Consider the following 576,716-nt stretch of genomic DNA (forward strand, 5'->3'; position numbering starts at 1 on the left):
CTCGCCCTCAGCCACAGTTGCCATGTGTCGAGGACGAGCCCAGCTTGTCCTCTTCCTGGCCTACTCCCCCCCCCCCCCCCCCCCCCCCCCAAGTGGGCCTCCCATGCACACCCCAATCAGGGATAGAAGGGGAATTGCTTCCTCCTCCACCCCTGTTTCCCCCCAACCCCCCCCCCCCTCCCCTCCTTAGGCAAGGGTCGCTCCCCTGGGGGGCAAATTGTGTTTAGGCCATATGGCAGATCGGCCTATTTTTATTTGGCCAATAAACCACTAGACACTAGGGATTTTTATTTTTTTGTGTAATTTTCACGCAAGGGGTGCAACCCTTAGGCAAGGGTCGTTCCCCTGGGGGGCAAATTTCTGCTCCCCTTGGGTGCAGATCTGCCTATTTCTATTAGGTTAAGTGCAGAAACCACTTAGACACCAGGGATTGGTGTGTGTATATGTGTGTGCTTTGTTTGGTGGGGTAAGAGGGGAGCCCCTTGGGCAAGGGTCTCTCCCCATGGGGGCACATTACTGTTGGCCATATCTGCCCCCCTTGGGGGCAGATCGGCCTATTTTTGGAAGGCCCATCTGCTCCCAAGGGGGGGCAGAAAGCCCACCAGAGACCAGGGAAGATTTTTTTTTTCTTCAAAATTAGAGGGTGGGGGTATGGCCATACTCCCACCCCAAACCATACTCACACCCCAAATAAATGGGGCCAAGGTTTTTCTGCCCACCAGTGGGCAGATTGGGCAATTACCCTGATCCACACCCTGGAGGGGCAGAAAGTCTAGTAGATGCCGCCGCATTCTAAAACATCTTATCTCACGGCAAGCAAGAGGACATTTGATTACTTTGGGTTTTGGTTTTACATTTGGGCCATGAGAGCTTGGTTAACTCTCAAAATCGTCCCACTTAGAATGGTGAGGGCTGCACTTTTTTGACTTTGGGACGCAGCCATGTAGAAAAAACTACAAGACCTAGACACATCTGAAAACTAAACATCTGGGTGATTCCAGGGTGGTGTGCTTCAAATGCATCCTGCACCATTTTCAAACCCACAATGCCCTGCAAACCTCCAACTTTGCTGGAAATCACACATTTTTTCGACATTTTTGAGATGGAACCTTCCGGAATCTGCAGGAATCCACTAAATCCCTACCACCCAGCATTGTCTCATCTTTACCAATAAAAATTCTGCCCCACTTATCAGCCTAAAAATGTTTTTTTTTCAAACTGCCCTTTTGGACCCGCTTTGGTTCCCCCTCGATTTCAACATGTTTTTGGCTCTTCCCTGTCATAGGCACTTGGCCCACCTACACAAGTGAGGTATCATTTTTACCTGGAGACTGAGGGGAACGTTGGGTGGTAGGAAATTTGTCCCGGTGCAGTGATCTCACTCAGAAATGCGGGGAAAAAATGATTTTTTTCTTTTTAAATCTAAATGTGAGGTTTGCTGAGGATTCTGGGTAAGAAAACATTGGGAGATCCACGTGAGTCACACCTCCCTGGACTCATTCGGGTGTCTAGTTTTCAGAAATGTTTGGGTTTGGTAGGTTTCCTTATATAGCTGCTGAGCCCAGGACCAAAAATGCAGGTCGTCCCCCATCCCCACCCCATGGCAAAAAACAGGTAGTTTAGTATTTGATAATTTTGATGTGTCCACATAGTGTTTTGGAGCATTTCCTTTTGCGGGACCTAGGCCTATTCACACAAGTGAGGTACCATTTTTATCGGGAGACTTGGGGGAACGCTGGGTGGAAGGAAATTTGTGGCTCCTCTCAGATTCCAGAACTTTCTGTCACCGAAATGTGAGGAAAACTTTTTTTTTTGCCACTTTTTGAGGTTTGCAAAGGATTCTGGGTAACAGAACCTGGTCAGAGCCCCACAAGTCACCCCATCTTGGATTCCCCTAGGTGTCTAGTTTTAAAAAATGTGTAGTTTTGGTAGGTTTCCCTCGGTGCCGGCTGTGCTAGAGGCCAAAATCCACAGCTAGGCACTTTGCAATAAACAGGTTGGCTTTCTTTGGGAAAATGTGATGTGATTTTTATCGGGAGACTTGGGGGGAACAAAGAATAGCAGAACAAGTGCTATTGCCCCTTGCGTTTCTCTCCATTTTTTCCTTCCAAATGTAAGACAGTGTGTAAAAAAGACGTCTATTTGAGAAATGCCCTGTAATTCACATGCTAGTATGGTCACCCATTCAGAGATGTGCAAATAACCACTGCTTCTCAACACCTTATCTTGTGCCCATTTTGGAAATACAAAGGTTTTCTTGATACCTATTTTTCACTCTTTATATTTCACCAAATGGATTGCTGTATCCCCGGTATAGAATGAAAACCCACTGCAAGGTGCAGCTCATTTATTGGCTCTGGGTACCTATGGTTCTTGATGAACCTACAAGCCCTATGTATCCCCGCAACCAGAAGAGTCCAGCAGACGGAACAGTATATTGCTTTAAAACAATCTGACATCAACAGTAAAAAGTTACAGAGTAAAACGTGAAGAAAAATGGCTGGTTTTTTTACCCCAATTTGAATATCTTTTTATTTCAGCTGTAATTTTCTGTAAGAAACCCTTGTAGGATCTACACAAATTACCCATTACTGAATTCAGAATTTTGTCTACTTTTCAGAAATGTTTAGCTTTCCGGGATCCTGCATTGGTTTCACACCCATTTCTGTCTCTAACTGGAAGGAGGCTGAAAGCACAAAAAATAGTAAAAATGGGGTATGTCCCACTAAAATGCCAAAACTATGTAGTCAAGAGTGCAAAAGAAAATGTATATCTAGTGCTACTTGAATTATGCAGCAGTGGAGGACCAAATATTTCGATGGTGATTAAATTATGTGGCAGTGCAGTGAAACCTATTCAATCCTTTATGTAAAGGAAATTCAATAAAGGTTTATTAAGAAAAAAAGTCCAAGCATTCACCAAATCATATCGAAACTGTTATTCACCAACACATTATTTTGTTTTGCTGAAAGCTCAGGATTGCAATTATTATACCAATTTGTAAAGCGTGTGGCTAGCCAACAGGGTTTCCTAGTGCTAGATAAAACAAAAGGCAGTGAATAATTTAGAAAAGCCAAGTGAGATTCCGGAACATACCAAGAGATTTGCAGGATCTATTGAGACGGGCAAAGAGTTCCAGTGTTTGGGACCTGGATATTAAAAGGACCAACCACCTTGTCAAGCCATACAAAACCTATTAACCATTGCAACATTAAGATTACTAGAATGAAGAGGCCAACTAAGACAGTTAGATGCCACGAGTGACCTGGAATAAAGTGGAGCAGAATTTGCCAAAGCTTTAACCGCATAATATAGTGCTTTAAATTGGACTCGCTTGCTAATCTGGAGCCAATGAAGGCCTCAAAGAAGATTAGATGCTGAAGAGTGTTTAGGAAGATGAAAAACAGCCAGGCAGCCACATTGTGAACTACTAGTGGGAGTTTAAGTGTGCCCTTCAATGACCCCAGGTAGAGAATATTACCATAATCTACGCTAGAAATGATTAGTGCCTGTACTAAGGACCTTTGGGCAGAAGCAGGAAGTAGCCAGAGAATTTTTCTTAGCCACCTCAGGACGCCAAAACAGGTAGAGGCTACCTTCGTAATTTGATGATCCAACAACTGGGGAGTATTCAGCTATGCATCCAGACCCAAAAGCAGAAACAAATAATGTGAAGAAGGTGACCATGATTGAGAGCTTCCAGAGAGGGCATATGATGTCAGAGGTGGCTGGATAGGGCACCAAATGGTGGATCCGGCGATGACCAGCAAAAAAACAAAAAGAGGACTACTACTACTACAGAGAAGAATTCCGGACCCAACCACTAGATGGCAGAATAATGCACAGCATGTGAATCCAGACAATCTCTCAAGTTGCAAAACTACTCCTACAGATAAGAAACAAATTTGTTCCTAACTACCCAAGCAGGGGTATGAGCAGAACCCATTACATAGAACTGACGTCACTGCGCGAGGGCGGCGTTTATGTACTACTCCCGACGTCATCACTGCGACCACGACGCCTGCTGTCCCTACCAGATATTTTGTTACCGAAGGTAAGTAACTTGTACATCAGGCCAGCAGTGAGAGTCCCAAAGATAAGGCGATTACCAACCAGTAAAATTTCAGACTTATTCCCATTTAATTTAAGAGAATTACTGTTCATCCAGGTCGCCACCTTAGTGAAGCAAGATTTAAGAGTAGCAAAGCTACTAGTTTCATTAGAGAAAAGATATACAATAATCTAGGTGGTATCCACCTAGGAAAACAATGCGAGGCCACAGCCTTCCAGCACATCAGCCAGAGGCCGCACATAGATATTAAAAAGGGTTGGACTCAAAGCCATACCCTGCGGCACCCAAGAGGATAGAAGATATGAGGTAGAATTCTGAGCTTTGAAGAAGACCTGAAAGGAGCAGTCTTTTTAAAAAGACTGCAGCCAAGCCAGGGCCAGGTCTTGAATGCCCAGATCCTCCATCCTCTGTAGAAGCAATTGATAGGAAATGGTATTGAAAGCTGCGCTAAGATCTAATAGATAAAAGCCCCCTTACTTCCTATCGAGCTGGAGCCTAAGCTGTTCGATGCAAGGTGGATTCAGTGCTATAACTGGCCCTGAATCTTGATTGTTAGGGGTGAAGAAAATAATTGGTTTCCACAAAGGCTGCCAACTGCTGGTTGACATGTGAGTCCTTCATCTTTTCACTGTTCTTGACAAGGAATTTGTCACTCTGTCTGGCACCTTGATTTACCGCCCCAGCCCCCTTCCAGCGGGCAGTTGGTTTTGCCGGTTGTTGGAAGTTAGCTCCCTTTTTCTTCTCAAATGCTCAAACATCAATATTTTCGGTGATTTTAATATTCGATCCGAATTGCTGTCAAACCTCTTTTTTGGTGACGGATCTTAAGGCACTGGGTGTGCATCTCCTAAATAACCTATTGTAGGAAGTTGGCTCTGTATATACTATCTCAAAGTAAGAGATAGAGTGCACAGAGTCCAAGGGTTCCCCTTGGAGGTTGATAGTGGCCAAAAGAGATAATTCTAATGCTCTATTTTGTGGTAGTGTGGTCGAGCAGTAGGCTTATCAGAGGGTAGTGTTAAGCATTTGTTGTACACACAGGCAATAAATGAGGAACACACACTCAGACACAATTCCAGGCCAATAGGTTTTTATATAGAAAAATATATTTTCTTAGTTTATTTTAAGAACCACAGGTTCCAGATTTACAAGTAATACTTCAAATGAAAGGTATTTCACGCAGGTATTCTAGGAACTTTGGATAATCACAATAGCATGTACAATTTTGACAAAAATGGCAATAAGCTATTTTAAAAGTGGACAAAGTGCAAAAATCAACAGTTCTTGGGGGAGGTAAGTAATTGTTAAGTTCACAGGTAAGTAAAACACTTACAGGGTTCAAAGCTGGGTCCAAGGTAGCCCACCGTTAGGGGTTCAAGGCAACCCCAAAGTTACCACACCAGCAGCTCAGGGCCGGTCAGGTGCAGAGGTCAAAGAGGTGCCCAAAACACATAGGCTTCAATGAAAACAGGGGTGCCCCGGTTCCAGTCTGCCAGCAGGTAAGTACCCGCGTCCTCGGAGGGCAGACCAGGGGGGTTTTGAAGGGCACTGGGGGGGGGACACAAGCAGGCACAAAAAGTACACCCTCAGTGGCAGAGGGGCGGCCGGGTGCAGAGTGCAAACAGGCGTCGGGTTTTGTATTGAAAGCAATGGGGAGACCCGGGGGTCTCTTCAACGATGCAGGCAGGCACAGGGGGGCTCCTGAGGGTAGCCACCACCTGGGCTAGGTAGAGGGTCGCCTGGGGGTCGCTCCTGCAGTGGAGTTTGGTTCCTTCAGGTCCTGGGGGCTGCGGGTGCAGTGCTGGTTCCAGGCGTCGGGTTCCTTGTTACAGGCAGTCGCGGTCAGGGGGAGCCTCTGGATTCCTCTGCAGGCGTCGCTGTGGGGGCTCAGGAGGGTCAACTCTGGTTACTCACGGGCTTGCAGTCACCAGGGAATCCTCCCTTAGGTGTTTGTTTTCCGCAGGTCGAGCCGGGGGCATTGGGTGCAGAGTGGAAAGTCTCACGCTTCCGGCGGGAAACGTGGGGTCTTTAAAGTTGCTTCTTTGTTGCAGAAAGTTGCAGTTTGTTGAACAGGGCCGCTGTTCTCGGGAGCTTCTTGGTCCTTTGAATGCAGGGCAGTCCTCTGAGCCTTCAGAGGTCGCTAGTCCCTGTTGGATGTGTCGCTGTTGCAGTTTTCGTCAAAGTAGGGAGACAGGCCGGTGGGGCTGGGGCCAAATCAGTGTCATCTCCGTCTTCACTGCAGGGCTTCAGGTCAGCAGTCCTTCTTCTTCTTTAGGTTGCAGGAATCTATCTTCCTCGGTTCTGGGGGCCCCTAAATACTGAATTTAGGGGGGTGTTTAGGTCTGGGAGGGCAGTAGCCAGTGGCTACTGTCCTTGAGGGTGGCTACACCCTCTTTGTGCCTCCTCCCTGTTGGGTGGGGGGGCACATCCCTAATCCTATTGGGGGAATCCTCCTTCTACAAGATGGAAGATTTCTAAAAGTAAGAGTCACCTCAGCTCAGGATACCTTAGGGGCTGTCCTGACTGGGGGGGTGATTCCTCCTTGTTTTTCTCATTATCTCCTCCAGCCTTGCCGCCAAAAGTGGGGGCAGTGGCCGGAGGGGCGGGCATCTCCACTAGCCGAGATGCCCTGTGGCGCTGTAACAAAGGGGGTGAGCCCACCGCCAGGTGTTACAGTTCCTGCAGGGGGAGGTGAGAAGCACCTCCACCCAATACAGGCTTTGTTCCTGGCCACAGAGTGACAAAGACACTCTCCCCATGTGGCCAGCAACATGTCTGGTGTGTGGCAGGCTGGCAAAAACTAGTCAGCCCACACTGGAAGTCGGGTATGTTTTCAGGGGGCATCTAAGATGCCCTCTGGGTGTATTTTACAATAAAGTGCACACTGGCATCAGTGTGCATTTATTGTGCAGAGAAGTGTGATACCAAACTTCCCAGTTTTCAGTGTAGCCATTATGGTGCTGTGGAGTTGATGCATGACAGACTCCCAGACCATATACTCTTATGGCTACCCTGCACTTACAATGTCTAAGGGTTTGCTTAGACACTGTAGGGGCATAGTGCTTATGCACATATGCCCTCACCTGTAGTATAGTGCACCCTGCCTTAGGGCTGTAAGGCCTGCTAGAGGGGTGACTTACCTATGCCACACGCAGTGTGAGGTTGGCATGGCACTCTGAGGGGAGTGCCATGTCGACTTAGTTATTTTCTCCCCACCATCACACACAAGCTGGCAAGCAGTGTGTATGTGCTGAGTGAGGGGTCCCTAGGGTGGCATAAGACATGCTGCAGCCCTTAGAGACCTTCCCTGGCACCAGGGCCCTTGGTACCAGGGGCACCAGTTACAAGGGACTTACCTGAGTGCCAGGGTTGTGCCAATTGTGGAGACAAAGGTACAGTTTAGGGAAAGAACACTGGTGCTGGGGCCTGGTTAGCAGGGTCCCAGCACACTTTCAAATCATAACTTAGCATCAGCAAAGGCAAAATGTCAGGGGGTAACCATGCCAAGGAAGCATTTCCTTACACCTATCCACTCATGTAGCAGGAAATCTACTCAACCCTCTTCTCTAATTTGAAGATGGAGTCAGTAGAAAGCTCAATTTCTTTAGTGTAGTCCGATCATCTTGCGATACAATTTTCCTCTCCAACTACTACCATTTCAAATGACCAACCTCGCGATTCATTTACTTGGCATAGAGAGTGGTCTACATTTAGACCCCTATTCTTAGTTCACTTTTACAAGCAATGCTAGCAGAACTGAGCTGATTGGTGGACACTGATTCCAGTGTCATTATTAACTGTGCTCCGTCATCCCTTGACTCTGTATTGCATTTAAGTGAGAGCGCAAACTCCAGATCACTACCTTGCAAAACAAACCCTCCAACTGCCCCTCCACTTCAACTCGGGTCGGAAATAGCTGGTGCAGTGGTGACTTTAGGTGTTGGGTTTTGGAGGTTCCTGAGACTTCAGAGTCCTTCTTTGGAGTTTGTTGGAGAACAATTCCACTATTCACTGGAGGTCTTGAGTCTTTTTCAAAGGCAGGCAGTCCTCCTGGGTTTCTGGAGTCACAGCTGCAGGACGAGTCACCTTTGGTGCAGATTTTGATGAGGGATGCAGACAGGCTGGCGGGGTTGGTACCAGGACAGCTGCTTCTTTTCTTCTCTTCTACTATTGCGGCTCTTCGGTGTGTTTGGTCTTCTGATGTCATCAGGATCTGCTTCCCTGGTTCCAGGGGCTCCCCTAAATACTGAATGTAGGGATGTGTAGGGTAGTAACCAATGGGCTATGCCCCCTATAAGATTACTTCCTGTGGGAAGTGGGCATAACTGTGTCCCGTAATTCCTAGGTATGCCATCTCAAAGGTGACTACCTCTGAAAACTCTTGTTCACCTCGCAGTAGCCCACCTTAGGGGTGGTACTAGCCTGGAGGTGGCACGCCTACCTGACTAGCTAATTTTCCTGTCTGTCCAGGTGGCAAATGGGCTCTGGGCAGGGTAGGGAGGGTGGCTTCCTCTCCTGTGAGGGAAGCTAGATTTGCATTTTAAAGGCAGCAACCCTTTGAGGCTTGCCACCTTATGGAGGCTAACAAGCAGGTCATCCTGTGGGAAGGTGTGTTACACCGTCTTCTCAGACAGGCTTTTCTTCTGGGCCTCCTGAGAGCAGAAAGCTCTCAATTTAGGTGGCCAGAACAGTGTCTCCGGTGGTAGACTGGCAGAAACTGGTCAGCAAACACACCAGAGGCTGGTAGGCTTTCAGGAGGCACCTCTAAGGTGCCCTTTGCGTGCATGTATTGGTAAATCCAATACTGGCATCAATGTGGGCTCACCAATGTGAGAGACGTTTGATACCAAACATCCCTATCTTCAGTGAAGCCATCATGTAGCAGGGGAACTCGTATTGACCAGTGTCCAGCACTTACTGTGTCTTGGAATCGACAGATATAGTAGGGGAATATCTGCTCATGCAGATATGCCCTCGCATGTAGTATAATGGACCATGCCTTAGGGCTGTAAGGCCTGCTCAAGGTGTGACTTGCATATCGTGCATGCAGTGTTAAAGGGCATGGCACACAGTCATATTTTCACTTTTGTCTGCACCAAGACATGCAGCCTGTCATGTGCTTGGTGTGGGGTCCCTTAGGGTGGCATAGTTCATGCTGCAGCTCTTTAGGGTCCCTCTTTAGCACCTCCGGTACCAGGGGTGCCATTTACTAGGGACGTACAGAGGGTGCTAAAGGATTTGCCAATTGGGAACACAATTGTAAAGTTTTGGGAAAGAGATCTGTCACTGAGGACCTGGTTAGCAGGAACCCAGTGAACTTTCAGTCGAAATCACATCAGATACCAGGCAAAAAGCATGTCAAAAAGAGGCACTTTCCTACAATGACCCCTTAGCTGGGTTTTATAAAGATCTGCAAGTGTTTAAAGAAGGCCTGGCCTGAAACCTACCGCAAGGAGGAACAGATGAAGTATAAGTTGGCTTTGACAGCGTACCATAAAGATTGTTGCTCAACTCGGGCCTCCTGTTATTCCCTAAAAATCACTTCATCTCAGAACATCCCCAAAATGCTATTTCATATTGCTAAATCCCTAATGGATCCTGCTGCTGTTTCTCCTACACCCATACTTGCGCAGACTCCGAGTGATGATCTGGCAAGTAGCGGATACCCAGGCCTCCCTCTCTCCACTGCTTGAGAGAAGTGCTGCTATCTCCTCCATTTCTTCTGCTAGCTTCTTGAGGACTTTTACCACTATTGAACTCCCCTGTGCGTCTCCTTCTGAACTCCATTAAGTTTGGTTCTTCATTGGATCCTCTTCCTCGTCCCTTTTCTTGTAAACTGTGTACCCAGCTTTTTTCCATGTTATTGATCTTCTCAATTCCTTTCTATTGGAAGGCCTGGTCCCCAAAGCCTTGAACATGCTATATGATCTCCTTTACTGAAGAAGCTCAATCCTGATGCTCTTCATTGGTCTAACTATAGGCTTGTCTTGCTTCTGCCACTATTTGCAAAATTCTGGAAAACCAATTATCTTAACACAGATCATTATAACTCAATGGCTAAGATAGGGTTGTGTTAAAATAACAGTATTTCATTCAGCAGAAAACAAAGTTATGTGGGCACATTTCCTGCAACAAAATATGTGCCTCTATTTCTGCCTGTCCAGTTATGTTTTACATCTGGTTTCTAGTTCTGGTTTTACTCTTTCAGTACTATTGACCTCTCCAATTATAAAAGGTCTGCAGGAGTATTTTTTCATTGCCCACATACAATTTAAGTGTCTCTAGGGGAGCCGGTTTGATTCAAGAAAGCAGACCTTAAAGTGAAAAGACGGAAATGTTCTGTTCTTAGAGGGCCTTCTTAAAATAATTGCCTTTCTAGAAGAGTGTCTTTAATGTAATATGAATTTTCACCGGTGATGATGTAAAACATGTTCATGATAAAGGGGGACTCCCTCCTTCATTCCCTACAGGAAACCTCCCCCACTTTTCATGGCATGTTTCATCATTGGTGACCCAGCCACACCCTGCTTCAGATTGTCAGGGTGGGCCCAGCCTGGTCAGGGAGCTCTTCAGGTTAATTATTGGACAGGAACAGGAACCCCTGTGAGCTTAGAATCCCCTACACTGGTTAGCTTTATTGTGGGTCCCAATGATGAGTCAAAAGCAAGTGTGAGGTCCAGGGCTCGTTTTACATATAGGGCGCACTGTCCTTGTTCATGACACTGCGCACTAGACTTAGGTCCTGCGCACGCCATGTCACTGGCACCATCTACACTCGGCTGATGAGCCCTAACTAGGGTGATACCGGTCCTGGGCTGCTTGTGTTCCAGTTCAGGGAAGACCTGGCCTGGTAGTTCGGGCTGGACTGTTCCCGTTGGAGCAGGGTCAAGACTGATCTGCACATGGCTGAGTAGAAACTCCTGTGGCATAGCGTGCATAACAACAACGGACAAGGATGCTGCCTGAGTAATTACTAGTGGATTAGATTAATTCAAGCATTCCATCCATCAGTTGTTTTCAGTACTTCACGGCCCACTTTTAAGCAGGTACGCCAGGTGCAACCAGGGAGAGTGTGCCCTATTACAAGTAATGTGCTGCCCCTAGGGCTCTAGTGAACTCGCACTGCCCTTGGGACGGTGCAGTCAGTGAAATGTGGCTGCTTCAAAGCCCTCAGACTTTTCTGTGTAGGCGGCACCCGCCTGCACTTTCAAGAGGGATTAGACATCCCCTTGTGGGTGGATGCAGGGAGTTAGTGCACCCACCTGTTGGGGGATGTCTATGGTCTCCATTGGACCCCCCCCCCCTTTCACCTCTCAAGGGGGCTGCCCTCAGGGGACACACCGACAGTGGGCCACCTTTTTGTGGCAGGCTGTCTCTGTGCCTTCTAAGGGCGTGTTTGCCTCTACACCTGGATCAGTAATATAGCACAGCCATAGAGGCAAAGTGATTCTCTGGTTTCCATGCGACCACGCCCCCATGCAAATGAGAGAAGGCCCCCTCAGGATTGCACTAGCACTAGATGTATGCCAGCACTATCAGTATTACAGAAGGGGGGCACACAAGCATTTGTGGTCCGTGCTGTACTACCATAGGGCCTGCGGGTGTGGGGCACAAAGAGGGCACCCATGCTCGTGCCCCTGCTGCACTGTGTAATACAGCCCCAGGAGTAAAAGCAGTCTACATTTTCAGCCAACATAAATGCCATAAAAGGTCACTGGCTTTCTTCGAGACTGGGATGCAGTCTATAAATCTGCTCTGTCTCCACAGTGGTCAGTCATACAAAGAAATTCATCCAGATTCATTCAAAGCATGCCAGTCATGCAGTGGTCATACTTAACATTGCCTCCTCTTTTTCGTAGCAGCCTTACCTTGGGTGGGAGGGGGACAAGTAGACTCAGAATTATTCATTTGCATCAGTCCAGAGAAATTATTTCCAGCTTTCACTTGGTGACTTGTGAGCACTGCAGACAACACACTTGTTGATAAAACAGATGTGCACGACTTACACGAACTTTTTTAGGTATTGAAGTTTCACAATATTAGGATTCTAGTGGGAACCCTAAACAACACTGCTAACTGGCCCCTTTAAAAAGGTGGTTCACATGATTCAAATTACAATGCACTTCTGCCCAAAGTCAAGTCTAAATAGAGAAAGGTAACTTTTAACTTTGAAGGTGTCCATCTTCACAGAGCACAGACGGGATCACGTGCATGATGATGACATGATCTGAGCGGACGCTATGTATGATTGTATGTGGGTATTTGTATAGCGTGAACGTAGCGAAGGGATCGGAGCACAGGGTCAGGGGCCAAAATTAGAATCCACACATTGACATAGCTAAATGGCTACTGTAGACCGGAAACGGAAGTGGCTCCAGGTTGGGACAGGGATGCAGCAGCCATCGTGGGCGTAGAGCTCTGTAGAGCTTTGTGTCCGCCCACAGATCGAGTGCTTGTATGACGTAGCACGTCAGCTGAAAAGGCTATCCCGTGAATGATGTCACAGTACACCTCAAAGCCCAGGCGGACGTCATCAAGCAATCTAGAACACCTGCTGGTGATTGCTAAAGATGCAGGGCTGGGCAAATATCACTTTGTGTTTTTCCTCTACACCGGATACCCCCTTTAGAGTTCTAAAGAATACACATTTAGGGTATTTTTCCTATACGTATGCACACATCTGAAATTGCCTTCTTAGGAAGGACTGAAAGTCTTTCAGTTGATTCCATGTCACCCTTGAGAGCAGTTTGTTCATGTGATGGCACTTGTCTTCTCCTTAAAGGTGAGTCGTGCTTTAAAGGTGAACTCGTGTGCATGCCAGCCTACTGCCAATACGGCCTCTGTTTCTGCCCCTCCTGCCTTACTGCAAACGGATGGTTCGGGCAGAATAGTAACCGTGCTGCGAGAGCACTCATTCTCCTGCAAAAAACCTCAGTCTCCTCTGTCAATACTAATTTCACTCACTTTGCTGACAATACTCACTCAGTAGTATGAGGGTGATCCCCGTGGCTGCATATACTTTTAAAGATGCAATATTCAGGGCCTAAATAGTACAACACTAAAATTATAAAATGGAACTTCACTAACATGGCGTATTTATAAAACTCTTATTTATTTCCTGGGGCATGTTGGCACTGAGTAACATTGTTTTTGTTACCCAACACAGTGGGTCTCATTTTATCAAACTCGGAAGTATGAAAGGCTGAGTGGATCCATTGGTATTAGAATGTGGTGCTGTGAAGTCAAACAGCAACTCCTGGAGTGGATGAATTAGTCCACCAAACCAGCAAGGATATCTGGTAATGCTCTGTGATTTCAAAAGCGGCTATAAATAATTGATATATTATCGACAGTTGAAAACTGCTGAGATATCTGAAAAGTGTTCATAAGGGACAGCTGCCATTTTGTGAATGATAGCTGTGGGCATCGGGAGAGCTCCACACAGCCCATATTACATACAGTGTGCTGGTGGTACGAGCATGTCTCCACATTTCTCCCTTCTCCACCCCCTTCCCCCCCTCTCCATTCTCCAGGTCACTTTGGTTTTACGAAAGGGGGTCATAGATGCTTGCAGGGCCCCTTGTATAATGCAGATATTTCTGTCACACTTATAAGGCTGGTGCCATCTTAAGGGGACGTTTCCTTATTTGCATGGGGTGTGGCTCCATGCAAATGAGGCAAACGCTTTCCCTCTGTGCCCAAGCAGTATAATGGATAATTGGTCTGAGAAGCCAAGATGATCTCAGGAGGCACAAAGACTTCCCCTTTCAGGGCGTACTCTAAAAGGCAGGAGAGGAATTTCATGGATCTCCACCTGCAGGCAGGTGCAGTCACTCACTGATCTCTGTAATTCACCGCCCCTCTATAAGTGAGGACTGGGTGCTGTCTGCACTGTGAGGATAGAGTGGCACCTGTTCCACAGTTCAGTCTGCACTGCCTTCTAGGCAGGTGTGAGTTTATGACTGCCCATGGTGGCATGCATTATATGTAATGATGCACTGTCCCTGTTTCCTCCCTATGCACCGTTAAATAGGTGCGCTGGGAGCAAACATGGACAATGCACCCTTAGTACAATACAGCTCCAGGCGTCACCTTCCATCATGCAAGTTGTTTCTCCCATTGTAGCCATTGTCCCTTGAAGGGCAGGGGCTGCAGTGTCTGTTTTCTTTTTCTTTTCCAATGTGAATGGAGGTCTGCCGTCCCTTGCAGGCCCTTAGCCCTGCATTGGAATGCATGTGCAGAGGTACTCAAGCCTCATCCATATTATTGTGGCAGACATTGCAAATCCTTGCAAAGGACAGTTTTGTGCCGAGACAGATTAGTACATCCTCTGGTTGCATCTCAGAATCTGCACAAAAATAACACCTGCGATGTGACCCTGTGTAAATCTGCCCCTTAGTCACGGGTCATATATCAAAACCCTATTGAAAACTAGGGAACATTCTCTTCATAGGAGTCCTTATCAATTAAGAAGCAAAATGGGCTCTACACCCTGCTCGAAGCTGCACTGAAGGTACACTTTGCAAAGTTAGAAACGTCCTTTACTTGCTCTCCAAATCAATCTATTGAACAACCTCAGACACTTTTCAAAGGTTTGAGTCCCTCTGTGTTGTCTACACATCACTTCTAGGTGGACCGACAAATACATCTCTGGGAACTGAGAAGCGCGCAACTTCCTTTTACGTAATTTCCTTGACCACTCCCCTGCCATCACTGGCCTCTCAACTTAGAATCAGATTGGCTTAGAAAACTAGTCTCACTCCTCGTACTCATGCTTCACACTGACTTTCCTGGATTTAGATCCTGCCTCAGAGGTGTTGCTTCATTCCCCAACACCTCAGTCTCCGAGGGCCCCATAGGCTGACCTCTCACCCCGCCAGTAGGGTACAAGGAACACACTATGGTATTCCCTATTCTTTGTATACAATTGTTCCTATGGAAAGCCGATATGTACAGTATATAAACTTCTAATAAGTGGGGTCAAACTTATCAAATGTATTATTTACTTCCGCCAACAATGGCCCTCTCTTGAGTAACTGCTCATTTACACAAATGTTTTCAGTGAATGCCAGTTCTAACCAGACAAGTAATGTAATGCATCTTCAAAATGTGCCCTTACCTCATCAGCATCCAACAGAAAACCTTAGACACAGAAACACACCAGACACCTATCCAAGACAAGAGGCGTGCCATATAGTTGGGTATCGCGGTGCCCACATTAACACTTACCTTCTTGACAAACCACATACAAATGTACAACAGAACAAATTAGTCAGAACTCCTACCAGACACAGTCCAGATACGCCAACAGGTGGGTGTCCTGTTTCAACCAACACCCACAACCTACAACTTCTCCATCACGTACCTCAGACCAGGCAATGCGCATGCCCAGCAAAGCGGACAGCCGCCCTGCAGCCATCCAACCATGCAGCCCACTGACAGATCAGTGACTTAATTCACACTTACTGAAATCAGTAAAAGGACCACAACATACCACTGATGAAGTAATCGAACAAACTAAATCACACTCCAGTCTGTGATGAAATCCCCAAATCAATTGTTAAAAAGAGCCTGGACTTGGATAGTGTGGGTGCAAAACCATACCCCATAATTTCCACCTTGTGCGTTTATCTTCCACATCAAGGCAACTCCCCAACATCCATTAGCAGAGTAAATAGTTTTAAATTAATGGGGCTCACTCAACAATTGGGTTCTAAATCAATGAAAAGTTAAAGAGTTTTATTACAAAATTCAATGCCATGATGGCTGTCAGGAGCAGAGTTACACAGGGTATGTAATGATCAGAAAATATTCGAAATCCCAAATGAGCAGAGGCAACATCACAAGAAATCAAGCAACATCCCTAGAAGAAAAGGAAAGTCTTTACCCTCACCCCCAAAATGAAGGGGTTCTTATACACAATTATCGCATAACAAATTAGGAACATTGCTAAATCACAGAGGTGTGGCCCTTGATAACATTTATTTTTTGCAGATCAGAATACACAATAGAATTCACACTATTACCTTGAAACATAACGTTCCTAGATTTCAGAAAATATCATTCAGCATCTTCTATGCTAACGTCATCCGGTGATATTCTACCTAATATGAAACATGAACAATAAAAACTCCCAGCAAATTAATAAACTAGTGATCAAAGCAGACAGGGCCTTGACAAAAGTTACTGGTCTTGGAGAACAGGGAATGGTTAAGTGAAATGAATGTAATTCATAACAAAGGAAATAAACTACTACACGTCAACTTGACTGCTCTGCAGAGCCTGTGAGGAGAGAATGATTGCAGGGGTTACGGGGGGAGCAGGAGTTAGTGACCAAAATGGCATCCATCTTGTTCAAGATGGTGCTTTTTCATAGTAAATGTGGCATAGCTAAAATCCATTATTAGACATATTTCTACATATCGTATGAAACTAGTTTCAATTGTAATTATTTTAATTCAGCCCATGAATGAACATTCAGGGGGTAAAAAGACATATTATTCATCATTATTAGTGCACAAAATAGAAACCCAGAAAAACAATCTAACAGTAGCACTATGAGGCCGTACTAGTGGCAGAATGAACACTACAAAAAATGAACATAACTTTTATGCAACACTGGTGAAATAACTAGCTGTCAGATCAAAACCCTTCTGAGATAAGGCCCATTGTGATGAACAGTGCAACTGTTATTGCAAGATATGTTGCAATATATCATGAGGAAAAGAGTAAAGTTGTTTTATGTATGGAGCAATAGATTGTGCAGGTTTCAAGTCACTGATATGAAACCATGCACACTACACAAAGCAATTGGCGGGTGTTTTCTTTGAACTATGCCAGCAAATGGATTCCCAGGAGCTGGCTAGGAGGTTTTTTGGCAAGGTACTTGTGTGCAATCACAGGATCTCTATATGCCGTTTGCATTGTGTGAGAGTAATAGTTAGACCTGTGAACCTTGACATGGTGTTCCCCCTAATTTTTTGCTGTCAGACCTCCTGTTTTGCTGACTTCGTTTTTGCCGGCCTTAGCGCTCTGTATATTTTACCAGTGCTAAAGTGCTTGTGCTTGCTCCTTACAACATGTTAAATTGGCTTATACACAATTGGCATATTTATGTAAGTTCCTAGTAAGGTGGCACTACCTGTGCCCAGGACATATAAATGAAATGCTACTAGTGGGCCTGCAGTACTGATTGTGCCACCCACTTAAGTGGCACTTTAAACATGTCTCAGGCCTACCGTTCCAACTTGTGTGTGTGCAGTTTTAAATTGCCACTCTGACCTTTGCCAGACCCAAACCTTCCTTCTTAATATATATGTCACCCTTAGGGTAGGCCCAGAATGACTCAGTGAGCAGGGTGCGATGTATTTAAAAAGTAGAAACTGTATTTTTAAGTTGTACATGTTCTGGTAGCCGAAAACTCTTTCGTTTTTCACTACTGCAAAGCATACTGCTCCCATAGGATAACATTGGAGTTACCTTACTACATTTGATAAGTGTAATTTCTAAATGGGAACAGGTTATTAGTTCATGTTTGGTGTCTCTGTAAATGTAATTGAAAATACTAATTTATGGTCAACTCAGATTTTCCATTACAGTTTTGAAAATGCCACTATTATAAAGTTAATGAACACACTTAGGGGCTACCCAGTATTCCCCTATGAACTGGGTACAGGCATTGTATAACTTAAAAATGCTCCTAGAAGGATTGTTTAGATATAGTTTGTGTACATATGATCCTACAGAAGATCCAGGAAGGGATTATAACCCTCCTCTTGACACAGTCCTGCATAATAATTGCCTTGTTTTCAGCCCCAGTTCAAGCAATATCACGATCATTCAATTCAGGTTGATAATGATCATATTATAACCCCTTCCTGGATCTTCGGTTGGGATTCAGTCTTGTGATCTAGGGGGTGTTAAATACAGTGCTGTTGTTTATGAGATGAACATTTGTTGTATTGATTGTACATGTTTTGAACTTCCTGTTGATTAATATATTGGATTTGAACAGGACGGAGTTGTCTTATTCATTAATTGAAGACTGGATCATATATACACAAACTATATCTAAATAATTCCTCTGCTGGGCTTTGTGTATTCCTCCTAGACTGCCCCGCACAATGGGGAGCTTAGGTCTTACTAGATGCGCCATCACCGGCAGGATGGGAGGGAGGAGCTGGACCCAACCCAACTTACACTTGAGTAGGCTGCGTGCTGTCTTCATACACAGGGTTGCATACCCCCTGTGGTCAGTCTGGAGCCAGGAAAGCAGGGCATTGGTGCACTTCAAAGGCATACCGCTGGAAACTTCTCCCCAGTTCAAGGGCACTACTGGGTATACATACTGGACCTCAGGCACCAACTCTTCAGTACACTTCTGGACCTGTGGATACTCTGCCAGGAAGAACTGCTGTGCTGCTGAAAAGACCTATGCCCTTGGGCTGAGTTTGTGCTATAGAAAACTACAAAAATAATTTTAAAAAAATAATCTGGCGAAATGGAATATACTATGCATAAAAATTGAAAGAGTTAAAAAAAAAAAACAGTGCAATATTTACCCCCCGAGCCAGAAAAGGAAACTTTGCTACTCCAAAACACCAAGGTCCTACACTGATCAGATGTAAATGAAACACAGGGATCCAGATTTACAAATGTGTCACTCTACGCAGCGCAACAGGCAAGTTGTTGCCTGAGAGGGAAAGAGAAGGAAAGCACCTTTCTCTATAGCGAGATGGCGCTGTCCTGCTCTATCCCTAGCACTGGAGCACAATCAGGCTGCCTAGAGCAGTGCACACCATGGTGCAAAGGTGTCTGTGTGAATCTACCATAGGCATTGTACTCACCGGGTGCTCTTCTAGTACAAAATACCATGCTCAGACTAACTTAGAAACTTTTCCCACTTCGAATGTGTGCTTTACAGTACAGCACACATGCAAAGGATGAAACGTTAGGAGAGATAAAAGCATTTCTCCCTCTTATCGCCTGCTTCAAAGTGGTGTAATTTACCGGTGCAAAACCCAGTCTATTGGTAGTAGGCAGCGCATTGCACCAGAAACCATGATGGTTCCACAGGAATGCCCATGCACCACACATGGGATGCCCCCTTGAACAGAAACGCAAACAAATGCGTTGCTCTTCTTTGCGTTACTTTGGGAAAATATATTTTGCGCACGTTTGAGTAATGTGTGTGGCACAAACCCAGCACAAAATGTTTGTAAATCTGGTCCATGATGTTTCCCTCTCATGGGAACCCTGTTACCCCCAGGCCTGACTGCTGTGCAGCTCCTCACCTGGGGATCTGTGCACAGCATCCTTAGACCCTCCCATCAATCCCTTCTCTGGAGCCATCGAGCCACATTAAACATGATGCTTGCAGGCACGGCGGCCACACAGGTGCAAATTCAGCGTTTGTACAATGTGAACCGGATGTTCCCTTATTTGCATTGTGACGTTCCCCGGGCAGATGACTTTCACCACATTACATGGACATAGGTGAAGGTCATGATTAACGTTTGCGCCTCCCGAGGATGCCCTTCGGGATGTGGTGTGCAGACTGTGACTATCCCTACTCTGGTAGAGTCCTGCTGGGCCCCCTCGGGGGTCAGGAAGACACCCTGCAGTGACACACGTAGAATACGGAGTTCGCTCACGTTTTTAGAACTGCGCATGTTCCTGGTTTGAATTAGGTGCCATTATTGTTGCGTTCTTCGCTTTAAATAACTAATTTCGGTGTTTTTAAAGTTTTAAATCGTCACCATAACATTTGTTTAACCGAAGTTTATAAGGGAAGTTATATATATATATATATATATATATATATATATATATATATATATATATATATGTTCGATGGCATGTGTAGCTGCAGATACACATGCTATGCACAGGTCCTGCCATCTTGTGTTGGGCTCGGAGTGTTACAAGTTGTTTTTCTTCGAAGAAGTCTTTTCGAGTCACGGGACTGAGTGACTCCTCCTTTTCGGCTCCATTGCGCATGGGAATCGACTCCATCTTAGATTGTTTTCTTTCCGCCATCGGGTTCGGATGTGTTTCTTTTCACTCCGGTTGTTCGAATCGGAAAAGTACTACAAACTCTCTAAATTCGTCGGTATTGTTTTCGATCGAGTACCATCTATCATCGAAACCTCGGTACGGCGGACACAGATCTCTACTTGCCCTTCAGGGCGCCCGCGCCCAACTTGGGCTTGGTTGGCCCGACCAAAAGTCTTGTCGAAGCCTCATGGACCGGACCCCATTTAGATTCTGTCCTCGGTGCCACGGCAAGTATCCTTACACAGACCAACATCTAGTCTGCAACCTGTGTCTATCTCCAGACCACCGAGAAGATACTTGCGAGGCCTGCAGATCCTTCTGCTCGAAAAAGACTGCGAGTTCCGAAGAGCGCGAAGGTTAGAGATGGCGTCCAGAAGCACCGAACGCCTCGACGCAGAAGAAGAGGAGATGATCCACACCGCAGTCTCCATTCGGGGGTCCGACTCCGAGCACGAGTCCGACAACGACCAACCAATAACAGCGGGCCAGCACGTGAGTACGCTTGCCCCGACCAATACAAGGCCTCGGGGACGCCACTGCCAGAAAGCCATGGCTCCACCCGTAAGAAAACTATCGGTGACCAAGCAACATCTTCGGCACTGAGAAAGGCCACGCCACCGAAGCCTTAGGACTCAAGCCGAGGCACAGGCTCCGAAATCTTCAAGCACCAACCCATCGAGTCGAAGCCCCAAAAATCCCTCTCGGAGCCGAGGCCAACAACTACTCCAGGCCTTTCGATCCCGAAGAAACTGGCTTCGGAGCCGAAAAAACATACATATACAGAGGAGCATGGAATTTCCAAGCAATTGAAAGAAAGCCATAGATTTGCAGAAGAACTTATGCAAATGAAGGAATTTGACAAAAAACAGGCCAGAATCCAAATTCATAAAAACACTGGCAAAATCCTCACTCCACCTCCTCTAAAAACAAAGAGGAAACTGGCCTTTCAAGGACATTTGGACACCGACCAGCCACGGGCTAAAGTGCCAAAACCAAGACAAAAATCCCTGCCTCCTCAGTTCTCACCTCACCAGTCTCCTCCTCATTCTCCTCACCTAACTGTCTCCCCACCTATTACCCCCACTGCACAGTCTCCAGTACACTCTGCACAGTCACACCAGGATGAGACTGACCCATGGGACCTTTATGATGATCCCATTTCTGACAATAGTCCAGAGTGCTATCCATCAAAGCCATCACCCCTAGAGGATAGCACCTCATACTCTAGCTAGGGCAGCGTCGTACCATAACGTAGCCATGCACACAGAACCTCTTGAGGGTGATTTTTTTATTTAACACGTTATCCTCAACTCACGCCACCTACCAGAGTCTACCCATGCTTCCTGGCATGTTAAAACATTCCAGGAACCAGTTAAAGCAAGAGCGATCACTCCAAGGGTAGAAAATAAATATAAGCCGCCTCCTTCAGACCCAGCTTTTATCACCCAACAGCTACCCCCAGGTTCCGTAGTGGTCAGCGCAGCAAGGAAGAGGGCTAACTCCCATGTCGTCTGGGGACGCAACCCTACCAGATAAAGAAAGTAAAAAATTTGATGCTGCTGGTAAAAGGGTGGCATCACAGGCTGCTAATCAATGGCGCATAGCCAATTCCTAAGCGCTAATGGCCAGATACGACAGGGCCCACTGGGACGAGATGAAAGACATTACCCATTATCTCCCCAAGGATCAACAGAAGAGAGCCCAGCAGGTAGTAGAGGAGGGACAGGCAATTACCAAAAATCAGATCAGGTCAGCGTTAGACTCCGCAGACACAGCCGCAAGAACTAATAATACGGCTGTCACCATTAGGCGACACGCATGGCTTAGGTCGTCAGGCTTTAAACCTGAAATCCAGCAGGCTGTTCTTAACATGCCTTTTAACGAACACCAAATATTTGGCACACAGGTTGATAAAGCCATTGAGAAAATTAAAAGGGACGCAGACACTGCCAAAGCTATGGGGGCGCTTTACTCAACTCAATACAGAGGCTCATTTCGAAAGCCTCAATATAGGGGAGGCTTTAGACCCCAACCATCTGAGCCATCTACCTCCTAATCCAAACCCTCTTACCAGACACAGTACCAGAGAGGGGTGTTTCGGGGAACCTACAGAGGACAATTCCCCAAATCTAGAGGAAAATACTAATCCTCAAAGCAACCCACGCATACCAAACAGTGACTTCATCCACATCTTCCCTCACCACACTTCCCCTGTGGGAGGAAGACTACAAAAGTTCCACACCCACTGGTTACCCATCACAACAGACAATTGGGTCTTATCCATTATCCAACATGGTTACTGCATAGAGTTCACCCAAACTCCTCCAGCTAATCCCCCAAAACCACACAAACTCTAATATCAACACATTTCAATGTTGCAAACAGAGGTACAGGCACTATTACTCAAACAAGCCATAGAGCTTGTGCCACATCATCAAAAAGGAACAGGCGTTTACTCCCTGTATTTCCTCATTCCCAAAAATGACCAAACATTGAGACCAATCCTAGATCTCAGAACTCTCAATCTCTACATCCACTCAGAACACTTTCACATGGTAACACTACAGAAAGTAGTCCCACTGTGACAACAGCAAGATTTTATGGCAACACTGGATCTAAAAGATGAGTATTTTCACATACCCATCCATCCAGCGCACAGAAATATCTCAGGTTTGTAATACAAGGAAAACACTACCAGTGCAAAGTGTTACCCTTCGGGATAACAACAGCTCCCAGAGTATTTACAAAATGCCTTGCCATAGTGGCAGCCTACCTAAGAAGGCAACACATCCATGTCTTCCCATATCTCGACGACTGGCTAATAAAATCCAACAGCCAGACACAGTGTCAAAACCATACACATTATGTAATACAAACCCTACACACTCAAGGGTTCTCAATAAACTACCAAAAATCCCACTTACAACCAGCGCAGGTTCAACAGTATTTAGGAGCCACAGTAAATACCCAAACAGCACTTGCAAGCCCAAGCCCACAAAGGGCACAATCGTTCCACAATATATTACCACAACTCCAGCCAAACCAACAGTACACAGTCAAATTTGTCATGAAACTGTTGGGCATGATGGCATCCTGCATCGCCATTGTCCCAAATGCAAGACTAAACATGCAGCTCTTACAACAGTGCCTTGCAAAACAATGGACGCAGGCACAGGATCAACTTCAAGATCTAGTGTTGACAGACCGCCAAACACACATCTCGCTTCAGTGGTGGAATTCCACAAATTTAAACAAAGGGCGGCCATTTCAAGACCCTGAGCCTCAAGCCACACTTATGCACATGCATCAAAGATGATTGGATGGGGAGCACACCTCAACAATCAACATTCAGGGACAATGGGACAACAAACACAAACAACTTCGCATAAACCACTTAGAATTGCTAGCCGTATTCCTAGCACTCAAAGCCTTTCAGCCTCTTCTCGTTCACAAACACATTCTGATCAAGACAAACAGGACAACAATGTACTACCTAAACAAACAAGGAGGGACCCACTCATCGCAACTGTCCCTTCTAGCACAAAAGATTTGGCAGTGGGCAATACACAACAACATTCACCCTGTAGCACAATACATTCCAGGGATACACAACTAATTAGCAGATGTTCTCAGCTGAGATCATCAACAAACACACGAGTGGGAAATTCATCCCCAATACTTCAAACATACTTTCATCACTGGGGAACACCAGACATAGATCTGTTCGCCACCAGCCACAATGCAAAACGCCAAAACTTCACATCCAGGTACCCACACCCTCTATCCAAGGGCAATGCTCTATGGATCAACTGGTCAGGGATATTTGTTTACGCTTTTCCCCCTCTCCCGCTCATTCCATTTCTGCGTCAAAACAAACTCAAACTCATACTTATAGTGCCAACGTGGGCATGTCAACCATGGTACACAACATTGTTAGACCTGCCACTAGTACCACACATCAAACTATCAAACAAGCCGTATCTGTTGACACAAACAAACAACTGATCAGGCACCCCAATCCAGCAATACTCAATCTAGCAATCTGGCTCCTGAAGTCTTAGAGTTTGGATATCTACATCTTCCACCAGAATGTATGGAAGTAATTAAACAAGCAAGAAAACCCACTACCAGGCAGTGTGCTATGCAAACAAATGGAAAAGGTTTGTCTTTTACTGCCAATCCAAACACATAACACTTCTTTCCGCATCCATACAAGACATTGTAAGTTATTTACTTCATCTACAAAAGCAAATGTAGCTTTTTCATCCATCAAAATACATCTCACAGCTATTTCAGCCTATTTACAAAATATACAAAACAAGTCTCTATTTAGAGTGCCTGTCATCAAAGCCTTCATGGAAGGTCTAAAACGTATCATACCTCCAAGAACACCACCAGTACCTTCATGGAATCTCAATATTGTACTCACATGGCTCGTGGGTCCACAGTTTGAACCCATGCATTCGTGTCAACTTCAATTTCTAACGTGGAAAGTAGAATTCCTCGTTGCAATCACTTCATTACGAAGAGTTAGTGAAATACGAGCATTCACTATTGAACAACCCTTTATACAAGTACACAAACATAAGGTTGTACTTCGCACAAACCCAACATTTCTACCTAAAGTCATCTCACCATTTCATTTAAATCAAACAGTGGAACTTCCAGTCTTCTTCCTACAGCCAGACTCAGTAGCAGAAAGAGCGCTCCATACATTAGACATTAAAATAGCTTTATTGTATTACATTGACAGAACAAAATCATTTAGAAAGACTAAACAGCTGTTTGTTGCATTCCAAAAACCCCATACTGTTAATCCTATCTCAAAACAAGGCATAGCCAGATGGATAGTAAAGTGCATCCAAACCTGTTACCTTACGGCTAAAAGACAGCTATTAGTAACACCAAAAGCACATTCCACCAGTAAGAAAGGAGCAACAATGGCATTTTTTAGGAAATATACCAATGACAGAAATCTGGAAAGCAGCCACTTGGTCAACACCCCAAACATTTATCAAGCATTACTGTGTAGATGTGTTAGCAACACAACAAGCCACAGTAGGACAGGCTGTACTAAGAACACTATTTCAAACAACTTCAACTCCTACAGGCTGACCACCGCTTATGAGAGGAGAACTGCTTTGTAGCCTATGCATAGCATGTGTATCTGCAGCTACACATGCCATCGAACGGAAAATGTCACTTACCCAGTGTACATCTGTTCGTGGCATGTTCCGCTGCAGATTCACATGCACCCTCCCTCCTCCCCGGGAGCCTGTAGCCGTTTAAGTTACATTTTAATTTGTACATATGCATATATATTTCTAATCCATTGCATGGTCATCTCTTTCTTTACATTCTATCACTCCTACCTTACCCTCTGCGGGAAAACAATCTAAGATGGAGTCTATGCCCATGCGCAATGGAGCCGAAAAGGAGGAGTCACTCGGTCCCCTGACTCGAAAAGACTTCTTCGAAGAAAAACAACTTGTAACACTCCGAGCCCAACTAGATGGCAGGACCTGTGCATAGCATGTGAATCTGCAGCGGAACATGCCACGAACAGATGTACACTGGGTAAGTGACATTTTCTCTCTCTCTCTATATATATATATATATATATATATATATATATATATATATATATATTTTTTTTTTTATTTTTTTATCATCTATTGTTGTCTTCTGAATACTAGCCCATAATAGTTATTTAACCAAATTCTCCCGGAGGCCGAATGAAGTACAAAACTTGTGGCTACACACGTTTTGTAACTGGGCAAATATATATTATATATCTACAAAAGCTTGTTGCGCACATAAATGCTGGTTTTGCATGATGCTCAGGGATTCTGGTGCAAAGGTAGAAAGGCTGGGGCCTTCCGACCTGCGTGTCCCAGTGAGTGAAGTCCTGACAAGGTGGCTGAAAGACAGTGGATGAAAACTGTTAAAAGTTTAACAATGTTCTCGGCGACTTGGGAAAACATCACAGGTCTCCTCTCCGGAGCCTGGCCTCAGGGCCGGGGAACTCCAACTCTGATGGTCTTGGAAAAACAGGATTCCAAGACCCGGGCATATGAGGGAGGAGAAGAGGTGGAGAAATAACTGATACTTCCTTTATATCAAATGCCCTGACCCCGAGTATGCTAACATGTAACTATTATTACTTTATATTGGTTACCAGGTATTGGCCTTGGTCATTTCAATGGTACGCCTTTTGTAGACCTCAGAAAGTTGAAAGGCTGAGTCGACTTGCCAGGCCTGGAACATGTGACCTGTATGTTGGGCCTCCCATTTTCATCCCTGGGTCATTTCCTAACTGTTAAAGAATTGGAAGATGAAATACCGGAGGAAATGCTTCTGCAGAGAACTCCCCCTGTGTCATTCTATTCTATTAATTTATACCTTGTCAGTGCATTTAGAGTTGGGGACCAGCTATATGCCAGTCAGTCTTAACTCTGCCCCTAGAAGAGAACTGCAGGGAGTTTGCTTTCTGAAGCCTTGTCTTGTGGTCCTGTGAGAGTCGGTGGTTACTGGGCAGTATGGTGTCTTCTGCTGTTGCTTATCACTGGGGTACTGGGGCCCTCGGTGATGCTGGGCTCAGCTGGCCAGGGCCTGGCACTCAGAGTATGGCAAAGAAAATAACACTCAGCCTCACGGCCCAGTGAGCGCTTTCACGTAAACAAATAAAAAGACCTTCATTTACATATAAATAGAAATGCTGCACATCAGATCCACAAAGACAACTATACGGTGCTAGCATCTTCTGGGACCAGGTTGTGGTCCAAACGTTTTTACAGTCCCAAAGGACTAGTTGTTAGATTTTCTATACGATCGGTCATATGGCCAATAGTGTCCAAAGGAGGCTTGTTCTGGCTGATCAAGTACTCCTCGGGATTCGTTGCATCTCTTGTTTCACGTGAGACTGATAGAAATGGGGTCTCTAGTTGGCAGAGGTATGCACCCTGTCCAAGCAGGGACCACAATCCTAGTCCAGGTAAGTCAGATACACACCCTAAGTTAACCTGTGCTCCCACTCTCCCCCATCCCCCCTGCCAGCTGCTCACAGAGCAGGCAGGCTTAACTTAGGAGGCAGTGTGTAAAGTATTTGTGGAACATACACGCATTAGCACAAAGAAAAACACAGCAAAAAGACTCCATACCAGTTTAGATAAATAGAGAATATTTATCTGACTAAAAAAAGAAATACCAAAACAACAAAAATCCTTTAAGTAGAAGTCAAGATATGAAAGTGTGAAATAGTGCTTAGAAGTCACTGACAAACCGAAGGGTACTTTAGTTCGCGAGGAACTAGAGCCAATCCAAAATTCAGGCTGACCTCAATGGAGGCTAGGCTGCTACAGGACTCAGACAAGTCTTGCTACCAAAGTATGCTGGATGGAGCTTTGGTCATGTTGAGAATCCACTGTGTCGCTGTCGAGCCCTGCAAACGGGGTCCATCATTGTTGACCTCCGTGGAAATGAATGGAAAAGCATTGCCATCTAGCCACGGCAAGCATCATCGTCAAGCCGTGTTGATTGGAAATCTGATTTCAGTCAGCCTTGAGCTGTGCTGGTCGTCAAATCAATATCATTGAGCAGCTGCTGCGTCGTCGTCAAACGGGAGATGTGACAGCTCCAATCGGCACAAAATACCCACTGCATCGACGTCGAGAGGGCAAAAAGCTTCAGAAACCCACTTCAGAGGCCCAAGACTAGAGAGGGGCACCTCAGGCAAAGGTAGGACTCACAGATGGCAGAGTCCAGCGGTCTTTGATGTCCCTGAGACTGCAGAAGAACAGGGAGCAAGCCCTTGGACACACTCTGGATCAGCAAGATGGGTTTAGTCCTTGTCCTTAACAGGGCAGAGATCAACAGTGCAGCTCAGCAATGCAGAAAAGCAGTTCCTTAGAACAGTCAGTCCATGCAGAGTGGCATTCCTTTCAGCACAACAGTCTTTACTGCAGCAGAGGTCTTCCCAAACCCAGTAGTGCTCTGATTTCAGGGGGTCAGAGCCCCAGTACTTATACCAAAAAGTGCCTTTGAAGTGGGGGTGACTTCAAAGCAGCTCCTTGTAGTGCACAGGTCCCCCTTTAACTCCAGCCCTGGCTGCAGACTATCAGTTGTGGGTAATCAGCCCCTTTGTGTGGGGCTCGGGCCACTACCCTTTGAAGTGTAAGTGTGAGCCCTTCCCATCCTCCCTGCCCAGGAAGCCCCTCAGTATGCAGATGAATGCAGATGCAGTTGAGTGTCCTATGTTGTGGCTGTCTAGAGGGAATGCACAAAAGTAGCTGCCACCCAGCCCAGTCAAGGCTATATAGATGGTTTATAGATGTGGAATTTAGAATAGTACATCTATGCTTCCCTCTGTGCACTTACCTTTCAATATTTTGTCCTACAATATTTTGGCTATGTTATAATGGCACAGTATTTTTGTAGTCTATATTCCAGAGTACAATCTGTAAAATGTTTACCTGGATCATAATGTTGCCGTTGCCGGTGAGATTTACCGGTGGCTGGTAACCGAGGTCATTAGCTTCAGCAGTTCCTTTGGGACCTCAGCTTAGAATTAGATTTGTAACTGACTTTAAAAGCCCCCATCACTGAAACGTAGGTTTGCCACTTGGCTGATTTTACACCTGCATGACCTGTATTTTAATGCCTTGTTGGTACAAAAATAAAACTTGCCCAAAGTCTGTCTTTTTCCCCCCTATCAGCAACATACTATAAACAGTAAATGTTAGAGTAAAACACTTTAAAATGTGTTCTACAGCGGCCTTTGTGACCCCAGACTGATAATTAAACTAAACAAAGGCAGAAATAAGAAAAACAAAAACATGGCAGCCTGTAATTTTAGCAAAGAGAGGGCAGACAGGGCATACATGCACACATACACACTCACCCATGCATTCACACGTTCTCACGCACACAGATCAATTCACAACACTCACTCCCAAATATTCATACAAATACGCCCGCACCCATCAAACATTAAAGTATAAGCATTGGCAAAGCCAATAGGTCTCGCCAATTTGAGAGCTTCAGCTGTTGTCAATGTGAATGTCTCTTAGCTAAGGATATTTCACTGGCTCCTGTTTTGAAACTGTGTGTTACAAACATGTCTCAGAATACCCCTCGGGTGTTAGTTCTGCACAAAGTAAATGAAAATAGCAATAAAATGTACTAATGGGAAAGAGAAACAGTTAATGTCCATGTTATTGGGCAAGAACACAAATCTCACAAAAAGTGTGATACATTTTTAAAGTCTGTCCTATGTTAACATGATGTTTCATGCACAATGTACTTGCCAATTCTGATAAATTATTTGCTTTTACACAAGATAGTTCATTTTGATGCGTTCACTTAAAACATGCACCAAACACGCACCCTTTGGAAAAAAAAAAAAAAAAGAGCCATAGTTTGGTGCAGTGGCCTTCTGAAAAAGGCCCTGGCACTTACTTTTTTTTTTATTTTATTTTTTAAAGAAATTAACTCAAACCTAGTTACCCAGTCCCAAAGTCGGCAGCTCTACCTGTAACCCTACCGGTCCCCCTTAACTGAATGCATGATGCCTGAGGATGCGGAAGAACAAAGGTGAGCTGTTTAATGAGAGGGAGCTGCTAGCAGGCCAAGCAACTGCTTTAAACCCCTTTTATTGCTGCTCGCAGCATGGAAAGTGGCTGAGGTTGCTGGGTCTTGCTCAAGAAAACAAAACAGCGCTTTTTCACCGAAGTCTGTTATATAATGTCAAGATGCCAACTCTCACTCATTCTTTGCTTTTGCACAAGATCCTAAATGTTGATGCGTTCATTTAAAACATGCACCAAACACACAACCTTTGGAAAGTTAAAAAAGCATTGGCGAAGCCAAAAGGTTTCGCCTATGCAAATTCTAATGACTTTGTCAATTTATTTTTTTACATATTGTGGAGCAGTTAAGCTGTTGTGCAACATGACTTAAAGTAAAACAAACAATGCTGCCTATGTCGCTTTGCCAGTGTCTTTTAGCCATGTCATACAGCAGTGTGGTTGAATGTTAGTGGCCTGGCGTAGAGCCGAGTGGCATAGATGAGAGTAGAGTGGATTGGTGTAGGGCGGAGTGCCGTAGAGTAGAGGGGAGTACAATAGAGTGACAGAGAGCAGAATGGAGCAGAGTAGGGTGGCTCAGAGTATGGTTAACTGATGTGGAGTGGAGTGCCGTGGATTAGAGGGGTGTGACCTAGAGGGGAGTGACGTACAGTGGCATAGAGTGCAATAGAGCAGAACAGCATTGAGTCGAGTAGAGCAGCCTACTGGGGCTAAGCAATCGAAAGATTGTAAATGAGTGACAACAAAAAAACAATAGTATGCTGTGGGCGGTTGTAAACCCACTAGTTAGTAAACAACATGTCTCACAGCACATGCGCTGTGTAGGTGAGACCTAAAAGTAGAGTGGCGTTCGTTCATACACGGTTTGTTCAACTCAACACCCCAGTCAAATTGGACTGGCTTGGGGGAAACCCCATTAGTGAAACAATCAACCAGACCACGTGTGCATAGTGCATGTAATAGTAAGGACATTGGAATTATATGATTGTTCAGCCGTAGGGTTTTTTTCTCCTAATTACAAATTTGCTGCCTTTGCCACATTATCCATCATATGCCGCATAATCTGCAGATTTTAACAAAAAAAAAATTTGTTTCTAGCTCAAATGGTTCAAAAGTTACTAAAAACAGTGCAACTCATGTTGCCACGCATTGGGAGGCCCTTTGCAAAGGATGACTGGTCATCTTTCTGTTGCTTATTGCTATATCTGGATGTTACACTGGTACAACTGGGGTGCAACCAATGCCCAGCCAGGGTTATCAAGTTTAAAAATGACAAAATAATGAAGTAATACTGTCACAAAATGTAAAGCATTAAGCCACATAATGTGCCTTTTCTTGCCGCATAATTTATTCAGCCCTGATGCATAATTTGGCCCTTTCCTACCATATAATTCCAGTGGCCCTGCATATAGTCCATGATATTCCTTTACATTTTGGGACTTCTATCTCTTGTTATGTAAACAGAAAAATAAAACTACGAGTCTCGGAATGCAAAGAAAATGACTGAATACGATACTAATTAAAGACACGGGGCTCCTGACAGCTTTTTTGGTGAACCGGAAAAGCCACGGATGTGGAATAAAATACCCCAGCATGTGCATTAAAAAGAATACATGATATTCGTGTTGGGAGAATCCTGGCAACCCTAGCATTGGATTCACAGGCACTGTTAATATTATTGTGAAAAAGAGATAGCATTTCCCTAAAGAGAAACAAAAGCATTGGTACTCCTACGGATACTGACCTGAGGCAGCATCATCTTTCATCTTTCATCTTTTTAGCCCTTCATCCCACCCGTCTCACTCCCTTACTCTCTGCCAGTGTTAGTCAGAGTTAACACAGAAAGGAGAGGGGCACCTGCTTTAGGCAAGATGCAGCCTGTCCAGTCTGTCCAAAAACACACTTGCTAATTCCTGTCCTAACACCAAAACTTGCTTGGGTTAGTGCCTACATGCCACTGAATTGCAGTTTTAAGGCACATTGTTCACAAACACGCTTGGAAGCTTACATCAGGGGCGGCTACTTTGCAATGGCGAAAGAGCGTCGCCCCACTGGCTGTGCCAGAAGCAGAAAAATGAAACAACTGTTTTCTATCATTTTATTGTTCTGCTTCTGGCACAGTAGTGCAGGGGGGAGCGGGGCTGGGCTGTAGGAGATGGGAGGGAGGAAGAGAGGAGAGAGCACTAAGGCCCGGATTTTTACTTTTGGTGCAAAACTGCAGTAACGCAGTTTTGCACCAAAACGTTTAGCACTGGCTTGCACCATTTCTGAGCACCAGCCGGGCACCAAATTTATGGAATGGTGCAAGATGGTGCAAAGGGTAGGCTAGTGTAAAAAAAGAAAATAAAAAATGACGTTAGTCTGGTGGGGCTGGTGATATGGGACAAGGGGGTTTTGCACCAAAAAATGATGTTAGGCAGGTTAGAGTAAAAAAAAAAAAAGACTAACCTACCTAGAGTCATTTTGTGACACAAAACCATCCATCCCACATGACTACTGTCTTATACAAGACAGGAGTCATGCACACCACCCTAATGGCCAGCACAGGGGACCAGGGTCCCCTGGGCATGGCCATTGCACCCTGTACCATGTATGGGGGCCTATTTCAGAGCCCCCTATGGCACTTACAAAAAATAAAATACTTACATGTACTTACCTGGGATGGGATCCCCCATCCTCCGCTGTCCCTCTGGTGTGGGTGTCCCTGGGGCCTGGGGAGGGCGACTGTGGGCCTATTCCCTGGTGTTCCACCATGGAAATAGGCCCACAAGTACTCTAACGCCTGCCCTGACCCAGGTGTTTAAAAAATGGGGCAAAGCAAGCTTTGCATCATTTTTTGACCCCTCCTCCCCCCGTGCACAATTTTTGCACGGGAGTATAAATATGGCATTAAGGCCATAGTGTCATTTTTTGCACGGGAACGCCTACCTTGCATCTCATTAAGGCTAGGTAGGTTTCCACATCCAAAAAATGACTTTAACTCCATAAATTTGGCACTAGACGGGTCTAGCGGCAAAGTATAAATATGAAGTTAGTTTTGCACCGAATTAGAGTAAAAAAAAAAAAATGACACTAATTTGGTGCAAACAGAGTATAAATATGCCCCTAAGTGCACATGTGTGTTTGGCCAGCCGTCTGAGGCCGGCCAAACACACATGCACACTTAGGTTTCTCCTCCCTGGCTGCATACACAGCCGGCCTGGAGAAACTGCACAGATCCAGGCTTGTGTCTGAGCGGCAATGACTGCTGCTCAGACCAGTCCCGACGCTGCTTACATGCTATGTATAGCATGTAAGCAGCGTCAGGATGCTGGGGAGCCTGTGATGGTGCCCCAGCAGGGAATGCCGGGACACCAGAAGAGGACGGAGGCGGCAGGTGGTGGCAGTGACGACAGAAAGAGGTAAGCTCATTTTTTTAATATTTTTTCTTCGCCCCCCGTCCCCCTCCACTTTGCCCCGCCCCTTATTTGTGGCCACCGCCGCCGGCTTACATGTGACTGGCAATGCGCAGACAAAGGCATTCCATGCCAAGCAGTGCGTAACAGAATATGCACAGTAAAGGAGCATTGCCCACCAGAACTGGCACATGAAGTCAGTGGATAAAACAATGCTGAACACGGGATGGCAACCCAACACCTGGAAAGACTAAAAGCAGAATTGCGCCACCAGATATTTAAGTGCACAGGACGCGAAGGGGAGGGAAGGTTGCGTTAAGGCCAGAGCGGACAACTTGGGATCTGGGCACCGGCTTTACCCTCCTGCGATTCTCGCCAATCTCCCGGTGCCTAAGAAAATACAAATAAAAACTCCAAGTGCTCCAATACCTTCGGGTCGAGTTGGTGCCGTAAATAGAAACCCCAAAAAGGACAGAAACGTGGAATGTGTGATGCCTCAGAACAAGTTGACATGTACGAGTAAAAGACGTGTATAGAGGGTGGGATGGAGTTACACCACAGCGCACAGTCCGTGGACAGCAAAGCCCTCTTGAACACTCCCAGGGGTATCTCACTGCTCGACTTCAATCCACATTAGGTGGAGTTTCCCTACTTGAATAGGGGATTAGGTGGGAGGGGAAATAAGGATGTTGCGCTTCGGGAAAAGATGCTGATTTGAAACTGTGGACCCAGGTTGAAGTGTCGGCGTCGCCTCACCGTCCTCTAATTTTGGGGCAATCCCTTAATCTTCTCTGCCTTTATAAATAAATCATGGCTTAAAGTTTTAAAAAGCGCCATGATGCAGCCGCACTGTCCATGTCATAGCACTTTTTTTTTTTTTTTTTTTTTTACTTTACTCAGGGGTGTTGGAGAGCTTACTGAGCCTATATGCAGGCTTGGCAATGCAACATCAACAGTGGCGTAGAATAGAATTAGCAATGCAGGAGAATACCAAGAGTGCTAAATATTCTGTTGGTAAAAACACCACCTGGAGGGACGGTTCAATCAGCAAAGGTATGCAGGTGGGCTTGGAGGGATACACTTTAAAACAATAATGGAGTGCTAAATAGGAAACTAAACTAATAAGAGGAAGTGGGGGGGAGTAAGCAAGCAGTGATGGGGCAGGCAGTGTCAGTGAACAGGACAAGCAAAGGGGTGGTGCAGTGGACCACGGGAGCGGACGTCAGCAGGGAGCAATCGACAGCAAGGACAGCTGTGGAAGAAGGGCTGCGGTTAGCACCAGCAGCGAGACGGGAGAGAGAGCAAGTCAGAGTATGAACAGTGGAGAAGGGGAACACGTGCACTCTTGTGGAGCGTAGCCAAGAAACTGAAAAAGAAGTACCTCCAAAAGCAAGCGGCTGGTGGAAGGACACTGGTCGGAGACAGGATGGCGTACTTCGTCCAAACTCCACGGAATGAACAGCCAGAAGAGAAAGGAAGAGAAGGTCGAACCAAGAGGCTCAACCAATGAGAAGCAACAAACTGAGAGTGCCCTGGAAGCCAACCAATGGTAAGTAAATGGGAGGGCTCTAAGCACTTTATAGTTGATTTTTTTTATTTACAAAATATTTTACCACAGCACAAACGCTGTACAGGAGAAACCGAAAAGAACCGTAGTTTGGCCTAACACCAGATGTATGTGTCATAGGTCGTATTTCCCGCAAGGTGGTGGTCACAATCCAAAACACCACAGCTCTGTGGTAAACAAAAGCTCTTGTTTCCTAGCAGCAGTAATAGTCGAGTGCAGAAATACTCAGCATTTTTGCTGCAGACCTGTTTACATGTTCTGAGCCTGTTCTGCAGATGGAGATGACCAGGTTCCACTACGTCGCAGGATCAGAATACTATGACTACAACCAAGGCTCTATGGATTCAGATGCTGCCAGAAAGCAAACAAATCACCGAGTGGCGTGGGTGTGAATCACAAAGGCAAGAGACAGCAACAAGGGGACGCGGGAGATGGAGAAACAATGAGGGGACAAGCAACAGCAGGGGGTGAGAAGTAGTGGGGTAGAGCAAACTACAAAGGATGGGAACATGGGGGAGAAGCACACTGGCAATGAGTGTGGCAGAGAAGGGGGCATACTCAGGGGACGCATTAGGAAAACACGCACTATTTTACAGTGCTTAAACAAAAATAAACAAGCAACACCAGGACACTAACAAAAAAATCCTCTCACTTTTATGTCAGAGAAAGAAAAGTAAACAGGCACCCTTGGAAAACAGCATCTGACATTTGATCTCGGTCCTTGAATGCACAGTAAATATGAGAAGATAAGAACAAGATTTAGAGGCTTATTTACAGAAACGGAGAGAGTGAGAACACGCGCAAGTGTGTGAAATGGTCTTAAACAAAGAAAAAAGTAGTTCCGAAAATGGGAGCAGTGGATGGATAAGAGTAATTGGTCCATGCTTTTGGGGAAGGCCAAATACAGAAAGAGGCATGATTCATGCATGCCATGCACAAATGAGGAGAAAGAATATGAGAGCGATGATGGTGCCAGCAAATGGGAAGCCTAGGGCAGGCTGAAGCCCACATATTGAATACAACAGTCTATTTCAGACCGTGCATACACTGTCTAGCTGAGACCTAAAAATCACACTTACCTGCTGCCTCGGAGGTCCCAGGAGGGTTGGGACTCCTGTCTCCCCTCATTGACTGACCTTATGTCAGCCAATGAGGAAAGGCAGCAGGCCCTACCTCATCACAGAGTGAGATGGGGTCAGTGAGAGTTTCTGACCCCACCCCACTCTGTGATGACGTGTCACTCATTAACATTCGGCCTTGGGCACTTAAAAGATTCTGATGCCAGCCCATCAGGAAGGAGAATGAAGAATAGATGATGGCAGGGGCTAGCCGATTCAAAATTGGCTGGGGGATTTGAGGTTACTCATAAAAGTCCTTTTTTCGAAACTGATGAGAATTCAGATCAAATGTGGAAGACTGAAATTAGGGCCTCTTAGCGATTTTCTTGTAGGAGAAGTTTATACATAAAAGTTATATCTTTATAAATTGGGAGACAAATTTACTAAACTTTGACGCAATGCAAAGCAGCAAGGGAAGTTGCTGTGCTATGTTGGGTCAAAGGGAGAGAGCAAATGTGCCATATCTAGTATGCGTAGTTCTGGCTCCCTAGCACCAATGCAGGCACCCATGCACCATAATGCATTAGTGTTTGTTTTGTGGTCAGTACAGTTTGTGTGCAGGAAAAGCTAAATTCCTGCACAAAAAACTATTCATGGAGGCACAAGAGGACAGGGGCCCGAGGGTCTGGAGACAACTTAACGCAGCTCGGCTGCAACTTACGGGGATCGACTTGGACAGGGCGAAATGTATGGCCCTGCGCTTGCAACACTTTATTATGTGGGCGGCAACAGATGCGGCCGCCTCCTGGCCAATAGACTTAGGGCTCAGCACCAGAAGGTGGAGGTGTCCTCAATCAGACTCCCGGGGGGACCAGCGGTCACGAGCGATGCACAGATCACCTCGGCCTTCCGTGACTTTTACCTGGACCTGTACTCGGCACAACGGACTGACCCTGGGCCCTCGCTCCACTATCTGGAACAGGCCCGCACAGCCAAACTGACACCGGAAAAGGCTGCCCCTCTTGAGACTCCCATCCGCCTGGAAGAGGTTATTTTGGCCATAGCCCGTCTTGAGGCTTCGAAGTCCCCTGGACCGGATGGAGTTTCCGGAGCCTTTTACAAGGTGTTTTGTTCTAGCTTGGCTCCCATCTTGACCAGACTTTTTAACATCAGGGTTCCAGAGGATCTGCTGTCATCTATGCTGGACGCGGCCATAGTGTTCATCCCGAAACCCGGGAAGGACCCAGAAGAGTCTGGCTCCTACAGGCCTAGCTCACTACTAAATGTCTATTTTAAGCTCCCGATGGGTATCCTTGCAACCTGTTTGAACCCACTGATGCCTGGCCTGGTGGAGCCGGACCAGGCGGGCTTTATTCTGGGACGACAGTGTGGAGACAACACAAAGCGTCTTTTGCACACGGTGGACAAGGTGCAACGCTCGGGGCGGCACGCAATGCTGCTTAGCATAGACGCCGAAAAAGCGTTCAACCATGTTCAGTGGTCCCACCTTCACGCAACGCTCGGACACTTCGGCCTAGGGCCCCAATTCCAGGCCTGGATAGAAAGGGCATACAGCAAGCCGAGGGCCTCGGTTAGGATCAACGGGGTGTCATCCGCTCCTTTCCTGCTGGGACGCGGGACCCGACAGGGGTGCCCGCTGTCCCCCCAGCTCTTTGCTCTATACATGGAACCTTTTGCGCAGAGAGTGCAGGACAGACGGGAGGTAACCGGGGTCAGATTCAGAGGGGAGGTGTACACGATCGTGCTTCACGCGGATGATGTTGTGTTGACACTTGATGACCGAGTGAGGTCCCTCCCGGTCTTTCTAGAGGAGGTGGAGGCTTTTGGTGCGGTATCGGGCTTCCGGGTGAATCTCGAAGTCCAGGGCGTTTGACCTGGCACTACCGGGGGAGATGCGATATGAACTGACACAGCACTACCCCTTTCAATGGGAGGAGAGCTCCGTCCCTTACCTGGGTCTCCGGGGGGCCCGAACGGAGACTGCCTTCATCAACTACCCGCTTCTCCTGCAGGGGGTCAGGGCCGACCTCGCAGAGTTGCGACGTCACCCCATTTCGTGGACTGGTAGAATAGCGGCCATTAAAAGGTCGCTCCTTCCCAGGGCCCTCTTCCTTTTTCAGACATTGCCGGTGGAACCCCCATGCGGTTCCCTTCAGACACTGCAGAGAGAAATTAACCTCTTTATATGGGGGGGTAAGAGGCCTAGGCAACACAGGCCCTGGTGAGAGGAGGCCTGGGAGTTCCAGACGTGCAACAGTATTATAGGGCCACACAACTCCGGTACCTAGTGGAGTGGTCCAGATCAGAATTGGACAAGCGCTGGTTATTCATGAATCGGGCGGTGGCGGCCGCTCCCATGTGGGGATCACGTTCCTCCCCCGCCGTCATAGACCAGGGGTTTATATTTGTCCCCAGTCACCAGAGCAACAATGAAGGTGTGGGACCAGGCAAATCGCTTGGGTGAATTGACCTCCTTCCCGTGCCCCTTGACTCCCATAGTAGGGAACCCAGACTTTTCCCCAGGCTTGGACAGCCGCGCCTACCGGGACTGGATAATCTCCAGGCTTATATCCTATTGGGTCTTCCGAATCCCCTGACATTCCCGTTCAAGTCCATACGGGGTCGACAGATAGACCTGGCGTTGGGGGGCGGCCCTCCAAAACATTCTGACACACTGGGTGACATCTCGGATTCCTACACAGTTGGGGTGGTTACAGAGACTTTGGCTGATCCTGGGGATGGAGAGGATCTCCTTATCCCTTTCATTGCAGGGGACTCCTTCAGAGAGCTATGGCATCCATTTCTGACATTGCTTTCTGGTGAATTTCGTGAACTGACATGTCCCAAGTTCTTGCGACTCCTTAGACTACACGAATAGGGGCCCACTTGACACGTGCGCAGGGGGACAGGGAACCTTGCGACTCCAACTCCTATCTGATGGCTACGACTTCAGGCTAGCACTCTCGGAGGGTTGGGTTGGGGGAGGTTAGTTTACGCACTGAGTGGTTTGTGCGTAACCAAAATGCCACTGAATTAAATCTTGGTTGGTGCAATGGTGAATTGTGGCTTGTGTGTTGTTAGTGCTAGGAGAGCCCAGCCTATGACAGGAAGCACTGAGAAACTATAAGTCATTAGGTTAAACTTTCATTACAGGCAGAATAGGATAGACTGCTACCAAATGTGCAAAAAGGTTTCAGATAAAATGGTGCTTTCACAGTATAGGTTTAAGCAATACCCAAACTGTAGGTAATAATTTATTTTTAAAAGTAGGTTTTTAACTGTAGGTAATAATTTATTTTTAAAAGCACTGACTGCAAAGCTCAGTTGGTAACCCCCTTGCATTAGGAGTCGAAAACAATAAATCTTTGTCATCACAATTTAACCGTACCTGCTCCGAACCAAAGCCCCTATTATATTTGCAGATTAACCAGTTGTGCTCAATTGCATTTCTTCAGGTGAGGAGGCACTCTGGGGAAGAAGGCTTGTTTATTGTTCCGCTGCCTGTCCCTCTCTCGGTCTCACAGCACAGCAGAGTCCCTGAATGAAACTTAAACTGAAGCATTTTCACGATCGAAGTTTACCATCCCGGGGCGGGTATCTTTTCATAAAAAGTCAAGGAACGGATTTTCATAAAGTAAAAAAGTAGGGGCAAGTTGTGCCCCTCCGATTTCGCCCACTTCAACCACCTACTCTAAGCTACTCTCAGGGGAGGGACCCGGGGTCTCTCCGTTTCCTGTCCCCCATGATCCTTTGACATCATACTGATGACACATGGCAAAGTACAATACTCGGTGTCCAGGATAAAGGGAGCGTCCGCTGAATCACTGATTGTCCGTGATCCGGCCCTGGCTTCAGATACCTGCTGGTCATACAGGCAGCGTCTGTGAAACTGTTTATTGATAAGCTGCCTTCCTGCCCCTCCCTTGGTCTCACACAGCACAGGAAACTGAAGGTGAAGCATTTGCAATCATGCACGAATGGAGTTTACCGTCCCGGCCAGTTGCCTTTTAATAAGAAGTGCTGTAGGGGGAGGTGGGAACTGGAAACTCCGATCAGCAATCCTGCTCGCTTCGACCACTGTGACTGCAAGGCACAGAGCACAGCCATAAGCAAGGCAGGAATCAATGATGAACTTAGTTATGGACTGAGGGCTTACGCCGATGAAGCACGGGTCGGGGATTGGGCAAAAATGCTTTACTTTATTTTGATTTAATTAGCACCACCACTTACCTTACTCCAATCAGTCATGGTCCCGGGGCAGCAGGTTGTTGGATTTGGCCCTTGGCCTGGTGCCCCAGCACCCAATAAAGGGGAAGGGAAGTTGGCTAGCAGTGACTAGCAGTGCCAGTAGACGGGGTCACGCTGATAACCCAGGTCAAGTACGATTACTTTAGAAGCCATCCCAGAGACATTGGATGATCATCCAACTACATTATAAGTCATTTTCTCATCATCAGACGTCATCAAGCTCTTAAAGTCATCAGCAGTGATTAGAAACTTGAGCCGGATGATTTGCGGATGACTTGAAAATTCCTATCTGATTACTTTACTGAGTGGAATTGTTCCTGATGACATGGGGATGATTTAGAAATTACTTCGTGGATACTCCACAAAAAGAGATTGTTCCTGATGATCAGAGGATGATTATCTGATTACCACAGTAGCAGCACCATTTTAAATAAAATTAAACTATTCTTAATGATAAGATCAACTGCAGATTACTTCTAGCACATGACCACTACTTAAGTTATTATTGTTGTTAGAAATGTTGAACCTTTTGGATGATTTCAAAATGAGTAACTTCGTTCTACATAAAGAACAGCATTTAGATATTACACAAGTTTTGGTATTACAAGCAGATAAGCATACAATGTGCTCCCGAGAACTGTGTGTAAATTAGATCAATGGTCAGGGTTTTCACTTTTTTTTATTTTAAATATTTTTATTACTAACGAGTAAATGCAAATACACAGTGTTAATTTGTTCAATACATAATATTAATAATGATGTGTGTGGTGCATTATATGCAGAGCCCCAGGAATTACAAAGCAATGGATTTGCACTGGAAGCATGCTAGAGCAGCTGCAGAAGGCTTCCAGTGAAGTGAATTTATGGAACGGACCAATCAGCATTCACAATGTCTACAACACTCTTAACAAAGCTTATGTGGTTAGAAAAGCTGGTTCCAAGGTGCTCTTGGGAATGTGTGCACTGTGAGGCGAACTTTGCTCTCCCCCGTGGAGTACGCTTGCTGTAAGGTTGTTTCAAATGTACCAGGAATTGAGTTATTGACCGGATGTGGCTAAAGGCAGAGCTACGGAAATATTTTTCAAAGTGCTATGCAATTGTTGTTAAAGGCCTTATATTTCTATTTTAAAAATGTGCATATGTGGAAAATGCTACTAAGTCCTATGTGCTGTGTAGATTCAAAACCTATCAGGCAAGGTGGCAATTATCTCACTGTGCACTTTTCTTCTGCTTTTTTCACATGGATTTTTCTGTTGAGAATGAATTTAAATACATAATTACATGTCCCAGAATGCAAAGTGTGTTAGGAAAGAAACCCTGTTGGAGGTGCTTCCCAGCAACCACCTAATTTGCTGCCCCAATCAGACTGAATCTTTCACCACTGTCCTTTATTTGCCCTGGATGACCTTTGTTTTCGCTTTTTCTACCTTATTTTGACAACACATATGAGAGCTGGTCAACAGGCATGCCTCACACGCACTTCCGGTTCCGCCGGAAGTCCTCTGCAAGTTCTTTGTCTGGTGTGAAAGCTGCGTGAGTTAGTTGCTGGGAGAGCTGTTGTGGGCTTTTAACATCTGGGTATGGTATTTTTTGTGCTTTTCATTTTCTGCAAGCAGACGAACTTTGAGTGCGTGGTTGGGAAAATATTTTAAAAGATGAGTGCGCAGAGATCAGATGAGATCGAGTCTCATCCCTGCCAGGTGGACCAGTCCGGTAATAATTGCTTTCAGGTTCGGGTGATTTATTGCCGTCTAAAGGAGACTTTTTTTTAAGTACTCCATTCGATTGCAGAAAATGAAATGTGACTCTTAATGGCACAAACTGTATTTTTGTAAAACTTGTATGTAGTTGAATGTTACTTATAGGTCTAATTTCTCGTGGAGTAATTGGTAGTAACTGGTGTATTAACTAACTGCAACCTTTGAGGGGTAAAATCCCTTGCGCATTTTACTTTATCTTCACTTATATTCTTTTAAGTGATTTAGTGGCTTGAAGCTGGGGGTGGGTGATGCTCTCGGGGCTCCTGTAGAAGTGCGATGTCCCAGACAGAGAAGTTAAACATTTATTTTCTGACTGGACAAGGAAATCGAGCGTTCGTAAAAGGAAACCTAAAGTTACGGTTTAGTCTGTGGGTTTTATAGAGAGGGCCTGGTTCTGGTGATTATTTGTACACTTTACCTGCACAGGAAGGGATAAAGAGCAAACAAGCTCCGAGCAGACGCTGCCAGCCACACCAATGTGATCTTTTACACAACGCTACTGATTTTACTCTGAGATGTATGCGACTACCCTTTGCAACACAAAAAACTGCAGTGTATTTTTAGTCTCTACAAAAGGTAAGTGGTAGATATGAAAATCTCGCTCGGGTGAATGCAGGACTGTAAAGAAATGGCTCCCTGTTGCAGTTACCCCCCACTTTGTGCCTGATACTGATGCTGACTTGACTGAGAAGTGTGCTGGGACCCTGCTAACCAGGCCCCAGCACCAGTGTTCTTTCACCTAAAATGTACCATTGATTCCACAATTGGCACACCCTGGCATCCAGATAAGTCCCTTGTAACTGGTACCTCTGGTACCAAGGGCCCTGATGCCAGGGAAGGTCTCTAACGACTGCAGCATGTATTATGCCACCCTAGGGACCCCTCACTCAGCACAGACACACTGCTTGCCAGCTTGTGTGTGCTGGTGGGGAGAAAATGACTAAGTCGACATGGCACTCCCCTCAGGGTGCCATGCCAACCTCACACTGCCTATGGCATAGGTAAGTCACCCCTCTAGCAGGCCTTACAGCCCTAAGGCAGGGTGCTCTATACCATAGGTGAGGGCATAGGTGCATGAGCACTATGCCCCTACAGTGCCTAAACAAAATCTTAGACATTGTAAGTGCAGGGTGGCCATAAGAGTATATGGTCTGGGAGTCTGTCAAAAACGAACTCCACAGCTCCATAATGGCTACACTGAATACTGGGAAGTTTGGTATCAAACTTCTCAGAATAATAAACCCACACTGATACCAGTGTTGGATTTATTAAAAAATGCACACAGAGGGCATCTTAGAGATGCCCCCTGTATTTTACCCAATTGTTCAGTGCAGGACTGACTGGTCTGTGCCAGCCTCCTGCTGAGAGACGAGTTTCTGACCCCATGTGTTGAGGGCCTTTGTGCTCTCTGAGGACAGAAACAAAAGCCTGCTCTGGGTGGAGGTGCTTCACACCTCCCCCCCTGCAGGAACTGTAACACCTAGCAGTGAGCCTCAAAGGCTCAGGCTTTGTGTTACAATGCCCCAGGGCACTCCAGCTAGTGGAGATCCCCGCCCCCTGGACACAGCCCCCACTTTTGGCGGCAAGTCCAGGGGAGATAATGAGAAAAACAAGGAGGAGTCACCCACCAGTCAGGACAGCCCCTAAGGTGTCCTGAGTTGAGGTGACCCCTGCCTTTAGAAATCCTCCATCTTGATTTTGGAGAATTCCCCCAATAGGAATAGGGATGTGCCCCCCTCCCCTCAGGGAGGAGGCACAAAGAGGGTGTAGCCACGCTCAAGGACAGTAGCCATTGGCTTCTGCCCTCCCAGACCTAAACACACCCCTAAATTCAGTATTTAGGGGCTCCCCAGAACCTAGGAAATCAGATTCCTGCAACCTGAAGATGAAGAAGGACTGCTGACCTGAAGCCCTGCAGAGAAGACGGAGACACCAACTGCTTTGGCCCCAGCCCTACCGGCCTGTCTCCCCACTTCGAGAAAAACTGCAACAGCGACGTGTCCCCCAGGGTCCAGCGACCTCTGAAGCCTCAGAGGACTACCCTGCATGTAAAAGGACCAAGAACTCCTGAGCACAGCGTCCCTGTTCCAAAGAAACTGCGACTTTGCAACAAAGAAGCAACTTTTAAAGGACCACACGTTTTCCGCCGGAAGCGTGAGACTTTCCACTCTGCACCCGACACCCCCGGCTCGACCTGCGGAGAACCAACACTACAGGGAGGACTCCCCGGCGACTGCGGCCCTGTGAGTAGCCAGAGTTGACCCCCCTCAGCCCCCACAGCAACGCCTGCAGAGGGAATCCAGAGGCTCCCCCTGAACGCGACTGCCTGCTTCAAAGAACCCGACGCCTGGTAAAGACACTGCACCCGCAACCCCCAGGACCTGAAGGATCCGACCTCCAGTGCAGAAGCGACCCCCGGTGGCCCTCTCCCTTGCCCAGGTGGTGGCTACCCCGAGGAGCCCCCCCCCCTTGCCTGCCTGCATCGCTGAAGAGACCCCTGGGTCTCACATTGAAACCTATTGCGCACCCGACTCCTGTTTGCACACTGCACCCGTCCGCCCCCATGCCGCTGAGGGTGTACTTTCTGTGCTGACTTGTTTTCCCCCCCCCAGTGCCCTACAAAACCCCCTCGGTCTGCCCTCCGAAGTCGCAGCTACTTACCTGCTGGCAGACTAGAACCGGGGCACCCCTATTTCCATTGAGGCCTATGCGTTTTGGGCACCACTTTGACCTCTGCACCTGACCGGCCCTGAGCTGCTAGTGTGGTAACTTTGGGGTTGCCCTGAACCCACAACGGTGGGCTACTTTGGACCCAACTTTGAACCCTGTAGGTGTTTTACTTACCTGCAAAACTAACCAAAACTTACCTCCCCCAGGAACTGTTGAAAATTGCAGTGTCTAGTTTTAAAATAGCTTATTGCATTTTTTGTTAAAACTGTACATGATATTGTGTTGATTCAAAGTTCCTAAGATACCTGAGTGAATACCTTTCATTTGAAGTATTACTTGTAAATCTTGAACCTGTAAAATAAAGTAAGAAAATATATTTTTCTTTATAAAAACCTATTGGCCTGGAATTGTCTTTGAGTGTGTGTGTTCCTCATTTATTGCCTGTGTGTGTACAACAAATGCTTAACACTACCCTCTGATAAGCCTCCTACCACAAAATAGAGCATTAGAATTATCTCTTTTTGCCACTATCTTGCCTCTAAGGGGAACCCTTGGACTCTGTGCATGCTAGTTCTTACTTTGAAATAGTACATACAGATCCAACTTCCTACAAGGATTTTATGTTTACAAAAGTGGCCAAGTCTTGCTGCTGGTACCTGGACACAACCTGTAAGGCACATGGTCAAGATCTAGCTAGTCCATTCACTGTGTTTGCTTCCTAATTATCTGCAGCACTACAAGTCCACTATTTAGGCAGAATGTGCTAAAAACAAAAATGGCTGTTAGTTAAATTGCAAATCTGGCCAGACCTAAAAACATATGTGTATTGTAGACTTTGTGCACAATGTTTATATGTCCATTCTAGTACACAATGTAACTAAAAATGCACACTTGTAAAGATTGTGGATTCATCTAAAATAGATAAGTGTAAAATGTGTGTGATCCAGGGCATCTCATACAGTATTGAGAGCATGATGGTGTCCACGAGGTTGCATGTTTACAAAAACGTTTTTACACATTTGTTCACAGGTCTTTGTTACACAGATTGTGCGTCTTGGTGCATGCTTGTGAAGACCCAATGTTTCCGGTGTCTTGCAAGTGTTTTGTGTGTGTGTGTGTGTGTGTGTAGGTCCATCATAGTGCAATCAGATTTGCTCCTCTCCATTCCACCTCAGTCCAGTCCATTTCACACAAGTCAAATCCAATCCAATCCATCCCACTTCACTCCAGTCCACCCCGTGCCAGTCAGTCCAGTCTACCCCACTCCAAGTCAATACAGTCCACCCCACCCCAATCCACAGCTGGCCCAATGCTATCACTTCAATTCAACCCATCCAGTGTAATTGGCCCATTCCAATCCACCTCAGCCTATTTCAATCCAATCCACCCACTCCAATTCACCCCAGTGTACTTCAATCCAGTCCACTCCACCACCTCAATCCACCCACAACACTCTCTACCTCTGAACCACTTAACTCTACTCTCCTCTATGCCACTTTACTCCCCCCTCACTCCTCTGAAATTCCACACCTCTAACCTTAAACCATGCTGAACAGTAGCCACTTTTGTGTTCAACATGGCGCAAACACATTGTGAAAGCCCAAAGCTCTTATATAGGCGATACTTATTTCCTTTGCCAAAACTTCTACCTTCTTGTCCTTATCTTTCATGGTTTACACCTGTCTGATTTCTTCATTCATCTCCACTCTTCCCTACTTTTCTAGTTGAGAAAGTGTCTTCACATTATAATACAGCATGATAGGATAGTCCAATGATGGTTCGCGCATTGTGAGAATGTAATTTTTTCTTTTTACATATTGGGCAGTATTGCTGTCACCCCGAAAACTGTGTGTTATGGACAAAGTTCAGAGTCGCTCACTCACGATGGTGCCACTCCTTTGCAGCCGTCGTAGGCAGGCCGAAGGGATAAAAGCTGTTGGGAAAGCATAATGATTGTGACAATAGAATGAACTGTTTATGGCAGAAGAGGACAGGTATGAACGTCTTGGAGGAGGATGGGATTGGAGGGTTTTGGTACTGAGTGAATGGTGTCAGACCATAGCCTAAACAGGTGACGGCATGTGTTCATATGGCATTTCTAGCCAAAAGGTAGCGTAGCGCTATACACGGTCAAAGATTATCATAAAGTCAATAATTACGCGGGCTGTGGCATGTGAAGGTGGGAGTTTGGTGACACAGGATAATGGGTTCAAGAAGGGATGGCTAACAGGAGGAGACAAGAAAGTTTTAAAAAGAGAGGTGTGTTTTGCTGCCAAGATAGGATCACAGGATGGTGAGGGGCTGGTGCCATGACAGGAGGGAAAAGAAATTGGCTACCAAGAGGGGTCAGACTGAGGTAGGAGTGGAGCGAGTCAGTTGAACTGGGCAGAATTATTGGCAACAGAGGATGGTAACTGATAATGCAGTGGGTAAATGGAATTGAAAAATGACCAGGGATTTAGTTGATGTAGGGATGAAAGGGGTATGTGACAGGATGGCCTATGGAATCAGTAAAATCATGACAACTTTTGGTGGGTCTCATTATTATTTGTAGAAATAATGTTGAGTTTCTGTCTGCAATCAAAATATTTCATTCCAAAATTCTAATATCGTGCCTGAAGAGACCATGGGCTGTTGGACGTGGGAGAGCACAGGTAATATGGTTGCTAGAAGACATGTCCTGTTCCTTTTCGGAGTAAGTGCCACTCGGCTGGGCCTTGCTTTTAATGTTTTCGGTGCCTGAATTTCAGAACTGGCAAGGCCTGTGCTGTTCTCAAGAAAAGCTTTAGTTTGGAACGGTAAAATCTGTAAGCAATAGAGAAAATGAAAAGCAGTAGCCTACTGCTTAAATTAGTAGATGTCACATGTACTATTTGCTGCTCGCTGAATCCTGGTTGCAAATTTAAGCCAGTATTTTTGCGACCAGTAAATAATTTTTGGAACTGATCGATGCACAAATAAGTCGGTTTAAAAATGTAGATTCAGAGTGGGACGCAATCTGATCTGTTACTTCAATATTCATGATTGGAGACCATCACTGGGATGTTGGCCTACTGCAGTCAGGAGGCTACCATGTCTGTGACTGCCTTTTTTTAAGCAAGCATTGGCAAAGACAATAGGTCTTGCCTTTGCAAGAACTATTGGTTTTGTCAATGTGTTTGAGCCATGTTCTAGGTTTTGCAAGTATGCACGTAGGTAGTTCATGTGGTGATTTGTTGCAGAGGTGTGTGGTGTCCACCCCCCACCTATTGTTCTAAAGACTACTTTAAATTGGCTATGCAACCACTTTACGGTCCAGTGATGGAAAAACTGTTTTTCTTTTCCAAAAAAAGTATTGAATCAGCAGTGTATCAACCCTGCAACATCCTTGGTGTATACCCCTTGCTCTATACACCTCCATCACTCATACCTACATAAAGCAATGCATTGTCCTTTCGTAGCAAGCCCCTATCCTCTTACCACACTCATCTATCTCCCTGGTTCTTTTCCAGCCTACTCCCTGCATCTTTTGCCCATAATTTACAACCACCACCTACACTCCACAGCCAATTTTATTTCTCACTCCTAATGTGTCAACTTTCACATCACAAAATTATCAGCGCCCATTGCAGGAAGAGTGTGAAACGGTATATCATCATTCACAGCCTCTCACTCACTACCCAATTTATCCACACACATTCCCAGTAGTTACAACACCCCTCACAGACTGAAGAGCAACCACTCACATCATACACTCAAAATGCTATAAGTAACCATGCAGTGCTTACCATGTCATGTGATGTACCACAGCCTTTTAACCTACTCAATCCACAGTTCATTTAGTACATGCTCACAATTTTACACGACACCCCTGTTCACCCACATTCACTTGAAATATTACTTGCCTAAAGTCACCCACTTACATCATCCCTCACTCACCATCACTGAAACTATTAGACTTCACTTGTGCACACGTCTAACTCTATATTAGTTCACCCTTGACACTGCTCACTGTCACCATTTAATTGGTTATACCTCCTACATAGACTCATAATCTACCTGTTACAACAGCCATACCATTTCTTGCTATTCATCACTCAATACAGTTTAGAACTCACTGGCCAGCTTTTCACACAGAACCACTAGTAACACAACTCTGCTTCATGTAGCACAACTATGCAACATTGTGTTCCCACACTACCGTCAGCGCCCACCTCTTGCAAAATTAATTTCTTACAAAATTCATTTATCAGTCTTCTACAACAACCCTCCATTATAACTGACCATGCAACCACCTGTTCAAAGCATCCACCCCCTAAAGTAATTTAGCCACGTGCAGCAAAGCTCAGTCATCCACATGCTAACAGCACAATCCACTCACTTATAACACTACTTATATAACTGTCTCACAACACTAATCGCTCATCTCACCAAAATATCCTCACAAAGCACCATTCAATCACTTTGAATACTACGCAGCAACATCAGTAAAACTGATAACCCACGCACAGCACTGATTTACACCATTGACTCCCCATCATCTATTTACACAAGTTTGAGACACTAAACACATACAAGATGCAAAAGCACCTCCCTCCATCACCCTTTCACTGACCCCTCACAACACACATTATGTTGCACCTAACACCATTTATCCTTTCAGAACACCACTGACACATGCTTCCGGCACCACTTCCTACACCAGTCACTCACTCCATTCACTTCCCTTTAGGCAGTTGCAACAGCACTTTCAGCACCAATCAGTTAGACTATCACTCAAACACAGAGTAACGACTCCAACAACTATCTCATCTCCGCCACTAACCTTAACCACTCACCACACTATGATGTTCATATCCCTTGACAAAACCACTCTCAGTACACACTTCTCCAGTAGCCAGTCACCTTTGTCACTTACCTGCTCACTAGCTACCCCCTCATGAGAAGAACCACTTGCCTTCAGCTACATGCATCATTCATTCTCGGCTAGTCACAAACAAGCCACGATCACATGCTTCGCTCACAGCAACAGTAAGCTACATCCACTCAAGCAATGTCTAACTTTCTCACACCATTCACCCATCTCAGCTATCATTCACCAATGTAATCATTCACATGAGCCACTCGGTCACATCTTACCCATAGCTCCGCGTAAACATATTTGCCTCAGGTAGCATTACCAAGCCACTCACAACCTTTTTTTTTCACATCACAACTTGCAGTCTCATGCATGCACAACTTCTCACTCAACAACACTCCTGCACTAATGGTGCTAAGCCCTACACTTACAGTGACTGTTGAACATATTTAGTTAACAAAATTACTTGATTAGAGTGACAAAGATCAAAATGAAATAATGGAGGTGAGACAGGTATTAAAAGGAGTGAAATATTATTAGTTGTTCTCCAATTTGTGTAATAGCTTACCACACCCATGCAATTAAGTTGATCACAAAACACTCATAAAGTAGTAATCGTGAAATTGCCCCGTAGTAACCTAAACATATCTTGAAGTCCTCACAGGTAAGGCTGGGTAAATTTACTGTGGTAAGCTGAATTGAATTCCAAGCAAAGTTGCCTTTTCCTGCTTCTTCTTCTGTTTTCTGTGCACACATAACATAGTGAACAGCTAAAAATATCCCATGGTGATCCATGTAATGCTGAGGGAATACCTGCCCATTCTGCCAATCACAATCTGTAACTGGTGAGAAAGGCCAGTGCTAGGGTGAATGTCTTCCTACAAGTCAATCAGAAGCGACAAACCACATCCTTTTCTTACATTAATTCAGAATTTCTGCTTTCAGACAATCAAGATAGTGGTTAGACCCTTCTAATGGGATGCAAGGTTCCCATTTAGAGTTACAATGGGCAGTGCGTGCTTCCATTGAGCAGTTTATGTGGTTTTCTCGTGTTCGGACTATGAATCCACTCTTTTTTATTTTATTTGGGGACAGCCCATGAAGCAGTTACTTGTATTTTTTTGTAGCTGTGATCCGCTTTGCAGACAAAATTAATGAAAATATGGAATTTTTAACTTCCACAGTATGTCAGACAAGGTTTACCCATTAATATTCAAGATCATCTTCGAGCAGTGGGTCTTAACCTGTGGTTGGGAGAGGGAGCTTACTTAGGGGGAGTGCGACTACTTAAAAAAAATAATAATAATATTAACAGACTAATAAAATGTATTAAAATAAAGAAGCAAAATGTACAACTGTAAATCCTCCGATTTATTTGTGGGAGCATTGCAAGTGCATCAAATAGAATATAGTATCATATCGACGATGAGTGACCTAAATTAATTTGGAAAAGCACCAACATTCCTGTTAAAATGTTGATTTTTTTGGGGTATATTTTTGAACGAATAAATCGTTTTATCATTTGTGTGTTTGTTTGATAAACGCCTGTTTCTGTATTTGCTATGCATTGTTTTGCTGTTCAAATAGTAAATGCTTAGCTGCGGACCCTGGCTTCCAGTGATGACTCATTGGGGCCCCCCATATTCCAGCAATAATGCAGTGGGTTCCCCGAGTTCCAGTAATGATTAAAAGGGGGTCCACAGAAGTCAAAAGGTTGACATCCACTGTTGTAGAGTAATATATCCCCATCTTGAAATTATCATGTAGTAATACAGCCAAATTCTATCTTGGGGTAATACATCTCCATCATTACGGCATCATATGGCCTCATTCTAAAGTTATCCTGGTGCCATCCTTGAGTAATGCAGCCTCATTTTTATGTCATCACAACATCATTCTGTAATAATACAGCCCCATCCTGGAATACTCCTAGGATCTGCCTGGACTAAATCAACCTAATCCTGAAATCATCCTGCAGTAGTAAACGATCATCACATGTTTTCCACTTAAGTAATCAGGAACCCATCCTTGAGTAATCCAGCCTAATCCAGAAATCACCCTGCGGTCATCCTGCAGTAGTTAATGATCATCGCATGTTTTTCACTCAAGTAATCAGAAATCCATCTTGGAGTAGTTTCTGTGATGACTCTAGAGTCATCTGATTTTAAATATTTCGCCCTATAGGCATACTTCAGGATGGCTTGGGAAGACTTCCCCAGATAATTACAGGAATGGCCCAGCTGAAGTCCTCAGATGACTTCAGAATGACTCCAGGATGATCTTCCTTTTTGACTTGGGAAGCTTTGACGTCTCGACCGGAGTCCAGACCTGGGGCTCCAATCTCTCAGTCTGGCCAGGCCACCACAACACAAGTCCGCGACTCCTTGTCCGCCACGCTGCCGCTGTTGTGCCAAGAGGGCCCAGGCCATGGGTGCAGCATCTCAGCTTTAAACTGTGCCACGGGGCAGACCACTAATTTTTGGCAGGGTCGTCAATTGGTAGTCCTTTGGTGCGCTACTAGATTGACGGCCCTCAGCACCAAAACCATGGCCACACAGGGATGGACGCACCACCACCAACTTAGAGTGCGTGCGTGCGTGCATGGTGCACCGGTTTGTGCAACATGACGTCACGTTTGCAGTTCACACGTGTGCAGAGCTGCTGCTGGCTGCACGTGTTTCTATAATTTATCATTTGTATCCATTACCTCCAGACTACATTCCACACAATAGCCCACACTGTCCAAGTAATGCTGCACGCACGCTTAACAGCCACGTTATTGCATGCTCATTTGCTGTAAGTCAGCAGGGGTGGCCCTTCCCTGTCCACCGCCAGCCGCACAGGCAGGCCCTCTCGCATAAACAATGTTATTACTTGTTACTGTATCATCTCAGCCAACCAATCACTACGTGTTATCATACATATATTATCTTCCCACATAAGGGCATGGATGGTGGTGGGTGAGGTAGGAGGCCGGAGACCCTGTGTGGTGATGTGTTGGGCACTTGGCCCGCATGGGCGACAACGTTTGTGCGGCTGTAGTTCACATCTGATACTTTTTGCTGGCGGCGCCACCCCAGCTTATAATTTCTGCACAACAGGCTAATAAACGGCCAAAAATTAGGCACCCGCAACTGGTTTTTTTCCCTGCACAAATGGGAAAAATATCACCCATTTGTGCGGGAAATAGCCCAATCTGGCAACACTGGTGGCAAAATGGAGGCAAATGCTGTTGTTAGCCTTTTTAACACTCGCGGTTTTAATGTTTCATTCATGGTACATCATCGAGCAAGATGGCCGCCCAGTGCGAGAGAGTTGCTGATAAGCACAGAGAAAGGGAAACAGTGGGCTTGCAGTGGAATTTCCAGAACTCATCTTCCGCGTGGTTTGTTGATGAGGGTGGCTGCTTGTGCTACGTCTGTGGCAGTACTGAATTCTGCTTGTTTTGCGCCTCAATCCAATGGGAACACATGTGTACCGCTGCCCAGCAGGCTTAATTTGTAAATCAGTAAACAAATGAGTGCGAGGGGCCAACATATTTTTGTTCTTAGGAGCCCAGCACTGCAGAAAGTCAGGGTTTTGGGATGCCAGGGCTGACTCCCTTGGTTCCACCGCATGTCTTCAGTCCACCACTCTACACTTTGGGCCATATGTATGAACACATTTTCCCATAGACACAGAATGGGTAAAAATCTTTGCTACATTTGGCCCTTTGTCTCTCTCATTCTCTCTCTTGTAGGTTCAGTCTCGTCCCTGCTTTCTCCATTTGTCACTGTTTTCCTTTCTCCTCCTTCTTCCTTCTTTCTCTTTTTTTCTGCCTTTCTCGCTCGCTCTGGGTGAAAGCCTGATGATGAAAAATAAGTCTGGATCCACAGAAAGAGTGTCTGTCCCCATCACCTGCAAGCACAAGCACAAATTAAGCACAAAGCAAGTTGACATCTGCATGTAAGAGAACCATGTAGCCAGTTCTCCAGGGCTACTGGCTGCCAAGGTAAGGATGCATGCAAATGTGCCCAGATCTGACCAGGCCAACAGTTTTGCACAGGCCTACAATCTCTTGATTGTTTTCCTGTCTGGACCCCAAAATTATTATTATTGTTAAAGCAGGCTAGATTTCTTTAGGCCAGGCCTAAAATTACAAATGCATAAACATGTGGAAACAAACTTCTATAATATGAAAGGCATGAGGATAAATTTGGCGCTTCTATGGGGAACGTCTATAGGGATGATTTGCATGAAGCATTGATCCAAGTAAGTGACACACAGCCATTAGGGTATGTGGAGTTTTTATAATTCGAAGACCGGTGTAATTTTGCATTAGATGCTAGGCAAAATCGGTTTATGATGATGCCAAAAGACAAGTGTGCCTTGTTATTATGCCAGTACCTTTTTCTGTGGTTTTATAATGCTTTGCAAATGCTGACAGGACTCCACTTCATGTCCTAGGAGAAGTGGAAAGCACTTCACCCTAAGTTTTTGTATATAGAAGAATAACAGTTCCCTCACTTTAGAATTCTTAAACGTACCTACAGTCTAAGTTGTTAGAAATGGGGTCTCTAGTTGGCAGTCTGTTTACACCCTGTCCAAGTAGGGACCCTCACTCTAGTTAGGGTAAGGGAGTCACATTCCTAAAATAACCCCTGCTGACTCCCTCAGTAGCTTAGCATGAGCAGTCAGGCTTATCTCAGAGGCAATGTGTTAAGTATTTGTACCCACACACATAGCCAGTGTTTATCTAAGCAAAACAAGACCATAACGACAAAACTCCAACATATACAAGCAAAGATATTAATTTTTAAAGATTAAATCCCAAATAAAGCGCTTAGAAACACACAAACACAATAGCTCCAACTGGGGCTATCACAACGTCTTTGACGGAGTTGTTCCCAACAGTCCGACGCCACTCACAAGGGAGTTCGATGCCAGTCACTGAGGCGCACGGACCTCAGGTACAGTACCTTTGAAAACGATGGAAAGAAAGACGTTGCACGAAGTCGGGGACGTTTTACATCGCTGGAGCGGGTGTGGCGTTGGTTCCTTACTGCTACTGGGGAGGTGAGGCGTCAGTTCTTACGGTTGCAGGGGAGGTGATACAGCATCAGTGGTGAGGCGTTGGTTCCTTACGATCCAGCAAGGTAGATAAATCCAGTGGGTCAAGACGCAATGGGGCGACCTCTCAGGGTCGAAGTCACACCACGCGGCCACAGGCGCCATGGCAGAGTCGGGTGTCATGGACGTCAGTGACATGGCACTCAGAAATCATGATGTCACAGGACTTCAGAAGCACAGCGGCAGCTTCGGGCCAGCGGCATTGGGCCTCTGGCATCTGTCATGGTCATTGCACTTCAGCGGGGATCACGGCTTCGGGTCCAGGCAGCAGCACCGGTTCTGGAGTTGTCTGGAGTTGATGGGCCTGATTCTTCTTGGTTTTAGGCCAGCTTTCTCTCCCAGGGGCCCAGGAACTGGAGTGGGTACCACCCGGTGAGTCAGGATCCTAAGCAAGGGAACCCAGAGGCTGGTAGGTGAAGTCTTTGCTGTCCCTGAGACTTCTTAGCAGGAGGCAGGCTCTGTCCATCATCCTTTTGTGTTGCTAAAAATGCCCTAAGTGGGAAGGGTATGCCAGACGTGGGTCCCTTGCTCACTGTGCCACTGGATTCAAGCTAGTCTGGTTGATGAAGGGTGATACCCTGAAACCAGTCCCAGGATGCTTGTTTCTGGTCTGGGGAGGACCTGGCCTGGCAGTTCAGACTAGACTGTTTCCATGGAGAACAGGGTCAAGACTGATTTGCATATGGCTGGGTCCAAACTGGGGTGGCATGGTGAGCAAAAGAATGATGGATTAAACCCAGATCTGTGACTGGGGGTGAGTGTTTGAAATGTTTCAACACTCCGTCCATCATCCTTTTGTGTCACTTTCTAAAAGTGGCATTTTAACTTGCAATTTAAAAAAACAACTTACCCAAAAGATGTATTTCTAAATTGTGAGTTCAGAGACCCCAAACTCCATATCTCCATCTTTTCCCAATGGTAAATTACACTTAAAGGATATTTTAAGGCGAACCCTATGTTATCCAATGGGAGAGATAGGACTTGCAATAGTGTAAAACAAATTTACTCTATTTCACTATCAGAACATGTAAAACACATCAGTACATGTCCTACAATTTTAAATGCACTGCACCCATCCCATGGGGCTTCCTTGGGCCTACTTTAGGGGTGACTTACATGTGGTAAAGGGGAAGGTTTTGGCCTGGCAAGTGGGTGTACTCGACATGGCAGTTTTAAACTGCGCACACAGACACTGAAGTGGCAGATCTGAGACATGTTTACAGGGCTACTCGTGGGTGGCACAATCAGTGCTGCAAGCCCACTAGTAGCATTTGATTTACAGGTCCTGGGCACACATGGTGCACTATACTAGGGACTTACTAGTAAATCAAATATGCCAGTTATGGATAACCATTCATAATCAGAATTTACACTGGAAGCACTTGCACTTTAGCACTGATCAGCAGCAGTAAAGTGCCCAGAGTATGAAAACCAGCAAAAACTAAATCCAGCACACAGCCAAAAATACAGGAGGCAGAGGCAAAAAGACAGGGGAAACTACACCAAGGATGCCAAGTCTAACATAAATGTTTACAATTCATGCAAGAAAGATTACACAACAAAAGGTACTTAGAGATTGTGTAGAGTACAACAAATAAAGGCGCTTTCTGTGTCATGTCGTAGTATTTGCACTGTGTTCTCAAAACGTGGACAGAATGAACCTGAGCATACATGGTGTGAAGTAGGACATACAGATGAAGGCCAGCTTCAAAACGGTGTGTGACCGAAACAGCACTAAGTTTAGCACTATGGGGGTCATTCTGACCCTGGCGGTAAAATCTGCCAGGGCCAACGACCGCGGGAGCACCGCCAACAGGCTGGCGGTGCTCCCATGGGCATTCTGACCGCGGCGGTACAGCCGCGGTCAGAAACGGAAAACCGGCGGTTTCCCGCTGCCCTGGGGAATCCTGGGGATTCCGACCCCCATACCGCCATCCTGTTCCTGGCGGTTTTGGCCGAAAGGAACAGGATGGCGGTAAGGGGTGTCGTGGGGCCCCTGGGGGCCCCTGCAGTGCCCATGCCAATGGCATGGGCACTGCAGGGGCCCCCGTAACAGGGCCCCACAAAGATTTTCAGTGTCTGCCATGCAGACACTGAAAATCGCGACGGGTGCAACTGCACCCGTCGCACCCCTTCCACTCCGCCGGCTCCATTCGGAGCCGGCATCCTCATGGAAGGGTGTTTCCCGCTGGGCTGGCGGGCGGCCTTCTGCCGGTCACCCGCCAGCCCAGCGGGAAACCCAGAATACCCGCGGCGGTCTTTTGACTGCGCAGCGGTATTCTGGCGGTTCCAGCCAGGCCGGCGGCTTCCGCCGCCGGCCGGGGTCAGAATGACCCCCTATGTCCTATAAGTGGAATTTTACAAAGACACAGGATCCTGCAATACCTACTTCGATCACAGCAATGTGACTCCAAAAGGATGCTGCTAAAAAAACTGATTTACATTACTGCCAGATTATAGTTACACTCTGCTGTTTCTAATTCACTTTGAAACCGTTTACACATGTCAACTTCTTATTTCTAACTAGAGCACTTGTCCCACCCCAGCATGGTGTCACTTACACATCCCTTCTTCAAGGGAAGGGACTCCATGTGTGCCTAACAGATAGATGTCCCTGTATATAACAATGGTGGCCCCCTACTTACATGTTGCTGTAGTATTAACATACTGTGAAACATTAGTCAATATAGATAAAGTTAAAAAGGCAGATTAAGATGAATGGGCATTATGGTTACAAAACAATACCTAAGCACTACTAAAATTCACCAGTGAAGGTAGCAATGCAACCAAAACCAGGACTGGGCAGAATGAACTGCTTAAAAGCAAAGCATACAAAATCTTCTCTTTTCAGTTCCTTCAAGGAGTAAAATTAGCACAAAACTCCACCTGTACCAACTCCTTGGGTGAGCAAGAAAGGTAAGCAGATTTATCTCCCAAACACAAAAAATCTTGGCCTAGGTTTACAAAGCCCTTGCGTTGCCATCGCATCACGCAAGGCAAAGCAAGGACTTCAGTGAGATTTACTAAGCCACGCAAAGGTACCTTGCGTGGCTTAGTAAATATACAGTAACGTAAGGCAGCCCAACTCACTGCCTTGCATTGCTGTACCCTGGGAAGGGGGGTCCAGGCATCCACCCATGGATTTTGGCACATTCCCCGATCTATAAGACTAATAAACCTTGGAATGCGTGACTTATTAGTAAACCTGCCCCCAACTGTTTTGGGCTGCCATACCACCCTGAAGTGAAATACGCAGTCTGAAGAGGTGTGGGCTGCCCAGAGGGACTCTAGCTGCTGACCTCCAGTCGGAATGCCCCAGACACCTCAACTCTTTCAACCAGTAAGAGTAGGGCCATGTTATGTTTCACCCAAACACAGAAGTTAATCTGCGAACTACCTGAGAATCACGTAGAGTGGTTATTTTGCGGCAGTCAGTGGACCTTTTCTCGCCCTGCGTAGGCAGTTGCAGGTCACGTGAAATTTGCGTTTTTCCCTATGATTCCCATGACTGTGGACACCAATATTATTTTGCCCAGCCCTAAATCCCACAATGCAACTCTTGTGGCCTCACTCTACTTGTGAGTATCTGCTGAGACCAGAGCCCACTGTAGCTGCGTTCTAAGTGCATGGTGTGGCCACTGGCCAGGGCTACACTCAACACACTTAACCCTAGGGTGTGTGCACTTTGCCCTAGCCTAGTGTACTATGAGTGAGGGATGTCTGCCCTTCAGAGTAGCCATGAACTTCAGTCCTCAGAGCCCCAGCTTCCAACCAGCTTCACTGATGTGATGGATCTCATTACTGATGTTGTATGTGGCATCATGTGTGCAGTCCTTAGCCTAGCATGGGGAGGTTGTAATGACTGGATTGCTTGCAATAATTGGTAAATTACAGTGCCTTTAGCACTTGCGCCATAGTTATAACTTCACTCAACTGATTTGTTTAGGTGAATTTCAGTCCTTTTTTATAGCTTGCATTATTTCCCTCCTGAATAATGACCGGTCGCTTCCATTTTAAGGAGTTTTTTCAGTGAAGGTTTTAGGTTTTGTAGTGGTGTACTTGCAAGGTCAGCCCCTAGGTCCCCCACAGCTTACTATGCAATGCTTTAGGCCATGCACGGGAAGCTCTGGATGCACGGTGTGACCTGCGGCCATGCCCTGCACCCACTCCCCTCATCTTGTGGTTGTATGCAGCCATATTGGATTCAAACCAAACCTGTGCCCTCCAGGGCCTATTGCACATGCCTGCCTGTCTCAAGCCATGCCCTGAACCCCTCTCCCGTGGCTGCAGAGTCTGCTGCGCACTACCTGTGTCTCTGCACACCGGCCGCGGATGCTCGGCCTTTCGGCAGCTACCTGGAGTCCATTCACTGACAAGTCACACAGCACAGCAACCAACATTGCTCCAGTGAATGAAAGGGAGAGAGCAGAACAGTGCCATATCTACTAAGATGTGGTGCCGTTGCTCTCGCTCACGGTGCTGGCGCACTTTATGCTGCCTTGCGCCAGGCACACACCCCTGTACTATTGTACAAGGGTGTGTGCTTCATGCCTAGCATAGATTTACCCTTCCAGTACAAAATAATATACCTAGACATTTATTAAAACATTCCCAACGGTGTATATGAGTACAGTACACTACACATGCAAAGTTGGAAAGATTTGGAGAAATATAAAGTTTTCTCAAACTTTAAACCTGCTTCAAGGAGGTGTAATATTTCCAAAATCCAACATACACAAGCAAAGATTTTTTTAAGATGAAATCCCCAATACCACACTATAAGACTGGGCTTTGTGTCAAGAACCAGAGGGTGGCTTCATGGGAGCGTCCATGTACCACCCATGGGACGCCCCCTCGACCCAAAGTGCTACTTTGCAATACTTTACGGCTGCTTTCCAACACAAATCATGATTTGCGGTCGATAGTAATTAGTTCATGAAGACATTGCATGGCCTTGCGTCACTTTCTATGACCTTGCGCCGGTGCAAATTATGGCTAAATCTGGCTTCATATGTCCAGTCTTTGCACCCTGTGTGCTTCCAGAGCCCACTGCACATGGTCTGTGGCATATCTTACTCATGCATATCTCTGGCCTGATGAAGACAAGAGACCCCAGTTCTGAGGCTGGATAGAACTGTAATAGGGGAGTGGAAGTAAGTAGTTTCCTTATAGTTACTGGCAAAAAATCCTGTGCTCGTGCCCCAGAATGGTGATGCCACCACAGTGCCCCACGCCAGGGTTGAGAGGGCGATAGTTGCTCTTACTCAGAAGGTGGCTCTTTAGGTGTTACGTGACATCAGAGCAGAGTGATGTAGACAACATGAATCAGAACAAGATGCATCCCTTCCAGTGCCCTTGCATGATTATCAAGATTACTGAAACAAACACCAGGCTGTTCAAGGGCAGGGGGCAATAGATGCTCATGTCCTTACAGTACACTTGTGCCCCCTCAGAGTCAGGCTCAGTTTGTCCTGGTGCATGTTAGTGCTGAAGGGATGTTCATTTGCAAGGTGCAACACTTCCTGTAAATGACATCCAGCTTAGCCAGCCATTGCTGTTCTGCATTTCCAGAAGTATGCCAGCAGCCACCTTCCTCTCTTGGCACAACAGTTTTGGACCGACCAAAAAGTGGTGATGGGTATTCTCATTCCCTTGGGGGGGCAGGGAGTAGAAGATGGGTTACAGAGGTATCCGCACACCCCACAAAGGGTTTGCAGCCATGAAGTCTCCTCTCTCATCCCTTTCGAATGGATTTGGGGATACCCATGCAGCACAAAGATTGCTCTCTTAACCTTTTCCGCCAGGTAGGCACCCCCTGGCGCATGCAGGGCGAGTGAAGTTTCAAGGACAGGTATACTTTTGCATTGGATAGCAGGCATGGCAGGTTTGGCATGGCGCCAGCACAAAATTATACCCCATTTTGGAAAGATTTGCAAATGCCCTGGTCATAACAGCTTTGTATTCCAGGTGGAGCACAGTCTTCTTTGCTATTCTTGCAGTATCCTTAAACTTGCAATGGTTTTGTGTAAAAAGCTGTTAAAGTGCATTCGGAGCCATCTGATTACACTGAATGAGAGAAAGATTGTAGAACAAAGACATATGTGAAGCTAGTGCTAAAAATAAACAAGTGCCTGAACTTTCTGTGCCTTGCAATTGAGTTTGTAAGGCGCTATCTCAAAGAAGGTGCTGAATAGACTTGAGCACACATGATGTGCGGCGCCCCATGCAGATGAAGGCCATCTTTTAATGGGTTGTGGCCGAAACAGCCCTAAGGTTATCGCTATGAAATTTTAAGTCAAATTTTCCCAAGCTCCAGGGTCTTGCAACACTTAGATTTCATTAATGTCATCTCAGGGCTTGGATTTAGTGACTCAGCAATGTGACTCACATAGGACTTTGCAAACATGATGGTGGGTTATCATTACACTCATTGGTGTTCCTGGTTCAGCTTTGGGACTTTAGTTGCATGGATTTAGAAACCTTAATTAGGTATTTTTACTTAATATGTTTTAATGTATTTTTGCTTATATTGATTTATTATTGATTACCACACAAGCATCTCTGGAATTCAACTGCATGTGAGGAGTTTACACGTCACCGCTGTGCTTCTGCGTGTTCTCAGTCTGGAAACCGACTGCCACAGTAAATACAAGCATGATTTTTTTTTTAAAGATTTTATTCGGTTTTATGACATTACTTTACCATTTAAGTATTCAAGTTTGTACACAGGCGATATATTGCCTATATTGTTAGATATGGATAATTTGTTTACTATTAAATGTAATGAGTTATTTTCAAAATCAAATTAACACATCTTACATGTTATCTCCTCTTCATTCTAGTAAAATATATATATATATATATATATAGTAAATATATATACAAATAACAAAAAGCACAGTCTGCATACCGAAATCTAGCTTTCTGCCAAATTTGATGTAATTCCGTCCAGTGGTTCGGGCTGTAGATATGTTGACAGGTCCTATCAGAATTTTTAAAAAATCAATGTTTTTAAGCCCCCCTTTTCTCGGCCCCCGCTTGACGGATCTCCCCAAAACTTCCCGTGTGCATCAAGACTCAGCAGGCCACTTTTTATTTTTTTTAAATGTCGTGAAGATTCGTCAGGGGGTGCCAAAGATATAGGCAAGTCAAAACGCTTTTTCTATGGAAACATGGTCCTAACTTTTACTACCTAGTGACGAAAGCCACTAGGTAATATATATATATATATACATATATATGTATATATGTATATATATATATATATATATATAGAGTGAGAGATAGTGTAAAACCTAATAAACAACTTTAAACTCATGCAGATTTCTATATAATGTCGTATTTCATCCTTCATGTAGGACTTAAAGCCTTTACGGTTATGATTATGGTTGTAGAAATTTGGATATGAGTAGCTAGAGAGCTCTGTGGGTCAGCGTGATATATTTTTTGTAGAGGAGGTTTATACTGGCTGGGAATGGGATGTGTTATGTGATGTGGTTTACAAACCTCACCCTGTAATACACTTGCCAACCTCTTTAGGCTCAGTCGCTATTGTAGGAAGGGCCCCTTTTTGGCATGGTTACCCTCCACTTTTTGCCTGGGATCTGATGAAATTTCGACTGAACGTACACTGACTTCCTGCTAACCAACCCCCTCAGTGCCAGATCTCTTCCCCCAAAACTGCACGGTTGTTTCCACAATTGACAAAACCTTTATCACCCTCTGTAAGTCCCTAGTAAATGATATCCCTGGTACCTAGAGCCTGGGGTACTAAAGAAGGTCCCCAAGGGCTGTGGTACCAATTATGCCACCCTAAAGGACCCTTTACCTAGAACATGACAGGCTACCATTGCAGGCTGCGTGTCTTTGTGCAGACAAAAGTGAAAACACAACATGGCACACAGCCGGTGTGCCATGTCCCCTAACACTGCATGCAATATATGTAAGTCACCCCCTAGCAGGCCTTACAGCCCTAAAGCAGGTGCATTATATTACATGTGAGGGCATATTTGCACAAGCAGATATGCCCCAGCTATGTCGATTTTCAGACATAGTAAGTGAGCAGGGAAACCATTTTTAATACATGTCCTGGGCATTGCTCAATACGAGTTCCCAAGCTACATGATAGCTTCACTGACACAGGGATGTTTGGTATCAAACATCTCATATTGGTGAACCCACACTGATGCCACAGTTGGATTCACCAGTACATGCATCCAGAGGGCACCTTAGAGGTGCCCCCTGAAAACCTACCAGCTACTAGTGTGTTAGTTGACTGGTCCTGATCAGTTCGGCCATGTTAGCCACGTTTCTGACCCCTTAAGGGGAGAACCAGCGCTCTCAGGGTCCAGAGACAAAAACCTGTACTGGGCGGGGGTGGTGACACCTCCCCCAGGCAGGATGGACATTCCAGGGCTGGAAGCTTCAAAGGCCTAGCCACCTTTGTAATGTGGCCCAGGTCTCTCCAAATGGTGGAGGTGACCAACCCCCCTGTCCTGACCCCACTTCTGGCGGCAAGACAGGTGCGAAAATTAGTTAGATTAGGAGGTGTGCCCACTCCATGCCAGTCCCACCCCTAAGGTGGACGAGCTGAAGTGGACACCACTTTCTAAATTCCTTCATCTTGGTTTGGAAGGAATTAGGCCACTAGGGTCAGGGTTATGCCCACTTCCCAACGGAAGTAGTCATAGAAAGTGTGTTGGCTGCCACCTGCCACTCCCTGTAGCACCCCTAAATTGAGTATTTAGGTGGCACCCTGAACCCCAAAACTCAAATTCTGATGACTTAAGGAGAAAAGGACAAAGAAGAGACACACCCGCAGAAGAGGAGAAGAAGCAGCTGACCTGGTACCGATCCTGCCAGCCTGTCTGCACTTCTCAATGGACTCTGCACCAGAAGATGCTAATCCTGCAGCTGAACCTCCAGAAACCTAGGAGGACTGCCTGCCTTAAAAAAAAAAACTAAAGTCTCCCATGAGCAGTGGACCTGCTCCCCAACCAACTCTCAGGAATGGACTTTGCAGCCTCCGGAACCCAAAGGCCCAACACCAGAAGTCACCCTCCATCACCAACCCGAGTGGGAGTGAACCTCTGGTGCCAGCAAGGTTTCCCAGATGTCCAGAGTCCAAGTCCATCATGGTTTCACCCCTCCTGGACTCCCTGAAGTCACCTGCAGCCTCTGCACGCAGGCTCCCTCTCCCGCAGCCTCTGAGGTGAGAGAAACCCGACTAAAAACCAACCACTGCGCCCGTCTCCGCCGGCCTGAGTTGAAGTGGACCTGCGGTGTCAATGACGTCCCCGTCTCTCTTGTGCTCGATTCCACTATTGTTTCACCCCTCCTGGACTCCACGACGACGCCTGTAGCCTCAGATCACAGGACCACTCAGCCGAAAGTGCTCCTGGATAAGGAATCCTGACACCAAAGGACACTCCTGCATCCCTCGCCCCTGAGCCGTTGTGAAGAGGACCAAAGGTGCACTTATGTTGTTGAGCACCCCATGTTTGTGACCTACCTGTTGGGCTACCAACGCCGTACTACACCTCTGTACCTGGCCACCTCAGTGCCACCCAGAGTGACCTGTTGGTGTAGTCCTGGCCCTTGCCCAGTACTCACCTTAAGTCTACAAGATTGATCCTGTGAGTCATCGTAAAGTGCTTGTTTGGTGAATGTGTTTTCCTTCCATACACTAACAGTGAAGAACTCTGAAACTGCGATTTTTGAAAGTGAAAAATATTTATGCTGAAAAACCTACTTACCTTCTAACAAAGTTCTTAGGTTAAAAATATTTATAAAAAGAAGTGTTATTTTTCTAAATTGGTCTCAGATTTAGCCTCCGAGCGTGTGTTTCATTTATTGCCTCTGTGAGTACAACAAATGCTCACCACTACCCTCCGATAACCCTAACTGCTCGCCCATGCTACCACAAAATAGAGCATTTGTCCTATCTGCTTTTGCCTTTGCAAACCAATTGGGGATCCAGTGGACTCTGCACGGTGTACTCCTTTTTAGTGTACCACATAGAGATCCAGCTTCATACAGTTATCATTCATTAAACCTTAGTTCAGCCTTGGGTAGCTGTGACTCTGAGCAGCAGGGCTTACTCAAAGGAACATGTGTAAAGCATTTACGCAGAAACAAAGAAATCTGACACCAATTTACAAAAATAGAGCAGATTTTTAATATATTTTGAACACCAAAATGAAAAAAATCCACCAGAGGGTTCCGGAGATACAGGTTTTACATAGTAAATATGCACTTTTTACTCAACCGCAAAAAAAAGCATTGGCAAATTAAACAAATTTGACACTTGGAAACTTTTTGAGCAAAAACTTTGACTAGTTATATTGCAGATGGTTAAAGTTACCTTGGGTGACCAAATCCATCAGGGAGACAGTTAGGGGGACTAGTAAGATCCTCAGCAACAGTTACCTTGGCAGGGGAAGCAGTCCCCAATCAGTTCTAAGCACTTTTAACCTTTGCTGTAGGTTCCTGTGGAAGTGGTCCTGATGCAAGCGATACAGGATGCTGAAGATGCTCAAGGATGCTGTGGATATGATGCAGTCAGCAGGGTCTTCCTGCCACTATTCGTTGGTCATCGGAGAGGATGAGGCGGTCCTGGCCACAAGGTCGACATCTCTTGAAGTACTCTCGGTCCTGGTAGAAGTCCATTTGCCACTGGGCTACCAGTTGCCCATTATCACAGCCAACTCCTTCCCTGTGTGATAACTCATCTTCAGGGTGACCAAGTTGCACTCCGATGATACCAGCAGACTCAGATGCAACTTTGAGTATCGGGTCCTTGTCTCAGGTGCTGCACAGTGGCGGTTGGTAGTGGTGTGAAGATTCTCGACTACTAGCTTGCCAAAGGCAGGCTTCTTCAGCTTTTGTTGCCCTGTACTGTAAACAGAGGGTAAGCCAACTGTCCCTTACAGTCTCTTGCTTCAGTTGGACTCCAAAGACGTCTTCTTCACGAGCAGGACAGTGCAGCCACAGTCCCTCCTCCTTAGCTGGCCACCAGGTTCAACTGGTGCAGTTCACACCAGTGGAGACTCACTTTGTCGGGTCTGTGGTGCAGCAGTGTAAACCTTCTTCGGTCCTTCTTCCAGTCCAGTCACAATCTGAGTCCTGGGTGCCATGAGTGCCCTTTCTATGCTCAGAAAGTGTCCTCAGGGTAGACACGGTCAGCAGCCAATGGGCTAGTAGGTTCCCTCCCTCTTGATGACCACTTTCTGGGAAATGTTTCACATGGTTATCCCAAGATGCACCATTCTGCCCACTCCAAATATCTCAGAACCCCTCTCGAGGCAACCAGAACTTACAAGCCCAACTCAGAGGTGTGGTTACCAAAGATATATGAGTGGGGCTTGTGTGGGCTACCATGCCATTGCAACTGATCTTCTCATTATTATCAATGCCAAATCTGAGAATCTTTTTGCTACTTTTCGTGTACGCCGGTGGGTGAATATGTCCCGCAGTCAAGTGTGGAGGTTTGTTCTGTCTTGGGTTTCGGCCTGTTGGGCGGCCTCTTCTCTCCAACATTGTGCGATTATGGGGCAATTCCATGCCATGTTGTGGAACTCTTCTTTATTTTGTGGGCATCTAAGATATTGTGCCTTTACTATAGTATATATCCTGCTGAGTTTCTTGGGAGTTAAAAACATTTGAGATAAATAATTAAACTCAATGTATTTAAAGCTGGCATTTCTCAAGACTCTGTATATTCAAGTGCTTTCTTCCACTCGCTAGTTCTCTAGTGTGTGCCCTACTTTGGACATTGAGGTCCAGATTTGCAAAACTTACACACAACCAACCCAACACAGCACCCAATAAATTATGCTTTCCATTGTGTGAGAAGGAGACACCAGGAGAGCGCCATATCTACAGAGATATGACTCTCTCCTCCCCTCACACCTTTGGGCTATAGTGCAAGAGTGTCTGTGTGAGTCGCACAGGTTTTGTACTGCAAGAGTTGTACCCTTCCAGTACAAAATACTATGCATAGACTAAACTTTAAAACTTTTCACATTTTGGATGCGTGCTGTACAGTGGGAAGGGTTAGGAAAAATAGAAGGATGTCTCCTTTTTAACGCCTGCTTCAAAGCAATGTTATTTTTGGCGCAAAACCTTGGTTATTAATGTTAATCGATGCAGTTTTGCATGACAAAGCATGAGTGTTTCATGGAAATATCCATGTACCACCCATGTAACACCCCCTTAACATACTGGAAAGTATATAACCCTCCCCCCCAAACGCAAACACATCACAAAATGTTTCTACATCTGGACCAGAGAGCATCTCTACAAGCATGATAAATGCTAATTTCGTCACTTCCCCAGGTATCTTTTCTCTCCATCAGGGTGGCAGTATACACACTCACCTGTGTACACCTCTGCAATCACAGCATGATGCACAACAACAACCAGCCTTGAGTGTACTTCTAAATGTCAGGTTTGCAAAAAAAGTTCTTGCACCAACTCCAATACATGTTGTACCTATCACTGCATTTTCCATTGTGTCTGTCTGTAATTATTTCTGACTTAAATGAGGGATGCTTTTCTTTCGTAAAGTGTGGCTGGTGGCAAATACCCCCTGCATAGCTTGGTAAAGCTGTCCATCTTTCCCTATATGTTTTCCTGGATAACCCTTTGTTTTTCCTCCAGTGAACTTGACATTCGCAGCAGTCAACGCAGGAAACTCCATCTTTTTATAAATCAGTTTGCTGGTGACGGGGGATCAGCCTAAGTATACCCATCATCTAAGTGAGAATGGCCATTGCTCCCTTAATCCAGGCTGTGCGGTGGGTGGTGGGAGCGTCAATGTTTTGACAGCAGGCCTTGTTATCTTTTAGATCTGTGGGAGAACCGTCTACTGACTTTCTGGGTTCAATACCTGCCCACCTCCCTTAACTGGGGCCTTAGCCCTTTTATCATGTGTGGGATATGTGTATAGATCACACATTACTTTGTGAGTGGTGGGGTCCATTTGAACCCCATGTATGTGGTCTGGGAAGGCTGAATATGTCCACCTTGGACATACAAGTCTGTGGTGCTCATTCCAGGCCCCTTTGCCCGAAACCTGTTGTACTTTGTTTGAGAACAGATGCACGGCTCTGCTTGACTCCATTTCACAAATGAACCAGAATGAAATGGTCTGACTGGGGACTCTTGGCTGCAGAGACTGAGAAACAGTAATATGCACTTCTTCAGGGTTGGTGGAGAGTTTGAACCTTTACATTAATCAGACTAGCTTGTTCACTTCTGCTACCCTCCTTGGCGACCAGAGCAGGATGGATCAGTACTATATCATATCTAGATTGTCTGGTCCTGATTGGACCTGCCCCAGTTGTGGAAGAAAACACAGAGACAGAAGTAAAACCACCGCTGAGCTGCTATTATTTCTCCAAACATGGCTCATGTCTGGGATCATGCAGAGAGGTCCACTTACCTGCCTGCCCGAGGAGTAAGACAGAGCCTACAGAGGTCGACGTGATGCCAGGTAGGTCTGCACCAGGCTCATCTAGTTCATTAATCCAGGAAGATCTAAATGGAGGATGTCTCAATAGACTGAGCTCCCCAGGAGTCGCTTGATCCCTCAGTCCAGTGGACCAGGAGAAGGAAGACATGGTCTTGGTCATGGAGCTGAATTCTTACCTGACGTTGCAAGACAAGAGGAGTCTGAACTTTCTTGTATCCAAAACCTGCTCGTGGATGCCTGTACACACCTGAACCGATTCCTGTACGAACAAGCAGTTAATGTTCCCTGAAACTCCTGGCATGGGTCCAGTTCCACCCATCAGCTTGGGAAAGTTGCTCTGAACCAGGAGCAATTTGAGCTATCCATGAACTAGCCCACACCGTTCCTAAGATATAGATTTTTTTTAAGTCACAGTCAAGCCCCATCCCCAAAAGGTCAGTACCCAGGACAAATAGTCGAACCAGTGACTGCAGCAGGAACTTGCACCACTGCAAAATGTTGATCACAACAGGTAAAATGTGAGATGGAGACCCATCCGACTTTCCAGAAACCTTGGGACCCGTTGGTGGGTAACCGGGCACTACTACATCTTCATTGGTTCCTGAGATGTTGGATTGCGTTCCTAACTGGACACCAGTGACCGAGCCCCTTGTCGCTATTGATTCATCACCAGATCTTTAGGAACACCATGGTCTTCTTGGGCTGGGGTCCTCGTTGCTTGTAGGATTTTGAGCCTAAGGAGTTTTGTGGGACACTTTAGTCACTTCAGATATCTGGAAACTCAGAAGTCTCTGCAAGTGCTGCATTTGATTGGACCATGTATCTGCGTCCACTGCATACCCAGAGATGACCCACACATGGACCCATAGGGTGTTGTTGACCATTGGGCCAAAGTTACAGAAAATGAGTGCGCAGGAGCTATGTTAACAATTGGGGTCATATCTCAGCCACAGAAGGTGGTAGCACTTTTGGCTTTTTTCGTCCTACCTCCACCTGATCTATTTTCTCGTCCGCTCAATAACATCATTCTCTTCTTCTGCAGTAAAGCACTGGCTGGGCATTGATGATATTCCATGTTATTTAATCTTTTCCACTGATTCCGAGTATGTAACCATCTCTACATCCAGGAGTAAGCCTTGAAAGCTCACCCTCGCGAATCAGAAAGAGCCAAAGTGCCAAAAAGAGCACTTTGGGAATCAGGGGGCCTAGTTACAAGCTGCGCCACGGGGCTTGTAAATAAGCACCTGCATGTTTTGACAATGGAGTTTTTTTAGGTGCTGGCAAAGGAAGTGATGAACTCACAAGAACACATACACAGCCACCCCATTTTTACCTCTTAAGAAATAAATAAAGGGGCTTAATCTGTAGGGGAAATTGAAGCCTTGTCTTGCAGTCTTCTGGCAGTCAGTTGTTGGCCAATACGCTGGTGGACTCCAAACTGGGGAGCTTATTTACAAGCCCTGTGGCACAGCTGCCCTGTGCCACAGGGAAAGGGCAGTAATGTGCCGCATCTGCAAGATATGGCGCATTTCTGTCCTCTCCCACAGTTGTGGCACACAATGGACTGCCTAGCGCCGATGCAGGCACCCTTGAACCATGGTGCAAGAAAGCCTGTGTCGCCGACAGGATTGTTTGTTGCACAAAAATAATCCATGGAGGCTTTTTCCTCTTTCTTTATGTGCTGCAAAATGCAACCCACATAGAAAGAGGGAAAAATGAGGAGGAATAAAGATATTTCTGCTTGTTGCAGCCCTCCTTGGGAGGCGTAAGATATTGGCACATTCCCAGGTTTCGTAATCTTGTAAATATGGAAATGCATCAAAACCCATGGGTGTTGCATGGGAAAAAAACCCTGACGCATTGGAAGGCAAAGTAGCAACTTGCACTGCGTTGCCTTACACCGTATCTACAAGCCCATGAAAAGCCACACAAAGTGGCTTTGCGTGGCCTTGTAGATATGAGCCTGCACAATACGCCACTGGTGCGTCACAAAAAGTGACGCACCAGCGGCGTAGGGGTCTTGTAAATAAGCCCTGCAATGCAAACATTCCTGCATATAAAACATGTGCTAATAAAACTGTATTTCATATGCCTGTCAAAGTGTTTTTCTTCACTGTTGCTCTTTTGGTTATTTGTTAGGCGATGTTCTTAATTTTTGTATTATTAGTATGTTTTTTCTGGTTGCAGTCCTTTTTTTCCTGCTTTTTAATGAGGGGAGACGGTTCATACTCACTGTTGTGTGGTCATTGCTGTGCTTCAGTCCCCGCACACAGCAATCAACATTTCCGATATGCATGGCCATAAGCTGAGGGAGCTGCTGGCACACTACAGCTACTAGTGCCCAAGGACAGACCTCTAGGCTCTATAAGTCCCTGGTATATGTTATAAAATGTACCCAGGAACCTGGAAGTTAAATGCCACTAGTGGACTTCAGCACCTTTTGTGGGAACCATTATAGTGGAAGTGCAAACATGTCTTCAGGCCTTCCATTGTAGCCTGACTATAACACACTGAGGCCCATACTTATACTTTCTTTGCGCCGCACTTGCGTCATTTGTTGACGCAAAAGCGGCGCAAACTTACAAAATACAATTATATTTTGTACATTTGCGCCACTTTTGCGTCAAAAAATGACGCAAATGCGGTGCTAAAAAAGTATAAATATAGGCCTGACTATATAAATACTGACTATAACACTGTCAAACATGTTCTTTACTCTGTCAAAAGAAACAAGTAAAAACCTTCCTTTTACATATTAATTAGTCACCCCTCTGTGGGACTTGTAGCCCACAAAGCAGGGTGAATGATATTTAAAAGTAGGATAAGTCGAAATTTTAAGTTAACACGTAATTACATGTATAACAACCAAAAGCTATTTTCACTGTAGGAAGGCTGGTTGGCCCTTAGCAATGGGAAGAAAAATTAAATACTAAGATAGCTTCTAAAGGGACCAGCTAGACAAATAATTAAGCCACTATTTTTAATAGTTATTAAAAATCCAATTCAAAGCTGACGTTGAAATTTCAATCAATATTAAGGAAAGTAACTTTTTCAAAGTTACCTTTCCCTGCCTGAAGTTCCTGCTTTCCAGCAGTATCCCAGTCAGTGATGTCTAATCACTGTGTCAAAAAGGTGTAAAATGTCTCCCAGGAGAAAAAAATAGGCTGACCTGAATGGACGGAGAAGATTCCTCAAAACTTCATAAATTATGCAGAGTAGGAACTGTGGGCATCCTTTTGGACTACAGTGTCCGATCCTGCTGGACAGGTCTGTTGAGCCACATGTAACACTTGGGGCACATTTGAAAGGGAGAGAACAGGATGCCAGCACAATTCTTGTGTATCCGCTGTTCGGTTGCTGGAGGACCCTGGTTTTGTTCTACCAGACTTCTGTCTCTGGTTTGTTGTGGGTACAGTGCCTGCCTCAAACTGGATTTTAGTGTTAGTATCGGACTACTATATTACAATAGCCCCACACACACAACAGCCCTCAGGCCCCACGTTTAGTGTGGCCTAATCTTTCGTCATCTTGACAATACCCTGAAACATGGCATGTTGTGCCTATCTGCCTTAAGACAAATAGGAACTACTGAATAAGTGGGTATTGAACGTTTATTCCATTGGTTTGGGCGTGCCCAGAAGTCACCCCCACCCACTAGCCTGTGCCAGGCATTAGTGCGGCATCTCCAGGCACCCACTTCAGAACTTTATATGGACTCGCAGAAGGTTGGATAAGGACTGGGCCTGCTGTCTTTGACGTGAGTGAAGCCCTCAAGGACTGGGCCTTCTCCCTCTTGTACCCAGGATAAAGAAATGGACACCAAGGGACAATTGAATGAACTCTTGTGTGGCAACTGGGAGACAACAAGCTGCTTGAGGCCTTTTACCCCCTTCCTGTAGTACACAGCTGACCAGTGGCAACTAAACCTGGACTCTCGAGATTAGAATTTAAAAGACTAGGTTAAAAGGTAAAATCTTTGACCAGGACAAGCCTGATTGGAGTATCCAACCTGCGCTCCATCAAGGTCAGCCTCAAATGGCACCTAGGGCCTGGTTTACAACGACCATTGACTATCATTGGTGCTTTGTGTTGCTAAAATTCATATTTCCAGTTCCTCTTATTGGATTTTTGCCATTTTGGTCTTTGAAATGAAGTCTTTGAGATGAGGATACATATTATACTGCTGAAACCGCTGTTAGGCTATGGTCTACTAGTACTGGGAACAATGCTGACTCTAGGAAGAATATGGGAAAGTCACTAGTAGTGATGGAAAAGAGTGGTCCAGGCAGAGGCAGAGATGTCTTAAGGCATGGGCAATTGTCCAAGGACCTCATCTTCCAAGGGCTTCCTTGGGAAGCAAACTTTCTTTCATTCTACTTCACATCCGTCTACTACTATATGTCAACCTTTAACATATTATTCAATATTGTTTGGCATCATGAGGCTTGAATGAGCAGGAAATGGGTGATAAACTGTAGAATTGTTCTGAACAGAGTCCCCTCAAGCACGTCTTGCTTGGGCCACCAAAAACCATAAGATAACATTGGCCGGAGGGAAGGAGTCGGTGATCTGGTCCCCTGAAGAGGCTCCCACCATCTTCTGCAAAAGGGGAAAGTTTAAATGTAGCAGACTGCTTCCATCAATATTTACTCAATTTAATAGCAATCTTACCGCCAAACCTTAAAGAACCTTTGTTTGGTATGGAAGCAGCATTTTATTAACACTGTTATACCCCTGCAGTGCAGTAATTTGTGCGAAACCTACACAAAAGGCGAACCTCTTTAATTTATTGGTTTTTTTTCTATCCCTTCGTAGGAAGCTGGCCTGGTGTGTGGTGGACACCTATGGTGCTGGCAACCTATACCAGGTCCAGGTATCCCCTAATAGTGAAGTGTAGGCAGTGTCTAAGAAGCCAGGGCTCTCTAGAGGGAGCTGTGGATGAGCAGCCATGACTTATCCAGGAGACATGCAAAGCTTATGCAATACCACTACAGTCACACAGCACTTAAACACATGGAAGAACCACACAGTGTTACAAAAATAAAGGTACTTCATTATGGTAACACAAATACTAAAATACTGTATAGGCAATACCCCAACTGGAGGTATTGGATTGGAGTGTCTGGTAATGGCAGGAGCCGCTACCAAACCCTTCTGTGGATACAGGACCAGGTCAACAGGGGACGAAGAAGGTCAGAAGTGCAGTGCAGCACAGGAGCTGAAGAGGAGTCCCAGGATTGATGCAAGTGATGTCCCACATCAGTCCGGGGTGACCCTCAGCAGCTGGGAGAGTCACAAGAAGAAGAGCCATCCCACTGGCAGCAGGCACAGGAGTCCAAGTGAGGCCCACTCAGCACACCTAGAGGAGTGTCTCATGTCGCTGGAGCAGCAGGCAGGAGACTGTGCGCTGCAGGAAGAAGTGCTGGAGGCCGGGCCTACACAGAGCCTGGAGAGCCCTTGGAGAAGGAACAAACAAGCCTTGGTAGCTGCAAGAGCCACGGTGCACAGGGGTACTGTCCTGCAAGGAGAGGCAAGGGCTTACTGTCCCCTAAGTTGGAAAACTGGTAGAGAGGACCAGGGGGACCACTCCAGACCACCACCTGTGATGCAGGATCCATGCAGCTCCAGAGGAGAGAAGATCCACGCAACCAGTCATCGTTACAGTTGGTGCCTGCAGATGTCGGGGAGTGACTACAAGGAAGGTTCCAACTTGCTTCTTGTGCTGGCTGAAGACTCGTCACCCTCAGAGGATGCACAGCTGGGGAAATGTTGCAGTTGCTGGAAGGAGCCAGAGAAACAATGTTGTAGAGTAGAGTCGTCGCTGGAGTTGCAGATTGTCAATTCCTGGAGGGTCCAGTTACAGTCACAGTGGCCAAAAGATGAAGTAAAGGATGCAGAGGAGTCCTGCTGGAATCTTGCATGTTGAATCTGAGGACCCACCCAAGAGGGAGACCCTAAATAGCCCAGAAGGGTGGATTGGTCACCTAGCAGGGTGACCACCTATCAGGATGGAGTTGTGACGTCACCTACCTGACCTGGTCACTCAGATGCTCCCAGAGGCCTCTGCCCACCTTGGATTCAAGATGGCTGAATCAAGTGGCCACCTGGAGAAGCTCTCAGCATCACTCCTAGGGTGGTGATGGACAGGGGAATGGTCACTCCCCTTTCTTTTGTCCAGTTTAGTGCCAGAGCAGGGGCCAGGTGTCCCTGGACTGGTGCAAACAGGTTTGTGCAAGGAGGGCACCAAATGTGCTCTTCAAATCATACCGGTGGCTTGGGGAGGCTACCCCTCCCAAGCCATGTAACACCTATTACCAAGGGAGAGGGTGTTACCTCCCTCTCCCACAGGAAATCCTATGTTCTTCCTGAACTGGTCAAGCAGCAGGAGGGCCGAAACCTGTCTGAGTGGTGGCGGGTAGGAGCAATGCTGAGGGTTCCCTAAGGAGCCCCCAGAGTGCATGGAATAATACAACCAATACTGACAACAGTATTGGAATATGACTCTGACATGTTTGATACCAAACATGCCTGGGTTCGGAGTTACCATTATGTAGCTGGCTACAGGGAGTGACCTGTGTCCAGAAGATGGGTAAAATGGCTTCCCCACGCTAACGAAGTCCAGTGCAATGGAGCTGGATTCCTAGGGGCACCTCTGCTCATGCAGGAGTGCCCTCACACACAGGTACCTGCACCCTGCCCTCTGGGCTAGGAAGGCCGATCATAGGGGTGACTTACAGTGACCTGGTGCAGTGACCTGTTAGTGAAAGGGTGCATGCACCTTTTCACTCGGGCTGCAATGGCAGGCCTGCAGACACAGTTTACATAGGCTCCCATGGGTGGCACAGTACATGCTGCAGCCCATGGGGAATCCTTGGTGCCCCAATGCCCTGGGTACCTAGGTACCATATACTAGGGACTTATAAGGTGGCACCAGAATGCCAATTGTGAGGTGTGCAAAGTCCTAAGCAACACAATTTAGAGGGAGAAAGCACAGTCATTGGGGTCCTGGTTAGCAGGATCCCAGTGAAAACGGTCAAAACACACTGACAGCAGGCAAAAAGTGGGGGTAACCATGCCAATAAGAGGGTACTTTCCTACACCGTTTTCATACTATCAAGCATCTTTTAGCACCTCCTCCTGTTAACAAACTGCGCTGCAGAACAGTATTGTACCATTCAAATTTTTCATGTACATGTTTCACTGGGAGGTACTTAAGGGTTCAACACTTTGTACCTTAACAAAATATGTAGGCCTAGGATGCTTCTAAACTCCAAGGGACAGATTTATCATTGTTTGCACCAGTGCAAATTCACAAAAGTGATGCAAACGGGTGCATAGGGTTGATAAACTATTTATCTTCCAGTGTAATACGTTATTTGACTGGGAAATATTCTGTAAAGTACAGAAAAAGTGATTTGTGCTACTTTGCATCCAGAAGGAGCTCCATGGGCGTTCCCATGCTATTGTTCACGATTTAGATGCAAAGCCCTATCTATTAACAGTAGAAGATAGGTTATTGCACTAAAAATAATTAAAGCGGGCCTTAAGTCGAAGAAAAGTTTAAATTTATGGTAACTTTAAAAAAATCACAAGGTATAACTCATATCCAAGGTGGGAAAAGTTATTAACTTTGTATAGGCATAGTATTTTGTGCAGGAAGGATGCCCTTTAAGTACAAAACCTCAGCTAAATGTCACACACACCTTTTCACTCGGTTTGTGCATGGCACTAGGCAGCCTAATTGAGTGCCAGTCCTGGGGAAGAGAGCAACAGTACCATATCTTAGTAGATATGGCTTTCTAGCCATGTGCTTTGAATTCCATTTAATTATTCAAGGTTTGTGTTTCCTACTGCAGACAAAAGCCAAAAGTGTGTTATTTGGGGACACCAACACTTTTAGAACAAAATTGTCACTTCTGCCATACATATCTGAATACAACAATCAACAGCTGAAAATTTGAGGTGCAGTTGCGCACCCTGGAAAGCAGTGTTGCCCTGTTCATACCCACTGCTTTGCCCTCTGAGACCTCAGCAGTCAACCAACAATCTAGGTTGCAACTACCAAGAGACAAGGATATCGGTAAGAGTAAGCTGCCCAGGGCTTAATTTGAGCCAGTGGTTTCCGACGCTCGGCTCTGGCACTTAATTCTCAACACTGGTACTTATGACAGCCCACTACAAGGTGGTGCTGTTTGCTGATTTTGAGATGAGCCCTAAAACAGTGAGTCTCGTGACTCAATATACATTAAAAGTGGATGCCAGCCTCCCATGCCATTTTTATAACTTTGGGTGGCCTGGAATAGCTGAATTGTCATGCTTGTAGGAGTATGATGGTTAGTATGTGTTAATGGGTGGTATGTGCAGAGGTGGCCTCCTGAGGAGGGCCCAGACACTTACGTTTTTACAAATTAAGCACTGGAGCTGTTGGAGGCTTCACCCCGTCACCCAATTATAGTAGCGGCAAGCGCGGGCCAAGTGTGTAAGATGCTAGTCATAGACAAGCCTGATACACCTAGAGTTACAGCAATCAGTGAAAGAAAGTGTTGCACAACAGAGTAAAATAAATAACCACTCCTACTAGTTCAGTGAGAACCCAACACAATGTAATCTCCAGGAACTGTACCCAAAGCAATAAGTGAACAAGCACAACCTCTAAACGTCTCCATGTTCATTACCACATATGTTTGTTTTTGCCTTATCAATGGTCAGTGCTATCAAGACTCTTGAAACTGTGGTTTCCCAGGATCATTTGCTGTGGGGCTTTCAATATCTGAGCTCCTTTTGGTGTGATGTCAGTGGAGAAATGACTTGCATGGCTGTAAGGATGATCAGCGGTCCAAGGGGTCTTCACAGAGAACACGCTCAAAGACCACTCATTGCTGTGGCACGCTTCAACCATGATGCCCCTCTTCAAACAGTTGTGTGAGCTGCCCCAAATTTCGTTTAAAGGGCCATCCAGTGGAGAGAGAAAAAACACAGTTCAGCAATAAATGAATAGCAATCACCACCAGTAGACATTCTAGAACGTGGCTCTGTTTGATGACGTCAACTGGGAATTTCAGATTTAGGCCCAGATTTACTAAATAGTCGCGCAGAGCAGCAGTAAAAAAATGGTGTACTGCGCTGTGTGGGAAGGAGAGAGAAGGCGAGCACCATATTTACAGAAATATGACGCTCTCCTCCCCTCTCCCTAGCACCGGCGCTGAGTTTAGCTGCTGTGCGCCGTGTGCCACACACACACTTTTGTTGTGTGGGTTTGTGTGTGTGTGTGTGTGAGAGAGAGTCTAGCATAGGTTTTGTACTGGAAGGATCTCCTTCCAGTACAAAAATACTATGCGTAGACACATTTTAAAACTTTTCCTAGGTTGTATGTGCGCTGCCCACCGCAGCACACATGCAAAGTTGGAAAAGAAAGGAGAAATGACAAAATTTCTCCTTTTCATGCCTGCTTTCCCATGGCATTAACTTTTGGTGCAAAAGCCTGTCTACCTTTGTAAATAGTTTTTTTGCATTAAAAGGCATGAGTGGTTGCATGGGAACACCCATGTACCACCCATGTAACGCCCTCATGGTGCTAAGTAATTCATGAAAAAGTGCTTTGCGCTGCTCTGCGTTGCTTTTAGGATACTTTCCAACTCAAAGCAAATTTTGCGCTGGAAAGTAAATAGGTAAAAAAAGATTTTGCATTGATTTGAGTCACTTTTGTGATGCAAACATGGCGCACAATCTTATTAAATATACCCCGTATTGTGACATTAATCAGAAGATGGTTCTTTTAAGGTTTTAGGACGAGACGAGGGCAGCCATACGTACTTTTCAGAGACCCACATCATGTTCATGCTTTACTAGGTAAAATCTGTACCTCTAACCCTTGGCATGCAGGGCAGGTAAGGGAGTGACACTTCGATGGGTGACCTTGCCTCAGTAATGACCAGGTTGAGACTGAGGCCCATATTTATCATTTTTTTCATGCAGCAAGTCACCTTGCTGCACTGCGTGAAAGGGAAAGGGTAGGAATGGGCCATATTTAACATTATATGGCACATTCCTGCCCATTCCCAGCACTGAAACACTTTTGGCCGCCTAGTGCCAATGCACACACCCTTGCGTCATGTTACAACAGTGCCTGTGTTATGGGCAGGATTGTTTTCATGCAGGAAGGGACGCCTTCCTGCACAAAAACAATTGTGCAAGGCATTTTCCTCTTTGTACATGTGCTGCAGAATGCAGCACACATAGAAAGAAATAAAAACAGGGAGGAATAAAGATAAAAGGACATCCCTTTCTAAAAACACCCACCCATGGATTTCCACTGTGTTGCGTTTGTCCAGATTTATCTTAAGGGTGGTGCAAAACCTTGATAAATCCATCCTTGATTCTCTTCAGATATAGCTCTTCGTCCAGGAATTTGAGAATTGTCTATTAATACCTGGAGCTAAAGCATGCCCTTAGTCCTGTCTGCTTGAACCCAAGGCAATCCATGCAGCTCCAATAACAAACTGTGGGATGTTGAATTCAAGGCAACTGTGACTGGTTAATGGATGCCCGCAGCGTGCTCCACTTCCTCGTATCAAGCTCTGCAGAAGCTTGTGTCACAAGGGCCATTGGGATGGAAATATTTTCAAGAGGTGACCATGAACTTTTCTTGTTACCGGGAGAAGCTGGTATTGATGGTCAGAGATTGCCATAGTAAACAACTTCATCTTGCTCTCTTCCTCAGCTTTTGAGGGAGTTTATTGCATCCTTTGCAACATCAGACAGGAGTTCTAAGAGCCATCTCTATCAGCTATATTTCCTGAAAGAGAACCACTAGCTAAAAACAGGACCCCCACTTGTTAAGGATGAGTCTGAGAGGACCCTTGTGCACGAGCGACCAGACACAGCCTACCTATACCCTATAGCTGCATATTTGGGGTTAAGGGAGCGCCAAAAAACAGGTCTACCACTCATCGGAGCCCCCCTGCTATTGTACCAAGTCCATGAGCTCCTAGCCATGGAGGATTAACTCGCCTTCTGCGTCCCCCAAGAACCACAATCTCCCCTACCACCTAAAGGAGCTTGCAGCCAAAGGTTCCAGGGTTTCTGAACATAACAATAATCCCCAAAGTCTGGTGCTCAAGACATCTTACCCAAAACCTAAATAGCCCGTCAGTGGGTGAACACCCGCATTCCGCATACTTAAATTTTTTCAAATTCTTTCATTTTTTAAATGTGTACCTGCTATCTTTTACCAATCTTTAATACAAATCTACCATCATTGAAAGGGCTGAAGGAATAAAAAGAGCTTGGGAGAAAAAATGCTTCACAACTTTAAGAAGACGCTGATTTTATCTTTGTTCACTTGTGGAAACCATAAATTCTTGATATGACCATGAGCTAGCAATCTGTGTGCTCAATGATTTTGTAGAACACAAGGATGTGTGATCATCCACCTCCAATAAAAAGGCCCAAAGGGTGAGAATACTTCACCACTACCAGAATTGTTTTAGCCTTCCACTGGAGAGGAAGACACCCTCAAATATCTCGCCAGGCACAATGAAGCGTGTCCTTCAAAAGAAAAGTTAAGTTGTTCCCAGACAAGTCATTGCGTGCACTACAGAGACCTAAACACTTGGAACATGGATCACCATCACTTGCTTCTGGTTTATCCCTGCGCTCATCTGCCATTAGGTATGGCTCGGTTCAAGATATCAACCTTGAAATACTCCTTTGTCCTCTGTGAATTCCGCATTGGGAGGATGATCCACTTGACCCTTCTGCACAACCAGTAGTGGTTGTTGTGGGCTGCTTAGGCACTGGGTACCTAACTAACATCCCTGACATCAGCCTCCAAATGTAACCATCAATTGGTGCTAGTCTTTCGTCGATTCATACCACATCCCACTTCTCCACACAGAGGCGGTTACCGTATAGTTAGCCACTGTTGACCACAGCTATCCTTTTTTTTAGGTAAGTAAATTATGAAAATGCGACCGCATCCAAGGTGATTGGCATCCTCCAGGCGTATCTCTTCCTAGAGGTATTGTCTTCCGTATGCGAAAGCTATGACTGCTGTTTACGATGCTGTACCTTCCCCCTGAGAATGAAATATTGTATCACCTTCTCACCTGATCAGGAAATGGTTCTCTGAAGAGCTCCCCCAGTTGTAATAATTGAGCTTTTTGCTTGAAAAGCTTTGAAAACAGTAGGCCTTCCATGGGAATAGACAGGTAGCCTGCTGCATTCGCGATCAAGGCTGCAAAACAACCATCCTCAGAGCTAAAAAAGACCTTCTAAATATAACCCTTTGCTTAATAAAGGAACCAACTGCATAATCATTCAACATAAATCCATCCCAAACACTGATTACAGGACCACCTTCTCCATGTCTTTGTACCAGTAGCAGGAATCCCGGAGAGCAAACCTTGATTTGGCCACCTTTAGCATCTAAGCTTTGGTGGAGGAAACCACTGACCCCACAGGAAATACGCACTATAAACCTTCTGTAATGCAGACAGACAGTGACCACTCAGAAACCATCACATTATGTCAGCCACTCATCACTGCCAACTACGGGGCTCCCCAATGAGTCTTTCATTGCTGGTGTAGTCAATGGTTATTTATAAATGAATGAGTACCAGTGTCCAAAGCTCTGCTCAGAAATCCCCAGCAGGTGCACTTGAATATTGCCAGGCAGAATACCAAAGCTTCGTAGTCTTAAATCCACCTAATTCCTCTTTAATCCAGTACCAGACAGTCCCTTACCCCTTTTCTCACTTTTGCAGGTTCCTGCTTTCTCCCTTTGTTGATTTTTTTTTGCCTTTCATTTCCATCTTCTTTCCCCTGTGTGTGTTTTCCTTCTCTTGCTATCGGTGAATGTCTAATGAGGAAAAGTTAGTGCCGGTCCCCAAAAAAGAGTCAAGTGGCCCCCACTGGCTAAAATTAAGCACTGGTGGTCAGATTTACAAGCAATGACCATGGCTGCGTTACGGCAGCGATGTGTCAAAAATACTTATAATGCGCCGAAACTCAGACATATTCCAATGTATAAAATGACTTCAGCTGGTCAGATTCCTATTGCAAAGCCGAGGATGCACCACTTTTCTGAAAACATGTAAATATGAATGCGTCAGAATTCGGCAGTATTTCACTGTCAGGACAACACATAAGTACATTTTCCACCTTTACCACACTGCTCCCTGCCCATGGGACTATGTAGGCCCTACCTTAAGGGTGCCTTACATGTATAAAAAGAGAAAGTTTAGGCTTGGCAAGTGGGTACACTTGCCAAGTCAAATTGGCAGTTTAACCGTGCACACGCAGACACTGCAGTGGCAGGTCTGAGCCATGTGGTGGCACAACCAGTGCTGCAGGCCTCTAGTAGCATTTGATTTACAGGCCCTGGGCACCTCCAGTGCACTGTACTAGGGACTTACCAGTAAATCAAATATGCCAATCATGAAAAGCCAATTACACATACATTTTACATTGGAGCCCTTGCACTTTAGCACTGGATAGCAGTGGTAAGGTTCCCAGAATATCAAAAACAGCCAAACAGAGTCCAGCATACATCAACAACCTGGGAAACAGAGGCAAAAAGTTAGGGGAGACCGCACCAAGGATGCCAGGTCTAACAGTCACCAATGGAGGACTCAGGTCCTGTCTGCTATCGACATTCCCCGCTTTCTGATTAAAATGGGATGTTTCTCAAATCTTATATTTACGATTTTAAAAAACACCGAGTTTATTCAAAGCGGCAAGCAGAAAATGCCTTTGTTCACCTCAGAGTCCAATGAGAGCTCGCTTGACTGCTGTGACAGAGATTACAAAGCTATATGACACCAATTCTCGCTACTAAAAACGGACATTTATTGGCTCTGATCTAAGATTATATTCTGTCCAAGGGTTAAAAAAAACTTGTAAACAACTGATAACCATTAATAAAAATAGAAAGTAGACAGGCACTGAAGATAAGATCCTGAACTGTGTTGAACAGTTGTGTGAGATTCTGAAAAATAACCCATCTATGAAGACAGCCACCTCGCTCGCGCCCACAATCCTCACCGCAAATTCAGCAAATTACCACTTATGTCTGCAGAACAAGTCTAAGATGTTATTCTTTACAGATATGTCTAAAGGTGCACATAGAGGGGCCTCTGGGAGCTACAATTCTAAACGAGAGCTTAACGTAGATAAAATGACCTTATGCAGAGGTTTGGCTCTCAGTGGTGCAGCATGTTCAATATGACTTTGTTCCAGTTGTGAGACAGGCACAGAGCCGCACTCCTATGGCCTTGCATCAGGTCACATACAGTGGCGGCTCCTCGATGGCGTGGGAACGTCGCGCTCCACCAGCAGCAACTGCTGCAAATCCTTTAAGGAAGGATAATAAACTTAGGGGCAGATTTATGGAAAATGGCACTGCGCCCCCCTACCGCCACCATGTGTTCGCCGTATTTAAAATACGGTGCACCATGGCACAGGGTAGGGGGCAATAGGGTCAATTTATATGACGCTATGGATGTCCTCTGCAGGAGTAGTGCCAACATATTGGCGCTACTCCTGCAGAGTACGTAGGTGCCCAAATAATGGAAGCCCCCTTTTAACGCCTGCTCTGAGCAGGCGCTAGAAGAGCTATAAAAAATAGCGCAAGGAAATCTCTCAGATTTCCTTGCACCACTTTTTTTGGCCCCCCTAATGGGGGAACGCCCCCTTTGCATAAATTATGCCTGTTGCAGGAATAATATAGTGCAAAGAGTTACAGAGTGGCACAATGCATGCATTGCACCACTCTGTAAATTCAGCGCTAGGATATTGGCCTTGTTGGGCCACATTAGCATAAAAAATGATGACGTTAATGTGGCGCAAGGTGGCACTACGGGACTATAAGTATGCCTCCTAGTTTATTAGCCTTTTTTTGTTAAAGGGGTGAGGCATGTGGGATGACGAGCACTGAGGGGAGTGCACAGTGCACTCCCCTCAGTGCACATGTATGTTTGGTCGGACAAACACACATGCGCAGTGTGCTCTCGGGCTGGAGAGATCAGGCACGGGCTCCCAGTCTGCCTGGAAGCGCCCTGGCTGGGCACTCCCTGCCAATCCTAACGCTGCTTTAAACAGCGTCAGGATTGGCCTTAGGGCAGGCTGGGAGTCTGTGCTTCTCTGGCCTGGTGCGGAGAGGACAGAGGATCGGTGGGGCAGTGCTGTGTGGCAGGTGCAGGTGCAGGTAAGTTTTTTACATTTTATTTTTTTATGTTATTAATGTAGCACGCCGCCCGCTCCCTGTAACTAGTGCGATTCGCGACTGGGCACATGTCCCTTGTTGTGCCAACTTCATCAGTCCGAGCGTGACACATCTCTGTTGCACAGACTCACAAAAATGAGTATCAACCAGTGGCATTTCAAGGGTGACAGGGCCCCAAAACAAGTAGGTTAAAAGGCCACTACACTTTGAGCACTAACATACAACCATTATCGAGATGCCGTGGGTCCTTACAAAAGGGGCCTGGGGCTGTTGCAGAGACTGTTACCCCCGGTTGGCAACTTTGCCCAAAAATAAATAATTAATTTGTTGACTAGCTGACGTGCCCACAGTTTTGCCAATGTTCCTAGGGGAATCACTTTTTCAAAGATTAATCTCTGGCTGCCCAAAAACTGGGTCAATAGAACTCTTGTGTTGCACTGAGGACTCCAATATAACGCTAGTGGATCTTAAAGAGGATGTTTCATTCAATATCCGTTACTTGGCAGCCAAACTCACAGTCAACCTCCCACACAGAACTCACATCACACCACACCTCAGACAACTACATTGGCTTCCAATACAGAAACGTGCTAAATTCAAACTCCTCACACACACATTCAAGGCACTACACAACCTACCTGAACAGTTGCATCTCCCAACCACCTCCACTCCACAGGACTCCTACTTGCCAACATCCCTCGTACACACAGAACCAGATAAGGAGGATGGCCATTCTCTTACATCACAGCTAAAGTGCAGATCGACCTCCCACTCTACATCAGAGCCTCCTTCTCTCAATCAACCAATCTACCATACGCATGGCTATGCACATACACCTACTCAGCACCAAGGTACCTTTGGGGTGTTGCGTAGGCTCTCATTATTCTAATGAGACTACTGGATTTCGAGTGGCAGAATTGCCTGCGGTGTGGAGGACTGAGTCTGACCCACTACAGGTAACACCTGTCGCTCCAATCCAGGTTCTGCTCTGGCTAACTAGCAGTGCCTCATCTCTACCTAAGGGCAGGGATGATTGGGCAGCCGAGCGCATGACATAACTGGTTTCTCAGGGAAGCCGTGGTCACTCAGATCTCATCCATTTCTCTCAATTACATTAGTCTCAAATACACAATGACAAACCGAGGCAGTATATATTTCAATAATGCTTTAATAAAGCGACTGCATCTTAGATAGCAAAGCATGGGCTGCAATAACCAGGACGATACAGCATGACAAGATTAAAATTGTGACAAGAAGAGTAAAACATAAAAATGACGCTACCATATTGTCACTAGAGTCAGCAGACTAATTCCTACCTAGGCTATGATAGAGCACAGCATGTTAAGCTCTAATTCTGCCCTTCAGGTTCCCCTGGGAAGACATCATCCCCATACCTGAGCAAAGGCCTGATGTCTGCAAAACAGCTGTAGCGAAACATTCTGCAATCAGCATACAGTCGTGGTTCTCTGGCTGGAATCTTCCTCTAATGTATAAGGGACAGGAAAGTGTTTTTATCATAAAACAGCTGGTGTTTTAAGTGGTGTTTTAAGAAAATGTCCCTACATAAGGATGGGCATTTCTATGAATGTCAGAGACTAAACTTATACCACGTTCACCGGCAACCTATCTTGCTGTAGCCTTGAAAGAAGCACAGAGTGAGCAAGAATGTCTTGTCTGAGAACAGAGTGCTGGCCTAGGCAAAAACAGTCAGATAGAGAGAAAATAAAACAAGACCATAAAAGTGGCTACTGTAACAATAATAAATCAAAGTCGGATAAAATACATCTAGGTTAAAGTGCACAGCGGCAGGCCTAGTGTGTCAAAATAAGGTGCATGGAGCTATAACTAAAATGGCTACACAACAGAGGATGCGCTGTAGGAGGCTGGCCTGGCTTATAGTGGGTACCTTGTGGTACTTATACCTTGTGCCAAGTCCAGTTATCCCTTATTAGTAGAATAGAGGTGTTCTAGCAGCTTAGACTGATAGAGGTAGTTATAGCAGAGCAGCTTAGGCTGAACTAGGAGACATGCAAAGCTCCTACCATACCACTTATATCATATAGCACTATATCATAAGAAAACACAATACTCAGAGTTACTAAAAATAAAGGTACTTTATTTTAGTGACAATATGCCAAAGGTATCTCAGAGGATACCCCCCTTTAAGGGGTAAGTAATATACACAAATTGTATGTACACAAACCAAAATCAGGTAAATAACAGTAAGAAAAGTAGTGCAAACAATGTAGAATCACAATAGGATGCAATAGGTAGAAATAGGCCTAGGGGCAACACAAATCATATACTCCAAAAGTGGAATGCGAACCACAAATGGACCCCAGGTCTAGTGTAGGTTGTAGAGGGTTGCTGGGACTATTAGAAAACACGAAGAGTGTCCAAGATACCCTACCCCAAGACCCTGAAAAGTAGGAGTATAGTTACCCTACTACCCCAAAAAGACAGTAAAGTCGATATAGGGGATTCTGCAAGAACAACCACTGCCAGCAAAACACTGAAGACGGATTCCTGGACCTGAGGACCTGTAAAGGAAGGGGACCAAGTCCAAGAGTCACGCAAGTGTCCAGGGGGGGCAGGAGCCCACAAACCCCAGATGAAGGGTCAAAAGGGCTGCCTTCGGGTGGAAGAAGCCAAAGATTCTGCAACAACAGAAGGTGCCAGGAACTTCTCCTGTGGTCAGAAGATGTCCCACGGGGTGGTGGAGGATGCAGAGTTGTTTCAACGCAGAAAGACTACAAACAATCCTTGCTAGTTGCAAGAGTTGCGGTTGAGGATTTTGGGTGCTGCTGGGGCCCAGGAAGGACCAGGAGGTCACCTCTTGGAGGAGGAGACAGAGGGGGCGCTCAGCAACACAGAGAGCCCCCACAAAAGCAGGCAGCGCCTGCAGACGTACCAGAACAGGCACTTAGAAGATCTGAGGACAGCGGTCAACTCAGAGTCACAAAGGAGGGTCCCACGACGTCGGAGTCCAACTCAGCGAGTTGGGCAATGCAGGACGGAGTGCTGGAGACCTAGGCTAGGCTGTGCACAAAGGAAGTCTTGGAAAAGTGCACAGAAGCCCGAGCAGCTGCAGATCATGCAGTACACAGGATTACTGTCTGGCATGGGGAGGCAAGGACTTACCTCCACCAAATTTGGCAGAAGGGCCACTGGACTGTGGTAGACACTTGGACCAAGCTCCTGTGTTCCAGAGACCACGCTCGTCAGGATGAGAGGGGACCCAGAGGACCGGTGATGCAGTCTGTTGGTGCCTGCGTTAGCAGGGGGAAGATTCCGTCGGCCCACTGGAGATTTCTTCTTGGCTTCCAATGCAGGGTGAAGGTAGACAGCCCTCAGAGCATGCACCACCAGGAAACAGTTGAGAAAGCCGGCAGGATGAGGCGCTACAATGTTGCTGGTAGTCATCTTGCTACTTTGTTGCAGTTTTGCAGGCGTCCTGGAGCAGTCAGCAGTCGATCCTTGACAGAAGTCAAAGAGGGAAGTGCAGAGGAACTCTGATGAGCTCTTGCATTTGTTATCTGAGGAATAGCCCAGAGGAGAGACCCTAAATAGCCCTCAGAGGAGGATTGGCTACTGAGAAAGGTAAGCACCTATCAGGAGGGGTCTCTGACATCATCTGCTGCCACTGGCCACTCAGAGCTGTCCATTGTGCCCCAACACCTCTGTATCCAAGATGGCAGTGGTCTGGGACACACTGGAGGAGCTCTGGGCACCTCCCCTGGGAGGTGCTGGTCAGGGGAGTGGTCACTCCCCTTTCCTTTGTCCAGTTTCGCGCCAGAGCAGGGCTGGGGGATCCCTGAACCGGTGTAGACTGGCTTATGCAGAGAGGGCACCATCTGTGCCCATCAGAGCATTTCCAGAGGCTGGTGGAGGCTACCCCTCCCCAGCCCTTCACACCTATTTCCAAAGGGAGAGGGTGTAACACCTTCTCTCAGAGGAAATTCTGCCCAGGCTGCCCAGGCCCCAGGGGCGCAGAAACCTGTCTGAGGGGTTAGCAGCAGCTGCAGTGGAGACCCCGAAAAGCAAGTTTGGCAGTACCCGGGTTCTGTGCTAGAGACCCGGGGATGCATGGAATATGTTACATGGCCATGTTTGGAGTTACCATGGTGACGAAACATATAGGTATTGACCTATATGTAGTGCATGCATGTAATGGTGTCTCCGCACTCACAAAGTCCGGGGAATTTTCCCTGAACAATGTGGGGGCACCTTGGCTAGTGCCAGGGTGCCCACACACTAAGTAACTTTGTACTTAACCTTCACCTGGTGTGGGTTAGACATATAGGTGATTTATAAGTTACTTATGTGCAGTGAAAAATGGCTGTGAAATAACGTGGACGTTATTCCACTCAGGCTGCAGTGGCAGGCCTGTGTAAGAATTGTCTGAGCTCCCTATGGGTGGCAAAAGAAATGCTGCAGCCCATAGGGATCTCCTGGAATCCCATTACCCTGGGTACCTAGGTACCACATACAAGGGAATTATAAGGGTGTTCCAGTGTGCCAATAAGAATTGGTAAAATTAGTCACTAGCCTGCAGTGACAATTTAGAAAGCAGAAAGAGCATAAAAACTGAGGTCCTGGTTAGCAGAGCCTCAGTGATACAGTTAGGCACCACACAGGGAACACATACAGGGCACATACTATGAGCACTGAAGTCCTGTCTATCAGGATCCCAGTGATACATAGACAAAAACAAACATACATACAGTAAAAATGGGGGTAACATGCCAGGCAAGATGGTACTTTCCTAAATGCGCTATACAAATTAACATAACATACCTTGTGTCATTTCTGCTTTCCACCATTTGTGGAGATGTGAACAACGCCACCCGGTATTGAGTAATGCATTCTTCTGATCACGTCCTATCCAAAAAGTCTCAAAGAGGAATTATCCTAATTGTGTATAAATGTGATGGGTGAAGAACCATCCATAGAGTAGTTAGCAGGCCATCTTCCTCTCACACATGCATCTCCAAAAGCATGCAGCCCTGCAGCAGATATACTTGCACTATATTGACTCCATCTTCTTCCATAACGCCCTAGACCATCCCACCACATAGGTGAAAGCCAACTGGCTTATGCCTGGGTGTGCGTTTAGAGTCTTTTCTCACCAAGTGAGTGATATGGTAAATGCATTTAGATTTATGATACGCTTTCTTGGTGGAACAATGTCTTCACTATATATCCTCCAAATAGGACCTTCTTTAAATTGGTGAAAATATTTATTACCTTCAGCAGTTCTTCTTTCCTCCAGACTTCAAACCCCCCTTGTTTTGCAATGAGTGTAACATTTGTATATTCCCACTTGAAGGTACACATGAGCAGAAATATTAAACTTGAGACCCTACGTCTGCACTCTCAACCTAAATTGCAAGCAGAGGTCTTGTGGCTGGGTACACATATACTACAGTAGGTCACCTCTCTTCAGGTAGCTAGAGTATGCCCAGGCTTTGTTTTCTAGGCTGCAGGTTGATCCAAATTGTGCCAATTCCTGGTATCCTTCTTAATGGCAACTCAAAGATCACCTTCAATTCTTGAACATTGTACTTATTTATTTGTTGCATATAACACATTTGACCAAAACATTATCTCAAATGTGTTCAGTTGTCCGCTTCTCTTATCGTAGTTTTCTTTGATTAATAATGCACACTAAGGGACATATTTATGAGTGAGGTGGCATAGGGCAGAGAAGCAAGTCACAAGGAAAGGCCAGGAATGTGACGTTTTTATCCAGTACGTGAATTCCTGTGCTTTCCCACTGCGCTGGCGCCCTTTTGAGCCTAGCGCCAATGCAGGCACCCCTCTCACCACGGTGCAAGGGTGCCTGCGTGGCATGCAGAATTGTTTTTGTGCAGGAAGGGTCACCTTCCTGCCCAACAGCAACCCTGAGAGGCCTTTTCCTCTTTTTATGTGTGCTGCAGAATTCAGCAGACATAGAAAGAGGAAGTAACGAGGGGATATATATTTCTCCTCATTACGTCTCTTCTGGGTAGGCATAAGATTTTGTTGCATTCCCAGGTTCACAAGTCCTTGTAAATCTTGGGATGCATCAAAATCCATGGCGTTGTGTGGGAACACCCACTGCAACGCCGATGGAAGCCCTACCCAGGGCAGAGTAAGTCATTGCATCGATTTGCGCTACCTTGACTCACTCCATATTTTTTAAGCTAGTCAAAGCCACACAAAGTGGCTCTGTGTGGCTTCAAGAATATGACCTAGTGGTCTGCACCACACATGTACTATTGTGGGAGGTGCAAGCACGGCGCAACCCACTCATAAATATGCCTCAAAACTTTCCGTCATCCTTATGCTCTTGATAAATTCTGCCCTTGCCTGTCTATATGACGTCCTTGTTGGGGTCACCAGTGATCCTTCTGCAAGGCAATGTGCTTTCATCTCCCCATCACCCATAGCTCCTCCTAAATTGTGATCTCTCCAGTACCTCCTGCAACAAAGACCTCAAGGTCACTTGCTTCTTTGTCAGCATTGTAGACGCCATCACTGCCGAATCTAGAAGCATATCTAGGAGCCCCGATACATAGCTCTTGCACCATACAGTGTGGTGCAAGCCCAAAATGAGATTTATGAAGCCGTGCGTGGCCACCTTGCATGGCCCTGAGTGGCTACATAAATCTCGAGTAAAGCAACACAGCGCAAATCGCTGCATTGCCTTACTCTGCCCCGGAGAGGTGTTTCACGGGTGTTGGGTGGGTGTTCCCACACACCATCCATGGATTTTTACACATTCACAGATTTATCAGAAGTGGCAGACCTAGGAATGGTGCAAAAATTTCTATGCTGCCCCAAATGAAGTGTAACAAGAAGAAATATCTTAATTTTGCATCCCTTTTTCCTCTTTCTATGTATGGTGCATTGTGCAGCACAGATAGAAAGAGGAAAAAGCCTCAGGGGATTTTTTATGCAGGATGATGCCCCTTCCTGCACAAAAACAATCCTACATGCAACCTAGGCACCTTGCACCATGGTGCAAGGGTGTCTGTGTTGGCGCTAGGCAGCCCATTGTGTGCCAGTGCTGGGGAAAGGACAGGAATGCACCATATTGGGATAAATATGGCGCATTTCTGCCCTTTCTCAATGATGCAGCACAACAAAGTGACTTGCTGTGATGCGCCACTTGGCCATAAATATGTCTCCTAGTTTTACCCCCTTAAATGTTCCATTTTCCATTCTGCTAAGGGAACTCCTGGAACAGCTGCTGCTTCACAGTCATCAATGCCGCACACTTCCCGTATCCACCTGCACCGCCTACAAAAAGAAAGTCATCAAGGTAATAAATCACCTGTTCTGACCCTGCTACTGACACTGTCACCACTCAAGGAAGGTACCAAAGTATTCCAAAGTGGTGCAGGACTTTGAACACCCCATGGGCCTGACGTTGTCCGCATAGTAGTCCCCCTCAGATTGTCTCCCTACCGGAAACAAATAATCTGCGTGCACCAGCAACAGGCAGAGAGGCAGCTGGATGTCCGTCTTTCGCAGTTCTGCCCCTAGCCACAAAACCGCACAAGCCACCTTCTTTTGCGTACAGTCATCATCCCCTGGAAACATCCACTCATCTCTGGGGGCAGCTGTCATCTTCTGCCATCCACCGCAGGGCAGAGCCATCCGCCTTAGGGCATAGCAGCTAACCTTCAGGCACAGCCAGACCTCTCTGCTGCACTCGCGCTACTGCCTCGTCAATTCTTGTATAGCTCACTGAGCAGGTCTGTTTTCATAATATAGTTATTCACTGATTGCCCCTCTGGCCATGACAGGTGTTGTATCATCATGTGTTCTAATAGCATTTTCTTTGGGACAGTTCCCAATGGGGAGATCATCAAGTTTGGCATTGGTAGCACTTGAAAGGCCCCGCCCACCTGCCCGCCTGCAGTAACGTGAGCAAGAGGCTTAAGGCAAGACATAAGCACATAAACTGTGGCGACCCTGTACTACTGCTAAACCGGCAGCGAAGCAATAAGCTTAACTCAGGTTTTGACCCCATCCATGGACCATAGTAGAAGGCAGGGGAGTGATGGTAACTGCCATCCGTGTGGTACCGTCATAATGCCACTGCTTAATTTGTGAAAAAAAAATAACTGCCAGGGCCCTCATCAGGCGGACACTGCAGCGTGCAATATCCACTGACCGTGCCAGTGACCAGCTCGGCTTCTAGCCATCACACAAGTGCAACAATTCATGCTATTCCAAGCCCCCAAAGCTACAAGAATGGCTTTGGTGGCAAGTATTAGCCACTGATAATGTATACTGAATTAATAAACAGTTGTTGTGGTCATACCTAAATTTGGCAGACAATGCCACCATGTGGCAGTCTGTTATAAGCACTGGTGCTGACAATTAAGTACCGGTGCCTGAGCACTGGAAACCACCAGCTCAAATTAAGCACTGTATCATGAACAACATCTCACTCTTCATGCAGAAAACATCTCAAGCAACCTCACACAGAACTCTGTCAGCCATCAGAGCAGCCCCTGATGTACAAACAAATATTGACCGGTCAACTTTACTCAGCATTTCCACCAGCTGCGTCTGTAACACTGACTCCACCACCCAACACTGCCAAGACTGGGGGGCATCCTTACTCGTTGCTGACTCACCCAGACCACAGCAAGGCTACAAGGACAATAAGACCAAAGGCTACCTACCGTGCCGTTAGCGAATCCCAAATTAGATTAAAATGGCAAAAAAAGAAAAAAAATAGAACACTTAAAAATGTCCAAAAATGACAGGGAAGGTGGGAAATTCACTGCAAATCGTTTGTTTTAAAAATGGTAAAAACGCAAGGGAAGACGGACTATTTGAAAATGGCAGGCTGTGATGGTACTTTATTTGCTGAACCAGTGACGAGCATTACGATCTGCTGTGTCATTAAAAGTTGTTATTTGTTCTTGAATCAGCTTTGTAATGGGGCAAACGGTACCAAAGGGGCTCTGTGTTCTTGCAACGCAGCTCGCTTTTCTGGCCCCTGACGCCGTCCCTTGTTAGCACACTGTCCAAGCCAACCGCTCCTGCCCCCGTTACAAAGCACACACAGCACTCCTAAAGTCTACCTAACTTCCTCTTCGCCTGCACCTCCCTTCTTCTGAATGTCTGCCTGATTGACTTTGCTTCTAATGTTTCTATTATTGTTGTTTCATGTTTGGGGCTCTGCTGCTTCTGTGGAGAGGTCTGTGCAATTGTAATATCTGCATAAACACAGAAAGGGATTATTTGCTGCTTCGGAGAAGATTTGCTCCTGGGAAGTGTGGCAGTCCCCAATGTACTGGGATATTTCATTCGTTGTGTTCCTGAGCTCACCCATCCCCCATTAAACCCTCCATGGAGGGCTCTCGGGTGCAGGGATGCTGTATTGATCCAACAGAGCCTGGAGTGTTTAATCTGCTCCTTATCACGTGGGGGTTTCAGCAACAGGCAGTCACTTCCTCCTGCAGAGGACTTTGGCCTCCCTGGGCGCGTTATCTCATCCTGTACCAGGATTTTATATATAGGCACAGGCATGAATAGAGGACTCACAGTTCGACTGCTGATACTGAAGGCTTCACAGCTGTCCTTCTCTGGGCACTGCCATCATCTTGTAGGCACAGTCGTCCACCTCTGGGCACAACCACCATCCTCTGGGCACAGCCACCATCCTCTGGGCACAAACATCCACCTCTAGCCACAGCATCCTCTGGGCACTGCCAGCATCCACTGGGCACAGCCAGCATCCACTGGGCACAGCCACCATCCCTCTGGGCACAGCCATCCACCTCTGGGCACAGAATTCATCCTTTGGGCAGAGCCATTTAACTCTGGGCGCAGCCTTCATCCTCTGGGTACAAACCTCATCCGCTGGGCACAGTCATCCGTCTCTGGGCACAGCCATCCGCCTCTGGGCACAGCCACCTTCTTTTGGGTACAGTCATCATCCTCTGGAAACATCAACCCGTCTCTGGGGACAGCTTTCATCTTCTGCCATCCACTGCAGGGCAGAGCCACCCGCCTTAGGCCATAGCACCTAACCTTCAGGCACAGTCAGACTTCTCTGTTGGGCACAACCATCATCCTCTGGGGCACTGCTGTCTACATCTGGGTAGTGCCATCCTTCTGCGGGCATCTGGGCAGTGCCATCTGTATGTGGGCATCTAGGCACTACCATCCACATCTGGGCCGAGCCATCCTCCTGTCGGTATCTGGGCAGCGCCACTCACCTGTGGGAATCTAGGCAGTGCCATCCGCCTGTGGGCATCTGGGCAGCACTATCTACATCAGGACAGAGCCATCCTCCTGTGGGCATCTGGGCAGCGCCATCTGCCTGTGTGAATCTGGGCATTGCCATCCACCTGTGGGGACATCCACCCCCTCTGCGCACAGGCCATCTCACTGCAAACATGGGGGCTGAAGCCAGCTTCCTCATCAGTCCCAGGTCAGTATTACCTGCACCTTGCTTGGTTTTGAATGTACATAATGTGGGGTTCTGCATGTTTTCTGCATAATGAACTTAACCTGCCAGCATGTTCAACTGTTTCAGTCTGCATTTCAGTCTGCATTTCAGTCTGCATTTTGGTGGGTGGGATGAGGCAAGTTGTTCCTTCCCTTTTACTCACTTGTGCTGCAGTCTTTACATTTCTCTCCTTGCCAAAGTGCCTGTCGTTGTTGATGTGGCGTTTTCTTTTGCTGGTGATTCTGATACTTTTATTCTTCTGCTTTGTCGTAGTCTCTTGGTCGGTTCTGTTTCCTCTGTCTTCTATAATGTCTGCTGTCTTGCCACAGAATTGTCTGACATTTTAGGCATCGTATTCTTCATTTTGCCTGCAATCCAGACTTTTTGCACCGTTCCCTACAATTGTTGTGCAGTTTGCAATCTTTGGCGTGGTATTATGTAGAGTGCTTGAGTTTGCTTGCTTTTTATTCTCTGGTTTTCTGAAGCCTCACATTTCTGGTATTGAGGGCCAGTGCTTTAAATGGGCCGGTACTCTCCGGTACTGAGTACCGGCACTTTTTTATTTTGAGAGGGAGAGTACCGGCACATCTCAAGAAAAACGTAATACTTTTCATTGGGGAGTACCGGCACTTCCCAGAAACAAGCAGGTACTCTGGTACAGAGTACCTGCACTTCTATTTTTCCATTTAAAGCACTGCTGAGGGCCTTATTTACAAGAATCTGATGCTTTGCCCCGATGCGTCAGATTTCTTGTGCTGCCCTACGATCCCCTAACAACGCCATGAATGTGCTGTATTTACAATACAGAGCTCCATGGCGCACGTTTTCACAGATGCGTCAGAATTTCTGACACATCTGTTGGCGTTAAACTCATGCATTGCTCAACTAAGGTTAAAAAAATTATGCTGTTCCAGCAATGTGAGGAGGCCCCCCATAGGGAAAAGCCCTGCATCAATTTTATGCCTGCTCTGAGCAGGCGGTAAAATTCTGACGCAGTGAAGTTGCAGAATGACGCAGTCAAATGCTGTAAATTTCACTGTATCAGTTCTGCATGGCTTTTCCTGTGGGAACATCCACCCTGCATACATTATACCTGGCGCAGGTATAATGTGACGCAAGGCTTTACAAACTGACGCATTGGGCCTAATAGGTCAGTTTGTAAATCGGGAGCAGTGTAGTGCATTGCCACTGCCACCGTTGTGTTAAAAAAAACAATGACCCAACGGTGGTGCAAAGGCCTTGTAAATGAGGCCCTGAATTTTATATTTTTGTCAAGTTTTTGTGATTTGGCTTGGTATAGTCAGGAGTCTGACATTTCTGTACCACATTATCTATTTTCCTCACATCAGTCTTTTCAATAATATTTTAGTTTTAGAGTCTGAAGTTCTGGCCACCACATCTCCTACCTTGCATGCGCCACTGATATTTTACAAACCATCCTCAATGTTCCCGGAGTTTGACGTTTTTGCTCGCATTGCATATTACTTTAGTCCATGTTCCTATGACCTTGTTCACAACTGTTGCTATGTCATAGCAGTCAGTTGCTGGATTTCAGTCCAGTAATTCAGGCATGTGGCTGTCTACCAGAGCCATACATCACTTAACACTAAGCCACTGAAGCCGCGTTTGTACCGTGGCATGATGTGGTCAGAGGAGGAGGGAGAGCCTTTCCTAAATACCTGCAGCCATGGCAAGACCTAAAAACAGGAAATGGGCAGAGAAAGGTAAAGAAAATGCAAATCAGAAACCCGGATGTGGTGAGACAATGCGTGAATCAGTGTTTGAAGAGGTGCCCAAGCCAGTGAATTCATGGGAAGAGGGGGGCAGACGTCCAGCTTGGCACTGAGAGCCGAAGGACTGCCAGTGACTGATTAAAAAACAAAAAACAAAGGAGTCATGATTTGTTTTGTAAATCAAGGAAAAGACGTACTTCTGCTAAACTGCGAATGAGTCCAAACTCCTTAACATGCAGAAAATAAATGCAATTGTGTTTCAACTTTCTTCAACAATTGCTGTAGCTTGTTTGCATCAAAGCAAACATTTCAACATGTGAAAGTTTTAGGCACGATGCCTGCCCTGCTTGCAACCATACACGTCATGACCCAGTGAATTATACACTTACATTCATAGTACGCCTTTCGGTTCACCTCTGGAGCAGTGTGTGATCTTGGCCAGATATTGTTTTCCCCGTGCAGTTTCAGTTACATATATATATATATATATATATATATATATATATATTATTATCAAATAAATAATACTTTGCATGTTCCGCGGCCAGCGCTGACTGGAGTTTCAGGTCGAGCAATGTGTAATTTTTTTTGTTATTATTTGCGTGTTTTTTTTAGGATATTTTATGTGGCGTGACCCTGTTCCCAAGACATTAGATTGCTCGACATGAGACAGGGTGATTAAATAATGTGCCCAGAATCGCAGGATGTTGATCCGGGACCCAGATTTGATCTTGATTTCCTCTTTCCAAAGTCAGCATCTCTAGCCACAAGACCACATTTCCTCCCCATCTCCTTCGGTGGTCACCTGCATGTAACTTGTGTTCCTCTCTAGGCCGTTACTAAACTACTCATCACTGAAATGCTCTCCCGGACTCAGGTTTTCTAACTCCTCCCTGTGAATAACAGCTTGGTCCACGTCTCTGAATGACGTCCCTCTACACCTGGGACTGCACGCATCCTTCCCCCAGTTCAAGAAACATTCCCGTTCTAGCACTTCCTGCTGTCCACACCACCTGCAGAAGGCTCCCACAGCAGCGCCCAGGAACGACCTGAAACGTGTTCACATTCTCACATCACTCAAGCTATGAACAGTGCTCTCGCTTCATTGTCATATTTTACAACATTTCAGAATCTAGATTGTAATCTGTCACACTGTAATTTATAATTCAGGATTAAGGTTAGAGATAAGGTTTAGAGTTTTGGCTAATATTTGAGGTAAAATTAAGTTATTGGTTAAGGTGTTGGTAAAGAGTTCAGGTTGGGACTATCAGTAAGGCTTTGCTGAGGTAGATGAGTTATGGTTGACTTCGGGTTGAGGTCCTACATAAAATGACAAAATGGCCTAAATATCCTGTCTGGGGGCCATGAGTTTTTCTACTAGAAATTCGTTTTTTTCTTTTGAAGTGCTTGTTTACGGTCCTAGGCAGGTGTACATCGGTTGCATTGAAAAGCCTGAGGGGCTATTTTATATTTCACAAGTACACTCACTACAGCAGACTGTTTACCACACTGAATTCTTGATGTCATACCCATGTGCTCTGTCAAAATCAGAGATTTTTTATGATTTTGTAGAACAGGGTCCTTTGCACATGACCTGCAGGGAACCATGCCTAGCCACCAGGCATGTTGTCTGGTTCCATTTGTATGCATTGCAGGAATTTGCTTAAACCTTAGCAGTCAATCTCCAGCAGGAGCCATGCTCGGTATGGATCAATCCCTTTGCAGTCAGCGGAGCTGCCTACCTGCAATTGCCATGTGGGCCAGCATCACCACATTCTTAGTTTTTAGCTGACAGCACTTTGAATTCTGGTACTTGTAGTTTGAAGCTAACAACCCTGAATATAAAGGAGGCTTTAAAGAATCACCTAGCGCGTAGACATAGATTGAAAATGTATATATTCTTTTAACCTTTGTGACTATGGCTCCCTCTTTTTGTTTATCAACTTACTGGTGCTCGGAAGCCATTTGAGGGGCGGGGGGTGTCACTTGCGCTTTATAAATAAATGAACTAATTAATGTTGGATAAAGACACAGGATTGCCAGACTAGTGCGCTGGTGTGATAGACATCTGAACTCTGTTGTGTTTTTCGTAAAAGTGGACGAGACAACATTTAAACAGAGAGGCCGAGTTAGAGGGAGCCAAGCATCGGCTCTGACTCTAAGAGCCCTTCCTCGAGCCGAGCCTTGAAATATTTGCCATGTAAATCTTGCAACAAACATTACGTTAGAGCATGATAAGGTATTTAAAAAAAACAGTATTTCTTAAAAATGCAGAAGCGTTTTACCTTAGTACATCAGATTATTTGAAAAGCATTTGTTAAAAGTGGGAGTTTTTAAACATGAACTGAGAAACATTCCTGCCCCGCCCTGATGACAACGATATTAGTGAACCAAGAGGCAAGTTAGTTGTACCTTAAACCCTAGGTCAGTTACCGTGTGTACCTTAAATGTAGCCTAGGTCAGTTACCGTGTGTACCTTAAATGTAGCCTAGGTCACTTACCTTGTGTACCTTAAATGTAGCTTAGGTCAGTTACCGTGTGTACCTTAAATGTAGCCTAGGTCAGTTACCTTGTGTACCTTAAATGTTGCCTAGGTTCTTGTTATAGATGGAACTTTATAGGCTATTCCATCAAAAGCAAGACATGTTACAGAGCACATCCTGAAAACGGTTATTTTAATGTGCCTTCATGTTTGATAATGAGCACAAAGGAAGTTTGGTGAAATAAAGTTTTTGCCCAGGATCACACAGTTTGGTCAAGCAGGGAGGCTGGGGTTAACCCTAGGCTAGATAAATATCTTCTTCTGACATGAAAGGTTAATTGTGAGAAAACTGGGCTGATTGCAGAAGCCCCCTCACTTTTTGCCCCATTTTTTAACCAATTCTTGTATTTTCTGACTCTCATTGTGCCTTGGGCACTGCTAACCAACCCCAGGGCCAGTGCTCTGTTTAAAATGATATATGCAAACAAGGCATACTTATAATTGGTTCTGACAACCTACCTATAAGTCCCTAGTATATAGTAGGGCATGTAGGTTTAGGGACCCCAGTGTAGTTAGGGCACCCATGGTTACACTGCTGTGGTCTCCGGTGTCATTGCAAAGCAGGCCTTCCTTGCTGGCTGCTTTTAAAAAAAAATAACCCCAAATTTGACTTTGAAATTAAGAAGTCTCAAACTACCTTATTTTTACATATAAGTCACCCCCAAGGTCTGCCCTATGTGACCCGAGGCTTGGGTGTAGTGTAAATATAAGCAGGTACTTTATAAAATATGTTTTATAAGCCCTGATATAGGAAAACAGCCACATTTGTTGTTCCCTATTGTAGTACATTAGTTCCATAGGCTAACATTGGGAGGCTTTTTTAAAAACAAATTAAAGTCTCATTCCCATTAGAAAAGAGCTAAATATGTTATGTTCAATATCAAATTAAACGTTAGAATAAATCCAACAACTTGCCAATGTTGGATTTATTATAACTAGTACAGAGAAATAGTTTTAGCACTCTTTCTGAAAGTTACCTAAATCAGCCCTGCAGTGCCCTTTCTTGATTGGTCAGTCTTTGGCAGCCTCAGCCAAGCTGCCTTAATGAGGTGTGAAGTGGCCTGGGCTCAAACACAGGAAGCATCTGGTGAAAGGAAAACTGATGCAGCAGATGGCAGAGCAGGACGGGAGGTTGTGGGGGGTAGAGTGGCCAAACTGGTTTTCAAAGGAGGGAACGCCATCTGGAGCAGACACTAGACCTCCCTCATTTTGTGCTCCCCCGCAAGATGGGTGTCCCAGTAATTAGATGAGGAGAGGGACTGGAAGGGTTGTGTTAGGGAAACTTATCCACACTAGTGGGTGGGCTCAGCCAACTGTAACCTCCAAGGAGAGATTTTCTCCATGTTGGATTTTTAAAGAATGTTGCTTTCTTGGACTGATTTTCGCCGCACTTCACTGGAACTGGTCACCCCAGAAGGTGGCTCCCTGCACCCTATTGGTCAGCCAGGAGCAAGGATAAATATGGCAGAGCCGCCCAGCAATTCGGATTCCTGCTGAAAGAAGATATTGCACAAGCTGCACACTTTGGGCTTCACCAAAAGAAGAACTGTGCCTTGCTTCTGCAACTCCAGGAGTGGACTTCCTGTAAGCTACAGGTATAAAGGGGCTGACCAGAGTCCCTTGCATCAAATCCTGCAAAAAGAGTCCAGCTTACCAGCGTCCAGTGGCCATTTGAGGATTCTGACCAGGTGCATTCTGGGACCTGTAGTCCCAACTGCCAAGGGGCAGCTCAGAGCTTCTGGAACCTTGGATCAAGTTTGTGGACACTTCAATGACCCAAAAAGGACTTTCTGGAAGAAGATCCAGGAATTTGGAGATGTTTGGAGCAACTTTGTAAAAAAAGCACCATAAGTGGACCGATTCTACGTCGTGAGTCAAGCCGGCTGCCTTCAACTGTGACCCGGCCTGAATTTCAGGATCGTCCCACTGAAAACTCCAGAGCTCCCAACTTCCAGGATTTGATCGGGGTCACACAGAAAGGCAGTCAGACGACGGTTCATCGAAATCGGCTTGCTGGAGAGAACTGCACGACGTTGAGGGAGAAAAGCTCCAGAAACATTTGTAAGTGCAAAGGTAAAACTTTGACTGAGGCCCCCCAATCAGTGTATCTGAGCAAGGCTATATCACGGTCAGGCTCAACTTTTGACTTTGCCCTGGTCTAGCGCGACCAGATGACCCCAGTTGGCACTTTGTGTTTTTAGGCACTAGAAAGTATTTTTACATTTTATCTTACATTCATATCTCCAGTTCCCTACTTTGGATTTTTTATTTTTTAGTGTCATTTTGAAGATAAAAATATTTCCAATCTTTATAAATTGGTGTTGGATCCTTGTTTTAATTATTCACCGTTTTGTTGAGATTAAATGCTTTACACACTTGTCTCCTAAGTTAAGCCTAACTGCTCATGGGCCAAGCTACCAAGGGTTGAGCAAAGATTACTTTATTGAGACCTTGACTAGAACTAGTGGGGGATTGTGGCCTATTGCTAAGGGTAGGTACCTTCAAGTGTAGGTAGCAACAACTTGGAGAATGAGATCAGAATGCAGGTGGCAGACAGTATTCACGTTTTATATTTGGCAGTTTTACATAGTGTGTACGTTGCCCAAGAACATAACAGCTCTTAACAACAGACACATAGGGCTTGATTTTGAACTCAGCGGATGGGTCACTCCGTCACAACTGTGACTGATATCCCGTCCGCCAAAATCTAAATCCCATAGGACATAATGAGATTTAGATGTCGGCAGACAGGATATCCGTCACTGGTGTAACCCATCTGACGAGTTCTAAATCAGGCCCCTGGTACTTTCACATTTATTTTTCGGCAAAGGTTTTTTGGCCAGGATTCATGGACTGTTGAGTGAGGTCGGGATTTGATCCCGATTATATCTGGTTGCCAAATTGTTAGGGCTTAGGCTGCTCTGCAGTTGGAATCTTACCTATGTCATCTGTTACAGCATAAAGCTCTGTTTATTTACTTTGTTCTGAAGTTTGAATAGTACTCTCCTGAGGCTGCCGATGGGGATTGGTGGTCTGTTGCTGTGAAAATGGAATACACCTGTACAAAAACCCACTCTGGAGTGCCTTCTGTAATCTGAAACTTAACACAAATGTAGCCCCTAGGCCACACTGCCTGCTGTAAAAGCTAGGCTCATTTTGAGCTCGTGGTTCCCAGAAGACATCGAGCTGAGCCAGGACCAGTGAAGTGATGACGCGTTGCAGACCAAGTAGGTGATACGCATTTATTTGAAAGAAGAGACGGAAGGAACAGGTCTGATTAGGGAAGAAGCTCAGGCTCAACTGACTTCAGGAGACTGCACGTACTAGAACGTGGAATCTCCCTAGGTCAACATCCACGAGCATTCCAGCAAGGAAGCACAACACACTACAACCAGGCATCTGGGTCGAGCTTTCATTGGCGCGCCTACCTGTAGTCTTTTTGCTCTGGCTGTCGCGTTCCTTCTCAGTGAACCCTGTCTATGAATAAAAGTCTCTTTCACCCTGGCTTGAGAAGTTACACAATGGGTAAACTGTCGAAAGTGGAACTAGTAAAATCTTTCTTTTAATCCTCTCTTCAGAGATCGTAAATTGCTGCACTTCTGTTCTGTTGCACTGCATTCTGGGACTCGTAGTTCTGGAGTTATAACAGGGAGTAACACCTCCATGTACCAGTTTATAAACGTAAACAAGACAGGATGAGTTATTGAGATCTGGCATGGCTTAAATGGAGATCTGTGGGGCTTCCCAAATAAATACATTGATTGATTAATTATTGTCACTGTGCCTCGGTTACCTTATCTGTCCAAAAAGTGAAAGGGGACGGGAACACACTGCCTCACATCACAGCACATTTCACCCCTTAGCAGGGCCGTGCGACCGCACCGGGTGCCGACCTCAGGGGGCGCTGTCTTCAGCAATACTTAGAAGCTTGCGATTTAAAAGCACCTCTTGAAAAGTTTCTTGTGTGTCCAGCCTTCAGGAAGCAATTAAAATATCAAGATACCTCTGGTGATTAATGTTCCTGCTAGGGAGAGAGATGGGAGTTTTGTTCAGTGGCAGCTTTGAATCGCCATAAAGTAGCGTAGAAGGTTAATATGCCTGCTACAAAGAACAGAACTATATTTGATGTGGATAGCTGAGTCTTTTAAAACAAATGAATATGTCCGGGGGGGCTATGGAGATGTGTGGGGCACATTTGCTGGGTGGTAGTGAGAGAATCCGAGGAGGTGGTCATGGGTTGAGGGGCGCCAACAAAAACCATTGTACAGGGCGCCACGAGTTCTAAAGCCGGCCCTGCCCATTAGAATTGTGGTAAATGTAGTACAATGTTTGCACTTACTTGAGTGTTAGCTGTAGTTTTTCACCAAAGTTGGTGCAGATAGTGCTGTTCATCTCTAGACACATGTTTCTGGATTTTATCCTTCATCAGTAGAGATCAAAAAAGTGGAGTGCTTAGAAACCAGCTAAGTACTGGTGTCATGCGCTATGTAATAACATGTGTCTGTCTGTCTCATGCAACTCTTAACATGTCTGTTTGTTCAACATTTTCAAATGAACCATTTATGTGACCCCTTTGACTGCTAAAAGGGCTCGTTTGTAATAGACATGTATTTGAATTGGTCATTTGTCACAGTTTTGAACCTGTTTGTTTGTTGTCTGTTGTTTGTTGTGTAGTGCATGTATTACTGTATTGTGTTTCTTCTTTGGGTCCTGTCTTCGCATGGGACACTATGCACATTATGAGTCTACTTTGAAAAATACAATATATTCCATGTTTTTACCCCTTTGCTGGCTACTTTTTGTTATTTTCCCTTTCTACATCCCTCACCAGTTTTATTGAGGAATTGAGTTGATTATTGCATCCATTATGCATTTATTATTCTCATAAGAACCAATCTTTCGCTGACACCTGTTTGTTCAACAGCATGAAGATGAAGAAGTCCAACTCCCAGAAAAAAGGTTTACAAACTCAGGCACCTGTGAGTATTGTCATCTCTTAATTTGCATGTGTTGGTTACTTGACCCCTGTTTGCTCTCCCTCTGGCCCACACTGCAGATCCATAGCAAAGATATTTTGAAGACCAAGGAAAATTAGATCCAGCTGCTCAAGCCCTCCCTTTCACCCAGCAAACAAACAATTATTGGGGCATTTGTTGCACCCTCTTGTGGTCGATTGTGGTAGTGCCAAAAGGCAACTGCCTACAATGGCCTTAAGCATAGGCTCTGCCACTCTGATCCTTTGCACTCCTAAAACAGTTCCTGGGATGGGTGGGTGATGTGTAACCATTACTCCACTTGTGTGAAGCGCCTAGAAAAAAATGATCCCTTCTTTTATACATTGCACTTAAAACCCCACTGCATGCCCAAGTGCTGTGACAATAGTTGTTTTGTCTGCCCAACTTTATGGTGCTCGTTCTTCGATACCATAAGAATAAAGGTCTAAGCTGGCACCACAGGGATTCAGACCTGTGATCTTCAGATTGCACACAAATTTGAGCAGTGGATGGGAAGAGCTATGGTTTTTCCCACACCAGCTCGCCCACAGCGAGGACACAAGAGGGTGTGCGGGGGAGAAGTGGGATGGAAACAAAGAAGAGGCGGGCAGCTGGGAGCAACAAGGAGCAGACTCACTGCAGATCGAAGGCGCAAAACATAATGGGTAGAATGGTTTGGTAGGAGGAGCCCACACAGGAGACAGAGAGGTGGGTGGGAGATTCCAAGATGGGAGAGAGAGGGGGATGGGTGGGAGGAGCCAAGATGGGAGAGAGAGGGGAATGGGTGGGAGGAGCCAAGACGGGAGAAAGAGTGGTGAGTGGAAGGAGCTAAGACAGGAAAGAGAGCTGCCAAGACGAGAGAAAGAGGGGGTTAGCCAAGATGGGAGCAAGTGCAGGGGGGCTCCTCCGCTAAGGTGGAGGAACTTCACTTCACTGTTTCAGGAGAAGGAAAAATAAAATGATAATAACGGAATGTTATTATCATTTTATTTTTATCTGGAGCCAGGTTAGGGCGGGGCTAGAAGAGGGCTGGAGGAGGAGTGGTATGTGCACCATAAGTGCGCATGTCTGTTTGTCCGGACGTGTTGGGCCGGCCAAACAGACATGCACACTTAGCATTTCTCTACCTGGCTGTATTGCACAGCTGGGAGGAGACAGTGCACAGTCCCACTCCCTGTGTGAACACCAAACCAGGCCGCTCACACCAAATACGACGCTGCTGTCATGCTGGTGACATCAATGGCGTGATTGGCAGAGGGAAGTGTGGGACCTTGTCTGCTTCCCAAATAAAGACGAAGCTGCTCAGGAAGAGGACGGAGGAGACTAACCCGTCTCCGGACGGTTATCCCCTCCGCCACCCCGTTCAGTGGCAGCTGCCACTGAGAGAGAGAGGGGTGGGTGGGAGGAGCCAAGACGGGAGAGATAGGCTTTGAACATGTGCTCCCTTCCAGTACTAAAAGCCCCATTTTACAGGCAAAAAAATGGAAAGAAAAAATAGCGCTCTGACTTCAGCAGTGGAAGAATACAAGTCCTCCAATGTAAACAGGGTGAGACTGGAATGCTTCTGGGAGGGCCAAATACCAGAACAAGGAGGAAAGACGTCAAATTAGGTGCATGGAGCTGAAATGACAACAAAGCCATTTATTCCGACCTAACGCATGCCCCAAGTATATGATAAATTAAAATATTAACAATAGGTCTGGTAGCAGACAACTAAAACTGTCTTTAGCTAGACCTGAAAAAAAACAGTACCATGGAGGTAGATATTACTCCGTCTTTTTTAGAAAAACCTGCACATCTAACATCAGTTATGGCGAAGTTTCTCTTAAACGGAAAAAGATCATTCGATTTACTTTGTAAAAGAGAGCAACTCCCTTTAAAGTCTGACCCAAAAGGCTGCATTGAAAGAACATGCACTGGTGGGTACACGACAGAGATATAGTTAGAGTATTAAGAATAACTGATTAGGTTTTATGCACCCAGGTAGTTGTTTATTTGACTATTTATCTGTGTAGGTCATCTGCATTAATAAACAAAAAACAGCACCACATACACTTAAAGATATAGGCCCATGTTTAGGGAAAATGACAGAGCCTGACGCTGCGCCAAAATTGACAGCACCGCGATCCGTCATTTTCAGAACTCAGGGATGCGCCGTATTTAATTGAATAAGGTGCACCCTGTGTTGTCCCCTGTGCGAGCGCTAAATTTAGCTGACTTGCGCCAACGCAGACATCCTTGCACCATTGTGCAAGGGTGTCTGCATTGAACGGTTTGATTGTTTATGTACGGGAAGGTGTTCCTTCCTGCACATAAACAATCACTAATGGTGATTTGGAGCTTCTGTGTGTGCTGCACAACTCAATCCAGACTGGGTGTCAGTGTGCTTTACTGGCATGCACTTAATGCCAGGGCTTGCGACTGTCCTCATTGGCTTTATTCCCAGCATTCACTTTTGCTTGGTTAATCCCGTGGCAAATGTTGTCTTCTCTACCTCTACTTTCTCCTTCCAGTGGACAAGACAGCTGCCCAATTTTCCATGACAAACTAAATTGCATTTTTTAATCACTAGGCAAATTAATACATGCAACACATATGCATTGCATATAATAATGCATTTATGTGAATTGCACACAGCGTATACTGATACAGACGGCCGGTCGAAGGGCTTGCAAGCTTTCCTTGGGTTTATTTATTCACAGATATTGCTGAACTGGATCCAAGCTTATCAGTTAACAGCTCAGTTGGCTGTGCGCTTACTGCATAGTTGTATGACAGAACCGCGCATGGCTGAACACCGTGGTCGGAACCATGACCGCGTCTTAACCACGCATACCTTTACTATGCATGTGTTCAGGCACATGCGTGGTTCAGGGCAAGCGTGGTAATGCTTGCGTGCTTATGGCCTACGCGGCTCCTGCTGTGTTGTAAAGGCCGTTCCCTTACTGCATGGATCTGAATGCAACTTCATTGTCACTGGCGAGAATCCCAAAGGTGTGCGACTGTAATCACACTTTGTGCACCAAGCAAGTATCAGCCACGTACGCATGCACCCTCCTGCCCCTGTACAGCCAACCTCACTGTGCATGTCTTTCCGCCATTTGCAGCAGCGATGGCTGAACCTGCACCCAACCCCGCTACGCATGTCCTTCAACTGTGTTCACTCAACACACATTCTTTTCTCCTTTCATTGTTAAAAAAACATTTTGAGTATAGCAGTACTCTTGTGGTACTGCCATATAAGCTTCCACCCCATGGTACTGCAGTACCCTGCAATCTTTCTCAGGGAAGCTTGTGGCTTGAGTACTTCTGGAGTACTGCAGCACATCACAGGAGGGCCTCGCTGGGTCTGGAGTACTGGGGTCCCATGACTAAAATTATTATTTTTGTTTTTTACATTTTGGGGCATATGGGATTAGGGGTCAGGGTGTTCCTATCCTACCCTCTTATATCTCGTTGTTTTAACTTTTTAGTACATGGAGACCGAGTCCCCAGTTCTGTAATGGCAGGCAGAACATTTTCTGAGTCTGTTGCGGCCAGCCAATCAGATTGCGAGGTACTGCAATACTGCATCAGCCAACGGGAGGAAAGAGCTCCCTGACCCTATTGGATTTGAGTAATGTTTTACGTTTTGGTACTGCAGGAGTTTTACAGTAGGTAATGGTCCAGATATCACTTTTCTAGGAGATCAGCCCCTTCATGACTACCTGAGCACCTGTTTATATACAAATTTATTGCAAACCACTGAACAAACTTACACCAAATAAAGAAAAGTATGCCTCATAAGTAAAGTTCTAACTTTCTGCTAAACGTGGTGTAACTCTGATTAACAGTTTTTTTCTGTATGAGATAGCAAAGTTCCCTAAGTCAATTAAAATGTGAAATCGATGTTCTGGGACTGACAGCATGACACTTTCTATGAAGGAGCCAAAATGAGAGAACATTTTTTGGGAAAGTTATTTGTCCCTAACAAGACATTGAGACTGTTTTCTCCTCCGTCTTGCCCTAGAGATGACCGAAGGAGTTGCAAGAGGAGGGTAAGAAGACAAAATTGCTTTCACATCTGTTCCTCAGTTGCAGATATTAAGATTTCGAGCCCCACTTAGTGGGAGCCCAGTAATCCCTGTCTGCAACAGGTGCCACCCCCCCACAGTTCCCGCAACCTATGCTTCTTGGTGGTGGCAAAGTCCAAAAAAGCCTGGGTAATAAGAGGATGCCTTAAATATGTGTTAGTGGCCCGAGGGACATGGGGGACTCAATGCTTCTCCTCAATAAACTAGTTAGATTAAACCTTTGCATCAAAATGGTCAGTTAAATGAAACCTTTCACTAGGATATGTACATGGATGTCTGTACCGTATTATCTGACAATTAAAAAAAAAAAGACCTTTAATATTTTACTGTGTGTTGTGATATCCTGATAAACATGTTTTAATTGAATGCTACTCAGTCCTTTAAATTGACAAGTACTATCAGGTACTCAGTATCTGCAGTTCTTTACCATAAGTATTACCGTAAGTTCGGTACCTGCACTTCTTAGCATTGGTGCAATACCTTTAATGCGAGAGTACCGGTACTTCTCAGGAGCAGACGGGTATTCTGGTGTTACTAGTCGCCACACTTTTATTTTTCTGTTTCAAGCACTGATGCTACTCAGACCTCAGAGTGACTTGTTAGCTGTGAGTATCAGTGGCACACGTTTAGGTGTGAAGTGCATGGACTGCTGCCCACGCTCATAGACTCTCCTGTTCTTACTTTTCAGCCTTCCAGTAACAGGCCACAGGATAAGCTGGTGGAGATTCTGCTGGTGTTTGCCAAGCAGCACTTCAGGTAAGAAGGCGGGTGAAAGTTGGGTGCCGCAGACAGGTTGGGAGTGTGAGCACCACTGGTGATGTCACAACACTGCAGGCAGCATGATTCCTTTATTACTGAGAGATGGCTACTTGTAGAGAGCACCAGTACTTGTGGGACTGATTATACCAGGACTACCCAGCACTTCATCCTGATTCATTAATTATAATGTAAATGTACTGTTCTGTCCTTGTGTGCACCTAACTCACTATGGGCCAGATGTATACACATTTCTATTTGCGAATCTCTAATTGCGACATTTTGCGAGTCGCAACAGAGACTCGCAAATGGAAATGCACAAATATGTGTCAGGCACATGTAGCGATTCCCAATGGGGTTGCAAATGACCCACCTCATTAATATTCATGAGGTAGGTCGCAATTTGCAACCCCATTTCGAATGGCCACAATCACAGGGATGGTGGTCTGCTGGGGGCAGCAGACCATCATGTCTGTGACTGCTTTGAAGTAAAGCAATCTTTTGTTTTTTAAATGCAGCTCATTTTCTTAAAGGAAAATAGGATACATGTAAAAAAGAAAAATGAAAAGTCAGTGGGACCACTGCCTGCTCTCAAAAAACGTTTTCGCTACCATTCTTAAGGGGGAAAGACTCCCTAGGAACCCCTTCCTATTTGCAAATGGGTTACCACCAGCTTAAAGTTGATGCTAACTGAGAATGTTTTGTGACCACATTCACAGTCCGAAAACATTAATACATGGCCCTGCGACTCGCTATTAGGAAGGGATGCCCTTGGCATGCCCCTTCCTAATAGCAACTTGCAGTCTCTATTTTGCGAGTCGGTAACAAGTTCGCAAATTAGTAAGCCAGAAGCCTCTAACTATTCGCAAACAGCCCAATGGAACGTTTGCGACCGGCACTACTGCTTCATACATCTCGCCCTAAGTGCTAAATTAACTACCACACACGTACTATTCTCTCCTTGTGTGCGCTTAACTCATTAAGGCCCATATATATAATTTTTTTGCGCCACATTTGCGTCATTTTTTGACGCAAATGCGGCGCAAACTTACAAAATACATCCTAATAGTCCTGTTTTTATGTGTGCTGCGTTCTGGAGCGCACATAGAAAGACATAGGGGGTTATTCCAACTTTGGAGGAGGTGGTAATCCGTCCCAAATGTGACGGATTTACCACCAGCCGTATTACGAGTTCCATAGGATATAATGGACTCGTAATACGGCTGGTGGTATATCCGTCACTTTACCGTCACTTTTGGGACGGATTACCACTTCCTCCAAAGTTGGAATAACCCCCATAGTAACAAGAAATAAACATATTTCTCCTTGTTACGTCTCACTTGGAAAGGTGCAGCATTTTTAGGCATTTCCAGATTCACTAGCATTAATAAATCTGGGTGCGTGCCCAAATCCTTGTGTTGATTCATGGGAATGCCCATTCTCCGCCCATGAATTGCCTTCCCAATGCAAGGTAATGCAAGGTGGCTTTGCACAGCTTAGTAAATACCCAAAATGATTTTGCTTCAGTGCAAAAAGCAAGCAACCCCAGAGCAAAATCTTCCCCTTAATACTTAAAATATAGCGCACTGTATGATGCACTTTAGAGTAGCACTTAAAATAAAACATATTTTTATTTTATAACATTTTTTCCGTTCTACAACTGTACACCCTGTGAACGGATTCTAGGGGTGCCCAGTGCAAATTGGACCCAAATTCTTAAAGAATTTGTGTTTAAACTCTTTTAAGGCACTTGTGAAAATGCTTATTACAATCAAGAATTGCAGATGTCTAAGTAGAGTGCACTCAAGTTTACCCTTCCTAGTATTGTCACCCAGTTCAGGTGAGGCTGGGGGGTCTCTCAGAAAAACACACTTGGGGACGGGAGATTAATAGGAGCTCTGGTAGACCTGGGGGTTTTCAGGATGCCTCAATTTTTATAAAAATATCTGTGGTGGTGAGTGCTGCCCTCCTGAATACTTCTCAATATTAATTCTGCTGAATGTATTTCCACCCCAAGAACTAACTATTCCTCTGCTTCTAGAAATCCCGAGAGAGTCTGCAGATCATCAGTGAAATTCACAAAGGTAAGATCATTTGGACTCAATGCCCAGGGTCTTGTGGAAATTAGATTTACCAAACAGCTGGATTGGATGGTAGGTCTTTTAACCAAAAAACTCCTCTGCATTTGTTAATTAAAAAACTTTAGATATCATCATTAGGGCTCTGATCTTCATGGTTTGGAACATTAGAGGTAATTAATTAATTAACTTAATTCAAGTATAGGACATAAAAATCATCAATACTTCCAATAATGGAGAAGAAATAACACACAGACTCATAATACTAGTAATTAGTTTTTAGTGAATTGTCATAATAGCTGTAATAGTTTAGTAATTGTTGTTGTTGTAAATGTTTTGTAATTTTAGTTGCTCACAATTACTTGTTAATACAGATGTTTATTACATAAATCTCAAAGCACTCTTTAACAAAATCTGACTCGTATCCAACTCAGTTTATTTAATCCACTAGGCTATGTCACCTTCCTAAACATTACAGGCCTGATTTTGAGTCAGGTGGTGATTGAATATCCTCAATTTTTTGGAGTCAATATTACTTCGGTGTTTGGACAGAATATTGTTTCCAAAATATTGTGTGGACCTTGTGTCAAGAATATCAAGGACAAAATTACTGTGGTGGTAAGTTTCTATGAGTATGCAAAGTTTCACTATACTTTTCCCCATATAAATGTACTGGACGATACATGTATCTTCCAGGTACGCAGATGTGGAGTTTAGAAGAGTAAATCTATACCTACCTATCCGCATTTACCTTCTCGATATTTTGGTCCAGGATACTCTTGACACAATATTCTGGCCATACGATAATTTTAGCATCACTATTCTATCAGACAACCTGTTAATTCTAAGTGGAATCCTCTGGCTGAGTTCCGTCTACCATAGGGTTGAATGATGACGGAAATGTAGCCGCAGAATCCCCCTAAAGATCTAGAATCCCCTCCAGCAGTTGGAAAATTGTCATTGCAAACAGCTCTCAATCAGGCCCTTGCTGTGCTCAGGATAGTGCAACATTTTCCACAGGTATTTGTCAATAGTACTGTCTCTCAGATACAAAATGGAAAGTTCAACACCAACCTCTCAACGGGGAATTCCATATTACATTACGCAACTAAATGTATGTATCACTTTAACAGGAGAACTAGTCATTGCATTGGTAAAATCTTAACAATACTCATGCAAGAAAATATTTAAAAAAAAGTGAAAATATAAACATTCCCAAAACATGTGATTTTTCATATAAAAACATTAATTAAAAAAATATATATTTGATTATTGTGTAACTACGTCATCACTTTAATAACATTTTTATAAACAACATGGAAGCTCACCCAGCTTGCTCGGCACAGCGATACTACAGCATTATAGCCCCCTGCCGAGGGCTATTAACAGTGGTTAAAGGCCTTCTTTACAAGTTGCAGGTCTGAGCTGCAAATAAGGGCTAGAACGAGGGAGATGACCTATAAAATGTGGTGTAGGATATAGCCCAGGGCTAACAGTCAATCAATCAATCAGTCATTTGTAGAGCGCGCTACTCACCCGCTAGGGTCGCAAGGCGCTGGGGGGGGGGGGGTCAGGTGCTACTGCAGCTATTAACAGTAATAGTAACAATAATAATAATAATAATATCATCACCATCACTAATAATCTTTATTAATATTGTTACTAGTGCTGTGCGTAGCGCTTCCCACACACATTTTTTTATTGATAAGAGCCTATGTATGAGAGTGCACAGTGCGGCACGGCAGCTCACCTTGCTACGCTGACTGCATGACAGGGAAAGGGCAGGAAAGTGCTCTGTTTCGGTCACTGTGGTGCATTCGTACCATTCCCCTTGCGCCCTTTTGACTGCCTGCCCCCGCACAGGCGCCCTTGCGTCATGGAGCAAGGGAGCCTGCGTTGCGTGCAGGATTGTTTTTTTGCAGAAATGGGCACCTTCCTCCACAAAAGCAATCCTGAGACTCTGTCTCTTCTTTCTATGTGTGAGCCAGAAGCAGCACGCAATGACAGAGGAAGCAACAAGGAAAAATAAGGATATTTCTCCTCACTATGCCTTCCCTGGGGAGGTGGAGCCTTTTGGCACATTCCCAAGTGTACCAGTTTTAGTGAATCTGGCAATACGTCAAAATCCACTGGAATTGCGTGGGATTACCCACACAGCGCCCATGGGACGCCATCCCAGGGCAGAGTATCCGCAAAGCACCTGGGGCTATAAATATGGCCCCTGATCTTACTCCTACCCACATTAATGGTACTGTTCCTGCTTTCCTCCTCTCTGGGCACTGATTGGATTGTCAAGCGTGAAGCCTGTCAATCAACAGGCAGATGCAGACAGTTCATGTTAGCCTTCTTGAACTAAACCCTCAGAAGGAGTTTTCCAAACGCTGCTTCTTCTACCAAGCATGTCCTAACTGTCTTGCAAAGGCACGTGGCCTTTTCCTCCGATTGGTCACTGAATGACTCAGATGCTTCCAAAATCTTCATAAGATACGGTGGAGGCAACATTATTCCATATACAATATATGGAACCCTGATAACTGAATAAAAAAGCCTACAAATTTCTTATTACATACTAACTGTAATAATACTACTCACCTGTAATAAGAAAACAACATCACTCCCGTACTGCAATACATGATTACGGCTGACATGTGACATGATAATTATTACTGCCAGAGCCAGCAGAAGTGGAACTGTTGAGTAGAGGGACCATTCAGTGATTGATGTCACAACACATCTCAAAATCCCACATGATGTCATCCAACAAAGGAATATTTTGGAATGTTTACTGTTGGTGATAGTTACTTAGGGATGCCAGGCTGGGAGACGAAAATACATAGGGGCATATTTAAGAGCCCCTAGCCGCTACTTGCACCACATTAGCATAATATTTTTTTACGCTAATGTGGCCCTACTGGCCGCAATCGCTGCGCCAAATTTACAAAGTGGAGCAGTGCATGCATTGCACCACTTTGTAACCTTCTGTGCTACATCATGCATGCGCCCGGCCCCCGTCAGGGGGCCCAAAAAAGTTGCAAAAAAATCATAGAGATTTCTTTGCATCATTTTTTTCTGCCCTTTTAAGGCCTGCTTAGAGCCATGGTGCGCCATATCTTAGATGTCCGAATCAGTATTTCAGGCCATTAAGAAATGCAAACTGGGCTTTTCTAACATACAAAGCCCTTTAAGGAATCGCAAATTTGTGGCAATTTGCAATTCCCAGAATAGGAAATGCAAATAGGGATTTCCTATTTGCATGTCCTATTCTAATGTACAATGCAGTTCCCAAATGTGATTTGGGCATTTTGGAGATGCAGTTACCACCTACGTGAAGTTGGTGGTAACTAGGTGCAATTTAAACAAGCATGTGCAATGCAATAGGCCTCACATTTTCTTGAATTAGAGCTATTAGCATTGCAAATTAAGAACTGGACTTTTCTTGCCACATAAATCAACCCTGCCTCATAATGTCGTCTTTTCCTGCTGTATATTTCCAGTGGCCCAGCATTTAACTAAAGCACTTCCATTTACCGTCTTCCTCTATGTTAAAACATATACAAATATCATATAAACATTTATCAGAAATAAACTTTTGGCATTAGAGTGTAATGCTCAAAACACCATAACAAAAATATTATTTGAGATGGATTTGAGGGTGAAAGGGAGGAGGGAGTTGGGAGTAAAGATGGCGAGGACAAGTGCGTAGTAAAAGTGTCATGGGCCTTGGAGTAAGAAAGGAAAATGGTTGACTGCAATTGTGGTAGGAAAATACAGCAGTAATTAGAGTTGAGGTCCGTAGGTCTCTGGGCCCTGCCCCTGTTGCTCCATTGAGAACTAGGCCTCAGGAGAGAAATCAGATGGGGCAGAAAAAGAGAAGTGAAAGGAATACAACAGACAAAAGGAAGAAAGATAAGGGGGCAAAGAAATGAAAGAAAAAAGGAAAGAAAGAACAAGAAAATGAACACTAAGAAACTAAGAGAAGAAATAGAGCAAACGTGTGAAGCAAAAGAAAAACAGGAAGGAAGCTAGCGAATGAAAGATAGAGAGGAAAAAATAATGAAAGAAGTGTGAAAAGAAAGAAAAAAATACAGATGGGAAAAGAGGGATTTATAGTAAAACAAGAATTGACAGATGAAGATAAGAAAAAGGAAGGAAGAAAGATCTAAAAAAAAAGTAAAAGGAAAGAGAAAATAAAAAAGACAAAGAAAAAATGAAGGGATGAGAAAAAATAGTGCAAGAATGAACGAGAGGAATGAAACAAGGAAATAAATAATCACGTTTTTGCGAGTTTGAAAGAGGAAAATAAAAAAGAAGGGAGAGGAGTTGAAATAAACAGTTGAACGAAAGAGGGAAACTGTTAATGAGTGGATTTTAAGAGCTGGAAAGAAAAAAAGTGGTGGAGAAAGAAAACATTGCGAGTAAGCAGAGTAAAGGAAAGAACGGAGTGAGATAGGTGAAACAGACCCTCCCAAATAAAGGTGACAGCTAAGAATAGATTTAATTGGCTCCCCCACGTTCTCAAACAGAAGTCAGAGTGTGGAACAGAGGGGGCACTGCAGAACAGCAGAAGGTGCATTAGCAGAGTTGTACCTGAACCCCAATACAGCAATACTGGGGTGCTTCGGATCAGGATTAGGGTTATAGACAGAGCTGTGTCCTGGCCGAGTACTGGAATAACAGAAGGGCAGCGGTGAGGAATGAGAAAGAGCGCTGTGTAACTCCTGGTGTTGGAATAATGTGGCGCTGCAGGTTAGGGTTGCGGTGCACTGACAGAGTTGTATGTGGGCTGCAGTACTGGAATAGTAACGACACAAGGTCAGAAGTGAGGTATGTTAATGGAGCTATGTGTGGAACCTAGTACTGGTGTGCCAGTGTTGCCGAGTGTTAGTCTGGAGATGCCCTCGTGAAGCTGCGAATGGGGCCCAGCATGGGAGTGGCTTTGCTCTGAACCACAGAAGCGATGAGGAGTGTGTGTGAGCCTTAGTACTGAGAAGAAACGTGCAGTGAATGTTAGAATTGATGGATTCTGGGGGAGCTGTGGTGGGTCCCATCGACAGTGGCATTGGATGTTAGACTTGAGGTGCACTGGCTGAGCTGTGTGTTTCTCTTTTGGGTCCAATTATTGGCTTGGCAGTGGGATCGGTATCTTTGTACATAGCATTTTGCATTTGTTAAATAGAGATTTCTATGAAGTTGCTATTTACGCAATGCAAAATTGCATTTTGGTACATCTGGCCCTTAGAAACAACAGACGTGATTTACGTAGCAATGTATAAAAAATAAGCTTCTTTGTATTCATGGAATTCCTCAATGGTTTGAAATATCCTTATAGCACATGGTAAGGGCACTTCATCCTTTTTCAAATATAAGCTCACACACCACTTAGGCTATTTCTAAGTTGCGTTATTAAAAGGTAGTTCATTGCCGACACTAAAATACTAGAAAACCATTGCGAACTGTAGTCATGACATCAGGAAATACAAAAGCGTTGTGAGCCGTCATATTTTTTATTTCTGAGTCACGTCTCTCTGTCTGTTTTAAAAACGTTGGCAGTGTTTCTAATGTCAGTCCATGTTTTCTCTGTTAACACAGAAGCTTTTATGGGAACCGCTGCTTCCTCATTCTGACCCGGAAGTGGATCGTATGGCTCTGGAGTGCTTCCAAGGTAGGCAGGGTATTTTCGTGAAGGGGGCGTGCTTTCTATTGCAAGAGATCACATTCATTGTGTGTTGTGTTGTGTTATGTTATGTTAGCTACCAAGTTTCCCAGATCCATGTGCTGTTTTTCCCTTTGAATTGTGGGACACATGGTCCTGTTTTATAATGGGATAAACAAAACTACAAGTCCCAGAATTCAAAGAAAACCCCTGGATTGGAGCAGCACACCACATTAGGAAGTGGGGAACTTGTCAGGGCTGTGTTATCTATATATGTAGACCGCTCTATCACCCATAAAGGTGTACCAGCGCTCAGTAGGTGAGAGAGCCTCGCCTTGTCGGCTGGGACAGGGTTAACCCAAGAGCCAGGTCTCCAGCTTTTTGTGGAACTCTAGAAACAGGGAGGAGGCTCTGATGTGAAGTGGTGGGTCGTTGCAAGCATTAGGAGCGATGTGAGAGAAGGTTTGCCCTCTAGCTCTGTTTCTGCATAAGCGCAGAATGTGTTTGAGGAGGCGTTCGGCATAGCGGAAGTGTCTGGTGGTTGATGGAAGGAGATGCGACTGTTCAGGTATGCAGGGCCTGTGTTGTGTAGTGCTGTACATGTGTGGGTGAGTAGTTTTAATTGGGTGCGTTTGGCTATCAGAGCCAATGGAGCTCTCTGAGGTAAGGTATGATGTGTGTCTTGAGAGGAAGGTTGTGGAGGATTCTGCTTCTGCGTTCTGGATGGTCGGTAGTCTTCTGGTGAGTTGCTTTGTGATTCCGGTATGGAGAACATTCCAGTATTCCAGCCTGTTGGTGACGAGGGAGTGGGTGATGGGTTTTCTGCTATTGCGCAGGAGCCAGTTGAAGATCTTCAGCATCCTCAGCGAGAAGAAGCAGGAAGTGGCCGCTTTGGAAGCCATGACCTTCCTCTAGTTCTTCTTCCAAAAAAGGATCTGCTAGAACTGAGTTGTTCTATTCAGGTGTAATCGTTGGCAGCTCTCTACATGTGCTCTTCTACACAGCTTCACATGTCCCATTGCCACTGAGATATTTAACATAAAACCACAAGGTCAGATGAGATCAAGCAAAGGGTTCCTGGTGTGAGAAGGTAGCCTCTTTCTAGCCTTGTTACCCCCACTTTTGGCCTGTTTGTGAGTGTATGTCAGGGTGTTTGTCACTGTTTTCACTGTCTCACTGGGATCCTGATAGCCAGGCCTCAGTGCTCATAGTGAAAACACTATGTTTTCAGTATGGTTGTTATGTGTCACTGGGATCCTGCTAGTCAGGACCCCAGTGCTCATAGGTTTGTGGCCTATATGTATGTGTCACTGGGACCCTGTCACACAGGGCCCCAGTGCTCATAGGTGTGCATGTATATGTTCCCTGTGTGGTGCCTAACTGTCTCACTGAGGCTCTGCTAACCAGAACCTCAGTGGTTATGCTCTCTCATTACTTTCAAATTGTCACTAACAGGCTAGTGACCATTTTTACCAATTTACATTTGCTTACTGGAACACCCTTATAATTCCCTAGTATATGGTACTGAGGTACCCAGGGTATTGGGGTTCCAGGAGATCCCTATGGGCTGCAGCATTTCTTTTGCCACCCATAGGGAGCTCTGACAATTCTTACACAGGCCTGCCACTGCAGCCTGAGTGAAATAACGTCCACGTTATTTCACAGCCATTTTACACTGCACTTAAGTAACTTATAAGTCACCTATATGTCTAACCTTTACCTGGTAAAGGTTAGGTGCAAAGTTACTTAGTGTGAGGGCACCCTGGCACTAGCCAAGGTGCCCCCACATTGTTCAGAGCCAATTCACTGAACTTTGTGAGTGCGGGGACACCATTACACGCGTGCACTACATATAGGTCACTACCTATATGTAGCTTCACCATGGTAACTCCGAATATGGCCATGTAACATGTCTATGATCATGGAATTGCCCCCTCTATGCCATCCTGGCATTGTTGGTACAATTCCATGATCCCAGTGGTCTGTAGCACAGACCCTGGTACTGCCAGACTGCCCTTCCTGGGGTTTCACTGCAGCTGCTGCTGCTGCCAACCCCTCAGACAGGCAGCTGCCCTCCTGGGGTCCAGCCAGGCCTGGCCCAGGATGGCAGAACAAAGAACTTCCTCTGTGAGAGGGTGTGACACCCTCTCCCTTTGGAAAATGGTGTGAAGGCAGGGGAGGAGTAGCCTCCCCCAGCCTCTGGAAATGCTTTGTTGGGCACAGATGTGCCCAATTCTGCATAAGCCAGTCTACACCGGTTCAGGGACCCCTTAGCCCCTGCTCTGGCGCGAAACTAGACAAAGGAAAGGGGAGTGACCACTCCCCTGACCTGCACCTCCCCTGGGAGGTGTCCAGAGCTCCTCCAGTGTGCTCCAGACCTCTGCCATCTTGGAAACAGAGGTGCTGCTGGCACACTGGACTGCTCTGAGTGGCCAGTGCCACCAGGTGACGTCAGAGACTCCTTGTGATAGGCTCCTTCAGGTGTTACTAGCCTTTCCTCTCTCCTAGGTAGCCAAACCCTCTTTTCTGGCTATTTAGGGTCTCTGTCTCTGGGGAAACTTTAGATAACGAATGCATGAGCTCAGCCGAGTTCCTCTGCATCTCTCTCTTCACCTTCTGATAAGGAATCGACCGCTGACCGCGCTGGAAGCCTGCAAACCTGCAACATAGTAGCAAAGACGACTACTGCAACTCTGTAACGCTGATCCTGCCGCCTTCTCGACTGTTTTCCTGCTTGTGCATGCTGTGGGGGTAGTCTGCCTCCTCTCTGCACCAGAAGCTCCGAAGAAATCTCCCGTGGGTCGACGGAATCTTCCCCCTGCAACAGCAGGCACCAAAAAGCTGCATTACCGGTCCCTTGGGTCTCCTCTCAGCACGACGAGCGAGGTCCCTCGAATCCAGCGACACCGTCCAAGTGACCCCCACGGTCCAGTGACTCTTCAGCCCAAGTTTGGTGGAGGTAAGTCCTTGCCTCACCTCGCTGGGCTGCATTGCTGGGAACCGCGACTTTGCAAGCTACTCCGGCCCCTGTGCACTTCCGGCGGAAATCCTTCGTGCACAGCCAAGCCTGGGTCCACGGCACTCTAACCTGCATTGCACGACTTTCTAAGTTGGTCTCCGGCGACGTGGGACTCCTTTGTGCAACTTCGGCGAGCACCATTTCACGCATCCTCGTAGTGCCTGTTTCTGGCACTTCTCCGGGTGCTACCTGCTTCAGTGAGGGCTCTTTGTCTTGCTCGACGTCCCCTCTCTCTGCAGGTCCAATTTGCGACCTCCTGGTCCCTCCTGGGCCCCAGCAGCGTCCAAAAACGCCAAACGCACGATTTGCGTGTAGCAAGGCTTGTTGGCGTCCTTCCGGCGGGAAAACACTTCTGCACGACTCTCCAAAGCGAGAGGGATCCGTCCACTAAAGGGGAAGTCTCTAGCCCTTTTCGTTCCTGCAGAAACCTCAGCTTCTTCTGTCCAGTCGAAGCTTCTTTGCACCCGCAGCTGGCATTTCCTGGGCATCTGCCCATCTCCGACTTGCTTGTGACTTTTGGACTTGGTCCCCTTGTTCCACAGGTACCCTAGATTGGAAATCCACAGTTGTTGCATAGCTGGTTTGTGTCTTTCCTGCATTATTCCTCTAACACTACTCTTTTGTCCTTAGGGGAACTTTAGTGCACTTTGCACTCACTTTTCAGGGTCTTGGGGAGGGTTATTTTCCTAACTCTCACTATTTTCTAATAGTCCCAGCGACCCTCTACAAGGTCACATAGGTTTGGGGTCCATTCGTGGTTCGCATTCCACTTCTGGAGTATATGGTTTGTGTTGCCCCTATCCCTATGTTTCCCCATTGCATCCTATTGTAACTATACATTGTTTGCACTGTTTTCTAAGACTATACTGCATATTTTTGCTATTGTGTATATATATCTTGTGTATATTTCCTATCCTCTCACTGAGGGTACACTCTAAGATACTTTGGCATATTGTCATAAAAATAAAGTACCTTTATTTTTAGTATAACTGTGTATTGTGTTTTCTTATGATATTGTGCATATGACACTAAGTGGTACTGTAGTAGCTTCACACGTCTCCTAGTTCAGCCTAAGCTGCTCTGCTAAGCTACCATTATCTACCAGCCTAAGCTGCTAGACACCCTATACACTAATAAGGGATAACTGGGCCTGGTGCAAGGTGCAAGTATCCCTTGGTACTCACTACAAGCCAGTCCAGCCTCCTACACCTGGGAAACAGAAAATTCTGCCCTGACCAGTTTCGCCCTAGTCGACTGGGTCCAAAGTGCGGCCCTGAGTGATTGCCAGTGGCTGAGATTGTGCGCAAAGGATGCCCAGACCTGGGTCCTGGGCTCACTCTGCCACTAAAACCAAGTTATACCTGGCTGACGAGCCCTACCTAGGGCAAAACCAGTCCTAAGTTGCTTGTTTTCTGGTTCAGGGAGGACCTGGCCTGGCGGTTAGGGCTGGACTATACCCATGAGTGACAGGGTTAGGACTGATTTGCACAGGGCTGGGTCCCAACTGAGGTGGCATGGTGGGCAAAACTGATGGATTGGGATGCTGCCCGAGCGATTCAAGTGGCTGAGATTAATGCAAGCACTCTGTCTATCACTTTATTGATTTTGCAGAAATAATATGTCAGCTCTCCTGAGCTAGTTGGGAGACTCTTGATTCAGTGAGCTAAAAATGAACTTAGTTCTGCTTCCAAATAAATGAGGGAATTAAAATTTGGCACGTGTGAGACCCCTACATTTTTTCTACGAATAATGGTGTTCCGATGTAGAACCCAATGGAAGGAGGACTGAAGATAGAAGGAATGCCAGTATCTTAGAAAGTGGGAGGGGGCCTAAAACATAGCAACCGTAGATCAGGAGGCTTAACATCAACACATTTTAGAAAAGATTGTGACATCCTTTTAACTAAGATCAAGTGTAGTATCTGTTCGATCCTTCATGTGCAAAAGGTACTCAAATAAGGCGGAGTTCTCCCAGCAGAGACTGCCTCTACCTTAGCAGTGAATGGAGGCTGCAGACTCCTCAGAGTGGGGTCTCAATCCCACACGACGGGTGCAGTGAAGTCTCTGCCTACACGAGAAACTGGCAGTGGTGTTTATGACACTGAGTGCCTGATTTAAAAGGCCTTAGCACCGCCATAGCGGCATTTTTTTTATGCTAATGCGGCACTAAAGTGGCTTTTTACACTCGGCATATTTACAAAATGGCACAATGCATGCATAGCGCCACTTTGTAAGCGTTTGTGCCACATGCCTTCGTCACCATTTTTTCAGCACTTTTAACGCCTGCCCAGAGCAGGCGTTAAGAGGGGCATACCATTGAATACAATTGGCTGCTATGTGCTCTGCAGGAGTTGCGCTAAAATGTTGGCGCTACTCCTGCAGAGTGCATCAATAGCGTCAGGAATTCTGACGCTATTGCCCCCTACCCTGCGCCATGGTGCGCTGTATTTTAAATACGGCACGCACATGGTGGCGGTAGGCGGGCGTTAAGGGGCGCGAGATAAGTGGCGCTGCACCGGGTGCAGCTCCAGTTTTCTTAAATCAGCCCCTGAGTATTTAAAATGAACAATTACTTATTGCTCGCCCAAGAACAGCAACACAGTTTAATGCTGCTACTCTATACTGAAGGTGTTATTCCATTTTTAGTTCGCTTGTTCCTTTCAGTCACATATACAGAAACCCTGTGGCAGAAATATAGAGAAGGAAATACTTTTAAAAATCATTACTTAAAACATGTCTTGGCAAGCTATGGGCGCTTTGTTTGTGGATGAGACGAATGTCTGCCCCTTGGCGCCGATGGCCAATTACAATCCGGAACATGCTTACGGTAGCACTAGTTGGGTCTAAAATCATTTACAGTGAGCAACACCAGTGCGAGTGGACTTAGGGAGCTTCTCCAAAGTCGTGCGACACAGGATAGGTTTAGGCTGGTAAGTTCCCTAACGTGATGAAGTCCCCTTTGTATGTGTGAAAGGGAACATGTCCACGATGCTCAAACTATGTAATGGGCCACTGAAGTTTTAGCTAAACAATTGTGAAGCTAATAACAATAGTCAATGTTACTTTTGCCACCCTTTTAGCTCTGCTGTGTTTCACGGGGGACAGCCCATGCCTTACCAACATGGAGGTGCCTCTCGTCCACTCGATTCTTCAGGTGAGTCCTTCTTCTATCTCTTTGCACTGATCTTCCCAAGAGGGCTGCGCCTGTTCATGGTGGAATCCTGAAAGCAGGTGATTCTGGATAACACTGAACGATCCTCCTGATGAGTGGTGCAATCCAGTCTCTGTGGGAGCCCAGGATGTGGTACAATGTTTATTTTTTCCTTCAAAATGTTTCCTGTGTTGGTAGCACCCTAAACTATGACTCTACCAATCACCTATCCTAGAGCAGTGGTTCCCAACCTTTTCATTTCTGTGGACCCCCACTTTAACATTAGTGGAACCCAGGGACCCCCACTGAATCATCATTGGAATCCGGGGACCCCCGCCTGAGCCATTAGTGGAAGCTGGGGACCTAATTTGTCAATATTTGTTAATATTTCTGAACTTTCTAAGCTCTCGCGGACCCTCTGAGAAGGCTTTGCGGACCCCCAGGGGTCCCCGGACCACAGGTTGGGAGCCACTGTCCTAGAGGAAGCTGAAATTTAGTCACAGTTGTCACCTTTCTGGAGAAAGATACCAACCATCTGTTCTTTCTTGAAGTCCTGCATGAGCCTGGCTTCAGTGCCAGAATGTGAATGGCTCTGTGTATACAGAAGCAATGCGCGTAAGCATGTTGGGGATAAGTGCTGTAGATAGGTTCCAGAGCACGGTTCACCAGGGATCTGCCATTTCCAGAAGAGGTGAAGTAAGCAGGGGTTTTAGAAAATAGAGATTGGGGAAACACTAGCAAAGTAAATAACAACAGTGCAGTGGTACACAATTTGACACTTTTCCAACCTCATTTTTTTAATTGTGTTTTGAAACAAGTTGTTTAGCACTAGATTTTGTGTACTTTTTCCTTAGAGACATTTTTACATATAATTGAGAAGGACCAATGGAACATCATGCCACCCACACAGGTTACCACACGTATTACCCAGGACTACAGCTGATGTTGACTAATTCTTCTGACAGGAACTCGTATCCTGGAAAGGGCAAATCCCTAGTGACACCTTGCCATGGATCCATTGTTTATGGATCAACCATGATCCATGGACTCATGGATGCTGCTGTCCAATTCTCAATTGTCACCGGCCCCTCAGGCCACTTGGCCAGCTCATGTTCCTCTTCTTTAGACCCTTCTTTCACCTGAAGATCCTTATGTAGAAGTTTTAGGACTTCTACATATTCTCCTTTCCATATTTTTTCCTTTGTGGACAGCCTTAAGTGGCTCCCAAAGGTTTAGACGTCCCCATATACTGGAGCTTTTTTTATCTTCAACTCCTTACTCTCTAATGTATCTGTTTGCCCTTTATCATCCTTTTTCCCATCTCCTTCTTGTCTATCTGTCATACACTATTTGTCATATCTATGACATAGGTGTATCTGTCCCAATCTGCTCCTCTTGTCCCAGTATATTGCTCATCCCTTCCCCCATTTTCAATTTACTGGTGTCACCCTTGGCCGCCTTGCATGTTGTCCATGTCCTCCGTTCCCACACCAATGTCTTGCACATAGGCACATTTGAACAAGCGAGCCTCCTCGCACTCAGGAGAACCTTTTGCCTCCACTGACACTGAAACCATTTGTGAATGCTGCCTTATCCGGCATGTAGGCTTGCCTTGTGCCAAGGTCGCTGCCCGATCCTGAGCTCACCACCTCGTCGGCGGTCTCTGCCGATTGACTTCCCTGTGCCGACCCTGACCTTGACCTGAATACTCTGCCTCCAATATATAACATACACATGAGTGAGACCACCCCCCACCCTCACCCTGCTGCCCACCAGTGCCTTTCGTGTTCAGATTCTAAATGACATTACAAAGTACTACACCATAATCAGGACACTTTGCTAGGATGATAGGTTTCCTACCAACAGTTAATGGTGAGAACATTTCTCAGGGCCCGGCAGTAGTCAATACTTACTGGCCAATATATGTGGTGGGCAAAGATGTTTACTATTGGTGGCTTTGGAATTCTAGTACTATTGCACCCAATTGGAGCTCAGACCCTCTACCGCTACCTAAAGCGGTTATTGCTCACTAGCTATGGGCCTTTTATAGAAATACCATTACCTGTGTACATGGAAATGAAAACGGTGTGGATCCAATGTTGGGGACACATAAATGTGATTTTGGTTCAACATGGTTGACTCTACTGATCACAAACCCACACATTTTGTCTCATCCTGTGTCTGAGATACATGGATCACATGACACCAGCACTTACAATTCTTACTTGGTCGCCCAACTTACCTTCTCCTTAAACTTCTATTATTGTCTCAGCCTCCCATTTAAAGCCAGATCTACAAAACATGTTTACTCTGCGACTCACGAGACACCAACATCATAAGGCTATGATTCCTAAACTCACCAGGGTTACAGATATGGAACTTTCTCTGAATTTTCCTTCCCTAGTTAGGAATACTCAGGGACTTATTTACAAGCCCCTTGTGTCACTGGTGCGTCACTTTTTATATGGGGAAAAAGTGATGCATCGGTGGCTCAAGGGGCTTGCAAAGAAGCCCCTCAATTTTTTTGCCAAGCATATGGGCTAAACTCCAACTAAATGACCTTTGTGTTTACTGCAAATGGAGAAATGGGGTGATGTGCGCGACCTTTGGTCCTCTCGAAAGCAGTTGTTGCCAGACCTGAGCAGGTACATCAGCTATAAATTTTACTAGACTCAATGTTTCACAAACAGAAGGTTGAATGAACGTGCTATTTCAAGTAGCAGCTTCTAAAGCATCATAAACCTGCTGTAGATAAGGTTATACAACTTGCCATCCTTCAGGTTTGGCACTTGCTGTAGGTTCTCTTGTTCCCACAGGTAGTTTGCATTGACGTATGAAGGTTCCATGGTGAACGGTGTGAACTGCATGAAGTGTGAGGTTTCCATTGAGCGTGTATTTGAAAATGGCTGCGGGAATCCCAGACGGCTCGGAAATCTATCACTGTGGGTCTATCACATATCTTCTGGATCCACTGACATTTGTCCATTTTCACACTTCTTGTGGCATTGTGAAGAGGTTTGGTATAGATCTGTGTGTTTTTTGTGCCCGGCTCTGATTAAAGTCCTAAACTAGCATAGAGAGCACATGTGCTCTTGTATGTTCATCTGTGGCACATGTATGATGAAGGTGCTCTTATATGTATGACCAGCTTCTAACACCACGGACAACCACTAGGCTCTTCTCGCATCACTGTCCAAAGTGGCTCAGGCAATGGACTATCACTCAAGTGGTTGAAAGCGTTGTCTAAATAGGAGTTTCTGAGCATCCACTGGACTCTGTAAAGTGCTCTGAGTGCGCCCACGTACAGAGACTGCATGAATCATCAGCTTTATGAACAATCTGTTCTATAAGATATTCCATCCTACCTGTAGCCTCCTGAGGACCAGGGATGCAGGTTTTCATCTCTATGAGGATGGCATAGGTTATCCCTGTATCTTCAGCTGAATCACTAAGAGTGCCTGGAAGATCTGATGGTCAAGGAGCACCGGGGTCCTCGATTGAGTATGGCTGGCGCCTCAAAGACCCAGGGCCTGATTTGGAGTTTGGCGGATGGGTTACTCCGTCACTAATGTGATGGATATCCCGTCCGCCGTCTTACGATCTCCACAGGCTATAATAGGATCATAATATGTCAGACGGGCTATCCATCGTGTTTGTGACAAATTATTCCCCTCCGCCAAGATCTGAGTCAAGCCCTCAGTTTCTCATCATTAGCCTAATGACTTGTGAGGAGATTTACCTCCTGAAGGCTTCACAAAGTCTATCGTGGGATTTTTCAGGGCTCATTAAGAGCCTAGAAATACTGCTGGGCCGCCATATCTATGGCGGTGCTGAGCCTCAAATGCATGTGCAGCAAAGAAATAGGCCACTGCTCGAAAAGGAAGACAGAGGCACTAAAATAATCATAATCATTTCAGCAATTAACAGGAAACTCTTCAGCCAGTGGGACACATAAAACTATTTTTGTGGTTGGAGGCTGGCTGTACAACCCTCGGTCAATGTATATTTGTTTTACAATAGCATTCCCTTCTCCAGTGCTTCCCTTGTGCACAAGGGACTGGCCTGATCTCATACTGCCCACCTTATTGTCAATATGTAATATTATAATCAGTGCACTGCATGTGTATGGGGTCATCCCTGTCTGGCTATGTGTGTCTTTAAGTGATGACGCTGGCTGTGTGGAATCTACTCACCTTTGGCAGGGAGTAACTCAAGTGGGTTGTCCCAACCACACCTTGCTAAGAGGTGTCTTTTTTCTAAGATATTTCAAACTGCCATGTGCAAACTGTTTTACACATTGCTGTTCTTCATAACCCAACATGTTCTTCATTCGTTGCCCTTGCATCAAATGAACATGGACAATCAACATGTTACAGATATTCTTAAACAAAGCTAAGGTTTATTGCAGAGGAGTTACCCTGGTGATGAAGATTGTAAAATGCAACACAATGACGTGTATAACACTTTTATAGTGTTCCTCTGGCATCAGACTGTTGTACATGTCAACACATACTACGCCAATGCAAATCTAAGCCATCTAGGTTTCAGGGAGAAGCTGTTTCCAGCAACACTAGGATACTGGCAGAATGAGATCACCATATTACAAGATCTTCCATAAAGAAAGCATTTTAGAATAACTAGTGTATAACTCAGTAAGGGCCTGATTTAGATATTGGCGGATGGGTTACTTCGTCACAACGGTGATGGATAACCCATCCACCGATAGCTAAGTCAAGCCCCAAGTTTTTTTTTTATCTAAGGGTGTTTCTCAGACTTAATGAGAGCATAGTATTCTCATTCTTCTGACACTATGATTACATCCGTAAACCTTTGTGAAACTGATAGAAATTAACTGAAACTTGATAGGTATGCCAAAACAGACCTTCCGCTGCATGTTACAATTTCAGTGATAGGGTAACATTTACAAAACGAACAATTTTTTAATGGAAAGTGTTTTAAAGCCAAGTTCAAACTTTAAAGCAGGTTTTCTGGAAGGACTTGCCTTGGGAATAAATGAAATGTGCAGAAGTGAAGGTGAAACAACCCTGTGAAAGTTTGAAGATTCTTAATTGATTTTATTTGCATTTTCCATACAGATGTGCAGAGAAAGCTGTAAACAGCGAGAACTGCAGCAGGAGGTGTACTGCCAGATACTGAAGCAAATGACTTACAACAGAAGCTCAAATAGGTAATGAGAAAAGAACAATAAAAAAAACTGTTCACATGATGGACATCTGTTTGAGGTGCCTTTATGGCTTTTCTACAAAATAGCTTTAATGCCTCAGTGTTGCCATTTCTATGCTCTGTACACAACAGGTTTTATGTAAACCAACTTAAAGATCTCAATTGTACCTCCTCCAAGGGTGGCAGGCTGAGTTGGCCTTGCTGGGATTCAGACTCATGAACTGTGAGTCTCAGCAGATGTCTGAAACTAGTGTCAGTAGTTTGGCTTATAGAAGAGCCAGAAATTGGAAATGTTGAGTTTTGTCTACTCTGTAAAGCATACGAGTACGTACTTACATAGCATCAGGACCTTAAAGTCTGTCAATATGAAACTCAGACTATCCACTCAAGCTTATTGTCCTAGTACGAGCTCCATCCTGGAGAGGTTGTCCTCTGCATTTGAAAACATTATGACCGGTCAGCACACTGCTAGGTTAAGGTGATACTTGCCAGACACCTCAAGATAACTCACATCATGATCCAAGATTGCAACTAAAGGTCTTGAATATTGTATTGTTACAAAGAAGAAGAGAAACACCAAAATGCAAAACCTCCTTTTATCTGAGGTGCAAAAAACTTTGGATCACACCTGAAAGAACTTTGTCACCTCATCAAGAACTGCAGACCGACAGCTGGTGCTAGAGGGATGAGCGGGGCATCGTGGGACCACCAGGGAGAAGAGCAGCAACGCATGGGGGTGTAAGACAGTTGTATCCACCCCTTGTTCTCCCACTAGAGTAACCAGTAATGTGATTGATTCACTGTCTTTGGAAAGGATTCATTCTCATTCCAGCCTCTTCTTCCCTCTGTCGCAGGGACAGCTCCTTCCGGTGCTGGCAGCTTCTCTACATCATGGCAGCCTACTGTCCTTGTTTCGACCCTCTGCTCAGCACAGTGCAGCAGTATCTGAAAACTGTGGTCAGATGTGGCAGCAACACCTTAGTTGGTAAGAAAGACACAGGGGGCAACCAAGACAATGCTAGAGGACCCCTGGAGAAGACACCACACATGCACGTTTTCCCACTAAGAGACAAGATTTCTACTTTTTAATGTAGTGAGTTGCAGCTAAAGAACAGAGGAACTCAGGGTGCATCCAAGACATCCAGGAAAGCAACCAATGCAACACCAGTGTCACATTAGTTTGTTTTAGTTTAATCTAGCAGTTAGAATTGGAAAGTGCTCTCCTTGGTTTGTCAGTTTGTCTGATCTTTGCCTGGGTGTCTGTTGTGTCTAACTCATCAGTGTGGCTGAACTTTGACTGGATCCATCATCTTTTTGGTTTATCGCTTTGGCTGACATTTGTTTGGTTGGGTTCTGCCCTTGCTTCATGAGTTTGGCTTATTTATAGCCAGTTGAGCGCTCTCCTTCATTCATCGGTTTGGCTGATCATTGCCCAGTTCACTAATCTCATGGGTTCATTGGTTCAGCTGATCGTAACCAGGTTAAGGCCTAGGCTTGGTTTGACCTTTGGCTAGTTGAGTTCTGTCATTGGTTCACCAGTTTAGTTGTCCTTTGCAAAGTTGAATGTGGACACTGGTTCATCAGGATGGGTATTGGGGGTATTTTCCTCGATTGCCCAGTTCATTATGTTTTTTTCCCAATGTAGTGCTGTGTTTGGTCTATCAGTTTGACAGATCTTTACCTTATTCAGTCAATGTCCTTAGCTATTCAGTTTAGCTGATGTTTGCATGGGTCCTGGTGGACCTGTGCAGCTGATGCCTTACTTATTCAGTGCATCTCTGCCTAGTTGATTTAACCATTTAGTTCATCAGTACAGCAAACATCTACCTAATTTGCTTATTATTTTTCAGTCTGCATCACAGATGTCTGAGTGGATGCTTTTTGTGGTCGCCAAGCTCAGCTGATATCTAGTCAGTTGATTTATTTCTGTACTCTGTAATTCTGGCAGATTTTTACCTGGTTTAGATTTTTCCTTGGTTGATCATTTTAACAGGGGGTTGTCCGGGTGAGTGTTGTCCTTGGTTGTTCAATTCAGAAGGGTTCTGCAGGAATGAGAGTGGGTATTGGATGTGCAGGTCAGCTGATCTCCAGCCAGTTTATACTTGTCCTTAGCCTATAATTGCTGGTGATCATTGCTTGGTTCCGTTCTATCCTTGGTTCATCAGGTGAATTTTGCCTGGGTGAGTGCTTTTCCTGATTCAGGAGGGTTTTTTGTGTTGTTGATTCATCTATCCAGCTCATCTGACTGCATAATTGCTGCAGATGTTAGCTCACTACATGCACTATCCTGTTTGCTGCAGCCAATAGTACATTCTGATATTTCTCTTGTTGACGTAGTGCTTGCAAGAGCCTGCTACCAGCAGATGAGACGAAGCTCCAGCATAGGAGGCCGCATCTATTATCCCTCACCGATGGAGATCAAGGCTTTACAGGTAAGATGTCAGACACAACGGCCAAGAGTTACTAACACTTTGCACCAGGTGACATCACAAAAGTGTTGAATTTGGATTTACTTTCCAGGGCACAGCTTGTTATTCGCTGGAACTAGCCCTGAAATAATGCAAACTAGAGAAAGGCACTACATTATTTCAAGGAGTGGCCATGAGTGGTTCTTGGATGTTTGACACAAAGCTCTATTTAAAAAAAGAGTAGACGGGGCTTTGTGCCGAAGATGTACACCTCTTTGAGGCTTGTGCAATGTTGGAGAAGTTTTCTTTTCTCCAATCTTTTCTAAAGTTGCATGGGTGCTGTATTGTACAGCACACATAAACATTTGGAAACATTTTAAAGGGTCCCCTTCCAATTTGATTTTTATGATAGACGTGACTCACACACTCTACCACAGTGGTGCAAGAGTGTATGCGTGGCCTAAAGCCGCGAAAAGAGTCCCATTGCAGATAAAAGAGTTAACACACCATGGGCCTGATTTATACTTTTTTAGCGCTGAATTTGCAACATTTTTTGAAGCAAAAGCGGCGCAAACTTACAAAATACAATTATATTTTGTACGTTTGCGCTGCTTTTGTGTCAAAAAATGATGCAAATACGGTGCAAAAAAATGTATAAATCAGGTCCAATATCTTAACAGCTCTGGCGCTGTTCTGCTCTCTCCCTCTCATGAAACACTGCACTGATCGAATAGTTAGTAAATTTGGCCCAATGTATGTAAAATAAAAATGCACGCTATCAAGGGTCTTCTTCCAATAACAATATTCTACCAACACAGCACATGCCTGCCTAATAGATATGCCGATCTCTGTGCTGTTGAAATTTAGATCATGAGCCCAAATCCAAGTGTTAAACACCTCAATCTTCTGAAAAAGAGGACAGGCACCTCATTAGTGTGTGCACAAGGCAAAGGTGCTTAGATCTGATACCTCCCACAGGTAGTCAACTAAGACCTACATTGGAGAACACTTCCAATCACACACCAGAAGACTTGCTCCGTTCGTACTCAGTAATGCACGTGGTGGCTGGTAGACCAGAGACAAAATGTATCATGATCATTGCAGCTGAATTGCAAGTGGTGGTTCTTCCGCTTGAGCCACCCACAGCATCAGTTGTCTTCTCCTATGGTAATTCCTTTCTTCTTCCTGCAGGTGGGAAAGGGTTTGCGGTGGATCTTCGTGAATCTCCCGGGAGCCCAGCGGCAGTCGCTGAAAGTCCACATGGGGACAGTAAGTGATCACTGCTGTAGCCTGCTTCGAGGCACTTTGCCCAACATAACAATGAGACCCATCTTAGACACAATATCAAAATGCAGTGGACTAGAGGGATGGTTGGGCAGCGTGGGGTGGTGGCAGAGTAGTGCAGAAGATTGTTATGGGGCTGATGAGGTGATTACTTACTGAATGTGGGCCCTCTGCTCGCAAACCCTATGTGCTTCACTTGTAAAGAGGGATTTAGAACTATATAGAAGGTAATGGGATTTATATTTCAGCAGACGGGATATCCGTCACTGTTGTGATAGAGTAGCCCATCCGCCAAGCTCTAAATCAGTCCCTTAGACATGAAAGAATGCATGAATGAATGAAGAAACAAACAAATAATTTCATAAAACTCACAGTTTGATTCTCTCAACACAATACTAAAAATCGAGGATCAGAAGGCCCTAAAACTTTCTTGAATATCCTAACTGAAGAATTAGATGGGGGACAGGGGAAATGGGGCACGAACACAAGATTTCTTCAACCATACTGATTTCTTTGTTATGTGCAAGGTCAGTAAAAGATTTTGTCCCAACTTGGATTTTGGGGTCACACCTACACCCAATTGTCATCTAGTCCGGTTGGTGGTCTGGTGGCGGTGGTCCATCAGACATTGTCCACCCTCTGCCTCGCTGGCGTCTGGTGGATACTGATTCCCCGCCAACCTCCTTGGTTGCATAGATGGTTCAGAACCAAGCAGGCACTGCAGAAACTCCTCTCCGTGGCTCGAACACAGCATACTGCTGTTCCACCCACCATGGGGTCCATGAAGGTCCTTCCCCAATTCTTGGAAAGGTCTCTTCGAGGCCAGGGCCCTGCACCTGTCCAAACCTTGAGAGTAGATTTGGACGCCCAGCACCACAGGGTTGGCCTGCTTAGCTTATACAGATCTATCTCACCCAATCCTGGTGGAACATTTTTTCATCTAAAATCTTATGCCACTCCCCTGTAGTGTCACAGCCAATCAGGCACCCACATGTAATGCATCTCACAGCAGACTCCACCCATACACTGCTTCTCTCACTCAAGTGTGTATGGAAGCCCATCCGTCTGTCTGTACACACTGACTGAATCAGCATCTCATCTCAAAAGCGTATTTATCAAAACTAAGGGGCATATTTTTGAAAAGTGGCGCTGCACATAGTGCAGCGCCACTTTTCTTGCACCCCCCAACGCCACCATGTGTGCGCCGTATTTAACGTAAGGCACACCATGGCGGTAGTTAGGGAACTAATGTCAAAATATTTACTGCTAGTTCGCCGCTTTGCAGGAATAGCGTAAAAAATGTTGACGCTAATCCTGCAAAGCACCTAGAGGCCCATTGTAACCAATGTGAGCCTTTTTTTAACACCTGCTCTGAGCAGGTGTTAAATGTGCAGAAACAAAATTACACACCCTTTGCATACATTATGCCTGGTGCAGGCATAATGTAGCGCAAAGGGTTACAAAGTATCGCACTACTTTGTAAATATGGTGCTGCGTTTCTGGCCATCTAGAGCCACATTAGCGTAAAAAAAATGACGCTAGTGTGTGGTTGGAATGGCACTAGCTCACAACCAGGCAGATCCTCATAAATGATGTCCTGGTTGCTGGTCGTTTCTTTTGGTCATGCCTTCTCATCTGGAATATCAGACAACAAAACAAAGTGGGCATGAACGATTTACCAAATACTGGCCGTGTGTGCAGTGAAGTTTGCGCCCACCCATCGGTACTTTGTAAATGTTTTCTTGCTTGTTATTGCGGCTCCCAGTTTGACAGTTCAGGCCAGTCGACTGAACAGAGAGTGGCAAATATCCATCCCATAAATGTACGTCCTAGATGCCCCACAACAGCACACAAATGTTTTCAGAATTGTGCTCCGAACAGTCTCATTGGGCAGACATCTTGTTCTTTCTGGTGACCTGTTTTGTTTTCATATTTATTACCTCGGGTTAGGAAAATCTAGGATTAATTAAATTAGGAGAACAAAAATACTGATCTTTAAAAAATGGGGAGTGTTCAGTTAAGAGGTAGGGTTTGCAGGTAAAAGTGTCATCAAGTTTAGATATAGCCGAAGGAAAGGGTTTACATGAAAAGAGAAAAGGATATGGGCCTGATTTAGATTTTGGTGGATGGGTTACTCTGTCACAATGGTGATGGATTACCCGTCTGCCAAAATCTAAATCAGGCCCTATGGTAAGAGGGGAGAGCCTAAGCGGGGAACTGGGGTCTCATCCTGTAAAGAATAATGAGCTGCACTCCCGAGAACATCTCCTGGCATCGTTACGGCAACGCCATCCATCTGTATTTATTCCCCCCTGAGATATTACCTATGAAGCCCACACTCCCACTAATATTCAGTCCTAAAAACCCAACATCTGAAAGAGAACCCCTCACAGCATAATTCCTCGAATCAACCCCTGCCAATAGTCCAATCCAAATCTGGTTTGACAATCTCACCATGATCAACTGTATGCCCTCCATCATTGACCCTCCATCATTGACTGTACCAAGTCACTGGCATTTATACTTTATACTTAGGGTGATTTTAAATCTGTGGTACAATATCTAGTCCTTTCAGGATCGATTACGGTGATGCACTGTTGGCAGGCACCCCGAACTTCACCTGCCCACCTGAAAAGCCTGTCCTCCATGTAGGAGCAAGGTCAGTCTCAGGATCATGGTGAGAAGTTGTAACAGTGGCTCTAGACACCCTCATTGACTCTCCATTGAAGCCAGGAGAATTTTAAAACTAGCCTTTATAGTGCACGGGGTGCACCATTCTAGAGCACCACAATGCCTGACCCTCAAGCTCCCCATATCTGGATGATTCCGTACCCCAAGAAGTTCCAACAACCCCCAACTTTTAAGAATTAAGGAACTCTCAAATGGTCCTTCGCCGGGAGAACACTCAAAGTGTGGTGCTCTATTCCCCCAGTTGGAACAATCAACTCCTCACATGAAGGGTTTCAAAAGCAGGTGAGGTGGCTTCTGGTCCAGCGTCTTTGGCATCTTTAGTTTCCTATAAACTCCAAAATTACTTTACCCTCTTCGGCCCACGTAATCATCTTATTATTCGTTGATACGCTCATCTTCAAAGGTTTGCGAATGCTGTTGCACATATGTACTCTATTTTGGTGCCATTACAATGTGCCATGGTTGTTATATTTATTACACATACACTTATATTTCTGCTGTTCCTGTTCACTTTTGTACCCACTGCAAATCTATATAAAACTACATATAAATAAGAAAAATACAAAAAATCACAAAATTGAGGGGTGCAGATATCTCAAAATTCCCGCCAAAAACAAATATTGTTGTCCACGTAATGAAAAAATAGTAGTTTGGGATTAATGAGTTCAGGGAAATCACACAGGAATGGTCTCAAAGTGGTCCATCAACATGAAAATCACACGGGTCTAGACTTTCTGATGCCAAAATTGTATTTATCTTTGAGTATGTACAGTGTAACACACGGAAGTACATGGCAGACCACTTTCAACGAATATGTGCACTTACCTCCGTCTTCTCCTTCCTGCTTACCTTTCTATAGACTGTTGGTGATGTAACCCAAAAGTTGTGCGAGAGGCTGGGAGTCACCCAGAAGGAGCACATGGAAGAGTATGGCATAACCTGGGGAGAAAGTTCAGGTCAGTATGCGCTCTCATGCTTGGACGTGGTCATTGATCCTTCTACAGGACCTTCCTTGAGTATGTTCTCCCTTGCCTGGATGTGGTAATTGATCCTTCTACAGGACCTTCCTTGAGTACGTTCTCCCTTGCCTGGATGTGGTTATTGATCCTTCTACAAGACCTTCCTTGAGTACGTTCTCCCTTGCCTGGATGTGGTCATTGATCCTTCTACAGGACCTTCCGTGAGCACGTTCTCCCTTGCCTGGATGTGGTCATTGATCCTTCTACAGGACCTTCCTTGAGTACGTTCTCCCGTGCATGGATGTGGTCATTGACCCCCCTACAAGACCCTTATTGAGTATGCGCTCCTGTGCATGGGTGCTGTTATCCTCTGAACTGCACTCCTGCACCATCCCTCCTTGAGTACCCACTACTCTAGACAGGGTCCAGTTACTGTCTCTCCTACGGAGCGCTTATCTGAATACACACTCCCCTGCATAGGGTGGCATTATCACCTCTCCGACAAAGCCCTTCCTAAAAAATACACTACCATGGACGTGGTGATCATCCCTCCTACAGAACAGGTCTTTGAGTGTGCACTCTCATGCATGGGTGCAAGTATCATCTCTCTTACAAAGCCCTTCCTACAGAATACACTACTGTGCATGGGTGCAGTCATCATTCCTACTACAGAGGCTTCTTTGAGTATGCACTGCATTACACAGGATTAATGATCACCCCTCCTACAGAACAGGTCTTTGAGTGCGCACTCTCATGCATGGGTGCAGGTATCATCACTCTTACAAAGCCCCTCCTACAGAATAAAGTACAGTGCATGGGTGCAGTCATCATTCCTACTACAGAGGCTTCTTTGAGTATGCACTGCATTACACAGGATTAATGATCACCCCTTCTATAGAACAGGTCTTTGAGTGTGCACTTTAATGCATGGGTGCAGGTATCATCTCTCTTACAAAGCCGTTCCTACAGAATACACTACTGTGCATGGGTGCAGTCATCATTCCTACTACAGAGGCTTCTTTGAGTATGCACTGCATTACACAGGATTAATGATCATCCCTCCTACAGAACAGGTCTTTGAGTGTGCACTTTAATGCATGGGTGCAGGTATCATCTCTCTTACAAAGCCCCTCCTACAGAATAAAGTACTGTGCATGGGTGCAGTTATCATTCCTACTACAGAGGCTTCTTTGAGTATGCACTGCATTACACAGGATTAATGATCACCCCTTCTATAGAACAGGTCTTTGAGTGTGCACCCTCATGCATGGGTGCAGGTATCATCTCTCTTACAAAGCCCTTCCTACAGAATACACTACTGTGCATGGGTGCAGTCATCATTCCTACTACAGAGGCTTCTTTGAGTATGCACTGCATTACACAGGATTAATGATCACCCCTTCTATACAACCCTTCTGTGAGTTTGCTCTGTCATGCATTGGTGCAATCATTGCGTTCCTGCAGGATCAATTATGAATAGTGCGTGTTAAACACTGCAGGCTTGCAACACAATTTCCAAGCCGCTGCCAATGCACAATGTAATTTGAAATATAGTTATGATTTAGGTGAAGTTATGTAGTATTCTTTATGTGTTTATCTAGGGGCATATTCACTTTTTGTGACTTAACGCCACCTTGTAAATACAGCCCCTTCACACGCAGCACTTGGCATGGAAGGGGTGTGCAATGGGTGTTGCTGTGGGCATTCCACAGCAACACCCATTGCATTTAGACGCTGCCTCCGATTTACGAGTGGGTGGGATTAGCATGGCGCAACAAGGGGAAATGCTTTCATTTCTCCTCGTTTTTTGCTCTTTCTATGTGTGCTGTATTTTGCATTGCACATAGAAAAGGCAAATTGCCATTTAAGATTCTTTTTGTGCAGGAAGGTTTCCCTTCCTGCCTAAAAATAATCTCCCTCTCAACTCAGCCATCTTTGCAGTATAATGCAAGGGTTGGTGCGCTGGTGCACATTGGCAAATTTAGCGCCAGCACAGGGGGAAACACAGGGGTGCACAGTATTCTAGTAAATATGGCGCATACGTTTTCTTTTAAAATTACAGTGCACAACGCTGCCAAATTTGGCGCAACGCAGCACACCACCTTTTTCTATTAAATCTGGCCCCTAGTGTTCCCAACTTCAGATATTTATAACTTTGTTGACTTATTCCAGATTAATTTAGTCCACCTTCGTTAGTATTCTACAATTGTAAATCAGATGTAGCTTTAGAGTTGTTATATCATACGTGTGATTGTATGTATGCATGTGTACGTATTGAGCACAAGCCTAACTGTGATGAACTGGAGTACTCAGAGAAGTCATTGGGTACTCAAGTAATTTTTTACACAGCGTCTGTGTGGATGTTACAGTAGATCTGGGTACTAGCAGGTGCGGTGTTCTTTGAGAGGTATGTCTTCAGTTCTTTCTGGATCCTGCAGCGAGATGGGATCTGATGGATCATGGTGTTCTGGATCTTAGAAACCCTGGGCATCTTGCACTTCGTGGTCTCCTGCCGGTAGGGTGGTGGCTTGGACTATTGCAGGTGGTGCAGCAGGTCTTGAATGTGACTTCTTGGAAAATGGTGGCCGAGGATGTCAAGTCTCAGTCCAATGCTGATCCCCTTGAGTTGTGGATAGTCGGTGTCTTGGATGCCGATGTTGCTTCTGTTGAGGTGCAAAAGAACGATAATTAGAAAGTCAAACACACAGGCATTGTTGAAAACTATGGGATATTAACAAATAGGACCTGGAAAAAGGAATCCAGTGATACCCTCAGTTTTTTAGTGTGATTAATAAAGCCCATGTCAAGGGCTTTCTAAGTGTAAAGATTCTGGCTGCACCGAAGAATCCACCTGTTAAGAATGTACATAAAGAAATAATGTGTTGATTTCCCACTGCGCCATGACATAAGATTGTTCCTACTCTAATATATAATTTTCTCCATATTACCTGCTGTCCCTGTAGCTAAGCCCACAATAGTACTACAAATATTAAAAACCATCTTCTTCTTTAGAGAGACTGCAAAGCCCCATGAGGTCCTCCCTCTACATCTTGGACCTTCTGCAGGACCTTGAGAAGCAGAAGACCACCACCGCGTCGTTGTGGTTTTACCGGACCAGCTGGGCAGAGGCGCTGGTGCTCGAGAACAAGCTCTCTGTTGACATGCAGTATCAGCAGGTGAGCAGCATGTGCGTTGGTGTGTCTGGACCCCTGCCTGATGTATCTTGTGTACTCATCTCATATATGCTATCCTAACCTTTGGAAGGTTTGTGTGAGTAATTGCACCTTCTGTGTGTAATGATGATACTGCAATAGTCCTTTAAGCTGCTATGATGCCCATTGTCTATGTCTTTAATATATTGATTTGTTCTGTACATGCATAAGTACACATGATGCCCATGTTTCTATGTCTGTGATATAATGACATATTCTGTGCATACATAAATGCAAGAGACCTGCCTTACCTTTAAGGAAAACAGTATCCAGCCATATCATCCCCATCTGTTTCAAAGAAAACACAAGTCATTTAAACCATTTCATTTAAAAACCTTCTCTAGGTAAACAATAGCAGAGAAATACATTTAATTGAAATGAAGATGCTAAGGTGTACTATGGGGTCAAGATTAGGTTCAATCAATCAATCGACATGATCAAGGTTAGGGTCTGATTACGGTGTTGCTAAGGGGTATGATTTGGGTCTGTCTTCTTCTAGAGGAGGGGCAACCTTTTCTGTAAAAAGAGCTACTTATGGTCATTGAAATTCAGCCAAAGTTACTAATATTATTAGTGCTGCATTAGTGACCTCATCAAACAAGATTACATTTATGGCCACCATATGCAAGAAACCAATCAATGGTGTAACGAAACTTGAGGGCCCCCCTGCACAGGGCCAGCCTCTCCGGACTCACTCAGGAGGTCTCATGCCAGTGTACTGTTTTGAGGGGGCCCTTGAAGATTGTCTCCCACTCCCCCGCACTGCTGGTGTTGTGGGGGTCCTTTGTTACACCACTGACTACAATCACTGATCATCTCACTCCATTAGGCAGGGTCGCCAGGAGTGAAGTAAATGCTTTGTCAGTGTGAAATTCCTCCACTTGGGTAAAACAGAATGGCGATAGCTGTATTGCTGATAGCAGCATGGCAATAGTGTTAGGTATACCATGCCACGTGATTTATGATGAAAATATCAGCTTTAAATATATTTTGGAAATTCAGGCATTTTTCTCCAAATATCAGCTTATGAGTTCTGAAAATGCACAGTCATTTTTCTGTCAATTACACACTCTCAGTTTTGATACAAATGTATTTCTCAACCAAAGCTAAAGCTTCTAATTTAGTAATGCAAGCTGCACAGAGGAGACAAACTTACAGGTAACTGGAGAGCTACCAGCAGCTCACGAGCTACTCGTTGGAGAAGCCTGTTCTAGAGTAATCATCAAGCATATTGATTGGGTCAGGATCGAAGGTACACTAGGATCAGGTTTAGTGTTAGAATCGGGATTGGTCTTGTAGCAATGGAAGGCAAGGTTGATGGATGGAGCTAGGAGTGAGATTATATTTTGTTTAAAATATTCCTAAAGTTGCTATTTGTAAAATCAATTTAGAACGATGTAAACAAAAAGTGTTGCAAAAAACCAGGGTGATATTTCATGGAAAGTAAACTGCTGTGTCCAGTAAAATTTCCAACTAAATCGTTTTCATTGAAAAGTCCCTAACAATAGAAGTTATTGAAAAAACTGATTTATGTATTGAAATGGTTTTCCATGGCAAAAAGTCCCTGAAATTGTATCTCTCCATTGACTTGTTGAAAGGCATTTTGCACAATCAAATCTTCAGAGCACTCTTGGTTAAAGGTTAAAATCTGTTCAGTTGAGTTTAACTCTCAGATCCTGCCCATTGCCCGAAGCCATCACCGCTGTAGGACGGCGCAACCCATGGCTGCTGAGGGGTGGGTTCCATGCAGCAAACACGACTTCAAAATCATCTTCCGCAAAAATATATATACTCAAGGTTAGAGGCAACGAAAATCTCAACCTTATGCAAATATCTAACCACTAAAATGTAGAACTGTAATTAATCAATAAATGTAGCCAAGCTCACATGCATCATGTTTTAACACTTTGTTAATTTACTATTCTAACTCCAATGCTTGCACACTTAGGGGTGAGTGCAAATACTAGGGGGGTAGCTGTTGGTGGAAACTATCCTTGGGAAATTAACATATGGTCAGGACTTTGGTAGTCTGTGCCTTGGAGCCTTGGTTTGTACATTTCTGCAACCAACAGGTGAGCAGAGTAGCAGAGTGGAGAAAAAATGGGATGAAGATAAGTGGATTCAGGGAGTCTGTTCAGGGGTCCACATACTGATGAGTTATGTGCATTGGGAAGGATGCCTCTAAATTTTATGGAGCTATAAGACAGTTTAATTGGCTGCACAGGGCACCTGGAACAAAGCGACCTGGGAACAAGCTGGCAATGCACAGTTCCATAAACATTGCTTGTCCTGTGGGTAAACAATAATCCAGGAACTATCAACAAAGACTCTTGTATTCATTAACCATGGTAAACCTGTGAGCAGATAAGCAATGACTAGATAGACATTCATGATGGGGAACAATGTACTCAGCCCTACTGCAGAGTGCACTCCTTCCCACATGATGTAGGCTTCTTGGGCGGCCAGGACTTGACAGCCTGGGAGCAGATCTGTGGCCTCATCCCTGGGATAGGTCACACTCAGCAGTCTGTAAAAACATTTTGGGTAAGGCAGATTTGATTTTATGATTGAAACTGATTGCAGTGACAACAATCCCTTTTGCCCATCTCTCAACAGACTTAACAACACTTGCTACACTAACATTCTTAATTTAAGACCACTCCTTACTTTCTAAAAACAGCAGTTGCGGCTTACAAGGATTCCTGGGTCCGGGGCAATGTGCGGGACGGTGGTCATGGGGGGAGAGGGGGAATTAATAACGAAATATATATATATATTTTTTTTAAGTTACCTCAGCTCCTGCGCCGCGCCACTCCTCTCCTTCGTCGCCGGATGCTGCAGGCACAGGCTCCCAGCATGCCCTGCGGCCAATCCTGACGCTGCTCAAAGGAGCATCAGGATTGGCTGGGAGGCTCTCTCCAGCCCGGCAACGAGAGCCCTGTGTGCATGTGTGTTTGGCTGGCATGAGACGGCCGGCCAAACACACATGCGCTTTGAAGGGAGTGCACAGTGCACTCCCCTCTGCTCGTCAACCCCAGTGCCCCGCCCCTTTAACAAGGAAGGGATAATAAACACAGTTTATTGTCCCTTCCTTGTTAAAGGATTTGCTCCGGTTGCTGCTGGCGCGGGGCGACGCTCCTCCGCCCTTATGGAGGCGCCGCCCCTGAAAATCTGTAAAGGTGAGTATACGCAGTAGCAGCCAATGCAAGTATGCACAGTAACAGCAGACTGAAGCGTGCACAGTAACAGCAGACAGAAGCATGCACAGTAACAGCAGACAGAAGTGTGCCCACTAACAGCAGACAGCAGCATGCCGAATAACAGCAGCATGCGCAGTAACAGCAGACAGCAGCACGACCACCAAGAGCAGACCAATGCATGTGCAGTAACAGCAGACAGAAGCAGGCACAGTCACAGCAGACAGCTGCATGCCCAGTAACAGCAGACAGCAGCATGCCTAGTAACAGTGGTGTGCCGAGTAACAGCAGACAGCTGCATGCCCAGTAACATCAGGCAGCAGCACGACCACCAAGAGCAGACCAATGCATGTGCAATACCAGCAGACAGAAGCATGCACAGTAACAGCAGACAGAAGCGTGCCCAGTAACAGCAGACAGAAGCGTGCCCAGTAATAGCAGATAGAAGCGTGCCCAGTAACAGCAGATAGAAGCATGCACAGTAACAGCAGCATGCACAGTAACAGCAGACAGAAGCGTGCCCAGTAACAGCAGACAGAAGTGTGCCCATTAACAGCAGACAGAAGTGTGCCCAGTAACAGCAGACAGAAGCGTGCACAGTAACAGAAGCGTGCCCTGTAACAGCAGACAGAAGCATGCACAGTAACAGCAGACAGAAGCGTGCCCAGTAACAGCAGAAAGAAGCATGCACAGTAACAGCAGACAGAAGCGTGCCCTGTAACAGCAGACAGAGGCGTGCCCAGTAACAGCAGACAGAAGCGTGCACAGTAACAGCAGACAGAAGCGTGCACAGTAACAGCAGACAGAAGCGTGCCCAGTAACAGCAGACAGAAGCGTGCCCAGTAACAGCAGACAGAAGCGTGCCCAGTAACAGCAGACAGAAGCGTGCAGAGTAACAGCAGCATGCACAGTAACAGCAGACAGAAGCATGCACAGTAACAGCAGACAGAAGCATGCACAGTAACAGCAGCATGCCCAGTAACAGCAGACAGAAGCATGCACAGTAACAGCAGACAGAAGCATGCACAGTAACAGCAGACAGAAGCGTGCCCTGTAACAGCAGACAGAAGTGTGCCCAGTGACAGCAGACAGAAGCGTGCCCAGTAACAGCAGCATGCCCAGTTACAGCAGACAGAAGTGTGCCCAGTAACAGCAGACAGAAGCGTGCCCAGTAACAGCAGACAGAAGCGTGCCCAGTAACAGCAGACAGAAGCATGCACAGTAACAGCAGACAGAAGCATGCACAGTAACAGCAGCATGCCCAGTAACAGCAGACAGAAGCGTGCACAGTAACAGCAGCATGCACAGTAACAGCAGACAGAAGCGTGCACAGTAACAGCAGACAGAAGCATGCACAGTAACAGCAGACAGAAGCATGGGCAGTAACAGCCGACAGAAGCATGGACAGTAACAGCAGACAGAAGTGTGCCCAGTAACAGCAGACAGAAGCGTGCACAGTAACAGCAGCATGCACAGTAACAGCAGACAGAAACATGCAAAGTAACAGCAGACAGAAGCGTGCCCAGTAACAGCAGACAGGAGCGTGCCCTGTAACAGCAGACAGAAGCATGCACAGTAACAGCAGACAGAAGCGTGCCCTGTAACAGCAGACAGAGGTGTGCCCAGTAACAGCAGACAGAAGCGTGCCCAGTAACAGCAGACAGAAGCGTCCCCATTAACAGCAGACAGAAGCGTGCACAGTAACAGCAGCATGCACAGTAACACCAGACAGAAGCATGCACAGTAACAGCAGACAGAAGCGTGCCCTGTAACAGCAGACAGAAGCGTGCACAGTAACAGCAGACAGAAGCATGCACAATAACAGCAGACAGAAGCGTGCACAGTAATAGCAGACAGAAGCATGCACAGTAACAGCAGACAGAAGCGTGCCCAGTAATAGCAGACAGAAGCTTTACTAGTGGTGTTTTGAATAAAAAGATGTTTCAATTGTACAAAGCATTTTATTATTATTATTTCTGATGGGGACAAGAATAAATAAAGACCTAAACAAGCACTCAAATCGCTGGAAATTAGGTACAATGTCAACACACTTTCTCAGAATACCAATAAAAATGGAGACAGGAAATAAATCACCTCAAGTACAAGCAAAAAAAATAGTGATCATTTATAGATAAAAAACGACTTTAAAAAGTGCACTTTGAACCTGCTTTGTCACTGATCTGAAAGAAATGAGTTCAGGCGGATGTGAACAATGTGCTGAGGCTTAGTGCAGTTCCTCAAAGTCAAGGGAGCCAATAGCCACAGTAGGCTGACCCACTGTCCCATAGCTTATGGTGTGGTGGGCATAAATAAAATGTGTATGACAATTTAAAAGACCAATAGATGAAGTCTGCTGACCCCAGCCTCTCTACGATGTAAATTACTTAAAATTAATTTGGAAATTATTTTGCCATTGCTGTCCCAAAGGCCAGACCTAAAGACAGCATTCCTGAGCACGTGCAGTAACAGTAAACAGGAGCATGCTGGGTAAAGCTGAAGTATTGCATCCTCTGTTCCTCCACGAGGTAGCAAGGCAGCCTTCTTCCAAACTGCGGCTGACCCCTTCTCTGGCAATCCCCGCCACATGGAGATAGATGCAGTGGTGTGGCTATCACTGGTGCAGCAGGTATGGTGGCACCGGGCCCTGGATGGGAGGCGGCCAATGGGTGACTTATTTCCCAAACGGGGCTGTAGTGCTCGTTTTCATCGGCCTCATAAGGGCACTGAGGGCCAGATTAATGGTGGCCTTACGGCATTCCAATGCCACATAAGCGTCATTTTTTTAACGCTGATATGGCTTTTGGAACAGCAAAAACGATGCACCATATTTTCAAAGTGCGCTGTATTTTAAATATGGCACTACCATGGTGCCATCAGGGGTGGGGCACTAAGGGACGCAGGAAAAGTGGCGCTACACTAAGGCCCGTATTCATACTCCGTTTGCGCCGAATTTGCGTCTTTTTTTTCGACGCAAAACTAACGCCATATTTATACTTTGGCGTTAGACGCATCTAGCACCAAAGTGCACGGAGTTAGTGTCATTTTTTGGCGTGAATGCCTTCCTTGCGTTAATGAGATGCAAGGTAGGCGTTCCCGTCTAAAAAAATGACTGCAACGCAAATGCGTCGTATTTTTACTCCCGGGCAAAAATGACGCCCGGGAGTGGGCGGGTCAAAAAACCCTGCATTTGCGCCTCTTTTTAACGCCTGGGTCAGGGCAGGCGTTAAGGGACCTGTGGGCTCAGAATGATCCCAGAGGTGCCCTCCCCTGCCCCCAGGGACCCCCCCCTGCCACCCTTGACCACCCCAGGAGGACCCCCAAGGATGGAGGAAGCCACCCCAAGGACATTAAGGTAAGTTGGGGTAAGTATTTTTTTATTATTTTTTGGGGGGGCATAGGGGGGCTTGATTTGTGCCCCCCTACATGCCACTATGCCCAATGACCATGCCCAGGGGACACAAGTCCCCTGGGCATGGCCATTGGGCAAGGGGGCATGACTCTTGTCTTTACTAAGACAGGAGTCATGTAAATGGCGTCTGGGCGTCGTTAAAAATGGCGCAAATCGGGTTGAGGCGATTTTTTTGCCTCAACCTGACTTGCCCCATTTTAAGACGCCCTAACGCCATTTTCCCCTACGCCGGCGCTGCCTGGTGTACGTGGTTTCACGCACACCAGGCAGCGCTGGTCTGCTTGCGCCGGCTAACGCCATTCAATAAATACGGCGCCCGCATGGCGCTTCAGAATGACGTTAGCCGGCGCTAATTTTTTTCACGCTAAACTGCGTTAGCGCAGTTTAGCGTCAAAAAGTATAAATACGGGCCTAAGTGCGGCGCCACTTTTCGTAATTCTGCATCTTAAAGGTCTTACTATGCCTCTGGATATAGGACACTGTGTAGTTCTTTGTTTCTCCAGAAGAGCCCCCCACCCCCTACACCCCCTGCTTCTCTAGAGATTCCTCTCCTTTCTGAGCCACTCTGGGTTTCAATTCTTGCTTCCCCTTTGTTAATGGAACTTCAATGCAACACCCCCTTTTTATGACAAATGCAGCCTCTGCAGCCTCTGCAGTCTTCGAGTGGAGGTTTTTGAGTCTGGCTGGGTGTATTTTAAGATTGTGACTGCACGAGGCAGGCATGCTTTTGGACAGGCATGGCGTGAGTGGCAGGCAGCAGAGACGTCCTGTCCCTTTCTTCGAGCAGGCTTTGTATGAGGCAGGTACGCTCTTGGACAGGCAGAGGGTGAAGGGCAGAGGAGGCCTGTCCCTTTCTGCGAGCAGGATCTGCGTGAGGCAGGCGGTGGGCTCTGAGAACAACCTGCAGTGGGCTCTGTGCACGACCTGCGGTCTGTGCACGACTTGCAGTGGACTCTATGCACAACCTGCAATGGGCTCTGTGCACAACCTGCGGTCTGTGCACGAAATGCAGTGGGCTCTGAGCACGACCTGCAGTGGGCTCTGAGCACGACCTGCAGTGGGCTCTGAGCACGACCTGCTGTGGGTTATGAGCACGACCTGCAGTGGGCTCAGTGCACAACCTGGGGTCTGTGCACGACTTGCAGTGGACTCTATGCACAACCTGCAGTGGGCTCTGTGCACAACCTGTGGTCTGTGAACAACATGCAGTGGACTCAATGCACAACCTGCGGTCTGTGCACGGCATGCAGTGGACTCTATACACAACCCTCAATGGGCTCTGTGCACGACCTGCGGTGGGCTCTGTGCACGACCTGCGGTGGGCTCTGAGCACGACCTGCGGTGGGCCCTGTTCACGACCTGCGGTGGGCCCTGTGCACGACCTGCAGTGGGCTCTGTGCACAACCTGCAGTGGGCTCTGTGCACAGCCTGCAATGGGCTCTGTGCACAACCTGCAGTGGCCTCTGTGCACAACATGCAGTGGGCTCTGTGCACAGCCTGCAGTGGGCTCTGTGCCCGACCTGCAGTTGCCTCTGTGCACGACCTGCAGTGGCCTCTGTGCACGACCTGCAGTGGGCTCTGTGCACAACCTGCAGTGGGCTCTGTGCACAACCTGCAGTGGCCTCTGTGCACGACCTGCAGTGGGCTCTGTGCACAGCCTGCAATGGGCTCTGTGCACAACCTGTAGTCTGTGAACAACATGCAGTGGGCTCTGTGCCCAGCCTGCAGTGGGCTCTGTGCCCAGCCTGCAGTGGGCTCTCTGCACAACCTACAGTGGGTTCTGTGCACAGCCTGCCCTGGCCCTTCGTGAATAGATCAAGCTCGCGGTGCACTAGATTCTTCCCCCCTCCAGCAGTGTGGCCCAGGTGAAGGAGACACCCACTATGCATAAACATGGAAATAAGTCATGTTTCTGAGCTGCCACTGCAGGAACCAAAAGAAGCCCAACGTGTGCAATGAATCACAGGCTGCTCGTGTCAGGAGGAGGAAAGTCACGTGACCCATTCTCCAGACACACTTCATGCATCCCTGGGGCTTGGAATCAGGCCCCCATAGGCGCTGGTGCGAAGGGTGCAGGGGTGCTGCAGCACCCCTAAAATCACCATGCTGGAATTCAGAAAGTGAGTGAGCAATAAAGATGCTTTTAAAGTGTGTTTTTATCTTGACACATTTGTGGTGCTTTCATGTCAGGCTATGGCTTCTGACAAAACCCTGCTTATTCTCTTAAGGTGGAGATTGGTGGTTCCTCCTGTATCTGACAGCCTTGCGGGGTACAGGGTCGGTGAAAGGACAGGCTGCAGGACATCAGTTTGTTCTAACACACCTGCAAAACACCTGCAAATGAACTGTGCACATATTTCATAGTATTCCAGCTGTTAGGAAGGCACAAATGAAGGATAGGTTTTTTGTGTAATACTGAAGTGTGGTGCAAAAATATGTTAATAGGATTAAAACAAATCAAGGGACTTTACTTGGTGATGTGCAGTCTATACATATTTGCTGAAACCCAGTTTTTGCATATTTTATATCAGTAAAACTGCACGTCACCCACATGTTGTAGCGATTCCCATTGCAAACGTGCTGCCTGGACAAGTAACAGATTGGAAACATCATTATCCAAAATGCCCCACACACCAGTCCTTTCCCACTCCCCTCCTGACTGAGCGTGGCTCATTTACTACAAGTGTCCTCTGCCCTCTGGCACCCACTTCTGTGCAGCGCTCTCACTGCCACAAAGGCCTCAGCATTGTCTGCAACAACACTTAGTGGGACAGGAGTGTTGTCCTGGGAGGAGGGGCATCATGTGACACCGAGGATGCACCTTTGTGTATTGCACTGTTTACTCAATCCATGATTACCAATCCACTTCCCCTTCGTGATAGTAAATCCAGTTTATTAGTTCATGCCTTGGGTATGTTTGCCCTAGCTAGAGGAAACTGCATAATCTGCAAAGCAATCCTTAGAGGTAATCATTTCCTTAAGGCCCCCCTTGCACTAGCCTGTTCCTTTCTATGGTGAACAAGCAGTGCTTTAAGTATATGGGCAGGTACTCTCAGGTACTGAGGACCTGCAATTCTTACTAGAGGTGTAATGCTTTCAATGAGAGTACCAGCACCTCTAGGTAGCAACCTGGGACTCGGGGAAAGTGAGTATCTGCACTTTTCCAAAAAATATAACAACATTTATTGAGTTAACATATCAAGCATCAGACACATCGACCGTTCATTGCACATGATCACTTTCAAGTTATAGCTACCACTTGTGCATATGTCATTTTTGATCGCGAACACCCAAATCAGTTCTAGATCGAGTCCTCCTTCTTGCACCACTACAGTTCTATTGGGTTTGTCCCAACCATTTCCCCCACACACAGCCGTGTTTCTTAGGGCAGCCCCCGGCTTCATCAACTGACTTCTCTTGTTGCGATCGCCAATCAATCCTTCGGCGCCACTGAGCTAAGGTGGGGTGGAGTATGGGATTTCCAGTGAGCAGCGATATCCCATTTAGCAATCAGTAGGGCTTTCCCTAAAAAGGTCTTTTCAGCTCTGGTGCCGTCCACATTTTCTTGGACCCCCCAGCAGGATCACCAAGGGGGACAAGGGGACTTTCCATCCTAAGATCTCAGTGAGTCCCGCTACTATGGCGGACCAGTATCTTTGAATCTTGGGGCACACCCAAACCATGTGATAGAAGTCGGCTGTGATAGAGTCACACCATGGGCAAGTAGGTTCCGAGAGAAGACCAGCTCATGCAGTCTTTGTGGTGACAGACAGACACTGTGTAAGTAAGAAGTTTGAACCAGCTCCAATCAGTAGGAGATAGTGAGAGTCTAAGGCCCATATTTATACTTTCTAAAAAGTATAAATATCGCCCTAAGTACGATCAGGGCATCTCTCCAGCCATCTTCCTTGAAGGGGCCCATCTATTCTTCCCAGTGGGTTCTAAGGTGGTCTAGGTACCTCAGGGTAATCGAGATAACTGTACAATAGATTTGGGATATTTTCTCTTTGCCCAGTGCTCCCATGAGAAGTTTTGCTTCTATGGGATTGAATTCAGTGAGGGGGTCAGTGTGGGGAACCTGTGCATGGAGGGCATGGCGTAATAGTAAATATTTATAGAATTGAGTTGGTGTGAGTGCGTATTCATGTTGCAGGTCTTGGAATGATTTCATGTGTGTTCCTGACTATACGTCCCCTGTTTTGCGACCGCATTCTGGTTGCAAAACATTCATACATACCAGTGCGATTCGGTATTATGAAGGGACGCCCTAAACAATCTCATTCCAAATACTGCAGAACAAGTAACAAGTTACTGAGGCACATTTTGCCTTTGGTACATGACAAAAAGCATTTTTCTGGTCCCAAACGCCCCGATGGGCCGGAAAAATGCTTCATACATCAGGCCCCAAGAGGCACATCAGTTGTCATGCGCACCCTGCATGTAGCCTAAACTCTTATTATACATGGAGCAACCGTAAAGTCTATTAAAAAAACACAAGTGTTTTTTGCAGGGCATATCCTGAAATCACAAATTTCAAGGTGCTGTTTTTCACGTGTTATAATGAAGAAAAGGGAGGCGTGGTGAAATACAATGTTTACCGAGGATAACACACTTTGGCCAAGCAGGGAAACTGGGCTTGGTCTCAGGTTTTCTGGTTTCATATTGTACAATGCAGCCCCTATGTGGATCCTTAATCATCACTCTTGTTTTTACATCAAAGACCAATGTTTGTCTTTAATTCTTGGTGCATGAGGTTAGTACATGGGTGGCAGGGACAAGCCACATGAAAGATCGGCTTGTTTTGGGCTTGAAGGGCTGGGAGTGCCTCGAGCTGGGCCAGGCATCTGGAGGGAGCCTTTAGTGGCCCGCCCACCTTGAGATCTGATGAACGTTAAAGCATTGTATGGTGGTCTTTGGCACAATATGGTGCCCTGAATACCATAAGATGGTGTTGTGTTAACTTTATCCACCTCTTCTGTCCCTCCTGCAGGTTTTGAGGCTTTATGAGACCGGACAGCTGCTGATGCGCAGAGAACATGAACCGATCTCCCAGGCAGAGCTGGCTTCGAGGCTGGCAGCCCTGAAGCACCGGGCAAGCGGGGCCTGCCATCCCCCAAACAGGTACATTGTGAGTAAGGGTCAGTGTGTTAGGACAGTGATAAGAGACCAGTTGTAAGTCACAGACAGTGACACCAGGGCTGCCCTGAGTAACAGTGACACTGGGACTGGGAATCAGCCCTCAGTCACAGACAGTGACATCAAGACAGGGAACAATACTTAATGACAAACCCTAGGAATCAGTCCTCAGTCACAAACAGTGTCACTGGGGCAGGAGATCAGACCTCAGTCATTGACAGTGACACCAGAACTGAAAATCAGCTCTCAGTCATAGACCCCGGGAATGGGGATCGGCCCTCAGTCACATACACTGACACCGGGACTGGGGATCAGCCCTCAGTCAGAGACACTCACACCAGGACTGAGGATCAGGCCTCAGTCACAGACACTGACACCAGGGATGAACCCTCAGTCACAGGCAGTGACCCCAGAACCAGGGATGAACCCTCAGTCCGAGGCAGTGACACACAGGACTGCTAACCCTCGCAGCGCCCTTTCACCCCTAGTCTCAGGGGTCATGAAGGCAGGAGCAGGAAGTGATCCTGGTTCAAGACTTGTTTACTTTCCGTAGATCCCTTTCTTGCCCTTCCCACAACCCCTCACTACAAAACAGGAAGCTGCTGCCACGAACTGTCAGTCAGCGATTCTGTGATGTCACTGGGGGGAGGGGTCAGAGATAAAAAATCACTTCCACTACCCCTGGTATTTTGGTGAGTAAACACTCATGCATGCAGAATGCTTACATGGAAAGGGCCGTAAACATTTAATCCATCCAGGATCAATTTTCTTCTGTGTTTTCCACCCACAGGTGTGAACTGAGGGACTCCATCCCCACAGACATGTGGTCAGCCTACGATGAAGACTATTGGACGAGGAAGGTTCTACTCTACTTCAACCAACTATTGGAAAAGGGATGCTCTGCCACTCAGGCTAAAAAGATGTTCCTGGGTAAGGAGGAGTCTCATTGTGCTGCAGATATTTCACAAGTAGCTGAGTACAGCATCCAGTCCTCAATCCTTACTCATCTCTCACTCCTCTTGTGTCACCGCCTTCTCACATCCCTCATCCACCCTTCCTCATCCTGCATCCCTCTTCCACTGGTTATCATTCATCACTTGTCATCCATCATCATTTACCCATTGTTTCACATGGGAAGTGTGGTGTTGTGTGAGTATGAGTGACAAAACCCTTTTGGCTCCTGAAGGACTCCATAGAGCTGTGACGTAAGTGTCAGAACGTGGTGTACGCAATGCAGGTTTAGAATGTTGAGTTTGCATTTACACTCAGACTGATAAAGACATGTGATACATAGCCCTGTGAGTGGCGGGTGCCCAGGCAAGGGAGGATGCTACAGGGAGGAGATGCGGCCGAGTGCCTCACGCTGAGTCCTTAGGAACCTGGAGACCCTGGGTTAAATCCCAGCATCGGCGCCTAACTCGACATCATGCGACTCTGGGAAAATCACTTAATCTTCCTGCTCTTTAATGTGTGTAAAATGTGTTTGTGTAATCCCCACTTGACGTATACGATCTTGTAGATCGTCTCCCATTAAGTAATGTAGAGTGCTCCGCTGCTTCTCAGCTAGGTTTGCCCTATATACATACATACTCATCCATGACAAAATAAGCTGCATCCGTTCTTCCTCATTCGTAATCCGCCATTCCTCATCCATCCCTCCTTCTCCCTCAATCAGCCATCCACAGTCTTCATTCAATATTCCTCATCCATCCCTCCTTCTCCCTCAATCATCCATCCACTGTCTTCATTCAATATTCCTCATCCATCATTCCTTATCCCACAGTCTTCATTCACGATTCCTCATCCATCAGTCCTTATCCCTCAACCACCTTTTCTCAGTCTTCATAATTCCTCATACTTCATCTGTTCTTACTTATCTCTTAATCTTCTTTCCACAGCCCCGTATATCATTATTAATCCAGCATTCCTTATCTATCCATTCATCATTTGCAGGGCCGCCAGAAAGGCAAGAAATTCTGCGGCGGGTTTAGGAAATTATGCGGCAAGGAAAGGCAAACTACACGGCATAATGCAGCACATTAAGTCATTATTTTGCCATTTTTAAACTTGATAACACTTTCTGGGCATTGGTTGCACCTCATTAGTACCATTTTAACCCCCAAAAATAAAAAAAGGTGACCAGTCCAGCTTTGCGAAGCGCCTTTCACTGCGCAGCAACATGTGTCGCTGCATTTTAGCAACTTTTGAACCATGTTGCAGATTATGCAGGAGATGATGGATTATGTGGCAAATGCAGCAAATCTGTAAAAATGCGAAAATCGACACAGCAGTACAATTTCATAATTTAAGTGGCCCTGAACATTTGTTATAGTTTCTTATCCCTCGTGTCCTCATCCTCAGCCCTCCTCATCATTTCAACTGATGAATGACGTAGGCGCATAGCTGGATGCCATCGTTTACCGCAGAGCTGAATTAGGATCACTGCAGGTCTTTTCTACTGCAGATGCCTTCTGGGAAGCCTCCTCATTTACATGGTCTGTGTACCATGTGCTTATCCCAGGACACTAAAATCTAGGGGGCAGATTTAAGAGCCCCTAGCGCCTCCTTGTGCCACATTAGCGTCATTGTTTTTGACGCTAATGTGACCCAATGAGGCCAAAATCTCCACACCATATTTACAAAGTGGCGCAATGCATGCATTGCGCCACTTTGTAACCCCTTGTGCCACATTATTCCTGCGCCAGGCATAATGTATGCAAAGGGGGCGTACCCCTTTTAGGGGGGTGCAAAAAATGGCAAAATGACATCTAGCAGATTTCCTTGCGTCATTTATCCCGGCACTTTTAACGCCTGCTCAGATGAGGCGTTAAAAGGGGGCACACCATTGTTCGCAATGGGCCCTATGTACTCTGCACGAGTTGCGCCAAAATGTTAGTGCTACTCCTGCAGAGTACATCAATAGCGTCATAAAAAGTTACGCTATTGCCCCCTACCCTGCGCCATGGTTTAAATACGGTGCACACATGGTGGCAGTAGGGGGCGGTAAAGGGCGCAAGGAAAGTGGTGCAGCGCTGTGTGCAACGCCATTTTTCTTAAATATGCCTCTAGAGGTAATTGAGTCAGGATGTTATGCTATGTTATGTTAACGTGTTTTATATAGCGCAAACTACCCAGAGGCCTCGTAGCGCTAATCAGACTAAATATTAAGCAAGCTGGAGGGATAGTGTGGCCTAAAATGGTTAAAATGCTGCCCTGCGATTAAAATAGGCATGTTTTGATGGCCTTCTGAAATTCCGTCTCATGTCTCATCAAACGGATATGAAGCGGCATTGAATTCCAAAGTCTTGCTCCCTGATACTTCAAAGATCTGCCTCCCCAAGTTGCTCTTTTTATTTTGGGGAGCACAACCAAGGCTTTAGAAGAAGATCTTAAAGCTCTTGTGGGTTCATAGAATGAAACTAATGTTTTTAGTAGGTGAGGACCCCCTTTATATAGAGCTCTATGCAGAATACACAGAGCCTTAAACTGGATTCTTTTCCTCACTGGAAGCCAATGCAAAGCAATCAAAGCTTTCTTAGCCGAAGTATACCTAGGCATATTAAACAGTAACCTAGCAGCCGCATTCTGGACTATTTGCAGTTTATTAACCACATATTCTGGGGAACCCAATAGGAGACTGTTCCCATAGTCCATCCTAGATAAGATGAGGGCCTGTACTGTAAGTCTTTTGGCCAGGGGAGGAAGCAAATCAATTACCTTGCGGAGTAACTTCAGTATTCCAAAACAGGTAGCTGAAAGTCTCCTGGCCTGATAGTCTAACCAGACTCCTAATGCCTTAATATGGTCTTTGGGTGACGGTAAATATTCTAGACGTGTTGCTGGCAAAACCTTTTTTGCCGTGTTAGATTGCCTTCCTAAAAACATTATTTCAGTCTTTTCTTCATTAAGCTGAAGCCTACTCTCTGTCATCCAAGAGGACACAGCTTGCAAACAGGCCGGTAACGCTGCATTATCAGCATCCTCACCAGAGGAAAAAGAGACTACTAACTGCGTATCGTCTGCGTAAGATACCATTGATACCTCAAAAGGTTCCACAACTTCTGCCAAGGGAGCCATATAGCTATTAAAAAGAGTCGGACTCAAAGATGAGCCCTGTGGTACTCCACATTTAAATTTAAACTGATCTGAGAAGAAAGAACGATCTACAACCTGAAAGGATCTATTTTGCAGAAAGGAGCTCAGACAGTTAAGGGCTTGGCCCTTAATACCACTATTTTCCATTCTTTGAATCAATAGTCCATGATTGACTGTATCAAATGCGGCACTTAAGTCCAACATTATTACAACAGTCACCAGTCCTAGATCCATCCGCTTTCTGGCTTCTTCCATAACCGCTATCATAGCTGATTCGGTGCTGTGGGCAGGTCTAAAGCCCATTTGCATAAAGTGCACAATGTTATGTTCTTCCAAAAATCCCAATATTTGTGTGTTAACATACTTGTCAATTAATTTTGCCATAATAGGCAAAAGAGAGATTGGCCTGTAATTCTTTAGTTCGGCACCATCTAGATTCGGCTTCTTTAGCAGGGGTTTCACTATTGCATGCTTCCATGATTCCGGTACAAATGTTCAAAATATTGGACAAAAAATATTGGCAAGGGTTCAGGTAAGTGTAAAGGGTAATGGCCAGAGATTGGCTGATGTGCAGCCTAAGGAAAATGTGCTAATGGTTAAAAGAAAAGAAAATGTGTTTGGTTAAAATGAAGTTGTGTGCAGGTAGGGGGGGGCACGCCCCATAAAAAGGAGGTAAAGAGGAAAAGTACTATGCACAAGGAAATGTGAGGGGTACTGCTAGATATTAGGGTTTTAAGTTAAATGGGCAAAGGGTAAAATGTTAGAACAAGGGAAGGAGATACGGGACTCTCCGCCAGGATGATAACAATTCAAAAAGAGATTATTCGGAAATGTGCATCTAAATTCCCAATTCAAAAGCCAGGGTCACAATATCCTGACATGAGTCGCTCCAAGATGACTCACCCGTAATAGGCAGAGAAGCCGGAGCCTGCCAGGCTTCTATGAAACACGACGATGCGCCGCCTTTAGGCGCTTTCCCGTTATTCATCATGTGGCTCCCGGCTAGTTTGGTCCTCAGCAGGTTCGGCACAAGTGTTGCTCTTCCTTCCGGAAGGGCCAGGATGGAGGCTGGAAATGAAAGCCTTCTTAAGATTATATTTGAGATAAACACATCTAGGAAGCTTTTCTCTCCCAGTGGCTGCATGTTCATAGGTGAGTAAGTGGCCAGTGCTCAGGGCTGCAAATAGAGGAGTCCACAAGGAGAGGGGGACATGAGAAGAGATGGGCACAGGCTGTGGTCTGAGCTCCCCTTCATGGTGTGGGACCTGCTGTAAATGATCTTGACTAGGGCTCCCGGTTTTGTGGTATTTTCTTTTTTAACAATTCCATCTGTATTTATCCATATTTATTTTTTTAGCCATTTTATCCGTATTTGCCCATATTTATCTTATGTTTTGCGAGTAAATGGAATGGTAAAATGGTATATATTCGCATTTGTTTAAATGATAAACCTGCACTCATACTTTGATGCCTGTTGTGTTTTAGCAAATTAAGCAGCCAATTATAACAAAACACTGCACAGACAGGTAAATATTAGCATTATATGCAGCAACCATTTGCAATGCAATGGGTCTCGCATTTTCTTGAGTTAGAGCTATTGGCATTGTAAATTCATAACCGGACTTTTCTTGCCACAACAATTGGTCAACCCTGCCTGATATTTCTGTCTTTTCCTGCCATATAATTCCTGTGGCCCAGCATTTAACTAAAGCACTTCCATGTACCTTCTTCCTCTATCTTAAAACATAACAATTATCATATAAACCTTTATCAGAAATAAACTTTTGGCATCAGAGTGTAATGCTCAAAACACCATAACAAAAATATAATTTGGGACGGATTGAAGGGTGAAAGCAAAGAGGGAGTTGGGAGTAAAGATGGAGAGGACAAGCGGCGTAGTAACGGTGCCATGGGCCCGGGAGTAAGAAAGGGAAATGGTTGACTGCAAGTTTGGTAGGAAAATAGAGCACTAATTAGAGGTGAGTGAGGTCCATAAGTCTCTGGGTCTTGGTGCCACTGCACCCGTTGCTCCGTTGATAACTAGGCTTCAGGAGAGAAAGCAAATGGGCAGAAAAAGAGAAGCAAAAGGACTACAAGAGATAAAAGGAAGAAAGAGAAGGGGTCGCAAAGAAATAAAAGAAAGAAGGGAAAGAAAGAATGAGAAAATGAAAACACAACTCAGAGAAGAAATAGAGCAAACGTGTGAGACAAAAGAAAAAAGGGAACAAAAGATAAACAGGAAAAAATTATGAAAGAAGTGTGAAAAGAAAGAAAAATGAACATTAGAGAAAAAAAGAGAGCTGGTGAGAGAAACAAGCAGCGAAAGAACCAGGGTGTGTGTGTGTACCGATACATTTCCCACAGACACAGAATGGGAAAACCACTTTGACACTTTGGCTCCCGACAATTAACTTGTGGTTCCCACATACAGATGGGAAAAAGAAGGATTTATAGTAAAATGTGAATTGACAGATAAAGATAAGAAAAACACCAGAGAAAATGAAGGAAGAAAGATGTTAAAAAAAAAAGTGAAAGGACGCATACCAAGTCAAAGGAAAGAGCAAATAAAAAAGACAAAGAAAGAATGAAGGGAAGAGAAAAAAATAGTGAAATCATGAACACCTGATGAAGAAAAAAGAGAGGAACAAAACAAGGAAAGAAATAACCACATTTTTGCGAGATTGAAAAAGGAGGCAGCAAGAGGAAGAAGGAAATTTAAAAAAAGGGAGAGGAGTAGATATAAACAGTTGAAAGAAAGAGCAAATGCAGATTTTAAGAGTTGAAAGAGAAAAGTGGGGGAGAAAGAAAACATTGCGAGTAAACAGAGTAAAGGAGAGAACGGAGTGAGATAGGTGAAACAGATCCTGCCAAATAAAGATGGCAGCTAAGCATAGATTTAATTGAACGTCCTCAAACAGAAGCCAGAATGTGGAACAGCAGGGGGCGCTGCAGAACAGCAGGAGGTGCACTAGCATAGTCGTATGTGATACAGCAATATTGGGGTGCTTCAGATCAGGATTTGGGTATAGACAGAGTTGTGTCCCGGCCCCGTGCTGGAATAATAGAAAGGCAGCGGGTGAGGAATGAGAAACGGAGCGCCGTGTAATTCCTGGTATTGGAATAATGGGGCGCTGCAGGTTAGGGTTGAGGTGCACTGACAGAGTTGTATGTCGGCTGCAGTACTGGAATAGTAACGGGCACACAAGGTCAGAAGGGAGGTATGTTAATGGAGCTATGTGTGGAACCTAGTATTGGTGTGCCAGTGTTGCCGAGTGTTGTCTGGAGGTGCCCTGGTGAAGCTGCGAGTGGGGCCCAGTATGGGAGTGGCATTGCCTCTGAACCACAGATGCGAGGAGCCCTGAAGGGCGTGTGTGTGAGCCTCAGTGCTGAGAAGAAACGTGCACTGAATGTTAGAATTGATGGATTCTGGCGGAGCTGTACCATCAACAGTGGCATTGGATGTTAGACTTGGGAGTGCACTGGCTGAGCTGTGTTTTGCTCTTTTAGGTCCAGTATTGGTTTGGCAGTGGGACTGAATATTAGAATTTAGCTGCTGTAATGGAACTGTCTGTGAGCAGGATCCCAGTTTAGGAAAGACAGTCAACTTGCTGGGGTAGAACTGAGGTGCACTGATGGAGCTGTGCACAAGGTACTAGTGCTGGAACAGCAGAGTGTACGGACTGTAAGAACTGAGGTGCTCTGGCAGACAGCTTGTGTGGAGTTCTGGCACGGACACGGCTGAGGGGCTTGGAGTGTGTGAACTGAGGTGCACTGATGGAGCTGCACGTGAGGTCCCAGTACTGGAGCAGCAGAGTGTACAGACTGTAAGAACTGAGATGCTCGGACAGACAGCGTGTGTGGGGGCTCTGGCACAGCTGAGGGCTTGGAGTGTGTGAACTGAGGTGCACTAATGGAGCTGAGAATGGGATCCCAGTATGGAGCAGAAGTGGGCACTGTCTCTAAGGATTGCGGAGCCCTAGTAGAGCTATGTGAGGGGTCCCGGCACTGGAACAGCAGTGGGCACTGAGTACTTGGAAGGAGGTGCTCTGGCTGAGCTGCATGTGGGTATCAGAGCTGAAAGAGCACAGACGCCTTACAAAGGTTTCCTAGGTGACATCAGGGGGCGAGGCCCCTGAATGGGGGAACGTTCCTGTATGCTTGTTGGGGCAAACGTGGAGGTAGCAGGTTAATTTACACGCCATTGAATTACTTAATTAGGAAAGGTCAGGCACATCTGACTAATAAAGCAGGAAATGTCAAGCAGTCACAGTTTATTCCAAAGTTCATGAAAACAATTTTGTGGTGTGCAGATACCACTGCTAATTTAGTTGCAGACCCTGATGTAATAAGCCATGGGCAGCTAGGCTATAAACAATTACAAGCCATCCTCCCTTGCTCTTCACACCATGGACTACAGGCAGACCAAATGTGACCAAGATAACAGCCTGATTTATAGCCTTGTTTACAGCTAAGCTCAGAGGAGGAATGTACTGCAAATGAAAAGGGAAGCTTCCCTGGAAAGGAGCAGGAAACAAAGTTTTAAAAAAAAAGTCCCCTGCAGATCAGATAAACAGAACAAACCATAATTATACAGTAGTTGGTCCCTGCCCCCACATAGAAGAAGGAGGGACAAAGAGGCATGATTGACTACTAGCAAGCAAGGATTTTTAAACGACGCTGAAACTAACAAATGAAATAGCTGGAAGCCCACATACTTAAAAGTATACAAGAGGTCGTACGCTTACGCTCAACCTAAAAATATGTTAACAAATGCCTGTATTTAAGTAGATGTCTTCCTCTTTTTAAATCCCCATGGTACCTATCTGCTTAACAGTTGGTCTGGAATTCCTGAAGGGCAAAAAGGAGAGTCACTCACAAGAAGCACAATTTTCTGTATTTTTCCACTTTTTAAAATAAATACAGACAGGAAATAGATTATCTGTCAGTATTTATCTGTCAAAATCAGTAAAAACTGAAAACTGGAAGCCTTAATATTAACCAACTCTTACAGAGGCAAAGACACTGGCAACTAAACCGAATACAGAATGTGATGTGCTACTGGTGAACATTGAACAACTAATATGCACAGTGGTGAAACACAAAGTCAGTGGTCAAACATACTTAACGTCAGAACACCTGGGTGCTCTGTCAGCTTTCATGTATATCTTCAATAAACCATCATTGGTTAGACCACCATTAGTGGTATGTTTCTGAGAGTATTGTTTTACCTTTTTTTCCTCCCATTACATTTGAATGATGTCTATGATTTGTTTGGTGTCATCTTCCTGTGAGCCAATGCATTGCCGTACAGTTTGACTTATTACACGGAAGGCAGTATTGTTGGAGAATTTCAGGTGCTTTAAGTTCATCCACCTTTTAAAAAGTGTTATTTAAAAAAAATTAAAAAAAAAGTTAGTCCTGCGTAGTTGCTTGGTCCTCCTTCTTAAGGTGGTTTTGGCCTTTTTATATGGCCAAGCTAGCCAGTCACTCTTTCAACCTCTTTTCGTCTCTCATCCTATGAGGAGCAGAGTCTGTATAGAATGAATCCCACAAGTGAAGTCTTGTGCTAAATCAGCCACACTCAACAGGACAGAGTGGACAATCGGATATTTGTGGGCTTTGCCAGAGCCAGAGCACCATTTTTGATCAATCATCTCACCTTTGCTTTTCAACGTCTACATGATATCTTTACCAGAACTGGTCAATGATTTCCATCTCACATGCTACAACTATGCAGATGACACACAAATACTACTTAAATTAGAATGCCCCAAAAACATTGAAAACTCAGAAATCTTCAGTTGCCTCAGAGCCGTTGATCAGTGGATGACCTGGAGCCATCTCAAACTAAATACCTCCAAAACAGAAATACTCATATGTGGTGACTGGAAAAATGATGACCCTCTGTGCGTCTGGCCTGACGATCTCGGACCACCTCCTTATTATCCAAGGAAGTTAAAAACCTAGGAATCACTATGGATTCCAAGTTCACTATGAATGCCCAAGTGGACAAATTAGCATGAACAAGCCTCATCACCTTGAAGACTTTACGACGTATCTTCCCCCACCTCGGATTTCCACACAAGGTGCAAGCTACTATCTCGCTTGTACTATCCAAACTGGATTATGCCAATGGCCTCTACCATGGATCATCTCGATCTATTATGAAAAAACTACAACGTATCCAGAATTCCGCAGCCAGACTACTATTACATGTAAAGCCGCAAGCCCACATCTTCCCTGCGTTGAGAGCACTACACTGGTTACCCGTTTCCAGAAGATGCACTTTCAAACTGCTTTGTATCACCCACAAAGCTATACATGGAACATGGCTGCTTTTTTTTTAATCAGAAACAAAATAACCAAATACATCCAACAAAGAAACCTCCGCTCAAGATTGGCACCCCGCCTTAGAACACCACCATACAAGAAAAAGACTATAGGTGGTACATCCTTCTCTGTTCAAGCATCCAAACAATGGAATTCATTAACCCCAACTATAAGAGCCACAGATTACTTTCTTGTCTTCAGAAAACTACTCAAGAGTTGGCTCTTTCCTTCATAACCACTATATTCAAACAACTATGGACTGCCTATGCCTATGTTGATGAATATTTGTTCAGATTATGTGTATATTTCTAGTTATGTATAGTTCTTTAGAAAATATGTATCGCTACTATGTCATAACAATAAAATACACACACACTCTTTAAACCTGTTTGACTATGTATATTTTACCCATGGTTCTAATTATGTATTGTATATGCATATGTGTGTGTATTCATGTGTGTTTGTATGTGTGTGTGTGTGTATATATATATATATATATATATATATATATACACATAAATGTAAGTGTATATGTTGTTTCTGTGCTTGGCATGTTCGTGGGTCATTGCATGGCTCCTGGGTGGGTTGTTATACTAGATATCTATGAATTCCTGCTCTCATCTTATCACACTTATCTACCCATCATCATATGTCATGTCTCTATCAAACTATCCTCCATTCTCACTCTGACTCATCCCAAATCCTTTCTACTACTTTCATCTCCTAAATAACTCTGCCTAAGCTCTTCCCTCCACTTCCACATCTAACTCACCAAACCTCACTCTACTACCGTGACCTCCCACACAACCCTACTAAATTCTCCCGCATTTATCTCACCCTGCTTCTATGCTCTCCCTAACCCTTCCACATACTCTTCCCTCCTCCATCCCCCTTTACTCATCCCAAGCCTTTGGGTTGAGTAAATTAAGGATATACTCCCAATTAACACTTCTGGATTTCTTTCCTCCTCCACCCCTCCATTACTCCAGTCAATCTAACTAACAAACTCTCATATCCGCGGCTCAAATTAACTCATAATAATACTAAAACTGTACTCATTATTTCCCTATACTAATCCATCACTAATTCTTGTTGGGTTCCAGAGTAGCGTGCTACTCAACAAAAAATGCTTCGACGCCTCGTCAGGGGTAGTAAGCGCTATATAAATACGATTACAATTACAATACAATACAATATTTGGTATGAAAGGCCCACAACGCCATGTCTAGCTTTGGACGTTGGTTTGGGTGGATTCACACGCTGAACCTTCAGTTATGAATAAGGTCTCTGCTGTGTGTTTAGCCCATTGCAAACCTGCTGATGTCCCCACCAGAGGCAAGTCAGAGAAAACCTTACAGCACTGGAACAGCAATGGACGTAGGAATATTCCCGAAGATTAGAATAGAGAAACATTTACCGAGCGCAAACATTCACATCAAAAAGCTTTAGGGCAAGGGCCAGATTCGCAAAGGTTTAGCGCCAGGTTAGCTAAACCGACACAAACCCCTTTTTGGGATTAACAAACCAATGCAAATTGGTATTTGCGTTGGATTTTATGGGAAAGTAACACAAAGCAGCAAGAAACGCTGCTTTGCGTCAACTGGCCGTTACATCAGTCGTGGCTCGCAGGGCGCAGAAGGGGTGGGGCAGTGTGCCCAGAGGGGGAGGGGAAATAAACATCAAATTAGTTTAAAAAAAAATAAAACCTCTTACCTGAACGCCCTGTGCCCTTCCGCTCCTCTGTCTCCTCTGCCTCCTCTGCTTCGTCGCTGCAGGCACAGGCTCCTAGCCTGCCCTGCGGCCAATCCTAACGCTGCTCAGAGCAGCGTCAGAATTGGCTGGGAGCGCCCAGCCAGGGCGCTTCCAGGCAGACTGGGAGCCTGTGTAGGCTCTCTCGCCGGGCTGGAGAGAGTCTACTGCGCATGTGTGTGTGTAGAGAGAGAGTGAGTGTGAGAGTGAGTGAGTGTGTGTGTGTTTATGTGTGTGGGTCACAGTCACAGTGTTGGTTCTGTGGACAGGGGAGGAGAGTGCCATATCTCAGTGAATATGGTGCTCTCCTGATCTGTCCCTGTTGCACAGCGCAGCATCTTTGGGTGCTGCGGTCCATGACATCTTCGAGAATCTGGGCCCAAGAGAAGCGGCAACACGGGAGAAAATACCTTGCCTACGAAAATAAATGTGTTTTATGACCTTCTGGACTATCATATGGAAATTGATTGCTTTAATTGCAATGAACAATTTATTCCACAAGAAAGGCCCCAAGCAGGATAGAGCTCTGCCTCCCATCCCTGCCCTTTTTAATCCGAGGTATAACAAATAGTAATTCAGAGTTAGAAGGGAGAAGTCTCCTGGGAGGATAGGGCTGAAAACAATCTGCTAAGGGGATTTTTCCAGCCCACAGACAATTTTAAATGTCCTAAACCAAGAGCTTTAGAAATAACTCTCTGCTTTACAGGAGCTGATGAAAGTTTGTTCTTGTTTGTGAAAGATGATCAATTTCTTTTAGCCCACTTGCCCGTCTAATTGCTATCTTCTGGATTCTCTGCTGAGCTATAATGAAGACTGCGCCAGACCTCAACAAAGTAGATGACAATAATCTACTTTATACATAGCAGTTGCAGAGACCACTTGTGAATCCATACGATTCTGCAAGACACTGGAAATCGTTTGCAACATCTTCATCCAAAAGGACCTCAAAAGATTGTACTTTATTAAGAGCTGGTCTTTGTAATGACTAGAATTTGGAACTATCTCCAAACCTTCGCACCACCACCTCTTTTCGCATTTTCAAAACGGATCTTAAAACTCTTCTCTTCCTAAGACACTTTTATCCATAATTCTCATCGCGTGGGTCCTCACCAGACACATGTCCTCACATCCTGTGGCGAGACTCTGACTGTTACATGACACTCACGAGAGAGCTAATACGACCCTCGGCTTCAACTCTGTAAATATGTATCTTTGCAACTCTAATTGCTCCAACTTTTTTTATTTGTAATCTTTATTGAATATATAATTTGTAAATATGTAACCCTCACCATGAGTAATTGTAGTAGATATACGAATTGTCACCTACTACCATCTTACTTTCAATTTCTTCCATAAGGTACTTCGCTGTATTGTAAAGTGCTCGGGCACCTCCGGGTATGGTACGCGCTATATAAAAACACATAGATAAATAAATATATAAAGCATAGGAGAAAGACCTAGGGAGGTAGGCCAGATGGTATCATTGCATCAAGTCACCTGTATGCCCACTCACAGAAGCTCAGACTTAATGGAATTGAGGTGCAGAAACTTCTCTGCCATCCATGACTGTACTGCCGACCAACACCCAGTCGCTTTTTCTGCAGAGCCAGGGGCTTTTTTTGCCCAATCTTAAAATCAGTTGGGTATAATCAGAATAAGAGACAACAGAGCACCCAAACAACCTGACGGAGAGGCAGAGAGGTCATAAAAAGAGGTCTATGGTGGAACAGTGGTAAGGCAAAGACAGTGAGGCTGAATGGCGTCAGTATGTATCGGAATGTATACAGCATGTTAAGGACAACTTATTTACATTTCCTTGACAGCCGGTTGCCATTTCCCCATCAGCCCTTCGCAGTGTTAAGTCTTTCAGGATGGTGAAAAACCAGTCGCCCAGTCTGGCAAGAGTAACCTGGATAGCCTTGTTGAACCAGTGGTTGAGCCAGAGGTGTTTCGTTCAGCACTAATGATGCTTTATGGGAGAAAGGTAAACCAGGTGGCTGAGCTGTCAAAGTTGCAAACAGCGAATCTGCTGTACTCAAGCATAATCTCCTGTATGTCGGCCTCTAAATTAGGCCACATCTCTGTCTTCCTGAAGTGAGTTTTGGGAGGGAAGTCCCTTTGTAAATGAGGACACAACACAGAAACCTTTCATTCAGCTTCAAATGATGCACAACATGAAATCACAAAGCTACAGTCAGTCGCACAACCTCTTCAGTATGTTGGTTGTTGTGTTTCGTTTCTTATCACGTATGTATTTCTTCTCCACCGCAGATATCGCCAGCTCCTTCCCGCTGTTTGGGACAACCTTGCTGCTGCTGGCCAATACTCAACCTCCAGAAGCCCGCATGCAGCCAAGAGAGACCAAGACCTGCACAACAGGCATGGATGGGCAGGTAAGGCTCATATACAGCTATTGTTTGGAGTCATTTTATTAGTGTTCCTGTACTGCCCTCCTTGAGGCCTGTTGGCATTCAGTTTTCGGCCTTAGTTAGAGAAGGTTCTTATAGATTGCCAAATATATACTAACACTCGTTCAGTATTTTTTTGTGACAAATGTGCTTGGTGGATATGGATTACTGGTGATAGGTGCCCTTGGCATTAAAATAGAATTTGGATACTGGGCAAGATAGTTGGCTAAACTGGATGCATAACAGATAAGATAATTGTTCTTTGTGTAACCCACAGAAAGCCATCTTGGTTGTTCTAATGTAGTGCTCATTTTCTCAACCGGCCGTAAGGTGTTTTCTAGACCAGACACGCTATGGTGGGCACTTGGAAGACTGAAATGTGAACAGTGTGCATATTTCCTCAGGATGAGGCATTTCTTTAAGTGTAACAAAATTGCAATCTTCATATCAGCTGTTAGATCATCTAAACTGAGATCTGAAGGTTCTTTTTGGGTTTCCAGACAGAAAAAGTTAAAATAGTGCTCAAGTCAACGTTTCAACAAGATTTACCAGATGTTGCATGCAAGGAAGGACACAGGAAATGTATGTTCCAAAAAGGTGAAATAAAAGAAGGTATCTTCCCTCAGGTAGCACAGTGGTAAGGTTGAGGTTCTTTGGGGAATTTCATGGTTGTATTTGTGGAAGGTGATTCATGTATTGACCTGTAGTGATCTTATGATCAGGTAGATGGCATCCAAGGGCGTCTTTGTGCTACTGTTTGAGTGTTTGGATAAAGGGAGATGTTGGTTGTTTCTTCTACTGCATGGTTGACCTTTAGGAGATGAAAGAGGGTAAATGGTGAAGGTGCTATTGGGGCATGCTGATCACTGGGCATTGAGTCATTTCCCAATCTAGGCTGATGCATGGCTTTTGGACCTGCAGTTGGAAATTGTCATTGTAAACCTCCATGCAGTTGAATTAGCAATAAATAGATGTATTTGATGAAAGTCTAAGCTTGGTGAAAGCTCTAATTCTGCCACACAAAGGCCCTCATGTTTGGGGATTTGGCATAGGGCAGCGCAACAAGCCACCTTGAAGCGCTGCCCTACATCAACGTGAAAGGGCAGGAATGCACCATATTTATCCACTGTGGTGCATTCCTGTCCTTCCCCTCCGCACTGGCACCATTTTGGCAGCCTAGTGCAAATGGAGGCACCTTCGCACAATGGTACAAGGGTGCCTGGGTTGTCAGCAGGATTATTTAGGTGCAAGGAGAGACACAAGGCTCTCATAAATATGCCACATAGTATCCCATCAAGACCACTGATGACAGCAGCTTAGCCCATCCTCTTATGAGCCCCAGGAACCACCTCTGGGGTAATTCCCAGCACAACATTCTACATGCATCATACTTTCACGACCGTGCCATCACAATGTCAGACACAGGGAAAGGACTAGAAGATACAAGATGAGCCTCTGACCTGCAGTGAGTGATGGAGGTTGAATGGATGGAAGATTGATGGTATGTATGTCATTGAGGAATAGTAGAAGAAATTAGCATACAATGGGTTTCAAGAAACCCCCTTTTATCCATGACTAGATGGAAGGCAGATATCTTGGGCCTGAAATTGATTTTGTTTGTTGGTGATGCACAGGTGGCAAAGAGTTGCCAGCATCTGTGCATGAAATTAGGTCAATATAGTCCTCTTGGCAAAGTGGTAATAGATGAGGAAGCCCTATGGCATCAGAAAGGGGAGCACCTACTCAGAGTATTTGAGACTTGATGGAATCTAGCAAAGGAAGAGGCCAAGCTGGCTATAGAGCTTACAGTCCATAATTGAACATGACTTTGTATCAACAAAAAGGGTCTAAAGTCAGGCGGTTCCAAATTAATGCAATGTTGCATAGCTTTGTTCATTTTGAGAGCTTTGCTGCAACAGCAACAAAAAAACGTTTTGAATTCACCAGCAAAGGTAATGTGTGCAAAAGTTGTTGGAGTGTTAAAAACATCTTCCTGAACTTGGTGAGGTCTAACTTTGCAGCTTTATGTAATGGCTTCATCTTGGAATTCTGTATTAACTACATTTACTAATGCTGTCTTTATCTTATAGTCTCCTACAATAGTTCTGTCTTGTCTTTTGGCAGGCGAATTGGGCTTGTTTACCAGAAGCAGTGCTGATCCATATTTACTCCCTACTCCACCTGCCGGATAAATACTGCATGTCCCTCAGCTGCAAAGCCTGGTCTCGGGTGTTCCGTTCTCCTGCAATGTGGCAGAATGTGCTAGTCAGGTGAGTGTCAGACTGCAGCTTTGCGACTGGGGACAGCTGCATTCAGAACCCCTGGTGGGAATTCTAGGGTCCAGGTTTACTAAAAAAAAAAGTAATGCAATGCACTGAGACAACTGGCTGTGCTGTGAGACAGGGAGAGCAGGAATGGGCCATATGTACCAACACATGACGCATTCCTGATCTCCATCTGTGCTAGCGCACTAAGCGCTCTCTAACACCAACGCAGGCACCCTTGCGCCATGGTACAAGGCGGCCTGCGTTACAGGAAAGATTGTTTTTGTGCAGGAGGGCACACCTTCCTGCACAGAAACAATCCTCAGAGACATTTTCCTCTTTATCTGTGTCACAGACAATAATCTACATTAATGTTTGCCATTAGCATGCATATAAATGGTAGAAACAGACAAATTGATAGAAACATCTGGAAACAAAAATAGCTGGGTTAAGATAGACGAAAGCAAGGAAAGACAGGTGGATTGACAGGGTTGAACATGGATGTTCACACATGGGATCTGGAGCAATGCAGAGCTGGACAGTCATAGTGACAGTCAGAGACACATCAGTAGTAGCCGAAACAAATGGCTGATTTACTACATATGTGTCCATCTGTCTTGTAGTGGCTAAATACAAAGGTGCCCAGGTACAAGTTGTCAAGAACACTACAGAGAGACAAGTTTCTGAAGGCCACCTTGGATTCACTTGTCAACCCATGAGAAGCCTTTAATAGCTTTTTTGTATGAAGTAAAGAAGATCCAAGCCTCCGTCAGTTGGTGAAGCGATGGAGAGGCATTGAGGTGCTATTAGACTCAATGTGAATGCTGCAAATGACTTAAGAAAAGCAAGAGATTTTAATAATTAATCTTATCAATGCAGGACGTACTATGAATTCTCTGCGAGATGCTCTTCCAGCACTGGCTGTAGAAATACAGTTCAGGGATGTGCTATAGGCATCACTCAGTTAGAGAATTTGTCCATTATACTAGAGTGTGGACGGATCCCCAAATTTGCCAGCTCAAGTAATAGAGCAAATTTAGATCCCTCAATGCTGAGCAATAATACAGCATTTGAAGATCACGCACGTCTTTCTAAAATTCTGGAGAAGGTGATGGTATCCAAATTGCAGCATTTCCTGGGTAGAGAAATATCCTACAACAGGCTGACGTCAGTACCTGGCAAAGAACGGAAACTGCACTGGTGCCAGCAAGTTATTTACTTGCAAATTTATATCAAGCTAACACAAGCATTTACAATGCATCGGGTCTCGCGTTTGCTCGTGTTAGAGCCGATCACGTTGTAAACTCCTAACCCGACTTTTCACCTATCGGGCAAAAGTGCATTTATGCACGTAACCCGAAAAAGTGAAATCAAGTAGGTAAAGCGCTCGACTTCTGCCAAGCGAGATCGGGCTCGTAAATTAGTTTTAAAAAAAGTCCACGAGCCCGATGGAAAACAGCGAGCCTCGCATGTTTTCTGTACTTGGTCGCTTCGCTCGAGGAGGGCTTGCCACCGGAAAAGGCATGACATATGCCTGCTTTCGACTAATGAAAGCAAGCCGATTTAATTAGGGAAGCCCACGAACCAATAAAAAGCACTGACGTGAAGTTGTCAGGGCTCGGAGCCCTTTTCTAAATACTAAAGAGTCTCCCTGCTGTACGCATGCGTGAGCGCATGCAACGCAGGCTCGACCCTAAAAAACCAAAAGGATACCTGAGCACTTTATATGAGGGCAGTTACTACTCCATACAAGCAGTTCACAAGAGAAGAGTTACATATGCTTAGTAACTAAAAGTAACTAAAAATGTTTACAAAAAAATCAATAAACAGTTACATCAGGAAAAAATCTCACACATGAGCAACTTTCATAGAACATTATAGTATGTGCAATGTAGATATATGGTAGCAAACATAAGACAAACGGACTGCCATAACTTTCAGTAGGGTCACCGAGATTATACGCAAATTAGATACAAAGTTGTAGAAGGTTAGCATTCTAGATGTTATCAGGGGATCAAGGCAAGACATGGTGTGATGGGTGTCATTCCAGGTGGATGAAGGGGCACAGTCCCTGTTTATCAACTATGACTTGTCCTTAGCCTTCACCTCTGTACCACTCCCTCCCATTGTATCGACTGCCATCAATTGCTCCAGTTGAAGGAACCACACCAGAGTGGTTTAGGTGCTCTTGGTCTAGAAAGGCACAACTAGGGCAATGTAGGCAACTTCCTTCACCAACTTTTAGAGTGAATTGTGGTGTTCTGCAGGGATATCACCCATTATCTCTCCCATTTAATGTTTATCTCAATGGACCTCCGACTGTCCCAGGACATGCACGTGTCAAGATGTTTTTAATGGTGATTTATGGGATAAATAAATAAATGGGGCCTAACACTAAAAGGGCAACATCTGAGGTGGCTCTCTGGAGGCCTTCGCATGTCTTATAGATGCCTTCAGTGAGACACCAACCCGCTCATCTCTTTGGTCACCTCAGATGTTTTCAGAAAATATCAAAAACCCAGGGATCTATTGAGATATGAGTCCATGATAAATTCTCAAATTAAGGCAGGGTCAAGAGTGACTTTTTTCAAACTCTATTAATGTCCGCACATAGAAATATCGTCAGCTCGATTATGCTACCTCCCTGTATCTCAGCCTCCCTCAGTGCCAGCACCCGCAGGGAGTTCACCATCAGTCACTCAATTAATCTTGGGACTGTATAAGGAGGGGTCTGTTTCACCTTTTCTGAGATGTCAGCGCTGGCCTACTGTCGAGAAGTGGATGGAAATCAAGACTGTCTAGTTTGACTTTTATTTCTATATATAGCATGGCATGCATATATTTGACTGGTATATTTGTAACTTAAATGCCATCACCTATGCCCTGATCAACTAGCTTACAACTCTTGGTAGACCCCATCACTAAATGCAAATCACAGGAGACCATTGGTTATCCTTTAAAGGTCCTAGACTGTGGTTAACTAGCTTTTAGCCCTGATTAATATTGGAGCAAGTATCCATTTCTCCCTGTGTTGGTGCTAATAGAGTGTTAAGTTTTGTAGAGGCTCAGTATAAAGACATAAAAGCAAAACAATAAAAAAAGGAAATTGAATACTGAGACTAAAAAATAAATAAAAAAAAGGTGATGCTTCGGAATATATCTTTAACATTGGAAACCAAACTCTTTTGGACAATCGCAGAAGCGGACATCTGTGGCTGCATGATCAGGGATCTATTCTTTGGTACATACTCTCAACTGCTCTTCTCTCAGAGGTGAATATCACCTGCCCTTTAGCTAGAAACTCAGCACTTAGCATTTCCATCTTTCGTGTGTGTTTGCTTTTCAGCAAGGTAACTCCCTGTGGGGAAACAGTTTGCCATATTATGAAATAAAGTCCCCTTTTTTTAGACACTTGAAGAAAGATATGCAGACAGGCTCACAGGGACAGAAAGGTCAGATACAGTGATGCATGGAAATATAAACAAAGCAAATATACTGCAAGTAAATACTAAATCTGATTTATTAATTTGCAACTAACCAAGCAAGCACTCAAGTTTAAAAGTTACAGGGATAGGAATGTACAACTAGAAGACTCTTTATAGGTTTGCATCCGGTTACCATTTTCAAAATTGCTAGCTTGAGTAGCTTCAGTAGTGTGAGGTTCTGTCTAACTCTTTGCATTGTACTCCTTGTTCTAGGGTTGAAGGTGGATCAATTCGGCCCTGGATCATGATGCTGTCACATTATGGTAATTTCATCGAGTCGGTGAGAATCCTGCTCAACGGAGAGAACAGTAAGAAGATTGTGTCCATCATTGAACACCTGGCTCATTTAAGGCGGTCTAAGCTTCAGAGTCTGGCTCTGGTTGGAGAAGACCCTGGTTCCTACTTTAATGCACTTCAGGAGAGCCTACAAATCTTGTTTGATGTTGGTCCTGCCACCTCTGTTGGGTTTACAGAGGTGGATTTCAGGCAACTGTCCGGGAGGCTGGAAGACAGAGCTTTAATTTCTTTGGCAATGAACAACCCAAGTTTGGAAAAACTGCAAATAGCCAACAAACAGCCATCCATCCAACTGCAGCCCAGGTCTCTCCGCAAGATCCTGGACTCATGCAGGAGGCTTTCCCACCTGTCAGTGTGGAGCTCCTCCCTGTCTGAGGATGCTGTTCAGGGCTTCCTGCAGGAGCATAGGGCACCCCTTCAACTCCTGGAAATTCACTACGGGGGATCAACCACAGGGTTCATCTCAAACCATCTCTGGAAGAAGCTGAAGGAAAAGTTCCCAAATCTGATGGTCCGACTCTGCTTCACCAAGGACATGGATGTCGATAGCATACTGGATATTCTGCAACCAGATACCTCAGTTGTTTCATTGGATATATGCTCAAGGTCTGGGCTGGACCTGGTCTTTAGTTATGTGGCCCAACACTACCATCGCACTATAAAAAGTTTGATTGTTCGTGGCTTGGAGACCCCTGAAATGGCCAGGGCTGTCCTGGTGCTTCAGAAAAGCTGTAGACAGCTGCAACAAATCACATACCACTCTACAACGTGAGTCATCTCTCAAATCAACTGCTGCTGTTGAAATTCCCTCGTTAAATGGGGGCACCACTGTCTCATAAAATATTAAACTTTGCACGGACATGGCAATTTTGCTCACTGGTGTGTATTTAGTTACCGGGGCATATGGTGATCATGACTTTGTGAAGCAAAAATTGTGAAGTTCAACATTTCATCGTCCCCATGACATTAATAACACATCCTGTAATCAGAGGTCTCTAGGCATTGGCCATTGTGTAAACCAGAAAAGGCAGGTCTGGAGGGATTATTTGAAGGTAAATCAAACAATATATGTCTGATATGTTTGGGAAAGAATTCTAGGAAAGGAGACTTTGCAGTGAGAAAGCACTGCCACTTCTGCTTTTAAGTTACATCAGCGGCAAGATCAGCAGCCGGTGGCCCGCACTTTTAAGTCTAATTTCTAGGAGCTTCTTTGATTCATGATGGTTGGGTTTAAGGCTGGTGCAAAGGGTCAGTATGAAAGCACTGTAGAATGATTTTGTACGCCACCCGAGTGAGCGTACACAGCTGCAAGTGCACCTCAACCCTACTGTGGACCATTGGTTTGCTCAAATAGTCATTGTTCCACAGAGGGAAATGTTTAAATTTGTGATATAACATGTAGTGTTGTTAGAGGGACTTGCAGTCTGAGACCACTTATTAATTTTACTAAACACAGAAGAAGCCAGTTAATTTGACTGAATCTCAGTGAACCCCCATTGGGGTCAGATATGTTCTACATTATGTTTTTTATTGTCTGATCTTGATGGCTAAGAGCATCCAGAAGTACAGATTTGCTTCTGTATTGCACATCTTTGCAATCAAGAAGCAAATCTCTTTTCAAATCACTCTCAAAGCTAAGAATTGTAGACCATAGTTTTATGTTTGTATTCTGCCTTTTGATATTTGTATACAGTGTATTTTTTTATCCAACAATCGAAGAGATTTGGAAATAGTGTCCTTTTACTCTTAAGAGCCAAAATGCACTGAAGAATCTTGGTGCACCGTAAACATTAGCCCGCCAGAAGTACTCACTCTGTTCAATTTGCTTCCCCCCATCAATCACTGTTTTGTGCAATTTAATAATTTCCCTCGTTCTGTTCGACAGCAGTTACTACAGAACAAGAACAACTTTTATGGTCCCAAATGTGGATACACAGGGAATCACATATCTGCCAGATGGCTTCAAACAGCAGATTAATATTTCGGAGGAGAATTAATTTTAAGATCACTAACCCAGGTAGAAATTCCAATATACCTATTAGAAAAGGTTGCTACTCCCTGTAGTTTGTAGTTGCTGAGCTTGCGTTAAATTCACCTCGATTCCAAAGGAATCTTGGTTCTGGTTCTCAGTGTCAACGCTTCCTGCTGGCGCTAGTTTGCAGTTGGAATTCTCCTCTGCTTTCTGTTGGGCGCACGTGGTCCAGTGTCCAAGTACCTTTTACAATCAACTGGATCCAGACAAAACCACTTGAAAATGCTGGACCTTTTTTAAACGGTGTATTTAACCACATGAAGAAAGAAAGAAAAAAAAACCTAAGTGATTGTCTTCCTGCCAGAGATACAGGCCCATATTTATACTTTTTGACGCTAAACTGCGCTAACGCAGTTTAGCGTCAAAAAATTTAGCGCCGGCTAACGCCATTCTGAAGCGCCATGCGGGCGCCGTATTTATGGAATGGCGTTAGCCGGCGCTAGCAGACCGGCGCTGCCTGGTGTGCGTGGAAAAAAACCACGTAGACCAGGCAGCGCCGGCGTTGGGGAAAATGGCGTTAGGGCGTCTTAAAATGGGGCAAGTCAGGTTGAGGCAAAAAAATCGCCTCAACCCGATTTGCGCCATTTTTAACGACGCCCAGACGCCATTTAAATGACTCCTGTCTTAGTAAAGACAGGAGTCATGCCCCCTTGCCCAATGGCCATGCCCAGGGGACTTCTGTCCCCTGGGCATGGTCATTGGGCATAGTGGCATGTAGGGGGGCACAAATAAGGCCCCCCTATGCCACCAAAAAAAAATTAAATTTTTTTTTTATACTTACCTGAACTTACCTGAATGTCCCTGGGATGGGTCCCTCCATCCTTGGGGGTCCTCCTGGGGTGGGCAAGGGTGGCAGGGGGGGTCCCTGGGGGCAGGGGAGGGCACCTGTGGGCTCATTTTGAGCCCACAGGCCCCTTAACGCCTGCCCTGACCCAGGCGTTAAAAAGTGGCGCAAATGCGGGGTTTTTTGCCCCGCCCACTCCCGGGCGTGATTTTTGCCCGGGAGTATAAATACGACGCATTTGCGTCGCAGTCATTTTTTAAGACGGGAACGCCTTCCTTGCATCTCATTAACGCAAGGAAGGCGTTCACGCAAAAAAATGACGCTATTTGCCCATACTTTGGCGCTAGACGCGTCTAACGCCAAAGTATAAATATGGCGTTAGTTTTGCGCCGAATTTGCGTCGAAAAAAACGACGCAAATTCGGCGCAAACGAAGTATAAATATGCCCCACAATGGGATATTAACAATCACAGAAACGAGTGATGCATTTCCTTTTTTAAGTGGTATTGGTGCATGCACAAAAAATATCAAATAGTGTCCACAGAACACAAACTCCAGCAGATCCCTGAATTGATCCTTATGAGAGGACCCTTGGTCTGACCTCCACAAAGAAGACCAGGAGAGGTGACCTATGAGCGAGGTCAACCTTTTGTGGGTTTGGGGAGTGGGGGATGGGGGCAGGATCATCTTTATTCCATGTTTCAAGAATTTATTTTTCTTTCATGAGAAACCTCCCTGGCAGAATCTTGAAGATAGTAATTGCACATTGCAAATACATTTTTGTAACTGTTTACGTATATGTTCATTAAATATTTGAATTGTAATATGACAAGTTGTCTCTGTGATGGTGATTTAATTATGCTACAGAGGATATTATTATCATCTAGTCTTAAAGTTTTATCGCTCATCCCCAGAAGAGATTGCTGATCAGAAGGTACAAGCATGTATATTTATCGATGCATTGGAAGTAACAATAAATATGTCTAAATAGCATGGTATTTAGGGCAAGAGTATTCACACATTATTACTACAGTCCTAAGGTCAAATTCTATGTTGTAAGCACAGTACTCTGTTGACGCGCAAAACTATCCTTAAAATTCCCCTCATGGCTGCACCGGTGACTGGGACCAGGACCTGTGCAAACTGTGGTACTCCCCAACTTGAGCCAGCATGGTTATTAAATCAAATGAGGTTCAGCAGTGGGTGATAAACATTCCAATAAGAATGACATCCAAGGGTTGTTGGTTCAATGTTTTATATAAAGAAGTAACAATCAAATTACCTAGAGTTTGCCATTAGTAACATTTAGTAGCAAAGTATACAAATCACAGGAACAAAGAACTCAAGACAGTTGTACTTGAAACCTGGCGCACACTCCCCTCTAAAGGTGGGGAATCCAGGGTCTCCTGTGCATAGACATCTACACGTCCCTTCGTAAGACTTCAGACAAGGACGTTCATACATTCTAATTGAGTACACGATTCCCATGATGTGCACCATTAGGGAACGAGCAAAAGGAAGCAGTTTACTGGAGGATACACTCAGGTTTCTCGCATGGCAGTAATGCATGGAGTTTGCAAGCATTCTCACAGTATATTCCAGCATCCACATTGAAACATTGAGTAACTGTAGCCTGGGTCACTTAAAATGTCCTTGGTTAGGTGCAGAGGGAGCAACGTCTCTGGGAGCATTCTCGGTTATTAGTGCGAGTCTCGCAATTCTTTATCAACAGTAAACACGTGATAGTTTGTGACATGGGCACAAGATTGGGGACAGTTGCAAACACTCCTAGGTTAGCATAAATTTGACTTATTGATTTGTGAGAGCTGTTTTCCCTGCATATTAAACACATTATAACTGGGAAGAAAAAAAAGATATTGCTGCCTCACAGAATGCACTTTACTATACTTTTGCAGGGGGAAATCTCTCTTATAGTTGCTAGGATTGTGAAGTGTCATTTTATCTAAATGCATGGATTTAACCCATTGCATCTGGTTACAGATACTTTTGTTTATAGCCACTGCACGTCAGAATAGCACAGCATGAACCATGCATGCAGATGCTTAGCTAAAAATATTCCTTGCCATTATTGTTGACAGGGGAAAGACATCTATGTGCTTGTATATGGTTTCATATACTGAGGAAGATAGTATGTTACTCGCAAGATCATCAGAGACAAATATATAATCAATAGTAGTTGAACTGCCTCTTAAAAGTGGGTCTGCAATTACTCCTGTCATTATGAGCATTAAAGAAATTCCTTTCTAGAAGCAAATTCAAAAGGACTTTACCCTGTTTATTGTGCCTGCCAACTGGATGAGCCTACTATATGCTGGGGACATGGTTGTGCTCCAGGATATGCAATGGAGGGTAATGAGCCAATGTTAGTGTTCAAGTCACCAGCCAGGCTGAAAGAACAGTCCAGCTTAGACTTGCCAACAACAGAGGAAAGTAAAGAATCTGCTAAATCAAATAGATGAAGGAAATTGCTAAAATGATTTGAGTTGAAGTTGTCGCTATAAAAATTCAAGATATTACACATCCTCTGCTTATGAACAACAAAGCTCGATTATCGCACCAGGTCAGGAGAAGCAGGGTAACCTGGTAATCCAATAAATTGCAACCAGATGGCCCTCTGAGTCTTCCAGAGAAGCTGGAGATGCAGGAACCATATAAGCAGCTTATCTATTTGCTTTACTAGAAAACCATGGACTGGCCCTCGATCAAGTGCTTCATCTTTTGTAACAAACAGTCCCCCAATGGAAGTTATGGAAAACATGTAATTTGAGGACCTAAATTGGTCATGTTACCAGGATTAGGCGGGCAGTCATTATTCTCTAAAGATTCTAATGTTACAGCATGATGGCACGTGGACACTGAACATCTTTGGTCAGGACACAGGACAATTAAGGGCTTAGAGTGGTGTCTAGTAAATAGGAAGGTACAGAGAAGGTTTACAGAACGATCGCAGAGAGACATCCTTAGTGTGACTACCTCACAGACTTCCATGCTTTAATAATATAACAAATTAGGACCAAGAAGGTGTAAATCATCACGCTTTCCCATTACTTTTCTTAACAGAAATGCGGCCTACCCGTGGAACACACCTCATCATAAGTATTTAATCAAAAAGGGGTGGTGTGCACCAAAATTGTTGATGTAGCCTTGCACGGTCGTCTTCTTTAAATCGTGAGAAGGTGCAGGTTCTCTTTTGCCAATGGAAGGAGAATGAATAACCATCATTACATAAGGAGTGTCTTTCGGTGTAAATGAAGGATGAGAGTCACGGTTGGGGTATTTGATACATGTAGGGTGTCATCAATGGATCTACACATTTAATAGAAATGTTTACATTTTGGGGGCTACAGATGGGGTTTTGGCACACTGACTTCAGGGTGCAGTGGAGGTGCAAGATTCATCGGGGAAGGGGGAAGTGAACAGTCAGGTGAATAAGTACTGCTAGCGCGCCTGGTCCTTAGTAAGTAAACTCACAAGGGGATGCGTATAGGTCGATGAACCTTTTGAATCGCATGGGGTATCCTAGTCATGGAGAGATTACTAATTTATTAATCAACATATTATGAATCAATGGCAATATTCACATAACCATGAACGAGTACCCTAATTGACAAAAATAACCATCACTCACTAGAAAAGGTTAATAGTTTTTATTCCCTATTGGTTACAATTCTAATCAAAATGTTTTTATTTGACTTTTATTAATCAAAACTTTATTAATCATTTAAAAAACATTATTCACCAAAAGAATCACAAGCAATCATAAGTCAGCAAATTTTCAATACTAATTTAGTCATTCAGCAATGCAAATTAGTCAGTCGAATTTGTCACCGTCGACGTCATCAGCATGTTGGTCTTGACACAAAAACAATTTAGAAAAAACATTAATTTGGAAAAATCTATCTAAGAGAGAGTTCTCTGTATAACAGCGCAGTTGGTACCTAAAAGAAAAGGCACAATTTAATCAGTCACATTTTTATAGCTAGCTATCCAGGATGGATCAGCAACGAGTCAGTCTTCGTCCCCAGGTCATCAGAAATCAGCAAAATATATCAGACTCTCAGAGAGCGAGTCTAATTTTCAGCACTTCGGACAGCGTCTCTTGACGACATCGACTTTTCCCTCTCTGCTCTGATTTTGATCCTCGTCCTAACTTTTTATTAGGGTCTCTCAGTCCACCCCACTAATTGCTAATTGGTCAATCTTATCAAGAATTAAGACTCTAACCTATAGTTTTTGTTTACCTCATCTACACGTCGATTTAGGCTTCAAGTTCCATTAATTTGATTGGATCCTCTGTTGATGAAAACATCATCCGGCTCTTCAGGTAACAAAATTGTTGCACACAAGTCTTTTAGTCAGAGCTTCCATTGTTCAAGTCCTGGGAAAGTACGTTTAGCCTACACTACACATAATTGTATCAAATTGTCTTCATCATCTCCTGTCCGCTGGTACATTGCGGAATGTTCTAGCAGAGTCATCTGAACTCTGTGCAGTTCAAGGTCCTTTGCTCCGGGTACCCGTCCTTGCAAGCCTTGTCGCGTCTTCACATTATAAGCAGGCAAGGCTCAGTGAAACCAGGCCTTTAGTTTGGCTAAGTTAAGAATGCGAATTAACATAAAACATAGGTTATACATCCAAGTATGACATATTAATGCATTTTACATGAATATTTCTCATTATTTAGCATCTTGTTAATACACATGGGCCCATATTTATACTTTTTGACGCTAAACTGCGCTAACGCAGTTTAGCGTCAAAAAGTTTTGCGCCGGCTAACGCCATTCTGAAGCGCCATGCGGGCGCCGTATTTATTGAATGGCGTTAGCCGGCGCAAGCAGACCGGCGCTGCCTGGTGTGCGCGAGAAAAACCACGTACACCAGGCAGCGCCGGCGTAGGGGGAAAATGGCGCATGGGCGTCTTAAAATGGGGCAAGTCAGGTTACGTCGAAAAAATCATCGTAACCCGACTTGCGCCATTTATTTTCGACGCCCATCCCCCATCAACATGACTCCTATCATTGTAAAGATAGGAGTCATGCCCCCTTGCCCAATGGCCATGCCCAGGGGACTTCTGTCCCCTGGGCATGGTCATTGGGCATAGTGGCATGTAGGGGGGCACAAATCAGGCCCCCCTATGCCACAAAAAAAAAAAAAAAAAATACTTACCTGAACTTACCTTAATGTCCATGGGATGGGTCCCTCCGTCCTTGGGTGTCCTCCTGGGGTGGGCAAGGGTGGCAGGGGAGGGCACTCTGGGCTCATTTTGAGCCCACTTGTCCCTTAACGCCATCCCTGACCCAGGCGTTAAAAAGCGGCGCAAAAGCGCCGTTTTTGGCCACGCCCACTCCCGGGCGTCATTTTTGCCCGGGAGTATAAATACCACGTAAAGGCCTGGGAGTCATTTTTTAAGACGGGAACGCCTCCCTTGCATATCATTAACGCAAGGAAGGGGTTCACGCTAAAAAATGACGCACACTCCGGGCACTTTGGCGCCCGAAGCGTCTAACGCCAGAGTATAAATATGGCGTTAGTTGGCGTTAGTTCTGCGTCGAATTTGCGTCGAAAAAAACGACGCAAATTCGGCGCAAACGGAGTATAAATACGGGCCATGGTGACCACTCCCCTTGGACATATTTTGCTTATACATGTTATTTTCAGATATTAGTTTCTTCATTGAACTTTCTTCATTAATAAACACACAATAGTCATTAGAAATTTCTCAAATTACCATATCTACTCCATCAGTCTCTCCTCTGATGACTAAATATGTCATCACACCTTTCCTTGTCAACATTTCATAAATTGGACTCATTTGTATTTTGTCTATTTCTTACATTTTCTCTATAAATTCTTCCCTTCTCTGATCATTTCTACTCCTTTTTAATTGTATTTTTTGCCACAATTTACATGTACCCCATAATCCTAGTATAGAAACAATCACAATTAGTATCCCTTGGACAATTTTCCATAATGCCCCATTCCAAATTTGAGTAAACCAATTCCCAACAGAGACAAATCCATTTCCAACCTTCTCCCAAACCCCTGGTTCCTTTAATTCCTTCAAATCTTTGCTCGCATTAGTTAAATTAGTAAATTAGTCTTATCTCCTTATCATTTTCAGGTATATAGGAACAGCAGTGCCGAGCATTAATCATTCTACAGACTCCGCCGTCTTTCGCTAAACTTATGTGTAAAGCAAGCCTATTTTGAAGCGTCATAGCTCTATCCGCAGCCAGTTCAGTAGTTAACAGAAGTATAGCTCCTGTAAAGTTCGTCAGCATATTATCCACAATAGTAGACAATTTTCGTATCTTGTTTGCATTTAAAATAACTCCTACAGAAGGAATTATTGCCCCAAAAATATCCCCTACAATTGCAGAGGCTGTTTCTCGTTTTTGTCGTATTTGATGTATTTCAGTCATTCTCGGTATCTTCTTTAAATCATCTATCTGGTAAATTTTAGGGAAAACTATTCCCAAATAACATGTCCAATACCATCCTCTAGGAAGACGGTAATAGGCACTAAGCCAACAAATATAATAAATTCCAGGAATTCAAGGGTCTGCACCATTCAACATAAAAGTCCACTTACTCTAAAACAAGACTACATGTCTACATTCACTCGTTCCCACAAACAAAGTGTCAGTGCGTGATTTTGGCCTATATATACAAAGCTTCCCTACATGTAATACATCTAAAGCTAATCTCCCTTGGGTCTTAATAGCAGTGCAAGCATAATCATTTTCATAAGTTCTTTTCTCCAGCCCTTTTTCCAGTTTCTCCTTTAATGCTTTTCTCCTATCGTCAGTATGCCCTATAAAGCTCTTTTCCATTGGTGTTAATAAGCAGGCTAAATTATTATGATGCGCATAAGCCGTTCCAAAGGTTAGGGTTGGCTCAAAGAATCCTCTAATTAATACTATATCATACTCCTTAGCTATCTTACTCAAATATCTAATAATAGGAACAAAGGAACACACCACATCGTGGTTAGAATAAAAATATTGAATATACTCTTGGTTATAGAATCGGATTAGTAGCAAACTACAAGTTATGCCATAAGTTAGAGGTAAACTATGATACGTAACCCCTTCTTCCACAGAGGAAGGAATTTGCGTACACACAAGACAATTCTTCGCATCCATCATCTCTACATACTCACTCAACAACCGATAGAAAACGTTAGAAGACAGCTCTCCTCTTGCATTAGTATAATCATGCAAATATTTTTCATCTAACTTAAACCTCTCTAAAGCTGTTAGTGTGGTAGTCTCATGAACCGGAATAATAGTAACTTCTTTCATCCCATGAATAGACATTCCTACAATCATTATTATAAACATTATTCCACACACAATTGCCATTCCAATACTTAAATATCTACAATACCTAACATTTCTAATGCTATTATTTAATTTGGCCATGATCTGTAAAGAATCAGAAAGCAGAGATAACTCTTAAGTAAGGTGCAACAGAAAAATCGAAAAAAATCGAAAAATCCAAAATATACTTCTTTCTCACAATTCAGATTCATACGCAAGAATCCTTTTTCTTCCTTTGTCCAATCGGTTAGCAGCTTGTCACATTCAGATTTTCAGATGTCATATCAGGTTATCAGTGTCTCTTCCGGTTAAATTTCGACAGTTTTCTCAATTGCTCTTATTAGATTAGCTCAACAACTCAGTCCATTGATTCCCTTCAGGTTGCATCAAAGTACTGATTCAGAACTTCTCTGTCAAAGCAAAAGGACATGAACTCGTTTTGCCATTCACTTGTCGCCGCATATGCCTACTCAGGACCTGCATATCTTCGACTTGCTACTCTCTTTCTTTTCAACTTTCGTTCTCCTGCTAACTTTCCTTCACTTAGTTCGTCTTTACTTGTAGTGTCTATTTCCTCCTCTATTGTCTCATTTATTCTTGCCTACTTGAGATTCAGGCCAGTTGTCTCCTTTTCTTGTTCCTTCTGTCAATAATCTTTTTAAGATCAGACTTTTCTCTTTTCCTTTATCTGTGGTGCTTTTTCTTGATGGACCTGCAACAGGTTCAAGAGGAGTCAGATCACTTTGGCTTTGATCAGCCTCAACTCTTTCCCCCTCAGGTTCTGGCACTCGGTCTCCTTGTGCCTTATCACTGTCTACTTCTGGGAGAACCTCCCCTGTACTTGGTTCTCCAGTCGCCTTTGTTGGATTAGGCTCTTGCTCTGTTTCTTGGGCTCCTGCACCTTCGTCTCTCACTGGTGTAATCGATCTATCTTCCACCAGCTCTGGATCCACGTCAGGTTCAGCCTGCTCCGGCTCTAGTTCAGGAAGAACCACTGCTCTCAACAACACTTCTTCATGGTCTTGGGGACTCACCACTCTCTTGGCATGGCTCGCGTGTATCCAGTTAGGCAAACCAGCACATTTCACAGCTGTTGTAGTTGTCAGCACCACTTGGTATGGACCTTTCCAACGCGGCTCTAGGCAAGTCTTTCGCACATGCTTTTTGATCACAACCCAATCTCCAGCTCTCAAGTTGTGACCTGGGTCATGGATGGGTGGCAGGGTAACAGCTTATACCTGCTGAGAAAAAGATCAAACCACATCAGCCAGGCCTTTGCAGTAGTCCAGCACCATATCATCTGTAATATTGACAAGGGCATTTGCTGGTATTGCTGGCAACCTCATTGCTCTACCCATGAGAATCTCGTGTGGGGACAGTCTGTTTTTCTGTCAGGTATATTTCCCACTGACATTAACACCAAAGGTAATGCATCCGGCCATTTCAGATTTCTTGCAGCACACATTTTGCACATTCTTGACTTCAAGTACCATTCATTTGCTCTACAAGTCCTGATGCTTCTGGACGGTAGCTGCAGTGAAGCTTCTGTTCAATGTCTAATGCTTCACATAAGAGTTTAATCACTTCGTTATTGAAGTGTGTTCCCCTATCTGATTCTACAGATATCGTAAATTCCGAACCTTGGTATTAATTCTCTGAGCAACAGCTTTGCTACTGTGAGACTGTCATTCCTACGTGTGGGGTATGCTTCAATACAATGACTAAACATGCACACAATCACCAACACGTACTTCAGTCCACCACATGCAGGCATCTCAATAAAATCCAACTGCATTCTGCTGAATGGTCCTCCTGCTCTTCCAATGTGGCTCAAATTCACCACTGTCCCTTTTCCCACATTTAATTGCTGACAGATCACACATCTGTGGCATACTGCTTCTGCTGCTTGCCTGAATTTTGGGTTAAACCAGTCAACTTTGAACAACCTGACCATGGCATCTCTTCCAATGTGTGCCTGACCATGGTAATACCGGGCCATCTGAGTCAATAAACTGTTTGGCAGAACCATCTGGCCCTCCTCAGAAACCCAAATTTAATCTGGTCTTAGTACACATTTTAATTTCGACCACAGCTTTTTCTCCTTCTTCTCTGCATTTTCTTGCAATGTTTTCAACTCTTCTAAAGTGTCAATTATTTTCAAAGCAAAACTTGCACAGTTTGTCTCTTCTTCTGGCATTAGTTCCCACTTATCCTTGAACGATATACAGTTCAATGCACAAAACCTTGCGATTTGATCTGCATACCCATTTCCCAAAGAAATGTAATCTTGTGTCTTTAGGTGTGCACTGCATTTTACTACATAAACTTCTTCAGGTAACTGTATTGCGTACAACAACTCTTTTATCCAGTCGCCATTTCTCACTGGTGTTCCAGTTGAGGTCATAAAACCTCTCTGCGACCACAATTGACCAAAATCATGAACGATTCCAAATCCATATTGACTATCAGTGTAGGCTGTGACTCGTAACCTGGTAGAAACATAGCAAGCTCTGGTAAGAGCTACCAGTTCTGCCAATTGTGCAGAATACACACCTGGAAGCCATGAAGCTTCTAAGGTGCCTGTAATGGTGCACACAGCATATCCTGCTCCCAGTCTGCCAGTTCCATCTCTTAGATATGAACCATCAACAAAGACATTTTGATCATTTTCCTCTAATCGGGTGCCTCTAATGTCAGGTCTTGGTTTTGTGCACAATTCAGTCACCTCAAGACAATCATGCTCAATATCTTCTTCTTTTTCAATTTCAACAGTATCACTTGGAAGTAATGTTGCTGGATTCAGCACTGTACATCTTTTCAATGTTACATTTGGAGCACCCAGGATGCTCGTCTCATACCTTGTCAGTCTGGCCCCTGTCAAATATTGTGTTTTCGTCCTTGTCAATAAAATCTCAAAAGAATGTGGTACCATTACCGTCACTGGGTATCCCATGACTACCCGTTCACATTGGGAAAGACTTTGACCAACTGCAGCTACTGCTCGCAGACAACCTGGTAAAGCTGCTGCAACCGGGTCCAAGGTAGCTGAAAAATAAGCTACTGGGTAATAAGCACCTCCATGGACCTGTGTCAAAACAGACAAAGAACAAGCATCCCGTTCATAGCAGAACCATGTGAAAGGCTTTGTATAAGGAGGCATTCCCAACGCTGGAGCTCTGCACAAACTCTCTCTCAATTCAGTAAATGCCTTCATCTGGTCCTCGTCTAGGGTAATAGGATCTGTAACTCCTTTGTGGGTCAACTGTTGTAAAGGTTTGGCTATCTCCGCAAAATTCAGAGTCCACTGTCTGCAGTACCCCACCATCCCCAGAAACATTTGAACATCTTTCTGGGAAGTCGGGGGACTTCTCTGCAGAATCATAGTGATCCTTTCTCTGGAGATTCTTCTCAACCCTTTCTCGATCTGCTGTCCCGGATATTTGACTGACGTGACAATACTGTAACTTCACAGGTGAAACTTTATGTCCAAATTCTCCCACATGGTTCAACAGGGCAATCGAGTCATGCTTACACTCGTCCCTTGTTTTGGATGCAATCAACAAATCAATGTACTGTACAAGAGTCGATTGGCAGGTAAATCCAATGACTCCAGATTATTTTTCAGGATCTGATTGAACAGGGATGGTGACTCCGTGTATCCTTGTGGAAGCCTGCACCAGCTGTAGACTCTAAGAATTTGAAACTGAAAAGAAACAGAGGCCCATATTTATACTTTTTGACGCTAAACTGCGCTAACGCAGTTTAGCGTCCAAAACTTTTGCGCCGTCTAACGCCATTCTGAAGCGCCATGCGGGCGCCGTATTTATGGAATGGCGTTAGACGGCGCAATCAGACCGGCGCTGCCTGGTTTGCGTGGGAAAAAACCACGTAGACCAGACAGCGCCGGCGTAGGGGGAAAATGGCGTATGGGCGTCTTAAAATGGGGCAAGTCAGGTTACGTCGAAAAAATCGTCGTAACCCGACTTGCGCCATTTTTTTTCGACGCCCATCCCCCATCAACATGACTCCTATCATTGTAAAGATAGGAGTCATGCCCCCTTGCCCAATGGCCATGCCCAGGGGACTTATGTCCCCTGGGCATGGTCATTGGGCATAGTGGCATGTAGGGGGGCACAAATCAGGCCCCCCTATGCCACAAAAAATAAAAAAAAAAATACTTACCTGAACTTACCTTAATGTCCATGGGATGGGTCCCTCCGTCCTTGGGTGTCCTCCTGGGGTGGCCAAGGGTGGCAGGGGGGGTCCCTGGGGGCAGGGGAGGGCACTCTGGGCTCATTTTGAGCCCACTTGTCCCTTAACGCCATGCCTGACCCAGGCGTTAAAAAGCGGCGCAAATGCGCCGTTTTTAGCCACGCCCACTCCCGGGCGTCTCTTTTGCCCGGGAGTATAAATACCACGTAAAGGCCTGGGAGTCATTTTTTAAGACGGGAACGCCTCCCTTGCATATCATTAACGCAAGGAAGGGGTTCACGCTAAAAAATGACGCACATTCCGGGAACTTTGGCGCTAGACGCCTCTAACGCCATAGTATAAATATGGCGTTAGTTGGCGTTAGTTTAGCGTCGAATTTGCGTCGAAAAAAACGACGCAAATTCGGCGCAAACGGAGTATAAATACGGCCCAGACTATCCTCATGAAGAGGCAGAGAAAAGAAAGCTGGTGACAGATCAACTACTGTGAACCACACTGCATCTCAAGGAATCTGAAACAGTATCACTGCTGGTTTGGGTACGATTGGACAGCATTTAACTTCCATGTTGTTCACTTTCCGCAAGTCCTGTACAACTCGTACTTTCCCACATGGCTTTTTCAAACCCATTATCAGTGAATTGCATGGGCTTCTCAACAATTCCTTTAAGACTCCTTGTTTTAGAAAATATCTGATTATCTGTGCCACTTTTATCAAAACATCCTGTGGCATGCTATACTGGGGAAGCTGCGGAAATTCTACATTCAGTTTCAAAGTGATTTTGATCGGTTCTACTCCCTCAATCAGGCCCACTTCTTTCCCCGACAAGTCCTAGACTTCCTCCCTCACAGTTCCCTGTAAATCGGCATGCAACTTTTTCAGAGTGAACATTGGGAAAAATTCAATCAATGGGTATTCTTCATAAGCATTATTGAGTACCATTGCAGACGCCTGTTCTTCTTCATCATCACTGTTTGTTTGGACTTCTATCCCTGCATCTGTACAATTTATGGAACATTTGGTTTTGCACAACAAGTCTCTAACCCAATAACGATACAGGACTTGAATCAATACCACAATTCTATGCATACCGAAGTAATTTCCAATTTCAACCTGCACTGGTTCCGTAATTGGATTTGTCAGCTGTCTATTTTCCACTCCCACACCTTGAACTGTCCTGCCTGAAAGAGGTAAGTTTGGTACTTCTATGATCCTCACTGTAGAGCGTGTAGCTCCTGTATCAACCAAGAATGATACCTTATGACCCATTACCTTTCCTTTCCTTTAACAAAATGCCCTCTCTGGTCTACTTCTAGGGATGCAGCAAGCATACAAGCTCCCTCCTCTTAATGGTCACTCAACCATTCTTCGTTTATTTCATCCTCACTGTGAAATGGAAACTAGTGTACTGTGTTACTACTATTGACTTGTCTTTGACCTGGGACCTGCTGAGTAAGCATTACCTGTTGCTGTTCCATCAGGGCTTGATGTAATTGCATTTGCAGCCTAGGGACCTGCTGCTGTACTGGTGGTAATGGAGCGAACTGTGCACGAGGCACCCGCATCTGCTGTATGGGCAAGAAATTCTGTACTCAATGCGGAGCATTAGGAACTATGCCCCTCATTTTCAGGACCTTCACAGTTTGAAATGTACTGATGTCACCTTGCTGAACCACTCCATCCTGCACCATCAATGGGCACTCCCGCTTCCAGTGTCCCACATTTCCACACAAATGACACGGTAACATCCTTTTCATACTTTGCACATCATTCTGAACAACCACAGTTCCCAAGTCCAGACCACGCATCATATCCATCCCACGCCCTCTACCCCTCACCTGAGGTTGGAACATGACAGCTCTCTGTTGTGGCGGCATCAGCAGCACTAAAGCTCTGTGCGCTCCTGTTTGAGCTGCCTTGAATTGCATCACTATCGCCTTCTCTTTCAATTTCTTTGGTTTCAACTCAATCTCATCACTACAATATTTAGCATATTGCAACACCTCATCAATTGGCTTTGCCTGCCAGCAAATTAAATGATTCTTAATCATCTGTCCCACTTCTGGTCTCAATCCTTCGACAAATCTGAATACAAAGTGCAACATGTCTTTCGGTTCAATTGCTTCCTTACCACTATACTTCTTGAAAGCTTTCAACAGTCTCTCATAGTAAGTGTGTATTGACTCTTGGACTGTTCTATCAATCCGTTGCCAATCAATGTTTTTGGGAGAGATTCTAGTCTTCAGGAACTCAATCACCTTATAATAATTCTTCATTACTTCAGGTGAAGGTACACCTATTACTTTGTCCCTCTCTGGTTCACTCGTGGGCCAATCTACTGCCCTCTTACACTCGACCCACAAGTCAGCTGTAACAACTATCTCCAATAATGTGATCAATCTTCCCACAAACATTTGGAAAGCTTCACAAATCTCTCAGTCTGTTGATACCACTCGACTGGCTTCTCCCTCAACTTGGGATAATCATTTGTGAAAGATAGTATGCCACTCCTGTGCCACTGGACATTAACAAATTGGCCCCCTGGTATTTCCCTCATTGGAAGCATTTTAACCGATTCCCCTTTGTTAACACCTTCCACCTCTTCTTGAGAATCTCGTTTCCGTTTCTCTTTTTTCTTCGTCCATCTACCTTCCCACTTTTCTAATGCTCTCAAACTCTGTGCACTCTGCAGCAGTTCTTTCAAGTGTGCTTTCATCCCAGCTGATCTCATGTGTTCAAAATATTTTGCCTCAAAATCTAGTCTGTAGCTTCGTCTCAGATGCTTCGTCATCTTAAGATCAAGGTAATGTTTCTCTGCTAATTCCACTAGCTTCTGATGTATTTTCCCCACCTCTTTTGTGATTCTTGGGCATAAATATCTCAGCTCTTCCTCTGTATAAGAATAATTGGTTCAGCCCCATTGTTCTTTCAACTAATTCATTTGCTTCTATATTCAACCCCACTCAATTTATCTGCGCAGCACACTCTGACATCACACTCTCACACAGCGGCTGACAAAGTCTTGCAGCTTGTCCTCCTTAACTGGATTCACACAACTAATGCAATTTATTGCAAGCACCTTAACCAAACAATAAATAAAACAAACCTGCTGGTTTACTACAGGAAGGGACACAATCGCTTCAGAGACCTTACAGATTTTCACTAATGGCCCTTTCGCTCATGTAGCTATTCCTCTTTCTCATTCTCTCACGTTCGCAAGCAAAATTAGACCCGCAATTTTTACTCTCAACTGATCAATGTGTCTGTCCTGGTGCACATAGGACTCGCCAAATCTCAGTCTAAATTTATTTTTCTCAATTATCACACACACCGACTTGTTGACCACGCCCGATCAACCTTCTAAACCAGACAGATTACAACATATAACCAAGTGTCTCCTACACTTATTAATATACTCCGGGGTGTTAGACCATGCAGGGTCCGTACATCACCAACAACCATGTGGATAATTTTTTAGCACAAAGTGCTACACACATATGAAGTTTGACGACTTCCCTACTCTCATACTATGGAGTACACACACTCCTACTAACCCCAACTAGAGCATGCAGACCCCCTACCTTACCTCACATACATCACAATTCACCTGCAATTTGCTTAAGCCTGTGCAAGCGCAATTCTACCACTTTCACACTACCTCAAAATACACCAACAACATACCCAACCTTACTAACAGGATCCAGGATCAGGGAAAGTCATTTCTGGGTTTAAGGGGACACCATCATTGCTACAATTGCCATTTCAGAAAAATAAAATTCAAACCTCAAAAAGTACAAGCAACTAAACCTTACTCAAATTAATACCATAACCTAAATCTCTACCACTTAACTAGTTCCCCAAGGAAGCTAACCATCAAACTGCTACCAAAAACTGCTTGCGCGCCTGGTCCTTAATAAGTAAACTTACAAGGGGATGCGTATAGGTCGATGAACCTTTTGAATCGCATGGGGTATCCTAGTCATGGAGAGATTATGAATTTATTAATCAACATATAATGAATCAATGTCAATATTCACATAACCACGAACGAGTACCCTAACTGACAAAAATAACCATCACTCACTAGAAAAGGTTAATAGTTTTTATTCCCTATTGGTTACAATTCTAATCAAAATCTTTGTATTTGCGATTTTATTAATCAAAACTTTATCATTTCAAAAACCTTATTCACCAAAAGAATCACAAGCAATCATAAGTCAGCAAATGTTTGATACTAATGGAGTAATTCAGCAAGGCAAATTAGTCAGTCGAATTTGTCACCGTCAACGTCATCCCCCTTGTCAGCCTACCTAAAACCAAGATTAGCATCAGCATGTGGGTCTTCATGCGAAAACAATTTAGACAAAACATTAATTTGGAAAAATCTATCTAAGAGAGAGTTCTCTGTATAACAGCGCAGTTGGTACCTAGAAGAAAAGACACAATTTAATCAGTCACATTTTTATAGCTACCTATCCTAGGATGGATCAGCAACGAGTCAGTCTTCATCCCCAGGTCATCAGAAATCAGCAAAATATATCAGGCTCACAGGGAGCAAGCCTAATTTTCAGCACTTTGGACAGCGTCTCTTGACGACATCGACTTTTCCCTCTCTGCTCTGATTTTGCTCCTCTTGTCATGACTTTTTATTAGGGTCTCTTAGTCCACCCCACTAATTGCTAATTGGTCAATCTTAATAAGAATTATGACTCTAACCTATAGTTTTTGTTTACCTCATCTACACGTCTATTTAGGCTTCAAGTTCCATTAATTTGATTGGTTCGTCTGTTGATGAGAACAGCATCCGGCTCATCAGGTAACAAAATTGTTGCACACAAGTCTTTTAGTCAGAGCTTCCGTTGTTCAAGTCCTGGGAAAGTACGTTTAACCTACACTACACTTAATTGTATCAAATTGTCTTCATCATCTCCTGTCTGCTGGTACATTGCAGAATGTTCTAGCAGAGTCATCTGATCTCTGCGCAGTTCAAGGTCCTTTGCTCTGGTTACCAGTCCTCACAAGCCTTGTCGCGTCTTCAGGTTATAAGCAGGCAAGGCCCAGTGAAACCAGGCCTTTAGTTTGGCTAAGTTAAGAATGCGAATTCACATAAAACATAGGTTTTACATCCAATATGACATATTAATGCATTTTACATGAATATTTCTCATTATTTAGCATCTTGTTTATACACATGGTGACTACTCCCCGTGGGCAAATTTTTCTTATACACGTTATTTTTCAGATATTAGTTTCTTCATTGAATTTTCTTAATTAATAAACACACATTAGTCATTAGACATTTCTCAAATTAGCATATCTGCTCCATCAGTACTGAGGGGAGCAAAAGTTGCAGACAGTGTTAGAGCTGCTTGTATTGGAGGGGGAGCTTTGATGGGGCAATAAATTACTCCCAGGAATCCTGGGCGACTAATTTTTTTTACATTTTCATTCTCAGAAACATTCGACTCAGTGGCCACGAGTCTGGCATAACATTGCAAGAAACTGGGATAAACCACTGCTAGTGATTTAATTATTATTATCCGGTACAGATTGCTAACATATTTGCTGGGGTTGTGTCCTCACCAGGGACAGAACCATCTAGAACAGTGGTTCCCAACCTGTGGTCCGGGGACCCCTGGGGGTCCACGAAGCTTCCTCAGGGGGTCCGCGACTGCTTCGAGAATTAAATAATATTAACAGAATAGGTCCCCAGCCTACAGTAATGACTCAGTGGGGGGTTCCTGTATTCCAATAATGATTCAGTGGGGGTCCTCGGGTTCCAGTAGTAGTAGTAAAGTGGGGGTCCACAGATGTCAAAAGGTTGGGAACCACTGATCTAGAACATGGATCTCTGCCTCATCAAATATAGTTAACACACACAGGTGACTCACTGAAGTGGCATTTGAAGAAGCAATAACATACCTAGGTCCTTGTGAAGCAGAAATACAGTTTTCAGTTTTTACAGTTTTATCATTAATGGCTATCATGCTTGGGCTAAAATGTTATCAATGGAATCTGAAGCAGAATGCTTCTCAGTCTAAGACCTAGCCCCATATTACCAGAGATCAAAAGTGTCACCTGTTTACAGTAGAACAGGGCCAAATGATATAAAAACCACATCATAGAAAAAAAGAAACCCAAGCCCAGCCCTATCTGGTGCAGATGGACCCAGTCTTGGACTCCCCCCTCCTCGGTCCCGCACAGCCTCATGGTAGCTGTAGTTTCTAGCACAAACCTTCTGTCAGCACACCCACTGCTTGCTAGGTATGTGTTTAATCACTGGACGTAAGGCTATTAAATGTAAAAGAGGCAATTCTACTTACCATAGCATCTGATCCTTTGCCATTGATGGTAGCATTTGTTAAACTCTGCTCATAGCTGAAGAGATTCTTGGTCTTAGTTAGAACTGGAAGAGACAACCTCATCAATGCACATGTATCCAGATCCTCAAGGTTTTCCTGAATTTAGGAGTTCTCCTTCGTGGTGCACAAGGGTTTAGGAAGAGCTCCACTGATGATCCATCAGGACCTCAGCGGCACTGACGCCAACAGATGGAAGAACAAGCAATAAAAACAAAAACATATCTCAAAAGTATGTTATCAGCCAAAAAAGAAGGATTCTGTGAATGCCCTCGGCTAAGAGAAAATATTGTTCATCAGCTCTAACAGGAATCAGTGCTGAGATGAGAAGCAGAAGAAATGTGCTTTCCCCAATCATGACTGAGCAACAGCCATTAGGAACATCAAGGATCAATCCTGCTGCAACTTTTTGAACCAACTGCATTTTGGCTATAGCAGTCTTGTAAATATCCAGGAAAAGCACATTGCAATAGTCTAACTGGATGAGATCAGTGCCAGAGCCACTTGCTTGCATGCCGGATTGGGAATGTAAGGAAACACCTTCCTAAGAATCCCGACCATCCAGAAACAGGTCGAGACCAGCCGATTGACCTAAAGGTCAAATGAGGTTTTTGTCTACCAGTACTCCAAGATTCTTTGCAGAATCTATTGGAGTGTGTAATGTACCTAGCATATCTGCCCACCACAAATTTGAACATATGGATAACTTACTGCCAAAGATCAAGACATCATTACTGCCTCCATTAAGTCTGAGTTAGTTTTTACCCATGCAGATGGCCACTGCCTGCATGCAGTTTTTGACATTGGTGGCAACTGCCTCTGTATCCTTGGTAATTGACACAATTATGTGTGTCTTCTGCATAAGACAGAGCCTGAAGCTCAAATGAGCTTACAAGTTTTGCCAGTGGGGAAACATACATGTTAAATAATGTAGGGCTCAGGGAGGAGGCCTTGGGAACCTCACATGCCAAGGTGTTGGACTCTAAGCAGAAATGATCCAGAAATACAGTCTGTGTCCTATCACTCATTAAGGATGTTAAGAGCTTCAGTGCTCAATCTGTGATCCTGGGTTCCTGTAGCCAAACCACGAGCAGGGTTGGAGAGATGATATCAATGGCTGTGGATAGATCCAAAAAGATCACTGCTGCAGCTTCCCTTGCATCAACCACGGATCAAATGTTAACTGCTGATACCAATGCGGTTCCAGGCCCATGGCTACTCCGGAACCCAAACTGAGGCATCCGGCAGTTCATGTTGTTCCAAATGAGCCATCAACTAGGAGCTCAGGTGCTTTTGAAGAAATTTGATAAGTATAAGCAGCAGGGAAAAAGGCCAATCGCTTTTTTAAATCCGAGTGGTCCAGATTAAATTTTTTGAGGAGAGGCTAAAAGCAGCATGAGAGCAGCACCAGGATTGGTCGGATTTGCGTTGCACTTGGCAAGAAGGAAGTCAATCACCTGCCTTCCTTTTCCTGCTCATCATCACCCCAAAACAGAGGGCCAGCTTTTATGGTGAATGTTGTGCTGTCGCGCCACGCCCCACTTTATTTTAACATTGCCAGCCGCCACAGCCCAGATTTATGGGAAAGTGCACAGCGTAGAGCGGCAGGTCACCCTGCTGCGCTGAATCACTGGGAAGGGGCAGGAATGTGAAGTATTTAAGGCATACAACACATTCCTGTCCTTTCCCCCTGTATTGGTGCACAAAGGGCTGTCTAGCGCCAATGTAGGTACCCTTGCATGGGTGCCTTTGTTGCATGCAGGATTGCTTTTGTGCAGGAAGAGGGGCCTTCTTGCACAAAAGCAATCCTGAGAGACAAATTAATCTGTGTGCTGCAGAAGGGTTATAGGTTCTGCAGAATGCAGCACACATAGAAAGCGGAAGTAACAAGTAGAAAGAAAGGGACTTCCGGAAGATGGCGGCCGGGACGGGAGCTTAGAGTTGGACCTCATGCCCGTGCCTTCCAAAAAATATCCTGTGGGTGCCCCCCCCCGGGCTGCTGAGGGGGGGCGCGGACGATGTGGGGTCCGGATCGGGCACCCGGCGACCCCCGGAGCCCTTGACTGGCTACCCTTGCTGCCCTGCGACCGATGGGCGGGCTGCGGCAAACAAACGGCGCGGTGTGCCCTGAGGCGGAGCAGCAGAGCTGAAAAGCCGCTCGCCGGGTGGCGGTGGACCCCCCCGGCACAATATCGGCAATACAGGAGGTGGGGACTCGGGGGTTCCCCCCCCCCACGCACAAGGTGAAAATAGCAGGTGCTGACCCGTGAGTGGGCCGCCCCTCCCCCCACAGAGGAAGTCAAACCAGCTGCGGCGAGGGCGGCGGCCCTCCGGCTGTCCGGGACCAAGCGGGGGCAGCAACAGAAAAGTAAGGAGGTGAGGGACCCACGGGGAGGCTGCAGGGGGACACCCCGGATCGTGGACCCCCTTTCCCCCCCCTGTTTGAGTGGGGGTGGGAGCGCCGGTGGAAGCCGTCTGCAGGGATCGAGGCACGCCCCGCCCCATTTCGTGAGCTCTGCGTTCGAAGGGAGACTGCGGGTTACTTGGAGTGGTGACTGCCTGCTGCTCCCCACCCCCCCCACTTGGATTGCGCAGATTACTGGGTTGGCAGCGTCGTAGGGGGAGGGTCGACCGGCAGTGCTCAAGGACCACGCCAGAGGCCTGCACCACACAGCAGCTGCACGACTACTCGGCCCCGCTCACGGCGAGCCGCCCGCCTGGCGTACACCATGGCTGCAAGAAACAAGTCCACGAAAAACCAGGACCGTCACGCACGTGGCCAGTCAACAAGTGACCAGCAGCTAGCTCCAACCCTACAAGCACTGGAAACCACTCTGCAAACCCACTCAACCCAGTTCGAAAAAGTACTGCAAGCAATTATTGTGAGAAGGTAGCCTCTTTCTAGCCTTGTTACCCCCACTTTTGGCCTGTTTGTGAGTGTATGTCAGGATGTTTGTCACTGTTTTCACTGTCTCACTGGGATCCTGATGGCTAGGCCCCAGTGCTCATGGTGAAAACACTATGTTTTCAGTATGTTTGTTATGTGTCACTGGGACCCTGCTGGTCAGGACCCCAGTGCTCATAAGGTTGTGGCCTATATGTATGTGTCACTGGGACCCTGTCACACAGGGCCCCAGTGCTCATAGGTGTGCATGTATGTGTTCCCTGTGTGGTGCCTAACTGTCTCACTGAGGCTCTGCTAACCAGAACCTCAGTGGTTATGCTCTCTCATTTATTTAAAATTGTCACTAACAGGCTAGTGACCAATTTTACCAATTTACATTGGCTTACTGGAACACCCTTATAATTCCCTAGTATATGGTACTGAGGTACCCAGGGTATTGGGGTTCCAGGAGATCCCTATGGGCTGCAGCATTTCTTTTGCCACCCATAGGGAGCTCTGACAATTCTTACACAGGCCTGCCACTGCAGCCTGAGTGAAATAACGTCCACGTTATTTCACAGCCATTTTACACTGCACTTAAGTAACTTATAAGTCACCTATATGTCTAACCTTTACCTGGTAAAGGTTAGGTGCAAAGTTACTTAGTGTGTGGGCACCCTGGCACTAGCCAAGGTGCCCCCACATTGTTCAGAGCCAATTCACTGAACTTTGTGAGTGCGGGGACACCATTACACGCGTGCACTACATATAGGTCACTACCTATATGTAGCTTCACCATGGTAACTCCGAATATGGCCATGTAACATGTCTATGATCATGGAATTGCCCCCTCTATGCCATCCTGGCATAGTTGGCACCATCCCATGATCCCAGTGGTCTGTAGCACAGACCCTGGTACTGCCAAACTGCCCTTCCTGGGGTTTCACTGCAGCTGCTGCTGCTGCCAACCCCTCAGACAGGCATCTGCCCTCCTGGGGTCCAGCCAGGCCTGGCCCAGGATGGCAGAACAAAGAACTTCCTCTGAGAGAGGGTGTGACACCCTCTCCCTTTGGAAAATGGTGTGAAGGCAGGGGAGGAGTAGCCTCCCCCAGCCTCTGGAAATGCTTTGTTGGGCACAGATGTGCCCAATTCTGCATAAGCCAGTCTACACCGGTTCAGGGACCCCTTAGCCCCTGCTCTGGCGCGAAACTGGACAAAGGAAAGGGGAGTGACCACTCCCCTGACCTGCACCTCCCCTGGGAGGTGTCCAGAGCTCCTCCAGTGTGCTCCAGACCTCTGCCATCTTGGAAACAGAGGTGCTGCTGGCACACTGGACTGCTCTGAGTGGCCAGTGCCACCAGGTGACGTCAGAGACTCCTGCTGATAGGCTCCTTCAGGTGTTAGTAGCCTATCCTCTCTCCTAGGTAGCCAAACCCTCTTTTCTGGCTATTTAGGGTCTCTGTCTCTGGGGAAACTTCAGATAACGAATGCATGAGCTCAGCCGAGTTCCTCTGCATCTCCCTCTTCACCTTCTGATAAGGAATCGACCGCTGACCGCGCTGGAAGCCTGCAAACCTGCAACATAGTAGCAAAGACGACTACTGCAACTCTGTAACGCTGATCCTGCCGCCTTCTCGACTGTTTTCCTGCTTGTGCATGCTGTGGGGGTAGCCTGCCTCCTCTCTGCACCAGAAGCTCCGAAGAAATCTCCCGTGGGTCGACGGAATCTTCCCCCTGCAACCGCAGGCACCAAAAAGCTGCATTACCGGTCCCTTGGGTCTCCTCTCAGCACGACGAGCGAGGTCCCTCGAATCCAGCGACGCTGTTCAAGTGACCCCCACAGTCCAGTGACTCTTCAGCCCAAGTTTGGTGGAGGTAAGTCCTTGCCTCACCTCGCTGGGCCGCATTGCTGGGAACCGCGACTTTGCAGCTACTCCGGCCCCTGTGCACTTCCGGCGGAAATCCTTTGTGCACAGCCAAGCCTGGGTCCACGGCACTCTAACCTGCATTGCACGACTTTCTAAGTTGGTCTCCGGCGACGTGGGACTCCTTTGTGCAACTTCGGCGAGCACCGTTTCACGCATCCTCGTAGTGCCTGTTTCTGGCACTTCTACGGGTGCTACCTGCTTTAGTGAGGGCTCTTTGTCTTGCTCGACGTCCCCTCTCTCTGCAGGTCCAATTTGCGACCTCCTGGTCCCTCCTGGGCCCCAGCAGCGTCCAAAAACGCCAAACGCACGATTTGCGTGTAGCAAGGCTTGTTGGCGTCCTTCCGGCGGGAAAACACTTCTGCACGACTCTCCAAGGCGAGAGGGATCCGTCCACCAAAGGGGAAGTCTCTAGCCCTTTTCGTTCCTGCAGAAACCTCAGCTTCTTCTGTCCAGTCGAAGCTTCTTTGCACCCGCAGCTGGCATTTCCTGGGCATCTGCCCATCTCCGACTTGCTTGTGACTTTTGGACTTGGTCCCCTTGTTCCACAGGTACCCTAGATTGGAAATCCACAGTTGTTGCATTGCTGGTTTGTGTCTTTCCTGCATTATTCCTCTAATACGACTCTTTTGTCCTTAGGGGAACTTTGGTGCACTTTGCACTCACTTTTCAGGGTCTTGGGGAGGGTTATTTTTCTAACTCTCACTATTTTCTAATAGTCCCAGCGACCCTCTACAAGGTCACATAGGTTTGGGGTCCATTCGTGGTTCACATTCCACTTTTGGAGTATATGGTTTGTGTTGCCCCTATCCCTATGTTTCCCCATTGCATCCTATTGTAACTATACATTGTTTGCACTGTTTTCTAAGACTATACTGAATATTTTTGCTATTGTGTATATATATCTTGTGTATATTTCCTATCCTCTCACTGAGGGTACACTCTAAGATACTTTGGCATATTGTCATAAAAATAAAGTACCTTTATTTTTAGTATAACTGTGTATTGTGTTTTCTTATGATATTGTGCATATGACACTAAGTGGTACTGTGGTAGCTTCACACGTCTCCTAGTTCAGCCTAAGCTGCTCTGCTAAGCTACCATTATCTATCAGCCTAAGCTGCTAGACACCCTATACACTAATAAGGGATAACTGGGCCTGGTGCAAGGTGCAAGTACCCCTTGGTACTCACTACAAGCCAGTCCAGCCTCCTACATTGGTTGTGCAGTGGTGGGATAAGTGCTTGAGACTACTTACCACTCTTGTCATTGTACTTTTCATAAGAGAAAAATATACAAAACAAGGTCAGTGTATATACACATAGCCAAAATGTTTTGCATTTCCTCTTTTCACTCTTTTCTAAGTGCTGAAAAGTACTCCTAAACTTTCAAAAAGTTCTTAAAAGTTTTTTTTTTCTGTCTTTCCAAAAAGTTCTGAAAACTTTTGTCTCTTTCTCTATCACTTTAACTCTCTCTAAAAAATGTCTGGCACAGGCCAAGGTGTTGATCTGTCCAAACTTGCATATGACAACCTTAGCTGGAAAAGAGCAAGGAGTCTCTGTATAGAGAGAGGTTTGAGTGTAGGGAAGAATCCTGCCTTGGAACTGTTAATTAACATGCTTAGAGAACAGGATAAGGCCATAGGTGCCCCATCTGTTGAAAAAGTACCTAATAGTTCCCAATCTGATTCAGGGACTCCCCCAGGAAAAGATTCAGGAAAGAAACTTCCTAGCCTGCCCATTACTAGACAATCTAGCATAGATGGTAATGATGATGAGCCACACCAAATAAATAGTGTTGTCTCACATCATAGCAAAAGCATTTATTCTCACCATACTGATAGTAATGTTTCTGTAAACCAAGCTATTAAGTTGGCTTCTGTAAGGGACAGGTCTCCTTCTGTTCATTCCCATCATAGCTCTGTTTCTAGAAATGTCCCTCCCACCAACCCTGATGACAGAATGTTAGAGAGGGAACTCAATAAGTTGAGGGTGGAACAAACCAGACTGAAGCTTAAAAAGCAACAGCTGGATTTGGATAGACAGTCTTTTGAATTAGAGAAGGAAAGACAGAAGTTGGGTTTAGTTACCCATGGTGGCAGCAGCAGTATTCCCCATAGTCATCCTGCAAAAGAGCATGATTCCAGGAATCTGCACAAGATAGTTCCCCCTTATAAGGAGGGGGATGACATTAACAAGTGGTTTGCTGCACTTGAGAGGGCCTGTGTTGTACAGGATGTCCCTCAAAGGCAGTGGGCTGCTATCCTATGGCTATCATTTAGTGGAAAAGGTAGGGATAGGCTCCTTACTGTAAAAGAAAATGATGCTAATAATTTCCAAGTTCTTAAGAATGCACTCCTGGATGGTTATGGCTTAACCACTGAACAGTACAGGATAAAGTTCAGAGAGACCAAAAAGGAGTCTTCACAAGACTGGGTTGATTTCATTGACCATTCAGTGAAGGCCTTGGAGGGGTGGTTACATGGCAGTAAAGTTACTGATTATGAAAGCCTGTATAACACAATCCTGAGAGAGCATATACTTAATAATTGTGTGTCTGATTTGTTGCACCAGTACCTGGTAGACTCTGATCTGACCTCTCCCCAAGAATTGGGAAAGAAGGCAGACAAATGGGTCAGAACAAGGGTGAACAGAAAAGTTCATACAGGGGGTGACAAAGATGGCAATAAGAAGAAAGATGGTGAAAAATCTCAAGATAAGCATGGGGATAAGGGTAAAACCAAAGATCTCACTTCAAATCTTAAACACTCTTCAGAGGGTGGGGATAAAACAAATTCTTCCTCTTCTTCCCAACCTGCACACATTAAAAAGCCTTGGTGCTTTGTGTGTAAAAACAGAGGCCATAGGCCAGGGGATAAGTCCTGTCCAGGTAAACCCCCTGAGCCTACCACCACTAATACATCAAGTTCTAGTGCCCCTAGCAGTAGTGGTACTAGTGGTGGGACTGCTGGCAACAGTCAAGCAAAGGGTGTAGTTGGGTTCACTTATGGGTCCATAGTGGAAACTGATGTAATCAGTCCCAAGACAGTTTCTGTCACACCTAGTGGCACTGGCCTTGCCACACTGGCTGCTTGTCCCCTTACAATGGATAAGTACAGGCAGACAGTTTCAATAAATGGTGTTGAAGCCTTGGCCTACAGGGACACAGGTGCCAGTTTCACTTTGGTGACTGAAAACCTAGTGCCTCCTGAACAACACATCATTGGACAACAGTATAAGATTATTGATGTCCATAACTCCACTAAGTTTCTTCCCTTAGCTATAATTCAGTTTAGTTGGGGTGGAGTTACTGGCCCTAAGCAGGTGGTGGTATCACCTAGCTTACCTGTAGACTGTCTCTTAGGTAATGACCTAGAGGCCTCAGGTTGGGCTGATGTAGAGTTTTATGCCCATGCAGCCATGCTGGGCATCCCTGAGGAATTGTTCCCTCTCATTTCAAGTGAAATGAAAAAGCAAAGGAGAGAAGGCCTGAAAACTCAGGATCCCTCTCCATCAACAGGTAAAAAGGGTATCACAGTATCCCCTAACCACCCTACCATTCAGGATACTATTCCTGTGGTGGGAGAAACCTCTCCTGGGGTGGCACCTGTTCCAAGGGAATCATCAGCTGGAAAAGCTGGACTCCCTGAGGTGGAAGTACCTCTCTGTGGGATAACTAACATTGGTGAGAAAAACAGCACCATTTTAGTTAACATGGAGCATCCCTCCAACCCTCCCAGAGAAACTTTAGTGCAGAAACCCTGCACTACCTCACAACACTTAGGACAGCATCCCTGCCCTAGTGTGGAGCTCATAGGACAGCATCCCTGCCCTGCTCCAACTCAAGAGAAACAGCATCCCTGTTCCCTCTTCCAGCCAAATGGACAAAGTTTTTGCCCAGCTATGGCTTTACTGAGACAGCATCCCTGTCTGGCATTTCCATCACTACAAATAGGTTCAGTGGACAATTCCCACTGCTCTAAACTAAAACTTACTGATAGAAACTCTGAAAATACATCTTCACATTGTTGCTTAGCTAAAAAACTTCAAACAGGGTGGTTTACATCCCCACAGGGAAGTAACCATATAGTGGATGATAAAGGGAGTAACCAGTCTATTGCAGAGCTACTCTCTACTTATCACCACTTAGACAATAAAGTCTCAACTGGCCAAGGTTAGCCTTATTGTCCTTCGTTTGGGGGGGGGGGGGGGGGGTTGTGTGAGAAGGTAGCCTCTTTCTAGCCTTGTTACCCCCACTTTTGGCCTGTTTGTGAGTGTATGTCAGGATGTTTGTCACTGTTTTCACTGTCTCACTGGGATCCTGATGGCTAGGCCCCAGTGCTCATGGTGAAAACACTATGTTTTCAGTATGTTTGTTATGTGTCACTGGGACCCTGCTGGTCAGGACCCCAGTGCTCATAAGGTTGTGGCCTATATGTATGTGTCACTGGGACCCTGTCACACAGGGCCCCAGTGCTCATAGGTGTGCATGTATGTGTTCCCTGTGTGGTGCCTAACTGTCTCACTGAGGCTCTGCTAACCAGAACCTCAGTGGTTATGCTCTCTTATTTATTTAAAATTGTCACTAACAGGCTAGTGACCAATTTTACCAATTTACATTGGCTTACTGGAACACCCTTATAATTCCCTAGTATATGGTACTGAGGTACCCAGGGTATTGGGGTTCCAGGAGATCCCTATGGGCTGCAGCATTTCTTTTGCCACCCATAGGGAGCTCTGACAATTCTTACACAGGCCTGCCACTGCAGCCTGAGTGAAATAACGTCCACGTTATTTCACAGCCATTTTACACTGCACTTAAGTAACTTATAAGTCACCTATATGTCTAACCTTTACCTGGTAAAGGTTAGGTGCAAAGTTACTTAGTGTGTGGGCACCCTGGCACTAGCCAAGGTGCCCCCACATTGTTCAGAGCCAATTCACTGAACTTTGTGAGTGCGGGGACACCATTACACGCGTGCACTACATATAGGTCACTACCTATATGTAGCTTCACCATGGTAACTCCGAATATGGCCATGTAACATGTCTATGATCATGGAATTGCCCCCTCTATGCCATCCTGGCATAGTTGGCACCATCCCATGATCCCAGTGGTCTGTAGCACAGACCCTGGTACTGCCAAACTGCCCTTCCTGGGGTTTCACTGCAGCTGCTGCTGCTGCTGCCAACCCCTCAGACAGGCATCTGCCCTCCTGGGGTCCAGCCAGGCCTGGCCCAGGATGGCAGAACAAAGAACTTCCTCTGAGAGAGGGTGTGACACCCTCTCCCTTTGGAAAATGGTGTGAAGGCAGGGGAGGAGTAGCCTCCCCCAGCCTCTGGAAATGCTTTGTTGGGCACAGATGTGCCCAATTCAGCATAAGCCAGTCTACACCGGTTCAGGGACCCCTTAGCCCCTGCTCTGGCGCGAAACTGGACAAAGGAAAGGGGAGTGACCACTCCCCTGACCTGCACCTCCCCTGGGAGGTGTCCAGAGCTCCTCCAGTGTGCTCCAGACCTCTGCCATCTTGGAAACAGAGGTGCTGCTGGCACACTGGACTGCTCTGAGTGGCCAGTGCCACCAGGTGACGTCAGAGACTCCTGCTGATAGACTCCTTCAGGTGTTAGTAGCCTATCCTCTCTCCTAGGTAGCCAAACCCTCTTTTCTGGCTATTTAGGGTCTCTGTCTCTGGGGAAACTTCAGATAACGAATGCATGAGCTCAGCCGAGTTCCTCTGCATCTCCCTCTTCACCTTCTGATAAGGAATCGACCGCTGACCGTGCTGGAAGCCTGCAAACCTGCAACATAGTAGCAAAGACGACTACTGCAACTCTGTAACGCTGATCCTGCCGCCTTCTCGACTGTTTTCCTGCTTGTGCATGCTGTGGGGGTAGCCTGCCTCCTCTCTGCACCAGAAGCTCCGAAGAAATCTCCTGTGGGTCGACGGAATCTTCCCCCTGCAACCGCAGGCACCAAAAAGCTGCATTACCGGTCCCTTGGGTCTCCTCTCAGCACGACGAGCGAGGTCCCTCGAATCCAGCGACGCTGTCCAAGTGACCCCCACAGTCCAGTGACTCTTCAGCCCAAGTTTGGTGGAGGTAAGTCCTTGCCTCACCTCGCTGGGCTGCATTGCTGGGAACCGCGACTTTGCAGCTACTCCGGCCCTTGTGCACTTCCGGCGGAAATCCTTTGTGCACAGCCAAGCCTGGGTCCACGGCACTCTAACCCGCATTGCACGACTTTCTAAGTTGGTCTCCGGCGACGTGGGACTCCTTTGTGCAACTTCGGCGAGCACCGTTTCACGCATCCTCGTAGTGCCTGTTTCTGGCACTTCTCCGGGTGCTACCTGCTTCAGTGAGGGCTCTTTGTCTTGCTCGACGTCCCCTCTCTCTGTAGGTCCAATTTGCGACCTCCTGGTCCCTCCTGGGCCCCAGCAGCGTCCAAAAACGCCAAACGCACGATTTGCGTGTAGCAAGGCTTGTTGGCGTCCTTCCGGCGGGAAAACACTTCTGCACGACTCTCCAAGGCGAGAGGGATCCGTCCACCAAAGGGGAAGTCTCTAGCCCTTTTCGTTCCTGCAGAAACCTCAGCTTCTTCTGTCCAGTCGAAGCTTCTTTGCACCCGCAGCTGGCATTTCCTGGGCATCTGCCCATCTCCGACTTGCTTGTGACTTTTGGACTTGGTCCCCTTGTTTCACAGGTACCCTAGATTGGAAATCCACAGTTGTTGCATTGCTGGTTTGTGTCTTTCCTGCATTATTCCTCTAATACGACTCTTTTGTCCTTAGGGGAACTTTGGTGCACTTTGCACTCACTTTTCAGGGTCTTGGGGAGGGTTATTTTTCTAACTCTCACTATTTTCTAATAGTCCCAGCGACCCTCTACAAGGTCACATAGGTTTGGGGTCCATTCGTGGTTCGCATTCCACTTTTGGAGTATATGGTTTGTGTTGCCCCTATCCCTATGTTTCCCCATTGCATCCTATTGTAACTATACATTGTTTGCACTGTTTTCTAAGACTATACTGCATATTTTTGCTATTGTGTATATATATCTTGTGTATATTTCCTATCCTCTCACTGAGGGTACACTCTAAGATACTTTGGCATATTGTCATAAAAATAAAGTACCTTTATTTTTAGTATAACTGTGTATTGTGTTTTCTTATGATATTGTGCATATGACACTAAGTGGTACTGTGGTAGCTTCACACGTCTCCTAGTTCAGCCTAAGCTGCTCTGCTAAGCTACCATTATCTATCAGCCTAAGCTGCTAGACACCCTATACACTAATAAGGGATAACTGGGCCTGGTGCAAGGTGCAAGTACCCCTTGGTACTCACTACAAGCCAGTCCAGCCTCCTACAATTATGGACACTAAAACCTCCCTGGAGAACAGGATTGATTCAGTATCGCAAGATCTAAATTTGCTACGAGTGGATCACCGCAACTTAGCGGAAAGGGTAAAGTCAGCGGAGGCGGAGATCAAGGAAATGAATCCTTCGGTCTTGGCTAATCAAAAACAAATACAGCGGCTGGACGCAGAGGTAAAAATACTCTGGCGCCGCGCCGAAGAGGCGGAAGGCAGATCACGGAGAAACAACATGCGCTTTATAGGATTCCCCGAAAAACTAGCAGAACCGAGCACAGAAATAATCCTGGAGCAATGGTTGATCAAGGAAGTGCTGAACGGGTCCCCGTTGAAATTCTTTTCAGTGGAAAGAGCGCACAGGATACCGGGGAGGCCCCCGGCCATCCACCGAGACCTCTCATAGCGAGATTCTTAAATTATAGGGATCGCAATTTAATTTTGCAGCTATTCCGCAGTAAGGGCCCATTCAGACACGAAGATTCAGAAATTAATGCTTACCCAGACTTCACACAGGAAGTACAAAAACAGCGCAATTCATTTGTAAGGGTCAAACAACGCCTCCGTGAACACAACATCAAATATGCACTGCTATTCCCTGCAAAGATAAGAGTTACATCGGATGATCAAGTCCATGTATTTACATCCCCTGAGGACGCCTGGACGTGGTTGCATGCCACGATCCCAATCCGGAACGGAGGACAGAGAGGAATGGTTGAACGCCCCAATGCGGAAGCGCCCCAAGAGAAGGCCAAAAGGCCAGCCCACAGAGGAGCAGGTGGCGGAGGAAAGGGCAAAAATATTGAGGACCACTCCACTGCACATGCAGAACACTTTTGTGGCTCTGAGGGAGATCTCAGCGGACAGCCCGGACTCCGACTCGATCAGCACGGCATCCGTTCTCACAGACTCGCCTGCGGGGCCGAAATTCACCCCCAGAGCGGCGGACAAACTGTAAACACGGACAGCCTCCCACTTTCCTTTCCCCTCTCCCTCCGCTTTCTCCTTTTTTTTTTTTTTTTTGCTTCGACCCCCTTCCCCTTCCCCGATCCTCCCTCTTTCCCCCCTTCCTCCCCCTCCCCTCCTCGGCTGCAGAGGGGGACAGTCCGGTTGAGGAGCCCGCGACAAAGCCAAGCTTGTCCACATGCTGGTGAATGCTGCCGCGGGCCTTGAGCGGCCTGGACTGCTTTACGGACGGTATTGTTTGGTTTTGGTGAGGGGGTGGGGGGGTGGGGGGCTGGGGCTGGGTGCCCAGCAGTATAGGCAGGCAACGGCTGCGGAAGGGTGTGGGCCACGCATACGGGCCACATCTGGTCACCAATATGGTTACCCCACGAGTGTTCGAATGGACACAGAGTTTGCTGTTTGTTAATGGGATTAGTAGTTTGTTATTAGTTAATAGGTTTGTATTGAGTGTAAGTAGTGGGTGTGTAGGGGGATTAACAGTTAAGTGGAATTCAAATGGTCAACACAGGAAACCGGAAATATTGCTAGCACTGACACACATGAGGACACAATTGATTGAGCAGGAGGGGACCCGGGGGAGGCAGCTGGCCTGGGGGGATGGGAAGCAATTACACATAATGTGAACTGGCGTTAAGAGCCAACCCCACCGCGCACCAATATGACATAATCACGTGGAACGTAAGAGGGTTGGGGGCTCCAAGCAAAAGGAATAGGGTATGTGATCGCCCTAAACGACAGGGCACACATATAGCTATTCTGCAGGAAACACATTGCTTGGAAGTTGACCTATGCGAGCTGCGCAGAAGATGGGGTGGTCAGCTTGTGGGCACTACGTACTCGGCATATGCAAGAGGAGTGCTGGTCTGGATAGCAGGGGGGGTTCCCTTTGTTATATCACACCAGACGATTGATAAAGGTGGTAGATATGTGGCACTGGAGGGGGACCTAGACGGTAGACACTTGTCAATAGTTTGAATTTACCCCCCCAACAGTGCTATAGCCGAACTTTTGGGTACGCTTATCCCAGCTTTATTGGTGAACCCCGAATCCCCAGCTATATGGGGAGGTGATTTTAACAGCATCCCAAACACAGAACTAGATAGGTCCACTAATCTCCCAAAAGCAAACCCAAACAGAACGGCCAGAAGCCCCCTGCTCGAATGGGCAGCGGATATGAGTATATTCGATTTATGGCGCACAAAATACCCACAACGGAGAGAATATTCATTCTACTCAATACCTCATAAGGTACACACAAGAATAGACACTATGTGGGGGACCCGGGTTATTTGTGCCCTGACAAACAAGGCTGAATATTTGGCTAAAACATTATCCTATCATTCCCCACTAAGAATAACGCTGAACTGGGGCAGGAGACGCTCGCAGATCCCCACTTGGCGGATGCAGGGGGAGGCCCTACAGGACCAAGCGTTCAGAGAGGGACTAAATGCAGCGGTGAAACAGTACTGGGAAATAAACAAGGAATCAACCAAATCCAGAGCATTGGAATGGGAGGCACATAAGGTCGAAGTAAGAGGGTATTGCATCTCAAACAGCTGGGGAGTTAGGCGCACGCTGCACATGGAAATAAATAAACTAGAGAAGGAAATGGGAGACTTGGAAAAAGCGGTGGCAAACAACACTCAACACTGAAAGAGGCACGTACAAAATATAACGAAGCAGATGATCGCCTCCGAAAACACAACCATAAATATCGCCTAATGCGACTACACGCCGAGGAAGACCGGTCTGGTAGGATGCTGGCGTGGCTTCTCCGCGAGAACCGGCAGCACACCCCGATTGGGTCCATAAAAGGACATGCAGGCAAGATGTGCACTACACAGGATGAGATCAATGGGGCCTTCAGGGAGTATTACACTAAGTTATACACCAAACGCACAACCTGCACCCTCCTGCAACTGAGGTCCTTTCTGGAGGACTCTCCAATGGCACAAATGTCGTTAGCAGACAGGCAGCAATTAGACTCCCCACTCACAATGGAGGAAATCGACAGAGCAGTGATGCAGATGCCCAGGAATAAAGCCCCAGGCGCGGACGGACTCCCAATAGAATATTACTCCACATGCTCGCCACACCTGATGAAAGTGTTTGAGGAGGCATGGGTCAATAAAATCTTACCTACTACACAGAGAGAGAGGCGATGGGTGGTGGTTCTCCCCAAGGAAGGGCGAGACCCCACCGATGTTAAATCCTATAGACCTCTATCACTCCTGAATTTAGACTGCAAGGTTCTGGGCAAGGTCCTCGCTAACAGACTTGCCCCACTAATGCACACTGTGATACATGAAGACCAAAACGGCTTCATCCCAAAACGCAACACCTTCTTAAATATCCAAAGGCTCCTAGGAGTACTGGGGGACACCCCCCCGGAGGCTTATGATGAGATGGTATGATCACTAGACATCGAGAAGGCATTCGACACTCTGGAGTGAGACTTCCTGTTTGCGACAATGCAGTGCATGGGGATAGGGCCTAACTTTATGCAGTGGGTGCAGACATTGTACACCAAACCACACGCTAGGGTAAAAACAGGCGGGGTCATATCAGACAGTTTCCCAATCACAAGGGGCACAAGACAGGGTTGTCCATTGTCCCCCCTGCTGTTTGCCATAGCAATGGAGCCGCTGGCCACTCGTATACGTGCTGTGCAGATGAGATGGGGGGTGGTTAGGAGGGATCAGTATCATGGCATATCGTTGTATGCAGATGATGCACTAATATACGCGCGAAAAGGGTCTGAGACAATTCCCTCAGTAATGTCGCTGCTAACTAAGTACGGGGACCTATCGGGGTTAGTGGTGAACTGGGACAAATCATGTATATTTCCGTTAACCAGATGGTCCCCGGCAAGACAAGAGAACGCCACAGCGGGCCGGCTGAAATGGTGCTTTGTCACATTCAAATATCTGGGGGTACATATATACCACAAAAAAAGAGGACCTTAGAGATGGGAATCTAGGGAGGGCGTTGACCTCCATGAAGGGGTCACTGGGATGCTGGACCAAACTCCCACTGTCGCCCCTGGGCAGGGTGGCGGTGGCAAACATGTTGCTGCTGCCTAGGTTATTATACTATTTCGCGGCATTACCCATCTGGGTCCCCAGGAGTTTTTTCAAAGGTCTGAACACAGTATTACTGCAACTAATATGGGGTGGCGGTAGGACAAGGGTTGCACTTGCCATCCTGCAGCGCCCGCTAGACGCGGGTGGTCTGGGAGCCCCCAACTTCGAACTGTATTACGCAGCTGCACAATTACAGTGGATACTGAATTGGCTCCACAGGGCAACTCAGGCGGAGTCCAAGTGGCTACTAGCGCGGCTGAACGGGGTACCGCTGATTACATGGTTAATGAGTAAGACACCAAAGGGGACCCCGGGCAGCCCTCTCATGGAGGTAGCGCAACTATGCTGGCAAAAGTACATACTAAAGGGCCATAAAACACTCCCATACTCGCCACTCCTAGCACTAGAATTGATCCCAGGCTGCGGCAATGCGGTGGGCCCACACACTCTTAAGACCTGGACCGAGGCCGGGATAACATCAGTCGGGAACTGCTTCGAAGATGGAAAGTTGATGACATTTGTAGCCATCCAAGCCCTAACAGCAGTGAACCCAGGACAATTTCTGTCCTATTATGCAATAACCCACCTGATTCAGAAGGCGTGGGCCAGGGGGGACGCTGAACCTGAGAGCTCTCCCACTCTGCACCACGTGTTGCATTACGATAATCAAACAAAAATAGTGACGAATCTGTACAAAATACTAAACAAATCCTCCGAGCTCAACCTAGAGAGGCCAAAGGACAGTTGGAATGCAGTCTTCACCGACACGATCCCGCAAGAGGAGTTGCTGAAAGCCCTCTATCACATAAGAGGGGTGTCTAGAAACTCCAGGTTTCGCTACACACAATTCAACTACACGCATCAAACATACCTATCCCCAGCTAGGATAAGCCGTATGTTCCCTGGCTCGACGCCGACTTGCCCGCAGTGTGGCACCTCAGGAGCGCAATTCTACCACATGGTATGGGAATGCACCCACATAAACAGGGAATGGAGTAGCCTGACAGAGGAGGTAGCGGAAATAACAGGCCTGACACTCATAGCAGACCCCAAATCATGTTTGCTGGGGCTGAGAGTAAGAGAAAAGAAACACCGGCATCTACATAGGTTTGCAGACCTAGCATACGTGTTATACAAAAGGCTGATCGCAATGAACTGGAAGGCAGCCAGGGCCCCCGACCTGAAGGCCTGGCGCTCTTACGAGCTATGCTGGACCAGGGCGGAGGCCTTGGTGCTGAGCAAACTCGCACGTGCGGGACAACACCACACGGGCGAGGAAACTTGGGAAACACTGATCACCCGTCTAGTGGCCAAAAGCGATGAAAGACCGCCATGATGCAGATGGAGATGACGGGAAAGCATAAGTGGCAGACTCCCTTACAGTGCCAGATCAAGCAACTGCATCTGGAGCAAACTGTGTGGAAGAGCCGGAGCCCGCCCCTCCTCTCCTTAGTGACCAGCACAAGTAAATGTAGGGGCCAGGGGAGGAATACACACGCACACCAACAACATGCAGATAATGCACACCTCTGAGCCACGCACATACCCCCCCCAAAACAAATGCGCACCCCCTCCTCTCAGCACAATTCACAAGCAATATCGGAGGGCAATGTCACCCGGTTACCCTGAGTTAGATCCACCGGTGCTAAAAAAATAATAAAAAAATAAAAATAAAAAAAAACGCTTATCCAAAGATATATGACAATTAACAGGATAGACTGTAGCAAAAATTGCCCCAAGTTTTGTTATGAGTAAGGTGGTGGGAGTTCAGTGTATTTATGTTGTTGCATGAGAATTGTCTGTTCCACTATTGTGTATCCTGTTGTGACTGCCTCTCTTCTGAAGACGGAGGAGAGGGGGCACTATAACGTAATTGTGAAATACTATTTGTGTAAACATTTAAAACCTAATTAACATATTAAAAAAAAAAAAAAGTAGTAAGAAAGATGTTTCTCCTCCTTATGGAAATGCATCAAAAACCTTGGGAGTTGCATGGGAACACCCACGCAACGCCCATGGAAAGCCTACCCGGCACAGAGTAATGCAATGCAGCGGTTTGCACTGCTTTGCATTACTCCATATTTTTGGAGGCTTCAAAAATATGACTTGGAGGTTTGCGTCACGCATATACCACGGTGTGTGGTGCAACCATGATGCAAACCTCTCGTAAATATGCCCGTTGGTTATATGCAATTATTGAAATGTAACAAAGACAGTAAGATCCATGTGTTGCACTCAGCTTCCTTAGCTGACACCACATGGCAGAGCAATTTTGATGTCTCAACAAAGAACCTTTACTTTTTCACCGGTCTTAAAAAAATAACAGATAATCAAAAGATTTTAAAACAAAGTTTATTTACACTATACAAACAAGGTGGACACAGTTTAAAATGCTGCAGGTTACGCAGACCTCAAAACCACAAATTCATATTAATCAAAGTGCAGTACAAGAAAGTAGAAATGATAAGAGAGACAGCTGTGATCCAAGTGGGCCAGGTGCACGTCAGATTTCAGGATATCTACATGGGCCAACTTTCCACGAAATGAATCAAAGACCAGAACTGTGTACTTATTTGGTGGTTACCCTGAGAATGAGGCATAGATCTGGCCAAAATAGACCCAAGTTGGACATCACTGTACAAGATGGAGAAAAACAGTACTATTTATCAGCATTAACCATCGCAGGGAAACAAGATATTGCATCAAACACTTATATTAGAAAAAGCGCTAAGCAGTGGACATTGTTAGTTGACATAAAAAGTACCCAAGACCAATGACAAACAAGGAAAGTTGACTGCATTTCTTGAACCTTTGTAATCACACTCATTACTTACACCAATATGGCAATATTGAACACAAACTTGATCACTTTATTCACAGTCCTTAACATAACTGTTTGATAACTATGCATTTAAAACCATCTACACTATTCAGAAAATTATAAACAGTCTTTTTTCAGCAATTGCCTTAAGTTGACGATCTTACAATAATCTTTTAGGTAGTCATGACACCAGTTCTCAACTTTGTGAAACTGCCTGCAACCTTTCAAAAATGTGACATCAAAGCAGGACAGAAATCTGGTTTAGTGTGAAAGCAATTATATTTAGTAAAAGATTACAGATCTTCAGTCCAAGTAAGAACAAAAGTCCAAGCTTACAAAAGGACTAAACATTAGATCAATGCAAAGTGATGTCCATTTGTAAATCTTTCAGAAATTAAAATCAGTAATGGTAATGAACAATGTTTTATGTTTATGAAAACATCTAGCAAATTGTCATTTAAGACGGCTGTGACTAAACCATCCCTGTACATCACAGTCTGATGATGATAAAGGGTGCTTTAGAGACTTCAAAATCAATTCAAATCAAATCTAGGCCAGTGTTTGACTTTATTTGGGGATAGTTCCTTATTGATTGATAGAAAAAAAGATTAAATGAATTTTTATTCTCCTACATATTTTTACTCTTCTGATGAATGAAAATTCAATCCCTTAATTGATGAGCCAGAATGAGCTAATCCGCATGAAACATGTATGAAGTAAAACCTTTTGAACATGCAGAACTTGTATTGATTACAGTTCAATTGAGTCTACAAAGAAAAGAAAGTTGGTGCTTCATGTGACAGCACAGTACAAGTGACCTGTAAAAAGATGGGACTATGCATAGCAGAACATTCAAAATAAAATACAATACTGGCTGTGCAAAATAGTTCCCATCAGAGTACAGACCTCAGTATCAGTCCAGACTCCAAAATTATGTACAATTAATGTCCCACTGACATACTAAACATGTCGATGTTTCGACCCCAGGTGATGATTAATTATAGGGTCTTCATTAGGACAACAAGATGATTGGTGCATCCTCAGTCAATACATGATAACTACTAACTTTTAATTATTCAGAATGAATTTCAGACAAACAAGGTACAAAGAAATTTTGCCATTTCTTTAAAAGATCCAAAGCAAAACTCAAAACAGCGCACACTGCAGATTTGATTTTAGCTACAGATCCTTTAAGGTGATTCTGTTCTCTTTGCACTTGATTTGTCTGCACTTCATCCTGAATAATTAGAAGCTACTAGTTACCATGTATAGAGAGTGTTTCATTAACTTTTTGTCCTGATGAAGACTTACTAATCTTTATCAAGGGTTAAAACATCAAAGTGTTTACTATACTGTCTGAACATTGATTACAAGTAATTTTGCCACCTGAATGGACACTGGTATATGCACTCAGGTCTGTACAAAATAATTCCCAAAATGTTGTCTTTTACCTTTATTGTTCTGCATGCACTTTCACGTCTTTTCACTAGGCACTGGCACGGCAGCGGCACATGGAGCACCTACTTGCTTGTCTTTGTATATACAGTTGAACTGCGTTCAACATTTGTTCTACTTGTGAAAAAAACCTTTCGAGTGAATCCAAGGGAACTGTCTAGTATTACATTACCCAGGTTTCCAAGAATACCGGGTCGCTCCTAGTTCTTTATTTCGTCACTAGAATGGAGAAACTCCTTCAATCTATACATCATGTGCATCCGTTACTGAGGGAACGGTGTGGTTTTCCTCCTTAGGTCATAAAAAGATCCCTTCAAAAGCAATGGGAAACCCCACAGTGGATGTAAAGATGTAAAAATAATATATATTGCACCACATATAAAAAGCACAATGATTTTCATTTCTCAGAGGAAGTTACCACAAAACAATGACTTATTAATAGAGCGTGCTCAAATTCATCCTAAAACGGGGAAACAAGTAGCAATTTAGAAAATGTAGATTAACTGAGGTACTCTTAAAATTTGCCATTTCGTCCTAACCATAGTATGAGGTTTCACATACTGACTTTCTTTTTAAAGATTCTTGTTCAGGAGGTTTCAGTTTTGTTCCATAACTTAACTTCATCATATGTTTTATTTTGCTTGCTTACTATGTGCAATCTGTACTATTCCTTTGCCTAAAAAAGATATTTAAAGAAGTCTCAGAAAGTATTTCAAGTGCTCTAAACGGGAACAGGGACCATCTGAAAATGACAAAACATGGTATAAAACAATGACTGAGGAATGTTACTTCTGAACACATTTTGCATCTCCAACCACAATCAGCAAAGAAATGACTGAGGAATTTAAAAAAAGAACATATTTCTTCACCTTATGAAAGACCTGGTGATGTGAAAATGAACAGGTTTGAAAGTAAAGAATGAGCACCTAGAGTCAGTTGTATGAATTCCACAAAACATTTATCAGTGGAACAACTAATTGTCCTCTCTTGCCACTAGACAAGTGCAGTGTATTTTAACTTTGCTCACAATCTCTTTTGAAACGTTTTGTTAGCAGTTTACATTTGATATTTTCAGCCTTGGTAACAGTGGCCACCAGATGAGCTTGTAATTGTTTGCACCTGCACAAGCTCAAATGTGCAAAATATAATGCCTAGAAACCCATAGATTTGCCTAATTTGAATGCTAGTCAAAATGTTGCATTCTTGTTAGAGAAGGGTACTTTTTGATTGAATTTTAGTGGACTTTTCCATGTTTGACTGCCTTTGTAAGTATGCAACAATACAAGTGTATGTACAACTAGTCATTCAAATCCAGTTTGTTACAGAAAGGCCTGCCTCTGCAAACTTAATTTTAGTGAAAGGATGGACTCAAGATTTGATCAGGACGGATTTATGTAAAAACATGAAAAAAGAGACCATATCATACAATATTTTACACAAGGCACACAGCACCAGTTACGTAAAATGAGCAATAACTGGTCATGATATATGTACACTGCACAGCTCAGTCAACATTGATAAACCACGCTTTGGATCATAAGAAAAATACATGCATGTGCCCACCACATATACATGCGCACACAGACACTTTAAAACACGCCACTACTTTGCTTCTGGTACCCACGTCTTTTGAATGGTGAGCGACACAATGGTACAAAGCAATATTAAATCCCTCATACCATCATACTTTAAATGTTCACTAATGCAGGAGAGTAGTATTAAGGTGGGTGCACATAGGTACCAGCATGCATAGGATTTACACTGTATGGGAAGAAAGACTCCAGACATTGGGATTGTGCATGGCCAACATAAGTTGCAAAAAGGGGAAGAGGAGAAAGGGTGATATCAATTAATTTACTGTGCCATTTCCCTTGGTTCCAAGCAAAATACAACACTAAGGATGTCTTTGTGCCTCTTTAAATCCAATCTCAACTGTGATCAGTAGAAGTTCTGATTAGGACCACTAACATTAGTGGCTACAGGAGCAAACTGTTGGTAGAAAAATGCTGGATTGATCACATCACCTGGGTGACTTCTCCAGACATCATAAACACTTTTGTTGGGTGGCATTGACTGCAGCATGTTGTCCAAGTTGGCTGGAAGCTGTGACTGATGGCTCTGCTGCTGAGGGGTGCATGGTGAAGAGGTCAAACTCCAGTAGGCAGGGCTCATGCAAGTCACCGGCCTGTAGCTGTAGTAAGGCAAGGTTGGAAATGGAATGGTAAGGTGCATGTTAGGAGGTGCCACAACATTAGGGGGTACACACTTGGTGTATGATGTGGGCAGCTCCCAGGGCTGATGTTGGGTTTTATGAAGAGGGTCAATTTGTGGTACAGTCCTGGCATCTTCAGAATCTGATCTGGATCCACTATCACAATCAGACTCATCGCTTGTCTCTTGCACTCTTGGGCGTTTGTTGGGTCTTGTGCACACCTTGGTTTGCATTTGCTGATTCAAGCAATCCTTTTCGTCATCCGATATCGAGCTGAGGGAGATGGCAGATATGCTGGAGGCAGAAGAGAATGTCCTTCGATTATTTGGTGTGCTAGCAGAAAAGCCAGGACTGGAGGGTGGTGGCAATGAAGCCGACGGTGGTCTGTAAGACATGGCTTGGAATTCATTGGCGTTCAATACAAGACTATTTGTGGGAAGACTATTCAATGGAAGACCATACTGAGTGGATATGTGAGGATATGGCACCATCGGAAAATCACGTCCATTGTTCATATACTGTCGAGACTCCATAGACTGGAATGGCTTCTCCAGCCCTGAAATCTTTGAATTAAAGCCCATCTCAGGCAAGTGATTAAGTAGAGACTCAATCATGAAGGGATTAGTGGATTTAGCTACGTTAGATTTCAGGTAGGAATCATTCTCCTGGAACCTTGACGTACCCAATGGAAACTGGTTTTCTTGGTTGTGGTGTGGGTTCTCTCCACCGGTATATTTCCAGCCATTGAAGATGTAAGGCGCTAGGTCGCGGGCAAACACCGCAGCATCCTTCCGGGAAGTAGCTGTGTTCTGCAGCTTTAGCAGCTCTAAGGGGATGCGGCTCACATCGACAGTCCAGAAGTTTCCTTTGGACTGGGGCTTCCCGGGATCCTTCAGCACCTAGAAACATACCAAGGCATTATAGGGGTTCCAAAGTTACAACATTGCATAGAACAGTGATAAGGCTGTGAATGCATTCTGGGGTGATATTTGGCCCCTTTTTCCCCTTTCTTCCACTAATATTCTGGAATTGTATTCTAGGAGTCATTGACAAGACTACAATATTTACACAGACACCCCTAATAATGTCCTGGCACTCTTCATAAAAGCTCCACTGCCTCACAGTGTAACATCTCACAATCATCCAGCACAGTCTATGCAAAGAGCCTGTGGGGACCATCTGAATGTCATGCCCAGTAGGACCCAGTTGAAGGATGGCAGGGTTTTCTGCTCTACGCTGCTGACCACTGTTTGAGGCTTGTCCAGTGAGTGGGATGGAATGGCAGAGGGTGGAATTAAGATGTCATGTGGCAAGGGGGCGCGCCTCAGAGACGGGAGGCTGGGCCATACATAGCTGTGATGAACAAGTGAGAAACGGAGGGGACAAATGTATATTCACAGGAATGGGCACTTAGTAAAGTGAAGACCTAGTGTAGAGTGTGTGTTACTGGTGAACGTGTTATGGTGAGTTACAATATGTTCATGTTCATTGAATCTGAATTACCTTATTCACATGTAGCATTCGCCAAAGTTCTTTCCTAGACAGTCACTTCCACAATCTGATTTGTAATCACCTGTACAGAGTATGATTTAGGGGGTCATGACGTATGAACTCTATCGTTATCAAATGTTTTGAAATCTGTCTACATTTTGTCATGACATTTTTAATTATTTGTGCTGTTTTGTATGCACATTTTATTCAAACTTAAGTATTATGTATAGCCCTCACAAGAGAAGGAGAATACCAAGGCAGAGCTCCACACAAACCGTGAAGGTCTACAAAGGATGTGTGGGTGGAGCTCCAGGAAGTCCATAACGTACTGCAGAGAATGAGAGGTTGGAGCTCCGCGCAGACCGAGAAGGGCTACAGAGAATGCGTGGACAGAGCTCCGCGCAGACCGAGAAGGGCTACAGAGAATGAGTGGACAGAGCTCTGCGCAGATCCAGAAGGGCTACAGAGAATGAGAGGACAGAGCTCCACACAGACTGAAAAGGGCTACAGAGAATGAGTGGACAGAGCTTCATGGAGACAGCGAAGGAGAGATACAGGGTTTCTTTGGGATACATCACTCAGAATCAAAAGACAAACAATGTAGGCTTTGGGAGATTATAGTATAATGTATTTCGTTTTTGGTTAGCCATCTGTGCTGTTTGACATTATTGTGATTCATTTGCTAAATAAAAAAAAATAGTGTATAATAAACATGAAAGAGCTATAACCGGTCAGGAGCCCCATATAGAAGTCCCTGCTGAGTCTCTATACTGTTTTCCCGTGTGTCACAGTCACAGGAGGAGGCAGTGAGGCACCACTTTCCCCCGATCATCAAGCCCAAGGGAAAGCCCCAAGACCGCTAGGGCACAGAAGATTCAATCTACCCGGTAGCCCAAAGGATCTATTCAAGACTCTGCAATGCTCACACGCTGATATTACCAATGTCAACAAGTTGTATTACTTGGACATTATCTGCATAGCAATGTTGGCTTAACTATAACTCTCGAGTCATCCTCTTCCACATCTTAGCAAAATATTCAGAAATCTAGAGGCCAAGGACTCAAACCCAAACACTGGGCAAGAGACACAAGAACCTTACCTCTGTACCAGAGGAATCTCACACCCTAGCAGAGTGCAAGGAGGGCAAGAACTGACTGATCACTAAAAGCAAACAGACAGCAATAATGGAGGTAGTAGCCCCGCTTCGCCTCAAAGGCACCAATACAAGTTAGCACACACTTTGTACAACCAACATTTAAATGAAGAAAGGAGGACACTGAGAATCATAGAGACATAACCCATTGGTGACCCACCTGAACCAACTGCGGGAGAGCAGAACCGACTACAAAAAAAAAAAAAAGCATCTGGAATGCCAGAGCAGCTATCTTCAGATACCAACTAGATAACGCAAAAACAAAACAGCCAAGGAAACTCTTCAGAACTGTCAAACAGGAACCAACAATCCCTCCATGAACACCAACACCTTGACTGAGTCTTGTGATGCATTCTCAACCTTTATGAAGAGAAAATAATGAAAGTCAAAGAAGCTATCACAATAGACATGGAAAGAACTGGGAGTGGATTCTGAATAAACACAGCTCCCAGGTGGACATGCCAACCTTTGAGAAGGCGGATACTCTCAAATATCCCAATAAAGAAACTGACATTTCAATGGCCCAATCCCCTCTGTGATCATTAAGGACATCAGTCAACTGGTTTTCCCCCTCTGGACGAAGAACGTTAATTTATCACTAACTCAAGGCTAATCCCAGACTTCTTGAAGATTGCACAAGTAACTCTGATCCTAAAAAAATAAATAAAGGAAGCCTGCCAGACCTAAACAATTTTCCTCCGTCTCAAACTTACCCTTCTTGTGAAACTATTGGGAAAACGTGTACACAATTAACTACGTCAGCACATCGAACAGTTTAACTTGCTCGTCAAGTTCCAATCTGGATTCAGACAGGGACGAAGCACAGAAACAGCTATTCTGCACATCATGGATGGCACTCATGAAATCCTAGACCATAATGACTCTTGCCCACTCATCCTCTTCAACCTTTTTTCGGAGTTCAACACAGTGAATCATAGCACTCTTCTAGTTCTACTGGAACACAGAATGGGGCTACCCAGAAACGCTATAAAATGGTTCACCTCTGCTCACTCAAATTGCTTGCAATGAGTGGGCACCACACTATATAGCAAATCCCCGTTCAAGTGTGCAGTCCCTCAAGGAGCCACCATCGAGACCCGCGATGACCCAGGGACCACCCGACACCATCTTACTGAATCACGGAAGCCTTGTGATCACATCTCCGGAGAACGATCACTGTCGACAGACCTTTTGTCCTTGGACTAGATTTGTTTTACAATGGGTGTAAGTTTTTCTATGTACAGTGCTCGGATACCCTTTGGTCAGGTTTGCTTTTTATAAAACTCTTTAAATAAAAAATTAAAAAAACAAATGTATTATCCACGGCTTTGCTATCACACAGATCTAGCTACTAAGCAATGAGGTAGTGTATATTTATTTATTTGAGAGTTTTCTATAGTGCTGGCAAGACCGAGAGGGTATTAGAGCGCTTTACAACAGAATAGATAATAAACATATGAAAAATACACAAAAAATATAAGAATCACATTACAGACCGATTATACCGAAGGGTTCTCATGAACAAAAGGATAGCGTTCTGGCAGTGGTGGGGTGGGGGTTAAGAGATTCTTTTTGTTGTGGAGGTTGGTCTAGGAGGTATTCTTTAAGTAACTTCTTGAAGACCTGATGGGAAGGATTAGATCTGATGTGGGTGGGTATGGAGTTCCATATTCTCAGCGCGTTGTTTGAGAAGGAGCATGACCGAGTTTTTTGCTTTTTGGATTTTGGCAGGAGGAGAAGGAAGAGGAGGAGGAGGAGGGAGTTTGTACTTCTTAGAGATCTAGTTTGACCAGCTTTCAAGAGTTTTTTTGCGAGGTATAATGGTTTCCAAGTGTGAAGGGCTTTGTGTGTTAGGCAAGCAGTGCGGAACGAGCAACGGGCCTCACTCGGGAGCCATTTCAGACTCTTCAGGGCCAGGGAGATGTGGTCATATTTTTTATTTCCCGTCACCGGTCTGGCAGCTGCATGAACAGTGGACCTCATAGGGGCAAGTTGGGATTTGGCCGTGCCGGTAAGGATGGAGATCCCATAGTCTACTCTTCAGAGTAGCAGTGCTTGAGTGGCCTGTTTGAGGTCATCCTGGGGAATGAAGGATTTGATTTTGTGCAGAAGTTTAGGGCTGAGGAAAGCGTGATTAGCGTTCTTCTTGATGTGGTACTGCATAGTCAAGTTGGAGTCCAGAGTGATTCCCAGAGATTTGACCGTGATAGATGGGGTGAGAGTACATTTGAGAGAGTCAATGGATTTTAGCCATTCTTGCAATTGAGGTAGCTGGTTTGATTTCGAGAGGAGGAGTATTTCTGTCTTATCTTGATTTAGTTTGAGATGGTTATGAGAAAGCCAACATTGGGCTTCTTTAAGGGTGTTGTTCAGATGGTGGATATCTTCTAAAGAGGATATTTCAATATAGAGTTGCGTGTCATCAGCATAGAGATGGAAGGGGATATTGGCTTGAGCAAGAATGATGGTAAGAGGGTCCATGTAGATGTTGAAGAGAATGGGAGAGGACAGATCCTTGGGGGACTGCTCTGGTAATAAATGAGGTGGTTGAGGTCGAGTTGATAAGTTTTACTTGTTGCGTTCAGTTTTGTAAGAAGGAGGAAAACCAGCTGAGGACAGTACCTTCAATGCAGAGTCTCTTCTGGAGGGAGTCGAGAAGGAGTTTGTGGTCGACAGTGTCAAAGGCCGCTGTTAGGTCAAGGAGAATCAGTAGACAGGGTCGGTCGGAGTCAAGGGAGTTGTGGAGGTCATCTACTATGTTGAGGATGGCTGATTCTGTACTACAGCCTTTACGGAAGCCTGATTGTAGAGGGTTGAGGAGGTTGTTGTTATCGATATGATGGGTTAGTTGTTGGAGAACACATTTCTCTAGAGTTTTGGCAAGGAAGGGAAGGTTGGAGACTGGTCTGCAGTTATGGAGGTTGTTGGGGTCGGCTCCTAGTTTCTTTAGAATTGGCGTGATTTGGCCTAGTTTAAGGCAGTCAGGAATCACACCGGTTTGAAGGGAGCCATTGATGATCTTAGTCCATGTCGAGGAGAGGGCCTGGTGGAGTTTTTTTTTTGCCAGGGAAGAAGGGAGAGGGTCGGCTAGGTGGGAGGATGTTTTGGAGGTGGACATAAGTTTGGAGATGTCCGATACCAGGAGGGGTTGGAAGGATCTCCAGCTGGCGGGCGTCGACAGCTGCATCCAGTTGGGGAGATTGTTTTCAGTTTTGAGAGGCGGGTTGTCGGAGAGGTATGGAACAGGAATAAAATTGTTAGTGGAGGGAGGGGGGGGGGCTCTTTGCTAGGGGGGTATCCAGTACAGGGAAAGCTCAATCTCTGTGATTTTATCGTTGAAGAAATTGGCAAAATTGACACAAGTGTCTGTGGTAGTAGGTAAGGGGTTGGGAGTAGATTTAGTAGTTTGTTGTTTGATGATGTTAAAGAGCTCCTTAAGGCCGTTTTTGGCTCGGTCTAGAGCACTGTATATGTGTTTTTTGTAGCTTCTCCGTGCTCTTCTGAGTTGCTCAAGGTGGGTGGGATCTCCAGAGTCTTTCGGCTGCTCTTAGTTGTCTTCTCTCTAAATTGAGATCCTTGTTGAACCAGGCTCTGGATGGTGCGCTTCTCAACCTTTTTAGTTTTAGTGGGGCTAACTGATCAAGTATGGTAGTTCTAGTCGAGTTGTAGTGGGTGGTTAACTCAGTCATGGAGAGGTTGGACGAAGGGGGAGGTAAAGGGAGGTGATTTTTTCTTCCAGAGTAGATAAAGGGATTTGGCTGATATTCCTTTTCCAACTAAGTGACTTTTGGGAATGGGTAGTGAGTTGGGGGGTGTAGTTGAGATGGAAAAGGATGATGTGATGATCTGACCAGTCGACAGCAAGGATATCATCGACCGTGAGTGAGTCTTTATGCGCTATTATCGCATCTAGTGTAGCACCTTTGATGTGGGTTTGGCCCTTGCAATGTTGGGAAAGGTTGTTGCTGTGAAGAAGGTCATTTAGGGTTTGGATGAGCGCATTGTTCTCGTCATTCCAGCGGAGGTTGAGGTCACCCAAGATGATGAAGTTGGGGCAGGAGAGGGAGCAATGTGTTATTAGGTCAGCTAGGTGGTCGGCAAAAGGTTGAGTGTTACCACGGGGTGGTAGAGAAGGTGGAAGGTCAACTCGGAATTGTCACTAGTCTTTATGGAGGCATTAAGGTGTTCACAGGAGTTGTAGTTGAATGAGTCTTTTAACTATTTCTATGGTATTTTTGTGGAGGATGGCAATGCATCCCCCCGGGCGGTCTTTTCTCTCTTTGTTGGAAATAGAGTAGCCAGGAGGGACGAGGATGTCCATGATCGGTTGCGAGAGTTCAGTCATCAAGGTTTCTGTGACGAAGGCAATGTCAATGTTATGATTGAGGATGTCATCAGTAAGATCCGTAGCGTGTTTGACTGCTGATCTGCAGTTTATGAGCATGCAGTTAGTGTGCGGATAGATCTTGGGGTCTGGCCTGGAAGGGATGGAGGGGATATTAACAAGGTGAGCAGGGGGTCTGGGTGAGGAAGGCTGTATGTGATGTCTCCTGAGGCCAGTGATGACCTGTATGTTGGGCGGGGGATCAGGATAGGTAGGAGCGGGTTGTAAGAATGAGCGAGTTTAATAGCTTCATTGTGAGATAAAGGAGAGATTGTTCTTCTTGGTCTCGAGGTGTTTAGCTGGAAGGGTCTGGAGGGCCAGAGGAGACTCTGTTGGGAGTTCTTGTCCGGCGAAGGCGTGTGTGTCTGGGACTGGGAGGGGTGCATCAGTGGGTTGAGGCTTCTCGCTATCATGTTGATGCCCTGTATGATGAGTTCGAGTTGAGATTCGAGATTGGAGAGTCGTTCATTGATTTTTGAGGAGGAGGTGGGTTTGGGGGTGGGGGAGTGGGAGATGAGGTTCGTTTTAGCTGTGGTCTGAGGCGACTGTTTCTGATGGGTTTTAAGATCCCTGGGTAGTAGGTTATAGGAGGCAGTCGTGGAGTGAATGGGATTGGCGTCAGGGAGTGGGTTAGAGGTGGTGGGGGAGGAGGGTTGAATATGAGGATCTCTATGGTTCATCGAGTCTAGTCTGTTGGAGGGCAGAGGGAGAAGGGTTAGGAGGGGAGACAGTGTAGGGGGAGTCTTGGAGAGGTTCGGGGGTGAAAAGGTATTGCGTGAGGGGGTAGAGGAGGTGTGGGATAGGGAGACTGAGCAGATGTTGTGATTGAGGGTTTTAGGGTTAGGGGAGTAAGGGGCTTGGCCAGGGGGGAGAGGGGTTGATGGGGATAGGAAGGTCAAACAAGATGTGGCTAGAGACTTTGGGAGTGGAGGGGGAGCAGGGGATGGTGGGGGTAGAGTGGAGTGTCGAGGGGCTAAGGGGGGGGGGGGATTGAGGGTGTGGGAGGGCTGACTTCAAAGATGGAATATGGATTCGAAAGCACGGAGGTGTCATTAGCTTGAATCATGATGGTTCCATTTCTGAAGATGGAGATGATGACGTTTCCCTGGAACGAGGGGGAGCTGGAGATAGAGAGTTTGCAACTGTATGGGATATTAGTATAGTTTTGGTGGGGAGGAGGTGGCTAGTGAGGAGGGTGTTCCATCTAGCAGGGTGTTTAGTGAAGAAGGTAAGATCTGTCCTTTTCGGGCCTTTATGGGCATTGTAATAGGTGTCAGCAATAAGTAGCTCCGGGTGTTGCGCTTAAAGTTTTTCAACGCAGTGGAGGACAGGTGGTTGGGGGGGGGGGGGGGGGGGGGGGAATATGGAGAAGGAGTTGGGCCCGTGGGGTTTAAGGAAGGAGGAGATGGGTGAGATAGTTGGTCCTGTGGGGATCAACATCATGTGCCAGTGAAAAAGGCCAGTGCTCGTAATGGGGTTAAAAGGATGCTAGAGGGGGTGGAAGGTGGAGATTAGGGCAAGGTAGGGGGACGGGGCACTAGACTGGGAGTGGGGGGGGGGGGGGAGGGGGTCATCAGTAGGATGTTCATCCTACCTAGGTAAAGTTGCTCGAAAAGGGGTTAAGAAGTCCTACAGATTGCGGTAGGTGTAGAAACTAGGGAGATCCAGATTAAAGTGCCAGTGCTGGGAGTGAGGCGGATACAGAACGATCTTGTGTGAGAGGGTGGGAGGGTAACCACTAGCTAAGGATGAATGAAAGGTGGACGGCTTGCATCTCGCAAGAGCTGCACTGGCCCCACCGACATTAGTTCAGGGGAGGAAGATGGCCCCAGGGGAGGGGGACAATGGGGTTATAATGCATCAGCCATGAGTACTGGGAAAAGAAAGTCCAAAGGTTTCAGAGAAGAAAAAGGGCAGAGGTTATTCCAGTAAAGGTGTACCTGGATGTGGTTCACCGTGAACCGTTTTTCCCAGAAAGCAGAGATGGTCGAAGGAAGGTCAAAAGAGGGTCCAAACCGGGAAACAGGGCAGAGTCAGCACTATAATCCTGGTAGAAAATGAGGATAACACTCACCGGGGGCTCCAGATCAGGTAGTTCGATCCTTGGTATGGCGTTAAGGAGGGCTAGGATTCCGGCGTTCGGCAAGCGAGGGCTCCAATAGGGAGAATAAAACCTCCAGCTGAGAGGGAACGGGGCTCTCGGCTTGTGGAGTCAGCACCGTGAGTCCAGAACAAATGGCTGGCCGCTAAGTGTGGGTCAACTGACAATAACTGGGTGAGATCAGGGCAAAATCCCCCAGGTAGGAGCCCGCCGAAAGGAGGCGGGCTCCAAATCCAGTAGAGAGAAGTGGGGCCTTGTGGAGGACCAGCACGGTGGACCGGAAACCTGCGGCGCAGGTCAGGCAGGGCACCTGACTCGTGGGGTCCGCCTGAGTCCAGCACGAGAGTCGGAGGGGCCGCCCCGCGGCGGACTGGCGTGGCGGCTGAAGCCTGAGACAAGGCACCAGGTGAAAATATGGTCGACAGAAATCTGCCCGGCTCTGGGAGTCGGAGAAGCAGGCAGACTCAACGGCGTGCAGGCGTCTCGTCCCAAGCTGGAGCCGGAGTCCTGGCTCTGGCGAAGCAGAGACCTGAGCCTGTGTCGGTCCCAAACAGGCAGAGAAAGGCAGCCTGCCGGCGGGACCAGGGACACAGCTGATCTCCTGGAATGGAGACCTGGGTCAGTGGCGGTCTCGAGCAGGCAACGAAGGCAGCCTGCCTGTGGGACCAGAGAAGCGGTCAACCTCAACGCCGGCAGGGTCAAGGGAGGCGGCTGATCCTCTGCAGAGTCGGTGCGCTGACCGTTGGAGGGGGTATACACATTGATGTCAGGAGCAAATGCATGAAATGGGGATTTGCTAATTTTTTTTTTTTTGCTATATTTTTACACTGTTCTTTAGTGTTTTACACTTCACATATTTAAATTTTTTAGGCAAGGGAGATCAAGTGATTTGGTCACAATCATACAATTTTCAGTCAAGTGCCGAATCTCAATTTAGAACCAAGGACCAAGATTTCAAATTTGGCAGCCTAACCTCTAGATTACATCTCCTTCCTGCCTGATTATCCTCAAAAACACTTGCCCCAAACTCTGGACTCACCCCTTGAGGAAAATGATGTCTTCAGCTTTGCAAATCAGGTTGTCGTGAGGTTATTTTAGCATTTACATTGGTGCATTATTTAGCTCTAGGTCTGAGGCATGTGCCCTCTCACCTAGTTACATTTTGCTTTTGTTCCTTTTGTTATTTTAGCAAAGCTTCATTTTTGGGGAGATGTTTTTATTCCTTTATCAGTTGTCCTTGCATGCAAAATCTGTTACTCATTTCTTTGCAGGACATTTCATCCTGTGCTCAACCCAAGACTGTGCACGTTAATTTATCGGCTATTGCCAGTCCAAAGGGAACATTATCTAACCTATACAGAAAAAAACATGTTGTCACATCAAGACAGTTCTAAGAACAACAGTAATGTTATTATACAACATCACACTGCCCACAAAAATCTAAAGGGGATATGCCAGCCAGTTGCCATCTTATGCTGCATGTTGTTGCAGTTTCTGCTGAAAACTTTTGGTTCATCTTCGATTACGTGGGAGGACTCCCAGAAGACTAACAGACCTCTTCTTAACCTATGAACACAGATATGGGGGTTGGGCTTCCTTCTTGGGGTCAGAAGGGTGGGTTAGGGCTACCACTGCTATCTGGTAGAAGCTTAGTAGTGAAGGTAGGAATGTTAGACACACTATTGTGACAATATGGTGGGACTCTTCTTGTGTTTCACTTTCCTGGTCACTGCTGTAATAATGTTGTGTTTCATTATCCTCATAAGCCTTTTTACATAGAGTGGAGTTGCTTCAATAAAAGTTATTAAACCAAAATCCTGCATCGGTTTTGTCTTTGCATGTATGAGACTTATGTAACTGAGAGAAAGAGGTATGATCCTTTACTCTATGACAAGTCTGAGTGTCACGCGGCAGGCTGCCACAAATCACTTCTATCTCGTACTGGTGAGGTGCTGCTAGCTAGCCGGAAAGGGTTAGGCCGAGAGCTGTCACACAGTGTGGGATCAGACTCAGTCCCCCATGCTTGGTGGTGCTGCTGCCCAAATCCAGCAGTCTTGTTATCATAGCGAGAGTCTACGACAAGTTGACTGCCCCGTTTACAGACAGTTTCCATCCAGTCATGGCCGTTTGTGTCTCAATCTAATGCATACTGGGTATTGTAGTGCTGGTTTGCTTCCATCGGACAAATTAAACTCACACACCTGATAGCAATAATTTCTAGGTGAAAAGTTCCAGAATGGAATCTGTAATGACCTGAAGCAAGGTAGTCACCCTATTTGCAAAACACTTCTCCGCGAAGGATTGACCAACAATGCACCACGTGGTATCACTTCCACACTAAAACAGTACATCATCCTCTTGACAGAGTCCCAAACTCTTGCCTCCAATTTTAAATTCAATGACTTTCTCAAGTCAAAATAACTTTATTTCAGCTACAAGAGCCATAAAAGGGCATAGCAGCAATAAATACAAATAAATACACAATGTAATAAATATAACAATACATATAATGATAAAATGGAATAAGGATAAAATACACTCAAACAGTGTGATGGGACAGTCTTGTTGGAACCATTAAACAGATAAAAAAATTCCCTCTAGTAATCCAGCTAGCTCCGAGGAACTTGGCAACGGCGATCACTAGCGTTGGCCTAGTGTCTGATCTATGGATTCGCAGGGCAGTTTCAGAGCTGCGGATTCCCAGCAGTCTGCATGCCGGGGCCAGCCATTTCCTGCGTGAGGCGGTGTACGCGGGGCAGGCAAAGAGGACGTGAGGGAGATTCTCGACGGAGCTTTGCAGGCTGGACAAGCGGTTGATTCTTTGTAGGACCGGCGGCTGGTGAAAAGTCATAGTGGTAGCGTTCCAATGCGGAGCTGAAAGTACAGTTTCCTTTCCCTTGGGACCGTGATTATGTCCCAAAAAGCCTCATACTTGCAGGTCTCTTTTAAATGAACAAAGTCACAAGATAATGTAGTGTGAAGTGCGGCCCCTAGATCTTCGTGATCTACCATGTGCCAATATAGTTTCTTTAGTTCGCTTTTCGAGGGAAAGGCGGAGGTGGTTGGTGAATTCCAGAGTTCACTGAGCCCAAGTGAGTAAAGTGACCCCTTGATGTATCGTAGCCAGGGGATGTTGTGAAGATGATCAGCTTTTAAAATAACTTGCAGGGCTATAGTAAAGGTTTCAAGCTCTGGGGTAATCCAGAGACACCGCCAGTACAGGAGAGGGCGTAGGCGGGCTTTATGACCGATGCGTTTTATACCAAGGTCCTTAAAAAGGGGGAACAGTGGAGTGCTTGGCGGAAGGGACACAAGGTTTCTTAGGAAGTTGTTTTCAGCGATGGTTATGTCTTGGATTTTGGCATAACCCCATAGTTCAGCTCCGTAAAGGGCTGAGGTCACAGCCTGGGCTTTGTATATCTGTATTGCTGGGCGAATTGGTTTTGTGTGTGAGAGGTGAAAGTTTTTTAATAGTACCCCTGTTTGCTTTAGTTTTAAAGCTTGCTTTCCAAGACATGTTGTTAGTCAATGCTATACCCAGGTAGCTGAAAATGCCCACCTTCTCAAGTGTGGTGCCCTCTAGTGTAAACTTCCCTCTAAAAGATCTATGGGTTATTAAGGGTCATTAGTTTTGTTTTAGAGGCTTTGATTTCAAGTTCCTGCGTTGAGCAGAATTTCTCAAAACACGTGAGGAGTTTCCTTAGTCCACCAGGGGTCTTGGATATCAGGAGAGTATCATCTGCGAAGAGCATGACATGGATTTTTGTGTGCCAATTGATGGTGCGTCAGCCTCCAATCTAAGCAGGGAGAGGACGATTTCATTGATATACAGAGATAAAAGGGTCGGGGCAAGGACACACCCTTGCTGCACACCCCTTGATACATGGATTCTATCAGTTAGTTGCCCCTTGTTGTCCCACCTGACTCGTGCGTAGTTGCCCTCGTGGAGCTGTATCAATAGTGCTAGGATGTGCTCCGGGATTCCCATTCGGGAGAAAGAGTGTCCCATAGTTTGTTGCAAGGTACTAGGTCAAAAGCAGACTTTAGATCCACAAAAGCTACATATAGGCTCCCTTTACCAATGAGGACTGTTTTCCAGTATTAAAATAGGAACCTGAGGGCTTGATCAGTGGTAGATATTTTTTCCCGGAAACCGGCTTGGAGGGGACTAAGGATATCATGTTCAGTCATCCAGTCTTCGATCTTTCCCAAGAGGCAGTGGCAGAAGACTTTTTGCACACAGTCAATTAGACTAATTGGTCTGTAGTTGCTGGGGAGTGATCTGTCGCCCTTTTTAAAGATCGGGACAACAATAGCCCCTTTCCAGGACTCGGGGATAGGCGCCCCAGATGCTATTGTGTTCGTTATGATGGTGAGGTATCTTGACCAGGATGCTATGTCGGTTGAGGACAGGTCTGCTGGGACACCATCCGAGCCAGGGGCCCTGCCGCGTTTTATGGTGCCTAGGGAATATATTATGTCACTTTGAGAGAACAGCTGGGGCACTTCGGTGGTGGGTGCTAAAGAAGTGTTTAGGCAGGGGTCCATGTGAACAGGAGTGGGGCTATCATGGTCATGGGAGTACAGCCTACTAAAATGGTCTACCCAGACTTTCGGGGCGATGTTGGTTGTAAAGTTCAGTCCACTGCTTTCTGGGCCTCGCGCTGCCAGGGACCAGAACAGACTACAATTCCTCTCGCGCATAGCGTCGCTCAGTGCTGTCCACCACTTATCATCTTGGTCATGCTTGGCTTTGCGTATGGCTGACTTGTAGGACTTCCTAGCTAAGTGGATGGCGTTGGCATCCTTGGATTTAATAGGCTGGATTAGGTGCTTATTTAAGGACCGGCACATTTTATTGAACCAGCGGTGCCTACCTTTGGGTCTCTTGCCATCATGGGCTGTGGATTCTGAGACGTGGGCTGCGATATCCCTGAAGCATGAGGTGTGGATTAAACTTATTTCTTTATAGTGTATTGCGGGACCCACCTCTAGGTCCATTAATGTAGACTTTAGGGTGTTATTAGCTGCGTTGATGAGTGCGGGACGAGCCGCAACCTTGTCCCACTTTAGGTGTCGTTTGCCGTTAACCAGGCTAATGCCCTCTGGTGCTGCTACTGGGGAGTTAATCGTGGGCGAGTGGTTGCCCAAAGCTAACGTATGGACAGAGAGAGGATTATGATCACTTTCAGTTCTTTCAATGATCGTCATGTCGATGACTAGGGGCCATAACCTTATGTCGAATAGACAGTAGTGGATTCTGCTGGTGTGGTTGGTTTTATTGAACGTGTGACGGCCTTTGGCGTCTGACATGACTTACTCACTTATGTTACTAGAAAATACAATTTATCAGAGGAAATATTAATTTCAGTTGATGTTTTATGAAATTCTCTCTTACAAAACCAATAACACCTGGATCAATTTCTTGTCGGTCAGCAGAGGTGAACTCTCCAGGATCACAAAACCCCTCAGACCCGACAAGTACTTAATAACTACCCTTCCCAAGATCATTAAAGCTACTTTCCAACTATTCTAACATGCAAGCCGCTCTATGATTCAGTCTCCCAGGGAACTTTGCCAGATATTCTAAGGATCAGCCATAAACTCATACATGAAAATTGCACTGACCAAACCTAGTTGTCAGTTTCAGATATACTCCAAATATATCATAGCACAGGAAAAAGTAAACAAAAATTGAAAGAGGTCTCCAACCACTGAATTACTTTTATCAACAGGGAGAGCACCTTATAACCAACTGTCAATGTGGCTTTCGCTGTGTCTGCAGTATCGAAATAGCCGATCTTAAGTTTCCAGATGACATTCACTGCATCACGGATGCTGGAGATGCCTACTTCCTTGTTGTACTCATTGTCTCAGCAGCCTTCAATTCTACCGTTTACCACAGACTTGTACCGGTTATGGGCCACCACATAGATTTTTTAGGCCAAATTCTGGGCTGGTTGCATCCTTCCTATTGAATTAGGAAAGAAGGGTAAAAACTCAACTCTAGAAGTACTTTGACGTCTTGCAATGTGCCTTAAGGATCAGTGCTAGTGCCCATGCTTCTTAATTTATATCAGGAAACTGAGTTCTCTATGCGAGGAGGCTGGTGTATCCATACATCAATAACCAGAAGACAAGGCTTGAAACGCTTCTAAACACAACAATTAACATCCTCGACCTTCCTTCCTCTTGAGTAAACTTCGATATTGAATAATGTGCTAATGTTTAATGCACAGAAGAAAAGAGCCCCTACTCCTCCCGCCTAGATACATATACACATTTGATCCTTCTTTCACTTAAGAGCTAGTAGCAGATGTCATCTCCACTCCTCCATTCCCCAAAGTAAGATCACTTAGATTTACTCCAAACTTCACAGTGTCTTTTGGCCCATGTAGCAACAATGGAGGTCTACAACTATCAACTTCAATCACGTAAAAAGACCAAGCATCTACTTTCCCCTTCCGACTTTGCAACGTCAGCACTGGCACTGGTCATCTCTACGTTTGACTGTGGCAACATCCTATGAGCACTTGTACCACAGTTATCTCTTCTGGAAGCAGTTCTATTCTCCACTGCCAACTTTGTAATATTTCCCAAAAAAACCTTCAAACAAACAAAAAATCCACTTCCAATGCCTGCTCATAGAAGCCGGAATTACACGTCTTTTCCACAGCTCTAGGGGAAAAAGTTCTTGAACGTCTCAGATGATCTGCTGCACAAAACACGTGACAGGCTGGTAAGCTGGTTGAGCTGACGTTTCTCTAGCTTGGTGGGGGGTGGAGGGGAAGCTGAAATTTGCAGACTGAGCCCCCTCTGTGGACTCAAAGATGTTGAGCTGACTGTGGGAAACATAGCACAGACAGAAAAAGCACAAATGGGCCGGGCACATCTCTCCAGCTATGCAACAACTGTGTTTGCTACACTGTCCTACCATGCCTTCCCCAGTGCTTTGTTTGTAAAATAATATGTGCAGATGCCCAAAGCGCTGCACAGTCCCCAATCCACCTCGTGCCTCTTTAATTCACTGCCAGGCACTCTGCCCCGCTATTTCACTCTTACAGTTGTCTGCTTTCTCCCTTGGTGACAGATTTTCTGTATCTCTTTTCGTTTGGTTTGTTTTTCCCTCTGTTGGCCTCGGGAAATGTCTGATGTGGATAAATACATACCAGTCCCCAAAAATAAGTGCTGGTGCCCCTCCACCAGCATCACCGGCTCAAATTAAGCACTGGTATTCCCCCACACTAGTGGCCGGAGGACCAAGTCTACCTTAGTCACCTAAACAAATAAGTCAGCGAAATACAATAATTTCCCAGTTATCTATGCCCAAGCTCTCCAGATATTGTTAAACAGGTTGTAGACTCAACATATCCCTTTTCTCAAACTTCTTCATTTAGCAGTTCACCCTGAATGTGTAAGGAGAAACAAACTACTGACCTGAATCATCATTCCTACCTCCATTAGAAAGAGCACAGTGCTCAACCTTTATAACATATATCATCATTTCTTGCATCACTTGTGGTCCTTGGCGGGGGAAAGTGGGAAGAACATGTACAGAAGACCCTAATTAACTGCAATGCACTACATTTACTAGACATCTATCACCTTGGAGTTGTTCATTAAACACACACACACACACACACACACACACCTCTTCCCAACTTTAATGTTAAGATGATTACACATAATAGAATATCCATAAGCCTCTGACAACCACACTAGTGTCCCAACCCAAGGATGAGAGTTCCTCCCCACAGCTAGCTTCCTTGAGGCCTCCTCACCTTCTGGAAACAGTCATTGAAGGACAGGTTGTGCCTGATGGAGTCTTTCCAGCCCTGATAGTCCCCTTTGAAGAAAGGGAAGAGCGTAGCGATGTCCTTCACAATCTGGAAGAATCAGAAACAACAGTTACAGCCATCTGGATAAAGGAGGACCGGTTGTCAAGCTGTAGGAAGACAACATGTGTCTGCTAAGAACTTTTCTCTGGAGACAGTTATTGATGAGTTTTAATTATCTAGAAAATATTAATTTAGCGGTGCTTCATTTAGTATAACTAGGCCCCTTAAGACTGCCTTGAACACACTATTGTATTTTGTGTTTCAAAATGTATGATTTGATCTCCTTGATTAAATGTGTACAGCTTTAACCAATAAGATACCTTAGGAAGTAGGAGTCACTAGGTGTTGCACCACGAACAGATTGATTGGTTGTCATGAATGATACATTGTTAATCCAACCCTTCTAAGTCATGTCATGCTGTGCAATGTGTGTGGCGTCTGCCCCTACAGCATTATAAAAGACGGGTTATTTTGGAGGAGAGCCTGACACTTTGGGCTTTTCTTTAAAAGAGTCAGGCTAGCTGTGGATCTGTTTTGATACTTAGAACTATGTTAATTAGCAGTTAACTAACTACCTTTTGCTTTCTGTGATAATAAATATCTTTGAATAAGTCCAGATGGTTGATAACTTTAGAATTTTTTCGTGTGCAGGTTATATTTGTCGCCTCAGCGCCTTGAGACCCTCACGGGTGAGTGGTGCGCTTTACACATTCCTGATTGATTAAGTCTCTGAGAGACTCTGATAGCCCCATTCCTGCCTAACAACCCAACGACCCTGTTAATGTATTAGGAGTGTTGACATTCTTTTAAGAGGACAGATCTCGTGGGTTCTTTGAGGAGTTGTCATTTGTGTCCTCACTGGAAACAGTTTTATTAAGGTTAAAGGGGTAAACTTGGGTTAAAACTTAAAACTAAAAGTCAGAAATTGACTTGATAAGTTATTAACATCAGAATGAGTTTGTATACGGAACCTGAAAAATGATACAAAACTTTTCTGATTTTTTTGTTGTTTAAAAAATGACTAGATCAAGTAATTCACGAAGATGCATCTTCTTCATATTTTGAAGTAGGTTGTTATATATGCTCTATATATAGCACTACCCTTAAATAGACAGCCACGAGACTGAATTGTTATGTAAATTCTGTTAACGCTGTTTCAATATGGCTCTCCCCGCATGCCAGAGAGGAAGGACTAGAGGCGTTTTCCTGCCAGATGTCTTGGCTGTGGTCGCTAGCATGGACTCATCAGCCAGCAAAATGACATTAAAGCCTAGAAAGCTCAGTAAACCATTGAGTTGTCGCCACCAAATATTTGGAAGGTAATGTAGATTTTCCTAGTAATTTATGACGGAAAGTCTTAATTTTATTAAAGACACGGAGGCGAATATTATGCGTTCTTTTCTTACTTTATTTCAAATAGCAGCAGTCAAGAAACTACAACTCCCAAGAGGATTAGCAACAGACTAACCAATGGGAGTAAAACAAGAAGTAACGATGGACCAATCGCATGAGGCCATAACCATAGAGTGTACACTTGACTGCAAGCAGCCCTCTTTTCTTGAACGAGCCAGTCAAAGAGAATCATAAAACAAAGGGTAAATGAGTCCCACAATTGCAAAGGCCAAGGAAACGGAACAAACTTCTTGAACCATAGAGATGAACCGGGAGTACGACGGTGAGATAAGGTGCTCCTGAGAGGATTGTGATGACACGTCTCGTGGGTTCTTCTTGAAAGATGCGATGAAGGCGCCAGTAACGTTATCCGGAAGTTGGAGGTAATGCCGGAGTCGCTGGGAGGGAGAGAGAAAATACATATTAAAAAGTACAGTGGTGGGATAATATTCGCCTCCGTGTCTTTAATAAAATTAAGACTTTCCGTCATAAATTACTAGGAAAATCTACATTTTATGACAAGACCGGAGGCTCTATTATGCGAGTTTAAAGCATATCAATAACTACTGAAGAAGCAGTTCTAACAGGTTTGCAATAGAAAGTCTTGAAAACATTATCATTAGACCAATCTGCCGACCTGAGAATGTCCTCCAAACTAGATCCCAAAGCGAAAGCTTTAGAGGCCATGGCTCCCCTGGAAGAGTGGGCTCCAAACACAGAAGTGTCAATTCCCGCTAGGGACATAATCAATCTGACCCAACGGGCCAAAGTTGCGGAAGTCACTGGATTATGAGGTTTGCGGAAGGAAATTAATAATTGGGTAGAGGAGGACGTTCTCAGGTTAACTGTTCTTTTTTCGTATTCTTTTAAACAAAGACCCACACATAATTTTGGTTTATCAGGAAAAAAGGGATAGAACACCGAATGTAAATTAGTTTTGGTACGTTTGGCAATGTGAAACAAAACGCCTGAAGGTAGAAACTGGCGGACAGAGACATCTAGGGCCTTAACATCGGAAACTCTTTTGATAGAAATTAGGCATAGGAGCATAGTGAGTTTGGCAGACAGCATTTTAAGGGAAAGACTCGGATTGTCTGGCCAAGAAAGTAAAAGGTTCAGAACCAATGAAACATCCCAGACATGGGAGTACTTGGCAGAAGGAGGTTTAGAGAGTTTGACCCCTTTTAGAAGGCGACAAATTAAGGGGTGGATCCCGATAGGTTTGCCATCAATATTAGAATGGTTCATAGAAATAGCAGATCTGTAAAGATTGATAGTACGATATGATTTACCCAGACCTGCCTGGGCCGCTAAGAAATTAATAATTAGGTCCAGATCCGCTGAAAAGGGATCAGCACATTTTCCCACACACCAGCTTGACCAAAGAGACCAAGCTGATCTGTAGGCTCGCCTTGTGCCAGGCGCCCAAGCATTATTGATGAACTCTGAAGCTTCCGACAAAATAGGGAAGGACCGGTGGGTAGGCCGGAAATGAGCCAGGCTGATAGGACTAACGATTTGTTGAGAATCAGATTGTGGGGTCATCCGAGCGGGTCTAGGAGGAGAGACGGAAATGAGGGAAGTAAGATTGGAAAATCTGCCGAGAGTTCGAGGAGGGGTGGAAACCAAACTTGAGATTGCCAAAAGGGGGCTATCAGGACAAGAGACGTCATTTGGCACCTGACTTGATTCAATACCCTGTTGATTAGAATAAAAGGAGGGAAAGCATAATTGAGGGAGTTGGACCAATCCTGAAGAAAGGCGTCTGTAGCCAATGCCAACGGATCCGGACGCCAACTGAAGAAGCGAGGAAGTTGGGAGTTCAGTCTGGATGCAAAGAGATCCACCTGAAAGGGGCCCCATTTTCTTTCTATTTGGCGAAAGACAGAATGGTGTAACTTCCAATCGCTGGAATCCGAGATATGTCGGGAATGCCAATCTGCATTGAAGTTCAGAGAGCCTGGAAGACTCTCGGCGAGAAGAGAAAATTTGTGGGACAGACAAAACTCCCAGAGGCTCTTGGCCAGAAGAGCAAGAGGTCTGGACCTGGTGCCCCCAAGATGGTTTATGTAACGAACTGCGGATATGTTGTCCATGCGGAGTAGAATGGAACAACTTGCTCTGTCTTTTGTAAACGTCCTGATCGCAAAGGAGCCTGCAAGAAGCTCAAAACAATTTATGTGCAATCTGGACTCCTCTGCGGACCATATACCGCCAGTCGATATTGAACCACAACGGGCGCCCCAACCCGTGAGACTTGCATCTGATTCTAATACAAGATCGGGCACAGAGGGGAAGATGGATCTGCCGTTCCAGGCCTCTAAATGGGATATCCACCATTGGATTTCGAGTTGGGATTCTTGGTCTAGATAACCTAGATCGGAGAAAGCCAAACCTCGACGAAGGTGAAGGATCTTGAGACGCTGAAGGGCGCTGTAGTGAAGGGGTCCTGGGAAGATGGCCTGGATAGAAGAAGAAAGAAGGCCGACGACTCTTGCAAGAGTTCTGAGAGAAATAGATTATTTCTGGAGAATTGCAACCAATTCTCTTTTGATTGCAGAAACCTTGGTCCGCGGGAGCGACAGAGATGCCGAAACCGAATCTATTTGGAAGCCTAGAAATTCTATTTGTTGTGAGGGAACCACTACCGATTTTTCGAGATTTAATAGGAAGCAGAGATCTGCTAGGAGTGTAGATGTTACCTGTAGTTGAGACAGAAAAGAGGATTTGCTTTGATGCATAATTAGAATATCGTCGAGATAGATAATGAGTCTGAAACCCAGGGATCGAAGGTAGGAAACAACCGGCTTTAAGAGCTTCGTGAAACACCACGGAGCTGACGAAAGGTCGAAAGGAAGGGAGGAAAAGTGATACGTTTTTGAATTCCAACGAAATTGTAAATATTTTCTGTGAGAAGGATGGATCGGGATAGTGAGGTATGCATCTTGAAGATCTAGTCTGACTAGCCAATCGCCTTGGAGTAAAATGTCCCTGAGATGGATAATAGTCTCCATCTTGAAGTGACGATAGACGACAAACTGGTTGAAGGATTTTAGATTGATTACCGGTCTTAGTTTTTTGTTCTTTTTGTGGACGAGAAAAATAGAACTGATGAAACCGGAGTAATCCGGAATGCAACTTTGGATGGCATCTTTTTCTAGCAAGGATTGGATTTCCGAAGAAATTAGAGATGACATTTCGAGAGAGAACCTTGGAAAGAGAGGGGAACATGACTGGAAAGGAGGAGAGAGAAATTCGATGCGATAACCCTGGATAGTGGAGAGAATCCATGGGTCTGAAGAAATTGACATCCATTTTTGGAGGAAGAATCGAAGACGCCCTCCCACGGGAGGGCCAGAACGTTGGCTTACCTGAGGTAATGGCAGCTCTGGAGATGTGCTGGCCACGATTGCGGAAACCCCTTGATCGTTGGGGATAGAAGTGGGGTTTAAACTCTTGGTTATAGTAATAGGAGGGGTTAGAATATCCTCTGGAGCCTTGGTTTCGATATTGGCGGCCGGTAAAGCGACTCCTACCTCTACCGGCCCGGGAAAAAACACGTTGGTTGAAAACCTTCTTTAGAGATTGTTGGGCTTTGTCAATAGATGAAAATGTGGAGACGAAACGACTAAGGTCCTTGATGAACGAGTCTCCAAAGAGTTTACCATCGGCCTGAATGCCAGGATCTCTGGTAGCAAGATTAGCCAGTTTAGGGTCCATACGGAGGAGGAGACCCTTACGTCTCTCGTGGATGATGGCCGAATTAGCATTTCCCAAAAGACAGAAAGCTCTTTGGGTCCAAAGAGAAAGGTCCAGAGGGTCGATAGGAGAATCTTCTAATCTAGCCGACTCGGCTAAGTCAAGTATTCTTGCAAGTGGACCTACCACATCCAGGAGTTTATCTTGGCACGTGGTCCAAGCTTTGTCTACCCCTTTACGGGGATCTTTTCCATACTTTGTAAAGAATGTGATAAGACTCGTCAATAGCTGGGGTTACAGTAATGTTAGAATCTAAAGACGGTCTAGGACATTCAGATTTGAGTTTAGAGCGAGTCTGTTTGTCCAAAGGAAGCCACTCCGTGGAGTTGGGGTGATGAATGAGAGAGGGGTCGAACATGGGAACACCTTCCGCATCAACTACACTGGTAGAGGGCTCACTAGAGGAACGTTTGATACGTTTGGTGGGGGGAGAAGCAGGTGAAAACGTATCATCAGGATTATCTGAAAGATAATTCGTCCATGCCCTCTTCATCCGTGTCCAAAACCTTTGAAATAGCAATCTTTTTCGGCGCTGGTATATGCTTCGATTTTTATTTACATTTAGCATGTGAGCTTGACTTTTTGATAGAGTTCCCCTCCTTAGAAGGAGGCCTGGGAGGAACCAAGTCCTCTTTCTGGTGTGAGGCAAGCTCACTCTCTGTATTTGCGCCTTTTGCTGTTTTAAAAGAAGCGTTTATTTTGCGTTTTCTGCCTTCCCCCGCAGAATGGGCCATAGGTTTGGACATCATGGACATCACTGAACTCTCAATGTTCTTAGACATTGTAACCATAGATGCTTTCAAAGCATTTCTAACCGAGGATTTTATAAATTTGTTTAAATCCTGTTTAAAGGATTCCTCATTATCCCCAGAATCAGAACTGAGAGACGAAATATCAGTATCCATATTTATTTGCAAAAGACAGACTGGGCAAAAATTGGGATAATAGAAAAAATATGCCCTGAGAAAAAAATGAGGGTAGTTAGGGATTAATAAAGAGCAACACGCTCTCTGAAGCTTGGAAAGGCCCTCCTATGGGCGGGACCGAAGGGGAGGGTCAAAGGATTTGAAGACGCGTCGCCGGAGAGCTTCAGAACAACACGGCCGGCACCGAATTAAAGCTGCTTCGGCCGCAGCGGAGCGCTGAGGAAAGCCGAAAAGCCTAAAAGCCTCGTCTGTCAGGCGCGCAACGAGAAAGCGCTGACAGAACGAGGAGGCACTCAAATAGAAAGCGCGACGGCGCGCGTGCGAGGCAGAAAACCAACGGTAACACGAAGGAGCGAAGGGGGGCGGGGGGAGGGCTCGCCACTTTTTAGAGTTACTACGTTCACGGGAAGACGTTATGCTTAAGGAGAAAACGGCATATAAATAAAACAATAGACATGGAAATATAATAAAATAGCTAAGAAAGTAGACGCAAAGCCAAAAGAGAGTACTTATCTTGACTGCGAGCAGCAAGAAAATAGGGCTGCTTGCAGTCAAGTGTACACTCTATGGTTATGGCCTCATGCGATTGGTCCATTGTTACTTCTTGTTTTACTCCCATTGGTTAGTCTGTTGCTAATCCTCTTGGGAGTTGTAGTTTCTTGACTGCTGCTATTTGAAATAAAGTAAGAAAAGAACGCATAATAGAGCCTCCGGTCTTGTCATAAAATTTCTATTGAATTTTAGGGCTTTTTTCCTTTCTCTTTCATATAATATTTTGAGCCTGGTTTGACAATACAAGAATCTTATATTGAAATATCCGCTGACTTTTTGGACACGATCTTCAAGTCAAACGTGAATATCGATTTTTTTTTATTTTTTTAAGAAGAGTGAAAGACCCGTAGTAAAACGTTTTTAGTACATCCAATTATTTATTAAATTACGTGGAGAAATCAAGGAATTAATTTTTTTCCACTGTATCTTTTTTTATTTTTTTATTATTATTGTCAGCATTTTCGCCAAAAACTGTTTGAGTGTATTTTTTCAGCATTAATACCTTGTTTGAGTTTCATAGACATGAAGGACAGAAACACAAGAGTTAAAAAGAAAACACTCCAATGGGGGCTGGTTTGCAACATTTCCTGCCTCTGACCCACTCTGTCCCTTGGCCGCCTTGCCTCACCCTCCCTCTCTCTCAATCTACTGCTCCCACCTGAGCCCTACCTCTCTCTCTCTCTCTCTCTCTCTCTCTTGCCCATGCATGTCAACACTGGCAAAGCAGAAACAGGGTGATTAAAAAAAAATGGGGGGGGATTTATTTTCCCAATTATTTGAATTGAAATGGGAGCAATTTCAGGTGAGATATAGCTAAATCAGCACTGTCAAGTTTCAGGTGCATGCATGGCGTGCTGCTGCAGTCCAGGTTTTTTTCTTTGAATTCTGGGAGTTGTAGTTTTGCTTATTCCATTATAAAACAGGACTACAAGTTCCAGCAGTCCGAAGGAAACAAACCTGGACTGGAGCAGCACATCACACAGGGACCTGAATAACTTGGCAGCTGTGGCTAAATTAAAGCCAGTTTTGTGCTTTAAAAGTCGTGAGTCTCCTGTGTGAATCTGGGCTGCTGGCGTGTATACTTAACATTCTCGTGTCTTTCTTTCTCAAATTCACTATATCTGTGCTTCTCTCCCCTTGCCTCTCCCACTCTCACCTTTCTTTTGTTCCGTGCTGCTTCGGTTCCCTCCAGGTGTCCTATCCACCTCTTTCCCCCTCCTTCCCTTTTCTTCCAGTTAAGACCCTCATCCACCCATACCCCAGCCTCCATTGCTCTCACTCTCTTCTCCTGAACTTGCTTGTATTATATTGCCACATTTATACAGAGCTTACCACCACTATGTGGGACGGTGAAGCGCTGGTCTACAGGGCTAGCAGGCTACACTGGGTAGGGTTTGTGGTTGGAAGTGTATTGTGTTAGTTTTGATCCTATCTGGGAAGTGTTTCTATGTTGTGCGTGACGACCACCGAAAACATTTATACAAGTGGACTGCCCACTCACTTGAAAAACAAAGCCCAATTTCCAGGGGCGTAGCTTCAGGGGGGTATTTGGGGTGTTAAACCCCCCCTAATAAATTTATTTTGTGATAAATATTTGGGTACAGGTGCTTTTAGTAGGGTATTGTGATATGTCTGTTGGATTTCACCAGGAATATTTACACACAGCTAAAACGTACACACAAACACTCTCTCTCCGTTTGGAAAGAGTGAAAAAATTTTGGTTATTTCACAAAATAATGTTTTTTCTCTCACTTAGTACCCCTACCAATCTGCATTACTCTCCCTTACCACTGTCTCTTAAGCCCCTGTCATGCCCCCTGCTTGTCATATAATGTATTTTAATATTATGGGATTTATTTATTAAGATTTTGTGTCGTGTTTGCATCACAAAAGTGACACAAATCAATGCAAAATCTTTTTTTACCCCAATTTACTTTATGGCGCAAAACTTGCATTTTTGGTTGCTGCGGTGCCTGAGAATTTAGTAAAGAGATCCCTATGTGCTGGCGTGATTGTTGGGAAATCTGAAGGTTACTGCCCCCCACCACCAATCTTACTGACCAAGCTACGCCCCTGCCACTTGCTACAGGCTGTTGCAAGGACTCCCTGTCTGTGAGAGTATCCATGCCTAGACAAGGGAGCTGCTGCTGCTACTCCGCACACGGATGGTGACCTCCGCAGAGGTCACCCATGATTAAGAGCTAAAGATTCCTCCAGATGAACTTCTGCTTCTTGTGTGGCTTGCCCAAGGAACTCTGTCCTGTTCACCCTCTGCTCTTCTTCCAAGTCTGATCACCTCCTTGAAGACTAACAGAAGAGGCCAGAAATGCCCCTTATTTACAACCTACAGAATGAGGTTTGCCATTTGGGTGGTGGAGAACCTGGGCCCTGATGTGGCTCCCACAGCCTTCCATGCCTGTCAGCTCCCCTTGAGCTGGGCTTCCCAGTAGCTGGAACCCGACTTCCAAAAAAGGCACCACTCATATTTAGAAAAGAAAACCAACCAATCACTGCTGTGAGTCCACTTCAGTACTGAAAGATTTGCATCAATGAGTGAGTGAAGGCATCAGGGCCACAGTTTGATCATTCCACTGCAAACCAAAAGAATCTTAGCACTGGATTTTAACGGTGTCCAAAGGGAATTGTTTCCTTACCTGGGAGAGCTTCAGCTTCTTCTCCGGGGAGTTCTGGATCACCAGGGCGATCATGGCCAGGTAAGTATACGGCGGTTTGGCATGTCGCTGGTAGTTCTTTTTCCTCTTAATTTTATTGGCATGGATTTCTTCTCCTAGACAACCTGCTTGCTTTCCTTCTATTTCTCCAGCACTACATCTCACCGAAGGCAAGTCATTCTCAGAATGCATATTTAGTTTTTCAATGGGTTTGAAGTCTGTTGCCTTCTCCATGGTGCACATAGCATGTTGTATCTCTGGAGATGGATAGCCAGCCGCCGTGCTGAAGAACGGATATCCGTAATAGAGTGGGGTGTACATTTCAGAAGCCGGGCGAGGGGCTGTTCTGAGCTGCTGCAGAGCAGTCAGTTCACTGAGGTTCTGGTAAACATGCCTCTGAAGGTCAGTTGTAGCAGCAGATCCCAGAGCACTGATGGCAAGGTCTCTCATACTGATAGAATTGTTGGGTCCTCTAAAGTTGGTCGGAGAGACCTACCACCAATCGAATCACAAGCAGAAGCCACTGAAGCGAAACAACTGCAACGAAGGGCGCTCTGGTCTCACCAGGAGCATTCCTGCGAGTGATCAAGTGAAATAGAGATCATTAGACTTGTGCAAGAGCTGAGAGGCTACCAACAGGAAAGACAGAGACAACAGGACAATCAATGATGGAGTAGATGCTGGACACACAGCACAGTTGAGAAAGTAACAGTGTTCATTTGTGAAATTGAAACAATGTCAAACACAAAATACAAAGAATTATCAAATCCTCCCTAGTCATTTTTAATGCACAAAATGAAAATTCAACTAAAATGAAGAGATTCAAGCTCTACATGGAGCCACTTGGGACTCTCTACACATAGAGGAACATCAAAATTTACCAATACACCGGTGACACACAACTGTACTTGGATTTCCTCTGCTCCACTCATTCAGAACTTTAAACACTGCTTTCAACGCATCCTATTGGATGTCCAGCACCTCCAACTTAAACCCCGTCCCCACAAAAACAAACAACAACAAAAAATCTGGAGTTCCTGCTGCTCACAAGAACAAAACTAGCACAAACCTTACTCAATGTCATAAACCTGGATGGATTCGAAACACCAATTTTCATCCGATGCCAAGTCTCTTGGAGTCACCCTGACATCAAATTCACCTTCAAGGAGCGCATTACCAAGAGTACTAAAACAGCCTGTTAACACCCCTCTCCACTGGGGAAAGTGAAACCATCCTCCCGGAAAACAACAACTGCAGAACTGCCATTCAATGCCTTGTGCTTGCACTATGGTTGGTGGTGGTAGCGCTATGGTCACGGGCCTCCAAAACACCACTGCAGCCTACACACCAGAGCACACCTCCAGGGCCTGAAGAAATATGATCACTTCACCCCCATCATGCTAGAGCTCCCCGACTACTCTTGCCAGCCAGCACCATCTTCAAAACCATGGAGACTCCAGTTTGTTTCACAGCATTTGGTATTTAAATACCGTATATTTGGACTGATTACAGTAGTCTCGGTAATAACTTACCGTTTCATGTTGCTCTTCTCAGATGCTGGTGAGCTGTGCTGCCCAACAATATTTCTGTGGCTGAACAAGGTGCATTTAATTGTAATAATATAAAAAGCAGCCACAGTCGACGTGCTTCGCCCATTACACGGGAGTTTTTCAAGGGATCAGATTTGAATTAAGACCACTCTTTGTCATCTTGGTTAGTACAGTAAGTTACCAATCCCAAACAGTCATGGTGATCGCTTTCAGCATAGTAAATATAGTTTTTTTTTTGTAATTTGAAGTCAGTATAGGATTATCCAGAGGACAGTTTGTAAGTGCTGTCCCTTCAACAGTACAGCACTTAGAGGATTGTTCATTGAAATGTTCCCTTAATCGTGCATTATTGAAAGAATTGGTCCAAGATGAGATCTCTGAAGTGCGTCCTTCACCCATTCCCCTTTCTCGGGGAAGCTTGCACAGTTCTGCAGTACCATGGGGGTGAAGCTTCATTGGCAGGTTCTTTCGGATTTACACAGTTCCTGATTTTTTTTTTTTTAAGTAAAAAAACAAAAATAAAAAAAAACACCCCAAACAATGAGGTTTGGTGTCCACGGGGTCGGTGTTGAATGGGAGTCTGTTGGGGACTTGGGTGCAGTGTCTGGCTGGTGTCCAGGACTTGTAACCAAACCCTCGCAGCACACACCCAAGGGCCGTGCACAGCCGTGGGTTCAATGCCCCGGGCCTGGAGCCAACCCTTTGCCATGCACAGCAGGGAATGGGTGCCTGTGGGGGTCTGCAACCAGGTGTTTCGCTACACGAGGCTGGGGTTGGACTCTGGCCTGGCAAAAGGCCAGGCCCTGCAGCCCTCCCCTCTTTGAACAGCTGAAGGCTGTGCATAACTGAGGGTTGATTCCTCAAGGGGGGCTTGGGAGCAGGTCCTGTCCCCTGCAGCGCATGACCAAATGCCATGCACTGCAGGAGCCTATGGTAGGGACTGGCCATAACAGCTCACAAGCAGTGTGTCGCGGGAGGAATTTATAGTTAGCTCAGTGAACTATAACTGGTGAATTTCAGTCTTTTTTTGGTTTTTAAAAGTTAGTTTTTATTGTATTTCAACTCCTAAATCTAATATCACTTTAACTTTTGTTTTATTACTTAATGTCTCTGTTTTCTATCCTATTCAGCCAACACCTCTGCTGGAGGGGACTGACAACAGGGCCTGGGCTCTGGCCAGTCCCTGCATCCAAACCTACATGCGCACCCAAACCCTCCCCCGTAGGTGGCCATCTCCACGGGATTCCAGGCACCGGCCAAAACCAAAGACAGCTGCCCACCACCCAGCAATAGCACTGACAAAACTGGACAATATTCTGGCCTCAAAACCGACTGCACCATTTTCGTCCAGTACATACTCTGCAATTTTGTCCTTTATCACGTTATGGGAGTGGATGCCTTTTTTTTAATTTCTTTTTTTAGGAACACTACTAGATCATAGTGACAGAATTTATTTAGGACCCTCTGCCAAAACATTGACTGTCTACTGCTCTTGCAAAATGCCATGGCCAGACTGCTGATGGGAATTTGCACACGATTCCTGACTAAAAATATTTGAAAATCCCTACAACAACGAAAACAAGCATTTGCATGCAATGTGTCTCACATTTGCTCGAGTTAGAGCTATTAGCGTTGGCAATTCTTAACTGGACATTTCTTGCCACTTTAATTGAAAATGAAAAGTAAAACAGTTGACTTAAGCGAGCCGATTCAAAGCGCCACGGCCGCCAGGAGCACGAAGGAGAGGGGAAAAAAAAAATGAAAAAGAAGTTCCCTCAAAGTCAAAAGTATCGGCAATCGTGCAATTATCCATGTAACAGGGACAGTCTGCAAGGTGGTAAAAAAAAAAAAATGCCCCAAAGAGGGGCAAACATAAAGCATTTACCAATGATAAAGGATTTTTGTAAAGGCAACCACATGAACGAGCGATAATGATGGGGGTACGGTGGGCGTGGTTAAAAGTCCACAATACTTACAACAGGTCAAAGCGCTTGCACACTTAGCCTAAAAACTAGCAAAAAGAGATTACTTTCAGTACACAATGCATGAATGAGATAATATGTGTGTAGGAGGCTGGACTGGCTTGTAGTGGGTACCAAGGGGTACTTACACCTTGCACCAGGCCCAGGTATCCCTTATTAGTGTAGAGGGTGTCTAGCAGCTTAGGCTGATAGAAAAGGTAGCTTAGCAGAGCAGCTTAGGCTGAACTAGGAGACGAGTGAAGCTCCTACAGTACCACTAGTGTCATATGCACAATATCATAAGAAAACACAATACACAGATATACTAAAAATAAAGGTACTTTATTTTTATGACAATATGCCAAAAGTATCTCAGTGAGTACCCGCAGTATGAGGATAGCAAATATACACAAGATATATGTACACAATACCAAAATATGCAGTAATAGCAATAGAAAACAGTGCAAACAATGTATAGTCACAATAGAATGCAATGGGGGCACATAGGGATAGGGGCAACACAAACCATATACTCTAGAAGTGGAATGCGAACCACGAATGGACCCCAAACCTATGTGACCTCGTAGAGGGTCGCTGGGACTGTAAGAAGACAGTGAGGGTTAGAAAAATAGCCCAGCCCAAGACCCTGAAAAGTGGGTGCAAAGTGCACCCAAGTTCCCCAAAGAGCACATAAGTCGTGATAGGGGAATTCTGCAAGAAAGACCAACACCAGCAATGCAACAACGATGGATTTCCAGACGAGGGTACCTGTGGAACAAAGGGACCAAGTCCAAAAGTCACGATCAAGTCGGTAGTGGGCAGATGCCCAGGAAATGCCAGCTGTGGATGCAAAGAAGCTGCCACCGGATGGTAGAAGCTGAGGATTCTGCACGAACGACAAGGGCTAGAAGCTTCCCCTTTGGAGGATGGATGTCCCACGTCGTGAAGAGTCGTGCAGAAGTGTTTTCCCGCAGAAAGACCGCAAACAAGCCTTGCTAGCTGCAAGGGTCGCGGTTAGGGTTTTTGGATGCTGCTGTGGCCCAGGATGTCACCAATTGCGCGAAGGGACAGAGGGGGCGTCCAGCAAGAGAAGGAGCCCACTCAGAAGCAAGCAGCACCCGCAGAAGTGCCAGAACAGGCACTACGAAGTGGAGTGAATCGGTGCTCACCCGAAGTTGCACAAGAGAGTCCCATGCAGCCGGAGGACAACTCAGGAGGTTGTGCAATGCAGGTTAGAGTGCCGGGGACCCTGGCTTGGCTGTGCACGAAGGAAATCCTCGGTGAGTGCACAGGAGCCGGAGTAGCTGCAAAACACGCGGTTCCCAGCAATGCAGTCTGGCGTGGGGAGGCAAGGACTTACCTCCACCAAACTTGGACTGAAGAATCACTGGACTGTGGGAGTCACTTGGACAGAGTTGCTGAGTACAAGGGACCTCGCTCGTCGTGCTGAGAGGAGACCCAGAGGACCGGTGATGCAGTTCTTTTGTGCCTGCGGTTGCAGGGGGAAGATTCCGTCGACCCACGGGAGATTTCTTCGGAGCTTCTAGTGCAGAGAGGAGGCAGACTACCCCCAAGGCATGCACCACCAGGAAAACAGTCGAGAAGGCGGCTGGATCAGCGTTACAGTGTCGCAGTAGTCGTCGTTGCTACTTTGTTGCAGTTTTGCAGGCTTCCAGCGCGGTCAGCAGTCGATTCCTTGGCAGAAGGTGAAGAGAGAGATGCAGAGGAACTCTGCTGAGCTCTTGCATTCGTTATCTAAGGAATTCCCCAAAGCAGAGACCCTAAATAGCCAGAAAAGGAGGTTTGGCTACTTAGGAGAGAGGATAGGCTAGCAACACCTGAAGGAGCCTATCAGAAGGAGTCTCTGACGTCACCTGCTGGCCCTGGCCACTCAGAGCAGTCCAGTGTGCCAGCAGCACCTCTGTTTCCAAGATGGCAGAGGTCTGGAGCACACTGGAGGAGCTCTGGGCACCTCCCAGGGGAGGTGCAGGTCAGGGGAGTGGTCACTCCCCTTTCCTTTGTCCAGTTTCGCGCCAGAGCAGGGCTTAGGGATCCCTGAACCGGTGTAGACTGGCTTATGCAGAGATGGGCACCATCTGTGCCCATCAAAGCATTTCCAGAGGCTGGGGGAGGCTACTCCTCCCCAGCCCTGACACCTTATTCCAAAGGGAGAGGGTGCAACACCCTCTCTCTGAGGAAGTCCTTTGTTCTTCCCTCCTGGGCCAAGCCTGGCTGGACCCCAGGAGGGCAGAAACCTGTCTGAGGGGTTGGCAGCAGCAGCAGCTGCAGTGAAACCCCGGGAAAGGCAGTTTGGCAGTACCCGGGTCTGTGCTAGAGACCCGGAGAATCATGGGATTGTCTCCCCAATACCAGGATGGCATTGGTGGGGCAATTCCATGATCTTAGACAACCTACATGGCCATATTCGGAGTTACCATTGTGAAGCTATACATAGGTAGCGACCTATGTATAGTGCACGCGTGTAATGGTGTCTCCGCACTCACAAAGTCCGGGGAATTGGCCCTGAACAATGTGGGGGGCACCTTGGCTAGTGCCAGGGTGCCCACACACTAAGTAACTTAGCACCCAACCTTTACCAGGTAAAGGTTAGACATATAGGTGACTTATAAGTTACTTAAGTGCAGTGTAAAATGGCGGTGAAATAACGTGGACGTTTATTTCACTCAGGCTGAAGTGGCAGGCCTGTGTAAGAATTGTCAGATCTCCCTATGGGTAGCACAAGAAATGCTGCAGCCTCAGTGAGACAGTTAGGCATCACACAGGGAACACATACATATAGGTCACAAAATTATGAGCACTGGGGTCCTGGCTAGCAGGGTCCCAGTGACACATAACAAACATACTGGAAACATAAGGTTTTCACTATGAGCACTGGGCCCTGGCTAGCAGGATTCCAGTGAGACAGTGAAAACACCCTGACATACACTCACAAACAGGCCAAAAGTGGGGGTAACAAGGCTAGAAAGAGGCTACTTTCTCACAATGTGCAAATGTAAGAATCTACATTTGTGTAAAAATATTTAGCACAAGTAGGTTGCACTAGGCAAAATTCTAGAAGAGTGCGTGATCATTTTACTATGAACGTATTGTGTATATTCATGTTTCATTGTGCTTGCAGAAAATCATGTTAATTTAGCTGCAAATCATGGTGTCCATTTGCACGTCACGAAATAATGTTTCACTGCCTTCCGTGTGAAAGGATGTTCTGATGTTGCAACATTGCAAGACCGCTTAGCTTTCGTTGGCATGTCGATGCCATGTGTAAAAGTAGCTCATTGTGTCTCGTGTTTTACATTAATAAAACATACCATTTCTTCTGTGCAACAAATTATGTGCACTGGTAGACAATGAAAATTATGTACAAGTAGGATTTGATTTAACTTAGTAGCTGATTGCTTCAATGTGCAAGTCACTTTCCAGTTCTGCTTGCAGCAAATGTTGTGCTATGTAAATTTTGTGCTCCCTTTGTCCAGAACATTATAAAAGATGTGTTATTTGGGCAAGAGCTAGGTTTTTTGACATTCTGCTTGTTCTAAGAAAGGGTAAGATGCTTGTGGTCCTCGTAGTTAGGCCTATTCACTATTAATTTGATTATTTACCAGATGCCATAGCATCTGTGTGCGCATTGGTTTAATTTCTTAAAGGCACATTGCCTTTTTCAGTTATTCTGATTTTATGCTAATTTCCTTGACTTTTACTTTCTTTATTGATACTATTATTTGAATTAATCTATGGGTTCTGGGAAGTGGAAAGGCCATGTTGTGCCGGTTTCAATGGAGTGTTAAAGTTCAGGATTCTATCTTTCCCGTCAGTTGATCTTTCTTAATTAACTATGGGAGAAGCGTTAATGCAAGCATTCAGTGTATTTTTTAGATGTAAATTTGTCCCCCCTGCAGACCAATGAAAGCACTCTTTAAGCGGTGGAAAGATACATCAAACAGCCAATAGCTTGAGGTGAACAACTTTTTGTCCTCTGGGTGGAGCCAAAGCCATGCTTTACATATTTTTCAAGTATTAGAAACAGCAGGTACAGACAGCCGGTCAAGCCAGACCTAAATCACAGCTATTGCTTTAGATTGGTATAAAGCTATACACTCCCGACACATGATGCCTGCTGAAAGCCTGCAGTTCCAGAGGGCCTCCCACATTCAGCGTGATTGGCATGGGCACCCTGCACTCTAACCTAGGAGGATGACTGGATGAGCCACTCACAGCTGACAAGGGAGCGCTGAGGTCCATTACAGAAAGTACCTAGATGGATCTGTGGCCCTGAGTGAGACGCACCCCAAGCAACCTTTCCATCCTCATTCGTGCCTTAAAAGGGGGAGTTCAGGATGGCATGTAGGGTTTGCCAGAGGTAGCAGCTCAATCCTCGTCAATGCCCGTGAGACCGTTGGCATTGGGAGGCGTTTGGGACTTACACCCCCCCCCCCCCCCCCTAATAAATTCATTTTCTGATAAAATGATAGTTTTACAAGTGCTTTCAGTTGGGTATTGTCAGACGGATTTCCCCCTGAATGTTTACATACACACAGACGAAAACGTGCACACACACTGCAGTGGAAGACCTCAAAAATACTTTTTTTTTTTTTTAACACAAAATATGTTTTTCTCTTAATACTCCTACTAATCTGCATTTCACCCCCTTTCAACTGCCCCTTAGACCCCTCCCATGCACCCTGCTTGTTACATAATGTATTTTATCATTATATGCCAGCGTGACTGTTGGCAAAGATGAAGCCCACCCCACCCCCCGTCTTACTGACCAAGCCTCTGGCAAACCCTGCCTTAGAAGCGGCCAAGGCAGCGCCATCAATCAGATCAGGCTTCAGTGACGTCAATTATTGTGATATCATTCTCTGTAGACATTGCTGACTTGCCCCGGAGTTTTAGCCAATCACGCCGCCAATGCTGGGAAATCTGACGAATATTTACAACGCTGAAGACGCTCAGAGACTGGTGGGGTAGATTTAACACAGGGACACATAAAATGTACACTGTAATTGACTACGTAAACTTCCCCACGTTATCTAAGTGGAGCTGCCACATTCTTCCCTACCTGCAGGATACCATTAGTGCATTTCTGGGAGTTGCAGTCCCATCACAATATATCGTGGAACGAAAGCCCAGGATTGGAAACGGGGTGTAAATCCAACAAGGGGTGATCTCACCAACCTCCGTGCAGGTGGGTTTTTCAGTGAGAAGCTGCTTAGAATAGCTCGTAGCCGCACAGGGGAATGCCCTATTTTAATCCACAAGGGTGGGGCCCGAGGCAGAGTTTCAGGAGACCCTTCGCTTATCTAGAAGATTCCTACACAGTCTGATTGAACGTAAATGGATCTCACGTGGGCAGCCGTGAAACCTGGCATGTGTCTCCCGAGCCACGAGTGGCCACCTACAGGTAAAGAGGCAACTCCTCAAACATACTCCGAAACCTACCAGGCCCCAGCCCGACGGGCCCGTCCTGATGCATCTTTAGAGGACAGCAAACAACCTCTGTACAGCAATATTCTGTTTATAATTATGTTTTACCCTTTTCTTCATTTCGACCCAGCTTTTTTAGGCAACTTGCACCAAGAACCGGGTGGACACCTGCCAAATATTTGGGAATAAGGAGAAAATCTTTTAAAACATATAAACTCGACAATAAAATAAATCCAAATCTACTCAGAGTGATTTTCCAAGCGAGAGAGGTTGAAATAATGTTTTTTATTTTGGGCTAAATGTCTGCAGCCTCCAATCTAAACCGGGAGAGGTGGCATGCATGCCTGTCCTGTTATAAGGTAGCTCTCCCACTTCTCTCCGGACTTTTACTTGACAAACCTTGCATTCTGGGAGTTGTAGTCTACACTTCCTTCCATCGAAAACGTCCACCCAACACACCTGGTAATGATTTAACAGAAACAAGACCCGGACTGGAAACACGGTCTCCCGTAACCTGGAGCTAAGGGGCAATCTTACTTAAAGGCAGCGCGTCTTGAACTATTAAAAAGATACAGAAGAAAAAAACAACGAAGAGTAGAATGCTCTAAAAGAGAAAATAAAATTAACACAATTAGTTGTGAAAAAATACAACCAGTCACAATCTCCCTGACAACTACAACCATGGCTTGGTGACCAACGCTGCAGTGGTCCCTGTGTAACACTCATGTCTGGTAAAAGGCTTCTCCTAGGCTCAGTTTCATGTGTTCCTTCTGTGTAAAAAGTTTTAAAACCTCTACGAACCATGCCAGGGAACAGCCTCCGAGCTCCTCTGCCCTCAGTACACCTGTCTCCGAGAAGCCCGCTTCGTGGCGCGTTAATGACCCAATGGAAGAGCTAGCAGCGCTCCCAGGATGGGCCTTGCGGTCCCGCCCACCTCCTGTGGAAGGGAGCGAAACTACATGTCCCATAATGCCTTCTGACATGCTTGCTTATTCAGAACAGTACAGGCGTTCTTGTGTTACTCGTTTACTCTAAGCAGCTAACAACCATTGGCAAAGCCAACAGTCCTAGCTGGTTTTAGGTGTATGTCAGTTTTGTTTTATATAGGTGGATGAACGAACAGAAAGCTCAGAGACAAACCAAGATACCGTTTGGCTGGAACACATTCGGAATCACAGAAATTTACTCTAGGCCACGCCCTTAATTACACAGCCCACGCCCCTTTTAGAGAGCCACCACTTTTTTCATTCAAAATTAAAGCCCTGCTGGTTCCTTCTCATGGCGGTCGCCGCGGATGCCACACTTCACGCACGCACAATTGTCATCTAGTATTTTTTTTTATCAAATTGGCTCTGGCCAAGAATGTCTACAAGTCCCAGAATGCGTTAGGATCGCCAATGAAAGGAACGTGTGTTCTCATGATACGGAGACAACATGTACTTTGTTGTCTTCTGATCTGGCGGTGCCCATCGGCCAGTCCTGGCCATACCATGCCTAGGGTGTGCAGCCCTAGTCTTATATATTGTAATAGGCAAGTTCGACATCCCAGCATTCAACTGCTGCTGGCTGGAGAACCAGCTCTGGCTGAAGTCAGGCCCACGACTCGGACTCCCTCGACAGCTCTGTGGACCTGCACCTGCCAGTCGAGGTGGGTTCTTGGAAAGGAGGCGGGAACGAGGATTTACAAAGTGGCTATTATAAAAGTTCGCATGTTGGCCCAGTTGACGTTTTTGGGCCGCCAACAATAAAATAACCCGAAACTATGACGAGAAATCTGAAATTACTCGAGCTGGTGGCATAAACCTTGCTGGAGGGTCACACACCACGGGGGGTGGGGGGGGGGGGGGGGGCACATGGCAGCTATAGAGCTAGCTCCCAGAAGTTGGCTTCACGAGCATTTATTCCAGAGGTTCCAGAAGCTAAATGGCCAGTCCTAGGATCATGCATCTCAATAGCTTATCCAGTTCAGGATTTAATCTTTAAGTATGGTCCTTGTAGTTCTGTTTACCCCAGATATCACAAGGACCACGAATCCCAGAATACATTGCAAAAAAAGGGTGGACAAACTATTCCTGCATAGAATGGGGAAACTTGAGAGCTCTGCCAATGGGTGCCCCCAAGGGCTAGAACCAGAATTCCCAAGCTATCTTATGTTCGGTGTGTAATGTACATCCCTTTAAACACAAAAAACAGTATTTTATGGGCGTAGCACAGTGGGTTACTGCTTTTGTCACAGAGATTCTTTTGTTACTGCGCAGTTCATAAATTACAATCGTAATCTGGCACAGTGAGCTATGAACTGCCATCAGTGCACTGCATGGAAACTGCAGGGAACAAATTAGAAAGTTATTTTTTTTCTCCCAGTCTTTCTTCATTTTTCTTATGCTGCTAAATAAGGTTTGCTTGCATAGAAATACATTCTTATTATTAAAATCAATGCTAACCACTGTGTTATGTTCTGAATCCTGAGTTTTTGCTTCTCCAGACCTGCACTCTTAGAAACTGCCACCAGTGTGGATGACGTGAGTCCTACACCTCGTAGTCTCCTGTAAAGTGCACAGACACCCTACACTGGCATGAGAGGTGCTATAAAGCAAATTAATTACATATGACAGAGAAGCTAGGGAGAGATGAGAGGCCCTTATTGTTTTACTTCCTTTCCCCACCACATATTTATGTGAAAAAGCTTTCTCAGCTCTTATGTACCTAAAAAATAAAAACAGAACTCACTTGGGAAATGTAGAATCTGACCTGAGGATTCAGCTTTACTAAATAAAACCAAACATTGAAAAATTAATTGCCGAGATGCAGCGCCAACCTTCCCATTAAACTTTTTCAGATTTTTGCATATTTTTTCAATATAAAATAATTATACCTTTAATAGTTTGAGTATTTATTTGGGGTGTATATAGGAGGCTGGCCTGGCTTGTAGTGGGTACCAAGGGGTACTTACACTCTGTACCAGGTCCAGTTATCCCTTATTAGTGTAAAAGAGGTGTTTCTAGCAGCTTAGGCTGATAGAAGGTAGCTATAGCAGAGCAGCTTAGGCTGAACTAGGAGACATGCAAAGCTCCTACTATACCACTTATGTCATATGCACAGTATCATAAGAAAACACAATACTCAGAGTTACTAAAAATAAAGGTACTTTATTTTTATGACAATATGCCAAAAGTATCTCAGTGAGTACCCTCAGTATGAGGATGCCAAATATACACAAGATATATGTACACAATACCAAAAATATGCAGTAATAGCAAAAGGAAGTAATGCAAGCAATGTAAAGTTACAGTAGATTGCAATAGGAGCACATAGGTATAGGGGCAACACAAACCATATACTCCAAAAGTGGAATGCGAACCACGAATGGACCCCAAACCTATGTGAGCTTGTAGAGGGTCGCTGGGACTGTAAGAAAACAGTGAGGGTTAGAAAAATAGCCCACCCCAAGACCCTGAAAAGTAGGTGTAAAGTGCACCTATAACCCCCAGAGAGCACAGAAGTCGTGATAGGGGAATTTTGCAAGGAAGACCAACACCAGCAATGCAACCAAAGTGGATTTCCGGACGAGAGTACCTGTGGAACAAGGGGACCAAGTCCAAGAGTCGCAACAAAGTCGAGAGTGGGCAGATGCCCAGGAAATGCCAGCTGAGGGTGCAAAGAAGCTGCCACCGGATGGTAGAAGCTGTGGATTCTGCAAGAACGAAGAGGGCTAGAAACTTCCCCTTTGGAGGATGGACGTCCCACGTCGTGAAGAAGCTTGCAGAGGTGTTCCCACGCAGAAATATCGCAAACAAGTCTTGCTAGCTGCAAGGGTCGCGGTTAGGGTTTTTGGATGCTGCTGTGGCCCAGGAGGGACCAGGATGTCGCCACTTGGATGAGGAGACAGAGGGGGCGCCCAGCAAGTCAGGGAGCCCTCACAGAAGCAGGCAGCTCCCACAGAAGTACCGGAACAGGCACTTGGAAGAGGAGTGAACCGGAGCTCACCCGAAGACACAAAAAGGAGTCCCACGACGCCGGAGGACAACTCAGGAGGTTGTGCACTGCAGGTTAGAGGGTCGGGGACCCAGGCTTGGCTGTGCACGAAGGAAATCCTGGAAGAGTGCACAGGAGCCGGAGCAGCTGCAAATCACACAGTACCCAGCAATGCAGTCTAGCGTGGGGAGGCAAGGACTTACCTCCACCAAACTTGGACTGAAGAGTCACTGGACTGTGGGAGTCACTTGGACAGAGTTGCTGAGTTCCAGGGACCATGCTCGTCGTGCAGAGAGGGGACCCAGAGGACCGGTGATGCAGTCTTTTGTTGCCTGCGGTTGCAGGGGGAAAATTCCGTCGACCCACGGGAGATTTCTTCACAGCTCCTGGTGCAAGAAGGAGGCAGGCTACCCCCAGAGCATGCACCACCAGGAAACAGGCGAGAAAGCGGCAGGATCAGCGATACAAGGTTGCAGTAGTCGTCTTAGCTACTTTGTTGCGGTTTTGCAGGCGTCCTGAGCAGTCAGCGGTCGATCCTTTGGCAGAAGGTGAAGAGAGAGATGCAGAGGAACTCTGATGAGCTCTTGCATTCGGTATCTAAAGAATCCCCAAAGCAGAGACCCTAAATAGCCAGAAAAGAAGGTTTGGCTACCTAGGAAGGAGGATAGGCTAGTAACACAGGTAAGAGCCTATCAGAAGGAGTCTCTGACGTCACCTGCTGGTACTGGCCACTCAGAGCAGTCCAGTGTGCCAGCAGAACCTCTGTTTCCAAGATGGCAGAGGTCTGGAGCACACTGGAGGAGCTCTGGGCACCTTCCCTGGGAGGTGCAGGTCAGGGGAGTGGTCACTCCCCTTTCCTTTGTCCAGTTTCGCACCAGAGCAGGGCTGGGGGATCCCTGAACCGGTGTGGACTGGCTTATGCAGAGATGGGCACCATCTGTGCCCATCAAAGCATTTCCAGAGGCTGGGGGAGGCTACTCCTCCCCAGCCCTGACACCTTTTTACAAAGGGAGAGGGTGTAACACCCTCTATCTGAGGAAGTCCTTTGTTCTGCCTTCCTGGGCCAGGCCTGGCTGGACCCCAGGGGGGCAGAAACCTGTCTGAGGGGTTGGCAGCAGCAGCAGCAGCTGCAGTGAAACCCCGGGAAAGGCAGTTTGGCAGTACCCGGGTCTGTGCTAGAGACTCAGGGGATCATGGAATTGTCTCCCCAATGCCAGAATGGCATTGGGGTGACAATTCCATGATCTTAGACATGTTACATGGCCATGTTCGGAGTTACCATTGTGACGCTATACATAGGTAGTGACCTATGTATAGTGCACGCGTGTAATGGTGTCCCCGCACTCACAAAGTCCGGGGAATTTGCCCTGAACGATGTGGGGGCACCTTGGCTAGTGCCAGGGTGCCCACACACTAAGTAACTTAACACCCAACCTTCACCAGGTGAAGGTTAGACATATAGGTGACTTATAAGTTACTTATGTGCAGTGTAAAATGGCTGTGAAATAATGTGGGCATTATTTCACTCAGGCTGCAGTGGCAGGCCTGTGTAAGAATTGTCAGAGCTCCCTATGGGTGGCAAAAGAAATGCTGCAGCCCATAGGGATCTCCTGGAACCCCAATACCCTGGGTACCTCAGTACCATATACTGGGGAATTATAAGGGTGTTCCAGTATGCCAATGTGAATTGGTGACATTGGTCACTAGCCTGTTAGTGGCAATTTAGAAAGCAGAGAGAGCGTAACCACTGAGGTTCTGGTTAGCAGAGCCTCAGTGAGACAGTTAGTCATCACACAGGGAACACATACAGGGCACACTTATGAGCACTGGGGCCCTGGCTGGCAGGGTCCCAGTGACACATACACTAAAACAACATATATACAGTGAAATATGGGGGTAACATGCCAGGCAAGATGGTACTTTTCTTCCCCCCCCCTCCCAAATGAAGGACAATAAGACTAGCCATGACCTGATGAGTCTTCATTGTCTAAGTGGAAATATCTGGAGAGTCCATCTGCATTGGAGTGGGTACTCCCAGGTCTATGTTCCACTGTATAGTCCATCCCCTGTAGAGATATGTGTAGGAAAGTAACATCTTGCCTGGCATGTTACCCCCATATTTCACTGTATATATGTTGTTTTAGTTGTATGTGTCACTGGGACCCTGCCAGCCAGGGCCCCAGTGCTCATAAGTGTGCCTGAATGTGTTACCTGTGTTATGACTAACTGTCTCACTGAGGCTCTGCTAATCAGAACCTCAGTGGTTATGCTCTCTCTGCTTTCTAAATTGCCACTAACAGGCTAGTGACCAATGTCACCAATTTACATTGGCATACTGGAACACCCTTATAATTCCCTAGTATATGGTACTGAGGTACCCATGGTATTGGGGTTCCAGGAGATCCCTATGGGCTGCAGCATTTCTTTTGCCACCCATAGGAAGCTCTGACAATTCTTACACAGGCCTGCCACTGCAGCCTGAGTGAAATAACGTCCACGTTATTTCACAGCCATTTACCACTGCACTTAAGTAACTTATAAGTCACCTATATGTCTAACCTTTACCTGGTAAAGGTTGGGTGCTAAGTTACTTAGTGTGTGGGCACCCTGGCACTAGCCAAGGTGCCCCCACATTGTTCAGGGCCAAATCCCCGGACTTTGTGAGTGCGGGGAAACCATTACACGCATGCACTACATATAGGTCACTACCTATGTGTAGCTTCACAATGGTAACTCCGAATATGGCCATGTAACATGTCTATGATCATGGAATTGCCCCCTCTATGCCATCCTGGCATTGTTGGCACAATCCCATGATCCCACGGGTCTCTAGCACAGACCCGGGTACTGCCAAACTGCCTTTCCCGGGGTTTCACTGCAGCTGCTGCTGCTGCCAACCCCTCAGACAGGTTTCTGCCCTCCTGGGATCCAGCCAGGCTTGGCCCAGGATGGCAGAACAAAGGACTTCATCAGAGAGAGGGTGTTACACCCTCTCCCTTTGGGAAAAGGTGTTAAGGCAGGGGAGGAGTAGCCTCCCCCAGCCTCTGGAAATGCTTTCATGGGCACAGATGGTGCCCATTTCTGCATAAGCCAGTCTACACCGGTTCAGGGACCCCTCAGCCCTGCTCTGGCGCGAAACTGGACAAAGGAAAGGGGAGTGACCACTCCCCTGACCTGCACCTCCCCTGGGAGGTGCCCAGAGCTCCTCCAGTGTGCTCCAGACCTCTGCCATCTTGGAAACAGAGGTGCTGCTGGCACACTGGACTGCTCTGAGTGACCAGGGCCAGCAGGTGACGTCAGAGACTCCTTCTGATAGGCTCCTTCAGGTGTTGCTAGCCTATCTTCTCTCCTAAGTAGCCAAACCCTCTTTTCTGGCTATTTAGGGTCTCTGCTTTGGGGATTTCCTTAGATAACGAATGCAAGAGCTCATCCGAGTTCCTCTGCATCTCTCTCTTCACCTTCTGCCAAGGAATCGACTGCTGATCGCGCTGGAAGCCTGCAAAACTGCAACAAAGTAGCAACGACGACTACTGCAACACTGTAACGCTGATCCAGCCGCTTTCTCGACTGTTTTCCTGGTGGTGCATGCTGTGGGGGTAGTCTGCCTCCTCTCTGCACTAGAAGCTCCGAAGAAATCTCCCGTGGGTCGACGGAATCTTTCCCCTGCAACCGCAGGCACCAAAGAACTGCATCACCGGTCCTCTGGGTCTCCTCTCAGCCCGACGAGCGAGGTCCCTTGAATCCAGCAACTCTGTCCAAGTGACTCCCACAGTCCAGTGACTCTTCAGTCCAAGTTTGGTGGAGGTAAGTCCTTGCCTCCCACGCCAGACTGCATTGCTGGGAACCGCATGTTTTGCAGCTACTCCGGCTCCTGTGCACTCCACGAAGATTTCCTTTGTGCACAGCCAAGCCTGGGTCCACGGCACTCTAACCTGCATTGCACAACCTCCTGAGTTGTCCTCCGGTGGCGTGGGACTCTCTTGTGCAACTTCGGGTGTGCACCGTTTCACTCTACTTCGTAGTGCCTGTTCCGGCACTTCTGCGGGTGCTGCCTGCTTCTGAGAGGGCTCCTTGTCTTTCTGGGTGCCCCCTCTGTCCCCTGACACAATTGGCGACATCCTGGTCCCTCCTGGGCCACAGCAGCATCCAAAAACCCGAAACGCGAGCTTTGCAGCTAGCAAGGCTTGTTTACGGTCTTTCCACAGGAAAACACTTCTGCACGACTCTCCACGGCGTCGGACATCTATCCTCCAAAGGGGAAGTTTCTAGCCCTTGTCGTTCTTGCAGAATCCTCAGCTTCTACTGTCCAGTAGCAGCTTCTTTGCACCCACAGCTGGCATTTCCTGGGCATCTGCCCACTCTCGACTGGATCGTGACTTTTGGACTTAGTCCCCTTGTTCCACAGGTACCCTCGTCTGGAAATCCATTGTTGTTGCATTGCTGGTTTTGGTCTTTCCTGCAGAATTCCCCTATCACGACTTCTGTGCTCTTTGGGGAACTTTAGTGCACTTTGCAATCACTTTTCAGGGTCTTGGGGTGGGCTATTTTTCTAACCCTCACTGTTTTCTTACAGTCCCAGCGACCCTCTACAAGGTCACATAGGTTTGGGGTCCATTCGTGGTTCGCATTCCACTTTTGGAGTATATGGTTTGTGTTGCCCCTATCCCTATGTGCCCCCATTGCATCCTATTGTAACTATACATTGTTTGAACTGTTTTCTAATACTATACTGCATATTTTTGGTATTGTGTACATATATCTTGTGTGTATTTGCTATCCTCATACTAAGGGTACTCACTGAGATACTTTTGGCATATTGTCATAAAAATAAAGTACCTTTATTTTTAGTATATCTGTGTATTGTGTTTTCTTATGATATTGTGCATATGACACTAGTGGTACTGTAGGAGCTTCACTCGTCTCCTAGTTCAGCCTAAGCTGCTCTGCTAAGCTACCTTTTCTATCAGCCTAAGCTGCTAGACACCCCTCTACACTAATAAGGGATACCTGGGCCTGGTGCAAGGTGTAAGTACCCCTTGGTGCTCACTACAAGCCAGTCCAGCCTCCTACAATATGGACCACCTCAACAATTTAGGGTTTTCACCTTTCATTTGTTTTAGCCAAAGTAGAGGTTTGTGGTCTGTCTGAACAATGAAGTGAGTGCCAAACAGGTATGGCCTCAACTTCTTCAGTGCCCAGACCACAGCAAAGGCCTCCCTCTCTATGGCAGACCAACACTTTTCTCTAGGGGTCAACCTCCTGCTGATAAAAGCAACAGGTTGATCCTGGCCCTCAGAATTGAGTTGTGATAAGACTGCCCCTACCCCTAATTCAGATGCATCAGTTTGAACAATGAATGTCTTGGAGTAACATGGGCTTTTTAGGACAGGTGCAGTGCACATGGCCTGTTTCAGCTCCTCAAAAGCTTTCTGACAGCTAGCTGTCCATAATCCCTTTTTAGGCATTTTCTTGGAGGTGAGGTCATTAAGTGGGTCTGCAGTGGAGCCATAGCAATGGAGCCATAGCAATGAACCTCTTGTAATACCCAGTGAGGCCTAAGAAGGCTGTCACCTGGGTCTGAGTTGTAGGGGGAACCCAATCTATGATAGTTTGGATTTTCCCCTGAAGTGGTGCAATCTGTTCTCCACCTACCAGGTGTCCCAGATAAACCACTTTCCCCTGCCCTATCTGGCACTTTGAAGCCTTGATAGTGAGGCCTGCCTTTTGCAGGGCATCCAAAACTTTCCACAGGTGGACCAGGTGATCATCCCAGGTGGAGCTTAAGACAGCTATATCATCTAGATATGCTGCACTAAAAGCCTCCAACCCTTGCAGGACTGTATTCACCAACCTCTGAAAAGTGCAGGTGCATCTTTCAAACCAAAGGGCATTACTGTGAATTGGTAGTGCCCTCCAATAGTCGAAAATGCAGTTTTTGCTTTAGCATCCTCTGATAATTTGATCTGCCAATACCCTGCAATCAAATCAAAGGTGCTTAGATACTTGGCAGATGCCAGTGTATCTATGAGCTCATCTGCCCTGGGTATAGGGTGAGCATCAGTTTTTGTCACCTGGTTGAGGCCTCTGTAATCTACGCAAAACCTAATTCCTCTCTGTGAGAAAGTAGCCTCTTTCTAGCCTTGTTACCCCCACTTTTGGCCTGTTTGTGAGTGTATGTCAGGGTGTTTTCACTGTCTCACTGGGATCCTGCTAGCCAGGGCCCAGTGCTCATAGTGAAAACCCTATGTTTTCAGTATGTTTGTTATGTGTCACTGGGACCCTGCTAGTCAGGACCCCAGTGCTCATAAGTTTGTGGCCTATATGTATGTGTTCCCTGTGTGGTGCCTAACTGTCTCACTGAGGCTCTGCTAACCAGAACCTCAGTGGTTATGCTCTCTCATTTCTTTCCAAATTGTCACTAACAGGCTAGTGACCATTTTTACCAATTTACATTGGCTTACTGGAACACCCTTATAATTCCCTAGTATATGGTACTGAGATACCCAGGGTATTGGGGTTCAAGGAAATCCCTATGGGCTGCAGCATTTCTTTTGCCACCCATAGGGAGCTCTGACAATTTTTACACAGGCCTGCCACTGCAGCCTGAGTGAAATAACGTCCACGTTATTTCACAGCCATTTTACACTGCACTTAAGTAACTTATAAGTCACCTATATGTCTAACCTTTACCTGGTAAAGGTTAGGTGCAAAGTTACTTAGTGTGAGGGCACCCTGGCACTAGCCAAGGTGCCCCCACATTGTTCAGAGCCAATTCCCTGAACTTTGTGAGTGCGGGGACACCATTACACGCGTGCACTACATATAGGTCACTACCTATATGTAGCTTCACAATGGTAACTCTGAATATGGCCATGTAACATGTCTATGATCATGGAATTGCCCCCTCTATGCCATCCTGGCATTGTTGGTACAATTCCATGATCCCAGTGGTCTGTAGCACAGACCCTGGTACTGCCAAACTGCCCTTCCTGGGGTTTCACTGCAGCTGCTGCTGCTGCCAACCCCTCAGACAGGCATCTGCCCTCCTGGGCTCCAGCCAGGCCTGGCCCAGGATGGCAGAACAAAGAACTTCCTCTGAGAGAGGGTGTGACACCCTCTCCCTTTGGAAAATGGTGTGAAGGCAGGGGAGGAGTAGCCTCCCCCAGCCTCTGGAAATGCTTTGTTGGGCACAGAGGTGCCCAATTCTGCATAAGCCAGTCTACACCGGTTCAGGGACCCCTTAGCCCCTGCTCTGGCGCGAAACTGGACAAAGGAAAGGGGAGTGACCACTCCCCTGACCTGCACCTCCCCTGGGAGATGTCCAGAGCTCCTCCAGTGTGCTCCAGACCTCTGCCATCTTGGAAACAGAGGTGCTGCTGGCACACTGGACTGCTCTGAGTGGCCAGTGCCACCAGGTGACGTCAGAGACTCCTTCTGATAGGCTCCTTCAGGTGTTAGTAGCCTATCCTCTCTCCTAGGTAGCCAAACCCTCTTTTCTGGCTATTTAGGGTCTCTGTCTCTGGGGAAACTTTAGATAACGAATGCAAGAGCTCATCCGAGTTCCTCTGCATCTCTCTCTTCACCTTCTGATAAGGAATCGACTGCTGACCGCGCTGGAAGCCTGCAAACCTGCAACATAGTAGCAAAGACGACTACTGCAACTCTGTAACGCTGATCCTACCGCCTTCTCGACTGTTTTCCTGCTTGTGCATGCTGTGGGGGTAGCCTGCCTCCTCTCTGCACCAGAAGCTCCGAAGAAATCTCCTGTGGGTCGACGGAATCTTCCCCCTGCAACCGCAGGCACCAAAAAGCTGCATTACCGGTCCCTTGGGTCTCCTCTCAGCACGACGAGCGAGGTCCCTCGAATCCAGCGACTCTGTCCAAGTGACCCCCACAGTCCAGTGACTCTTCAGTCCAAGGTTGGTGGAGGTAAGTCCTTGCCTCACCTCGCTGGGCTGCATTGCTGGGAACCGCGACTTTGCAGCTACTCCGGCCCCTGTGCACTTCCGGCGGAAATCCTTTGTGCACAGCCAAGCCTGGGTCCACGGCACTCTAACCTGCATTGCACGACTTTCTAAGTTGGTCTCCGGCGACGTGGGACTCCTTTGTGCAACTTCGGCGAGCACCGTTTCACGCATCCTCGTAGTGCCTGTTTCTGGCACTTCTCCGGGTGCTACCTGCTTCAGTGAGGGCTCTTTGTCTTGCTCGACGTCCCCTCTCTCTTCAGGTCCAATTTGCGACCTCCTGGTCCCTCCCAGCAGCGTCCAAAAACGCCAAACGCACGATTTGCGACTAGCAAGGCTTGTTGGCGTCCTTTCGGCGGGAAAACACTTTTGCACGACTCTCCAAGGCGAGAGGGATCCGTCCACCAAAGGGGAAGTCTCTAGCTCTTTTCGTTCCTGCAGAAACCTCAGCTTCTTCTGTCCAGTAGAAGCTTCTTTGCACCCGCAGCTGGCATTTCCTGGGCATCTGCCCATCTCCGACTTGCTTGTGACTTTTGGACTTGGTCCCCTTGTTCCACAGGTACCCTAGATTGGAAATCCACAGTTGTTGCATTGCTGGTTTGTGTCTTTCCTGCATTATTCCTCTAACACGACTTCTTTGTCCTTAGGGGAACTTTAGTGCACTGTGCACTCACTTTTCAGGGTCTTGGGGAGGGTTATTTTTCTAACTCTCACTATTTTCTAATAGTCCCAGTGACCCTCTACAAGGTCACATAGGTTTGGGGTCCATTCGTGGTTCGCATTCCACTTTTGGAGTATATGGTTTGTGTTGCCCCTATCCCTATGTTTCCCCATTGCATCCTATTGTAACTATACATTGTTTCCACTGTTTTCTAAGACTATACTGCATATTTTTGCTATTGTGTATATATATCTTGTGTATATTTCCTATCCTCTCACTGAGGGTACACTCTAAGATACTTTGGCATATTGTCATAAAAATAAAGTACCTTTATTTTTAGTATAACTGTGTATTGTGTTTTCTTATGATATTGTGCATATGACACTAAGTGGTACTGTAGTAGCTTCACACGTCTCCTAGTTCAGCCTAAGCTGCTCTGCTAAGCTACCATTATCTATCAGCCTAAGCTGCTAGACACCCTATACACTAATAAGGGATAACTGGGCCTGGTGCAAGGTGCAAGTACCCCTTGGTACTCACTACAAGCCAGTCCAGCCTCCTACACTCTCTTCCCATCTTTAGAGTGAGGCTTTGGTACAAGCACCACAGGAGAGGCCCATGGGCTTTCAGAATGTTCAACCACTCCCAGTTCAAGCATTTTCTGAACTTCTTGTTTTATGCAGTCTCTGACATGGTCAGGGTGCCTATAGATCTTACTTTTGACAGGCATGCTGTCTCCAGTATCTATATTGTGCTCATACCAAGAAGTGGTGCCTGGCACAGTAGAAAAGAGTTCAGAAAACTGACCCAGGAGATTTATGCAGTTGTCTTTCTGCTCAGCAGTAAGACAGTCTGCCAAAACTACACCTTCCACTAGAGCATCTTGTTCTGTGGAAGAGAAGAGATCAGGGAGAGGGTCACTCTCTTCTTCCTGTCCTTCATCTGTTGCCATGAGCAGGGTGAGATCAGCCCTGTCATAGTAGGGTTTAAGGCGATTGACATGGAGCACCCTAAGGGGACTCCTGGCAGTGCCCAGGTCAACTAAATAGGTGACCTCTCCCTTCTTTTCAACAATGATGTGGGGTCCACTCCATTTGTCTTGGAGTGCTCTTGGGGCCAAAGGCTCCAATACCCACACTTTCCGTCCTGGTTGGTACTGAATCAGAACAGCCTTCTGGTCATGCCATTGCTTTTGGAGCTCTTGGCTGGCCTGAAGGTTTTTACTGGCCTTTTTCATGTACTCAGCCATTCTGGATCTTAGGCCGAGTACATAGTCCACTATGTCTTGCTTAGGAGCTTTTAAAGGTTTTTCCCAACCCTCCTTCACAAGTGTTAGGGGACCTCTTACAGGGTGTCCAAATAGGAGTTCAAAGGGGCTGAAGCCCACTCCTTTCTGAGGTACCTCCCTGTAAGCAAAAAGGAGGCAAGGTAACAGGACATCCCATCTCCTCCTGAGTTTTTCAGGGAGTCCCATTATCATTCCTTTGAGAGTTTTATTAAACCTCTCTACCAGTCCATTTGTTTGTGGATGATAAGGTGTGGTGAATTTGTATGTGACACCACATTCCTTCCATATGGCCTTCAAGTATGCAGACATAAAGTTGCTACCCCTGTCTGATACCACCTCTTTTGGGAAACCTACCCTGGAAAAGATTCCCAGGAGGGCTTTCGCCACTGCAGGAGCTGTAGTGGTCCTTAGAGGAATTGCTTCAGGATATCTTGTGGCATGGTCCACTACCACCAAGATAAACCTATTGCCTGAAGCAGTAGGAGGGTCAAGGGGGCCAACTATGTCAACCCCTACCCTTTCAAAGGGAACCCCAACCACAGGCAGTGGAATAAGGGGAGCCTTTGGTGTGCCACCAGTCTTGCCACTGGCTTGGCAGGTCACACAGGACTTACAAAAGTCGTTTGTGTCCTCTGACATCCTAGGCCAATGAAACAGGGGGACAAGCCTTTCCCATGTTTTAATTTGACCCAAATGTCCAGCCAAGGGAATGTCGTGTGCCAGAGTTAGGAGGAACTCTCTGTATTGCAGGGGAATGACCAGTCTCCTGGCTGCTCCAGGTTTTGGGTCCCTTGCCTCTGTATACAAGAGGTTGTCCTCCCAGTAAACTCGATGTGAGTCACTGACATCCCCATTTTGCTGTTTGACAGCTTGCTGTCTTAGACCCTCTAATGTGGGATAGGTTTGCTGTGTCACACGCAGCTCCTCCCTGGCAGGCCCCCCTCCACCCAAAAGCTCAGCAGTGTCTGCTTCCAGCTCCTCTGGCGAAGGTTCTGCACAGGGGGGAAATTCTTCTTCCTCAGAAGTAGAATCATCTGTAGAGGGAGGGATAGTGGGTAGGGATTTACCCTTACTAACCCTAGCTTTAGGGAGCACTTGGTCCATTGTTCCAGGATCCAAGTCACCCTGTCCTTTTTGCCTTTTGGCCTGAGCCCTTGTCAAAGCAAAAATATGCCCAGGAATGCCCAGCATTGCTGCATGATCCTCCAACTCCACTTCTGCCCAAGCTGATGTCTCTAAATCGTTCCCTAGTAGACAGTCTACAGGTAAATCTGAGGCAACCACAACTTTCTTTGGACCAGTAACCCCCCCCCCCAGTTGAGATTCACAACAGCCATGGGGTGACTAAGAGTGTTGTTACGAGCGTCTGTCACTTGGTACTGGTGACCAAGTAGGTGTTGTTCAGGGTGTGCCAGTTTCTCTATTACCATGGTAACACTGGCACCTGTGTCCCTGTAGGCCTGAACCTCAACACCATTGATTAGGGGAAGTTGCTTGTACTTATCCATATTAAGGGGACAAGCAACCAAGGTGGCCAAATCAATGGCACCTTCAGAGACTAGCACAGCCTCTGTGGTCTCCCTAACAAGACCAACCCCAACTAAATTACCAAAAGTGAGCCCAGCTACTCCCTTGGATTGGCTATTAGTAGGTTTGCTCCCACCACCACTGCTATTACTAGGGGCACTAGAGGTTGCAGTTGGGGTTGTGGTAGTGGGAGGCTTGGTGCTTTTCTTTGGACAACTGGCATCAGTTGTCCAATGGCCTATTACTTTACATAAATAGCACCATGGTTTCTTTACTTGATTAGAAGAGGATTTGGGCCCACCACCCCCACCAGAGTGTTTTTGTGGGCCTGAAGAAGACTCATTTTTAGATTTGTCCCCACCCTTGTCTGAAGACTTACCATCCTTCTTCTTGCCATCCTTGTCACCCCCTGTATGAACGTTTCTGTTCACTCTTGTTCTGACCCATTTATCTGCCTTCTTTCCCAATTCTTGGGGAGAGGTCAGATCTGAGTCCACTAGATATTGGTGTAACAAATCAGACACACAGTTATTCAGAATATGCTCTCTCAGGATTAGATTGTACAGGCTTTCATAGTCAGAAACTTTACTGCCATGTAACCACCCCTCCAAGGCCTTCACTGAATAGTCAACAAAGTCTACCCAGTCTTGTGAGGACTCTTTTCTGGTTTCTCTGAACTTAATCCTGTATTGTTCAGTGGTTAAGCCAAATCCATCCAAGAGTGCATTCTTCAAAACTGTAAAATTATTGGCATCACTTTCCTTCACAGTAAGGAGCCTATCCCTACCCTTTCCACTGAAAGATAGCCATAGGATAGCAGTCCACTGCCTTTGAGGGACCCCCTGTACCATACAGGCCCTCTCAAGTGCAGCAAACCACTTGTTAATGTCATCCCCCTTCTTGTAAGGGGGAACTATCTTATGCAAATTCCTAGAATCATGTTCTCTCACAGGATTGCTATCTGGAATACTGCTGCTGCCACCATGGGGTCCAAACCCCAACCTCTGTCTCTCTTTTTCTAAGTCTAAGGATTCCCTGTCTAGAGCCAGCTGTTGCTGTTTAAGCTTCAGCCTGGACTCTTCCACTCTCAACTTACTGAGTTCCCTTTCTAACATCTTGTCATCAGGGTGGGTGGGTTGGGAATGTCTTGACACAGAAGAATGATGTGAATGAACAGAGGGAGACCTGTCCCTAACAGATGGCACCCTAGCAACCTGGCCTGCAGGAACAAAAATATCCCTACTGTGATGGGAGCTTCCATTACTACCAGCTATGCTAGGTGGTCTGCTAAGGGGCAGGTTAAGAAGGGCACCCTCTAACACTCTTACTGGGGGCTCCGCTGAGTCAGAGTGTGGGCTATCTCCTAACTTCTCTATTGAAGTGCCAGCTAAGGCCTTATCATTTTCAACAAGCATGTTAGACAATAAGTCTCTAGAGGGATTCTTTCCTACCACTAAACCTCTATCAATGCAGAGACTCCTTAGGCTCTTAAAGTTAAGGTGGTCATAAGCTGTGCTGACCAAATTAAGAGGAATTCCTACATCAGACATGATAGAAAAGGTTTAGAGACAGATAAAAGAGAGGAAAGGTTTTAGGACTTTTTAAAGAACAGGAAAAAAAACTTTTCAACTTTTTGAAACTTTTAGAAAGTTTAAGAGTACTTTTCAGCACTTAGCTGATAGTGTAAGAGAAGAAAAGCAAAACTTTTTGGTTAGGTGTACATACACTGAACTTGTTTTGTATATTTTTCTCTTATGAAAAGTACAATATGACAAACTGGTAAGTAGTTACAAGTACTTATCCCACAGCTGCACAACCAATGTAGGAGGCTGGCCTGGTTTGTAGTGGGTACCAAGGGGTACTTACACTCTGTACCAGGTCCAGTTATCCCTTATTAGTGTAGAAGAGGTGTTTCTAGCAGCTTAGGCTGATAGAAGGTAGCTATAGCAGAGCAGCTTAGGCTGAACTAGGAGACATGCAAAGCTCCTACTATACCACTGGTGTCATACGCACAGTATCATAAGAAAACACAATACACAGATATACTAAAAATAAAGGTACTTTATTTTTATGACAATATGCCAAAAGTATCTCAGTGAGTACCCTCAGTATGAGGATGCCAAATATACACAAGATATATGTACACAATACCAAAAATATGCAGTAATAGCAAAAGGAAGTAATGCAAGCAATGTAAAGTTACAGTAGATTGCAATAGGAGCACATAGGTATAGGGGCAACACAAACCATATACTCCAAAAGTGGAATGCGAACCACGAATAGATCCCAAACCTACGTGAGCTTGTAGAGGGTTGCTGGGGCTGTAAGAAAACAGTGAGGGTTAGAAAATTAGCCCACCCCAAGACCCTGAAAAGTAGGTGTAAAGTGCACCTATATTCCCCAGAGAGCACAGAAGTCGTGATAGGGGAATTCTGCAAGGAAGACCAACCCCAGCAATGCAACCAAAGTGGATTTCCGGACGAGAGTACCTGTGGAACAAGGGGACCAAGTCCAAGAGTCGCGACAAAGTCGAGAGTGGGCAGATGACCAGGAAATGCCAGCTGAGGGTGCAAAGAGGCTGCCACCGGATGGTAGAAGCTGTGGATTCTGCAAGAACGAAGAGGGCTAGAAACTTCCCCTTTGGAGGATGGATGTCCCACGTCGTGAAGAAGTTTGCAGAGGTGTTCCCACGCAGAAAGACCGCAAACAAGCCTTGCTAGCTGCAAGGATCGTGCTTAGGGTTTTTGGATGCTGCTGTGGCCCAGGAGGGACCAGGATGTCGCCACTTGGATGAAGAGACAGAGGGGGCGCCCAGCAAGTCAGGGAGCCCTCACAGAAGCAGGCAGCACCCACAGAAGTACCGGAACAGGCACTTGGAAGAGGAGTGAACCAGAGCTCACCCTAAGACACAAAAGGGAGTCCCACGACGCCGGAGGACAACTCAGGAGGTTGTGCACTGCAGGTTAGAGTGTCGGGACCAAGGCTTGGCTGTGCACGAAGGAAATCCTGGACGAGTGCACAGGAGCCGGAGCAGCTGCAAATCACGCAGTACCCAGCAATGCAGTTTAGCATGGGGAGGCAAAGACTTACCTCCACCAAACTTGGACTGAAGAGTCACTGGACTGTGGGAGTCACTTGGACAGAGTTGCTGAGTTCCAGGGACCACGCTCGTCGTGCTGAGAGGGGACCCAGAGGACCGGTGATGCAGTCTTTTGTTGCCTGCGGTTGCAGGGGGAAGATTCCGTCGACCCACGGGAGATTTCTTCAGAGCTCCTGGTGCAAGAAGGAGGCAGGCTACCCCCAGAGCATGCAAAGCAAAACACAAACGCTGTGGGATAGCGTTACTGGATGGACGGAATGCGGAACCAATCAAACATTCACCCCCAGTCACAGATCTGGGTTTAATCCATCCATTATTTTGCTCACCATGCCACCCCAGTTTGAACCCAGCCATATGCAAATCAGTCTTGACCCTGTTCCTTATGGGAACAGTCCAGCCCGAACTGCCAGGCCAGGTTCTCCCTGGACCGGAAACAAGCATCCTGGGACCGGTTTCGGGGTTTCACCCCTCATCAGCCAGGCTAGCTTGAATCCAGTGGCACAGTGAGCCCGGGACCCTCGTCTGGGCATACCCGGCGCACTTAGGGCGGCAAAAGCAAAGCAAAACACAAACGCTGTGGGATAGCGTTACTGGATGGACGGAATGCGGAACCAATCAAACATTCACCCCCAGTCACAGATCTGGGTTTAATCCATCCATTATTTTGCTCACCATGCCACCCCAGTTTGAACCCAGCCATATGCAAATCAGTCTTGACCCTGTTCCTCATGGGAACAGTCCAGCCCGAACTGCCAGGCCAGGTTCTCCCTGGACCGGAAACAAGCATCCTGGGACCGGTTTCGGGGTTTCACCCCTCATCAGCCAGGCTAGCTTGAATCCAGTGGCACAGTGAGCCCGGGACCCACGTCTGGGCATACCCGGCGCACTTAGGGCGGCAAAAGCAAAGCAAAACACAAACGCTGTGGGATAGCGTTACTGGATGGACGGAATGCAGAACCAATCAAACATTCACCCCCAGTCACAGATCTGGGTTTAATCCATCCATTATTTTGCTCACCATGCCACCCCAGTTTGAACCCAGCCATATGCAAATCAGTCTTGACCCTGTTCCTCATGGGAACAGTCCAGCCCGAACTGCCAGGCCAGGTTCTCCCTGGACCGGAAACAAGCATCCTGGGACCGGTTTCGGGGTTTCACCCCTCATCAGCCAGGCTAGCTTGAATCCAGTGGCACAGTGAGCCCGGGACCCATGTCTGGGCATACCCGGCGCACTTAGGGCGGCAAAAGCAAAGCAAAACACAAACGCTGTGGGATAGCGTTACTGGATGGACGGAATGCGGAACCAATCAAACATTCACCCCCAGTCACAGATCTGGGTTTAATCCATCCATTATTTTGCTCACCATGCCACCCCAGTTTGAACCCAGCCATATGCAAATCAGTCTTGACCCTGTTCCTCATGGGAACAGTCCAGCCCGAACTGCCAGGCCAGGTTCTCCCTGGACCGGAAACAAGCATCCTGGGACCGGTTTCGGGGTTTCACCCCTCATCAGCCAGGCTAGCTTGAATCCAGTGGCACAGTGAGCCCGGGAGCCACGTCTGGGCATACCCGGCGCACTTAGGGCGGCAAAAGCAAAGCAAAACACAAACGTTGTGGGATAGCGTTACTGGATGGACGGAATGCGGAACCAATCAAACATTCACCCCCAGTCACAGATCTGGGTTTAATCCATCCATTATTTTGCTCACCATGCCACCCCAGTTTGAACCCAGCCATATGCAAATCAGTCTTGACCCTGTTCCTCATGGGACCAGTCCAGCCCGAACTGCCAGGCCAGGTTCTCCCTGGACCGGAAACAAGCATCCTGGGACCGGTTTCGGGGTTTCACCCCTCATCAGCCAGGCTAGCTTGAATCCAGTGGCACAGTAAGCCCGGGACCCACGTCTGGGCATACCCGGCGCACTTAGGGCAGCAAAAGCAAAGCAAAACACAAACGCTGTGGGATAGCGTTACTGGATGGACGGAATGCGGAACCAATCAAACATTCACCCCCAGTCACAGATCTGGGTTTAATCCATCCATTATTTTGCTCACCATGCCACCCCAGTTTGAACCCAGCCATATGCAAATCAGTCTTGACCCTGTTCCTCATGGGAACAGTCCAGCCCGAACTGCCAGGCCAGGTTCTCCCTGGACCGGAAACAAGCATCCTGGGACCGGTTTTGGGGTTTCACCCCTCATCAGCCAGGCTAGCTTGAATCCAGTGGCACAGTGAGCCCGGGACCCACGTCTGGGCATACCCCCAGAGCATGCACCACCAGGAAACAGGCGAGAAAGCGGCAGGATCAGCGATACAAGGTTGCAGTAGTCGTCTTAGCTACTTTGTTGCGGTTTTGCAGGCGTCCAGAGCAGTCAGCGGTCGATCCTTTGGCAGAAGGTGAAGAGAGAGATGCAGAGAAACTCTGATGAGCTCTTGCATTCGGTATCTAAAGAATTCCCCAAAGCAGAGACCCTAAATAGCCAGAAAAGGAGGTTTGGCTACCTAGGAAGGAGGATAGGCTAGTAACACAGGTAAGAGCCTATCAGAAGGAGTCTCTGACGTCACCTGCTGGGACTGGCCACTCAGAGCAGTCCAGTGTGCCAGCAGCACCTCTGTTTCCAAGATGGCAGAGGTCTGGAGCACACTGGAGGAGCTCTGGGCACCTCCCCTGGGAGGTGCAGGTCAGGGGAGTGGTCACTCCCCTTTCCTTTGTCCAGTTTTGCGCCAGAGCAGGGCTGGGGGATCCCTGAACCGGTGTAGACTGGCTTATGCAGAGATGGGCACCATCTGTGCCCATCAAAGCATTTCCAGAGGCTGGGGGAGGCTACTCCTCCCACGCCCTGACACCTTTTTCCAAAGGGAGAGGGTGTAACACCCTCTCTCTGAGGGAGTCCTTTGTTCTGCCTTCCTGGGCCAGGCCTGGCTGGACCCCAGGAGGGCAGAAACCTGTCTGAGGGGTTGGCAGCAGCTGCAGTGAAACCCCGGGAAAGGCAGTTTGGCAGTACCCGGGTCTGTGCTAGAGACTCAGGGGATCATGGAATTGTCACCCCAATGCCAGAATGGCATTGGTGGCATTGGGGTGACAATTCCATGATCTTAGACATGTTACATGGCCATGTTCGGAGTTACCTTTGTGACGCTATACATAGGTAGTGACCTATGTATAGTGCACGCGTGTAATGGTGTCCCCGCACTCACAAAGTCCGGGGAATTTGCCCTGAACGATGTGGGGGCACCTTGGCTAGTGCCAGGGTGCCCCAACACTAAGTAACTTAGCACCCAACCTTCACCAGGTGAAGGTTAGACATATAGGTGACTTATAAGTTACTTATGTGCAGTGTAAAATGGCTGTGAAATAATGTGGGCATTATTTCACTCAGGCTGCAGTGGCAGGCCTGTGTAAGAATTGTCAGAGCTCCCTATGGGTGGCAAAAGAAATGCTGCAGCCATAGGGATCTCCTGGAACCCCAATACCCTGGGTACCTTAGTACCATATACTAGGGAATTATAAGGGTGTTCCAGTATGCCAATGTGAATGGGTGAAATTGGTCACTAGCCTGTTAGTGACAATTTAGAAAGCAGAGAGAGCATAACCACTGAGGTTCTGGTTAGCAGAGCCTCAGTGAGACAGTTAGTCATCACACAGGGAACACATACAGGGCACACTTATGAGCACTGGGGCCCTACCTGGCAGGGTCCCAGTGACACATACAACTAAAACAACATATATACAGTGAAATATGGGGATAACATGCCAGGCAAGATGGTACTTTCCTACAGTGTACTTATTTATTTTTTGCGAATTACTGTTTTAATATTTGAAATGTAAATCATATAAATTGGTTGGGGGTCCCGGCTTCCAGTAGTATTCAGTGGGGGTCCTCAGAAGTCAAAAGATTGGGAACCACTGATAGTAAAGAAGAAGGCCAAGTTCCTTCATAAGGTTATGGAACTCTGAGGTGATGTGCAGTATCCTTATCATGTACTCCAGGGGGTTCTTTAGCCCACATAATATATGGTGACACCATCACCTTTCCCAAAAAAACACTTAAAACTCTGGTGTGTAGCTCTTTCATAAGAAAGAGCGAGCATGTTTGCAAACATGAAGAATAAAAATAAAACCTTTAGTGCAAAATTAGACACATAAAAAACATGTTGGATTTTAGTTTCAGTCTAAATATGGACTGAGGCAATGCAGCGCAAGTCGATGTGTTGCCTCACCCTGCGACGGAGGCGTGCCATGGGTGATACGGTGGGTGTTCCTACGTAACACCCAAGGCATTTGACATTCCCAAATTTACAAGGTTTTGTAAACCTGAGAATACGTCAAAAGCCTACGACTCACCAAGGAGAAATACCTTTATTTCTCCTTGTGTTTTCTATTTTGTATTCTGCAGCACACATAGAAAAAGGAAAACGCCTCCAGTGATTGTTTTTGTACATAAAGTTGCCCCTTCCTGCACAAAAGCTATCATCCCTGCAACACAGGTCCTCTCCTCCTGCGTAGCGCCCTTTAGCAAGATATTTCCCCTTGTTACACCTGCCCTGGGGAGGTGTAAGATTTTGACCCATTCTTATGTTTACAAGTCCTTGTAAATCTGGGGCAGCGCCAAACTCCATGGGTGTTTTGTGGGAACACCCACCCCAATGCCCATGGAACGCCTCCCTTGCGCAGAGTAAGGTGTTGCAGGGTTTTGCGCTGCATTGCGTTGCTCAAGATTTATGAGGCCTTTCAAAGCCACGCAATGTGGCTTTACGTGGCTTCATAACTCTGAGTTAGGGCTTGTGCCACTTTCGCACCATGGAACACCATGCTGCGTGGTGCAAAAGTGAGGCAATGGGGCTTGTAAATATGCCCCTTTGTGTCTGAGCATGGGCGAACAGACTGTTACAGCGCTCGCAGGTATTGGAGAAGTGCTTAGAACAGGAAAGGTTGCAAGAGTCAGGCTTTGATCAGGCATATGTAGGGCCGGAGCAGTTTCTCTTTTAAAAAAAGACGAGGATGTCTGGACATCTTAGGGATTTTGGAGGCCATATGCCAAATGTATTTTCAGTTCAGCTGTTTCATGCCCTCTTTGGCCAGGTCACTGACAGTGCGCAGGCGCGCTTGTCCGAATTCTCAGTGTTTACATCTAATATTCAGAGCAGTGATGTATGTTTTCAATATGGTAACACAGCAGCAGCTCACTAATATTGACTCCCTCCAATTTCTCGTGTGTGAAATCAAGACTAAAAAACTTTCTTATGGCTCCTGCATGAGACATAAACAACAATTTTCTGTAAAATGTCTGAAATAGACTCCCAAACATCACCCACATTAAAAATAAATTCAAGGAAAACGGTATTTTTAGCAGAGCTGTTTAATAATTATTCATCCAAGAGCTGGCCCTATCAGGAGCCTCCCTGAAAGGCTGGGGCCCTGGGCCAGAGCCCACTTTGCCCTGCTTACACCGCCTCTGGAGATGATCTCTTTAGGGGCTGGACGAAGGGTTCACGTGGAGTTAGCGCCAGGGAAGTGGACTTGTGCTCTTCTTGTTAGAAAGAATGTTGTGAGGCCTTCATTCCTGTAAAGAAGTCACCCGTAATGAACTAAATCTGTGCATGTAGTAACCCTAATTTTACAATTATAAACAGTAAAGTACATAGACGCTTTGAGGCCTGAGTAAACGAGTACTGCAACAAAGGCCCAAATTCTTGCGGCAACAGGTGGTCATTGCTCGCCTTATCACGACTGCCAGTAAATCACCCAGCCAACCTGCACAGCGTTCCTTCTAAGGTGAATGAAGTCAAAACCTGCCCGCCAACAGGAGTAGGGCAGGGTGGGAAGGAGCAGACAGACAGAGGAGAAATGCAGAGCAGAGCCATCAACAACAGAGTCAAGCAAAAAGAAAAAAATAGCTCCCAGAATTGCAAGCAGTGGAAGGACACAAGCACTTGGGCCACCCTCCAGGGGAAGGCCAGACACATGAAGAGGAAGTGGCGACTGCAGCGCAGACCAGCAAGATGCAAGCAATTGTGAGTGACAGTGCTGCCAACCAATGGTAAGTAATGGGCGGCCTCCAAGCCCACTGATAGTGAACAGCATGTCTCGAAGAGACAGCGCATGTGCTATCTATAAGAGACCTAAAAAAGAAGCAGGGCTAAGGGGCGGTGGCCTTCCGCCTCGATCTTTAACGAAACACAGAAGTGCCGGGACACAAGAACAAAACAAGAGGAACTGCCGAAAACTACATTCACATCTGGGTCTAAGTCTGCTGGGGTCAAAATGCCTACTATGTCACAGGAAACTGAAAAGCAGAAAAAAACAGTATCCAGGGACAGCGAGAAGGAATATAAAATGGTGAAATCCCCTTAGGGAAAACACCTGGGCCTAGATGTGCATCAGTGTTTCTCCTGCGGCGAAATCTCAGCAACCCCTACTAATTAGAGCTCTGTGATCTGTGTACAATGACTCAATAATCTCCAATTAAAAGTAGGCCCAGCTGAAATGTTCATTAAGCTAGTGTATTTAGCGTCATTTTGATAAGTTTGCATTACTATTGTTAAATCCCCAAATTATGCTATTAAACCACATCACATAATTTCATTCTGTTGTGGATTCAAATTTACACCAAAGGCATCAGAACAGTGTGAACAGTAGAGCGCGACCAGCTGTTGTTCAGGGTGCTTTTGTTTGTTTTTTGCATTTGTTTTTTTAGTGAGAAAGTCATCAGTTGCACTTCGTGCTAAAATGCAGCGCCACCTGCAAGTTTGACCTTTTGCATAATTAAATGTAATGTACAATTTTTGCCAATATTTCACATAATTACACAAAAGCAAATTACACAAATTTCGCACACCCTAAATTAAAAGCTCAAACCTATTTCCCTTGAAAGCTTCCCCGTGAAGGGCCAGTCTACTAAATCAAATGCCCTTTCAGCGTTTAAACTCACTAATAGGCATTCGTTGGGTTCCACTCTCAGTGAATGTATCTCTCTACTGACACTTGACATAATTCCCATCTGGACTTATACCATCAGCTCCGGTCATAATGCAGAAAGATGATGTGATAACATTTTACTCACAGTCTTGGTGCCCACCCTAAACATTCATAGTAGTCTGCATAGGCTATATGCCCCAAAATCTGGAATGGGGTGGGCAGCCATATGGGAGAAAAGATGAGAAGGGAGAACAGCAATTCTGATAGATTTCAATTTTCTGCCCACAGACAGTCATACGGAATACTAAGTGGCACAGAAACTATGATAAACCTTGCAGTCCCTGGCACAGTAGTTAAAACTAACGCCATTTCATTAGGTGCAGGAGTATTTTTCCGCTGGAGCAGAATATATCATAGATCCATTAGTCTTCTACACACCCAATGTGTCCACCGGGCACATGATTTTCTGTTGCACACATAATTGCCTTTGTAGCTGCAGGGGAATCATGATGTGAAGGACTCTCTTAGGCCATAAAGTTCTGGATTGTTTTTTTTAACCCCCATTAGAAACTTTACTAAACCTTTGATATTAGAGAAAATGGATTTGAAAAATGTACTTGTGTGATATCTCTGCAACTCTCTGCTATGTTTACTTCTTACAGTTCTGTGGAGACTTCTCCAGTACCTGGAGGTAATTACCACCATTTGGAGTAGCATGTCCCTGGCCTTTCTAACTATTGATATGGCACTGCCAAAGGATGTAGTCAGGAGAAGTTATAACAAATCTCTTTGGCACAGCAGAATATAATCACACACAAAACAAGCAAAAAAATCCCCATTCATTTTTGCCGTTTACGTTTAATCAAAAGTTGTCCTTGGCACACCAAGTCGTTTGCGTTGGAGTGTTACATGAACAAGTGGATGGAAAAAAGCACTTAACCTAATACCACACATTTTCAAATGGGACACAGCATTATTATTTGTAAAATAAAAACAAAAAAACCCACCCTTTTTGCCACACCTGGAATAGCAAGCAAGATTCTGGAGCCTTGTTCGAAGCCCACAGTGAATGTAAATGTTTTTCATCCAAATAATATTCAGCTCCAGCAAAATAATTTATTTTCACTGGAAGTCTTCGAAGGTAGGGTAATGATGGGAACGGCATGTGGATCGGCGAAGAGGGTTTAAGGAGCAGGAGGGAATAAGGCAGAAGTCATGGAAAAGCAGGTAAGAGCACTTCAATGCAGTAGTTCGTAAGTTAGGAATATCCCACCTTCTGAGTGTGATTCTTTAAGAAGACTCTCCAGCTTTGCAGGTTTGCTGTGACTCTCAGCAGATTCCTTTCAAGTGTGTCTTATGGTCCCCAATGCGACAACAGATCCTAAGGGATCAGAGATCCTGAAACTTTAGGTTAGGAGACGTGGAGTAGTTTCAGCTTGTGATTGGTTCATATGGACAGTCGCAGAGTAGTTTCAGTTTGTGATTGGTTCATATGGATTGCCTCAGAGTAGTTTCAGCTTGTGATTGGTTCATATGGACAGTCGCAGAGTAGTTTCAGTTTGTGATTGGTTCATATGGACTGCTTCGGAGTACTTTCAGCTTGTGATTGGTTCATATGGACCGCCTCGGAGTAGTTTCTGCTTGTAAACGGTCCATATGGACTGCCTCTTGGCCCCATCAGACAGTTTCCTGGGCCATCCGATAGTCAAAGACACTGCCCCTCTCTGCGAAGGGCCTTTCTGACTGCGTCTGTGCAGTTGCGGGCTCCCTGCTTTCATTAGACCCATCGCTTTTTCCAAATCCACCTCCTCCAGGCGTCTGCAGACGGAATGTGTCCTATGCAGAGAGCAAGAAGAGAGAGAAAAAAGGTAAGTAAACAAGGACACAACCTTACACCCCCAGAATGTGTAGGGTAGAGGAGTCAGGCTTTGCAGTGAATTTATGATTTGTATATCCATAATTCTGATGATATTAATATTTTGTGTTGTAGTAAATATGGGTTAAGCATGTCACTTATGCAAAAGAATGTTCACCAGCAAGGGCATCCTTCCAAGAAATTCATTTCAAAATAAATCATTATGCTTGAGGTGCACTACAAACATTCAAACAAACATTGGCAAAGTCAATAGTTCACATCTATGCAAGAGCTATTGGCTTTGCCAATATGATTTAGCCATGTTGTACAATAGCTTGACAGCTGTTCAACATGGCTGAAAGGGGCGTAAATGAGAGTGGCGTGGAGTGTAGTAAAGTAAAGTATCATGGAGTATAGTGGGGTTTTATAGAGTGCCGTATTGAGGTGTCGAGTGGTGTAAAGTAGAGTTGAGTGGCATAGTGCTGTGGAGTGTCATGGAGAAAGTAAAGTGCCAAAGAGTGGAAGGCGTAGTGATGTAGAGCAGAGTTATGCACAGTGTCAGAGAGGAGTACAGTGTCATAGAGTGGAGTGGCATAGCGGGTGTCACATAGAGTGGAGTAGAGTGCTGTGGAGTAGAGTGATGTAGACGGAGTAGACTGTTGTAGAGTGGAGTGGCACAGAGTGAAGTAGTGTAGTAGAGTGGAATGATATAGAGTAACGTACAGTGGTGAACAGTGTTGTGGAGTGGCTTAGAGTGTCAGAGCAGAGTGCATTAGAGTGGCGTGGAGTGGCATAGAGTGGAGTACTGGAGTGGTGTGAAGTAGTGAAGTGAAGTAGAGTGGAGTAGTGTGTCACAGAATGGAGTGGAGTAAAGTGGCATGATGTGGCATAGAGGGAGTTGCGTAGAGCATTGTGGAGTGGAGTAGTGTTGTAGAGTGGCACAGAGTGGAGCAGAGTGGGGTAGACCCTTAGTGTTGTAGAGTGAAGTAGAGTTCAATGGAGTAGAGAGCCATTGAGTGGAGTGGAGTGCCCCACAATTAATCAAATTTCCTGGTCCCCTGCAGCTAAGAGCATACAGAATTTCTTCATTTCTTAATTACTTTGTTTTTGCCACCCACTATCCTATTGTGGGGATTAACGTCAGCTCTTTCTGATTTAAAACAGAGGGATGCCTTAGAAATGTACCTTGCATAAGTCTGAACAGTTCTTTCTAAAGTCTGCTTTTGTTCTCTGGCACTTCTAACATTAACCATCTTGACTGAATCAAACTGGTAAAACTTAAACCATTTAATTTAGAAAGGAACAAAATCAGGGGTTTCATTTTGTCATATAAATTATTGTTAGTGCTGTAGAAAGAAAAATTAGGATGTTTTACCTGAGTTCTCAAATAGCTTCCTCGCCTATTTCATTAAAACATTCTGGCATGTAGACTGACACATGCCCTTTCAACACCAGAAGCAGGCTGCCAAATAACTCCCTAGTGATCAGCAGTTTACTACAGTATTCTAATGAGCAACTAGAGTGCTAACATTCTGAATTGATGCAAAAAATGTGGCACATTTGAACATCATCTTGATGGAATCGAAATGGAAAACTGAAAGCATTTTTACTGAGGATACAGCAGCAAATAAAGAAATCAGGGAGCTTTATAACAAAGAAGTCTCCCAAGATAGTCACCAGAGAAAAAAGAGCCCAAATGTAGCACATCACCCAAATGTAGAACCAGTATAGCCCAATAACAGGGGTTGCTTTTCTGCATTTTTATATAGTGCAGACGTGATCTGAAGGTATTGGAGTATTTTACATGAGCATCAGTTACATCACACAAGGATACATTCATTTTGGTACATAAAAATAGCAAAAAAATTAAAAGCGCTTTGTCGCTATTCAAAACTCAGAAAATATGTCCTCATTTTAGTTTTTTAGTACACTAGCCATAATTTCTATGGAAATAAGACCCTCTCATTGTTATAATTTCTAAAGGAAATGCTGTAGGTATTTTAGTTTTGATTACATCAAGAAGACATCAGGCGTGCTGCACTTTTTAAATAAATATAGAATGTTAGCAAGCCAGTTGTTTAATAGAATCTGTGGCGAGGCAGATGTCAGGGGCACGGAGAAGTGTGCCGAAGCTACATGTTGACCACGCTGGGCAGGCGGGAGGGGCAGTGGAAACACAATAGACCAATGAGGGCTGGTGCTACAAACCAACCATGCAGGACAGCCAACAGAGACCAGGGGCAATATTACAGACCATTGACGACTGAAGGAAGAGGGAGTGGCAATACAACCATACATGCCAACAGACTTGATTCAGGCAGGAGACTCACAATGTTTTTAAGCCCAAAAGGGATTGAGTTTATCTGTCTCCTGCCTAAAATTTCCTCCTTTTCAATGTCAACAGGGAAAATCAATTCCCCAGTTTTTTTTAAAATCAAAATCTCCCTCTAACCAAGTTCAAAATGTTGGCAAGTATGGTACATTAGATCGCTGAGGGTAGGAGGACTCGGATAACAGAGGGCAACGGAAGTCCGACAGGGGCACAAAACTGACCGTCAGGGTTGCAGCAGCACAATACACCACACGGGGGAAGCGGGACAGCAGTACAGCACAATGGACCATGGCAAGCAATATGGAGGGGACAGGACCATACACATGGGCAATAGAGAGCTGAGAGGAAGGAGGCAAGGACAGCAAGCTGACCATATCAGACACACAGGAATGATAGTTGCAGCATAACGGACCACTAAGGGCAGGAGGGAGGGGCCAGTGGAATGACAATGGACCAGACAAGGCAGGAGGGAGGGATGGGGGCTGGAAAACAAAGGGCAGAGGGCCAGAGATCAGGGCTGGAGCAGCAAGCTGACCATGGAGGGCAGGCGGGATGGGCACTGGAAGCTCAAAGCACCATGGAGGGCATGAGATGCTAATGTCATACACATAGACAAGAGAGGAAAGATGGAAGGGTATCAGGGGCAGCAAGCTGACCAAGTAGGAGGGTTTATGGCAGCACAGAAGGCTATGCATGGCAAGCGGGATGGTTAGTGGCAGCACAATGTTCATGGTGTGCAAGAAGGAGGGGGATAGGGCATGCACATAGGACAATTGAGGACAGAAGAGATGGTTCGGTAGTGGACACAGACAAGAGACGGCAGGGGAAGCGACTTCACAACAGACCATGCAGGTTAGGCAGGAGGAGCAGGTGCAGTACGACAGAGCATGGAGGGCAGAAGGGAGTTGCAGCAAAATGGGGATGAGGCAGAGAAGTCGGACAGGCAGGGTGGAGGTGGCAGGGACAGGCTACAGTCATCCGACCATGGTAGAGGTGGGTCCCTTGTTCACTGTGCCATTGGATTCAAGGTAGCCTGGCTGATGAAGGGTAATACCCTGAAACCGGTCCCAGGATGCTTGTTTCCGGTCCAGGGAGGACCTGGCAGTTCGGGCTGGACTGTTCCCATGGGGAGCAGGATCAAGACTGATTTGCATTTGGCTGGGTCCAAACTGGGATGGCATGGTGAGCAAAAGAATTGATGGATTAAACCCAGATCTGTGACTGGGGGTGAGTGGTTGAATGGTTTTGGCACTCCGTCCATCATTTTATTTTGTGATGTTGCCTTGTGCGCCCTAAGTGGCTAGGGTATGCCCAGACGCGAGTCCCTTGTTCACTGTGCCATTGGATTCAAGCTAGCCTGGCTGATGAAGGATAATACCCTGAAACCGGTCCCAGGATGCTTGTTTCCGGTCCAGGGAGGACCTGGCCTGGCAGTTCGGGCTGGACTGTTCCCATTGGGAGCAGGGTCAAGACTGATTTGCATATGGCTGGGTGCAAACTGGGTACAAACTGGGACGGCATGGTGAGCAAAAGAATTGATGGATTGAACCCAGATCTGAGACTGGGGGTGAATGGTTGAAAAGTTTTGCCACTCCGTCCGTCATTTTATTTCGTGATGGCACCTGCGCATTGACAGGAAGCAGAGGCCTCCGGCTGGCGGTGTAAAGGGACTTTGGACAGCCAGCTCCAGAAGTTGCTGACTCAGGGGTTGTAACACTTTAGCAACCACCCACTCCAAGGATGCATCAATCACATCTGCCAACTCCTCATCAATAGCTAGGAGGGTATGAGTCTCCTCCACAGACTCCCAATTTTCATTAGGCTGACTGGTCATAGTTAAATGTGCTACAACACAGAGTGGGTAAAAAGAAACTCGCTGGTAGAAATTAAATCAAGGCGCCAAGAATTACAGTAGTCAGTGCTTATTAGCAATTGCACTGAAATTACAGTAGCCAATGCTTGTTAGCAGTAAACTTTGGAGTTGCCAAGGCTTATTCAAAAAAGGAACTGCTGCCCTCTAAATAGACCCAGGTAGGTGTAACATGCTCTGCGGAGAACCACTTATCTGGATCCAGAAGAACGCCACCGAAGGAAGGGGATATCTGATTTACTGGGCTGACGCGCGGCCGAGAACTCACCAGCAGTCTCAAGGGACAACTGCCGGCAGGGGAAGAAACACTCCAAGTGCCAAGGCCACCCCGAGGTCAATGACCCCTGATCGCATGAGGGAAGAGCGCATGGCACCCAGTCACACAATGAACAAGTTATTATAAGCACAAAACCAGTGAGTCACAACACCCCAATAACTGTAAAGGGAAAAAAACAGTGAACAAATCCCCCCCTAGCAAAAAACAAATATGAAAGCCACTTATCTGGATGCTGAGCAGCAAAAAAAGAGGAAGTGCAGTCCTGGGTGGCTGTACTTATGGGACTGTATATCTAAGGTTGTTTGGTTGCAGCAAAGACTTATGGGAATTTGTAGTCTTTGAAATCTTAATGTTTTTTTTTTTTTACTTAAGGCTGCTAAGTGGAAAATAAAGTAAGAGTAAAGCATGATCTGAGCCTCCGGTCCTGACATAGAATAAAAAAAAAACCTTCGAAATTCACAAAAAAAAACAAAAAAAAAACAAAGGTTACAGGGATGTTATAGTTAGGTTCAGAATTTACAGGCACAAACCATAGAAATTTAGCTGTTATAGTTAGTTATTTCAAGTAACTATAACTCGTGCCCTAAGGTAACTATAACTGGTGCCCCTGCCATGCACTGCTAATTACCCCAGATATTACATCACTCATGACATCATTGATAATATCACTGTAACATTTGCAGTAAAAATTATTCATGAAAAATGTGCAAAGCAAAGATGTATCTTTATGGAAGAGAAAGCTAGGTTTGACTTTTGCAAATGTAGTAAGTATGTTAGGATGTTTTTTGCAGATGCGTGTAAGGGTTGAATTTGATTATTATGGCAGTAATAAACAAATCTTTCCCACTTATTTGCATAGCAATTTCTAGTGGTAGGTTTTCTAGCTTGTTTTATGACCTCCATACATTCCTGTGTAAGGTCTAAGTGTCCAAATTCTAAGACTTCAGGAGCCAAATTGCTAGATTCAGTGATGCTGGATTTGGATGCCTGATCTGTTGTTTGTGTTGTGTTAACAGATCTGGTCTGTTTGGTAGTTTGACATGAGGCACTACAGAGAGGTCTAGAAGTGTTGTGTACCAAGGTTGTCTTGCCCATGTTGGCGCTATTAGTATGAGTCTGAGTTTGTTTTGACTCAATTTGTTTACTAGATATGGAAGGAGTGGGAGAGGGGGAAAAGCGTAAGCAAAAATCCCTGACCAGCTCATCCATAACGCATTGCCCTGAGACTGATCTTGTGGGTACCTGGATGCAAAGTTTCGGCATTTTGCGTTTTCCTTTGTTGCAAATAGATCTATTTGTGGTGTTCCCCAATTTTGGAAGTATTTGTTTAGTATTTGGGGGTGAATCTCCCATTCGTGGATCTGTTGGTGATCCCGAGAGAGATTGTCTGCTAACTGGTTTTGAATTCCAGGAATAAATTGTGCTATTAGGCGAATGTGGTTGTGAATCGCCCAATGCCATATTTTTTGTGCCAGGAGACACAACTGTGTTGAGTGTGTCCCTCCTTGTTTGTTTAGGTAATACATTGTTGTCATGTTGTCTGTTTTGACAAGAATGTGTTTGTGGCTTATTATGGGTTGAAATGCTTTTAGCGCTAGAAATACTGCCAATAGTTCTAAGTGATTTATGTGAAACTGTTTTTGCCGAGTGTCCCATTGTCCTTGGATGCTGTGTTGATTGAGGTGTGCTCCCCACCCTATCATGGAGGCATCTGTTGTTATTACATATTGTGGCACTGGGTCTTGGAAAGGCCGCCCTTGGTTTCAATTTATACTGTTCCACCATTGAAGCGAGGTGTATGTTTGGAGGTCTATCAACACCAGATCTAGAAGTTGACCCTGTGCTTGTGACCATTTTGATGCTAGAGTAGGGGCCGCATGTGCAACCTTGCGTTCGGGACAATGGCTATGCATGAGGACATCATGCCTAGTAGTTTCATCACCATTTTGACTTGTATCTTTTGTTTTGGATACATGGTCTTTATTACATTGTGAAATGCTTGAACCCTTTGTGGGCTTGGAGTGGCAATCCCTTTTGCTGTGTTGATTGTCGCCCCTAAGTATTGCTGTGTTTGACACGGCAGAAGGTGTGACTTTGTGTAGTTGATTGAGAAACCTAGACTGTGGAGGATTTCTATGACGTACTTTGTGTGTTGTGAACACCGCTTTAGTGTATTGGTTTTGATTAACCAATCGTCTAGGTACGGGAAGACATGTATTTGCTGCCTTCTGATATGTGCAGCTACTACTGCCAGACATTTTGTAAAAACTCTTGGCGCAGTTGTTATTTTGAATGGCAACACCTTGAACTGGTAATGTACCCCTTGGAATCCAAACGTTAGGTACTTTCTGTGTGAAGGATGTATTGGTATATGGAAATATGCATCCTTTAGGTCTAGTGTTGTCATGTAGTCTTGTTGTTTGAGCAGTGGGATTATGTCTTGTAATGTGACCATGTGAAAGTGATCTGATTTGATGTATGTATTTAGTGTTCTGAGATCTAGTATAGGTCTCAGACTCTTGTCTTTTTTGGGTATGAGAAAGTACAGAGAGTAAACACCTATCCCTTTCTGTTGGTTTGGTACTAATTCTATGGCTTCTTTTTGTAGCAATGCCTGAACTTCTAGTCCTAGAAGATCTATATGTTGCTTTGACATATTGTGTGTTTTTGGTGGGAAGTTTGGAGGGAATTTGAGAAATCCTATGCAATAACCATGCTGGATAATTGCTAGGACCCAAGTGTCTGTTGTTATTTCCTTCCAATGTTTGTAAAACTTGGTTAGTCTCCCCCCCACAGATGTTATGTGGAACTTCCCTCTATTCTTTTGGAATTGTCCCCCTCTAAATTGTCCCCGAAAACTTCCCCGCTGATACTGGCTCTGGTAAGTGGGTCTTGTTTGTGAGGTTGTGGGTTCTGTGCTTTGTCCTCGAAACCCCCCTCTAAACTGTGTTTTTCTAAATGTGCCTCTGCCCTGTGGGGAGTAGAGTGCGCCCATGGCTTTGGCTGTGTCAGTGTCTTTTTTAAGTTTTTAGATCGCAGTGTCCACCTCCGGCCCAAACAACTGCTGTCCGTTGAATGGCATATTGAGCACAGCTTGCTGTATTTTTGGTTTAAATCCTGATGTACGCAGCCATGCATGTCTCCTTATTGTTACTGCTGTGTTGACAGTTCTAGCAGCTGTGTCTGCAGCATCCATTGCTGACCGTATCTGATTGTTGGAGATACTCTGTCCTTCTTCTACTACTTGCTGCGCTCTCTTTTGGAACTCCTTGGGCAAATGTTCTATAAAGTGCTGCATTTCGTCCCAATGGGCCCTATCGTATCTGGCCAACAAAGCCTGTGAATTGGCAATACGCCACTGGTTTGCTGCCTGTGCTGCCACCCTCTTTCTTTATCTGGAGGTGGTGCATCTCCTGAACTATGTGAGTTTGCTCTTTTGCGCGCTGCTCCCACTACAACTGAGTCCGGTGTTAGCTGTTGTGTGATGTACACGGGGTCTGTTGGTGGCGGTTTATATTTTTTCTCCACTCTTGGAGTAATGGCCCTTCCTTTTACAGGCTCTTCAAACACTTGTTTGGAGTGTTTTAGCATTCCGGGTAGCATAGGAAGACTTTGATACTGGCTGTGTGTGGACGACAGTGTGTTAAAAAGAAAGTCGTCTTCAATGGGCTCAGCATGCAGGCTGACATTATGAAATGCTACTGCTCTTGACACCACCTGTGCGTAGGCTGTACTATCCTCTGGTGGCGACGGTCTAGCTGGATAACATTCAGGACTATTATCTGACACTGGTGCGTCATAAAGGTCCCATGCGTCCGGGTCATCTTGACTCATTCCTCTATGAGTTGGGGATTGCATCATTGGTGGAGTGGCTACCGGTGATGGTTGTGGAAAGCATTGTGGAGATGGTGGCGGGGTTACTTGTTTAGCCACCTTTGCCTGTGGCTGCTTGTCTTTTTCTTGGAAGGCAAGTTTGCGTTTCATTTTAATTGGAGGGAGAGTACTGATCTTCCCTGTTTCCTTTTGGATATGGAGCCTTCTTTGTGTATAGTCTGGCTCTATTGTTTCCAATTCCTGTCAAAATCTATGTGTTTTCATTTGTGTAGACAGTGCTTGTTCCTCAGTGTAGGAACTTGTTTTCGGTTCCGAGGCCGGATGTTTCGGTATCGAAACCTTTTCGGCTGCTTTTTTCGGTTCCGACGAAACCTTCTTTACTTTTGGCGTCGGGGTCTCTCGATGCCGACCCATTTCGGTGCCGCTATCTCAGTGCCGAACCTGTTCGGAGCCACTATCTCGGGCCCGAGATTGCTGTGTGGCGGTATCTCGACCGGAGTCGGATGACTTCGCCACCAGCATGCCCTTTTTCGGTGCCGATGATCGGTCACCTATTTTTCGGGTTAAGCCATGGCCTGTTGGCGGTGGCGTCCCCTGGGCTTTAGTGGTTTTTTCGTGAGTTTTGTGTTTCGACGTCTTACTCACGGTTTTCGGCGTTTCTTCGGGATCGATCTCATCCGAGTCCGATTCCTGGATGGAGAATGTTTCTTCCTCCTCTTCGAAACGCTCTTGTCCTGTCGGCGCCGACGCCATTTGCAGTCTCCTTGCTCTTCGGTCTCTTAGTGTCTTCCTGGACCGAAATGCTCGACAGGCTTCACAAGTATCTTCCTTGTGTTCCGGCGACAAACACAAGTTACAGACCAGATGCTGATCTGTATATGGATACTTGTTATGGCATTTTGGGCAGAAGCGGAATGGGGTCCGTTCCATCAGCCTTGAAGAGACACGTGGCCGGGCCGACCAGGCCCCGACGGGGGATCGAAAAAAACCCAAAGGGCCACCGGAGCTCTTCTAAAGTCGGTGTCGATCTGTTGTAACTAACCCGATACCGAACGCAAACAATAACGACGATTTTTCTGAGATTCTAACTAACTTTCCGACCCGAAACACGGAGCGAAAAGGAACACGTCCGAACCCGATGGCGGAAAAAAAACAATCTAAGATGGAGTCGACGCCCATGCGCAATGGAGCCGAAATGGGAGGAGTCCCTCGGTCTCGTGACTCGAAAAGACTTCTTCGAAGAAAAACAACTTGTAACACTCCGAGCCCAACACCAGATGGCGGGATGTGCACAGCATGTGTATCTGCAGCTACACATGCCATCGAACATATATTTATTCGGTTTGATGTCTTTTTTATTGATTTTAATTAAATTAGGGATATTTTAATTAATGGTATTTTTTTTTATTATATATTGAAATATATTTTAAATACTTTTTAAATATATATATTTTAAATTAAATAAGCTACCTTCCTATATTACTGTAACACCTTTTCATTTAATTGAGTTACATTTGTTTTTTTAATTATACATATCTTTGGTGACATAGTGCCTAGGGATGTAGCTGTCATCTCGATGTGGTAGTTGTGGTTGTAAGGAGGCACGTGGTCACGTATTAACACTGATGTTTTGTACAAAGACTACATTTGTGGTTGCTTCTTACCCCAGGTTGCATCTGTACGGATGTTTTGCCTCCCAGGTTAATGGTCCTCCCATCTCTTCGAATGAGAAGATTGACACCTGGCGCGCCTGGCTCTCCACCTGAAAACAGAAAATGCGTGGATTGTAAAGCATCCTCAAACAGTACGAGGCAGAGGCTGGAATGCGAGCCACAGGCTGAGAAAGCAAACCTCATTGAGCATAAAAAAGCAAAAGCAAGCTTGGAATAAAAGGGCAAACTGTACAGAATAAACAAAAGAAGAAAGCCAAGCCAAGCGACTGACTACTGGAGGATAAACTGACGAAGGCCCTCATTGAAAACCATAAAGTGTCCACCCATATTGGCACTAAAGGTACTGTAGTAACACTGGTATTTCCGCATGTGTTTCCGCAGACAGGTCTTCCAGGTGGAAGCGGGAGGAATTTCTCACCAAAAACAGATATTAAAGAATAACTGAGAAAATCAGAAGTCTAACACCAGTTTCGATGTAATTTCAGTCAGTAATAATGCTGAAATGCTGCATCCTTGAATTACCAATACCCATGAGATCGAGGACGTAGAGAATGAGTACCTAGGGATGTCCATTGTTACCCCCATTAGAGCTTGATCAATGCTAGCTGTTCAAGAGATCCAGATTTGGACACAACTACTCCATATTTAAATAATTTACATACCTACTGTTTATTCACACACTATGCAGAGAAGGAACACCAGGAACCCAGAATGGATTGATGGTGAAATAGCAAATACAGGCAAAATACTGCAAGGTACTTACATAGGCTTTGTACCTTCTAGTGCGATATTTAGCAATGTGTGAGACCAGACGCAGGAAGACTGAATCAAATGTTGAAGAGCTTCATTTATACTTCACAGAATTAAGGGAAAATGTTAAAGACCACTGAGATTAAAAACGTTTAAAAAAAATCATTACATAGCAACAGGTAGTACAACCCAGTGGAAAATGAGTGAGTGTGGTCCGTACCACATAATGTGAGCACTGTGAATGCTAATTTAAGACCAGGGGCCACATGTACAAACATCAGGTTTTGCGACTCAAATATAGAAAAATACCAGAAGCAACCTGGTTATTTGTTAAAAAAAAAACAACAGTAACAATAGAAATGTGTATTTGTAACATTTTAAGTACAATCTGTTTTAGTAGGATGATCAATGTTCCGAACACATTGTCACAACTTTGACAGGGTCACCATTAGCACAAGGTAGCACAGCTAATTTTGTTAGTCACCATTGAAGGGCCATTGCATGAAATCTATCAACAAAAAGCAGCAACTAAATTAGTAGTTTTGTAAGAGAAGGGTCAAAACAGGTTGTTAAAAGCTGTCAATCACAGCTCAGCCTGTGTGCTAATGATGCGGGCAGAAAAAGGAAGTGAGAGGAGAAACACCAGAAAGATAGAATGAAACTAGGTTGCAAACATAAGATCTAGCAAAGAGAATCAGAGGAGAAGTGGGGCACCAGAGATTAGGAAAGAGGAAAGGAAGGAAGAACTCACCATGGAGTCCATAAGGTCGAAATGCGCGACGCTCGGTCAGAACAGACAGAACCACTTCTTCTCTGAACGTCAGCTCCCGGATCACACCGTTCCCTCCGTGGAACCGCCCTGCACCCCCGGTCCCGGGTTTCAGCTCAAACCGGTTAAGAATAACTGGATATCTGAAGTGGGTGGCACAAAAAAGAAAACACTGAAAAGATGGGAACATGGGAAGATTTACAGAACTTTGAAGGAATACCTATCTGCTAAGATTTGGCTTGCAGTATGAAATATTTGGTATGTAATACAAAATGTGTACTAATACGCAAAAAAATAATTACAAGACAATGCTATAAGATACCATACAACACCATAAAACACTTTTAAATTCACCAAAAAAGATAAGGCCCAGATCTGGTATGTTATAATACTCGATGTTATGTGTATTTGGAATGCTCACTTTCACCTGTGAGGGTACCCGGGCATGGTGTGTGTCTAGCTCTGCCTATGGTAGGTTGGTTCATTGAAAAGCCAAGTCTACAGCTTTTTGCAGAATTCAAGAAAAGAGATGGAAGCTCTAATGTGGCGTGGGAGCATGTTCCATGCTTTAGCAGCTGTGAGAAACTGGGTTGTTGATTGACTGGGTGTCAGCCCTCGTCAAGCAGCAATCACAATTCTTGTCAGGGGAAGGCACAAGCAAACACCAAATTAACCTGTGCTCTCCCTCTGGTAGCTTGGCACAGAGCAATCAGACTTAACTTGAAGGCAATGTGTAAAGTACTTGTGTAACACTTCAACCAGTGAACCAGTGAAGACACCACACAAAAAGGATCTCACAACAGTTTAGAAAAATAGATCCTAGTTTAATAAATAACACAAGACCACAATGACACAAATCCAATAAGTAGAACATGAGTTATGAATTTTTAAAGATAAAATTGTGGAACAAGAAGTGCCAACCAGGGACATCTGTTCATGCCAGACCGGGACAGAGTCAAAAGTTCAGGCTGACCGTGATAAACCCCTAAGTATTATCAGTGTCAAGAGGAAAGGCACTTCAAGGACATTGGCAAATGTCCCAAGCGGTCACAACCCCCTACCGGTGGGCAGTCACAAGGGCTGGCTAGTGTAGCGCTTGGGGAGGAGTTGTCCCAGATAGTGTTTGGAACAGAGTAGAGGTTACCCTAGTGTCTCTGGGTGATAGAGAGATCGTAGAGAGGACCCTCATGCTTAGCAACACTTCAAAACATAGGCAGTGGGTCACCATAAATGGGCAAAGGGTGGAGGCTCTGAGAGATACTGAAACCAGCATGACAACTGTCAGGTGTTATCTGGTGTCCTCAGAGCAGGTAGTCCCTAATGCATTCCACCAGGTTTTTGCAGCTGACAACCATGAGAGTTACTATCCAGTAGCTTTGGTTTCATTTGAACGGGGAGAGTTTGAAGGGAGGGGAGTCTCAGGTTTGTTGAGGGGAGTTGTGCGTCTGTCCATGTATCTGGATTTCCTGCTTGGCAATAACTTGGAGCATATACCGCCTGGAAGGAGGTGCAGCTCAGGTCCCACTTGGAGATGTTAGGGTGGCATGAGTGGGTGTGCCTGGTAGCCTGAGAGGGTAGTCAGGAGGGCCTGTAGCCTGGAAGAATGGCCCAGGAGTCTGCCAAGAAGAAGAAGGGCAAGGGGCGTGGAAAACTCACTCCTGAAACTCCCACGGTCTGGGATGAGATTGACATTGTTGGACTTTGGACCCAAGACAGCCATGGGCAACAGGTTCATCCTGGTCTGAACATGCCACACAGAACCCAAAGACGATCCCTCTGAGAATCGTTACCCATGTCGGGCTCTCTGAGGCGGTGGTGTCAGACCGGGGTACCAACTTCATGTCAGGGTACATAAAGGCCATGTGGAAGGAGTATGGGGTAACTTACAAGCTCTCCACACCTTACCTCCCTCAAACCAATTGGCCTGTTGAAAGGTTCAACAGGACCCTTAAAGGCAGTACGATGAGTCTGTCAGAACCCATGAGGCCATGCCTTTTGTTTGCCTACATTGAGGTACTGCAGAAGGGGGTTGGCTTCAGCCCCTTTGAAATTTTGTATAAGCACCCCGTGAGAGGACCTCTCAATTTGGTGAAGGAGGTCTGGAAGCAAGCTCCTGGGAAGACCCACCAGGATGTGGTCGGCTACATGCTGGCACTACTCATACAGACAGCGTGCTTACGGAAACTCACCCATGAGAATCTGGAAGCCAGTCAGGAGGACATGAAATTGTGGTATGACCAGAATGCCACTCTGGTTGAGTTTCAGCCTGGTCTAAAGGTGTGGGTTATGGAGCCCGTGGAGCCCAGGGCCCTGTAAGACTGCTGGTCTGGGCCTTATGAGGCGAAGGAGTGCAAGAGTGATGTTACCTTCCTGGTGGACCTCAAGATTTCCAGGAACCCTTTGTGGGTCCTTCATGTCTATCGCCTCAAACCCCACTTTGAGAGGTCTGAGCTAACCATGCTCCTAGTCAGTGATGATGGGAGCAGGATGGGTCAGTGGAGGGTGTCAACCTCTCTCCTACCCTGACCCTAGGCCAAGAGAGAGACTGACGGTAGTTACTGGGGCAGTTTGCTTCTTTATTCTCCCTTACCTCAGGACTCACTACATGGAATACCCATGATATTGATACTGGGGACAGCATGCCTGTAAAGAATTACAATTTACAGGTTATCTGACAGGGTGAGAGCCAGCAATAAGGAGGAGGTCTCCAAGATGCTGGAGTTAGAGATTATAGAGGCCTCAAACTGCCCTTGGTCCAGCCCAGTGCTGTTGGTCCGCAAGGCTGCCCCTCCAGGTATCACACCAGAACTTAAGTTATGTGTGGACTACCGTAGGCTCAATGCAGTCACCAAGACTGACATGCACACCATCCCCGAGCTGATGAGCTCATAGATTGGCTAGGAGGTGGCAAATTCATCAGCATGTTTGACTTATTGTCTGGGTACTGGCAGATTGCCTTGATCGAGAGGGCCAAAGAGAGGTCGGCATTCTCTACCTCAGAAGGGCACTTTCAATTCTGGATAATGACCTTTTGGCTGAAGAACGTCTCTGTCACCTTCCAGAGGTCGGTCAACCAGGTCCTGACTGGGCTGGAGAACTTCAGTGCTGCCTCGCTAGACAACATTGTGATCTTCAGTTCTAGCTGGAAGGACCACCTGTGCCAGTTCGAGGAAGTGCTTAAGGCTCTGCAGAGGGCAGGTCTGACTATCAAGCCCAGTAAATGCCAGATAGGGCATGGTTCACTGGTCTACTTAGGTCACCAAGTGGGAAGAGACAAGATGCAGCCCCTCCAGGCCAAATTTGAAACCATCCTGGCCTGGGAACCTCCCCAGATCCAGACAGAGGTGAGGGTCTTCTAAGGTCCCACTGGCTATTACAGGAGATTTGTCAAGATGTGTGGCATCATTGTTGCCCCCTTGACAGAGCTGACTTCCAAGAAGTAGCCCTGTCAGGTGATCTGGACCAAGGCGTGCCAGACATCTTTTGACTCCCTGAAGGAGGCCATGTGCACAGCACCCATGCTCGATGCCCCTGACTTCTCCTCAGAACTCATTGAACAGACAGACGTCCAGAGTATGGCAGAGGGGCTGTGGTCTCAAAGCTAAATGAAGAGGGCCTGGATCACCCTGTAGCCTTCATTAGTAGGGGGTTACTTTGTAGGAAGTAGGGGTGGAGTTCACTAGAGAGGGAAGCCTTTGCTGTGGTCTGGGCACTGAGGAAGTTGAGACCATACCTGTTTGGTGCTCACCTCTGGGTTCAAACAGACCACAGACCCCTCAGATGAATAAGGTAGAAACTGTTGAGGTGGTCAATCTCCCTACTGGGAATGAGCTTTACGCTGGAACACCATCCTGGAACACACCATGCCAATGCTGATGGTCTCTCCAGGTTCTTCCATCTTAGTGAAGAAAGCTCCCAAGGGGTTGGGTAGCTCTCCCCACTTCCAGCTGGGGGAGACATGTGTTAGACCTGGCATCTTGGCGTGGTTTCCCCTAATGTTTTGCCTTCAGACCTCCTGTTTTTTTTTTACTTTGTTTCTGCTGGCATTAGGATTGTGCCCACTTTACCACTGTTAACCAGTGCTAAAGTGCTTGTGCTTTCTCCATAAAACATGATTAGATTGGCATATACCCAACTGGCATATTTAATCTATCTATGGGTACCTAGGAAAGTGCAACACATGTACCCAGGACCTGTAGATTAAATGCTACTAGTAGGCCTGCAGCACTGATTGTGCCACCCACTTAAGTAGCCCTTCAAACAAGACTCAGGTCTGCCATTGCTGAGCCTGTGTGTGCATTTTTGTACTGCCATAATCCTTTTGCCAGGCCCAATCCTTCCTTTTTAATACACGTTACCCCTAAGGTATGCCCTAGGCAGCCTACCAGGGCCTAACTGGGTCCCTGTAGCCAACCTGCACTCAATCGCAGTCGGCCTGAACTTTTGACTTTGTCCCCGTTCGGTGCAACCAGATATCCCCTGTTGGTGCTTCTTGCTTCTAAGCGCTGTTTTACAATTTACTCTTTAAAAATTCTTAACTCAAGTTCTATTTACTGGATTTTTGTCGTTTTGGTCTTGATTTTTTTCTTTTTTTTACCAAACTGAGTTCTAGTTTTCCAAACTGAATCCTTTTTGTGTGGTGTTTTTACTGGTTTACTGTTTGAAGTGTTGCACAAATAATTTACACATTGCCTTCAAGTTAAGTGTGACTGCTTTGTGACAAACTATGTACCAGAGGGTGAGAACTGGTTAATTTAGGGTTTACTTGTACCTTATCCTGAAATAAATTGTGGTTGCTGCTTGACCAGGGTTCACACCCCAGTCAACCAACAACCCATATTCTCACAGTAGCGATGCAAGAGAATGCCCATCCTCCTGATCTGGTTCTATATATGCGTGGGATGTGTGCGATTAAGGGAAGTAGAGGTGTCTGGGTAGTTGGTGGAATGAGATATGACTAATCAGGTAGATGGGTCTTGAATTGTGTAGTGCCTTGAATGTGTGTGATGAGTTTGAATTGAGTGCGTTTGTGTGTCGGGAACCAGTGTAGTTCCCTGTTCTGTAGTGTGATGTGGGATCTAAGTTTATTAGGAAACACAACACTTTAAAGGACTTTGATGAAACAATATTTCAGAAAGCAAGACTTGCTCGGGAAAGGTACTGTTAAAATGTGATTGAAGCAATACTACAAAGACAATTAGCACTTGGTTTTTTGATTACACGTATTTATCACATTGTACCATAGAGAGATGAAGTGATTCATATAGTATGGAAACAGTACAGATTCATACATTAGGGAATTCTTCCTCAACTTGTCTCAGAGCATGAAATTTGTGACTACGTTGCTTTTCAGTCTCTGACACACTGGCTACTGTCTAACATTCCCCACTGCTCAGCGATAAAACCTGCTGCTCAAGGTGCTGGTCAAATAAAGGCCTATTCCAATGCTCCTACAGGCAAGTAAAACACTACAATGGAAAGTGTCTCAACATTGTCAGCCATGTGTGGGATGTGGCGTGTTGTTACATTTTACCCATACATGTAGCACCCACTGTGCCTCTGGTATGAACTCTTCATTCTTGTGGCAGTCCAGTGACTTTCCATCTGGTACTGAAGATGCCATCTCAGATGGAAACTGATTCAGCTTGTTATGACAGTTATTGGTACTGTAACCTGAGCCAATTCTTGCTTTATGTGGATGTGCCTTATTTGCCAAGCTCTGTGCATGTGATTTGGTCTCTAAGAGTTAAGGCCGGGAAGGCTTTGCCGCGTTGTTTGCACATCTTCTAGGTCAGTAGACACTGTACTAGCAAAACATCAGAGAGGAACTTCTCATTTCCACAGGCAAAGGTCACACAGCCCTGATGCTTTTGACCCTAATGCAGCCTGTGACATTGTAGGCATAGCTCTTTGCTTAAATGACATAGAGTGGATGGGATTCTAAGATGCCTTCATGAGGAAGTTTGAATTATTCCACGAGAATAAAAGCAAACACACTAGAATCAGATGTGATTAATCGTTCAGCGTACGCTGGCTTTGATGTGCCCCCCCCCAAGAGACCTCACTTTGCACCCCTGTACTCAACACATGGGTGGTCTATGGGCAAAGACAGACACTCCGTAATGGGATGGCCAGGGCAAGATGATACCATTCAGTGGCCCACAAACTTTGCAACCAACAAAGCCCTAGAGAGAAAAGAGAAGAAACCGGATCAATGCACCCATTTCGATTTGGGGAAGTTCACCTGGAGCAATGACTTCAGGTGAAATACCCCAAGTCCAATTGCAAGTGTGCCAGGGTCTTAAATTATAAGGTCAGAAAACTCCTGACCTGATCATTTCTGGCCCTGAGTCACAGGGCCTGTCAAGCGTGCTGCAGGGCAAGGGCACCCGCTGCAGAAGTCAGGGGGGGAGCTAGCAGTGCTCCTCCTGGACAGACACAGGTGTGCCCTGCACCTCTGTTCTACCCGGTCCCCCAAGCCTCCACAGGCACCCCTGCTGACACTTCCCGCCAACTCAGAGCAGGTGGAAATTATTAGCATTCTTGTCTGAAATTGGGAAAACTACCAAGTAAAGCACCCGGTAACTCAGGGTCCAAGCAGTTCTTTCCCTTCTTCGTGAAACAACTCATAGTGGCCGGACTTAGGTGATGAGACAACCGGTCATGAAAGTGGATTCCAGCCCTACGTATCTCCTTCCAAGTCATTATGACACCCATGATCTTTGAAACTGAAAAATTGCAATTTTTTCTGCTTGAACTCTGACCACCAGGTGTATCCCTTTAAAATAATGCCCAGTTACATACAGTGGTGCACAGCGGGTAGAGCGGTGAGAGGCTTCAGTAGTTTGGAGGAGGATGGGGACAAAGAATTCAAGGAGGAAGGGAGAACTCTGACAAGGGGCGATCTGCTTACATTCAGGTTGTAGCACCTACAGCCTTTAGACTGGGGACTGGGCAGAGACCTATGAATTATTGTCACTATTTATTTGACGAAATAAAGTTGGAAAATTCATGTCTGGCTAAACCAGACCAATGAAATGCCAACTTGGTGAATGTGAGGGTTCCCCAGGTGGCTGTGCCTACTGGTCTGCAGCTGCCCCCATTAACTCCTCCTTATTGGAGGCATTACAAGTGCCCATCCTAACCAGCTGGGCAGGAGACACAGAACCTGTCCCTAGCGATTTCTGCAAGCTAGCTGTTTACCAAGGTAGCAGCACTGTGAGGAGGCAACGTATAATATGAGGGAACAGGCACTCCCTCATAGTATCCCTATTCGTAGTAGGATTGAAACAGAGGGTGAGATAAGGCCCTTGGCTTCACCTGGGTACCCTCCTCCACCAACCCCATCAACACCTACTGGGCAGTGCCCGCTCCCTCATCTACAACAAAGTTACCAGATGTGATTAAAGTTGCATAAACTAACACTCTTCCTACACATACTTTAGAGTCTGTGGCCTCCATGCACAAAGGGAAGGCCTAGTCACACCCAGAACCAGTCACACTAACCTTTCTAAGGTGCTGGGACAAAGTATAACTCTGAGCTCACTCACTGGGGATAAACCACAGCACTTTGGTATCTCTTCTGCTGGCAGAGAACTGACGTAGACAACTATAGTTACTCAAAATGTTTATTTCTTTGAAAGTCACTGCTCAGAATGTCTGGTGCTGGTCTGTGCCCGTCTCTGCATAGCAGAGAGACAATCACTCCAAGCAAAGAGGTGTCCACATGAAGTGAAAGAACTATGAGATGAATGCTCCATCATTAAAGTCTCCACAGGCAAGTCAGTGTGTGGTTATTATTATCACTTGTTTTGCTGTTATTATTATTACCATTACTAATATTAGCATTACTGCCACTACTTATCATTATTGATATTACCAGCATCACCATTGCTACCATCCATTGTCATAAGTGGTTGTATTTCTGATAAAATTGTTATCAGTTTTACTGTAATACTATGGTTGTCACTTACTTCTGATATTACTACTACCAGTACTAGTACTTACTACTACAACTAATAATTAAGGAGAACCTTAGAGCTATGTGCGGTTTCGTATATTGTTATCACCATGACTTACGTCTGCTATTACTACTATTACTAATACTACTACCACTAGTAGCACTACTACTACTAACCAGTAAAAGTAATGCCCAAGAAGAACCTTAGTGCCATATCCTACTTGAATGCTTAGGATATTTGAATTCACATAAATCACTGCACTTCAATGTTTATGATCTAGACCTTAGTAAACACATTTTGAAATCCCGTGCATTGTGTATATAGCTATGTGCAGCCACTGGAAATAGCTGCAGCGCATGCAAGAGGGCAGGGTGGTTATCGGTGCTGGGAGGGCAGGTTCATTTCTGTTGATATTTGTAATATTTATGATTTCTAAAAATGCTTGTTTTCAAGTCAAAGCCCTATTCTTCCTCAAACGAACAGATGCAAGCGTACCGTTTCTCAAGGATCTCGGGGTCCGTGATGCGAGTGTTGGTCATGTGGGTGTGGATGCCGCTACGTCCATGCCAGCGCGGCCCGGCACCGGCACCGCCAGCCACTGTCTCATAGTAACCAATCTTGGAGTTGCCAAAGGTGATGTTGTTCATACAGCCCTGCAATGAAAAAATACAGGAGGTCATTGGCAATCTGCAGAGGTGCCAAAGATGAATGGATAAGCAAGGCCACACCATAGAGAAGACTGTCAACATATTCTGCACTGAGTGTAACACTTATGTAGCTCAGCATCTACACCTGCCGGTGAAACAGACCAGACTGACTGAACACGTACACCACATGTCTCCAGATTTAAAAAACCTGTGACCTGTTTCTAATGAGGTACACTGTTAGAAATCAGTAGGAAATGGTGTTATTAGTTGTGCAGGATGTGAGAGCTTGGCAAGTAATAGATACACAATTTCTACATTCTGGGAGCCAAGCACCCCATTGTGGTGCTTCACTCTCCCAGGGTAGCGACGTAGAACAGTCTAAGCCCTGCTCGGGGAGGTGGCGTGGGCCAGTAATCACCATTCGCTGGCATGCATTAATAAGACTCAATAAATGATTCAGGTGAGTCAGTGATTTTTACTTTAAAAAGGAAAAAATATTTTATTATACATACTACTGAACACTGCACAATTATTTACAAATATATACATCAGACAAATACTAATACCTTAGGTGCCTTTTTGAAATCACATTTGATCTCTAATGGGCCATCACTCCCAAAATCACAGTGCTTAGTCAACTATGCCAGATAGAACATCACAATATACATTGGAGAATCACTACTTTAAATAAATCAGGTCTATTGGCTTTGTCAAGGGGTCATCACAATAATAATATAAGGCAACTACTGGCTTTGTCAGTGTCACCACATCAGTGTAAGGCAAGCCTATCTTCTTTACCAAGGGATCACCACATTAAAAGACCAAAAAACACATGACAAAAATTATCCTTCGATCATCACAATCAATAACCCTGTTTAAATGCAACCATTATTGCCAATAAACCATTACGATGTTTAGCAAAAACCACGGTCAGCAACACTGGTATTTAAAAGCCACATAATGCATCTAAGTATTTCTTAACACTGTTTAGGCCACATAGCATGCAGCCACATAACTGACCCCTAGAGGTCGCTGCACTCCTAGGCTGTAGAACAAACGATCCATCCTTAAGAGTGTTTTATAAAGTAGAGCAAAGTTTCCCGAGGACATGCTTCCGGTGACCCCGGAGACAAAGGGATACATTCAAAAGTTAACTTGGGAAGGGGGTTGTTTGCTGTGCTGGCGCCACTAGAGCAGCGGAACACGTGCACTGGGGGGATTACAGGGCGCTGGAGCCGAGAGCCAGCCATATTAAATTAGCGGCTTCTGCCCATGGACGTCAATTAATGCCAGGGGTAGCGGAAGGGACATCACATGCCCTTTGACCTCCACTTTCACTCACACACTTACTGAGTGCACACAAATTCACACTTACACACTCTCTCACAAACACACTCTCACCCGCAAGCACGCACAGGACATACGTTTAAAAGCATTTTACTTACCTCAGCTGCAATGGAAGGTCATGCTAACTGTACTCCACGTTTATTACACTGATAGTGATTAATATGTTAATATTCACTCTTAGTGTAATAAAGAAATTGACAGAAAACAAGAGAAACCCAACTTTCGTGTATAAAGACGAGCTGCCACAGTGTTCCTGGCACTGAATTTGTCATCTCTGAGGTCAGGGGTAGCAAAAGCAGTGCCAGGGGTAGAAAAGGGCACGCCAGGGGTCGCAGATACAGCCCTGGGTGATCCCTAAATGACGTCCATGCTTCTGCCGTGTTCTTTCAGGTTTCGTGTGGCTTTCCTTTTGTTTTTTTTCCCCTTTTTTATGGCATGCCCTGGTCCCATCAAGGGCAACCCCAGCCATTTGCCAACATTGAAACAGCGCAGGGAGCCCACTCCCGTGCTGCCTGGCTGTCTCCCCCGGGCCATCATGGTTCTCGTGTTGGCGGGGGAGCCGGCATGGTCCCCGCCACGTGTGTCCTCAGAGGCAGGCTGCTGGCCTCCCCTTCCCCACAGTGTCGGGCACAGGAAGTGGGAGGCAGCATCTCCTCTCTGGATTTGTTGGTTACAGGAAGACCGGGTCTCCTGAGACAATCCAACGTGCGCCTAACCTGGGGGATGGAGGAAGTCTGGGGAGAGGGCCCCACACATGCCCCTCCCTGAAAATTAATAATTAATTAATCTTGCACTGGCCCTATCCTGCCATAGAGGTTCGCTCTGGAAAAAAAAAAGGGGGGGGGGGATTAAAGGCCAAATCATATATATATATATATATATGGCTGGTAGGCCAACTTTAGAGATCTTGGGCTCGTTGTTCTCCAGGTGGCGAGCCCAAGCCACCTGGAGCCTCTGCATCTGGGCTCCTTGCCTCTAAGGCGGCATACTTTGCAGGGAGCTGGTTCCCTGTGCCATCTCTCCTCCCTTCCTTGGTTTCTGGTGCCCTCTCCTCCTTCTGGGACACGGACGTCCAGATCTTCCCCAAATGTATCACGGTGGAGATTGTAACAAAACCAACCTCAGTGCTTCTGGAGAGACCTAATGGCCCAGGGGTTAGCTGTAAGCAGAGTATTAGGGCAGTGGTTCCCAACCTTTTGATTTATGTGGACCCCCACTTTAACATTAATGGAACCCAGGGACCCCCACTGAATCATCATTGGAGTCCGTTGACCCCTGCCTGAGTCATTACTGGAAGCTGGGGACCTAATTTGTCAATATTTGTTAATATTTTTTAATTTTCTAAGCAGTCGCGGACCCCCTGAGAAGGCTTTGCGGACCCCCAGGGGTCCCCGGACCACAGGTTGGGCACCACTGTATTAGGGCATCAGGGGGCTTGTCCTTCCAGCTCTCCATGATCTCAGGGGCAGCTTTAAAATGTTTAACATATTTTGTAACAAATAGAAGCTTTCAAGTGAGTGAAGGACCTTTTTTGTCAGACACGCACAAGTTATACTGTGGGGTGCTGCAAGGCTCTTCTTTGAGCCCTATGCTTTTAATGTATATGTGCAGCCGCGTTCTAATATTATCACCTCCACCGGATTTACAATGGTATCTTACGCAGGCGACACTCAAATTGTTGTCTAGTTATCTCCGGATACCACCTCTACCTCTAAAAAGTTGACCACATACATGGAACAGGTGTCTAGCTGGATGGCGGCAAGTCACTTAAAGCTTAATGGGGACAAAACAAAATTGTGGGTGGTTAGCAAAAACCTGTCACTGTGGGATCAATATCTATGGCCCCCTGTTTGGGAGACGCACCTATTCTCAAGCCTGAAGTTAAAAGCCTTGGTGCCATCCTGGACAAGGAGTTGACCATGGCTTCTCGGGGTAAAAAGGTATCAGGTACGTGTTATGGGTTATTAAGATCCATTAGGAAACTGCTGAGATGGCTCCCACTGGAGTGAAGGAGGCTGGTGGTCCAAGGCCTTATTCTGTCACACCTGGACTATAGCAACTCCTTGTATCTGGGCAGCCCAGCATATGTCACAAAAAAGTTGCAGGTTATCAAAAATGCTGCAGCACTAGCATTACTAGGTGTGACGAAAAGGAATTCCGCACCACCGGCACTAGCTGAATTGCACTGGCTGCCGATCGAAAGAAGATTGTGTGAACAATGTGTTTTGTTCACAGGCTGAAGTACTCAGTAGGTATACATCTCTGCAGCATCTCATCACTTCACATCTAGCCCCTAGAGTGTTAAGATCCGATGATATCTCCCTTCTCGATGTCCCTAGAATCAAGAGGGAACGAGGAGGAGGGCGTTAACTTGCATACCATGTCTCCAAACTGTGGGATACTCTCCTGGTTAAGCTAAGGTAGAATAGTAACTGACTAAGCTTTAGGAAGCAACTAAAACATATCTCTTTGTATAAGTTTTAGTCAACAGCTTCAGATAGTTCTTTACTGTGTTTCAACTATTTGCGCCGGGATGCCCATTGTTTGGGTAGCTGTATGCACTTTACAAGATGAGTTAACATAACATAACATGATGTTGCTATCGTTCAATTTCAGGTTCCAACTCTCTGTCTCTCCCTTGTGGAAGAGCTTTTAATAGGGGGTGGAAGTTTCTAGATGCAAGGCACCCCGGGCAAATCCTAGGGTGCCATATCACCCATCCACCCCTATCCCAAACCTCCTGCACAGCATGCTGGGACAATCTAATATGGCACTGCCAAGTGATCTCTGAGAACATCTCCTGACGTCCTCAGCTCCACTCCTAGCTGACATTATTGCCACGGACCTTCCCACCAAAATTTCAAAGGGGAGCATCCTCCTCTGTTGGCTCCAGAGGTCTGGCCTTCCTCTTTTGTTAAGTAGATAGGGCTGTCCCAGCTCTGGTATAGTGTGACAGCTAATTAACAGATGCAGATTTTCTTCCCTACCCCTCTCCTCATGAGATGAGTGAAGCACAGTTAGTTACTCCTTTTGTGCTGTTGGCATTTTGTTCCCTCTGCCGGGGGGGGGGCAGAGAAATTAGCTTGGCTTTATCTTAAAAGACTGACACTGGCGGTAAACACTCACAGTCCATTTACCATGTGATTACAATGGGTCAGATGTGAATAGTGAGACTCATCCACAGTAAAAACTCCAAAAAACAGGTTATCAAAGAGCAAATAATCCGGGAAAGGGGTGGAACCCATTTGCAATATACACAGAAAGACCTCTACTATGTGTGAGGAAGGAGACCACCTGAATGATGTTTGAGTGTACATATTGGAATGAAAAACATGTCTGCTTTTCCATCCAGGGGACATTCATGCAATACGCAATTGTCAACATTAGGGACAATCCTAGTTCTTTTTGACAGTGTTGGACCATATAAGATTAAACAGTAAAAACTGACAACAGATAAACTGGGAAAGGTAATTACGGAAATCTCAACAGTCTTTATAGAACGTAGGTATGACATGTTTCCCTTTCCTCTCATAATGGTTGTGCCAACGCTGTATCATGATGCTTATGGTAACGGTGACAGCAATATCAAGAGTCAATCCTCCTGTCAGATATTTATGTGGCACATGACATACTTTTACTCTGCTTGCACGTACTTTAAAGTGGCCGTCCGGTGAATGTTGTCACTAATTATTTCTAAACTTAAACAGATGCCATCAAACAAAGCAACACTATAGAATGCATATTGTTGGTGATTGGCAGCAATGCAGGACTGGATAAGAACAGCTGTTTTATTCTCCACACTGGATGTGGGTGGCCCCTTCAACTAAAAAAACTATTTTGCTAACACCATAACATCTGTGTCTACAGAAGGTTTTAAATACAAATGGATACCCTTTTGGAAGGCCTAATAAATGTGTGGTATGAATGAAAGATTAGTTCTCCGGGTGTTGAACTGGTATCCTTTCATCGGCCTGCTAAGAGTGACCTTTTCCCTAGCCAGTCTAACTCCAACTGGCACCAGGGATTCAATTCACAACATTATTTTCTGAGTTTGGAGCGCGAGCAGTCCTTAATGTGAAGGTTCCCAGTATGACACATATTCCTCCCTCACGTATCAAAACAAGCACATTAAATATCTGAATGAATACAATGAATAACAACCTATACTGGGATGTCAGTAAAAATGACAACATGAATAAGAGAAAAACAATAAAAACACAAAAGTAAAAATAGGCTCTATGAAGGAAACGGTAAACTTAGATACTTTATATTAAACACCTGTTATAGTACTTTTAATAAGTAAAATGTAACTGGTTAAAACTAGTTCTCAATGAAATATTCAAACTAGTTCTCTTATGAAATATTCAAGCTGGTTCTCTCATGTAATCCTTCAAATATGTAGGGGGTCTTTTTTCTCTCCTTATCCTGCCATCCCTTCTACCACTAACGTCTCCAGATATATCTTCATGAGTCTCACATCTTCTTACATCACTCCCAAAAGAATGAAAATTTGGCAAGCTAGCTATAGGTTCACATACTTCATTCCCAGTCAACATAAATCCACTATACCCCTCCTCAACATCATTCGAATCCTTTCTAGTCTCACCACATGGGCCTCCCCTCTGATACAATGCTACTCTGCGTTTATTCCATTTGGTTCAATTGGTCAACACCATATTTAAATCACCTACTTGTTTGACCTCAAATGGACCACGGAATTTAAACCATACACATAGTACACGTTCATCCTTTACTTTTACCCAATGTGTATATTTGAGCATTTGCGCACCTGTGAAGTCTTCCCAGATCTTCCGTCATTCGTCAAATCATCTGTCAACCAGCTTGGAACTAGTTTTGTTCTAGCTTTACGCCCCCTTATGGTCTCGAAAGGTGCTGTTTTTTTCTTATTCCTAAGCATAGTGGTACGATGAGCCCAAACAGCTTCTTGAACTGCTACATTTATATCCTTACTCCACCTTACAGCCAATTGGATAGTTCATTTAATCATGCAATTCATTTGCTCTACATCACTATTGGCTTGAGGATTATATAGTGCCGTACGGTTATGTTTGATCCCATGCGCTATCAACAGTTCCCTAATTTCAACAGAAGTTAATTGGGTACTGTTGTCTGTGATGATGGTATAAGGACAACCTTCCCTCCTGAAAACTTCTTGCAAAATGGTAATGGTGTTCCTTGTTGTCACCTCTCTCATAAACACATCCTCCTTCCATTTAGAATACACATCCACCAAGACCAAAGTAAATCTTAAATTGTACCCAACTCCTGTCAACAGCCTGATAAAGTCCATACAGACTGTGCGCCATGCCTCCCTTGGATCCTCAATGTGTCACATCTCAGACTTCGTCCCACGTTTTAATCTTTTTTTCACTTTCCTTACAGTCAATGCACTTTTCCACCCACTGAGCAGTTTGCAAGTCACTCCCAGGCCACCAAAACTTTTCTTTCACTCTCCTTTGAGTCTACGTTTGGCCCAAATTTCCTTCATGCGCCAATTGTATCATTTTTCTTCTTAAGTTCTCTGGCGGCACAAATCTGTCCCCTCTCATCACCACACCTTCGTCACTGACCATCAATTCGTCCAAAAATTTTACGTATGGCCTTTCAGACAAAGGAACCCCACTCTCTCTCTTTCCACCCTCAACAATCTTACTACTCACGATCTGTAGAACAGTGTCCTCTGCTATTTCTCGAACCCACTCTGTTTTAGAAAAAACTCCAAAGCCATGTTATACCATGTCCTCCAGCCATGACAGTGGCCCTTCTTTTTCTTTGTTTAAAACTGCCTCCCCATCAACAACCTTCCAATCCACTGCAAGTCTTGAAAGAGCATCACCTGGGACATTTCACCACCCTGGAATGTGTTTAACATGATACGAGAAATCCTATAAGCGAGCTGCCAATCGTGCCAATCCTGTGGATCCCTTACCAGCTCCTCCTGCAGATAAAACTGCGATCAATGGCTTATGATCCGTTCTCAGTTGGAAATGTATACACCACAAGAATGTTCAAAAGTACTCTGCTGACCAAGCAGCTGCCAGTGCTTCTCGTTCAATGACTGAGTAATTTCTTCGGTTTCAGTCAGCAAGCCCGAGGCAAAAGCCACCATCCTTTCAATACCTTTGTGAAGTTGTGATAACACAGCACCCACACCAGATGCACTGGCATCTACAGTGAGAATAGTGGGAAATGAGATATTGAATGGTACCTGTGAGAAGGTAGCCTCTTTCTAGCCTTGTTACCCCCACTTTTGGCCTGTTTGTGAGTGTATGTCAGGGTGTTTGTCACTGTTTTCACTGTCTCACTGGGATCCTGATAGCCAGGCCTCAGTGCTCATAGTGAAAACACTATGTTTTCAGTATGGTTGTTATGTGTCACTGGGATCCTGCTGGTCAGGACCCCAGTGCTCATAGGTTTGTGGCCTATATGTATGTGTCACTGGGACCCTGTCACACAGGGCCCCAGTGCTCATAGGTGTGCATGTATATGTTCCCTGTGTGGTGCCTAACTGTCTCACTGAGGCTCTGCTAACCAGAACCTCAGTGGTTATGCTCTCTCATTACTTTCAAATTGTCACTAACAGGCTAGTGACCAATTTTACCAATTTACATTGGCTTACTGGAACACCCTTATAATTCCCTAGTATATGGTACTGAGGTACCCAGGGTATTGGGGTTCCAGGAGATCCCTATGGGCTGCAGCATTTCTTTTGCCACCCATAGGGAGCTCTGACAATTCTTACACAGGCCTGCCACTGCAGCCTGAGTGAAATAACGTCCACGTTATTTCACAGCCATTTTACACTGCACTTAAGTAACTTATAAGTCACCTATATGTCTAACCTTTACCTGGTAAAGGTTAGGTGCAAAGTTACTTAGTGTGAGGGCACCCTGGCACTAGCCAAGGTGCCCCCACATGGTTCAGAGCCAATTCACTGAACTTTGTGAGTGCGGGGACACCATTACACGCGTGCACTACATATAGGTCACTACCTATATGTAGCTTCACCATGGTAACTCCGAATATGGCCATGTAACATGTCTATGATCATGGAATTGCCCCCCTCTATGCCATCCTGGCATTGTTGGTACAATTCCATGATCCCAGTGGTCTGTAGCACAGGCCCTGGTACTGCCAGACTGCCCTTCCTGGGGTTTCTCTGCAGCTGCTGCTGCTGCCAACCCCTCAGACAGGCAGCTGCCCTCCTGGGGTCCAGCCAGGCCTGGCCCAGGATGGCAGAACAAAGAACTTCCTCTGAGAGAGGGTGTGACACCCTCTCCCTTTGGAAAATGGTGTGAAGGCAGGGGAGGAGTAGCCTCCCCCAGCCTCTGGAAATGCTTTGTTGGGCACAGATGTGCCCAATTCTGCATAAGCCAGTCTACACCGGTTCAGGGACCCCTTAGCCCCTGCTCTGGCGCGAAACTGGACAAAGGAAAGGGGAGTGACCACTCCCCTGACCTGCACCTCCCCTGGGAGGTGTCCAGAGCTCCTCCAGTGTGCTCCAGACCTCTGCCATCTTGGAAACAGAGGTGCTGCTGGCACACTGGACTGCTCTGAGTGGCCAGTGCCACCAGGTGACGTCAGAGACTCCTTGTGATAGGCTCCTTCAGGTGTTAGTAGCCTTTCCTCTCTCCTAGGTAGCCAAACCCTCTTTTCTGGCTATTTAGGGTCTCTGTCTCTGGGGAAACTTTAGATAACGAATGCATGAGCTCAGCCGAGTTCCTCTGCATCTCCCTCTTCACCTTCTGATAAGGAATCGACCGCTGACCGCGCTGGAAGCCTGCAAACCTGCAACATAGTAGCAAAGACGACTACTGCAACTCTGTAACGCTGATCCTGCCGCCTTCTCGACTGTTTTCCTGCTTGTGCATGCTGTGGGGGTAGCCTGCCTCCTCTCTGCACCAGAAGCTCCGAAGAAATCTCCCGTGGGTCGACGGAATCTTCCCCCTGCAACCGCAGGCACCAAAAAGCTGCATCTCCGGTCCCTTGGGTCTCCTCTCAGCACGACGAGCGAGGTCCCTCGAATCCAGCGACACCGTCCAAGTGACCCCCACAGTCCAGTGACTCTTCAGCCCAAGTTTGGTGGAGGTAAGTCCTTGCCTCACCTCGCTGGGCTGCATTGCTGGGAACCGCGACTTTGCAAGCTTCTCCGGCCCCTGTGCACTTCCGGCGGAAATCCTTCGTGCACAGCCAAGCCTGGGTCCACGGCACTCTAACCTGCATTGCACGACTTTCTAAGTTGGTCTCCGGCGACGTGGGACTCCTTTGTGCAACTTCGGCGAGCACCGTTTCACGCATCCTCGTAGTGCCTGTTTCTGGCACTTCTCCGGGTGCTACCTGCTTCAGTGAGGGCTCTTTGTCTTGCTCGACGTCCCCTCTCTCTGCAGGTCCAATTTGCGACCTCCTGGTCCCTCCTGGGCCCCAGCAGCGTCCAAAAACGCCAAACGCACGATTTGCGTGTAGCAAGGCTTGTTGGCGTCCATCCGGCGGGAAAACACTTCTGCACGACTCTCCAAGGCGTGGGGGATCCATCCTCCAAAGGGGAAGTCTCTAGCCCTTGTCGTTCTTGCAGTATTCACAGTTCTTCAGCCTAGTAAGAGCTTCTTTGCACCAACCGCTGGCATTTCTTGGGCATCTGCCCATCTCCGAGCTGCTTGTGACTTTTGGACTTGGTCCCCTTGTTCCACAGGTACCTTCAGACAGGAATCCATCGTTGTTGCATTGCTGATTTGTGTTTTCCTTGCATTCTCCCTCTAACACGACTATTTTGTCCTTAGGGGAACTTTGGTGCACTTTGCACTCACTTTTCAGGGTCTTGGGGAGGGTTATTTTTCTAACTCTCACTATTTTCTAATAGTCCCAGCGACCCTCTACAAGGTCACATAGGTTTGGGGTCCATTCGTGGTTCACATTCCACTTTTGGAGTATATGGTTTGTGTTGCCCCTATCCCTATGTTTCCCCATTGCATCCTATTGTAATTATACATTGTTTGCACTGTTTTCTAAGACTATACTGCATATTTTTGCTATTGTGTATATATATCTTGTGTATATTTCCTATCCTCTTACTGAGGGTACACTCTAAGATACTTTGGCATATTGTCATAAAAATAAAGTACCTTTATTTTTAGTATAACTGTGTATTGTGTTTTCTTATGATATTGTGCATATGACACTAAGTGGTACTGTAGTAGCTTCACACGTCTCCTAGTTCAGCCTGAGCTGCTTTGCTAAGCTACCATTATCTATCAGCCTAAGCTGCTAGACACCCTATACACTAATAAGGGATAACTGGGCCTGGTGCAAGGTGCAAGTACCCCTTGGTACTCACTACAAGCCAGTCCAGCCTCCTACATTGGTTGTGCAGTGGTGGGATAAGTGCTTTGAGACTACTTACCACTCTTGTCATTGTACTTTTCATAAGAGAAAAATATACAAAACAAGGTCAGTGTATATACACATAGCCAAAAAGTTTTGCATTTCCTCTTTTCACTCTTTTCTAAGTGCTGAAAAGTACTTCTAAACTTTCTAAAAAGTTCTAAAAAGTTTAAAAAGTTTTTTTTCTCTGTCTTTCTAAAAGCTCTGACAAACTTTTTATCTTTTACTATCACTTTAACTCTCTCTAAAAATGTCTGGCACAGGAAAAAATGTTGAACTGTCCAAACTTGCATATGATCACCTTAGCTGGAAAGGAGCAAGGAGTCTCTGCATAGAGAGAGGTTTGAGTGTAGGGAAGAATCCTTCCTTAGAACTGTTAATTAACATGCTTAGAGTACAGGATAAGGCCATAAGTGCCCAATCTGTAGAAAAAGTAGCTAATGGTTCTCAATCTGATCCAGGGACTCCCCCAGGAAAAGGTTCAGGAAAGAAACTTCTCAGCCTGCCCATTACTAGACAGTCTAGCATAGTTGGTACAGAGGTTGAATCACACCATACTGATGGTGTGCTCTCACATTATACTGGTAGCCAAGCTGTTAGGGTGCCCTCTGTAAGGGACAGGTCTCCTTCTGTTCATTCCCATCATACCTCTGTATCTAGAAATGTCCCTCCCACCCACCCTGATGACAGATTGTTAGAAAGGGAGCTCAATAGATTGAGAGTGGAACAAACCAGACTGAAGCTCAAGAAGCAACAGCTGGATTTGGATAGACAGTCTTTAGAATTAGAGAAGGAAAGACAGAAGTTGGGTTTAGATACCCATGGTGGCAGCAGCAGTATTCCCCATAGTCATCCTGCAAAAGAGCATGATTCCAGGAATCTGCACAAGATAGTTCCCCCTTATAAGGAGGGGGATGACATTAACAAGTGGTTTGCTGCACTTGAGAGGGCCTGTGCTGTACAGGATGTCCCTCAAAAGCAGTGGGCTGCTATCCTATGGCTATCATTTAGTGGAAAGGGTAGGGATAGACTCCTTACTGTGAAAGAAAATGATGCCAATAATTTTACAGTTCTTAAGAATGCACTCCTGGATGGTTATGGCTTAACCACTGAACAATACAGGATAAAGTTCAGAGAGACCAAAAAGGAGTCTTCACAAGACTGGGTTGATTTCATTGACCATTCAGTGAAGGCCTTGGAGGGGTGGTTACATGGCAGTAAAGTTACTGATTATGAAAGCCTGTATAACACAATCCTGAGAGAGCATATACTTAATAATTGTGTGTCTGATTTGTTGCACCAGTACCTGGTAGACTCTGATCTGACCTCTCCCCAAGAATTGGGAAAGAAGGCAGACAAATGGGTCAGAACAAGGGTGAACAGAAAAGTTCATACAGGGGGTGACAAAGATGGCAATAAGAAGAAAGATGGTGAAAAATCTCAAGATAAGCATGGGGATAAGGGTAAAACCAAAGATCCCACTTCAAATCTTAAACACTCTTCAGAGGATGGGGATAAAACAAATTCTTCCTCTTCTTCCCAACCTGCACACATTAAAAAGCCCTGGTGCTTTGTGTGTAAAAACAGAGGCCATAGGCCAGGGGATAAGTCCTGTCCAGGTAAACCCCCTGAGCCTACCACCACTAATACATCAAGCTCTAGTGCCCCTAGCAGTAGTGGTACTAGTGGTGGGACTGCTGGCAACAGTCAAGCAAAGGGTGTAGTTGGGTTCACTTATGGGTCCATAGTGGAAACTGATGTAATCAGTCCCAAGACAGTTTCTGTCACACCTAGTGGCATTGGCCTTGCCACACTGGCTGCTTGTCCCCTTACAATGGATAAGTACAGGCAGACAGTTTCAATAAATGGTGTTGAGGCCTTGGCCTACAGGGACACAGGTGCCAGTTTCACTTTGGTGACTGAAAACCTAGTGCCTCCTGAACAACACATCATTGGACAACAGTATAAGATTATTGATGTCCATAACTCCACTAAGTTTCTTCCCTTAGCTATAATTCAGTTTAGTTGGGGTGGAGTTACTGGCCCTAAGCAGGTGGTAGTATCACCTAGCTTACCTGTAGACTGTCTCTTAGGTAATGACCTAGAGGCCTCAGGTTGGGCTGATGTAGAGTTTTATGCCCATGCAGCCATGCTGGGCATCCCTGAGGAATTGTTCCCTCTCATTTCAAGTGAAATGAAAAAGCAAAGGAGAGAAGGCCTGAAAACTCAGGATCCCTCTCCATCAACAGGTAAAAAGGGTATCACAGTATCCCCTAACCACCCTACCATTCAGGATACCATTCCTGTGGTGGGAGAAACCTCTCCTGGGGTGGCACCTGTTCCAAGGGAATCATCAGCTGGCAAAGCTGGACTCCCTGAGGTGGAAGTACCTCTCTGTGGGATAACTAACATTGGTGAGAAAAACAGCACCATTTTAGTTAACATGGAGCATCCCTCCAACCCTCCCAGAGAAACTTTAGTGCATAAACCCTGCACTACCTCACAACACTTAGGACAGCATCCCTGCCCTAGTGTGGAGCTCATAGGACAGCATCCCTGCCCTGCTCCAACTCAAGAGAAACAGCATCCCTGTTCTCTCTTCCAGCCAAATGGACAAAGTTTTTGCCCAGCTATGGCTTTACTGAGACAGCATCCCTGTCTGGCATTTCCATCATTACAAATAGGTTCAGTGGATAATTCCCACTGCTCTAAACTAAAACTTACTGATAGAAACTCTGAAAATACATCTTCACATTGTTGGTTAGCTAAAAAACTTCAAACAGGGTGGTTTACATCCCCACAGGGAAGTAACCATATAGTGGATGATAAAGGGAGTAACCAGTCTATTGCAGAGCTACTCTCTACTTATCACCACTTAGACAATAAAGTCTCAACTGGCCAAGGTTAGCCTTATTGTCCTTCGTTTGGGGGGGGGTTGTGTGAGAAGGTAGCCTCTTTCTAGCCTTGTTACCCCCACTTTTGGCCTGTTTGTGAGTGTATGTCAGGGTGTTTGTCACTGTTTTCACTGTCTCACTGGGATCCTGATAGCCAGGCCTCAGTGCTCATAGTGAAAACACTATGTTTTCAGTATGGTTGTTATGTGTCACTGGGATCCTGCTGGTCAGGACCCCAGTGCTCATAGGTTTGTGGCCTATATGTATGTGTCACTGGGACCCTGTCACACAGGGCCCCAGTGCTCATAGGTGTGCATGTATATGTTCCCTGTGTGGTGCCTAACTGTCTCACTGAGGCTCTGCTAACCAGAACCTCAGTGGTTATGCTCTCTCATTACTTTCAAATTGTCACTAACAGGCTAGTGACCAATTTTACCAATTTACATTGGCTTACTGGAACACCCTTATAATTCCCTAGTATATGGTACTGAGGTACCCAGGGTATTGGGGTTCCAGGAGATCCCTATGGGCTGCAGCATTTCTTTTGCCACCCATAGGGAGCTCTGACAATTCTTACACAGGCCTGCCACTGCAGCCTGAGTGAAATAACGTCCACGTTATTTCACAGCCATTTTACACTGCACTTAAGTAACTTATAAGTCACCTATATGTCTAACCTTTACCTGGTAAAGGTTAGGTGCAAAGTTACTTAGTGTGAGGGCACCCTGGCACTAGCCAAGGTGCCCCCACATGGTTCAGAGCCAATTCACTGAACTTTGTGAGTGCGGGGACACCATTACACGCGTGCACTACATATAGGTCACTACCTATATGTAGCTTCACCATGGTAACTCCGAATATGGCCATGTAACATGTCTATGATCATGGAATTGCCCCCTCTATGCCATCCTGGCATTGTTGGTACAATTCCATGATCCCAGTGGTCTGTAGCACAGGCCCTGGTACTGCCAGACTGCCCTTCCTGGGGTTTCTCTGCAGCTGCTGCTGCTGCCAACCCCTCAGACAGGCAGCTGCCCTCCTGGGGTCCAGCCAGGCCTGGCCCAGGATGGCAGAACAAAGAACTTCCTCTGAGAGAGGGTGTGACACCCTCTCCCTTTGGAAAATGGTGTGAAGGCAGGGGAGGAGTAGCCTCCCCCAGCCTCTGGAAATGCTTTGTTGGGCACAGATGTGCCCAATTCTGCATAAGCCAGTCTACACCGGTTCAGGGACCCCTTAGCCCCTGCTCTGGCGCGAAACTGGACAAAGGAAAGGGGAGTGACCACTCCCCTGACCTGCACCTCCCCTGGGAGGTGTCCAGAGCTCCTCCAGTGTGCTCCAGACCTCTGCCATCTTGGAAACAGAGGTGCTGCTGGCACACTGGACTGCTCTGAGTGGCCAGTGCCACCAGGTGACGTCAGAGACTCCTTGTGATAGGCTCCTTCAGGTGTTAGTAGCCTTTCCTCTCTCCTAGGTAGCCAAACCCTCTTTTCTGGCTATTTAGGGTCTCTGTCTCTGGGGAAACTTTAGATAACGAATGCATGAGCTCAGCCGAGTTCCTCTGCATCTCCCTCTTCACCTTCTGATAAGGAATCGACCGCTGACCGCGCTGGAAGCCTGCAAACCTGCAACATAGTAGCAAAGACGACTACTGCAACTCTGTAACGCTGATCCTGCCGCCTTCTCGACTGTTTTCCTGCTTGTGCATGCTGTGGGGGTAGCCTGCCTCCTCTCTGCACCAGAAGCTCCGAAGAAATCTCCCGTGGGTCGACGGAATCTTCCCCCTGCAACCGCAGGCACCAAAAAGCTGCATCTCCGGTCCCTTGGGTCTCCTCTCAGCACGACGAGCGAGGTCCCTCGAATCCAGCGACACCGTCCAAGTGACCCCCACAGTCCAGTGACTCTTCAGCCCAAGTTTGGTGGAGGTAAGTCCTTGCCTCACCTCGCTGGGCTGCATTGCTGGGAACCGCGACTTTGCAAGCTTCTCCGGCCCCTGTGCACTTCCGGCGGAAATCCTTCGTGCACAGCCAAGCCTGGGTCCACGGCACTCTAACCTGCATTGCACGACTTTCTAAGTTGGTCTCCGGCGACGTGGGACTCCTTTGTGCAACTTCGGCGAGCACCGTTTCACGCATCCTCGTAGTGCCTGTTTCTGGCACTTCTCCGGGTGCTACCTGCTTCAGTGAGGGCTCTTTGTCTTGCTCGACGTCCCCTCTCTCTGCAGGTCCAATTTGCGACCTCCTGGTCCCTCCTGGGCCCCAGCAGCGTCCAAAAACGCCAAACGCACGATTTGCGTGTAGCAAGGCTTGTTGGCGTCCATCCGGCGGGAAAACACTTCTGCACGACTCTCCAAGGCGTGGGGGATCCATCCTCCAAAGGGGAAGTCTCTAGCCCTTGTCGTTCTTGCAGTATTCACAGTTCTTCAGCCTAGTAAGAGCTTCTTTGCACCAACCGCTGGCATTTCTTGGGCATCTGCCCATCTCCGAGCTGCTTGTGACTTTTGGACTTGGTCCCCTTGTTCCACAGGTACCTTCAGACAGGAATCCATCGTTGTTGCATTGCTGATTTGTGTTTTCCTTGCATTCTCCCTCTAACACGACTATTTTGTCCTTAGGGGAACTTTGGTGCACTTTGCACTCACTTTTCAGGGTCTTGGGGAGGGTTATTTTTCTAACTCTCACTATTTTCTAATAGTCCCAGCGACCCTCTACAAGGTCACATAGGTTTGGGGTCCATTCGTGGTTCACATTCCACTTTTGGAGTATATGGTTTGTGTTGCCCCTATCCCTATGTTTCCCCATTGCATCCTATTGTAATTATACATTGTTTGCACTGTTTTCTAAGACTATACTGCATATTTTTGCTATTGTGTATATATATCTTGTGTATATTTCCTATCCTCTTACTGAGGGTACACTCTAAGATACTTTGGCATATTGTCATAAAAATAAAGTACCTTTATTTTTAGTATAACTGTGTATTGTGTTTTCTTATGATATTGTGCATATGACACTAAGTGGTACTGTAGTAGCTTCACACGTCTCCTAGTTCAGCCTGAGCTGCTTTGCTAAGCTACCATTATCTATCAGCCTAAGCTGCTAGACACCCTATACACTAATAAGGGATAACTGGGCCTGGTGCAAGGTGCAAGTACCCCTTGGTACTCACTACAAGCCAGTCCAGCCTCCTACAGTACCAAAAACTTTGCACACACACATCTTGCTTTATGTTATCAAAACATTCCTGTGGAACATCAGACCATTCAAAAACACATCCTTTACGCAATAAGATGTTCAATTCTTCTGTTTTGGCTGCAAAGTTCTCAACACATTTTGAATAGTACTCTATAAGTCCCATAAAGGACCTTAGTTCATCTTTGTTCTTTGGACACGGAGACAATTTTATGGGTTCTAAAAGATCTCTCTTTGGTTTGACTCCTTCACCAAAAATTGTGTGGCCCAAGTACTTAATCGCTTTACTTAAGAAGACACACTGCTTTTTACGCAATGTATGACCAATATCTAATAGTTTCCTAATCACCTTCCTCAGAATCTGATTGTGTTCTACAACAGCTGGTGCATAAACCAAAATGTCGCCTTGAAAGAATATCATGTTAGTAAAGCCCTCGAAAACTTGCGACAACACTCGCAGCGGAAGTGAGCCCCATCAGCATTCTAATATAGCGGAATGTGCCATCCATGGTGATAAGTGCTGTGACATCTTGGGAACTGTGATGCAAACGTATCTGGCGGTAAGCACTCTTCAGGTCAAATTTCGAAAAGTACTTGCCACCGTTGAGCAACAGGATAAGTTCATTGATGTTTGGTAGAGGAAAGTTATCCGTTATTATGTTCTGATTGATACTGCGAAGACCCACACAAAATCTAAGTTGACCATTTCTTCATTATGACCACAGGTGATACCCAATTAGAAGCCTCTAGGAGTTCAATTACCCCTTCTCTTATCATATCTTTCAACATGCCACTAACTTACTCTCTAACTACCATAGGAACTTTTCTGACTTTGTATTTCACAGAAACTGCGCCTGGCTTCAAGCAAATTTTGGGCTTTTAACTCACCAATCTCCTCTCGAAACACCTCTTTCACTTCCTCGAGAATTTCACTCATATCACTGTCTTCCACAATCAATTTTGTTCTGGGCCCCTTGGATTCACAACTAAATTAAGATCATATTGATGTATCCATTCCAGGATTGGTGGTCTACTTTCAGCTACACAGATTTTGCCTTCAGTCTCCCTCGTTTTAAATCGTATAGAAGTTGTGAAAAACCCTAAAATATCAATCTCCTCTCTTTGGTGCCCACTAGGACAAATATCCTTTCCCCTCAAAACTACTTGTGGCCACTTCTCGTAAAACACATCTTTAGGAATGATGGTGTATCTTGAACCAGTATCAACCATTAGATCTCCATCTTTGTTCCCAATGCAGAAGCAAGTTCTTGGCCTAGTTTTTCTTTAATCATTCTCTTTTTTATTTTTTAAGCTAAAAATGCAATCACAACAAGGCTCACTTCCTTCCGCACATGGCACAGCAACTTTTGACTTAGACCACTCTATACACATGTGTGCAAAGTGTCCCCTGCGTCCACACCTCCTGCATTTTTTATTTATAGCATAACATGCCTTGGACTCACTGTTATATAAATTACTCCCACATCTGTTACACATCTTACTGTTGAACTTAACGTTAGAATTTTTCTGTGTTTTCTGCAAATTCTGTATTTTCTTTCCTATAGCTCCCACACTGTCACCACTACTCTCAATTCCTCCTACTACTTCAGTCATATGTTCTACTCCAATGCCCGTATGTTTCCACATTTCCCTCATGCAATAGTCTGATTCTTCCACTATTTTAGCCATATCAATTGCATCCTTTAAACTGGGATTCTTTGCAGCCCACAATCTTTCCTGAATCTTACTACTCTTGCATTGAACCGTCAATTGGTCTCTTATCATTTCCTCATGCATCCCACCAAAGTGGCACCTCACCGACATTTCTCTCAATCTTGTCACAAATTTGTCAATAGACTCAACCACTCTCTGTGGTTGAGTATAAAACTTTTATCTCGCCATCACCACATTAGTCTTCTTTGCAAACCTATTGCTTAATCTCATTGTGGCTTCCCTTCATATTCGTCAGTGACTTGAGCTCCATTATCTGTGGCCAGAGGCATGAATTCAAAACAAACTCTGTGCCTCTGAACCTAAGCAATTCAATACAATTGCTTTTTTCCATGCAGAGCTGAAATCCTCACTACCTAAATCCAACAGATAGTTATCAAACATATCTATCCAGTCCTCCCACTGGATTACAGGCACGCCTTGGTGAGGCAAAAAGAGTGGTGGTGCTGGGAGTAATAGCTGTTCCATCTTGTATTTGCAATTGCCTACAAGATATCGGGTACCATGCAATTGCCTACAATATATCATTTACGTTACTTCTTGTGAGGTGTATATACCTCCGCAATTTAAACTCACACCTTTTTTCTTTCGGCTACTCTCAATATTTAAAGATTTATTGGTGTGCGTATTACAGCACAACTAATTGAAACTAAAACCAAGTTTCAAGTTTTAAGTTTTCCTTCTTGGTGTGCGCGTCACTGCGCATTTAAGGGAACATCACAATATGTCGTCTTGGTGTGCGCGTCACCACGCTCTGAACAGAGATTAAATCTGGGCTCTGAAAGACGGAAATCACTTTGCTAGTTAGCAGCACACACCGACCCTTTAAGAAATAACTCTTTATTTTTGCATCATCATGTTCCTCAGAATTCACTGCGACGCTGTTGATTGGAAGCTCATGTACAGCCTCGTGCTGGGTGCACGCATTAAGTTAGCAAGTGGCGCACGCACACCAAATCCTCATGGGAGAGCTCCTCAACACACACCAAACCTTAATGGGAGAGCCCCTCTACACTTCAACAGCAACCCAAGCAACAGGTATGTTGCTCGTCGATTCTCTGTTGCAAATCCTCCCTTGACTTCTCTGAGGAGTTGGCCCTCGAGGTTATATAGCGCCCAAATTTAACATCTGAGTAGGCGCTATGCCTCACATAATATGCAGGTGAACACCACATACAACAGTACCTTCAGTATACTTAAGTACTCCCTTTAAGTGTCTGTAGATCTCTCCTCTCACGTGTCGATGAGTTGAAACGCTGGGTTTTCTTTGGGAGTTGCTCTCTAGACAAACTCCTCATCACTCAGCAAGCCGACAATTTAGACTGGCACCCTCGTGTAGGAAAGTACCATCTTTCTTGGCATGTTACCCCCAATTTTACATGTATGTCAGTATGTTTTTGCCTGTCTCACTGGGATCCTGCTAGCCAGGACCCCAGTGCTCATAGTTTGTGGCCTAAATGTGTATGCCTGTGTAGTGCCTAACTGTGTCACTGAGGCTCTGCTAATCAGAACCTCAGTGCTCATGCTCTCTCTGCCTTTAAATGTGTCACTATAGGCTAGTGACTACATTCACCAATTTCAATTGGCATACCGGACCCCCCCCCTTATAAGTCCCTAGTATATGGTACTTAGGTACCCAGGGCATTGGGGTTCCAGGAGATCCATATGGGCTGCAGCATTTCTTTAGCCACCCATAGGGAGCTCAGACAAACCCTTACACAGGACTTCCATTGCAGCCTGCGTGAAATAACGCACACGTTATTTCAAAGCCATTTTCACTGCACTTAAGTAACTTATAAGTCACCTATCAATCAATCAATCAATCAATCAGTAATTTGTTAAGTGCGCTACTCACCCGGCAGGGTCTCAAGGTGCGGGGGGGGTTGTGCCACTGCTCGAAGAGCCAGGTCTTGAGGCGCTTCTTGAGGGTCAGGAGGTCCTGGGTCAGACGTAGGTTGACTGGGAGGGAGTTCCAGGTTTTGGTGGCAAGGTGGGAGAAGGATCTGCCGCCGGCTGTGGTGCGGTGGATGAGGGGGACGGTCGCAAGGGCGAGGTTCGCGGAGCGGAACTTGCGTGTCAGGGTGTGGAAGTTGAGACACTCATTGAGGTAGGCAGGTCTGGCGTCGTGGAGAGCCTTGTGAGCGTGGATCAGGAGTTTGAAGATGATCCTTTTGTTGACGGGGAGGTCTGTGAGGTGGCCTGAGATGTGTTCGTGGCGAGGGAGGTTAAGGCTGAGTCGTGCTGAGGCGTTCTGGAAGCACTGTAGTTTCCTCTGGAGCTTGGCTTTTGTTCCCGTTCTTCTGGTTTCAATGGGGATCCATCTGAAGGTCTTGCGAAGCATGTGAAGGGTGTTAAAGCATGAGGATGTGACGCTTTTGACTTGCTGGGTCATAGAGAGCGATGAGTCCAGTATGAAGCCGAGGTTGCGTGCGTGGGTGTTGGGGCAGATCCCAGGGTGGAAGGCCACCAGGAGTCATCCATGCTGATCTTTTGGAGCCGAAGATGATGATCTTAGTCTTCTCCGAGTTCAGTTTGAGGCGGCTTGCCTCCATCCAGTTGGCGATGGCGTGAAGTCCAGTGTGGAGGTTGGTCTTGGCGGTTGCGGTGTCCTTCGCGAGAGAGAGGATGAGCTGAGTGTCGTCCGCGTAAGAGACGATGTTAAGGCCGTGGGATCGGACGATGTTGGCGAGCTGTGCCATGTAGACATTGAAGAGGGTGGGGCTGAGTGAGGATCCCTGGGAAACTCCGCAGATGGTCTTGGTGGCTTTAGACAGGAACTGGGGGGAGGTGGACTCTTTGGGTTCTGCCAGAGAGGAAGGATGTGAGCCAGTCCAGTGCTCTGTGGTGGATTCCGGCATTGAGGAGGCGTATGCGAAGGGTGTGATGACAGACGGTGTTGAAGGCTGCGGAAAGGTCAAGGAGGATGAGGGCAACGGTTTCACCTTTGTCGAGCCTGCTTCTGATGTCGTCGGTGCAAGGCGGTCTCGGTGCTGTGATTCTTGCGGAAGCCGGCCTGAGAGATGTTGAGTAGGCTGTTGTCCTCCCAGAAGCGAGATAGTAGGTTGTTGACATCTTCTAGATGACCTTCGCAGGGAAGGGGAGTAGGGAGATGGGCTGGAAGTTTTTGAGGTCTTCGGTGTCGGCTTTGGGCTTTTTGAGCAGGGCGTTGACTTTGGCGTGTTTCCAGCTCTCTGGGAAGATGGAGGTCTCGAAGGAGCTGTTGATGACGGTCCGGAGCTGGGAAGCGATGATTTGGCTGGCTTTATTAAAGACGTGGTGAGGGCAGGGATCTGCAGGTGAACCGGAATAGATGGTGCTCATGGTCTTGGTGGTTTCCTCGTCGTTGGTGGGGGTCCAGGCACTCCTTGCTGTTGTGTGCGTTGTTGCCAATTCATTCTTTGTAACCTTCACTTGCTGAAGGTTAGGTGCAAAGTTACTAAGTGTGAGGGCATCCTTGCACTAGCAAACGTGCCCCCACATAGTTCAGGGTCATTTTCCGGGACTTTGTGAGTGTGGGGACACCATTACACGTGTGCACCACATATAAGTCAATACCTATATGTAGCTTCACAATGGTAACTCCGAATATGGCCATGTAACATGTCTAAGATCATGGAACTGTCCCCCCATTCCAAATCTGGTATTGGGGAGCCAATGCCATGTATCCTGGGGGCTCCACTATGGACCCCCAGTACTGCCAAACCAGCTCTCTGAGGTTTGCACTTCACCTACAGCTGCTGCCACCTCACAGACAGTGTTCTGCCCTCCTGGGGTCTGGGCAGCCCAGTCCCAGTCCCAGGAAGGCAGAACAAAGCATTTCCTCTGAGAGCAGGGTGTTACACCCTCTCCCTTTGGAAATAGGTGTTACAGGCTGGGGAGGCATAGCCTCCCCAGCCTCTGGAAATGCTTTGAAGGGCACAGATGATGCCCTCCTTGCATAAGCCAGTCTACAACGGTTTAGGGAACCCAGTCCCTGCTCTGGCGCGAAACTGGACAAAGGAAAGGGGAGTGACCACTCCCCTGTCCATCACCACCCCAGGGTTGGTGCCCGGAGCTCATCCACTGTGTCTCGGACCTCTGCCATCTTGTTTTCAGAGGTGTGGGGGCACTCTGGAAGCCTCTGAGTGGCCAGTGCCCGCAGGTGACAGCAGAGACCCCTCCTGATAGGTGCATACCTGACTAGGTAGCCAATCCTCCTCTGAAGGCTATTTAGGGTCTTTCCTTTGGGTTTCTCATCAGATTACGACTTGCAAGAATCCAGCAGGCCTCCTCTGCACTTCTCTCTTCAACTTCTGCCAAGGATCGACCGCTGACTGCTCCAGGACGCCTGCAAAACTGCAAAAAAGTAGCCAGAAGACTACCAGCGACATTGTAGCACCTAATCCTGACGGCTTTCTTGACTGTTTCCTGGTGGTGCATGCTCTGGGGGCTGCCTGCCTTCACCCTGCACTGGAAGCTACGAAGAAATCTCCCTTGTGCCGACGGAATCTTCCCCCTGCTTCAGCAGGCAACAAACTACAGCCTCACTGGTACTCTGGGTCCCCTCTCATCTTGACGAGCGTGGCCCCTGGAACACAGGTGGTGGACCCAAGTGACCCCAACTGTCCAGTGGTCCAACTGTCCGAATTTGGAGGAGGTAAGTCCTTGCCTCCCCTCCCCAGACAGTAATCCTGTGCACCGTGTGATCTGCAGCTACAAGGGCGTCTGTGCACATTTCCAAGAAATCCTCCATGCACAGCCGAGCCTAGGTCCCCAGCACTCCTTCCTGCGATGTTCATATCCCTGAGTTGACCTCTGGGGTCGTGGGACTTCTCTTTGCAGTGTTGAGACGACCGATGTGTTCAGTCTTCTTGAACCCGCACTCTACGTTGCTGAGGGCCCCCTCTGTCTCCTCACCTGAGTGGCGACATCCTGGTCCTTCCTGGGCCCGGGCAGCACCCTTTTTCTTCAACCGCAACTCTTGCAGGTAGCAAGGCTTGGTTACGGTATTTTGCCAAGGAAACAACTCTGCATCCTCCAGCGCGCCGTGGGACATCTTCTGCACAAAGCAGAACTTCCTACCTCCTTTCGTTGGTGCAAAACCAGCATCTTCTTCCAACCGGAGGCAGTCATTTTGCACCTTCATCCGGGGTTTAGTGGGCTCCTGCCCCTCCTGGACACTTTAGCGACTCTTGGACTTGGCCCCCTTCCTTTACAGGTCTTCAGGTCCAGGAATCCGTCTTCAGTGCTTTGCAGTCTGTTGTGGTCCTTGCAAAATTCTTTATCACAACTTTAGTGTGTTTAGGGGAAAATAGTAGTACATTACTCCTCCTTTCCTGGGTCCAGGGGTGGGGTCTCCTTTACACCCTTGGTGTTTTCTCACACTCCCAGTGACCCTCTACACACTACACTTGCCTAGGGGTGCAGTCGTGGTTCGCATTCCACTTACTTAGTATATGGTTTGTGTTGCCCCTAGGCCTATTGCATCCTATTGTGTTTTACAGTGTTGCACTACTTTCTGACTGTTTTGCTTACCTGATTTGGTTTGTGTGTATATTTTGTGTATGTTACTTACCTCCTAAGGGAGTATAACCACTGAGATATTTTTGGCACATTGTCACTAAAATAAAGTACCTTTATTTTTAGTAACTATGAGTATAGTCTTTCTTATGATATAGTACCTATATGATATAAGTGGTATTGCATGAGCTTTGCATGTCTCCTAGTTCAGCCTTGGCTGCTCTGCTATAGCTACCTCTATCAGCCTAAGCTACTAGAACACTACTACACTCTTCTAATAAGGGGGAACTGGACCTGGCATAAGGTGTAAGTACCATTGGTACCCACCACAAGTCAGGCCGGCCTCCTACACCTCTTCGCCAGAAAATGTGGTATAAATGAAAGACTCGTTCTCCAGGTGTTGAACTGGTGTCCTTTAATCAACCTGCTAAGAATGACCTTTTCCCTTGCCAGTCTAACTCCAACTGGCACTGGGGATTCAATACACAACATTCTTTTCTGTGCTTGGAACGCAAGTGCTCCTTAATGTAAAGGTTCCAAGTATGACAAGATACTGCCCTGAAGGAAGCGTCATAAGACACCTGAGAAATTAAAAATAAAATGTGTAGGTTGCATAAAAACAACAAAAGGGTTGCCCTAAACCGCAACATCCTAAAGGATGTTCATTGACAACTCTTCTTACGCTGACAGTATTTGTAACTATAAGTAGTTTCGGCAACTGCATCTGAAAATGTAATCTGTGGTCAGGTCCACCACATACCTAAAAGAAGTTGGTCCTTGTCAAGTTTAATGCCTGCGCCTGTGCAAGTAGACACCTGCCAAACCACAAAGTAATTAGGAGCACAAGTACATAGCGACTGGCTGTAGTTAAATTTAATCATTTCAAGGGGCTTTACTCTGCACCTGCATCCTTAGCCCGTGCTTTTTTAGTGAGGGTGGCTGCACACTGGGGCTCATTTTTTGAAACTCCTGGAAAGGGGTGGAAACCATTTGCAATACAAATAAATTTCCCAGGCAAAACCAGCCTCTATACAAATGCCTACACACAGCAACAATCACATCCACTGCAGTCAGCAAGTCACACTTAGCAATCTAACACAAGGCAAGCTTTCACTGTCAGCAAAGGTCCACGAAGCTTGTGATAAAACTTATCAGAAGGAATAAATAATTCCTGAACCCTCCAACTGGTTTTACCTGTGACGCAGCACAGGCACTGAAGGCTTTGAAGATGACATCCACAATTCTCTGTGATGTTAGTACATTGCCGCCAACCACTGCAGCATCCGGAGATGGGTCTAGGATGGAACCCTTGGGAATGATTACTCTCACCGGTACAAGGCACCCCTGCAAAGAGTGAGACATGAAGTCAGTCATGACAGCCTATTGCACAGCTCTGCTAGGCTGCATGAGAGGTGTCCTGTGCATGAGGTGGGGATATGGTGCTTACCTGGTTGAGGGGGATATCCTGGCCCACCATGCAGCGCAGGCAGTAGATGAGGGCAGACAGGGTGATGGCGCGTGGGGCGTTGCAGTTACCAAAGACTTCGTGACCAGATCCGCTGAAGTCAAACACAGCGCTTCCCTGAGATGAAATAGAACACATCATAAGATTCAACATATAATGATTTTGGCACAAACCTAGGATATCACTTAGAGTTAGACATAACTGAATATCTTCTCATTCATTGAGGAAGCTCTAAATATGGAGTAGAATCCACTGGCTGAATATTCTTCACCGTAGGGATATTAAAGTGAAGAAAATTCAGCCAGTGGATGGTAATCCTTATTCAAAGGGTATATTTACAAAGACACTTTTGAGTACATCAATATTTACTCTTGTAGCATTTTTTACAAACTCTTACACCCCTTTGTGAAATCTAAAATGAGAATAAAATGGGAATATTCGGGGAACATTAATATGCTGTTATTAGAAACAGAAGGAGTGTGCCGTCTTTGGACTTTTACTTTTAGGGAGGTTGACGTTATGGGGATGACTGCAGCAGATTCACAAATGCAGGTAAGAATATGTAAAAGAGTACAACAGGAATACTATTTCCTATTCTCATAAATAATTTTGTCAATCAATCCCTTTGAGTTTCCATCCAAACTGTAAATGAGGCCCTTAGTCCTATAATTGCACTTTCAAAATGTGGAGCAAAATAGCTTTGCCGTTACTTACTACAATTACAAATGTATTTGCTTTATGTTTTGTCCCAGTGCAGAGGTGTTCGCACTATGCCAACCAATCTATCAGCACTATTGTAGACTCAGGCAGTCTAGGTTTTGCAACTATTCTGAAGTCCTTCGGCAAACTTATTTTTGGTAAACTAACTAAAAGTGCATTTTTTTACTTTCATGCTCACCCAGAAACCCAATTAGGATTTTTAATCTATTATTTGTTACAGAATGTTTGCACGAGGTTCCAGATGAAGTATATTTTTTACATGAAGCTAAAGATGAAGGCCCTCATTACGAGGCTGACAGTCATGAGACAGCCAGCCTTGCCGTGGCAGTCCTACTGCCGCTGAGCGGCGGTAAGGACCACCACATTACTAGTTGTGAGGCTTGGCAGACGCCAAGCCTCCACAACTCCGCCGGGCCTGCTGGTGCAGGCGCAACGCCGTGGATGGCGGTGAGCACCTCCAATCCGGCGGCAGGCCCCAGCCTGCCGTCCGGATTACGAGGCTGCAAACCGCCAGGCTTTCCCTGGCGGTCACCCCGCCACGAAAACCCAGGCGGTCATGCACCTGGCAACAGGAATCTTCATTCCTGTCGGCGGCACACACATAAACACATGTCCGCACACATCTCCCCACCCATCCACACCCCTTCACGCACGCATGCATACACATACACACCCATTCAGCATACGCATCCATACACTCAGACACACCCACTCACACATTCATCAACAAAGACACCCCCATTCACGCGCACATCGACACACGCATTCAGTACCCCCCTCCGCAAACATGCACACACGCATCCACACACACATACCCCCTCCTCCCTCTTCGGACGCCCACTTACCTCCTCAGTCGAGGGGGATGTCTGGGAGGGGATGGGTCCTAGCGGTCTCCCCTGGCTGCCACCACCACTCCAGCAGGACTCTGCCAAGCCATATTTCGGCTTGTAACACGGCAGGTGGAGTCCTGCCGGCGTGGCGGTGCCGGCGAGGGACCCACCTCTGCAGCACTGACCGTCAGCGCGACTGCTGGCTGCTTTCCACCTCAATGATGGCGAAAGCAGCCGGCACTCGTAATATGGCGGTCTTCTGACCGCCAGCACTGGCGGTCATCTGGCGGGTTGGGCTTTGGCGGTCAGGGAAATTGACCGCCAAAGTCCAAATGAGGACCGAAGTCTTCATTTATTAGGGTTTGATTGGGTGTCTCTAATCAAACATCATGATTGTTGACATATTGCTTCTGACAGATTTGGGACATGAAGGTGCAGAGTTATAATCTTCACTTGGTGTGAACCTGTGGTCAAACTTGTCAAGTCCCCAGGGGCCTGCTTCAGAAGCAAACATGAAATAAGCCACAGTCAGCTCTGTCCTACATCTGGACCAGAGGCACTTTGAACTGCTGCAGGAAATGATGTGGACACAAAGAAGAAAGTGTTGAGAGGAAGATTCAGCTTCAGTGGCTAAGTATTCATCCACCCCACTATCAGGTAATATATATGACGCAACAAATCGAACTATGAATACTTCTTTGGCAGATGGTGCCCTTTTTTTAAAAACCTTGCAAGAAGTAAATTTATCAAAAACGCCTGCTCTTGGGTGAACCAATAAAGAAAACTTGTTTTTGAAGGAGGAAGGATTGGCTACATTATGAAAACTGGTTCGGTGGAAAGATTCTCTATATTGCATACACATATACAATAACAAAGGGTGCAAGGGACTCAGGAAAATGCAATACGAAGCAGAAAATCTTGAAAACTACCTGCGTTGATCAAACCTTAGGTTGGTAGGTCTCCACAGAACAGCCTAGTTAGAGTACACTCAGAGAATTTCTGAATGAACATCATAAATTCTTATTTAGCTAAGAAATCCAGCATCCATTAACTGCTAAAGCACACTGGATGATCCAGTCAAAACAAAATGGATGCTGGGGTCCGTTCTCAAATCATTTTAATATCTTTCAAAGAAGTTATGATGAATTATTTGTTATTACAAAAGAGCAGTAGAGTAGGCAACATAAACAATGCAGATGGTTATGCATATGAAATTCTTCAGGATGTTTCTTAGGAAACATCTCAAAGACAAAAGGAGATGTATTAATTGATCCCTAAGGGCCTAATTATGAGTTTGGCGGATGGGGACAGACGGGGTGGCCACCACTGTGACTTTCCTGCTGGGCTGACTGGCAGAAACCAAGCAGACGGTGATCATTGTAAGGGTGCTGGGCAGGGGGATCCCAGTACTGCCCATGCCAAGTGCGTGGGCAGTGTGGGGGCCCCTTTTCTCTGCCAGCCTTTTCATGGCAGTAAACCTGCCATTAGAAGGGTGGTGGAGAACCAGGTCGTAATCAGCAGCGCTGCCCAGGCCGATTACGACCTGAATCCTCCGTCAAACCATTGGGATCACTGATCCCAGTGGAGATGGTGGTACCCTGGTGTTCTGAATGCCAGGGTTGTAATGTGTCAGTCAAACCGCCACAGCAGCGGCAATCCAGAACGCGACCGGAAGTCTGGCGGTCAAGAGACCGCCAAACTCATGATCAGGCCCTAAGATCGGATCATGAAAATCAGGCTCCAATCAATCAAACATCAAAGATCCATGCCATGTATAAAGGAGGAGATGCATTCATGCTTGATGACCCCCGCATGGACATCCTACTGATGATTAAAAAGAATCAGAAGTAAAAGGAATGTGTGGGAGAAAGGAAGAAAGCAAAATTGATGATGGCAGAACAATTGGCAATAAAATATGCTATTATTATTCATAGTATATCCAAAATGGAAAGTTCAGTTTTTAATTTGTATCAGCTAATGCTATCTCTGCATATTTGCTAGCTGATCTTCACACTAAATCGATCCAAGTATATTGCCTTGGATTATGTACGTGAGGGGTAAGGGACAGTCTGCCTCCAGAAGCTGGTGATGCCCTCTAGAAGTGAAGGTTAATTTACAGGGACTGAGATGAGTTTTAATGGAGTATGTTGAACGAGATAGATTGGACAGGAGAAGGTGTTGGGTGAAGTGAGTTAACTTGATTATTGATGGTAGACCACATGTTGCAGAAATAGAATGTCCAGAGATATGTGATATTAACTGACTATAACTCAAAGATCCTGTCAATTAACCAAATCACAGCAAATCCTGCAAGATACTTTCATATCTAGAAAAAAGAAAGGTTGATGTTACCTTGATGCACAAACCTAATGTGGCAAGAGTCTTGATGGATGTCTTCAAACAAGATCAAGATTGGAGTCTCAAGCATTGGTTGATAATGGAGTCTGCTATTTTGCTACTGAGGTGCCAAGGTGAAGGTTAACAAATGGGAAACTGGAGGAAAGGTAAGGTGGTTGAATGTACAAGCGGAAATTAAAAAAACATAGCTGTCGTTCTGCGGCCCAATAATCAATGTTCCAGCTGCACTGTAAGACTTGGCGTTAGCCACTTAACCTTGGCATGGATTTCAATGGACCCTTTATGGCTATATGCCATAATAAATTAGGCAATAACCCCGACCAGCGCTCACATCGAATACACAGTCTTGACTAACCACATATCATCAACGTATGAGCACAAAGGGAGGTGTAAATTTACTACTCTAATGCCACATCTAGTTAGCTTAATGATACGTTTGTAAGCAACACTTTGGAGCCATTGTATGAGTAGGTTGATGATAACACTTGTATATTGTGATTCACCACCAATCTTTATGATCATAGTCTTTCTAAACAAAACTAAACCTAGGCTAACCAAATGTCAACATACTCAAATGAAAATATTTGTTGTTTCCTAGGTTTGTGACCCTGGTGAAACCTTTTAGCATACAGCAGGCCTTGGAGGGCAATATAGATTTTAAAAATGCTTACCTACCTGCAGTGCCCACTGTTAGTCACTTCTCGGGCCCATCCAATTTCTCCATCGTATAATTAGTTAGTCTATCATCTGCTGATATATTTTGATAGTGGCAATCCACGTACTATAGACATATTGAACAGACTGACAGATCAGGGAAGTGGGTGTAGCAGACTGCAGTTAAAGTAAGTAAAACGTTTTAAAATGGACTGCATATAGCAGGAAACGAAGAAGTAGGCAGACCAGGTGAGTGTGAGGCAGTTTTCCAGCACAGCAGGTAAGCAAACCATTATCTTTAAGTATTGCTCTGCAGAGGCTTGCACTCCACCATAGAACTTTGCACAAAAAAGGAGAAGAAAACTGCCCTTGGGTTGCAGTCCTCCTTCTTCATGAGGTTGTGCAAATACAAAATAACACATTACATTGAATAGCCTGCCTTTCCAGTAGGACTTTGCAATAAGTAAATGAATAAAATCATTGTTCTCTGGGTCAGCCCTGCTCCAAAGGAAATAAAGTTAAAAACTTTTAGATGGTCAACAACCTGTCTCTGAAAGTTTTAAATAGCACAAAATACAACCACAAAAGTTGATATAAAATGTTTAAATTCAAGGAGCTATAGGTGTCCCTGTTGTATCTGGAAAGCAGGTAAGGCACTCTGTCCCTGGTGCGTTGATGCACCAGGGACCGATCCACAGGGCTATGCTCACCTCTTCCTTGTTAATCTTCACCTTCAGTCTGATTGGTGAACCATCATCCATGTGATCTTCCGCCTCCACCTCCAGGCTGCCGGTCTGCTGCTGCCACTGTGCAGCAAACTGTCTCAGCATGTCCCGGACCGCGACCTCCGCATTGGCCTGCAGGCAAGAGAGAATCCATTGTTAAATGCTCCTACCTGCAGAGTGCCACAAACTCAGAACTGCTTAAAAATAGTACTTCCTCTAGGTACTTTATGGAATTCTAACCATGGGTCTTATGGGTAATATTGACATATGACAGAAGCAAGTCCACTAATTTGTAAATAAGGGAGAGAGCAAAGTTTGCTAGCTAAACCTATTTGCTATGTATCAGAAACAGTTCGAGTTGGGTTAACATGCACTCTGTATGGCCCTTATGGATATTTAAATTTTAGGTCTTGCAAGAGGCATAGAGATTCTTATTCATAACATAACTCTGTTGCTCAGTGAGACATATTAGCATATTGATTGGTCTATTAAATTGTGGTCTGCTTATTGGTGTGATTGCATGTTGCATTGTGGGCGTCAGGCAAGCTTCTGTGACAGTGCCTGTAGTGATTGCTCTGTGCAGATCAAACCAGGCCATGGCCTCTGAGCATGTGCAACATGAGGAAACTGGTTCATTGTATGGAGGAAGGAATTTGCAACCAGATGCACATCATGTACAGAGCTCTTTTGCATGCTATAGGACCTTCTCTCACCACTCCAAGATGAGAGTCTGACGCTCTGCAGTGTCTGAAGGAATGCTTGGCCTATCTCTGACAGAGATGACTGGAGTTGTGGTTTGTTACTAAGGATGTTTACCTGTGAGGAGGGAAATACTCAGTAATTGATCTCATAATATGAGGGAATTGGCTATGAGCTTGTCTACTTCTAACATATGTGTGAACTTATGCTCCAGATTGTGCCCAGTCACGTTTGAGTTCTTTATTTGGGTGTCGTCCATGGCCGCCATGTTCACCACCAGCTTCTCCCCCTGGTTTGCTCTTGGAAGCCATTTGTTAAAACAATAGCCAATACGCGTAGACGTGAAGGCGTAATGCCAGCTCAAGCATCTCCGCTGGAAAGAGGTATCATGGTTTTGTATAAGATGGACAACTCTAACTGCATCACATCTGCATCCAATGGCACATCACTCACCAGATCTATGTGACACCTGGATCTCAGTTCATGGATAGTCCTCTGTGACTTTCATTGCTACAGCCTCTCCTCTCCCTCTCTATCTGGGCAATTTTATAACTCTCAAGTAGAAATGTATCCATTGTGATGTATAAGTAGAAAAAACAAAAGTCTACTTTAGACAGTACCACAGAGTCAGAGACAGCCACTCTGTAATTGTGGTTGAGACCACTAGTCGACAGAAAAAGCATATTGATCACAAACAACTGGAAGATTTAGAAAGTTTAGGAAGTATTGTGCAATTTCATTAAGAGGGCTATAGGGAAGTACCAAAACAAGTGCTTCCAATTCAGATTTCCATAGGAGAGTTTTGCTGAGTGTGAACTAAAAACAACTCTGGCTAAGTTTGCATCAAATTTGGCATACCCACCCTTTTGTATGTTTTTGTGTGAGTTATGGTAAATCTCTCCTATGCAGTGGATGATGGTATATTATTACAAGGATGTTAATGTGATATATGCATAGTTTGTGAAACCTGAATGGAAAATCGAAGCTTTTATTGTAAAAACTGCATTTTCAAGAACTATTTTGCAGTTGGCGAACCTGCAGCATATCTTGCCGGGAAAAATATCAAGATTGTTGTTTCACTTCCAAGATACAACTTGTTTTCTACTTTTAAATCAAGGAGACTAACTTGCAATTCATTCAAAAAGACAAACAAGGGCCTAAAGAGGGTAATAATGTTCCACTCTTCACCCTGGGCCAAAGGCTAGGAGTACAAGCCCATCACCTGCATATGCTTTTTGAGATGAAGACATTGGGTTTCACTGTCCTGCACTGAATTGTCCTGACACATGTTTAAGGCCTGGAAATGTAGAACTAGTTATTTTCTTGAATATGACTTGTGCAGGTATAGTGATGAAGCTGGATGTCTCCCCTTGCAGCCTAGTCCTCTTACCTGAATATAAGTCATGTACGCCTGCACCACATCCAATCCGTACACATCGATCAGCTCGTTCACGAGTTGGATGCCCTTCTGATTGGCTGCCACTTGTGCCCGCAGATCAGACAAGTTGTCATGGAGATTGCGGGTGCCACTGCTTCCTGGTATACGGCCCGGGGACATCAAAGCTTCTGTCACAGCTAACAGAGGTCAGACGATGTAAACAAAGAATGGTGAACAGGCAGCAAGGAGGAAATACACTGATGTAAATACAAGAAGATGGTAGATCACTCAGACTGTTGGTAAATCTTCCAGTTTTGACAATCCTACCTGGCAATATGGTATTTTGGGCAGGGAAGAGCTTTTTCTAGTTTGAATTTACCACAGCAGCAACGCTGCTCAATGTTTTCATGCTCAACATTAAAAATACCTTATCCAGAGAAATATGTACAATGTTGTTCTTAGATGACTATGGAGGAGTTCAACAGTGGGAGTGCTAGAAACATCATCAATGCAAAAAGGAGATTTAGGGGCTTTTGGAAGAGATGGATGACAATGAACTGACATCAAAACACCTTTCAGGCAATACTGAAACCCCCACTGATCTGAACAGCAAAGAATCACTGTTTGTCAATGGTATGCAGAGTCTTACAAAGTTACATTTTGAAAATGTCTGTTGAACACTTCTCGTGCCAAGGTGATGCTCTCTACGAGAAATATAACTTAACAAACTACGAAGCAGCACAGCACAAGAAAGAACAACTTACCTTCTTCCTGGAAGATGCCATCCTTCACCAGCATGAAGGACATGAAGACGGCCCCCTCCTCCTTCAGGGATTTCGAGTGCGGAGGCATTGATCCAGGGGTTATACCTCCAATATCGGCATGGTGTCCACGGCTAGCCACAAAGAACACTGGCCTCGGCACCTCTTTACGAAATACCTGCTCCAAGAAAAAGTGTCAGAACTCACAGGTACTTGAGAAGTGCACCGTCCACAAGGTTATATCAGGTGATGGGTAGAACCTAACATGAATGATTCCTGTATGATTTTCTATTAAGAGGCACATGCCAATATGAAACAGGATAAGGAGAGTTTTAAGACTGCAAATAATAGTAAAAAGGCCAAAAAGCATCAAGGCCATAAGCTGCAGAATTCTGAAAGGTGACAAAAAGGGCGAAGGATCAGAATCTTGCTAGTACATGGCTAAGAGAGGAGAGGGAGGTGGCTAGACTACAGATGCAACATGGAGCAGAGGCGGCCATGCTGTATACTATGAGATGGGGTTGGATGTGTAAACCAGGATAAGGACCGCCAGCTCAGTGTTGAAGTCTGAGGCTCCTCAGGAGTGAGGGAGTTTGAACAGTACATCAATGTTGACTGTGATGGCTTTGTCTAGGCATATGAAGGATGGGAACAGATACAACAATACAGAGAAGATCAACAATACCCGGGCTGGCTGTGAAAGGATTGCTGAAGGAGATTGAGCAAAAGGCTATTGAGTGCATTTTATACACATCTTAAGTCCAAGTCTAAACACTAATCTTGTATGCTCAATCGTACGTTATTCTTTATCTTAAAGTTAAGAACATCTCAGGTCTCTTCAACCTCTGCTCTTTTAAAGATGACTGGCCTCTTGTAACTTTCCACACCCACTTTGTCCTGCACTATGGCAACCTTTCAAGTAGACGTGCATTCCCCTGAGCGGTCTGTTCTTATCCCCATTATCCTTTTAAAATCTATTTTAGGTCTATCCTACTGAAAGCTTTCGCAAGTGCTGAAGCGGCCTGTTGTTGAAGACCTATTGTAAACAAAACAAAGCAGAGAGTGGGCTTTGAGTTAGCTCCTTACGACTGGATAGCTTTCTTGTCCATCTCACTTTTCTGATCCTCATTCAAGGTGGGAGGCTTTCTTATCTACCTCAGCTGCCTGCTCCTGTTTCAATTACCCCCACTACTATGCTTGTGTTTATCCCACTCACCAGAATTTTGGTTTCACCGTGTTTTTCCATTGCTGACATCACACCATGTGAAGGATTATTTTATCTTCCTCAGTATCTCTTCATGTTGCCCCCTTCCTGGCCCCCTCTCTATTTTTTAATATTCTCCCACCCTTCCCAGCACCTGCTTGTGCCCCCAGTCCTTTTTATGCTGTTAGCGGTGCCCGTCGTTGTATTGGTGGGCAGCCATCTTTGAATAGATTTTGTTGAAGAAAAATGTATTTCTATAAAAGATGGCTACAGTGCATCTGCCTGGCATAGCCATGATGACCATCTATTAAAAAAACAGCAATGGCAAAGCCAATAGGTTTTACAGGCAAGACCTACTGGCCTTGCCAATGTCTATTATGTTGCCTTCCTGAATATGATACAGAAACCAAAATTCCCAATCTGGATAAATGATTTTGGTTCACTGCAAATATTCATCAGAGTTATGGAAAGATACTGACTCCAAAACCATATTAGGATAGCTGCTAGATGTCTGAAGGCACTATGTTACCACGTGGATAACACGTACAGAACCCACATCAAGGTTTGATAGATCAAGGTCTCCAACATATGTTTTTATCATTGAGGCCAACTTCTCCTCAAACAAAAGTTGCAGCTCCAGTCCTCAATTTGTACGCATCATCAATTTCAGATGGATGCAAATTAAAAATTAAATTGAAATATGCTGCCTACTGCAAAACAAAACAAACAATTCCATAATCAGCATTGTTCCCCTTTACTTCGAATCTGCTCAGCTAAGTTTCAAGGTGTAACTCGCTGACCAACCTGCCTCTTTCATCGCGTGTCCTTGTACCCTCATTGCAACTGACTCTCACCACCCACTCCCTGGCCCACATCCACTCTCCCGTCCTCCATCCACCCTCACCTCATAATTTGCTCTGTCACGTCACATGCACTGTCAAGCTCTGCATCCAATTCTTCTGCTCAGCTTTGAGTATCATTAGGTTTGGTAAAAATAACACCTTTTTTTTACTGCATTTATGAATTGCACTGCTGTGATTTGAAGTGTAAATCAAACTCACATTATCATTATTGTTATTATCATTACTATTATTATCTATTCTCACCCTACATCCTGTTGTATGTCAGAACATCAACACCAAAAACACTGACACAAAGAATTGTACAAAACTGTTGATAACAAATATAACCCGATTATGTACTTAAAATTAAAATCACAAATATACTAACATCAAGATATCACCACTAAAAATACAGAAAACACACAAATATTGACTACAAAAATATAGGGTACAATAATATAACATTGTAATAAAATTACAAACATTTAACCATATGTTTAAAAGATATAGCTAACACTACTGGAAATATATAGTTTATTTCTAGTTAATAAAATATATTTTAAACCAGTAATATAGTTTTAAGTAAAATATTAAACGATTTGTAACTTTTTCAAACGTACAAAAATAGTTCATTGTCTTACAACCAATCTACATAAAATAAAATGTATGTATCATACTTTAAAATAATTACAAAATACTTAAATAAATACAAAATAATCCACATTTGTAAACATTATTTACTTTTCATAATACATTTAAAAATGCATCCACACTTGTATTAAATATATAAATTGTATTTTATATTAAGTTATATTAATGTAATATTTTAAAACAAAATATCCAAAAAGTTAAATAATTATTTCTTTAATTACAATTTTATAAAAAATCATAAATATATTCATGTTAATGTAATAGATCATCTAAAATTCTACAGAGATTGCAAAACGTAAAATGCAGAACGCTTGAATATATTAATATAACATAAATGTTATTAACATTAGAACTTGTTTGAAAATCATATTTGGTAAAGTGTGCATATACAGGGAAGGGGGTCAAATATACTATTCAAATTGTAATTCCCTTGGTGGGGGGAAGGGTCAGATTCCCCATTCTAATTTTTCTAACTCCAGTCTTACCAACATTGGATAAAATATTAATTTTTTGGAGGGTGGGGGTCAGATGAACTATTCTAATGTCAGTTCCACAAATATCATGGAAAGTGCATACATTTGATGGGAGCAGATTTACTATCCTACCTCCAGACCTATATATTCTGGGAAAAATATATATATCTGAGGTGGTTAGATTTGCGGATCTAACTCTCTTCCTACAAACATTGGACAAAGTGATTAAATTGAGGGAAAGCAGAGTTACTATTCTAACCCCAGGACTACATACAATAGGTACAGTGCAAGTATTTGTGTATGGTGGGTGGGGGTAGGGTAGATTAACTACTCTATTTCTGGTCCTACAGACGTTAAGGAAAGTGCATATGATTGGGAGGGTGATTGTTGCTATTTTAACTCCAGTTTCACAAATATTGAAGAAAGTACATATATTTGGGGTCATATTAACTCCAGCCCTATATCATGGGTAAACTTAATATATTTTGAGAGGTGAGATTTATTATTACAACTCTAATTCCACAAACATTAGAGAAAGTGCATATATTCAGGAGTGAGATTTAGTATTATTCATTGGGGGACGTGCTTGTATTTGTTGGGGGTGTCAGATTAACAACTCTAATTACAGTCCTACATACACTGGTAAAAGTGCATATATTTGAGGTGTGGGGATGGGGAGTTTGAGATTTACTATACCAACTTCGATCTCACAAATACTAGGGAGAGTGAATATATTTGGGTGTGGGTTGCCAAGTTAAATAATTTAATTATAGTCCCACAAACACTACAGAAAGTACATACGTATTGGGTATGAGATTTACTAATATATATCCAGTCCCACTAACATTTCAGGTAGTGCAGAGATTGAAGGCAGGGGATACAACTTACTGACCTAAACCCTACCCCCCAAATCTCAATCCCTAAATGAACAAGAAAAACATAATAATAAAAAGGCTATATCATTTTTTTTAAAGTATGTATAGTTTTGCATACAATTATATAAAACAAATACACAAAACAAAATACCTGACACTATATTTTGATATATAATATACTACATTTTAAACATTGATTTTAACAAATGTAAAAAAAAAAACTATATTCTTATCTTTGACGTTATCGGCCTACACCATCCGTCAGAGTGGTAGGAGATATTACCACCACCATCCAGAAGGACTACCATCTGTTAAATTTGTAGATGGCCGTCAGTGCAATGGTCATGTCTGCACATCGAAAGGCACTGCCATCACAGTAGTTCCTTTCCATGCACAAAAAGGTTTGGTGTCTGTTCACCAAACTCTTTTGAAGTTTCTATTTTTACACTCATTGCTCCTCTCTTACTTGTCTAAAAGATGAAGACATCATACTTAGCTCAGACTGTATTAAGAGAGAGTTTATGTAAATGCTTCTAACAAGTCATTACCTAATCATGTGACATGATGTTTTTTGTTGCATTCACAATATAGAAATTAAGAGAACATACACTTGAATCAAAAGTTCTATTTCTCCATTCTGTTCTTCATTAGGTTAAAAAAAACGAAGCTTTTTCATGCTGGCAAGGGAGACCAAACTATAAAGGTTCCACAAAACTGGCTCTTGGACTAAAAACACATTATGAGTGACAATCATTTGATTAGGCGCACTGGCTCCTAACCTAGGCCCTCATTACGAGCTTGGCGGTAAGCGTACCACCGCAGTAGAGTTGGCGGATGCACCGCCGCGGGCCCAGCGGTGAGAACCACCATGTCACAAATACTAGGAAGGCACCTGCAGAACACAGGAAAGTTACTGTTCGTCCCGCCACAGCGGAAGGAGTGGCGCACCAGGCGGCAGCCATCATCAGCCTGGTGGTCAGGCAGGAAGCCATGACCATATTACAAGGTTGCACACCGCCAGGATTTCCGGGGCGAAACCACCGACACCAAACGCCTGGTGGAAAAAAACAATATAAATGGGAACACGTAGCTTCAGGAACACAGGTACGTCCGCAGGCGCCATGGCATGCAAATTGCAACTCCTCCCAATCCTCTACCTGGTCCTACAACTCCCGGACCAGCGTTGGTGGCAACTACACCAACCATAAGTACATCAGCCTAGCACAAACTGGAGGGAACAATGTCAGTACACAAACACAACACGGGAAGCCACGCCCACACACACGCAAACAGACACCCATACCTACACACACACATGCATACACGCTAATATCCACAACCACCACACATATATGTGGAAGGAAAGCCAGGACAAGGTAGGTACCATCGACACCAACGATGTTGTGGCGCAGATATATTAGAAAAGTCAACATTGTGAATGTACCTATTAATACACAGGCCCAAGGGCCAGTCCAATAGGTGCCCGAGCACACTGGACACAAGGCGACGCACCAACTTGACTCCTGACTGCAAAGTGCAGGCCTCCACAGGGAAGGGGCATCAATGGGGAATGCAGGCACCTCAGGGGTGAGGGGGGGTGGAGGCGGGGGGTCCTTGGGCTTGGAGGGGCAGCGGTCCTTTTGTCTGGGCTTGGAGGTGGGGTTCCTTAGGGGTGTACTTGGATGGGGGGGTCCATAGGTTTGCCCTTGGCAGGGGGGTAGCCGGGGGGGGGGGGGGGGGGTTGGGCTTGGCCTTGGAAGTGGAGGGAGCGGGCTTGGCCTGGGAAGTGGAGGGAGTGGGCTTGGGAGCAGGAGCAGTGAATGTGACAGGGGCAGAAGTGGCAGGTTGCAGAGGTGCATGGGCGGGGGCAGTGGCAGATTGGGAGGAGCAAGGCAGGGGCATTGGAAGGGTAGCAGAGCACCAGAGGGACTGGGTCAGTGGCGGAGAACAGGGAAAACTCACAAAGGAAACGTTTTTGGAGACATATGGGAGGTCAAGAAAAGGATGTGTGGGAGTGGGTTTGTTTGTGAGGTGTGTACGTGGAGGTGCCTTGGGTGCAGGTGCATGGGTGGATGATATGAGTGTGCTGGGGGATTGTTGGGTGGGTGAGTGCGGGCGTTTAGATATACTGGGAGGAAGTGGGGAGGAGATGCAAGGAGATGGCAGGGGGGACGTGTGAGTGTATGTTGAGTTGAAGTGGTGTCTGCAGGTAGGGTGGATGTGCTGAATGTAGGTGTGTTGACAGTTGTGGTGTCTGCGCCAGTGGTGTATGAATGTGGGTCAGAGGATGTGGTGACGGTGTCAGTGAGGGCACATGTGGCATGATCAGTGGCTGATGTGGTGCAGACTGCAGGTGTGAGTGGTGTGCCAACTGTGAGGGGGAGGTGGAGGGGGAACAGTGCAGGGTATGGATGTTGTCATGTCTGCATGTGTCAGTTGAGTGTGTGCATGGTGGTGGTGGCATCTGTGGTGCTTATGTCTGTCCTTGCGTACCGTGTCTGTTGATGTGGATGCATGTGTGTCAGTAGGTGTGTCTTGGATGGGTGAGGGGAGTGTGATGTGGGTATGGGAACAGGTAGCTAGCGGGGGGACGGAAGTAGAAGGGACACTGGCTGCCCTCAAGGAGGAGACCAGATCCTGAAATGATCTCTGCAGGCCAGACAAAACACAGTGAATGCCTTCTAGAAATGCATTGCACTGTTGCATCTGGGATGCCACTCCCTGGATGGCATTCACAATAGTTGTCTGCCCCACAGAGATGGACCTCAGGAGGTCAATAGCCTCCTCATTGAGGGCAAGAATAGGGCTGACTGGGGCAGTGGCAGAGGTGCCTGCGGCAAAAGAGATTCCCACCCTCTTGGGTGAGGGGGCACGGGCAATTGGGTGGGGAACTACAGGGAGGGTGGTTCTGGTAAGGGATGCAGGCATGGGCCCAGATACAGATGCAATTGTGTACATGATGAGAGGCAAATCCACCACACCTGCCCAGTACCTGCCAACTTCCCATGCCCGTTGAGACACACAAGTCCTGGACAACCAAACCTACACAATCCTGCATGGGTAGTTGGCATGCCTACTAGGCCATTGTCTAATTGCGCAGTGACATCTTACCCCACCTTACCTCACAACACAGTACCTACCAGCAGATTGAGGGCTCCCCATTCGCCCCAGGCACATTGATTGCCAAGAACTGATTACAATAGTCTGACACCCCAGATGCAATGATCCTTTTGGCATGAGCTGCCTAGCCCTTTCTTGGTAGTAGGTGACAACACAGATACCAAATTGGAGGTAACTGCCCCTCTATTCACTGACTGCATAACATGGCCACACATCTATGATGTCAATCCTGCCCTTTTGTCTAATACCCATAGTGGACATAAATCCACCTAGTACCACGCTACAGTTCCCTAATAGTGCTGACCCGAGCCACCATGGCAAAACATGTTGTACGTGATAATGTGTACTCCCTCCCATGTGGCTGCTGTGCGGCCCTCAAGCGCCCATCCACCTCAGGGTAGGCCACCACCAGAATGCAGGTCATTAGGGGGTGGTAAGGTCCGACGGGCACCCCTCCCACATTGGGAGGACATCCCCAGCTGGGCCTCTGCGGTCTTTTGGGCCCAGCGTCTCAGGTCCTCCGCCTCTTTCTGCAGTGGGTGCTCCGCCGGGCATGGACCCCCAGGGTCCGCACTTACTTGGCGATGGCACACCATATCCCCTCTCCTGATGGGCGCTGACCATCAGGATGTCTGGTTGGACGTCCTCCTTGGTCTTCCACACCATCAAACAGAATTGCACTCAGGATGCAGGCCACCTCATCAGATGTCAATATCAATGATAGGATTGGCAGAGACATCCACAGTGCAGTAGTGCGCAGCAGCTTCATGCGCAGACACATCCGCTGGACCAGCAACATCCATAGTGCCAAAAAGGGCCCAGACATCCACCAAGGGCAGCCCATAAGTGGCCTTGCGAATCAGCCTTAGTCTCAAGGGGCAGGACCGTGAATGGAGCCTCAACGGGGACATCAGCAGATCTTGGTCCACAGGAGGCACTGGCGGAACAGCAAGGCACACGATAGGCAGCTTTTCAAAGTGGTACCATGTGCAGTGAAGGACAGGCTGCACACACCATAGTGGGATCGGAATGACGAGGACCAGTCGCGCTCCAGTTCCTCTAGAAACAGAGCTCTAAAGAGCTGTACCCTCCGATCACGGCACAGCTGGGCTGGTGGTAGTGGCTCCATTACTCTGCTTTGCTGGAAAGCCACAACCACTGCATATCAGGTACAACAGCAGTAGTATCCCACCTATTGATGCCAAAGTCACAGGATAGCCGCAAAACACACTTGATGGGACTGATGGATGGCTGTAGGAATGAGTCCAAAAACAGTATGGAAGAGGGACACAAATCCAGACCTGACAGACTTACTGCATAGCACAATCCCTGTAGTGCTAGCAGCGTTGGTTATACTGGATAGCAGGTCTCCAGAGTGCTTTGCAGAGTTGGAATGTGATGGGGATTGTGTCTTGGCCGATGATCTTGCTATCTGGTGACTACACGACTCTCTGACCGAGGTCAACGTGAATTGTTACTAGAACAGTAGCACCTTCAGTCTGCTCAGCTTGTCATTAGTTACATTTGTGATATCAATGAGGGGCCACCTTTCTGCTACTTTGATCTGTCGTGTGGGGGGGGTTGTAACTTGCCGGCAACATGTTACAATCTTTGAGACTGTGATCACATAGGCAACTCCTGGTCTCATTGTGCAACAGCTGTGGTCGTTCAGGATCACATAACTTCCATTGTAAGTGTATGGGACGCTGGATGTCTCAAAGGGTCAGGAGTACCCTTCTGACAACAGGCCAAGTTTGCAACCCCTGCATTGCAAAGGCCATGAAGGGACACCTGTTTGCATATCATTGAATGACTAACAGTAGGCTCACAGTTGCTCCCGCTGTGTGAGACGTCTGTTTCGCCGTATCACCATTTAGGTTGCAAGGGCAACTCCCACTCTACTTCCATGTAGCTATCAACTAGCCGTTCCTGTCTGCCCACTGCAAGATGTTTAAGTTGGAAACACGAAACATGGTAATGGAAGATTGATGATGCTGTCAGTAGACTCTCTGCAATTGTGAAAGGCATGTTTACTGACTTTTCTAGGCGACACATGGCAAAACTTGCTTTCCTTCTGGGACCATCCCAGCACCATCCTTGTCTGCCACCCCCCCTTACCAGCACCGCCCTCCTTGTAGCTCCCCACCCAGTAGCCTGGGCCCGCTCACTCAGTAGAGTGAATACTTACCCCCATGTGGTTGCTGTGCTGTCGTCATGCGCCCATCCACCTCAGGGTAGGCCACCACCAATATGCGGGACATTAAGGGGGTCAGGGTCCGACGGGCACCCCTCCTTCGTTGGAAGGACGTCCCCACCGTCTCAGGTCCTCCCACCTCTTTCTGCAGTGTGTGCCCCACCGGGCATGGACCCCCAGGGTCCACACATGCTTGGCGATGGCATGCTAAATCCCCTTCTTCTGATGGGCGCTGACCTGCATGGGTGACAGAGACAGAAGGACACAGTCATGTAGAGTGGCATCCCTGGGACAGTAGTGGACAGCACACAACACACTTCCACACCCACACGTTGACAGCCAACGTAGCCTTAGGCCCCTCACTCATGTCCATGCTCCATACACACTGCCACCTACCAAGGCCCCCAGCCACATGCGCACAAATCACATACAGGACAATGACACTGGACTCAACTGCTGCTCTGGTGCCCCATACAACTGTCCATACAGGGGCAGGACCCCGTCCACGAGCCACTCCAAATCATCTTCAGTGAAGGCTGGGGTCCTGTCTCCTGCAGGACGTGACATCTTGGCTACCAGAGTCAGAACACAGCAGCACACGCAGTGGAGGTCTTCAGTGCATGAGGTTCAGGAGTCAAGTGAGCATGAGCACATGAAATGGCGGTCACGACCGCCAGGGACATCATCGTCACTGCCGGCGGCAGTCACCATTGGCTCCTGCCTCCCATAGGCAACAGTGTTAACCAATGGTGAGTTGCACGGCAGTCGTGACCGCCTACCACCATGACGTGTTACGCCTGCGGGATGATCTCACTTCCGCCTGTCCTATGCATTCAAACAGGCAGCTACCATTTTACATACCCAATGTGTAATGTGTGTGAAAGTTTTTGCGTCATGGGTGACATATGCTGGCCTACAGCCACATCAACACTGTTGACAGTCTATGGTGCACGACATTAAACCAACTCTCTCCTGTTCCCAGGTACGATGGACGGTTGAGGATGAGGAATGCACTGGTCTACAGGCCCCTAGTAGACCGTGCCACCCTGGAGGACCGTCACATCATCCTGACCTATCGCCTGAACCGTGTGACCATAATGGAACTAGTGGCCCAGTAGGAGCCGGATCGGTTGCCTGCCACTCGCAATCCCAATGCCATCCCTCCCACAGTGCAGGTGTTGTCATTCCTCCACTACATTGCATCAGGTTCCTTCCAGCTCACAGCGGGCCTCGCAAGTGGGATGTCGCAGCCCATGTTTAGCAACGTCCTGAGGGATGTACTGTGTGCCCTGATAAAACATATGGCCAGCTAAATCGGGTTCCCTTGATGTGCAGATTTGCCCACTGTCAAGGCTGCGTTCTATGATGTGGCACACGTCCCACATGTCATTAAGGCTGTTGATGGCACCCACATTGCCCTGGTGCCACCCAGGAGGAATGAACAGGTGTACAGAAACCACAGAAACTTTAATTCGGTCAATGTGCAGGTGGTGTGTCTCGCGGACCAGTACATCTTCCAAGTGACGGCCAAGTACCCAGGCTCTGTGCGTGATTCCTACATCCTGCGGAACAACAGTATCTCACACATGATGGCACCACTCCAGAAGGACCATGCCTGGCTCATCGGTATGTACCCCTGCACTTGTGTGCCCCTCAGCTCACCGCACTCTTGTGTCCCTGCCCTATTGCCCTGCCGGTCTAGACATGCCTCTTCCCTCTATGCACACAGGTGACTCTGGCTATCCCAACATGTCCTGGTTCCTGACACCAGCGAGGTGTCCATCCTCAGCTGCAGAGGACTGGTACAATGAGGCCCACGGTCATACCTGACGGGTCACTGAGAGATGCTTCGGCCTGCTGAAGGCCAGGTTCCGCTGTTTGCATGTCTCTGGGCGTGCCCTCCTCTACAACCCACAGAAGGTGGGCCAGATCATTGTGGCCTGCTGCACAATCTGGCCATGAGGTGTCACATCCCATTGCTGGATGCAGAGGAGGGGGTAGCTGTGCCAGTGGCTGATGAAGGGGACATGGGGAGGAGGATGATGAGGATGCAGCTGACTCCAGGGCAGAGCTGATTCGACATTACTTCGGCTGAGATGCAGGTATGTGCAAACTGTGTGGTATGTGTCCTCTACAACTGTCTGCCTTGTTCCTAATCCCACCTGTTGTCTGTGACCACTGACGGTATTGGTTGCAGCTCTGCCTCTGGGTGGTTTGGGACAGGGTCACATGTGCCCATGACTGAGGTAGTCATAGTGTACAGGTCAGGCCTATGGTCAGGCAGGTGTTGTGCAGGTGCATTAGTGCCATCAATGTGTATGGAGAATGTTCCCTGAGTTGTCAGTTCAAGTGCTATGTGTGTGCCACACAGGGTTGTTGCATCTGTGCAGCATCTATCCTGGGAGTCAACATTGGGTGGCACTGCAACATTGTTGTTGGTGGCAGTAGGTTTGGGGCCAGGTCTGGCGCTGGGTGCTGTGAGGGTGGGACCATTGGGTTGGTATGTGTTGTGTATGTGTGTTGGTACTGGCCATATGGTTGTGGACCTGAGTGGCATATCTACCCTGGATACCTGCTCCTACAGTGCATTTGTGTGGATTTGGCATCTGTGACTCCTACAGTGATTGTTGGCCCTGTCTAGCTCTCCTTTCAGGACAATGTTGTGGTGTTCTGTGATCCCAGCCTGGGCTGTTGCCTCCATTGACACATATCTGCAGCCACTGCCTGCTCCACGATCGACATCCCGTCATTTTGCTCCCCCTCTGTCACCCTCCCATGAATGTGCTGGGCGATGGGTTGCCACTTGTACACGTATTGTCACTTCCATACATACTCATGGCAAATAAACACATAGGCATGGACTGTGCACAACTGTCTTTTTTTTGGGATGTACAAGTATAAGGGGTGATGACTGGGGTAATGGCGGCGGAGATCATCAGAATGGTGAGGCCAGCTGTAGGTAGTCCAGGTCCAGTCTTCTGGCCATGGATAGACGGAGATATGGGAGTGGACACTCGACAGGGTGTCACAGTCACACACAAGGGAGAATGTACAGGAGAGGGTCACTTCCTGTCGGTGGTCGTGGTTTGGCCATCATGTCTGGCTGGATGTCTACTTGGATGTCCTCGCTTGCATGGGGGTACCTCAGCTACAGGTGTCGGGGTGCTGGTGTCCTGCGAGTCCTGTGGCGGGGCCTCCATGCCACTGGCTTCCGCAGACGTGGAGGGCTGTGATGGGATGTGGCCAGTGGTAAGGGCCTGCTGGTGGGTGGTGGACTCACGCATGACAGTGGTCAGGTCCTTGAGCACCCCTACTATGGAGGCCATGGTGGTATTGTAGGCCTGCCACTGTTGCATGGCCTCCTGATGGTATTGCCCCTGCTGCCGCTGGGTCTCCTGCACAGTAGCGAGGATCTGGGCCACTGTGTCCTGGGTGTGCTGGTATACACCCAGGACTTGGTTGAGGCCCACCTGGGCAGTCAGTTGGTGTGGCTGTCCCGACCCTTGGTCCACGGTTACCCTCCCACTACCCCTGGCCCCCCTGTGCCTATGCCCCTGGCACAGTGTGCCCCGGTAGCAGCAGGGCCTTCTTTTTCTGGGGTGGGTGCCCTTGACTCTGGCCGCTGTATTACGGGTCCCTGGGGCACAGGTTTGGGGCACAGGTTTGGGGTTCAGGGTCTGGCTGTGGTGTTGCTGCCACATGGGTAGGGTCTTCCGGTGTGCCCAGGGCGGGTGTGCCATTGGTGGACTGTCCAGTGGCCCCAGATGGCCCAGGCAAGTCGTCCTCATCCAGACATCCAGTGGGGCCTTCATCCTGGGGAGGGCTGTCTGAGCCTGGCATCCTCTGCAGGGTGTCAGTGGCAGGGGTACCTGTGGATGGATACGGTAGATGTTAGTTGTGTGACTGTTGTTGTTGTGTCCCTGTTGTGATGCATGCAGTGGCTCAACTTGCTTCCCAGTGATAGCAATGACAGCTGCTGAACTGCAGACATTGGTTTGGACTGGATCGTGGGAGCTGTGGTTCTTCACACTGTGGCTGACATCCATGCATTCGGCGTGTGTGAGTAGGGATGGTGTGGCATGCAGAGGAGGGCCATGGGGTGTTTGGGACGGGGTCAGTGGGGTAGGTTGGAGAGTGGGGTAGGTGGGGAGTCATGCTGGGCATGGGTGGTTGGTGCTTGGGGGGTATTGCTGACTTACCAGTGTCGAGCCCTCCGCTGATGCCAGTCAGGCCCTCGTGATACATGATGTCCAGGACCTTCTCCTCCCAGGTTGTTAACTGAAGGGGAGGAGGTGGTGGCCCACCGCCAGTCTTGTTACTGGCTATCTTCTGCCTGGACACCATGAAGCGGACCTTCTCCTGAGGTCGTTCCACCTCTTCCTGATGTCCTCCCTTGTGCGTGGGTATGTGCAGACTGCTATGACCCTGTCGACGATCCTCTGCCATAACTACGTCTTTCTGGCTATAGATGTTTGTTGCACCTGGACTCCCATGAGCTGTGGGTCTACTCTGATGATCTCGTCCACCATGACCCGCAACTCATTGTCGGTGAACCGTAGGTGCTTCTGGAGTGACATGTTGGGGGGTGGGTATGTGTTGTGCATGTCGGATGCAGTACAGGGTGTGTGGTGATGTGGGGGTGTTTGGCTGTGTGTTCTGGTGAGCTGTGGTGTTGATTTGTGCAATGTGTGCTGTGTGATATTTGTTTGCTGTGTTTGGGTGTGCTTACTCTTGAGTGTGGCTGTGGCTGTGGCTGCTCGTATTTGTTGCAACGCCTTGTTGAGGGGGAGTTACATGGTGGCGTGGTCAGGTGTGTGTGGTGTGTGTATGGTTTTCTGGTGTGGGATATTTGAACTAGCCAATGTGGAGTTGGCTATTTTCCGTGGTGCCTTTTTGTTACACTGCGTTACGAACAGCCTACTGTGTCCGCCATGCATGTTCCGCTGTGCTGGAGGTTGATTCATAATATGACGGTCGGAATGGTGTCGGCGTGGTAGGGCCAGCGACTGATCAGTCACTCTTTTGCCGTGGGTTGGCCTGGCAGTGTTGGTTTTGTGTCTGTATTTGGGCAGTTTGTGTTTTGTGACTCGTCATTCGGCTGTCGCTATACCGCCACTGCTGCCGGTATGATGGCGCCATTTCACATGGCAGTCTCACCCCAAAACCGCCAAACTCGTAATGAGGGCCATAGTGTCAGTTAAAACCAAGGACATACCATTAATTTATCAGTCAATTTCTCCTGCGACTGTTGGGGAACTCCCTTAGTTTTTAACTCTCTAATATTATTCAAACCTTTAAGACCTGCATCTTTTACTCACACTCTATAGAAAATGGCATCATGAAAACAAAATTGTGTCATAATGAGGCCACAATCAGTCTCTACTCTGGCTGGAGCTTTGGCCGCAGCCATCTCTGTGGGTGCATTGTGAGGGGCACGAAGGAATCATGTTCTGCAAAATATTCACACTGCTATCTTTGTCTACACCTCTTGGGCAGGTAAACTGCTACTCTGCATTTTGCAGTAGAAAATACATTCATTAAAATCCTAGATCTATGATTGTGGACGAATGGCTGGATCAATGTATAGGTCAGATTGGAGAAAAGGGGACCAACAGGCTAACTTGTCTGGTGAGCTAAGCCAGAGAGAAAACGCTTCAGCTAACTTTCCCATTCCTGTTCTAGTACTTGCTTCTGAGCTGTGCCTTCAAAGCTTAGCATTTTGTACAAATCCAACAGAAGGTCTATAAACATCTTCCACCTAGCATCCCAAGCTGTAGGACCAAAGCCAGTTCTGTGAACACCTGCTCTATGAATCTGAAAGAACACTGGAGGTAAGAGCAGCAGTGCAATTACAGATTGTCTTCGTCAATATCTGTGGTCTATACTCACAGGTGTGATGACGGTCAGGTCGGGAAGATGGCTTCCCCCAGCACAGGGGTGGTTACTCAGGATCACATCTCCCTCTTTAATGTCATCACCAAGGTTGCTGATCTGCAATAACAGAAGAAAAGTGAGCTACTGGTAAATGAACAGACCAAAGCAGTGAAATATATGATTTAACAAAAAGATGGATACAGAAACAAGGTTAGTCAATAAATAAATGTACTAACTCATAAATTAACAGACCAAGTGGCGCAATGACCAACGTAAGAGTACAATAAAGAATTAACAGATTAATGAATTAACAAACTTGTGAGAAAGTAGCCTCTTTCTAGCCTTGTTACCCCCACTTTTGGCCTGTTTGTGAGTGTATGTCAGGGTGTTTTCACTGTCTCACTGGGATCCTGCTAGCCAGGGCCCAGTGCTCATAGTGAAAACCCTATGTTTTCAGTATGTGTGTTATGTGTCACTGGGAGCCTGCTAGTCAGGACCCCAGTGCTCATAAGTTTGTGACCTATATATATGTGTTCCCTGTGTGATGCCTAACTGTCTCACTGAGGCTCTGCTAACCAGAATCTCAGTGGTTATGCTCTCTCTGTACAAATTGTCACTAACAGGCTAGTGACCAATTTCACCAATTCACATTGGCATACTGGAACACCCTTATAATTCCCTAGTATATGGCACTGAGGTACCCAGGGTATTGGGGTTCCAGATCCCTATGGGCTGCAGCATTTCTTTTGCCACCCATAGGGAGCTCTGACAATTCTTACACAGGCCTGCCACTGCAGCCTGAGTGAAATAACGTCCACGTTATTTCACAGCCATTTACCACTGCACTTAAGTAACTTATAAGTCACCTATATGTCTAACCTTTACCGGGTAAAGGTTGGGTGCTAAGTTACTTAGGGCCTGATTCTAACTTTGGAGGACGGTGTTAAACCATCCCAAAAGTGGCGGATATACCACCGACCGTATTACGAGTCCATTATATCCTATGGAACTCGTAATACGGTAGGTGGTATATCCGCCACTTTTGGGACGGTTTAACACCGTCCTCCAAAGTTAGAATCAGGCCCTTAGTGTGTGGGCACTCTGGCACTAGCCAAGGCGCCCCCACATTGTTCAGGGCAAATTCCCCGGACTTTGTGAGTGCGGGGACACCATTACATGTGTGCAATATACATAGGTCACTACCTATGTATAGCGTCACAATGGTAACTCCGAACATGGCCATGTAACATGTCTAAGATCATGGAATTGTCACCCCAATGCTATTCTGGCATTGGGGAGACAATTCCATGATCCCCCGAGTCTCTAGCACAGACCCGGGTACTGCCAAACTACCTTTCCCGGGGTTTCACTGCAGCTACTGCTGCTGCCAACCCCTCAGACAGGTTTCTGCCCTCCTGGGGTCTAGCCAGGCTTGGCCCAGGAAGGCAGAACAAAGGACCTCCTCAGAGAGAGGGTGTTACACCCTCTCCCTTTGGAAAAAGGTGTCAGGGCTGGGGAGGAGTAGCCTCCCCCAGCCTCTGGAAATGCTTTGATGGGCACAGATGGTGCCCATCTCTGCATAAGCCAGTCTACACCGGTTCAGGGATCCCCCAGCACTGCTCTGGCGCGAAACTGGACAAAGGACCACTCCCCTGACCTGCACCTCCCCTGGGAGGTGCCGAGAGCTCCTCCAGTGTGCTCCAGACCTCTGCCATCTTGGAAACAGAGGTGCTGCTGGCACACTGGACTGCTCTGAGTGGCCAGGGCCAGCAGGTGACGTCAGAGACTCCTTCTGATAGGCTCTTACCTGTGTTGCTAGCCTATCCTCCTTCCTAAGCAGCCAAACCTCCTTTTCTGGCTATTTAGGGTCTCTGCTTTGGGGAATTCTTTAGATAACGAATGCAAGAGCTCATCAAAGTTCCTTTGCATCTCTCTCTTCACCTTCTGCCAAGGAATCAACCGCTGACTGCTCTGGACGCCTGCAAAACCGCAACAAAGTAGCAAAGACGACTACTGCAACCTTGTATCGCTGATCCTGCGGCCTTCTCGACTGTTTTCCTGGTGGTGCATGCTGTGGGGGTAGTCTGCCTCCTCTCTGCACTAGAAGCTCTGAAGAAATCTCCCGTGGGTCGACGGAATCGTCCCCCTGCAACCGCAGGCACCAAAAGACTGCATCACCGGTCCTCTGGGTCCCCTCTCAGCACGACGAGCGTGGTCCCTGGAACTCAGCAACTCTGTCCAAGTGACTCCCACAGTCCAGTGACTCTTCAGTCCAAGTTTGGTGGAGGTAAGTCCTTGCCTCCCCACGCTAGACTGCATTGCTGGGTACCGCGTGATTTGCAGCTGCTCCGGCTCCTGTGCACTCTTCCAGGATTTCCTTTGTGCACAGCCAAGCCTGGGTCCCCGACACTCTAACCTGCAGTGCACGACCTCCTGAGTGGTCCTCTGGCGTCGTGGGACCTTCTTTTGTGACTTCGGGTGAGCTCCGGTTCACTCTTCTTCGTAGTGCCTGTTCCGGCACTTCTGCGGGTGCTGCCTGCTTCTGTGAGGGCTCCTTGTCTTGCTGGGCGCCCCCTCTGTCTCCTCACGCAATTGGCGACATCCTGGTCCCTCCTGGGCCACAGCAACATCCAAAAACCCTAACCGCGACCCTTGCAGCTAGCAAGACTTGTTTGCGGTCTTTCTGCGTGGGAACACCTCTGCAAGCTTCTTCACGACGCGGGACATCCATCCTCCAAAGGGGAAGTTCCTAGTCCTCTTCGTTCTTGCAGAATCCACAGCTTCTACCATCCGGTGGCAGCTCCTTTGCACCCACAGCTGGCATTTCCTGGGCATCTGCCCACTTCCGACTTGAGTGTGACTCTTGGACTTGGTCCCCTTGTTCCACAGGTACTCTCGTCTGGAAATCCATCGTTGTTGCATTGCTGGTGTTGGTCTTCCTTGCAGAATTCCCCTATCACGACTTCTGTGCTCTCTGGGGAACTTAGGTGCACTTTACACCTACTTTTCAGGGTCTTGGGGTGGGCTATTTTTCTAACCCTCACTGTTTTCTTACAGTCCCAGCAACCCTCTACAAGCTCACATAGGTTTGGGGTCCATACGTTATTTGCATTCCACTTTTGGAGTATATGGTTTGTGTTGCCCCTATACCTATGTGCTCTCATTGCAATCTATTGTGACTGTACATTGCTTGCATTGCTTTCTATTGCTATTACTGCATATTTTTGGTATTGTGTACATATATCTTGGGTATATTTGCTATCCTCATACTGAGGGTACTCACTGAGATACTTTTGGCATATTGTCATAAAAATAAAGTACCTTTATTTTTAGTATATCTGTGTATTGTGTTTTCTTATGATATTGTGCATATGACACCAGTGGTATAGTGGGAGCTTTGCATGTCTCCTAGTTCAGCCTAAGCTGCTCTGCTAAGCTACCTTTTCTATCAGCCTAAGCTGCTAGACACCCTATACACTAATAAGGGATACCTGGACCTGGTGCAAGGTGCAAGTACCCCTTGGTACTCACTACAAACCAGGCCAGCCTCCTAAAAAACTCACACCTAAAAGCATAGATGAACACTTCAGTACACAAAAGTAAGCCAAATAAAACAGGCTGAATTACAATATCCCTAGTAAAATTTGCTGGGCACTCACATTTGATTGCCCTCTGAAAGTCATCTCAGTGGAGCTTAACAGATCTTTGGTCACAGGAAATAACACTAGGAGGTCCTAGATCCAGAGATTATAAGGTTCAATTGTGAAATTTTGATACATTAAATCTAAATAAGTTTTTAATTTAAGTTTGAGACTACTGATTCACAAAGTACTCCTGTGGTCTACTCCTTGAAGTACAGTTAGAACTTTTGGGGAAATGGGGGAAATCACAATAAAATCCCAGGAGTACTTGAATTGTGATTTTCTTTGAGAGCTCCTACTAGACTGAATTTCCTTTTACGGAGTTTGCAGAAGATAAGGAATCTGAATGAGTAAATAATGTGGATATGTTACATTTTTCATTACGCTAGAAGTATTTTTCCATGTGTAAATGTCCCTTCTTCTAAACACCCCTACCCAATCTCAACCTGAAATTATATTTACTCTTGTGTTGATGTACAGTTCCCGGGTGGGAATCTAAAAGAAATATATTTCTAAATGCCCACAAGCCTGTGAGTTTGTGCATGCTCACCGCAGGGCCAAACACATTGTTTTTCACACCTATTTTACGTATACAGTGGGAAGTTTGCTATACTGGTAGATTGTCTCCTATCATAAGTGCAATTTATGGTTGTAAGATCCCAATAATGCTGATGTTATAGATCAGCAAACAGAGTTTAGTATCTTAAGTACACAGTTTTCCACACCTGTGGTACACTGCTGAAGCACTTCTGAAGTTGCAAGCAAAGTTCATGAAAAATCCTCAAGAGATCACAACAAACTACAAACTCCCATAGAGACAAACCCTACTTACATGAGAAATCACTAGTACAATTGAATTGTGTAACAGCACCTACAGTCATCACTTCTTTCTAAAATGATAAACAACATTCCTTGCAACACATTACAGAAGTTTCATATCATGCAGAGGCAGGGGATATATTTCTAAATTGGCAAAACCCTAGATTATACAGGTGACTATCATCAGTCTACAGTGCACAAGACACTGGGCATTGTTCTCTGCTGCTTCACCTGGAACTGGATGGTCTCTTGCATGGCCCCCAGGTGCACAGGAATGTGGGGTGCATTGGACACCAAACCTCCATCTGGACCAAAAAGAGCACAAGAGAAGTCCAACCTCTCTTTGATGTTGGTAGAAATGGCGGTCCGCTGTAGAATTCGTCCCATTTGCTCTAGACAAAAAAAATAGATCAGAATTTGGCACAATAAAACACTTGTATGGCAAAACCCCTGGTGGCACATTTTCCAGAGAGACCCAGTGTTTCTGAGACCATTAGGCCGCTTTTACAAGATTGTCGGACAGGTAAGCCCGTCCGCCAAACTCCCAACAGGGTGGCCGCATAGGCAACTTTCCTGCTGGAGTAGTTAAGAATTTCCTGCTAGGTTGGAGGTTGCTGGCCTAGTGGAAAACAGGCTACAGCATTGTCTCCGGCTTGTAATCGAGCCAGCGGCAATGATGTAGCCTGCAGGGTGCATCAGCATCCTTGCAATGTTCACTGTCTGCAAAGAAGACAGTGAACATTGCGAGGGTGCTGGCCAGGGGTCCCCTGCACTGCCCATGCCAAGTGCATGAACAGTGCAGGGGGCCCCTGCACCCATTCTCTGCCAGACTTTTCATGGCGGTTGTTGGACCTGGCTTTTTGACAGGGTCATCCCCAAACTTTTTGCCTCCTTCCTCCTATTTTTTTCTGACCTGTTCTTGTTGGCTTTTGAACTCTGGGCACTTTACCACTGCTAACCAGTGCTAAAGTGCATATGCTCTCTGTGTAAATTGTACTGTTGATTGGTTTATCCATGATTGGCTATTTAATTTACTTGTAAGACCCTAGTAGAGTGCACTATATGTGCCTAGGGCCTGTAGATTAAATGCTATTAGTGGGCCTGCAGCACTGGTTGCGCCACCCACTTCAGTAGCCCCTTAACCTTGTCTCAGGCCTGCCATTGCAAGGCCTGTGTGTGCAGTTTCACTGCCACTTCGACTTGGCATTTAAAAGTACTTGCCAAGCCTAAAACTCCCCTTTTTCTACATATAAGTCACCCCTAATGTGTGCCCTAGGTAACCCCTAGAGCAGGGTACTGTGTGGGTAAAAGGCAGGACATGTACCTGTGTAGTTTATATGTCCTGGTAGTGTAAAACTCCTACATTCATGTTTACACTACTGTGAGGCCTGCTCCCTTCATAGGCTAACATTGGGGCTGCCCTCATACATTGTTGAAGTTGCAGCTGCTGATCTGAAGGGAGCAGGAAGGTCATATTTAGTATGGCCAGAATGGTAATACAAAATCCTGCTGACTGGTGAAGTCGGATTTAATATTACTATTCTAGAAATGCCACTTTTAGAAAGTGAGCATTTCTTTGCACTTAAATCTTTCTGTGCCTTACAGTCCACATCTGGCTAGGTTTAGTTGACAGCTCCTTGTGCATTCACTCAGAAACACCCCAAACACAGGGTACTCAGCCTCACTTGCATACATCTGCATTTTGAATGGGTCTTCCTGGGCTGGGGGGGTGGAGGGCCTGCCCTCACACAAAGGACTGCCACACCCCCTACTGGGACCCTGGCAGACAGGATTGAACTGAAAGGGGACCTGGTGCATTTCTTAGCCACTCTTTGAAGTCATCCCCACTTCAAAGGCACTATTTAGTATAAAACAGGGCCTCTGCCCTACCTCATCAGACACTTGCTGGAGAAGAAACCTGAACCAGAACCTGCATCCTGCCAAGAAGAACTGCCTGGCTGCCTAAAGGACTCACCTGACTGCTTTCTACGCAGGACTGCTGCCTTGCTGTTGCCCTGCTGCCTTGCTGAACTCTTGCCTTGCTTCTGAAGTGCTCTCCAGGGGTTGGATAGAGCTTGCCTCCTGTTCCCTGAAGTCTCAGGACCAAAAAGACTCCTCTTTTTCATTTGGACGCCTTGTGCGCCGAAAAATTTGACGCACAGCTTGCTCCGCTGTGAAAACTTCACCGCACGCCGATCCGGAAAGACGCCGCTCGACGCGACGCCTGCGGTGCGACCGTAACTTCGACGCACGCCCTTGCCTGGACAAACGCCGCCCGACTCCAGAAAGGAAATCGGCGCGACGCCTGCCGTGAGGGAGAAGATTCCACGCACAGCCCACCGGAACGGCGCGCAGCCGGAAGACAAGCCTAGGATTCCACGCACAGACCCCGGGACATCTGGTAATCCCGCGAACCACAGAAAGAGACTGTCCGCGTGCCGGAAAACGACGCCCGACTTCCCCGCGTGAAAAATAACGACGCAAGTCCGTGTGTGCAGGGGAGCAATCGACGCACACACCATTTTTCCACGTATCTCTTCTTCTGCGCCCCTTTGCAGAGATTTTCCACTTTAAACCAGGTACTTTGTGCTTGAAAGAGACTTTGTTTGCTTTTTAAAGACTTAAGACACTTTATATCACTTTTCAGTGATATCTCTACAATTTCACATTGCATCTTTATTCGTTTTGACCTGCAATTATCCAGATAAATATTATATATTTTTCTAAACACTGTGTGGTGTATTTTTGTGGTGCTATATTGTGTTGTTGTATGATTTATTGCACCAATACTTTACACATTGCCTTCTCAGTTAAGCCTGACTGCTCGTGCCAAGCTACCAGAGAGTGGGCACAGGATCATTTTGGATTGTGTGTGACTTACCCTGACTAGAGTGAGGGTTCTTGCTTGGACTGGGGGTAACCTGACTGCCAACCAAAAACCCCATTTCTAACATTGGTGATCAGCGGTGAGGATAGGACTTGTATTTGTGCAGTGACATACAGTAGCTAAGTATTTCACTACCTACCCACAGTTGAAGGTCAACTTGATTATTCATCTTTTTGCTTTTGGTTCTCTGATGTCCTCCTGGATATATTATTGATTTTGGACTTTGATTTTTGGTTTTGCCTGTGATACCTTGCCAGATTGGGAATGGATTCCAGCTTCACAGAAGACTACGATGTGTCAAACCTTGTACCTGTTGAATCCCTCACTAAGGCTGAGCTGAGGGGGCTTTGCAGAAAATGGGGACTTCCCATGTCAAGGAGATCCACTAAGATGGAACTGCTAGATATCTATGTAGCCTGGGGAGAAGCACAATTGGCAGAGGAACAGGCAGCAAAGAACCAAAGGAATCATAGCCCTCAGAATGATTATGAGGAGGAGGACTACTCAGATGAGGAAAGAGATGAATGGCTCCTAGCTCAAGCTCAAGCTCATCAAAGAGATGAATGGCTCCTAGCTCAAGAACGGCGGGTGGAAGAGCTAGATGAGTTTATTGAAAGGGCTGAGGCAGCAAGAGCCTTAGCCCTGGAAAAAGAAAGGATTGCAGTTCAGGAGCTGAGCTGTGAAGAGCTGAACCTGGAAGCCGGAAGGGCTGAGTCCAGTTCAGATGGTGGCAGCAAAAATCTTGCATCCAGTACTGCTGAAGAAGGGCACAAGCCCAGAGATGTGGTGCCCAACTTGAAGAAGGGAGTTGACACACCCCAGGTGGTTCAAGAGTATGAGGTAGTTCCCGTTATGCACAGGGTTCCTGAGAAGGATTGGGGAACTGGCACAGGGAGTCATATTCCTACTGGGGGGAGGGACACTTTACTGGCTCTAGAAGAGAGTGACAGGGAAAAGGGTTCCCCCCTGGTGGACGTCCTGGATATAGAGTGTGGAGACATCCCAGAGGAGTATGGGTTGAGTGTCAGGGACAGTCAGATACTGTCTCACCAGTCTCAGGAGGGTGAGGTAGAGTGCTTTTCCAAGGTTGAGTTACTGGGTGGTTGGGTGAAGGGTACTGTGGTTAATACATGTGAAGGGCAGAGTGATGTAATTGCTGGAGAGCATATGTCTGGTCCTTATTTTCCAGAGCTACGCCAACACCAGGTGGAGTGTGAGTTCTCTGACGCCAGGAAGCTTACAATTGAGGCAGACTTCTGAGTGAATACCAGAGAGTCTGAAGAGGCATTTGGGGGTGCTCCTGAAGGGAGTGGTCTAGGTGTTTCCCGACCAAGTGAGGTGGGAGAGGATTGTAGTGTCCCAGGTAGGTCCCAGGTCCTAGAGGGTTCCATGAGGGAACGCCAGGAGGGAAGCCTAGCCTGTACCGTAGGGCCACCTGTTGAGGGAGGCCCCGCAGTGTCAGAAGAACTTGGGAGGGTGACTGTAGCCAGCATCCCACCAGTTCTGGTGTCTGGCAGTACCACTCCTAGTGAGGGGGTGCAGAAGTCCAGACATAGGGTTGAGAGGGGGTTGCGGACCCCAGTGGAGGTCCTGGAGAGTCAGGGGTCAGCTCTGAGAGCAGAGCCCCCCAGGAATGACCCAGGTGAAACCGTTTCTGGTTTGGGGGAGATCCAGACTCTGCCGGATGGGCAGAGGTCAGGAGACCTTCGCCAACCAGACTCTTGTGTAGCCCTTGGGGATGGTGTGTCCCTTGTGGGGGGTGAGCGTGCCCCCCAGGAAGTCCTGGCGTGCCAGGCAATTGTTCAATCTCACGGTGGTGACTCTGGGTTGGATGCCCAGGTTCAGGGAATAAACTCTGGCCTGGAGGGGGGTCAGTGTGCCCCCCAGGAAGTCCTGGCGTGCCAGGCAATTGTTCAACCTCAGGGTGGTGACTCTGGGTTGGATGACCAGGTTCAGGGGTTAAACTCTGGCCTGGTGGGGGGGTCAGTGTGCCCCCCAAGAAGTCCTGGTGTGCCAGGCAATTGTTCAACCTCAGGGTGGTGACTCTGGGTTGGATAGCCAGGTTCAGAGGTTAAACTCTGACCTGGTGAGGGGTAGGGGTGACCCCCAGAAAGTCCTGGTTTGCCAGGCAGTGATCCAGTCTGAGGGTACAGACCCGGGGCTGGAAGGCCAGGTTCAGGGTGTCCCCCGGACCTGGAGGGAGGGGCTACTGATAACAGTGCCCCTACCATGTTGTCTTCTGAGGAGGCCACTCCTAGTTGGAGGGTGCTGGACCCCAGAAGGGAGGGCAGGGGGAGGGAAGCCTCACCCCGGGCCCTAGTCCAACCTGAAGGTACAGACCCCCGGTTGGAGGGCCAGTTGCAGGTTGACAGCCCTGCACTGGTGGAGAAATGGTGCAGGGCAGCTTCTATAAGCACCCTGACCATGTTGGACTCTGGGGGTACCGCTCCAGGAGGGAGGGTACAGAGCCCCAGAGGGGAGGACCAGGTTCAGGCTGTCATCCCTGACCTGGCGGAAGGGAGAGTGGTTAAAGGGTGCCTAGCACCTGGGGCTACTGCCCCCCACTCTCCACAGCCACAGTGGTTGGAGAGCTTTGAGAGGCCTGGGGCCTGTCTCTCATCCCTGACAGCTGTCAGTAACCACTGTGGCTTGCTGTCCAGGTGGACAGAGTTATCCCTGGGGTGGGGACGAGAGTCACACCCCGGGGGTAGAGTGGGCAACACCACTGTGTTGGTCCTGGTGGTACTATCCTGCTCCTGGGATACATCTGTGAGCAAAGTAAGGTTAGGTGCTGCACAGTTGGTATCCGCAGGTAAGGAGAAAGGTTCCCCATGGGTTGGCTTAGTGGGCCCTGAGAGTATGGACAGAGGGATCCAATTGGAGTCAGGAAGGCGAAGAACTGGAGCATGCCCCTGCTGTTGTGGGCCTGGGTCCTTGTTCTATCACCTCAAACAGGGAAGTACATCAGGATAGTGATTGTTCTCCCCTGGCTTTAGGCTGGTAGGGGGTCATGTTGGACCTGGCTTTTTGACAGGGTCATCCCCAAACTTTTTGCCTCCTTCCTCCTATTTGTTCCTGATCTGTTCTTGTTGGCTTTTGAACTCTGGGCACTTTACCACTGCTAACCAGTGCTAAAGTGCATATGCTCTCTGTGTAAATTGTACTGTTGATTGGTTTATCCATGATTGGCTATTTAATTTACTTGTAAGACCCTAGTAGAGTGCACTATATGTGCCTAGGGCCTGTAGATTAAATGCTACTAGTGGGCCTGCAGCACTGGTTGTGCCACCCACTTCAGTAGCCCCTTAACCTGGTCTCAGGCCTGCCATTGCAAGGCCTGTGTGTGCAGTTTCACTGCCACTTCGACTTGGCATTTAAAAGTACTTGCCAAGCCTAAAACTCCCCTTTTTCTAAATATAAGTCACCCCTAATGTGTGCCCTAGGTAACCTCTAGAGCAGGGTACTGTGTGGGTAAAAGGCAGGACATGTACCTGTGTAGTTTATATGTCCTGGTAGTGTAAAACTCCTAAATTCGTGTTTACACTACTGTGAGGCCTGCTCCCTTCATAGGCTAACATTGGGGCTGCCCTCATACATTGTTGAAGTGGCAGCTGCTGATCTGAAGGGAGCAGAAAGGTCATATTTAGTGTGGCCAGAATGGTAATACAAAATCCTGCTGACTGGTGAAGTCGGATTTCATATTACTATTCTAGAAATGCCACTTTTAGAAAGTGAGCATTTCTTCGCACTTAAATCTTTCTGTGCCTTACAATCCACGTCTGGCTAGGTTTAGTTGACAGCTCCTTGTGCATTCACTCAGACACACCCCAAACACAGGGTACTCAGCCTCACTTGCATACATCTGCATTTTGAATGGGTCTTCCTGGGCTGGGAGGGTGGAGGGCCTGCCCTCACACAAAGGACTGCCACACCCCCTACTGGGACCCTGGCAGACAGGATTGAACTGAATGGGGACCTGCACTTCTTAGCCACTCTTTGAAGTCTCCCCCACTTCAAAGGCACATTTGGGTATAAAACAGGGCCTCTGCCCTACCTCATCAGACACTTGCTGGAGAAGAAACTGGAACCAGAAACTACATCCTGCCAAGAAGAACTGCCTGGCTGCTCAAAGGACTCACCTGACTGCTTTCTACAAAGGACTGCTGCCTTGCTGTTGCCCTGCTGCCTTGCTGAACTCTTGCCTTGCTGCTGAAGTGCTCTCCAAGGGCTTGGATAGAGCTTGCCTCCTGTTCCCTGAAGTCTCAGGACCCAAAAACTTATCTTTTTCATTTGGACGCCTTGTGCGCCGAAAAATTTGACGCACAGCTTGCTCCGCGGTGAAAACTTCACCACACGCCGACCCGGAAAGACGCCGCTCGATACGACACCTGCGGTGCGACCGGAACTTCGACGCACGGCATTGCCTGGACAAACGCCGCCCGACTCTAGAAAGGAAAACGACGCGACGCCTGCCGTGAGGGAGAAGATTCCACGCACAGCCCACCGGAACGACGCACAGCCGGAAGACAAGCCTAGGATTCCACGGACAGACCCCGGGACATCTGGTAATCCCGCGAACCACAGAAAGAGACTGTCCGCACGCCGGAAAACGACGCCCGACTTCCCCGCGTGAAAAATAACGACGCAAGTCCGTGTGTGCAGGGGAGAAATCGACTCACACACCATTTTTCCACGTATCTCTTCTTCTGCGGCCCTTTGCAGAGATTTTCCACTTTAAACCAGGTACTTTGTGCTTGAAAGAGACTTTGTTTGCTTTTTAAAGACTTAAGACACTTTATATCACTTTTCAGTGATATCTCTACAATTTCACATTGCATCTTTATTCGTTTTGACCTGCAATTATCCAGATAAATATTATATATTTTTTTAAACACTGTGTGGTGTATTTTTGTGGTGCTATATTGTGGTATTGTATGATTTATTGCACAAATACTTTACACATTGCCTTCTAAGTTAAGCCTGACTGCTCGTGCCAAGCTACCAGAGGGTGGGCACAGGATAATTTTGGATGGTGTGTGACTTACCCTGACTAGAGTGAGGGTTCTTGCTTGGACAGGGGGTAACCTGACTGCCAACCAAAAACCCCATTTCTAACAGCAGTGCTACCGCCATGAAACCTCTGGTGTAGAAGGGGGTCGTAATCCCCAGGGCAGTGCTGCTTGCAACGCTGCCCTGGCAGATTAGGACCACCACCATCCTCCAGACTGCCAACATCTCAGATCCTGGCGGAGCTGGAGGTTCCCTGGCGGTCTGACCACAAGGGTTGTAATGTGGCGGTCGAACTGCTGCATTGGTGGCGGTCCAGCCTGCCAGACTCGTAATCAGGTCCCTAGTCACTGAGCCATAAAACCGAAGTAGACCCTATAAGAGCCACAGTGAAGAAAGGTAGTGGTCGATTTGGATTACATGGTTTTCCGTAGCATCCATGGTGAAGCATAATTAATAGTTGACAATTTACACTGCAGGTTAAAAACATCCCCCTGAAATGGACCTCCTCTCTACATCATCAGAAACAGTTACATTAATAGCCGTTTTTGTATTTTGGTTCCCATGGGGAGAAAAAGCACTGGGAAACGCAAATATTTAATAGAGCTATCCTGTCAATAGGAATTCTACTTCCACCTGTCAAAACTCTCTGAGAACCATGGCTGTGGTTTCTGATGTTCTGGCAAGGAGGGAAAAAAATAATTTATTCTATGTGGTATGCAAGGCTGCATCAGGCAGTGATAACCCAATGCAGACGTGTCCTCTATCAGGACATTTCTTGCAAAGGTGGAGGATGGTTTTACGGGGAGGAGATCTGCCCTAGTGTTGCCTTCCTCGGCCACTCCTGCATGTCCCTCATATCAGGGTGCAAGTTTGCTGAGTATGCTGGTATAATAGTTCCTTTTGCCTTATGTCATCTCCTACTTCCATAGGATAAATACCAGGACAGTTGTTGTTATATTAACTTAATTAATCATATATCATGGATTGCAATTAAATTGGGTGTGTAGGAAGCTGGCTCTGTATATGTGCGCACAGAGTCCAGGGGTTCCCCCGAGGCTTGACAGAGGCAATAATAGATAATACTAAAGCTCTGCTTGTGGTAGTGAGGTCGAGCAATTAGGCTTATCAGAGGGTAGTGTTCAGCATTTGTTGTACACACACATGCAATAAATGAGAACACACACTCAAAGACTTAACTCCAGGTCAATAGGTTTTTAAATAGAAAAATATTATCTTTTTAATTTATTTTAAAACCACAAGATTCAAATTGCAGGTAAGTCGATTAAATGTAAGTTACTCTGCATAGGTATAGTTAGGACTTTGAACCAAAACAGTAATGTACACAGTTTTTCATAAAATGGCAATAAGCTATTTTAAAAGTGGACACTGCAAAATTCAACAGTTCCTGGAGGAGGTAAGTACAGTTAGGTTAATGTGGTACGTAAAGCACTTACAAGTTCAGTCTTCGGTGCATCGGTAGCCCACCGTTGGGGGTATAACTCAACCCCAAACACCCAGCAGCAGCAACACAGGGCCGGGCAGGTGCAGAGGTCAAAGAGGAGCCAAAATAACATGGGCGCCTATGGAGACAGGGGGTCCTCTGGGTACAATCTGCTGGCAGGTAAGTACCTGCGTCCTAGGGGGGCAGACCAGGGAGGTTTAGTAGAGCACTGGGGGGGTCCCCAAGTAGGCACACAAAGCACACCCTCAGCGGCACAGGGGCGGCCGGTGCAGTAGGCAAACAGGGCGTCGGGTTTGTAATAGGTTTCAATAGAGGGACTCAGGGGTCACTCAGACGTTGCAGGCAGGGCACAGGGGGGCTTCTCAGGCCAGCCATTGACTGGGCAAGGGTGAGGGCCGCCTGATGGTCACTGCTGCACCGGTGGTCGGTTTCTCATGGGCCTGAGGGCTGTGGGTGCAGTGCTTCTCCAGGCGTCGGATATCTTCGTCCCTGGCAGTCGCGGTCAGGGGGGTCCTCGGGATTCCCTCTGCAGGCATCGTTGTGGGGGTGCAGAGAGGTTGGCCCCGGGTGGACACGTCGTCGGAGTCGCCTGGGGATCCTCTCTGGGTCGTTGGTTTCTCTGGACACGGGCCTGGGGCGTCGGGTGCAGAGTGGTGGGGACTCACAATTCTGGAGTGAGGTGAGAGTTCCTTTAAAGATGTTTTTTTCTTTCTTTGTTGGGCACGTCCGCTGTCCACAGGAGTTCTTGATCCTTTGTAGTTGCAGGGCAGTCCTCTGAATCGGCAGAGGTCGCTGGGCCCGCAGGATGCGTCACTGTTGCAGGTTCTTTGAAGTTGGAGACAGGCCGGTAGGGCCGGGGCCAAAGCAGTTGTCGTCTTCCTTCTTCTCTGCTGGGTTTTTCAGCTAGGTAGTCCTTCTTCTTTGTAGGTCAACAGGAATCTGAAGTCCTGGGTTCAGGGACGCACCTAAATACTGAATTTAGGGGTGTGTTAGGCTCACAGGGCAGTAGCCAATGGCTACTGTCCTTGAGGGTGGCTACACCCTCCTTGTGCTCCTTCCCTTTGAAGAGGGAAGCCATCCTTATTGGGCTAAATCCTTCCAAACAAGATGGAGGATTTTCCAAGGAGGGGGTCACTTCAGCTCTGGTCACCTTAGGGGTGGACCTGGTTGAGTGGGTGACTCCTCCTTGTTTTTCTCATTATCTCCGCGGACTTGCCACCAAAAGTGGGGGCTGTGTCCGGGGGGCAGGCATCTTCACTAGCTGGAGTTCCCTGGGGCATTGTAACACGAAGCCTGAGCCTTTGAGGCTCACTGCTAGGTGTTACAATTCCTGCAGGGGCTTTGTTTCTGGCCCCAGAGAGCCCAAAGGCTCTCACCACATGGGGTCAGAAACTCGTCTCTTAGTGGCAGGCTGGCTTCGCAAATGCCCACCTCATGAATAATCATGAGGTGGGTCGCAATTTGCGACCCCACTTGCGAATGGCGGCCCTCACAGGGATGGTGGCCTGCTGGAGACAGCAGACCACCATGTCTGTGACTGCTTTTCAATAAAGCAGTTTTTTTTTTTGTAATGCAGCCCGTTTTCCTTAAAGGAAAACGAGATGCATTCCAAAAACGAAAAATGAAACGTTTTCGTTTCATTTTTTCAGAGCAGGCAGTGGTACGCAGGACCACTGCTTGCTCTGATTTTTTTTTTACAGTGACATTCACAATGGGGAAGGGGTCCCATGGGGACCCCTTCCCTTTTGCGAAAGTGTTAGCACCCATTTGAAATGGGTGCAAACTGCGATTGGTTTGCGCCCGCGTTCGCAGAATAATCCTACATTGCACTGTAAGTCGCAATTAGGAAGGGAACACCCCTTCCTAATTGCGAGTCGCAAACCCGTTTTGCGATTCAGTAACCAGGTTACGGAATCGCAAAACTGGGTTTGTGCATCGCAATGTGCTTTCTGCACGTCGCAAACAGCGAAAGTCGCTGTTTGCGACATGCAAAAAGCTACCTACATGTGGGTCTTGGTCCCTAATTAGGTCTGGTGTTAACAAAGACATTTTGTTTTTATTAAACTTCTATTTCTCTCTCTTTTGGCTGGCTTTACTGTGAGTGATCGCATTCTGCTCTTCCACAAGGAGCATATTGCCACACAAAGTAGTTTTGTTCAGTGTCAGGAACTACAGTGGCAATCAGTTATTTAACGAAATTGGAAGGTGCCCCTTTGCAAAGAACATGGAGGAGCCCCCTCTCCAGACTCACTCAGGGCAGGGGCTGTGCTGAAGGGACCCCCTGGAGGGCGGCTGCGGGGCCTTTGTTATGCCACTGGTGGCAACGTGTGCTTTTAGAGTTCAAAAACTTTTTTTTTTTTTTTGCCAGTGTTTGTTACAATGTTGAGGGCCTGGTAGCTCCCACAACAATAAAAAGTGTTACAAATGCCATGTCAAAACAAGACACGCATTGATGAAACTAAAAGACTTATAAAAATATGTCAGATCAGTTGGCTTTGTCAGTGTTTGTTTATTTTCATGCTTCCCATAATCGTGTTGAAAATGGTTACACTGATTTTCCATTAGAAATATTTTTGGGAAATACTAGCATGCATCAACATATTTTACTAAATGACACTTCATTTGCATCTAATCAGAGAGCATTCTGGGAGCATTATACTTAGCCTCATAGCCTAAACTTTTCAAACATGTGTATACACGTTTTTTTTTTTTTGTACTGGAACCAACGTCAGTAGTGAAGTGTGACCTTAAAACATTTATTTACAGCACTCACCCTAATAATGAAGGCTTTCAAATAATAAACCATAAATACAAGTTCGAACAGCATTATCTTTTGGAAACACATTACCTCAACTGCAGAGAGTTCCACTCTCTGTAAACAGGCAGCCAAAGGGTTTGTGCTGCAGAGGGTTGGGCCTACTTGTCCCAAGGACAAAGTAAACATAAAAACTTGTTGCCCTTGACCCCAAACAAGATGTCCCGGGCGTCTGGGCGATAGGAATTCCACATCCCTGAGTCAGTCCTGCACTTAAGGATTGGGTAAAATACAGGGGGCATCTCTAAGATGCCCTCTGTGTGCACTTTTTAAATAAATCCAACACTGGCATCAGTGTGGGTTTATTATTCTGAGAAGTTTGACACCAAACTTCCCAGTGTTCAGTGTAGCCATTATGGAACTGTGAAGTTCGTTTTGACAAACTCCTAGACCATATACTTAATATGGCCACACTGTACTTACAATACTGACAATATTAAAACAAAAATAATTTAAACTAGACAGTACCTATAAACAAAAACTAAAAGGTTTTGGATTTATCTGCTGCTTCAGATAAGTGATGATAGGTAGGTTTGTCGAAGAGCACGAAGGTCACTCAATTCCTAAATAGCGTGGGCCGTGGTCTTCATACTGCAAAAACAAATCAAATGCTGATGTTTCATAACAACCCTGAAGCACTCTCAACACTGCATACAAATCTTCTTTTTGGCTAAACTAAGATAGTCAAACATACCTGGAGAAGGGGAATGAATGATGAATATGTCCCTAGAGAAGTCGCCATTACAGGGATGGGGATGCCCATGGTTAAGGGAGAAAATATGGAAAGTTAGTGGGCAAGGTAATGGGGCTTGGGTTTCTATCATCTTGGGACTAGGTCCTAGCACACTGTAACAAAATCTGTATTCTCACATATGTCCCTCTTTTACAAATCTTGACTGAATCTCACAAGACAGGCATTTTGGATGGGTCTGTAATGGTTGTTCATTGCTTGCTGTTCTTTATTATAACTCGTATTTTGTTTCTCTTGCTATGTCAAGGTACTAAAAACTCAATTAAAAGATCTAAAAAATAGCTATTCCAGTATGACTGAGGACCAAAAGCATTAGAATGCTGTAGGTAGTCAAAATATGCAAAACCTAGAATGATTCCAGGAGGTAATGTTCACATATAATACAAATGATAAAAAAGAGAAGATGAAAATGAATAGAACAGTGCCCAACAGAAAATCCAACGCAGTTGAAATTCTTATTAAGTTTTTTTTTTACAGCACATTATACAAACAATTTATCCTCCATGTTTTACATTAAACAAACATAAGGACAATGTAAATTGTAAACAGAAAACAAAGGCAAAAGGGCCTTAAATTCAATTCAAAAGTCCACAAAGGATGGAACATATCAGTCAATGTTTCATCCCCAATTTGCCAATGATGCTCAACACCGTTTCAACCCTTGAAATTTACTGGGTCATCATCAGGACCAACAGTATATGGAGCAAAAGACCAAAAGATTGCTGACCTCCAAACAAAACATGCAAGCATCTACAAAACGTCTCAAGGGGACCAGTCCTAAGAATCAAGATCCAATGCCCATCCATGCAGCTCTTGACGCTGCTTGTGATTTTGTGTTATCTACATACAGGATCCTCTTGTATCTCATTGAAAACCTTTTGTTACTTTCCAAAAATCAGAATGCTCGTTTTTCCTTATTGTGTTTACTTTATTGTACACATATTTACTAACTGAAACATGGGAAGATACAGCCCAATATGAGTTGTATTAAGCGGAAGTAAATGGTTTTCACATGACATTGCCATGAAACAGGAACTGCACAATGTTTGGAGGAGTTAATACCCCTATGCTTTAAAACAGACCTACTGAGAACAAACAAAATAGAAGTGCAACCGAACAAAACACAGTTCTAACACCAAGAAGAGCTGGACCTGAAGACAATGAACCATCACTGCCATCCTTACCCATGCACCCATTGACAGGTTAGGCAATAAAAAAAAGACTAGTGGTACATGTGTAGTCGCTTTCTCAGGAACGGGGCCAAAGACAGATTTTCACAAACAGACATCATATTCACAAGACCTGAACATGTAAGTCAAAGCCCTGAGCCTCTAGCCTGGACTGCACTTGAATACAGCAGTACAGAGGCCATGTAGTCCTCAGACACATGACAGTGGGAGTTCTTGCCTCCGACATACAGATGCATGATGAAATAAGCATCTGTCGAGCTGACATCCCACCGCTTCAAACTCACCAAGGGCTGAACCCAAAAGTCCACTTTGAATAAGATGACATACTCCCCTAAAGAACAGAAGATCTACTCAGACAAGAGTTTTAACATGGTGTCAGCCAAGCTAGATCTGTGCTCACACTCAGACCAACGGCCATCAAAATTTGCTGCATGAACAGGTTCACAAACACTTTCTCTCAGATTTACACCCTATTACAGTTCACAGGAACCCATGCACAATTTTTGAATGGGTGAATGTGGGTGGATAGAGGGTATGTGTCTGTGATATCAGAAAATTAGAAAATCCTGTAGTTATCAGCCACTTTGTTTTTTTAAGAAACTGTGTACAACCCAGAAGTCGGACTGATTTGTTACATCCATGGCATTCCAATGTGGTAACGACTGCACAAGTTATTTTTCAGGTTAATAGTAATTTTCAAACGTGTGATGCATTTGTGTGTTTCCCATCTACAGCTTTCAATGTAGGAGGTCTGAAACCTTCCTCTCAATCAATCAATCAAGACACTTGAGGGGGAGGGAGTGGGGGGAGCTGCTACTACTCGAACAGCCAGGTCTTGAGGTGTCTCCTGAAGGTCAGTAGGTCCTTGGTCTGTCGTAAGTGGATGGGGAGGGTGTTCCAGGTCTTGGCTGCGACGTAGGAGAATGATCTGTTGCCAGTTGAGGTCGGCGGAGCAGAGCTATCAGTTCGGGGTGTAGAAGGTGAGTCGATCACTGAGGTATGCTGGTCCGGCGTTGTGGAGTGCTTTGTGGAGATGGGTGAATGTGATCCTTTTGTTGACAGGGGCAGTGTAGGTCTCTCAGGTGGGCTGTGATGTGGCAGCGGCAGGGGATGTCGAGGATGAGGCGTGTGGAGGCGTTCTGTATTCGTTGCAGTCTTTTCTGGAGAATAGTCGTGGTTCCCGCGTAGAGAGCGTTGCCATAGTCCAGTCTGCTGTTGACAAGGGTCTGGGTGACCATCCTTCTGGTTTCAGTAGGGATCCACCTGTAGATCTTGCAGAGCATGCGGAGGGTGTTGAAGCAGGATGATGAGACGGCGTTGACTTGTTGGGTCATGGAAAGCGATGAATCAAAGATAAACCCACGTTGCATGCGTGGTTGGTGGGCGTCGGTGCGGCTCCCACTGTGGTCGGCCACCAGGAGGCGGCCCAGGCGGAGGGGGTGGGGCTGAGGATGAGGACCTTTGTCTTGTCCGAGTTCAGTTTTAGGCGACTGTTCTCCATTCAGTTGGCGACAGCCTTCATACCTTCGTGGAGGTTGGTTTTGGCGGTGGCAGGGTGCTTGGTGAGGGAGAGGATCAGCTGGGTGTCGTCGGCGTATGAGACGAATTTGAGGTTGTGAGATCGGACGATGTTAGCAAGCGGTGCCATGTAGACGTCTCTTTCTCAGTTCTACATGCTGGTTCAATGTTGGGCGACTGGGCAATAGGAACCCGTCGGGTATTCCCGATCCACGATGGAGGACACAAGATTATTGTAACAGGATGCCTGTGATACCACAAAACAAGGATCACAAGTAAATACAGAGGGAATGCTAGATGGTCCAGTGTGTAATTGAACTTTTCAGGTATTCCTTGCCTGGAACCACTACAGCTTGTTAGGGGGGGGTGGATTCAGTCTCATCATTTGCACCTTGTATCCTTTCTCTCCATATACCCTCACTCTCATTTGTTGGTGTTCATTCATTAAGTGCTGAACTTTCATTCATTTGTGTTGGACATCCAATATTCTGAATTTATATCTGCCAGTGGTCCAGTGATTGGTTCTGTACATGAGGAAGGAGCAGACTTATCTACTAGATTTAGAAATGCATCTCACTTATACAGGTTAACAGTGCATCAAGAGTATTCAGGGTTTCACTCTCCCCAGATTTCTGCCAGATGTTGACACACATTGTTTGCTGTAGTGCCCATGGAAGGTGTAGGGATTAGTCCCAAACTGTTTCTGAGCTTCTCGGAGTCTGACAAAATTGGCTTTTTGGCAATAAAGCATACGTTCAGCACAATTAAGAAATAAGAAAAGCACTGGAATACATGGATTGAAAAATAGAATTACACTTTAAATATCTCTAAGACAAAGGTATCTGTCCACAGATGCACTTGCTCCCTATCGGGTGGGGCTAAATGACTTTATCCTGTCCCCGTGCGCCAGTAACATCCCTTGGCTGGGATGATACAGGCCCATTAGTTTAATAGACTCTGTGCAAAAAATTGTTTGCAAGCAAATACTGACGTGTCTCCAGGAGTGGCTTTTATAAGGAAATATCCTGTCTGATTTTCAGGCGGGGTTTGTGCCAAATCAGGACTTTAGACCTGTTGTTTCGCTTCATTTGGATCTATTGGAAGGAAGTGATACTAAATAGGGGCAAATTGTTTGCAATGCTCATGAAACTTAGAAGAGCTTTTGATCTGGTGCATAGAGGAAAACTCTGGAAAGTGCTGGTTGAGATGGAGATCCTTGCTAACCTACTGGATATTCTAATGAGAGTTCATGCGGATAACATGGCCCAGGTCAGGTGGGGGAGGATGGGCAACTCGCTGAGCCCTTTAAGATCAAACGTGGAGCAAGGCAGGGGTGTGTCGTAGCCCCGGCTTTGTTCTCTCTAGTCATCAATGGGGTTGTGATAGACATGGGTGTGATGCCCCCAAGGTCGGGGAGGAAAAGGGCCCGGCCCCACGCTTCGCTGACAGCACCCTATTGCTATCAAAACCCCCCAAGGGCTCCAACGGTTATAGAATGACTTTAAGACCTTCTGTGATGAGCGTGGGTTGGAGTTAAATGACACCAAGACCAAGTACATGGTCTTCTCAAATTGTGCTGTGAAGCCACCTATGAGATGCATGCGTGTTGGGGAGAACCCTATTGAAATGGTTTCTTCTTTTGATTAGTTAGGCGTAGGGCTCACCCCAAGTTTGCGCTGGGCACCACACTTTGAGAAAGCGCATTAACTGCTTATCCAGCAAACTTCTAATATAATAAAGATTCACAGAAGGACAGTTTCAAAGAAAGTGGCCCGAGCACTTGAAATTTATAACACCATGACTCTGGGATCAGTTATGTATGGAGCAGAACTGTGGGGTTGCGGGAATACCATTAGTTATCTGCAACTGGGAATCGGTTTATAAGATCCTTACTAAATCTCCCGGCGAGCACCATCCTAACTCCAGGTTTTTTTTTTTTCAGATCTGGCCCATAAGAAGATTACACACAAAATTGAGTGAAGGCTCTTAATGTTCTGGCATCGGATGTGGTCCACAGATGCACTTGCTCCCTGTCGGGTGACGCTAAATGACTTTATCCTGTCCCCGTGCGCCAGTAACATCCCTTGGCTGCACTCCCTCAGGACACTTTTGAGGAGACTGGTGTTGGAAACACAGTGGAAAGATTTGGTGAAGCTTTCCCAGAGATCTAGAGTATGTTTTAAGGAAATTTATTGGGAATCGATCATGGTGAAATTTGTAATCAAATCCACTGGATTGCTTTCCTCAGCGTTTATGGATTTTAAATCCCACTCCCAATACAAACACACGATTGATGAGATTGGTCCACTTATGGCGAGGAAACTGTTCCTCCAACTTAGATATAGGGCGCTTCCTACTAAATTATTTTGCAGCAAATGGCGTACTCAAGTTCCCTCCGATGATCAATGTCCAGCTTGTGAAGGAGGACCAGAAGGAGGACCAGAATCCGTGGTGCACTTACTATTTTTTATCTGTATTACAAACACTTGAGATCTAAGTGGATAGTCCCCTTATGTGGGACCATTGGCTCCAGCCACCATCTTGAGGTGTTCTGAATACTGAGTACTGACCCAAGGCGAATTGTGGTGTTTGGAATAGCAAAATTTCTGATGGCCCTCTGAATTATATGTTCGAAGTGTACTGAGTGACATTATCTATTTATTATCAAGTGATGGCTTTATCATATATTCAGTGCTTTATGGTTTTTATTCTATCGGCATTAGGCCCCATGCTGCTGAAACATTAATGAACGAGCGAGGCCGTATACTTTGTTCTTGTTTTTGGTTGTTGCTGTCTTATCTTGTCCATTGGGTTCTTTTTTCCTCCTCACTCCAGGAAGGCAGCTTTGTGTGTTCTTTTTAGTTTATTTCTTATCTATATTGTTCTTTATATTATGTATTCGTGTGAAATGTACTTTTTAAGATCCTTGTGATAGAAATAAAGTTTTATGATGATGATAATCACTGCCCTGCACTGTATGTACGTTTGTCGGATATAGACATCCTGAAAAAGGTGCAATGTTCCAGCAATATTTTAATGTTTGTATTCTAACCCAATGTCCATGGTAACAGAATGCACTTCCCGCCCCATGAAGTCATGGAAGTAAAGTACAATGATTGTCTTTATTTCTTATTTATTCAAGCCATTGTGGGGTTATTCAGTCCAGCGTGCACTGTACAGACAGTTCCACATTTCAGGAAGCTAAGTGCGAGTGCCAGGCCTACCGGAATATCTTATATAATATTTTATGCGGTCGACAAGGGGTAACGCCGCTTGCATCAATGTAGTTGTATAAGGGCAACAATACAAATAAAAATATTTAATAATACTTGTTTCTAGTATGAAGACCTGCCAATATTTTTGGCTACAGTCATTTTTACTTGCATCCCAAACTTTAACTAATGGGCAAATTTAAAAATAAATGCACCTGTGTCAGTAAACAAGAGAGGGCGTCTAGCTTTACCAGTTATTTCCAAACACGGAAGATGTTACTTCCATGTAAATTTGTGTAACTTACACAACTTTACATACATACAGGTGTAAGAACCAAAGATGTGTAACTTATCATTTTAAATGTATCTCACACAAAGACTCCAGTCTCATGTCCTTATGTCAAAGAAATATAACAACTCTATGCCTCCACTTTGCCATTAAAAGCTGCAGATAACGCCCAATGACATCCAGAGTCATGACTGTGTGATAGGGAATCCATTTCAGGTGGACCTGTTCCTCTTCAACCCTCTTGATTAGGTCCGAAGTCTCTTGCTCTCACATACCCATACAGGGAATCGGTCTCCCAGACCCCTGAAGTACCCTTCCCAGAACCAAAGGTAATGCAATTTAGTTTCTGTCACACAGCTAGGTGCTGAACACTCACTGGCCCTAAAGATGCAACTCTATCTTTACAGAAGCTAGGCCTCCTAATGGTGTTTATAGATAGTTGGTGGCTCCTGGTTATGGACCTGCTGGTACCCTGGGGCCTCCCTGACACACTTCTATTCAGGGTGAACTCTGTTTAAGTCTTTGGATGAGGCATCTAGGCACTAGGGTAAATAACTGCTAACCCATATCGGTTTAGCTCTTACCTAGGAGAATATGTGTAGGGCTCAGGGTGAAATCTTAGCATTCTTCACAATTCGCTGCAAACTTGCTGAGATGTCATCAGTGCATTACACTGCCAGATGCCTATCTCACAGATGCATCCTTCAGTGAATCACACTGCAAATACAAACAACCTTGCTCCATTGCAATTCCATTTCCTTTTTTGCACAACAGTGAGCTTTATATATTTGTGATCCTCAGCAAGTGCATTGAATGGGCACAGCATTTTGTAAAATGCATGCATCAGCGTGTAACAATAAGACAGAGCAAATTCAATATTATTAGGTGTTTTGGTACAAAAAAACACTGACCGAAAGAATGTTGTAAAAACAATTTGGCGGAGTTTTTTCAAAGAGGTGAAACTCTTTTGTGATATTGAATTAAAAATACCACAGATTTAATACCTAACCATAATATTTCATTATCTATTCCTAGAATAAGGTCTACAATCCTAGCCCCAGATATTTTAACAGTAGCATAGTGGTTTGTCTAATACAAAAATGCTACTTAGGAAGCACAGGTAAACCTAACTACATTTAGGCTAAAATATGCATGAACAAATTTTTTTAAACAAATGCAATGAGTCACGTAGAGTATATTTATGGTCAATCAAGCTGTTTGTACCAGAAGGAATTCAACAATTACCACTCACTAAAATCACCTCAACCAAATCAAGAGTGACCAGTGTGACTATTTAGTAAATTTACATCATATCTTGCACAGTAAAACCAGCATCTGAAATCCAGCTGGGGCATCATATGCCTCTCGAGAGGATTTGTAATGGATTATATGCCTCGTGCAACCAAGAATGCCACAAAGAGAGAGGAGTGAACACATAGATGTTCCTTAAGCATCTGTGGTGTGCACTGACAAAGGGTTTGGATATCAACCTACTCTTGCCGTATGCCAACGAACCGACCAGTGGGAAGCAGTGAGAACATGAGTAAATTATCAAGTTGAGGCCTGGGTGGATCGAGGAAAGACTCCTACCAAGCACAACTAGAAGTAGAAAAGATCGATAACTCATCCACCCAAAGTCAGATCAAGGATGCTCCAGTCGTTTGCCAGGCATCATAACAATAACGCCCGCCACCTCTCTTACCTGCAATGCTCATGAAACGGTGGGAGAAGATAGACAACTGGATGGCGTCCAGGTCCGTGCCAATCACTCGATTCCTACCACTTCCAATGGAAATCTTGACATCGCCAAACTCGGTCACCAAAGCTGTGCAGTCTGGCTCCACTAGTATTGTGCTGATGGATGAGAAATGTAATGGAAGGAAGAGTTTCAGCATATAGGAGTGCAACACAAGAAAGGAGTAACCTGAAGGTCAGAGATGCAGGACAGATCCCCTGGAGGCAGAGGTCCAAGCGGAGACATTACAACTAAAGAGAGGAACGTGAGGCCTCTGCCCAGAATGGAGATGAAGAGCAGTAGTGTTAAGTGGAGCAGGTGAGACACCAACATTAGCATCTGTAGGTGAATCAGTACAAGGAACGGAGTAAAAGGAGGAGTCAAATGTGAAGGTGAATCTGTGACAGCAGACTAAAGGCATGAAGCGAAGTGGGAGAAAACAACACTAAAATTAAAGTTAGAGAATACAGCTGGGGAGGGTAAGGGAAAGATGAAAGGAGAGAGGTGCATTGCGACACACCAGCACCACATTAGTTACAGAGTGAAGCTGCAGAGATTGACATCAAGCTTATGGATGTGAGATGGAGATGGACAGAGTGCAGCTGGTGAGCGTGACATGGTACCTGGTCAGAGACAGAAGGCGAGAGAGCGACAGGCAGGAAGTAGAGATGGTGGACCTGACAGTGTCAAGTACCAGATCATGACAATAAACTGCAGGTTAAGAGTGAAAGAGAATTTAGAGGCTTTATGCATTGCACTCGACTGCCACTGTACTAAACCCCTGCTACTCATACCAAAATTCTTTCGAAAGTGTTATTTGACTCTCCCTTGGATGCGGGAATTAAGAAGCACATGGCAAAAGTCAATTGCTAAAAAACTTAAAATCTAGACAAAAGAATATATGACTATAGCTAAAGAGCTATATCAGATTAAAAAAGACAACATACTTGTAGGATTAAGGCATGTAGTGTATTATGTTGACCATTAAAGTTTAATGGAGTTAGAAAAAGTTCAAAATAAAGGCTTAGAGTGGCACTGGTCAGCTTGTGGCCAAAGGTTTGACCACTGACGTTATCATAGTACTTTTATGAAGTTAGGATGTGAGTTCCCGCTAGAAGGAACTGGTCTTGGGTGATGTCTGAAGTGTGCTCTACAATCTGAATTTCACTCTATGCAGCTCTCAATGAAGCAGTTTTGAAGGTAGAAAAAACTAAAGGTGGGAGAAGTGGCTGAGGATAGATTATTCATCCATCGGTTCCACACAGGTGGTTTTCTCCTAGCATGTTCTTTCACAGATGGCCGCTTAAAGGTAAGTTTGCCTATGTGAAGAGTGTCTGGGGTAGGTAGCTGGTTTGTCAAGATAATGCAGTCAGGGCCTCTAGGTAAAGACACCCTCTGAGCATCTGTAGGCCCTGCCTGACGCTGATTGAGTGTGCAAAGTCTTCAGATCAATATGGCAATTGCTCTTGAATGGTCGTTTTAGGAGGTGGTGTTTTCAGACAAGGTTTTCTCTAGTAATTGCTGGCTGGTAATAGATAGAGCTGAATAGATTTGAATCAGCTTCACAGCAGCCCATGTGGATGGCAAAGACGAAATATTAATCCAAAGTGTCTTCAAGCCATAGCACTGCTCAAATGGGTTTGATAAAAAACAGCTTCAGGCAAAATATGATTTCTACTATGACCATTCTTAGTCGAAACTTTCAATTATTTCTGTGTTTCAGGCTATGGTGCCCGATTTGGGTGCTTGTCTATTGCTCTTCTGAAGATACCTGTCAGGTGATTTGGTGAATATTTCTGTTCTTCTCGACATCAACAACTGGGTGTGACAGCCACCAAACTGCCCTTCAGAATATACAGACACTGCTCAAAGAGCTTGGTGTTTCCACAACGCTGATGTTGGAGCAGATGGCCACCATGGAACAGTGAATATCTCGAACAGCAGGTACTCCTACGTTAGAAGAACTCTTCAGTCTCATGTACCTCAAAAATTGTCGATTAGATATTCAGTTTTTCTTTAAAGAGGGAAATCATTAATTTGAATTTGGGGGACATTTTAACATCCTAAAATTACTAACAGTACACGTCTACTACAGTTGGAACAGTAGAAGCGTGTACACATTATGGTTAATGAGGGGCTTTTTTGTAAAGAGTCTCTATATTGCTTCTTCCGTTTCGAATGCTTCTTGCCTGGGTCAGGGAGCAGGAATACTCTCCTGGGGTTGGAGAAGTCTGGGAGGAGCTGGCCTACAAAAAGTGTAGCATTCATCCTCTAGTGACAGTCCTGCCCGCCTCAGGAAAACCTCCTTTTCATCAAATGGCTTATTATGGATCGTGTTTATGTTCCATGCTCTGAGTAAACCTAGTTGGATTAAGGAGTCTCTGCATCCAACAGAATGTATTTCATCTGTACTCAGCCACCCCAAACCCCAAACCCAGCACTCTGTTGTTATGAAGACCCACATTTCCTAGCACAGTTGAAAAACATATATTTTTCCAACGATCTTCAAATTTTAAGTTCTCCTTTTTCACCAATATTCAAACAGAACTTGTACTCGAATGGGTACACAGCACATGCCAAGCAAAATTCTCCAGTATAGCACCTAGGTTTCTACCCATTGTCACAAAACTGAATTCTCCACTGGTCACTGTGATTAAGAGAAACAGATACAGGTTGGAGGCTTCTGAACAGCTCAAGGTCACCAATGTGTGTCCAGGAGCGCCGGATCCAAGCTAGACTTCCAGGATAACCACTAACTATATAACTAAGTTCCATTTAGATAAGCTGTCTGCAAATGTATATTATTTGGATATCCTGCAAATATGACATGGCTCTGGCCCTATAGCATCTACGATGGAGACTTCTGCTCTTCGCAGTGCTTTTCATGCTGTTTCTGTTTCTGGTTTCTCATTTGTCATCCCAGCTTTCGTGACATTCCATTGCTTCTAATAATTGTTGGGCCACCCCTATTATGGCCAGCAGAAGATGTGCAGTAGGCAGGCGTGAACTTCATACTCAACCTTTTATTGAAGCACTGGTATTAAGAGAGCAGCCAAGTTTAGAAAGTTCTGAATCTTTCCCATACGTAAAGTTGCATCATCCTGAGTACATTTGTCCCAATAAACACATGTATGATTGAAGAGAGAAGGCATGGATGGCTGGCTCAAGGTAAAAAGCAGTAAGCTCCCCAAATTGTCGTGGAGAGGGGTCACATGTCTCATATATGAAAAGATTACATTATTACAGATAAATGGGATGTCGGTGCAAAGGTTCTAAAGATTCTACATTATCTATAAACTGTGTTTGATGTTCATCTTTGGAGTGTAGAGACCCGGTTGTTTAAAATGATTCATAATACCTGTTCTTGTCGATTATTATGGCAGGACCGGGAATGGTGTGGTCACACGACAGGTCCTCCAGAAGGAATACTTTGGTGTCTAGATATCCATCTTCAAAATAACATTTTGTGACCTAAAGGAGGATAAGACTTGGGTAAGGCCATCTTATAGAAATTTTGTGTCAACGATATTCAGATCCAAGAAGAATCCAAAATACTGAAATAATGAAAAATAGCATTGTGACTTCTACCTAAGAATCAAACACTGTTTTCAGTATCTATTTAGGATGGTTATGTTTGGAAATTACACTGGTTAATGAACAAAATTACTCCAGGGGAGAGATAGGTGTGACGAATAGTTTGAAACTGTACATGTGAATAGAAGCAAAAAAGGGCAAAAATAGCTTTGAACCTGTCCTCCCCCCGTCTGCCTGTGCTGAGTGATTCCTCTTGTCATCAGTGTTTTCCAATCAGATAGATGAGATGAACTCTGCTATGCGGTTTATTTTACACCATCTACTGAGTGTTTGATTTAAAAGGCTTGATACTTACTTTAGTTTGTATGCACTGCACACTGCACGCTGCACACTGCACGCTGCACACTGCACAATGTTTAACGAAGCACAAGTGCCTGGTATTTTTGTTAAAAGAATCTGCACTGCTGAGAATCAACTAAAGGCCTCCGTTTCATGTTGTCCTTGTTTCCTGCCAGAATGTTTTGTACTTTTGTTTGTACAGAAGCTGCTGACTATTTACACACTGCTTAGCAATTAAAGACGCCAGTGTTCGGCTGCCCCTGTTTCCTGCCGAAGTGTCTGGTATTTTGTTTTGTTTGTACAACGACTACTGATTAAAGGTCCTCTGTCTCCTGCCCTTGTTTCCTGACGGAGACTGTCTTCTGACAGGTAGACAGCACTCTCCATGTGAATGATGAGTGTAAGAAATGCCTCTTTTTGTATGGGTACTCCCAAGTTTTTTGACTGATGCTGCTGGTTCTCCAGCTTTGAGAGTGCACTGAGGCCTGCTAACCAGACCTCTGTGCCTCTGCCCTGACCCCAAAGTGTATGTTGAATTGGCTATACCCATTTGGAAGTGGCTAGGTTACCTGTAAATCCCTAGTATATGCTACCCTGGTTTCCAGGGCATGTAATGTAGCGGGGTACCCAAGGCATTGCAGCGCTGGTTGTACCACCCTGGAGGTCCCCAAGCAAAACGAGTCCCCCAGTCTGCCACTGCAGACTAGCAGAGCAGTTGTACACTGCTAGCCCGACCTCACCGATGAAAGCAATGTTAAAGCCACTAAACTCTGTTTGTCACCCCTCTGGCAGGCCCAAGACAGGGTGCACCATATGCCACGGGCAGGACATATATTTAACAAACCCTGACAGTAAACATGTTTTTTACAGCAGAATGACTTGGTCACCCAATTGGCCAGTACCGGCTTACATGCTGACCCCTCAGCTGTGTTAACTCCTGAACGGTGTAACCAAAGTGGGCCCTCCAAGGGATCAAACAACTTACAGTAAGTCTGACTTTTATCTCAAGTCGAAATTAATGTAACTTCTTGCATTATGCAGCTTTCGCAAAGCTGCCACTTTGTTGCCTTTAAAAATCTGGTGCCTTCACAGTCACACATGAAGCCTGTTCCATGAGACAGCTTTCTGTACTCCTAGAGGAAGGAGAACAATGAGGCAGGTCAGGGAGATGCAACCTCCTTCCGGCAGGAAGCCATTTAGATGTTAGCCTCAAAAGGCAGGCTTCAAAGGAGACGCTGCCTTTGAAGGGCAGGTGTGTCCCACTAGGGAGGAAGGCTACCCCATTGTTTAGGCAGACAGGCTGGCATGGGTAGCAGAGGGGAAACCAGTTGCCAAACCAGTTTCCTAAGGAGCATGTAGCCGTGAGGTAGCCACACGCTAGGGGTGGGCATGGGAGGTTTGAACACTGAGCGAGGGGTCTTGCCATCTTGGGAGTGGGCAGAATGGTGCATCCTGGGATAGCCAGAGGTCACACTCCACACAAAGTGATCACTGGTGAGAGAGAGAGAGAGCCTGGTAGCCCTTTGGCTACCAACTGCATCCTACCCTGGGGGCATTTTCCAAGCATAAAAAGGGCACCCTTGGTCCCCAGACCTCAGATCTCTATTGACTGGAAGAAGGACCGAAGGAGGGCTGTCCTGCTGCACCGAGGGACCAGCAAAGAGAGGCTGCACCAACGAGGACTGCGCCTGCGGCCCCTGGTGGCTAGTGAAGGAACTGACTGTGCCTGTTGTGTCCTGCTCAAGGAGAAGTCACCTCCAGAGACCAGCAAACCCAAGAGACTCCAACGACCAGATCACTGGCCTCCTGTTTGCCGCAGAGGGACACAACATCTGAAGAAGTCTGCTGGGGTAAGTGGTAGCCTAAATTCTTCAAGCCGTCACTACTACCGCCACCGAGCAGCACCAAGGACCAAGACCTGACACACAGACTTGCACCCAAGTTCCCTGAGCCTAGGAGTGCTGTCGAGAGAGCTGCTGGGATCCTCAGAAGGCATGTTATCGACCTAGGAAGGATTGGCCTGTGACCACAACACCAGGAGAATGGCAATCCAGTAGTAACTGGACTTCAGCCAGACCGTAGAGGTCCTCGCGGGATGTCAATCCTGGAACCAGGACCCCCTCACCATCTTCGTGGACCGAGGAGCACATGCAGGAAGAACCCTGCTGACAGCACTGCATCCAGAGCACGCTAAGAGCATCTTTAGCATCCTTCCCCCCTTGCATCAGGAGAACTCCATCGGAATTCATTGTAATGCAAATAAACTGTCTGGAACTGCTTGAAGACTGCTTCTTTCGTGGATGTAACTGTTTTAAGGACCTTCCCAGTTACCCTGTCCAGCTCCCTGATTGACCCAAGTACTTCTACCTGACTTCATTGACACTTACCCAAGTTTTCTTTGAAAACGTTTTTAAGTGTCAAATTTGTTGAATTTACAAAGGTTTGTTTGCGATTGAGTGAAATAGCTTAGATGTATTAGTTCTTGCAAAATCTATAGTTCTGGAACCCTCTGGTGGATCTTTTTTGTTCTAGAGTCTCAGTTCTTATAAAAATACTGTCTGTTTTTATAAGCTGGTGTCAGATTTCTTGAGTGTTGTGTCGATTTCTTCTTCAATTCTTGCACCCAAGTTAAATGCTTTACACAAAGGAACTAGTGAAAAGCATTTAAACAGTACCAAAACAACTGAATTGTTTAAGCTTTGCTGTTTAGTGCCACAGCTACCCCCACTGAGCTAAGTGTTTGACAGACAAAACCTATGGGTCCTAAAGGGGTTGGTAAGTGTATTAAATGGTGAGGTCGCACAACACCATAAATTACACCCCACTTCCTCACACTGGTTCCTCGTGGTGGGATCCAGAGCTTGTGTTTAGCAGTACCACACAGTTGTTGAAGTTAACTTGTTGAAGAACCTGCATAGGCAGACACCTAGAAAAAAGTTCTTGCTACTAAAAAGTATTTTCTGTGGACAGTGTTGAACTCCAGAGTACTGTTTCACTAGAGTTGCAAAAACCTTCCCAAGGAGTGGAGGAGAGTTTGATAAAGTTTGACAAAGTTTGAGTAAAGGGAGACAAAAGTTCTCCACAAGGTTTGAACAGAGCCCTGGAACCACTTTTTTGATAAGGAGACATGGAGCTCGGTTTGGCAAATTTGTCCTCTTACAAGAGGGATGACCTGAGTGCATTTTGTGCAGACAGGAAAATTATCACTGTAGCTGAAGTCAGGAAACCTGCTTTGATTAAGGCCTTCGGAGCTTGGGAGGAACTTCACATGTCACCTCCATGTCTGGAGAAGAAATTACCCAAGGTAGTGGGGCTGACGAAGAGGTGGATGATAATCACAGCCTGTTGAGTGGAACCAGTGGGCCAGGTAGAAGCCTACGCCCCTTTGGCCCACAGTCTGGCTGGCTATGAAAACAGCCGGAAGTCTATACAGGGGAGCATGGCAGCCCTAGACCTGGAGGAGAGGGCCATAGCTCTGGCTAAAAGAAGACTGACCCTGGAGGAAAGGATTGCCAGGTTGGGCTTGGATCCCAGAGAAGATGGTCTCAGCAGAACTGGAGGTGCTGATGGTGGCGCCCCTGGTGTAAGGTTGCCCAAAGGGGTTGCCCATAGTTATGTTCCACAGGATGGCATCGACAATTGGATGCCCTCATATGAGAGAGTTCTCAAGAAGAGGAAGGTGGGTACATAACAATGGGGAACTCTTCTGTGGGAGCTAGTGCCGAGGGGTAATAGACATATGTTACTCACACTACAGGATGAGCTGGCTGAATCCTACACCCATATGAATGCAGCTCTAGTTTAGTTTTTTGGGTTAACACCTGAAGAGTATTGGCAGAAGCTTAGATCCCTTCAGGAAGGCACTACACAAACATGGGTAAACTTTGCTGACACCTCAGTTAAGGCACGAGATGGTTGGATTAAAGGCAACAACATAGGCGCATCTGAAGGGCTGTACATTCTGTCAGTTAAGGAGCACATTTTAAAAAATTGTCATTCAGTTAAGTTGCACCAGCATTTGGTGGACTCTAAGCTGTCTAGCTGCAGGGACGCGGGCAAGATAGCTGATGAGTGAGTAATAACCAGAGTCCCTAAACAATTCAAGGGTGATGACCAGAAAAAGGGTGGGCAGGCCTCCCCTCAGGGGAAAGAGGGAGAAAGGATAAAAAGAAAGATAGCCCCAAAGAGTCCCCAAAAGTAGCCGGAGAGGGTCTCAACCCATATCTCATTCAAAGGGGAAGGGATACCAGGGAAAGAAGTTTGAATCCTTGAAGGCTGGGTTGTGCTTTGACTGTAACTAGTCAGGGCACAAGAGGGGAAATGCAGTGTGGACCAAGAAGACATCCACCAGTGAAAGGGGTTGGCTAGCATAGGGATTTTTTTGGGAAGTTGGCTCTAGAAATCCCAAAGGGTACACAGAGGCCACCTTAGTGTCCCAGGGCGTGGAGCACACAGAGTCTTTGGCCTACTGGCCTCCTAGCGTGAAGAAGTATAGGCAGTGGCCAAAAGTCAATGGGGTGAAAGTGAAAGCCTTGAGAGATGCATGCCCCAGTATAACCCTGGTTATGGCTAAACTGGTTTCCCCTGACCACATCCTACCTGAAGAGGTGCACGCGATTGTTAACGCTGACATCACACAGTCACACCCTGGACCAGGCCCCTAAAGCCAAGAGGAGGGGCAGGAAGGCCCAGAAGGAGCCCAACCCCAAGGGGAAAGGCCTGGTGCCTGAAGAGGAACCAACTCCTGGAAACATGCCAGACCTGGCAGAACTCTAATGAGCAGGGGGTCCCTCTAGGGGGGATCTGAGCAATGGACAAAGACCAGTCTCATTCTAGAAGACCTGCCACGGTTGGCTGTCAAACAGAGACAAGGGGCTACCAGTGGTACCCATAAGGTATACTGGGAGGAGGGGCTCCTATACAGTGAGCCAAAGGACCCCAAACCAGAGGCATCCAGGAGGCTGGTGGTCCCTCAAGAGTACAGGGGGTTCCCCCTTAACCTAGCCAACGATATCCCGTGGGCACCTGAGACAGACCAAGACCTGGGAAAGGCTGCTCAACCACTTCTCTACGACCATCATTCTCTTACCACCACTCAATGTTCCCACTACTTCCGCTCACTCCATGGACCTCAGGTTAGTGCGCTGGCTAGGTGCTTCTCTTTTTTAGTTTCTCCTTTCTTAAAGAAAATGAATTTAAATGAGGAACTTTTAGCAGAAGAAAAAGGAAAAAAAAAGACATTGTGTGAGTTGTGTGAAGGTGTACAACATAAAAACAGTTAATAGGACCCCCAAGTGGACTGGGATTTCTTTCAGTCATTCTTGTTTGATACTTTCTCAATCACTTACATTCCAAAACTCTCCAAATTAACCTTTTTGAAAAAGAACAATGTTTTGCCTACGTCTAATTTAACCTTATGGAGAGTAGAAGGGTATGCTTGATTGTGGTCTCCACAAGTGGGTTTAGGGGTTGCAGGGGTATGCCACAAATAACTGAAGAGGGAACATGAAAGGACCGCTTAAACTTATTGTAAAGCACTCAAGTATGGTTGCCTAAAATGTGGGTTCTTTTGTCACAGAGTAACTCTCCTGGCAGAAGGAATGGGCCTTACCACTAGAATTGGAATGGTCAAAGGCTCAACACACACCTGACATTCTTTCCAGCTACACCAGAATCATGTCACTCTCTCTCTCTCTCTCTCTCTCTCTCTCTCTCTCTCTCTCTCTCTCTCTCTCTCTCTCTCTCCGTAACCCCATTCCACTCCCAGGGTCAGCCGCAGGTGTCAGTCGTCTCTTCAGATACTAAGGATTAAACTTAGTGGGTAAGTGATGGGAGATCTTCAACTCCGCAAAAGTCCTGGGAATCCAGGCTAGTGGTCCTTGGTGTGCCAGGAATGAAAACTAAAATCAGCTTACCAGCAAAAGGCCAGGAAAAGATTAGGACACAAAGTAAGAGACGTGAAGTGAGAAAAGGGGTGAGGGAAGATAGTTTGGCATGTAGGACTTGAATTAGTCTAAATACAAATAAAAGTAATGAAGGTCTGTGGCAGATAAGGACAAGTGAGAAAATAAACAGAGGAAAACGGAAACGCAGTGGATGTCCTCAGGTAAGGGAAATCAAATGATTATCATAGGGATGCCATGTTTGTAGCAGTCCAGTGCTTTTATCTATCTCTCTATCTATCTGTCTATCTATCTATTTATCTATCTATCCACCCTCTATTCAAGCCAAAGAAGAAGCATCACCTGAAGAATCCTTCTTACCAGCAAATATTATGCCCTGAAGAGCCAGGTTCTCAACTAACAAACTAGTGCATCCTGGAATTTTTAATTGTAGTTTACTTAAAATAAACCAACTGACAAAAGAATAATTTGCAATGATTTGTAAAACAAAACCAAGATTGACAGTATTGTGTCTCACTGTGGGGTTTTGAACCCTCAGTTCTCCTATGCGTCCCCCTCTTCATGAAACTGTCCTGGGTACTTCTTATACTCCTGTTCTTACCCATCACCACAACCAATAAAGCTATTGGTACTATGCACACACCTGACGACGTTGCGCCAGAAATGACTAATACCTGAACCTCAAATAGATGGCACCAAAGGTGTCTTCAAACTAATATGTTAGTCTCCATAACAAGGACTCTGCTTTCTGCATTGTGCATATCTTGCACTAACCGCAGATAGCCATTTAAGCAGGGTCAGGTGGAGTCCAGCTCCAGCCAGATGACTCCTGGGAACCCTGGTGCACTGTCTTTAGGCGGCATTGCCTCCTCCCCCTCCTCAAGTCTCAGTGCTCATGCTCACTACCAAAAGCACTACTCTCCAGGATCAATGGACCAGGCTTGCAATTAGAGAGGAGGCTCATTGCATCGGCCTCCTCTCTGAAGGACGTCCTCTATCACAGCTTGTACTTCCGGGTCAGCTGGTGCAGAGACAGACTGAAACGCTGAGATTACGCCTGTTACTGCACTCCTCATACTGTCCCAGGTCTCTGTGCCTTTCTGCCTACAGCTACCACCTACACATGGACCTTTCCCTTACTATTTATGTTGGGTCATCCACCTTCTTCTATGCCCCTTTTCAGCGCCTTGACAACGCCTGCAAGTGCATGACGAACATTGCGACTGGATGAGAACCATCTGCCTCCAACTCAACACAGTCAAGCACAGAAGTGCTGATCTTTGGAAACACCTCCCCCTGGAACGACGCATGGTGGCCAATATCTTCAACTCTGTGTTCTCTTCTGTCTTGCAGGCAGCAACAGTCTAACAGAATTACTGCCTCCTAGTCTTAGATCTGGGTCTGGAGACTATAATCCTGGGTATCAGCAGTTAACTGTTTTTCCATCTTCTGTTGTCTCCCTCTGATGACAAATCACTCATACCATAGTCTGACACATGAGCATCTTGCACGGAATGCTGAAATTGGCGCTGTCAATCAGAACACTAACCACTCGCATTGGTCTGGATTCTACATCCACTGAGACTGTGGCCAGGGAAGGGACATGAAGCGGAGTGAGACAGGTGGCCCGCTTCGCACCCTGTGATGTGTGATACTAGTCTTACTTTCCCACATGCTGACGAACTGTATGAGCTGTTAACTGTCTTTACCGTCATATAATTATCATCAGTACTGTGCAGGGGCCTTTATTCACTGATAAAATCCTGAGCAGGGGGCACTAATGCTTAATGATCAACCTACAATGGAATCTGTGAGAACTGGTAAGACAGTTCCATGTACAGCAAGATAATGCCACAACTGCAGGGCCAATATATAGAAGATAAATATGAGGCATCACTGGAAAGGAGACACACAGAGAGGTGGAACATAGGAACACTGAGCAATATGTGAGATGCAAAGAAATGAACGCTAAAAGAAAATATGTGGTCTAACCCCCAATAACACAAATCAGACAAAACAAAACCACAGTCTTGGTGAATGAGACAATCAACTCCTGCTTTATACACAGCTGCCTCTATGATGCCTCCTGTCCTCTCTAGGCAGAAAGTGGTACGCCTCTTGGACCTGTTGTTTATCTCTTTCCATGTATAAAGTCTGTAGCTAGTCACTGCGGTAAGGTTAGCCCGCAAAGAGCTAAGCCCAGATACTGATGCTCAACCACCTTCTGAGTTGTAGCTTACATGTCAATAGGCCAAGAAGAAGCATGTGCAGGCTTGTTGGTCTTACTAAGGAAAGCTGAAGTTACAACAGATAGAGAAGGCGGGTTTTCTATCATGATGACTGACTTGTCTTTGAAGGCCTGCATTTGTTGTTTAATTATGAAGAAATTATACATTCAGAATTGTAAATGAAACAACGTGAGATAGGATGGTTCAGGATTGAACTACAAGGTCACCCCATACTAAAATGGTTTCATCTTATTTTTATTTTATTTTATTTTATTTTACTGGGCTTATGTTTTATAGTGCAAATCTAACCCTACGTAACTGCAGAGTGCTCAAACTAGAGAAGAGATGACAGAGATCTCCCTGTGGTAAAGTATAAGGAAAAGTTAAGTTGAAAACAATATTAAACATATTTATATCTTAAATATTAATTGAAATTCATTTTAGATCTTTCTTCTAAATGTGCCACAAAATTAAAAAAATGCTGCAGCACTATTAACTTAATTTTAATATAAAATATAATTATTATGAATTTATGAAATGCATTTAAAATATATTTACAAAATTCAATACAAACCACTCCTAAAGTAAAAAAACAAATGTATTAAGAAATATTGAAAGAGATGTATAGAATTATTTAAAAGTAATGTAAGTATATTTTAATAAACAAATAGTGCATTAATGTTTTCATTCAAGTAGGTTATTAAAATACTGTAACATAACATAATAAATGTTTTATTTTCAGATTTTTTAACGTTCAATTAAATGTATTTATATATTCAACGGGGATAAATAGTTCAATTTAATTTAGCAATATTTTGTATGGAATTTAATTTTAATCCAGAGTTCCTTTATTTTCTAAACGGGAGGTGTTCCAGTATGAATGGTAAGCCATGCAAGGTGCTGGGCGTACTTCAGCTCTGAGCTGGAGTACGTTTACTACTATATTTAGTCCTTTTTGGCTGCAGTAACTTTAGAAGTGCAGTTTGTAAATAGCAATTGGCTTACTCTTTACGGGGTGGGTGCAACTCTTTCCTAAACTCCTTCCTAAACCCCTCTTTCTACTCTTCTAGTAGTACATTTGCCCATTTTTCCCGCAACTCTTCTGGTCCTCCCCACATTTACTTACCAAGCAGTAAACTTACATGTGTGAGGATCTCCCCCTAGAAACGACAGGAGGGGTGGAGGAGAGATTTACACCCGCAGGTTAGTGAATTGCGTACTGTAGTAAGTAAATAGTACTAGTGCAGAACTACTTTTCATTCTACAAAATGCAGTTTGTGAACTGGGACTTATATTACTAACAGTAGGACTTAAGCACATAGGAAACTGCCCAACCACACAAGTGGCATCTCAATCTCTGGGGTACTTTTAAACCAGAACTAATATCACCTGCAGCTCCAGAAGGATATTGAGAAACATTTGACATTGAATTATGCTTGGAGACATCCACATTGACATAGAGTTCAGCATCTCACATAAACATCTATCTGCTGCATTCATCTTGTTTTTCCACTCTTGTTATCATACACATAACCTCCTTCTGTCGCGCCGCTGCGCGCGGCACGAGCCGAACATTCGGCTCGGGCCGCGGCACGTGGTCTCAAGACGCGCATTGGTCATGGGGCCTCGTTCTACTTTAGCACACCACGCTCACAGGCAGGTTTGACCCCCCCCACTCACCTGTTCTTTTCTTTTTTTCTTTTTCTGGATATCTGGTTGTGCCTTCCTTTATGTTTTTACTCTCTTTCCCATATTACCCTTCTCTTCCCAGCATTCCATGTTCCCTACTCTCTATGGCTCCTAGTCCATTCTGTTCTATGTGTTTTTTCCCTATCTAGGATGATGTCCTTGTACTTCCTGTTGGTCGCTTCCTGTTTGTTGGTATTTAAGGGCTGTGATTCTTTCTCGCCTTGCACTGCAACACTTTCTGTTTGGATGGTGTCTTCGCTCCTATTTCCTTGCCTTCCTGTGCTGGTTCTCGTCGGTTCCAGTATATTTTCTTGTATTTTGCCTCTGTTGATACCTGTTCTTTTTGTTCCTGTTGCAGGAACCTATCTTTTTGGAGGTTTTTTCCTCTTTTCCGGGTTTTTTTCCCTCTGGCGCTACTTCTGAGGGACACGGCCTGCTCTTGGCGTACCCATTGCCTGCAGCACCGTGGCTACCAGAAAGAGTCGCCCCTACCTGGGCCAAGGCCGAACATTCAAGAACAAGATCCACGCCACTCATTCTGCGGACTCCAGGTTAAAGCAGCACATAAGTCGTGACACCTTCTTAGGTCTTGCCTGCGACAAAGCATGCACTCTCACTTTCAAGAGATATTGGTGGTCATTATGACTTTGGCGGTCTTCCTTGAAGACCACCAAAGCCGCGGGCGCCACGTCTCAAGATGGTGAGAGAATCGTGAAGTCCACGGAAACGCGTCGATCCACTTCAAAGACTGGACCCGCTGGGACTTGCCAGGATTAGACTGGAAAATTTATTTATCAGTAATTTGGCACGTTTATGGTATATGCGGGGCAGTGATTGGGTGATAGACTCGGTGTTGGAAATGGCCTCTCTGCAGGGTCACCCCCAAACGTTTTGCCTTCCTCCTCTTCTTTTTCTGACCTCATTTTCGCTGGCTTTAGGACTCTGGACACTTTACCACTGCTAACCAGTGCTAAAGTGCATGTGCTTAACATGGTAACATTGGCTAATACCCATTGGCATATTTAATTTACTTGCGAGTCCCTAGTAAAGTGCATTACATGTGCCAAGGGCCTGTAAATTAAATGCTACTAGTGAGCCTGCAGCACTGATAGTGCCACCCACATAAGTAACCCCTTAACCATGTCTCGGGCCTGCCATTCCAAGGCCTGTGTGTGCAGTTTCACTGCCACTCTGACTTGGCATTTAAAAGTACTTGCCAAGCCTTAAACTCTCCTTTATCTACATATAAGTCACCCCTAAGGTAGGTCCTAGGTAACCTCTAGGGGAGGGTGATATGTAGGTAGGTAAAAGGCAGGACATGTACACGTGTGTTTTATATGTCCTGGTAGTGGGAAACTCCTTAATTCGTTTTCCACTACTGTGCGGCCTGCTCCTTTCATAAGATAACATTAGGGCTACTCTCATATACTGTTTGAGTGGTAGATTCTGATCAGAAAGGGGCAACCAGGCCATAATTAGTATGGCCCGAATGGTAATACAAAATCCTGCTTATTGGTGAAGTTAGATGTTATATTACTATTTTAGAAATGCCACTTTTAGAAAGTTAGCATTTCTCTGCACTTAAAATCCTTATGTGCCTTACAGCCTGTCTCCATTCCACGTCTGGCTGGGCTGGTTGACAGCTCCCTTGTGCATTTCACCCAGATAACCACAAAAACAGGATACTCAGTCACAACTGCACTAATCTGCATATTGAATGGGTCTTCCTGGGCTGGGAGGGTGGAGGGCCTGACACTTAAATTTCTAAGGCTAGTGGTCTGCCCTCACAAAATGGACTGCCAATCCGCCTACTGGGACCCTAGCAGACAGACCTGTACTGAAAGGGGACCTGGTGCACTTCAAAACCACTCTTTGAAGTCTCCCCCACTTCAAAGGCATTTTGGGGTATATAAACTGGGTCCCTGACCCCAGCAAATAAGACACTTCTGGACCAGAATCTGCAACCTGTCAAGAGGAACTGCCTGGCTGGCCAAAGGACTCACCTGGACTGCTTTGCTGTGAAGGACTGCTGCCTTGCTGTTGCCCTGCTGCCTTGCTGGCCTCTGACTTTGGTGAGAAGTGCTCTCCAAGGGCTTGGATTGAGCTTGCCTCCTGTTTTCTGAAGTCTCAAGGCCAAAAAGACCTCCTCTCTTCAGGGAAACTCCTTGTGCGCCAAAAATCGACTCCCAGCCTGCTGGAAACTATGTACAGCCTGATCTGTGATGATAAAATCGCTGCACAGCTGAACCGGAATGAAGCAGCCCGACTTTCCGAGCTAAGATCGACGCAGTGCCTGCGTTGCGACTGGAAATGCAATGCACAGCCCTACCAGATCAATGCACAGTCGAGCCGAGACGAAGCAGCCCAAATTCCTGAGTGAAGATTCGGGCCAGCGCCTGCCGTGCTACAGAAAACTTGACTCATAGCCTACTGGATCAACGCACTGCCTGTGACTTCTTCCCACACGCCCAGGATTTTTCCCACATCGTCCCTGGGCATCCAAAGATCCCTGCATCGCAATAAGGAACCAAGACTGCATGCCAGAAATCAAAGCAAAGCCCCTTACAGTGTGGAAAGAAAATCTGACGCACACCTTATTTTTTCACACATCTCCTTCTCTGCGGTCTCCGTGCATGGTAATTTGGATGCAAACAAGGTACTTGTGCAAACAAGAGACGACTGTTGATTTCTAAGATTTAAGACTCTTTTTAAACTTGCAAAAGTGACATCTCAACTTGTGCCAATTGGATCTGTATGATTTTGACCTTAATTTAACCAGATAAATATCTTATATTTTTCTAAACCTGTGTGGGGTATTTTTGTGGTGTTTTCACTGTTATTGTATGGTTTATTGCACAAATACTGTACACATTGCCTTCTAAGTTAGGCCTGACTGCTCAGTGCCACCCTACCAGAGGGTGGGCACAGGATAATTTGGATTGCGTGTGACTTACCCTGACAGGGATTCTGGTCCCTACTTGGAAAAGTGTCTATACCTCTTCCAACTAGAGACCCCATTTCTAACATTGGTGATCAGCGGTGAGGATAGGACTTGTGTTTGTGCAGTAACATTCCATAGCTATGTGTTCACTACCTACCCACCGTTAAAGGTCAATTTGTTTTTTTTCTTCTCTTTTTACTGCAATTTCTTTCTGCTTGACATGTTTAATCTAATCCTCAACAACATGTCTTTGGCTGGGTCTCAAGAAGGAGCTGGAGAGTTAGACCTAGCCAAGCTGGAGACATACACTGTCAGCCAGCTGAAGGGGTTCTGCAAGGGGAAGGGAGTACCTACCCGGGGTGCCTCTAGGAAGGAGGAGTACCAGAAGTCCCTGAGGGTCTGGGCATAAACCAGTTCACAAGAGGATGTTGAGGTGGACGGGTCAGAGGATGGCTCCCCAGAAAATTCGCCAATAGCAGTGGGGGGTGCGCACCCCTGGATTTGCGCCCCCTGCTAAACCAGGGAGCAGTGTCTCAAGTCACGGCTTGACCGCAGAGGACAGGAAGGAGGAGAGAGAGTTTTAACTGCAATTGGCAAGGTTAAACATGGTGGAAGAGGAGAGGAAGGCTGAGAGAGAAGATTTCAAAAGTTACAAAAAATGCAGCAATGTGTTTCCGCACAGTAGAAAGCCCTTCACAAAGGTTGACTGGTCACCTTTCTGTTGCTTATTGCTATATTTGGGTGTTAAACTGGTACTACTAAGGTGCAACCAATGCCCAGACAGTGTTTTCAAGTTTATAAATGACAAATTCATGAAGTAATACTATTACAAAATGTACCACATTATGCCACATAATTTGCCTTTTCTTGCAGCATAATTTACTCAACCTGCCGCATATTTTGGCCCTCTTCTCCTGCATAGTTACAGTGGCCCTTAGTATAGTAATGAAGGATAAGTGCCCGACTGTGGTACCAATGGTGGAGCCTCCCATAAGCCCAGTAACGAAGGAGCACTACAGGAGTCTGGTATGGATCAGTATGACTCTTGACAGCCCAGAAAAGAAGCAGCGCCCACCTGTTATTCTTGATGTGGTTTTCCCCCAAACCTTTTGCCTTCACTCTTCCTGTTTTGCTGAATTTGTTTGGTAGGCATTAGGACTCTGTGCAGGTTACCACTGCTAACCAGTGATAAAGGTGTCATGCTTTCTTCTTTAAACATGGCAAAATTGGCTTATACCCAACAGGCACAATTAATTTATCTGCAAGTTCTTAGTACCGTAGTAAAGTGATACTATATGTAACCAGGACATTTAACTTAAATGCTACTACTGTGTCTTCATCATATATTGTGCCACCCACCTAACTAGCCTTTATTAGCAGCCTGTGTGTAGTTTAAAATTACAATTTTGACCTGGCAAAATAAACATTTTGCCAAGCCTAATTTTTCCTTTTTATTATATATGTCACCCCTAGAGTAGGCCATAGACAGCTAACAGGGCAGGGTTAATTCTATTTGAAAAGTTCAACATGTACTTCTAAGTTTTACATGTACTGGTAGAGGAAAGCTCTTAAATTTGTTTTTCAACACTGTAAGACCTACCTCTTCCATAGAATAACAGTGGGTTACATTCTTACTTTTAATACACAATACCTTTTTCTTGGGAATAGGTAGAAATGTCAGGTTTGGCCTCTCATTAATTGTACTTTAAAATCCTCTTTAATGGTAGTGGGACTTTAAGCCACAATTATAAAAATGCCACATTTAGAAAGTTGGCATTTCTTTGTCTTAACCATTTGGTACCTGCAGCCTGTTTCCTGGGTCGCATGAATAGCTGTAGTTAGGAGTAGGCCTTTGTGTATTCCTCCCAGACAGCATCAAAAGGGGGTCTGGCTATTAGCACGATGGGCCATCTTAACCTGATGGTAGGGGCAGAGCTGTCACCTTACACACTGGCACTTCAAAGGATCTGCCTCACCACACACAGACGCACACACACAAAAAGAACGTCACACTAGCCCTTTGTGACTCCAGACATCCTGGGACCAGGGCAGAGGAAGGAAGAAAATTCTAGTGGGGGAAGTCTAGAAGTTTCTCCCACTTCAAAGCTGGCACCAGCTTAAGTAAGTATAAGTATTGGACCCTCAGACCAACTCTTCAGATCACATCTGAAGACCCAGAAGAGCTGCCCTGCTGCTGGAAGGACTGCCCTGCTGCCTGAGGACTGGAACTGCTCCTTGAAACTACAACAACTTGAGTGAATCCAAGGCCTCGCGGACTGGCCTCCTTTTCTGAGCTACAGGGACATACCAAGCTCCGTGCAACCTGTCCTGCACCTACCCAGCTGCCCAAATCCAACTGGATCTGCATGTGCCCTACTGCTGGCCAGAGTCCTTATCCCCAACAGGTGCCCCCCCAGGACCCTGAGCTGGCATCTGAGTGTGCTCCTCTTGCCCAACAGTGGGTTTCCGCAGAACCAACCCAAAGCATTGCAACTCAATGCAATATGAAGCAGGACTTTGCATTGCAGTACCTCGCAGCTCCTGTCTGTCAGCCTCATCAAAATTGATGTAGCATGAGACATCTTGACACAGGACCAAGCATTGCAGAACCTTGCATCTCTTGATCAGTGGTCTAATCTGAACTGACGCAGAGAAATGCATCGTGACGCAGGACTTCACACTGCAGCACCTCCCAGCTCCGGATTGGAACTGACGCAGAGTGACACACAAAGCAGGACCTTGCACAGCAGCACCTGATCAGCGACCACCTCAGAACCAATACAGTGGAACGCATCTCGATGCAGAACCTCACATTTCAGTCCAAGTACAACAAGGTACACTGTCCAGCAGACCAAACTTGCTCCTATACCTGGCCCACACTCCATTGAGGCCAGCTTGAACTTGTGACTTTGTCCCTGTCCAGTGTGACCAGATAACCACAGTTGAGGCTTTGTGCTTTTTGATGCTACTTTTACCTAAAACTTTGTAATTGCATATCTCCATTTCTACTGATAGGATTTTTGTTGTTCTAATATAATATTATTTATTACACGTTACTCTATTTCCCTTGATCAGTGTTGGAGTTTTCTTGTATTGTGTTTTCACTTCATTACTGTTTGGGTATTGCTAAATACTTTACACATTGCCTCAAAAGTTGAGCTTGACTGCTTCTGTGCCAAGCTACCAGATGTCTAAGTACAGGTTAATTTAGTGACTGTTGTGGCTCACCCTGACAAGGACTGTGGCTGTTGCTTGAGTAGGGCTCACACCCCTCTCAACTGAAAAACCAATTACTCATACCAACTTTGTTTAACAATGGTGAATCCAGAGAATTAAGTTATTAAGGATCAGTGCCTTTCTCCAGTGCCAATGATGGTGGCTCCTGAAGGCAGAGTAATGAAGGAAAAGTACTGACTCTGGTCCCACAATAGTGGCTTCCAAGAGCTCAGTAATGAAGGAACAGAGCCCAACTCCAGCGTAAGTGATGGTGCTTTTGGGAGGGCATTAATGAAGAAACAACTCTTTTTCGATGAAGATGCCTTCTAAGAGTTCAGTAAGAAGAGAAGAAAGTTTGACTCCATTACTCATGATGAGAGCACAGTCATTAAGGAACAATACCTGGCACTGGTCCAACAATGAAACCTTGTGAGAGCCTAGTAAGAAAATAAGAGCGTTCAGCCATGTCGCCCACAATGGTGGCTCCTGAGACCAGGACCTGGCCCTCGTTCAACCATTGCTCCTGCCAAGAGCTCAGTAACGAAGAACAGTGCTCGACTCCTGTGCCAACAATGGTGGTTTTGAGAGCACACTAACGAAGGATTGGAGCCCGACTCTGGTGCCAACAATGGTGGCTCCAGAGAGGTCAATAATGCGGAAATAAGTGCCAAACTCCAGTGGCATCGATCGTGGCTCCTGAGAACGCAGTAATGAAGGAGCAATTTCTGACTCCAATGGAGGTGCTTTCTGATAACGTAGTAAAGGACTGTGTCAAACTCCAGTATCAACAGTGATAGCTCCAGAAACCACTGTAATGAATTAGCGGTGTTTGACTCCAGCACGGTAAAGAAGCAACAGTGCTTGAATCTGGTTCAGCACTGGCACCTCCCGAAAGGTCAGCCCAACCAACTGCAAACGATGGTGGCTCCGGAGAACACAGTGATGTGTTCTCTGCGGCCTGTTTTCCTTCAAGGAAAATGGTCTGCAAGAAACAAATGACCGATTTAATTAAAAGCCTTAGCAGGCCACCATCCTACCTTATGGCAACGATTCATAGTGGGTTACAATTTACGATGTACCTCATTAATAGTCATCAAATAGGTTGACTTGCGTCTCACTGCAAAACAAGATTTTGTGAACCCATTTATAAGAACATAGGTCAGTTCGCTAAAACAGAATGAATTTAGTAAAAGTTGCTACTCAATTTGCAACCATATTTACCGACTCCATTCTTCGTACATTTGGACCAAAGTGAGAAAAGGTAAGGTGATGAAAAAAAAACTGAAATATTGACCGACGGCAAAGGGGAGGGAAGATGGCTGCACAAAAACAGTAGTAAGTAATGTAATGAAGGTGATAACAAAGTGCTAACAGAAAGGTAGGAGTAAGAGTGGAGGAGTGTGTTTCAAAACGAATGCTTCTTACTGTCTCAACTTTAGCCTGTTTCCCGCTGGGCTCCATTTTGGTTTCGCAGCGTATCCCGGTGCTGCCGGTGCCTCTCACTCTAATGTCATCGACCATGATCGCTCGCTCAGGGATTGTGAAGCCGAACTCCTTAAAGTACCTATGATAAGTACAAAGGGAATCATGTGTCACTGCCAGAGGATCTGATGCACGTAGGACCAGGCCTTTCCCGCTTATGGAAAGAGCTTTGGACTTGGGATGCAAGATTCCACAGATATGCAGCCGGCTCTATGGTTGACTAATAGCTTCATTCAATTTTGAGTATTGTGAGGGACGGCGGCAGAACAACAGTAAATTAGTTTCAGCACAACAATCAAAATCACTAGCTCTCAGTCAACTATTTAGCGTCTTATAATACTGACTTTCTTTTTAGTATTTGATATTTCATAGTTTAGTAAAGAAAATGTGTTACTATTATTAAACCTACTGACCTCCAAAAAATAAGAGCCCTGCTCAGTGTTCACGCTAAACTATTGATTACACTGAGAAGTGCCATCAATAAGTGTACACTTCACTAAGCTCTCATGGGCTGTGAACAGAAAACAATTTTGACTGTTTTGTACTGCAAAAATGAAAATGTCACTTACCCAGTGTACATCTGTTCGTGGCATCAGTCGCTGAAGATTCACATGTTGTGCATAGCCCGCCACCTGGTGTTGGGTCGGAGTGTTACAAGTTGTTTTTCTTCGAAGAAGTCTTTCGAGTCACGGGACCGAGGGACTCCTCCTCTTTGTCTCCATTGCGCATGGGCGTCGACTCCATCTTCGATTGTTTTCTCCGCAGAGTGTGAGGTAGGAGTTGTGTGTGTTAGTAATAATGCCCATGCAATGGAGTGAATAAGTATGTACCTATTTAAGGTTTAAATAATATATTTACAAATGTACAAAGTTGAAGATAACTTCTAAACGGCTACAGGCTCCCGGGGAGGTGGGTGGGCACATGTGAATCTTCAGCGACTGATGCCACGAACAGATGTACACTGGGTAAGTGACATTTTCAGTTCGATGGCATCTGTCGCTGTAGATACACATGTTGTGCATAGACTAGTAAGCAGTTATCCCCCCAAAAGCGGTGGCTCAGCCTGTAGGAGTGGAAGTAGTCTGAAATAAAGTTCTTAGTACGGCTTGACCTACTGTGGCTTGTTGCGCGGATAGCACGTCTACACAGTAGTGCTTGGTAAATGTGTTAGGCGTAGACCATGTGGCTGCATTACATATTTCTTGCATTGGAATATTCCCTAGGAAGGCCATGGTAGCGCCTTTCTTTCTGGTTGAGTGTGCCCTTGGTGTAATGGGCAGCTGTCTTTTTGCTTTAAGGTAGCAGATTTGGATGCACTTAACTATCCATCTGGCTATACCTTGTTTTGATATTGGGTTTCCTGCATGAGGTTTTTGGAATGCAATAAACAGTTGTTTAGTCTTCCTGATGTTTTTTGTTCTGTCGATGTAGTACATTAGTGCTCTTTTGACGTCTAATGTATGTAGTGCCCTCTCAGCTACGGAGTCTGGTTGTGGGAAGAACACTGGTAGTTCTACCGTTTGATTTAGGTGGAACGGTGAAATAACCTTTGGTAAAAATTTAGGATTGGTTCTTAGGACTACTTTATTTTTGTGTAGTTGGATAAAAGGTTCCTGTATTGTAAACGCCTGAATTTCACTTACTCTTCTTAGAGATGTGATGGCGATGAGAAATGCAACTTTCCAGGTTAGGAATTGTATTTCGCAAGAATGCATGGGTTCAAAAGGTGGACCCATGAGTCTTGTTAAGACAACGTTGAGGTTCCATGAAGGAACGGGTGGTGTCCTTGGTGGTATAATTCTTTTAAGGCCTTCCATAAATGCTTTAATGACAGGTATCCTAAATAGTGAAGTTGAATGGGTAATCTGCAGGTATGCAGATATTGCTGCAAGGTGTATTTTAATGGAAGAGAAAGCTAGGTTTGATTTTTGTAAGTGTAGTAAGTAACCTACTACATCCTTTGGAGATGCGTGTAATGGTTGAATTTGATTATGATGGCAGTAGCAAACAAACATTTTCCATTTGCTTGCATAGCAGTGTCTAGTGGATGGTCTTCTAGCTTGCTTTATGACTTCCATACATTCTTGGGTAAGGTCTAAGTGTCCGAATTCTAGGATTTCAGGAGCCAGATTGCTAGATTCAGCGATGCTGGATTTGGATGCCTGATCTGTTGTTTGTGTTGTGTTAACAGATCTGGCCTGTTGGGCAATATGACGTGGGGTACTACTGATAGGTCTAGCAGTGTTGTGTACCAGGGTTGCCTTGCCCATGTTGGTGCTATCAGTATGAGTTTGAGTTTGTTTTGACTCAATTTGTTTACTAGATATGGAAGGAGAGGGAGAGGGGGAAAAGCGTATGCAAATATCCCTGACCAGTTCATCCATAGGGCATTGCCTTGAGACTGCCTGTGTGGGTATCTGGATGCGAAGTTTTGGCATTTCGCGTTCTCCTTTGTTGCAAATAAGTCTATTTGGGGTTTTCCCCAAAGTTTGAAGTAAGTGTTTAGAATTTGGGGGTGAATTTCCCATTCGTGGACTTGTTGGTGATCTCGAGAGAGATTGTCTGCGAGTTGATTCTGGATTCCTGGAATAAACTGTGCTATTAGGCGAATGTGGTTGAGAATTGCCCATTGCCATATTTTTTGTGCTAGAAGGCACAGCTGTGTCGAGTGTGTGCCCCCCTGTTTGTTTAGATAATACATTGTTGTCATGTTGTCTGTTTTGACAAGAATGTATTTGTGAGTTATGATTGGTTGGAATGCTTTTAATGCTTGGAAAACTGCTAGCAGTTCGAGGTGATTTATATGCAGCTTTGTTTGATGTACGTTCCATTGTCCTTGTATGCTGTGTTGATTGAGGTGTGCTCCCCACCCTGTCATGGAAGCATCTGTTGTTATCACGTATTGTGGCTCTGGGTCTTGGAAAGGCCGCCCTTTGTTTAAATTTATACTGTTCCACCATAGAAGCGAGAGGTATGTTTGGCGGTCTATTAACACCAGATCCAGAAGGTGACCCTGTGCTTGTGACCATTGTGATGCTAGGCACTGTTGTAAGGGCCTCATGTGCAGTCTTGCGTTCGGGACAATGGCTATGCTGAGGACATCATGCCTAGGAGTTGTAATATCATTTTTGCCTGTATTCTTTGTGTTGGATACATGCGTTGTATAATTTTTGGGAAATTTTGAACCCTTTGGGGACTTGGAGTGGCTATTCCTTTTGTTGTGTCTATTGTCGCTCCTAGATATTGTTGTACTTTGCACGGCAGAATGTGTGATTTTGCATAGTTGATGGTGAAACCGAATTTGTAGAGGGTTTGTATGACCTGATCTGTGTGGTGTGAGCACCTTGTCAGTGAGTTGGTCTTGATTAGCCAGTCGTCTAGATACGGGAATACGTGTATTTGCTGCCTTCTGTGTGCAGCCACTACTGCTAGACATTTTGTAAAGACTCTTGGTGCGGTTGTTAAACCAAACGGCAATACTTTGAATTGGTAATGTATTCCTTTGAATACGAACCTTAGGTATTTCCTGTGCGACGGATGTATTGGTATGTGGAAATACGCGTCTTTGAGATCTAAGGTTGTCATGTAGTCCTGTTGCTTTAGCAATGGTAACACTTCTTGTAGCGTGACCATGTGAAAGTGTTCTGATTTGATGTAGGTGTTTAGTGTTCTGAGGTCTAGGATTGGTCTCAGTGTTTTGTCCTTTTTTGGTATTAGAAAGTACAGTGAGTAAACCCCTGTATTTATTTGTGTATTTGGTACCAGTTCTATTGCGTTCTTCTGCAGTAATGCTTGAACTTCTATTTCTAGGAGGTCTGAATGTTGTTTTGATAAATTCTGTGTTTTTGGTGGTATATTTGGAGGGATTTGTAGAAATTCTATGCAATAACCATGTTGGATAATTGCTAAGACCCAAGTGTCTGTTGTTATTTCCTCCCACGCTTGGTAATACTGACCTATTCTTCCCCCCACTGGTGTTGTGTGGAGGGGATGAGTGACGTGTGAGTCACTGCTTGGTTGTAGGTGTTTTGGGGCTTTGAAATTTTCCCCTACTCCTAGGGAATTGTCCTCCTCTGTATTGGCCCCGAAAGCCTCCCCTTTGGTACTGTCCCTGGTAGGTGGACGGTGTTGAATGTGAGGTGCTGGCTTGTGTGGCCTGACCCCGAAACCCCCCTCTAAAGGTTGTTTTGCAGAAGGTGCTGAAAGTGCCTCTGCTCTGCGGGGAGTAGAGTGCGCCCATGGCTTTTGCAGTGTCAGTGTCCTTTTTTAGCTTCTCAATTGCCGTGTCCACCTCCGGTCCGAACAATTGTTTCTCATTGAATGGCATATTGAGCACTGCCTGCTGTATCTCTGGTTTAAAACCAGACGTTCGTAGCCACGCGTGCCTTCTTATAGTTACTGCTGTGTTAATTGTTCTTGCAGCTGTGTCCGCTGCATCCATAGAGGAGCGTATCTGATTATTAGATATGTTCTGTCCCTGCTCAACCACCTGTTTCGCCCTCTTTTGTAGCTCTTTGGGTAGATGCTCAATGAGGTGTTGCATCTCGTCCCAATGGGCTCTGTCATAGCGCGCAAGTAGTGCTTGAGAGTTAGCGATGCGCCACTGGTTTGCAGCTTGTACTGCGACTCTTTTCCCGGCTGCATCGAACTTGCGGCTCTCTTTATCTGGGGGTGGTGCATCCCCAGATGTGTGGGAGTTGGCTCTCTTGCGAGCTGCTCCTACTACGACAGAATCTGGTGGCAGTTGTGAGGTGATGAAAGCAGGGTCTGTGGGAGGTGCTTTATATTTCTTTTCCACCCTTGGTGTTATTGCTCTACTCTTGACCGGCTCCTTGAAGATTTCCTTTGCGTGCCTAAGCATTCCTGGGAGCATAGGCAGGCTTTGGTAGGAGCTATGGGTGGAGGAGAGGGTGTTGAATAGGAAGTCATCCTCGACAAGTTCCGAGTGCATGGACACGTTGTGGAACTCTGCTGCCCTAGCCACCACTTGTGAATATGCTGTGCTGTCCTCTGGTGGTGAGGGCTTTGTAGGATACGCCTCTGGACTGTTATCTGACACTGGGGCGTCGTATAAGTCCCAAGCGTCCTGGTCTTGGTCACCTTGGCTCATGGTGGTGTGAGCCGGGGAGTGTGACGGAGTCTGTGCCGGTGAAATGTTAGCTACAGGTGGAGGAGAGGGTGGCGGAGTTACCTTTTTCACCAGTTTTGTTTGTGGTGCTTGGTCTTGTTGGAACTCAAGTCTCCTTTTTCTCTTAATAGGGGGAAGGGTGCTGATTTTTCCTGTTCCACTCTGTATAAAAATGCGTTTTTGAGTGTGGTCCACTTCGGTGGACTGTAACTCTTCCTCAAATCTATGCTTTCGCATTTGAGAGGACAGTGATTGCTCCTCTGAATAGGAACCAGTAGTTGGCTGAGTTGCGGGTCGTTTTGGCACCGAAACCATGTCCGTACTCTTTTTCGGCTCCGAGGCGACCTTCCTCTTTTTCGGAGTTGAACCCTCTCGGCATCGATCCTCCTCGGTGCCGCTGTCTCTGCGTCGAGCAGCTTCGGCTCCGCTATCTCGGCGTCGATCTTTGTCGGCAGCACTTTCTCGGTCCCGAGATGGCTGCGTGCCTGTGTCTCGACCCGAGTCGGACGATCTCGGCACTATTTCGGCCTTTTTCGGTGCCGATGGTCGGTCACCGAATTTATGGGTTGAGCCATGGCCTGTTGGCAGTGGCGTCCCCTGGGCCTTGTCAGTTTTCTTGTGTGCTAGCTTCGACGTCTTACTCACTGTTTCGTGTTCGTCGAATTCGTCCGAGTCCGATTCATGGATCGAGAAGGCTTCCACTTCTTCTTGTTCCTCGAACTCTCGGTGTCCTGTCGGCGTGGACGCCATCTGCAGTCTTCTGGCTCGACGGTCACGGAGTGTTTTTCGGGACCGGAACGCACGACAGGCCTCACAAGTTTCTTCCCTGTGCTCGGGCGACAGGCACAGGTTACAGACCAAATGTTGGTCTGTATATGGGTATTTGTTGTGGCATTTAGGACAGAATCGGAACGGGGTCCGTTCCATCAGCGTCGATGTTACACGCGGTCGGGCCGACCAGGCCCCGACGGGGGATCGAAAACTACCCCGAAGGGCTACCGGAGCTCTTCACGATCCGATTCGGTGTCGATTCTATCTAACCCGATCCCGAACGCAACAATACCAACGGAATTTTCTGATTATTTAGCTAACTTTCCGTTCCGAAACCCGGAGCGAAAGGAACACGTCCGAACCCGATGGCGGAAAGAAAACAATCGAAGATGGAGTCGACGCCCATGCGCAATGGAGACAAAGAGGAGGAGTCCCTCGGTCCCGTGACTCGAAAGACTTCTTCGAAGAAAAACAACTTGTAACACTCCGACCCAACACCAGATGGCGGGCTATGCACAACATGTGTATCTACAGCGACAGATGCCATCGAACATATGGATATTTGTGAGGGACCTTTCCCCACAGTGTGACTTGAAATGGCCCCTCAGAGATGCCCAGTTTGGTTGCTTGGCCCAGCTATCACTGTGAAAGCCAGACAGGCGATGCATCCAGTTCCATCAGGTATTCGTCCTCCACTGTTACGTGAAAGTTCATCCTGCAGACTTGGCCATTCTCAGACCTCGTGGATCTTGCATCGTCCTGTGATTAGACTGTTAGAGCAGGGAGCAATGACGGAGGGATTTCCCACACATACGTAAGTAATATGTTCAAACACTATCAGTTTTTGACTCAAAGAATCAAGGGAAACCCAAGGGTATGTAAGGGACCTATGGATAAAGTATTTTATAAGGAACAGGGGTCCCTTACCATAAAAGATGCAATACTATTTCATAGACATACAATGAAGTCTATCCATAATGTCTAAAGTGTTTATTTAATAAGAAATCTTTTGAAAAAGAATTTCTGGAAGAGAAGTCATAACATAGAGAGGCTAAAATGACTTAAGGAACTTTCAGCACATATGGCAAAGAGAAAAAGCAATAAGAGAAAAAGCGACTTAAGGAACTTTCAGCACATATAGTAAATAGAAAAAGCGTACTATGGGGCTTATTATGATCCTCGGCGGTTCAGCCCGCTATGCCAACTGCGGGTGAAAAGACCGCCACCGGCATGGCGGTATGAACCGCCATATAAAGAGCACAGGGAGGGTCGCCCTCCACTGCCAGGGTGCCTCCAACAGGCAGCCTGACAGTGGAGGGAATCATTATCCGACTGGGCAGCACTGCTGCTCCTCGGATAATGATCCCTTCTGCCACCAGCCTTTCCCTGGCAGGTTCCCCCGCCAGGGAGAGGCTGGCGGAAGGGGTGCACCGGGGCACCCCTGGGGGCCCCTGCACTGCCCATGCATTTGGCATAGGCAGTGCAGGGGCCCCTGTGCAGTGCCCCATCGTGCAGGTCACTGCCCGATTTACGGGCAGTGATCTGCGCGATGGGTGCAGCTGCACCCGCCGCACAGAGGCATTGACGGTGGCTCCCCTTGGAGCCGCCTGCAATGTCCCGGCCATGAATTCTGCTGGGCCGGTGGGCGGAAACAATGTTACCGCCCGCCGGCCCAGCAGAATGTTCTTTATGCGCCCGGAGGGGTCCCAGTGGGGCTGGCGGTCAGTTAAATGACTGCCAGCATGAACACGGCGGTTAACACCGCCGTGTTCATAATGAGGGCCTATATGTGCTGAAAGTTCCGTAAGTCATTTTAGTCTCTCTGTTATAACTTCTCTTCCAGAATGTCTTTTTTAAAAGATTTCTTATTAAATAAACAATTTTAACATTATACAGAGACTTAATTGTATGTCTATGTCTATGACCCGTGTCCCTTATAAAATACTAGCAATGGCACTTCCCTAGGCTCAGCCTTGTTATTTATGGAAAATGTACCAAATTTGTATTTCTTGTCAAATAAATCTTTGAAGTGCAGTGAGGCGCAGGGATCCATCACCACTTTTGTTCAGTTTGTACCTACAGCCTCTAGGAAATTTACTTCACCGACATGGAGACAAATTCTTCACAATGTTGTGCAATCAAAAACACCCACAAAATCAATAAGGAATGAATTACTGAAAGCTCCATTTCTTCTAGAGCAGGTTTATCTGTACACACACATGCACACCCACCCCCTCTCCCCTTCATTGGTCTTTGCTCATTAAAATGGATGATATAAAGACCAACCGCACCAGGAAGCAGAGAATCTTTTCAGTAAATGGCTATAATAGAAGCTCACAGTATTGGACATGAGAGCCCCCTGCTGAGGGAGAGTACCCCGATTGGAAGTATATGGCCTTCCCTTGTCTGAGATGTAATATACTGTTATCTGATTTGTGCAAACGTAGATCGTGGTAGCGCTCAAACAAAGCTGCACAGAACCTTTCATAGGAGTTTTCCTTCAGAAAGGCTGCCTTCAGTAAGACCCAAAGCATTATGGTACTTGTAGTCCTTGCATCTCTCTCATTTTGTTTTTTAACCTTCAAGTAACAGTAAAATATGGACTAATATTAAATCAGGCAATCGCTTCATATTTAAACAGTTCTGTTTTCACTTCCATTAACCCCTAGGGTGCCTTGGACGAGGTGATCTCGTCCAAGGCACCAGTTCCCGGGTGCCTTGGACGAGATCACCTTGTCCTGCACCCGGGAACTGGGGGGAGCGCTAGCGCTCTCCCATGTGCTCCCCACCCACCCCCCCCCCAAGGCAGGGATGGAAGGGGAAGCCCTTCCCCTTCCACCCCCGACCCCCCCACCACCCCTGTGACGTCAGCGCGCTGATTGTCACAGGGCCTCCTCCCATCGCGCCGGAAGCTCAGCTTCCAGCGCGATCGAAAGAGAAGTCTCTCTCAGCGTTTCAAAAGCTTTGCAATCCGGCTTTTGAAATGCCCACTAGACACCAGGGATTTTATTTTTTTGTTTTGAAATTGGCATAAGGGAGCGACCCCTTGGGCAAGGGTCGCTCCCAGGGGGGGCATTTTTTTGGAAGGACTTTTCTGGCCCCCATGGGGGCAGAAACCTCTAGGCACCAGGGATCATTTTCTTTTTTTCTTTTTGTTTTGTTCTGGTTTTTTGGAGGTGGGGAGCGACCCCTTAGGCAAGGGTCGCTCCCCTAAGGGGCAAATTATATTTAGGCCATTTCTGCCCCCTTTGGGGACAGATCGGCCGATTTTTGCGCAATGTCACGCAGGGGGAGCGACCCCGTAGGCAAGGGTCGCTCCCGGGGGTGGATTGGGGGGGGGGCATTTATTTTAGGCCGATAGGCGCCAGGGCAAAAAAAAAAATTTGTGTTTTTTTTTGGTTCGTTAGTTTTTTTTAGAGATGGGGAGCGACCCATTAGGCAAGGGTCGCTCCCCTGGGGGGAAAATTGTATTTAGACCATTTCTGCCCCCTTTGGGGGCAGATCGGCCGATTTTAGGTCAATCTGCTCCCAAGGGGGCAGAAACCACTAGGCACCGGGGTTTTTTGTTTTTTGGCCAATGTCACGCAAGGGGAGCGACCCCGTAGGCAAGGGTCGCTTCCGGGGAGGGGTTGGGGGGGACAAATTTATTTTAGGCCATTTCTGCCCCCCCCCCCCTGGGGCCGGCTGAGCTAGAGGCCAAAATCCACAGGTAGGTACTTTGCAAAAAACACCTCTGTTTTCTGTCAAAAAATGTGATGTGTCCACGTTGTGTTTTGGGCCATTTCCTTTTGTGGGCGCTAGGCCTACCCACACAAGTGAGGTACCATTTTTGTCGAGAGACTTGGGGGAATGCTGGGTGGAAGGACATTTGTGGCTCCTCTCATATTCCAGAACTTTCTGTCACCGAAATGTGTGGAAAATGTGTTTTTTTTATCCAAATTTTGAGGTTTGCAAAGGATTCTGGGTAACAGAACCTGGTCCGAGCCCCGCAAGTCACCCCTCCTTGGATTCCCCTAGGTCTCTAGTTTTCAGAAATGCACAGGTTTGGTAGGTTTCCCTAGGTGCCGGCTGATCTAGAGGCCAAAATCTACAGGTAGGCACTTTGCAAACAACACCTCTGTTTTCTGTCAAAAAATGTGATGTGTCCACGTTGTGTTTTGGGGCATTTCCTGTCGCGGGCACTAGGCCTACCCACACAAGTGAGGTACCATTTTTATCGAGAGACTTGGGGGAATGCTGGGTGGAAGGACATTTGTGGCTCCTCTCAGATTCCAGAACTTTCTGTCACCGAAATGTGAGGAAAATGTGTTTTATTAGCCAAATTTTGAGGTTTGCAAAGGATTCTGAGTAACAGAACCTGGTCAGAGCCCCACAAGTCGCCCCATCTTGGATTCCCCTAGGTCTCTAGTTTTCAAAAATGCACAGGTTTGGTAGGTTTCCCTAGGTGCCGGCTGAGCTAGAGGCCAAAATCTACAGGTAGGCACTTTGCAAACAACACCTCTGTTTTCTGTCAAAAAATGTGATGTGTCCACGTTGTGTTTTGGGGCATTTCCTGTCGCGGGCGCTAGGCCTACCCACACAAGTGAGCTATCATTTTTATCGAGAGACTTGGGGGAACGCTGGGTGGAAGGACATTTGTGGCTCCTCTCAGATTCCAGAACTTTCTGTCACCGAAATGTGAGGAAAACGTTTTTTAGCCAAATTGTGAGGTTTGCAAAGGATTCTGGGTAACAGAACCTGGTCAGAGCCCCACAAGTCACCCCCTCTTGGATTCCCCTAGGTCTCTAGTTTTCAAAAATGCATAGGTTTGGTAGGTTTCCCTAGGTGCCGGCTGAGCTAGAGGCCAAAATCTACAGGTAGGCACTTTGCAAAAAACACCTCTGTTTTCTGTCAAAAAATGGGATGTGTCCACGTTGTGTTTTGGGGCATTTCCTGTTGTGGGCACTAGGCCTACCCACACAAGTGAGGTATCATTTTTATCGGGAGACTTGGGGGAACATAGAATAGCAAAACAAGTGTTATTGCCCCTTGTCTTTCTCTACATTTTCCCTTCCAAATATATGAGAGTGTGTAAAAAAGACGTCTATTTGAGAAATGCCCTGTAATTCACATGCTAGTATGGTCACCCCAGAATTCAGAGATGTGCAAATAACCACTACTCCACAACACCTTATCTTGTGCCCATTTTGGAAATACAAAGGTTTTCTTGATAGCTATTTTTCACTCTTTATATTTCAGCAAATGAATTGCTGTATACCCGGTATGGAATGAAAACGCACTGCAGGGTGCAGGTCATTTATTGGCTCTGGGTACCTAGAGTTCTTGATGAACCTACAAGCCCTATATATCCCCGCAACCAGAAGAGTCCAGCAGACGTAACAGTATATTGCTTTCAAAAATCTGACATTGCAGGAAAAAGTTACAGAGTAAAACGTAGAGAAAAATTGCTGTTTTTTTCACCTCAATTTCAATATTTTTCTTTTTCAGTTGTTATTTTCTGTGGAAAACCCTTGTAGGATCTACACAAATGACCACTTGCTGAATTCAGAATGTTGTCTACTTTTCAGAAATGTTTAGGTGTCTGGGATCCAACATAGGTTTCACGCCCATTTCTGTCACTGACTGGAAGGAGGCTGAAAGCACAAAAAAATCATAAAAATGGGGTATGTCCCAGTAAAATGCCAAATTTGTGTTGAAAAACTGGGTTTTCTGATTCAAGTCTGCCTGTTCCTGAAAGCTGGGAAGCTGGTGATTTTAGCACCACAAACCCTTTGTTGATGCCATTTTCAGGGAAAAAAACACAAGTCTTCTTCTGCAGCCACTTTTTCCAATTTTTTTTAAAAAAAAACGAAATTTTCACTGTATTTTGGCTAATTTCTTGGCCTCCTTCAGGGGAACCCACAAAGTCTGGGTACGTCTAGAATCCCTAGGATGTTGGAAGAAAAGGATGCAAATTTGGTGTGGATAGCTTATGTGGACAAAAAGTTATGAGGGCCTAAGTACGAACTGCCCCAAATAGCCAAAAAAAGGCCTGGCACAGGAGGGGGAAAAGGCCTGGCAGAGAAAGCTCTTCACAGGAACTCAACCTTGTTAGGTGGCGCCACCTTTGAATGCTGCAAAACAATGTACATGGTAAAAAACATAAAAACCTTGTGCTTGTATTTCTGTAAAAGTTAACATGATTAATGAAATGCAACAAAAGCTTTAATAAAAAATGACACAGAAAGAAACCGGTGAAGCAACGGGGGACTCACCTGGCGCTGAAAGCGGCCTTGAAGTCACCGGACTGGCAGGAGTCCTGCGACGCCGGGTACCCCCTGGAGGAGCACATGAGGGCACAGTCTGTGCGTTCATACCGCAGGTGCAGGAAGGCTTCGGTGTCAATTTGAGACCTGGGGCAGAGAGGTGTAGACATAACAAAGAGCAGGACACCAGGGAGGCTAGTGTACTCCCTGACCCAAGAAGTAGCTGCCAGCTCCCTCTTCTTCACCTGCTTCACCACACCCTCTTTCCTGAGAAATCATAAACTTATCACTCGAAGGCAAAGTCCCTGACCCAAGAAGAAGTCAGCTGCCTCTCCTTCAACGCAGCCTCCTACCCTAAAAAGCAAACTTCCCTCAGCTCTAAAGCCGGGACTAATTAGGCCTTCTCCAGACAAAAAAGGTAACAACTGATGCAAGCAACTCCCAGAACCTCTGACCAGTAGCCAAACATCTCTTCCTGGTGAAAACCTCTGAGAAAGTGACATCTAACAAATTCCTAACACATGCAGCACAAAACTGGCCACCTCCAAGTGCTGAAGAATTCCTGAATCTCCTATGAAGGACCCACCTGCCTTTTGGTATTACTCGACCTGTTGCCGGCATTCAGCACCATAGACCACACCACTCTACTAAACATCCTGTCAAACAGGCTGGGATTAAAAGGAGAGCCATTAAAACGCTTCAGTTCCTTCCTTAACTCAAGGTCACAAGTAGTCAATAGTACCTCTCACAGACAGAAACAACTGCCCACGGAATAGAGTTTCACAAGGTTCAATTCCCTCTCCTAAGGAGTGCAATGTGTGACCTTCCCAAATGTAGAACTATGACTGAGTCCATGGCTGGGGGAGCATACCTCTGAAATCCTTGCGTCTCCAGCTCCGCCACGCACTCGCGACCCAGAGCAGCAATTCGCTCATCGAGCAGAGCGTACGATTCCTTGCTGTACGCCACAGAGCAGGGCTCCTGGGCCTCGTGGACCACGTCTGCCAATGCCATGCCAAATGCGGAGAGGATCCCGCCGTACCTGTAGGCGCCAGAAGCAACAGCACAGTCAGCAATATTTTACTCAGTGCCCGAGTGACTGCTTTAATAACAAGGGTCTCTAGGTCTCTGTACACTGACAAACTTTATGTGCTGGTTGTGAGATCTAGCCTGCTTTAGCCTTGTAAATAGAATAATATGCAGGTTTTAATATCATCCACTGGTAACTGCTCTGGTCTGCAATCCAGTTCATCATTTTTTTGCCCACCATGCCGTCCAGTTTCATGAAAATCAGCTTAGGTCCTGCTCCAATGGGAAAAGTCCAGCTAACACTGGCAGGCCCTGTCTGCTCTGAATGGAAACACAATCAACCCAGAATCTGGAATCATCAGAAGGGTGCAGCCTGTGTCTTGGGGGCGCGAGCCCATGGGGAAGACAATAAGTGAATTATTTTTACGCTTCACTCGTAATAATGACAGAAAAAACCTTGTGACCTATTAGAACATTGGAATGTTGAGCGCTCTATTGAACACAATGTAGTGAGTCACATCTTGTAAGGGCTGGTATAAGCCTTCTGCTCCAACATTACAAACATTTGTCTTTCTGTTTCTCTCAATTTCATTTAAAACATTCTAGCCTCATGTTCAAATAGCCTTATATTATTTTTGTTTCGGCTATAATGGTCATTAAAGGCCCCTTCCTCGTTAGAGGCCCCAGCTGCAGGGTCCAGGGCCTTTAATAACCAGTATAGCCCTGCAGCGGGCTATAAGGCTATAGCAAATTGTGATGGAAAAAAGGGTGTGCATCAAATAATAATAATACAAAAAACATAACAAAGATGTTTTTTTAATCGAGCTACCCAAGCCTCTGCCAACTGACTTTATTGTTGGTTAATTCAAGTGCATGCGTGGCAGAATGTTTTTTGTTTCATTTACCTGCAAATATGCAGATTTTTTTTTAAATCTACTCGTTTTTCGACTTTCAGTCCGATACTTGGTTCGTACCAGCAATTCCAATGTAGTGCAAAGCATCACTGAAGAATGGGGCTGAAATCTCTAACCATAACCACACAAGTTGCTAAACCCATCCCATGAGCTAATGATAAGAGCTCACACAGCCGGTCAGATCGGACTAGCAGTAGCTTTGAAGGCGGCTTTAGCTGCTCGCGCCAGCTGCCAATACATTTTTGAGTAACATGCAAGTCGACTGAAGAAGTGGCCATAAACTGAGTTACTCAGCTCTTGTGCATTGGAGAGATCATTTCTTTCAGTTGTCTCTAGCTTTTAAAATATATTTCGATAATTTTCAAAACAGAAAAACAATCGGTTGAATAGTTATTTAGGGAAATGTCACTAAAGATAATTCCTCTGTTACCACAAAATAAATTCAGAAACAAGTCAAAGACAGAAACAAGTGCAAGTTAGATGTGAAACATCCAATATGTTCTGCAGATCTATGTGCTATTTTGTACAGAGTCAAAAACATAAAGTGCAACGTACATTTCTGCATAATTTACTCTGCAGGAGTAAGTACAGGGGAAATGGAGTATGCAAGCAAAACTATGATTTGTGGAGATTTGTTTTTTGTAAATTCCCAAATATATCAAACCATATGCTGTAGATGTAGGTCTGTAATTTGCAAATGTCTCAGATTTTTGCCACTGAGACTCACAGGCAACATAGTTAGGGAAGACACCTTCGGGTGGCTTCACAAAAGCATTTTTGAGAATGGGAAATATTACTACAGGGGAAATGTTTTATGAACTCTTACATTCCTTCTAAATTAGGCCCAAAAACTCCAAATCCCTAAGAGTTTCACTAATCGTAAATGAATTTTGCCTGAACATTCTCATTTTATTCCCATTTTAGATGTTTTGGAGCCAATTCACAAAGGCATGTATGCATATGTAAAAGCATACTACAGGAGTACTTTACACACTCCTAAAACGCCTCCATGAGTCAGCCCCTTAGTGTGCCGTGAATCTTTAAGTGATACATACTTGTGAATGAAGACCGTCTTCATGCCCAAGGAGCGAGCTATCGCACATGCGTGCTGCCCTCCCGCGCCACCGAAGCAGGCCAGAATGTGCTGGGAAGTGTCGTGACCTTTGGCCTGAAAAAGACAAGAGTCAATTAAAAAAAACTAAAATGTAGCCAAAAGTCAAACTTCATAAGTCAAAAGCAGGGTGGACTTGCAGAACAATCAAGATCACCAATGGAAAGCTTTATAAAATTGTGAAACCTGCCACTGCACTCTCTGCTGGGCTCTCTGATCTCGACTGAAATTTATTACGTTTACCTCATACATAGCCATTGTGGATGTCCTGAAAAACTGGTTGCATTTTATTATTCAGTGGAGTTAGATGTCCACTCAGAAAATGAGGCAGTGGGAGGAGAAAAGGTTCCCTGAAAGCATACGGTACTTTCTTGGATGAAGACAAATAAGGCAAAAGGCAAGAGTCAACAAGAGGAAGTTACTAACGAGTAAATAAAAGATCAAACCTTACTTTGCACTTTGCCTCCACTCAGATCCCACCCCACTCAGACAACCTCATTTTATGGTCATTTTTAGGGCCAGATGTAGCAATGTCCGATTTTGCGAATCGGAAATTGCGAGTCGGTGCAACTCCCAATTTCTGAGTTGCAAAATCGGATGCAGAACGGTGTCTCAGACACCGTCTGCGAATCGCTATGGGGTCGCAAAGACCCACCTCATTAATATTAATGAGGTGGGTCGCATTTTGCGACCCCCTTCAGATTTCCTGCACTCACAGGGATGGTGGCCTGCTGGAGACAGCAGACCTCCATGTCCGTGACTGCTTTTTAAATAAAGCAGTTTATTTTTTTTGTATTGCAGCCCGTTTTCCTTAAAGGAAAACGAGTTGCAATACAAAAAAATAACGAAACAATTTGGTTTCGGTTTTTCAGAGTAGGCAGTGGTCCATTGGACCACTGCCTGCTCTGAAAAATCATTTCTGGCAACATTCACAAAGAGGAAGGGGTCCCATGGGGACCCCTTCCCTTTTGCGAATGGGTTACCACCAGTGTGACACTGGTGGTAACTGCGAATTGCTTTGCAACCGCGCGGTCACAAAGCAATTCTGCATCGCGGTGCGAGTAGCAAATAGGAAGGGGACACCTCTTCCTATTTGCGAGTCACATTCCCATTTTGCGAGTCGGTACCGACTCGCAAAATGGGAATAAGCATCGCAATCGGCATTTTGCATGGCGCAAACTGGGATTTTCGCAGTTTGCACCATGCAAAATGCTACCTACATCTGGCCCTAAAATGTATTTTGTGCAAAAGAGGTTTGCAATATTACACTTCTAGGAATCCTAGGCACACTGAACCCAAAGGTGCTCTATTTGCAAGACTAAATAACCCTCTTAATTAATTAAATTACTAAAGTAACCTAAAAAGTCATGTATTTGTTTTAGGTCTGTCAATGGGACCAGTTTAGCCGCCTTCTAGCCTCTTGCAATTCGGGAAATAAAACATTAAATTATAACAATACACGGGTACAGAAGACCTGGGGCCATTGCTCGGCTGGAGTGCAAGCCATATTTTGGATCGGGCCCTTTGGTCCTTGGCCGTGGCTTTAGTGTCATTTTCGTTTGGGATCAGTCCACAGGACAGCCATTTACTCTTTGCCTGTTTGGGTTTGCAGAGCGCCTAGCAATGGGTGAGCACCTTTAAGGAAGTCTCCAGCAACTGAGATGCTGCACCTCACAGCGGACCCTATATGGAGCAGTTACAAGGCATAGGGAATGGATAGACAGCAATGTGGTCCTCACACCTGAAGGGGTGCTCAGCATCCGCATCGGAGGCGGGCTACACAACCAATTGCCACCTGAGATGTACTTCTGTCGCTGACATCAGAAAGTGAATTCTCCCTGAGTGAAGTCACACCACCGCCTCATCGGTGCTCCTCCTTCTCCGCTGTGGAAGAGGAGGTTGGGTAATTTCCTTGCCCCTCCAGCTCACTCCTCCCGCGAGACCCCTTGACGTGCTGCACAGAGTCACCAACACCAGTGAGAGGAGGCTACTGCAGTTGTATCTGAACTGTGTTGCTGGCTAACCGCTGCTTCTCGGTCCCGGGCTTCCACAGTGAAGGTGGATGCTTCACCTTGCTTCGTTTCTTGTCCATTATCGCGGGGGGTAACTGCGGTGCTTACGAGCAACACACACCGGTATTAGGCACACTTTGGCAGTGCTTGCTATTTAATCACTATGAGTTTGGCAAGTTCAGTTTAATGTTTCCCCCTCAGCAAAAATTACTCTTGCTAAGTACACAATTTTATTCAAGCAGGTATGGTTCTTAACACCTCCTCCAGGCATGCACACTCACCTTTTGGGCCCTATTAAACAGGCTCCCAAGAACCACAGAGAGGGGAAACGGACAAAGGGTCATTTGAGTGCTGGAAAGGAACCACATTACAACACATAAAGTTGCTCCACACCGCAAAGGTGAAGGATCACAAAACTCATGACTTTAACACAGATAACAGAATCTACAGAAAAGGGGAGCAAATCAGAATTGAATGAGTCTGGCATGCCTGGCACTGGGTTAAACTGAAAACTTTTGTCCCTTTCCGCTGATCTTACACTGGCCTCTTGTGGGAGAAGTGGAGGCGGACACAGGAGTGGCTCTGCGGCTCAAAACCAGGGTGCTGCCCTCCTAGACCCTCTATTGTCTTACCACCCCCTTGTCTGCAAAACATCTTGTTTTTTAAGCTTAGAGGGAGGACGTGCTCTTTGCCCATCCTGTGTGCGCATTTCCTTTTGTACAGAAATGTCCCTCTACAAAATGTAATGTAATGTCCCTGCTTTCCTTTGCTTTTTGTAAATGGGTGTCCCGCTGTACTTTCAATTGTCCCCATGTCTGTGTTCCGCTTTCCAAGCCTAACCCTGCCATTAGGTATACGCAGCAGCAGAAACGACTGACAGGCCTAACGTGTCTGAAGTGCCTGCACAGAGTGAATAATCTCTCTCAATGCTCAAGGGATGCCTGATAAAGACCCTCTTGGTGTCCCTAGGCGGGAGGAAAGGCTCACTCGCAGCCAAGTGACTGAGTGGAATGACAGTGCAGTCATGTTTGTATATGAAGGGGTCCCCTTTGGTCTTCCTTGGTCAGGTAGTAGGGATGATGACTGTGTCAGAGTCATGCATAAAGGTCAGTTGTGTGCAGCTGGTGTGTTATTTTTCAGGGTGCTGTTTGCTGTGCTTGGTGGGATGATTCTTGTCCAGCATGTGTTTCACCCGCGTATATCAGTTGTTACTTCAGGAATCTTAACATGTTCAGTTTCTAAACCTGGTCATGATTTTAGGGTCTGTACCCGCCTTGTCAGACAGGAGACTTAGCAGGGCAGGTAAAGGTGGGAGGTATCTCACCACACCCTGGCCTCACCTGTCACCAGACCCCTCTCATGGGCCTTGGAGATGGTGGATCAGGGTGCCTTCGCGACCGATACAGTCACAGAGGAGACAATGAGAGCCCATCTAGAGTTATCTTGGAAGGTAAGAAGTGGGCCTGTTCTTCTCAGAGACTGAAGAAAGTGGATTGACAGATCTTCAGTGACTTCAGCACTGTCCTGAGACGCCACCATGCTAATGACAAAGACTGCTTCAAAAAAGGAGCTACTTTGCCTTGCATTCCGAGATATACACACACTTTCCACTTTCAGCACTAAACCACAGCTCCAAATACATGAGTGAAAGCAAGCCAAGAACTGCTAACGAGCTGCCTGCTACAGCTCCATACCTGAGTGAGGGACCTGATAGGCCGGCACATCGCCTCGTTGGCCACCCGAATAAAGCCCATCGCCACTTCCTCCACCGACAGCTTGTGCCGGGTAGCTGAGCGAGGGGTGTCTCGTGCCTGTCCATCTAGGAAAGAGTTCACCTTCTCCGTGAGATGGCTGAAGGCCTTCATGGTCTCATCCTTGGACAGAGGCTGGTCTTCCGACGGGCCAAAGATCTTTGGGAAGAATTCTGGCAGCAGGCGACCAAGGCAGAGATTTGCATCTGTGACAGTAAGAGGACCCCCTACAATGGAAAACTGTAGAAGTGAGAGATCACAATCTAACCCTATGGACGGTGCTCACAATGTCTCACGTTCCTGATGGAACGTCTAAGTACAGGAATAGCCATGCAGAACACTGGAGTATGATCTGTTCTTTGAACCTTGTATTAGAAGGTCACCCTATCACCTAAGGAAAGAATTAATTGTTTAACTCAAAAACAATTTCACAATTTAAACATTTTGCAATAACATTTTTGAAAGGCAACGTGATTCCTTGTGAAATTAACACCTTTCAAATGCAATTACAGAGTGTTAGGGACGTTTCCTAGGGCTTAATCACTGTACAAATACCAATGTCAATAGTATTTATGTAAAGTAACATTGTTTGCAGGTAAATTATATTCTAATCATTATGAAAACCTTGGTTTGCACACTGTTTGCTGTAATCTACTTAACTTGCAAATTTGATATCCAAATAGCACCAGTAAGTAGAATGATCAGTGCACTTCTAATTCAAAACATCTTCAGTGCTTGTCAATAAGACGTATCTTCATTTTTTTAAACCAGATTTTATTGATTTTAGATCAATCCAATAGTACATATACATTTTTATTCATTTAACATTACTACGTGTACCACCGTGTATCTTACTCACATTTATACATTCTCTGGTTAGTGGTATTTAATTAGAATATGTTATAAATTCTTGTAGTAGCAAAATCCAACTCCTCCCCTCCCTAGTCCCTCCCTAACCCTTCTACCCGAGAGCTTTGATTCAGCATTGATATTTCTACTGCAGAGTAAATTGTCATGTTTGGTTAGTATTTATAAGCCTCTGGTAGTTGTTCTGATATGTTATGGGTTTCTGCACAGGGTCAGAAGTGTGTTTCAATCTATGACTGAATGTTGTATCCTATTATATTTTGTTGCGTGCTCCTAGCTATTGTGTGTTAGGTGGGTTCTGCTGTGTGCACTCTGATCTGAATGTGTCCATTATTGTGTCCCAACCTTCTGACACTTCCGGGAGTCTGGTCCCATTCTTGGCCTCTCTTTGTAGTAGTGTACCTTCTGCTGTTGCCCACCTAAGTAATTCGTTTTTCCAGGTTATTACTCTAGGGCCCTTAGGGTTTTTCCAATTGCTTGCTGTTTCCCTTTTAGCTATTGTTAAGGCCAGGTCAAGGAATCTATCTGATGCTTTGTGTTTAGTTGAATGAGTAAAGGCATGTAGGAGGCAAATTTCCATAGAACACGTCATGTTCTTATTCAGTAATTGGGACAATTTTTGGCAGATCTCGGTCCAGTAGGATGCCAGTATGGGGCATTCCCAAAACATGTGATTAAACTCTGCATCCACTAATCCGCATCTTGGGCAGCACTCAGTGGATTTATTGAAGTATTTATTAATGCGGGCAGGTGTTAAGTAAGCTTGGTGAAGGATATAAAAATTGATAAGTTTAAATCTAGCATTCGGCGAAGCCTTGGGAAGGTTCCGCAGTAAATGTCACCATTCTACTTCCGGGATTTCGCGATTGGAAGCTTTTTCCCATTGTTGTTTAAGGTAGGGTAGAGGGTCTGTAATATCTGCTCGGATTAAAGCATACAGCCTTGTTACTGTCTTGGTTTTTTTATTGGGATATGTCAAGTATGTGCAAATTGCCTGTGCCGAGGGTTCGATGAATAAGACGTATCTTCATAAGCTGACGTTTTTTAAATATATTTTTTGGAGTCAGCCAGTGAAAACACTAAAAATAGGGGGCTGTGGCTACCGCCCAAGGAATATGGCTGCCTAATCAGAGAGCTCTGCACGCCCAGGCACAAAAACGGCCCGCTCTGCTGATACACGGACACTTTAAACCTGGCCCAGCGTATGGGGAGGTGTGGTGCTTTCAGTGACCCACTTTTGGCAAAAAAACTTTAAGAAAACACCTCTTACAACTAAGTGCTCCAGAAGCTGCCTCACAACTCCTGGCTGACACCAGGACTCCATGTAGATGAATCTCTACTCGACCACCCCAGCATCACTACCAACATCCTACTCCTAGAGGGGAGCACTTAGTGGCAATACTCTACAACACCCTATAAGGGTAGGAACCTATAATATATAAAACTAACCAATCAACTAGAGCCCTCCCATCCTATGTCTGACCCTAAGCTGGCCACATCCATTTAATATAGCTCTCTCTATAGCATGCTCCAGATCTTTCTTACTTCTAAACTACACACATTGGGATCCTGAATTTCTCCACCTCAACAGCAACCCAAAATGCAGACAGGAGGGGGCCGCAAATAATCCCTCACACTCCAAAGTGTTGTATTTTGCTATTCAACAATCTGCATTGTGTTACTAACCCAGGAAGGATAGCGGCTTCTGCACCTCACCCTACCTCCCAATCTTTGGCGCCTCCATCAAACATCTCAAGGACTACCAACATCCCACAAGGTGCACCCAACACAAAGTATACAGTAAGGTCTACTCTCAAAATGGCAGTCTCCAAACTGCACGACCCCAAAGAAGCGAAGGGAGATCTGAAAGACATCAAACCATCACAAAAGAGATACAGGCAGGACCCATGACTCCAGACTCTCCTACAAAATCTAAATCTGAGAACTCCGCAACTCTAGACCTAATTATGTAGAAACTCGACATTCTACACAAAATAATACAACTGGGTGGCAGAGTCTCTGAAATAGAATCACGGATAAACCTCCTGGAAGACCCCAAACACAACTCTTCTAAAACTTTATCAACCACCACCGCAAGACTGGCTTAACTCAAGAGGAACATCAGCAAATTCGAAGACAGAAATAGAAGGGGCAACTTGCACATTTGTGGACTTCCTAAAGGTAGCAAAAACCAAGCTGCTTTCTGTGCAACCTTCATTGAAAAATGGATCCCCCAAAAACAATATAAATTTAGACAAGGACTTTGAAATAACACGAGTGCTGAGAGTGCCCACACATAAGCCTGCAAACAGCAAAGCTCCAAGAGCCCTCCTTTTCAGAACCCTCCACTACTCACATACTGAAGCCATCCTCACACAGTTAAAGAAAATAAAGAGAATTAAGTGGCAAGGCGCCTCCATAAGGGATTTGTCAAGAAACGAAAGGAGTTATTTTACTAAAGAAAAACTTTGAAAGATCTGTCAACACAAATTTTGTTTATTGGTCCTGCATGAACAAAAACAACTTAGTACGGCAAAATCATAATTTTTGAAGACCCTAAGGAACGGGACTCCTACGTTGTGGAAATCCAAGACCTGAAAATGACTTCTTAAAAACTCAGAAGGAATGTCTAACACTTAACACGAATCCTTCCTACTAACTTTCACTAACTTTCTACTCACTTAGTAGCATGTGATAATCAAGGCTGCCCACAAACGGCCTAAACAAAGCCCAATTCATGTTCTTCTCATAACGCTGCAGAACTCTGATCGACCCATGGGTTTGACACATAGGCGTACCAGCTCATTCTTCCATAATAACTGTAACGGGCCGAAATATTTGTTTTAGTTGCTTCCACTTCTTCAAACTGAGACAGAACAAATAAAATGGTCAGCAACCTAACCTAACTAACTAACTGACACATACTAATCTACTAATAACAATTAACCTAACAACCTACTGTTAATCCTAACAAGTTGTAAGATTTCTCTTCTTCAATGACTGGTACTGTATCTGTATAACGACCTTCAGCCTGCTCTGGTTATATCGGATGTTTTATAATTGCCTTCAACCCGATGATGGATTTATTGCAATGTTTCATCTTCTTACTTTCAACATAATTTAGAATGATCAAATCACATACTGACATTAATTAATATTGATACCAGTCTCACATTGATAATATCGTACAAATCTAGTGCCATCCAATGGGTACTTAGCTGCTGTCCAATTGCTATTGAAACTGCGCTTTGACCCACGGGTTGGACAATACAAAAATCACAAACATTTACCCGCACTACCTGCAATACAGTAACCTGGGGTCACTTGACCTGCTCACTTCGATGTGTGTTGAATCTGTGTTGAGAATGTGCTGGCACTATGTGAACACTATGCTGGTACTAGGTTTTTTGTTGGTTCCAGGTAGACACCTTACTGATAACTCTGTTGGCTCTGCGTTGACACTATGTTGATATTATGTCAGCACTATAAGGACAGTAAGTGGAGAATTTACTGCAAACTGTACATTCTACTCCATAATTATGAAATACATTGGGTACCATTTTCACAACCCCAACTGTTGACATAAAAACTTAACTCAGCAGAAATAATAACATGTGCTACCAGCTAACACCCATCCCACAAATAGCCACCCCACTCACTACAAATATTACATTTTCTATATATACTACAACTAGTATGCCTGCAAATACATTATTAATATAAACAACAGACTCAGACAACAGAATACACATTATTATCCACTTCCACTAAATGGCAACTAACTCACTAAGCACCACTATGGAAACAACGCCAGGCGCTCCAGCCACCATACAATACAAGTAAACATACCATACTTAGACACTGCAGTGACTCCTAAAACACAACCTACTCTACACAGGGCGCAGCAAAACTGCACTCCGGACCTAGGCCTGACCACTCACGGCCTGCATTGTCTCTCCTCAGTTACATTTTGTGGGATACCTCTCCATAGTATCTAGATTCTCATCACAAATATTTAATCAATCACTATACTATCATTTTCTTCTCCATTTTCTTTTTACCTTTCATATATTTCCTTCTGTCCTGCACTCTGCTAATCTACTATCTTCTTTCCCACCTCCCTGCACCCTCCCCTTCCTCTCTCACCCATGCCATCCCTTCAAGCCCATCCAAACAACCCTCCTATTAGCCCCACCTCACCTGCAAACAATAATTTGGCATTTAGCTGGTTGCATTGACTAGAAGTCTCACATCCCGCAAAAATGGTTTAATCTCAACAAAAAACTCTCAACTTTACCTCTCAACTGTAGAATGAGTCTAGGAGGAGATTTCAATTTACCTTGGGATGTTACCATTGACAGAAATTTTGCACGTCAATTTAAACCCAACAAATCTCATCTCTTAAACTTAAAGACATATGGAGACTATTCAATTCAAAAGGGAAAGATTGCTCATTTTTCTCCCATCCGCACAATACATTCTCTCGCATCTATTATATCTTAATTGATGAAACTAAAGTACCAGCCACCTCTTCCCCAACCACTGAACCAATCCTAATCTCAGATCATGCCTGTATTTCATTACTCTATGATATCGCTTGCAATGCATCAGGAACAAAAACATGGAGAATGAACAACCTCCTCACGGAGGAACCCTCCTTCAAGGAAATATTCAAAAAAGAGATCCATGAATACATAGAACTCAATAGGTCTTCTGGTCCAAATGCACAAATCATCTGGGACCCCCTGAAATGCATTATCCGCGGGCACATAATTAAATGTATGTCAACGAAAAATAAACTAGACAACAAAACCTTAGACCAACTAGAGCTAAAAATAAAAGCATTAGAAAAAGATCTCAAATGCACCAAAGACAAAACTCAATTAAACAATCTAATTAAACTATTGTATGAATATAACAAGATTCTGAGTAGCAAAGCCGTCCTAATAGTCCAAAAATACAAAGGCATCAATATTTGTAGATGTAATAAAGCTGACAAAATACTTGCGTCTTATTTAAACAGACCGGTCAGAAGACAAAAATATCCACCATAACCAACCAACATGGCGTCTTATCGACAAACGAGAAGGATATCCTAAACACATTCAAAAAATATTACCATACCCTCTACTCCAAAAGTGATAGCAAAATTAATGTAACTAAGACAGATGAATCAATAAAAGAATCTCTAGAACAATTGATTTCTCGCAAAGAAATCATAAACGTGGTCAAAACAATGAAAGCCAGGATGGCTCCGGACCCAGACGGCTTCCTTGCATCATTCTATCAAACTTGGGGTACCTTCCTAATCACTCCCTTAGAAGACTTACTCTCCCACTTCTCCTCCACTGGCTCCCTTGAGGTCTCCGACTCAGAGGCAACCATAATTGGTATACCCAAAGAAGGGAAAGACTCACCCAATCCCAAGAACTACCGTCCCATATCTCTCATAAACACAGAGTGCGAAATAAACGCAAAGGTCCTAGCCCTCAGAATGGAGCCCATTCTCAAAAACATAATAAATCCCTCTCAATCAGGATTTATCAAGGGAGATTCAGCGCAGAGAATATCAGACTTTTTAGCCATATGATTGAAATAGGCAAAGTCCTGCACCAACAAACCTGCGCGATAGCATTCGATGCAGAGAAGGCCTTTGATAAGGAATTGTGGGCCTTCCTTCAAGCCTCACTCACATCCTTCAACATTGGCCCTACTCTCTCAAAAATTATACTTGCTCTACACAAAGAACTGAGAGCTAGAATAAACATTAATGTGAAGTTGTCTAATCCCTTTTACCTCCAACAAAGAACCAGGCAATGATGCCCTCCCCCCCTACTATTTCTACTAATGCTAGAACCCATACTTACAATGATCAGAGAAAAAATCCATTCATCTCTTTCTGATCAGGCCCACAAAAACTAGCCGCCTGTGTGGATGACATTCTCCCTTTTACCACCCAGGCAGTCTCAGCCTTGCCTCACATCATATCCACCATCAAGATGTCAGGCTAATGCCTCAACAAGGAAAAGACAGAGGTTCTTCCTCTCAATGTGTACTGCAACAGCTCAAACATCAGCTCCTATGGACTCAAATGGGCCCCAGATAGGATAAAATACCTGGGCATATGGTTCACCCATGAACTTAAAGATACCATCTATCTCAACGAGAAAAAAATGCTAGATAACATCAAAGATAGCTTAGACAAATGAGAAACCAGGTTCATTACTTAGTAGGGAAGAATAGAATCTATCAAAATGATGATTACCCCCCTCATGAACTTTTTAATCCAGCATGTCCCCCATATACTTCTCAGACACCTTTTTTACTAAAATAGACATGTTACTTTAAGGATTCTTCTGGAAGTTTAAAAAGCCCAGAATTGCCCAAAAGAAACTGAGACTTCCTAAAAAAACGTGATGGCCTAAACTGAACTGACAACTGGTGATACCAACATGCCTTCCTAGCGAAACAGGGGAGCCATTGGCTTGCTATTGAACTCACCCTCGCTAAACCCTTATCCATCACTTCATTAATAACCATAAAAACAAATTTAAACACACTACTCTATAAACATTCTATACAGCACAGCACAGCACAGGCACCCAGAAAAATTGACAACAAACTACCCAACCAAATTAAACACTTGTGTCTAGCCTCGCTATGGCACAATGAAAACTGAGAATGAGAATGATGTATTTAAAGAAATGGGCAGAAGAAGATATTCTTCTGGTGAGAGATATCGGCACCCCCCTCAGGACTCGTACCATTCTGTCAAATTAAAAACAGATTTGACTTAAACGACCTAAACTTTTACCATTTCCTTAAAATAAAATCATGTAAAGCCAAACATAAACCTCCAACCCCCTCCTGAGCTATCCAACACATTAGAAAAATGTACCAAAGGCAATGACCTAGCTTCCAAACTGTTCTCCCTCCGATCCTCCACAAAAACCTCACTAAATAAACCAACACGACAAGTGGGAAACTCTACTATCAGACTTCAACAACACTCCAAAAGTCTCAACGGAATGGTCATCTACCTGGAGTAACCTCACTTTTAACATATCAACTTCATGACGACCAAACTTTATAAACTAGGCCTCCGACACATGAGACTTAATAATGAATGCTAATGGAGTGCACCTCCACCAAAAAGTTCTGGCAGGACATTAGTAATACAATATTTCAAATACTTCATACAAAATGCACTCCTAATTGAACCTCTTTTACACTGGGCATCCTCCCCCGAAATTAAACAGGCATTAAACAAAGAGAACCGTCTCCTACGGGAAACTGTAATCACAACTGGCCTTAAGGTTATCCTCAATGAATGGAAAGACTCATCCAAAGTATCCCCCCACACATGGTGTGAATGGGTCCGATTCACCAGAACTGCCTGTAACTCACTAAACGTATACTTGAAGACAACACCGATGAAGAATGGTAAACTCTGGGGCAAACTAGACAACTTTATGTCTCACTCGTCTATGTAACCATGATTATCTGATCACTCAATCATTCATGCATTCACTCACTCATTCTCCCACCCTCCCCCTCCTCTCCCAACTACCACGCCCTCCTCTCCCTACACCCCCTGTTACCCACGTACTCCCTACTTTTCACCCCCATTAACTTTTTTCTTGCCTCTGCTCTTTTACTCTGACTCATTCATCTACAACTGAGGTACCTTAATCATTCACCACAACATCAAAAACCGCTCCATCACAATGCATACACTGATTAACCTCACCTCACCATTGCAAACAAATACACTTATTTCTACCCTCTACTTTTATAAATGTGGACCGACTCCTCACAAAATTATGTATCGTGCCACCACCACACTGTGAACTTATAACCAAAGGAATAATCTCATACATATTTATCTTATGCCTTTTCTGTAAATGTTGACATTAATTGTTTGTGAATCATTTTTCTAATGGAATACTCTTTATTTTCATGCATACTGCAAAAATGATATTACGTTTCGGTAGTAAGTTATTGCACACTTGTTCTCTTGCATACAAATGCACCATAGAAACAAGGTTGTAGCGCTCTCGGGGCACAAGAAAAGAGTCGCACCCAATGCTATCGGCTTCCCTAAGGTTATATGTTAAATACCAAGGTCAATAATATCACCAGCATTAATCGACCCGCAGTTAATTGACTGCACATTACTGACTTCCAGTATGTTGTTAACATACTGATACATGAGGCTGGTCTAGATTTGCGATTCTTAAACTCGTTTGCTTATCTTTGCAATATGTTGTTATTTAATATTGTGGAGACTGTATAAGTACATGTATATATTGGTGGAACACCTTCCAAAATCCTGCTCAGTTTTATCATGAACTATGGAATGGGTCTAGAACAGCCGCAGTTGTACAAAAACAGTGCAAATGTCTGTACTAGCCTGTGCTAATGTCTAGGAGGCATGTAGGGGTTGTGATGGCCATTATGTACTTTACAGGTGATAAGACAGTACAGGCTTGATTAAGAGTTTGGTGGCTGAGTTACTCCATCACAAACATGACGTATATCCTGTCCACTGTGTTACGATCTCCATAGGCCATTATGGGATCGTAATACAGTGGACTGGATATCTGTCATGTTTGTGACAGAGTAACCCCCTCTGCTTCATATAAAGGAACGATGAGCGCCCGGTGATCAGGGAGTGGTGGTTAGCTCCATGCATCTTGGTTTAGATGACAGCACCATAAAATGCTCAACCACTGAGGAGTAAAACATGGTGCACCCGTCCAAGTCAAGTAACACATGTGTAAGACCCTGCTGCCGTAAAGGACACACTTTTTGTTTTATTTGCCTGATGGAGACAGTGGCTCACTTAATGAGGAGAAAAGATGGCTTCCCACCAGGACAGAGCTGCCCATCCTGGTTGCCAAATGATGTAAATGCCTACGTAAGACGCAGGATAGCTTTGAATGGTTATTACTTACACTTGCACAGAGCCTTCTCGCTGTCTGGTGTTCAAGTGCCAGCACCGTAACCAGATCTCCCACTCAATTCATGCACTACCAAGTAGTCCTGGTCCATCCTGGACAACTACTCTTTTGTAAGCATTTAAACTCATTTGTTAATTACTTTCTTCTACATTATTGCTTGCTGTAACAACTGTTTGACAATCCTCCATCACAGAACTCCCAGCACAACCCTTCGTTACTACAATCTGTTCACAATGGTCTCCTCTTGAACCTGCTTAATTGTGAATGATCCTGAACTGTTAATTGGTGTACTAACTAACTAACTAACTAACTAGGTTCACGCTTTATACATACTGGTATATATATATATATATATATATATATATATATATATATATATATATATATGGAAAATGTCACTTACCCAGTGTACATCTGTTCGTGGCATTAGTCGCTGCATATTCACATGCTGTGCACAGTCCGCCGTCTGGTGTTGGGCTCGGAGTGTTACAAGTTGTTTTTCTTCAAAGAAGTCTTTTCGAGTCACGAGACCGAGGGACTCCTCCCCTTTCGATTCCATTGCGCATGGGCGTCGACTCCATCTTAGATTGTTTTCCCCGCAGAGGGTGAGGTAGGAGTTGTGTATGTTAGTAATAGTGCCCATGCAATGGAATGAATACGTATGTACAAGATGAAGGTTAAAGTAATATATTTACAAAAGTTAAAAATGTACTTCTAAACGGCTACAGGCTCCCGGGGAGGCGGGTGGGCGCATGTGAATCTGCAGCGACTAATGCCACGAACAGATGTACACTGGGTAAGTGACATTTTCCGTTCGATGGTATGTGTAGCTGCAGATACACATGCTGTGCATAGACTAGTAAGCAGTTATCTCCCCAACAGAATCTGGCTGTGGGAAGAACACTGGTAATTCTACTGTTTGATTTAAGTGGAACGGTGAGATAACCTTTGGTAAAAAATTTGGATTTGTTCGTAGAACTACTTTATTCTTATGTATTTGAATAAATGGTTCTTGTATGGTAAATGCCTGAATCTCACTCACTCTTCTTAGAGATGTGATGGCAATTAAAAATGCGACTTTCCACGTTAAGTATTGCATTTCACAAGAATGCATGGGCTCGAAAGGTGGACCCATGAGTCTTGTTAAGACAATGTTGAGGTTCCATGAAGGAACAGGTGGTGTTCTTGGTGGTATAATTCTCTTTAGGCCTTCCATAAACGCTTTAATGACTGGTATTCTAAATAGTGAAGTTGAATGAGTAATTTGCAGGTAAGCTGATATTGCGGTGAGATGTATCTTTATGGAAGAGAAAGCTAGATTTGATTTTTGCAAATGTAGTAAATATCCTACTATATCTTTAGGAGATGCGTGTAATGGTTGGCTTTGATTATTATGGCAGTAACAAACAAATCTTTTCCATTTATTTGCATAGCAGTGTCTAGTGGAAGGTTTCCTAGCTTGTCTTATGACCTCCATACATTCTTGTGTGACGTCTAAGTGTCCGAATTCTAGGATTTCAGGAGCCAAATTGCTAGATTCAGCGATGCTGGATTTGGATGTCTGATCTGTTGTTTGTGTTGTGTTAACAGATCTGGCCTGTTGGGTAGTTTGACATGAGGTACCACTGAAAGGTCTAGTAGTGTTGTGTACCAAGGTTGCCTTGCCCATGTTGGTGCTATTAGTATGAGTTTGAGTTTGTTTTGACTCAATCTGTTTACTAGATATGGAAGGAGAGGGAGAGGGGGAAAAGTGTACGCAAATATCCCTGACCAGTTCATCCATAGAGCATTGCCTTGGGATTGATCTTGTGGGTACCTGGATGCGAAGTTTTGGCATTTTGAGTTTTCTTTTGTTGCAAATAGATCTATTTGAGGTGTTCCCCAAATTTGAAAGTAACTGTTTAGTATTTGGGGGTGAATTTCCCATTCGTGGATCTGTTGGTGATCCCGAGAGAGATTGTCTGCTAGCTGGTTCTGAATCCCTGGAATAAATTGTGCTATTAGGCGAATGTGGTTGTGAATCGCCCAATGCCAAATGTTTTCTGTTAGGAGGCACAACTGTGTCGAGTGTGTTCCTCCTTGTTTGTTTAGATAATATATTGTTGTAATGTTGTCTGTTTTGACAAGAATGTATTTGTGGGTTATCATGGGCTGAAATGCTTTTAGCGCTAGAAATACTGCTAACAGTTCTAAGTGATTTATGTGAAACTGCCTCTGATGTATGTCCCATTGTCCTTGGATGCTGTGTTGATTGAGGTGTGCTCCCCACCCTGTCATGGAAGCATCCGTTGTTATGACGTATTGTGGCACTGGGTCTTGGAAAGGCCGCCCTTGGTTTAAATTTGTACTGTTCCACCATAGAAGCGAGATGTATGTTTGGCGGTCTATCAACACCAGATCTAGAAGTTGACCCTGTGCTTGTGACCATTGTGATGCTAGGCACTGTTGTAAGGGCCGCATGTGCAATCTTGCGTTTGGGACAATGGCTATGCATGATGACATCATGCCTAGGAGTTTCATTACCATCTTGACTTGTATCTTTTGTGTTGGATACATGGCCTGTATTACCTTGCGAAATGTTTGAATTCTTTGTGGACTTGGAGTGGCAATCCCTTTTGCTATGTTGATTGTTGCTCCTAAGTATTGCTGTGTTTGACACGGCAAAAGGTGTGACTTTGCGTAGTTGATGGAGAAACCTAGCTTGTGAAGGGTCTGTATGACATATTTTGTGTGCTGTGAACACTTTCTTAGCGTGTTGGTTTTGATTAACCAGTCGTCTAAGTACGGGAACACATGTATTTGCTGCCTTCTGATATGTGCAGCTACTACTGCCAGGCATTTTGTAAAAACCCTTGGTGCAGTTGTTATTCCGAATGGCAACACTTTGAATTGGTAATGTATTTCTTTGAATACGAACCTTAGGTATTTCCTGTGTGAAGGATGTATTGGTATATGGAAATATGCATCTTTTAGGTCTAATGTTGTCATGTAGTCTTGCTGTTTGAGCAGTGGGATTACGTCCTGTAACGTGACCATGTGAAAGTGGTCTGATCTGATGTAGGTATTTAGCGTTCTGAGGTCTAGTATTGGTCTCAGAGTTTTGTCCTTTTTGGGTATTAGAAAGTACAGTGAGTAAACTCCTGTGTTTTTCTGTGGACCTGGTACTAATTCTATTGCATCCTTTTGTAGTAATGCTTGAACTTCCAGTCCTAGAAGATCTATATGTTGTTTTGACATATTGCGTGTTTTCGGTGGGACGTTTGGAGGGAATTGGAGGAATTCTATGCAATAACCATGCTGGATAATTGCTAAGACCCAAGTGTCTGTTGTTATTTCCTCCCAGAATTGGTAAAATTGACTTAGTCTGCCCCCCACAGGTGTTGTGTGATGGGGTTGTGTGACTTGTGAGTCACTGTTTATTTTGAGGAGTTTTGGGGCCTTGGAATTTTCCCCGATTTCTTGTGATTTGGCCCCCTCTATATTGTCCCCGAAAACCTCCCCTTTGATATTGACCCTGGTAAGTAGGTGGTCTTGTCTGGGAAGTGCTGGTTTCTGTGGGTTGACCTCGAAACACTCCCCTAAAAGGTGTTTTCCGAAATGTGCCTCTGCTCTGTGGGGAGTAGAGTGCGCCCATGGCTTTGGCTGTATCGGTGTCCTTTTTTAGTTTTTCGATGGCCGTGTCCACCTCCGGCCCAAACAACTGCTGTTCATTAAACGGCATATTGAGCACAGCCTGTTGGATTTCAGGCTTGAACCCAGAAGTGCGCAGCCATGCGTGTCTTCGGATTGTGACTGCAGTGTTTATTGTCCTTGCAGCTGTGCCTGCTGCATCCATGGAAGATCGTATCTGATTGTTAGAGATACTTTGTCCCTCTTCCACCACTTGTTGTGCTCTTTTCTGGAACTCCTTGGGTAAATGTTCGATGAAATGCTGCATTTCATCCCAATGAGCCCTGTCGTATCTTGCCAAAAGTGCTTGGGAATTGGCAATACGCCACTGATTTGCTGCTTGTGCTGCCACCCTTTTTCCTGCAGCATCGAATTTGCGGCTCTCCTTGTCTGGAGGTGGTGCGTCGCCTGAGGTATGAGAGTTGGCTCTCTTACGTGCTGCTCCCACAAGTACAGAGTCTGGTGTCAGTTGTGTTGTAATAAATATTGGATCTGTGGGCGGTGGCTTATATTTTTTCTCCACCCTTGGAGTTATGGCTCTGCCCTTAACTGGATCCTGAAATATTTGTTTTGAATGCCTTAGCATTCCTGGGAGCATGGGAAGGCTTTGGTACTGGCTATGGGTGGAGGACAGGGTGTTAAAGAGAAAGTCATCCTCAATTGGTTCCGAATGTAGTGAGACATTGTGAAACTCGGCTGCCCTTGCAACCACCTGTGTGTATGATGTACTGTCCTCAGGTGGTGACGGTTTAGTTGGATACAAGTCTGGGCTATTGTCAGACACTGGAGCATCGTAGAGGTCCCATGCATCGGGATCATCCTGACTCATTGTGGTATGAGCTGGTGAGTGCGTTAGTGGTGGAGTTGGCGCTGGTGATGCATGTGTTGATGATGGTGGAGAAGGTGGTGGGGTTACTTTCCTTACCACCTTTGCCTGTGGTTGCTTGCCCCCTTGTTGAAAGGCAAGTTTCCTTTTAATCCTGATTGGGGGAAGGGTAGTTATCTTCCCTGTGCCTTCATGAATATGAAGCCTCCTCTGCGTGTAGTCAGTCTCTACCGCTTGAAGTTCCTCCCCAAATCTATGTAATTGGGTGGTTAGCCCTTGTTCCTCTGTATAGGAACTAGTTTTCGGCTCCGAGGCTGTTTTCGGGCCCGAAACCTGTTCGTAGTCTTGTTCGGCTCCGAAGAAGTTTTCTTTGCTTTCGGCGTGGTGTCTCGGTGCCGAATGTCTTCGGTGCCGCTGTCTCTGCGCCGAAGTTTCTCGGAGCCGCTGTCTCGGCTCCGTGGTTGCTGTGTGGCGGTATCACGACCAGAGTCGGATGACTTCGACACCAGCATGCCCTTTTTCGGTGCCTTGGCTCGGTCACCTAATTTTTGGGTTAAGCCATGGCCTGTTGGCAGTGGCGTCCCCTGGGCTTTTGTGTACTTTTCGTGAGTTTTTATTTTCGACGTCTTACTCACGGTTGCTGTTTCTTCGGCGTCGAGTTCTTCTGAATCCGATTCGTGGATGGAGAAAGCTTCCTCTTCCTCCTCGAACCGTTGTTGACCTGTCGGCGTGGACGCCATTTGTAATCTCCTGGCTCTTCGGTCTCTTAGCGTCTTCCTCAACCGAAACGCTCGACAGGCTTCACACGTATCCTCCTTGTGCTCGGGGGACAGGCACAAGTTACAGACCAGATGCTGATCTGAAATATACGGATATTTGTTATGGCATTTTGGACAGAAGCGGAACGGGGTCCGTTCCATCAGTCTTGAAGTCGCACGCGGTCGGGCCGACCAGGCCCCGACGGGGGATCGAAATTACCCCGAAGGGCCACCGGAGCTCTTCAAGATTCGGTGTCCATTTGTTCTATCTAACCCGATACCGAACGCAACAATACCGACGTTTTTTTCCGAGATTCTAACTAACTTTCCGACCCAAAACACGGAGCGAAAAGGAACACGTCCGAACCCGATGGCGAAAAAAAAACAATCTAAGATGGAGTCGACGCCCATGCGCAATGGAATCGAAAGGGGAGGAGTCCCTCGGTTTCGTGACTCGAAAAGACTTCTTCGAAGAAAAACAACTTGTAACACTCTGAGCCCAACACCAGACGGCGGACTGTGCACAGCATGTGTATCTGCAGCTACACATGCCACCGAACACATATATATATATATATGCATACAAATATAAATAGGCGTGTCCTTACCCTTTCTGTAGCAGGTTGGGCCTGGATGAGCACCTGCAGACTCCGGACCAACCACAAATAAACCCGATCTGTAAGAGAAAAGAGAAAGCACTTAATACCAACATAGAAAGTTTGTACCCTGTGGGTTAGTTGTGCCCAGAGTTTCCAGCCACAACACCCATGTCAGCATTCACTCATGAGCCCCTCCTGCCTGACTCACGACAGAGAATGGATCATGTAGTGAAGATACAATTGTTGAGTGGAATGAGCCTGCATCTGACATCCTCATATTACATATTAACATTTCTAAACTATCTGGAAGGGGAGCGAAGGTGAAGCTCAGTTAAAAAAAAAAACACAAAGGAAAGAAAAGGGTGGCACCTGTTTTGCATGGCGATGAAAAAGCAAGTGCCTATGCAGACAGTTTGAATCTCTGCAAATTCTCAGTTGGTTCTCTGATTGGTTGGGAATCGTACTGAGCCTGAAATTAATCTCAAACCTAATGAAATAGATACCGTTTCCCTAGAACTTTGATGGAACAGTTCCAAATTCCACAAAAATCATACAAATTAAGCAATCCATCCATGATGTGGCTACAAACCAGCTACAATATATTGAAAATGAATAACACTTTAACAGAATGTCACAAAAAGAAAGGGTGTCACATTAATGTTTTTTGCGATCTTAATTTAATCAAATTGAAAAAAGAGGACTCTCAATAGAGTGAATACAGGCCAACAGAATGCTTACTATCTGACCCCACATGTGCTGTTTCTGACGCTAACCAATTCTTTCTCCTCTCAGGTTGGAAAAAGTAGTAGAAAACTGTATGATGGAGCAAGAGTGAGCTGTAGAATTCTTTACAGCCAACGATGAAGGTACAGGTACAAATTCTGCATATTTTAGTTGCTGTGGGTCTTAAGAGACGGAGAAGTGTGTTTCTTTTCTATCTTGCAAAATAAGAATGTTTCAGAAAAATGCTTGTGAAAGCTCGCCGGGGATGGGCTAGTCAAAAGGAAAGCCGCAGCAGGCTGGGTTTCTTGGGGGCTGATTTCAGATGGGAGTGGGTTTCAGGGATCCCTCTTCACATACACCCCTCAAAGCAAACCTAGGGTAGCAGCACAAACATGATTTACTGCAACAGGCAAACAATGGTTATGAAATATATTTTAAAACCAATCAATTTTTGCCAAGATACTTGGAGTTTTGTGCTCTAAAATTAATTGTTTGACCTCATTTACCCCCCAGAATGTCTTTTGGTAAAATCTGCCGCAACTGCCCTTGGAGAGGTTCTTTGAAGTCCTGAGTAAAATATGCAGAGAGTTTTAAAATATGTTCTACGGTGACGTTTAGCTCCAGTCCTGTCCCTTCTTTGAGCACGCCATTGGGCAGATGTATTAAAGACCCATTTTGCATTTCTTAAATAGCGAATTTTAAGAAATCGCTATTTAAGAAATGCAAAATGGGATGTAAGAAAATAGGGAATCCCTAATAGAGATTTCTTAAAATTCGCAATCGCTATTAGGAAATGGGACTCCATTCATGGTGCAAATGGTTTTGCATTTCCTAATTTGCAAATTCCTGTTAGGAATTTGCAACTTAGGTAATGAAAATCCAAGGGTGCTAGGGGCCTAATGCCCCCTTTGATGTACCCCTCTAAAGAGATTGTGCACATGTAAAGTGCACACATGTCCTAGGGGCATGTGTGCGCTACATGGCACTTTTAAAAATACATTTTTAATGCATTTTTTAAAATTTCACATGGTTACCACCAAATTTGAATTTGTGGTAATTGCATTTCCTAAATGCCCAGTTTGCATTTAGGAAATGCATGATACATGTGCATTGGTAATCGCAAATGAGTATTCCCTATTTCCGATTACCTATTTAGGTAATCGCTATTTTAGCGATTCCTTAAATTGCACTGCAAATGCCTTTCATAAATCCTGAAAGGCTATTCTGCATTCGCAAACAGTGGAATTTTGCGATTCGCACCGTTTGCGAATGCAAAATTGTTTGATACATCTGGCCCCATATCTCTTATATGATCTGAATGCATTCAAATTCCATTTATCACATTTAAAAGCTCACTTAGTCTGGATCAGTTAAGAAATAGGCTTATATTTGGCCACTCTTCTCCAACACTGAGCATTCTCTCATCCTAGCTTTCTGGTACGATGTAAGTGTCTAAGCTTGAAATTGAAAGCATCCTAACATTTCTTCAGTGCGAGGGCTTTATGTTACCCTTTTAAATACCTAAGTGGCCACGATAGGAAATAGATAAAAACATTCCTGTTAATGGCTGACTCTCAGACAGTTCTAGATGCTTCTACCTATGTAGACCTCCCTCCCTCATAATTAGATTATGATGATGCTGTTATGAGCTAGATTCTCAAATTCTTCTATTGTGCAATCTACCATACTTGCAAATTTACAGGTGAATGTGAATTCTCTGATGGTTGAGAACCTTCTGTGACTACACAGTTCCCCGTGTTCATCTGCACAGTGGTGGAAGTGGATGCTATAGACTCCAGTTTTAGTGTACACTTCTCTATGATCGGATGCACATTTCTTAAGGTGGCCTACATAAAACCAACCGCTAAACCTACCTGAAGAAGAGCATGGACCCTCCTCCTGCTGCAACAGTGTTCACATCCAGCTGTGGTGCCTGGATGCTGATTCCAGCAGTTGTGGCTTCGAAGACATGCTCGTACTCACCAGCATAGCGGCTCACATCTGTTGACGTACCTGATTTAAGCAAGGGGAGAGGAGTGATAAAAAACATTACCACTTTTTTATATCAATGCCTTCTCATATCTTTTCAGAGAATCTTAATATAAGTCTTTAACTTAAAATTCACTTATATTTGTCATGAGACTAATGACTTAAAAACAAAAAACATTTTTGGTCTTTCTGTTCAACAAAGAATAATACTTTGCTGTGTCTGTGGATGGAAGCAAAGTAGAAACATTTAGGGTCTGATTTAGACTTTGGCAGACAGGATTTACTCTGTCTCGGCGATGGAGTAAAGTACTCCTGATGGATTACCCGCCCACCAAATTTAGAGACATGACGGACTATAAAAAAGCTATGACCCCTTGCCATGTAAAAATGTCAGATGTTAGGTATATAAAACAAATGCTTCAGCCAATAAGGGCATGATTCAGAGATGGGAGGTAATGGAAAAATCCTTTGGAGTTAGTGCAAGGATACGGAGATGAATCCATGAAGGCATCTCTTCCACAGTACTGTCTCCATTGTAGAAGACTGCATTTGGTGGATTGTCTCAATGCAACGTTCCAGAGTCACCAAATTCAGAAAGAGAGGTAAGATCAACCCGACAGTCCAAAGGCTCACTGGATGTTTGGTGCCCAAACAGAGTGAAGGATTCAACATGTAGAGTCTAAATGCCAGTAAAATGCATACCTCCAAAGAACCTTCTGCCTTGGGCAAGATGTGCCTCTTACCTGTACTTTTACAACTAGATGCAGCTGAAGTTGCCACTGGCCTCCTGATGGTGGACCTGGCTGCAGCATTTGAGATTGTCAATCACAATATCCTAATCGATCCACCTAGCTGAATCAGCCCTGAAATGATTAAGGTTGCTTGAAAACTTCCTCCTTGCTAATGTTACAGGAATGATCTCTGTGGTGCAAAGTTCCACAGGGTTTTGCCCTCGCCTCTATACTTTTTAACATCTATGTTCAGCTTCAGGGAGAGAAAATTAGGCGATTTGGACGTCAAGTGCTGTCTTATGCAGATTGCATGTGATCCTTTTCAGATTTTTCAGCTGAACAATCACCACAGGACCTGCATGAAGGCAATACAAGATTGGAAGGTGGGCAATTTTCCGAGGCACAATGAAACAAAATTGAAAGTCTGATTTGTAGTGGCAGCTTGTCAGTCTGGTCTGAGCCACTGAGCCAACTCTCAGTCCACAAAGTTCAACAGTCAGAATCTCAATCCCTATTGCTAAGATTATTGTAATTGTAATTGTATTTATATAGCGCTTCTACCCCTGACGAGGCATCTAAGCGCTTTTCCGCGAGTAGCACACTACTTCAGAACCCAAGAGATATTAGTGGTGGATTAGTATAGGTAAATATGAGTACAGTATTACTATTATTATGAGTTAATTTGAGCGGAGGATATGTGGGTTTGTTAGTTGGATTGACTGGAGTAATGGAGGGGTGGAGGAGGAAAGAAATCCAGAAGTGTTAATTGGGAGTTTATAGTAATAGGATGAGGCTTGGGATGAGTAAAGGAGAGGTGGAGAGGGAAGAGTCTGTGGTAAGGGTTAGGGAGATCATAGTAACAGGAGGGGTTTTGGATGAGTCGAAGGTGAGATAAATGAGGAAGAGTTTAGTAGGGTTGTTTGGGAGATCACAGTAGTAAACTGAGGTTTGGGTGAGCTAGATGTGGAAGAGGAGGGAAGAGCTCAGGCAGGGTTATTTTGGAGATAAAAGTAGTAGAATGGGTTTGGGATGAGTCAGAGTGGGGTTAGAGGATAGATTGATCACCAGTCCATAGCTTTCAGGTTTCACATTCTACGGACCTATGTCAGGGTCTTAGTTCACAGAAGGGTGGGTCTAAACTTATTTTTATCATCGAGCTATCCAGTGTTTCTGCAAGTGCTATTCAGATCAATACAGGGCTGCAGCATATCGCTGAAGGTTACACACTGCAATTGACTTTGCCTTATGTTGTTGGTGATGTGGGTGAATAATGTAGTTCCTACTCTAATTTTCTACTTAACAATTTTATCATGCATGGAATCCTGTGCCTACTGTGTGACAGGCATACGCTACTTATGAGTTCATGCAACACCAATACAGTGCAAACTCGACAGCTGGCTTTGCAAATGCCTGTTTTATTTCTAAGCTATCAAGACCACCTCTTACAAAACTGTGATATGTAAATAAAAGATATGTCATTCACAATACATTGCTTAACTTGTCCTTGCTTTTGGTTTGTTTTAATCTATTTACATAAGAAATATTATTTCCCCATTCATTTCTGTAATGTTTTTATCTCAAAGCTCTTTCATTTACTTAGCACCATGTAAAGTGTTGCAATGGCCCACTGGCCGAGTCCTTGCAATGCAAACCCCCAAATAATTAACTGAATTACACCTCAAAAGCGGTAGAGTAAGTGATGGCCATTCCCATAGCAATCACCATTCCCCAGACCAGAGAAGTAAGGCACTGCTGTAGCAGTGACCTAGATCTTGCTATCTCACCTCCCATATCAAAACCAATCACTGGCTTCCCATCCTCTGGGCGGTACGTGGTGACGGCATAACCCACCACACCTCCTGCAGGCCCAGACAGTACTGCGCGGGAACCACTGAAGTTCTCCATGGGTGTCAGCCCTCCATCAGACCTCATGAAGAGCACCCGTACATCCTACAGGAGAGTTAAGGGAATAAAAACAGATAAATTTATGACAAGGCACAGATTACGCAGAATTATGTAAGTGCTTTCCAGAGCAATATCCAGGGTTTGGGAGGGGGTGAGGAGTTGTATTCAACATTATTGTACCAGAAGATCACCATACAGTAAAGAACAAGACTAGGCAACCTATGTTTAAATGTGCATGTGACCATCCACTGACCAAATGAAAATGCATGTCCATGAGACACGAGCAAATACGTCACGCCAGTCTTTAGAATTATAATGCTTTCTGTTGGCCCATAATGGGAGAACAGAGAGATTTCTTTAACTATTTTGTGATTTACAAGCATTCTTTCACAATCTACGAATGTCTAGTGGCATTTATTGAAAGAAAAGGAACTTTATGATTTCGTCTCTTACACTGGAAGGTCAATAATGTTGGTGAAAGCATTAACATGAGATGGCTAAGTCTCGGGGTGGATAAGAAACGGTGCGTGATTGAGTGCGCGTGGGTGTGGGTGGTTGCGTGCTTGGTTTTTTTTCTGTATGCAGGGGGATGTTTTATATTGTGTCTTGTTTGATTTGTATACTAACAAAGAGGGAGAAGGAGGTTTTTTAGGGCTGAGTCTGTACTCCTTAGAGCCTATACAATTTTACAAAAAGGCCCAGCCCAAAGGAAAAAAGCTTTCAGTCGGTCGCAGCACGCCTCGTTCTGCAGCAGAATGGGAGGAAACCCAATGATGAAGCATGCCACCAAGGGGTAACCCTGGTGGGTGAGGGGTTTTCACACAAAAAAACTTTTTTTCCACCCTGTGGAAGTTCTTTTAGGCTGGGCCTGTTAGTAAAATTGTTTGATTTGTAGTCTGTTGAGTTAGCTGCTGTGATATGTTTTATGTAGTCCAGTGTGTAGTGTTGTGTGCATCTTGATGATTTTAATTTCAACACATATTTACTCGATGGTCAGAATAATTAAACAGAAACAGAAGTATACAAACCTGGTCTTTAATGGGACGATACTTGATAGGTTCTGTATGCCTTAATTCATTGACGATTTTTAGGCACCATTGTGCGCTTAAAAAGGCCACACGCTTCTAGTGGTAAATTACGATGCTTTTTCTTTGTTAGTCAAGGACTTATTGTACCTTAAATACTTAGGAAAATTAATTAAATTTATGAGGTTACAACTTATCTACACCTGCTTACTGTGATGTATGTGACTCTCTTTGAGTCTTTGGTTTTCTCACACATCCATTACTTGCCTCTTCCCCGAGTCTAGGCAGTCTTTTGTTTCAATGGAACTTGTTCGTCCCAAGCTCGCCCTGGGTGACTGAATCGACTATCTCCAGCCTCAGTAATATGGATGATGTTTGCTTGTAAGTTCTTCCTCAGCCTTTCTTTATCAAATCATTTCCATGGTCGTTTACATACTTTGTCTTACTGATGTTGCCTTGATGTTCACAAAGAGTTTGGTGGGGGTTCATAAGGTAATGCCCAACCTGATGGCCCGACCACCTTATCGCTGACAGAAGTAAGTTTTGTGTAGTGCCAATACACCACTTAACAACCACTTCATAGCGCTAAATCAAACTTTAAAAAAAATGAGTAGAGAAGGAATTCTCAGGGATAGTATGTGGAGAATTCAACCCCTAACCCGCATTAGATTGGTCTGCACTGAAAGTTCGGTGTGGCCTTGCCCCTCCAGAAGGATGCCTCGTCTCAAGAACACTGTGGTTGTTGCACTTTTCCTAAATGATGGTAGCTTGAGCAATACTCTAGGTTTCAAGTCCACAGAACTAAAAAAGGTATTGTTGTGCTGTTTGACGTCTCTCACTCCAATAATGCACCTTCTAAATTCAGGTCTGTGGATCAATATGGGGAGTCTGGGTGTAAGCGGGGGGGTATAAGGGATGTATGATGGAACAACGCATGCACTTACCACACATGCATTTACACTGCAGTAAGTACAACGCATGGTCATTACCATGCATATACTTACCACAAAATGTTTTTACCACGCATATGCTTTTACCACGCATGTCCTTACCATAAACATTTTGTAGTAAAGGCATAGTTGGTAAAGGCATATGCATGGTAAAAAGTAAAGGTAAGTATAAAATGCATTATATATATATATATATATATATACACATATATATATATATATGTGTGTGTGTGTGTGTGTGTACATATATATATTTATTATATATATATATATATATATATATATATATATATATATATATATATATACACAAATACCTTTCCACCCAAAAACCCTACAAATTACCTTACCACTCCAAATCCCATACCCACCTTAAAACCTTAACACCCTTTACCACCCCCACCCCAAATCACATACCCACCCAAAAACCTAAAAATGCCCTTACCATCCCAAATCCCATACCCACCCTAAAACCTAAAAATGCCCTTACCACCCAAAAACCCATAACCATCCTTAAATCTAAAAATATCCTTATCACCCCAAATAGCATACCCACCCTAAAACCTAAAAATTCCTATTCCCCCCAAAAACCCATACCCACCTTAATACCCCAAAATGCCCTTACCACCACAAAACCCACACCCACCCTAAAACCTAAAAATGCCCTTACCACCCCAAATCCCATACCCACCCTACTTACCTGTACTTACTTTTAAAACCTTTACCATGCATACCTTTACCATTCATGCCTTTACAACAAAATTCGTTGTAAAGGCATGCATGGTAAAGGTATATGCATGGTAAAGGGACGCGTGGTAAAGCCATGCGTGGTAAACGCATATGCCTGGCAAAGGCATTGTGGTAAATGCAACTCGTTGCATTTGCTGTGTTATAAGTGATGTTTCCCATTATAAGTGTCTCTTTCTTTAGGTACTCTGGGTGTGATCACAATAAGTTTTATGGAATGCAGTGATTTCAGCGTAGGCAATATGTTGTCAGATCCTTTGATCTGTGGAACCTTCACCAGAAGGGAAATGTATCATCAAATATCTAAGAGAGTTACACAAAAGGACTACACAGGCCAGTGAATAGTAGAGAGGCTGTCTGCGAGGATGGTTGGGTGCATGTCTTTTTCTCTTTGAGAGCATCTTTGTACCTGAAAATTTGATTACCCTAGTCCATTCCAGAGTGTCAGTGATCCCACCCCCTTTATCCAAAAAGCGATGGAGCTAGCATTCCTGCAAAACAATCAGTTCACCCATATACTCTGGAAGGGGGACTCAGGTTAACGATAGAGAGATACACCTCACCTGCAGCTGATCCTTAAATCCAGTACAGAATCCGTCGAGGTATCTGCGGATGCAAGGAGTGAGGTAGGCATCTGCACAGGCCGTGTAACCTCGTGGCACAATACGGACCATGGGCATCACCTCTGAGGATAACGAAACGTGATGGAAGCCCATTGCCCGAGCCAGCTCCCCAATCTGGCGCTCATGTGCTGACCATCTGTCAGAGAAGAGTATAGGATCAGGTTCGGTGAAGGAGGTAAGACATGGCTCAGCAGTGAATGTAGGAACAACTGGCCTGGCTAGAGAATACCAAGGAACATTCTGCTTCCAAACACCCTCATTTATGCAACCATTTTGATGAAAGTCAGTTCATAATATGAACCATGCAGTAAAACTTATTGAATCACTAACTCAAGCTGCAAGCCCTTACACCTCCAACCACCTCCAAACATTAGATGAAATCACCACTAACACAGAAACTGTTGCATATTTACCTGCTGGCCCACTTCTTCCTTCATCCCTAGGAATCCCACACCCTCACTCTGCTCTACTCTTCAACTTTAACACCACGTCTTCTCCTAGATATTTTATCCTTATACTCAAATCTGCAAACCTTCATGTACTCCAGATGATCCTTTGAAACTACAAACTTTCAAATCTATTTCTCTCTCTTCCACAGTTCTCATCTGGGCCAACAGCAAGCCAGTCTTCACCCATCAATGTCCCAACCACACGTAGCGTGAGAGGCCCTGGCCCTTGGTCTACTACTCCTGTGATCTACACCTCCCTGGACCTTTATGTCTCAGACTAGACTTTTTCAATGAGTAGCCTGTGAGCTACTGGCGGCTCTCCAGTAACCTGTAAGTAGCTCTCCTGTGAGCAGCCTAGCCTACTAAATTGACATTTTTGATTGGTTGAATTAATTATGTATACCTACAATACAAAGTGTGTATTCAAGACATAAATGTGTATATTTTCAGAAATCCTAAGCTGATGATTGGAGAAAAATAGATGAATTTTCAAAATATATTTACAGCTGGTATTTAAGAAAGAAGTCATGCTGCGCTGAGGGAGACGTACTACTAATTTTATTATCTTTTTTAACTTTACTGCTGTCAACCCTGCTTGATGCACTGAGATCATGATGACCACTTCTAGTAATCGTGCACATAATGGCCATTAATGGAATCTAGTCTGATGTAGTCACTGTTACAACACTAAAATAACATTAGTAGCTCGGGGTGATTTTCATTGAACATAAGTAGCTCTTCTTACAGAAAAGGTTGAAGACCCCTGTCTTAGAACCACAAGTAAGTTGTGCTCAAACTGCCCCCTGCTACTATCCACCCTAGAATGCTTTTTCTCTTGTAAGTCCGGTTGACACTCTAAGCTAGCCTCCAAATTGAAATGCCTCCCTCGTCCCCGCTGCCTTATAATGCTTCTCTTATGGATCGCCGCATCTTGACCGTGCAGCTCTGATTGCACCTATCTGCTTTCCAATCAAGGTTAGGTTTCTATCTAAGCGCCAGCTTGATAGACTTGATTTTATCTCTGGATATCAGCAGGACACCATCTTCCTGGAGGAGACCTGGCTGCACTGACACTAGTACGTCAAGATTATGTTTGATTAACTTACTTTTAACAATACCACCAATTATTATGGCACCCTTATCTATCGCACACCAGGACCCAGGTCTCACCTCTCTATCACGTTTTCCAAATTTCTAGCCCCGTTTACTTTCAAATCTTCTAACTTTATAATGCTGGGAAGCCTCAACCTCCACCTAAAGGACCCAATAACTCTAAAGCTTCCTCTTTGGTCAAGGCATTTGCTGGGCTTGGCCAGTCACGGATTTCCAAGCAGCCCGCCCATAGAGCTGATCACATGCTCAGCCCTATCTTCACCGACATTGACAAGGTTGTTGCTTTCACTCCCTTTCCATTCATTTTGTCTGACCATTCAGCTGTGCCGTTCCCACTCCTGTTCCTTCCCTTAACAATCCCTCCCAAACCCACAACTTTGCTTCTTCTCAACAGACTCTGTTCCAAAGTGACGGCCGACAATTAATCTTACTCCAGTCAAAGCTCTTCTCCCTTCTATGTATATATGGATGCATGTATCTATATACATGGTATTTCTACAGCACAAACCTTGCCAAAGGCGACCGAGGACTGCACATGGTCAAATACAAGCAAAATGTCAACGAGTAAGAGGAGATGGAGCTGGTTTCTGGAGGGTAATTGCATGGAGATGCACTGTTCTTATCAGAGGTTAGACTTTAACTCTTTCCTAAATTGAAGCAGAGCTAGGAGGTCCTGATGGATATGGGGATGTTGTTCCAGATTCTGGGTGCATAGATGGAAAATGCATGCTGACTTTTTTTTTCTTTTTTACACTTCTGAGTATGCAGTCTAATGTTGCCTTGGCTGTGGGTGTGCTGAGATCCTAAGCAACACAAAAGGATGATGGATAGAGTGCTGAAACTTTTCAAACACTCACCCCCTGTCACAGATCTGGGTAAAATCCATTGTTCTTTTGTTCACCATGCCACCCCAGTTTGGATCCAGCCATATGCAGATCAGACTCAACCTGCTCCCATGGGAACAGTCCTGTGTGCCGAGATACACCAAAGATGGTGAGCTTTTGTCAACATCAGGTCAGTGCGCGCTCTACGGGCGACGTAAATGCAAAGACCCAGTCCATATGCAAAGTCATATTTCATGCATTGTGTTTCTATGCAGTATGGTAACCTTTTGCATTGCAGAGCTTTTACCCCGAACAGTCATTAATGCTGTTTGTAATTCATTGTTCATTTGCAAGGCTTGTTTGTAGGACTACAGGGTGTGGTCCTTTCTTCTAAGACTTTCTAGAAGCCTTTCTTGCAGCATGGTTGGGTGTGGCTAGTGGGTGGAGCTTGGCTCTATATAAGAGAGCCAGCCCCGCTCCACGTGCTCACTATTCAGAGGCTCCGGTGCAGAGCAGCAGCATTTTCCAGAGCTCCTGTTTCCGAAGGCCTATCCCGTCATTTCCAGGCCTGCCCTCCTTCATTTGATGATCTTCTAGCAGGGCGGTAAGGCGGTAAGGTTTTCAGTGACACTCGAGTTTTGGGCCTACTCTTGAAATCGCGTGTGCGATTCAATCCTGGCATTTAGTTCTTGGCATTCAGATCCGCAAGACGCGCGATCATTTCATGGCAATAATATTGTGAATTCCGAATCGGCAACAGTGTGCGCGATTCAATCCTGGCATTTGGTTCTTGCCATTCAGATCAGCAAGACGCGCGATCATTTCATGGCATTTGAATCCTGAATTCCGAATCGGCAACAGTGTGCGCGATTCAATCCAGGCATTTAATTATTCGCATTTATATCGGCGGTGAGCGCAATAATTTCTTGGCATTTGGTTCTTGATAATCGAATCGGCAACAGGGTGCACGATTCATTCATGACATTTAACTTTTGACATTCAGATCGGCAGACTGCGCAATCATTTCTAGACATTTAAAAATCAAATTTGCAGTTTTGATTTATATGCATGATATTTCCTGAACAATCGAGTTTTGGAACTCTTAGTCTGAGAGTTATGTAGCCTTCTTATTCATGTTTATAGTACAGTTCATTCATGCAGAGATAAAGCCATGTGTTCTTTGATTCTTGTTTACAATGCAATGATTATTCTAAGAACTATAAGAAGAGTGTTTATTGGTCAATATATATATGATATGTTTAATTCTGGAATATTCATTTAAAAACCTTGCATAACCTTGTCTTGATTTCCAGGTACCTAAATTCTTGAGGCCTAGTCATAGTGAAGCTTTAGGCCATTCATGTTTTCCAGTATAAGTGTTTTATTTGACAAAACAAAACTTATTGAAAGTCATTGTGATTAATCTTGCATTGGTGTTGTTTAACTCTTGCTTCCACAGGTCTCCTTCCCCGCTGTTCCCAACCCAAAACCCATTCCCCCACTCGGCCATTCTTTAACTCTGTGTTATAATAACTAGCGGAGTTTGGAGCTGCCAAGAGGTGGACATGTTGGGAACATGTGCAAGCCCCGAAGATCTGGTCTCCTTGACAGGTTATATGCAGGAAAAGCAGGGGTACTGCCATTTTAGCTTTGTAAATGACGCAGCTGGTTTTAAAGATGGTTCGAGAAACATAGTGAGCCAATGGCTTTCCACCAGGAGGGGGGTGAGTTGATAATCACTCTATTCTCTCGTGCATTACTTCTTCCACTTAGTTGTTTAACACCTGATCACGGGTGCCGTTGATATGTTTGCCTGCTTAAACATTCCATCTCTAATCATGTGACAGCTTCCACTCCTTTTTATTTTGATAACCTTAAAATCCCTGGAACGCTTCAGCTACTGGGCTGGACAGCTGCAAGTAAGCTTAGGTGCTTCCCCCTTCTTCAGTCAATTTTGTGTTTCTAACATCCTCAGCGATTATCATCCTATTTTTCTCCTCCATATCCCCAGTAAGATCCTCTCTCGTTGTTTGGAAGACGACTGCCGGCTTGACCATCCTCAGACTGGTTTCCGACCCCTACGTGACACGGAAATCATTTTAGTCTCTTTGATCAATGAGCTCAGGATTTTCTGAACTCTTCTGGATCAAGGTTCTTCTGTCACCCCTATATTACTACATCTCTCGGCCGGTTTTGACACTGTCTCACATTCAAGGTTGATCAACTGTCTTTTAAAACAGAACATCTATGACCAAGCTCTTAAATGGATAGGCTCTTTCCTCTCCCACAGAACCAAATCTGTCCTTCTCCCCACTTCAAGCCCTCTGTATCTCTCCTGACTTGAGGCGTGTCCAAAGAGCCATCTCTGAGCCCTTGTCTGTTTACTGTGTATATTTCCTCTGCTGTGAAGCTTATTCAGCCTTTCAGACTAGATACTATATTTTATGCTGATGATATTCAGATCATCATCTCCATTCCTAACAACCCTGACCTGGTCCAATCCAACTTCCTCTCTTGCATGAGTGCAGTGGTGATCTGGATGCAGAACAACTGCCTCAAACTTAACAGCAACAAGATGGAAATTCTTCTTTTTGGCTAACAGCCACTTGTACGGTCCTCCTAAAGGGTGGTCTACAGAATTGGGGCCCCCAGTGGTTTTTACTATGAATCCAGGCACCATCTGGATCAATGCCTTTTATTTGTCAAAACGATTATGCATCTAGGACCCGTTTCATTTTTTAAAGAATGCTTACCGAGATAGCGCTACTACTCCCTTCTTTGCTCAGAAAACAGTAGCTCATTCATTGATCCTTCCAAGCCTAGACTACGCCAATTCCATCTAACTGGGTCACCTTACCTGCAGGTCATCCAGAACTCTGAGGTCTGGTTAGTTTCACATCCGCCTGCCAAGGCCTCCATCTCCTCTCACATGAAAGACCTTCACTGGTTGCAACAGAAAGTGCCCTAAGCTCAACGCTCTCGGCCTTTCCCATACAGCTCTCCACAACACTGGCCCTACTTGCCTTATGAACAAAGTCAGGCTTTTGCTCTCTGCACACAAGCTTTGTTCCCTCTTTGCAAAACCTGTTATGGTCTTCAATATTATCAAGTCTTGTACGGGTGGCTGCTCCCTCTCGTTCCTGGCTTCAAAGATAAGTTCCGAAATGCTCTTCCATTAGCTCTTAAATCAATCCCTTGTGCTGCAACACTCAGGAGAGACCTTAAAACACACCATTTTGAGTAGTCTGTCCTTATTCCCTTGCAATCTTGTTGTGTCCTTATCTCTCTATTCCCTCTCCCTTCCCTCTGCCCCCCGGCCAGGATGTCCTTCTTGGTATGTCTTAGGCTATACAAGTCCTCAATATAACATAACATATTGAATCAGTCCCTCAAACTTAGTTACTACCAACAATGTTTTATAACAGCCGTCCAATTACCCTTAATAAAAAGCATCTGCTGCTGACCCTTGCTCTACGTCTAACTACTGTACAGTCTCCCAACTCCTGTTCTTTTTTCCCTACAATACTGGAGCATCAGGTTTTTAACTGACTCACCAGACATCTCTCTCTTCTAACAAGCAACTCAGTCCTCTCCAATCTGGCTTCCATGCCCTTCAATTTCTCATTTTCAACTTCATCACTCAGCTCATCTCCGCCACCTCACATCCATCCTCACACACCATCAATTCCCACATTCGGCCCCGTTGATCACCCTGTGTTGCCACTCTCCCTAGACACCCTATATTTTGCCACCTCGGGGTCAAAAGGTTTCTCCTCTTTCATCTTTGGTTGCACTTTTTCACTTCCTTGGGGTTCCAAGTTATCCCCCCCCACCTCACCAACAGTTGGTGTCTCTGAAGGTTCAGTTCTGGGTCCAACTCCTTATTTCTCTCTACATCTCTACGCCACCTTCCTTGCTGACGATCTCAACTTTTGGTTTCAATACCCATCTTTTTGTAAACTATATTGGTGTCTTCTCATTCTCAACATTCTCTCTTCTCCTCCAATCATGTATTTCTGATTGTGTCATTGCCATTCATCGCAGGATAGCTTTGCAGTCTCAAGTGTTACACTCTTCCAAAACTGAGGTCCTTTAACTTCCTTCTTCATCTGCACCTTTCCTTTCACCTAGCCCAATCCATGAGTAGGTGAGTGTGCATGTATGCTGCATTTGCAAAGTGTGAACCTAGCTGGAAGCAGCAAAGCATTGTACAGGCCCAAAAGGATGGTCAGCTGTCAACCAGATACGCAGAAGTCCTGAAGGTGAGGCTTTGTGGACAACTGAGTTGGTCTTGAAGTTGGTGCGACCAGTAAGGGGGGCCAGTGGATTTCCATCAGGGTGGGAATATGGTGACTGAATTTGCTCTGGCTCTTCATGAGGCTTGCTGCATGATGTCTTTCATGGGGCAGTGTGCTCTCTGGGAGGCAGCAGAGTACGGCATTACCACCATTCAGGTGCAAGAACACAAAGGCTTAGACAGCAGTCATGAAGAAACTTTCTGGGAGGAATGGGTTTACTTCCTTTATTACAGATGACTGTTGCCAGGCTGTCTGATCTTCTTTCTTGGCAATGCCTTTCTTGAGGGTGTGTTGGTGTCCAGGCTGAATCTGAGTTACTTGGCATTGGGTTGCATTAGTGGTTGACTCTCTCCAGATTTATGTTGCTAAGCCGAGTTTGGACCAGTTCATGATTATGAATGTTGGTGAAGAGAAGGAAATTGCTCTGTTAGAAATCATAATTTTCAATTCAGCAAATCGAGGTGAATTAAATGTTTCATTAATAATGGTACCCCTGCGGCACGGTACCACCAAAGCACAGATCTGTTAGGTAGCACTAAGTAAACTGGATTACTGCAACAGTTTTCAAATGGCCCTCCATCAATATACTTTGTCAGAATTTCATAAGTTTCTTAGCTTTACCACTAGAGCTTTGTACCACCTCCTCAGGCATGCTCCTGCATCAACCTTTTGTCACCAAATGGCCTGTCTATATGAATGTCACTAACACTTGTATTCACAGTCGTCCATGGAATATCCCCTGACAATACTCCCACCCCAAACTTTAAATCTGCCATCCAGAACCCTCTGATCTCATCCCCACCACTCTGCGCTCTGCATGATTTTGGGTCTTTTTGCCCACCCCTGGAAATCACTGCCACCAGTCATTCACTCATTCCTCACTCCAATGAGATTACAACAGCCCTAAAGCGACATTTATTGCAGCCAGAAAATAAGGAGGAGCTGTTGATTCTCACTGGCTTAATATTAAACATATGTACATTTAGGTCTGATGCAACAGTTCGTGCGCCATTCAAGGCAAAATATTGTATGTTATATCAATCAAGAAGAGACTAAGAGAGCTCATCTGCAGATGTGCTTTGTCATTTGTTGCATGACTGCTAACGATAAACACTGTCGAGGTTTATAATATGCACATAGTAACCAACAAGGCATTCAGGCACAAGTAGGAGGAGAAATGGGCAATACAGAAAGAGCTAGAAAATGAGAATATTTACATCTTTCTAAATGGTAGTAGACTTGATTACTTATTTTCAAAGCAGAGCACATGACAAATGTGAGAGGGTAAATTAAACAGAGGGAGATAGTTGAGGATTGTATACAAGTTAAAAATAACTGGAAAGCTTTGTAAATGGAAACATTTAACTTACGTATTCCAAAAGAAGATATAAGATATCATGGACATGCAAGTTGAGCACAGTACAATAACTTGAACCTGTGTTTTCTTCCATTTTTCATGTTTTAAAATTTCAACACACATTTAACTTGAATTCAGACATTTGAAACTAAGTGTTAATGTTGCTATCTTTGTCCCTGTATACTGGGCAACATGTTCTTTGTCTGAATAGTTGCCAAATCAGTACATTTTGGGCGCCGTAGTATTCCCATGTTTCAACTATCATATTTAATAGTAATGATTTGTAATCTGAAACTCAATGACTTAAGATGCAGGGCCTTATTCACAATGGTATTTGCCTATGTAAGTTTGGCATACAAATGCAAATAGGCTTTTACACAAGTCACAAACAACTTTTCCATTTCAGGGGATTTGTTCTTGGAAACATTGGGATGTACAGATTCTGTCCAAGAAGGGGGAAGAGAGTGTGACTCACGTGTAGGAGTGCATGAGAACCACAGCCAGGCTGCGAATCCCTTTGGCCAGCACCCCTTCGAGGTCCGTCTTCAGTTGAGTGAGATCTATCGGTTGACACACCTCAATAGACTCCCCGCTTGAACCTAGGTAGGAAAACATGTGAAATAAAGGCAATTGTGTAGACACAGGACGGGCAACACTAACTGTTGCTTAGCAATCTCTTTTGGACTCAAACTCAGCATAGAACAGTACCAATGAGGGACATGTGACTTTTGTCGACGAATGTCACTGATGGTCAAACATTTGCATCCAATAGTCTTTGGTAAATGCATTGCTAGCTTTTCACAGCAGTACAATGGCCAGGTAGTTACATGGTAAACCAGTCCTATTGGTGCCTTTCTCACATTCCAGAAGAAATGAGATCACTTAAAACAAGAGGAGGGGACCCGTCTTTCACTGACTCACTAGCAATCACTCATCAGAAGGGAAGAGTCTAATAAATTAAAGGCTGTCAATTAAAAGAAGGGACACCTTCTTCATCGGCTCAACAGAAAAGAAGGGATTTATCCATCACTGTCAATCAACACAAGAGGAGTGCAAACACCTTTAAAGCCACACTGGCTATCACTCAATGGAAGAGGCGAGACCCAGAATCAAGACCATCCCGGTCAGTCATCAAAAGAGAAGGGACGTTTCCACTGGTGCACTGGATGTGAGTGACGAGGAGGAGGTGAAACCCACATATCAAACGATGTCAATCAGCACAAGAGAAAAGAACCCTCATTTGGTGGCCGTCCCAACCAGAAGCAGACAGAGTCATACCTCACTTGAACTATCGGATCATATAAAGCGATCCCCTCCTCCATCCCTACTCACTGGCACTCAACAGAAGACTAAAGACTGACCTCACTAGCCATAACTCCTCATCAATTTCATATATCCCAAACTGCCAGTCAAGTGTTTCCATTCACCATCTGGAATTCTTTTTACACTACACCCAAAACTTGCTCCACCATTTTTTGTTTTGGGGAAAGAATAGAAAAACGTTTTGCTTGAACACTGCCCTTCTTAGACTTAGGTTAGGCCTTCTTGTGTTTGTCTGTCTTCCACTGATGTATACAGTATGACAGTGCATTTAGATTTATTGTAAACCGTAATTATTTTTTCATTGTTGAAAGGTTTTAACTTGATTGTTAAATTCATGGTTTGAATAAAACAACTAAATAAAATCAAATAAATGCCACCTGCCAGGGCTGTTGCCGGGAACACTTATGTTCCCTCCCCATCCCATACTAACTGCTGAGGAAGATCTGGCCAACTGGCCAACTTACCGCTGTACTGAGGGGCATGCTGCACCTTAGAAGGTAAATTAAGAGCTGGGATGTGTGGGTGCAGATGTTAATATGTGCGCCTCCAATGTTCAATTGGCCTACTATGCGTTCTCCAAGACTCTTCAAGCCCAAAGTTCCCAGAATGAGAAAAACTGAAAATAACACGAATGAAATTATGACTGAGTGAACAGGATGCCAGGGACTACCAGCCAGCCCCAGGCCAGACACTGACTCACCAAGAAATGTTTTGACGGAGTCCTTCCTTGGGAGTTGGCAGCCACTGCGGTGAAGGGTCACCCGTTCATCCGCCTCAATCACCTCTTCATAGAGGACTCTCGGCATGAGGATCTCCTGGAAGGAATGTACGTGCAAAAGCATGAGGGCAGGCGTTCTCGAACTGGACTTGGCATTAACCTCCCATCGCTCAAACAAAATAACACACATGATACTGCATTTTATGAGAAGATAGTCCAAATAAAATACTTACTACTAATTTATGGAGTGTTCTACTGTACATTTTCTGAGATGGTGGCGAGTCCTGACCATCACTTTGATGAGAAATTCTGTCCTGACTATAGTCTAACTTTACTGGCTTGGCCACACCACAGCAGGGTAGGCAAACCACTTTCTCCCACAGTGCCTCGCTTCCTGGAAGAAGATGGGTAATTCAGTTGGCAGTATTACCTGACCTAAGCAATCTGAGCCACCACACTTGTCGTTGATGGATAGCGGATATCGGGGCATAGGGCTCACTACTGGCTCCGTGTGCAAACCATGAATTGATCAAAAGACCCTGTGCACTGTACTCTATCGGATGCAGGAACCTGGTCTGACAAAGGTTTTGCTGACTAATACATAGTTTCTATTGCTCTTTCACTCAACATGGTCGGAGCATTCATCTACCTTTTTTAATGTCTGACTTTCAGCTTGCATCATTTCCCAGTCTCCTAGATTGAGCGAAATGTTCGAAGCACACGGGCTGGGTCCAGTTTAAGCTGCCCCCACTCACCAAGCACATCTAGAAAATCCACTGAAATCTTGAATTAATATAACACTTAAATCATAGAATTCTTGGACACCTTCACTAAACTAACACTAAATTCTTGAGCAAAGAAACAATTACAACCCCTATCTCATTTGCACTAGAAATGAAGGCAGAACAAATCAAAACAACCCACCAGAAAGACGCCAGTGTGGGTTGTGCTCTGCACTGATGATGGAGAAACCTCTACAGCAGTCTGGATGGTGTTAGAAGTGTCATCCGGTGTGGATAATGCTTCCGATACATAGAAATAACCATATAAAGCAACCTTGGCTGGCTGCCTTTCCTCGAATATGCCATCCTGCACTGAGGCTTTGTGCTGAAATTAATTTTCTCTGCCTGACCTTAAGCATAATTACTCAACTAGGACACTCTCCTTGTGAAATACGTATGATGTTTTCTGCCCATTGCTCCAAGGTAAAGAGGTCATTGTGATCCTGCTCTCGTAAGGACACACACATAAAATGCAACTTGCAGTAAAATGGTGTGTAGGGTACATGGACCTTAAGCTGTTGACATTTCTAAATGCATCCAACCTTTACCCTGCTTTCCCAGGAGCTTGAAATAGTTGTCCCAGTGACATGGGTTGTGAGTGTGTGTATAAATAAATATATATAAAAGTTATAAATAAATAAATAACTTAGTGGCAGAAAACGTTTTTTGACTTGCTTATTTCTTTGGCACCGTTGGACTAATCTTAACAAAATTGCCCCCAAAACATGGCCTGGTGATTCTTGGTGGGCCTGGAAAGTTTCTGGGTGATCCGTCAAGCTGGGGCCGAGAAAAAGGGGGCTAAAAAAACATTGAGTTTCCCATATTAATTCCCATAGGATCCGTCAACTCATCTACAGCCTGAACCGCTGGACGGAATTACTCCACATTTGCTAGCTGTCCGTACACAGATTGTGCTTTTTGTTAATTGGTGTAAATCCATTCAATAGTTTGAGAAATCGATGGAAATTCTAATTTGTATATCTCTGGCTGCAAAGAATTCGTGAACAAAGACGAGCTCGTGCAAGGAAATGCACAGCTCTGATTGGCTGCCAACACTTCAAACCGGGAAGTGTTGGCAGCCATCTTGCGACTCGGCTTCAGCCGAGTCCTAGTAAAAAAGTTTAAAAAAGTAAAAAAAGAAATAAAAGGTACCAGGGTAGAGACATCCTGACCCCTTAGCACTGAGCAAAAAAGCATTTTTTAAATTATTTCTTTGCCACAAATTCATGATATTCATGGCAATAAAAAAATAAATAAAAAAAAAAAACAAGTGCAGGTTCCAGTGCTTGTTGTTTTATAGACCACTGGGTGGGCCAGGTCTCGGGGGGATTACAAACCTTCCGCCCGCTCCTCCCACAGCCCCGGGGACCACCACCTCCCTAGGAGCTTTCATTTTATTATATGCACGGGGCCCGCGGCCCTCCCACCCACTGCCCTGGGGACCGCCACCTCCCTAGGACTTTCATTTTTAGGGTTGAGCCTGCGTTGCATGCGCTCACGCATGCGTATCGCAGCGAGACGCTTTAGTGTTTAGAAAAGGGCTCGGAGCCCTGTCGACGTCACGTCCGTGTTTTTCATTGGTTCGTGGGCTTGCCTATTAAAATCTGCTTGCTTTCATTAGTCGAGGCACGCATACGTCATGCCTTATCCGGTGGCTAGCCCTCCTCGAGCGCAGCGACCAAGTACAGAAAACATGCGAGGCTCGCTGTTTTCTGTCCGGCTCGTGGACTACTTTTTCTCTAATTTACTAGCGCGATTTCGCTTGGCAGAAGTCGAGCGATTTACATAGTTAACTTCGCTTTTTTTGGGTTACGTGCATAAATGCACTTTTGCAGATAGGTGAAAAGTCGGCTTATGAGTTTACAACGCTATCAGCTCTAACATGAGCAAACGCAAGACCCGTTGCAGTGCAACTGCTTGTTGTATATGCAGGAGGCACACCCCCACTCACCCCTTCGCCCCCCACACTGCTCTGGGGACTGCCACCGCCCCAGGGCTTCGAGTATAATATATGCTTACCCTGGGGACCACCACCCTGTGGCAAAGCTTAAAAGAAGTGAAGGGGGTCCCTGTGGGACCCCTGAGCCCCAGTGACCACTACCGCTTAGGGAAAAGCTTAAGAAAAGGGAAGAGGGTCTCTTTGGGACCTCCATTCCCCAGGGACCACCACTCCCCAGGGCTTCGCTTTGAATAGTTAGAGTGTTTTCAAGTAACAAAAACTTGCGCCCAAGGTAACTATAACTCGCGCCTTCGCCATGCACAGCTAATTACTCCACATACTATATCATTGATGACATATTCTATGCCATCTTTCATATCCTCAGTGCAACATTGGAAGAAAATTATTGATGAGACAACTGTGCATGGCAAAGGCGCGAGTTATTGTGACCCTGTGACCTTTGTTTTTTCTATGATTATTATATATATATAAATATACTTTACCTTACTGGTGGTTGCCAGTAGGTAGTTATAGTTAGGACCTAGTTTCCATAGGAAAATTGTTTTTTGACTTGGCTATATCTTTGGCGCAGTTTGATGAATCTTCATGACATTTTCCAAAAAGGTGCCCTATATGGTCTTGATGCACATGGAACAGTTCAGGGCACTCTGTCAACGCCCTGGGGACCACCACCTCCCTGGGTCTACATTTTAAATGAATTTAAATTGCTGGGGAGGGGGGTGCACGTTTTGTGCATGCCTGTTGCTTGCCTTTCCTGCGTTCTCACTGTTTTTGTCTTGCTCTCCACTCCTCCCCAGATTTTTGAGTGCCTGCTCCTTGACTTTCCCTTCTCACTGCTTTCTCCTTGCTCTCAGACCCATTTTGTGCATGCCTGCTGCATGCCTTTCTCTCATTCTCACTGCTTTCTCTGTGCCTTTCCCTCTTTCTCCATGATCTCAGCCCTGTGTTGTGCGTGCCTGCTGCTGCTTGCCTTTCCCTCAGTCTCACTGTTTTCTCCTTGCTCTCATCCCTGTTTTGTGCGTGCCTGCTCCTTGCCTTTCCCTCCTTCTCACTGCTTCTCCTTGTTCTCAGCCCCGTTTTCTGGGTGACTGCAGCTCTCATCTTGTGCACTGAGTGGGTATAGGGGTAAGAGCCCCCCTGTGCATGGCCAAAGGCAGTCTGTGGCGCAGGCTTGTGTTGTTATAGGGGTTAGGCTGCAGGCGGCCAACCCTTGCTGTGCACGGCCAAAGGTATGCATGGCACGGGGTTGGGTGGTTATAGGGGGTAGGCTGCAGGGTCTGTCCACCAGCTAGGCCCTGCGGACAATCCATACCACGCACGGTCAAAGGCGTTGCATGACAGTTGTTGGATTCATGTGAAGTGATTGAAATTACTTTACGTTTTAAAAAAACCTAGAAATTCACTGAAACCAATCAAAGTAATGGGGATGCTATAGTTAGGAAATAGAATTTTTTTTAAATAGAAATTCACTTAAAAAACCAAAGGTTACAGGGACATTATAGTTAGGTTCTGAATTCACTCACAAAAAAAAATAGAAATTCAGCAGTTATAGTTATGGTTATCTCAAGTAACTATATCTGGCGCCCTAATGTAACTATAACTCGCGCCCTCGCCATGGACTGCTAATCACGCCAGATATTACAGCGCTCATGACGCCTTTTATAACATTGTTAAAAAAAAATCTATGTAATATAAGCAGTCAAATTATTGATGATAAAACTGTTCATACCATTTGGATATAAGGACAGATGCTCTGGTGATTTGGTCAAACCAGCATTGCACTCATGAGGATATCACCTCTATTCTCTCGCCTCCGGCATTAGCGCCCATTTATGATGAACTTCATGCTCATATGCAAATGCAAACAAATTGTGCCTTCTCTGTGCAATCTTGTTGTTGGCCAGTTGTGTACACTGATGAATGTCTGATACTTTTGTGCTACGTTGTAGTCATTGAAGACTAGATAAGCGCCTGTTTAATATTCAAAGACTGTCACACCATGGACCATATATCTCTGGATCCTCATCAATTATTTCCTTCACTGCGGATAACCCGGTTGGGATTCATTACAATAGAACCGATTTGGTAAGACTATAATCAAGTTTAGGTGAGTTTGCAGATACAAGTATTGCTCTCATTCTGATCTGCTTTTGCTCTTCTAATTTGTTTATGTACAAAGCCAATTTGAAAATATCTTCCTAAGGATCTTCATGCACTCATTAACATTCCTTTTACTCCTGTTGTAGGTAAGCTAGTAGGCCTTCTTCACATATTAATGTAAATAACTCCATAGAGGAGGGTTCCAAAAACATGTCAAGTCACTTTTCATTGCCAACATGTTTTGGCACCGATGCCCCCTGCTTTGTTTCCTTGCTATAGGCTCAGACAGCTTCTGAGCTGGCATGGGGATTCATTCTATTTAAGGTTGGAACACCACTACTTTCCCTAAATAAGATTACTTCTAAAAGTCTGTTTAGCTTTTAATGTCGTATTCTGTCATCACGTTTCCACTTCGCAATGCGCCATCTGCACTATTTTCAGTACATAGATGCAGAAGATGTCAAAACAATATAATGATGTTTCAAACCAGAACATGTTGTCTTCTTTTGTACAATATTTATATGCAGACCTGTGGGCACTGCTACTGCAAGTTGATATCACTATTAATAGTGATACCGAGAGAGCCACTGGGCCTTCTTCAGCCTTTGCTGGGTTTTTTAGGGTTGGATCTGTGATTTGTTTTTTTTATTCGAATTAGCATGATTTTACTTTGGACAAAAATGAAGTTGCTGTCAGAAGTATTTAAAGAGTCATTAAAAAGGATCCTCCAGGAAAAGAAATTACACCCCAGCACCTGGTGCCATGTAGTGGTGTGGTTGTGTTTAGGTGCACTACCATTGATAAGTATGGAGGCTGATTTTGCAGTGGGAGTGTGGGGCCCTGAAATAGTGCAGGGCTTGGGGTTTAATGCCACCTCTGCGCTGCTCTTGTGGCAGACCTCGTTGGCACTATGCAGTCTTCATTTATAACTATGGGGGTCATTCCGACCCTGGCGGTAAAATCCGCCAGGGCCGGGGACCGCGGATGCACCGCCAACAGGCTGGCGGTGCATCCAAGGGCATTCTGACCGCGGCGGTACAGCCACGGTCAGAAACGGGAAACCGGCGGTGTCCCGCCGGTTTCCCGCTGCCCTGGGGAATCCTCCACGGCGGCGCTGCTTGCAGCGCCGCCATGGGGATTCCGACCCCCTTACCGCCATCCTGTTCCTGGCGGTTTTCGCCGCCAGGAACAGGATGGCGGTAACGGGTGTCGTGGGGCCCCTGGGGGCCCCTGCAGTGCCCATGCCAATGGCATGGGCACTGCAGGGCCCCCCTAACAGGGCCCCACTAAGATTTTCAGTGTCTGCCATGCACACTCTGAAAATCGCGACGGGTGCCACTGCACCCGTCGCACGCCTTCAACTCCGCCGGCTCCATTCGGAGCCGGCTTCCTCGTTGAAGGCGCTTTCCCGCTGGGCTGGCGGGCGGCCTTCTGGCAGTCGTCCGCCAGCCCAGCGGGAAAGCCAGAATGGCCGCAGCGGTCATTTGACTGCGGTGCGGTCATTCGGCGGCTCCCGCCGGCCCTGCGGTTACCGCGGCCGGCGGGAGTCAGAATGACCCCCTATTATGTGTCTTGCTTAGAGTTTGGTGGATGCTGGACATCTTTCAAAAACAGTGAATGTTCTGTCTGCCTTAGTTAGAGTGCACACAATGCCTATACACTCAAAATGGAGTGGATTGGACACTCACAGCTTTTTGCTGGATGTGCCGTATCCACCAAAATGCTAAGTACGGCCTTATACACTGAACAGTTATAAGAAAATGAATTAACAAGCATGGTTTCCCAATGTAACAAGGCAGGTGATGTTCGTCACCTGGTAACCACAGTCATGTCTCATCACATTGACGAAACATTTAGAATTGTCCTTCTAAAGGTGCCAATGATGAGTGAGTGGTCAAATAAGGTATGACACATGACCCTGGAGATAAATATGTAGACGTGCCAGGGCTGTCTTAAGGCATAAACATAGTAGGCAATTGCTCAGGGTCCCCACTGTTCAGTGTCCCCCTGGTCCAGTCATCAGGGTAGTCAGAAGTCATGGGCGCATAGAAAGGATTCCTGGTCCATTCACTGAAGCTTAGCATGCATGCCCGGCCAAGCCAACCTTATCCCTCGCGCTCTCCGGCACTTGGTGGAATCTTTCTATCCCAAGTCTATCTCTCTAATTCAATTCACCTTTTCTGCTTCATTCCTCACTTTACCTTTGTCACTCAGCCTATTTCTATCTATTCACCGACCCCAACCATCTATCTGAGCTCGTTCCACCTAACCTATGTGTATCTCACCCGCCTCGCTGCACCTCACTGATGATCTTGTCCTCAGTCTACCACACCTGCTCTCGACCTCATATTTCTCTGTATCGCACCTCCCATACTTTCTATCTCTCCATACCTCACCTCTGTCTACCTTATCACTCCACCTAATCTCTCTAGCATCTTTCTTTCTACCCCGATCTCATTACCTAATCTTGCAATTCAACTCACTGTTAATTTGCGATCTCATCTACTTACCTCTCGTCTGTCTCTTTTTAACTTGTCCACACTATCTCCCTCTCTCACCACCTTAATCCTTTTTTGCTGGTTCACTTTTTCTACCTCATATTCTCTATTATTAAGACCTTCCTCCCTACTTTCGCCCCTATTTCAGCTCAACTTCTCTACCACATTTCTTTTTGTAGCTCGCTCTTTGTACTCGATATAAGCTATATCTGACGACATATCTCTGTATACCTCACTTCTATGTAACTCATCCTCGCTCTCCTTCTCTACTGCTGTATCAGCCTCAGCTCTCTTTCTCAGTCTTACACTGCCTCTCTACTTAACCTACGTCTCTTTATACTCTTTATTCCTCTTTCCTCGCTGCCTAATCTCCTTCCCTCATCTATCTTCCTATACCACTCCCATTTGTCCTCTCTACACACCCACTCTCTCTCTGTCCGCAGCTCTACAGCTGCCTCCGTTTGCCTATGCCACTCTCTAACGCGCCTCTTTTTCTACCTGCCTCTCTCTCTACCTGAACCCCTTAGAGTACACCACCCCGTTACATCTCTCTGCATTTCCTTTGTCTCCCTCCAAAACCAAACTTGCCTCTCCACCTCTTTTTCTCTGAAAACCTTTGTACTTCCCTTCTTCTGCTTCACCTCTCTCACTACCCCATCTTGTTCTACTCTCCCTACTATTTCTCTTATTCCCCTGTCTCCTGCTATTTCTCTTATGCTCCAGACCTTACGGTTTCCCCTACTATCTCTCTTATTCACCTGCCCCATACTATTTCTCTTGTTCTCCTGTCCTCTACTATCCCTCTTGCTCAGCAGATGCAGGGGTCACTGTCTGGCCAGACAAGTACACACACAGAAAGAGCAGAAGACAGACAAGGCAGGGAAGAGATTTAAGGTGACAATTGTCAGATTTCACACGATGAAAACCCTTGCAGCAGTGCTTTACTTTTCATGGTTACAGCCAGAATGTCTGCTGTGAAAGGGGATGTGTTTGTGTTCATGAATTTATGGCAATGGAATCTACAACTGCATGTGCTTTGTGCACAGATCTCACTTTAATATTGTTCATTAATCCACTAAACATCCAAGTCACCCACCTTTCCCTACAAAAGGAGAACAGGCTGCATTTACACTGAATTCTACCTTAAGTATTGTTGCTGAATGAATAAATCTAAGCGCAAAAGGGAATGGCTTTTTCAAGGGGTTTTCATGATGTATTTTCGCAATACTTGTCTGGCGGACATCAGGCAGCTTGAGCTTTCAGCTGTTTTTTGTGCCCTGTTTCTGAATTTTTAATGCATGGTTGAATGTGGTTCGGCCTCATGAGTGTTTTAATTAGCTGAAAATTATTAATAAATTCAAAGTCGGTCGGAACAGTATGTCTTGCCCAGGGCTCCCCAAAATCCTTAAGATGGCACTGAGGGGTGTTTCACTCCAGACCTGAGCTTCTGTCCTCCCCGAGGCCTGGTGACCCATGTCCAGCCACCCACACTCTCGGCACATTCCTAAAGAGGCCGCGTGACCAGTTAAAACTTCACCCAAGGATCAAAGGCTCTTGCAAAAATACAGCATCAGCCCAGATTTCACATTCCTCAGTGCATTGTGAAGTACAGAATGGTAAGTTTAACCCTTCACACCTACCCACAGACAAAGGGCCACGCCTAGGGTCTGTTTTGTTGTACAAAAAAACACAGGTTTCCACCAGTCCTTTTTCATAAAGATATCGTCAACAGAACGACAACAAAACCTAAATATGCTGTAAAGCCACTGCTAAAATAAAGAACACATTTTTTTGAGTTTAAACTTAATCGTACCGATCATTTACACACACAATGCACTTTCTCCACACAACAGATAACTGTACCAGAGAATTATAAAAGTATTAAGATGTAATGTGTTACTTTTTAACTTGTGTAGCATAAACTTTTGCACAAGTCTGTTTAATTTGTTTTATATTTTGACATACTCTTCTTTTATCACGTACTTTGTGTTATGAATTGTTTTTTATGAGCATTCGTTCGAATAAACATTGGAAATAAATAGATGTTAAACAGTTATTTAACAACTTGAAACCCAAATATATTTGGTTTGAATAAGGCAAACTGAATTTGCACTATTTTGGTACTTAAGTAGCTTAAGCTGAGAAAATGTATTTCTCTGAGTGGTGGGAAAAAAGTTTTACAAAATGTTTAAAATGGCATGCTCCAAAATCCTACTCCCGCCGATTGTAACTATGGTGTCTTAAAAGCAACAGGGTCCCTTGCTAACAAAATATATTTAACAATTTACACATAGAAATACAACGAGTTCTATGTGTGATATCAACGTGAAATTATTTATTTAATAAAGAAATCATTAAAAAATGAAGGGACAGGAAGATACATATAAGTGAATAACAGAAAGTATGCAACTTCTAGCTTATCTGGTATAGTGAAAAGGGAGCACAATAATTTGTCTCGGGTTTAACAACCAGATTTTATATATATATAAAGGTTTTTCATCACAAATATTAGGTAGTAAATAATGATAACGGCATATTGCAATAAACAATAGTTGGACTGAGGCAAAAATCAGGTGACACAGTACAATACAGAGATGTGTGTCAAGTCCAAGTAGGTCCAGTACTCATACAAAGAACCAATATACAAGTAATTAAATGAGTTAAGGGACAACTGCTGACGACATTTCGATTCCTGAAGCTAGATACACGGGATCCTCCTCAGGACTCAGGGGACTGTGCCTGAGAAGGACAGACAGGTCACCATCAGTCATAACCATGTACCAGATGGATACTTGGTCAAAAAACAAGACTCCACGCTCAACATAAATCAAGTCAAAGGAAAAAAGGAAGGGGTTCCTTGGGGCAGGTGAGACCTGGGAATGAGCCTTGTCACTGTTTAGTGAATTGATAGCGTTCACGAGCCAAAGAGTCAGTGAAGCAAAATACACTGGGTTCACGAGTCCTGGTCTCCGATCAATATGGGACCATTGTAACCACGGTAGCATAGGTAAGACCCAATTATCAGTATCACACCCAGTAATTAATAATTCCCAGGGGTCGGTATTTTAGGGGTGCATCAGATACCTCTGATTCGAAGTTTGCCAGGAGGAAAACATGAAATTTTAAATGGAAAGTGGCCTTTGTTGCTCCTATTTTTGTGCGTATCAAAGTTGACCTGCGGAAATTTATCAGAGGAAACTATCAGAGAGCGGTTATTATCGCAAAAGCTCATAATTTCAATCGCTGCGCAAACTCCTGTGAGGATCGAAATTGCTCTCAAATTTTGAACCAGTGCTTTTGCAATCAAGTGACTTGCTTGCCACCTTGTGGAAAGTATGCGATACTAAAAGGCCCAAAGGAACACCACTGCCCCCTACTGGCCCCAGTTGGGACATCATGTGGACATTTCTTAGAATATCACTGCAATGGCCATTACCTAGGAAACTATCGGAGGCCACAAGTAAAGCCAAGAGACTTCCTACAACTAACACAACAGCATCAGCTGGGCTCCTATCCCTTCCCACGCCCGACGGACTGTATTGGCCTCCTATCTGAAGAGTGGGGGGGGGACGCAGTTTAAGGTAAGGTCCATAGTGACGGAGACATAATCACGCAGGGAGTCTGCATGGAGACTCTGCTTGTGAAATGACATAGGCCTGATTTAGATTTCAGTGGACGGGTTATTCCGTCACAACGGTGACAGATAGACTGCCCCCCCTCCCCTCCGCAGCGCCTTGAGACCCTCACATGAGAGTAGTGCACTTTACAAATTTCTGATTAATTGATTGATTGACTGTCTGCCAAAATCTAAATCCCATTATATCCTATACGATTTAGATTTTGGCAAAAGGGCTATCCGTCAAATTTGTAACATGTTCGCTGTAACCTAAATTTGGCCCATAGTCTGGATTTAGGATACACCCCTAGCAGTGACATCATGAGGTCAGATGAGACACAACAGTAAGGAGTAGCGCTTGGTTGCTAAGAGTTGCCGGTGTTTCCACATTCCCTCTTGTATGATACAGTGCTTTGTTGGGATGCCACACACATGGACCTCTTTCTACAATTTAGGACATATTTTTTGCAGCACGTTTTTAGGAAGTTTAGGACATTGCCAGGCCTCAGAGGTCATTATTCAGATCTTCCTGCTTCCTATTTTTAAAAGGATATCAAATACATCCACAGGTTTATAACGCCAAAAAAAATAGAGACCCCTAGTAAGGAATTTCGTAGTTACCTACAACCCTGATTTTCTTCTTCCCAAAATGAAAGTGTCAACAGCTTGAGAGTTGTAATAACTTATACATGTGTTAACAATGACCTGTCAGAGCTGAATCTGATGGGCTCGCCCCACCGTAGATATGACAAACAATCACCAGAAAAAAACAATTGTTACAGTTAGTGCCTAATGGAAGAAAACACTTCAGACCGAAATTAGAGGATAACTATCAAAATAAATGAGCTACTTGCGGGGGTCAGTCCCTTACCGACTTAGGGCCTGATTTAGAGTTTTTCGCCAACTTCTCAATCTGTCCGCCTCATTTAGAGATGGTCGGACCTCAAATTTTTTGTAAATGGAGCCCTGCTTTGGATCCATCGACAGAAAACCTCTTCTGACAGCTTGACATAGTAGGGGACGTCGGAAAAGGGCCATTCAACGCTCATCCTATTTAGGGTGCACTGTGCAATATGTTTTTATTTTTTTCCTGTCCGTCACCGCCAGGAAAAACCTGGTCATGAGGGACAATAAAACAAATATTCAATCCCTAGATGGCTATTTATGAATCCGAGGCGGGCGGGAGGATCATCCACTGTAGTCTTGTTCTCCCTCACTCCTAGCCAAGACTCAAGGGGCAATCCAGGGGAGTATGCGAGACATACTGAGAATTATTTTCGCTCAAGCCCTGGGCACGCTTTAGGTGGGCCTCGCTTCACAAGAGTATGGTGTACTAGTTGCAAAGAATGGGCAGATGCTGAGCTACCATAGGTTCACTAAGGCGGGTGATATGGGTAAAATCACCCTGGCATTCCAGAGATGCACGGTGTTCTCTGAGACAATGAAAATGTCCATTAGTTACACATCCCCTTGAGGGACTGGCTGAGCAGACTTGACAGTCAGTCCAAAGAGGGCCCAACACATAAGAGAAGTTAGATCTCGGAAGGAAATTGCTGCTGGGGGTTTCCACCTCAGGCCTAAATATCTCTAAACTTGATGCTGCTCTGCCAAAGGGTGTCTGAAGCGCCAACTCCTTCTCAACCTGTACTGGGCTGCTTGCTATGGTGCACACCTTTAGTTGTGAGGCCACTGACAGGCCTGCATCCTCGTCCAACTTTATGTAAATTGGTTTCTCTACATCCTACGAACAGTTGTATGGCCTTTTGGCACTAGATGAAGGATAAGTACTAAAATGTAACGCCAGAATCTTCAGACATCTGCAAAAAGAATAACATTATTAATTTAAATACAAAATATTTGGGTCTCCTGAAATTTCACCCACTCGGTCCATTTCACAGATTTACAAAGTCCTCAATCTGAGCAGGGTCCCATACACTGCAAAAGCGGAGCCTATCTTACATCCCCTGTTAAAAATGCAATGAGCTCTTCAGCTCTCAGTGCTTGGGTGTTGGTGCTCATGAACGGTGACAAATTGTACATCTCACACTCTGTTCTTGTGCCTCAAGCCTGTTCTGGAGGATGAAAAATGGCCTTCACGCCCATATTTTATAAACAGCTTCGCGGGGAAGGAGTGGCAGCACTCTCACATTAGGGTGTATGACATGAGACTGAAATAAGGTTGTGATGGGAGTAATGAGATGAGACTGAGAGTAGATTGGGATTGAAATATAATGGAGACAAAATAGATGAGATGAGATTGAGGTTGAAAGGTGACTTTGATGAGACTAAGATGAGATGATTGAGGGGCGACTGAAATTATACTGAGACTGAGATGAGACTAAGAGATGAAACTGAAATTTGATGAGTTTGAGGTTGAGATTAGATGAGTTGAGATGTGATGTGATTGATATGTGCTGAGACTGAAATGTAATGACATGAGATGAGGGAGAGACTCTCAGATTCCGATAAGGCTACAACGTTTACAAGGCTGTCTAATACAAGCTCATAAGGCTACCCAACAATGCTCAAAAAGGCCCACTTGGTTTTACTGTGAATTACTCCATAAACCCAAATCTTAGAGCAACAGCAAGCAGTGTGATCAGCTGACACTTCCATGAACCTCTGAGAGGTTGATCTCCAATATTAAGGATGGGTCAAACCTTGTGCCAGGGTGCACTTACGAGGTCAAAGATCTTCGGCCGTGACTGGTTGCCGATGTGCAACAGGTCTTTAAATCCCCTGGTGATGACCAAAGCGATCCTCTCCCCCTTCCGTTCCAGCAGGGCATTTGTGGCCACCGTCGTACCCATCCGGATCCAGTCAATTCTTGATGTATCGATGGGATGGTCCCTTGAGAAGGGTATTCCACACTCCTAGAGACAAACAACTCAATTCACAATCTGACAGCAACCGTACTTTATTAACTTTCCTTCTACAGCCAGTGGCATAACAAAACTTAAAGTGGCCTCCCTGCAAAGTACCTGTAGGGGGCACCCGTTCCCCTGGATCCAGTCAGGGGCCTGTCCCACATGCACAGTGTACTGTGCTAAGGGGCCCCCCTGGAGCTTGGGCCCCCTCAGCACTATGGGGGCTGTGTGGGCCTTTGTTAAGCCCCCACCTACAATTGTCACAGATTGACATGATTTTGCAGGTGCATTAAAAGCAAGAGAAACTGCCCTTCGCTGCCTTATTACTTAAACATGAATGCGTAGTTCCTGAGTTTGAAATTAACAAAGGAACTGCAGCACATATCAATGGGGTCTTCTGTAAGGCACTTGGACAGCTCAATATGTTGGTACAAAGGTACAGATTATTTCCCCTCTGGGTCTCCCTTGGACATACCTATCATTAGTGCAACTGATGCAGTTGGGCTGGGGTCCAGAAAGCAGGTGCTGAGTGGAGGTTGTGTGAGTTTGTAGGTGCACATGTGGCAATTCTATCTATACATATGTGTGGTGAGTATCACTGACATGTGGTAGCCTTAATTCACACTGGCAGTCATTCTTTGCATCTACTAGCTACCCTTGGAATGAGGTACAGAATCCTGGCATCTGATGCTGACCCTGACCCCTCCCCGTCTTATAGCCACACCTGGTGTGTTTGCTGTTCCTAAAAGCTGGGAGCCATCACTGGCATGTGGTGTTCATGACATACATGTGACTAACCCTGGCATTTAGGGAGTATCTCTATAATTTAGTGGACATCCTTGGTATTTAGTGGCTCCCAGACAAATGCTGATTACAAGGGGGCGTCAACCTCTGAGATGCTTAAGGCTTGAATTAGTGGCCACAGCAGCCCATTTATGCCACTGAAGGCCCTGGGTAAAAGCTCACCCAGGTTAGGGAGGCAGGGTATAATGAACAGTCAACCATCTAGTCATATATACTATATCCTGAGAAAGTCGGTTTGAGGGGTCACCACAGTTTTGTGTGTGTTGGAGGTGCAGATCTGCCTACACACACATACCAATCATAGAACTGATTGTCTTACCACCAACACATATATGCAACTCACAGTGCACGTACACACATAGCTACAGGGCCATGAAATGCACACTTTAAACTACATTTACTGAAAATGAAATTCCAAATAAGGAGACCCTTTGCGGGGACACACCTCCTCCAGAATGCGACGGATTCCCTCTGTGGGGGCATCTCTGTAGTTGGCAGGATCCTCTGACAACAGCTTCATTACTCTTACTTTACCACTAGGACATCTGGAAAACACATCTGTGAAGGTGCCGCCCCGGTCTATAGCAAACTGGAACTTTCCTGGATCAGCCATCTTCAGAAACTAGAACCTGGAGAAGAGCATGCAGAAGGACACTGGTTGAAGGAAGGCAAATGCCACATGGAGTTTGAAAGGTAAACAGTCTGGATTAGGTTACCCACCAGTATGCAATGATATGCTGTAACGCAGACTGTTGTCAATCAATACACAGCACCAGGTTCGGTAAGAGATATCAAGGAAAGGATGATTGCAAATTTATTCAAGCCTAATGCATGAAAAAAAAAAAATCTACTTGTAGATATAGGTGGTCATTACGACCCTGGCGGATTACTTCCGCCAGGGCCGCGAGACGTGGTGGCACCGCCGACAGGCCGGCGGTGCCCCGCGGGGCATTCTGACCGCGGCGGCTTAGCCGCGGTCAGAGAAGGGAAACCGGCGGTCTCCCGCCGGTTTCCCGCTGCCCCCAAGGAATCCTCCAAGCCGGCGCAGCTTGCTGCGCCGGCTTGGGGATTCCGACTCCCCCTCCCGCCATCCAGTTCCTGGCGGTTCTCCTGCCGGGAACCGGATGGCGGGAGGGGGAGTCGCAGGGCCCCTGGGGGCCCCTGCAGTGCCCATGCCAACGGCATGGGCACTGCAGGGGCCCCCGTAAGAGGGCCCCAAAATGTATTTCACTGTCTGCCTTGCAGACAGTGAAATACGCGACGGGTGCAACAGCACCCGTCGCACCTTCCCACTCCGCCGGCTCTATTACGAGCCGGCATCCTCGTGGGAAGGGAGTTTTTCCCTGGGCTGGCGGGCGGTCTTTTGGAGACCGCCCGCCAGCCCAGGGAAAAACTCATAATACCCTCCGCGGTCTTCTGACCGCGGAGCGGTATTATGGAGGGCGGAATTCTGGCGGGCGGCCTCCGCCGCCCGCCAGAATCGTAATCAGGCCCATAATCTGTGAAGTCTGAATACAATTCTGTGGTGGCATTTTTAGCACTCCACAGTGCTTTGAAGCCCACCATCTGGGTGTTGTGTTCCCTAAGATCACTGTAGCTCAGTAGGTGAGTCGACTTTTAAGAAAAGATGAGCGCCAGCTCCTGGCAACCCGACGCCTGACCCTGTTCTGCTGGTCATTGATAATCGTTCCATAGCTGTGGCGTGGTACCACAGCACGTATTGTTGGCGCTTCTTGATACAAGATATCGCTGCCTGGTCCTCTTCAACTTTCCTCGTCGGGGCAGAGGAATGAACACTGGGGATCTTAGGGCCTTATTACGACTTCGGCGGAGGGGATTACTCTGTCCCAAATGTGACGGATATCCCGCCCGCCGAACTATGAGTTCCATAATTTGGCAGGCAGGATTTCCGTCACATTTCGGATGGAGTAATCCCCTCCGCCGAAGTTGTAATCAGGCTCTTAGTCTGAGGAAGTCTTAAAGTTCTCAGGTAACCAGTACCTGCACTTCTTTTATTTGCAAAGATAGTACCAGGGCACAATGCTTTCAATGGAAGAGTAATGCCACTTTTTAGTAGGAGGCAGGAACACTGGGGTGGTGAGTACATGCACTTCTGTACTTTTATTCCAAGCACTGGTCTCCCATGTCTCACAGGAGTGACTAAACAAATGTACCACCGGTGTGTCCACCTCGACAGTGGCAAGACAAAAACAAGGCAAAGTCATGAACAGCAAGGCTGCCCAAAAGTAGATAGGCAAAGCCACAGAGGTTGTCTACATAGTCATAGAGGTATGTACTGGTAATAGTGGAGATCCTTTTCTGATGTGTGTGAAAGCCTCCCCGCAGACCACCCGCAGACCCTTCTCCTGCCGGAACTGCACCTTCACCATCCTCCATGCCAACCACCCACCCACCAAGGAGGGACGCAACCATCTCAGATGTATCCTCCTCAACACCCGCTCCGAACACAAGCACGCAGTAGAGCTATGGAAGCTACTCAACTCAGCCTCCCCAGACATCGCCTTCCTGACCGAAACCTGGATGAACCCCTCCTCAGCACCTGACATCGCAATAGCCAACCCGGACGGTTACAAGATCACCTGCAGGGACCGCTCCAACAAACCAGGAGGAGGCATCACCATCATCCACAAGAACACCCTCAGGTTCACGACCAACACTGAAGACACCCTCACCACCGCCGAACACCTGCACTTCCAAATCCACACTGACCCAAACACCACCCTCTGAGGGACCCTCATATACAGGCCCCCCGGCCTACAACAGCAGTTTACCGACTCCATTACCGACATCATCAGCACGCACGTTCCTGCATCCACTGACTACATACTCTTCGGAGATTTAAACTTCCACCTCGAGAACACCAACCACCCTGCTCGACAACCTCTCCAACCCCGGCCTCAAACAGCTCGTCTCGACACCAACCCACTCCGCAGGACACAAACTCGACCCTACTTTCTCCACCAGCAATCACGTCTCTTTCAGCCACACCACGAACTCCACTGGACAGACCACCGCTGCATCCACTTCTCGTTCAAGAAACCCACAACACACCACCACCCACAACGGATCCCCCACCACAGATGGAAAAAGGTCACCGAAGACCAACTTACCATGACCCTCTCCCAGAACCCACCCATCGACACCACTGACACTGATGCAGCTGCCCGCAACTTCAAGCATTGGGTCAACACCTGTGCCATTACTCTCGCCCCAATCAAGAATCCCTCCAACAGACGCACAGACAGAAAGGCCTTCTGGTTGCAAAGCAAAGCTGCAAAGACTCGAAAGAAAGTGGTGCCAAGATCAGAATCTGGACAACCTCACAGCCTTCAAAAACGCCATACGCAGATACCACCAACTCATCCGAGCCGCCAAGAAAACCGCCTTCAAAGACCGAATCAACAACAACGCACACAGCCACAATGAGCTCTTCAACGTCGTGAAGGAACTCTCCAACCCCAGCTCCAACGCCAATGACATCCCGCCATCCCAAGACCTCTGCGACTCTCTCGCCTCCTACTTCCACCGCAAGATTGCAGACATCCACGACAGCTTCAGCACCCAAACCCCCCAGCAACCGCCAATACCACACATTCTCCCCTGACCAACCTCCTGCTCTCCTGGACCCCCGGCAACGACACCATCGAAATCATGAACACCATTCACTCTGGCTCTCCATCTGACCCCTTCCCTCACCACATCCTCAACAAAGCAAGCTCCGTCATCGCACCCCAACTACGGAAGATCATCAACAGCTCCTTCGAGTCCGCCACCTTCCCAGAGAACTGGAAACACGCAGAGATCAACGCCCTCCTCAAAAAACCCAAGGCGGACCCAAGGACCTCAAGAACCTCCGGCCTATCTCTCTGCTCCCCATCCCGGCAAAAGTCATCGAGAAGGCTGTCAACAGACAACTAACCTGCTTCCTAGAGGAGAACCGCACCCGGGACCCTTCCCAATCCAGATTCCGCAGCAACCACAGCACCGAAACCGCCCTTATCGCCGCCACTGACGACATCAGAACCATACTGGACAGCGGCAGAACCACGGTCCTCATCCTTCTGGACCTCTCGGCCACCTTCGACGCCGTCTGCCATCATACCCTACGCTCACGCCTCAGCAATGCTGGAATCTGTGACAGAGCCCTGGACTGGGTCACCTCCTTTCTCACCGGCAGAACCCAGAGAGTCCGCCTCCCACCATTCCGCTCGGAGGCCACCAAAATCATCTGAGGCGTACCCAGGGTTCGTCCCTCAGCCCGACCCTCTTCAACGTCCACATTGCCTCGCTTGCTAACATCGCCCGATCCCACAACCTCAACATCAACTCATACACCAACCACACCCAGCTGATCCTCTCCTTCACGAAGGACTCTGCCAAGACCTACTTCCACGAAGGAATGAAAGCCATCGCCGAATGAAGAGCAGCTGCCTCAAAATCAATTCTGACAAGACAGAAGTCCTCATCTTCGGCTCCACCCCCTTCACATGGGATGACTCCTGCTGGCCTGCCACTCTCGTAACCCCTCCGACTCTTTTTGGACCCCTCACTATCCATGACCCAGCAAGTCAATGCCATCTCCTCCTACTTCTTCAACACCCTCCGCATGCTCCGAAAGATCTATAAATGGATACCCACCGAAACCAGAAGAACAGTCACCCAAGCCCTCGTAAGGAGCAAGCTGCACTACGGCAATGCCCTGTACGCAGGAACCACGGCCGAACTCTAGAAGAGGCTGCAACGCATCCAGAACGCCTCCGCACGCCTCATCCAGGACATCCCCACTCACTGCCATATCACAGACCACCTGAGAAAACCTGCACTGGCTCCCAGTCAACAAGAGAATCACCTTCAAACTCCTCACCGTTGCTCACAAAGCACTGCACAACACCGGACCAGAGTACCTCAACAGACGGCTCTCCTTCTACACCCCGACCTGACATCTCCGCTCAGCCGACCTCGCCCTCACAACCGTCCCATGCGTCCGCAGAACTACAACCAGCAGTAGATCATTCTCGCACCTCGCCGCCAAAACGTGGAACAGTCTTCCCACCCACGAGCGCCATCAGGAAACTTCTCAAGACCTGGCTGTCTGAGCAGTAGCAGCACCTCCCCTCCCCCTTTTGCCCTCCCCCCCCCAGAGCCTTGAGACCCTCGTGGGTGAGTAGTGCACTTTACGAATTCCTGATTGATTGATTGATTGATTGAAATCAGATAACCTGGATTTAGTATCAGCCTCCCTGTTTGTCCAAATTGGGTGAACTTAGGCAAATATTGTATTTCACAGAACCTCCTTTTTCTTTATTACCATCACACATGAGCACACTTTTAGGATGTGCTCTGTACAAGCACCTCTTATGCTTGATGAAATATACTTAAGTGCTGCTCTGTCTATAATAAGAAAGTAGAACACGTTTAGGGTCGCCTCTTAGTTTACTAATGGCAGTGTCGCGGGGGTGGGGGGCATTAATGTTTTTTAAAATGATCACTTGTAATAAATGTCTGTCTAGGAGAAACTTTTCTTCATGTAACAGAAACACACTTTTTTGAGTTTTGATGAGCTTGTGTCATTTTTACATCATATTGTTTGCACAATATATATGGCAAACATTGTCATGGCTCGGCATGGACTCGTTAAATCAAACCAGATCCATGGCTCGCCTCAGGCTTGGCTTGCCCTATTAAGTTGCCTGCGTGTCCTCCTCGATTTGTGACTCAGCCTTAGTAAATGAGGCCATCAGTTATTCGCCGAATTGACAACCCTACCTTCAAGGCTTCTTGGAGCAGAGACAAATGCAGTACTTACAGTGAAAATACATTTAAACTAAGTGACTAAGGGCCAGATGTAGGTAAGTCACAAATTGCGACTTGCAATTTGCGAGTCAAAGCGACTCGCAAATTGCAACTCGCAATTCGCGATGCAGAAAGGTGTCTCAGACACCTTCTGAGACTCGCTATAGGGTCACAAAGACCCACCTCATAAATATTAATGAGGTGGGTCGCAGTTTGCGACCCCATAGCGAGTCTAGGCACTCACAGGGATGGTGGCCTGTTGGAGACAGCAGACCACCATGTCCATGACTGTTTTTAAATAAAGCAGTTTTTTTTTTCTCTTTGCAGCCCGTTTTCCTTAAAGGAAAAACGAGCTGCAAATAGAAAAAAATACCGAAACCTTTTTGTTTCGGCTTTTTTCAGAGTAGGCAGGGGTCCATAGGACCACTGCCTGCTCTGAAAAAATAATTTTGTGAGCATTCACAAAGGGGAAGTGGTCCCGTGGGGACCCCTACCGTTTGCGAATGAGTTACCATCCACTTCAAGTGGATGGTAACTGCGAGTTGGTTTGCGACCGCTTTCGTGGTCACAAATCAACTCTACATCGCGATGCGGTCGCAAATAGGAAGGGCACACCCCTTCCTATTTGCGAGTCGGAAACACATTTTGCGAGTCTGTACCGATTCGCAAAATATGTTTCTGCATCGCGTGAGGCCTTTTGCGCCTCGCAAACGGCGTTTTTTGCCATTTGCGAGGCGCAAAAGGCTACATACATCTGGCCCTAAGTGATCCCAGGGCAGGGACTCCAGGCCATTGTGTTATACATGACCGAAGTCCATGCGCTCCCAGAAAAAACTACCAGGCTCTGGTGGGATGGTCAGGGGGCATACCTTTAGCAGGGGTTTTTGGGGTGTGACACCCCTCAAATGAATGTTCAGTAGTTGGGACTGGGGGCCCTGAGACAGGTCTTTTATGTCTGTGTCACTGTGTCAGCTTTTTTTGCCGTTTTCATTTCACTAAGAGGTTTTAACATTCGTTTTTTGGATCGGATCTTACCTATATGCAGTGACTGGTTTACGAAAATAGTAGTAAATCGGAACCCATTGGAGTACTCCTTGAATGGGTGCACAGTTACTACTTTTTGGAGTTCAGAAGCATTGGCAGTAGAAGGCTTGGAAAGCTGCACTAGTCTCCGGTTTCCAGGCACAGTACTGGCAATCAAACACCCAAAAGGTGATGGGATGAATGCCTGCAAATAGTGTAACTAGTGACAATTGCTCGAGGTAAGATTCCAACCCATCGTTTTTCGCCCACTGTGACACTCCAGACAGAGGCCCACTTAAGGCAAATCCCTGTTTTTATGGAAACAGTCCATCCCAAACCTTGGTCATCTCAGCCCTCCACCTGCCAGCCACTGCTCTTTCAGTTGGGAAACTTGACGGTCATGGAGCAAATTAGTGGCAAGAACACATTATGGAATATCAAAAAGAAAGAGGCTTTGGGGGTTAACAAGAAATACAAATGGGAGGCCAGACGTGGAATTTCTTGGGAAAGAACTACTTCTGGCCAAAGAAAACTGGGAAAGCAAAATTAACTATCAAAAACAGGAAACAGAGAAATGAAAGAACGAAACACAAGCTAACAGCGTAAAAAACAGTGATCCAAATAACAGATGGAAGATCCCAAATGGTACTACCTGATTTTAGCTTGTCAGGAGGTTTGTGAAGTCTTCCTATACTTTTTCATCTGATTGAAATGTGTGTCCACACTGCAAGATTGGTTTCACTGCCTTTTATCTCTAATCAAACCAAGCTAAGCTTAAAGATGCATCTAGAACTTTTCTCCGCATGTTTACTTTTTGCAGAATAAATGTGGATCAGAAACAATTCCATGTGTAGATTTATTGCATGCAGACATACAGGAATGGCAAACAAGTTTGTGTGTATATAATGTTTGGATGCTGAAAATTCAGCTTTCGTTCAACCAGACTTCTGTCTCTGAGATTGCTGTAGGTACAGGACCTGCCTTAACTTGAATTTTAGTGTTAAATATGTGAGAACATCACGATGACCATGGTACAATCTCCCAAACACCCCCAACCCTCAGAACCCGAGTTGAATGTGGCTGAAGACTTTGGCCATCTTGAAAACGGTTAAAGTGAGTTAGCCCAGGGAGCCTTTTCTATATTGGTTAGGGTTTTCCCAGGGATGATTCCCACCCATTAACTCATGCCAGACATAAACGTGGGATCTCCAGGTATCCATTTCAGAAACACCTGGACCTGTGGAAAATCAGAGGAAGACTTGAACTGTCTGAGACCTCAGAAGTGCCTAGAAGACTGGACATGCTCTCCCTCTTTTACCCAGGTCAAAGGATTGGACTTCAAGAGTCATAAGTCCGACCTCCTGTTCCAGCAATAGGGGTACAAGCTACAAGGGGCCTTTCCTGCAACTTCCCAACTGATTAGTGGCAAATGGACTTGGACTGGGATCTTCCTGATACCCAGAGAGACTATAAATGCCTCTCCTGAGGTCCTGGGGGCTTTAGAAGTATGTTCCTGTGATGGATTGGGTCTTAAAGGACTACAATCAGAAGGCAAACTTTCTGACCAGGACGACCCTGGTTAGTGTGTCCGACCCCCGTTCCATCGCGGTCAGCTTGAGAATGCTGCAACCATTGACTATCATTGCCACTGTGTGCTTCATGGCTAAAACTGAGGCTTCAGGAGGGGGGCATGCTATTATATTTGTGCCAAGTACTTAATTGCACTTCTTAAGAGACATTGCATCACTGAGTTCTGTGCTGAATGTAAGGTAAGGCCACACATCTCTAGAATCTGTGCTCATTGGAAGGGTAGGAGTCGATGCTACTCAGACCATGTAGGTGTTTTTGCAGTGGCAGTCACCCAGGGGATTTTCTGTGGCCTGCTCTGATATTGAAAGGCTCAGAGCATGAAAGATCGCCAGGGGACACAACAACGCCATAGTCATAAAGAGGAAAGCATGGCTAACCCTATGTACGGCCCTTTGCAAGATGGTGGATTTTCCAGATTGTTAACTAAAGATTCAAAGTCAAGATGGACTTCATCTATTTCCTATGATGTGATTTCCTGTTTAAGTCACACATAAGGTTGCAATGATAGAAGATGGATGACTTATAAAGCATTTTTTTTGTCACTGTCATCGCCCATTTGCTACCACTCTTGCCCCTATTTTTGCTTCACTTTTTCTGCAGCTAGAGCCAAGTCAATATCTTTTTCTGGAAGATCTTTGCTAGGGTCTGCTCCCTAACCTGATTCGGGTAGATGTTGTGCCTTGCTTATCTACACTTGCATTTTTCATAATCTTCCATTCAGAACAAAATGGAGTGCAGGTAAAAAGGGCTGTACCCCATCACTACCAAGGAGCCGAGAAAACAGTGAGTTGTTTCATGGCTTGGAGATGGGATGGAGGTCATACATGTTGAAAGCTGCTCGTCTCCGGTGAACCCAATCTCCAGCAGAATTGAATAACAAGCACAGCACCTGCCTGGGACCGAGGATGCAAGTATCTTGTGCAAGAAAACATACTAGGTTGGTAAGAAATGTTGAAAACGCAGCAGGAAGGCAGAGGGCTACTGTGTCATAGACATCCAGCTCTGCAGCATCAGTGAGGGACCTTTTCTTTTAAAATTGGCAATCTGGTCCAACTCCTCTATGGTATCATAACGTGGAAATGTATACTAGGAGTTTCTTTGCAAGGAAAAAGAGGTACAGCCCCTCACCCCTCGCATACACCCACACTATTCCGGTGGCCCCACCCCTCACAGGTCTCCTGCACACTTGTTTCTCAATTGTTCTGAAAATAATATGGATGACTAGGGCATGTTGTCCTGAAACAGAGAAACTGCCCTTGTAGCTTCTATGAAAAGGGTGTCCATGTGCCTAATACACATAGACATAATTACAAACTAGTAATCATATAACTCTAATGTTTCTGTCTTTCACGAAGAATTGTGGTATTGCTATGTGTTCGGTGCAGATGAAGATTAAACTCTCACTCCATGAAAGTAAAGCTCATCAGACGTGTAAGCGTTGTCTTCAGCTCCATAAGGCCCTTAATTAACTCCTGCAACACATGCAGGCAATGCTTAATTTGAGCCAGTGGTTTACGGTGCTTGGCACTGGCACTCTTATAACAGCCTGCCACATGGTGGCGCTGTTAATCTGATTTTGTGAGGAGCACAGCAACAGTTGTTGAATAGTTAAATATACATTAAAGTAATTAAAGCATTACATTAAATCTATAAGAATAGTTTGTGCGGGATGTATCAGCAATTTTGATGTTATATTTAAAGTCTGCACTGTCACACATATGATTGTGATGATTAGTTGAGATGGTTCTGTCATTGACAGTGCTAGTGGGGGCAATGTTTGGAGAAAGCTGCAGTAGCCTTCTGACAAAGGCCCTGGCATGTTTTGTTTTACAAATTAAGTACTGGTGCGCCTCAAGGTGGTGTAACTTGGCAGGGAGACCTCTGGATAAGCAGGTAGACCATGGGGTTCATTGGGAGCCTGGGCCATCTAACTTTATTCTTCATCAGAAGCTCAAGAAATTTTAGTCCATACATGAAAACTGAAATGTCAAACTTGTCTTGATGCCCAAATCAGCTTTCTTCTCTCCCAGTTCTCATAGTCTGCCCCTTCTTCCAGGAAGTGTCAATGATGCCTTTCTCTGCGGTCGACATGAAGAAGAGGAGGCGTTGTAAAAGGGAGAATGTAAACCATGTCTGCATGTGAAGGCCAAGATTACCCACATATGGGGTGATAACAGATAAAAACTAAAGGAGTGAAGCAGGTGGGGACCAAGAGATGAGAGCGAGGAACTAACACTACACAATGAACCAGGTTCAGGAGAGCAGAGACAAAGGTCTCCCCTGCTCTCTAGTTAGGTTCATGCTCTACAAATGCTCTTTCATTCACACTTACAAGATCCCATCGGAAGTACAAATAAGAACCTTGGCACTGGCTGGCTTGCACAGACTCTGGGTGGTTAAAAGTAGCAGATTGTAGGCTATAAACAATTTATGCACCTAATCACCGACCTCTTAAAAGATAAACCTTGTAAAGTATCTGCTGCAAGTTAAAAGTTGTTCCAAAACTCTTCAAACCCCTCCCCGGTCACTTTTAGGACTACCAGAGAATAGGATAACTCGCTAGTTGCAGTTTCTACAATGTCTGACACAGTTGCAAGGTCCTGCTTGATGCAGCGAGCGCCAAGAAGCATTCCTGGATGTGAGAACTCTGTAGAAGAACTATACAAAACATAGCCCAATCATTGGCAGTGCCTCTTCTCTAGTGAAAAGTCTGTCTCAACCTTCAGTAAGACACAGAAAAAAGGTACAAAACCAGCATCAGTAGTGCAAGCTTCTTTACCTCAAAGAAAAGGTGCAGTACGGAGCAGCGCTGTACGTTTCCCAACGCACAGAACAAGCACAGCACGGTGGTAGCAGTGTCATATATTTTGCATTATATGTATTTAGGAGCACATATGTTGTGCATTTGCTTGGGCCATCTACCTGTCATTCATTTGCAATAGCTGATGCATTTATTTTTGTTATTGTACTACAATGTGCATTACATTTATTGTGTCTTGTGACAGTATGCATCTACTTCATATATTCATTCATTCACTATATTCATATGTCCATTGAATATATGGTGCTTGGGGAAACGCAGAACAGCCACAGGCTTTAACACAGGTGCACAAGGGAATTCATATTTAATGTCTCTCACCTTACAATACGATCACAAGACGTATTATTCTCACAAGAAATACTACTTCAAAAAGTACATAACATATGTTCGAAGCCCTCTTTGTGGCAGAGATCAGGACTTTGACAATCCAGAGAGCAGAACAGCGCGGCCATCCGCACCTCTGAGACAAAACAAAGCCTTCTTTCGCAGCTGGCCTACGAACTGTAAAGATTTAAGAACTCCCTCCCTCTACAGACGATGCACAGCACAACAGCAGCAGCGCAAGCTTCACTCCGTCACAGAGGATGTACAACAGCAGCAGCGCAAGCTTCACTCCGTCACAGAGGATGTACAACACAACAGCAGCAGCGCAAGCTTCACTCAGTCACAGAGGATGTACAGCACAACAGCAGCAGCGCAAGCTTCACTCAGTCACAGAGGATGTACAGCACAACAGCAGCAACGCAAGCTTCACTCCGTCACAGAGGATGTACAGCACAACAGCAGCAGCGCAAGCTTCACTCCGTCACAGAGGATGTACAACAGCAGCAGCGCAAGCTTCACTCAGTCACAGAGGATGTACAGCACAACAGCAGCAGCGCAAGCTTCACTCCGTCACAGAGGATGTACAGCACAACAGCAGCAGCGCAAGCTTCACTCACTCACAAAACAGGTACAACACAAGAGCAGTGCAAACTTCTATCCCTCACAGAAGATGTACAGCACAACAGCAGCAGTGCAGACTTCCCTCCATCACACAAGAAGTACAGCACAACACCAACAGCAATGCTAGCTTCACTCACAAAACAAGTACAGCACAGCAGCAGTGCAAACTCCCCTCCCTTACAGAAAAAATACAGCAACAGCAGTGCAGGCTTCCCTCTCACAAAACAGGTACAGCACAAGAACAGTGCAAGCTTTCATCCCTCACACAAGAAGTACAGCACAACACCAACAGCAGAGCAACCTTCACTCACAAAACAGGTACAGCAACGCAACAGCAATGCAAACTCCCCTCCCTCACAGAAGATGTACAGCACAACAGCAGCAGTGCAAGCTTCCCTCTCACAAAACAGGAGAAGCAACGCAGCAGCAGCAATGCAAACTCCCCTCTCTCACAGAGGATGTACAGCACGGTAGCAGCAGTGCAATCTCTCCTCCCTCACAGAAGATGTACAGCACAGCAGCCGCAGTGCAAGCTTCACTCACTCACAAAACAGGTACAGCAACGCAGCAGCAGCAATGCAAACTCCCCTCTCTCACAGAAGATGTACAGCACAGGAGCAGCAGCAGAGCAAGCTTCCCTACCCACAGTACAGGTACAGCATGGCAACTGCTTTACAGGCCTCCCTACCCATAGTACAGGTACAGTATGGCAACAGCTGTACAAGCATCCCTACCCACAGTACAGGTACAGCATGACACCAGCAGTACAAGCGTCCCTACCTACAGTACTGGTTCAGCATGGCAGCAGCAGTGCAAGCTTCGGTGCACACAGCACAGGTACAGCATGACACCAGCAGTGCAAGCTTCCCTACCCACAGTACAGGTACAGCATGGTAGCAGCAGTGCAAGCGTCCCTACCCACAGTACTGGTACAGCATGGCAGCAGCAGTGCAAGCTTCCCTACCCACAGTACTGGTACAGCATCGTAGCAGCAGTGCAAGCGTCCCTACCCACAGTACTGGTACAGCATGGCAGCAGCAGTGCAAGCTTCCCTACCCACAGTACTGGTTCAGCATGGCAGCAGCAGTGCAAGCTTCGGTGCACACAGCACAGGTACAGCATGACACCAGCAGTGCAAGCTTCCCTACCCATAGTACAGGTACAGCATGACACCAGCACTGCAAGCGTCCCTACCCACAGTACTGGTGCAGCATGGCACCAACAGTGCAAGCTTCCATACCCACAGTACAGGTACAGCATGACACTAGCACTGCAAGCGTCCCTACCCACAGTACTGGTGCAGCATGGCACCAACAGTGCAAGCTTCCCTACCCACAGTACAGGTACAGCATGGGAGCAGCAGTGCAAACTTCCCTACACACAGTACCGGTGCAGCATGGCACCAGCAGTGCAAGCTTCCCTTGCCACAGTACTGGTGCAGCATGGCACCAGCAGTGCAAGCTTTTCTATGCCCTATGTACAGGTGTAGCAGGGCACCAGCAGTGCAAGCTTCCCTACCCACAGTACAGGTGCCGCATGGCAGCAGCGGTGCAAGCTACCCCACCCACTGCCCAGGTGCTGCATGGCAGCAGCAGGGAAAGCTACTCCACTCACAGTACCGGTGCAGCATGGCACCAGCACTCCAGGCTTCCCTACCCACAGTATCGGTGCAGCATGGCACCAGCAGTGGAAGCTTCCTTACCCAAAGTACTGGTGCAGCATGGCACCAGGAGTGCAAGCTACCCTACCCACAGTACAGGTACAGCATGGGAGCAGCAGTGCAAGCGTCCCTTCCCACAGTACTGGTACAGCAATGCAGCAACAGCAGTGCAAGCTTCCCTATCCGCAGTGCAGGTACAGCATGGCAGCAGCAGTGTAAGCTTTCCTACCCACAGTACAAGTACAGCATGGCACCAGCACTGCAAGCTTTCCTGAGCCCTATGTACAGATGCAGCAGGGCACCAGCACTGCAAGCTTTCCTGAGCCCTATGTACAGATGCAGCATGGCACCAGCAGGGCAAGCTTTCCTGAGCCCTATGTACAGATGCAGCAGGGCACCAGCAGGGCAAGCTTTCCTGAGCCCTATGTACAGATGCAGCAGGGCACCAGCAGGGCAAGCTTTCCTGAGCCCTATGTACAGATGCAGCATGGCACCAGCAGGGCAAGCTTTCCTGAGCCCTATGTACAGATGCAGCATGGCACCAGCAGGGCAAGCTTGCCGGAGCCATATGTACAGATGCAGCAGGGCACCAGCAGGGCAAGCTTTCATGAGCCCTATGTACAGATGCAGCAGGGCACCAGCAGGGCAAGCTTTCCTGAGCCCTATGTACAGATGCAGCAGGGCACCAGCAGGGCAAGCTTTCCTGAGCCCTATGTACAGATGCAGCAGGGCACCAGCAGGGCAAGCTTTCCTGAGCCCTATGTACAGGGACAGCAGGGCACCAGCAGGGCAAGCTTTCCTGAGCCCTATGTACAGATGCAGCAGGGCACCAGCAGGGCAAGCTTTCCTGAGCCCTATGTACAGATGCAGCAGGGCACCAGCAGGGCAAGCTTTCCTGAGCCCTATGTACAGATGCAGCATGGCACCAGCAGGGCAAGCTTTCCTGAGCCCTATGTACAGATGCAGCAGGGCAAGCTTTCCTGAGCCCTATGTACAGATGCAGCAGGGCACCAGCAGGGCAAGCTTTCCTGAGCCCTATGTACAGATGCAGCATGGCACCAGCAGGGCAAGCTTTCCTAAGCCCTATGTACAGATACAGCAGGGCACCAGCAGGGCAAGCTTTCCTGAGCCCTATGTACAGATGCAGCAGGGCACCAGCAGGGCACCAGCAGGGCACCAGCAGGGCAAGCTTTCCTGAGCCCTATGTACAGGGACAGCATGGCACCAGCAGGGCAAGCTTTCCTGAGCCCTATGTACAGATGCAGCAGGGCACCAGCAGGGCAAGCTTTCCTGAGCCCTATGTACAGATGCAGCATGGCACCAGCAGGGCAAGCTTTCCTGAGCCCTATGTACAGATGCAGCAGGGCACCAGCAGGACAAGCTTTCCTGAGCCCTATGTACAGATGCAGCAGGGCACCAGCAGGGCAAGCTTTCCTAAGCCCTATGTACAGGGACAGCATGGCACCAGCAGGGCAAGCTTTCCTGAGCCCTATGTACAGATGCAGCAGGGCACCAGCAGGGCAAGCTTTCCTGAGCCCTATGTACAGATGCAGCATGGCACCAGCAGGGCAAGCTTTCCTGAGCCCTATGTACAGATGCAGCAGGGCACCAGCAGGACAAGCTTTCCTGAGCCCTATGTACAGATGCAGCAGGGCACCAGCAGGGCAAGCTTTCCTAAGCCCTATGTACAGGGACAGCATGGCACCAGCAGGGCAAGCTTTCCTGAGCCCTATGTACAGATGCAGCATGGCACCAGCAGGGCAAGCTTTCCTGAGCCCTATGTACAGATGCAGCATGGCACCAGCAGGGCAAGCTTTCCTGAGCCCTATGTACAGATGCAGCAGGGCACCAGCAGGGCAAGCTTTCCTGAGCCCTATGTACAGATGCAGCAGGGCACCAGCAGGGCAAGCTTTCCTGAGCCCTATGTACAGATGCAGCAGGGCACCAGCAGGGCAAGCTTTCCTGAGCCCTATGTACAGATGCAGCAGGGCACCAGCAGGGCAAGCTTTCCTGAGCCCTATGTACAGGGACAGCAGGGCACCAGCAGGGCAAGCTTTCCTGAGCCCTATGTACAGATGCAGCAGGGCACCAGCAGGGCAAGCTTTCCTGAGCCCTATGTACAGATGCAGCAGGGCACCAGCAGGGCAAGCTTTCCTGAGCCCTATGTACAGATGCAGCATGGCACCAGCAGGGCAAGCTTTCCTGAGCCCTATGTACAGATGCAGCAGGGCAAGCTTTCCTGAGCCCTATGTACAGATGCAGCAGGGCACCAGCAGGGCAAGCTTTCCTGAGCCCTATGTACAGATGCAGCATGGCACCAGCAGGGCAAGCTTTCCTAAGCCCTATGTACAGATACAGCAGGGCACCAGCAGGGCAAGCTTTCCTGAGCCCTATGTACAGATGCAGCAGGGCACCAGCAGGGCACCAGCAGGGCACCAGCAGGGCAAGCTTTCCTGAGCCCTATGTACAGGGACAGCATGGCACCAGCAGGGCAAGCTTTCCTGAGCCCTATGTACAGATGCAGCAGGGCACCAGCAGGGCAAGCTTTCCTGAGCCCTATGTACAGATGCAGCATGGCACCAGCAGGGCAAGCTTTCCTGAGCCCTATGTACAGATGCAGCAGGGCACCAGCAGGACAAGCTTTCCTGAGCCCTATGTACAGATGCAGCAGGGCACCAGCAGGGCAAGCTTTCCTAAGCCCTATGTACAGGGACAGCATGGCACCAGCAGGGCAAGCTTTCCTGAGCCCTATGTACAGATGCAGCAGGGCACCAGCAGGGCAAGCTTTCCTGAGCCCTATGTACAGATGCAGCATGGCACCAGCAGGGCAAGCTTTCCTGAGCCCTATGTACAGATGCAGCAGGGCACCAGCAGGACAAGCTTTCCTGAGCCCTATGTACAGATGCAGCAGGGCACCAGCAGGGCAAGCTTTCCTAAGCCCTATGTACAGGGACAGCATGGCACCAGCAGGGCAAGCTTTCCTGAGCCCTATGTACAGATGCAGCAGGGCACCAGCAGGACAAGCTTTCCTGAGCCCTATGTACAGATGCAGCATGGCACCAGCAGGGCAAGCTTTCCTGAGCCCTATGTACAGATGCAGCATGGCACCAGCAGGGCAAGCTTTCCTGAGCCCTATGTACAGATGCAGCAGGGCAAGCTTTCCTGAGCCCTATGTACAGATGCAGCAGGGCACCAGCAGGGCAAGCTTTCCTGAGCCCTATGTACAGATGCAGCAGGGCACCAGCAGGGCAAGCTTTCCTGAGCCCTATGTACAGATGCAGCATGGCACCAGCAGGGCAAGCTTTCCTGAGCCCTATGTACAGATGCAGCAGGGCACCAGCAGGGCACCAGCAGGGCACCAGCAGGGCAAGCTTTCCTAAGCCCTATGTACAGGGACAGCATGGCACCAGCAGGGCAAGCTTTCCTGAGCCCTATGTACAGATGCAGCAGGGCACCAGCAGGACAAGCTTTCCTGAGCCCTATGTACAGATGCAGCATGGCACCAGCAGGGCAAGCTTTCCTGAGCCCTATGTACAGATGCAGCAGGGCAAGCTTTCCTGAGCCCTATGTACAGATGCAGCAGGGCACCAGCAGGGCAAGCTTTCCTGAGCCCTATGTACAGATGCAGCAGGGCACCAGCAGGGCAAGCTTTCCTGAGCCCTATGTACAGGGACAGCAGGGCACCAGCAGGGCAAGCTTTCCTGAGCCCTATGTACAGGGACAGCATGGCACCAGCAGGGCAAGCTTTCCTGAGCCCTATGTACAGATGCAGCAGGGCACCAGCAGGGCAAGCTTTCCTGAGCCCTATGTACAGATGCAGCATGGCACCAGCAGGGCAAGCTTTCCTGAGCCCTATGTACAGATGCAGCAGGGCACCAGCAGGACAAGCTTTCCTGAGCCCTATGTACAGATGCAGCAGGGCACCAGCAGGGCAAGCTTTCCTAAGCCCTATGTACAGATGCAGCAGGGCACCAGCAGGGCAAGCTTTCCTGAGCCCTATGTACAGGGACAGCATGGCACCAGCAGGGCAAGCTTTCCTGAGCCCTATGTACAGATGCAGCATGGCACCAGCAGGGCAAGCTTTCCTGAGCCCTATGTACAGATGCAGCAGGGCAAGCTTTCCTGAGCCCTATGTACAGGGACAGCAGGGCACCAGCAGGGCAAGCTTTCCTGAGCCCTATGTACAGATGCAGCATGGCACCAGCAGGGCAAGCTTTCCTGAGCCCTATGTACAGATGCAGCATGGCACCAGCAGGGCAAGCTTTCCTGAGCCCTATGTACAGAAGCAGCAGGGCACCAGCAGTGTGAACCCTCCTCCACGCAGAACAGGTTCCTAGGTACTCACAAGCCATGAACTGGAAATGTGACCTTGAAAAGTGCAAACAAGGCGGACTGATATTGGCAAGACACAGCAAGCACGGCAGTGGGTCAGAGGCTGAAGGAAACCTTAACCCCGTCCAACAGCTTCCCGAAGTTACTTCTCAGCCTGCAGCTCCAGTTCACCTCAGACCTCGGTGTAATGAGTCACAGCGCCCAAGAAGTCACAGCGCCTGCCGGCTACTGGCACAGGAACAGTGCGGCCAGTGCGGGGATAAGTAACCCACGCACACTCCCGCAGAGGCCGTCGGGTTCAGTCTTCTCGGTCTGGTGTTTTTGTAACACTCCAAGAACCAGCAGCCCATGGCAGACCACTGGAATTTGAACTTGCAAGTTGTTCTGCTGCGGTGCATTACCCCGCTGAGCTACCTCAGGCACGTCACTGGCTCCCCAGCACGCCTTTCACCTGCTTGCTGGCTCAGCAGACATGGACACAGGCGAGGGGCAACGCATTTGTGATGATAAACTAATGCCTCCCACGCTAGCGATCCGTGACAACCGACAAGAACAAGTCAACTGCCTCTCAGTCATCCCCTCGGGTACCGCGGCGTAACAAGGGCGCCGCGGGTCCTAGCGCAGGCTAGAACAAAGGCCTCCTGCCAGCTGCGTTTTAAATTACAATAAAGCCATAACTGGAGTTCAGAGGGCGTCTAAAAGTATAGGGGTCCCGGTGCCACTGCACCTGCTCCACTACACATATATATGCCCCTGATTCAGTACACCAGGAGAATGTTGCGGGGTTCAGTTACTGGATAACAAAAAGCCCCTCCTCCCTAGCCACAAAATGTCACCATTTTAAAAAATACTATTAACAGCAGTAGTTATTACATGCACGTTGAATGATAAAATGCATCACTGTTGCAGGCTCCTACCACAGTTTTTCATTTCATTTATTTTAAGCTTGCTTTCTGTGAAAGCACGGTTGCGTCAATTAGAGTTTTCAATGGCTGATGACAAGCTTAAATAGGCCCTTTGTAAATGCTGACTTTTTGCTTTTACAGAAAGTCGTCGTGTAGTAAAATGTGCATGCCTTCCTATGCAGAAAACAAACTACACAACTTTAAAAAAAAATATTTGTTATCACATCGTAGTCGTTGATGGTCTAAAACTGATTACGGGGACATAAATCTTACTTTCTTCTGAGTCACCTGACTGAAGAATGGAAAGTCTAAAGGGTCACTTTGTGAAGTGAAGTGCACAGAGCAGGCTGCGCTAGGACCCGGGGGGCAGAGGCACCCACGGCTGCAGCTGGGCACTGGACACAGTGTGAACAGCTTGAGGTACACAAGAGGAAAGTACTGTTCTGAAAATACACACGGCGTACAAAGGAAAGCATGCTGTGCATCACAGGTGGCAGCACTGATGGGCAGCACAGACTGGCAGTGAGGCCTGGGGCACAATGCTTTGCAACAGCTCTCAGATGTCCCGGGTCTAGGTTTGAGCAGCTCATGCAGACCAGGTTTCTCTGCATTCTCAAGTCTCTGTACGAGCTGCTCCTACAGTCCAGGTTCCCTTGCATTCTCAGGTCTAGGTGTGAGCAGCTCATACGGTCCAGGTTCCCTTGCATTCTAGGTGTGAGCAGCTCCTACAGTCCAGGTTTCCTTGCATTCCCAGGTCTCTGTGTGAGCAGCTCCTACAGTCCAGGTTCCCTTGCATTCTCAGGTCTAGGTGTGAGCAGCTCATACGGTCCAGGTTCCCTTGCATTCTAGGTGTGAGCAGCTCCTACAGTCCAGGTTTCCTTGCATTCCCAGGTCTCTGTGTGAGCAGCTCCTACAGTCCAGGTTCCCTTGCATTCCCAGGTCTCTGTATGAGCAGCTCCTACAGTCCAGGTTCCCTTGCATTCCCAGGTCTCTGTATGAGTAGCTCCTACAGTCCAGGTTCGCTTGCATTCTCAGGTCTCTGTATGAGCAGCTCCTACAGTCCATGGTCCCGTGCATTCCCAGGTCTCTGTATGAGCAGCTCCTACAGTCCAGGTTTCCTTGCATTCCCAGGTCTCTGTATGAGCAGCTCCTACAGTCCATGGTCCCGTGCATTCCCAGGTCTCTGTATGAGCAGCTCCTACAGTCCAGGTTCCCTTGCATTCCCAGGTCTCTGTATGAGCAGCTCCTCCAGTCCAGGTTCCCCGGTCTCTGTGTGAGCAGCTCCTACAGTCCAGGTTCCCTTGCATTCTCAGGTCTCTGTGTGAGCAGCTCCTAAAGTCCAGGTTCCCTTGCATTCCCAGGTCTCTGTATGAGCAGCTCATACGGTCCAGGTTACCTTGCATTCTCAGGTCTCTGTATGAGCAGCTTATACAGTCCAGGTTCCCTTGCATTCTCAGGTCTCTGTGTAAGCAGCTCATACGGTCCAGGTTCCCTTGCATTCCCAGGTCTCTGTATGAGCAGCTCCTACAGTCCATGGTCCCGTGCATTCCCAGGTCTCTGTATGAGCAGCTCCTACAGTCCAGGTTCCCTTGCATTCCCAGGTCTCTGTATGAGCAGCTCCTACAGTCCAGGTTCCCTTGCATTCTCAGGTCTCTGTATGAGCAGCTCATACGGTCCAGGTTCCCTTGCATTCTCAGGTCTCTGTATGAGCAGCTCATACGGTCCAGGTTACCTTGCATTCCCAGGTCTCTGTATGAGTAGCTCCTACAGTCCAGGTTCGCTTGCATTCTCAGGTCTCTGTATGAGCAGCTCCTACAGTCCATGGTCCCGTGCATTCCCAGGTCTCTGTATGAGCAGCTCCTACAGTCCAGGTTTCCTTGCATTCCCAGGTCTCTGTATGAGCAGCTCCTACAGTCCATGGTCCCGTGCATTCCCAGGTCTCTGTATGAGCAGCTCCTACAGTCCAGGTTCCCTTGCATTCCCAGGTCTCTGTATGAGCAGCTCCTCCAGTCCAGGTTCCCCGGTCTCTGTGTGAGCAGCTCCTACAGTCCAGGTTCCCTTGCATTCTCAGGTCTCTGTGTGAGCAGCTCCTACAGTCCAGGTTCCCTTGCATTCCCAGGTCTCTGTATGAGCAGCTCATACGGTCCAGGTTACCTTGCATTCTCAGGTCTCTGTATGAGCAGCTCATACAGTCCAGGTTCCCTTGCATTCTCAGGTCTCTGTGTAAGCAGCTCATACGGTCCAGGTTCCCTTGCATTCCCAGGTCTCTGTATGAGCAGCTCCTACAGTCCATGGTCCCGTGCATTCCCAGGTCTCTGTATGAGCAGCTCCTACAGTCCAGGTTCCCTTGCATTCCCAGGTCTCTGTATGAGCAGCTCATACGGTCCAGGTTACCTTGCATTCTCAGGTCTCTGTATGAGCAGCTCATACAGTCCAGGTTCCCTTGCATTCTCAGGTCTCTGTGTAAGCAGCTCATACGGTCCAGGTTCCCTTGCATTCCCAGGTCTCTGTATGAGCAGCTCCTACAGTCCATGGTCCCGTGCATTCCCAGGTCTCTGTATGAGCAGCTCCTACAGTCCAGGTTCCCTTGCATTCCCAGGTCTCTGTATGAGCAGCTCATACGGTCCAGGTTACCTTGCATTCTCAGGTCTCTGTATGAGCAGCTCATACAGTCCAGGTTCCCTTGCATTCTCAGGTCTCTGTGTAAGCAGCTCATACGGTCCAGGTTCCCTTGCATTCCCAGGTCTCTGTATGAGCAGCTCCTACAGTCCAGGTTCCCTTGCATTCTCAGGTCTCTGTATGAGCAGCTCATACGGTCCAGGTTACCTTGCATTCTCAGGTCTCTGTGTGAGCAGCTCCTACAGTCCAGGTTCCCTTGCATTCTCAGGTCTCTGTATGAGCAGCTCCTACAGTCCAGGGTCCCTTGCATTCCCAGGTCTCTGTATGAGCAGCTCCTACAGTCCAGGTTCCCTTGCATTCTCAGGTCTCTGTATGAGCAGCTCCTACAGTCCATGGTCCCGTGCATTCCCAGGTCTCTGTATGAGCAGCTCCTACAGTCCAGGTTCCCAGGTCTCTGTATGAGCAGCTCCTACAGACCAGGTTCCCTTGCATTCCCAGGTCTCTGTGTGAGCAGCTCCTACAGTCCAGGTTCCCTTGCATTCTCAGGTCTCTGTATGAGCAGCTCCTACAGTCCAGGTTCCCAGGTCTCTGTATGAGCAGCTCCTACAGTCCAGGTTCCCTTGCATTCTCAGGTCTCTGTATGAGCAGCTCCTACAGTCCAGGTTCCCAGGTCTCTGTATGAGCAGCTCCTACAGTCCAGGTTCCCTTGCATTCCCAGGTCTCTGTGTGAGCAGCTCCTACAGTCCAGGTTCCCAGGTCTCTGTATGAGCAGCTCCTACAGTCCAGGTTCCCTTGCATTCCCAGGTCTCTGTGTGAGCAGCTCCTACAGTCCAGGTTCCCAGGTCTCTGTATGAGCAGCTCCTACAGTCCAGGTTCCCTTGCATTCCCAGGTCTCTGTGTGAGCAGCTCCTACAGTCCAGGTTCCCAGGTCTCTGTATGAGCAGCTCCTACAGTCCAGGTTCCCTTGCATTCTCAGGTCTCTGTATGAGCAGCTCCTACAGACCAGGTTCCCTTGCATTGTCAGGTCTCTGTATGAGCAGCTCCTACAGTCCAGGTTCCCAGGTCTCTGTATGAGCAGCTCCTACAGTCCAGGTTCCCAGGTCTCTGTGTGAGCAGCTCCTACAGTCCAGGTTCCCTTGCATTCTCAGGTCTCTGTATGAGCAGCTCCTACAGACCAGGTTCCCTTGCATTGTCAGGTCTCTGTATGAGCAGCTCCTACAGTCCAGGTTCCCAGGTCTCTGTATGAGCAGCTCCTACAGTCCAGGTTCCCAGGTCTCTGTGTGAGCAGCTCCTACAGTCCAGGTTCCCTTGCATTCTCAGGTCTCTGTGTGAGCAGCTCCTACAGTCCAGGTTCCCAGGTCTCTGTATGAGCAGCTCCTACAGTCCAGGTTCCCAGGTCTCTGTGTGAGCAGCTCCTACAGTCCAGGTTCCCTTGCATTCTCAGGTCTCTGTGTGAGCAGCTCATACGGTCCATGTTCCCTTGCATTCTCAGGTCTAGGTGTGAGCAGCTCCTACAGTCCAGGTTCCCTTGCATTCCCAGGTCTATATATGAGCAGCTCCTACAGTCCAGGTTCCCTTGCATTCCCAGGTCTCTGTGTGAGCAGCTCCTACAGTCCAGGTTCCCTTGCATTCCCAGGTCTCTGTGTGAGCAGCTCCTACAGTCCAGGTTCCCAGGTCTCTGTGTGAGCAGCTCCTATAGTCCAGGTTCCCTTGCATTCCCAGGTCTATGTGTGAGCAGCTCCTACAGTCCAGGATCCCTTGCATTCTCAGGTCTCTGTGTGAGCAGCTCCTACAGTCCAGGTTCCCTTGCATTCCGAGGTCTATGTATGAGCAGCTCCTACAGTCCAGGTTCCCTTGCATTCCCAGGTCTCTGTGTGAGCAGCTCCTACAGTCCAGGTTTTCTTGCATTCCCAGGTCTATGTATGAGCAGCTCCTACAGTCCAGGTTCCCTTGCATTCCCAGGTCTCTGTGTGAGCAGCTCCTACAGTCCAGGTTCCCAGGTATCTGTGTGAGCAGCTCCTACAGTCCAGGTTCCCAGGTATCTGTATGAGCAGCTCCTACAGTCCAGGTTCCCAGGTCTCTGTGTGAGCAGCTCCTACAGTCCAGGTCCCCTTGCATTCCCAGGTCTATGTATGAGCAGCTCCTACAGTCCAGGTTCCCTTGCATTCTCAGGTCTATGTATGAGCAGCTCCTACAGTCCAGGTTCCCAGGTCTCTGTGTGAGCAGCTCCTACAGTCCAGGTTTCCTTGCATTCCCAGGTCTCTGTATGAGCAGCTCCTACAGTCCAGGGTCCTGTGCATTCCCAGGTCTCTGTATGAGCAGCTCCTACAGTCCAGGTTCCCAGGTATCTGTATGAGCAGCTCCTACAGTCCAGGTTCCCAGGTCTCTGTGTGAGCAGCTCCTACAGTCCAGGTTCCCTTGCATTCCCAGGTCTCTGTGTGAGCAGCTCCTACAGTCCAGGTTCCCTTGCATTCTCAGGTCTATGTATGAGCAGCTCCTACAGTCCAGGTTCCCTTGCATTCCCAGGTCTATGTATGAGCAGCTCCTACAGTCCAGGTTCCCTTGCATTCCCAGGTCTCTGTGTGAGCAGCTCCTACAGTCCAGGTTCCCTTGCATTCTCAGGTCTATGTATGAGCAGCTCCTACAGTCCAGGTTCCCAGGTCTATGTATGAGCAGCTCCTACAGTCCAGGTTCCCTTGCATTCTGGAACAAATGGTTCTGACGGTTTACATCTGTGTGGCCCCTTTGGCTGTCCTGGTAGAGTTCTTTGGCTGTGAGGTCACTTCGTGCGCGGGTGACACGCAGGTAGCCCTCGACTGACCATCAGGCAGCACAGCACACGGGCCACCGCCAACATCTATTTATCCGGGTGAGAGAGAGAGCTCCGTGCAGTGCAACTTTAATACAACTGATATAATTCGGTTTTGGTCAGAAGGAGAATTGATTCACGAATTGCTGGCCGGAATCACTACCTCCACCGCCTCAGGCCTTCAAGGTGGCTAGAAATCTGGGAGTAAAATTCGATGGTAGTCTGACTTTCCGGCCTCAAGTGACGTCAGTTATCTGCACATGTACAGGATTGATTCGAACGTTAAAAAAGTTCTAGGACTTTTTAAACTTGGCTTCACATAAAATCTGTGCCTTAGTTACGTCGAGGCTGGAGTACGCTAATGAGGATCGTGATGACATATTTCATATATTTAACAAGGCGCGTGCCTCAGCCGTGACTACAAGGTGAGGCAGGGTACCACTGTGGCAATTCTTTCTAAGATGAAGGAACATCCCTGATGATGCTACTCAGACCCCAGTCTATTGTTTTACGTGCTTGAGTGGCTTCCCAGGTTGGAGGGAGGACAGTCTGAGCGCACAGCTCTGGTTGGCGCTATAATTAATAAATGAGCGGTTTGTTCATGGTCCTGACAAGTGCACTCACTCCTGAGTCTTTTTCATGAATCATCAGGCAGTGGAGGAAGGGCGCCAGCCTCCCCGCCCCCAGTGGATTCACTCATACGACCTGGTGATGGGCCTCACCAAATCTGGTCAACCTGGCAGCCATGTCTAACGTGCTAGGATTAAGTTACATGTTCTATGCACGCGCTGCATTGCATGTTCTATGCACGCGCTGCATTATATGTTCTATGCACGCGCTGCATTGCATGTTCTATGCACGCGCTGCATTATATGTTCTATGCACGCGCTGCATTATATGTTCTATGCACGCGCTGCATTGCATGTTCTATGCACGCGCTGCACTGCCACTCTCCACGTGCACGGAAGCACCAATAAAGTTCTTCCTACAATTACTCCGGTGGAGTGTTCACTCAGACAGCTAGATACACACAGAAGGATTGGGGCAGTCGAGCTCTCCATTTTTTTACCATTTGCACCCTGGGACCCTCACGCGCTGGCGCGTGCTTCCGGACGATGCGCTGCAGTGACCCGCCCTCTCAGGGGGAGCGCGTGCACTCCCGCACCCACCACCCCTGTAACTAGGGCCACGCCGCTTGCGCATGCGCACAACGCCCTCCACGACGTGTTGGGCGGAGCCTTCGCACAGTTAGGTTCGACCCCGTTAGCGCCGACCCCTATTGGACCCCTGGCTCGCGCTTGCCTCTCACCGGCTGCTGCTCTTCAGCGAAGTGGCACCTTGAAGCGCGTCGGTTCCGGACCAAGCGCTCGCGCACCGGCCCCGCCCACACCGCAACCCCAACCAATCGTGTAGGAGGCGTCTTCCCCCGCTCGGCGGTGATTGGTGGGTTCGGAATGCCGCCCTTGCACGGTCTGCAGACGCTGATATGCTCTCGGCTGCTCCTTGGGCTGACAGCGAGATACGGCCGGACTCGGGGTCACTGGGAGACCCCGGAAGCCGAGAGAAGGCAGGGGGCAGCGCCCCAGGCTCTGGCTGGAGACGTTATGGTTAATACAGGACAATGAAAAAGTTTCGAGCTTCCACATCAAGAATTTTCAATTCTATTAACCCCTTCGCTGCCAGGCCTTTTCCCCCTCCTGTGCCGAGCCTTTTTTTGCCTATTTGGGGCAGTTTGCGCTTAGGCCCTCATAACTTTTTGTCCACATAAGCTAACCAAGCCAAATTTGCGTCCTTTTTTTTTAAACATCCTAGGGATTCTAGAGGTACCCAGACGCTGTGGGTTCCCCTGAAGGAGGCCAAGAAATTAGCCAAAATATAGCAAAAAAATCGTTTTTTCAAAAAAATGGGAAAAAAGGGCTGCAGAAGAAGGTTTGTGTTTTTTACCCTGAAAATGGCATCAACAAAGGATTTGTGGTGGTAAAATCACCATCTTCCCAACTTTTAGGAACAGGCAGACTTGAATCAGAAAACCCAATTTTTCAACACAATTTTGACATTTTACTGGGACATACCCCATTTTTACTATTTTTTGTGCTTTCAGCCTCCTTCCAGTTAGTGACAGAAATGGGTGAGAAGCCAATGCTGGATCCCAGAAAGCTAAACATTTCTGAAAAGTAGACAAAATTCTGAATTCAGCAAGGGGTCATTTGTGTAGATCCTACTAGTGTTTCATTCAGAAAATAACAGCTGAAATAAAAAAATATTGAAATTGAGGTGAAAAAAACAGCCATTTTCTCCACGTTTTACTCTGTAACTTTTTCCTGCATTGTCATATTGTTTAAAGCAATATACCGTTACGTCAGCTGGACTCTTCTGGTTGTGGGATATAAAGGGCTTGTAGGTTCATCAAGAACCCTGGGTACTCAGAGCCAATAAATGAGCTGCACCTTGCAATGGGTTTTCATTCTACACCGGGTATACAGCAATTCATTTTCTGAAATATAAAGAGTGAAAAATGTAGGAGGCTGGACTGGCTTGTAGTGAGTACCAAGGGTTACTTACACCTTGCACCAGGCCCAGGTATCCCTTATTAGTGTATAGGGGTGTCTAGCAGTTTAGGCTGATAGAAAATAGTGCAAACAATGTATAGTCACAATAGGATGCAATGGGGGCACATAGGGATAGGGGCAACACAAACCATATACTCTAGAAGTGGAATGCGAACCACGAATGGACCCCAAACCTATGTGACCTTGTAGAGGGTCGCTGGGACTGTAAGAAAACAGTGAGGGTTAGAAAAATAGCCCACCCCAAGACCCTGAAAAGTGGGTGCAAAGTGCACCTAAGTTCCCCAAAGAGCACAGAAGTCGTGATAGGGGAATTCTGCTAGAAAGACCAACACCAGCAATGCAACAACGATGGATTTCCAGACGAGAGTACCTGTGGAACAAGGGGACCAAGTCCAAAAGTCACGATCAAGTCGAGAGTGGGCAGATGCCCAGGAAATGCCAGATGTGGGTGCAAAGAAGCTGCCACCGGATGGTAGAAGCTGAGGATTCTGCAAGAACGACACGGGCTAGAAACTTCCCCTTTGGAGGATGGATGTCCCACGTCGTGCAGAAGTGTTTTCCCGCAGAAAGACCGCAAACAAGCCTTGCTAGCTGCAAAGCTCGCGGTTAGGGTTTTTGGATGCTGCTGTGGCCCAGGAGGGACCAGGATGTCACCAATTGCGTGAGGAGACAGAGGGGGTGTCCAGCAAGACAAGGAGCCCACTCAGAAGCAAGCAGCACCCGCAGAAGTGCTGGAACAGGCACTACGAAGTGGAGTGAAACGGTGCTCACCCGAAGTTACACAAGAGAGTCCCACGCCGCCGGAGGACAACTCAGGAGGTTGTGCAATGCAGGTTAGAGTGCCGTGGACCCAGGCTTGGCTGTGCACAAAGGAAATCTTCGTGGAGTGCACAGGAGCCGGAGTAGCTGCAAAACACGCGGTTCCCAGCAATGCAGTCTAGCGTGGGGAGGCAAGGTCTTACCTCCACCAAACTTGGACTGAAGAGTCACTGGACTGTGGGAGTCACTTGGACAGAGTTGCTGAGTTCAAGGGACCTCGCTCGTCGTGCTGAGAGGAGACCCAGAGGACCGGTGATGCAGTTCTTTGGTGCCTGCGGTTGCAGGGGGAAGATTCCGTTGACCCACGGGAGATTTCTTCAGAACTTCTAGTGCAGAGAGGAGGCAGACTACCCCCACAGCATGCACCACCAGGAAAACAGTCGAGAAGGCGGCAGGATCAACGTTACAAGGTCGCAGTAGTCGTCTTAGCTACTTTGTTGCAGTTTTGCAGGCTTCCAGCGCGGTCAGCAGTCGATTCCTTGGCAGAAGGTGAAGAGAGAGATGCAGAGGAACTCTGATGAGCTCTTGCATTCGTTATCTAAGGAATTCCCCAAAGCAGAGACCCTAAATAGCCAGAAAAAGAGGGTTTGGCTACCTAGAAGAGAGGAAAGGCTAGCAACACCTGAAGGAGCCTATCAGAAGGAGTCTCTGATGTCACCTGCTGGCACTGGCCACTCAGAGCAGTCCAGTGTGCCAGCAGCACCTCTGTTTCCAAGATGGCAGAGGTCTGGAGCACACTGGAGGAGCTCTGGGCACCTCCCAGGGGAGGTGCAGGTCAGGGGAGTGGTCACTCCCCTTTCCTTTGTCCAGTTTCGCGCCAGAGCAGGGCTGAGGGATCCCTGAACCGGTGCAGACTGGCTTATGCAGAGATGGGCACCATCTGTGCCCATCAAAGCATTTCCAGAGGCTGGGGGAGGCTACTCCTCCCCAACCCTGACACCTTTTTCCAAAGGGAGAGGGTGTAACACCCTCTCTCTGAGGAAGTCCTTTGTTCTGCCTTCCTGGGCCATGCCTGGCTGGCCCCCAGGAGGGCAGAAACCTGTCTGAGGGGTTGGCAGCAGCAGCAGCTGCAGTGAAACCCCGGGAAAGGTAGTTTGGCAGTACCCGGGTCTGTGCTAGAGACTCGGGGGATCATGGAATTGTCTCCCCAATGCCAGAATGGCATTGGGGTGACAATTCCATGATCCTAGACATGTTACATGGCCATGTTCGGAGTTACCATTGTGACGCTATACATATGTCGTGACATATGTATAGTGCACGCGTGTAATGGTGTCCCCGCACTCACAAAGTCCGGGGAATTTGCCCTGAACAATGTGGGAGCACCTTGGCTAGTGCCAGGGTGCCCACACACTAAGTAACTTAGCACCCAACCTTTACCAGGTAAAGGTTAGACATATAGGTGACTTATAAGTTACTTAAGTGCAGTGGTAAATGGCTGTGAAATACCGTGGACGTTATTTCACTCAGGCTGCACTGGCAGGCCTGTGTAAGAATTGTCAGATCTCTCTATGGGTGGCACAAGAAATGCTGCAGCCCATAGGGATCTCCTGGAACCCCAATACCCTGGGTACCTCAGTACCATATACTAGGGAATTATAAGGGTGTTCCAGTATGCCAATGTAAATTGGTGAAATTGGTCACTAGCCTGTTAGTGACAATTTGGAAAGAAATGAGAGAGCATAACCACTGAGGTTCTGGATAGCAGAGCCTCAGTGAGACAGTTAGTCATAACACAGGTAACACATACAGGGCACACTTATGAGCACTGGGGCCCTGGCTGGCAGGGTCCCAGTGACACATACAACTAAAACAACATATATACAGTGAAAAATGGGGGTAACATGCCAGGCAAGATGGTACTTTCCTACACGACCCCCCCCCAAACGAAGGACAATAAGACTAGCCATGACCTGATGAGTCTTCATTGTCTAAGTGGAAATATCTGGAGAGTCCATCTGCATTGGAGTGGGTACTCCCAGGTCTATGTTCCACTGTATAGTCCATTCCCTGTAGGGATATGGACCACCTCAACAATTTAGGATTTTCACCTTTCATTTGTTTTAGCCAAAGTAGAGGTTTGTGGTCTGTCTGAACAATGAAGTGAGTGCCAAACAGGTATGGCCTCAACTTCTTCAGTGCCCAGACCACAGCAAAGGCCTCCCTCTCTATGGCAGACCAACACTTTTCTCTAGGGGTCAACCTCCTGCTGATAAAAGCAACAGGTTGATCCTGGCCCTCAGAATTAAGTTGTGATAAGACTGCCCCTACCCCTAATTCAGATGCATCAGTTTGGACAATGAATTTTTTGGAGTAACAGGGGCTTTTCAGGACAGGTGCAGAGCACATGGCCTGCTTCAGCTCCTCAAAAGCTTTCTGACAGTTTGCTGTCCATAATACCTTCTTAGGCACTTTTTTTTAGATGTGAGGTCATTAAGAGGGGCTGCAACGGAGCCATAGTTCTTTATGAACATCCTGTAGTACCCAGTGAGGCCTAAAAAGGCTCTCACCTGAGTCTGAGTAGTAGGGGGAACCCAATCTATAATAGTTTGGATTTTCCCCTGAATTGGTGCAATCTGTTCTCCACCTACCAGGTGTCCTAGATAAACCACCGTCCCCTGCCCTATCTGGCACTTTGAAGCCTTGATAGTGAGGCCTGCCTTTTGCAGGGCCTCCAAAATTTTCCATAGGTGGACCAGGTGATCATCCCAGCTGGAGCTAAAGACAGCTATATCATCTAGATATGCTGCACTAAACGCTTCTAGCCCTTGCAGGACTGTATTCACCAACCTTTGAAAAGTGGCAGGTGCATTCTTCAATCCAAAAGGCATTACTGTGAATTGGTAATGGCCTCCAATGGTTGAAAATGCAGTTTTTGCTTTTGCATCTTCTGATAATTTGATCTGCCAATACCTGCAGTCAAATCAAAAGTGCTTAGATACTTGGCAGATGCCAGTGGATCTATTAGCTCATCTGCCCTGGGTATAGGGTGAGCATCAGTTTTGGTTACCTGGTTGAGACCTCTGTAGTCAACACAAAATCTCATTTCCCTTTTACCATCTTTGGAATGAGGTTTTGGTACAAGTACCACAGGAGAGGCCCATGGACTTTCAGAGTGCTCAACCACTCCCAGTTCAAGCATTTTCTGCACCTCTTGCTTTTTGCAGTCTCTGACATGGTCAGGCTGCCTATAGATCTTACTTTTGACAGGCAAGCTGTCTCCAGTATCTATAGTGTGCTCACACCAAGAAGTGGTGCCTGGCACAGTAGAGAAGAGTTCAGAAAACTGACCCAGGAGATTTGTGCAGTGGTCTTTCTGCTCAGCAGTAAGACAATCTGCCAGTACTACACCTTCCACTAGAGCATCTTGTTCTGTGGAAGAGAAGAGATCAGGGAGAGGGTCACTCTCTTCTTCCTGTCCCTCGTCTGTTGCCATGAGCAGGGTGAGATCAGCCCTGTCATAGTAGGGTTTCAGGCGATTGACATGGAGCACCCTAAGGGAACTCCTGGCAGTGCCTAAGTCAACTAAGTAGGTGACTTCACCCTTTTTCTCAACAATAATGTGGGGTCCACTCCATTTGTCTTGGAGTGCTCTTGGGGCCACAGGCTCCAAGACCCACACTTTCTGCCCTGGTTGGTACTGAACCAAAACAGCCTTCTGGTCATGCCATTGCTTTTGGAGCTCTTGGCTGGCCTGAAGGTTTTTACTGGCCTTTTTCATGTACTCAGCCATTCTAGATCTTAGGCCAAGTACATAGTCCACTATGTCTTGCTTTGGAGCTTTTAAAGGTTGTTCCCAACCCTCCTTAACAAGTGTTAGAGGACCTCTCACAGGGTGTCCAAATAGGAGTTCAAAGGGGCTGAAGCCCACTCCTTTTTGGGGTACCTCCCTGTAAGCAAAAAGGAGGCAAGGTAACAGGATATCCCATCTCCTGCAGAGTTTTTCAGGGAGTCCCATTATCATACCTTTGAGAGTTTTGTTAAATCTCTCCACCAGTCCATTTGTTTGTGGATGATAGGGTGTGGTGAACTTGTATGTCACACCACACTCCTTCCACATGGCCTTTAAGTAAGCAGACATGAAATTGCTTCCCCTGTCTGATACTACCTCTTTTGGGAAGCCCACCCTGGAAAAGATTCCCAGGAGGGCCTTTGCCACTGCAGGAGCTGTATTGGTCCTTAGAGGAATTGCTTCAGGATATCTGGTGGCATGGTCCACTACCACCAAGATAAACCTATTGCCTGAAGCAGTAGGAGGGTCAAGGGGGCCAACTATGTCAACCCCTACCCATTCAAAGGGAACCCCAACCACAGGCAGTGGAATAAGCGGTGCCTTTGGAGTGCCACCTGTCTTGCCACTGGCTTGACAGGTTTCACAGGACTTACAAAATTCCTTTGTGTCCTCTGACATTCTAGGCCAATGAAACAAGGGAACAAGCCTGTCCCAAGTTTTCATTTGCCCCAAATGTCCAGCTAAGGGAATGTCGTGGGCTAGAGTTAGGAGGAACTTTCTGTACTCCTGAGGAATCACCAATCTCCTGGCAGTTCCAGGTTTTGGATCCCTTGCTTCAGTGTACAAAAGGTTATCCTCCCAGTAAACTCTGTGAGAGTCACTGACATCCCCATTTGCTTGTTTGACAGCTTGCTGCCTTAGATCCTCTAGTGTGGGACAGGTATGCTGTGCCACACGCAGCACCTCCCTGGCAGGCCCCCCTTCACCCAAAAGCTCAGCAGTGTCTGCTTCCAACTCCTCTGGTGTAGGTTCTGCAGAGGGTGGAAATTCTTCTTCCTCAGAATTAGAATCCACCGTAGAGGGAGGGATAGTAGGTAGTGTTTTACCTTTACTAACCCTAGCTTTAGGGAGCACTTGGTCCATTCTTAAAAGGATCCAAGTCACCCTGTCTTTTTGCTTTTTGGCCTGAGCCCTGGTTAAAGCAAAAATATGCCCTGGAATGCCCAGCATTGCTGCATGAGCCTCCAACTCCACTTCTGCCCAAGCTGATGTCTCTAAATCATTCCCTAATAGACAGTGTACAGGTAAATCTGAGGCAACCACAACTTTCTTTGGACTAGTAAACCCCCCGCCCCCAGTTGAGATTCACAACAGCCATGGGGTGGCTAAGAGTGTTGTTATGAGCATCGGTTACTTGGTACTGGTGACCAAGTAGGTGTTGTTCAGGGTGGACCAGTTTCTCTATTACCATTGTAACACTGGCACCTGTGTCCCTGTAGGCCGGAACCTCAACACCATTTATTAGGGGTAGTTGCTTGTACTTATCCATGTTAAGGGGACAAGCAACCAAGGTGGCTAAATCAATAGCCCCCTCAGAGACAAACACAGCCTCTGTGGTCTCCCTAATCAGACCAACCCCAACTAAATTACCAAAAGTGAGCCCAGCTACTCCCTTGGATTGGCTATTAGTAGGTTTGCTCCCACCACCACTGCTATTACTAGGGGCACTAGGTGTAGCAGCAGGGGTTGTAGTGGTAGGAGGCTTGGTGCTTTTCTTTGGACAACTGGGATCTGTTGTCCAATGGCCTTTTATTTTACATAAATAGCACCATGGTTTCTTTTCTTTGTTTTGATTTGAAGAGGATTTGGGCCCACCACCCCCACCAGAGTGTTTTTGTGGGCCTGATGAAGACTCATTTTTAGATTTGTACCCACCCTTGTCAGAAGACTTACCATCCTTCTTCTTGCCATCTTTGTCACCCCCTGTATGAACTTTTCTGTTCACCCTTGTTCTGACCCATTTGTCTGCCTTCTTTCCCAATTCTTGGGGAGAGGTCAGATCAGAGTCTACCAGGTACCGGTGTAACAAATCAGACAAACAATTATTAAGAATATGCTCTCTCAGGATTAAGTTATACAGGCTTTCATAGTCAGAAACTTTACTGCCATGTAACCACCCCTCCAAGGCCTTCACTGAACGGTCAACAAAGTCTACCCAGTCTTGTGAAGACTCCTTTTTGGTTTCTCTGAACTTCATCCTGTACTGTTCAGTGGTTAAGCCATAACCATCTAGGAGTGTATTCTTAAGAACTGCAAAATTATTGGCATCACTTTCCTTTACAGTAAGGAGCCTATCCCTACCCTTTCCACTGAAAGAGAGCCATAGGATAGCAGCCCACTGCCTTTGAGGGACCTCCTGTACAACACAGGCCCTCTCAAGTGCAGCAAACCACTTGTTAATGTCATCCCCCTCCTTGTAAGGGGGAACTATCTTGTGCAGATTCCTAGAATCATGCTCTCTTGCAGGATGACTATTGGGAATACTGCTGCTGCCACCATGAGGTTCACACCCCAATTTCTGCCTTTCTCTTTCTATCTCTAAGGACTGCCTATCTAAATCCAGCTGTTGCTTTTTGAGCTTCAGCCTGGATTCTTCCTCTCTCAATCTATTGAGCTCCCTTTCTAACACTCTGTCATCAGGGTGGGTGGGTGGGGCATGCCTTGAAACAGAAGTATGGTGAGAATGAACAGAAGGAGACCTGACCCTAACAGATGGCACTCTAACAACCTGGCTAACAGAAGTAACACTCCTACTATGATGGGAAGGAACACTCTTACTGTGATGTGAGGTAACACTATTACTGTGGTGTGAATTCACATCAGTACCAGCTATGCTAGGTGGTCTGCTAATGGGCAGGTTGGAAAGATTCCCTTCTAAATCCTTTGCTAGGGGTGCCCCAGGGTCAGATTGGGAACCATCAGCTAATTTCTCAACAGAAGTGCGAACTCTGGTCTTATCTTGTTCAATGAGCATATTAACCAATAGTTCTCTACAGGGATTCTTCCCTACCCCTAAACCTCTTTCAATGCAGAGACTCCTTGCTCCTTTCCAGCTAAGGTGATCATAAGCAAGTTTGGACAGATCAACAGTTTGGCCTGTACCAGACATTTTTAGAAAGTGTTTAAGGGATAGAAAAAGTGAGAAAAAAGTTTTTCAGAACTTTTTAAAAGACAGAAAAAAACTTTTAAAACTTTTTAAGAACTTTAAGAAAGTTTTAGAGGTACTTTTCAGCACTTAGCAAAGAAGTGAGAGAAGAAAAGCAAAACTTTTTGGTTAGGTGTACATACACTGAACTTGTTTTGTATATTTTTCTCTTATGAAAAGTACAATGACAAAAGTGGTAAGTAGTTGCAAAGTACTCATCCCACCGCTGCACAACCAATGTAGGAGGCTGGACTGGCTTGTAGTGAGTACCAAGGGGTACTTACACCTTGCACCAGGCCCAGGTATCCCTTATTAGTGTATAGGGGTGTCTAGCAGTTTAGGCTGATAGAAAATAGTGCAAACAATGTATGGTCACAATAGGATGCAATGGGGGCACATAGGGATAGGGGCAACACAAACCATATACTCTAGAAGTGGAATGCGAACCACGAATGGACCCCAAACCTATGTGACCTTGTAGAGGGTCACTGGGACTGTAAGAAAACAGTGAGGGTTAGAAAAATAGCCCACCCCAAGACCCTGAAAAGTGGGTGCAAAGTGCACCTAAGTTCCCCAAAGAGCACAGAAGTCGTGATAGGGGAATTCTGCTGGAAAGACCAACACCAGCAATGCAACAACGATGGATTTACAGACGAGGGTACCTGTGGAACAAGGGGACCAAGTCCAAAAGTCACGATCAAGTCGAGAGTGGGCAGATGCCCAGGAAATGCCAGCTGTGGGTGCAAAGAAGCTGCCACCGGATGGTAGAAGCTGAGGATTCTGCAAGAACGACACAGGCTAGAATCTTCCCCTTTGGAGGATGGATGTCCCACGTCATGAAGAGTCGTGCAGAAGTGTTTTCCCGCAGAAAGACCGCAAACAAGCCTTGCTAGCTGCAAAGCTCGCGGTTAGGGTTTTTGGATGCTGCTGTGGCCCAGGAGGGACCAGGATGTCACCAATTGCGTGAGGAGATAAAGGGGGCGTCCTGCAAGACAAGAAGCCCACTCAAAAGCAAGCAGCACCCGCAGAAGTGCCGGAACAGGCACTACGAAGTGGAGTGAAACGGTGCTCACCCGAAGTTACACAAGAGAGTCCCACGCCGCCGGAGGACAACTCAGGAGGTTGTGCAATGCAGGTTAGAGTGCCGTGGACCCAGGCTTGGCTGTGCACAAAGGAAATCTTCGTGGAGTGCACAGGAGCCGAAGTAGCTGCAAAACACGCGGTTCCCAGCAATGTAGTCTAGCGTGGGGAGGCAAGGTCTTACCTCCACCAAACTTGGACTGAAGAGTCACTGGACTGTGGGAGTCACTTGGACAGAGTTGCTGAGTTCAAGGGACCTCGCTCGTCGTGCTGAGAGGAGACCCAGAGGACCGGTGATGCAGTTCTTTGGTGCCTGCGGTTGCAGGGGGAAGATTCCGTCGACCCACAGGAGATTTCTTCGGAGCTTCTAGTGCAGAGAGGAGGCAGACTACCCCCACAGCATGCACCACAATGAAAACAGTCGAGAAGGCGGCAGGATCAGCGTTACAAGGTCGCAGTAGTCATCTTAGCTACTTTGTTGCAGTTTGGCAGGCTTCCAGCGCGGTCAGCAGTCGATTCCTTGGCAGAAGGTGAAGAGAGAGATGCAGAGGAACTCTGATGAGCTCTTGCATTCGTTATCTAAGGAATTCCCCAAAGCAGAGACCCTAAATAGCCAGAAAAGAGGGTTTGGCTACCTAGGAGAGAGGATAGGCTAGCAACACCTGAAGGAGCCTATCAGAAGGAGTCTCTGACATCACCTGCTGGCACTGGCCACTCAGAGCAGTCCAGTGTGCCAGCAGCACCTCTGTTTCCAAGATGGCAGAGGTCTGGAGCACACTGGAGGAGCTCTGGGCACCTGCCAGGGGAGGTGCAGGTCAGGGGAGTGGTCACTCCCCTTTCCTTTGTCCAGTTTCGTGCCAGAGCAGGGCTGAGGGATCCCTGAACCGGTGCAGACTGGCTTATGCAGAGATGGGCACCATCTGTGCCCATCAAAGCATTTCCAGAGGCTGGGGGAGGCTACTCCTCCCCAGCCCTGACACCTTTTTCCAAAGGGAGAGGGTGTTACACCCTCTCTCTGAGGAAGTCCTTTGTTCTGCCTTCCTGGGCCATGCCTGGCTGGACCCCAGGAGGGCAGAAACCTGTCTGAGGGGTTGGCAGCAGCTGCAGTGAAACCCCGGGAAAGGTAGTTTGGCAGTACCCGGGTCTAGAGACTCGGGGGATCATGGAATTGTCTCCCCAATGCCAGAATGGCATTGGGGTGACAATTCCATGATCCTAGACATGTTACATGGCCATATTCGGAGTTACAATTGTGACGCTATACATATGTTGTGACATATGTATAGTGCACGCGTGTAATGGTGTCTCCGCACTCACAAAGTCCGGGGAATTTGCCCTGAACAATGTGGGAGCACCTTGGCTAGTGCCAGGGTGCCCACACACTAAGTAACTTAGCACCCAACCTTTACCAGGTAAAGGTTAGACATATAGGTGACTTATAAGTTACTTAAGTGCAGTGGTAAATGGCTGTGAAATAACGTGGACGTTATTTCACTCAGGCTGCACTGGCAGGCCTGTGTAAGAATTGTCAGATCTCCCCATGGGTGGCACAAGAAATGCTGCAGCCCATAGCGATCTCCTGGAACCCCAATACCCTGGGTACCTCAGTACCATATACTAGGGAATTATAAGGGTGTTCCAGTATGCCAATGTAAATTGGTGAAATTGGTCACTAGCCTGTTAGTGACAATTTGGAAAGAAATGAGAGAGCATAACCACTGAGGTTCTGGATAGCAGAGCCTCAGTGAGACAGTTAGTCATAACACAGGTAACACATACAGGGCACACTTATGAGCACTGGGGCCCTGGCTGGCAGGGTCCCAGTGACACATACAACTAAAACAACATATATACAGTGAAAAATGGGGGTAACATGCCAGGCAAGATGGTACTTTCCTACAAAAAATAGCTATCAAGAAAACCTTTGTATTTCCAAAATGGCCACAAGATAAGGTGTTGAGAAGCAGTGGTTATTTGCACATCTCTGAATTCCGGGGTGCCCATACTAGCACGTGAATTACAGGGCATTTCTCAAATAGACGTCTTTTTTACACACTGTCTTACATTTGAAGGAAAAAATGTAGAGAAAGACAAGGGGCAATAACACTTGTTTTGCTATTCTGTGTTCCACCATGTCTGCTGATAAAAATGGTACCTCCCTTGCGTGGGTAGGCCTAGCGCCCGCGACAGGAACTGCCCCAAAACACAACATGGACACATCACATTTTCACAAAGGAAACAGAGCTGTGTTTTGCAAACTGGCTAGCTGTGGATTTTGGCCTCTAGCTCAGCCGGCACCTAGGGAAACCTACCAAACCTGCGCAGTTTTGAAAACTAGATACCTAGGGGAATCCAAGATGGGGTGACTTGTGGGGCTCTGACCAGGTTCTGTTACCCAGAATCCTTTGCAAACCTCATAATTTGGCCAAAAAAACACTTTTTCCTCTCATTTCGGTGACAGAAAGTTCTGGAATCAGAGAGGAGCCACAAATTTCCTTCCACCCAGCGTTCCCCCATGTCTCCCGATAAAAATGGTACCACACTTGTGGGGGTAGGCCTAGCGCCCGTGACAGGAAAAGCCCCAAAACACAAGGTGGACACATCACATTTTCACAAAGAAAACAGAGCTGTTTTTTGTAAAGCACCTAGCTGTGGACTTTGGCCTCTAGCTCAGCCGGCACCTAGGGAAACCTAGCAAACCTGCACAGTTTTGAAAACTAGACACATAGGGGAATCCAAGATGGGGTGACTTGTGGGGCTCTGACCAGATTCAGTTACCCAGAATCCTTTGCAAACCTCAAAATTTGGCCAAAAAACACTTTTAACTCTCATTTCGGTGACAGAAAGTTCTGTAATCAGAGAGGAGCCACAAATTTCCTTCCACTCAGCATTCCTCCATGTCTCCCGATAAAAATGGTACCTCACTTCTGGGGGTGGGCCTAGAGCCCGCAACAGCAAAAGCCCCAAAACACAACGTGGACACATCACATTTTCATAAAGAAAACAGAGCTGTTTTTTGCAAAGCACCTAGCTCAGCCGGCATCTAGGGAAACCTAGCAAACCTGCGCAGTTTTGAAAACTAGACACCTAGAGGAATCCAAGATGGGGTGACTTGTGGGGCTCTGACTAGATCCTCTTACCCAGAATCCTTTGCAAACCTCAAAATTTGGCCAAAAAACACTTTTAACTTTCATTTCGGTGACAGAAAGTTCTGTAATCAGAGAGCAGCCATAAATTTCCTTCCACCCAGCATTCCCCCAAGTCTCCCGATAAAAATGGTACCTCACTTTTATGGGTGGGCCTAGTGCCCGCGAAAGGAAATGCCCCAAAACACTATCTGGGCACATCAAAATTATCCAATACAAAACTGCCTGTTTTTGCGGGGGGACCTGCGTTTTTGGTCCTGGGCTCAGCAGCCTTCTAGGGAAACCTACCAAACCCAGACATTTCTGAAAACTAGACACCCGAGGCAGTCTAGTGAGGTGTGACTTGCGTGGATCCCCCAATGTTTTCTTACCCAGAGTCCTCACCGAACCTCAAATTTAGCTAAAAAATCACATTTTCCCACATTTCTGTGTGGGATCACCACACTGGGACACATTTCATACCACCCAATGTTCCCCTCAGTCTCCCGGTAAAAATGATACCTCATTTGTGTAGTTGGGCCAAGTGCTTGTGAAAGGGAAGAGCCAAAAACCTGTCAAGAGGGGGAACCAAAGGGGGTCCAAAAGGGCAGTTTGCAAAAAAAACATTTTTAGGCTGGCAAGTGCAGCAGAATTTTGATTGGTATAGATGAGACAATGCTGGGTGGTAGGAATTTTGTGGATTCCTGCAGATTCCGGAAGGTTCCATCACAAAAAACGTGGGGAAAATGTGTGATTTCCAGCAAAGTTGGAGGTTTGCAGGGGATTGTGGGTACAAAAATGGTGCGGGGTGCATGTGAAACACACCACCCTGGAATCACCCAGATGTTTAGTTTTTAGATGTGTCTAGTTCTTGTGGATTTTTCTACATGGCAGCGTCCCAAAGTCCATAAAGTGCAGCCCTCACCATTCCAAGTGGGACGATTTTGAGAGTTAGCCAAGCTCTCATGGCCCAAATGTAAAACTTAAACCCAAAATAATCAAATGTCTTCTTGCTTGCTGTGGGATAAGATGTTTTAGAGTGCGGGGGAGAGCTGAAAGACTGTTACCCCCATCAGTTGAGGTGGGGGCTTAACCAGGCCCATACTGGTTGGTAGCCACCACCCCACTATTTTTTTTAAATTCCCTGGCATCTAGTAGACTTTCTGCCCCCCCCCCCGGGTGTGGATCAGGGGTAATTGCCCCATCTGCCCACTGGTGGGCAGAACAACTTAGGCCCCATTTATTTGGGGTGGAGATATGGCCATACCCCCACCCTCTAATTTTTTGAAAACAAATTTCCCTGGCCTCTGGTGGGCTTTCTGCTCCCCCTTGGGGGCAGATGGGCCTTCCAAAAATAGGCCCATCTGCCCCCAAGAGGAGAAGATATGGCCAACAGTAATGTGCCCCCATAGGGAGCGACCCTTACCCAAGGGGCTGCCCGCTAAAGAAAACACATGCATACACACACACCAATCCCCGGTGCCTAAGTGGTTTCTGCCCCCATGGGGGCTGATTGGCCTAACAAAAATTGGCCGATCTGCCCCCAAGGGGGGCAGAAATGGTCTAAATACAATTTGCCCCCCAGGGGAGTGACCCGTGACTAAGGGGTCGCTCCCCACCTCTAAAAAACAAAACAAAAATAATAACCCAATTTATTTTATCCCTGGCGCCTAGAGGTTTCTGCCCCACCTGGGGGCAGATCGGCCTAGTAACAATAAGCCGATCTGCCCCCAGGGGGGCAGAAAAGGCCTAAAATAAATTTGCCTCCCCCGGGGAGCGACCCTTGCCTAAGGGGTCACTCCCCACCTCTAAAAAAACAAAACACATTTTTTTTTTATCCCTGGCGCCTAGAGGCTTCTGCCCCCCCTGGCCTAAAATACATTTGCCCCATCCCCCCCACTCCCCAGGGAGCGACCCTTGGCTAAGGGGTCGCTCCCCACCTCTAAAAAAAAAAAAAAGAAAAAAATTGTATCCCTGGCGCCTAGAGGCTTCTGTCTCTCCTGGGGGCAGATCGGCCTAGTAACAATAGGCCAATCTGTCCCCGGGGGGGCAGAAAAGGCCTAAAATAAATGTGCCCTCCCTCCCCTGGGGAGCAACCCTTGCCTAAGGGGTCACTCCCCACCTCTAAAAAACAAAAAAAAAAAAAAAATGTTTTATCCCTGGCGCCCAGAGGCTTCTGGGGCGCGACCTTTGGCTAAGGGGTCGCTCCCCACCTCTAAAAAACAAAACAACAAAAAAAAAAAAAATGTATCCCTGGCACCTGGAGGCTTCTGCCCCCCGGGGGCCGATCGGCCTAGTAACAGTAGGCCGATCTGCCCCCAGTGTCTCCTTGGTGTCTAGTGGGCATTTCAAAAGCCGGATTGCTTTACAATCTGGCTTTTGAAATGCTCTGAGGGACTTCAAAGGGAAGGAAATTCCTTTCCTTTCCTTTCCTTCAAAGCCTCTCAGGCCCCCATCACATGATCGGAAGGGAAATGCTTTGCATTTCTCTTCCGATCGCGCTGGAAGCTCAGCTTCCAGTGCAATGGGGAAGTGGCCTCTGATGAGGTCAGCGCGCATTTGCACGCTGATGTCATCAGACGTCACTGATGGGTCAGGGAGGTAGGGTGTGGAAGGGGAAGGACTTCCCCTTTCATCCCTGCCTTGGGTAGGTGGGAAGGAAGCCCACAGGGGGAGCGCTAGTGCTCCCTCTGAGCTCAGTGCCCAAGACGTAATGGTTACGTCCTCAGCACATGAGTACTGTTCCGCAGAACGTAACCATTACGTCCGCGGCACAGAAGGGGTTAAGGACAGAGAGGCGAGGATTATGCTTCTCTTTCTATGCTTTATTACCAACAGCAGCCAATAGGAGAAGATGTTACTAAGCAAAAACATATCCCAGCATTCAAGGGAATAACATCATAACCATAGAGAGTACAGTGTATATAAACCTCAGAGGCAAATGAACTTCCTCTTTCTTTGCGAACATCTCTGTCAATAAAAGTCAATAAAAGTCTATCAAATAGTGAACCCGAAGAAGAACTCTGTCAAGAAATCCAAGGAAAACAGCAACCTCCAGAAGGAAGGAACATCCAAAGATCCATCGAATAGAAGAACATAATTTCTGGTGGAACCCTAGGAAAAAGGAAAAACAAGAAGCCAATCATAATACATGACCAGATATTCCTGTTATCAGTACACATGCTTAAAATGCCGTACCAAATTGGGTGGGTAATTCAATGAGACATAAAACATTAAAACAAGATACTTAACTCATAAGAAGATGTCTTATTGATAACTGGGGGGGGAGAAACCTCGCCTCAGTGTCCTTAATAGAATTGAAAATTCTTGACGCGGAAGCTCGTAAATTTTTCATTCTATGTCAGGACCGGAGGCTCAGATTATGCTAGTTCAAAGCTGGTTAACCACAATCGATGCAATGTCTAAAATAGGCTTATAATAAAAGGTCTTAAATGTAGATTCCGAGGACCAGTCCACTGCTTTCATAATGTCCTCTAATCGAATTCCTAGGTTAAAAGATTTTGAGGACATAGCTCAACGAACTGAATGTGCCCCAAACATGGAAATATCAATACCTGCTTCAGAAAGAAGCCATCTGATCCATCTGGCCAAAGTAGCCGCTGAGACTGGACTGAAAGGTTTCTGAAGGGCATTTAACAATTGACCCCTAGGATCTCTCCTGAATTCATCCGTAGCTGCCTCGTAAGCTGTTAAACACTGAACAACACACAGTTTGGAATTGTGAGGAAAAGTCGGGTAAGACACCGACTTAATGCCTGTCTTAGTGCATCTGGAAATTGCAAAGGAAACCCCCGTAGGGCAAAAAATCCTTTCTGCAAGGTCCAGAGACCTAACATCTGATACGCTTTTGCATGAAATGAGACACAGTAACAGGGTAAGTTTAGCCAAAAGTTGTTTGCGTGACAGGAACCTGTTATCCTACAGGAGGAAATAAATGAAAGAACCACATTAACGTCCCAAAGAGACAAATATCGAGGGAGAGGAGGATTAGACAGGAGAATGCCTTTCATCAATTTGCAAACCACAAAGTGTTCACTGACCGGTTTACCTAAAACTGGAAGATGGCCGGCAGATATAGAAGATCTATAATTATTAACAGATCTGTAAGCTAGACCCGACGTAGCAAGAGATGCTAGAAAATTCACTACTAGATCGACATCAGCATTAAAGGGATCCGCATCCCATTCCGCACACCAATGAACCCATCGCTTCCAGGCGGAAGCATAGCGTTTATGTGTGTTGGAAGACCAGGCCTGGTGTATATAGTTGGAAGCTTGTTCAGAAATGCCTGGCAAGAGACATTGTTGCCGGAAAGTTTCCAAGCCACCAGGCGTAACTTGCCTGACATAATTAAGGGAGGGGGAATCCCTAGAGGATCAAGCAAGCGGTTGCCCCGCTGAGGAATCAGAAGGGGAAAATCGCATAACAACTCCAGAGCCAGAGGGAACCAGGCTTGAGCTCTCCAAAGGGGGGTTACTAGAACAATCTTGGTTCCCAGACAGCGAACCTGAGTCAAGACTCAAGGGATCATGCTGAACAGGGGAAAGGCATACCCCGATGAGGAGACCAATCCTGAAGGAAAGCATCCGTGGCGAGTGCTTCTGGATCCAGTCTCCAGCTGAAGAAGAGGGGAAGCTGGCGATTCAGTCTCAAGGCAAAAAGGTCTATCGTGAGAGGGCCCTATTTCTGGTTCAGAAAGGAAAACACTTCTGGGAGGAGCATCCAATCACTGCCGTCCCGAAGGGATCTGGAATTCCAGTCTGCTACTGCATTGTTTACTCCTGGCAGATATTCCGCAATCACGGAAATGCAGTGTTGGAGACAGAACTGCCAGAACTCCATGGCTATCCGAGCCAGGGTCTGAGATTTCGTGCCCCCAAGTTTGTTCACATATCTGACCGCTGAAATGTTGTCGATCCTCAGAAGAATGCAACAATCCGATTTCAGGAGGGGATATACTCTGGAACGCAAAGGTGCAGGCTAGAATCTCCAGGCAGTTGATGTGGAGGTGAAGTTCCTCCTCCGACCAACGACCCCCTGTGGTCAGAGACCCGCAACGGGCTCCCCAGCCCCATCTGTTGGCATCCGATTCCAGAATCACATCTGGGGAAGTGCCAAAAAGTGCATGTCCGTTCCAGGCCTCCATGTGCTCTAGCCGCCAGGCTATCTCCGAACGGGCCTCCAGTGACAGAGGTACCATGCCTGTATAGGACAGACCCTTCTGCAGGTGGGAAATCTTGAGGCGTTGGAGGGATCTGTAGTGAAGGGGGCCTGGAAAAATTGCCTGAATCGAAGAGGATAAAAGTCCCACCATCCTGGCTAAGTTCCTCAAGGACACTCTCTGTTTGGACAACAGAAGGTGCAATTCCTTCTTTATATTGCAAACCTTCTGAGGGGGAAGAATCAACTGGGCCTTCACAGAGTCTATCTGAAAACCCAGGAAGTCTATCTGCTGAGCAGGTAGAAGACATGATTTGGGTTGATTGATCAAGAAACATAGACTTTGTAGAAGTTGAATTGTCCAAGTCAAGTGAACTTGAAGGAGATATGGATCCTGAGCCATAAGGATCAGATCGTCGAGATAGATGATCAGGCGCAGCCCCCGGGCGTGCAGAGACTCTACTACTGGTCTCATCACCTTGGTAAAGCAACAAGGAGCGGAAGAAAGCCCAAAGGGAAGGACCTAGAACTCGAAACATTGATCTAGCCAAAGAAATTGAAGAAAGCGACGATGAGGAGGGAAAATAGGGATACTCAGATATGCATCTTTTAGATCCAGGTGTACCAACCGTCTCCTTCCTGAAGTATATCTCTTAGGAGGTGAATTACCTCCATCTTGAAATGTCTGTAGACTATCCAGGCATTGAATTCTTTGAGATTGAGAACTAATCTTGAACCCCCACCTTTCTTGTTTACCAGAAAGATACGCCTTAAAAAGCCCCTCGGGTGGGGAACAGCATGCCAGATTGCCCCTTTTTTTAGTAGAGCTTGAACCTCCAAACTTTATGATCTCTTGATTGTAACGGGGAAAATGCGGAAGAGGAGGGGGGACTGTTGGAGGGGGGACTGATAGAACTCCAACCTGAAGCCTTGAACGGTTTCCAAGACCCAGGGGTCTCTGGTCAATTTTTGCCATTCTACAAAACAAGTCAGTACCCTGCCCCCAAGAATCACCTCCGAGGGAGGGTTGAGTCTCACCTGAGTTGGCAGAGTCCTGGGAAGCTCCCTGATGTCCCTTGTAGTAGTTTTTACGGTAATGGCCCCTGCCTCCTCTTGGCCTTGAAGGGTAGAACGTGGAGTCTGTTTGTTGTTGTTCTCTGTTGTACCCACGTCCGGGGGCAAAGGACTCATGTCTAGGGCCTTGATAATAGGAGGGGCCTGACGAGCGACCCCGCATACGTCCGGCCCTCCGGAAAAGAGTTTCCCTGAATACCTTCTTAAGGGATAGTTGGGCTTTGTCCATCGAATTAAAGGTAGCTGCGAACCTTGATAGATCCTTAATGAAGGGCGCTCCGAAGAGGAGACCCTGAGCTACTTGACCTGCCTCAGAGGTAGCGAGTTCATTAAGCTGGGGGTCGATGCGCATCAAGATTGAACGCCTTCTCTCAGTGGAGATTGATATGTTAGCATTTCCAAGGTGGCAAACAGCTCTCTGAGCCCAACCCACCAGGACATCTGGGTCGATTGGAGTATTAGATTCTTTCGCTAAGAATGCCATCTCAAGAATTTTTGCCAGGGGGCCGGAAAGATCAAGGAGCTTGTCTTGGCAAGACCTCCATGCGCGATCAAGTCCCTTTTTGGGATCCTTAGCCCATTTTTTCATAAAGGGGACCATTGTAGGGTCAATATCCGGTGTGTCTGTGACCTTACCCTCAATGTCTGGCCTAGGGCATTCTGCACGTAACCTGGCTCTCACGTCCTTGTCAAAACCCGCCCTGATGTGTTCTTGGAGGTATAAAGCCACCTCTGGTGGCGGGGTCCAGCTTGAGGAGCGAGGGTGAATAATATCCTCTGGATTAAAGGTCAACACCCGAGGGGTCTTGGAGACTGGACTGTTTGCTTTCTCTGTCTTTTTGAGTTTGCTCGGGCTTGGGTGGCCCTCGAGATCCACCTCCGAATCAGAATCCGATGAATGTTTGGAGGAAGAATGGTCAGAAGATTGATCTGTCCCATGAGCGTCCTGCAGTTGCAAGGAGCTATAACCATGGTCCTTTTGAATGGGAGCAAACAGTTTGTCAAATATTTCAGAGTGAGCCCACTTTTTGTCCTTTGATTTACCCTTAGATGTAGAGGGTTGGCTCGCTTGTGCCTCTTCGGAAGGCGTAATGGGGGGAAGCCACCTCTTCTGGCGAGCAAAGCTCTCAAAATGGTGTGTGAGAGGGCAAGAGCTTTCGCTAACGCTTTGTTAACGGAAAGTTTTATGCTGTTATCCAATGCGCCCACAAGATTTTCTTCAAAAGGGGGGGTCGCCCCCAAAATATTCCTCCTCCTCATAGGAGTAAGAATGGGCCATAATTGTTTTAATTACGTCCAAGAGAACATAGATTCAGTGGTAGTCAAAGACTACAATCAGGGGGAGTGCAAAGACCCCAGCAGGCTAAGTAATTAAAAAAAAAAAGTATATATATTGAGCGTGGAGGGAGCAGCCTGCAGCACTCTAGGCAAAGCCTATGTTTATTTTCCAACCCTGAGCCAATTCTGAGGTCACAGGGCGTAAAGGAGCAAAGATGTTGTCAGTTTATGAGGAAATGTGCAGAATAAGGCTGGAAAACGACTCGCTCTGGCTCGTTCAGTCAGCCGGCACCGCTCCGATCCAGAAAGAGGAAAATACGGACGGTAGGCGAACGAGCAAGTGCTCGTGCGCGCGCTCGTGCGTGCGTGCACAAGGAGGGCTGCAAACCCTCGACAAACAAGTAAATACGGGCGAAGCCTCGTAAAATAGCTCCCACTCTACCAATTAAAGGGGAAAAAACGCGGGGAACGCTAGCGCTAGAAGCACACAAGGTCAAAAACCACAATAAGTAATTATCTGAGAAAACATGCACAGGCACTTAACTGGCTGCGGAAGCAGCAAAGAAAGAGGAAGTTCATTTGCCTCTGAGGTTTATATACACTGTACTCTCTATGGTTATAATGTTATTCCCTTGAATGCTGGGATATGTGTTTGTTTAGAAACATCTTCTCCTATTGGCTGTATCTGATGAGTTCCACAAGGTTGGATACGTTCATGGGCAGGGCTCGCTGAGACGGATTTGCTACTACGGAGAAGTTCCAATTGGGAGGAACCCTGTTTATTCAGCCCTGCGAAGACCTATCTTGGTTAGACGGCCTCAGGTGGTTGGTCTCGGTCTTCTGTTGGCTAGAACTCAGAATTTTTCTAAGTGCCACAGCTTTTCAGAGATTGTAGGAGACGTCTGGTTAGGTAGTTCCCCCATACTGGTTTGGAACCAGCATGACTGGTAGAAAAAAGCTTTATCTTCCCTAGGTCTCACCTTACATTTACTTGTGAAGTTCCTGTGTCCACTATAAATAGTCTCACTGCAAGGCTCAGAAAACCACTCCACCGCACTCAGGCCATTGTTTCTGCTCTGGGAGCAGTTTTCACACTGTGTTAAGGTCAGTCACTGCCTGGGCAGCTGCTGTTAGGTTAAAGCAACTATTCATAAAGAGCTTTAGGCAAAGAAAAGGTAAAGTTATAAAATGTGCTTTTTCTAAATATTTATTAAACATCTAGCTGTATCACAAGATAGGATTTTTAATTTAATTAAACATAGTGGTTGAATTATTATTCTAAGTAGTCCCAAAACCAAGACAGCAGAATCCATGTTCTAATATGTACTTTAGTTTCCCTCTTAGGACAGCAAGAGCATTCCACAGTGAAAATAGCTTTTGGGGGCTTCTCACTTCAGGAAAATGGTAACATTACATTTCTACATGTGCCACTTTTAAATACTGTATATCCTAAACTTTGGGCTAGAATGCTTACATAGGTTTGACTCATTAATATTTAAAATTGAGTTGTTTTTCTTCTCAAAATGGGTTATTTTGACAGGTCAGACTGAAGGTTGAAACTGCAGCAGTCAGGCTACACTGGTAGGTCCGAAGCCATATTTTTCTTGTCACAATAGAAAGTGTTATAATAAATGCTGAAGTTCACAGGTGACATTTAACTTTCCATGCCATTGGTATAATTTCTGCACCATATACTTAGGTTTATGGGAATGTTAAATATGCCAATTGGGGATTAGCCAATTGTAGAGATCCGCATTCGGTTTAAAATCCTTTGACCGAGAGACCGAGATCATACATGCTAGCATTGTAAAAATGTTCTTTATACAAGGTGCACCTAATTTAAGACTTTTTTCAGAACTATGTTGTGCTCTTCGATTTATGTGACAATCTTGCTGGATACTGGGGGTTGAGGAAATGTTTGTTTTTAGCACAGAACAACATTTGCATGAACTCTCCAAGCATTTCAGAATATATCAGAATTAGCAAAGCACAGATGTAGTACATTTTTGTTAATTCTGAAGTGTGTTGGAAACAGATACTTTAATATGATCAAAACAAATCTATAAACTAGGTCTTGCCAGTTTCACACATTATCGTTTGTGCGTTGTATAGTTTTATTAGTAAAACTGTATGTCTGTGTGAGCGTGATGGTCATTTCACTTGAAAATGTGTTGCCTGTAATGGCAGAGTGCTACCACCATGCATACTCCACCTACAACACTCCACTCCACTCTACTCTGCACCACTCCACACCAAAGCACTCTCCTTTGCACCACCCCACTTTACACCATGTCACCACATTCTGCACCACTGCACTCTATTCCACTCTTCATCACCCCACTCTGCGCCACTGCTGTCTATGCCTCTCTACACTGTGCCACTCTATTCTATGCTAATGCACTCTGTGCCATCCATTCTGCACCTCTCCAGTCTAAGCCATTCTACTTGACTCTGCACAACTCCACTCTGTGCCACTCCACTCTATGCCACTCCGCAACACTGCACTCTATACCACTGCACTCTATGCCAAAACACTCTACCCCAATGCACTCTACTCTGTACCACTCCACTCTATCCCCTGCACTCTATGGCAGTCCACTGTATGCAACTCTAATCTACTCTGCACCACTGCACTGTACACCACTTTATTCAATTACTCTACGCCAATCTACTCTGCCACTACACTCAACCCTGCACCACTCCAGTCTACTCCACTTCACTCTACTCTGAAACAATCTACTCTATGCTAATGCACTCCATGGCACTCTACTCTAAACCACTGAACTCTATGCCACGGCACTCTATGCAACTGCATTCTACTCTGTACTACCGTAGTCTCTGCTACTGCTCTCCACGCCACTCTACTCTACACCAATGCACTCTTTGCCACTATACACCACTGCACTCTATGACACTCTATGCTGCCACACTGAATTCTTTGCCACTCTTCTGTGCACTACTTCACTCTACGCCACTGCACTCTGCAGCACTCCACTCTTTGCCATTGCACTCAATGCCCCTTTACTCTGCTCTACTCTATGCCACTGCACTCTATGCCTCTCTACTCTGTGCCATTCTACTCTACACCACGGCACTCTATGCCTCTATATTTGGTGCCACTGAACTCTATGTCACTCTACTCTGCACCATTGCACTCTACTGTGGTCCACTCTAATCTACACCACTGCATTCTGTGACGCTACATTGTACCCCACTGAATTCTATGCTGCTGCACTCTATGCCACTACACTCTGCAACACTCTATTCCAGTGCACCACAGGCATCAAAATAAAGGTGGCCCCATTTGCAAACCAGATGCCTAAAAAAGTGCCCGCATTTGCAAATCAGGCCATTTTTGAACTTGTAAAGACAGTTGTATGACGATACCATGCATGGTTTTACCACACCTGTCTTTACATCATAGTTTTTACTACTCATACCAATACCATGCTTTTACATTTGCTTACATCAAAAATACACTTACCACGCATACAACCAGCATGTACATTTACACCACGCATGCCATTACTTCAGATTTTTAATATTATTATAAATAAACAGTGTTGGAATTTCACTACAGTGTAACACTGCCACCTACTGACAAACATGAGTAACAATTAAAAAATCAACCTAACTACACAAATCTAAATACATAATAAATTCTAATACTTTGAATAAAAATGTATATATATATATATATATACACATACACACATGTATGTGTGTATTTGTATATGCCAATTTTATCATTTATATGTTTATGTCTCATAGGTAAAATAAATACTGGACTTTGAAGTTTCAAAATATTTATCAAACCTTTGTCCTGAAGCCCCCTGCATCCAGTCCCAGGAGCATATTTTTTTAATGCAACATATAAATTGCTATTAAATTGATACTCAGGTATTACAAATAATACTTAAGTATTGACAAACTTACTCACCCATTGCCCCAAATCCTAAAAACATTGTTTGCACCCTATACCATTAGCCACTCCTAAAGCCTAAAAATAAACTTTGCACCCTATAGCCACTTACCACCCATAAACCCTAAAAACACCCTTACAAACCAATACCCTTACCCTCCTCTAATACCCAAAAAACTCCCTTATTACCCCGTTCCCTTACCCACACCTAAACATTAAAATCCCCCTTACCACCCATATCCCTTACCCACCCATGAACCCCAAAAATACTTATACAACTCAATACCCCTACCCACCCTAAAACCCTAAAAATGAACTTAGCACCATATAGCCCTACCACCCCTTAAACGTTGAAATCACCCTTACCACCCAATTCCCATCCCTAAACCCTTACATGTGTGTGTATATATATATATATATATATATATATATATATATATATATATAAATAATTATTATTGTAATAATGATCATAATTGCATTAATATAATACTAATTAATATAGTATTGCTATGTTTTATATATATATATTACTAAAAGTAAAAATTATGCTTTATACATTATTTTTTATATATTTGTTTTAAAAATCCAACCACCAATATATCACATTTGTAATATGAAAACAAATATTAAACTACCAATATATCACATTTGTAATATGAAAAAAATATTATTAAATTAACACTCATGTTTTAAAAAAATAACAAGATGATGAGAATGCTGCGATTTCAACCACCGAGTAACACTGACACCTACTGTAAAGAGTAGTTTTGTAAAAAACTGCAATGTTAAACTTTGCGCGGTAACAGTCATTCCATTGTACAAAATGAGTACCACGTTGTAAAGCCTTCGGAGTAAAGGCTGTTTCCCGTAAAGACATGGTGTATGGGTTTTTTGCAAGGTATGGGAGAATGAATGTACTTGTGTTTGCTGCAGGAAATGCTTGTGGTAATATCAGGGAAATCAACAGTAAAAACCGACCCACATGTCCATAAAAGAAGCCCACAAACTCCTACAAAAGTAGCTACACACTGATCTGTCAGCCCAGCCCACCGGACACTGCCTGATTGCCCCACAGGCCAGTCCGACTCTGTGAAGTAGCACATGAGGTGGACACAAACACAGCTTCTCTAGGCCTAAGCATTGCACTGTAGGATTTCCAAGGTCCCCTCCAATGTGTCTGGCACTGCTTGGGTGAATCCCTACATGAGGGAGCATCACTGGTAGGGTGAGTGCTCTAGATTTTTCTGGTTACCTCAGAGGGTAACGAGCCAATGAGAGCCAGCTTCCTGTTTCCCTTCTGTTATGCACAAGTCTTGCACAGAGATCTCCTGGGTGGAGGCCTTTCCCAGGCCAGGGCCTCAGGTAGAAGTCCTACCGTCCCTCGGGGGTGATGCAGATTTGCAGTGCTCACATTGACTACAGATTTTGTCTGCGCCAAGATATCAGCGAGAAGCTTTAAAAAAACAGCAATCTGAATTTATCACCCTCATTTACACAAGGCAGTGTTGAGGTAGCAGAACAAAGACAGTTTAAGTTTGGACTTCTGTGTTGTTAAGGAAGATATAAAAGGAGAGGAAATCTCAGGCAGGCAAGAAGGCTCACCACTGCAGACATCAGCAGAGAGCATTGTAGAACTGAAGGTAATTAAAGAACAGTACAAGCATAAGTTTCACAAGGAAACAGTAGGCTGGAGTTCAGGGGGAAGCAGAACACACGATCAGCAAGTTCAGTTAAGTTAAGCAGAAAAACATAATTAACACGCTTCAAAGAGCTGAAGGCCACAGCACATGAATATGTACCCCCACTCCCACCATTGGCAGAAACATGCTGTCAGTAAAATATGTGGTCATAAGGTAGTTTGAGTTGGCAGTACAGGAAGTCAGATAAGAAACCCTGAGAACAGCGCAACAAAGCACTCATACCCGAGGAGGAACAGTTGATGGATGGTTAGTTTCATAGTTCTGTCAGGGTCGCAAGATAAGGGGACCTGAGAAGGGAAGGACACGAGTTCAAGGATGCAGGTGGTGCGGTGTTTACGTGGAAATATGTCAGCAACTTGTCTTATTCAGTGACTTGTTTATTGGTTTTAAAGACAGCGTGCATGAAGCCAGTGTAGTTTTTGAGCATAAAAGGGACTGCCTGTGAGCAGCACTTTGAGATCCGTTTCAGCTCCAACGGGTTGACTATTGTGGCCGAATTGTGATTTAACCCAGATTGAATTGCCAACCAGATCTTGTCTTTCTTTATTTTCCAGTGAACACTTGGCAAGCCAGCCAGGAGTCTACTTTGTCTTCACTGACTGCTGTTGCCGGAAAGCCGCCTGTTCTCGCTGTATAGATCACTGTGCAACAAACATAAGGTCAGCAGACGCTGTGCTCCCTAAAGTTCTGCCTATTCACAATAGTGGGTAGGGTCCGGAGCTGCTATCACCAAGGTGAGTACAACTCAGACACTGTCCCTATTATATGACTAAACATTATCTGCAGCAGTGTTCAATATGGATGATATGACATGGTGAATGCATGCATGTATGATGATGAATACTTTTTTCTGCGTTAAGGAACAGGGAAGAATAAAGAATTGCGAGATATCCCGGTTAGATCTGGAAGTATAAAGTAGGAGTAGTGATTCGGGGACTGGGCAACCGGTATGAAGTCTGAAGTTTTGGGAAAGAGACAATTGCATGACCGGTGCTGGCCAGCTTTACTCCGAGCACAGTCAGGCACTCGGATCTCAAGTTCCCAGCTTTAAGATATCTGGAAGGCATTTTCTAGGGAAAAGTGGCCAAGGCTGAGACATTGGTTAGTCTGACGTTTTGGTAAATGGACAACCAGATGGTTGGTGTCAATTGACTTTACCCTGAGCACTGTCAGTCCCTTGGTTGCAAGACCCAAGAAGCACATTAGTCTATGAGAAGATATCCCTCAATGAATAAGGAGGACAACACCGATTGTATAGTTCATCATAACAATAAGGGAGAAAGAATAACTCACTTTCCTGAAATAACTTGCAAACCCATCACAGATGAAGTACCACAAAGTGAAATATATAGAGATCTTGAACGCATATTTGATGTCAAAAACCCTATCAAATACAATAACAAAACAGAAAGGTAGTCACAGTAATACCAGGAGGTGCACGGGACTAGAGGTCCCTGTTGACTTTTCACAACGTTGACAAAGACGAATGACAGACATACAAGGATCGTCAGAAATAGAAGTGGTTGAATATATAGTGGTCTTCGGACATCAGAATACAGACTTTGTTATGTTGTTCAGGGACAGAAACTGTAACAAACTTAGAAATAGTTAGAGAAATGTTAGTAAATGCATTGCTGACAGATCTGATCTGTGGACAATGTTAATAACAGTCACTATTCTGAAAAGAGTGAAAAGTCCATACCATAATTAATCGTACACATACATAACAATAGGATAGTGTTTTTTTTAATCAGGAACTGACTTGTTGCACCCGTCCATCCAGCGCCCTCACCTGATGCATTAATGGAAACAATATTTAAGGCCTTGGGCTTAGAGCACCCACAGGGCATGATAGTCTTGTACATTGCTACCGAGGTCACACCCATTGGCGCGCAGGGCACACACAATGAAGAAAGTGATAGAATTAAGAAAAATATGACTTCAGAGCGATGTCATTTTGTGTTGTACAAGGAAGAATAAGAAAACAGGTAGATTTATTTACCTTACTTAACTGCAATGGTGTAGTGATACTCACAAAGGACTGTATAGGAAAACAGGAGACAAAGCTCCAAGTAGACCAGGAAACAAATAAGGGATTTAAAAATAATACTTGGATTAGACACAAGGAACACATCCTCAGGTGACCATGGAGACCCCTCTGGAACACATGAAGAAGACATTTAACTCTGATAATGAAAGAATACAGAAACACTGTAAAGAGTGGTACAGTGAAGCACAGAAACATGACTTCCCATAACCAAATGAAGGCATGATGGATGAAAGGACAAGAGAACACATTGCCACCCATCTTAAGAGTTAACACAAAGGGAATAAACTAGAAAAAAGGGAGGCCAACTTGACCATATGGTAGGTTTTCTATCAGCGAACAGACCCAGGTCCCAGCAACACCACACCTCCTAGTGCACCACCACCCCCTCTATGCCTCAGATTCCACACCAGGAATATATCCAGCCATACACAAACAAGAGAGACATGCTTTTAGGGTATGAAAATCCCAAGGTAGATCCTTCCTCTGTGAATGAGTAGGGCTGCCAACAGCAGCATAGTAGTACCCCCAGACAGCCCGGTGACACTGTCAGTTCACTCTTGGAAGGGGAAAAGTGGATGATAGGCCAAGCTGAAGTACAATTCAAGGTAAAGATGGATAGGGGCTGGGAAGAATTTGAGTTAGGAGATGAGAAGGACCCAGGGGATAGAGGGTCAGAACATTGGATAGGGGTCAAATCAGGGTCAAAATTTGACCAGGAGAGTACAAAAAGACTCCCACCACCTCCAAGGAAGGGAGTGTCCAAAAAATGAGGAGATCGAGCCAGTGACAAAGTATGGGTTAGGATAAACACTAAGATGGACGAGATAGTCAAACATATCAAAGAGACAAGCAAACTAATAGACCAGGAAGAGTAAAGTAGCCCGAAAAGAGGCTGACCGCACCGAACAAGAACTTCTGAAGTGCAGAGATTGAGGTTTAGTGGACAACATGGCAGACCGGACAGTGAGGCTTTAGAAGCAGAACTACAGGGCCGTATATGGCATGGGGAAAAGACCAGCGGGAAAATATAGGGGAATGCGTGACTACTTTGTACCCCATCAGAAAGCATAGTTCCCGTAAGGACAATGCCAAATGAATTGACCCCTAAACAAATAATAGCACGGAGAGAAGAAGACTACTACGGCAACCCCTTCTGCGATGACCTAGTACGGTGGACAGAGGCTGCAGCACCACAGCGCAGACCATAGCCTAGGGAAGGGTCTTTCCATCCTGAGTACATGGCCACTGCAGAAGACTGCTGAAGACATGGGGTGGGCAATCCTGACTGGGATCATCCCTATATGCAAGAATGTCTTGTGGTGTGGGAAAAATACATAGTGGGAAAGCCCAACAGGGCCTCAGGGGCAACCTCCACCACATTAGCGAGGCAATTACCACTGATGAGGAAGGGACCCAGCCAGCCGCAGTATGTGCCGTTGCCACAAATGGACAAAGCAAATTTGAAAAAGACACTGCCCCCCTGTCAGAGGGGCAGGCAAATGGATAGGGGGTCTTTGAGAAAAATACAGCAGGAATACCATTGGCTATAGGGGATATCAAGAGTCCTCCCAGTTCCTTAATAGGAGGCAAGACAGATTCAATATTTTAGAAGGCCTGAGTGAGGGGGTGACACTGACGGAAAGGCAATATGATGGGGCACCCTTTAACCCATTCAAACCACTAATATGGAGGGAACGTCCTGCAGCCCATCTGGGAAAAACAGATATAGGGTCCCTCATGATGGAGACCATGGAAAATTCAGACAATATAGGCCATTATATCACGAAGATGAAAGAGAGATGGATAGAAGAGGTGGGACAGAGCTGGGAAAACACAGGAGGAAATGCAGTACTATTTTACAATGTAATGAAAAAGGACTTGCGTTCAGACGTGCTTAGAAGCCTTGATGGGGTTCTGAGCCTGCAAGCCAAACCCTGGCCTGAGATACAAACACACATCATTCACTTTTGGAAAAAGAAACAAGAAAGGGAAAAGGAGAGGCAGGAATCGAATGATGAAGCAACAGCCAAGTTGGTGCAACAAAAGTTTTAAAAAAATAATATGGAGGGATTGACTGTGGCAGTACCACAAATGGCTGTCAGGACCACAGGACAAGGACAAGCACCAGTAGGACAAATAGTAGGTTGGTCAAGCAGAGGCAGAGGAAATAGTTCACAAGGCCAAGGACAGGGAGGTAGACCAGGAGAACCAAGGTAGGACAACCCTGTTATTATTGTGGCAAACTGGGTCATTTTTACAGGGGATGCGGAAAGATGAGAGAACTGCAAATGGAGGGATGGGGCATGCAACACGGTCAGATATGACTTCCACAAATGCAGTGGATTCCCCAACAACAAATACCACAAAACCCACCAGTTCAATGGTGCACTCAACAGGGACATGGGCAACAAAATGTGCTTCAGGCTGTAAGGAACATAGCGGGGGAATACCCCAGGTCCAAGTAGGAGGAGTAATGGTACAAGGAGGCACCCCCTTCTGTGCTCCCCAACAGTCGGCGACAGGAATGCCCACTAATAATTTTGCTCAATAAGAATGCCCACAGACAACCACTATGTGTCCAGTTCTATCAGTGACCCACAGGCCAGATGAGGAACCCACTGTGATGGTAGCCATAGAAGGTCACCCCTACAGTTTTCTACTTGACATTGGGGCCACTATATCTTGCATCAAAGAAGGGACCTTACCATTGTCCCACAAATCTTTGGACACACAGGGGTTCTCTTGGGCTGTTATGAGTGATCCCTTCGCTAAGCCAGTGAATAAGGTAATAGGAAATACCCAAATAGAAGGCCCATTGCTATATTCTTCTGAGGGACTAGTCAACCCCTTCAGAAGAGATTAGGCCTTCATTATGACGATTAATGTGGTGGTATCACCGCCAACAGGCTAGCAGTGAATACCGCCACATTATGAGTGTGGCAGGTTGGCCTCTGCTAACCTGCCACATCTCCACTCATACCGCTATTGCGGTATGAACCGCCGGGACGGAGATGTTAATCCCCGACTCGGCGGTCCACAGAAGACCACCTGCGGCATTATGAGCATGCCTACCGCCATGGTTACTGCGGCGGTAGCACCACCACGAACACCATGGCGGTAGGGCTACCGGTGACAGGGAATTCCTCCCTGTCACTGGTAGAGTGCTCCTCCCCAGCAAGCACCTGCCCCTCCCCACCCCACTACACACATAGTGCCCCCGATCCCCCCTACAGTCACTGCACCCCCACCTCCCTTTCCTGCATACATGCACACACACCCACATGCACCACACACACACCCATTCAACTCCACTTCCATACACCCATACACTCACACTCATCCATACACGCATTCACTCACACATACTCACAAGCATTCAGGCATGCATTCATACTTACATGCTCACACGCATACACACTGACATGCAGACACACACTCAATGCAACATTCATACATGCATTCACTCACATGCATACAGGCACGCATACATCACAACACTCACAGAGGCATTCACACACGCACACACACATACAAACACCCAGGCAGACACCACACACAACACCTCCCTCCCCTGTTGGACACCCAACTTACCTTGTCCGGCGAGAAGGTCGTCTGGCAGGGAAGGGGCGCTGCTACCGCCGGCTGCGCCCCACAAGCAGGACACCGCCAGGCCATATTAATGACCATAATACGTCTGGCGGTGTCCTTCCGGCGGGATGGTGCAGGTGGTAGCACCACCCAGGCGCCTCGCCTGCCAGCATGGCTACTGCTGGATTTCTGCCCTAATTGTGGCGGAAATCCGGCAGTGTCTATATTATGGCGGGCAGAAGACCGCCAGCACTGGCGGGCTTCTGGCGCCCGTGGCATCGGCGGTCTTGGGAAAAGACCGCCAATGTCATAATGAGGGCCTTAGTGAGCAAATTGAACATTAATATGTCCTTTTTGGAGGATGGGATAATGATATACCACACACCAGGTACCACACAGGACAGGGTGTTGTCTCTGTTAGCTCATGAAGACCTGGGACAGTTGGTCAGAGCGGTCCCAGTAAACACAGAAGCATTCCTACGCAGCACATATTCCCTAATAGCAAATACACCAGAGTTATTAGGGAAGACAGTTGAGATGCCTAAGGAGCTATTGTTTAGACCACACACACCTATGGATCCAGTAGAAGAGAAGGAAATGATTGAGAGTTAAGCCCTCAATCTGCAGTGCTTTTTGCAATTGACAGAAGATAAGAGTAGTGGGGATGCGTTGTGTTCACAGAACCAGGGCTTAACTTGAGAGATATATCAGAAATATTTGAAGACAATCCCCATACCAAAACAATTGTGCTGGAAATGGACATTACTATAAGAGTACAGTTGCAGTACAAGACAGTGCCAAGACACATGAAATACAATTCAATACAGTACACAGATTTGATGAGAGTCCCAGAGACACTGTGAACGAAGGGACCCCATGATGTGGGTCTCATCAAAGGTGCAGAACCAGTAAAGATAACTGTGAAACTTGGAGCAATACTGCCCAGAGTGTGCCAGTATCCCATATCCAGAGAAGCAGAAGGGCATTCTCCCAGCAATTCAAGCCCTGGTAGAGCAAGGGGTAATATATGAGGGTACATCACTGCGTAACATCCCTATTTTTCCAGTGAAGAAGGCCGGGATGTAGGGGGACTTGGAGGATGGTACAGAATGTCTGTCCCCTCAACTACATAGTGGTACCGAGTTTCTGGTGGTCCCTGGCCCCTTAGAAATTCCGACAAACCAGCCCCCCTCACTCCACCTACTTTTCAGTCATTGACTTAAAAATGCATTTTTTAGTATTCCATTACATCCAGACAGCCAGTATTTGACCGCCTTTACCTATAAAGGGACACAGTACCGCTATTCTCAATTATCCCAAGTGTATTATGAGTCCCTGGGCATTTTCAACCTGGCAGTAAAGAACGACCTTGCCAATGTTCAATGCAAAAGCACCCTTCTGCAGTATGTAGATGACATTCTGATATGTAGCCCCACAGAGCACACATGCAGACAAGACACCATCGGCCTCATTTGCTCGTTAGCAGAAAAGGGATTCAAAGTAGAGAAAGACAAGTTGCAGTATGTTCAAACACAAGTACATTATTTGGGACAGTTGATATCTAAAGACAGGAGGAAGGTGACACCTCACAGGGCAGAAAGCATTAAGGAACATGCCCACTCCCACAACAACTAAAGAAATGCGGTAATTCCTAGGACTATGTAATTATGTCAGACAGTGGGTGTTTGACTATGCCACCCTAACTGCACCACTGTTGGTTGCACTTAAGGACTTCTGCAACTATAACAACAAAGTACAATGGACTGATGAAAGGGAAAAGGAATTTCAAAAACTAAAAAGTGCAATTGTAAACACTCAAGTTGTAGGTACACTGGATTACGGCAAAAGGTTTTACCTCTGTTGTCACTGCAATGGACTGTCAATAACTGCAATATTGACCCTAAATACATCCATGGGGCATAAGCCAATAGCCTATTCCAGTAGACTGTTAGACTCCATAGTGAAAGGCCACTACCCTTATGAGCAAGCATTGGCCACAGCAGCATTTACTGTCCAAAAAAGCTCAACAATACTGAGGGGATCACCACTAACACTATACGTAGAGAATGCAGTAGTTGTCATCCTGCAGAAACCCAAGGGCACCCTCACTACCCAGAGGGCATCTGGCTATGCAGTAATACTTTCACTACCATCACTGTAAGTGGTGCGCTGTCACACTGTCAATCTAGTGATGTTCTTTGCGCACCCACTTACAGACAATGAACAGGTGTATGACTGTGGCACATCTGTACCCGATGAAGTGAGTAAAGTAGGAGAAGACCCCATCCCAGGAAGCATCTTTCTCTTTGTTGATGGATTCTCCCTCATAGATCAGGAAACAGGGATCAGACATTCTGGAGCAGCAGTGGTCAGGGATGAACAGCGGGATTTCTCTGACACGTTGCACATTGTTAGCCATATGTCACTACCTTCTCACTTTTCGTCACAAGCAGCAGAACTGGTGACCATCATTGAAGCACTACACCAGGCTAAAGGAGCAGAAGTGACTATCTTTTCAGACTCAGCATATATTACTGTAGTACACTCCAGCATTCAAGGATGGGATATGAGGGGATTTCTCAGATATGATGGGTCACCAGTAAAGCACAAAGACTTACTGTAGCAGTTGATAAAAGCCTTAGCTCTTCCCCCCAAGGTGGTTGTGATAAAGTGGACAGCGCACACCAACCAACAAGACCTCATCTCCAGGGGTAATGCCTTGGCAGACTGGCAAGCAAAAGAGGTGGCAAAAGCATCTTCGCCGTTTGCTGATTACGCTTCAACCATGATGACAAGCAGGCAACATCCTGCTGTTGAACTACCACCTCATTATACAGAGACAGCAAGCTTGCAGTTGCACAAATTACAAGAACATGCCTTACCCCATAAGAGAGAGTTGTAGGAGCAGCGAGAGTTCATCCAGTCGCCATCAGACTTCATCTATAAGTAAGCCTGTGATGCCACAAGCCCTGTTACTTACAGCCCAGGATCAACTATATCTTCCAGCACACACCAAGAAGGAATATCTCCTTGCCACCCCGCAAGCAGGCTGGTTCATTCCCCAACTAGCGAAAATGATTACCATGTACATTGCAGAATGTCCAGTATGCCAACAGTACAGCCCCAAATGCACATTAAAGGTGATCACTTCAACAATACCATGCCCAACGGGCCCATTTAAAAATTTGCATTTAGATTTTGTTAACATGATTGACAGATGCAACAATTACAGGTATCTCATAGTAGTTGTTTGCCCTTTCTCACAATGGATTGAAGCAGGATCATGTGTTCAAAATGACGCTAAAGCAGCTGCCAATTTTTTAATAGGATAAGTACTACCTAGGTGGGGTGTCCAAGAAGAGATCCGTTCCGATAATAGCATACACTTCGTTAATATGTACAATATTCCAATACATTTGCACCTCTCTAGGAATAAGGCACTTAGGGCCAGATGTAGGTAACAGTTGCAGTCTTGTCGGTTCCTGAAGAGTCCAGTTGTGGTTCCAGTGGCCAGAAGTCAAAGTAAACGATGCTGAGGAGTCCTGGTGGAGTTTTGCACGTCAAATCTGAGGACCCACCCGCAAGGGAGTTCCTATATAGCCCTTAAAGGGGGATTGGTCACCTAACAAGGTGGCCACCTATCAGGAGGGGTCTGTGACGTCACCTGCCTGACCTGGTCACTCAGATGCTCCCAGGGGCCTCTGCACATCTCAGTTTGAAGATGGTAGAATCAAGTGGCCACCTGGAGGAGCTCTGGGCACCACCCTTGGGGTGGTGATGGACAGGGGAGTGGTCATTCCCCTTTCCTTTGTCCAGTTTCGTGCCAGAGCAGGGACTGGGGGTCCCTGGACTGGTGCAAACTGGTTTATGGAAGGAGGGCACCAAATGTGCCCTTCAAAGCAAACCGGCGGCTTGGGGAGGCTACCACTCCCAAGCCTTGTAACACCTTTTTCCAAGGGAGAGGGTGTTGCTTCCCTCTCCCAGAGGAAATCCTTTGTTCTGCCTTCCCCTGCTTGAGCTGGTCAAGCAGCAGGAGGGCATAAACCTGTCTGAGGGGTGACAGCAGCGTGGGCTGCCTACAAAACCCTAGAAGACTGGTAGGAGCAAAACTGGGGTTTCCTACTAGCCAAGTTAATACACCATGATGTGCAGATACCCAGCAGAGAGCTTTATTACAAGTAGTTTTGCATAGCTGGCATTGAGGCACTGTGAGGACTGGTATGGCGATATTGTATGCACCATCCAAACTATTGGTTGGGCTGCTTCATGGGACACCGATCAGATACTTCAAGGTGGCCCAGCTTTGGGCTTTGACCTCCCAGGAGTGACAACAGTAGGGTGTCTGTTTTGAAATGTGCACCTTCATCCCGATGGAAGAACGGTATGACCTGTCCAGTGGACAATTTCTTACTTACAAAGCATTGCTGAGGTCATACATGTGCTTATGGGGACAGGGAGAGGTGGCCCCTCCACAAAAGCACAGTCCCTGAAAGCAGCTAGCAGTCAGACGTATCCAGCAGTATGATCCCTGTGTCATCCATCGCCAATATCAAATTAAGTCCTCAACCGATTGTGGGGTCACTACTGGTAAATTTCCATTTGTTAGGATTCATCCCTCTGATTCAGAATTTGCTGGCCTTCTATTGGACTTGGAACCCGGGTCTGACTCTGATCTGGTTTGTGCCATAATCTCCATCGTGAATTGCAAGGCAGCCACCCACTCTGCCTCCACACTGGTCAACTTCTTAGTAACTTAAACTTTTCTGGGAACATCAGGGTGTACTGGATCCCTTCCTACATGAGTGCCCTTTTCACTTCCATATAGGAGGACCTTTTATTTTAAACAGTGACTGTGAAGTCTGGGAATAACTATACTTTTCTGCTCCCTATTGTGTAAGGGCTTTCAGCAGGGCATCTCTGTCCCTGAAATGCCACTACTGGGCGGGTGGCCGGGGGCTGGTGGCCGAGCAGGTACTCTGTGCGCCCGTTCGAGAGCAAAGAATTTTGTCAGGTGATTCGGAGCCACCTCCATCTGCAGCCGGTGCTCAAGGTAGAGCACCATTTAGCTGCCTTCAGTACCCTCTGATAGGCCTACTATGCGAACATTATTCTGCCAATTGCATCCCTCTGCATTTTCCACCCTATATTCTAGCATGTGCACCCTGTCTGTCAGCACAGCCACCTGCCGTGCCAAGTCGGTGTAAGCCGGACGCACCTTCTCGGCAAGCTTATGATGTTCTGCTCTCAGGAGGCCTAACCCCACCGAAACAGTTCTAATAGCCTGCTGTAGCGTGACCTTCATGTCTGCAATGGCTGCCAAAATCCTATTGAACTGCTGCTGCAGGGAAGGGGTCTCACCCTCAAGGCCTTTATGTTCTTCCTGTGTGTTCTGACCAGCCTCCGGTATCCCCACCATGGTGTTCGTTTGTCTAGTCTTTGTTTTCCCCATAGTATTCTTATCAGTCTCCAATTAGGCTCTGACCACGTGAGTAAATGTTAAATGTAGTGGCTTTGGTATTATCGGTCAGTTATACTAAGGGTGCACAGTTTGTCTAGGGCAGAGCTCTTCTAAGTCTTATAGTTTCAGCCGCACCTCTCAAATGCTTGATGTGTGGTATCAGGACCCTGTTCCCGGCGGTCACCCAGCTCGCATTAGCCAAAGCAGTTTCACATCACCTCACCTTAGGCCCCCAACAAGTGTATATTCCTGCTGAGGTGGTAGTCAACACGGGGGTGCAGCCTGCAATGGTCAGATCAATCCCGCTGTTGTAGTCCTCCCTGAGGTGATGCAACCACTCTGCCAGTGATCTGTAGTGTGGGGGTCACTTACCTCCTCATTAACTATCTGTGGGGCCAGGTTCATCTAGGCAGCAGCCCAGGCAGGTGGGCACAGGTCCCACACATCTCCATTAGGGTATGTTGGTCTCACCTCTCATGTGGGATCCGAGTCGGCGTAGGAGCCGACTGTCAGTCCTGACTGAGGCAGGATCTAGGGAGACAGCTCCACTCCTCTTTATTGCACCCTGGCACTGCAGCAGCCAGACTTGTGTGGCAACAAGTCGATTCCTCAATGTCTCCAGGGTGTACTGGCCACAAGCACACCAGTAAGTCAGGTTCCCTTCTGAGGCCTGCCTCCAGCCTGTTCACCTCTCCGCATTTTTCCAGATCAGGGCCGGTCTATCTTGTGCGTACAGTGTTTCCCTTTCCCCAGTCTTGTTGACTGGCAGCTACCATGTAGGCCAGCTCACTGCACCCCCCACCCAGGCTCACTGGGCTGCTCCTCTCAGTGTCGCTGCTTTCCAGGCTGCGACAGGGCCAGCTGTCGTCCCCCAGGTAGTGGTCTTTACCCTGTGGGTCAATCCTGACCTCAGCGTTCTTCAGTGGGGCAACCCGGCCACACCCCACTTGACAAGCCCCTACAGGCCTCTCCACATCCCTTGCGGCAGCTTCAGCTCATGGAGGAGTCACCCAGGCACATTCCAGTCCTCCGCTGGGAATGCATGATGATTGCTCCGGGGTACAGTATCCATTTTAAGGCAGCATCCATTTTAGGACATCCTCACTCCTCATTCCTCATCCCTACGTCTCACCCCTGCTTCTCATCCATCATCCCTACTTCTCATCCATCATACATCATCCCTACTTCTCATCCATCATCCCAATTTCTCATCCATCATCCCTGCTTCTCTTCCATCATCCCTCTGGATGAGAAGCAGAGATGAGACTTCTCATCCCTCCGTCTCATCTCTGCTTCTCATCAATCATTCCTACTTCTCATCCATGCTTCTCATCCATCATCCCTACTTCTCATTCATCATCCCTGCTTCTCTTCAATCACCCCTACTTCTCATCCAACATCCCTACTTCTCATCTATCATCCCTACTTCTCATCCATCATCCTTACTTCTCATACATCCTTACTTCTCATTCATCATCCCTACTTCTCATCCATTATGCATCATTACTACTTGTCACCCATCATCCCTACTTCTCACCCATCATCCCTACTTCTCATCCATCATCCTTCCTTCTCTTCTATCATCCCTACTTCTCATCCCTGCTTCTCATCCATACTTCTCATCCATCATCCCTACTCCTCATTCCTCATCCTTCAGTCATACCCATACATTTTCAGTTTTGTGAAACACACCTTCACACTGATTGGTTGACAACAGCCAATCAGAGTTATGAGAGAGCCTGTATTCTATTTCATTGAAAAACAGACTTCTCTTTGCATGGATTAGGTGAAGACAGAGGAGAGGAAATCCAACTATGTGTTTGCTTCCAGTGAATTCAAGGCTGTACAACATTTCATTTTATTTAGCTAAGTGTTTTTCTGTTTACACAAGCCTCTGCAGAAAGGTCTGCTGGTTTGGGAAATACAAGGACCCCAAACTTTGATTTATTTAATAAATTAAGCTATATTTTTCTAACCCGGTGTGGGATCGTTTTTGTGTAGTGTTTTCACTGTTTTACTGTATGAAGTGTTGCACAAATTCTTTACACATTGCCTCCAAGTTAAGCCTGACTGCTTTGTGCCAAGCTACTGCTAACGCGTCCGTCTATGTTAATTTATACACATCGGGACTCGTTTTAGGCCGATGAATCTTTGGACCCAGTGGTGAGACACCGTAAAACGAGATAACTGATCAATACATCAAACCATATGTCAATAATATTGTTAACATATATCACTACAATGTATTTCACTTTAGACATTAGTAAATTGTCGGCGCAACCATGACCTTTCAGTCATGAATAACCACACCTTATTGAAGTTTTGTGAATTTTATTCCCTATTGATTACAATCTAATAGCAAATGTATTAATCTCAAAACCAAGAAGCAAAAGAACATAATCACAAGGCGGCAACTATGATAAGTTTTCAACAAAGCAAAGATCACCAACATAGGATAATCATATGAAGATAAACAGATCAAAAGGCATAGCACCTCGTAGAAGTCTTAGTTCAACATAGCATCATGTCAGTCACGTCAATTAAGTCAGTCAAGAAGAACGCCTCATCTAGCCACTGATTAGCATTAGCATGTTGGGCTTCATGCAAAACAATTTAAACATCAATTTGGAAAACGTCTAACTAAGGTCTCTAATCAAAAACACACAGCAGTTGGTACCTAGAAAGAAAATACAAAGTAAGTGAATTTCCATTAGCAACAATATAATTACCCTCCTCGGAATAGGTCAGCATACAGGGTCAGTCTTCGTCTTCAGGACATCAGTTAGATCGCCGTCAGTCTTTTTAAGCTAAGGGCAAGGGACACTTTCCTCATAAGGAAGAAAGTGTAATGGGGCCGTCTATGGGTGAGGATGGTTTTGTCTAAGTCTTAATTCACCAAATAGAGTGACAGAGTTTCTGGATGCAGTCGATATCATTCCCTACCTAATGCTCCTTGTCTCTTGTGTCATGGGTTTTTATCCCTTTTCCAAAATACATTCCCCCAAAATTCTATTGGACAGTCACTACACCCCACTATCTGTAACCTATCAAATTATACATTAAGTAATGCATTTGTCATTTTGCGATATTTCTTGAGTTTCTAATTGGTCTTCATAATTGACGTTTTTCGTAGGTGGCATATCCGGGGTTACTTCATTTTCTGGCACACACATCGGGTCAAGAGTTCTCTTCTCTGCGATTTAATGTCCTTGACAGTGTCCATGTTTGTTGCGAAGTCCATAATTTTAATACTAAAGCTGCTAGCATGCGGATGAGAAAATCTAGCATTGTTGCAAATAAGTGAAGAAAAGAACAATTGCTGGGTCATGGCCTTTTGCAAGTCAGCACACTGGAGAAACAGAAAAATACGCTTTAATATGAGAGTTACACAGCTAGTTTTCGACTCACGCTAACTTAAGATATATGAATTCTAATGAATGCAGTTTTTATACGTATTAATGTTTTCAGTTAATCATAATACAAACAGTCATTTCTTGTGCCTTACCCTGACAAGAATTGTAATTGTTTTTTTTTTTTATTATTGATCCTCATTTACCTTCCAACTTTTACCTTCACAGATAGGAGGGGGAGGGGGAGCAGAGTTCTCACTAACTGCTCACAACCCATCTCCAACCACATCAACCCTGTCTAGGAAGTCTTCCACATGAGGTCCAATGTGGGACACAGAGGAAAGAGTATAACCATAGGATCACAGCCTGCCTATTTATCGCTCCCCAGTTCCTAGCCATTGTTTCAAAGGGTCCCAAAATCTCGTTCTCTTACAGTCCTTACGAGAATCTAGCTTAAAATTATAGATTAGAGAGTTTTTCCATTCAACAAGGGAAGGAGGAATAATGTGAACCCATTTTCTACATATCTCCCTTCTTGCCACAAGCAGCATGTAGAACAGCAGTTTAGCTTCATCTCTACTCATCTTCTGCGCTTCAAATGAGCAGCCAAAACTCACAACCACCGGTCTTACCTTTGGGCTTGTGGGCAGTATTTCCTTAATTGCTTCACCCACCTCTTGCCAGAATTTACGGACTAGGGGACAATCTACAAACATGTGTAGATCATCAGCTGATGCCGAGCCACACTTTTTACACCTCACCACATTATCCTGTTTCAGCCTGGATAGCTTTGTAGGAGTCCAGAAAGCTCTGTGAATTGAAAATAAATTATTTCTTCTTAGCGTAGCAGGTTTAACAGTAGAGTTGGCCAAAATCATGCACAATTCCAAATCCATATCTGCTGTCAGTATAGATTGTGACTTTCAAATTTACAGCTGCGTGGCATGCTTTTGTAAGAGCTATTAATTCTGCCACCTGTGCAGAAAACACTTTCTCGAGCCAGGAGGCTTCGACAATGCCAGTTATGGTACATACTGCGTAACCGGCTCTCAATGTTCCTGCTGAATCTCTTAGACAGGACCCATCAACAAACATAATGCAATCGTTTTCTTTTAACTGGGCATCCTGTATGTATGGGCGAGGTTTGGTACAAAGTTCAGTCACCTCAAGACAGTCATGCTCAAATTCTTCCCCATCTTTGATTTCTGTATTTTCATTGGGAAGTAAGGTTGCCGGGTTCAGCACAGTGCATCTCTTTAGTGTGACATTTGGTGACCCCAGTATAATCGTCTCATATTTAGTGAGTCGTGCATTTGTCATGTGTTGTGTCTTAGTTTGTGTCAACAGAATCTCAACTGAATGTGGAACCATTACTGTCAGAGGGTATCCCATGACTATGCCTTCACATTGTGAAAGGCTTTGACCAACTGCTGCAACTGCTCGCAAACAACCCGGTAAGGCTGCTGCGACAGGGTCCAAAGTAGCTGAAAAATATGCTGCAGGGCGATTTGCATCTCCGTGGACCTGTGTTAAAACAGACAAAGAACAAGCATCACGTTCATGACAGAACAACAGAAAAGGTTTCTCATAATTAGGCATTCCTAATGCTGGAGCCCTGCACATGCATTCCTTCAATTCTAGAAATGATTCAAGCTCCTCTTTTGTCAAAGTGATTGTGTATGGTTCGTCCTTGACTTCTTTTCCTGTCAATTTTATTAAAGGCTTTGAGATGATCGAGAAGTTGGGTATCCACTGGCGACAGTAGCCCACCATTCCCAAGAACATTCTGACATCTCTTTTTGTTGTTGGGGGATTCATTTGCAAAACAGCTGTTATTCTTTCCTTTGATATTCTTCGGGACCCTTTCTCAATCAGATGTCCTAAGTATTTCACTTCTTTTTGACAGTATTGCAACTTTCTGGGTGACACCTTGTGTCCATTCTTTCCCAGATGATTCAACAATACAATGGTATCATATTTACAACTGTCTCTGGTTTTAGATGCAATCAGCAAATTGTCAATGTACTGCACAAGAGTCGAATTAAAAGGCAGCACAAGAGGTTCCAAATCCTTTTTCAGTATCTGATTGAAGATGGACGGTGACTCAGAAAACCCCTGAGGAATTCTGCACCAACTGTACACCTTATCCAGGAATTTGAAACTGAACAAAAATTGGCTGTCTTCATGAAGAGGTATCGAGAAAAATGCTTGTGATAGGTCTACTACAGTAAACCATTCAGCATCACATGGAACCTGGAACATTATTACTGCTGGGTTAGGTACCACAGGGCAGCATTTTACCACAATTTCGTTTATTTTTCTCAAGTCCTGCACAATTCGAACCTTTCCACAGGGCTTCTTCAAACCCATAATAGGAGAGTTGCACGGACTGCTCAAAACTTCTTTCAGGACTCCCTGTCTGAGAAAATCTGCAATTATTTGTGTCACTTCAATGAGGACATCCTGAGTCATGTGGTATTGTGGCACTTGTGGGAACGCTGCATTCGGCTTTATCTGTACCTTGACTGGTTCTACTCCCTTTATTAATCCCACTTCTTTCCCAGTCAAATCCCACACTTTCTCTGTTACAGTCCCTTGTAAATCGACAGGTAGATCGATCAAGGTAAGCACTGGGAATAAAGTAATCAAAGGGTAATCTTCATTAGTCTCTCCTCCTTCCTCTATGAATTGACTCTCATCTCCCTCATTGTCACTGTTCGTCTGTACTTCTATTCCATCACTGGAACAGGTAATCGAACATTTTGTCTTACATAGTAAGTCTCTTCCTAGTAAGGACACTGGGCTTGAATCGCATACAACAAATCTATGCAGGCCTTGGAAATTACCAATTTCAACCTGCACTGGATCAGTAATCGGATTAGTCAGGTACTGATTTGCCACACCAACCACTCGTATAGTACGCCCTGAGAGAGGTAATCTCGGGACTTCTGCACTTCGAACTGTAGAGCGTGTAGCTCCTGTGTCGACCAAAAATTAAACCTTATAGCCCATTACTTTTCCCTCTACATATGGGCCTCTCTGATCCACCTCTAAAGATGCTGCAAGCCTGCACTCTTCACTGTCTGAGCTGTCATCTGACCAATCCCCATTCATGTCACTTTCACCTCGTAATGGGAATTGTTGCACAGTGTTGTTTTGGTTTGTTACCTGGCCTGTGACCTGCTGAGGAAGCATCACCTGTTGCTGTCCCATCGGAGCCATGGGTAATTGCATTTGCTGTCTAGGCACCTGTAGGAAAGTACCATCCTGCCTGGCATGTTACCCCCATTTTTCACTGTATATATGTTGTTTTAGTTGTATGTGTCACTGGGGCCCTGCCAGCCAGGGCCCCAGTGCTCATAAGTGTGCCTGAATGTGTTACCTGTGTTATGACTAACTTTCTCACTGAGGCTCTGCTAATCAGAACCTCAGTGGTTGTGGTCTCTCATTTCTTTCAAATTGTCACTAACACGCCAGTGACCAATTTTACCAATTTACATTGGCTTACTGGAACATCCTTATAATTCCCTAGTATATGGTACTGAGGTACCCAGGGTATTGGGGTTCCAGGAGATCCCTATGGGCTGCAGCATTTCTTTTGCCACCCATAGGGAGCTCTGATAATTCTTACACAGGCCTGCCACTGCAGCCTGAGTGAAATAACGTCCATGTTATTTCACAGCCATTTTACACTGCACTTAAGTAACTTATAAGTCACCTATATGTCTAACCTTTACCTGGTAAAGGTTGGGTGCTAAGTTACTTAGTGTGAGGGCACCCTGGCACTAGCCAAGGTGCCCCCACATTGTTCAGGGCCAATTCCCCGGACTTTGTGAGTGCGGGGACACCATTACACGCGTGCACTACATATAGGTCACTACCTATATGTAGCTTCACAATGGTAACTCCGAATATGGCCATGTAACATGTCTATGATCATGGAATTGCCCCCTCTATACCATCCTGGCATAGTTGGCACAATCCCATGATCCCAGTGGTCTGTAGCACAGACCCTGGTACTGCCAAACTGCCTTTCCCGGGGTTTCACTGCAGCTGCTGCTGCTGCCAACCCCTCAGACAGGCTTCTGCCCTCCTGGGGTCCAGCCAGGCCTGGCCCAGGATGGCAGAACAAAGGACTTCCTCTGAGAGAGGGTGTTACACCCTCTCCCTTTGGAAAATGGTGTGAAGGCAGGGGAGGAGTAGCCTCCCCCAGCCTCTGGAAATGCTTTCATGGGCACAAATGGTGCCCATTTCTGCATAAGCCAGTGTACACCGGTTCAGGGACCCCGCAGCCCTGCTCTGGCGCGAAACTGGACAAAGGAAAGGGGAGTGACCACTCCCCTGACCTGCACCTCCCCTGGGAGGTGCCCAGAGCTCCTCCAGTGTGCTCCAGACCTCTGCCATCTTGGAAACAGAGGTGCTGCTGGCACACTGGACTGCTCTGAGTGGCCAGTGCCAGCAGGTGACGTCAGAGACTCCTTCTGATAGGCTCCTTCAGGTGTTGCTAGCCTATCTCCTCTCCTAAGTAGCCAAACCCTCTTTTCTGGCTATTTAGGGTCTCTGTCTTTGGGGATTCTTTAGATAACGAATGCAAGAGCTCATCCGAGTTCCTCTGCATCTCTCTCTTCACCTTCTGCCAAGGAATCAACTGCTGACCGCGCTGGAAGCCTGCAAAACTGCAACAAAGTAGCAAAGACGACTATTGCAACTCTGTAACGCTGATCCTGCCGCCTTCTCGACTGCTTTCCTGGTGGTGCATGCTGTGGGGGTAGTCTGCCTCCTCTCTGCACTAGAAGCTCCGAAGAAATCTCCCGTGGGTCGGCGGAATCGTCCCCCTGCAACCGCAGGCACCAAAGAACTGCATCACCGGTACCCTGGGTCTCCTCTCAGCACGACGAGCGAGGTCCCTTGAATCCAGCAACTCTGTCCAAGTGACTCCCACAGTCCAGTGACTCTTCAGTCCAAGTTTGGTGGAGGTAAGTCCTTGCCACCCCACGCCAGACTGCATTGCTGGGAACCGCGACTTTTGCAGCTACTCCGGCCTCCGTGCACTTCCGGTGGAAATCCTTTGTGCACAGTCCAGCCTGGGTCCACGGCACTCTAACCTGCATTGCACGACCTCCTAAGTTGTCCTCCGGCGGCGTGGGACTCCTTTGTGCAACTTCGGGTGAGCACCGTTTCACTCCACCTCGTAGTGCCTGTTCCGGCACTTCTGCGGGTGCTGCCTGCTCCTGAGAGGGCTCCTTGTCTTGCCCGACGCCCCTTCTGTCCTCAGATGCAATTGGCGACATCCTGGTCCCTCTTGGGCCACAGCAGCATCCAAAAACCCTAACCGCACGATTTGCAGCTAGCAAGGCTTGTGGGCGGTCTTTCTTCAGGAAAACACTTCTGCACAACTCTCCACAGCGTGAGGGATCTGTCCTCCAAAGGGGAAGTTCCTAGCCCTTGTTGTTCCTGCAGAATCTTCAGCTTCTACTGTCCAGTAGCAGCTTCTTTGCACCCACAGCTGGCATTTCCTGGGCATCTGCCCATCTCCGACTTTCTTGTGACTTTTGGACTTGGTCCCCTTGTTCCACAGGTACCCTTGTTTGGAAATCCATTGTTGTTGCATTGCTGATTTGTGTCTTTCCTGCAGAATTCCCCTATCACGACTTCTATGTCCTTTGGGGGACTTTAGTGCACTTTGCACTCACTTTTCAGGGTCTTGGGGTGGGCTATTTTTCTAACCCTAACTGTTTTCTTACAGTCCCAGCGACCCTCTACAAGGTCACATAGGTTTGGGGTCCATTCGTGGTTCGCATTCCACTTTTGGAGTATATGGTTTGTGTTGCCCCTATCCCTATGTGTCCCCATTGCATCCTATTGTAACTATACATTTTTTGCACTGTTTTCTAATACTATTACTGTATATTTTGGTATTGTGTACATATATCTTGTGTATATTTGTTATCCTCATACTGAGGGTACTCACTGAGATACTTTTGGCATATTGTCATAAAAATAAATTACCTTTATTTTTAGTATATCTGTGTATTGTGTTTTCTTATGATATTGTGCATATGACACTAGTGGTACTGTAGGAGCTTCACTCGTCTCCTAGTTCAGCCTAAGCTGCTCTGCTAAGCTACCATTATCTATCAGCCTAAGCTGCTAGACACTCTATACACTAATAAGGGATAACTGGGCCTGGTGCAAGGTGTAAGTACCCCTTGGTACTCACTACAAGCCAGTCCAGCCTCCTACATTGGTTGTGCAGCGGTGGGATAAGTGCTTTGAGACTACTTACCACTCTTGTCATTGTACTTTTCATAAGAGAAAAATATACAAAACAAGTTCAGTGTATGTACACCTAACCAAAAAGTTTTGCATTTCTTTTCTCACTTCTTTTCTAAAGTGCTGAAAAGTACTTCTAAACTTTCAAAAAGTTCTTAAAAAGTTGTAAAAGTTTTTTTTTCTGTCTTTCTAAAAGTTCTGACAAACTTCTTATCCTTTTTCTATCACTTTAACTCTTTCTAAAAATGTCTGGCACAGGCCAAAATGTTGATCTGTCCAAACTTGCATATGATCACCTTTGCTGGAAAGGAGCAAGGAGTCTCTGCATAGAAAGAGGTTTGAGTGTAGGGAAGAATCCTTCCTTGGAATTATTGCTTAACATGCTTAAAGAACAAGATAAGGCCAGAAGGGCCCTATCTGTTGAAAAAGTAGCTAATGGTTCCCAATCTGATCCAGGGACTCCCCTAGAAAAAGATTCAGGAAAGAAACTTCTGAGCCTGCCCATTAGTAGACAGTCTAGCATAGTTGGTACTGATGTAGAGGTACACCATACAGATAGTGTTATCTCACATCATAGCAAGAGTATTTCTTCTCACCACAGTAGAAGTGATGTTTCTGTTAACCAAGCTGTTAGGGTGCCTTCTCTAAGGGATAGGTCTCCTTCTGTCCATTCTCACCATACTTCTGTTTCTAGACATGTCCCTCCCACCCACCCTGATGACAGATTGTTAGAAAGGGAGCTCAATAGATTGAGAGTGGAACAAACCAGACTGAAGCTCAAGAAGCAACAGCTGGATTTGGATAGACAGGCCTTAGAAGTAGGGAAGGAGAGACAGAAATTGGGTTTAGAAACCCATGGTGGCAGCAGCAGTATTCCCAATAGTCATCCTGCAAAAGAGCATGATTCTAGGAATCTGCACAAGATAGTTCCCCCTTATAAGGAGGGGGATGACATTAACAAGTGGTTTGCTGCACTTGAGAGGGCCTGTGTTGTACAGGATGTCCCTCAAAGGCAGTGGGCTGCTATCCTATGGCTATCATTTAGTGGAAAAGGTAGGGATAGGCTCCTTACTGTGAAAGAAAGTGAAGCCAATGATTTCAAAATTCTTAAGAATGCACTCCTGGATGGTTATGGCTTAACCACTGAACAATACAGGATAAAGTTCAGAGAGACCAAAAAGGAGTCTTCACAGACTGGGTTGATTTCATTGACCATTCAGTGAAGGCCTTGGAGTTGTGGTTACATGGCAGTAAAGTTACTGATTATGACAGCCTGTATAACTTGATCCTGAGAGAGCATATTCTTAATAATTGTGTGTCTGATTTGTTGCACCAGTACTTGGTGGACTCTGATCTGACCTCTCCCCAAGAATTGGGAAAGAAGGCAGACAAATGGGTCAGAACAAGGGTGAACAGAAAAGTTCATACAGGGGGTGACAAAGATGGCAACAAGAAGAAGGATGGTAAGTCTTCTGACAAGGGTGGGGACAAATCTAAAAATGAGTCTTCATCAGGCCCACAAAAACACTCTGGTGGGGGTGGTGGGCCCAAATCCTCTTCTAATCAAAACAAAGAAAATAAACCATGGTGCTATTTATGTAAAATAAAAGGCCATTGGACAACAGATCCCAGTTGTCCAAAGAAAAGCACCAAGCCTCCTACCACTACAACCCCTACTGCTACACCTAGTGTCCCTACTAATAGCAGTGGTGGTGGGAGCAAACCTACTAATAGCCAATCCAAGGGAGTAGCTGGGCTCACTATTGGTAACTTAGTTGGGGTTGGCCTTGTTAGGGAGACCACAGAGGCTGTGTTAGTCTCTGAGGGGGCTATTGATTTAGCCACCTTAGTTGCTTGTCCCCTTGATATGGATAAGTACAAGCAGCTACCCCTAATAAATGGTGTTGAGGTTCAGGCCTACAGGGACACTGGTGCCAGTGTTACTATGGTAATAGAGAAACTGGTCCACCCTGAACAACACCTACTTGGTCACCAGTACCAAGTAACCGATGCTCACAACAACACACTTAGCCACCCCATGGCTGTTGTAAATCTCAACTGGGGGGGGGTTACTGGTCCAAAGAAAGTTGTGGTAGCCTCAGATTTACCTGTAGACTGTCTACTAGGAAATGATTTGGAGACATCAGCTTGGTCAGATGTGGAGTTGGAGGCCCATGCAGCAATGCTGGGCATCCCAGGGCATATTTTTGCTTTAACCAGGGCTCAGGCCAAAAAGCAAAAAGGACAGGGTGACTTGGATCCTGGAACAATGGACCAAGTGCTCCCTAAAGCTAGGGCTAGTAGAAGTAAAGCACTTCCTACTATCCCTCCCTCTACAGTGGATTCTAATTCTGAGGAAGAAGAATTTCCACCCTGTGCAGAACCTACACCAGAGGAGCTGGAAGCAGACACTGCTGAGCTTTTGGGTGAAGGGGGGCCTGCCAGGGAGGAGCTGAGTGGGGCACAGCAGACCTGTCCCACACTAGAGGGTCTAAGACAGCAAGCTGTCAAACAAGCTAATGGGGATGTCAGTGACTCTCACAGAGTTTACTGGGAGGACAACCTCTTGTACACTGAAGCAAGGGATCCTAAACCTGGAACTGCCAGGAGGTTAGTGATTCCTCAGGAGTACAGAAAGTTCCTCCTAACTCTAGCCCACGACATTCCCCTAGCTGGACATTTGGGACAAATGAAAACTTGGGACAGACTTGTCCCCTTGTTTCATTGGCCTAGAATGTCAGAGGACACAAAGGAATTTTGTAAGTCCTGTGAAACCTGTCAAGCCAGTGGCAAGACAGGTGGTACTCCAAAGGCACCCCTTATTCCACTGCCTGTGGCTGGGGTACCCTTTGAAAGGGTAGGGGTTGACATAGTTGGCCTCCTACTGCTTCAGGCAATAGGTTTATCTTGGTGGTAGTGGACCATGCCACAAGATATCCTGAAGCAATTCCTCTAAGGACCACTACAGCACCTGCAGTGGCAAAGGCCCTCCTGGGAATATTTTCCAGGGTGGGCTTCCCAAAAGAGGTGGTATCAGACAGGGGAAGCAATTTCATGTCTGCTTACTTAAAGGCCATGTGGAAGGAGTGTGGTGTGACTTACAAGTTCACTACACCCTATCATCCACAAACAAATGGACTGGTGGAGAGATTTAACAAAACTCTCAAAGGCATGATTATGGGACTCCCTGAAAAACTCCGCAGGCGATGGGATATCCTTTTGAACTCCTCTTTTGACACCCTGTTAGGGGTCCACTAACACTTGTCAAGGAGGGTTGGGAACAACCTTTAAAAGCTCCAAAGCAAGATATTGTGGATTATGTACTTGGCCTCAGATCAAGGATGGCTGAGTACATGAAAAAGGCCAGTAAAAACCTTCAGGCCAACCAAGAGCTCCAAAAGCAATGGCATGACCAGAAGGCTGTTTTGGTTCAGTACCAACCAGGGCAGAAAGTGTGGGTCTTAGAGCCTGTGGCCCCAAGAGCACTCCAAGATAAATGGAGTGGACCCCACACAATTGTTGAGAAAAAGGGTGAAGTCACCTACTTAGTTGACTTGGGCACTGCCAGGAGTCCCCTTAGGGTGCTCCATGTCAATCGCCTGAAACCCTACTATGACAGGGCTGATCTCACCCTGCTCATGGCAACTGATGAGGGACAGGAAGAAGACAGTGATCCTCTACCTGATCTCTTCTCTTCCACAGAACAAGATGCTCTAGTGGAAGGTGTAGTTTTGGCTGATTGTCTTACTGCTGAGCAGAAAGACCATTGCATAAATCTCCTGGGTCAGTTTTCTGAACTCTTCTCTACTGTGCCAGGTACCACTTCTTGGCGTGAGCACACTATAGATACTGGAGACAGCTTGCCTGTCAAAAGTAAGATCTATAGGCAGCCTGACCATGTCAGGGACTGCATAAAGCAAGAGGTGCAGAAAATGTTAGAACTGGGAGTGGTTGGGCACTCTGAAAGTCCATGGGCTTCTCCTGTGGTACTTGTACCAAAACCTCATTCCAAGGATGGAAAGAAGGAAATGCGGTTTTGTGTAGACTACAGAGGTCTCAACCAGGTAACCAAAACTGATGCTCACCCTATACCCAGGGCAGATGAGCTCATAGATACACTGGCATCTGCCAAGTATCTAAGCACTTTTGATTTGACTGCAGGGTATTGGCAGATCAAATTATCAGAAGATGCTAAACCTAAAACTGCATTTTCAACCATTGGAGGCCATTACCAATTCACAGTAATGCCTTTTGGATTGAAAAATGCACCTGCCACTTTTCAAAGGTTGGTGAACACAGTCCTGCAAGGGCTGGAAGCTTTTAGTGCAGCATATCTAGACGATATAGCTGTCTTTAGCTCCAGCTGGGATGATCACCTGGTCCACCTATGGAAAGTTTTAGAGGCCCTGCAAAAGGCAGGCCTCACTATCAAGGCTTCAAAGTGGCAGATAGGGCAGGGGAAGGTGGTTTATCTGGGACTCCTTGTTGGTGGGGAACAGATTGCACCACTTCAGGGGAAAATCCAAACTATTATAGATTGGGTTCCCCCTACTACTCAGACTCAGGTGAGAGCCTTCCTAGGCCTCACTGGGTATTACAGGAGGTTCATTAAGAACTATGGCTCCATTGCAGCCCCTCTTAATGACCTCACATCCAAGAAAATGCCTAAAAAGGTATTGTGGACAACTAGCTGTCAGAAAGCTTTTGAGGAGCTGAAGCAGGCCATGTGCTCTGCACCTGTCCTGAAAAGCCCTTGTTACTCTAAAAAATTCTATGTCCAAACTGATGCATCTGAATTAGGAGTAGGGGCAGTCCTATCACAACTTAATTCTGAGGGCCAGGATCAACCTGTTGCTTTTATTAGTAGGAGGTTGACCCCTAGAGAAAAGCGTTGGTCTGCCATTGAGAGGGAGGCCTTTGCTGTGGTCTGGGCACTGAAGAAGTTGAGGCCATACTTGTTTGGCAATCACTCCATTGTTCAGACAGACCACAAACCTCTACTTTGGCTAAAACAAATGAAAGGTGAAAATCCTAAATTATTGAGGTGGTCCATATCCCTACAGGGAATGGACTATACAGTGGAACATAGACCTGGGAGTAGCCACTCCAATGCAGATGGACTCTCCAGATATTTCCACTTAGACAATGAAGACTCATCAGGTCATGGCTAGTCTTATTGTCCTTCGTTTGGGGGGGGTTGTGTAGGAAAGTACCATCTTGCCTGGCATGTTACCCCCATTTTTCACTGTATATATGTTGTTTTAGTTGTATGTGTCACTGGGACCCTGCCAGCCAGGGCCCCAGTGCTCATAAGTGTGCCTGAATGTGTTACCTGTGTTATGACTAACTGTCTCACTGAGGCTCTGCTAATCAGAACCTCAGTGGTTGTGCTCTCTCATTTCTTTCAAATTGTCACTAACAGGCTAGTGACCAATTTTACCAATTTACATTGGCTTACTGGAACACCCTTATAATTCCCTAGTATATGGTACTGAGGTACCCAGGGTATTGGGGTTCCAGGAGATCCCTATGGGCTGCAGCATTTCTTTTGCCACCCATAGGGAGCTCTGAAAATTCTTACACAGGCCTGCCACTGCAGCCTGAGTGAAATAACGTCCACATTATTTCACAGCCATTTTACACTGCACTTAAGTAACTTATAAGTCACCTATATGTCTAACCTTTACCTGGTAAAGGTTGGGTGCTAAGTTACTTAGTGTGAGGGCACCCTAGCACTAGCCAAGGTCCCCCCACATTGTTCAGGGCCAATTCCCCGGACTTAGTGAGTGCAGGGACACCATTACACGCGTGCACTACATATAGGTCACTACCTATATGTAGCTTCACAATGGTAACTCCGAATATGGCCATGTAACATGTCTATGATCATGGAATTGCCCCCTCTATACCAACCTGGCATAGTTGGCACAATCCCATGATCCCAGTGGTCTGTAGCACAGACCCTGGTACTGCCAAACTGCCTTTCCCGGGGTTTCACTGCAGCTGCTGCCAACCCCTCAGACAGGCTTCTGCCCTCCTGGGGTCCAGCCAGGCCTGGCCCAGGATGGCAGAACAAAGGACTTCCTCTGAGAGAGGGTGTTACACCCTCTCCCTTTGGAAAATGGTGTGAAGGCAGGGGAGGAGTAGCCTCCCCCAGCCTCTGGAAATGCTTTCATGGGCACACATGGTGCCCATTTCTGCATAAGCCAGTCTACACCGGTTCAGGGACCCCTCAGCCCTGCTCTGGCGTGAAACTGGACAAAGGAAAGGGGAGTGACCACTCCCCTGACCTGCACCTCCCCTGGGAGGTACCCAGAGCTCCTCCAGTGTGCTCCAGACCTCTGCCATCTTGGAAACAGAGGTGCTGCTGGCACACTGGACTGCTCTGAGTGGCCAGTGCCAGCAGGTGACGTCAGAGACTCCTTCTGATAGGCTCCTTCAGGTGTTGCTAGCCTATCTCCTCTCCTAAGTAGCCAAACCCTCTTTTCTGGCTATTTAGGGTCTCTGTCTTTGGGGATTCTTTAGATAACGAATGCAAGAGCTCATCCGAGTTCCTCTGCATCTCTCTCTTCACCTTCTGCCAAGGAATCGACTGCTGACCGCGCTGGAAGCCTGCAAAACTGCAACAAAGTAGCAAAGACGACTACTGCAACTCTGTAGCGCTGATCCTGCCACCTTCTCGACTGCTTTCCTGATGGTGCATGCTGTGGGGGTAGTCTGCCTCCTCTCTGCACTAGAAGCTCCGAAGAAATCTCCCGTGGGTCGACGGAATCGTCCCCCTGCAACCGCAGGCACCAAAGAACTGCATCACTGGTACCCTGGGTCTCCTCTCAGCACGATGAGCGAGGTCCCTTGAATCCAGAAACACTGTCCAAGTGACTCCCACAGTCCAGTGACTCTTCAGTCCAAGTTTGGTGGAGGTAAGTCCTTGCCTCCCCACGCCAGACTGCATTGCTGGGAACCGCGACTTTTGCAGCTACTCCGGCCTCCGTGCACTTCCGGCGGAAATCCTTTGTGCACAGTCCAGCCTGGGTCCACGGCACGCTAACCTGCATTGCACGACCTCCTAAATTGTCCTCCGGCGGCGTGGGACTCCTTTGTGCAACTTCGGGTGAGCACCGTTTCACTCCACTTCGTAGTGCCTGTTCTGGCACTTCTGTGGGTGCTGCCTGCTTCTGAGAGGGCTCCTTGTCTTGCTCGACACCCCCTCTGTCCCCAGACGCAATTGGCGACATCCTGGTCCCTCCTGGGCCACAGCAGCATCCAAAAACCCTAACCGCATGATTTGCAGCTAGCAAGGCTTGTTGCCGGTCTTTCTTCAGGAAAACACTTCTGCACGACTCTCCACGGCGTGAGGGATCCGTCCTCCCAAGGGGAAGTTCCTAGCCTTTGTCGTTCCTGCAGAATCTTCAGCTTCTACTGTCCAGTAGCAGCTTCTTTGCACCCACAGCTGGCATTTCCTGGGCATCTGCCCATCTCCGACTTGCTTGTGACTTTTGGACTTGGTCCCCTTGTTCCACAGGTACCCTCGTTTGGAAATCCATTGTTGTTGCATTGCTGATTTGTGTCTTTCCTGCAGAATTCCCCTATCACGACTTCTATGTCCTTTGGGGGACTTTAGTGCACTTTGCACTCACTTTTCAGGGTCTTGGGGTGGGCTATTTTTCTCACCCTAACTGTTTTCTTACAGTCCCAGCGACCCTCTACAAGGTCACATAGGTTTGGGGTCCATTCGTGGTTCGCATTCCACTTTTGGAGTATTTGGTTTGTGTTGCCCCTATCCCTATGTGTCCCCATTGCCTCCTATTGTAACTATACATTGTTTGCACTGTTTTCTAATACTATTACTGTATATTTTGGTATTGTGTACATATATCTTGTGTATATTTGTTATCCTCATACTGAGGGTACTCACTGAGATACTTTTGGCATATTGTCATAAAAATAAAGTACCTTTATTTTTAGTATATCTGTGTATTGTGTTTTCTTATGATATTGTGCATATGACACTAGTGGTACTGTAGGAGCTTCACTTGTCTCCTAGTTCAGCCTAAGCTGCTCTGCTAAGCTACCATTATCTATCAGCCTAAGCTGCTAGACACCCTATACACTAATAAGGGATAACTGGGCCTGGTGCAAGGTGTAAGTACCCCATGGTACTCACTACAAGCCAGTCCAGCCTCCTACAGCACCATAGGAATCTGCTGCTGCATTGGTTGCACTGACACTGACTGGAAAAGCGGCATTTGCATCTGCTGCATGGGTTGTACCCCTGGCATTTGCATCAAATTATTCTGAAAATTCGGGTTCTGATGTCTCATTTTTGGACCTCGTGGATTTTGTAATGTACCGACATTAATGCTTTGCTGAACTGCACCATCCTGCACCATATTCGGACAATCCCGTTTCCAATGCCCCATGCCCCCGCACGCATGACATGGTGACATCTTTTTCATTCCCTGACCGTCATTTTGAATAACAACATTATTCATGTTCGAACCACGATTCACAAATCCTCGACCTCTACCTCTCGGCTGTGCCTGAAACACACCATTCATTTGCGGTTGTTGCGGTATCATTTGCTGAACTCCATTCCCCTGTATTCCAGCTTGTGCAACCCTTATCTGCATCACCATCACTTTCTCCTTCAACTTTTTCTGCTTCAACTCAATCTCATCACTACAGTATTTTGCATACTGTAACACTTCATCAATTGGTTTAGTTTGCCAACAAATCAAATGATTCTTAATCATCTGGCTGACCTCTGGTCTCAGCCCTTCGACGAACCTAAACACAAGATGATTCATATCCTTCGGTTCGATAGTCTCAGTACCACTGTAATGTTTGAACGCTTTTAATAATCTTTCGTAATACGCATATATTGACTCCTTAACCTCTTGAGAGGTCCGGTCGATTTTCTGCCAATCGGTCACCTTCGGCGACACCTTTTGTTTCAAAAACTCAATTACTTTATGATAATATTTCATCACCTCTTCTGAAGGTGCTCCAGTCACCTTATCTCTTGCCGGCTCCTTCGTGGGCCAATCTACCCCTCTCTTGCACTCGAGCCACAAATCTGGCGGAACAAAGATCTCAAACAAAGTATTCAAGTCTTCCCAGAGACACTTTGCAAGCTTCACGAACCTATCTGTCTGTTGATACCACTCGATTGGCTTTTTTCTTAGCCTAGGATAATCATTCGTAAACGATAAAATGTCTCCCCGAGTCCATGGCACATGCACTAAAACACCACCAGCTGTCTCTCTCATAGGTAAGATTTTTACTGTATCTAGATTAGGTGTGGTCACAACTTTATTAGACCCTGGGCTATCTCCCTTTCCCTTATCTCTTTTCTTTGCCCATCGGCCTTCCCATTTCTCTAAAGCACCCCAAATCTGTGCACTTTGCAACAGTTCTTTCAGGTGTGCCTTCATGCCTGCAGATCTCATGTGTTCAAAATCTTTAGAGTCAAAATCTAATCTGTAGCTTCTTTTCAAATGTTTAGTGTTTCCGATATCGATATTGTATTTGTCTGCCAAATTCGTTAATCTCTTATGTACTTTGCCTACCTCTTTGGTAATCTTGGGGCACAAGTACCTCAATTCTACCTCAGTGTATGATTCCAATCTATTTACTCCCATTGTTCCTTCCACTAACTCGGCAGCTTCTGCTCCTAGTCGTACAAAATTCAAGTATTCATCTCGTTTTTCTTTCTCAGGTTCAACTGTAGTCACTGTAGTCTTTTGCGAGGTACAGGTTTTCTCTAACCACTCATTTAGCTGTTGTACTGTAAAACCCTGCAGTGAAATGTTCCCTGCATGTATCATTGGAGAGTGTGAGGTATTCGTACTCATGGTTTGGGGAGTCAAGACTCCCAACCCTGCTTGACGCATCGCTTCGAGAGGTGCCCCTACTGGACTAAGGTCCATCAAGGGTCTCAGTTGTTCATATACCTGTTCTCCCGGGGCCATTATCTGTGGAGTTCTAATAGGCCCTCCTCTTATCGCTTCCTGAGTCATAACTCCCTGATCACATGTCCCTGTTTTATCCTTTGCATACAACGGCACCGGGGGACCAACAGTAATAGGTAGCGAAATAGCGGTAGGTGTCTGACCTGGTCCCAAGCTTCTTGGAGCTGCAACACCATAAGTCTGCTCTAGTGTACCCGGTACAGGTACTATCGGTGGTCCTGCTACGGGGTTATACCCAGGTATCAGCTGTGGCGGTTGAGACACTAGCTTTGGAGTTGACTCGATCTGTATTAACCTTGGCTTTGTATATATCGGGTCTGGCGGCACCACCAAGTTCGTAGTAGTCTCAAGCACTGGAACATCAGGGTAAATTATTTTTATCTGCGGTGGAGGCTGCAACTGTATCGGCAAGTCTGGTGCAGTGGGTACACTGACACCATTCTGTATCGAGGTTGTATCGCTAGTCTGTACCGTATCAGTAACTCCCTTCTCCTGCGTCTGGTTCCCAGGATCCAAGCTAGTACTCGGAGCACTGTCATTCACCGCATACGGTGGTGGACGATCATGTAGCAATCTATCCATAAATTCCTCATCATCTGAATCATCTTCCTCTTCCCAGGGCCTTTTATTTTCTTTAGTTTTGCCTGAATCTTTGTCGGTTTTACAGGAGGCTTTCTTTCCCTGTGTCTCTTCTCCACATTTTGTTCTCATTGTCCCATCTAGCCTCTGCATAGGATTTTTCTGCTCTTTTCAATCTTCTCTGAAACGTTTCTTGTCTATGTTTAATAGACATCAAATCCCAGATCGCCAAAGCCTCGTATTGTGCCGGTCTCGGAGGTGGTTTCTGCGTACTTAACATCCACCTCAAATTTTCTAACACCTTTGGATTAAATGTCCCATGTTCTGGGAACGCTAGACACCCCTCTTTCTCTGTTAATTTGCGCCATTGTTTCATCCATAAACAAGGTGCAACACCCTTTTCTTCCATAACTGTATAGGCTGGAGTACCCTCAGGTGGTGTAGGTTCCCCATCGGTCGCAACAATATACACGTCTCCCTTCAAAGCGCTTTTGAATGCCTTGACAAAATTCATTTTGCAATTCTTTATTTTGTATTTAATCAAAAATGGCTTAGTTCCCAGGACGCTCTTCACCTGCCCTTTCTCAACCTATCGCTTCTCACGGACTGCAGCCAATCCGTGCGCGACCCCTCTCGGCATCTGACCTATCTCAGCGCGGCACCACTGACGTCACACTCACACACACTGCAGCTGACAAAGTCTTGCGGCTCGTCCAATCTTCACTGACCCCTTACAACTCATACAAACTAATGCGAATTATTGCATGCACCTTAAAATGACAACACAAATCTGCCGGTTTACTACAGGAAGGGTAACACATTCGCTTCAGAGCTTTACAGAGATTTCACTTGAAGCCTCGGCCGCTACTCTCTCCTTCTCAGTTCCCACATACGCAAGCAGAATTCGACCCGCAAATCCTACTCTCGACTTGTCAATGACTCCTTCTAGTGCACTTTAGAATTTGTCAAATCTCCATCGAAGGTTTCACACATACATCATAACTCAAAACTCAACTTGTCAACCACGCCCGATTGACCTATTAAACCGCACAGATCACAACATAAACCACATTTATCATCATACTCCGGAGTCTTGGACCTCAATAGGTCCGTACACAACAACCAACCACGTGGATAATTTTGAGCAACAAGCGCTACATTCACATGAAGTACGCCGACTTCCCTACTCTCATACTGTGGAGTACGCCCACTCCTGCTAAACAACACTTAGGCCCGTATTTATACCTTTTTTGCGCCGCATTTGCGTTGTTTTTTGACACAAAAACGGCGCAAACTTGCAAAATGCCATTGTATTTTGTAGGTTTGCGCCGTTTTGCGCCAAAAAGCGGCGCAAATGCGGCGCTAAAAAAAGTATAAATACAGCCTTAATTTGGCCTAAATACACGCAAATTTTCACAATCACCTGCAAGATGCATAAGCTTATGTAAGCGCAAAGACCCTAACCACACATACTATGGCGACGAGAACATTCCCAACTCATTTAGGCAGGCTCCGAGATCCCGGGAAAGCCATGGCGAACCTAGCAACCCATCATCTCTCCAAATTGCATTATCACAGAAAAAACAAATTAAACAATGAAACTCCGTCCTAGGGCCCCCAAGGGCCAAACCATCGCTCTGCTACCAGAACTGCTACTGCAGAATTAAGCTATATTTTTCTAACCAGGTGTGGGATCGTTTTTGTGTAGTGTTTTCACTGTTTTACTGTATGAAGTGTTGCACAAATTCTTTACACATTGCCTCCAAGTTAAGCCTGACTGCTTTGTGCCAAGCTACTGCTAACGCGTCCGTCTATGTTAATTTATACACATCGGGACTCGTTTTAGGCCGATGAATCTTTGGACCCAGTGGTGAGACACCGTAAGACGAGATAACTGATCAATACATCAAACCATATGTCAATAATATTGTTAACATATATCACTACAATGTATTTCACTTTAGACATTAGTAAATTGTCGGCGCAACCATGACCTGTCAGTCATGAATAACCACACCTTATTGAAGTTTTGTGAATTTTATTCCCTATTGATTACAATCTAATAGCAAATGTATTAATCTCAAAACCAAGAAGCAAAAGAACATAATCACAAGGCGGCAACTATGGTAAGTTTTCAACAAAGCAAAGATCACCAACATAGGATAATCATATGAAGATAAACAGATCAAAAGGCATAGCACCTCGTAGAAGTCTTAGTTCAGCATAGCATCATGTCAGTCACGTCAATTAAGTCAGTCAAGAAGAACGCCTCATCTAGCCACTGATTAGCATTAGCATGCTGGGCTTCATGCAAAACAATTTAAACATCAATTTGGAAAACGTCTAACTAAGGTCTCTAATCAAAAACACACAGCAGTTGGTACCTAGAAAGAAAATACAAAGTAAGTGAATTTCCATTAGCAACAATATAATTACCCTCCTCGGAATAGGTCAGCATACAGGGTCAGTCTTCGTCTTCAGGACATCAGTTAGATCGCTGTCAGTCTTTTTAAGCTAAGGGCAAGGGACACTTTCCTCATAAGGAAGAAAGTGTAATGGGGCCGTCTATGGGTGAGGATGGTTTTGTCTAAGTCTTAAATCACCAAATAGAGTGACAGAGTTTCTGGATGCAATCAATATCATTCCCTACCTAATGCTCCTTGTCTCTTGTGTCATGGGTTTTTATCCCTTTTCCAAAATACATTCCCCCAAAATTCTATTGGACAGTCACTACACCCCACTATCTGTAACCTATCAAATTATACATTAAGTAATGCATTTGTCATTTTGCGATATTTCTTGAGTTTCTAATTGGTCTTCATAATTGACGTTTTTCGTAGGTGGCATATCCGGGGTTACTTCATTTTCTGGCACACACATCGGGTCAAGAGTTCTCTTCTCTGCGATTTAATGTCCTTGACAGTGTCCATGTTTGTTGCGAAGTCCATAATTTTTATACTAAAGCTGCTAGCATGCGGATGAGAAAATCTAGCATTGTTGCAAATAAGTGAAGAAAAGAACAATTGCTGGGTCATGGCCTTTTGCAAGTCAGCACACTGGAGAAACAGAAAAATACGCTTTAATATGAGAGTTACACAGCTAGTTTTCGACTCACGCTAACTTAAGATATATGAATTCTAATGAATGCAGTTTTTATACGTATTAATGTTTTCAGTTAATCATAATACAAACAGTCATTTCCTACAGTCGACATTAGTTTACGCATATGAAAAATTCTCCACGTTTAAAATACGTTTCAATGAATAATATTATTAATGCAGCATTTGTTAAAACATAAGCATTTCACATCTATAATAGGTAACGTTTAGACTACGCTCTCTCACTACCAGTAGGTGAGCAAATGCTTATTTGAGGTTTGCTTGTGCCTTACCCTGACAAGAATTGTAATTGTTTTTTTTTTTTATTATTGATCCTCATTTACCTTCCAACTTTTCCCTTCACAGATAGGAGGGGGAGGGGGAGCAGAGTTCTCACTAACTGCTCACAACCCATCTCCAACCACATCTCCCCTGTCTAGGAAGTCTTCCACATGAGGTCCAATGTGGGACACGGAGGAAAGAGTATAACCATAGGATCACAGCCTGCCTATTTATCGCTCCCCAGTTCCTAGCCATTGTTTCAAAGGGTTCCAAAATCTCGTTCTCTTACAGTCCTTACGAGAATCTAGCTTAAAATTATAGATTAGAGAGTTTTTCCATTCAACAAGGGAAGGAGGAATAATGTGAACCCATTTTCTACATATCTCCCTTCTTGCCACAAGCAGCATGTAGAACAGCAGTTTAGCTTCATCTCTACTCATCTTCTGCGCTTCAAATGAGCAGCCAAAACTCACAACCACCGGTCTTACCTTTGGGCTTGTGGGAAGTATTTCCTTAATTGCTTCACCCACCTCTTGCCAGAATTTACGGACTAGGGGACAATCTACAAACATGTGTAGATCATCAGCTGATGCCGAGCCACACTTTTTACACCTCACCACATTATCCTGTTTCAGCCTGGATAGCTTTGTAGGAGTCCAGAAAGCTCTGTGAATTGAAAATAAATTATTTCTTCTTAGCGTAGCAGGTTTAACAGTATTATAAATAAGTGTAGTAGATACTTGTCAAAAGGTTCTTAAAATAAGAAAAATGGGGATCAAGGTGAATTGAAACCGCACCTTCTTCCTTTATTATATATATGCAATTTATGGCACTTTTCGGTGCACGGTCGTGAGGGCCAACCCCCTAGACCTCAAATAGCCATGGGCTCATAACATTGAAAAGGAGACCCAGCACATCAAAGTGTCCATTGATATCCACAAAATTATCACATTTCTTCAAAAATCACATAATTCAATAGAGTTCTTATGAAAACCTTTTGTTCTTTATTTATCCACAATGACAATATCTAATCCATCATAGCCAACGCGTTTCATCCTCATGGACTTCTTCAGGGCTATAAAAAATATACAAATACATAAAATATCAATCAATATAAAATTCTATATGCATCCTCCACCCATATTAAATATAAAATGCTGTGAAAAAATTAAAATCATCAATAATCACCATCATGGTAATTTTTAATTTTATTAAAGAAATTAAACTAATGACTTAATTTATAGAAAAATATAAATAGAGGGAAAAAGGCTAAAATATTTATTTTATTTACATTTTTTAATGAATTGCAATAATTTCCAACATTGTCACTTTTTTATTTATTTCTTCATTTCCTTCACTTCCTCCAAAACTACCTACGTCATCTTATTATGTATATTATTTTATTTTAAACTCTTCATTTTTATATTTTTTAATATTTTAAAAAATAAAAAATATATCAAATGTTGTAAAAAAAATTGTTTCTTAATATAGTAATTGCATATATGTTACTTCCTACAAAGTGAAAAACTTTATCCTCCACATTTAACTTAATTTTGGTTATCAATTAGTTTTAATTACAAACAACTCCAAATTTCAAAGATTATTTTGTATTCTTCTGATTCTCATCTTTCAATCTTTCCAACACTATTTCATTTCCATTAGAAGTAAGGCTACATATCATTTTTTTATTGTTAATTGATCATCTACTAGGACAAAATAAAGATGGTACACACTATTACAGAAGAAACATCAACCCATACCTCATAATTGCAGTATGTAACGCGCTCCACGGCAGAACGCCATCCAATCTCCTGACAATGAAACTGATTGTGTTCTCACACATCATTTTTATACTTGCACTAACCATTTCCACCTGAAGCAAACTGAAACACTTTCTTTTGAGATATATAATGGTGGCGGCCATTTTGAAATGGCACTTGGACCACACTTTTATATAAGCTTTGCACTGACGATTTCATATATATTATTATTTGGTTGCCTACTAAAACAAAATAGACTGTGCCTACAATAACATATGGCAAAAATGTCAATTATTACACCAGAAACACTGATCCATACCTCGCACTTGCAGCATATAATACACTCAACATGCTAATAAAATATCATTTTTTAGCATGTGATGTTGGCAGCCATTTTGAAGAGGCACCTTTTGCCATATATTTATATGAACTCTACATAAACGGGTTTAATATATGTTGTTATTTTATCATCTTATTACAACAAAGTGTGCGTTTTTATACTTGTGCAATCACTAACATCTGGGGCAAACTAAAAAACCTTAGAAGCCTTATTTTTTAAACCATGTGAAAGTGGCAGCCATTTTTAAATGACACCTTTTATGTATAATGCACTCGGCATGCCAGTAAAATCTCATTTGAAAACATATACTGGTGGCGGCCATTTTAAAGTTCAAGTGGAAGGGGGTATAACCTACTTCAGTCCTTTTCACAGTAGGTTCAGTCCAGCTTCTATCCTTTCACAAGTCCAGCAGTGTTTTGATGGGCTGCCACATTTAAGCCTGACACTAACACTGGGTGAGGATGAATCCTATGCACTCCTTGACAAGGGGTGACCTTACTCACCGGCCTTACTGCAACAGACCCAAAAGGCCACGTGCCTGGGCATTTTCAAGATGGCAAAAGTCTTTGGCCCACTAAACTTGAGGTATGAGGGGTGGGTGTGTGCGGGTGGGGATTTATAGGGAAATTACCAGTATCCTCCCACATCTAACCCTAAACTCCAATTTGAAGTAGGTACTGTACCCACAACAAACCCAGAGACAGCTGGTAGGAGAAAATTAGGATTTTTCAGCAACCAGAGGATCCACAAAAACTGTCTTGGCTTCTTGTCCTCTCCCTTTCACCCCAAGTGTTACATGTGGGTCAACAGACCTATCTAGCAGGATTTGACAGTGTGGAATATTCTGTGGAGATCAGAGGAGTCAACTCCCACTCATTTGGGGCAGCTTGTTGTTTGCTCCTAAGAGGCATTTCACATTTCTTCCATACCTATTCCCGGGCTTGCGCACAGGCTGGGAGTTGGCAGACATTTATGCTAATTATCAGTCTTAAAGTTCGGGTAGGTAAAAGGTAACTTTCTAAAAATTACTATCCCTTAATTTTTATTAAAAATCCAACTATTAACAAGAGTGGTTTAATTATTTTTCTAGCTTTTCCCATTACTGAGACAGCAGGATTAATATTTTAATCTGTACTCTGGTTTTCTACACAGGATGGCTAGGCCTCCTGATTTGGTATTATGATTATTTTTTGCTCAAATTAATTTTAGCACTTTTTCCAACATTAGGAAGAATATAAACACCCAATAAATAATAGAATAATTTCATTATAGGTATAATCAGCTAGTAGTAACATAATTCAAGTATGTAACTGGTAGATTGAAACTGAAGAATAAATCATGTTCAGTAACATCCAACAATACATGTATATCGTATTCAAGTTAAATCTGATGTAATATTATACATGAACATGTAGTATAACGACCGTACATTGATGTTGTCACTAAGCCTTCACCACCAGTAGAAATAAAGACTTGCACAGGGATTCTAAATATAAAAACATAAATAAACAAAAATACCCTAATGAACGGGAAAAGAAGAGACAAGGATAAAAAAATGAGGCTACTAGACATATAAAGTCATGTGTTGCTGAATATCATAAGATCAGTTTATTTTGATACAGAGAAAAAAGGAATTACTTTGTTTGCAGTATAGGAAGCTGTTTACCAACATGCTGGGAACATCATGAGGATTTAACCTTTTGCTGGTGTAGGTATATTTTATTTCATGGTGATCTCCTACTGCAGATGAGAGCTGAGTGTTTCAAGGTATGTCTGCAGCTCACATGAAGCAGATCTATACCCACCATACGTGTTTCAATTTTACTGGCTGATTTCCCATAGGAGAGAACTGTCTTAATGCCTAGTACAAGCAACAAGTCAATTAACATCAGATCTGTTAAGTTCAATTCCTGTGCTTTTTAAGACAAACTCAGTGGGTTTCAGTTTAATGTTAAAGGTGTCTGGCCCCCAATGGAGGATTCATACATTTACAATCATGTGGGTTAGGTCTTCACTATCATCATTACAGTTCCAACATAAATCAGAAGATGTGATGCTGACTTGGTGCATTCTTGCTGGTGTCCAAAAAGTTCTATGTTGTAGTAGTAGTAGTGGTAGTAGTAGTAGTAGTAGTAGTAGAAGTAGTAGTAGTTGTCAAGGTTGAGCTTAGGATATTTTAACTGTAGATGTGTGAGCTGATTTCCATATCAAGATCCATTGCTCTACCAGAAAGGATTTATCATTATATTTGGTCCACGTTACGTTCCAAACTATTTGAGATGCCTGATTACACCTAGTTGAGCTGGGTCTTATCATATTGTAGCTTTTGAGAACAAGTGACCCCACAGCCTCAGTTTTAACAGAGTAAGGGGGGTGGGGGATCAGGTTCTTCTTGATTCATTTTTATTTTAAAATCACTACTTTCCTTTGTAGAAATTAATAGACGTCTACATTTTCAAAACAATTGTGTCACAGTTTAGTAAAGGATAGGGCTGAGCAGGTGAACCTGTGCCCTGGATAATGGCCATGACACAGTTGCCCAGTTCACACACAGGATCATGCTGCATTCTATTTAAATTTTTCTATTTTGAGTAATATCATGGCTGAATCCTTCATTTTGTTAGTGAGCTTATTAACAAATTGTAATAAATCACTTGCTGTGTCTATCAAAATTGCTTTGAAGTGTGCAGGTTGTATGTTGCTGACTGTAAATATTGATAAAGTGGTAGGGACTTGAGCAAAAATGTGTTTTAATTTGTAACCAATCTGGTGATGTTTTTCCCATTAGTAGGAAGCAGACGGATGCTTGGTGAATCAGATAGGCATTACAATACAACAGAAAATTCTCAATGTTTGTACCATCTAAGCGTTTACTACGACTTTATTTCCAAACTAAAAATTCAAAATCATGATATCTAATTTCATATAAAAGTAATTTGATAGTTTCAGTGGGAGCATGCTTGAGAGATACTTGACCATGGGAGTAACCATCAGTTTGGCGATCTCTAATCTACCCTAGCATATTCTATTAGATCAGCGTTAAACCATACTCCAAATATTGTTATGTACGTTTTCTGGTTGCCTTCTAAGACTGTGCCGGTCATTTTCTGTTAGATCATTGTCTATCCACACTCCATGATGTTTCAGATATCCTGTTTGGAATCAAAGACTGTGTCTCTAAATTTCCATTGTTTCAAGGGGCACCCAGCATTCGAAAGAACATGGGTAATACGGACATACAAAAATAATATTCCCCTAGGTATCATTTGAACATACTTTGATACATAACCAAGGAACTCCAGGGTATGACAACCTTGCCCAAATCCACAACAAATGCGATCTAAACAAATATATCAGCAGAATAGATGTTATGTTGTCATCACATCATAAATCAATCATAAAGACAGTTAATAAAGTGCAAGTGTTCCAAGTGAGCAATAGTGAGCCAAAAAAAATTGACAGTGCACAGACAATATTTAAATAGTGTACATAGGTCACAACCATTAGGACAAATGTTCATTTAGAATCTGACAATATGGATGTTTAGGTGTTATTTTAGTCCAACATTGTATGATATGGTAAGGACCCCAACAAATAGACGTTTTGACCCCTTAAAGGTATGTGTATGGGGTCTTCCTAAGGACAAGAAATAAGAGTTCTGGTGTATTCAAATACCATTCAAGAAACCGGTCAACATGACCGCTGAACAGCCTTGAAGGCTCAGCCGTTATATTAACTTGATGAATTATTGCTTATGTGTCAAAGTGTGTTCAAATGATTCCTAGAGGAACATTGTTTTTTGTATGTCAAATTATCCATTCCGCATAATATGATAAGAGATCTTAAATCTCCTTTGTCTATCTTTGAGGTATAGCCCAATGCTACTGTATAATCTCCAATCGACGAGAGCAAGACCAATGTAGAGATGTGGGCTTCTTCTATGAATATTAATTCATCAGTGTACACTTTGACCTTTTATTCATTTGAATTGAGTCTAATCCCTAAGTAAGCCTTACTGTTATGATTTCTTGCTAAGAGCAGTGCTTTTGGTAGCAGAAATGCTAACAGAGAACAGTGGCAGCATTGCCCTGTGCTATGGTCTTAGAAAAAGCACTGTGACAGTGTACTCTTCACCTTGACTCTCAGTGAGGCTTTGTCCCATAAGGCCATTGTCATATTTATAATATGATTACCAAACATAAACTTACAAAGCACTGAACACAGAAACAATATTTATGCTTTGTCAAATGTATTTTCCACAACCCTATGGAGTTTGGCCTTATGTCCCACATCCACCTATTTTTAAATAAACCCCTCAGAGTTCCTGCATTTTAGTTAAGCAGCTAATACCTTTTCAGCTCTATTAAGTTTGCATAGCTTGCTAGTCTACTGTTTTATGATTCAGGTCTTAATTCATTTTCGAAGTATGTGATTATACTCATGTTTTAGATTCTTGATTTTCACTTAGAGAAGGTCCACAAGTATGTGTATTGTTTCTTTAAGCTCCTTTTCTGGTGTGAGTAATCTATTTATTCTTATTATCAGACCAAGAATTCCTTTCATTGTGACTTTAAAATAATCCCAAATAGTTTGTAGAGATGAACCTCACTCAAAGGTTTTCTTTGAAGAACAGATTAATTGAACTTTTGGGTTGTTGAATTGCTTCTGTGTCAGATAGTAGTACCTTATTTAATCTCCGTATTTCTGGTCACGCAGAGTCAAGAAGAATGGTCAACTAGATACAGGCATGCTCAGATATAAGCGTGGGTCCTATGTAGTTTTCGTCTACTTGTTGGAGATGTTGGCGATCTACAAATAGATAGTCTATTCATGACTAGCTCCTATGCAGGTAGAATGTAAATTCACTGGTATCGGGGTGTTGTATTCTCCAGGCATTTTCTAAATCACACAATAAGGCCTGATTTCTCAGCATTTTGTACGTTTTGGAAGGGAGAAATTTACAGCTCGGACTTCTATTAATAATACCATCAAACAGAAGGTTAAACTCCTCTGCAAAGATTACCAAAACATCAAGAGAAATATATACAATTTTCCCACTTATCTCTGTCCAGAAGTCAAATGCATTTGAGGCATAAACATGAATCATATAGATTTCTTGTTCACTTCTAAGTAATCTGGAGGTTTTTCTTTAATTGAGCATGAACTGCCCCAAACTATTTCAGATATATGTACATGCATAAGTTGAGACACCTAGGGAACTCATCATGTAAAGCTGCAACCCTAGTCTAAGATTGAGGCAGAGGTTATGGTAAAGCAGAAAACTTTTGAAACCAAGAAAAAGTAGAAATCTTTATAGAAATCCAGGACTGGCTCTTCCCCACAGCAAGAGTCTAAAATGGGTGTGTAAGGAAATGCCTCTTTTTTATGGTCACTCCTAAGTTTTTCGACTGATGCTGCTGGTTTTTCAACTCTGACAGTGCACCAAGGCCTGCTAATTAGACCTCAGGGCCAGTGCCCTGACCCTAAAGTCGATGCCAAATTGGCTGTACCCAGTTGGAAATGGCTAACTTACATGTAAGTCCCTAATATAGAGCAGGTGTGCACTTCTAGCCTGACTTTGCCATTCACCAACTGGTCATTTTTCGTTATCATCAAATACAACACAGTTTGTTTCCCCCAAGTCATTTTTCTGAGTTGGAAAAGCTATCACATTGTCCTAGAGTTGCTCCTTGGAGTAGCAAAGTCTAGCTATGCAACATTTCCTGCACTATAGTCATAGACACCTGGGATCTCTTGTTTATCATCCCCCAGGGCCCCAAAACTTATCTCTCTAAACATTCTGCACCTTTTTGGTCCCCTTAGCCCTAAAATCCTCCAACTTCATAGTTCTGGGAACTTTTAACCACCATTTTGATGATTTAGCCAATCAGGATACTAACAATATTAATAAAACTGAGCAACTGGTCAAGGACGTAATTCATTGCTGGCCACATTCTTGATGGCATTTTCTACAATTAATGGCTCCTTAAAAAACAGCCACTTACTTTGCTCTGGACAGATCTCATGGTGGTCTTCATTATCTTTAGCATTCCTGCATACCTAATGACTCAGAATGTGATAGCTCCCCCTACATTGTACTATCAGGGAGCAAAGTGAATTACAAAAACTTTAGATTGGCACTTAAACAAACCACTCCTCCTTCATCCAACATCATCAATGCCATGTTTACCAACTTCAACAGATGGTTAAAGAGCACTAGACCGTGTTGCTCCTTTGGCGGCAGATTAAGTCCAAAAAACTAACCTCCTCTACCCCTAGTTCTCAGAAGGCCTTGGAGTATAAAAAAACTAAGGGCCATATTTATACTCCGTTTGCGCCAGAATTGCGTCGTTTTTTTTTACGCAATTTCGACGCAAAACTAACTCCATATTTATACTTTGGTGTTAGACGCGTCTAGCGCCAAAGTCCATGGAGTTAGCGTCATTTTTTAGCGTGGACACCTACTTTGCGTTAATTATATGCAAGGTAGGCGTTCCCGTCTAAAAAATCGACTCCGAGGCATGTGCGTCGGATTTATACTCCCGGGCAAAAATCACACCCGGGAGTGGGCGGGTCAAAAAAAATGACGTACGGCCGCTTTTGCGCCGTTTTTTTAGCACCTGCAAAAGGCAGGCAGGCGTTAAGGGACCTGTGGGCTCTGAAGAAGCCCAGAGGTGCCCTCCCATGTCACCCTTGCCCACCCCAGGAGGACACCCAAGGCTGGAGGGACCCATCCCAGGGACATTAAGGTAAGTTCAGGTAAGTATTTTCTTTTTCTTTTTTTGTGGCATAGGGGGGCCTGATTTGTGCCCCCCTACATGCCACTATGCCCAATGGCCATGCCCAGGGGACAGAAGTCCCCTGGGCATGGCCATTGGGCAAGGGGGCATGACTCCTGTCTTTGCTAAGACAGGAGTCATTTCTATGGGGGTTGGGAGTCGTAAAAAATGGCGCAAATCGGGTTGAGGCGAAAAAATTGCCTCAACCTGACTTGCCCCATTTCTTGACGCCCAAGCCCCATATCCCCCTACGCCGACGCTGCCTGGTGTACGTCGTTTTTTTTAACGCACACCAGACATCAAAGGTTAATGCCTTGTTCTTAATTCTTGGAGGATAAGATTAGAGCATGGATGAGCGGCAGAAACCACATTTTATTTTTGGCAGCTTTACAAAGAGCAAACCTTACACCAGGTCTTCATGCTCCCAACACACAAAGACAATGTTACTTTTTCAGCACAGGGAGATTTGCGGGATTGTCAGGACGCTGAGCCAGGATTCAAACCTGGTTCCCCATGTTGCATAAGTGACAGATATAAACACATCGCCTCCCATGAAAGCTCGGCTCGTTTTTTTATTTATTAAGGTTCCAAGAGGACTTTGAGCTTAACCAGAATGACATTTCTGACTTGAGCCTGGCTCTAACTTTCAGTCGCTCTCCCACCTGTAATAGAGATTGATGAATGTTATATTGTTGTGGGTACTGTGTTCTGGTTGCAGTACCGCCCACACTTCTGTCAGGTTTTTAGATGCAACTTTGACTGAAGTGCACTTGGTTCCTGCTAACCAGGTCCCCAGTGCCAGTGTCCCTTCCCTAAAACAAGGTGCCTGGTCACTTGATACCCAAGTGACCAAGCACTTCACCCCATTTAAGTCCCAAGTAAACGGTACCCTTGTTACATAGGGCATGGGTACTGAAGAGGGGCCCTCAGAGCTGCAGCACAACTTGTACCACTCTGAAGGACCCAGCACCAACCTCATGCAGACTGCCATTGCAGGCTGTGTGACAAGGTACTTCCAAAATTGAAAACATGACACGGCACACAGTCTGTGTGCCATGTCACTTAAACTGCATGCAATATATGTAAGTCACCCCTCTAGCAGGCCTTACAGCCGTAAGACAGGGTGCATTATTTTACATGAGGCATATCTGCCTGAGCAGATATGGCTCTACTATGTCTTTGTCGATCTCAGACATAGTAAGTGACCAGGGAAGCCATTTTAAATGCATGTGCTGGACACTGGTCACTACACTGATCACTACAAGTTTCCCAGCTACATGATGGCTTCCTTGAATATAGGCATGTTTGGTATCAAACATCTCAGATTAATAAACCCTCACTGATGCCAGTGAGGGATTTATTAATAACTGCACCCAGAGGGCACCTTAGAGGTACCCCTGAAAACCTACCAGCTACTAGACACATTACTGCCCCCCAAGGTGAGAGCCAGCGCTCAGGGCCTGAGACAAAAGCCTGCACTGGGCAGGGGTGTTATCACCGCCTCCAGGCAGGTTGGACATTCCAGGACTGGAAGCTTCAACGGCCTAGCCACTTTTGTAATGCGACCCCGGGCTCTCTAGATGATGGAGACGACCAACCCCCCCGTCCTGACCCCACTTTTGGTGGCAGCACAGGTGGGAAAATTAGGTAGATAAGGAGGTGTGCCAACTTCATGCCTTTCCCACCCCTTAGGTGGGTGAGCTAAGTGGACACTATGGGCCATATGTACGAAAGCTTTTTCCCATAGACACAGAATGGGTAAAATCCTTTGGTATATCTGGCCCTATGTTTTAAATTCCTCCATCTTGTTTGAAAGGAATTAGGCCACTAGGGTTTGGGTTATGCCCACTTCCCAGTGGAAGTGGTTATGGAATGGGTGTAGTCACCTTAAAGGTGGGCAGCCCATTGGCTCCCACCTGGCATTCCCTGCAAAGCCCTAAATTAAGTATTTAGATGGCACCCCTGAACCCTAGAACTCAGATCCTGACGACCTAAGAAGACGAGGACAAAGACGAGTTGCACCTGCAAAAGAGGAAAAGAAGAAGCAGCTGACCACCCCGTACAAGCCTGCTGACCTCAAATGACTCTGCTCAGGAAGTCTCCCGAGAGCAGCGGACCTGCTCTGCAACAAAAACTTCAAGTAAAAGACTCTACAGCTACTGGAACCTCAAAGACCTGACACCTGAAGTGACCACTGCACCCGATGTCTATGACCCGAGGTGAAGCAAACCAATAATGCCAACATGGTTCCCCAGCTGCCCAGAGACTGAATCCAGGGTGGTCTCACTCATCTTGGACTCACCTGAGACACCTGCAGCCTCTGCACGCAGGCTCCCTCTCCCACAGCCTTGTGGTGAGAGAAAACCTGACACCTACAGCAACCACTGCACCTGTCGCCCCTGACCTCATCTGAGGTGGGTCTGTAGTGAATCCTAGTTCGTTTTAATGGGATAACAGGAGTTAGCTTAGCCTCTGGCTTGTAGACTCGTGCCCCCGTCACCTAGTGACTTTTAACCTACTTAGCTTGCTCTGTCTTAGCCCATTTAATTATTTATTTCTTCTAAGATAGCTGCCTTGTTTATAGTTAGGCCACTTGTTATGAGTTCCATTATCAGTGTCACCGCGCCAAGGCGTCAAGATCAAGCACCAAAGACAAACAAACAGTAGGTGTTCACACTTAGGGATTTTCCCTCTCTATACTTTCGAGGGATTGTTGATATTAATTGCCGTCCCAAGCATGCCTGTTATCTATTCTTATGAATAACACTTATGTCAGGGGACCTTGTAGATCTGTATAAATATATCACACTTTAGGCAGATAATCAGAGGGATTCTGACCAGAGGGCATCGCCACCATCGCTGATACCGATGCTGCAGTCGTCTTGACGCTGACCCAGTCTTCGTGTCCCTGCGGAGTCTGAGATAGAGACCTCATTCCAAGGTAACGAGGGTTGGGGGCTCCTCTCGTGGACACGGCATTGGCAGATTAGGTTTAACAAACCCAGCTCTCCTTTAGGTAGGAGGTTAGGCCTATTCACATTAGGGTATTAGGGCATATTCCATCTCATATATCTTTTTCATGTATTGCAAAATGGTGGGGGTCTTCATAACAATGACTCTCGTCTTCACAATACTGTTACTTGCTTTATTCATTATCCTAATCATTGCAGTCCATGCAACTTATCGCAAATTGCAGTTATGTTAAATAAAAACTATTATAACTTCACTGCATCTGTGTCATTGCCTGTGTTTGTATGAGACATAATATATCTGTGAGAAAAGGGTAATCTCCGTTTAACCACGACACTCCCTGAGATATCTTATTTTCGAGTCCATGCGTAAACGGCTACCATAAATCACCTTTTACTATTGTGTTTCTGGTGAGGTGCTGCTAGTGAGCCGGTAAGTTTGGGACAACAGTTGTGACTTGTTGTAGGAAAGACGCAGTCGCCTACAAACAAAAGTACTGTCATCCTTAAACCAGCAGTCTTGCTCAGAGCAAGAGTCCAAACTACGACAGGTCACTGGTGCCAAAGTCCCCTGGCTCCCAGGAGCTTGAGTCCACGCCTGCCGGACTCCCCGACGATGCCTGCACCCCCAACACACAGGACCCCCCGACCATGCGTGCTCCCGAACGAGAAGACTCAACGCCTAAGGACACCCCTGCATCCGTTGCCCCTGTGCCCTGGAGAAAAGGACCAAAGGTGCACCTACATCCTAAGCACCCCAAGTCTACTACTTACCTACTTGTTGTCCCTGACTAGCTTCCTAGCCAGAGCCTGCAGCCTGTTTGTCACAACGTCCAACTCCCATAAATAACCATTGGACACCTGATGCCTTACTGCACCCCCACACCTGGCAGCACCAGTGCTGCGCAGAGTGATTCTGCTCAGTGCCCAGTACTTACCTTTGCTCCCTGAGCTCGACCTCGTGAGTCGTTGTTAACCCTGTGTTTGCTGAACTTTGTTTTCCTCAAAAGGATAAAATTAAGAGAACTCTGAGAACTGCACTAAGTGTTGATTTCTGAAACTGCAAAGTAGTTATGCTTAAAACTCTACTTATTGGATCATGAAGTTCTTGGGTTTGAAACATATTTAAAAAAAAAAAAATTTCTAAATTGATCTCGGATTTATTCTTTGAATGTGTGCCTCTGTGAGTACAACAAATGCTAAGCACTACCCTCTGATAAGCCTAACTGCTCACCCAAACTGCCGCAAAAATAGAGCATTAGTCCTATCTACTTTTGACTCTGCAAACCGATTGGGAATCCACTGAACTCCTTTTTAGTGCACCATATAGTGAGCCAGCCTCCTCCAATTGTTCTGCCCCATCTTAAACTGGTGCCTAGTCTCCGGCTATAATACTGCCCTCTACCTTGATTGAATGCTTGAAAATTGCTATCTCTGTAGTTTTAGCTTGTGTAAATGCCCAGATTTGTGTGGAGTATGTCTTATATCTCATTCAAAAGTGTTGTTCAACTTTTTGATGCGTTTCCGATAATATGACAACATTGGGGTTGTGCTGCTTGATAGATTTCCAAAGTGTCTGTCTTTTTTTTATCCCACTTACCGCCGCGTTGACGGCCGCCAACATACCGTCGCTGAGGCGAACATCCATTCGTCATATTATGACACACACAACAAACCGACAGAACACTGCCACAGACACATATCCGCCAGACCAAAGGTTAGTGGTAAAGTGTCGGTACGCACACCCATTATGTTACACCAACAAAACCACGCCCACCACATAATGACCCACGAATCACCATGGCGGACATTCAACGGCGGTAAACCATTGGCGGTACACAGGTGCACAGTCAGAATGGCCACCCAAATACAAAACAACACAACATTGGACAAAATTAAAATCACACACCTGACACTGATACACACAACACACTATAAAACACACACCCCCATTACCCATAACCCTTTACGAACACGAAAAATAGCCCCGAGGTAGCCACGCAAATAACAGCAACAACTACACACACCACAAACACCCATCCATCCGTCACGCTCCCCACACCCCACCACGTTATTCAACACCCACTGCACAACACACACCACACAACACCCATGCCCCCACAAAGGCACCCCCGTTTTACAGATGAGGAGTTGCGGGTCATGGTGGAGGAAACAGTCAGGGTAGAGCCACAGCTGTTTGGAGCACAGGTACAGCAATCTCCATTGCCAGGAAGATGGAGCTATGGCGGAGAATCGTGGACAGGGTGAATGCTGTGGGACAGCATCCAAGAACAAGGGACGACATCAGGAAGAGGTGGAACGACCTACGGGGTAAGGTACATTCCATGGCAGCAAGGCACCAGCTCACCATGCAGAGGACTGACTGTGGACCCCTACCTTCTCCCTCACAGCTGACAGCATAGGAGGAGCAAGTCTTGGCAATACTGCATCCTGAGGGACTCACTGGAGTAGCCAGAGGACTGGACACTGGTGAGTCAATATTTACCACCTATCCCCCCACATATCTGCATGCCACCACCATCCCTCACCCTGACACCCATCACTCTACTCCACCCCACACAGTGCACCACCACAATTGACTGACCTCAATACCAAGCCTTGGATGCCATACCCACTGCATGAACATCCCACCCAGCCCTGCATGTACACCCACCACCAATGCATGCACAGCATGGAGAACTAACAATCCCACAATACATCACCATATACAAAGGTGGCAGGACAACAACAATGATATAGGGGAAGCTGGGGATGTAGAAAATGCCACAGACATGTAGCATAATACACCACTTACATCCCCACAGGTGCACCAGCCAATCTCAGCGGTGAGGTTGTGCCATGGCTACCCAGTCCCCCAACAGAAGATGCCCCCAGTGATGACAGTAACTCTGGACTTCTGGATCTGGATGAATTTCATGGCCCATCAGGGACCACTGGTCAGTCGGCTACCCTAGCCAACACCCACTCCACCACAGAGCCTCCCACCTCAGTATCCAACACCAAAACAGCCACCCAACGTACACATACCTCTGTCCCCAGGACACGTCAATCAGCAGTGTGCCCACCTGTAAAGGGACCCCAGTCCACACCTCACAGCCAAGACAATCAGGGTCTTGGGGTCAGTGGCAGTGGGCACACCGTTCAGGGGACACAGGTACAGGGGAACAGGGACACACGGAGGACAGCTGTGTGCCAGGGGGAGGAAAGGCTCAGGCAACCGACTGTCCAGGAGGCACTCACCAATGTCCTGGGGGCTTATCAACAATCCCAGGACAAGATGGGTGAGATGTTAAACATCATGCAGGAGAACCAGCATCTTCAGAAGGTACACCACCAGGAGATCAGGAAAGATTTGCAGGCCCTCAACACCACCATGGTCTCCATAGCAGGGGTGCTGGGTGATATGGCCAACATCATGAGGGACTACACAGCACACCAGCGGGCCCTTTCCACTAGCCAGTCAACTGAACAGCCCTCTACATCTGCTGCAGCTAGTGGACAGGAGGCCCTCTGGCCACCAGCACCCCTCCGCTTGAAGAAGGTGAACCATCCCGCAAATGTTCCCTGCGATCCAGACAGACGCCAGAGACACTTGCCAAGACCAAGACCACCGCCAGGAAATGAGACTCTCCTGAATGTCCCCCTTGTGTTCCACTCTGTCACCTTGTCCACTTTGAACTGCCATTGCTCCCCTTCTATGCCCCCTTGGACAATGGACCTATGCTACAAACAAACTGGACCATTACCCTGGACTTACCTCTACCATCACCCCATTCCATTGCACCATTCCTTCTATACATTTCACTATGATAAACACCCTTGAAGACAACTTGAGTGATAGTGCTTTATGTGACGAAATTGTGTAATATTATTAATAATTACATCTTGTGCAATTGTCATGAACTTTGTGATTGCATACAAATAATGGCCTGTAGCTGTCTTTAGTCATCACATCAGTACACAGTTGTAACCACACCAACATCTGCAAAATGAGAAGGCATAGCTGACAGTCAGTTGAGATGCAAAGGAATTGACTGCCATCATGCTACAGCCCCACTGAAAGGATAAATAATCAGAGGAATGGTCAGCTCCACTGTCTTACCTGTGTGTCATTGGAAGAACTGCCGTATGACTGATGTCCTGTTGTCCACATCCTCATCCTCTGCCTCCTCATCCTCACTGTCCTAAGGGTCCACTGCTGCAACAGGAGCATTTTCACCCTCCTCCTCCTGCAGATAGGGCACATGTCGTTGGATGGCCAGGTTGTGCAACGTGCAGCATACAACAACTATCTGGCAGACTTCTCAGGGAGTAGCAGAGGGATCCACCTGTCAGATGGAGGCATCTGAACCTGGCCTTCAGGAGGCCAAAGGTTTGCTCAATTATCCTCCTGTTTCGCCCATGAGCATCATTATACCTAATCTCAGCCCCTGTCCTGGCATTCCTCACAGGGGTCAAGAGCCACAACATGTTTGGGTAGCCAGAGTCACCTGCAAGAATTGAGGTACATACATTAGCCTTGCACAATGGTATGGGGGATGACTCCTGAAGGCATACACTGACATGCATTGGGTGGGGTCTCAGGCACACCTATTCGCCACACCCTGTGCCTCTGTAGTTGTGCCATCACATTTGGGATGCTGCTATTCCTCAAAACGAAGGTGTCATGCACTGACCCAGGATACTTGGCAGTGACATGGGAGATGTACTGGTCAGCCAGGCACACCATTCGCACATTGAGTGAGTGGAAACTCTTCCGATTTATGAACACCTGTTCATTGTGCTGGTGGGGACAAATGCAATATGTGTTCCGTCAATGGCCCCAATAATATTTGGAATATGTCCCATTGCATAGAATCCAGCCTTCACAGTGGCCAAATCTTCCACTTGGGGGAAAGCGATGTAGCTGCACATGTGTTTGAGTAAGGAAGACAAAACCCTTGCCAGCACTATTGAGAACATTGGCTGTGACATTCCTGCTGCCAAGCCCGCTGTCACTTGGAAAGAACCAGTTGCCAGGAAATGGAGCACAGATAGAACCTGCACAAGAGGGGGGATCCCAGTGGGATGACGGATAGCTGATATCAGATCAGGCTTCAATTGAGTACACGGCTCTGTGATTGTGGCCCTGTCAAGTCTATAGGTGAGTATTATGTGCCTGTCCTTCAGTGTAGCCAAGTTCACAAGAGGTCTGTACACGGGATCTTGCCACCTCCTCCTATTTATCCGCAGTGGTAGGTACCTAAGGGACAGAAGAGTGAGAATGGAGTGACAAACTGAACAATGGAACCACCACCTGAGTGTAACTGAGCGTGTATGTAATTGGACAATGTAAATGGCAATGTATATACAATTGACAGCAATGACGCAGTTTTCAATTTCAGAATGTTGACCACCACCATAAAATGGCGACCGCCTGTCCTACATGTAGGGACAGGTGGAAGTGATGTAACTCCGCCGGTGTCAGGTGTCATGGTGGAAGGCGGTCTTGCATCGCCGTGCTATTCCTCATTGGCTTACATGGGTCTCTATGGAGTAAGGTGTCCAATGAGGATCACCGGCGGCGGTGACGGTGTAGACCACCACGGACATGACCGCCATTTTCTGTCTATAACCTCACTTGATTCCTGACTTTTCACAGGACAACACCTCCACTGCGTGTGCTGCTGTGACCTGAGTCTGGAACCTACCATGGCCCGTGTCACAGGGGAAAGGACCCCTGCCTTCACTTCAGAGGAGTTGAAGCACCTGGTGGAAGGGGTCCTACCCCTGTATGGACAGCTGTATGGGCCTCCAGACCAACAGGTGAGTACACCATGGGGACGATGCATGCAACAAGGTTGCATGGAGATATGTGTGCTGGCAGTGTGTATTTTGGTTAGGGGGTATGTCTGGTGGTAGTGTACATGCAGGGCTCCGGGTGATGTGTGTGCCATTTGAGGGGAAATGGTATTTGTGGGCCATTTGTGTGACAGGCTGGATTGTATGGTTAATGGTGTCCTCCTGTCTGTATTTCCTCTGCAGGTCAGCACCCATCAGAAGAAGGGATGGCCTGCATACTGGCAGTGGCCTACCCAGAGCTGGATGGGCGCTTGAGGGCAGCACAGCAGCCACAAGGGGTGAGTATAGTGTGTGTAACAAGCATCTTTGTTGCCTGGCATGGGATCCTGGTGGTGGGTTTCAGTTAATGGGTGCCCCTTAATGCCAGCTCAGACATTGCTGCGTGGTCCAGCTCACGGTAAATGGGTGTATGGCAAAATATTGTTACCTAGCTAGGTGGCATTCCATGTCAGACAGGGCTTAGTAGGTCGCAGGAGGGTTGCAGATGGCAGTGGTTGGCTCTCATCTTGCAGTGGTACCTAGCCAATGGAATGCCAGCGCGGTGCATTGTGCTCAATCTTGATCCCTGTGTCTGATGGTAATGTGTATGCCACTGTGGTGTTGGTGCTGTAATTGACTCAGTGCTCCCTTTCTCTCTCTCCCCCCTATTGTCTTCTGTCATCCTGTCCATGTGTGCATTAGTATTATCTGGCGGAGGAGCAGGGGCACCGGCGACTGAGGGAGCTGCATCCCACGGGACCCACTGACACTGAGGGGACCAGTGGGACGGAGGGCGAGAGGAGCACCACAGTGGGGACAGGAGGTGACAACACTGACTCTGATTCCTCCTCCGATGGTAGCTCCCTTGTGATGGCAGACACCTCTGGAACCACCCCAGCTGCAGGTACAACCACCACTCCCCGTACCAGCACCATCCTCCCAGTAGCCCCTCACTGAGTTGCCCGTGCCCACTCACCCAGGAGGGTGGGCATCTCCTTCGCCCCAGGCACCTCAGACCCTGCCCCAATGAGCCCGGCTGCCCTCAGTGAGGAGGCTATTGACCTCCTGAGATCCATCTCTGTAGGGCATTCAACCATTGTGATTGCCACCCAGGAAGGAGGCAAGGACACAAGTCACATGTCAAAGGCCAAGGGGGCCCGTCAAAAGAGGGGACACATGGATCCCCCTCCACCACCAAAGAAAGCAAAGATTCCCCCTCCACCACCCAAGAAAGTCAAGGTTCCCCCTCCACCACCAAAGAAAGACAAGGCCCCCCCCTCCACCAGCAGAGGGCAAGGAGCCCTCTCCTCCAGCAGAGGCAGCCAAGGAGCCCCCTCCACCAGCAGAGGGCAGGGAGCCCTGCCCTCCAGCAGAGGCAGCCAAGGAGCCCACTCCACCAGCAGAGGGCAAGGAGCCCTCTCCTCTAGCAGAGGCAGCCAAGGAGCCCCCTCCACCAGCAGAGGGCAAGGAGCCTTCTCCTCTAGCAGAGGCAGCCAAGGAGCCCCCTCCACCAGCAGAGGGCATATAGGCCACCCTCCAGGGACTGTTGGGCAGGAAGCCCTCTCCAGAACCAGTGGGCATGTTACCCACTTCAGAGACTGTGGCCTTTCACTCCCCTCCAGAGACAACTAGGCCAAGAGCCCTCTCCAGAGCCAGTGGGCATGTTACCCACTTCAGCTGAGGTGCCCCCCTTCCCCTGAGGTGCTTGCCCATTTCCAACATGGTGCCCCTAACAGTGGAGTCCGGATTATGTCAGGAGTCAAGTTGGGCCTTGGACTGTGCCCTGTGGCCATGTGGCTCTTTTGTACTTTGGACTGGCCATTGGCCCAATCTGAACATTGGCGCCTGCATTTACATTTAATTTTACATTATGGTGGCTATTGGCAGCAAATTACAGTATTCGTACATTCTAATTGTTGTCCTTGCATTGATTTAACGTCGGTCCTGTGACATTCGTTTTACTCTGCAGCTGGTTCTGGGTATGGTGTGTGTGTGAATAGTGTGTGTTGTGCGTGTGTGTGCCACTCTCCTTTTCTTCCCTCCCTCCCTTGTGTGCTAATCGGCTGTACTCACCATCGCCGTTGGTGTTCCAGGACGGCCATGGCGTGGTAGAGCATTGGGAAGACTTGGAGGTCCGGTTCCATGGCGGCGGCGGAATCCTCTGTATCCCTCATGGTGATTTTTCGTCTTCTGTGAAGTGTTTCTGCCAGGCTTTTGATGGCGGTGGCCTCGCTCCGGAAATCCTGGCGATTTGCTATGTCATAATATGGTGGCCAGTACCTTGACCTCCGCCTGGCTATTGATGGCTACCACCGTGGTCAGCGGTGTTTACGCCCTGGTGGTTGGTGTGGTACAACGGCTGTCTATGGGAGGTATAACCGCCATGGTCATAATTCGGCAGTAATTACCCCCAGCCTGTTGGCAGTATTACCGCCACTTTAACAGTCACCGCCAATGTCATAATGACCACCTAAGTCCCTTAATGTTTGGCGATAAGAGTTTGAATGTGGTATTGGCAGTGGGGACCCTAGTTGTCAGCTTATCGTCCATCTCCAAGATGGGTTATATTAGCACTAATGTGGGAGCATTCATGCTCCTAGTGCAGCACCATCCTGGCTGGAAGTCCAAGACGTCTGACTTATCTTCCTTCAAGTAAAGGTGTTCCAGTGTTCCACACTAAATACAATGCATTCCGGACAGTCTTAAATTGTTACAAGATACTCATTATCTCCAGATAAGTTGTGGGAGATGGATGGGCCACAGCTGGTTTTCCTCTCTCGGTCAAGCTTTTATGCTGGTTGAAACCTATAGGGCCTAGGAAAATCTACTGAATCATTCTTACAATGGGACTAAAAATGTATCCGAGTGATAGCTTCTTTCAGACCTATTGGTGTCTTTCACATAAAAACAATATCCTCTTTTATTTTAAAGCCATATTCAGCTAATTTCTTGCTCTTACTAGACTGGTTCATACCCTTCATATTAAAAGACCAGAATCAATATTGTATTAAGTCACAAGATTAACTGGTCTTTCCAGTGAGGACAGAAAGAGAACCACTGTTACAGCCATGAATAAATGTGGTCACACTAACTGGAGCCATGTGGTTTTGTCTCCTCCCATTAAACAATGTTGAGCTTTGTTACCTCACCTTTGGGTTTTGTCAAATAAGCCCTCTGCTCATCTATTTAATGTCGAATGGAGAGCTAGAGGGAGAAAACCCTCTCAACCCACAATCATCAGCTTCAAATGCAGAGGCTGGGTTCGTTGTTACTAAGAAGATGGCATGATACCTTCTTATCCTCCATCTCCAAAGTATTGCTCTGCTAGCAATAATGTGGCAGAAGCTAGCAGAATTGGATTTATCTATATTGACGGGCCAGGGCTGGAGGGATGTGTCAGAATTTACTTGCTAAACTGAGACTGGATGAAATGGACTCAAAACTTGCCGATGGTGCTTTTGACACATTGAACAAGTTACTCACTTTTTGTAATGCTCCTTCTGGTAGATATTCTATCTAACTGCAGATTTCTCACCTTTTGAATAGTCCCCAAGAGTCTGACTAGAACTTTTTAAGTAGTACCTCTGTAGTTCAGTAGCTGGTGCTGTGCAACTCCGCACTGACACCATTTTGCTCCAGAAATGACATGTGGAACCTATATACGCACCACTTCTGTGTGCTGAAGTCAGTTGCTTTCAAAGTTGTCTGACTCCCCATACACAGTCCAGACAGCAGATTGGTTGTGACCACTGTGCAGATTCCAAGACTTGGAATCTTATTAATGAACAGAGTCCAATCGCAGACAGGGGAAAACGGGAAGATCGGTGAGAAACCTGTTGTTAGAGTCTCTAACAGAAAGAGCATTACCAGAGGTAACTTGTTGTTCTGTCTTCTACCTGAAGATTCCTCATCTTTTGAATAGATACCACAGCACAAACCGATTTGGAGGCGGTTCTGTGAATGTTCTCAAACCAGAAACTCATGTCAGGCCAAGAGGGCGAATTGACGTTCACGCCAAATTTGACTGTCCAGATTGTAGTGATTCGTAAACGTATGGAGGGACGCCCACGTAGCTACCTGGAGGATGTCCAGGGCAGGATCTCCAAATGGATTGAGCTCGCAATACTTCTGGAGACTGCTTTTTGGTCAGTGCATAGCAGATATAAGGCAGAGCACGATCCACCAGAGGTGGTTATTTTCTGTACGGCCTTGCTTTTTGTTAATTCCAGCGATCCCCACACAGAATTAATCATCCGCTCGGTGTTCTCTGGTATGATAAATGTAAAAGAATTGGGGTCCAAATGATGGACTCTGTCCTCCACCTTATAGGGGTAAAGCAGAGCATAGAATGCCAGTAGGGTGATGGCTTGACAAATGTGGACCGGTGTCACAACTTTTGGAAGAAAGGGTGCTCTCATCCACAGAACCAGTTCCTCTATGAAGAAAGTGATGAATAGTGGATTCACACACGGAGCATGAAGCTCACTTACCCGCCGCACAATTGTGATGGCAATGAGGAACACTGTTTTGAGCATAAGAAGCTGCAATGGACAGCTATTAATTGGCTGAAAGGGAGTGCACATCAGATTTGTCAGGACCAAGTTAAGGCAGAGGGAGGAAAAAGATGTTGTAAACCTTTCAAAAATACATCACAAACAATGAGGACTTGTCGGGCAACCATAAAAGGCTGAATGGTACCTTTTAACTGTGCCCAAACCAAGGCCCTGCTGAGCAAAAGACAAAAAGAACAGATCTTCAGATAACTTAGGTGGGGGTCGAGGGCAATCTGGCGTGTTCCATACCAAACCACACATCTGTCCCAATGTATGACAAGCAAATAAGTGTTTTGTCGCGGGACGTCTGACTGCCAGGGTGACATCAACCACCTCCAGAGGATGTTCAAAGTTGTTCAGCTGTCGCCACTCAATCGCCATGCATGAAGGTGGAGACTGAAGGCCCAGGTGCAGAACCCTGCCCTGTTGTTGTTACAACAGGTCCTCTCAGAAGCACAGCCTGATTGGTCGGCAGATGGTCTAGCCCAGGGGCTTTGGATACCATACTGTCCATGCCCTGTCTGGGGCCTCTAGGATGATTTGGGCTTAGTCAGTCCTGATCTTCAGAACTCAGGGCAGAAGAGTTACACACAAGAAGGCATACAGGAATTCCTAGTCTCACTCTTGCTGAAACGCATCTGCTAGTGAGGGATGCCTTGGAAATTGCAGCAAACAGAACAGCTAACTTTGTGCATTTCGGGTCGTGGCAAATAGATTGAGCCAAGTTTCTCCCCATTTGCATAAGAGACCCTGTGACACCTCCAGATGTAACTGCCATTTATGGTCCGCTAGGCATCGCCGGCTTTCTTCGTCCACCCTGGCATTCAAAGATCCTGTTGGTGGTTCACTACCAAGAAAATCCCTTGATGATCCATCCATTTCCAGGGACATAGTGCCTCCTGGAACTGGGCCCAGGACCTCACTCCACCCTGTTTGTTGCAATACCACATAGTGGTGGTATTGTCCTGAAGCACCTGTACCAGCCTCCTTTTGATTGACGGAAGGAGGGTTTTAATGCCAGACAGATGGCCTTGAGCTCCAGAAGGTAGGTATGGAGCTAGGCCTCCGCCTGAGAACAAAACCTCTGATCTCCACCTGCCCAGGTGGCTAACTCAAACCAGAAGTGATGCATTGGTCACCACTGTCAGCTCCGGGTTGGGTGGGAGAGGAGTCTGCTGCTGAATGAATCACGGTCCAGAAAAACCACTGTCAAATCTTTTGCTGTCTCCTCTGAAATCTGGATGTGGTTGGAGAGGTCTTCAAGATGTTGGGCCCACTGAGATTTCAGATTCTAATACACAGCCCACATATGCCAACTGGCATGCTTGACTGTCAGAATGCAGGAGGCCATCAGCCCTAGTAGCCTCAGATTTGACCTCACTGAAATCCAGGACACAGGCTGAAAGCTCAAGATCATAGCCTGAATGTCCTGGATTCACCTTTCCGGGGGAAAGGCATGAAACTGAACCATTTCCAGAATAGTTCTGATGAAGGGGAGCATCTAAAAAGGAGTCAGGTGTGAATTTGGCACATTGATAGTGAACCCCAAAGATGACAGGAGGTTCACCTTAGTGTAGATGTGTAACAATTGCCTGTGGGGAGCCCGCCTTCAATAGCCAGAGCTGGTCCCCTGACCTCTGATTGTGTGCTGCTACCACCTGCATCACTAATGTGAATACCTGAGTGGTGCTGTTGAGACCAAAGGGGAGCATATTGAACTAATGATGTTTCTGTCCCAGCACAAACCGCTGGTAGTGCCAATGGGCCTTCAGGACAGGTATTTGAAAATAGGAGTCCTGCTATTCCAATGCCTTCATCTGGTCTCCAGGGTCAAGGGCAGACAAGAATTGGGCCAGTGTGAGCATTTGAATTTATCCTTCTGGAGAAAGGCATTGAGAGGGTACAGGTCTAATACAGGACAAAGGTCTCCACCCTTCTTTGGCACCAGAAAGCAGCAGGAGTAGCACCCACAACCTACTTCTGGTGCTGGCACCCTCTCAATAACCCTCTGGCCAAAAGGGCTTGTACTTCCTGCCATAAGACAGACAGCTGGTCCTCAGTCAGTCATTCCAGAGATGGTGGAAGGTGTGGCATGGTGGCAATGAAGGTCAATATGTACCCCATTTGTACTATCTGCAGGACCCACCTGTCCAATATTATGGTCTGCCAACACAGCAAGAATTGTTGGATCCTCTCTCTAACCAAGTGGCTGACCTCTACTAGGGTACACTTAAGGGGTTTGGGAGGTGGGGTTGCTAGGGGTGCAGTGCAGTGGACTGAGTGGCTCACTAACCTATACCGCAGGGGTGATAGGCACCACAGCCTTGGCTGCAAAACTGCTGTGCTCCTTCCTGAGCCTGCATAAGCTTCTGTTATGGGGTACCTTTGCCAAAACTGTAAACGGAATGGTAGGGCTGATACAACTGGAGAGGAGAGACAGATAAGTCCAAGGAGTGTGCTGTGGCCCTGCTCTCTTTAAATTATTCCAGACCACAATCTGCCTTGTATTCAAACAGTAGAGTCCCGTCAAAGGGCATGACCATCGGATGACTGCACATCACCTGAAAAACCCACTGACCGCAACCAAGTTTGGGGGTGAATTGTGACAATAGTGCCAAAGGCATGCCCAATGGAATCTGTGGTATCCAAGCCACAAAGAATTGTGGACTTGGCTGCATAACAACCATTCTGTATGGCTTTGGTCAAAAAAGGTCAGAGATCTTCCGGGACACCTTTGAGGATCTGAGCCACTGAATCCCAAAGAGGGTGGGACTAGCGCTCCCAGCAGGTAACTGACATACACAGACCTGATGGCCAAGCTGGTGTAAGAAAATACCTTCTTCCCAAAGGTCTTGACTAGTTTTTACTTCCTATGGGAAGCAGTCAGAAGGGTATTTGAGGTAATCTGACTAGTAGGCGCCTGCAACATCAAGCTTTCATAGACGAGGTGCTGAGACAAAAAGGTAGGGTTATCCAGGGCATGGAGGTAGCATCTCATAATTTGGTGACTGACTGGGGTCTGAGCAAGGTTTGGCTCAGGCCCCTAAAAGGGTGTCTGTAATTGCCTCGTTGAAGGGGAGAAGGGGCTCAGTAGATGTTTGCACTGGCCAGAGAACTTCAGTCAAGAAGTCTTGGTCTCTCTAAAGTGAAAAGCTGGAAGTCAAGAACTTCAGCTACCCTACGCAGGACCATTGTGAAAAATGCACTCTCGTCAGTGGGAGGGCCTGGGGGTGAAAGAAGTGCTTACTCAGTGGAAGTAAAAAGGTCACTGGCTTCTTGAAGATATACCAATGTTCTTCATGGTCTGGCTGCCCTACCTCATCACCAAATAATAATCGTTGTCTGAATCCGTACCAAATATGGAATTTTAAGCACATGTTCTTCCTTGTGGAGGTGTTAAGTCAAGCGGGGAGGTTGTGCTTTAAGGCTAATCGGGCTCAGCCATTATTGGAATAGCGTCAACTTGGAGTCAGAGAGCACAATGGGCATCTCATTCTCCAGTGCTGATGGGATGACATCGGCTTTGAGGCTCTTGGAACCAGCCTGGAGGCGAAGTTCGTGCAGGACCCAGGGAAGGCCAAGTGGTGGATTCAGAGCATTCAACTGGTGCAGAGGGCCAACCCGGAAGCATTATCTCTCAAGGAGGGCTCTCTGCACCTTGGGGCCCATGGTGCTCCAGAAGGAGTTGGTAAAGATTCAGAGTCGGAGCATGGCCTTCCGGAACTCTTTGATCTACTTTGGTGCTGCAGATTGTCCCAGAAACCCAGGTTGTGCTGGAACAAGTTCCAGGATAGACTTCAACGTCAGCCAACTTTCGGAGCAACATTGAGAGGCATGGTGACGCACTCTCTCCTTCTCAGACGTATGTGACTGGCAGGAAGAGGCAGAGTTTGGATCACAATGATAACCAGCCTTAGGAACGACTACTGCAACTTCTGGGCCGGGAACGGGACTTGGACAGACTCTTCACCTTGGACCGGTCTCACAGCAGAGTCTTCCAGTACTTGGTGACATACAGCTTCATCTTGCTGTCTCCAATGGGCTTCAGGTTCTTCCACGTGCAGTCACTGCAGCCTTAGTGTCATGCCCAACCCAAGGCACCACAGGCAAACTTGATGAGGATCTGTCACAGACATTTGTTTGCAACAGTCCTAACAGGAATTAAAATCTGTTGTTTTGGGAGGTGACTTTTTTCTTACACAGAAAAAGTTTGATGTTAATGGTCTCAAAGTGCTGAGAGATACCTCCAGATTTCCATATGGGGGGATGGACAGAAAACAACCGATAGTGCGCAGGAGTAGTACCTACATATGTTCCGCAGGTGACTTCCAGAGCGGAACGGCGTACGTGTAGAACCACAAGGCGCTACCTACCTGCACATAGAGGTACTTTTGAAAAAGTTTCCCGATTCAATCGGATGCTGCTGCAGCACGTCAAGCCTTATGGTTTCTATAGGCTAGGATTGACCTAGGGGATTGCATTTTGCCACAGCAATCTTTTCGGGCAACTGGATGGCTTTTAACAGTTCATATATTCTTTCACCATTTCTTACTGGTGAACCAGAAGAGGTCAGGAAATCTCTCTGTGATCACAATTGGCCAAAGTCATGCACTATGCCAAATCCATACTGACTGTCCCTATAAATGGTGACTTTTAACTGGGTGGAAATAGGGCACGCTCTAGTAAGAGCTACCAATTCTGCCACCTGTGCAGAAAACACTCCTTGAAGCCATGAAGCTTCCAGTATGCCGGACATGGTACACACAGCGTATTGTGCTCTCAATTTGGCCATGTTATCTCTCAGGCAGGAACCGTCAACAAAGATAATTTGATCATTCTCCTCCAAACTGGTATCTCTAACATCAGGTCTAGGCTTCATGCACAATTCATTTACTTCCAGACAGTCATGCTCAATATGATCCATTTTATCAATGTCAATATATTAATTTGGGAGCAAAGTTGCTGGGGTAAGCACTGTACGTCTTTTGATTGATACATTGGGAGACGCCAGGATTGCTGTCTCATACCGGGTAAGTCTTGCACTGGTTAGGTACTGGATCTTAGATCTAGTGAGTACGACTTTGATAGAATGTGTGACCATGATAGTGAGGGGATGACCCATCACAATGCTCTCACTCTGAGCGAGGCTCTGTTCAACTGCTGCAACGGACCGCAAATAGCCTGGTAATGCTGCTGCAACTGGGTCCAAAGTGCCTGAAAAATATGCCATTGGGCGATTTACACCGCCATGAGTTTGAGTCAAGACAGACAAAGAACAAGCATCACGTTCATGACAAAACAACAGAAAGGGTTTCGTGAAGTCAGGCATACCAAAAGCTGGGGCTTGGTACAGGCTCTCTTTCAAATCTGTAAACGCTTTCATTCAAGCTTGGCCTAGTACTAAAGGATCTGAAACCTCCTTGTGAGTCAGCTTTTGCAAGGGCTTTGAAATGACTGAAACATTCGAAATCCACTGGCGGCAGTAGCTCACCATTCCCAAAAACATTCTAATATCTCTCTGGGTAGTCGGGGCAGGCATCTGTAATATGCTTGTGACCCTCTCTCTGGAGATTTTTCTGATTCCCTTTGCAATCAAGTGACCCAAATATTTTACTTCTTTCTGACAGTACTGCAATTTAGTTGGGTACACCTTAAGACCATTGTCTCCCAAATGATTCTGTGATGCAATCGTGTCATGCTTGCACCCCCCTCTCGTTTTGGATGAAATCAACAAATCGTCAATGTACTGTACCAAGGTCGACTAGCAAGGCATTTCCAATGGCTCTAAATTCTTTTTGGTTGAACATGGAAGGTGACTCTGAAAACCCTTGTGGGATCCTACACCAACAGTAGACCCTGTTTAAGAATCTGAAACAGAAGAGAAATGTACTATCCTCATGAAGAGGTACGGAAAAGAACGCCTGTGACAGGTCCACCACAGTGAACCACTCAGCATCCCATGGACTTTGAACCATAATTACATCAGGATTTGGTACCACTGGGCAACATTTAACCACAATGTAATTTACTTTTCTCAGGTCTTAGACAATTCAGACTTTCCCACATGGTTTATGCAGCCCCATCATTGGTGAATTACATGGGCTGCTCAGCACTTCTTTCAATACGTCTCTGTCTAAAAATTCTGCAATTATTGGTGCTACACTTTCAATTGTCTCTTTTGTCGTGTGGTACTGTGCAGTCTGAGGATAAACTGCATTCGGCTTGAATGTGACTTTAACTGGCTCAACCCCTTTTATCAAACCAATGTCTTTCCCTGAAAAATCCCATACCTTCGTCACTACAGATCCCTGTAGATCAGGAGGAAGATCTCTTACAATAAAAAACTGGAAAGAAACTAATTAGAGGGTATTCCTCATTTAAAGTGTCACAGGTTATTTCAAGAATTGGGTCATCTTCATCATCACTATTTGTCTGAATTGCAATACCATAATTTGAGCAAGTGATTGAACACTTGTTTTGCATAATAAATCCCTTCCCAGTAGGGACAGAGGGTTTGAGTCCCAGACTAAGAATTTATGTAATCCCTTGAAATTGCCAATTTTAAGCAGGACTAGTTCTGTGGTGGGGCTGGTCAAATACTGATTTGCGACTCCTACAATCGGGACTGCTTTCCCAGAAAGGGGCAGATTTGGAACTCTACTGATCTCACTTTAGAGCGTGTAGCTCCAGTGTCAACCAAAAATGAGACTTTGTACCCTAGCACTTTTCCCTTCACACAGGGACCCTTTTGATCTACCTCTAATGATGCGGCCAACATGTATTCCTCCTCATCCCAACTCTCACTTACCCAATCATCATTTATTCCATTCTCACTGTGTAGGGGAAATTAGTGTACAGTATTATTACTCTGGTTCAATTTTTGACCTGTGACCGTCTGAGAAAGCTTCACCTGCTGCTAGTCCATAGGGGTTTGAGGTATTTGAATTTGTTGTCTAGGCACCATTTGAACCTGTGGTTGCATCTGCTGTATCTGGGGCATTTGTGCTTGCAATGGCTGCATGGGCTGCATAGGCTGCAACTGATTCATGTTATTCTGAAGATTTGGATTCTAATTCTTTGCCCTCTCATATTTTGGTGTGAATTGACATTCTTTTGCTGAACAACACCTCCCTGATTAGGCGTTGGGCACTCCCGATTCTAATGCCTGAGGCATGCAAATGTTACTCTCAACTGATCAATGGGTCTGTCCTGGTGCACAAAGGACTTGCCAAATTTCAGCTGAAAAAACGTTTCACTCAACTCAGAACACAACCTCGACTTGCCAAACACGCCCGACTGGCCTATTAAACGGACAAATTACAACACAAAACAAGTGTCTCATACACTTTTAATGTACTCCGGAGTCTTAGACCTCACAGGGTCAATATACCAACAACCACATGGACAATTGTTTTTAGCACAAAGTGCCACACACATGTGAAGTTCGATGACTTCCCTACTTTCACAATGCAGAGTACGCAACCTCCTTCTACAACATCATTTGGAGTACGCAAACTCCCTAAACCTCACAACCATCACAATTCACCTGCAGTATGCTTAAGCTGTGAAAGCACAAAGACCCTGTCTTTCACACAATCACTAGAACACCGAGAACATTTTCAAACAAGCATAGACAAACTCTGAGGACCTGGGAAAATCACTATGGGCGTTTAGGGGCACATCTTCTCTCTATTTTGCATCACTGAACCTGAAAACATCAACCAAATCAACAATTTGACCTATCTTCTCCGTGTGACTCTACGATAATCCCTTGAAGAGACCACCCTAGTCTAGATTCGAGGACGTGCTCTCAAGGAGACTGAAACCCATGTAACCGTCCTCTGCTACCATTTCTTGTGGCAGCACGTCAAGCCTTATGGTTGATATAGGCTAAGAGTGACCTAGGAGACGTAACTGTTGTGGGCCGATGAACCTTTGGACCCCGTTAAGATGGTCACGCTCCCTGTTCCAAACATAAAATCAATAATCAAAAATCAACAATATAAGTTCAATAGTCAGTAAAGCCACAAACCGTGACCCATTTCGCCACAAATAACCACACCTTTAGAATCAGTTAAAATATTTATTTCCCTAGATTTACAATGCTAAGATTACATAAATCAATCTTAAAACCACATGATAAAGATACAGAAACAACACTGGTTGACCAAAGCATCTAAAGAATCTTAACTAGATTAAAGCATTAATGACAAGACTTTCAATGGCGACAGTACAGATCGATAGCAAGAGTAGTTGCGCAATGGAAATAACATACATTGAATCAGCAATTGGAAAGGAGTCAGTTTGCTACTAAACAGGTGA

At 45.8% G+C, this 576,716-nt stretch overlaps 3 protein-coding genes across 4 annotated transcripts; 1 reads left to right on the forward strand and 2 right to left on the reverse strand.

Moving 5' to 3' along the window:
- The first annotated feature begins 41,491 nt into the window (after positions 1–41,491).
- LOC138282937 (unconventional myosin-XV-like) lies at positions 41,492–171,997 on the forward strand. Of its 2 annotated transcripts, none has more exons than XM_069221001.1 (17): positions 41,492–41,579; positions 102,733–102,787; positions 107,564–107,631; positions 109,673–109,715; positions 115,299–115,371; positions 121,461–121,534; positions 126,628–126,719; positions 127,570–127,700; positions 129,053–129,147; positions 130,315–130,392; positions 133,958–134,054; positions 137,070–137,233; positions 148,866–148,996; positions 149,802–149,941; positions 163,457–163,578; positions 165,718–165,863; positions 169,556–171,997. In XM_069221001.1, the coding sequence occupies exons 2-17, from the start codon at positions 102,734–102,736 to the stop codon at positions 170,409–170,411; spliced, it is 2,364 nt and encodes a 787-aa protein (XP_069077102.1). In that variant the 5' UTR covers positions 41,492–41,579; position 102,733; the 3' UTR covers positions 170,412–171,997. The 2 variants fall into 2 exon arrangements, with proteins under 2 accessions (XP_069077102.1, XP_069077101.1); XM_069221000.1 differs by lacking the exon at positions 41,492–41,579 and adding an exon at positions 92,640–93,515.
- A 37,810-nt stretch (positions 171,998–209,807) lies between these two features.
- LOC138282938 (forkhead box protein H1-like) lies at positions 209,808–249,181 on the reverse strand. Its single transcript, XM_069221002.1, has 4 exons — positions 249,106–249,181; positions 239,331–239,923; positions 229,991–230,095; positions 209,808–213,979 (listed from the first exon to the last, which is right to left on the reverse strand). Exons 2-4 carry the CDS (start codon positions 239,796–239,798, stop codon positions 212,807–212,809), a joined length of 1,746 nt encoding a protein of 581 aa, XP_069077103.1. The 5' UTR covers positions 239,799–239,923; positions 249,106–249,181; the 3' UTR covers positions 209,808–212,806.
- A 25,397-nt stretch (positions 249,182–274,578) lies between these two features.
- OPLAH (5-oxoprolinase, ATP-hydrolysing) lies at positions 274,579–485,210 on the reverse strand. Its single transcript, XM_069221004.1, has 27 exons — positions 485,123–485,210; positions 459,741–459,924; positions 458,306–458,497; positions 444,651–444,765; positions 443,103–443,226; positions 434,527–434,722; positions 431,121–431,286; positions 428,491–428,629; positions 425,903–425,970; positions 410,155–410,438; positions 406,393–406,505; positions 404,266–404,436; positions 403,404–403,541; positions 391,194–391,332; positions 373,277–373,389; positions 369,886–370,037; positions 349,281–349,441; positions 344,605–344,706; positions 329,360–329,534; positions 328,608–328,792; positions 326,504–326,650; positions 321,214–321,348; positions 320,961–321,110; positions 295,557–295,714; positions 287,083–287,243; positions 285,573–285,670; positions 274,579–275,576 (listed from the first exon to the last, which is right to left on the reverse strand). The coding sequence occupies exons 2-27, from the start codon at positions 459,906–459,908 to the stop codon at positions 275,418–275,420; spliced, it is 3,909 nt and encodes a 1,302-aa protein (XP_069077105.1). The 5' UTR covers positions 459,909–459,924; positions 485,123–485,210; the 3' UTR covers positions 274,579–275,417.
- Between the last annotated feature and the right edge of the window lie 91,506 nt (positions 485,211–576,716).

Source organism: Pleurodeles waltl, chromosome 2_2, assembly GCF_031143425.1.
Source record: "Pleurodeles waltl isolate 20211129_DDA chromosome 2_2, aPleWal1.hap1.20221129, whole genome shotgun sequence".
Lineage (NCBI taxonomy): Eukaryota > Metazoa > Chordata > Amphibia > Caudata > Salamandridae > Pleurodeles > Pleurodeles waltl.

Excerpts from the sequence above, each read along its gene's own strand:
- LOC138282937 (XM_069221000.1), top strand. The coding sequence starts at position 93,481 with ATGGGGGCTGAAGCCAGCTTCCTCATCAGTCCCAG. Across the intron at positions 129,148-130,314 it reads TGGAGATCAAGGCTTTACAG|GTGGGAAAGGGTTTGCGGTG; the intron begins GTAAGATGTCAG and ends TTCTTCCTGCAG. Across the intron at positions 149,942-163,456 it reads GGCTAAAAAGATGTTCCTGG|ATATCGCCAGCTCCTTCCCG; the intron begins GTAAGGAGGAGT and ends TCTCCACCGCAG.
- LOC138282938 (XM_069221002.1), bottom strand. The coding sequence starts at position 239,798 with ATGAGAGACCTTGCCATCAGTGCTCTGGGATCTGCTGCTACAACTGAC. Across the intron at positions 230,096-239,330 it reads AGAAGCTGAAGCTCTCCCAG|ATTGTGAAGGACATCGCTAC; the intron begins GTAAGGAAACAA and ends TGATTCTTCCAG. Across the intron at positions 213,980-229,990 it reads TCAATGACTGTTTCCAGAAG|GTGCTGAAGGATCCCGGGAA; the intron begins GTGAGGAGGCCT and ends GTATGTTTCTAG.
- OPLAH (XM_069221004.1), bottom strand. The coding sequence starts at position 459,908 with ATGGCTGATCCAGGAAAGTTCCAGTTTGCTATAGACCGGGGCGGCACC. Across the intron at positions 431,287-434,526 it reads GATTTAAGGATCAGCTGCAG|GATGTACGGGTGCTCTTCAT; the intron begins GTGAGGTGTATC and ends ACTCTCCTGTAG. Across the intron at positions 428,630-431,120 it reads GATTGGTTTTGATATGGGAG|GTACGTCAACAGATGTGAGC; the intron begins GTGAGATAGCAA and ends TGCTTAAATCAG.